The sequence below is a fragment of the Rhinolophus sinicus genome, chromosome X, assembly GCF_036562045.2.
Source record: "Rhinolophus sinicus isolate RSC01 chromosome X, ASM3656204v1, whole genome shotgun sequence".
Classification (NCBI taxonomy): domain Eukaryota; kingdom Metazoa; phylum Chordata; class Mammalia; order Chiroptera; family Rhinolophidae; genus Rhinolophus; species Rhinolophus sinicus.
In genome coordinates this window covers 33,727,177-34,303,892 of record NC_133768.1, presented here as the reverse complement: position 1 = coordinate 34,303,892, position 576,716 = coordinate 33,727,177, and the positions used below count along the sequence as shown (strand labels likewise).

General features: G+C 37.7%; 3 protein-coding genes, 1 non-coding gene and 1 pseudogene across 26 annotated transcripts; 2 read left to right on the top strand and 3 right to left on the bottom strand.

The window, feature by feature from the left end:
- The first annotated feature begins 165,551 nt into the window (after window positions 1–165,551).
- LOC141569771 (U6 spliceosomal RNA) lies at window positions 165,552–165,625 on the top strand (annotated as a pseudogene).
- Window positions 165,626–209,549: 43,924 nt separating this feature from the next.
- Window positions 209,550–567,757, top strand: CASK (calcium/calmodulin dependent serine protein kinase). Of its 16 annotated transcripts, none has more exons than XM_019747859.2 (28): window positions 209,550–209,686; window positions 280,484–280,596; window positions 328,649–328,754; window positions 372,687–372,764; window positions 377,832–377,904; window positions 447,356–447,458; window positions 454,085–454,260; window positions 459,024–459,146; window positions 469,314–469,397; window positions 480,741–480,840; window positions 484,533–484,550; window positions 493,566–493,687; window positions 511,633–511,710; window positions 514,012–514,092; window positions 520,311–520,499; window positions 524,874–524,952; window positions 530,777–530,862; window positions 531,930–531,998; window positions 534,682–534,750; window positions 536,173–536,208; window positions 537,911–538,107; window positions 545,029–545,144; window positions 551,198–551,278; window positions 551,385–551,465; window positions 554,568–554,770; window positions 556,121–556,240; window positions 562,167–562,250; window positions 565,747–567,757. In XM_019747859.2, exons 1-28 carry the CDS (start codon window positions 209,628–209,630, stop codon window positions 565,921–565,923), a joined length of 2,901 nt encoding a protein of 966 aa, XP_019603418.1. In that variant the 5' UTR covers window positions 209,550–209,627; the 3' UTR covers window positions 565,924–567,757. The 16 variants fall into 16 exon arrangements, with proteins under 16 accessions (XP_019603418.1, XP_019603417.1, XP_019603416.1 ...); XM_019747858.2 differs by having other exon boundaries at window positions 280,484–280,614; window positions 551,213–551,278; XM_019747857.2 differs by having other exon boundaries at window positions 280,484–280,614.
- GPR82 (G protein-coupled receptor 82) lies at window positions 391,977–396,712 on the bottom strand. Of its 3 annotated transcripts, none has more exons than XM_074323791.1 (4): window positions 396,422–396,711; window positions 394,393–394,529; window positions 393,948–394,015; window positions 391,977–393,809 (listed from the first exon to the last, which is right to left on the bottom strand). In XM_074323791.1, the coding sequence occupies exon 4, from the start codon at window positions 393,773–393,775 to the stop codon at window positions 392,765–392,767; it is 1,011 nt and encodes a 336-aa protein (XP_074179892.1). In that variant the 5' UTR covers window positions 393,776–393,809; window positions 393,948–394,015; window positions 394,393–394,529; window positions 396,422–396,711; the 3' UTR covers window positions 391,977–392,764. The 3 variants fall into 3 exon arrangements, with proteins under 3 accessions (XP_074179892.1, XP_074179891.1, XP_019603438.2); XM_074323790.1 differs by having other exon boundaries at window positions 394,393–394,516; XM_019747879.2 differs by lacking the exon at window positions 394,393–394,529 and having other exon boundaries at window positions 396,422–396,712.
- On the bottom strand, window positions 430,096–439,518 carry GPR34 (G protein-coupled receptor 34). 6 transcript variants are annotated; one of them, XM_019747876.2, is made up of 4 exons: window positions 439,384–439,502; window positions 438,644–438,736; window positions 433,321–433,425; window positions 430,096–432,661 (listed from the first exon to the last, which is right to left on the bottom strand). In XM_019747876.2, exon 4 carries the CDS (start codon window positions 432,577–432,579, stop codon window positions 431,449–431,451), a length of 1,131 nt encoding a protein of 376 aa, XP_019603435.1. In that variant the 5' UTR covers window positions 432,580–432,661; window positions 433,321–433,425; window positions 438,644–438,736; window positions 439,384–439,502; the 3' UTR covers window positions 430,096–431,448. The 6 variants fall into 6 exon arrangements, with proteins under 6 accessions (XP_019603435.1, XP_074179719.1, XP_019603436.1 ...); XM_074323618.1 differs by having other exon boundaries at window positions 433,325–433,425; XM_019747877.2 differs by lacking the exon at window positions 433,321–433,425.
- Window positions 527,055–527,128, bottom strand: TRNAI-GAU (transfer RNA isoleucine (anticodon GAU)). The gene has a single exon. It is a non-coding gene; the product is annotated as a tRNA-Ile (tRNA).
- Window positions 567,758–576,716: the final 8,959 nt, after the last annotated feature.

Here is a 576,716-nt window from a genome sequence, read left to right as displayed (position 1 = left end):
TCTCAAGGTTAGTTCCTGGGAGAAAAAAACAACTAAGATATATAGATTCTTGGCTTTTTCAGGGTGGTTAAGCTTCTACCACCAAAAGGAGGGAGACCCAAATGGTACTGAGTTCAGGGCAGAGTGGGGTTAAGTTTGGCATGGAGAACACCCTCCCTGAGTTGTGGGACACCAGACCTGCCTGGGTCACCACAGGATGATACCCTACCAGAGAAGAGAAGGATATCTCTACTAGTCAGTGAGCCATGATGAATCAACTGACCAAATCTTTCATGTATAGTCATGGATGCCACATTCAACAGACATAGCCAAAGGAGGGTATTGAAACTAGAATTTAGGTCCCTGTGTTCTTTTACAATCTAAATTGCTGATCTCACATATGTGGAGCTTCCCCAAGGGCCTTTTATATAAGCTTCCCAAAAGTCTGTGCTACATGGGCTGAAAAAGAGAGAGAGAAGCAAGGAGAGGCTGGATGTGGAGTATCAAATGACTCTGCTCTTGAAAGAGAAACTTGGCATAAGAAGGAAAAGCTTCTCAGAAAGGGAACTCAGCACGTAAGTAGACTAGGAGGAGTTTCAAGTTAAGCTTTGCTTTGGCCTGGAATCACAGTCGAGTTCTCCATGGGCACAAGCTCAACAGATAAGGGAAACACCTCATTACAATTCAGCAGTTAACTTCCTAAATTGCATTAAGCTAGATAGTGCTAAAACATCTATCCAGTCCCACTCTTGGCAGCAGTTCAAAAGCAGGGAAACGACTAAATGACTAAAAGCATACATGTGCAAGTACGTGCTCCCTCACCTTCTGGTTTAAAAGCTATAGGCCTAACATGTGTCCCTGAAACTTGCTGTCCGCCATAATGTTAAATTACATTTTATTGCACAAATGCAACTTTTTTTTTTAATTAAATTTATTGGGGTGACAATTGTTAGTAAAATTACATAGATTTCAGGTGTACAATTCTGTATTGCATCATCTATAAATCCCATTGTGTGTTCATCACCCAGAGTCAGTTCTCCTTCCATCACCATATATTCGATCCCCAGAGGGTAAGGGGGGCGGGGGGTGGGGGGTGGGAGATGAGGGTAAGGGGGATCGAATATATGGTGATGGAACAAATGCAACTTTTAATACATTTCAATTGTCCAACAAAAGAACATAGTATATTTTCCTATTGAGAAGGCAATATTCACATACACTAAATCTCTAAGCTGTTGTTGCCCATAGCCTTTAAGGCTTGGCAGACCAGAGTAACATCTTTGTTGAATAATACATCAAGGGACAAATTCTAAACCTGGAATTTTGAACATACCAGTCATGAGACAACAGGATCCAATCAAAGGCATGGAAATCAAAATATTTATATGATTAACACAAGAATTTGGCATAGAGATTTCCAGGAAAGAAGCATGCAACTATAGAAGCATGCAACTACAGATCATTGCCCATCTACTTATGGCATGTAAATGGTTACTTGTTTAATTTTATCAAAAGATAACCAAATGTGAGAGCCTGAAATACACAGTAACTTTGAAATCCAGTGTAGTGAAAAAAGACCATGACCAAAAGACATTTAAGCCATAGTGTGCAAGTCAGGGTACAGAGAACACTGTGTAATTGTAAAGGCATAGAACAGCTATAAAAATTCTAAAACTGGATTATTATGTTACCTTATTTTAAAACAAGGGAAGGGATCAAAATGACGGCGTGAGTTGAGCGTCTGTAAAGCTCCCCTGGAATTTACAACAAATCGAACAATAACTCCACAAAGGACTCCCTGCACAGCAGACAGGCAACACAAAGAGGCCCACTACTGAATTCACCTAAAGGTGGGGGAATCGCACGAGCGGGGGAGGAAGGAAGGGAGAAGTGCAGAAACGGAGCCTCACAGACGCAAAATTCAGACCTAGCTAAGTGCTCCGAGCTCGCTGCATCCCGGAACTACTGCAGCTGCGGGAGAGGGAAGAACTCGGACTGCTAGGGCTCTGCTTATGGCCCACAGGGCTGAGGGGAAAGCATACAACAGGGCTGAACTCAACGCTCAAGGCACAGACCTCGGAGAAAAGACTGAGGGAAAAAGGCTGAAAATGGTGGTTAAAGCCCTCACTGCTGAGCAGAGAATGGAAGCCTTAGGCACTGAGATTAGCGGCCCCCTACCTACCCTCCAAGAGCTCGCCCCGCCCCCACCTGCCCAGTGCTAGCAGTATCAGATCAAAAGAACAGAATATTTGCTGTTCTGAGAACTGAGGACCAAAGACACAGATTCGCAGCCCAACTAGTTCTGGCAAAGGGGAGGGAGCTGTGGAAGCAGGACCGCCTGTGGTTGTGGTCGCCACCATTGTTCTGGGCCACCTCTCACAACTAACCCCGCCCCTGACCCCACCTAACTGGGCAGATCCCTGCAGGAACAAACAGAACTGATGAAACATACGGGCTCTGAATCTGGTGCAGGAAGAGCTTTGGAACTTCAAAAGCTCTCCACATATCCACACGGACACTGCGCCCTATGACCCAGGTGAACTATTAACAGAGGAGAAGCCCATCTCCCAAGGAATCCCCCCATTATGTGAGAAGCTGGAATACTACAGAGAAAACATAGCACTACCATGTGAGAGAGAAAAAAAAAGGCTACAGTCGGAGAGAAAATAAAACATTCTACCAACAAGTACTGGAAAACAAAAGAAAGACCTCTTCCTATCAACCTGTTGCAGAAGCCACTCCTGTAGATGTCTAGGAAGAGATATAAAAAAATCAGTAATTGCCATGACTCACCAAGGCAACAAGACAACTCACAAAGAAAGTGAAAAGTCTCCAGAAAAGGAACTTGAAGATATGGAAATAATGTGACTTAAATGACAGAGAATTCAAGATTGCAGTTCTGAAAAAACTGAACAAGATGCAATAAAACACAGAACGGCATTTCAATGAATTCAGAACACAATCAAAGAACAGCATGAGCATTTTACGAAAAAGATTGAAATCTCAAAAAAGAACCAAACAGAAATTCTGGAGATTAAGAACTCAATAGAAGAAATTAAAAATGAAATAACCAGCTTAGGTAGTAGAGTTGACCAGATGGAGGAAAGAATCAGTGACATCGAAGATAGAAACCTGGAAATGACACAGATGGAAGAAGAAAGAGACTTGAGACTTAAAAGAAATGAAAGAACTCTACAAGAACTTTCTGACTCCATCAGAAAGAGCAATATAAGAATAATGGGCATACCAGAAGGAGAAGAAAGAGAGAAGGGAACAGAGAATATATTCAAACAAATTGTCGATGAGAACTTCCCAAACTTGTGGACAGAACTGGATCTTCGAATCCAAGAAGCAAATAGAACACCTAATTACCTCAATCCCAACAGGCCTTCTCCAAGGTACATTGTATTGAAGCTGTCTAAAATCAACGACAAAGAAAGAATCCTCAAGGTGCCAGGGAAAAGAAGACGGTAACCTACAAAGGAAAGCCCATTAGATTATCATCAGATTTTTCAGCAGAAACTCTACAAGCCAGGAGGGAGTGGAACCAAATATTCAAACTATTGAAAGAGAGAAATTATGAGCCAAGAATAATATATCCAGCAAAGATATCCTTTAGATATGAAGGAGGAATAAAGACCTTTCCAGACATACAGAAGCTGAGGGAATTTTCTAATACACGACCTGCACTACAAGAAATACTAAAGGAGGCTATTCGACCACCATCAACAGGGACAATTTGTGGCAACCAAAACATAAAAAGGGGAGAGTAAAGGCCTGAACCGAATATGGGAATGGAGAAAGTAAGTATGCTGAAGAAAATGGAATACTCTAAATATCAAACTTTCTTTTACATAAACTTAAGGGTAACCACGCAAAAAAATCCAGAACTGAAATATATACTGTAATAAAAGAAGAAACAGAGGGAAACATCATAGAATACCACCACACAGAAATAATAGACAACAACAAAAAGGCAAAGAAACAATGGAGACACAGCCTTACCAGAAAACTAAAGATAGAATGACAGGAAATCCTCACATATCAATAATCACCCTAAATGTAAATGGACTGAACTCACCAATAAAAAGGCACAGAGTAGCAGATTGGATCAAAAACTAAACCCAACCATATGCTGTCTCCAAGAGACACATCTCAGCTACAAGGACAAGCATAGACTCAAAGTGAAAGGGTGGAAATTGACACTCCAAGCAAATGGTACCCAGAGAAAATCAGGTGTAGCCATAATGATATCAGATGAAACAGAATTCAGGGTGAAAAAGATAACAAGAGACAAAGATGGACATTTCATAATGGTAAAGGAAAATACAACAAGAAGACATAACAGTCATCAATATTTATGCCCCCAATCAGGGAGCACCAAAATATACCAAGCGACTACTAACAGAACTAAAGGGAGAAATTGACCAAAACACAATTATACTAGGGGACTTAAATACATCATTGACAGCTATGGATAGATCATCCAAACAGAAAATAAATAGCGAAATAGCAGCCCTAAATGACACATTAGATGAAATGGACATAATTGACATATATAGAGCACTTCATCCTAAAACATCAGACTATACATTCTTTTCTAGTGTACATGGAACATTCTCAAGGATAGACCATATATTGGGACATAAAATCAGCCTCAGCAAATTTAAGAAGATTGAAATCATACCAAGCATATTCTCTGATCACAAGGCTTTGAAATTGGATATCAACTGCAAAAAGAAAGCAGGAAAAAACACAAATACATGGAGATTAAACAACATACTTTTAAAGAACGACTGGGTCAAGGAAGAAATTAGAGGAGAGATCAAAAGATACATAGAAACAAATGACAATGAAAATACATCCTACCAAAATTTTTGGGATGCAGCAAAAGCAGTTTTAAGAGGGAAATTTATATCATTACAGGCCTATCTCAAGAAACAAGAAAAATCCCAAATAAATAACCTCATGTTACACCTTAAAGAACTAGAAAAAGAAGAACAAGTGAAACCCAAGGTCAACAGAAGAAAGGAAATAACAAAAATCAGAGCAGAACTAAATGAAATAGAGAACAAAAAGACAATAGAAAAATTGAATGTGACAAAGAGCTGGTTCTTTGAAAAGATTAACAAAATTGACAAACCCTTGGCTAGACTCACTAAGATAAAAAGAGAGAAGACACTAATTAACAAAATCAGAAATGAAAAAGGGGAAATTATCACGGACACCACAGAAATACAAAGGATCATCCAAGAATACTATGAAGGACTATATGCGACCAAATTCAATCACCTAGAAGACATGGACAAGTTCTTAGAAACATATAGCCTTCCAAGGCTGAACCATGAAGAACTGGAAAATCTAAACAGACTGGTCACCAGTAACGAAATTCAATCAGTCATCCAAAACCTTCCCAAAAACAAAAGTCCGGGACCAGATGGCTTCACTAGTGAATTCTACCAAACCTTTAAAGAGGATCTAATACCAATTCTGCTCAAACTCTTCCAAAAAACTGAAGAAGAGACAGTACGCCCTAACTCATTTTATGAGGCCAACATTACCCTGATACCAAAACCTGGTAAGGACAGCACAAATAAAGAAAACTACAGACCAATATCTCTGATGAATACAAATGCAAAAATCCTAAATAAAATTCTAGCAAATCGAATCCAACAATGCATTAAAAAGATTATTCATCACGACCAAGTGGGGTTCATCCCGGGGCACAAGGATGGTTCAACATCTGAAAATCCATCAATGTGATACATCACATAAACAAAACAAAGGAAAAAATCATATGATTATATCAATTGATGCAGAAAAAGCATTTGACAAGATACAACATACATTTATGATTAAAACACGTAATAAAATAAGTGTAGAAGGAAAATACCTTAACATAATAAAGGCCATATATGACAAGCCCTCTGCTAATCTCATAATTAATGGTGAAAAACTGAAGCCCTTTGCTCTACGTTCAGGAACACGACAGGGCTGTCCCGTCACCTCTGCTTTTCAGCATAGTGTTGGAAGTCCTTGCCAGAGCAATCAGGCAAGAGAAAGAAATAAAAGTCATCCAAATTGGGAATGAAGAAGTTAAATTATCACTCTTTGCAGACGACATGATGCTATATATTGAAAACCCTAAAGTCTCCACCCAAAAGCTGTTAGAAACAATCAACGAATACAGTAAATTTCTGGCTACAAAATCAACATACAAAAGTCCATTGCATTCCTATATACTAACAATGAAATCTCAGAAAAATACAAAAAACAATTCCTTTTGCAGTTGCAGCAAAAAGATTAAATACCTAGGAATAAACTTACCCAAGGATGTGAAAGACCTTTATGCTGAAAACTATAAGACATTTTTTAAAGAAATTGAAGAAGACGCAAAGAAATGGAAAGACATTCGTGCTCATGGATTGGAAGAATCAACATAGTTAAAACGTCCATATTACGCAAAGCAATATACAGATTCAATGCAATCCCCATCAAAATCCCAATGGCATTTTTTAAAGAAATAGAACAAAAAAATCATCAGATTTGTTTGGAACCACAAAAGACCCCGAATAGCCAAAGCAATCTTAAGAAAAAAGAACAATAATGGAGGTATCACACTTCCTGACATCAGCTTGTACTACAGGGCTACAATAATCAAAACAGCATGGTATTGGCAGAAAACAGACACATAGACCAATGGAATAGAATTGAGAACCCAGAAATAAAACCACATAAATATGGACAGATAATTTTTGACAAAGAAGCTGAAAACATACAATGGAGGAAAGACAGCCTCTTCAATAAATGGTGCTGGGAGAATTGGATAGCCACGTGCAAAAGAATGAAACTGGACTGCTATCTGTCACCATGTACCAAAATTAATTCAAAATGGATCAAAGACTTAAGCATAAGACCTGACACAATAAACTGCATAGAAGAAAACATAGGTACTAAACTTATGGACCTTGGGTTCAAAGAGCATTTTATGAATTTGACTCCAAAGGCAATGGAAGTAAAAGCTAAAATAAACGAATGGGACTATATGAAACTTAAAAGCTTCTGCACAGCAAAAGAAACCATTGACAAAATAAAGAGGCAACCAACTGAATGGGAGAAGATTTTTGCAAACAGTGCCTCCGATAAGAGGCTAATATCCAAAATATACAAGGAACTCATGCAACTCAACAACAAAAAAACAAACAACCCAATTGAAAAATGGGCAGAGGACCTGAAGAGACATTTCTCCAAAGAGGACATACAAATGGCAAATAGACATATGAAAAATGCTCAACATCACTAATCATCAGAGAAATGCAAATGAAAACCGCAATGAGATATCACCTGACTCCAGTCAGAATGGCTATCATCAACAAGACAAATAGTAACAAGTGTTGGAGAGGCTGTGGAGAAAAAGGAACCCTCATACACTGTTGGTGGGAATGCAGACTGGTGCAGCCGTTATGGAAGGCAGTGTGGAGGTTCCTCAAAAATTACGAATAGAATTGCCATATGACCCAGCAATCCACTCCTGGGTATCTACCCAAAAATCTGAAAACATTTATAGATAAAGACACGTGTGCTCCAATGTTCATTGCAGCTTTGTTTACGGTGGCCAAGACATGGAAACAACCAAAATGTCCTTCGATAGATGAATGGATAAAGAAGTTGTGGTATATATACACAATGGAATACTATTCGGCGGTAAGAAAAGATGATATAGGAACATTTGTGACAACATGGATGGATCTTGAAAGTATGATGCTATGCTAAATAAGTCAGACAGAAAAAGCAGAGAACCATATGATTTCACTAAGAATTGTCACCCCAATAAATTTAAAAAAAGAAAAAAAAACAAGTATGCAATGAAGCTCATGGGCTTACATTTTTGGGCAGAGTTCTAGACTGATGCCACAAATCATTTAAATATATTAGTCATCCATGGGGTGACTGGATGGCTCAGTTGGTTAGAGCGTGAGCTCTGAACAACAGGGTTGCCGGTTCAATTCCAACATGGGCCAGTGAGCTGCACCCTCCACAACTATATTGAAGACAATGAGTTGCCACTGAGCTTCTGGAGGGTAGGCCAGATGGCTCAATTGCTTAAAGCGCAAGCTCTCAACTACAAGGTTCCCAGTTCAATTCCTGCATGGGATGGTGGGCTGCACCCCTGCAACTAAAGATTGAAAAACAGCAACTGGACTTGGAGCTGACCTGCACCCTCCACAACTAGATTGAAGGACAACTACTTAGAGCGAATGGGCCCTGGAGAAACATGCTGTTGCCCAATATTCCCCAATAAAAATTTATTTTTTTTATTTATATATATATATATATATATATATATATATATATATATATATATATATATATATATATATCAGCCAATTAAATCAATGCCACACTACGGAATAGGAATTTGACTTTCTATAGAACCAGAATGGACACTGCCTGTGATTGGCTGGCTCACACAGACAAACGAGGCCCAGTCACAGATTTTACCATCAGATGGGCCAGTTAGCCCTGCTCCTCTCTGCTCTCTAGCTTGTTTCTCTTATCTCCCTGCCATGCCCTTCAACCTCTTTTCTTCATTCGCTAATAACCTACCTCTACCACCTTCTCCCTCAAGACCTGGACCGTGGCCTTACTCTCTTTCATCTTTCCATCTGCCTCCAGGGTATTATCTTCTCATATATCTTCAATCTCCACACAATTACAGATGTCTCCCAGACTTGCTCAGAGCCCACATTGCTCATTATTTTAGTACATCTGTCCCACAGCTCCCTACAAATAAAATATCTAAAAGTAAGTTCATTGCTCTCTTACCTGAACTTGTCTCTTTTTAGGTTTCCCATTATCAGGATTAAGAATTTTATCTATGCATGCCCCTTCCCTACTCTTTCCAAATTCTCACCCTAAACCAAGTCCATATCAACTCAGTGGAAATTAATGGGGCGGGGGGGAAACCTTCTTTCATTTCCCGCCTCTACATTCTTCCCACTTTTACATCTGATACTAAACAGTACATCTGATGTCCAAAATAACTAGCCTATTCTTGCACACTGAATCAAACCCAAACACGTTTTGGTTTTCAGAGTTAACCTTTCTTGCGTGCTCAACATACGGGACTAACCCTCATTGTACACAAGGAAAGCTGGTTGTCACCCTTCACACAAGTATTCTCTCCTACTGATAAGTATGGGCTTTGATGGAGTCCCCCCACCAAGTATGAATTTGGCTTCTTCCCTTCACTAGTTGGACAACTTTAGACTAGTTATTGAATTTCTGAGTCTTAACTTCTTGGCTTGAATATTTTTTAAAAAGAGAGATTAATTATACCTACCTCACAGTATTTTTTCCAGCTTTATTGAGGTATAATTGACAAATAAAAGTCACATATTTTTAAGATTACATATTTGGATATATGTATACATTGTACAATGTTTATTGCAATGAACCTAATTATCCATCACTTCTCATAGATGCTTGCTTTCATGGTAAGAACACTTAAGATTTACCTTCTTAGCAAGCTTCAAGTATACAATACAGTATTATTAACTATAGTCACTATGCTACACATTCAATCCCCAGATCCTATCTTATAACTGAAAGTTTGTACTCTTTGATCAACATCTCCCCATTTCCCCCAGCCCCTGGCAACCACCATTCTTTCTACTCTCTGCTTCTATGAATTTGACTTTAGATTCCATCTATAAATGTGATCAGGCAGTATTTGTCTTTCGGTATCGGGCTTATTACACTTAGTATATTGTCCTCTAAGTTCATCCATGTCATCGCAAATGGCAGGATTTCTTTCTTTGTTAAGAGTGAATAATATTCTAATATACATATACATGTACATATATATATGTGTATATATATATATATATATATATATATATATATATATACACATATATATATACATATATATATGTGTGTGTATATATATGTATACATATCGCTATATATATATACATATATATATATCACTTTCTTTATCTACTCATTCATGAACAGACATAAGTTATTTTCATATCTTAGCTATTCTCACAGTATCATTCTGAGGTTGGAATGAGTTAACCTACATTAAAGTGCCTAGCAGAGCATCCAAAAAATGGTACTTTAATAAATTCGTTTCTTTAGTTCTTTCATTATCTTCTACCCATATCCCAACCTCCTTTGAAGCTGAGGTTTAAGCCAACTTTGCTTAGTAATTCCAGGCTCTTCTGGCCAGGTTCTCTATTCCCTTTCAGGTAGGCTTGTCAGCACTAAATAAAATAAGCACACACTTAAGTTTTTAAAAGATTATAAATATCTAAATTACATAATAAATTATAAAAGTTAGAAAAAGTATATTTGGGACTTACACTAAAAATAGTATGCATCATCTGAAATTCAAACTTAACTGGTCATCCTTTTTTTTTTCATTCTTTTTTTTTTTTATTAAATTTATTGGGGTGACAATTGTTAGTAAAATTACATAGATTTCAGGTGTACAATTCTGTATTACATCATCTATAACATCCTTATTTTTATTTACTATATCTGACAATTCTCTTTCCAGGAATTTATTGGCCTTTTCTATTTTGATATTTTCTGTAAATCTTTCAGGTTCTAATCTGCTTCATGATTAGAAGCACATCTTTTACTTATTTCATATTTCCCACATCAGCCAATCTATCTGCGTGCCCAGCCTATTCTCCAAGCCTGAGGTAAGGCCACCTCCTCTGTAAGAAGCCTCTCAGGTTATTGCAGCAACCTGCTGAGACCATTACCTCTCCAATAATAGCATATTTCCCTTGTGGTTTGTTTTCTAGTGAATCTGTTCCTTTTGTGACATTTTCTATACTCAGATGTTGAATTGTTACTTCACTTTTCATGTGTTTATTTCTTATAACCCTGAATCAGTCAGTATATTTAGTTGTCAGCAATAGAAACCAACTCTAACTGATTTCAATAGAAAAGGAATTTATCAAAAGGATATTGAGCAACTCACATAAATGCCTGGAGGTCTGGAGAACCTGGCTTAAAACAATACCCTAAATTCCTCCATAGAACAGAGAGGAATCTGCTGCTACAAGCCCCAAGCACCAAACACTGCCACTGTATCACCTACACTGGTCTCTGGGAAGCTAATAGTTCCCCCGAGAGCCTGCTTATTTGAGCCATTACTCCAAGATCCAATGCAGAAGGAGAGTGTCTGAGTCATTGAGCCTCAGTCATGTACACATGCCCTACCAGCAAGGGAAACTAAGAAAGTATAGGTCAGCCATTTAAAGTTTTCCTAATGGGAAGTGGACCTTTACTACCACTGAGACTCATAAAGTGGGGATTTCCCTACACATAAGAAGGGGATTCACAGGCTGAATGATAACTAGCAAGGCATCTTTAGAGAGGAGAGAACATATCTCCACCAAAGTACCCAGAACAGCATTTTGCAAAGGAAGTAGCCAAAAAATATGTATTCATTGGATGACTGATACTGGCCACTCAAAATATATTGCTGACTTTTAAAAACTCATTGCAGCTCCAATATGGTAAATAGTTGAAAGAGTTACATTATGAATTCAATTGCCTACATACTATCATTACAAAGATAAATAAAGCAGGCCTCCTGAGCTCTAGGGGCTTTGAATGAGGAAGGCCTACTGGGCAACATTTACAAAGCAATCAGGGAAACAGATGTAGGGAAAAAAAGACTGTACTATGGGAAATCATAAAGAGAGGCTCTCACTCAGGTCAGGGATGGGGAAATTTCACAAAGCTAACAACACTAGCGCTCAGTTTTGAGGAGAGCAGGTGGATTTGCCCATCAATATGGTGAACCCAGAAATAATGATGAACTGGTCACACAAGCTGAACTCAGGAAATAGTATCGATAGAGAAGTGTTCATAGTGGAGGGTAAGTGGCTTAGTGGGAACAGGGCAAAGGAACGCTTTTGCTAAACACACACACGATATCCTTTAGGGTAAGAAATACCCAATTTATGCAAATGAAACTTCAGTGGAAAGCACTAATTTGGCTGTGATATGTGACTTGAGGACAAATCCTGAGAAGCTGCCAATGACTCTAGGAGGTATTTAAAGTAAATAATATTCACGACATGAAAAACTACCTGAAGTGCCCAGTCCTTGCTTTACTTCACAAGACAAGGTCATTGCACAAGGTTGTAAAGAAAGCAGTGCTCCTCAAACTACATGTAAACAATACCTGAAGTGGTCTATACTCACAGAGTTCAATAAAAATACAATGAAAGCCACATGTGTAACTTTTCATTTTCTAATCACAACATTAAAAAAGTAAAAAGAGGACGTCATAAAAATGGCGATGTGGGAGATGAGGGTAAGGGGGATCAAATATATGGTGACGGAAGGAGAACTGACTCTGGGTGGTGAACACACAATGGGATTTATAGATGATGTAATACAGAATCGTACACCTGAAATCTATGTAATTTTACTAACAACTGTCACCACAATAAATTTTTTTTAAAAAATGGCAATGTGAGGTAAGCCTCTTGAAATCTCAACTGGAATTTACAACAAATTGAACAACTATATCTCCACAAAGGACTCCCTGTGCAGCAGACAGGAAAGACTAAGAGGCCTACTACTGAAATAATCTAAAGGTGGGCAAACTGCAAAAGCGGGGTAGGAGGGAAGGTAGAAGTGCAGAGACTGGGCCGACTGGGCACAGGACACAGACCTAGCTCAGCGACTGAACTCACTGCATCCCGGAACTACCGCAACTGTAGGAGAGGGAAGAACTCGGATTGCTAGGGCTCCATTTATGGCCACAACACTGAGGGGAAAGCATATAACACGGGTGAACCCAATGTTCATGGCAGAGACTTCACAGCAAAGACTGAGGGAAGAAGGCTAGAAACGGTGGTTTAAGCCCTCAATGAAAGCAGAGAATGGAAGCCTTACACACTGAGCGTAGCTGCCCCCTCCCTACCCTCCCAGAGCTCACCCCGCCCCCACCTGATGGTGCCAAAAGTAGAACAGTAGAATGTCAATCAAAAGAACAGAATATTTGCAGTTCTGAGAACTGTGGTCCGCAGACACAGATTTGCACCCCAACAAATTCCAGGAAAATGGAGGGAGCTGTGGAAGGAGGACTGGCTGTGGTAGAGGTCACTGCCATTGCTCTGAGCACCTCTCGCAACCCACCCCGCTCCTGTCCACACTTATCTGGGTGGATCCCTGCAGAAGTAAACAGAGCTGATGAAACACACGAGCTCTGAACCTGGTGCAGGAAGAGCTTTGAAACTTCAAAAGCTCTCCATATCCCCACACGGAAGTGGTGCCCCATGACCCAGGAGAACTGTTCACAGAAGACAAACCAACCTTCCAGGGAATACCTCCATTGTGTGAGAAGCTAGAAAAGTGCAGAGAAAACATAACACTACAGTGTGACAGAGAATAAAAGGCTACAGTCGGGGAGAAAATAAAACATTCTTCCAACACATACTGGAAAACAAAAGAAAGACTTCTTCCTATCAAGCTGTTGAAGAAGCCACTGCTGCAGATGTCTAGGGAGAGAAATAATACATCATTAATTGCCATGAATACAAAGGCAACAACACAACTCATATAAAACATGAAAACTTTACAGAAAATGAACTTAAAGACATGGAAATATGTGACTTAAATGACAGCGAATTCAAGATTGCAGTTCTTAAAAAATTCAATGTGATGCAAGAAAATAGAAAAAGGCAGTTTAATGAACTCAAAAACACAATCAAAGAACAAAATTAACATTTTACCAAAGAGTTTGAAATTTTAGAAAACAACCAAATAGAATTTCTGGAGATTAAGAACTCAATAGAGGAAATTTAGAATGAAATAGCCAGCTTAGGCAGCCAGATGGAGGAAAGAACCAGTGACATAGAAGATAGAAACCTGTAAATGACACGGATGGAAGAAGAAAGTGACTTCAGACTTCAAAGAAATGAAAGAAATCTACAAGAACTTTCTGACTCCATCAGAAAGAGTAACATAAAAATAATGGGCATACAAGAAGGAGAAGAGAGAGAGAAGGGAACAGAGAATATATTCAAACAAATCATTGATGAGAACTCCCCAAACTTGTGGAAAGAACTGGATCCTCGAATCCAAGAAGTAAATAGAACACCTAACTACCTCAACCCCAACGGGCCTTCTCCAAGGCACATTGTATTGAAGCTGTCTAAAATCAATGACAAAGAAAGAATCCTCAAGGCAGCCAGGGAAAAGAAAACGGTAACCTACAAAGGAAAGGTTATCAGATTATCATCAGATTTTTCAGCAGAAACTCTACAAGCCAGGAGGGAGAGGAACCAAATATTCAAACTATTAAAAGAGAGAAATTATGAGCCAAGTATGATATACCCAGCAAAGATATCCTTTAGATATGAAGGAGGAATAAAGACCTTTCCAGACATACAGAAGCTGAGAGAATTTTCTAATTCTTGACATACACTACAACAAATACTAAAGGAGGGGCCGGCCCGGTGGCTCAGGAGGTTGGAGTTCCATGCTCCTAACTCCGAAGGCTGCCGGTTTGATTCCCACATGGGCCAGTGGGTTCTCAACAACAAGGCTGCCAGTTCAACTCCTTGAGTCCCCCAGGGGATGGTGGGCTCCGCCCCCTGCAACTAACGTTGAACACGGCTGAACACGGCACCTTGAGCTGAGCTGCCTCCCGGATGGCTCAGTTGGTTGGAGCGCGGGCTCTCAACCACAAGGTTGCCAGTTCAATCCCGCAACTCCCGCAAGGGATGGTGGGCAGCACCCCTGCAACTAAAATTGAACACGGCACCTTGAGCTGAGCTGCCGCTGAGATCCCAGATGGCTCAGTTGGTTGGAGTGCATCCTCTCAACCACAAGGTAGCCGGTTCAACTCGCACAAGGGATGGTGGCCTGTGCCCCCTGCAACTAGAAAACGGCAACTGGACCTGGAGCTGAGCTGGCCCTCCACAACTAAGACTGAAAGAACAACAACTTGAAGCTGAACAGCACCCTCCACAACTGACATTGAAAGGACAACAACTTGACTTGGAAAAAGGCCTGGAAGTACACACTGTACCCCAATAAAGTCCTGTTCCCCTTCCCCAATAAAATCTTAAAAAAAAAAAAAGAAATACTAAAGGAGGCTATTCGACCACCATCAACAGGGACAATGTATGGCAACCAAAACATAAAAAGGGGGAGAGTAAAGGCCTGAACCGAAATATGGGAATGGAGAAAGTAAGTATGCTGAAGAAAATGGAATACTCTAAATATCAAACTTTCTTTTACATAAACTTAAGGGTAACCACTCAAAAAAAATCCAGAACTGAAATACATATTTTAATAAAAGAAGAAACAGAGGGAAACATCATAGAATACCATCACACAAATAACAGACAACAACAAAAAGGCAAAGAAACAATGGAGACACAGTCTTACCAGAAAACTAAAGATAGAATGACAGGAAATCCTCACATATCACTAATCACCCTAAATGTAAATGGACTGAATTCACCAATTAAAAAGCACAGAGTTGCAGATTGGATCAAAAAACTAAACCCAACCATATGCTGTCTCCAAGAGACACATCTCAGCTACAAGGACAAGCATAGACTCAAAGTGAAAGGGTAGAAATTGACACTCCAAGCAAATGGTATCCAGAGAAAATCAGTTGTAGCCATACTGATATCAGATGAAACAGACTTCAGAGTGAAAAAGGTAACAAGAGATAAAGATGGACACTTCACAATGGTAAAGAGGACTATACAACAAGAAGACATAACAGTCATCAATATGTATGCCAACAATCAGGAAGTACCGAAATATACCAAGCAACTACGAACAGAACTAAAGGGAGAAATTCACAAAAACACAATTACACTAGGGAACTTAAATACATCATTGACAGCTATGGATAGATCATCCAAACAGAAAATAAATAATGAAATAGCAGCCCTCAATGACACATTAAATGAAATGGACATAATTCACATTTATAGAGTACTTCATCATAAAACATCAGACTACATATTTTTTTCTAGCGTACATGGAACATTCTCAAAGATAGACCATATATTGGGACATAAAACTACGCTCCGCAAATTTAAGAAGATTGAAATCCTACCAAGCATATTCTCTGATCACCAGGCTTTGACATTGGATATCAACTGCAAAAAGAAAGCATGAAAAAACACAAATACGTGGACATTAAACAACATATTTTTAAAGGTCAAAGAAGAAATTAGAGGAGAGATCAAAAGATACCTACAAACAAATGACAATGAAAATACATCCTACCAAAATTTTTGGGATGCAGCGAAAGCAGGTTTTTTTTGTTTGTTTTTGTTTTTTTTTGTTTGTTTTTTTAAATTTTATTTTATTAAATTTATTGGGGTGACAATTGTTAGTAAAATTACATAGATTTCAGGTGTACAATTCTGTATTACATAATCTATAAATCCCATTGTGTGTTCATCATTGATATGTGGTATATTAATCAAAAACAACAAAAGAACAAGACAAACTAATGAGAAAAAAACTCATAGACACAGACAATAGTTTAGTGGTTACCAGAGGGGTAAGCGGGGTGGGGGGTGGGAGATGAGGGTAAGGGGAATCAAATATATGGTAATGGAAGGAGAACTGACTCTGGGTGGTGAGCACACAAAGTGATTTATAGATGATGTAGTACAGAATTTTGCACCTGAAATCTATGTAACTTTACTAACAATTGTCACCCCAATAAACTTTAATTAAAAAACAAAAGTGAAAAGAGGAAGGCTCAATATTGTCAAGATGTCAGTCCGTCCCAATGTAATCCCAATCAAAATCCCTGTAATTTACTTTATGGATATCAACAAACTGCCTCTAAATTCATATGGAGAGGCAAAAGACCTAGAATAACCAACACAATATTAAAGGAGAAGAACAAAATTGGAAGATTGATGCTGCCCAGCTTCAAAACTTACTATAAAGCTACAGTAATCACGATAATGTGGTATTGGCAATAGAGTATACAAATAGATCAATGGAACAGAATAGAGAGCCCAGAAATAGGCCCACATAAATATAGTCAAATGACCTTTGGGAAAGGAGCCAAGACAGTACTATAAGAAAAACGATAATCTTTTCAACAAGTGGTGCTGAAGACTGGACATCTACATGCAAAAAGAAATGAATCTAGATGGAAACATTACACCCTTCACAAAAATTAATCAAAATTTTTCATTGACCTAAATGTAAAATGCAAAACTATAAAACTCCTAAGAGATAACATAGGATAAAATCTAGATGACCATGGGCATAGTTATGACATTTTAGATACAACATTAAAGGCAAAATCCATGAAAGAAATATTGATAAGCTGCTTCATTAAATTTTTTTAAAAATTTGCTCTGCAATAGATATTATCAAGAGAATGAGAAGATAAGCCACAGACTGGGAGAAAATATTTGCAAAAGACATGTCTGATACACGACTATTATCCAAAATATACAAAGAACTTTTTTTTTTAATTTAATTTTATTAAATTTATTGGGGTGACAATTGTTAGTAAAATTACATAGATTTCAGGTGTACAATTCTGTATTACATCATCTATAAATCCCATTGTGTGTTCATCACCCAGAGTCAGTTCTCCTTCCATCACCATATATTCAATCCCCCTTACCCTCATCTCCCACCCCCCACCCCCCACCCCCCTTACCCTCTGGCAACCACCAAACCATTGTCTGTGTCTATGAGTTTCTGTTTCTCATTTGTTTGTCTTGTTCTTTTGTTGCTTTTGGTTTATAAACCACATATCAGTGAAATCACATGGTTCTCTGCTTTTTCTGTCTGACTTATTTCGCTCAGCATTACACTCTCAAGATCCATCCATGTTGTCACAAATGTCCATACACAATGGAATACTATTCGGCGGTAAGAAAAGATGATATAGGAACAAAGTACTTTTAATAAGAAGAAAACAAACCAAAAAAAAACATGATTAAAATATGGGCTGAAGCCCTAAATAGATAGCTTACAAATAAGATACTTAAATGGCAAATAAGCATATGAAAAGATGCTCCACACCATATGTTATTAGGGAAACGTAAATTAAAACAACAATGAGACACCACTGCACACCTATTAGAATGGCCAAAACCCAGAACACTGACTACACTAAATGCTGTTGAGGATGTGGAGCAACAGGAACTCTCATTCATTGCTAGTGGGAATGCAAACTGGTACAGCCACTTTGGAAGACAGTTTAGCGTGTGTTTTTTTACAAAACTACATATGCTCTTACCGTACAATCCAGGAATTACACTGCTTGGTATTTACCCAAAGGAGTTGAAAACTTATGTTCATGCAAAAACCTGTACATGGACGTTTATAGCAGCTTATTCATAATTGCCCAAACTTGGAAGCAACTAAAATGTCCTTCAGTAGGTGAATGGATAAATAAACTGTGGTACATCCAGACAATGGGACATTATTCAGCACTAAAAGAAATAAGCTGTCAAGCACGGGTGTTGAGCACACAATGTGATATATAGGTGATGTATTATAGACATGCACACTTGAAACCTATGTAGTTTTACTAACCATTTTCATCCCAATTAATTTAATTTAAAAAAGAAAGAAAAACAACATACACACATATATATATCAAGCCAAGTATCTTCGTATTACTGACTATAATAAAATATTCCATTATTTCCAGTAAAAATAGAAAAAACATGGAGGAAACTTAAATGCATATTACTAAGTGAAAGAAGTCAATCAGAGAAGGCTACATATTGTACGATTCCAACTACATGACATTCTGGAAAAGACAAACCTGTGGAGACAACAAAAAGATCACTGGTTGCCAGTGGTTATGGGGAAAGGAAGGATGAAGAACAGAGCATTTTTAGGGCAGTGGAACTACTGTGTATATTATAAGAGTGGATGCACATAATTATACATTTGCCCAAACTCATATGATATACAATACCAAGGATCTAGTGTAAACTGTGGACTTTGCGTGACAATGATGTGTCAGTATAGGTTTATCAGTTGTAACAAATGTGCCACTCTGGTGGGGATGTTGATAATGGAGTAGGCGATACATGTTGGGTGGCAGGAAGTGTACAGGAACTTTCTGTACTTTCTGCTTGATTCTGCTGTGAACCTAAAATTGTTCTAAAAAGTAAAGTCTATTTATAAGTAGAGAGAAATAGTGATCTTAATTTTGCAATATATTTTATTTAACCCAATATGTGCAAAACACTATCACTGCAACATATAAAAACAGTATTAATTAGATATTTTCTATTCTTTTTATCATAGTAAGCCTGTAAAATCCAGTGTACAGTTTACATTTACAGGCATCTCAATTCAGACTGGATTCATTTCAATTGCTAATTAGCTACATGCAGCTAGTGGCTACCATACTGAAAGTGCAGGTCTACAGCCTATTCAAGAAGATGAGTTCAGTGAATATGCACTTGGGTATCTTTGCAATGTCAAATTGCTATGAAAGTTTTTTTTTCTTTTTTTTTATTAGTTTCAGGTGCACAAGACAAAGCAAAACTTAGACATTTATCATTTATATCCCTCACACTGTGTGAACGCCCCTCCCCCCGGTTTTTAAATGGTTACTTTCAATTTTTAATGTATCATTGACCAGCAGTGAATAGTTCACCAACCAGATAGAATAGACCATACTTTGAGCAGCTGTGGATTAGAAAGTTCCATTCTGCTCCTAGGCAATCGGTAAAACATAACTGAAAACACAATGGGCATGGATTCTCAAGAATCATTTGTTCAGGGTGAAACCAAACTAAGGTCTGGAAAAGGCTCTCATGCTGAGAAAAAGTAGATCGAATACAGATATCTTTCTTTTTTCACTCTGCCATCCAGCCCCATGCAAACAGAAATGGAAAACACCAACACCAAATAAAGCTCAGAACAGGTAGTTTCACACAGCTATGAACACCTACCATCAAATTTTCCAAGGGGCTTGAAAATGGGTAAATACCACTTAAAGTGAGTTTTGAATAGGTAAAACGAAATCAATTATTTTCAAATATAGGTTTGAATGAAGATAAGTAAAAGAATTCTCTTACGTAACAATGGCAGTTCTGGGGAAATGGCCTTGTTTATAGATGTATTAAAACCATCACAGACCTGTAGGGAATCATTTTTCTGAGAAACAGTTCCCTTGAAAATAAACAAAACTTATTTATTCTGAAAGAGGAGGCAAAATTCACATAAAACAGCTTCAAAGAGCAACTTTTCAACCTAATGAAACAGAAAAGCTTCATCTCTGAAAATCAGTCATAACATAGCAAATCAATGCTCAGGAAAAAAAAAAGTTCGAAATACAAAGGAAATTTAAACAGAAAATCAGGACTAAAAGATGAATATTTAAATGCTCCACAAGAAACCATTAAAAAGAAATCTCTACCCAGAGTCAGTTCTCCTTCCATCACCATATATTTGGCCCCCTTTACCCTCTTGTACACTTGAAACCTATGTAATTTTACTAACCATAGTCACCCCAATAAATCTAATTTAAAAATTTTTTTAAAGAAATCTCCAACTGAGAATAACAAAATTTAACAGGTCCTCAGTCTGCAGACCTCACAGCATTAAGAATAAGTCAACATCACTTTGTGCATATAGTTATGTATAGTTAACGCCTAAATAGCTAATGAATTACAGCTGTGAGTGATTTGCCTGATTACCTGGTACTTGGATAATTACACAAGAGCCAAAATCAAATTTAGAGATTTGGTTATTATGGACTGAATTGTTTCCTCACACACACATACCAGAGTTCATATTTTGAAGTCCTAACCCCCAATGTGACTGTATTTGGAGATAGGGCCTTTAAGGAGGTAATTAAGGTTAAATAAGGTCATAAGGGTGAAGCTTTCCCCCTCCTCTCTCTCCCTCCCCTTTCCCTCCTTCCCTGAGCATGTGCCCAGAAGAAAGGCCATCTATAAGCCAGGAAGAGGGGCACTCACCAGAAAACAATCCCATTTGTACCTTGAACTTCTAGCCTTCAGAAGATTACTAACTGTGAGAAAATGAATTTCTGTTGTTTAAACCACCCTGTCTGTTGTATGTTGTTAGTAGCAGCCCAAGCTAACACAGAGATATTTTGGAAGACCACAGTATACAATGAGATTCCCATACCATCTTTAGGGTCAGTTAATACACAGCAGCAGCAGCTAGTTGACTCAGCTGCTGTAATGGTGAGTGATCAAAGTGTGCATGTGCATGTATGTGTGTGTGCACGAGATATCTAATAGTGATAATCAGTCACAGGAGTTTTAGGCCTAATCAATCAATAAGAATTTGGCCCTGCTAGAAATAGGAGAAACTATTCCTGCCAACTAAAAGCTCACCATCTAGTTAGGGTGTAATACAGGAACTCAGCTCCCACTCCCCGCACAAGAACGCAGGACATGGTGAGTCCAAAAAGGAACACCAACAGACCCATGGATAGGGGGTTCATACCACTATATTCTCGCTGGCGACTGGGCTGGAGACACAGGAAGGAGGTTCCACATGATGCGCAATCCGCCGTCCACTTCTCTGCCTAACCAACCAACAACAGCCCTTGCCAACATAGCCACAGCAGTTATGTTAGTGGCTAATGGCTAAGGGGTATCAGCTGATGGCCACCCAGCCACAGCGGATGGCCATCTAATAACCAAGCCAGCACCTTTCCACGTGAGGCCGAGAGCCTGGAAACTGCTCTCTGGGACTCTGTTCCCACATAGGGAGAGAAAACTAATGTGTATAAAATACTATTTTCACTTGTGTTCTTCATGCAATAGGAATTCTCTTTTTAAAGATACAGGATCAGTGCTTCCTTCACAAGAAGCTGGCAACAAAGGAATATCATTTGATGCCATTGGTCCTGAAACTGTCCCAAAAGACTTTCTTCATATAATTCTTCTATTTACCAGAAACATCTGAATATATAGAGCACCAAGATAGTGAATGTAATTGATTAAAATCAAGGTGTGATAGTGAGAATACTAATGAGACAAAAATTAATTGCGTGGTATGCCATATTGCATTGAATCACAGAATGTTACTAAGTTGATGCATAAGTACATATGGTTTAAAAGGTTAAAAATTGCAAAAACTGCAATTACTTTTGCACCAACCTAATAGAACAGAACTTTAAAACATTGGAACTAAACTTAAAGCTCAAATGGTCCAAGCTCCCAATTTTACAACCCAGGCGTCTAAGTTCTTGAAGGACTTCTCAAAAATATTAAATGTACACAGACTCCACACTGTCAAAATAAAACTTCTTACAGAAACTCATAGACACAGATAATAGTTTAGTGGTTGCCAGAGGGTAAGGGGGTGGGGGGTGGGGGGTGGGCAATGAGGGTAAGGGGGATCGAATATATGGTGATGGAAGGAGAACTGACTCTGGGTGGTGAACACACAATGGAATTTATAGATGATGTAATACAGAATTGTACACCTGAAATCTATATGATTTTACTAACAATTGTCACCCCAATAAATTTAATAAAATAAAATTTAAAAAAAAAAGAAAACTTCTTGAGACAAATGCCAGAGAATGAGGAAGAAGGAAGAAAAGGGAAAGTAACTGTCATGCAGGGACTCATGCGGGGTCTCAGCTCCTGCTCCCCACATAAGAACGCAGAACATGATGAGGCCAAAAAGGAACACCCACAGAGCCACAGATAGGGGAGTCATACCACTATAGTCTCGCTGGTGACTGCGTTGGAGACACAGGAAGCAGGAGCCACATGATCCACAACTTGCCGTCCGCTTCTCTCTGCCAACCAAACCCACTTGATAGCTGCAATCCGCTGTGCTAACTGCAATCCACTCTCGCTAGCTCAGCCACCATCTTCTTGCTAGCCCCCATTTTTCTGCTAGCGTAGCTATGGCAGTTATGTTAGTGGACAATGGCTCACTGGTTACAGCTGATGGCCATCCAATCACAGTTGATGGCCATTTACTACCCGAGTGAGCACCTTTCCACGTGAGAGCGAGAGCCTGGAAACTGCACTCCTGCCTCTGTCCCCACAGTAACACATATTGAGTATCTACAAAGTGCCAAAAGGTACAGTGCTAAACATCTAATATTAGTTATCTTACTTAAATTCTTTTATGCATCCTTATGAGAAAAGGTGTTATTTATACCATTTTACAGATGGAAAAACAAAGGCTCAGAGTGTGTAACTAATTTGAATAATATTATAGAGATAAAATGGTCAGAACCAGTGTTCCAATCCAACCTGCATCCAATAGTGAAGACCTCACTCTGATTTTACAACCTCAAACACACCTCCAGCTTAATTTTTAAGCACACTATAGAGTCAAAAAGATTTTCCTCTATTTTTTTTAATTAAAGTTTATTAGGATGACAATTGTTAGTAAAGTTACACAGATTTCAGGTGTACAATTCTGTATTACATCATCTATAAATCCCATTGTATGTTCACCACCCAGAGTCAGTTCTCCTTCCATCACCATATATTTGATCCCCCTTACCCGCATCTACCACCCCCTCCCCCCTTATCCCTCTGGTAACCACTAAACTATTGTCTGTGTCTATGAGGTTTTGTTTCTCATTTGTTTGTCTTGTTCTCTTGTTGTTTTTGGTTTATATACCACATATCAATGAAATCATATGGTTCTCTGCTTTTTCTGTCTGACTTTTATTTTGCTTAGCATTATAATCTCAAGATCCATCCATGTTGTCACAAATGGTCCTATTTCATCTTTTCTAACCCTGAATAGTATTCCATTGTGTATATAAACCACAACTTCTTTATCCATTCATCTATTGAAAGACATTTTGGTTGTTTCCATGTCTTGGCCATTGTAAATAAAGCTGCAATCAACATGGGAGCACACGTGTCTTTATGGATAAATGTTTTCAGATTTTTTTGGTAGATACCCAGGAGAGGGATTGCTGGGTCATATGGTAATTCTATTCGTAATTTTTTGATGAACCTCCACACTGCTGTCGTGCGGGAGACCCTGCTCTCCGTGCCATTTGTTGTGCGAGGCGGCCTGCGAGGTCTGTGGTCCCTCTCCCCACATAAGAACGCAGGACATGATGAGCCCAAAAAGGAACACCCACGGAGCCTAGGTAGGGGAGTCATACCACTATAGTCTCTCTGGCGGCTGGGTTGGAGACACAGGAAGCAAGAGCCGCATGATCCGCAACCTCCCGTCCACTTCTCTGTCAACCAACCAACCCCACTTGCTAGCTGCAATCCGCCATGCTAACTGCAATCCACTCTTGCTAGCTAAGCCACCATCTTCTTGCTAGCCCCAATTTTTCTGCTAGCATAGCCACAGCAGTTATATTAGTGGCCAATGGCTCACTGGTTACAGTTGACTGTCATCTAGTCAAAGCTGATGGCCATCTAATCACAGTTGATGGCCATTTACCACCTGAGCCAGCACATTTCCACATGAGGCCGAGAGCCTGGAAACTGCACTCCTGGCTCTGTGCCCACACTCCACCCCTACAGGGTCTCACCTCACAATCTACGCAACAAGCGTCTTCTGCAAGGGCCCCTGTGCAAGGAGCCTGGAGGTGAATGCAATATCCTGGGCACAGCAAGGGTTTCTCAGGGCACCACCAGTCTTTCTCGGCACAGCCAGACTTCCTGGGCTTCTTAGGGTACCACCAGTCTCCCCAGGCACATCCAGGGCTCTCAGAGGACTGCCACTCTCTCTGGGCACAGCCAGACTTCCTGAACACAGCCAGAGTTTCTCATGGCACCAACAGTCCTTCTGGGAACAGCCAGACTTCCTGGGCTTCTTAGGGTACCACCAGTCTCCCCAGGCACAGCCAGGGCTCTCAGAGGACTGCCACTCTCTCTGGGCACAGCCAGGGCCTCTCACAGATTCTCAACAGGGGCCAGTCGAGACACGAAAGCAAACATCCGCCAGTTCCACTACATGATGGTACGTTCCCAAACAAACAGTCAAGCAGTCCATTAAATTAGGGATGGAGCCCATTCCCCACAGTCCAAGTCATTCACCAGGGCTGTCCTGGGAGTGAGGCATGACCTTTACCTCACCCTCAGCTCCCATGGAGAACTCAACAAGCATTTCCTCCTGGGACAAGTCCCACATCCCTAGTGCGTCAGCAAGTACTTCCCAGCCCAGAGGGCTGAAACAACCTTCGATTTCTCTGGCCTCTGCTGTTTGGGGAACACTCCACGTATTTCCACCCGTCCACGGGGATAGAGCTCTCCAGCAGGTGCTCCTCCTGGTCTTCCTGAGACTGAGTGTTCATACGTACAAACTGCTCCACCGCCCTTCGGAGAGCTTTGGCCGGCACCATACACTGCATACGAAACTGAGCTGCTTTTTTTTTTTTTAATTTATTGGGGTGGCAATTGTTAGTAAAATTACATAGATTTCAGGTTTACAATTCTGTATTACATCATCTATAAATCCCATTGTGTGTTCATCACCCAGAGTCAGTTCTCCTTCCATCACCATATATTCGATCCCCCTTACCCTCATCTCCCACCCCCCACCCCCCACCCCCTTTACCCTCTGGCAACCACTAAACTATTGTCTGTGTTTAATGAGTGTCTTCTCTCTTTTCACCTTAGTGAGTCTAGTCAAGGGTTTGTCAATTTTGTTAATCTTTTCAAAGAACCAGCTCTTTGTCATATTAATTTTTTCTATTGTCTTCTTGTTCTCTATTTCATTTAGTTCTGCTCTGATTTTTGTAATTTCCTTTCTTCTGCTGACCTGGGGTTTCACTTGTTCTTCTTTTTCTAGTTCTTTAAGGTGTAACATGAGGCTATTTATTTGGGATTTTTCTTGTTTCTTAAGATAGGCCTGTAACGAGATAAATTTCCCTCTTAATACTGCTTTCGCTGCATCCCAAAAATTTTGGTAGGATGTATTTTCATTCTCATTTGTTTCTATGTATCTTTTGATCTCTCCTCTAACTTCTTCTTTGACCCAGTCGTTCTGTAAAAGTATGTTGTTTAATCTCCATGTATTTGTTTTTTTTCCCGCTTTCTTTTGCAGTTGATATCCAATTTCAAAGCCTTGTGATCAGAGAATATGCTTGGTATGATTTCAATCTTCTTAAATTTGTTGAGACTGATTTTATGTCCCAATATATGGTCTATCCTTGAGAATGTTCCATGTACACTAGAAAAGAATGTATAGTCTGATGTTTTAGGATGAAGTGCTCTATAAATGTCAATTATGTCCATTTCATCTAATGTGTCATTTAGGGCTACTATTTCGTTATTTATTTTCTGTTTGGATGATCTATCCATAGCTGTCAATGATGTATTTAAGTCCCCTAGTATAATTGTGTTTTGGTCAATTTCTCCCTTTAGTTCTGTTAGTAGTTGCTTGGTATATTTCGGTGCTCCCTGATTGGGGGCATAAATATTGATGACTGTTATGTCTTCTTGTTGTATAGTCCCCTTCACCTTATGAAATGTCCATCTTTGTCTCTTGTTATCTTTTTCACCTTGAAGTCTGTTTCATCTGATATCATTATGGCTACACCTGATTTTCTCTGGGTACCATTTGCTTGGAGTGTCAATTTCCACCCTTTCACTTTGAGTCTATGCTTGTCCTTGTAGCTGAGATGTGTCTCTTGGAGACAACATATGGTTGGGTTTAATTTTTTGATCCAATCTGCTACTCTGTGCCTTTTTATTGGTGAGTTCAGTCCATTTACATTTAGGGTGATTATTGATATGTGAGGATTTCCTGTCATTCTATCTTTAGTTTTCTGGTAAGGCTGTGTCTCCATTGTTTCTTTGCCTATTTTTTTGTTGTCTATTATTTCTGTGTGGTGGTATTCTATGATGTTTGCCTCTGTTTCTTCTTTTATTACAGTATATATTTCAGTTCTGGATTTTTTTTGAGTCGTTACCCTTATGTTTATGTAAAGAAAGTTTGATATTTAGAGTATTCTATATTCTTCAGCATGCTTATTTCCTCCATTTCCATATTCCAGTTCAGGCCTTTACTCTCCCCCTTTTAATGTTTTGGTTGCCACAAATTGTCCCTATAAATGGTGGTCAAATAGCCTCCTTTAGTATTTCTTGTAGTGCAGGTCGTGTATTAGAAAATTCCCTCAGCTTCTGTATGTCTGGAAAGGTCTTTATTCCTCCTTCATATCTAAAGGATATCTTTGCTGGATATATTATTCTTGGCTCATAATTTCTCTCTTTCAATAGTTTGAATATTTGGTTCCACTCCCTCCTGGCTTGTAGAGTTTCTGCTGAAAAATCTGATGATAATCTAATGGGCTTTCCTTTGTAGGTTACTGTCTTCTTTTCCCTGGCTGCCTTGAGGATTCTTTCTTTGTCGTTGATTTTAGACAGCTTCAATACAATGTGCCTTGGAGAAGGCCTGTTGGGATTGAGGTAATTAGGTGTTCTATTTGCTTCTTGGATTCGAGGATCCAGTTCTTTCCACAAGTTTGGGAAGTTCTCATCGACTATTTGTTTGAATATACTCTGTGTTCCATTCTCTCTTTCTTCTCTTTCTGGTATGCCCATTATTCTTATATTGCTCTTTCTGATGGAGTCAGACAGTTCTTGTAGAGTTCTTTCATTTCTCTGAAGTCTCAAGTCTCTTTCTTCTTCTATTGTGTCATTTCCAGGTTTCTATCTTCGCTATCACTGATTCTTTCCTCCATCTCGTCAACTCTACTACCTAAGCTGGCTATTTCATTCTTAATTTCTTCTATTGTGTTCTTAATCTCCAGAAATTCTATTTGGTTCTTTTTTTAATATTTCTATCTCTTTGGCAAAATGTTCATGTAGTTCTTTAATTGTTTCTGAGTTCATTAAAGTGTCTTTCTGTGTTTTCTTCCATTATGTTGAGTTTTTCACAACTGCAATCTTGAATTCTCTGTCATTTAAGTCACTTATTTCCATATTTTTAAATTCGTTTTTTGGAGACTTTTCACTATCTTTCTATGCTGTCTTGTTGCCTTGGTTTTCATGGCAATTATTTATTTATTATTTCTCTTCCTAGACATCTACAGGAGTGGGTTCTGCAACAGGTTGATAGGAAGAGGTCTTTCTTTTGTTTTCCATTACGTGTTTGTACAATGATTTATTTTCTCTCCGACTGCACCGTTTTCTTCCTCTCTCCCACTGTAGTGTTATGTTTTCTCTTCACTATTCCAGCTTCCCCCACAATGGGTGGATTTCCTGGAAGGTGACCTTCTCCTCTGTTAACAGTTTACCTGGGTCATAGGGCACCGCATCCCTGTGGGGATGCGGAGAGCTTTTGAAGTTCCAAAGCTCTTCCTGCACCAGTTTCAGAGCCTGTGTGTTTCAAGAGTTCTGTTTACCCCTGCAGGGATCCGCCAAGGTAGCTGGGGTAAGGGGCAGAGTGGCTTGTGAGAAGTGGCTCTGAGCAATGGCGGTGTCCACCATCACAGCCTATCCTGCACCCAAGGCTCCCTCCCCTTCGAGTCCATGGATTTGGGCTGCCGTGCTCAGAACTGCAAATATTCTGTTCTTTTGATCTGATTCTGCTACTGTTCCACCTCTAGCACCAGGAAGGTGAGGGTGGGGCAAGCTCTGGGGGAATGGGGAGGAGTCAGCTAGTCTCCGTTCCTATGCCTTTTGTCCTCTGCTTAGCAGTGAGGTCTTACACCACCATTTTTACCCTTCTTCCCTCAGTCTTTGCTCTGAGGTGTCTGCTGTGAGCGTTGGGTTTAGCCATGTTATATGCTGATCCCTCAGGCTTGACGTGGGCCATAAGGGGAATGCTAGCAGTTTGAATTCTTCCCTCTCCCACGACTGCTGTATCTCCAAGCTCTGAGCTCGGTCTGCGTCCTACAGCCAGCGCAGTCCATGTTTCTGTACTTCACCCTTCCCTCCTCCCCTGCTCACCGAATTTGCCCAGCTTAGATGATTTCAGTTGCACATCTCTTAGTCTTGCCTGTCTGCTGTGCAGGGAGTCCTTTGTGGAGTTATAGTTGTTGAATTTATTGTAAATTCCAGGGGGTTATTTCAAGTGGCTCACCTCATGCCGCCATTTCTATGATGTAATCTCAATTTTTGATGTTTGACTGCTGACAGCTTTCAAGCTTACCACTTCCCCTTCCCCTTCTGTGCATCTGGGCAAATCAATAAGAAAACCTGGCCACTTTCTCCTTTTGTGCTGGTCAACTATGTAAGCTCTGGTCCACGTGTGTGAACCCTCTCTCCAGCCCCATCTCCTAACCACCATTAAATTCCAAGCCAGTTTCTCCTCCCTGCTCTCAAGCCATTTTTGGACCTCCTTGGGGGCTTACCCTCCTCTCCCCACAACTCCTCTAATATAATATAATATAATCATATACAAGATTATATGAATAATCTTTTCAGATGCTCATGGTGTATGTGTGATATCATCAGTTTGAACATCAAAACCAACTTTTTGGTGGAGGTCAATCCTGTTTCCGTGATATGACCACAACACATACAATGGCCCCAACATAATAGAAGTTAATATATTGCTCAAATAACATTCCAAGTGGCTATTTCTCATCAATGGTTGGTTTTTCTCTATTTGCTGGTTTAGGGACCCAGGTTCCATCTATCTTGTAGCTCCAGTATTCCCTAGGACCTTATCTTCATTACCTGCATCTAACTGTGGAACGGGAATGAGAGCATGGAGAAGGTGCTACTGTTTCTTAAAAGTCTTGGTCCAGAATGACATATTTTAGTTCTGTTTGCATTTCATTCGTAACAACTAGTCATATGGCCACCCATCAATAATAGGAGTTTCTGGGAATGTGGTTGTGTGTGTCTTAATAACAAGTCTGTACTATGAAGGGGAACAAGAATTTTAGTATACAGCTAACCATTTTTGCCACAGGGACATAATCTAATCTACAGATGTCTGCGAACCTGAAAGGAATGTGGCCCTTTCTTCGCATGGGAGAGAATATGCATATGACAATCTGGCTTCCAGACTATGAAAAAACCATTTTTTAGGGTAGAGTTCTTGGGAATAGGTGTTTCGGGTGTTGTGGTAGCTTAATCTTTGCTTTTTCTTGAGCCCCTCCTTCTTGCTGCTTCTTCCTTTCCACTTTTCTCCTTTCACTGTCATGAATAAAGGCCAGAGTGGCAGGGGATAATGGGGTGGGGAGAGAGGAGCATGGATTGCTCTTGCTTGGCCATATTAACAGGGGTGTGGGTGAGGAGAGGAGAGCCAATCCATTCTCTTCTCTATTTCAAGTCCTAAGCCAAATTCCAGTGAGGCCTGTATGTGAAGGCTTTGGTTGCTGTTCATGTGGTCTTGAGCTTTCCAGCTACTTCAACAACTAATTCCAAACAACTAATTTTGAAATTAATTTGGTGATAAATATGCCTTCTATTGAGAAAAGAACTCAAAGAAATTTTTTTCTACTTTGGTCCTCCATGTTGATTCACACAGCTTCCACACTATCCTCTGCAATTTCTCTATTTTTCTTGAATTAATATATATATATATATGTGTGTGTATATATATATATACATATATATATGTGTGTGTGTATATATATACATATATACACACATAATATATATATAATATATAATATATATAATATATATGTATATTATATATATTATATATATAATATACATATATATTATGATGGTCTAGGTGAGTTGATGATACCACGCAGATCATCCTTATGTTAGGGTGTTTGTTTTGGTTGTTATTCAAATAATTACTTCTGTGTTCATGCTTATGTACTGAATTTTAGCGCTGTTCCATGAATCAAAATATCAATAGCAAGCTAAATAATATTGAAATGGGGTTGAGTGAGGGGAATCAGTGAGCCACAGGTCTTTCATACTCTCCCTTGGCATGTAGATTTAATATCACATCTGATCTAAATCCATACAGTAGTTAAACCTACCATGTGCTGTTTTCATTTTTTTGAAAAAAACTTCCTCAGACTCATCTTTCCAGGTCTCTTTTTCACTTTAATACCCTTTAAATGATTGAAAATAAGATTTCCCACTGAATGCCTTTTGTCCCAAATAATAAATGATGGCTTCTGTCTCCTCTCCTCTCTGGTTCTGAACAGTGTTCAAAATAAGCCGGCTTTTTGCGGTGCATTTTTGCTGCTGTCAGGGGATTTGTGTAGGATGTGAGCTGAGCTATCGTAACTGCAGTGATTGGATAATGGCTCCTTCAGAGCTGTGTGCATAGCACAAACTATGGTGGGGCTTTTTTTGGTTCTTCCCCAAATAGCTGCAGTTCTTGTTTGGGGATTTAAAATGTTCATGTATTTCCAAGTAAGAAAAAGAATGGAAAAAAATTCTTGGTGATTTGTCATTTGGCAAATGAACCTTCATTACACTGGATGTGTGACTTTGGGCAAAACCTTTAACCCTTCTAAGCCTCAATTTATATATAAAATGAGGAGATTGATGCTGCATGAATCTTAAGGTTCTTTCCATGTATGAAATTCCATATTTGGGGTTCTAATACTATTTTTGGGGAGCCAAATGCTGGGTCAAATTGTCTTTAATAGCTTTTTTTTAAAATAGGGAATCTAAGAGAGGGATGGTATCCTTTTGTGCTCCATGTTCAGAAAGTAAACAAATGACATTCTCTCATGCTTAAAGTGTTCACTGCTCAATTCACTATGCTCTCCCCAAAACTCCGTCTTTTCCAGCATTCCCCATCTTGGGTAAGGCACTACATTTGCCCAGTTTCCCAATCTAGAAACTTCCAAGTTATCCCCAGTCCTCCCTGTCTGTTCCTTTTCCATCCCCTGACATTCGCTCTTGCAGCACTCAGCCACTGCTGTTATGGAATGGGCCCCTTGGAGGCTAGGCCCACCCTGCTGTCTAGGCTAGTCATGGAAGACAGAAATTCTTAGTGGAAAAATGCTTGCATCTAATAAGCCAGCCTGAACTCCCATCCCCGTTTTACCCCTTACAAGATCTAGATCTGTGACTTGGCCTAAGCTGAATGGGAGAGCTTGGTTTCTAGAATGCAGGACAGCCTGAGCCCCATATATGAGTTGTGGCACTACAACTTGCTAGCCTTATGACGTTTCTAAGCCATAGTATCTTCTCTGAAAAAACAATTATAGTAATACTGCCCAGCTCTCAGGGATTTAACGTATATGAAGTGCTTAGACCAGTGCCTTGATGCATTATAAGTGCTCAATAAATGTTAATAAATGTTAGTAGTTATTGTTAGTGTTATTATGACAGGAAGCTCATTAGCAGCTTTAGCCTCTGTGTGCAGTGTGGCCTAGAATAAAACATTGCTGCCAAAAAACATCTCTCGGTATGGCCAGGTATTCACTGTGGAGATCGTGGCTACCATGAAGCCTTAGCTAACCTCTGCTGCTTTTCACTGTTTGATATGGTTCTGGTGAATTAATAGGCTTTGATTCCTCCATCTTTTTTTTTTCAATTTATTGTGGTAACAATTGTTAGTAAAATTACGTAGATTTCAGGTGTACAATTCTGTATTACATCATCTATAAATCCCATTGTGTGTGCACTATCCAGAGTTAGTTCTCCTTCCATCACCATATATTTGATCCCCCTTACCCTCGACTCCCACTCGCTACCCCCTTACCCTCTGGTAACCACTAAACTATTGTCTGTGTCTATGAGTTTCTGTTTCTCATTTGTTCATCTTGTTTTTTTGTTGTTTTTGGTTTATATACCACATATCAGTGAAATCACATGGTTCTCTGCTTTTTCTGTCTGACTTATTTCGCTTAGCATCATATTCTCAAGATCCATCCATGTTGTCACAAATGTTCCTATATCATCTTTCTTACCGCCAAATAGCACTCCATTGTGTATATATACCACAACTTCTTTATCCATTCATATATTGAAGGACATTTTGGTTGTTTCCATGTCTTGGCCACCATAACCAAAGCTGCAATGAACATTGGAGCACATGTGTCTTTATGGATAAATGTTTTCAGATTTTTTTGGGTAGATACCCAGGAGAGGGATTGCTGGATCATATGGTAATTCTATTCGTAATCTTTTGAGGAACCTCCACACTGCCTTCCATAACGGCTGCACCAGTCTGCATTCCCACCAACAGTGTATGAGGGTTCCTTTTCTCCACAGCCTCTCCAATACTTGTTACTATTTGTCTTGTTGATGATAGTTATTCTGACTGGGGTGAGGTGATATCTCATTGTGGTTTTTATTTGCATTTCTCTGATGATTAGTGATGTTGAGAATTTTTCATATGTCTATTTGCCATTTGTATATCTTCTTTGGAGAAATGTCTCTTCAGGGCCTCTTCCCATTTTTTTCAATTGGGTTGTTTGTTGTTTTGTTGTTGAGTTTCATGAGTTCCTTGTATATTTTCGATACAAACCCCTTATCCGAGGCACTGTTTGCTAAACTCTTCTCACATTCAGTTGGTGGCCCCTTTATTTTGTTCATGGTTTCTTTTGCTGTGCAGAAGTTTTTAAGTTTCATGTAGTCCCATTCGTTTATTTCAGCTTTTACTTCCCTTGCCTTTGGAGTCAAATTCATAAAATGCTCTTTGAACCCAAGGTCCACAAGTTTAGTACCTATGTTTTCTTCTATGCAGTTTATTGTGTCAGGTCTTATGTATAAGTCTTTGATCCTTTTTGAATTAATTTTGGTACATGGTGACAGACAGAAGTCCAGTTTCATTCTTTTGCATATGGCTATGCAATTCTCCCAGCATCATTTATTGAAGAGGTTGTCTTTTCTCCATTGTATGTTTTTTGCTTCTTTGTCAAAAATTATCTGTCCATGTTTACGTGGTTTTATTTCTGAGTTCTCAATTCTATTCCATTGGTCTATATGTCTGTTTTTCTGCCAATACCATGCTGTTTTGATTATTGTAGCCCTGTAGAACAAGCTAAAGTCAGGGAGTCTGATACTTCCAGTATTGTTCTTTTCTCTTAAGATTGCTTTGGCTACTCGGGGTCTTTTTTGGTTCCAAACAAATCTGATCATTTTTTGTTCTATTTCTTTGAAATATGCCATTGGGATTTTGATGGGGATTGCATTAAATCTGTATATTGCTTTGGGTAATATGGCCATTTTAACTATGTTGATTCTTCCAATCCATGAGCACGGAATGTCTTTCCATTTCTTTGTGTCTTCTTCAATTTCTTTCAAAAATGTCTTACAGTTTTCAGCATATAGGTCCTTCACATCCTTGGTTAAGTTTCTTCCTAGGTATTTTATTCTTTCTGCTGCAATTGCAAAAGGAATTGTTTTCCGTATTTCTTTTTCTGAGATTTCATTGTTAGTATATAGGAAAGCAACGGACTTTTGTATGTTGATTTTGTAGCCAGCAACTTTTCTGTGTTCGTTGATTGTTTCCAATAGCTTTTTGGTGGAGTCTTTAGGGTTTTCTATATATAGCATCATGTCATCTGCAAAGAGTGATCATTTAACTTCTTCATTCCCAATTTGGATGCCTTTTATTTCTTTCTCTTGCCTGATTGCTCTGGCAAGCACTTCCAACACTATGTTGAAAAGCAGAGGTGATAGGGGTCAGCCCTGTCATGTTCCTGAAAGTAGAGCAAAGGACTTTAGTGTTTCACCATTAATTATAAGATTAGCTGAGGGTTTGTCATATATGGCCTTTATTATGGTAAGGTACTTACCTTCTATACCTATTTTATTAAGTGTTTTAATCATAAAGGGATGTTGTGTCTTGTCAAATGCTTTTTCTGCATCAATTGATATAATCATATGATTTTTGTCCATTATTTTGTTTATGTGATGTATCACATTGATGGATTTATGGATGTTGAACCATCCTTGTGCCCTGGGAATGAACCCCACTTGGTCGTGATGAATAATCTTTTTAATGCATTGTTGTATTCGATTTGCTAGAATTTTGTTTAGGATTTTTGCATCTGTATTCATCAGAGATATTGGTCTGTAGTTTTCTTTTTTTGTGTTGTCCTTAACAGGTTTTGGTATCAGGGTAATGTTGGCCTCATAAAATGAGTTAGGGAGTACTGTCTCTTCTTCAATTTTTTTGGGAGAGTTTGAGCAGAATTGGTATTAGATCCTCTTTGAAGGTTTGGTAGAATTCACTAGTGAAGCCAACTGGTCCTGGACTTTTGCTTTTGGGAAGGTTTTGGATGACTGATTCAATTTTATTACTGGTGTTCGGTCTGTTTAGATTTTCCAGTTCTTCATAGTTCAGACTTGGAAGGCTACATGTTTCTAAGAACTTGTCCATTTCTGCTAGGTTATTGAATTTTGTGGTATATAGTCCTTCATAGTATTCTTGGATGATCCTTTGTATTTCTGTGGTGTCCGTGATAAATTCCCCTTTTTCATTTCTGATTTTGTTAATTAGTGTCTTCTCTCTTTTTCAGCTTAGTGAGTCTAGCCAAGGGTTTGTCAATTTTGCTAATCTTTTCAAAGAACCAGCTCTTTGTCACATTAATTTTTTTCTATTGTCTTTTTGTTCTCTATTTCATTTAGTTCTGCTCTGATTTTTGTTATTTCCTTTCTTCTGCTGGCCTTGGGTTTCACTTGTTCTTCTTTTTCTAGTTCTTTAAGGTGTAACATGGGTAATTTATTTGGGATTTTTCTTGTTTTTTAGATAGGCCTGTAATGATATAAATTTCCCTCTTAAAACTGCTTTTGCTGCATTTCCAGGATTTTGGTAGGATGTATTTTCATTGTCATTTGTTTCTATGTATCTTTTGATCTCTCCTCTAATTTCTTCTTTGACCCAGTCCTTCTTTAAAAGTATGTTGTTTAATCTCCATGTATTTGTGTTTTTCCTGCTTTCTTTTTTCAATTGATATCCAATTTCAAAGCCTTGTGATCAGAGAATATGCTTGGTATGATTTCAATCTTCTTAAATTTGCTGAGGCTGATTTTATGTCCCAATATATGGTCTATCCTTGAGAATGTTCCGTGTACACTAGAAAAGAATGTATAGTCTGATGTTTTAGGATGAAGTGCTCTATAAATGTCAATTATGTCCATTTCATCTAATGTGTCATTTAGGGCTGCTATTTCGTTATTTATTTTCTGTTTGGATGATCTATCCATAGCTGTCAATGATGTATTTAAGTCCTCTAGTATAATTGTGTTTTGGTCAATTTCTCCCTTTAGTTCTGTTAGTAGTTGCTTGGTATATTTCAGTGCTCCCTGATTGGGGGCATAAATATTGATGACTGTTATGTCTTCTTGTTGTACAGTGCCCTTCACCATTATGAAATGTCCATCTTTGTCTCTTGTTACCTTTTCACCCTGAAGTCTGTTTCATCTGATATATTATGGCTACACCTGATTTTCTCTGGGTACCATTTGCTTGGAGTGTCAATTTCCACCCTTTCACTTTGAGTCTATGCTTGTCCTTGTAGCTGAGATGTGTCTCTTGGAGACAGCATATGGTTGGGTTTAGTTTTTGATCCAATCTGCTACTCTGTGCCTTTTTATTGGTGAGTTCATTCCATTTATATTTAGGGTGATTATTGATATGTGAGGATTTCCTGTCATTCTATCTTTAGTTTTCTATTAAGACTGTGTCTCCATTGTTTCTTTGCCCTTTTGTTTGTGTCTATTATTTCTGTGTGGTGGTATTCTATGATGTCTCCCTGTGTTTCTTCTTTTATTACAGTACATATTCCAGTTCTGAATTTTTTGAGTGTTTTCCCTTAATTTTATGTAAAAGAAAGTTTGATATTTAGAGTATTCCATTTTCTTCAGCACGCTTACTTTCTCCATTCCCATATTCCGGTTCAGGCAACTAGTCTCCCCCTTTTTGTGTTTTGGTTGCCACAAATTGTCCCTGTTGATGGTGGTCTAATAGCCTCCTTTAGTATTTCTTGTAGTGCAGGTCATGTATTAGGAAATTCCTTCAGCTTCTGTATGTCTGGAGAGCTCTTTATTCCTCGTTCATATCTGAAGTGTAGCTCGGCTGTATATATTATTTTTGGCTCATAAATTCTCTCTTTCAATAGTTTCATATTTGGTTCCACTCCCTCCTGGCTTGTAGAGTTTCTGCTGAATAATTTGCTGATAATCTAATGGGCTTTCCTTTGTCAGTTACCGTCTTCTTTTCCCTGGGTGCCTTGAGGATTCTTTCTTTGTCCTTGATTTTAGACAGCTTCAATACAATGTGCCTTGGAGAAGGCCCATTAGGATTGAGGTAATTAGGGGTTCTATTTGCTTCTTGGATTCGAGGGTCCAGTTCTCTTCACAAGTTTGGGAAGTTCTCATCGAGTAGTTGTTTGAATATATTCTCTGCTCTCTTCTCTCTTTCTTCTCCTTCTGGTATGCCCATTATTCTTATATTGCTCTTTCTGATGGAGTCAGAAAGTTCTTGTGGAGTTCTTTCATTTCTTTAAGTCTCAAGTCTCTTTCTTCTTCCATCTGTGTAATTTCCAGGTTTCTATCTTCGATGTCACTGATTCTTTCCTCCACCTGGTCAACTCTGCTACCTCAGCTGGTTATTTCATTCTTAATTTCTTCTACTGAGTTCTTACTGTCCAGAAATTCTACTTGGTTCTTTCTTAGAATTTCAATCTCTTTCGTAAAATGCTCATTTTGTTTTTGGATTGTGTATCTCAGTTCATTAAACTGCCTTTCTGTGTTTTCTTGCATCTCGTTGAGTTTTTTCAGAACTGCAATCTTAAATTCTCTGTCATGTAAGTCACATATTTCTATGTCTTTAAGTTCCTTTTCTGGATACTTTTCACTTTCTTTCTGAGCTGTCTCATTATCTTGGTTTTCTTGGCAATTAATGATTTATTATTTCTCTTCCTAGACATCTACAGGAGTGGGTTCTGCCACAGGTTTATAGGAAGAAGTCTTTCTTTTGTTTTCCAGTAGATGTTGATAGAATATTTTATTTTCTATCCAACTGCAGCCTTTTGTTCTCTCTGACTCTGTAGTGTTATGTTTTCTCTGAACTATTCCAGCTTCTCATGCAATGTGGGGATTTTCTTGGGAGATGGGGTTCTCCTCTGTTAATAGTTCCCCTGGGTCACAGGGCGCAGTGTCCGTGTGGGTATATGGAAAGCTTTTGAAGTTCCAAAGCTCTTCCTGTGCCACATTCCGGGCCCGTATGTTTCAGCAGTTCTGTTTACTCCTGCAGGGATCCGCACAGGTAGGTGGGTCCAGGAGCGGGGTGAGTTGTGAGAGGTGGCCCAGAGCAATTGCGGCTACCATTACCACAGCCAGTCCTGCTTCCACAGCTCCCTCCCCTTTGCTGGAACTAGTTGGGCTGCGAATCTGTGTCTGCAGTCTACAGTTCTCAGAATAGCAATTTTTTTCCTTTTAAGTTTTTTAAATTAATTAATTTTCAATTACAGTTGACATTCAGTATTTTCTTAGTTTCAGGTGTACAGCATCGTGGTTAGACATTTATGTAACTTATGAAGTGATCCCCCAATAAGTCTAGTACACATCTGACACCATATATATTTATTACAACATTACTGACTATATTCCCTATGCTGTACTTTACATCCCTGTGACTGTTTTGTAACTGCTAATTTGTATTTTTAAATCTCTTCACCTTTTTCACCCATCCCTTTAACACCCCTTGTATCTGGCAATTATCAGTTTGCTCTTTGTATCTAAGAGATTGTTTCTGTTTTGATCATTCATTTATTTTGTTTTTTGGAGTCCACATATAAGTAAAATCATATGGTATCTGTCTTTCTCTGTCTGGCTTATTCCACTTAGCACAATAACCTCTAGCTCCATCCTTGTTGTCACAAATGGAAAGATTTAATTCTTTTTTATGGCTGGGTATTACTCCATTCTGTATATGTATGGCATCTTCTTTATCCAATTGTCTATTTTTTAAAAAAATTTATTGGTATGACAATTGTCAGTAAAATTACGTAGATTTCAGGTGTACTATTCTGTATTACATCATCTATAAATCCCATTGTGTGTTCACCACCCAAATATTCTGTTCTTTTGATCTGACACTGCTACTGTTCCGCTTCTAGCACTGGGCAGGTGGGGGCGGGGCGAGCTCTGGGAGGGTAGGGAGGGGGTGGCTAGTCTCAGTGCCTACGGCTTTTGTTCTCTGCTTGGTTGTGAGGGCTTAAACCACCGTTTTCAGCCTTCTTCCCTCAGTCTTTTCTCTGAGGACTCTGCCGTGAGTGTTGGGTTCAGCCGTGTTATATGCTCTTTCCTGAGCCCTGTGAGCCATAAACGGAGCCCTAGCAGTCCGCGTTCTTCCCTCTCCTGCAGCTGCAGTAGTTCTGGGATGCAGTGAACTCGGAACACTGAGCTAGGTCTGTGTCTTGCTCCCGCGCAGCTCCGTCTCCACACTTCTCCCTTCCCTCCTCCCCAACTCGCGCGATTCGCCCACCTTTAGGTGAATTCAGTAGTGGGCCTCTTCATCTTGCCTGTCTGCTGTGCAGGGAGTCCTTTGTGGAGTTATAGTTGTTCGATTAGTTGTAAATTCCAGGGGAGCTTTACAGAGGCTCACCTCATGCTGTCATTTTGTTTGGGTCTCCCATGCTGTTGTTTTTAATTTGTCTTTTTTTAATGTATTGATGTAGCTTCTCTTTCAATAAATTGTGAGCTTTATATTTAGATCCTCCCAGTCAGAGAGGTGCAGTACATTTCTCTCCTTGGATGCTGCGAGTTCATGCTACCATTTCCTGAGCTAGAACTTGATTGACTCTTCATTGAAAGTGAAGTGCATGTACCAGATATCTCCATAGCAACCTCTCTAATCTCACCAAGGGGAATCTACTCTCAAAGTAAACAGTACCCAATTCACTGAAGATTATGCAGGGGAAGCAGAGGAGAGACTTAATATTGCACGCCTTGCTGCAAATGACTTGAAATCTTCTTGAGATGTTTTACTTACCTGCCAGCTCCTCTGTTTCCTGTCTGTGTTGCCCCAATGCCCAGGGTTTTCTTTCAGTTCTTCCCTATGTGTAGCACTTGATAGCACTAAGTTCTCCACAGACGTTGAATGTCCCTTAAATATCTCAGCCAGTTAGTGACCCTAATTTGTTAACAAGCCATGCCCTTTGAGGCTCTCACCCCCTACCCACCCCCAAAGGACTTATCAACATATTTTCTCATTAGGAGGGAGTGATTCTTATGTATCAGCTGCTAAGAGAACAACATTTTCTCCACATTGTTTCAAAAGCATTATGTAAATATTTTGGTAAAGTTAAAATGATGTTTCTTCAGATTCCCAGTTTTTCTCTGGGTGGGGAGTGCTTTCAGGATCAGCATTTGTAAGGGAGTGAGGGAAGCACGATTGGGCAGACAGAGAATTGAGCTGTGATGTAGTCAAAACAGAAGACTCTGCTGACTCTCTGGGGAGCTCTGAAACTGACATGACTCTTCAGAGTTGTCCCAAGTTGAATCAAGGAGGCTTGTCCTTTCTACCCCATACCCCAGAAGCAGTCTTTAGATGTGGCTGCCCTCAAGGGAATGGGAATAACTTTGGGCAGTTCCGGTCTACCAAGGGCAAATCCTGGAGAAGGACTCAGCTGGGAATATTCAGCAAGCAATACCCTTGGCAATGAATGCCTTGCTCTAAAGAGGGTTCTGGGTGGTTTTCTGAGGGGCTTTATTGTTTTTGAGATAGGCTTACATTGAAAATCTCTTTGACTCTAGAAGACACGTCATCAAAATGGCAGCATGAGGTGAGCCTCTGGAAATTAGCCCTAAAATTTACAACAAACTGAAAAACTGTAACTCCACAAAGGACTCCTTGCATAGCAGACAGGCAAGACTAAGAGATGTGCAAGTGAAATCATCTAAGCAGGGCAAATTGGGCGAGCTGGGGAGGAGAGAAGGGGCAAGTACAGAAACATGGACAGCGCTGGCTGTAGGATACAGACCGAGCTCAGAGCTTGGAGATACAGCAGTCGTGGGAGAGGGAAGAATTCAAACTGCTAGCATTCCCCTTATGGCCCACGTCAAGCCTGAGGGATCAGCATATAACATGGCTAAACCCAACGCTCACAGCAGACACCTCAGAGCAAAGACTGAGGGAAGAAGGGTAAAAATGGTGGTGTAAGACCTCACTGCTAAGCAGAGGAAAAAAGGCATAGGAACGGAGCCTAGCTGACCCCTCCCCATTCCCCCAGAGCTCGCCCCACCCTCACCTACCCAGTGATGCAGGTGAAACAGTAGCAGTGTCAGATCAAAAGAACAGAATATTTGCAGTTCTGGGCATGGCAGCCCACAGCCATGGACACGTGTCCCAACTAGTTCCATTGAAGGGGAGGGAGCCTTGGGTGCAGGATAGGCTGTGATGGTGGACACTGCCATTGCTCAGAGACACCTCTCACAATCCACTCTGACCCTGTCCCCAGCTATCTGGGCGGATCGCTGCAGAGGTAAACAGAGCACTTGAAACACACAGGCTCTGAAACTGGTGCAGGAAGAGCTTTGGAACTTCAAAAGCTCTCCATATCCACCCACGGAGGTGGTATCCTGCGACCCAGGTGTACTGTTCACAGAGGAGAAGCCCACCCTCCAGGGAATACCCCAATTGTGTGAAAAGCTGGAATAGTGCAGAGAAAACATAACACTACAGTGTGACAGAGAATAAAAGGCTGCAGTCGGAGATAAAATAAAACATTCTACCACCACCTACCGGAAAGCAAAAGAAAGTATCTTCCTATCAACCTGTTGCAGGACACGCTCTTATACATGTCTATGAAGCGAAATAATAATTCATTAATTGTCACGAATAACCAACATAACAAGGCAGCTCAGAAAAAAAAAAAAGTCTCCAGAAAATGAACTTAAAACATGGAAATATGTGACTTAAATGACAGAGAATTCAAGATTGCCATTATTAAAGAACTCAACGGGATGCAGACAACACAGACAGGCAGTTTAATGAACTCAGGAACACAATCAAAGAACAAAATGAACATTTTACCAAAGAGATTAACATTTTCACAAACAACCAAATAGAATTTCTGGAGATTAAGAACTCAATAGAAGAAATTAAGAATGAAATAACCAGCTTAGGTAGTAGAGTTGACCAGATGGAGGAAAGAATCAGTGACATCGAAGACAGAAACCTGGAAATGACACAGATGGAAGAAGAAAGAGACTTGAGACTTAAAAGAAATGAAAGAACTCTACAAGAACTTTCTGACTCCATCAGAAAGAACAATATAAGAATAATGGGCATACCAGAAGGAGAAGAAAGAGAGAAGGGAACAGAGAAAATATTCAAACAAATCGTCGATGAGAACTTCCCAAACTTGTGGACAGAACTGGATCCTCAAATCCAAGAAGCAAATAGAACACCTAATTACCTCAATCCCAACAGGCCTTCTCCAAGGCACATTGTATTGAAGCTGTCTAAAATCAACGACAAAGAAAGAATCCTCAAGGCAGCCAGGGAAAAGAAGATGGTAACTTACAAAGGAAAACCCATTAGATTATCATCAGATTTTCAGCAGAAACTCTACAAGCCAGGAGGGAGTGGAATCAAATATTTAAACTATTGAAAGAGAAATAATGAGCCAAGAAAAATATATCCAGCAAGGATATCCTTTAGATATGAAGGAGGAATAAAGACCTTTCCAGACATACAGAACCTGAGGGAATTTTCTAATACACGACCTGCACTACAAGAAATACTAAAGGAGGCTATTCGACCACCATCAATAGGGACAATTTGTGTCAACCAAAACTAAAAAGGGAGAGTAAAGGCCTGAACTGGAATATGGGAATGGAAAATAAGCATGCTGAAGAAAATGGAATACTCTAAATATCAAACTTTCTTTTACATAAACTTAAGGGTAACCACTCAAAAAAAATCCAGAACTGAAATATATACTGTAATAAAAGAAGACACAGATGGAAACATCATAGAATACCACCCCACAGAAATAATAGACAACAACAAAAAGGCAAAGAAACAATGGAGACACAGCCTTACCAGAAAACTAAAGATAGAATGACAGGAAATCCTCACATATCAATAATCACCCTAAATGTAAATGGACTGAACTCACCAATAAAAAGGCACAGAGTAGCAGATTGGATCAAAAAACTAAACCCAACCATATGCTGTCTCCAAGAGACACATCTCAGCTATAAGGACAAGCATAGACTCAAAGTGAAAGGGTGGAAATTGACACTCCAAGCAAATGGTACCCAGAGAAAATCAGGTGTAGCCATAATGATATCAGATGAAACAGACTTCAAGGTGAAAAAGATAACAAGAGACAAAGATGGACATTTCATAATGGTGAAGGGGACTGTACAACAAGAAGACATAACAGTCATCAATATTTATGCCCCCAATCAGGGAGCACCGAAATACACCAAGCAACTACTAACAGAACTAAAGGGAGAAATTGACCAAAACACAATTATACTAGGGGACTTAAATACATCATTGACAGCTATGGATAGATCATCGAAACAGAAAATAAATAACGAAATAGTAGCCCTAAATGACACATTAGATGAAATGGACATAATTGACATTTATAGAGCACTTCATCCTAAAACATCAGACTACACATTCTTTTCTAGTGTACATGGAACATTCTCAAGGATAGACCATATATTGGGACATAAAATCAGTCTCAACAAATTTAAGAAGATTGAAATCATACCATGCATATTCTCTGATCACAAGGCTTTGAAATTGGATATCAACTGCAAAAAGAAAGCGGGAAAAAAAATACATGGAGATTAAACAACATACTTTTAAAGAATGACTGGGTCAAAGAAGAAATTAGAGGAGAGATCAAAAGATACATAGAAACAAATGACAATGAAAATACATCCTACCAAAATTTTTGGGATGCAGCGAAAGCAGTTTTAAGAGGGAAATTTATATCATTACAGGCCTATCTCAAGAAACAAGAAAAATCCCAAATAGATAACTTCACATTACATCTTAAAGAACTAGAAAAAGAAGAACAAATGAAACCCAAGGTCAGCAGAAGAAAGGAAATAACAAAAATGAGAGCAGAACTAAATGAAATATAGAACAAAATACAATAGAAAAAATTAATATGTCAAAGAGGTGGTTCTTTGAAAAGATTAACAAAATTGACAAACCCATGGCTAGAATCACTAAGAAAAAAAAGAGGAAAAACACTAATAAACAAAATCAGAAATGAAAGGGGAAGTTATCACGGATGCCACAGAAATACAAAGGATCATCCAAGAATACTATGAAGGACTATATGACACCAAATTCAACAACCTAGAAGAAATGGACAAGTTCTTAGAAACATATACCCTTCCGAGGCTGAACCATGAAGAACTGGAAAATCTAAACAGACCAATCACCACTAACGAAATTGAATCAGTCATCCAAAACCTTCCCAAAAGCAAAAGTCCAGGACCAGATGGCTTCACTAGTGAATTCTACCAAACCTGCTCAAACTCTTCCAAAAAAGTGAAGAAGAGACAGTACTCCCTAACTCATTTTATGAGGCCAACATTACCCTGATACCAAAACCTGGTAAGGACAGCACAAAGAAAGAAAACTACAGACCAATATCTCTGATGAAACCCGATGCAAAAATCCTAAATAAAATTCTAGCAAATCGAATACAACAATGCAGTAAAAAGATTATTCATCACTGAATCACCTATTCATCACGACCAAGTGGGGTTCATCCCCGGGGCACAAGGATGGTTCAACATCTGCAAATCCATCAATGTGATACATCACATAAACAAAATAAAAGACAAAAATCATATGATTATATCAATTGATGCAGACAGAGCATTTGAAAAGACACAATATCCATTTATGACTAAAACTCTTAATAAAATAGGTATAGAAGGAAAATACCTTAACATAATAAAGGCCATATATGAAAAGCCCTCAGCTAATCTCATAATTAATGGTGAAAAACTGAAGCCCTCTGCTCTACGTTCAGGAACACAACAGGGCTGTCCCCTATCACCTCTGCTTTTCAACATAGTGTCAGAAGTCCTTGCCAGAGCAATCAGGCAAGAGAAAGAAATAAAAGGCATCCAAATTGGGAATGAAGAAGTTAAATTATCACTCTTTGCAGATGCCATGATGCTGTATATAGAAAACCCTAAAGACTCCACCAAAAAGCTATTAGAAACAATCAACTTAAAAGCTCTGCACAGCAAAAGAAAACATCGACAAAATAAAGAGGCCACCAACTGAATGGGAGAAGATATTTGCAAATAGTGCCTCCGATAAGGGGCTAATATCCAAAATATACAGGAACTCATGAAACTCAACAACAAAAAAACAAACAACCCAACTGGAAAATGGGCAGAGGACCTGAAGAGACATTTCTCCAAAGAGGACATTCAAATGGCAAATAGACATATGAAAAAATGCTCCACATCACTAATCATCAGAGAAATGCAAACAAAAACCACAATGAGCTATCACCTCACCCCAGTCAGAATGGCTATCATCAACAAGACAAATAGTAACAAGTGTTGGAGAGGCTGTGGAGAAAAGGGAACACTCATACACTGTTGGTGGGAATGCAGACTGGTGCAGCCATTATGGAAGGCAATATGGAAGTTCCTCAAAAAGTTACGAATAGAATTACCATATGACCCAGCAATCCCACCCGTGGGTATCTACCCAAAAAAATCTGAAAACATGTATACATAAAGACACGTGTGCTCCAATGTTCATTGCACCTTTGTTTACGGTTGCCAAGACATGGAAACAACCAAAATGTCCTTCGATAGATGAATGGATAAAGAAGTTGTGGAGAAAAAAGGAACCCTCATATACTGTTGGTGGGAATGCAGACTGGTGCAGCCGTTATGGAAGGCAGTGTGGAGGTTCCTCAAAAGATTACGAATAGAATTACCATATGACCCAGCAATCCCTCTCCTGCGTATCTACCCAAAAAATCTGAAAACATTTATCCATAAAGACACGTGTGCTCCAATGTTCATTGCAGCTTTGTTTACGGTGGCCAAGACATGGAAACAACCAAAATGTCCTTCGATAGATGAATGGATAAAGAAGTTGTGGTATATATACACAATGGAATACAATTCGGCGGTAAGAAAAGATGACATAGGAACATTTGTGGCAACATGGATGGATCTTAAGAGTGTAATGCTGAGCGAAATAAGTCAGACAGAAAAAGCAGAGAACCATGTAATTTCACTGATATGTGGTATGTAAACCAAAAACAACAAAAGAACAAGACAAACAAATGAGAAACAAAAAGTCATAGACACAGACAATAGTTTAGTGGTTACCAGAGGGTAAGGGGGGTAGGGGGTGGGAGATGAAAGTAAGGGGGATGAAATATATGGTGATGGAAGGAGAACTGACTCTGGGTGGTGAACACACAATGGGATTTATAGATGATGTATTACAGAATTGTACACCTTAAACCTATGTAAATTTACTAATAATTGTCACCCCAATAAACTTAAAGAGAAAATTGGGTCAGACCCTTCATTACATTTACACTTGATGGTCGATGACGGAACCATGCCATGTTTTATTTATTTGAATGAACTTGTGTAAGTAGGCCATTATAGTGCTCTATAAGGCCTGTAGCCTGAAGCCCACATGAAGAGTAAAAGTTCTATTGAATGTCTTGTCCAAGAGCTCAGTTATATATTTTGAGAAGAAAAATTTGTGCCTTGATCACTATCAATAATGTGTAGAATTCAGCAGGGATAAGGAATGTCTTGGTGAGGCCTTGTATTATTGCTTTAGTATGTGCTGAGGCAGGCATGACATTCATTTATACACTTGTGAGGCAACAGCTTCCCAGAGTTCTTTACCCCAAAGGGGATGACCTTGGACAATGAATTGTTGCCAGACAGCCAGACCACTGGTAATAGCCCATAAGTGTATAAAATGAGCACATGGGGCCAATTGCTGGCCAGGGCATCCACTGCTAATATGATTGTCTGAAGTTCATTCAATTGTGCTGTAGTCTCATCCTTGATTGGGTAAAATCTGGCTAAGGGATGAAAAGCAGCAACTTTCCCACAAGCTCCATTGGATGTGACAATGGCAATACCATACATAAAGTATACAAACTCCCATTGTTTATTCAGTTGATCCCAAGGGGCTTCACAGTTAGCCAATAGAGTGTTAAAGAAAGGTGACCTCCTCTAGTACTATGTCACCTAGCAAAGAACTGAGAACTGGCGGGGCCATCCCCTCTTGCAGGTGGGATACACCAAAACACCCAGGTTTGGCTCCATCTGGTATCAAGGAAAGCTCAGTGGCCATTCCGATCTTGCAGGATGCTTCTTTTCTGACCCAAGACATAATGGTCAGCTGAGTACAGAGCATCACGTGCTCAAGTGCCTCTATCTTCAGAAAGGCCCAGTATGTGGCCAGTACTGTTTCTCTAATGGTGTATAGCATGTGGGTAAAGGAGAGCAGTTCCTTGCACGAGAAGGTGTTGGCAATTTATGACCATCATGGGGGGTCCAGAGGCTCCAGGAGGCACGAGAGGAGGTTGCTAAAGCATCTACAGAGAGGGAGTCTCGGGGGGGAGGGGCATTAACAGGAGTGCCTGTTTTATTGCAATTTGGACAGATTCTGGAGCTTTTCTTTGTAGGTAACCCCATTCAAAGTGGACCAATTTGTAAGTAACAGCATAAAAAACTTAAGTAAAATTTGTAAGTGAGAAATACATTGTATCCAGAACCCAAAAAGCCTAAAAGATGCTGGGCTTGTTTTAATGTTGTAGGTGCTGAGTAATTTCAATATTTGGTATAGGGGCCTCAATGGATGGAACCATGGAATTATGGTTGCAATAATCTACTGTAAGGTGCCATTCATTCTTTTCATGTTTAAGAATAGGCCAATTTGAGTTGTTAAATGGAGAAGTAGATTGGATAATCAACTCTTCTCTCAGTATAATGGGTTTCAATTATTGAAGACCCTGCTTTAATTAACAATAGGCCCCCAAACCAAACTCACCTTCATTTTGCATGGTTTGCCACAGCTGCAAAAGTGGAAACTATGAAAAGGCTCATTTAGTTTCCACAGCTGGTTGTTTGTATGATTACTTCACCCTATAAAGCATTCCAAAATCCAGACTCTGAGAAAGGGTGGTCTCTGAATTCACCAACAAGCTGTGTGTCAGCTTGTTTTCTGTTTCCTGCTATCCTTGTCTATGGTGGTCACTTCCAATTCCACTGGGAAATCACCATCCAAGGTAATTATTCCTTCCAAATGAGCTTGTAGTAGCCTTGGAAACTCAGGATGAGAAGGATTTTTAAAGGTGAAGAGAAAGGGGAGAGATTTTTTTCATTGTATGACTAATGCAACTTTCCTAAGGAGGAGACAGAAAGCTGATGACTCACTTTCTGCATTTGTTTCCTATTATAACATTTATTTATTGACATATGGCTAAGAGGTGTTGCCATTGATGAAGCCTTGGCCTACGGAATGAAGCCAGCCTAAAATTTTCAGCAGGGTGAAACTTCCAGCTCTTGAAATTGGGATCCAGACCAACAGCTTTTCATGGAGAACACCACTGACACAGGAAAGAAAGAAAAAGAACATTGCAAAAGTCAACCATGAAGGCTCAGGTTAAGTAAAAATAATGCTGACAAGAGCTTTTTTACATTTTTGCTTAATGTTTTCCTCTTGTTCTGCTGTTTGCATAATTTAGAGTATGGTAGTTAATTTTGAATTATGCAGGCTGCTTATTGTTCCTTTAGAAGATAAAGTAATAAAATAAAATAAAATACTGCCCCTGGAGTTGTACAGTTAAGAGGTATCCTTGCTGTATCTATTGTGTTATTTAATTCCCAACAAGGCCCAACCATTTAGGCTGCATGTTCTGCGTGTTTTGATGCTGGTTTTGTGTTTGTTTGTTTGTTTGTTTGTTTGTTTTTGACATTGGTTTTAACGTTGGCTCTAGTTGCCAACCTCCTTTCTCAGGAAAGTCATTTACATGGCCTATGTTTGCTGCTGGAAAATATGAGATCTCAAAACTAGGATTGCCAAAGAGCCTATTACTTGTTAAATAATGAAATTAATGCAGAGTTAATTTCGACAAAGCAATCACATCAAGTAGGAAACTCCTCTCTTCCTTCTGAGGATGCATGGAAGGGGCGGGAGGGGAACTATAGGCATAGGAACAGGCAAAACTGAGTTTAAATCCTGGCTCTGCCACTTCATCACTCAGTAACTATTTGACCTTGAGCAACTTAACTTCTCTCTGAGTCTCAGTTTCCTCCTCTGGAAAATGAGGATGATAGGCAGATTCTCCAGAAAAATGGCGGCATGAGGTGAGCCTCTGTAAAGCTCCCCTGGAATTTACAAAGAAACGAACAACAAAAACTCCACAAAGGACTCCCTGCACAGCAAACAGGCAAGACGAAGAGGCCCACTACCTACTGAAATCACCTACAGGTGGGAGATTCGCGCAAGTGGAGGGAGGAGGAAAGGGAGAAGTGCGCGCAGGCGCAGGACGCAGACCTAGCTCAGTGCGCCAAGCTCGCTGCTTCCCGGAACTACCGCAGCTGCGGGAGAGGGAAGAACTCGGACTGCTAGGGCTCCACTTATGGGCTCCACAGGGCTGAGGGGCAGCATATAACAGCTGAACCCAACGCTCACGGCAGAGACCTCGGAGAAAAGACTGAGGAAAAAGGCTGAAAATGGTGGTTTAAGCCCTCACTGCCAAGCAGAGAATGGAAGCCTTAGGCACTGAGACTAGCCGCCCCTCCCTCCCCTCCCAGAGCTCGCCCGCCCCACCTGTCCGGTGCTAGAAGCGAAACAGTAGCAGTGTCAGATCAAAACAACAGAAAATTTGCTGTTTTGAGAACTGTGGACCGCAGACACAAATTCACAGCCCAACTAGTTCCGGCAAAGGGGAGAGCTGTGGAAGCAGGACCGGCTGTGGTGGTGGTCGCGCCATTGCTCTGGGCCACCTCTCACAACTCACCCGCCCCTGACCCCACCTATCTGGGCGGATCCTGCAGGAGTAAACAGAACTGCTGAAACATACGGGCTCTGAATCAGGAGCTGGAAGAGCTTTGGAACATCAAAAGCTCTCCGCATACCCACGGGACACTGCGCCCTGTGACCTAGATGAACTATTAACAGAGGAGAAGCCCGTCTCCCAGGAATCCCCCATTGTGAGAAGTTGGAATAGTGCAGAGAAAACATAGCACTACTGTGTGGGAGAAGAAAAATAAGTTGCAGTTGGAGAAATAATAAAACATTCTACCAACAAGTACTGGCAAACAAAAGAAAGACCGCTTTCTATCAACCTGTTGCAGAAGTCACTCCTGTAGATGTCTAGGAAGAGAAATAGTAAACCAGTAATCGCCATGAATAACCAAGGCAACAAGATAGCTCAGAAAGAAAGTGAAAAATCTCCAGAGAAGGCACTTAAAGATACAGAAATATGTGACTTAAATGACAGAGAATTCAAGATTGCAGTTCTGAAAAAACTCAACGAGATACAAGAAAACACAGATAGGCAGTTAAAGGAACTCAGAAACTCAATCAAAGAACAGCATGAGCATTTTACGAAAGAGATTGAAATTTTTAAAAAGAACCAAATAGAATTTCTGGAGATTAAGAACTCAATAGAAGAAATTAAGAATGAAATAACCAGCATAGGTAGTAGAGTTGACCAGATGGAGCAAAGAATCAGTGACATTGAAGATAGAAACCTGGAAATGACAGAGATAGAAGAAGAAAGAGACTTGAGACTTAAAAGAAATGAAAGAACTCTACAAGAACTTTCTGACTCCATCAGAAAGAGCAATATAAGAATAATGGGCATACCAGAAGGAGAAGAAAGAGAAGGGAACAGAGAATATATTCAAACAAATTGTCGATGAGAACTTCCCAAATTTGTGGACAGAACTGGACCCTCGAATCCAAGAAGCAAATAGAACACCTAGTTACCTCAATCCCAACAGACCTTCTCCAAGGCACATTGTATTGAAGCTGTCTAAAATCAATGACAAAGAAAGAATCCTCAAGGCAGCCAGGGAAAAGAAGACGGTAACTTACAAAGGAAAGCCCATTAGATTATCATCAGATTTTTCAGCAGAAACTCTACAAGCCAGGAGGGAGTGGAACCAAATATTCAAACTATTGAAAGAGAGAAATCATGAGCCAAGAATAATATATCCAGCAGAGATATCCTTAAGATATGAAGGAGGAATAAAGACCTTTCCAGACATACAGAAGCTGAGAGAATTTTCTAATACACGACCTGCACTACAAGAAATATTAAACGAGGCTATTCGACCACCATCAACAGGGAAAATTTGTGGCAACCAAAACTCAAAAAGGGGGAAAGTAAAGGCCTGAACCGGAATATGGGAATGGAGAAAGTAAGCGTGCTGAAGAAAATGGAATACTCTAAATATCAAACTTTCTTTTACATAAACTTAAGGGTAACCACTCAAAATAAATCCAGAACTGAAATATATACTGTAATAAAAAAAGAAACAGAGAGAAAAATCATAGAATACCACCACAGAGTAATAATAGACAACAACAAAAGGCAAAGAAACAATGGAGACACAGCCTTACCAGAAAACTAAAGATAGAATGACAGGAAATCCTCACATGTCAATAATCACCCTAAATGTAAATGGACTGAACTTACCAATAAAAAGGCACAGAGTAGCAGATTGGATCAAAAAACTAAACCCAACCATATGCTGTCTCCAAGAGACACATCTCAGCTACAAGGACAAGCATAGACTCAAAGTGAAAGGGTGGAAATTGACACTCCAAGCAAACGGTACACAGAGAAAATCAGGTGTAGCCATAATGATATCAGATGAAACAGACTTCACGGTGAAAAAGATAACAAGAGACAAAGATGGACATTTCATAATGGTGAAGGGGACTGTACAACAAGAAGACATAACAGTCATCAATATTTATGCCACCAATCAGGGAGCACCAAAATACACCAAGCAAGTACTAACAGAACTAAAGGCAGAAATTGACCAAAACACAATTATACTAGGGGACTTCAATACATCATTCACAGCTATGGATAGATCATCCAAACAGAAAATAAATAACGAAATAGCAGCCCTAAATGACACATTAGATGAAATGGACATAATTGACATTTATAGAGCACTTCATCCTAAAACATCAGACTATACATTCTTTTCTAGTGTACACGGAACATTCTCAAGGATAGACCATATATTGGGACATAAAATCAGTCTCAACAAATTTAAGAAGATTGAAATCATACCATGCATATTCTCTGATCACAAGGCTTTGAAATTGGATATCAACTGTAAAAGAAAGCGGGAAAAACAAATACATGGAGATTAAACAACATACTTTTAAAGAAGGACTGGGTCAAAGAAGAAATTAGAGGAGAGATCAAAAGATACATAGAAACAAATGACAACGAAAATACATCCTACCAAAATTTTTGGGATGCAGCGAAAGCAGTTTTAAGAGGAAATTTATCTCATTACAGGCCTATTTCAAGAAACAAGAAAACTCCCAAATAAATAACCTCATGTTACACCTTAAAGAACTAGAAAAAGAAGAACAAGTAAAACCCAAGGTCAGCAGGAGAAAGGAAATAACAAAAATTAGAGCAGAACTAAATGAAATAGAGAACACAAAGACAATAGAAAAAATTAATGTGACAAAGAGCCGGTTCTTTGAAAAGATTAACAAAATTGACAAACCCTTGGCTAGACTTACTAAGATAAAAGAGAAGACACTGATTAACAAAATCAGAAACGTAAAAGGGGAAGTTATCACGGACACCACAGAAATACAAAGGATCATCCAAGAATACTATGAAGGACTATATGCCACCAAATTCAACAACCTAGAAGAAATGGACAAGTTCTTAGAAACATATAGCCTTCAAGGCTGAACCATGAAGAACTGGAAAATCTAAACAGACCGATCACCAATGTGAAATTGAATCAGTCATCCAAAACCTTCCCAAAAGCAAAAGTCCGGGACCAGATGGCTTCACTAGTGAATTCTACCAAACCTTCAAAGAGGATCTAATACCAATTCTGCTCAAACTCTTCCAAAAAATTGAAGAAGAGACAGTACTCCCTAACTCATTTTATGAGGCCAACATTACCCTGATACCAAAACCTGGTAAGGACAGCACAAAAAAAGAAAACTACAGACCAATATCTCTAATGAATACCGATGCAAAAATCCTAAATAAAATTCTAGCAAATTGAATAAAACAATGCATTAAAAGATTATTCATCACGACCAAGTGGGGTTCATCCCCGGGGCACAAGGATGGTTCAACATACTCAAATCCATCAATGTGATACATCACATAAACAAAATAAAGGACAAAAATCATATGATTATATCAATTGATGCAGAAAAAGCATTTGACAAGATACAACATCCATTTATGATTAAAACACTTAATAAAATGGGTATAGAAGGAAAATACCTTAACATAATAAAGGCCATATATGACAAGCCCTCTGCTAATCTCATAATTAATGGAGAAAAACTGAAGCCCTTTGCTCTACGTTCAGGAACACGACAGGGATGTCCCCTATCACCTCTGCTTTTCAACATAGTGTTGGAAGTCCTTGCCAGAGCAATCAGGCAAGAGAAAGAAATAAAAGGCATCAAATTGGGAATGAAGAAGTTAAATTATCACTCTTTGCAGATGACATGATGCTATATATAGAAAACCCTAAAGACTCCACCAAAAAGCTATTAGAAACAATCAACGAATACAGTAAAGTTGCTGGCTACAAAATCAACGCACAAAAGTCCATTGCCTTCCTATATACTAACAATGAAATCTCAGAAAAAGAAATACAAAAAACAATTCCTTTTGCAATTGCAGCAAAAGAATAAAATACCTAGGAATAAACTTAACCAAGGATGTGAAAGACCTATATGCTGAAAACTATAAGACATTTTGAAAGAAATTGAAGAAGACACAAAGAAATGGAAAGACATTCCGTGCTCATGGATTGGAAGAATCAACATAGTTAAAATGGCCATATTACCCAAAGCAATATACAGATTCAATGCAATCCCCATCAAAATCCCAATGGCATATTTTAAAGAAATAGAACAAAAATCATCAGATTTGTTTGGAACCACAAAAGACCCCGAATAGCCAAAGCAATCTTAAGAAAAAGAACAATAATGGAGGTATCACACTTCCTGACTTTGGCTTGTACTACAGGGCTACAATAATCAAAACAGCATGGTATTGGCAGAAAAACAGACACATAGACCAATGGAATAGAATTGAGAACCCAGAAATAAAACCACATAAATATGGACAGATAATTTTTGACAAAGAAGCTAAAAACATACAATGGAGCAAAGACAGCCTCTTCAATAAATGGTGCTGGGAGAATTGGATAGCCACGTGCAAAAGAATGAAACTGGACTGCTATTTGTCACCATGTACCAAAGTTAATTCAAAATGGATCAAAGACTTAAGCATAAGACCTGACACAATAAACTGCATAGAAGAAAACATAGGTACTAAACTTATGGACCTTGGGTTCAAAGAGCATTTTATGAACTTGACTCCAAAGGCAATGGAAGTAAAAGCTAAAATAAACGAATGGGACTATATGAAACTTAAAAGCTTCTGCACAGCAAAAGAAACCATTGACAAAATAAAGAGGCCACCAACTGAATGGGAGAAGATTTTTGCAAACAGTGCCTCCGATAAGGGGCTAGTATCCAGAATATACAAGGAACTCATGCAACTCAACAACAAAAAAACAAACAACCCAATTGAAAAATGGGCAGAGGACTTGAAGAGACATTTCTCCAAAGAGGACATACAAATGGCAAATAGACATATGAAAAAATGCTCAACATCACTAATCATCAGAGAAATGCAAATCAAAACCACAATGAGATATCACCTCACCCCAGTCAGAATGGCTATCATCAACAAGACAAATAGTAACAAATGTTGGAGAGGCTGTGGAGAAAAAGGAACCCTCATACACTGTTGGTGGGAATGCAGACTGGTGCAGCCGTTATGGAAGGCAGTGTGGAGGTTCCTCAAAAAATTACGAATAGAATTGCCATATGACCCAGGAATCCCTCTCCTGGGTATCTACCCAAAAAATCTGAAAACATTTATACATAAAGACATGTGTGCTCCAATGTTCATTGCAGCTTTCTTTACGGTGGCCAAGACATGGAAACAACCAAAATGTCCTTTGATAGATGAATGGATAAAGAAGTTGTGGTATATATACACAATGGGATACTATTCGGCAGTAAGAAAAGATGATATAGGAACATTTGTGACAACATGGATAGATCTTGAGAGAGTAATGCTGAGCGAAATAAATCAGACAGAAAAAGCAGAGAACCATGTGATTTCACTGATGTGTGGTATATAAACCAAAAACAACAAAAGAACAAGACAAACAAATGAGAAACAAAAACTCATAGACACAGACAATAGTTTAGTGGTTACCAGAGGGTAAGGGGGGTGGGGGTGGGGGTGGGAGATGAGGGTAAGGGGGATCGAATATATGGTGATGGAAGGAGAACTGACTCTGGGTGATGAACACACAATGGGATTTATAGATGATGTAATACAGAATTGTACACCTGAAATCTATGTGATTTTACTAACAATTGTCACCCCAATAAATTTAATTTAAAAAAAAGGTTGATATAAAGAGTCTGAAACGAATGTGTGTGTTCTTAGTCTTCCTGGGTTTGTCCCCTCTCCCACAATCCCATTCAAGCTGAGTCAGTTTTAAGTTCCTCACTTGCAGGAGGGGTAGGGAGAGGGACTAGACTGGACTGAAAGCTGAAATAATCTATAAGTTTCCTGGTTTTGGTTTCCAAAATCTTAATACCCTAGGGCCTATGAGAACTGAGAGCCTCTGGTATACAGAACAAAAGTTTGAGATAAAAAATTAAGGAAGAAAGATTTCAGGACCCAGACTAGAGCAAGATTCTTCTGGGCAGAGGTGAGGAGAGGGAGAAAACGGAGACACCAGACAATCGGGTAGTGTAGGCCCTGCACCTTGCTTCCCAGGAAGAAAAGACACTAGACATGAACCAGGACCTCTCCAGGGAGTGAAGGGTTTATCCTTCAAAGCAATCACACTTGTTTGTCCTAAACTATCTGGTCTAAAATGTGTTACATTCCTTCCTTTTTCTTAAACAAAGAACTTTTTCTTATTGACTTAGTCATTGTGCATTCATTGCCGTGAAGCTCCAGTGAGTAAAGCTCTCAGGTTCTTCCAAAATCTGTAGGGCCAATTGTCTGCATTCCATGGCCCTGGACTATTGTACTAATTGATGTTTGAATCTTATTCTTTCCATATTTTTTCATTTTGTCCCCTGATCCCAGGTAGTTTCTTATCTAATGTCCCTTCCTGCCTGTGGTCAGTTCATATGTCCCTCTATTGCAGCTCCTCTGCTTTATTCTCATTTGGTTTTACAAACTTTATGTGGCTTAGAAATGAAATTAAAATTTCTCAGAACCAATCATAGAATGAGGTAAACAGATTCTCAGTGAGGGACCAAGGGAGTTAGCAGTGAACTTCATAATATCTGTTATGACCGTGTTGTGGACTTTAATAGTGCCCCCCCAATCGGTGTGCTGAAGCCCTAACCCCCAGTGTGACTATTTGGAGACAGGGCCTATAAGGAGGTAATAAAGGTTAAGTGAGGTAACAGCGTGGAGCCCTAATCTGAAAGGACTTTATCCTTATAAGAAGAGAAGGAGACATCAGAGCTCCCTCTCTCTCTTTCTACACCCACACAGAAAAAAGGCTATGTAAGGACACAGAGAGAAGGTGAGGATCTGCAAGCCAGAAAGAGGTGCCTCACCATAAACCACCTTGATCTTGAACATCCAGCTTCCAGAACTGTAAGAAAAATATATTTCTCTTGTTTAAGCCACCCAGTCTATGGTATTCTTTTTTTTTTTTTTTTTTTTTTTTTTTTGGCAGCCTGATCAGACTAATACAGACTGCATAAGAAGTTACTTTAGGAAATTCAAATAAACTGTAATAAAAGAAAAATTAATGGAGACACTCCATTATGTGACTTATTGAAAATATAAGGTCAAATTTCAGTGCCACAAGTGATCATCATGGGCATATTTGTGTATAAGTCCTTTTGATCAGTGTAAAGCACAAGTTATTAGTAATCTATTAATACAAATCTAAGTAGGAAAAAATACATTTGTACAAAGCCTTTTCACTGTCCATGTTTTAATTCAGTTCTAAATACATTCTTACAATTATCACCACTGGGTTTTCCCAATACACCATCAGGAAATGAAATCATTTTGGTTCTCATCGCAAGACCTTCCTGGAAAAGTGCAGAAAATGAACCCAAGCTCCAAGTATTGTCTGGCCACTTTATTTTCTTTTTTAAGAGAATAATACCAACGATTCAAAATAGGTATATTAAAATAAATGATATTAATCATTCAGAGGGGCCCCATCCTCACTGCCATGAATATGCCTTCTTGTTATTGTTTAGAAAGAAAATGGCTAATTAACCCTAGTCATTCATCACTTCACTCATAAAGAGAAAATAACAAACTTAATTTTCATCTGAATTTGTTCAGATAAAAGATGGCCAACTACAGAACACATGCCAAATCCAAATTCCAACTATAGCGTAGACCTAAGAAGGTTTTTAGATTTTTAAAAGAATGTAGACAATGATAATGGCAACAATGAAAATGAGGAGGAGGAGAAAGAAGATAGAAGTGGGGAAGGAAGTAGAAAAAGGAGGATTAGAAGGAGGAAAAGGGGAAGGGTAAAAGAAAGGCGACAGAAAAGGAGAGAAAGAGGAGGAGGAGAAAATATGCAACAGAAACCTTATGTGGCCCACAGAGCCTAAAATACTTACTGTCTGACCCTTTACAGAAAAAAAAAATGCCTGATGGTATAATTATGCATTGACTTTCGGGCAAACTCTAGGAATGGTAGAATAATGGTATTTATATGAAATCACAAAATAGGGCTAAATGGACTCTGCACACATTCATTCCTCTTACAGTGGAAATACCAAATAATCAATCTCCACTGAAACAGTCTATGGAAAAGTGAAAATATGTGAGAAAAGTGTTTGTGGTTAATCATTGATATAACCCTGCCAATGCAGAAAGTAAGTCAATGGTTCCAACATCAGGGTAGGGAAGGGATACTGGGTAGAGAGGTACAAAGGGTCATGATACAAAGGGATCAATTAGTTGGAATTGATGGCAAATCAAAGAAAATTAGACCTAGCTGGACAATCAGCTCTAATGCATCTTTTGGAGCAAAAATTAATATTAAGACCAGGTATTTATTATATTATATTATATTATATTATATTAGGCTCAGTCTTACATTATAGTAAAATAAGATCGGTCTTATATGGATTAATTTTTGCTCCAAAAGTAGCAAAACATAGGTTTCAAGTGTACAATTCTGTAATACATCATCTACATATCACATTGTGTGTTCACCACCCAGAGTCAATTCTCCTTCCATCACCATATAGTTAATCCCGTTTACCCTCATCTACCACCCCTCTCCCCCCTTACCCTCTGGTAACCACTAAACTATTGTCTATGTCTATCAGTTTTTGTTTCTTTGTTTTTTGGTCTTGTTCCTTTGCTGCTTTCAGTTTTATATCCTTCATATCAGTGAAATCATATGGTTCTTGACTTTTTCTGTCTGACTTATTTCGCTTAGCATAATAATCTCAAGGTCCATCCATGTTGTTGCAAATGGCACTATTTCATATCTCCTTTTTCACTCTATATCTAGAACTTTATTTCTACTGAGAGTCTTGCTGAGCTAAGTATTTGAGAGTTGCCAGGCAGGCAAATAAATTCAGCTTTGTTTCAAACTGCCACTTAGTAGTCTATCTTATCCTTTACATCCCATTATAATGGGTTGTTTTCTCTAAAGCTCTCACTTAATGTCTATACCTCTCACTATTTTGGGGAAACTGTCTGTCATGGCAGTCCTCCTCTCCCAATAAGGACCACAATGACAATTTGACAATTGCACACTATTGGCTCCCGTGTGTTCCAGGAAATGGCGAGCCACATAAAATCCTCCACCTCAACACTAAACAATCGTTCCTCTTTGAAATGTCCCCAAACTGTTTGTTTGCCCCCTTGCAGCCAGCCAGAGACTGCTAAATATACCAAAAGACGATTAGAAAGTCTCCCCCACTTCCCAAAATCCCACCTTAGTACAATGCTTGCCAATTAGAAATTCTCAGTATTTCCTTACTTTCTGCTATAAAACTGATTCCTGTCTAACACCTTTGAACACCTGCTGAAACCAAGGTGACCTGAAGAAGAGTTCCCCTGCTGTAAGTTTATGAATAAACAGTCTATGTTAATTCTGCTTTGGATTTAGTTTTGTTTTTGACACTTTATTTTGACAGTTTTTCTAATGCTCAAATAATTAAGATGATACAATTGAGAAGGAGTATAAACCCAGTGGCTCTTTAGGATTATAAAACAAATCCCATTAAAGGAAACCAAAAGCCAAACTTTTAGTACTTCAGTTATGAAACAACCACAGATAGAGAAAAGATGAGGCAAAATTTAAAAACTTATGAATGTGAATTTTCAATCACCTCTCAAAACTATTCAAATTAGAGACATTTTACTCAAATCGTGGACAGTTAAGACTTCTTTCCCTCTGGACTCATCTAGAATTTCAACAAAGTCACTCAATTCCTATTTCCTTGTCCAATTACAGTTTCTCTGTCTTCTCAACCTCCTCTTTGTTTTTATGATCAAAGTGGCAGAGAATCACAGTGAGCAGCATACCCGCAGGCTGTCTTCTCTGCTACACCTCCACATCATGTCTCTGAAATTATGAAAGTTGCATCTAAAAGGAAGCCTTAAAGTACTTCCTTTGTACTAATCTGTAAGTAATTAGCAATAATTTAGCCCTAAACCTTGTTGTGGGTTCAACTGCATCCCCCAAAACAAATGTCAAAGTCCTAACCCTTAGTATCTGTGAACATGACCTTATTTGAAAATAAGGAATTTACAGATATAATCAAGTTAAGATGAAATCATATAGGATTTGGGTGGGCTCTATATCCAATGACTGGTGTCCTTATAAGCAGAAAGGGATTTGGAGAGAAAGAGACAGGGAAAAAGGCCATGTGACAATGGAGGCAGAGATTAGAGTGACGCAGCTGCAAGCCAAGGGAAGCCAAGCATTGCAGGCAACCACCAGAAGCTGGGGAAAAGACCTGGAATAGAGTTTCCTACAGAGCCTTTACCTCTGAAGGTGAACATGGCCCTGCAGACACTTTGATTTCAGATTTCTATCCTCCAGAACTGAGAGAGAACAAATTTCTGTTGCCTAAAGCCACTATATTTGTACTACTTGGTTTGAGCACCTCTAGGAAACTAATACAATCCTTTTAGATATTTGCACTTAAAAGACTTGCATACTGAATGACAACTATAATTTTACATAAATATACATGTATATTTATATATTTGTATGTATATTTTTACAGGAAGCGGAGTACAGCATTAGGAATAGAGACAGTGGAAATGTATTGGCTCTGTGCGAGGTCAGAGGGATAGTGGATAGGGGGAGGGGGTTCACACAGTGTGAGGGATATAAATGATAAACATCTAAGTTTTGCTTTGTCTTGTGCACCTGAAACTAATAAAATTTAAAAAAAAAAAGACTTGTAACTCTGATTGTAAGGTGAGTCAGCTAGTACGGAAGACTTTTGAAGGGACACAGCACCTATGAACAATCACCCTTAAGGTACATCGTGCATTTTAAGGCAAGAACCAAACCCTTGAAGGGCCAAAGGTATCAGTGTAGTCACCAGAGTTGTGAGGAGAGGGAGGAAAGGACATCTGAAGTGTTACCAAATGTTATTCACACCTGGTACCACTGCTCATACAGCTTGCTATCAATTATCAATTCAAGAACCCATCATTTATCTAAAAGGTTAAATTATCTTAGTTCCTTAAACTTCTTTACTTCTTTCTCTCTTCCTTTAACCATCTCACTAAGATACTTCATTAGAGAATAGTCGAGGAGAGAGAAAAAAGTAGTCCATATAAACTATTAGTAACCATGGAAGGATTATTTATTGATAAACTCATTTGATTTTTTCACTGTATTTTTCCCTTCCCCAAAGAAAAGATTTGGGTATTTCTTTGTCTGGGGGATGGGGAGATAGTGTAGGCAAGTGGAGGAAGTGCTGTTACATGGCAGAAAGCCAGGCCGGAGAGATGTACATTTTTTGGCTTTTGTTTTCAAAGCCTTCAGATTCTTGAAGCTTAGGCTGTTACCCAGAAGCAGGTCCATCAGTTGAGGATTTGTGTGCAAGTGATTTAATAAGAATGTGCTCTCCAGCAAGGCCAAGAAGGAAGTGGGAAAAGCAGGACAGAGATGGGGAGGAAGCCAAGCAAGGGGGTGATTTCAGGCAAGTCCCTCGGACAGTAACTGTATTCTGGCCCTGCAGGAGAACTCCTGAGTGTGAGTTACACCTCAGAGATGTCCAGCTCTTAGGCAAGGGAGCTGGGCTTTAATACTCCTAGGTGCAACCCCCGCAGTATAACATTTCTAAATGTATCTTAACTCTTGCATTTCATTTGTTTTTTTTACTTTTTTTACATACAAAAAGTTGTACATAATTAATATATACAACTTGATGAGTCTGAAGATAATGATGCATCCATGAAACCATCGCCACAGTCTATGCCATAAAATTATCCATTACCTCCAAAGGTTTCTGCTCAAAAAACTAAAAATAAGACTACCATATGATCCAGCAATCCCACTTCCTGGTACATATCCAAAGGAATTGAAGTCAGGATCTCAAAGAGTTAAATGTGTGTTAACTCTTAACCCATTTGTCTTCTTTTTTTCTAATCTAGTGAGAGACAATTTGTCACGTGGGGATCCTGTGGGGTCTCTGCTCCCGCTGCCCACATAAGAACGCAGGACATGGTGAGGCCAAAAAGGAACACCCACGGAGCCATAGGTAGGGGAGTCATGCCACTATATTCTTGCTGGCAGTTGGGTTGGAGACACAGGAAACAGGAGCCACACAGTCCGCAACCCTCACTCTGCCGCTTGCTAACTCAGCCACCATCTTCTTGCTAGCCCCCATTTTCTGCTAGCATAGCCACAGCAGTTACATTAGTGGCCAATGGCTCACTGGTTACAGATGACGGCCAACTAGCCACAGCTGATGGCCATCCAATCACAGTTGATGGCCATTTACTACCTGAGCCAGCACCTTTCCATGCGAGGCCAAGAGCCTAGAAACTGCACTCCTGGCTCTGTCCCCACACTCCAGCCCTACAGGGTCTTGCCTCACAATCTATGCGTGTCTTCCGCGAGGAACCCTGTGCAAGGAGCCTGGAGGTGAATGCAATATCCTGGACACAGACAGTCTCTCTGGGCACAGCCAGGGCTCTCAGGACACCCTCAGTACTTCTGGGCACAGCCAGACTTCCTGGGCTCAGCCTGGGTTCTCACGGTACCACCAGTCTTCCTGGGCACAGCCAGTCTTTCTCACATATCTATGAGAAGGGAGTAGCAAGCAGCAGGGAAGAAAGTGTAGAGAGGCCATATCCGAATGAGACACATTCAGTGGATTTTAGTGACGAGGGCATTGTGCTAACCTTGGTAAGAGAAGGGTCCATCGATGGTTAGAAACTAGAAGCCACATGTCGTGTGGGACGTCATGCGGGAGACCCTGATAGCTGCACCATTTGTTGCGCAGGGTGGCCTGCAGGATCTTGGCTCCCGCTCCCCATATAAGAACGCAAGACACGGTGAGGCCAAAAAGGAACACCCACGGAGCCATAGGTAGGGGAGTCATACTACTATATTCTCGCTGGCGGCTGGGTTGGAGAAACAGGAAGCAGGAGCCACACTGTTCCCAACCCTCACTGCACTGCTTGCAGGCTCAGCCACCATCTTCTTGCTAGCCCCCATTTTCTGCGAGCGAAGCCATGGCAATTATATTAGTGGCCAATGGCTCACTGGTTACAGCTGACGGCCAACTAGCCACAGCTGATGGCCATCCAATCACAGTTGATGGCCATTTACTACCCGAGTGAGCACCTTTCCACGTGAGGCCAAGAGCCTGGAAACTGCACTCCTGGCTCTGTCCCCACACTCCGCCCCTACAGGGTCTCGCTTTTCAATCTATGTGACAAGCATCTTCCACGAGGGGTTCTGTGCGAGGAGCCTGGAGGTGAATGCAATATCCTGGACACAGCCAGGCTCTCTGGGCACAGCCCGGGTTTCTCAGGGCACCACCAGTCCTTCTGGGCACAGCCAGACTTCTTGGGTTTCTTAGGGTACCACTAGTCTCCCGGGGCACAGCCAGGGCCTCTCAGGGCACTGCCACTCTCTCTGGGCACAGCCAGACTTCCTGGGCTCAGCCAGGGTTCTCACGGTACCACCAGTCTTTCTGGGCACAGCCAGTCTTCCTGGGACTGAGCGCTCGTATGCACAAGCTGCTTCATTGCCCTTTGGAAAGCTTTGGCCGGCACCATAGCCTGCTCACTGCGCCCTTTGTCATGCGGAGCAGCCTGCGGAGTCTCTGCTCCTTCTCCCCACATAACAACGCAGGACATGGTGAGGCCAAAAAGGAACACCCATGGAGCCATAGGTAGGGGAGTCATACCACTATATTCTCGCTGGCAGCTAGGTTGGAGATACAGGAAACAGGAGCCACACAGTCCGCAACCCTCACTCCGCTGCTTGTTAACTCAGCCACCATCTTCTTGCTAGCCCCCCATTTTTCTGCTAGCCTAGCCACAGCAGTTATATTAGTGGCCAATGGCTCACTGGTTACAGCTGATGGCCAACTAGCCACAGCTGATGGCCATCCAATCACAGTTGATGGCCATTTACTACCTGAGCCAGCACCTTTCCATGTGAGACCAAGAGCCTGGAAACTGCACTCCTGGCTCTGTCCCCACACAATTCTACCTCATTGCATGATTTCCTCTCCCCTCCATTCTTCCCTGTTAATCCTCACTATCACTCTTTAAAATTTTCTTTCCTACCCCCTCGACATAGCTCAGACATATGTGCTCAATCATTCAACAGTCATTAATTGAGAGCTTGCTGTGTGCTAGTCACTGAATTAGGAGCTGGAGGTAGGAGACAAAACAAAGATAAACAAGGTTCAAACCCTCACCCAGCTCCCATCTCTGATGGTACCAGGATGTTGTAGCAACACTTCTAACTTTCTAATCAGATAGACAGAGTCCCTTACTTACAATTTTGAACCAATTCACTAACCTCTCTAAACCTGTTTTCATAAACTGTAAAATGGGGATACTAATTTATCCCTATAATGTCTACCCCCAAAGGTTTTTATAGAGATTAAACAATGTATGTAAAGCAAGTAGCACAATCTCTGGTACTTGAAAAGTACCCAGAAAAAAGTTTTGTTAATTGTGAGGAGTTTGGGGAAAAGGAGCCAACTGAACTCTCTGTTCACTTTCAAATAGTTGCACCAAAACAGCTATCACACAATGGAAAGAGTCATCACAAACTCAGAAGACCTTGGTTTTGAGTTTAACTCTAGTGCTTACCAGTGTCGTTGGACATGTAAACCACTTTCATCATTGTAGTAGATTTTTATTGATGGTTTAATGGCTTCCCAGAATCTGACCCCCTTTCACATTTGGCAGGGAACAGGGAGTCCCATTGTGTGAACCCTGGAGGAAGCAACTACAATAGCCACAAAGCCCAGCCCTTGCAGCTAGGACACAGGCACATGAACAGACTCAGCCAATCAGAGATCCCTGCTATGACTGAGCCAGAAATTGAGTACTCTGGCACAGTATAATCTATCAGTTGGTGGGAACAGTGACAGCAGCATCCAATGCCCCTGGCAGTTGTGCCAACAGAGGTAATGCAGGGTTCACAATCTTAAAAAATTCCCATGATACACTCTTCTCAAAAGAAGAGAATACCTATTTCACAGGGTTTGGGGGGAAATTAAATGTGGGGGGAAAAAATAATCACAGGTCCTGGAGCATAATAGATGCTTAATAAATGTTTCTTGAGTCTGTTCAGGAGGTTTTCCAAAGTTTCTCAAAAAATGGCTGAGAGATTCTGGGATGACTCCACCTAAACATAGAATTCCCAAGGACTATTTTTTTCAACACTCATCCAAGTTACGTATTTCTCATTTCAGTTATGTATTTCTCCTTGTTCTCTATTCCAAGTTCAAAGTACACTTAACTGATATGCAGAAGAATTCAGTTCATTATCTCTAGTATTTGTACATTTTGTCTTGCTCTCTGGTTAAAAAGTAACTACTTTATCTAGTGCTTTCTGAAAGGAAAGATCAAAAGGCTTTGGAGATAATTTCCTGCTTCTAGTTTAAGGTCTAAATGAAGGAGAGAAAACTCACAGCCAGAGACACTGTCTCAGCAGCAGCTACAATGAAACACACAGCTAAGTGCTAGATGTGATCTGTGTCAGCAAATCTTGTCACAAAACAGTCTCGAGGGACAATGCTCTGTGCATATGAGCATTCACTATGAACTATTTCCCAACTCTCTTCCTTGGATCTATAAGACTTTTCGGGAGGAAATCTCTTTCATTTTTTCAGTTCCAGCCATCACCTCCAAGGTGGTGGCCCTCCAAGGCTACAATGACACATTTCCACACACATGTGGTGCTTCTTTACCTAGTTCCACCCACACCTCTACTCAGTACTTAAAACACTCAACTCATTATCTCCTACCTGGACCCTACACTTCTGCCCAAACCACTCCCTCCTCTGAGATCTTTACTTTTATTTATGATACCACCATTCTCCCAGTCACCCAGGATCCAGTCCTTGGTGTTACTTCTATTCCTTTCTCCTCCTTCTTCTATAATTCATTCTTTGCATGAACATTCATATCCATCCCCTCCGTTCCATTCCTACTGCCACCACTCTGGTTGAGGCCCAACTGTTTTTTTAATCTCTAAATTAAAATAATAGCTCCCTAGTTAGCCTTTATCATTTCTACCTTCTTCTCTGGCTATGTGCTCCCCTCCTTAAAAACCTTAAATGACTGAACATTGCCTATGCAAGCCATCAAACATTTATTGCAAACCTAATTGTGCATAACACTATTCTAGGTGTTCTCTAAGATTCAATAATTGAAAAAGACAGACTTAAATTGACCAAAACACAATTATACTAGGGGACTAAATACATCATTGACAACTATGGATAGATCACCCAAACAGAAAATAAATAATGAAATAGCAGCCCTAAATGACACATTAGATGAAATGGACATACTTGACATATATAGAGCACTTCATCCTAAAACATCAGACTATACATTCTTTTCTAGTGTACATGGAACATTCTCAAGGATAGACCATATACTGGGACATAAAATCAGCCTCAGCATATTTAAGAAGATTGAAATCATACCAAGCATATTCTCTGATCACAAGGCTTTGAAATTGGATATCAACTGCAAAAAGAAAGCTGGAAAATACACAAATACATGGAGGTTAAACAACATACTTTTAAAGAACGACCGGGTCAAAGAACAAATTAGAGGAGAGATCAAAAGATACATAGAAAATGAGAAACAGAAATCATAGACACAGATAATAGTTTAGTGGTTGCCAGAGGATAAGGCGGGTGGGGAGTTGGGGGTGGGAGATGAGGGTAAGGGGGATCAAATATATGGTGATGGAAGGAGAACTGACTCTGGGTGATGAACACACAATGGGATTTATAGATTATGTAATACAGAATTGTACACCTGAAATCTATGTAATTTTACTAACAATTGTCACCCCAATAAATTTAATAAAATAAATTTTTTAAAAAAAGATACATAGAAACAAATGACAATGAATATACATCCTACCAAAATTTTTGGGATGCAGCGAAGGCAGTTTTAAGAGGAAATTTATCTCATTACAGGCCTATCTCAAGAAACAAGAAAACTCCCAAATAAATAACCTCATGTTACACCTTAAAGAACTAGAAAAAGAAGAACAAGTAAAACCCAAGGTCAGCAGAAGAAAGGAAATAACAAAAATTAGAGCAGAACTAAATGAAATAGAGAACAAAAAGACAATAGAAAAAATTAATATGACAAAGAGCTGGTTCTTTGAAAAGATTAACAAAATTGACAAACCCTTGGCTAGACTTACTAAGATAAAAAGAAGACACTGATTAACAAAATCAGAAAGCGTAAAAGGGAAGTTATCACGGACACCACAGAAATACAAAGGATCATCCAAGAATACTATGAAGGACTATATGCCACCAAATTCAACAACCTAGAAGAAATGGACAAGTTCTTAGAAACATATAGCCTTCCAAGGCTGAACCATGAAGAACTGGAAAATCTAAACAGACCGATCACCAGTAACGAAATTGAATCAGTCATCCAAAACCTTCCCAAAAGCAAAAGTCCGGGACCAGATGGCTTCACTAGTGAATTCTACCAAACCTTCAAAGAGGATCTAATACCAATTCTGCACAAACTCTTCCAAAAAATTGAAGAAGAGACAGTACTCCCTAACTCATTTTATGAGGCCAACATTACCCTGATACCAAAACCTGGTAAGGACAGCACAAAAAAAGAAAACTACAGACCAATATCTCTAATGAATACCGATGCAAAAATCCTAAATAAAATTCTAGCAAATCGAATACAACAATGCATTAAAAAGATTATTCATCACGACCAAGTGGGGTTCATCCCCGGGGCACAAGGATGGTTCAACATACGCAAATCCATCAATGTGATACATCACATAAACAAAATAAAGGACAAAAATCATATGATTATATCAATTGATGCAGAAAAGCATTTGACAAGATACAACATCCATTTATGATTAAAACACTTAATAAAATGGGTATAGAAGGAAAATACCTTAACATAATAAAGGCCATATATGACAAGCCCTCTGCTAATCTCATAATTAATGGAGAAAAACTGAAGCCCTTTGCTCTACGTTCAGGAACACGACAGGGATGTCCCCTATCACCTCTGCTTTTCAACATAGTGTTGGAAGTCCTTGCCAGAGCAATCAGGCAAGAGAAAGAAATAAAAGGCATCCAAATTGGGAATGAAGAAGTTAAATTATCACTCTTTGCAGATGACATGATGCTATATATAGAAAACCCTAAAGACTCCACCAAAAAGCTATTAGAAACAATCAACGAATACAGTAAAGTTGCCGGCTACAAAATCAACGCACAAAAGTCCATTGCCTTCCTATATACTAACAATGAAATCTCAGAAAAAGAAATACAAAAAACAATTCCTTTTGCAATTGCAGCAAAAAGAATAAAATACCTAGGAATAAACTTAACCAAGGATGTGAAAGACCTATATGCTGAAAACTATAAGACATTTTTGAAAGAAATTGAAGAAGACACAAAGAAATGGAAAGACATTCCGTGCTCATGGATTGGAAGAATCAACATAGTTAAAATGGCCATATTACCCAAAGCAATATACAGATTCAATGCAATCCCCATCAAAATCCCAATGGCATATTTTAAAGAAATAGAACAAAAAATCATCAGATTTGTTTGGAACCACAAAAGACCCCGAATAGCCAAAGCAATCTTAAGGAAAAAGAACAATAATGGAGGTATCACACTTCCTGACTTTGGCTTGTACTACAGGGCTACAATAATCAAAACAGCATGGTATTGGCAGAAAAACAGACACATAGACCAATGGAATAGAATTGAGAACCCAGAAATAAAACCACATAAATATGGACAGATAATTTTTGACAAAGAAGCTAAAAGCATACAATGGAGCAAAGACAGCCTCTTCAATAAATGGTGCTGGGAGAATTGGATAGCCACGTGCAAAAGAATGAAACTGGACTGCTATTTGTCACCATGTACCAAAGTTAATTCAAAATGGATCAAAGACTTAAGCATAAGACCTGACACAATAAACTGCATAGAAGAAAACATAGGTACTAAACTTATGGACCTTGGGTTCAAAGAGCATTTTATGAACTTGACTCCAAAGGCAATGGAAGTAAAAGCTAAAATAAACGAATGGGACTATATGAAACTTAAAAGCTTCTGCACAGCAAAAGAAACCATTGACAAAATAAAGAGGCCACCAACTGAATGGGAGAAGATTTTTGCAAACAGTGCCTCCGATAAAGGGCTAGTATCCAGAATATACAAGGAACTCATGCAACTCAACAACAAAAAAACAAACAACCCAATTGAAAAATGGGCAGAGGACTTGAAGAGACATTTCTCCAAAGAGGACATACAAATGGCAAATAGACATGAAAAAATGCTCAACATCACTAATCATCAGAGAAATGCAAATCAAAACCACAATGAGATATCACCTCACCCCAGTCAGAATGGCTATCATCAACAAGACAAATAGTAACAAATGTTGGAGAGGCTGTGGAGAAAAAGGAACCCTCATACACTGTTGGTTGGAATGCAGACTGGTGCAGCCGTTATGGAAGGCAGTGTGGAGGTTTCTCAAAGAATTACGAATAGAATTGCCATATGACCCAGCAATCCCTCTTCTGGGTATCTACCCAAAAATCTGAAAACATTTAGAGATAAAGACACGTGTGCTCCAATGTTCATTGCAGCTTTGTTTACGGTGGCCAAGACATGGAAACAACCAAAATGTCCTTCGATAGATGAATGGATAAAGAAGTTGTGGTATATATACACAATGGAATACTATTCGCAGTAAGAAAAGATGATATAGGAACATTTGTGACAACATGGATGGATCTTGAGAGAGTAATGCTGAGCAAAACAAGTCAGACAGAAAAAGCAGAGAACCATGTGATTTCACTGATATGTGGTATATAAACCAAAAACAACAAAAGAACAAGACAAACAAATGAGAAACAGAAACTCATAGACACAGACAATAGTTTAGTGGTTGCCAGAGGGTAAGGGGCGGGGGTGGGGGTGGGAGATGAGGGTAAGGGGATCGAATATATGGTGATGGAAGGAGAACTGACTCTGGGTGATGAACACACAATGGGATTTATAGATGATGTAATACAGAATTGTACACCTGAAATCTATGTAATTTTACTAACAATTGTCACCCCAATAAATTTAATAAAAAAAAAAAAAAGATACATAGAAAATGAGAAACAGAAACTCATAGACACAGATAATAGTTTAGTGGTTGCCAGAGGGTAAGGTGGGTGGGGGGTGGGGGGTGGGAGATGAGGGTAAGGGGGATCAAATATATGGTGATGGAAGGAGAACTGACTCTGGGTGATGAACACACAATGGGATTTATAGATTATGTAATACAGAATTGTACACCTGAAATCTATGTAATTTTACTAACAATTGTCACCCCAATAAATTTAATAAAATAAATTTTTAAAAAAAAGATACATAGAAACAAATGACAATGAATATACATCCTACCAAAATTTTTGGGATGCAGCGAAGGCAGTTTTAAGAGGGAAATTTATATCATTACAGGCCTATCTCAAGAAACAAGGAAACTCCCAAATAAATAACCTCATGTTACACCTTAAAGAACTAGACAAAGAAGAACAAGTGAAACCCAAGCTCAGCAGAAAAAAGGAAATAACAAAAATCAGAGCAGAACTAAATGAAATAGAGAACAAAAAGACAATAGAAAAAATTATTGTGACAAAGAGCTGGTTCTTTGAAAAGATTAACAAAATTGACAAACCCTTGACTAGACTCACTAAGATAAAAGGAGAGAAGACACTAATTAACAAAATCAGAAATGAAAAAGGTGAAGTTATCACGGACACCACAGAAATACAAAGGAACATCCAAGAATACTATGAAGGACTATATGCCACCAAATTCAATAACCTAGAAGAAATTAACAAGTTCTTAGAAACATATAGCCTTGCAAGGCTCAACCATGAAGAACTGGAAAATCTAAATAGACCTATTACCAGATGAGGGTAAGGGGGATCAAATATATGGTGATGGAATGAGAACTGATTCTGGGTGGTGAACACACAATGGGATTTATAGATATGTAATACAGAATTGTACACCTGAAATCTATATAATTTTGCTAACAATTGTCACCTCAATAAATTTGGGGGAAAAAAGTACTGAGAGATGAGCTGGGAAAAGTTAGGAAGTCATATAAAAGGGAAATTTGAATATGAAACTGAGAAGTTTATAATTCACTCCTTCCGCATTGTCTAATAGATTTGGGGCATTTTGCTTGTTTTTAAAGATTGAAGATGTTTGATCATGGAAGTTAACACAGTCAAAACTGTTAGTCTAAGTGATGCTTCATGGGAGATTTGGAGGGATTGTAATCAAAGAAGTTAGGAGCTTTTGCATTGTCCAGATCAGAAGCAATAAAGACCTGAACTAGGGCAGTAGTTGTAGAAATGAGGGGGGAAAAAAGGAAAATGCAAGAGGCATCATGAAGGTAAATCTGCAAGATTCAACAAATCATTCAAGGTAGACATACAAGGTCAAAGATTACGGAAAAGGAGAATCCAGGTTGACTTTGAAAATGGAAACTCCATTAATAAAAATATGGGTATTAGGATGTAGTCATGATTTAAGACGCTGTGGATAGGATGATGTATCAAATGTTAGCTTGGCATTTATGGTTATATCTGAGTCTCAGCAAGAAACAAAATTCATCCAGATTATTCAAATGAAGAGGCTTAATGATGGGACTGTTTACAGATGTTGTGAGAACAAACAATAGATGTTGAGACAGAGATAGCAACAATGGGTATTTGTTAGCACCCCTAATGCTGAAAAGACAAGGGAAAGGTATAGTACTATCAGAGCCTACTGAGAAATGGAGCCATGGAAGAATAGCTGTCTGGTGGGAACTGAGATTGAGGAGGTGTGCGAATATTGCACCAAAGCAAGGAAAGAGTGAGGGAGAAATATCCTGAGCTTTCTATTCCCTTCTGGTGCCTCCTATTGGAGATTTAGAGAGAAAGTTCCAGGGGCCAGCCTCCCTAAGCACAGAGGAAAGAGAAGAACAAAAAAGAAAACTGAGATAAAAATGAGAATAATACAGAGAAAAGGTCAACACAACAGTTTTCAAAAGTTTACCTTTAAATATTCTCTAGTGTGCTTATTTACTTCCCTGCCTCTATACATTTGTTCATGCTGTTCCCTCTGTCTGGAATATTTTCTATTTCTCTCTTGAAGTCCTACCTATTCTCCAAATCCTAAGCTCAAAAAATGCTTCCCCCATGAAGACTTTCCTGATTAGCTCCAATCAGAGGTGATCTTTCTTACCTCTAAATACCCAAACTCCTTGTACCATTGATTCCTGTGTTCCTTGAAGGCTATACCTTGAGTTAATTACTTATGTCCATCTTTTATTACCTTATAGAAAATAAGCTTGATAAGTATAAAAACCCTGTTTTGTTTATCATATTGCTTTAAAAGTCCACCATGTTGTTTTACTCATGGGAGGAACTCAACAAACAATTTTGGAATACATTAGTACGAATTTAACTCTTTGCTTTTATCCCAGCTATTTGGTTAGTAATTTCTCTTTAACTCCTTTATTCTTTCCTGTCTTGCGTATCCATTAATATAAGCTGCAGACCTCCCATCAAGCCTAAAAACAAAACAGAACAGCTCAAAAAATATCCGGGAGTTGGGAAATGGACATGGTTAGAGTAAATACTGAGTGGAAAACTTCCTGTTTCTTTTATTGAAGTTTTTAGCAGGAGCATCTAGTACAATGGTTACACAGAGTAAGCAAACAATAAATAGGTGGATGAATGGATGGATGGTTGAAAGAATGGTTGGGCAGGAACACTGTCAAAGAGTTTTTTCACTTCACAATTTAGTTTAGAGAGGCTGGATATCAATTCTGGTTCTTCATACCTTGAAGGCTAGGAGTGTAACGTTTTTATATATTCATTTTTAACATTCATTTCAATCTAACAGCTGAATATTAGGCAGGGCTCTAGAGATCTTACCTATTATGAAAATGAGTAGGTCCTGAGAGCCTGCCAAGTCAGAATGGGTTCAGGGTGAATGTTGAAAAGACAACTAACAGGGGTAACATCTATGTCTTCAGAAGAAGAAAGACTGAGCTACTCAGAGAGGAGTAGAAAGATCATTCCAGTGAAAGGAAACAGTGACTGCAGCAAAGATTGGTCTGTGTAGACTAATGAGTATGGTTGTATGCCTGGAGGCAATGCTACAAAATATTCAAAACGGGAAACCCTGGTAAATTGGGTTACTAAGCATAAAGGTAACTGTCAGCTGCTAGATTACCTTTCTGGCACTGAGAATGTTAGGTTAATAAGTTGAGAGAGATCTTTTCAGAAGTCCTCATCTAATGTTCTGCTTCTTTATTTCACTGCTCTCCTTATTGGCATTTGCACTCTGTATACAGCCTGCTTCAGATTTCTTTGTTTGTTTTCTTATTCTCATGAATCTTTGTATTCATCAGCAAATTCCCTAAATTTTGCTTTATAAAGAAAGTAAAATTCTGACTTCCATCTGGTAGGCACTATACTCTAGGAAATGACTTCATGGCAACACTTTAAACTAGTCATTATACACAATAGAATGTGCATAAACTGCTGTCTTCATGAGTGTTAATTGTAACATGTCAATAAAAGACCCGGTTCCTAAGGCAGGCTGGCTGAGCTTCCTGCTACTGCCAAGTGCTGCAATGTTCAAGAGGGACATAATTTTTGACACTGACAGTTTAGAATTCAGTGATTGCCCTCACTAGTGTACTCAGAAAGACACAAAATAAGAAAAATATGCTAAATTTATTTAAAATGTATACCACCTGTGATAGGCAGAATAGTGAGGTGCATAGAGCACCAGATGGAAACATAGGATGAAACAAAGACCCTGTGTTTTAAGAATAGCAAGTGGCCCATTATGATTGAAATATTTAGGTACGGAAGTATTGGAGGATGAGGCAAGAAAGGTAAAATAGGACTGTATCCTTTGGGGGCTTGAGTACCAAGTGAGGAGCTGGTATTTAATTTCCCAGACAATGGGGAGACATAGATAGTAGGTTGTTGGTTTGGGGAGCAATTTAATGATATAATTAGAGCTGCTTAACTCATTATCAATGCATAGGCTAGATTGAATTAAGGAGATAGAGGAGACCAGAAAGCAAGTTAGGAAAGTATAAAAGAGACAGCAGGCTGACCAATAAAAATCTATCCATATGTTTCATGTCGTACAGTTGATGCTTGAGAGTGGCTCTCCAGATGGACTATATTAAACAGTACCCCCACATCCTGCATCTAGTTGGGACCATATGATTGATTCTTGCTAATGAAATGTGAGCAGAACTGATGCTCATCACTTCCAGATTAAAGAGGTTAAGTGTGCATGATTTTTATGCTTTCTTTTTCCACTATTTGCCAGCCTCTTTTTACCAGGCCAAATATAAAGCCACAAGATGGAAAAGCCATAAGATGGAAGCATAGATCTTTTCCACACACTTGAAAATTTTTAAAGGTATAGCAAACTGTCTGGGGCCACTTAGTTGAGTTATAACATGAGGTTCACAAGCCATAAATCATAGATTTCACTTGCAAGAAAGCTAGTTTCTTTGTGCACAGAAAAGCTGGAAGCTACACTTTTGACAGTCTTATCTTTCTCTGTCCCAGGTCCATCTTACCATCTCCTACATTAACATCTTGTCGTAAGGAGGACCTGAATAGATAGTGTGCCTCAGTCATTAAAACCTTTGTAGAATTTACAGAATAATTGATTTTTTGTTCATTGATGATAGAATAAAGGGTCAATTAAACAGTTTGATGGTCAATCGGAAGGTCTCACTCTAAATACCTTCCTTATATTATCTGAACTTCAAGTACCTAGAGATTCATTTACTTGACACACAAATACATAAACACACACACACACATGTACACACTTTCATAGGTTAAACTTCAATGTGTCTGCCCTAACTTCTGAGAAAACCACATGGTCTGCAGCTCCACAGAGCTGAGCCAAAGTGGCCATCTACAATACCATTTATTGGTATAGTGAGTTGAGCAGGACAAGGAAGAGGGCCCAGATTGGTCAGGATATTAAAGACTCCCAGGCTTCGAGCCAAAATTCCCCAAGAAAATCAGAGTGCCTCACTCCATAAAGTGACTTGGAGAACACTGAGTACCTGACACGCTCATGGGAAGCAGAACTCTAAAGGAGGAAAAAAGCAGGTCAGAGTCAAGTCAGGACAGGCCCTTGAGTGAAGTGAAGATTATGCACAAAAAGATAAGAACTGAGAGAGAAAGAGATACTTGTTCATAGAACCATATCAATTGCTGATGTCTTTCCACTACTTCTAGTACATGGATATCCAAACAATAAATTCCCCCTTCTTCAAAGGTAACTTGAAGGAATGAGTTTAAAAGTCAAACTGGCACAACATTTAAACAAGCTTACGGAAAAAGCTCCCATAAGCTTAAGTCACCAATACTGATATTGCTTTAAATACTATCCCAATTTTTATCAATATACAGGAATCTATTTTTCACTTAGTTGTAACCAGTATATACATCTTATTATTCATGCTTTTTCATTAACATTATTTTGTATGCATATTTCCAAGTAGCAACACACTCAACATAATTTTTCCATCTATGTATCATGCTCATATCTTCATGTCTAGTTTAAAATACTTGTTAGTTTTCTATGATTCATTATTATTAATAAACAGTGTTATAAACATCTTTGGACTAATTTCTCTTTTTTAAATTCATTGGATTTCTTCTCAATGGGGGGATAACCAGCTTAAAAGATACAAACAGTGTTTTCATTCTTATTATTTGGTGCCAAAATTGTTCTTCATAAAGATGCACATTGTGTTCAAAATGCAAATAACCAGCTAAAAGCATACAATGGAGGAAAGACAGACTCTTCAATAAGTGGTTCTGGGAGAATTGGATAGCCACGTGCAAAAGAATGAAACTGGACTGCTATCTTTCCCCCTGTCCCAAAATTAATTCAAAATGGATCAAAGACTTAAGCACAACACATGACACAATAAACTGCATAGAAGAAAACATAGGTACTAAACTTACGGACCTTGGGTTCAAAGAGCATTTTATGAATTTGACTCCAAAGGCAATAGAAGTAAAAGCTGAAATAAATGATTGGAACTATATGAAAATTAAAGGCTTCTGCACAGCAAAAGAAACTATCGACAAAATGAAAAGGTAACCAAATGAATGGGACAAGATTTTTGCAAACAGTGCCTCCAATAAGGGACTAATATCGGAAATATACAAGGAATACATGAAACTCAACAACAAAAAAACAAACAACCCAATTGAAAAATGGGCAGAGGACTTGAAGAGACATTTCTCCAAAGGGGACATACAAATGGCAAATAGACATATGAAAAAATGCTCAACATCACTAATCATCAGAGAAATGCAAATCAAGACCACAATGAGATATCACCTCACCCCAGTCAGAATGGCTATCATCAACAAGACAAATAATAACAAATGTTGGAGAGGCTGTGGAGAAAAAGGAACCCTCATACACTGTTGGTGGGAATGCAGACTGGTACAGCCGTTATGGAAGGCAGTGTGGAGGTTTCTCAAAGAATTACGAATAGAATTGCCATATGACCCAGCAATCCCTCTTCTGGGTATCTACCCAAAAATCTGAAAACATTTAGAGATAAAGACACGTGTGCTCCAATGTTCATTGCAGCTTTGTTTACGGTGGCCAAGACATGGAAACAACCAAAATGTCCTTCGATAGATGAATGGATAAAGAAGTTGTGGTATATATACACAATGGAATACTATTCGCAGTAAGAAAAGATGATATAGGAACATTTGTGACAACATGGATGGATCTTGAGAGAGTAATGCTGAGCGAAATAAGTCAGACAGAAAAAGCAGAGAACCATGTGATTTCACTGATATGTGGTATATAAACCAAAACAACAAAAGAACAAGACAAACAAATGAGAAACAGAAACTCATAGACACAGACAATAGTTTAGTGGTTGCCAGAGGGTAACGGGGCGGGGGTGGGGGTGGGAGATGAGGGTAAAGGGGATCGAATATATGGTGATGGAAGGAGAACTGACTCTGGGTGATGAACACACAATGGGATTTATAGATGATGTAATACAGAATTGTACACCTGCAATCTATGTAATTTTACTAACAATTGTCACCCCAATAAATTTAATAAAAAAAATAAAGAAAGAAAGAAAGAAAGAAAGAAAGAAAGAAAGAAAGAAAGAAAGAAAGAAAGAAAGAAAGAAAGAAAGAAAGAAAGAAAGAAAAATGGGCAGAGGACCTGAAGAGACATTTCTCCAAAGAGGACATACAAATGGCAAAGAGACATATGAAAAAAGGCTCAACATCACTAATCAACAGAGAAATGCAAATCAAAACCACAATGATATATCACCTCACCCCAGTCAGAATGGCTTTCATCAAGACAAATAGTAACAAGCATTGGAGAGGCTGTGGAGAAAAAGGAACCCTCATACACTGTTGGTGGGAATGCAGACTGGTGCAGCTGCTATAGAAGGCAGTGTGGAGGTTTCTCAAAGAATTACGAATAGAATTGCCATATGACCCAGCAATCCCTCTTCTGGGTATCTACCCAAAAATCTGAAAACATTTAGAGATAAAGACACGTGTGCTCCAATGTTCATTGCAGCTTTGTTTACGTGGCCAAGACATGGAAACAACCAAAATGTCCTTCGATAGATGAATGGATAAAGAAGTTGTGGTATATATACACAATGGAATACTATTCGCAGTAAGAAAAGATGATATAGGAACATTTGTGACAACATGGATGGATCTTGAGAGAGTAATGCTGAGCTAAATAAGTCAGACAGAAAAAGCAGAGAACCATGTGATTTCACTGATATGTGGTATATAAACCAAAACAACAAAAGAACAAGACAAACAAATGAGAAACAGAAACTCATAGACACAGACAATAGTTTAGTGGTTGCCAGAGGGTAACGGGGCGGGGGTGGGGGTGGGAGATGAGGGTAAAGGGATCGAATATATGGTGATGGAAGGAGAACTGACTCTGGGTGATGAACACACAATGGGATTTATAGATGATGTAATACAGAATTGTACACCTGCAATCTATGTAATTTTACTAACAATTGTCACCCCAATAAATTTAACAAAAAACCTAAACAAAGAAAGAAAGAAAGAAAGAAAGAAAGAAAGAAAGAAAGAAAGAAAGAAAGAAAGAAAGAAAGAAAGAAAGAAAAATGGGCAGAGGACCTGAAGAGACATTTCTCCAAAGAGGACATACAAATGGCAAAGAGACATATGAAAAAAGGCTCAACATCACTAATCAACAGAGAAATGCAAATCAAAACCACAATGATATATCACCTCACCCCAGTCAGAATGGCTTTCATCAAGACAAATAGTAACAAGCATTGGAGAGGCTGTGGAGAAAAAGGAACCCTCATACACTGTTGGTGGGAATGCAGACTGGTGCAGCTGCTATAGAAGGCAATATGGAGGTTCCTCAAAAAATTACGAATAGAATTACCTTATGACCCAGCAATCCCACCCCTGGGTATCTACCCAAAAAATCTGAAAACATGTATACATAAAGACACGTGTGCTCCAATGTTCATTGCAGCTTTGTTTACGGTGGCCAAGACATGGAAACAACCAAAATGTCCTTCGATAGATGAATGGATAAAGAAGTTGTGGTATATATACACAATGGAATACTTTTTGGCAGTAAAAAAGATGATATAGGAATATTTGTGACAACATGGATGGATTTTGAGAGGATAATGCTAAGTGAAATAAGTCAGACAGAAAAAGCAGAGAACCGTATGATTTCACTGATATGTGGTATATAATCCAAAAACAACAAAACAAAAAGACAAACAAATGAGAAACAAAAACTCAGAGACACAGACAATAGTGTAGTGGTTACCAGAGGGTAAGGAGGGTAGGGGTGGGAGATGAGGGTAAGGGGGATCAAATATATAGTGATGGAAGGAGAAATGACTCTGGGTGGTGAACACACAATGGCATTTATAGATGATGTAATACAGAATTGTACACCTGAAATCTATGTAATTTTACTAACAATTGTCACCCCAATAAATTAAAAATATATTTATTAATTAATTAATTTTAAAAATGCAAATAACCCAAATCCATAGCATTTAAAGGATTAGGGGCATCTATAAATCTATCCTAAAGAAATACTCAAGGGCGGCCAATTGGTTCAGTTGGTTCGAGTTCGGTGATCATAACACCCAGGTCACCGGTTCAATTACCACATGGGCCAGTGACATGCACCCTCCACCACTAGATTGAAAAAACAACAACTTGACTTGGGGCTGATGGGAAAAGCACACCGTCCCCCAATATTCCCCAATTAAAAAACAAAATCAAAGATACACATAATGATTTATGTAACAAGATGATTATCATAATGCAATTTATAACACTGAAAACACAAAACGAAACATTAAGACCACTGGGCAATGCCTAAATGAATTATGATATAATTGTAGATAAAGCATATATGTGGACTTATTATCAAAAAAATGTTTTCAAAGAATAATGAATGACATAAGAAATGCTTATGATATAAAGGCAAGTGAAAAATTCATTACCAACTCAATATGCAATATAACTTGAATTCTATAAAGAGAAAAAAATGATCTGCAAATATATGCATACAAAGACTGTAAACAAATACATTATGGCAACAGTAGTTATCTTTCAGTATAATCTTTTTATTAACATGGGTGCATTTTTTTTAATTAAAGTTTATTGGGGTGACAATTGTTAATAAAGTTACATAGATTTCAGGTGTACAATTCTGTATTACATCATCTATAAATCCCATTGTGTGTTCACCACCCAGAGTCAGTTCTCCTTCCATCACCACATATTTGATCCTCTTTACGCTCATCTACCACCCGCCTCCCCCCTTACCCTCTGGTAATCAATAAACTATTGTCTGTGCCTATGAGTTTTTGTTTCTCATTTGTTTGTCTTGTTTTTTGTTGTTTTTGGTTTATATACCACATATCAGTGAAATCACATGGTTCTCTACTTCTTCTGTCTGACTTATTTCGCTTAGAAGTATAGTCTCAAGATCCATCCATGTTGTCAAAAATGGTCCTATTTAATCTTTTCTAACCGCCAAATAGTATTCCATTGTGTATATATACCACAATTTCTTTATCCATTCATCTATCGAAGGACATTTTGGTTGTTTCCATGTCTTGGCCACCGTAAACAAAGCTGCAATGAACATTGGAGCACACGTGTCTTTATGGATAAATGTTTTCAGATTTTTTGGGTAGATACCCAGGAGAGGGATTGCTGGGTCATATGGTAATTCTATTCGTAATTTTTTGAGGAACCTCCACACTGCCTTCCATAACGGCTGCACCAGTCTGCATTCCCACCAACAGTGTATGAGGGTTCCTTTTTCTCCACAGCCTCTCCAACACTTGTTACTATTTGTCTTGTTGATGATAGCCATTCTGACTGGGGTGAGGTGATATCTCATTGTGGTTTTGATTTGCATTTCTCTGATGATTAGTGATGTTGAGCATTTTTTCATATGTCTATTTGCCATTTGTATGTCCTCTTTGGAGAAATGTCTCTTCAGGTCCTCTGCCCATTTTTCAATTGGGTTGTTTGTTTTTTGTTGTTGAGTTGCATGAGTTCCTTGTATATTTTGGATATTAGCCCCTTATCGGAGGCACTGTTTGCAAAAATCTTCTCCCATTCAGTTGGTTGCCTCTTTATTTTGTCGATGGTTTCTTTTGCTGTGCAGAAGCTTTTAAGTTTCATATAGTCCCATTCATTTATTTTAGCTTTTACTTCCATTGCCTTTGGAGTCAAATTCATAAAATGCTCTTTGAACCCAAGGTCCATAAGTTTAGTACCTATGTTTTCTTCTATGCAGTTTATTGTGTCAGGTCTTATGCTTAAGTCTTTGATCCATTTTGAATTAATTTTGGTACATGGTGACAGATAGCAGTCCAGTTTCATTCTTTTGCACGTGGCTTTCCAATTCTCCCAGCACCATTTATTGAAGAGGCTGTCTTTTCTCCATTGTATCTTTTTGCTTCTTTGTCAGAAATTATCTGTCCATATCTATGTGGTTTTATTTCTGAGTTCTCAATTCTATTCCATTGGTCTACGTGTCTGTTTTTCTGGCAGTTCCATGCTGTTTTGATTATTGTAGCCCTGTAATACAACCTGAAGTCAGGGAACGTGATACCTCCAGTATTGTTCTTTTTCTTAAGATTGCTTTGGCTATTTGGGGTCTTTTGTGGTTCGAAACAAGTCTGATGATTTTTGTTCTATTTCCTTAAAAAATGCCATTGGGATTTTGATGGGGATTGCATTAAATGTGTCTATTGCTTTGGGTAATTTGGCCATTTTAACTATGTTGATTCTTCCAATCCATGAATACAGAATGTCTTTCCATTTCTTTATGTCTTCTTCATTTTTTTTAAAAAAATCTCTTACAATTTTCACTATATACGTCTTTCACATCCTTGGCTAACTTTATTCCTAGGCATTTTATTCTTTTTGCTGCAATTGCAAAAGGAATTGTGTTTTTTTTTTATTTCTGTGTCTGAGATTTCACTGTTAGTATATTGGAATGCAATGGAGTTTTGTACATTGATTTTGTAGCCAGCAAGTTTACTGTATTCATTGATTGTTTCTAATAGCTTTTTGGTGGAGTCTTTAGGGTTTACTATATATAGCATCATGTCATCTGCATAGTGACAATTTAACTTCTTAATTCCCAATTTGATGCCTTTTATTTCTGTCTCTTGTTGATTGCTCTGACAAGGACTTCTAACAATACATTGAAAAGCAGAGGTGATAGGGGACAGCCCTGTCGTGTTCCTGAACGTAGAGCAAAGAGCTTCAGTTTTTTATCGTTAATTATGAGATTAGCTCAGGGCTTGTCATATATGGCCTTTATTATGTTAAGGTATTTTCCTTCTATACCTATTTTATTAAGTGTTTTAATCATAAATGGATGTTGTATCTTGTCAAATGCTTTTTCTGCATCAATTGATATAATCATATGATTTTTGTCCTTTATTTTGTTTATGTGATGTATCACATTGATGGATTTGCATATGTTGAACCATCCTTGTGCCCCTGGGATGAACCCCACTTGGTCGTGATGAATAATCTTTTTAATGCATTGTTGCATTCGATTTGCTAGAATTTTGTTTAGGATTTTTGCATCTGTATTCATCAGAGATATTGGTCTGTAATTCTCTTTTTTTGTGTTCTCCTTGCCAGGTTTTGGTATCAGGGTAATGTTGGCCTCATAAAATGAGTTAGGGAGTACTGTATCTTCTTTAATTTTTTTGAAGAGTCTGAGCAGGATTGCTATTAGATCCTCTTTGAAGGTTTCGTAGAATTCACTAGTGAAGCCATCTGGTCCAGGACTTTTGCTTTTGGGAAGGTTTTGGATGATTGATTCAATTTCTTACTGGTGATCGGTCTGTTTAGATTTTACAGTTCTTCATGGTTCAGCCTAGGAAGGCTATATGTTTCTAAGAACTTGTTCATTTCTTCTAGGTTATTGAATTTGGTGGCATATAGTTCTTCATAGTATTCTTGGATGATCCTTTGTATTTCTATGGCATCCGTGATAACTTCCCCTTTTTCATTTCTGATTTTGTTTATTAGTGTCTTCTCTTTTTATCTTAGTGAGCCTAGCCAAGGGTTTGTCAATTTTGTTAATCTTTTCAAAGAACCAGCTCTTTGTCACATTAATTTTTTCTATTGTCTTTTTGTTCTCTATTTCATTTAGTTCTGCTCTGATTTTTATTATTTCCTTTCTTCTGCTGACCTTGGGTTTCATTTGTTCTTCTTTTTCTAGTTCTTTAAGGTGTAATGTGAGGTTATTTATTTGGGATTTTTCTTGTTTCTTGAGATAGGCCTGTAATGATATAAATTTCCCTCTTAAAACTGCTTTCGCTGCATCCCAATGAATTTGGTAGGATGTATTTTCATTGTCATTTGTTTCTATGTATCTTTTGATCTCTCCTCTAACTTCATCTTTGACCCTGTCGTTCTTTAACAGTATGTTGTTTAATCTCCACATATTTGTGGTTCTTCCTGCTTTTTTTTTGCTTTGATATCCAATTTCAAAACCTTGAGGTCAGAGAATATGCTTGGTAAGATTTCAATCTTCTTAAATTTTCTGAGGTTAGTTTTATGTCCCAATATATGGTCTATCCTTGAGAATCTTCAACGTACAGCTGAAAAAAATGCATAGTCTGATGTTGTAGGATGAAGTGCTCTATAAATGTCAATTATGTCCATTTCATCGAAAGTGTCATCTGAGCTGCTATTCATTATTTATTTTCTGTTTGGATGATCTATCCATAGCTGTCATTGATGTACTTAGGTCCCGTAGTATAAGTGTGTTGTGGTCAATTTCTCCCTTTAGTTCTGTTAGTAGTTGCTTGGTATATTGCAGTGCTTCCTGATTGGGGGCATAAATATTGATGCTTGTTATGTCTTCTTGTTGTATAGTCCCATTTACCATTATGAAATGGACATTGTTACCTTTTGTTCTCTTGTTACCTTTTTCACCCTGAAGTCTGTTTCATCTGATATCAGTATGCCTATAACTGATTTTCTCTGGATACCATTTGCTTGGAGTGTCAATTTCCACCCTTTCACTTTGACTCTATGCTTGTCCTTGTAGCTGAGATGTGTCTCTTGGAGACAACATATGGTTGGGTTTAGTTTTTTGATCCAATCTGCTACTCTGTGCCTTTTTATTGGTGAGTTCAGTCCATTTACATTTAGGGTGATTATAGATATGTGAGGATTTCCTGTCATTCTACCTTTAGTTTTCTGGTAAGGCTGTGTCTCCATTGTTTCTTTGCCTTTTTGTTGTTGTCTATTATTTCTGTGTGGTGGTATTCTATGACGTTTTCCTGTTTTTCTTCTTTTATTACAGTATATATTTCAGTTCTGGATTTTTTTTTTGAGTGGTTACCCTTAAGTTTATGTAAAAGAATGTTTGATATTTAGAGTATTCCATGTTCTTAGCATGCCTACTTTCTCCATTCCCATATTCCTATTCAGGCCTTTACTCTCCCCTTTTTATGTTTTGGTTGCCACAAATTGTCCCTGTTGATGGTGGTCAAATAGCCTCCTTTAGTATTTCTTGTAGTGCAGGTCATGTGTTAGAAAATTCCTTCAGCTTCTGTATGTCTGGAAAGGTCTTTATTCCTCCTTCATATCTAAAGGATATCTTTGCTGGATATATTATTCTTGGCTCATAATTTCTCTTTCAATAGTTTGAATATTTGGTTCCACTCCTCCTGGCTTGTAGAGTTTCTGCTGAAAATCTGATGATAATCTAATGGGCTTTCCTTTGTAGGTTACCGTCTTCTTTTCCCTGGCTGCCTTGAGGATTCTTTCTTTGTCGTTGATTTTGACAGCTTCAATACAATGTGCCTTGGAGAAGGCCTGTTGGGATTGAGGTAATTAGGTGTTCTATTTGCTTCTTGGATTCGAGGATCCAGTTCTGTCCACAAGTTTGGGAAGTTCTCATCTAGTATTTGTTTGAATATACTCTCTGTTCCTTCTCTTTCTTCTCCTTCTGGTATGCCCATTATTCTTATATTGCTTTTTCTGATGGAGTCAGAAAGTTCTTGTAGAGTTCTTTCATTTCTTTTAAGTCTCAAGTCTCTTTCTTCTTCCATCTGTGTCATTTCCAGGTTTCTATCTTCGATGTCACTGATTCTTTCCTCCATCTGGTCAACTCTACTACCTAAGCTGGCTATTTCATTCTTAATTTCTTCTATTGAGTTCTTAATCTCCAGAAATTCTATTTGGTTCTTTTTTTAAATTTCAATCTCTTTCATAAAATGCTCATGTTGTTCTTTGATTGTGTTTCTGAGTTCATTAAACTGCCTTTCTGTGTTTTCTTGCATCTCGTTGAGTTTTTTCAGAACTGCAATCTTGAATTCTCTGTCATTTAAGTCACATATTTCCATATCTTTAAGTTCCTTTTCTGGAGACTTTTCACTTTCTTTCTGAGCTGTCTTGTTGCCTTGGTTATTCATGGCAATTAATGATTTATTATTTCTCTTCCTAGACATCTACAGGAGTGGGTTCTACAACAGGTTGATAGGAAGGGGTCTTTCTTTTGTTTTCCAATATGTATTTGTAGAATGCTTTATTTTCTCGCTGACTGCAGCCTTTCTTTCTCTCTCACACTGTAGTGTTATGTTTTCTCTGCACTATTCCAGCTTCTCACACAATGGGGGGATTTCCTGGAAGGTGGGCTTCTCCTCTGTTAACAGTTCACCTGGGTCATATGGCACTGCGTCCCTGTGGAGATGCGGAGAGCTTTTGAAGTTCCAAAGCTCTTCCTGTACCAGATTCAGAGTTCCTGTGTTTCAGCAGTTCTGTTTACTCCTGCAGGGATCCGCCAAGATAGGTAGGGACAGGGGCGGGGTGAGTTGTGAGAATTGGCTGGAGCAATGGCTGTGACCACCACCACAGTGGGTCCTACTTCCACAGCTCCCTCCCCTTTGCTGGAACTAGTTGGGCTGTGAATCTGTGTCTGTGGACCACAGTCTGAGAACTGCCAATATTCTGTTCTTTTGTTCTGACAGTGCTACTATTCCACTTCTAGCACTGAGCAGGTGGGGGTGGGGTGAGCTCTTAGAGGGTACGGAGGGGACGGCTAGTCTCAGTGCCTAAGGCTTCCGTTCTCCGCAGCAGTGAGGGCTTAAACCACTGTTGTCAGCCTTCTTCCGTCAGTCTTTCCTCCAAGGTCTCTGCCGTGAGCGTTGGGTTCTGCCGTGTTATATGCTGCCCCCTCAGCCCTGTGGGCCATAAGCGGAGCCCTAGCAATCCAAGTTCTTCCCTCTCCCACAGCTGCAGTAGTTCCAGGATGCAGTGAGCTCGGAGCACTGAGCTAGGTCTGCGTCCTGCGCTGGGCGGCTCTGTCTCTGCACTCCTCCCTTCCCTTCTCCCCTGCTCGCACAATTTGCCCACCTTTAGGTGAATTCAGTAGTAAGACGCTTCATCTTGCCTGTCTGCTGTGCAGGGAGTCCTTTGTGGAGTGATAGTTTTTCAGTTTGTTGTAAATTCCAGGGAATATTTCCAGAGGTTCACCTCACGCCGCTATTTTGATGACTTATCCTGACATGTGTGCATTTTATAATCAAAAATAACAATGAATGTTATTTCAAAAAATAAATTATCAATATAGTGGAATTCGAGACACAAAATGATACAAAGTAATAGTGAAGCTAAAATAACTAAACGGACTACTGCTGAAACATAAGTGTGAACTTTTCTTCTAACTTAACATGAAAGTGTGTGTATATTAGAGCTGTTTGTACTAGGACTGAGGAACTAAGAAGATCTAGGATGCAGGAGAAAAATCTGAAAGCATGAGGAGGAAAGGTCTAGCGGACAAGCCCCAGTCCAGAGACTTTCTTTGGTCAATTAGCTCAAATCATAATTTTTTTACACTCAGAAGTTTGACATTTGTCATCACTATTATGATATAATAAAGAATATATCTGGTCTTTCCTGGCAGAGCTTCAAAAATCTTTGGAATTTTCTTATAGGAGTGTCTTATGTTTTATTAAGGAGCCCCTTTTATTCAGACCTGAGTTTATGCTAATGAAATAACCCATGGTAAGTCCCCTAGATAGCTTCAGGATGGGACTGGTAACCAGAAAGACCAAGTATATGATTCAAGGGTTGGAACTTTTATCCCCACCACACCCCACCTTTAGGGAGGGAAGGGGGACCAGAGATTGGGTTCCCTCATATGACTAATGATTTAATCCATCAAACCTGAGGCTGAGTAGAGCTTGGTGAATAAATTGATGTTCTTGGAAGGTGAGTGTCTTTATTCCACAAGGAGAGGGCATAGAATCTCTATGCAACCTGGTCCCCACACCTTGCCTATCCTTCTCTTCCATTTGGTTGTTCCTGAGTTGTATCCTCTCTAACAGAACTGTAATCATAAATATATCACTTTCAGTGAGTTCTGTGAGTCATTCTAGTGAATTATTAAACCTGAAGGAAAGAGTCATCGTAGGAACCCCCAAATGTGTAGCCGGCCAGGCAGAAGTATGTGTGGCTTGAGAACATCCACGACTTGTGGCTAGTATCTGAAGTAAGAGAAGCTTTGTGGGACTGAGCCCCATAACTTGCAGGATCTGGGCCAACTCCATGTAGTGTCAGAATTGAACTGAACTGTAGAACACCCAGTTGGTGTCAGAGAATTGCTGTCAGAATACAACCATCTACAAATACAAAGGACAAAACAGTTCTCAAATATATTTAAGGAGGAATTTTTAGTTAGGGTGATGCTAGCTGCTGAAGAGACAAATCCCATAATCTCAGTATGTGAATACAACAGAAGTTTACTGATTATATGAAGTCCAAAATGTGCATTCCTAATTGAGTTGCCTTACACATGGTTACTCAAGAACGCAGGCTACTTCCATTTTGGGTCTCCTCCTCCTCCTGGGATCTCAGAGTTGTCCACACTCATCCAACAAATAGGAAACAAGCAGGGGAATTATACATGGGAAGTGTTTATGGGCCAGCCCTGGAATTTGCACATTCACCTTTTATTGCCTAGAACTTAAAAAACTTCTCACCAGAGAGGATCTTAGGAAATGTACTCTAGCTGTGAGTCCAAGAAGAGAAAATCGGTTTGATGAGCAAGCCAGTCTTTCTACCACAAAGATGTAAAATAATTTCTTTATTCCTGGAAACATTAATCACATAATCTAGATTTTAACCTGATTAACCTCAGTAGCCAAGAAAGGCAGCCATAATGAGGTAAGTTCTTCATTCCCAAGTGCCATTCTAAAATATTTCAAAATGGATCAGAATTAGTGTTGCAGTTCAGTACAAGAATGAATTCTTCAGCACCTAGTATCACCCAGATCCTATGATAAGCAAATGGGGTAGAAAGTTGACTAGATTTAGTCCTGCCCTGGAGGACTTTATCATCCAGTAGAGAAGCTTATGGGCCAATGAAACTTTCCATTCAGCTTTCATACATTAAAACTATATACAATCAATGCATACAGAAACTCCTTAACAAGTAAAAGAAGGACAGTTCAAAAGTAGAAATGTTTTATAACTGCTATATCAATAGTACACCTGAAATCTATGTAATTTTACTAACAATTGTCACCCCAATAAATTTAATAAAATAAAATAATAATAAAAAAATAGCACATTAAAAGTGAGCATATTCAAAGAAGTAGATGGACATATGGATGGGTGAATGGATAGATGTTCTGCTATAATTTCAGAGAAAATTATTTTAACTAATATAGTAAACTACATGACATAAGATTCAAAAAAGTATGGCTGACCTAAGGAAAAAAAAAATGGGAAAGGCCACTTTTTTAAAACAAGTAAATTCTTAGCTTCTAGAACAGGCAGTTCCCAGCACAGGCACTGGGTGTGTTTGGTTATGTCAATTATGTGGAACTCAGAGTGCATTTTTCCTTAGAAGCAATTTCATAAAAGGTTGTTTAGATTCCCAAACAAAAGCAGAACTATTTAACTGATAATGTATCTATCTGAATGGTTGCGATGCACTAAGGGTCCTATTTCAACTGTAACTGAGCACCGTCATTATTTCTATAAGAAAATGCATCTGGTCTTCAACTTAGACAACTGCTTCTACCATTACAGCCAAGAGAACAGCAGGTGAAGAAAGGGAGACACTGTAGTCTAGCTGTGGCTAAAGCAACAACAGATTTCTTAAGATACCAGAATTCAGCATGGAAGAAGTGAAGTTTCCAGCATAGAGGAAGTGGCAGGGGATAGATGTTTCTGGGTTTCTGTAGCTAGTTAACATCTGTTCTTCCAGTTTCTTTTGAAAGCCCAGAAGATCTCAGTGCACATTTTCACACAGCAAAACTCAGCTCTTTAGTTCAACCAGTCTACACCCTCCCTATAAACTTACACTTTCTCACTGCACTTATCTAAATTTCCTGTTCAGCACAGTCAGTAGAATTAAATGCTACAGAGAGCTAAAGTAAGGTAAAGTCCTAATTTTAACTGGAAAGTCCTAATTTTATAGAAATGGGGTGTAAAATTGAAGGACTCCATGCCTAGCATTGTATCTACTTTCTCCGTGGAGTTGTAGGTTTATTTCATCTATTGAAAGTAGAGGGGAAGAGCTGGGGTAGATGAATTGGCATGGGCAGTACAGGCCAGCTGAAGTTAGAGGCCATTGTTATCTTGACTCTGCCCCAAACATTGTACGACTTTCTTCAGCAGAGATTAGCAGCTTGGGTGTCAAAGTGAAAAACCCAGAAACATCTCAGTAGATTTTCATAAGAGAAGGTACATCTTGGAAAATCACTTCCCAAAAATATCCAAATTGGAGAGAAAGGGACAGATATATCTGAAAGGGAAAGAAGGATATACAGGGTTTTTCTTCACAGGCCACCTTCATTTGGTCTGTATGGGTCATCTTTCAATTCAGAGTTCCTTTATCAGATTTTTAATCTTCCCAAGCAACTTGAACCAATACCTCACAGCACATGACAGACTGATGGAAATAAAATGAAGCTATATATTTTTAATGAACTATTATATTGGGATGACATAATCTAAAAGAATTTATTTGGGTGAAAAATGCTTTGTTGGGGACTGTTGTAAATCTTTTGGTAGTTTCATATAACTAACAATTTTTTGGGAGAAACTGCTGAGCAAAAATGATCGAAGGTTTCCTTTTGGATTTTTTCCAGAAACAAATGAATATGACAGAATTATTATGAATAAAAAACTTGAAGAAAAGGTAGGTTACTCAAGGAATCTATATGAAAATTATGTAATTTTACTAACAATTGTCACCCCAATAAATTTAAAAAAAAGAAAAGAAAATTACTGTCAAATCAAATGACTCATTTGGAGAAAAAAACGAGTTCCAATTTGTAAATGGTTAATTTTAAATATTTTGTTTCCTTTTATATTTTTACATATATTTTTATACATGGAAAGATTAAATAAAATGTTAAATAAATTATAAGGCATAGGAATATAAGAAAAATTAATAAGATCACTAGTTAAGTACTATAATGTTGTAAAAAATTTGCATCTACTTATGTATTCTTCCCTAACCAATCCTCCTATCTCCCTACCAGAAGTATTTACTATCCTAAATTTTGTGTTCATCATTCTATTCCTTTTTTATAGTTTTATCAATTATATGTATATACACTTAAACACTATGTTACTGAGTTTCCTCATTTTTCAGTACTAAAAAGCTGTGTTTACCTGCACATAAACTCTTGGAAGTTGATTTTTTCACTTAAGATTATGCTTCCAAGAATAATCCATGTGCTTGCTTAGAGATATAGTTCAATATTTTTCACTGCTGTATAATATTTAATTTTATATACATACGAGTATAACACACTTTAATCCATCCTTCTGTGAATAAACATTTGGAGGTTTAAAGGATTTTTTCATGTGTGTTTATACCTTGGAGCACATATGAAAGATTTTATTTAGCGTATTTACATAAAAAGAATTGTCAGCTCATGGGATAAGTAAATGTTTAATTTTACAATATAAATGCTAAATTTTTTCAAGAATGGTTGCAGCAACTTATAATTCACCAACAATATATGAGCTTCCATCTAATCTTCCCCAGCACTCAGTATTGTCAGACTGCATTATTTTACAACTATAGTGGGTATAAATCATGTTTCATATTAATAGACAAAATAACATGGGTGAATCTCAGAAACAGTATGCTCAGTGAAAGAAGTCAAACACAAAAGATTAAATACTGTATGACTCCATTTATGTGAAACTCTAGAAAAGTTGACAGGAAACAGATTAGTGGTTGCCTGGAGATAGGAGGGGATCAATTGCAAAAGGACATTAGGAAACTTTTTAGGATGGTAGAACTGTTCTATATCTTGGTTGTGGTGAATGTTACATTAATGAATGCAATTACCAAAATTTATCAGGTTGTGCACCTAAAATGAGTGAACACTATTGTATGTAAAGTATACTTTGTATTTGTCAGCTCATGATGCCATAACAAAATACCACAGACTGGATGGCTCAAACAACAGAAATTCATTTACTCACAGTTTTGGAGACTAGAAGTCTAAGATCATGCTGCCATCAGGATTGGTTTCTGGTGAAGCCTCTCTTCCTGTAGAGAGCTGCTTTCCTCCTCATGTATGAAGAGAGAAGAAAGGAGGGAGGTGGGGAGGGAAGGAGAATAGAGACGGGGAGAGAGATAGTATTTCTTCCTCTTCTTTATGAGATGACAGCCTTATCAGATTGTGGCCTCACTCTTATGACCTCCTTTTACCTTCATTATTTCCTTAAAGACCCCATCTCAAAATACTATCATATTGGGGATTAGGGCTTCAACAAGAAGCCCTAATGTTGGGCTTCAGTCCATGACAAACCGTGATAAGAAGCTATAAATAAATAGACATATGAGAAAATGCTCAACATCACTAATCATCAGAGAAATGCAAATGAAAACCACAATGAGATATCACCTTACCCCAGAATGGCTATCATCAACAAGACAAATAGTAACAAGTCTTGGAGAGGCTGTGGAGAAAAAGGAACCCTCATACACTGTTGGTGGGAATGCAGATTGGTGCAGCTGCTATGGAAGGCAGTGTGGAGGTTCCTCAAAAAATTACAAATAGAATTACCATATGACCCAGCAATCCCTCTCCTGGGTATCTACCCAAAAAATCTGAAAACTTTTATACATAAAGACATGTGTACTCCAATGTTCATTGCAGCTTTGTTTACGGTGGCCAAGACATGGAAACAACCAAAATGTCCTTCAATAGATGAATGGATAAAGAAGTTGTGGTATATATACACAATGGAATACTATTCGGCGGTAAGAAACATGATATAGGAACATTTGTGACAACATGGATGGATCTTGAGAGTGTAATGCTGAGCGAAATAAGTCAGACAGAAAAAGCAGAGAACCATGTGATTTCACTGATATGTGGTATATAAACCGAAAACAACAAAAGAGCAAGACAAACAAATGAGAAACAGAAACTCATAGACACAGATAATAGTTTAGTGGTTACCAGAGGGTAAGGGGGGTGGGGGGTGGGAGATGAGGGTAAGGGGGATCAAATATATGGTGATGGAAGGAGAACTGACTCTGGGTGGTGAACACACAATGGGATTTATAGATGATGTAATACAGAATTGTACACCTGAAATCTATGTAATTTTACTAACAATTGTCACCCCAATAAAAAAAACCACCAAGCTAATTAAAGTCCAATTAACAATATTTATTTAATGGGACAGATAATATTTGATTTAAACCAAATTGTCATCTTAAACATAAGTGTGACACTGAATGATATGGCACAGATTTGTTTGTTTGCTGTTGTTGCCATTGTTTATGTCATACCTATATTTCGATACACCTGTGATAACTAAATCCTCCCACTTCTCTATTCAAACCCTGGGACATCTTCATTGTACATTGGTGATGTCATTTGGCTTCAACTGGGGCAAAGACATCAGGATCATTTACTTTCTCCAACTGCATCTGATTGCCTAGAGAATGCTAATAAAGCAACCCAGTGGTACTACATGTTTTATGCTAACTAATCACTGAAGCCAACACAAATTCTGAAATCTTATGACTATTCTCAGTTTAAAGGCAAATGTTCAGGTCATCCAAAACCTTTGCATTTTTTTAGATTATCATCTAAATGAAAACGTAAAACTTTATTCAGTTTTCATAGCCCTCATTTGGCCAATGAAATGCATCACTTCTGAACAAAAGCTTTAAGTGACATGGCATGGCTTTCCACATTCTTCTTTTCTTATGCTTTGCCAATCGGACATGTTCCAGATAGATGCTATAACAAGAGCTTGGGTCCTAGAATGAAGCAGAGCCACAGTTGACCCATAATGTAAATGTAATGTGAATGAGAAATAATCCTTTGTTGTAAAAATCTAAAATAAAAGACACAGATCTTGTAAAATAAGTCTGTAGATCTCATTTTAAGAAATATTGGCAAACAAAGCATTCACACTAGTATGTTTTAAAAGCCTTGGATATTCTGCCTCAGTCAACGTTTCCCAAATACCAAATACTCCCTCATTACTCCCCTGAGCAAGTCTTATATTTTCTTATCATTGAACTTTTTCTCATGGAATTATTTCTGCCTAGACATTCCTTTCCTCCCTCCTCACCTCTGTTCCTTATATATACTCAAATAATTCCTCTGCAGTTACTCCAGTGGAATAACTACTGTACTTTATACCTCTTTAATGACATGTATTACATCTTTCTTTCTGTTTTTACTTTTTTTTCTATGTATCTTATATTCCCTACTAGATTCTCTTTCTGAGACTTTCAGTGAGTCTTTTACATCCTTGTATCCTTGCCAGTGCCTAACATAATGTGTTCTTTATACTAAATGCTCAATAAACAGTTGTTTAATTAATGAGTTTATTTAATATTTATTAATAAATGTTAACAGCAACAACATTAAGATTAGTGGAGATGACAAATCCAGATCATGCAAGTTTCTTTGTAATGCAGCTTTAAAACTGCTGGCCTACAATGACTGATTAAGTTTTTGAACAGTTGTAAAACATTAGCTATGGAAAACGCCACAAAGACAAAACTAATTTATATGGTACTTACTTAAAATTCCACACAACTTGAGGCAAGAGATGAATCATTCTAAAAGCTCATTCTTATGAATTAATTAGTTAGCCCTATCTACCTATAGAACAAAATTAATTTGTAAGTGAATGTTGCCGGCAAAGTTTTTCAAAATGTAAACATTTTCAAAACCAGAACTATTTATTAAATTTCATAAGGAGATTCAAAAATAATGCAAAACAGTCCCCTTAAGCATCAAGATAATATTACATTAGCCAACTTTGGGAGGTGGAGGTAGTTCAAACAAGATGGGAAATACAAAGCCAGAGGATAGAAGAGGCTTTAGAGTCCAAAGCCTGCAACTCTTTGCCCTCCCATTCTTGCTTCAAAGCCCTTGATTGTTCTACAGTCAATTCCCCTCTAAACACTGACTTCTGGCTGTCTTGACCTTAGTTAATGACCAACCTGCTCTAAAACGTCCTGCCCCCATTCACTGTTAGCTTTACAAGAGTTGGAGCAGGAGCCAGAATAGAGAGCTCAGTCTTGCACTACATTTCCTAAAACACCTCACTGAAGCTAGCTGACACTCTGCTGCTCGGTGTTCACCCCCATAGTTACAGCTGGAGACTAATGCATCAACCCCCTTGGAGTCTCTGTTGATTCAGAACTGGGGAGATGGGATCCCAAATATTCGTGTTCTAGGGAAGGCCTGGGATTTAAACTGTGGCAGAAGGAAAGAGACACAGTATTTATAGGCAAAGAACCATCATGCACAAAGGTAGAGGCCACTGTTATATTTAGGAAGCCATCCATATGTTCAGTATGAATGGGGCATAGATGGAGATTAAGGAGTGATGAAAGACAAGGCTTGGAAATATCATGATCAGATTCTTATTTTGGAAAGGTCATTCTGGAATAGGAAGAGGCCAGGGAGATCAATTAGGAGGGGATTGCAATCATATGAATGAGAAGTGATGAAGGGAAAACAGGGACAGCAACAGTGAGGACAGAGAGAAGTGACAGATCTGAGGTGACAAAAGAGAAATTTATGAAGATACAATTTAAGAATTAATCGCTGTGGTGGGGGGGGGGGGAAGATGCCATGTTAAAACCAGGCTGAATGGTCAGGTGGACCAGAGCCAGTGTGTTATAAGGCACTGGATTCTGGATATGGCATGGGAATAATTTTCCTGTTACTGAAATCTGATACCATTTCAAATTGAATTTACTTCCCTGCCCTAAGTAATGGATCCTGGACATTTGCTATTCAATCCAAGTCCCAAACACTGTAACAGCTCTACTGCGCAATCACTTCAACTTCTGGCTCTTGATCCTTCTCCAATCTAAGTATCCGATGCACAGACCTCACCTGTGTTTCTGACCCATTGACTGTCCTGGCCCTTTCTCTACCTCAGATTAGGGAACAGAAGATGCTGATTTGCTTAAGTCAACGAAGGCCACCCCTGGAACTTGGAATAGAGTCTTATCTCCCCAACATACTTTATCTGTAACAGGGAAAGCTACAGTTAGAGGAAGGGGGAAAAGGTAATGTATCTCTTGTGAATATTCTCCTTCCTGCCAATTAAGATTCTACCGATTCTTCAGGTTAAGACTCAAATGCTACCTCTTTAAGGACGTCTTCCCAGACTCCACCAAACGTACCATCCTCCAAACTTAAAATGATTCTCCCTCTTTTATATTTTTAAAATTTTTTTCTAACTTATTGTTGGATACTTACATAGTCTATATTTTATAACAGTCATTGAACTGAATGTTTTTCTATCTCCTACTAAATTATAAATACCCTGAAATTGAGAATTTTGTCTTCCTAATCTTTCATGTATTCATTCAACGAATATTTGAAAGATTGAATGAGCGAAGGAATTAATCTCTCTTTACTCCCCAGTGCATTATATATAACATTATCTTTCCTCAGCATATCTTCCCAGAATTATTAAAAGGCTAATTTTGATAGTAATGATGGTCACCTTCTTCTTCTGGGCTAAGAACAAAAGTGCAAATAGCAAAAAAAAGAAAAAGAAAAAAAGAATGAAAACAATAAAAAGAAGAGTTTGGAAGAGGGGCTTAGACTCAATAGTTCTTCCTCTTTCTTTCGCACTACTATTTCCAATTTTTAAAAGTAATTGCTTTGAACTGTTGATAAAAGTCCAAAGGCTTCAGAATTTTTATAGCCCAATTTAAGGTAAACAGTTCTTTTTAACCCTGTCAAATCTCTTCTCTATAAGTATTTTAAATATATTCACCTTTTTTCCTTCCCATCAATATAAGTGTATGAAAATGATTTTTAAATGATGGTATGTAATAGTTTGCCAATATGTGACACATATTTGAAACACTGTCATAATGGAATTTTTAAGTAATTAAAATTATTTCACGACTAATTAACAACAGTTTAAAACCCCATAAAGCATTCCAACTTAAGCATTTCTATTCATATTCCAGCTGCCAACTATTAAGTAGAACAGTACAAAAATAGAAGAGGGGAAGCCATTTCCTATTATACCCCCATTTTTTACTTATTTGGGGCAATAGCTTAACTCAGATTACTTCTCTTGATTAATAGCATTTAATATATAAAAATGACTATAAACATGCATTATGAATGGAGAAGAAACAGTTTTTTCTATTTAAAAACAAAGTGGAAATATCCTGGCTTTTATATTTATCTAAACAAAGGCCAATACTAGTTAGAAAAAAACATCTGTCTGAATAAAGTCAGAAAATTGCCAAGGACATACTTAACTACTTCTAAGCATGCCGTCAGAGCAGACCCACCCATGCACGTGTCCTGCAGTCCAGATGGAATGATAAAATTTTCCAGCCCCTCTGGCATTTATTTAAATGTTTGGCCATCCAGATACAAACCTCATCCAACAAAAGAGAATGACTGTTCCAAAAATAAGTGATTGAAGCCATCCTTTTACTTGTAGAAATAACAACTGTATTCTTCAGGCATTAAATCATTCTATGCTAATGCTGTTTCTGTTTTAGAATTTGAAGACCTTCAGTCATTCAACAAACATCGATTGGGCCCTTGTCCTACATAAGCCCCTGTGCTAAATGCTGCAAGTATAGAAAGATGAATAAGACAGACACTTCTTGGGTAAAGTGTCTTATTAAGAGGTGGAATTTAATTATGAATAACTATAACGCAATAGCAGGAAGTTATACAAGAAAAGAGAAAAGTTATTGGAGTAAGGATTTAAAACAAATGCTATGATGGTAAACAGAATGAGTGGTATCATTTGTAGTTGGGAATATTAAAGAAGAATTTCTGGCAGAATTAGTATTTGATACAGAATGTGAAAGTTGGTTAGGATTTCAAGAAGCATTATATGAGAACAAAGGAACAAAGACAGGAAACAAACAGTGTAAATGTGAGATGAATGACATTTTGCAGTACTGTTTACATTATGTAGCTGATACTGTTGGCACCCAACACATATCCCCTTGGAACTAACTGTTCTCTACACACTACTCTCAGACACAGAGGCATGGGAGTTGGTTGGTAAGTTTCTCAGGTTCCTCACCTCTCAAATAGGATCCCTCTCTTAGAGGTCCTCCGCAAACCTGATCCCCAATTACCAACATTAACACACTCTGTATTGTCTATTTTCTTTTCCCTGTCTCACTTCCCTTTGTTCCCAGTAGATTTTTATTTTTGACATTACCTCTCAAATAAAATTCTCCACCACTCACACTTACTCATTAGATGTGTTTCTGGGGGAATCCAAACTGAAACACAATAGCTCAACCAAGCGAGAGATGTTATTGATGATTGACAAAATGATCTGTCTTTTACAAGTCACTAAAATAGAGCAATATTTTCCCAAACAGCAATCATTAAGCTACCTGTAACCACTGAGTTCCCCCTTTTGGATATTTACAATACACATTAGAATAATAATGGCATTGAAAAGTCCAGCAGCAAAACAGAAACCTATTTAACATTGTTTAAGATTTAAAAAAAAAAAAACCTATAACACCCTCACTTGTTTCTTTTTACTTTTAAATAGACTTTACATTTTAGAGCAGTTTTAGGTTCACAACAAAATGAAACAGAAAGTACAGGAAGTTCACACACACACACACACACACACACACACACACACACACCTGCTTCCCAACATGCATAGCAAATAGAAAACAAAATAGCAATAATAAGTTCTCATCTATCAATAATTACTTTAAATGTAAATAGATTCAGCTCCCCAATCAAAAGGCACAGAGTGGCTAAATGAATCAAAAAACAAGATGCAGTAATATACTGTTTACAAGAAACTTGATTTAGATTGAAAGACACATGTAGGCTGAAAAGTGAGGGGATGAAAAAAATATTCCATGCAAATGGTACGCAAACGACATTTATATCAGACAAAATACAATTCAAATCAAAAATGTCTCTAGAGAAAAGTCATTACATAATAACAAAAGGGTCAATTCAACAGGAAGATATAACAATTGTAAATATATGCATACCCAACATTAGAGCACCTAAATACATAAAGCAAATATTGACAGACCTGAAGACAGAAATTAATAGCAACAGAATAATAATAGAGGACTTCAACAGCCCACTGAAAATAATGTATAGAACATTTAGACAGAAAATAATAAACAGCTGACTTAAACTGTACTTTACATCAAATAGATCTAATAGACATATACAGAACTTTTCGCCCAACAGCAAAAGAATTCACATTCTTCTCAAGTACACATGAAACATTCTCGAAGATGGATTACATGTTAGAACACAAACCAAACCTTAGCAAATTTAAAAAGATTGAAATCATTCCAAGTATCTTTTCCAACCACAATGGGATGAGACTAGAAATCAATAATAGCAAGAAAACAAGAAAATTCATGAATATGTGGAAATTAAATAACACACTCTCAGACAACCATTGGTTAAGAAGAAATCAAAAGATAGTTTTAATAGAGGAAAAACTGAGGGTTGCTAGATGGGCGGGGGGGTGGGGATAAGGGGGAAGGTGAGGGGTTTAGAAAATAGTCGGTAACCACAAGATGGCCACGGGGTTTTGAAAATTAATTTGGGGAACGTAATCAATAATGTAAAGATGTTGTAGGGTGTCCGATGGACACGTGTCCCATTTGGGAGACCACCTCAGGGGTGATGTAGATGCCTGATCTCTGCACTGTACACCTGAAGCTGAACAATAATGAATGCCAACTATAATTTTATATATATATATATATATATATATATATATATATATATATATATATGGTTACAGGAAGTGGAGTACAGCATTAGGAATAGAGACAGTGGAAATGTAATGGCTCTGTGTGATGTCAGAGGGATAGTGGATGGGGGAAGGGGGGATCACACAGTGTGCAGGATATAAATGATAAACGTCTAAGTATTGCTTTGTCTTGTGCACCTGAAACTAATAAATATATATATATATATATATATATATATATATATATATATATATATATATATATAAAAGAAAAGACAGTTTTAAAAGTCCTTCAAGATCACAATATACCAAGTTATGGGATACAGCAAAAGCAGTACTAAGAGGAAAGTTTATAGTGATGAACACATAGATTAACAAAAAGAATCATTTCCAATAAACAACCAAACTTTCTACCTCAAGGAACTAGAAGAACAACAAACTATGCACAAAATTAGCAGAAGGAAGGAAATAATAAAAATTACAGCACAAATAAATCAAATAAAGACCAGAAAAGAGGAAAAATAAACAAAACGAAGAGTTGATTTTTAAAAAATATAAACAGTCACCAAACTCTTAGTTAGATTAAGAAAAAAGAGAGAAGACCCAAATAAATAAAATCAGAAATTTAAAAAGGAGGCATTACAATAGATGCCTCAGAAATAAAAATGATCATAAGGAACTATTACGAACAATTATACACCAACAAATTGGATAACCCAGAATAAATGGATAAATTCTTAGAAACATACAACCTACCAAAGCTGAGTCAAGAAGAAACAGAAATCCTGAATAGACCAATAACAAGGAGATAGAATTGGTAATCAAAATCCTCTGAACAAAGAAAATCTCAGGGCCAAATGAGTTCACAAGTGAATTCTACCAAACATTCAAAGAAGAATTAATACCAATTCTTGTTTAACTCTTTTTAAAAATCTAAGAATAGGGAACACTTACAAACTCATTTTATGAGGCCAGCATTACCTAATACCAAAACCAGAGACAGAACAACAGTAAAAAAATTGAAACAATCGTACAAAATCTCCTCAAAAACAAAAGTCCAGGACCAGATGGCTTCACTAGTGAATTCTACCAAACATTCAAAGATGATTTAATACCTGTCCTCCTCAAACTCTTCCAAAAGATTGAAGAAAAGGCAATACATCCTAACTCATTTCATGAAGCCAACATTACCCTGATACCAAAATCTGCTAAGGATAATACAAAAAAAGAAGACTGCTGACCAATATCTGTGATTAATACAGATGCAAAAATCCTAAACAAAATACTATCAAATCGAATACAACAATACATTAGAAAGATTATACCTCACAATCAAGTGGGGTACATTCCAGGGTCACAAGGATGGCTCAAGATATGCAAATCAATCAATGTGATATACCACATGAACAAATTTAGAGATAAAAATCATATGATTATATCAATAGATGCAGAAAAAGCATTTGACAAGATATAACATTCATTTATGATTAAAACACTTAATAAAATAGGTACAGAAGAAAAGTACCTCAACATAATAAAGGCCATATGTGACAAAACTTCAGCTAATATCATACTTATTGCTGAAAAACTAAAAGTTTTCCTTCTAAAACCAGGAATGTCCCCTGTCACCATTGTTATTTAACATACTACTTATTGGAAGTCCTAGCCAGAGCAATCAGGCAGAGAAAGAAATAAAAGTCACCCAAACTGGGAAGGAAGAATTTAAATTGTCACTTTTTGAAGACAACAAAATCCTTTATGTAGAAAACCCTAAAGACTCCACCAAAAAAGCTATTAGAAACAATAAATGAATATAGCAAATTTGCTGGATACAAAATCAATGTACAAAAATCCATTGCATTCCTATATATTAACAATGAAACTTCAGAAAAATAAATGAAAAAAACAATTCCTTTTGCAATTTCAATGAAAAGAATAAAGCACCTAGAAATAAACTTAACAAAGCATATGAAGAACCTATACACTGAAAACTATAAGACATTATTAAAAGAAACTGAAGACATAAAGAAATGGAAAAATCTTCTATGTTCATGGATTGGAAGAATAGACATAATTAAAATGGTCATATTACCCCAAGCAATATACAGATTTAGTGCAATCCCCATCAAAATCCCAATGGCCTTTTTTAAAGAAATAGAACCACAAAAAGTCATCAGATTTGTATGGAATCACAAAAGACCCTGAATAGCCAAAGCAATCCCAAGAAAAAAGAACGAGGCTGGAGGTGTCACACTCCCTGACTTCAATTTGTACCACAAAGCGACAATAATCAAAACAGCATGGTATTGGCAGAAAAACAGACACACAGACCAATGGAACAGAATTGAAAACCCAGAAATAAACCTACATGTATGGGCAGAAATTTTTCAACAAAGGAGCCAAAAATATACAATGGAGAAAAGAAACCTTCTTCAATAAATGGTGTTGGGAAAATTGGAAAGCCACGTGCAAAAGAATGTAACTAGACTGCTGTCTGTCACCATATGCCAAAATTAACTCAAAATGAATCAGACTTAAACATAAGACTGGAAACAATAAATTGCATAGAAGAAAACATAGGTACTAAACTTACGGACCTTGGTTTCCAAGAGGATTTTATGAATTTGACTTCAAATGCAATGGTAATGAAAGCTAAAATATATGAATGGGACTGTATCAAACTATTCTGCAAAGCAAAAGAAACCATCAACAAAACAAAGAGGCAACCAACCATATGGGAGATGTTTGCAAACAACAACCTCTGATAAGGGGCTAATATCCAAAATATATAAATAACTCATACATCTCAAAAAATCCAATTAAAAAATGGGCAGAGGACCTGAAAATACACTTCTCCCAAGAAGTCATACAAATAGCCAACAGATATATGAAAAAAAATGCTCAACTTCACTAGCTATTAGGGAAATACAAATCAAAACCACAATGAGATATCACCTCACCCCAGTCAGAATGGCTATCAAGTAATAACAAGTGTTGGAGAGGCTGTGGCAAAAAGGAACCCTCATACACAGCTGGTGGGAATGCAAATTGGTACAGCCACTATGGAAAAAACTATGGAGGTTCCTCAAAAAATTAAGAATAGAATTACCATATGATTCAGCAATGCCTCTTTTGGGTATCTATGCAAAATCTCTGGAAACATTTATCATAAAGATTTATGTACCCTGATGTTCATTGTAGCATTATTCACGATGGCCAAGACATGGAAACAACCAAAGTGTCCTTCAATAGATGGTTGGATAAAGATGTGGTACATATATACAATGCAATGTTACTCAGCCATAAAAAAAGAATGAAACCTTGCCATCTGCAACAACATGGATGGGCCTAGCAGGTATTATGTTGAGTGAAATAAGTGAGACAGAGAAAGACAAATGTCGTATGATTTCACTCACATGTGGAATCTAATAAAAAAAAAAAAAAACCAGAAACTGACTCATAGATACAGACAACAAACTGATGGTTGCCAGAGGGGTTTTGGGGGAATGGGTGAAAAAGGGGAAGGGATTAAGAAGTACAAATTGTTAGTTACAAAATAGTCATGGGGATATGTAAAGTACAGCATAAGGAATATAGTCAGTAACATTGTTATGTATGGTCTCACATGAGTACTAGATTTATTAGGGTGATCACTTTGTAAGCTATATAAATGTGTAATCACTATGTTGTACAACTGAAACTAATATAATATTGTATGTTAACTGTAATTGAAAACATTAAAAAATTTAAATTAAAAAAAAAAAAAACATGAAACCATAAAAGTATTAGAAAAAAACATAGGGAGAAACCTTCTCGACACTGGTCTGGGCTATGATTTTTGGGGATATAACACCCAAAGCACAGGCAACAACAGCAAAAATAGACAAATAGGATTGCATCAAACTAAAAAGCTACTGCACAGCGAAGAAAATCAACAGAGTACAAAGGAAATCTAAATAATGGTGAAAATATTTCCAAGTTACATATCTGATAAGGGGCTAACATCCAAAATATAGAAGGAACTCATACAACTCAATAGCAAAACAAATAAATAACCCAATTAAAACATAGGTAAAGGACCTACGACATGTCTCAAAATAAGACATATAAATGGCCAAAGGTACATGAAATGGTGTTCCACATCGCTAATCATCACTGAAATATAAATCAAAACCACAATGAGATATCACCGCAAACTTGTTAGAATAGCTATTATCAAAAAGACAAATCTATCAAGTGATGGCAAAGTTGTGGAGAAAAGGGAATGCTTGTACACCATTGGTGGGAATGTAAAGTGGTACAGCCATCATGAAAAACAATATGGAGGTTCCAAAATAATTAAAAACAGAAGTACCTTATGATCCAGCAATACCACTTCTGGGTTGATAGCCAAAGGAAATGAAATCAGCACCTTGAAAATATATTTGCACTCCCATGTTCATTGCAGTATTATTCACAATAGCCAAGATATAGAAACACCCTAAATATCCACCGACAGATAAATGGACAAAGAAAATGTGTGTGTGTGTGTGTAATGAATTATTATTTAGCCTTTAAAAAGGAAGGAAATCTTGACGCAAAATTTCCTTGACGGAAGGAAATTTTCTACAACATGGATGAATCTGGAGGACACTACTAAGTGAAATAAGCTAAACATAGAAAGACAAATACTGCATGAACTCACTTATATGTGGAATCTAAAATGATCAAACTCATGGAAGCAGAGAATAGAATGATAATTGCCAGGGGCACAGGGAGGGGTAAGTGGGAAGATGTCGGTCAAAGGGTATAAAGTTTCAGTTATGCAAGATAAATAAGTTCTAAAGTACAGCAATGTGAATATAGTTCACAATACTGTATTGTATACTTGAAATTTGCTAAGAGGATAGATCTTAAGCATTCTTACCACAAAAAATTGTAACATGTGAGGTGATGGATACATTCATTAGCTTTATTGTGGTGATTATTTCATAATGCATACATAAATCGAAACATCAAGTCATAAGCTTTAATGAATATATAATTTATATTTGTCAATTACACCTCAGTAAAGATGGGAAAACTATAATAAAAGGAGATCATGAACAATCTTTTTAGAATGTAATTTGGCAATATTTATTTAATTGCACATACTTTTCTACTCAGAAATCCTATTTTTTGGACTCTATCACATAGAAATGAAAACACCAGTATGATAAACAAATCTCCAATATGTAAGAAATATATACAGAGATATTTACTGTGGTGATATTTGTAGTGGTGAAAAAAAGGGCAGCAAAATGTATGTCAATCAATTGTAGTACAGAATATTAGGCAGCCATAGAAGAAAATGATGCAAGTTCAATCAGAAAAGGAAGATTCAAGGAAATACATTACAAAGGTCCTGTTTTCATGGAACATTTCTTAACTCTGTATGTGTGCGTACATGTGTGTATAAAATTATATAATCATGGAGAAAGGTCTAAAAGAGTAAACACCAAGTTTTTTACATTGAATAACAAAGGTGTCAGTGAGAGGTGGGGTGGGTGTCAAAAAATTGAACAAAAATTATTTTTTCAAAAGTTTGACATGATTTAAAGAAACCGGCATATGTGATATTATCTCATTTAAGTAAAAGCACAGCTATGAATGTGCATGTGTAAATGTGAAAGGGTAGCCTCCCCAAACATTAATGGAGAGGTTTTGGGGTTGGTGAGATTTCAGAAAACTTTCTTTCGTACATTTTTCTAAATTATTTGAATTTTTCACAAGGCAAAAATCAAAACAATAAAGCTGTTTTCATTGTTAAGTGCAGTAAACAATAATAAAGGTAGAAAGTTGAAGAGGTAAGAAGCCAAAGCAGAACTAGAAATTGAACCCTGGAGCATCCCAGAAATATGATAGGAAGATCACTGTCTTCTTTGATTGGATCCTGTCACCATGGCACCACAGTCAGAAGGATCCAAGATAATCTCCTCTATTGTTCCTTAAATCACCCTCACCTATATCTGAACCAGAGATGATTGACAATCTATACATGGATAATTATCCTTCATCCCGCTGATAAGCCAGGTGGAGAACCCAGGACATAGTGTTTCTGGCAGGCTCCCTTGCCTTGTCAGCTTTCTTTGGTTCCAGTTGGTATGGATCTGTGTAATTCTTTCCTTAGATTTGCTTATTCAAGATGACATCATGGTCCATTATGCCCAGGTACCAGGTTCCAGTATCCAATCTATCAACTTCTCTCAGTTTCTTGTGTCAGTGAAAACAACTCTGCCCCAGCTACCACCCACCCAGGCTATAAAACAGGTTTCAGGCTTTCACAGTGAATCATATTCCTGAGATGTTAATGAAGCCTAATTTTCCCAGACTGACATGTCTTTCCTTGAGGGTGACATCTCTCATTTTCCACCCACACAGCACCCATAAAAGTTCTTTAATCATCTTCAGTTCTGTTTGCTCTGAATAAGTCTTATTTGCAGTTCCTGATGGGAACATGGAGTAGGAGTGTGCTATCACTTTTCCTTTGCCCAATAGCAATAACTATTTTCTCTTTCCTAATAACTATTTCTGAGCTTTTCTTCAGCTTGAAGAAATGTGACTGAAATCATGTCACATTAACTCTGTTTCTTAATTCTCTCTACCTGTTTCCACTCTCATTTTGCTCAAGTTATAGACCTTGAAATCATCCTTAACTCCTCACTCTTTCACATCCCACATGCATTCCATTAGTAAATCCTTCTGGCTGTACTTTGTGCAACCTTAGTCATTAGAAAATGCAGATTAAAACAACAGTGAGATACAACTCCATACCCACTATAATGGCTAAAATAAATTATGCTGACAATACCAAATGCTGACGAGGTTGTAGAGCAACTGGAACTCTTATGTGTTGCTGTCAAGAATACAAACTGGTCCACCCTGGATAGAAAACAGTTTCGCAGTTTCTTATAAAGTTAAACAAAAACTTATCCTATATACCAATCGCACTCCCAGATATTTATCCAAAATAAATGAAAATGTATGTTCATACAAAAACTTATACACAAATGTTTATAGCAATGTTATTCATAATCACCACAAACTGGCAACAATCCAAATGCCTTTCAGTTGGTGAATGGAGAAACAAACTGTGGTACATCTACAAAATGGAATTCTATTCAGCAATAAAAAGGAATAAACTATTAATTCACACAACACTAGGGATGAATGTCAAATGCATTTTGCTTAATGAAAGAAGCTGGATCCATAGGCTACCTAATGTATGACTCCATTTATGTGAAATTCTGGGAAAGACAAAAGTATAGGGACAGAAATATCTGAGCTTGGGGCTTAGAAGGATGGAGTGACCACAAAGAGCCAGCATGACACAATTTTTAGAATAATGGATCTGTTCAATATCATGACTATGGTGGTAGATATATGAATATATGAATTTGTCAAAATTCCCTGATCTAAGCCACCATTGACTTGCCCCTGGACTGCTACAATAGTCTCCTACTTTCTTACCTCCACTCCTGTCCACTTACAGTGCACATGGTAGCCAGAGTAACACTTTCAAACCTAAGTTATATCATGCCATACCCATAATCAATGGGCTTCAAATAAAAGCCAGTGTTCTTATTATAGTCTCCAAGGGTCTACACAATCTGACCCCTGCCTACTTCTATGGCATCATCACCAGTACTACCTCCCTCATATGCCAGCTTCACTGGCCTCTTTGCTTGTCCATGAACAGGCCAAAGACACTCCAACTTCAAGGTATTTACCTTTGCTGTTTCATCTCACTGGAATTTTCTTTGTCAAATACCTGCATGGTTTACTCCCTTGCTTAAAACTCTCTATAGCTCTCCATTGCCTACAGGATAAAATTCAATTCCTCAATGTGGCACTTAAGATCCTTTGTGATCTGGCCCATGCTCATTTCTACGTCTTAATCTGTCACACATTGAGTCCCAAACACAGTGAACTGTGTCTCTGAATTCTATCCACTTCCCCTTTTTCGCCTGGTGAATAAATATTTACTTGTTTTTTGAAACGCAGTTCAATCATCATTTTTAGATGAAACAAACAGCTCCCTCTTCATTCACCCACCGTTCCCTGCATGTGCTTCCTTGTTGGCATGTGTTTTTTATTAAATTGATTGGGGTAACATTGGTTAATAACATTATATTTTCAGGTCTACAAGATTATAATTCAACGTCTGTGTACTCTCTTGTGTGCTCCCCACATGAAATCTAGTTTCCTCTCTTTACCATATATTTGACCCCCTTTGCTCACTTTGCTCTCCCCTACCTACCCTCTTTCCCCTCTAGTAACCACCATTCTGTTGTCTGTATCTATGAGTTTGTTTTTGTTTGTTTTGTTAGTTTGTTTGTTACTTTTTATTTTACACATACAGGTGAAATCATATGGTTTTTGTCCTTTTCCATCTTACTTATTTCACTTGGCATGTGTTTTAATCAAGCTGTTCAGGTATTTCTTATGCATACTTAAGTTAAGAAACATTGGCCCAACATTTATTGTGTGTATTATATTTTATTATATGTCTATCTCCCCTTGCTGAACTGAAAAGCTCTGAAAATCTTTAATCTATCTCCACAGCCTAACACAATATATAACTACTCCCAGTAAGGGGTCCATAAATGTTAGATGAAAAAACACTTGAATGGATGTATGCCCATGCTTCCTTTCCTTCTACTGACAAAACAGACTTCTCTCCCTGTATTGACCACATGCCCAATCACAGATCAGAATGACACAGAAGTACAGTTTGGTCTGGCACATACTTGCCCTGTGTTGCTGTAACCAGACTGTAAGTCACCTTTCTTTTGTCTGCTGGCTCACTAGGCTGTTACAAACTTACTCACGTTGTTGTTTATTTCTATAGTATTTAGCCACAACACTTAGCCCCTAAAATATGAATTTGAAGGTTACATTTATTAAGTGTACAACCTTAGTGCAAAGGCCTATTGGGGTCATTGTAGATTTTTTTAACCTAGAGGAATTATTTCACTGACTAGTTTTCCATCTTTAATTAGAGGACACCATTTCTTAGATGTGGAAATTTTGATATATTTGTTCTGGGTTTTTGTTTTGTTTTTTTAATTGAGTTACTTCATGGCCACTGCTTATGATTGAAGTTCACTATTCTAGGAAATAGTGCTTTGAACAACATCTTTACCAATGTTGGTTTTCTATTGAATTTAATTTGTGCAAAGAGCTTTAAGCCGTAAAGTACTTGACCTTCACAGGTATTTACTGAAAGACAACATAGGTTCTCTCCTCCCACCTGCCTTTTAGTAGTTCACAGCTGTTCCTTTCCTTATAGGGATGATGTAGTGCTAATGCTGAACAAAGCCCTTGGCAATCAGGGTGCAGCACATATTTGCTCCTAGTAATACCATCAATCCAGAGAACTGCCTTGAGACTTGATTTCTTTCATCTAACAACTTATCACCACTGTTTCAACCACCAACTCCAACTCTAATGCTCTCCAGTAAAGCACAGAGCTAGAAGAAGTGGAAAGTGGAAGGGAGAGAAAGGGAGAAGAGAAAAGTGCCTTTCTGATTATTGTAAAGGGGATGAGCAATCATGAAGGAAAGGAGAGGGCTTCCCAGACATTTTGCTTGGAGTAATGTGCTCATGCCTACATCAGCCTGAATGTTTGGTTGATGTGGCCCAAGAGGAAGAAAAGATTTTTAACTGATCATGACTCACTTCCTGTCATGCAGGGTGTCAGGCGGGGTCTCAGCTCCAGCTCCCCACACAAGAACGCAGGAAGTGGTGAGTCCAAAAAGGAACACCCACGGAGCCATAGGTAGGGGAGTCATAACACTATAGTCTCACTGGAGGCTGGATTCACACGACATGCGACCTGCTGTCCGCTTTGCTGCCAACCGACCGACTCTCCTCGACTCCCCTCGACTTTCCTCTGTAGCCACAGCAGTTATATTAGTGGCCAATGGCTCAATGGTTACAGCTGACGGCCAACTTAGCCACAGCTGACAGCTATCTACTACCCGAGCCAGCACCTTTCCACATGAGGCCGAGAGCCTGGAAACTGTTCTCTGGGGCTCTGTCCCCACATTTCCATTCAGTTTACACTAATTAAGCTACCACCTACTTATTTTACCAGGAAAAAAAAAGTTTACAGCAAGATAGCCTTGGTTATCTGCACTGTTACAGTAATTTCTTTCTGTGAACCCCAAACTGCTATAAAATCCTAAAGGAATTGGGATCAAGAATCTCTAAAGTTGGGATATTATATATTAGTGGATTTTCTATCCCCAGCTGTGTTTAATCTAAGTCTTCCAAATAGATTTCTCTACTGGACATCAGGAGCACACACATCCCCTAAAGGGAGGAAACAGAATGAGTCAGAAGCATACCAATGCCATCTGACATTGTCCCTCTTGCATCTCCTTTATGTGGGCTTGAATAGGAGGGTATGGAACTCAGCTAAAACATGACACTGATTTTTCAAATTATTGCTGTATAGAATTCCTATTAAGACACTGTGGCTGAGACTGTTAATGTTACCCTAAATTCATTTACCTTGACTTGCATAGTGATAGCAATGGCACATGGTGACCCAGAATATGTTACCCAGCCTCCTCTGCAGGTAGATATGACAAAAGATCCAGTTCTGGTTAATGGAATATGAATAGAAGTATGTTCAACTTCCAGGTTGTGCTCTTATAGAGCGGGGCCTGCCCTCACCTTGCATTTGACCTCATTCCTATTGACTAGAATGTTAGCATAATGGTGGAAGCTGAAGCAAACATCTTGGACACAAGTTGGATCCAATGAATTAAAGGTGAAAGGGAAACAAACAAGACAGAAGATGCCTGGGCTATGATGATTGTGAAGCCACCATACCATACTTGAACCATCTACCCAGATTTTTATGTTAGAAAGAAACTTCTATCTTGTTCAAGCCACTATTAGTTTGAATTTCTCTGTTGCAGCATATGTACCAATATTATAATTAGTATAGATACTTTCTTTTTGTTTTCTAAGTAGAATCAGTCCAGTAGCCATCAGAAGTAATGGAATTTGAGGTTAGACCAGAGCATGGTCAGTAATGGCAGTATAGGAGGAAAAGACAAGGTACTATATCTTAGATGGATGGACCAATGCCAGGACTTGAGGCAGGACCAAATTATCTCAGACAAAGGGAATGACAGCAGTCTCTGTGAGCAAGAAGGTGTGGGCGCCACAGCCTTTACTGGCTTGAGAGAAGGAAAAAAAAAGGGGTGCGCCTAAGCCCCATGGCATGATGGGATTGGAATGCATCCTGAGGTTTCCCTTTCTTTATTGTAGGAGACATTAGATTCACTTGACTTCTACCTGTATCCCTTCTTGAGCAAAAATGACCAGGGTGGCCCAATTTAGGCCAATTTGAAGATCAAACTGAACAATAATAATAATAATAAATTACAACACATTGAAATTTTTAAAAAGTATCCACAAGTTGATAATGATACTTTAAAAAAGTAGAAAAAGCTCTTTTTTTGCAGAAGAATGTGAGCTAATAAACATAGAAAAATGGTAAAGATCGTAACCTGATTATTTATAACCACCATTGTAACAATTTATTCAGAACTTGGTGAAAAGTTGGTGCAGAACAGGATATTTACACAGTCTCACTTTTATGCTGCAGAGCACTTTCTAGAGTCAAAGGAGAAAAGAGAAGATACAACAGAGAAATCTGGTGAGTATACCTCAACCAAGGGCTCAAATGTAGCACAATGAATAATGATAAAATGTGACACAATGTGCTTCCTATCAGGATGCACTGAGCAGGACACACTAACAAGTATTGCCAAAAATGTATAACCTGAATCTAATTATAAGGAAACAAACAAATCTAGGTTGTAGGACACTTCATAAGACAAATTGTCTGGATTCCTCCAAAGTGTAATTGTCATAAAGCTCCCCTCCCCCACCCAAAATGGCTAAAGGGATTGTTCTAGATTAAAGGAAACTAAAGACATGACAGCTAAGTGTAATTCATGGTCCTTGAAAGCATGTGTTATGATACGACAGAGAAGCAAGTCAATTTTCACTCTTCATATAGTCCCAGGGCACTCTCATGTATATCAATGGCTTGATTGCCATCTCTATGTGGTGCCAATTCCAAAATCTATGACTGCATCCCAGATCTCTCTCCTAAGCTTCAGACCCATATACCCGTTTGCCTAGATGACAGTTCTACTTGGACTCTACACTGTTCTCTCAAACTTCACATATCCAAATCTGAATTGGTGATGCATTCCCTTAAATCCTTCATCCCCTCCCTCAGTGAAAGGCACCATCGTTCACTCAGTTGTCCAACCCAGAAAGCTTAGCATCAACTGTGACTCTTCTCTCCCTTGTTCCCCACATCTGATCAATAATAAAACCTTGTAATTTCTGCTTCTTCTATATGAGATTGCACAATTAACTTCGCGAACTTAATTGTACGATCTTCGTATCTCCCAAATTTACCCACCTATTTCCATCCCTACTGTCAATTTCCGAGAACAGAACAGAAACACTCCCAAATAGATTACTGCCATTCCACTTTCTCCCTCTTTAAACCATTCGCCAAATTATAACCAGAATAAGTTTTCCAAACTGAAAATCAAATTCTAAGCTTCCCTTGCTTGAAACCTTTTAATGTATCCTCATTGCACTTGGATGAATTTCAGATTCCTTGGACTTAGAAAGTCCTACGTTATTGGACACTGCTAAACTTTTTCCAATTTATCTCTCACCAGCCAACCCTTCAAACTCTGTGCTCTAACAATATTGACCTTTCAATTTTTCAAAAATAACTTGCTCCTACCATGGGACTTGTCATACTATCTTGTGCATATTGACTGTTTACTCGTATGTATTCCTTCACCAGATTGTAAGCTCCATGAGGATAAGAACCGTGTCTATCTTCTTCACCACTTTGTCCTCGGCTCATATACAATGCCTGGTACATAGTAGTTGTTCAACAAACGTTTGTTCAGTGAATGGTGTGATTTTTCAGAGGTTTGACTATTTCACTATTCATTTATTCTGCTGAAGAAACTGAATTGGGATTTCCAAACGTACCTTTTCTCTTAATTTTGTTAGGGTGTTTGAGGGCCTACTTTCCCCTCCCAAGACTTAAACTGAGAAATGAGGCATAAGAAACAGATGGAAATAAATGTCAGTTTTATTACTAGCAGAGCTGACTTAAGAAACTCTCTTCAGAACTGCAGCCCAATAGACTGAACTAGACAGATGTAGGCCCTAACTGGACACCAGCATGTCTCCATCATAGGGGCACTAACCAGTAGAAAATATGTACATCCTGTGGTCAGGGTGTCTCCACAAGAGAGAACCTACGAAGAGCTAATGAAGTATGCTCAATGTCTTCTCCCAAACTCACCAATCAAGTAAGTTACTTTCCTCCTCTGAGAAGGATTGAATGAGAGGTGGGGAGGACAGAAGTATTACTCTAGCAGAAACTCCTAAATTCTTCAGTTGGTTGTTCACTTACTTTAATTGTGTCCTATTAATAATAATTTTTTAAAAAAACATATAAAGTTAAAAATTTGCCTCTGAGTATATCTGTAGCTACATTCCATAATGTGGGTTACCCTTAAGTTGTAAATGATAACTTTATTTATTTTTTGAAGCAAAGTAATTTAATAGAATAGCTTTAAATTTGAAATGTTTGGGGAGTTGCCCAAACTTTCATAGCAGTTATTTTCTACTTTTACTACTTCATGCCTAAGTGCATAGCCTGCATGTTTTCTGCTTTTTGAAATACACTGGAGTTTTCTTTGAGGCCTAAAAAAAATAATTTTTGTAATTAAGGTGTGGCTAATTGGAAAGAAAATACGTTCTATATAAGGTATAAAGTTCAACCTATTTTTACTTGTTTTTTTAATTTACTTTTTATTTGTTTATTTATTTTAATTTTTATTAGTTATTTTTTATTTGTTTATTTTTGTTTTGTTATTTAAATTTGACACATCCTCTTGTTTTTATGTTTTTTTCTGATAGAGTTATATTAAAGTCTCTAAAACACTATTAGATTTATTTGAGCTTGTTAATGAGTTTATGACAATTTCTGCTTTGTAAATATTGATATTAAATTATTTGGCACATAAAGTTCATAGTTGTTATATTTTTGCTTTGCATAATCCTTTTGCCTTGAATTCTACTTCGCTTAAAATTAATATTGCCACCTCTGCTTTCATTGTATTTGTAATTGCAAACAAACATTAATTTTTGTACACTTCTAATTTTTAAGATTTAGTATCTTTTTGTCTCTTATAAGCAAAATATAAATATCTTTTTTATTATAATTTAACCAGAGAATACTTCTACTTTACTTTTCTTTCTTTTTCTTTTTTTTAATTAACATTATTGGAGTGACAATTGTTAGTAAAGTTACATAGATTTCAGGTGTACAATTCTGTAATACAACATCTATATATATATCACATTGTGTGTTCACCACCCAGAGTCAGTTCTCTTTCCATCACCATATATTTGATCCCCTTTATCCTCATCTACCACCCCATACCCCTTACCCTCACTTCTTTTCAAATACAGTTGACATACAAACTCCGACAATTATGTTCATGAACACATCCTAGAAAAAGTGCTACATACCTCATTGCTGAATATCACTATGGTCACCTTGGAAGTACTCCCTTTGGGTAGCTATGCACCAACACCAGCACCTAATCCATCCTTCAAATCAATTGTGGAACTCTTTTTCTGGAATGGCCATCAGAGCTGCTGTCATATTACCCTTGATGTCCTGAGTGTCATCAAAACATCTTCCTTTCAATATTTCCTTTATCTTCGGGTAAAGGAAGAAGTCATTGGGAGCCAGATCAGGTGAGTAGGGAGGGTATCCCAATACAGTTATTTGTTTCCTGGTTAAAAACTCCCTCACAGACAGTGACGTGTGAGCTGGTGCATTGTCATGATGCAAGAGCCATGAATTGTTGGCAAAAAGTTCTGGTCATCTAACTTTTTCATGCAGCCTTTTCAGCACTTCCAAATAGTAAACTTGGTTAACCGTTTGTCCAGTTGGTACAAATTCATAATGAATAATCCCTCTGATATCAAAAAAGGTTAGCAACATTGTTGTAGCAAGGTCGTGAACTTAATTGTCAGCCCCCGTACACTATTATATTAGCTTCAGGTGTACAATATAGTGAATGGACATTTATATAACTTATGAAGTGATCATCACGATAAATCTAGTCCCCATCTGACACCATACATAGATATTACAATATTATTGACTATATTCCTTATGCTATACTTTACATCCCCATGACTACTTTGAATTATCAATTTGTACTTCTTAATCCCTTCACTTTTTCACCCATTCCCCCAACCCGCCTCTTATCTGGCAACCATCACTTTGTTCTCTGTATCTATGAGTTTGTTTCTCTTCATTTTGTTCTTTTATTTTGTTTTTCAGATTCCACACATAAGTGAAATCACATAGTATTTGCCTTTCTCTGCCTGACTTATTTCACTTATATACCCTCTAGGTCCATCCACGTGTTGCAAATGGTAAGATTTCGTTCTTTTTTATGGCTGAGTAATATTACATTGTGTACATGTATTTCTAGTTTAATAACAAGTTTTAATAATTTATATTTATTGTTTTTTATCAGCTTGTTCCTGTTTTGTTTGTTTATTTTGTTTTTAGATTCCACATATAAGTGAATCACATTGCATCTGTCTTTCTCTGACACTCCACTCAGCACATACCCGCCAGGTCCATCCATGACATCTGCGATGGCAAGAACCTATTCCTTTTCCTGGCCGAGCAATATTCCATTGTATATATGTACCACCTATTCTTTATCCATTCTTCCATCGACAGACATGCAGGCTGCCTCCACATCCTGACCATTGTAAACAATACTGCAATGAACATATGGATGCACACATACCCTCCAAGTAGAGTTTGGGTTTCTTTGGATAAATATCCTGATGTAGGATTACTGAGTCCTTCTTGTCTCTTGTTATAGCCTTTGTTTCTTTGTTTTAATTTATTGGGGTGACAATTGTTAGTATAATTACATAGATTTCAGGTGTTCAATTCTGTATTACATCATCTATAAATCTCATTGTGTGTTCACCACCCAGAGTCAGTTCTCCTTCCATCACCATATATTTGATCCCCCTTACCCTCATCTCCCATCCGCCACCCCCGTTAACCTCTGGTAATAGCCTTTGTTTTAAAGTCTATTTTGTCTGTATAAGTATTGCTACTCCAGATTTTTTGTTGTTTTCATTTCCATTTTCATGAAATATCTTTTTCCATGACTTTACTTTCTGTCTGTGTGTGTCTTTCAATTTGATATGAGTCTCTGGTAGGCAGCATAGGTAAGGATCTTGTTTTCTTATCCATTCAGCCCTCCTATGTCTTTTGATTGGAGCATTTAATCCATTTACATTGAAAGTAATTATTCATAGATATGTAGCTATTGCCATTTTATTATTTATTTTATATATATATATATATATATATATATATATATATATATATATATATATATATATATCTTAAAGAAGTCCCTCTAACATTTCTTGTAATACTGGTTTGGTGGTGATGTACTCCTTTAGCTTTTTTTTGCTTGGGAAACTCTTTACCTGTCCTTTGATTCTAAGTGGTAGCTTTTTTGGGTAGAGTAATCTTGGTTGCAGATCCTTGCTTTCCATCATGTTGAACATTTTGTGGCAATCCTTTCTGGCCTGCAAAGTTTCTGTTGAGAAATCAGCTGACAATCTTATGATAGCTCCCTTATAAGTTACAAGTTGCCTTTTTCTTGCTTCTCTTAGAATTATCTCATTGTCTTTAACCTCTGCCATTCTAAGTAGAATGTGTCTTGGTGTGGGCCTGTTTGGGATCATCTTGTTTGCAACTCTCTGCACTTCCTGGACTTGTATGTCTATTTCCTTCACCAGGTTAGGAGAGTTTTCAGTCATTATTTCTTCAAATAGGTTTTCAATCCCTTGCTTTCTCTCTTCTCCTTCTGGTACTCCAATTACACAAGTCTTGATATGCTTGACATTGCCCCAGAGGTCTCTTAAACAATCCTCATTTTTTTGGATTATTTTTTCTTTTTTCTGTTCTGATTGGGTGTTTTCTGCTACCTTGTCTTCCAAATTGCTGATTCAATCCTCTGCGTCATCTAGTCTACTGGTGATTCCTTCTAGTACATTCTTCATTTCAGTTATTGTATTCTTCACTTCTGACTGGTTCTTGTTTATGGTTTCTATGTCCTTTTTATGCTTGCTATCTGTTTGCTGAAGTTCTCACTAAGTTCCTTGAGTATCCTTATAACCATTGATTTGAACTCTGTATCTGGTAGGTTGCTTGCCTCCATTTTGTTTAGTTCTTTTTCTAGAGTTTTCTCCTGTTGTTTCATTTGGGATGTATTTCTTTATTTCCTCATTTTTGGAGGCCTTTCTGTTTGTTTCTATGTATTAGGTACATCTGCTACATCCCCTAGTCTTGGCCAGGTGGCCTTGTTTAGTAGGTGCCCTGTGGGGTCCAGTGGCACAGTCTCCATGGTCACCTGCACTGGGTACTCCAGGAGTGTCCTTTATTTGGGTTGTGTGTGCCCTCCTATTATAGCTGAGACTTGGTTGCTTTGGGTGCATCAGTGGGTGGGATGAACCCTCAGGCTGATTGGCTGTGGGGTTTGGCCACATCCACAGCTTACAGTTTGCTGTGCAGAGGGCTTACCCTACTGAGTGGGATTTGCCTCAGTGGGCTCTGGTGCCTGTTTAGACCGCCCTTTGTGTGTGCCACTTGTGGGGCAAATTGGGTGGTTCTCTGCTGTGCTCTGAATCCAACCTCTAAGTATGTTTTTTCTGGGGCCTCTTGGGAGGGGCTCTGGTGCAGACCCAGGTCAGCCACTGCCTGTGACCAGCCAGGGACTACCTGATAAGAACTACAACACAGTCCACACTTGTTTGCTGCCTGTGTTAACCCTGGAGGCACATGGGAGAGGCCACACTGTGAACTGAGTACAGCTGCCAGCAGTACCAGGTCTGCGGGAGCTTTGCAAAAAGCCTGGACAACCTGAAGCCTGCTGCCATCTGCCAGTTCTTTTAAGATTCAGCTGCTGAAAAAGCCTCATATGGTATGCAAGTTGGGTGAGGCAGGGTCTCGGATTCACTAGAGTGGGAATAGTTCTGGACACTAGGTTAATGTAAATTCTGCTTTGGTGCCTGTGCTGAGCCTGAAGCTACTCAGCAAAAGTCTCAGAGCACACTGAGGCCAATCGCTGCCCACTGGGGGCCTGCCAGGCTTTGACAGTGTTCCAAGAAAGAGTGCAATTTGGGTGGGGCTGGGTATTCTTGGAAAAAGTGCCTCCAGCACTGGGGGAGTTGGGTGGGGGTGGGGGTCCCAGTAAGTCAGCAGGGTGGAGCTGTGGAGCTCACTAGACCAATCAGATTCAGATTTGGATGTAAGCATAGGGAGTGGGTTCAACACGGGAAATATGGCACTCGCCTGCAGGCTGCACAGGAGGAGCACCTCCTCACAGGGAAATGGAGACTGTCCCCCAGCACTCAAGCAGAAGCAAAACAACTCAGTCTGCCCTCCGTATGTCTCTGACAACCCCTGAGTTACTGTCCCTCCTCTGAAACCCAATGTGAGTTCCTGAGAGTGAGAGAGTTTGTGGGCAGGCCTTTTAACAGGATGCCTGGGATTCCCGCCTCCTTCTGTCCCACCCAGGTGGTCAGAATCCCCACTGCTTTTCACAGCCAGAACCTCCATAGCTAAGATATCCCTCTTGATTCTCAACCACCACACGGAGGTTTGGGGTTAGCCAGTTCCGTGTCTCTGCCCCTCCTACCAGTCTTGACATGACTTTATGTGCTGAGTTATAAAACTTCTGTTCAGCCAGACTTCAGATGGTTCTCCAGGTTGATTGTTCTATAATTTAGTTGTAATTTTAATTTGTTCATGGAAGGAAGCAGTCACAGTGTTTATTCCACCATATTGAATCTCCAGCTATGTTTATTGTTATAACTGATGTTTCATTACTTTTATGCCATTTGTTGGTATTCTTGTTGTTCCTTAAAGACATGTATATTCTATGCAATTTTGTGTTTATCCCATTTAGTCACTTAGAAAATATAAACATAAACTTTTGCAATCCGTATAGTAAATGTTTACACAGGTGGAATAGACCTTCAAGTTATTTGTTTCAAAATGCAACATGGATGGCATATTTTCTGAGTCCATAATACTCATGTCTTTCTGTTGTCTTCATTCATAAATAAATATTGACTATTTGAACTAAATTTTTTCTCTCCAATTATTTTTGACATTGTCCTGTAGTCTTTCAGTCTTTACTTTAGTTAAAAACACTAGAGTTAGCCTGATTTTTCCTTCCTTTAGAAGTAAACTATTTAAATGACTAGATAGTTATAAGATATGTTTAAATCCTTATGATTAAAAATATGTCTAGACACATGCAAAAAGATGAAGCTGTATCACCTCCTTACACCACATACAAAAATAAATTCAAAATGGCTTAAAGATTTAAATGTAAGATCTGAAACCATAAAATTCCTAGAAGAAAATATAGGAAGAAACTTCACAGACATTACCCGGAGTAAGATTTTTACTGATATATCCCCTTGAGCGAGGGAAGTAAGAGAAAAAATAAACATGTGGGATTACATCAAACTAAAAAGCTTTTTCACAGCAAAGGAAACCATCAATAAAACAAAAAGGGATCCTACTGATTGGGAAAAGATATTTGCCAATGATATATATATATGATAAGGGGTTAATATCACAAATTTATAAAAAACTCACTCAACTCAACTCCAAAAAAACAAACAACCCAATTAAAAAATGGGCAGAGGACATGAAGAGACACTTTTCTAAAAAGGACACACAGATGGCAAACAGACATATGAAGAAATGTTCAACCTCACTAACCATCAGAGAAATGCAAATAAAAACCTCAATGAGATACCACCTCACCCCAGTCAGGATGGCTATCATCAATAAATCAACAAACAACAAGTGCTGGCGTGGATGTGGAGAAAAGGGAACGCTGGTGCACTGTTGGTGGGAATGCAGATTGGTGCAGCCACTATGGAAAACAGTTTGGAGGTATCTCAAAAATCTGAAAATGGAACTACCTTATGATCCAGCAATCCCACTCCTAGGTATCTATCCGGAGAAATCCAAAACTCCAATTCAAAAATCTTTATGCACTCCTATGTTTATTGCAGCACTATACACAATAGCCAAGACCTGGAAACAACCGAAATGCCCATCAGTAGATGACTGGATTAAGAAACTGTGGTATATTTATACAATGGAGTATTACGCAGCCATAAAGAAGAAAGAAATCTTACCATTTGCAACAACATGGATGGACCTAGAGAATATTATGTTAAGTGAAATAAGGCAGAAAGAGAAAGACAAATACCATATGATCTCACTTATATGCGGAATATAAAGAAAAGAATAAGTGAATGAACTAATCAGAGACAGTTTTGGAAACATGGAGGAAAAACAGAGGGTTGCTAGAGGGGCGGGGGGGTGGGGATAAGGGGAAGGTGAGAGGTTTTGAAAAATAGTCGGTAACCACAAGATGGTCATGGGGGTTTGAAAATTAATTTGGGGAACGTACAGAGGGATAGTGGATGGGGGAGGGGGGTTCACACAGTGTGAGGGATATAAATGATAAATGTCTAAGTTTTGCTTTGTCTTGTGCACCTGAAACTAATTAAAAAACAAATTAAAAAAAAAAAAATATGTCTACATGAGGATTTATTTTTGTGCCTGGAGGATTCTGGACTTTCAATCTGCACAGTCAGATCTTTTATTGACTCATGAACATTTTCTTCAATAATGTCTGATTATTGCTTCTGTCCTAGTCATGCTGATCTTTTTCTCTACTGTATCTATAATTTTTAGGTTTGATAATTTTTCTTTTTACCCATGTCTTTTCATCTTTTTCTACTTGTTACCCACATTCTGGAAAAAATTGTTGTGCTTATTTTCTGCATTACCAATTCAATTTTTTAGTGTCAGTTCTGCTTTTTTCCATCTCTAGAAAGGAGTTTTGAATCCATTATTGCACTTCTAGTTCTCTTCCAATTTCTTTTTTAATTTTTTTCTTTATCTCAACCATTTCCTGGTTATTCTCCTACAGTTGTCTTCATTTCTACTACTACTTTCCCTAAGGCTTCTGCTCCTGTTTCATAGAAATTACATCTTCTTATAATTTTGAAGATATAATTTTCTATTGGTTTCAATAGTAAATCATTTCACCGTTGGCAATCTTTTCCTGAATCTTCAGAGTGTTGACAATCTTCTGTTGCTCTGCTGTATTTTTTTCACAGACCTCTATGTAAGTTATTTCTATTTACTCATCCCAAAAATGAAGAGAGACATAGTTTGACACAGTTCTTGCCAAAAGACAGACTTTTGTTGTCTTCATTTCCCCTGGGCATTGCTCACTTCACCTTCTGAGAGTTCAATTGTGTTAATGTGCATTATTCTTAATCTAATTTTCAGTACCCAGAAGATATTCATTTTGAGCAGCTCTGATGTACTAAGTTGGAATCTTCTCCCACTCCTATAGCTTGGTTTTATGATGCCCTAAATCAATAAAGAACATGGAAAACTATAATCACCAGCATGCACTATGGCAAGGATTCTTCTGGTTTCTTCAACTGCAGTGAGGTATTATCAATTCCCTCTTGACTTTCATGCAAATAGTTTTCTGGATGATTTCTGGTCTCTGCTAAATATAAGATATATACTAATAGAAAAGGATATAAGCAAGGAAGAGTGTTCTGGCTGTCTCATAAAAACTCCCAACTAGTAAGTGGATGGCTGCTGTGTCTTCTGCTAAGCTCAAACCCGACAATTTTGAGCCACCCAAACCCTCCATTTCATGAAGGTGTCATGAAATGGCCTCCTTTATCACATTGGCAGATTTTTTCTGTAACTGAAAGCAAAGCACCTGCAGATCACAAATTGTATTTTTCGAAGAAGTATATCACCCTTATAATTAGGTGAAATTCTAAACAGAATTGGCAAATGACAAAATGTTAGTTTGATTTTCTTTGTTATTGTGAGCTTTCACCTTTTCTGTGTTCATGATCATTCTACTGACAGGTTGAGATTATAGCTTCAGAGACCACCAGCCAGATACCACCTTAAGCCAGAAATTACACCTTGATTTTGACACATCATCCCCAACCTGTCCAAAAAAAAAGTAGCATTGAACCCTGATCATGCAACTTTTATTCACCAAGTTTAGCTTAGGAAGACATTACATTTCCAAAAAGTTAATTCATCCTGAAAAGACAAAGTATTGATAGTATGGATTAAATCAAAATGCAGGCCACAGGCTCCCAAAAAGGAGTTCCAAAGATTCTCTGAGCCATGGTTGTATTGAAAGAATGAGTTGAAAAATACCCATGAAAGTATTCTGAAGAGAACTATTCTCATTTGTTTGCTGAAGTTCTAGTATTCTGTTAAAAATTCAACCACATTACTTCATAGCCCCCACCTCTACATAGGTGTTTCTTTCTCACTCAGATACTTTTCCCATTAACTGCCATTAATCAAGTATCCCTGTTGATGTTCCTAGACCTAATCTTTACTTTCCTTGGGATAAAAAAAATCTTACTTTTTTGAGTTGCCTGATTGTCTAAGGTTGGTGTGCCAGTGAGTAAGCTATTCTCTCAGCTCCAAACCCAACCTTCTATACTGTGCTTTATGATACTGCAACTGCAATTCTACAAATCACATTTCTGCTTGCCAGCTGTTCCCTTATAGTTTTTGCCCGCACAGAGTGCTAGAGAGAGAGATGCAAGGCTGGAGGAAGAAGAAGGGACATGCTCCTTCCTGTTTGCTTCTTGGGGTTTCCTATCTGCTTCCTGTTCCTGTGAGAGTAACCCCAACCTCACTTCTTAAACCCAGCAGTGGCAGTTCCTTTTTGCTGCAGCAGCTGAATCCAGTTTGCAGTTTATCCAACACTTGCAGAATGAGTTTCACCATGCCCCCATCCCAGAAACACTAGCACCAGTCCACCAGCACTACCTCCTCAGGTTTCTGAGTCCAGGAACCATGAGGCATTTTCTTTCAGCACAAAAACACCAGCACCAGCCAACAAGTGTCCCTTCCTCAAACACCTGTGTTTCAGCCTCATATTGTCTATCCTCTAGGTCTGTAAGTTTTAATAATTTCAACATCTTCCTTTTGTTCCCTCAGTGTTAGGTGTAATGCAGATTCTCTGGTCTTGCTCTCAGCGGGTGGACACAGGATATGGTGAGGCCAAAAAGGAACACCCACGGAGCCATGGGTAGGGGGTTCATACCACTATATTCTCACTGGTGGCTGGGTTGGAGATATAAGAAGCAGGATCAACATGATCCACAATCCACTCTTGCTAACCACAATCCACCAGCACCTTCTCTGCCAACCAACCACCTTGCCAGCATAGCCACTGCAGTTATATTAGTGGCTAATGGCTAACTGGTTACAGCTGATGGCCATCTACTACCCGAGCCAGGACCCTTCCATGAGAAGTCGAGAGCCTGGAAACTGCTCTCTGGGACTCCGTCCCCACATAGGGGTAGTAGCTATTTCCTGAAGTTATTCCCTCCATGATACCTTAAATATCTCCTTTTTCCCCTTCAGGTACTGTTATGGATTGAATTGTGTCCACCCCCCCCCAAAAAAAAAAAAAAAAAAAACAGATTTTGAAGTCCTAATTCCCAGTACCTGTAAATATGACCTTACTTGGAAATAGGATCTTTGAAGGTAAGCAAATTAAGATAAGGTCATTAGGATGAGCCTTAATTCAATATGATTGGTGTCCTTATAAAAAGGAGAAATCAGGACACAAACAAATATAGAGGGAAGACAATGTGAATACACAGGGAGAACACTATCTATGGGCCAAGGAAAGCCTGAGGTTATCAGAAACTAGGGGAGAGGCATGAAATAGATTCTCCTTCAGAAAAAAATCTACCTGATCAACACCTTGATTTCAGACCTCTGACCTCCAGAACTGTGAAACAATAAATTTCTGTTGTTTGAGCCAGCCAGTTTGTAGTACTTTGTTATGGAAGTCCCAGGAAACTAATACCGATACAAACTTAATTTTATATCTACTTAACAATTTTTATATTAAATTCTCCTGTTAAAATAACTGATGAGGTTTCTGTCTCCTGACTGGATCCTGTCTCTTTACTGAACCCTAACTGATATACTTGGGTCTCCCCCAGAAGCATACCCTGCAAAAAAGATATGAATGCGGGAATTTACAAAGAATCGAACAACAAAAACTCCACAAAGGACTCCCTGCACAGCAGACAAGCAACACGAAGAGGCCCACTACCGACTGAAATCACCTACAGGTGGGAGATTCGAGTGGAGGGAGGAGGAAAGGGAGAAGTGCTGGAGACGGAGGCAGCAGGCGCAGGGACGCAGACCTCGCTCAGTGCTCCGAGCCCGCTGCTTCCTGAACTACCGCAGCTGCGGGAGATCGGACTGCTAGGGCTCCGCCAGGGCTCCACAGGGCTGAGGGACAGCATATAACACGGCTGAACCCAACGCTCACGGCAGAGACCTCGGAGAAAAGACTGAGGAAAAAGGCTGAAAACAGTGGTTTAAGCCCGCACTGCCGAGCAGAGAACGGAGCCTTAGGCACTGAGACTAGCCGCCCCTCCCTCCCTCCCAGAGCTCGCCCGCCCCCACCTGCCCGGTGCTAGAAGCGAAACAGTAGCAGTGTCAGATCAAAACAACAGAAAATTTGCTGTTTTGAGATCTGTGGACTGCAAATACAAATTCACAGCCCAACTAGTTCCAGCAAAGGGAGAGAGCAGTGGAAGCAGGACCGGCTGTGGTGGTGGTCGCCGCCATTGCTCTGGGCCACCTCTCACAACTCACCCCGCCCCTGACCCCACCTATCTGGGCGGATCCTGCAGGAGTAAACAGAACTGCTGAAATATATGGGCTCTGAATCAGCAGCTGGAAGAGCTTTGGAACATCAAAAGCTCTCCGCATACCCACGGGACACTGCGCCCTGTGACCTACAGACTATTAACAGAGGAGAAGCCCGTCTCCCAGGGAATCCCCCCATTGTGTGAGAAGTTGGAATAGTGCAGAGAAAACATAGCACTACTGTGTGGGAGAAGAAAAATAAGTTGCAGTTGGAGAAATAATAAAACATTCTACCAACAAGTACTGGCAAACAAAAGAAAGACCGCTTTCTATCAACCTGTTGCAGAAGTCACTCCTGTAGATGTCTAGGAAGAGAAATAGTAAACCAGTAATCGCCATGAATAACCAAGGCAACAAGATAGCTCAGAAAGAAAGTGAAAAATCTCCAGAGAAGGCACTTAAAGATACAGAAATATGTGACTTAAATGACAGAGAATTCAAGATTGCAGTTCTGAAAAAACTCAACGAGATACAAGAAAACACAGATAGGCAGTTAAAGGAACTCAGAAACTCAATCAAAGAACAGCATGAGCATTTTACGAAAGAGATTGAAATCTTAAAAAGAACCAAATAGAATTTCTGGAGATTAAGAACTCAATAGAAGAAATTAAGAATGAAATAACCAGCTTAGGTAGTAGAGTTGACCAGATGGAGGAAAGAATCAGTGACATCGAAGATAGAAACCTGGAAATGACACAAATTGAAGAAGAAAGAGACTTGAGACTTAAAAGAAATGAAAGAACTCTACAAGAACTTTCTGACTCCATCAGAAAGAGCAATATAAGAATAATGGGCATACCAGAAGGAGAAGAAAGAGAGAAGGGAACAGAGAATATATTCAAACAAATTGTCGATGAGAACTTCCCAAATTTGTGGACAGAACTGGACCCTCGAATCCAAGAAGCAAATAGAACACCTAGTTACCTCAATCCCAACAGACCTTCTCCAAGGCACATTGTATTGAAGCTGTCTAAAATCAACGACAAAGAAAGAATCCTCAAGGCAGCCAGGGAAAAGAACACGGTAACTTACAAAGGAAAGCCCATTAGATTATCATCAGATTTTTCAACAGAAACTCTACAAGCCAGGAGGGAGTGGAACCAAATATTCAAACTATTGAAAGAGAGAAACCATGAGCCAAGAATAATATATCCAGCAAAGATATCCTTTAGATATGAAGGAGGAATAAAGACCTTTCCAGACATACAGAAGCTGAGGGAATTTTCTAATACACGACCTGCACTACAAGAAATACTAAAGGAGGCTATTCGACCACCATCAACAGGGACAATTTGTGGCAACCAAAACTCAAAAAGGGGGAGAGTAAAGGCCTGAACGGGAATATGGGAATGGAGAAAGTAAGCGTGCTGAAGAAAATGGAATACTCTAAATATCAAACTTTCTTTTACATAAACTTAAGGGTAACCACTCAAAATAAATCCAGAATTGAAATATATACTGAAATAAAAAAAGAAACAGAGGGAAACATCATAGAATACCACCACACAGAAATAATAGACAACAACAAAAAGGCAAAGAAACAATGGAGACACAACCTTACCAGAAAACTAAGATAGAATGGAACAGAGAATATATTCAAACAAACTGTCGATGAGAACTTCCCAAATTTGTGGACAGAACTGGACCCTCGAATCCAAGAAGCAAATAGAACACCTAGTTACCTCAAACCCAACAGACCTTCTCCAAGGCACATTGTATTGAAGCTCTCTAAAATCAACGACAAAGAAAGAATCCTCAAGGCAGCCAGGGAAAAGAAGACGGTAACTTACAAAGGAAAGCCCATTAGATTATCATCAGATTTTTCAGCAGAAACTCTACAAGCCAGGAGGAGTGGAACCAAATATTCAAACTATTGAAGAGAGAAACCATGAGCCAAGAATAATATATCCAGCAAAGATATCCTTTAGATATGAAGGAGGAATAAAGACCTTTCCAGACATACAGAAGCTGAGGAATTTTCTAATACGACCTGCACTACAAGAAATACTAAAGGAGGCTATTCGACCACCATCAACAGGGACAATTTGTGGCAACCAAAACTCAAAAAGGGGGAGAGTAAAGGCCTGAACCGGAATATGGGAATGGAGAAAGTAAGCGTGCTGAAGAAAATGGAATACTCTAAATATCAAACTTTCTTTTACATAAACTTAAGGGTAACCACTCAAAATAAATCCAGAATTGAAATATATACTGAAATAAAAAAAGAAACAGAGGGAAACATCATAGAATACCACCACACAGAAATAATAGACAACAACAAAAAGGCAAAGAAACAATGGAGACACAACCTTACCAGAAAAACGTAAGATAGAATAACAGGAAATCCTCACATATCAATAATCACCCTAAATGTAAATGGACTGAACTCACCAATAAAAAGGCACAGAGTAGCAGATTGGATCAAAAAACTAAACCCAACCATATGCTGTCTCCAAGAGACACATCTCAGCTACAAGGACAAGCATAGACTCAAAGTGAAAGGGTGGAAATTGACACTCCAAGCAAATGGTACCCAGAGAAAATCAGGTGTAGCCATAATGATATCAGATGAAACAGACTTCAAGGTGAAAAAGATAACAAGAGACAAAGATGGACATTTCATAATGGTGAAAGGGACTATACAACAAGAAGACATAACAGTCATCAATATTTATGCACCCAACCAGGGAGCACCAAAATACACCAAGCAACTACTAACAGAACTAAAGGGAGAAATTGACCAAAACACAATTATACTAGGGGACTTAAATACATCATTGACAGCTATGGATAGATCATCCAAACAGAAAATAAATAACGAAATAGTAGCCCTAAATGACACATTAGATGAAATGGACATAATTGACATTTATAGAGCACTTCATCCTAAAACATCAGACTATACATTCTTTTCTAGTGTACATGGAACATTCTCAAGGATAGACCATATATTGGGACATAAAATCAATCTCAACAAATTTAAGAAGATTGAAATCATACCATACATATTCTCTGATCACAAGGCTTTGAAATTGGATATCAACTGTAAAAAGAAAGCGGAAAAACACAAATACATGGAGATTAAACAACATACTTTTTAGAAGGACTGGGTCAAAGAAGAAATTAGAGGAGAGATCAAAAGATACATAGAAACAAATGACAATGAAAATACATCCTACCAAAATTTTTGGGATGCAGCGAAAGCAGTTTTAAGAGAAATTTATCTCATTACAGGCCTATCTCAAGAAACAAGAAAACTCCCAAATAAATAACCTCATGTTACACCTTAAGAACTAGAAAAAGAAGAACAAGTAAAACCCAAGGTCAGCAGAAGAAAGGAAATAACAAAAATTAGAGCAGAACTAAATGAAATAGAGAACAAAAGACAATAGAAAAAATTAATGTGACAAAAGAGCTGGTTCTTTGAAAAGATTAACAAAATTGACAAACCCTTGGCTAGACTTACTAAGATAAAAGAGAAGACACTGATTAACAAAATCAGAAGCGTAAAAGGGAAGTTATCACGGACACCACAGAAATACAAAGGATCATCCAAGAATACTATGAAGGACTATATGCCACCAAATTCAACAAGGGGAGAGTAAAGGCCTGAACGGAATATGGGAATGGAGAAAGTAAGCGTGCTGAAGAAAATGGAATACTCTAAATATCAAACTTTCTTTTACATAAACTTAAGGGTAACCACTCAAAATAAATCCAGAATTGAAATATATACTGAAATAAAAAGAAACAGAGGAAACATCATAGAATACCACCACACAGAAATAATAGACAACAACAAAAGGCAAAGAAACAATGGAGACACAACCTTACCAGAAAACTAAGATAGAATGACAGGAAATCCTCACATATCAATAATCACCCTAAATGTAAATGGACTGAACTCACCAATAAAAAGGCACAGAGTAGCAGATTGGATCAAAAACTAAACCCAACCATATGCTGTCTCCAAGAGACACATCTCAGCTACAAGGACAAGCATAGACTCAAAGTGAAAGGGTGGAAATTGACACTCCAAGCAAATGGTACCCAGAGAAAATCAGGTGTAGCCATAATGATATCAGATGAAACAGACTTCAAGGTGAAAAAGATAACAAGAGACAAAGATGGACATTTCATAATGGTGAAGGGACTGTACAACAAGAAGACATAACAGTCATCAATATTTATGCCCCCAATCAGGGAGCACCGAAATACACCAAGCAACTACTAACAGAACTAAAGGAGAAATTGAAAACACAATTATACTAGGGACTTAAATACATCATTGACAGCTATGGATAGATCATCCAAACAGAAAATAAATAACGAAATAGTAGCCCTAAATGACACATTAGATGAAATGGACATAATTGACATTTATAGAGCACTTCATCCTAAAATATCAAACTTTCTTTTACATAAACTTAAGGGTAACCACTCAAAATAAATCCAGAACTGAAATATATACTGAAATAAAAGAAGAAACAGAGGAAACATCATAGAATACCACCACACAGAAATAATAGACAACAACAAAAGGCAAAGAAACAATGGAGACACAGCCTTACCAGAAAACTAAAGATAGAATGACAGGAAATCCTCACATATCAATAATCACCCTAAATGTAAATGGACTGAACTCACCAATAAAAAGGCACAGAGTAGCAGATTGGATCAAAAAACTAAACCCAACCATATGCTGTCTCCAAGAGACACATCTCAGCTACAAGGACAAGCATAGACTCAAAGTGAAAGGGTGGAAATTGACACTCCAAGCAAATGGTACCCAGAGAAAATCAGGTGTAGCCATAATGATATCAGATGAAACAGACTTCAAGGTGAAAAAGATAACAAGAGACAAAGATGGACATTTCATAATGGTGAAGGGGACTGTACAACAAGAAGACATAACAGTCATCAATATTTATGCCCCCAATCAGGGAGCACCGAAATACACCAAGCAACTACTAACAGAACTAAAGGGAGAAATTGACCAAAACACAATTATACTAGGGGACTTAAATACATCATTGACAGCTATGGATAGATCATCCAAACAGAAAATAAATAACGAAATAGTAGCCCTAAATGACACATTAGATGAAATGGACATAATTGACATTTATAGAGCACTTCATCCTAAAACATCAGACTACACATTCTTTTCTAGTGTACATGGAACATTCTCAAGGATAGACCATATATTGGGACATAAAATCAGTCTCAACAAATTTAAGAAGATTGAAATCATACCATGCATATTCTCTGATCACAAGGCTTTGAAATTGGATATCAACTGTAAAAAGAAAGCGGGGGAAAAACACAAATACATGGAGACTAAACAACATACTTTTAAAGAAGGACTGGGTCAAAGAAGAAATTAGAGGAGAGATCAAAAGATACATAGAAACAAATGACAATGAAAATACATCCTACCAAAATTTTTGGGATGCAGCGAAAGCAGTTTTAAGAGGAAATTTATCTCATTACAGGCCTATCTCAAGAAACAAGAAAACTCCCAAATAAATAACCTCATGTTACACCTTAAAGAACTAGAAAAAGAAGAACAAGTAAAACCCAAGGTCAGCAGAAGAAAGGAAATAACAAAAATTAGAGCAGAACTAAATGAAATAGAGAACAAAAGACAATAGAAAAAATTAATGTGACAAAGAGCTGGTTCTTTGAAAAGATTAACAAAATTGACAAACCCTTGGCTAGACTTACTAAGATAAAAAGAGAAGACACTGATTAACAAAATCAGAAACGTAAAAGGGAAGTTATCACGGACACCACAGAAATACAAAGGATCATCCAAGAATACTATGAAGGACTATATGCCACCAAATTCAACAACCTAGAAGAAATGGACAAGTTCTTAGAAACATATAGCCTTCAAGGCTGAACCATGAAGAACTGGAAAATCTAAACAGACCGATCACCAATGTGAAATTGAATCAGTCATCCAAAACCTTCCCAAAAGCAAAAGTCCGGGACCAGATGGCTTCACTAGTGAATTCTACCAAACCTTCAAAGAGGATCTAATACCAATTCTGCACAAACTCTTCCAAAAATTGAAGAAGAGACAGTACTCCCTAACTCATTTTATGAGGCCAACATTACCCTGATACCAAAACCTGGTAAGGACAGCACAAAAAAGAAAACTACAGACCAATATCTCTGATGAATACCGATGCAAAAATCCTAAATAAAATTCTAGCAAATCGAATACAACAATGCATTAAAAGATTATTCATCACGACCAAGTGGGGTTCATCCTCGGGCACAAGGATGGTTCAACATCGCAAATCCATCAATGTGATACATCACATAAACAAAATAAAGGACAAAAATCATATGATTATATCAATTGATGCAGAAAAAGCATTTGACAAGATACAACATCCATTTATGATTAAAACACTTAATAAAATGGGTATAGAAAGAAAATACCTTAACATAATAAAGGCCATATATGACAAGCCTTCTGCTAATCTCATAATTAACGGAGAAAAACTGAAGCCCTTTGCTCTACGTTCAGGAACACGACAGGGATGTCCCCTATCACCTCTGCTTTTCAACATAGTGTTGGAAGTCCTTGCCAGAGCAATCAGGCAAGAGAAAGAAATAAAAGGCATCCAAATTGGGAATGAAGAAGTCAAATTATCACTTTTTGCAGATGACATGATGCTATATATAGAAAATCCTAAAGACTCCACCAAAAGCTATTAGAAACAATCAACGAATAAAGTAAAGTTGCTGGCTACAAAATCAACGCACAAAAGTCCATTGCCTTCCTATATACTAACAATGAAATGTCAGAAAAAGAAATACAAAAAACAATTCCTTTTGCAATTGCAGCAAAAAGAATAAAATACCTAGGAATAAACTTAACCAAGGATGTGAAAGACCTATATGCTGAAAACTATAAGACATTTTTGAAAGAAATTGAAGAAGACACAAAGAAATGGAAAGACATTCCGTGCTCATGGATTGGAAGAATCAACATAGTTAAAATGGCCATATTACCCAAAGCAATATACAGATTCAATGCAATCCCCATCAAAATCCCAATGGCATATTTTAAAGAAATAGAACAAAAAATCATCAGATTTGTTTGGAACCACAAAAGACCCCGAATAGCCAAAGCAATCTTAAGAAAAAGAACTATAATGGAGGTATCACACTTCCTGACTTTGGCTTGTACTACAGGGCTACAATAATCAAAACAGCATGGTATTGGCAGAAAAACAGACACATAGACCAATGGAATAGAATTGAGAACCCAGAAATAAAACCACATAAATATGGACAGATAATTTTTGACAAAGAAGCTAAAAACATACAATGGAGCAAAGACAGCCTCTTCAATAAATGGTGCTGGGAGAATTGGATAGCCACGTGCAAAAGAATGAAACTGGACTGCTATTTGTCACCATGTACCAAAATTAATTCAAAATGGATCAAAGACTTAAGCATAAGACCTGACACAATAAACTGCATAGAAGAAAACATAGGTACTAAACTTATGGACCTTGGGTTCAAAGAGCATTTTATGAACTTGACTCAAAGGCAATGGAAGTAAAAGCTAAAATAAACGAATGGGACTATATGAAACTTAAAAGCTTCTGCACAGCAAAAGAAACCATTGACAAAATAAAGAGGCCACCAACTGAATGGGAGAAGATTTTTGCAAACAGTGCCTCCGATAAGGGGCTAGTATCCAGAATATACAAGGAACTCATGCAACTCAACAACAAAAAACAAACAACCCAATTGAAAAATGGGCAGAGGACTTGAAGAGACATTTCTCCAAAGAGGACATACAAATGGCAAATAGACATATGAAAAAATGCTCAACATCACTAATCATCAGAGAAATGCAAATCAAAACCACAATGAGATATCACCTCACCCCAGTCAGAATGGCTATCATCAACAAGACAAATAGTAACAAATGTTGGAGAGGCTGTGGAGAAAAAGGAACCCTCATACACTGTTGGTGGGAATGCAGACTGGTGCAGCCGTTATGGAAGGCAGTGTGGAGGTTCCTCAAAACGAATAGAATTGCCATATGACCCAGCAATCCCTCTCCTGGGTATCTACCCAAAAATCTGAAAACATTTAGAGATAAAGACACGTGTGCTCCAATGTTCATTGCAGCTTTGTTTACAGTGGCCAAGACATGGAAACAACCAAAATGTCCTTCGATAGATGAATGGATAAAGAAGTTGTGGTATATATACACAATGGAATACTATTCGGCAGTAAGAAAAGATGATATAGGAACATTTGTGACAACATGGATGGATCTTGAGAGAGTAATGCTGAGCGAAATAAGTCAGACAGAAAAAGCAGAGAACCATGTGATTTCACTGATATGTGGTATATAAACCAAAACAACAAAAGAACAAGACAAACAAATGAGAAACAGAAACTCATAGACACAGACAATAGTTTAGTGGTTGCCAGAGGGTACGGGGGTGGGGGTGGGGGTGGGAGATGAGGGTAAGGGGGATCGAATATATGGTGACGGAAGGAGAACTGACTCTGGGTGATGAACACACAATGGGATTTATAGATGATGTAATACAGAATTGTACACCTGAAATCTATGTAATTTTACTAACAACTGTCACCTCAATAAATTTAATAAAAAAAAAAAAAAAAAAAAAAAAAAAAAAAAAATTAATATGACAAAGAGCTGGTTCTTTGAAAAGATTAACAAAATTGACAAACCCTTGGCTAGACTTACTAAGATAAAAAGAGAGAAGACACTGATTAACAAAATCAGAAACGTAAAAGGGGAAGTTATCACGGACACCACAGAAATACAAAGGATCATCCAAGAATACTATGAAGGACTATATGCCACCAAATTCAACAACCTAGAAGAAATGGACAAGTTCTTAGAAACATATAGCCTTCCAAGGCTGAACCATGAAGAACTGGAAAATCTAAACAGAGCAATCACCAGTAACGAAATTGAATCAGTCATCCAAAACCTTCCCAAAAGCAAAAGTCCGGGACCAGATGGCTTCACTAGTGAATTCTACCAAACCTTCAAAGAGGATCTAATACCAATTCTGCACAAACTCTTCCAAAAAATTGAAGAAGAGACAGTACTCCCTAACTCATTTTATGAGGCCAACATTACCCTGATACCAAAACCTGGTAAGGACAGCACAAAAAAAGAAAACTACAGACCAATATCTCTAATGAATACCGATGCAAAAATCCTAAATAAAATTCTAGCAAATCGAATACAACAATGCACTAAAAAGTTATTCATCACGACCAAGTGGGGTTCATCCCCAGGGCACAAGGATGGTTCAACATTCGTAAATCCATCAATGTGATACATCACATAAACAAAATAAAGGACAAAATCATATGATTATATCAATTGATGCAGAAAAAGCATTTGACAAGATACAACATCCATTTATGATTAAAACACTTAATAAAATGGGTATAGAAGGAAAATACCTTAACATAATAAAGGCCATATATGACAAGCCCTCTGCTAATCTCATAATTAATGGAGAAAAACTGAAGCCCTTTGCTCTACGTTCAGGAACACGACAGGGATGTCCCCTATCACCTCTGCTTTTCAACATAGTGTTGGAAGTCCTTGCCAGAGCAATCAGGCAAGAGAAAGAAATAAAAGGCATCCAAATTGGGAATGAAGAAGTTAAATTATCACTCTTTGCAGATGACATGATGCTATATATAGAAAACCCTAAAGACTCCACCAAAAAGCTATTAGAAACAATCAACGAATACAGTAAAGTTGCGGCTACAAAATCAATGTACAAAAGTCCATTGCCTTCCTATATACTAACAATGAAATCTCAGAAAAGAAATACAAAAACAATTCCTTTTGCAATTGCAGCAAAAAGAATAAAATACCTAGGAATAAACTTAACCAAGGATGTGAAAGACCTATATGCTGAAAACTATAAGACTTTTTGAAAGAAATTGAAGAAGACACAAAGAAATGGAAAGACATTCCGTGCTCATGGATTGGAAGAATCAACATAGTTAAAATGGCCATATTACCCAAAGCAATATACAGATTCAATGCAATCCCCATCAAAATCCCAATGGCATATTTTAAAGAAATAGAACAAAAATCATCAGATTTGTTTGGAACCACAAAAGACCCGAATAGCCAAAGCAATCTTAAGAAAAAGAACTATAATGGAGGTATCACACTTCCTGACTTTGGCTTGTACTACAGGGCTACAATAATCAAAACAGCATGGTATTGGCAGAAAAACAGACACATAGACCAATGGAATAGAATTGAGAACCCAGAAATAAAACCACATAAATATGGACAGATAATTTTTGACGAAGAAGCTAAAAACATACAATGGAGCAAAGACAGCCTCTTCAATAAATGGTGCTGGGAGAATTGGATAGCCACGTGCAAAAGAATGAAACTGGACTGCTATTTGTCACCATGTACCAAAGTTAATTCAAAATGGATCAAAGACTTAAGCATAAGACCTGACACAATAAACTGCATAGAAGAAAACATAGGTACTAAACTTATGGACCTTGGGTTCAAAGAGCATTTTATGAACTTGACTCCAAAGGCAATGGAAGTAAAAGCTAAAATAAACGAATGGGACTATATGAAACTTAAAAGCTTCTGCACAGCAAAAGAAACCATTGACAAAATAAAGAGGCCACCAACTGAATGGGAGAAGATTTTTGCAAACAGTGCCTCCGATAAGGGCTAGTATCCAGAATATACAAGGAACTCATGCAACTCAACAACAAAAAACAAACAACCCAATTGAAAAATGGGCAGAGGACTTGAAGAGACATTTCTCCAAAGAGGACATACAAATGGCAAATAGACATATGAAAAATGCTCAACATCACTAATCATCAGAGAAATGCAAATCAAAACCACAATGAGATATCACCTCACCCCAGTCAGAATGGCTATCATCAACAAGACAAATAGTAACAAATGTTGGAGTGGCTGTGGAGAAAAGGAACCCTCATACATTGTTGGTGGAATGCAGACTGGTGCAGCCGTTATGGAAGGCAGTGTGAAGGTTTCTCAAAGAATTACGAATAGAATTGCCATGTGACCCAGCAATCCCTCTTCTGGGTATCTACCCAAAAAATCTGAAAACATTTAGAGATAAAGACACGTGTGCTCCAATGTTCATTGCAGCTTTGTTTACGTGGCCAAGACATGGAAACAACCAAAATGTCCTTCGATAGATGAATGGATAAAGAAGTTGTGGTATATATACACAATGGAATACTATTCGGCAGTAAGAAAAGATGATATAGGAACATTTGTGACAACATGGATGGATCTTGAGAGAGTAATGCTGAGCGAAACAAGTCAGACAGAAAAGCAGAGAACCATGTGATTTCACTGATATGTGGTATATAAACCAAGAACAACAAAAGAACAAGACAAACAAATGAGAAACAGAAACTCATAGACACAGACAATAGTTTAGTGGTTGCCAGAGGGTAACGGGGGGGGTGGGGGTGGGAGATGAGGGTAAGGGGATCGAATATATGGTGATGGAAAGAACTGACTCTGGGTGGTGAACACACAATGGGATTTATAGATGATGTAATACAGAATTGTACACCTGAAATCTATGTAATTTTACTAACAATTGTCACCCCAATAAATTTAATAAATAAATAAAAATAAATAAATAAATAAATAAATAAATAAATAAATAAAGATATGAATGCAAGTACTTTATTTGAGAATAGTTTATTTTGGAGGTGATACCATGAAGAACTGGTAGGAGAGACAGAAAAGGGAAGTGAGGCAATACAGGGTGAGTTAATGAAGTTACTGCTGTGGACAATTAAGGCTTAAACCTACTGGGAAATTCTGGGTGACTCTATAGAACAGGGGAGTCCAAACTGCAGCCCGCGGGCCAACTGCGGCCCGCAATCCATTTTTAATTGGCCCACAGCAAATTCCAAAAATATATTTAGTTTACTTAAATAAACCAGGTGAGGCAATACGTACTTCACCTCGAGTGAGTGGCCCAGCTGTTTGTGTATTTTACCGCATATGGCCCTTGGAAAAAAAATGTTGAAAAAAGTTTGGACAACCCTGCTATAGAATGTGCCTCAGAATTGTCCCACACAAGGGGTGATGAAGCTGTAGTACTTCTCCACCAACTTCTGTCCTTCATTGTTTGAGGGCTAACCCTGGAAACATCAAGCATTTACAGCCTTCCTTGTACATACACCAAGTATGCTCCTGTGGCCAGAGAAAGCTCTTGGGCAGAGGGTCACTGCTGCTTACAGCAAAAAAAGCTGAAGGCATATACAGGAATGGTGAAAGCAAGAATAAACATAGGCACCAACAGCATCTGTTACACTGACTATTAAGTCTTTAAGGTCTACCTATTCAAAGCCCCAAAATGCCTTAAGGTGCACAGGAGATTATGAAATGTGGACACCTTTTACTTTGCTTAAGAACTGTAGTGAGGCAGGAGCACTACTGCCCTTGCAGATCAAAAGCATCAGCAGAGCTGCACAACACAGTAGAATCAAGATCCCTTTGCACTTGCTGTCTGAACTTGTACAGTGCATGAAGGTAGAATATGAAGATATGTTTAAACTATTTGTTTATAGTCCTGAGACTGTAGCTTCTTTTCAATGTATTGACAGAACCACAGAATATAAGAACTGGAGGAAGTCTTAGAGATCATATAGTCTGAAAGTTAAAAAATCTTTGTACAAACAAAATCTTGCAATATGAAAAAAAATTGATAAAAGTGGAATCACAATGGTTGACACTGTGAGGAGCAAGTGTTGAGGAAGCTTTACCTTCTGGGTACCCTCTCATCCACTGGCACCCCTGAAGAGAATTCAGAGAACCCCTAGTGCTCATATAGTCCAATTTAAAAAGCAGTGATCTATTCTAAACTTCTCATGCTAATGGAGAATTTTTTATTTTTCTCTCCCAAAGTCTACAAATTAATATCCATGTTATCTAACATTGACTTTAGATTTCTTTTTTTTTAAGCTAATCACACTAATTCAGAGTGGCTGAATGCTGCTAGTAAAAACAGGATTCACAAAGCAAATTATTTAGATTAAAATAAAAAGGTATGATGACCATTCCCACTTAAAGTTTATTCCAATCACTTTAGACAATGGTTCTCAGTTTTTGTAAAAATGGGAAAATATCTCAGTGGAGGTGTGGAAATGAAGAGTGGATTAGCAGAAAGAACTGGGAGACACAGATGTAAGAATCAGTAAGCAGTTTTTTTTTTCCTTTTCAAATAGTAGCTCTTTATTTTTTGTTTATTTTTATACTTTATTTATTTTGATATTCAACATTATTTTATGTTAATTTGAGGTGTACAGCATAGTGGTTAGACATTTATATAATTTAAGAGGTGATCCCCTGACTAGTCTACTACCCACCTGGCACTATACATAGTTATTACCATATTATTGACTATATTCTCTATGCTTTACTTTGCATCCCCATGAATATTTTATAACTACCAATTTGTATTTTTTAATCCCTTCCCCATTTTCCTTTACCCCCAACCCCTTCTCATCTGGCAACCATCAAAATGTTTTCTGTATCTATGACTTTCTCTTTTGTTGTTTGTTTATTTTATTCTTTAGATTCCACATACAAGCAAAATCGCCTTGCATCTGTGTTTCTCTGTCTGACAACTCCACTTAGCACAATACCCTCCAGGTCTACCATGCCACAGCAGATGGCAAAACCCATTCCCTTTCATGGCCGAGCAATCTACCATTGTATATAGGTACCACCTATTCTTTATCCATTCATCCACTGACACCCAGGCTGCCTCCACATCTTGGCCATTGTAAACAATGCTGCAATGAACATATGGATGCACATATCCCTTCAAAGTAGCACTTTGGGTTTCTTCAGATAAATACGCAGAAGAGGAATTACTGGGTCCTTCTTTGACTGTCATAGCCTTTATTTTAAAGACTATTTTGTCTGGTATAAGTATTGCTACCCCAGCTTTTTTTCATTTCCATTCTGAAGAAATATCTTTTTCCGTCCCTTTACCTTTAGGCTGTGTGTGCCTTTCAATCTGGAGTCTCTTTTAGGCAGCATATGTAAGAGTCTTGTTTTCTTATCCATTCAGCCACGCTAAATATTTTGATTGGAGCATTTAATCCATTTACATTTAAATTAATAGTTGATAAAAAGTTTAATCTGAATTCAACGAGATGAAACAAACAGAGGAATCCAGACTGTGAAACACTTCACACTATAAAAGGCATGGATTTTTAAAAAATGTCAATGTCAAGAAAGACCAAACCTGTATTACATCATCTCCCTTACCCTCATCTCCCACCTAAAATCTATGTAATTTTACTAACAATTGTCACCCCAATAAATTTAATAAAATAAAATTTAAAAAATAAAAATAAAAATACAGGTAATAAACAAGTTATGGCCAAAAAGAAAAAAAAAAGAAAGACCAAACCATTGCAAGGAACTGTTCCAGATTCTACGATAATAAAAAAACAGGCAATGCAGGAGCCTTGGGGCTGGGGAGATTACAAATAAGCTTCTGGGGACAATAAGGGCAATTTGAATATAGATGGTATGTCACTATTATTAAATAAATAAATAAATAAATAAATAAATAAATAAATAAATAAATAAATAAACAATTGTTGAAAGATAGTGATTGCCATTTTATTATTCATATGTTTTTATTTTTATTTTCCTCTTAAAGAACTCTAAGCTTCCATATGGTATTGGTTTGATGGTGATGAACTCCTTTGGCTTTTTCTTATCTGGGAAGCTATTTATCTGCCCTTTGATTCTAAATGATACCTTTTCTGGGTAGAGTAATATTAGTTGTAAGTCCTTGCCTTTCACCATTTTGATTATTTTGTGCCAATTCTTTCTTGCCTGCAAAGTTTCTGTTGAGAAAAAATTCAACAAGATGCAAAAAAACACAGAAAGGCAGTTTAATGAACTCAGAAACACAATCAAAGAACAACATGAACATTTTACCAAAGAGATTGAAATTTTAAAAAAGAACCAAATAGAATTTCTGGAGATTAAGAACTCAATAGAAGAAATTAAGAATGAAATAGTGAGCTTAGGTAGTAGAGTTGACCAGATGGAGGAAAGAATCAGTGACATCGAAGATAGAAACCTGGAAATGACATGAATGGAAGAAGAAAGAGACTTGAGACTTAAAAGAAATGAAAGAAATCTACAAGAACTTTTTTACTCCATCAGAAAGAGCAATATAAGAATAATGGGCATACCAGAAGGAGAAGAAAGAGAGAAGGGAACAGAGAACATATTCAAACAAATTGTCGATGAGAACTTCACAAACTTGTGGACAGAACTGAATCCTCAAATCCAAGAAGAAAATAGAACACCTAATTACCTCAATCCCAACAGGCCTTCTCCAAGGCATATTGTATTGAAGCTGTCTAAATCAACGACAAAGAAAGAATCTGCAAGGCAGCCATGGAAAAGAAGACGGTAACCTACAAAGGAAAGCCCATTAGATTATCATCAGATGTTTCAGCAGAAACTCTACAAGCCAGGAGGCAGTGGAACCAAATACTCAAACTATTGAAAGAGAGAAGAGCCAAGAATAATATATCCAGCAAAGATATCCTTTAGATATGAAGGAGGAAAAAGCCCTTTCCAGACATACAGAAGCTGAGAGAATTTTCTAATACACGACCTGCACTAGAAGAAATACTAAAGGAGGCTATTCGACCACCATCAACAGGGAAAATTTGTGGAAACCACAACTCAAAAAGGGGGAGAGTAAAGGCCTGAACCAGAATACTGGAATGGAGAAAGTAAGCGTGCTGAAGAAAATGGAATACTCTAAATATCAAACTTTCTTTTACATAAACTTAAGGGTAACCACTCAAAAAAATCCAGAACTGAAATATATACTGTAATAAAAGAAGAAACAGAGGGAAACATCATAGAATACCACCACACAGAAATAATAGACAACAACAAAAAGGCAAAGAAACAATGGAGACACAGTCTTACCAGAAAACTAAAGATAGAATGACAGGAAATCCTCACATATCAATAATCACCCTAAATGTAAATGGACTGAACTCACCAATAAAAAGGCACAGAGTAGCAGATTGGATCAAAAAACTAAACCCAACCATATGCTGTCTCCAAAAGACACATCTCAGCTCTAAGAACAGGCATAGACTCAATGTGAAAGGGTGGAAATTGACACTCCAAGCAAATGGTATCCAGAGAAAATCAGTTATAGCCATACTGATATCAGATGAAACAGACTTCAGAGTGAAAAAGGTAACAAGAGACCAAGATGGACATTTCATAATGGTAAAGGGGAGTATACAACAAGAAGACATAACAGTAATCAATATTTATGCCCCCAATCAGGGAGCACCGAAATATACCAAGCAACTACTAATAGAACTAAAAAGAGAAATTGACAAAAACACAATTATACTAGGGGACTTAAATACATAATTGACAGCTATGGATAGATCATCCAACAGAAAATAAATAATGAAATAGCAGCCCTAAATGACACATTAGATGAAATGGACATAATTGACATATATAGAGCACTTCATCCTAAAACATCACACTACACATTTTTTTCTAGTGTCCATGGAACATTCTCATGATAGACCATACATTGAGACATAAAATCAGCCTAAGCAAATTTAAGAAGATTGAAATCATACCAAGCATATTCTTTCATTACAAGGCTTTGAAATTGGATATCAACTGCAAAAAGAAAGCAGGAAAAACCACAAATACACGGAAAATTGCCACTCAAAGAGCATTTTATGAATTTGACTCCAAAGGCAAGGGAAGTAAAAGTTAAAACAAATGAATGGGACTATATGAAACTTAAAAGCTTCTGCACAGCAAAAGAAACCATCGACAAAATAAAGAGGCAACAAACGAATGGGAGAAGATTTTTGCAAACAGTGCTTCTAATAAAGGGCTAATACCCAAAGTATACAAGGAACTCAAGAAACTCAACAACAGAAAAACAAACACACAATTGAAAAATGGGCAGACGACCTGAAGAGACATTTCTCTAAGAAGGACATACAAATGGCAAATAGACATATGAAAAAATGCTCAACATCACTAATCATCAGAGAAATGCAAATCAAAACCACAATGAGATATCACCTCACCCCAGTCAGAATGGCTACCATCACCAAGACAAATAGTAACAAGTGTTGGAGAGGCTGTGGAGAAAGAGGAACCCTCATACACTGTTGGTGGGAATGCAGACTGGTGCAGACCTTATGGAAGGCAGTGTGGAGGCTCTTCAAAAAATTATGAATAGAATTACCATATGACCCAGCAATCCCTCTCCTGGGTATCTGCCCAAAATATCTGAAAACATTTATCCATAAAGACATGTGTGCTCCAATGTTCATTGCAGCTTTGTTTACGGTGGCCAAGACATGGAAACAACCAAAATGTCCTTCGATAGATGAATGGATAAAGAAATTGTGGTATGTATACACAATGGAATACTATGCGGCGGTAAGAAAAGATGAAATAGGATCATTTGTGACAACATGGATGGATCTTGAGAATATAATGCTAAGCAAAATAAGTCAGACAGAAAAAGCAGAGAACCATATGATTTCAGTGATGTGTGGTATATAAACCAAAAACAACAAAAGAACAAGACAGACAAATGAGAAAGAAAAACTCACAGACACAGACAATAGTTTAGTGGTTACCAGAGAGTAAGGGGGTAGGGCGGGTGGGAGATGAGAGTAAGGGGGATCAAATATATGGTGATGGAAGGAGAACTGACTCTGGGTGGTGAACACACAATGAGATTTATAGATGATGTAATACAGAATTGTACACCTGAAATCTATGTAATTTTACTAAAAATTGTCACCCCAATAAACTTTAAAAAAAAATTTAAAAAATAAATAAATAAAAGTAGAGTAAAAAAATATTCTCTCTTTGACTTTATTTTTGGCATTTATAATTCTGATGTGTCTTGGTGTGGGCCTCTTTGGGTTCATCTTGTTTGGAACTCTCTTTGCTTCCTGTGCTTATATGTCTATTTCCTTCACCAGGGTAGGGAAGTTTTCTGTCATTATTTTTTCAAAGCAAGTTTTAAATTCCTTTCTCTCTTTTCCTTCTGTTACCCCTATGATGAAATTGTTGGTACACTTCATGTTGTCCCAGAGGCCATATTTTGTGTGTGTGTGTTTTTGTGTGTGTGTGTTTTGTTTGTTTGTTTGTTTGTTTGTTTTTGTTTTGTTTTTTTTAATTTTCACTGATATGTGGTATATAAACCAAAAACAACAAAAGAACAAGACAAACAAGTGTGTGTGTTTTTTTATTCCTTTTTCTTGTTGCTGTTTTGAGTGTTTTTTACTACCTTATCTTCTGAATAGTTGATTCAGTCCTCTGCTTCATCTAATCTACTGTTGAGTCTCTCTAATGTATTCCTCATTTCAGTTATAGTATTCTTTATTTCTGACTGGTTCTTTTTTTATTCTTTTTATCTCAATTTTTATGTTTTCTATCTCCATGTTTATGTTTTCTATCTCTCTGTTGAAGTTCTCCCTGAGATCATTGAGCATCCTTATAACCAGTGTTTGGAACTCTGTGTCTGGTAGATTGCTTCTTTCCATTTTGTTTAGTTCTTTTTCTCAAACTTTGTTCTGTTGTTTTATTTGGGACATGTTTCTTTGCCTCCCCATTTTGGCTGCCTCCCTGTGTTTGTTTCTATGTATTAGGTAGGGCTGCTATGCCTCCTGGTCTTATTAGAATGGTCTTATGTAGTAGGTGTCCTGTGCGACCCAGTGGTACAGTCTCCCTGGTCATCAGAGCCGGGTGCTCCAGGTGTGTCCTTTGTATGGGTTTTGTGTGTCCTCCTATTGTAGTTGAGATTTGGTTGCTGTTTGCCCATCAATGGGAGGGATTGAACTTCAGGCTGACTGGATGTGAGTACTGGCCATCACTACAATGCAGGAGCTGTGGTGCAAGGGCTGACCCTACATAGCAGGTTCACTTTAGCAGGGTTCTGGTGTCTGTCCAGTCGGCCCTTTGGGTTTGTCATCCTTGGTAGTGGCCAAGTGATGGTCCACCTTGGTCTAAAGCTGGCCACCAGGCATGCCAGCCCTGGGGCTCCCTGGGAGAGCACCTGTTGTAGGCCAAGTTTAGCCACAGCCTGTGCACTGCCCATGGCCACCTGGTATGATCCACAAAGCAATCTACAGATGGCCACCACTTTCACTGGGTGTGGAGGTGCCATAAGAGGCCAATCTGTGAACCAAGGCCAGCCGTCGCTAGTGCAGAGTTTAGGGATGCTCAGCCAGAGGTACGGGACACACTGAAGCCAGATGCTGCTTGTTTTAGGTTTGTGAACCTTTGAGAGATTTTATGAAAGTCCGCAGCATGAGCTAAGGTAGGTTGTATCAAAAAGCCACTAGGAGCAGTTTGGGTGTACCCGAAAGTTGGATTGGGCAGGGTCTCAGGGAATCAGTAGGCAGGACAAATGAAAGGTGATAGCCAATTTGATGGGGACTCAGATATGGGTCTGCAAGCAGGGAGGGGGAGGGTTCAACAAAGAAACAATGGCTTCTGCCACCTCCTCCCTCCAGGAAAAAGCCACCCCTCCAGCCCTCACCCTGACCTAGACGATTCAGTTCCTCCCTATAAGTCCCTGGCATCTTTTGAGCTGATGTCCCAGTGCTGGAGCTCAAAGTAAGTGAGTGCCTCAGTGAGTTAAGTCCATGCGTGGATCTTTTAAGAGGAATGCCTGGGACTGCAGTCTCCATAGTCTCACTCAGCCAAAATCTCCACTGGTTATCAAAGCCAGAAGTTATGGAAACCCTGGTCTGAGGAAGCTGTTGTGGGGCTGGGACCCCTCAGTCCTCCGGGGAGGACCTCTGCAGCTGACATGTCACTCCTGATTTTTAATGGTCACAGGTGGGTGTGGGATAAGCCTGTTCCATGTCTCTACCCCTCCTACCAGTCACAAGGTAGCTTCATCTGTATGTCCTTAGTTCTAAGGCTTCAGTTCAGCTAGACTTAAGGCTGAATCCTCAGTGATGGTTGTTCCTCAGTTTAGTTGTAACTGATGTGGTCCTGAGAGGAGGTTAGCATAGTATTTATCTACTCTGCCATCTTGACTGCAAATCCTAAAATTAGTAAGAAGTTCTTGAAGAAGGAGTAACTTAACATTGTATATGTGGATAAGCTCCCAGAAGTTATGAAGTCCACAATGAAAAGAACAGAAACCACAGGATGGGGCTTAGAGGACAATTAATGTATTTTATCCCCCCCAATATATTTATTTAGTGTAGCACAGTGATAAGTTAAGAATGCAAGTTAAATTAGTACACTGACTTTGGCCAAATGGTCTTAAGGTACTCTTTAACTATGCAATTCTAATGAATGGTGATGTAGATTCCACAGGGTTCCAAAGAACATAGATATGGCCCCCTGTTGGGATCTTTACTAATAAAAAAAAAACCCAAAAACTAAAAAACAAAAAACAAAACGAAACTGCTTTTTGCAAAGTTCCTTTTGAGGAATCCTTTGCTCATCCTCACTATTACCTATAGTCTGCATTTCCCCTTCATTTTCCTTGTAGCCAAGATGATAGGTACTGATTGTGATGAATTGTTGATTCACCTAGAGTCCCTGCCATTTTAATCTGCATAACTGCTTGTTTTCTTGGTAATGTTTATGGAATGCTAAGACTTCTTTCTATTAGAGCATTTTTTCCTGGATCCTCAGAGGATGGCTTTGTTCTGGACATAATTCTTTAATCTCATAATGTTTTTGGTTTTGTATTCATTGAACAATCATAATTTAGATCACTTGAAAAGGCTTACAGAAAGCATCAGTGATAGTTTTCATTATTTAACAGTTTTTCATAAAAATTCAATATGTTGGAATGCGTTCTTCACTGGCACTTCAATATACTCTATTTTAGAAAACTCACAATAATTATTGTGGGCTGGTCACCATTACTCAGGGTCAGCCTGGATGCAATAAATTGAAACTTCAATACTTTTGAGAATTCCAGTGGTGTTCCTCAGAGGGCTGAGAGTGCCTATCGAGAGACCCAAAGCAAGTCTTTCATCAAAATAGAAGGGATTGATCAAAATGGCGGCATGAGGTGAGCCTCTGTAAATCTCCCCTGGAATCTACAACTAATTGAACAACTATAACTCCACAAAGGACTCCCTGCACAGCAGACAGGCAGGAAGAAGATGACACTACTGAATTCACCTAAAGATGGGGGAATCGCACAAGCGGGGGAGGAGGGAAGGGAGACATGAGGGGACAAAGCCGCGCAGGCACAGGATGCAGACCTAGCTCAGTGCTCCAAGCTCGCTGCATCCCGGAACTACCGCAGCTGCGGGAGAGGGAAAAACTCAGACTGCCGGAATCCGCTTATGGCCCACAGGGCTGAGGAGACAGCACATAAAAAGGCTGAACCCAACACTCACGGCAGAGACCTCGGAGAAAAGACTGAGGGAAGAAGGCTGAAAACAGTGATTTAAGACCTCAGTGCCTAGCAAACAACGGAAGCCATAGGCACTGAGACAAGCCGCCCACTCCCTACCCTCCCATAGCTCAGCCCGCCCCCACATATCCAGTGCTAGAAGTGGAAGAGTAGCAGTGTCAGATCAAAAGAACAGAATATTTGCTGTTCTGAGAACTGTGGACCAAAGACACAGATTCGCAGCCCAACTAGTTCCAGCAAAGGGGAGGGAGCTGTGGAAGCAGGACCGGCTGTGGTGGTGGTTGCCGCCATTGCTCTGGGCCACCTCTCACAACTCACCCTGCCCATGAACCCACCTATCTGGGCAGATCCCTGAAGGAGTAAACAGAACTGCTGAAACATACGAGCTCTGAATCTGGTGCAGGAAGAGCTTTGAACTTCAAAGCTCTCCGCATACCACCAGGACACTGTGCCCTGTGACCCAGGTGAACTATTAACAGAGGAGAAGCCCATCTCCCAGGGACTCCCCCATTGTGTGAGAAGCTGGAATAGTGCAGAGAACACATGGCACTACCGTGTGGGAGAAGAAAAAGGCTGCAGTTGGAGAGAAAATAAAACATTCTACCAACAAGTACTGGAAAACAAAAGAAAGACCTCTTCCTATCAACCTGTTGCAGAACACACTCCTGTAGATGTCTACGAAGAGAACTAATAAATGAGTAATTGCCATGAATAACCAAGACAACAAGACAGCTCAGAAAGAAAGTGAAAAGTCTCCAGAAAAGGAACTTAAAGATATGGAAATATGTGACTTAAATGACAGAGAATTCAAGATTGCAGTTCTGAAAAAACTCAACGAGATGCAAGAAAACACAGAAAGGCAGTTTAATGAACTCAGAAACACAATCAAAGAACAACATGAGCATTTTACCAAAGAGATTGAAATTTAGAAACAGAACCAAATAGAATTTCTGGAGATTAAGAACTCAATAGAAGAAATTAAGAATGAAATAACCAGCTTAGGTAGTAGAGTTGACCAGATGGAGGAAAGAATCAGTGACATCGAAGATAGAAACCTGGAAATGACACGGATGGAAGAAGAAAGAGACTTGAGACTTAAAAGAAATGAAAGAACCCTACAAGAACTTTCTGACTCCATCAGAAAGAGCAATATAAGAATAATGGGCATACCAGAAGTACAAGAAAGAGAGAAAAGAACAGAGAATATATTCAAACAAATTGTCGATGAGAACTTCCCAAACTTGTGGACAGAACTGGATCCTCGAATCCAAGAAGCAAATAGAACACCTAATTACCTCAATCCCAACAGGCCTTCTCCAAGGCACATTGTATTGAAGCTGTCTAAAATCAACGACAAAGAAAGAATCCTCAAGGCAGCCAGGGAAAAGAAGACGGTAACCTACAAAGGAAAGCCCATTAGATTATCATCAGATTTTTCAGCAGAAACTCTACAAGCCAGGAGGAGTGGAACCAAATATTCAAACTATTGAAAGAGAGAAATTATGAGCCAAGAATAATATATCCAGCAAAGATATCCTTTAGATATGAAGGAGGAATAAAGACCTTTCCAGACATACAGAAGCTGAGGGAATTTTCTAATACACGACCTGCACTACAAGAAATACTAAAGGAGGCTATTCGACCACCATCAACAGGGACAATTTGTGGCAACCAAAACATAAAAAGGGGAGAGTAAAGGCCTGAACCAGAATATGGGAATGGAGAAAGTAAGCGTGCTGAAGAAAATGGAATACTCTAAATATCAAACTTTCTTTTACATAAACTTAATGGTAACCACTCAAAAAAATCCAGAACTGAAATATATATTGTAATAAAAGAAGAAACAGGGGAAACATCATAGAATACCACCACACAGAAATAATAGACAAAAACAAAAAGGCAAAGAAACAATGGAGACACAGCCTTACCAGAAAACTAAAGATAGAATGACAGGAAATCCTCACATATCAATAATCACCCTAAATGTAAATGGACTGAACTCACCAATAAAAAGGCACAGAGTAGCAGATTGGATCAAAAAACTAAACCCAACCACATGCTGTCTCCAAGAGACACATCTCAGCTACAAGGACAAGCATAGACTCAAAGTGAAAGGGTGGAAATTGACACTCCAAGCAAATGGTACCCAGAGAAAATCAGGTGTAGCCATAATGATATCAGATGAAACAGACTTCAAGGTGAAAAAGATAACAAGAGACAAAGATGGACATTTCATAATGGTGAAGGGGACTGTACAACAAGAAGACATAACAGTCATCAATATTTATGCCCCCAATCAGGGAGCACCAAAATATACCAAGCAACTACTAACAGAACTAAAGGGAGAAATTGACCAAAACACAATTATACTAGGGGACTTAAATACATCATTGACAGCTATGGATAGATCATCCAAACAGAAAATAAATAACGAAATAGCAGCCCTAAATGACACATTAGATGAAATGGACATAATTGACATATATAGAGCACTTCATCCTAAAACATTAGACTGTGCATTTTTTTCTAGGGTACATGGAACATTTTCAAGAATAGACGATATATTGGGACATAAAATCAGCCTCAACAAATTTAAGAAGATTGAAATCATACCAAGCATATTCTCTGATCACAAGGCTTTGGAATTGGATGTCAACTGCAAAAAGAAAGCAGGAAAAACAGAAATACATGGAGATTAAACAACATACATTTAAAGAATGACCGGGTGAAAGAAGAAATTAGAGGAGAGATCAAAAGATACATAGAAACAAATGACAATGAAAATACATCCTACCAAAATTTTTGGGATGCAGCAAAAGCAGTTTTAAGAGGGAAAATTATATCATTACAGGCCTATCTCAAGAAACAAGAAAAATCCCAAATAAATAACCTCACATTACACATTAAAGAACTAGAAAAAGAAGAACGAATGAAACCCAAGGTCAGTAGAAGAAAGGAAATAACAAAACTCTGAGCAGAACTAAATGAAATAGAGAACAAAAAGACAATAGAAAAAATTAATGTGACAAAGAGCTGGTTCTTTGAAAAGATTAACAAAATTGACACACCTTTGGCTAGACACACTAAGATAAAAAGAGAGAAGACACTAATTAACAAAATCAGAAATGAAAAAGGGGAAGTTATCACGGACACCACAGAAATACAAAGGATCATCCAAGAATACTATGAAGGACTATATGCCACCAAATTCAATAACCTAGAAGAAATGGACAAGTTCTTAGAAACATATAGCCTTCAAGGCTGAACCATGAAGAACTGGAAAATCTAAACAGACCGATCACCAGTAACAAAATTGAATCAGTCATCCAAAACCTTCCCAAAAGCAAAAGTCCGGGACCAGATGGCTTCACTAGTGAATTCTACCAAACCTTCAAAGAGGATCTAATACCAATCCTGCTCAAACTCTTCCAAAAATTGAAGAAGAGACAGTACTCCCTAACTCATTTTATGAGGCCAACATTACCCTGATACCAAAACCTGGTAAGGACAACACAAAAAGAAAACTACAGACCAATATCTCTGATGAATACAGATGCAAAAATCCTAAACAAAATTCTAGCAAATCGAATACAACAATGCATTAAAAAGATTATTCATCACGACCAAGTGGGGTTCATCCCGGGCACAAGGATGGTTCAACATCAAATCCATCAATGTGATACATCACATAAACAAAATAAAGGACAAAAATCATATGATTATATCAATTGATGCAGAAAAAGCATTTGACAAGATACAACATCCATTTATGATTAAAACACTTAATAAAATAGGTATAGAAGGAAAATACCTTAACATAATAAAGGCCATATATGACAAACCCTCAGCTAATCTCATAATTAATGGTGAAAAACTGAAGCCCTTTGCTCTACGTTCAGGAACACGACAGGGCTGTCCCCTATCACCTCTGCTTTTCAACATAGTGTTGGAAGTCCTTGCCAGAGCAATCAGGCAAGAGAAAGAAATAAAAGGCATCCAAATTGGGAATGAAGAAGTTAAATTATCACTCTTTGCAGATGACATGATGCTATATATAGAAAACTCTAAGAAGACTCTACCTGAAAGCTATTAGAAACAATCAACGAATACAGTAAAGTTGCTGGCTACAAAATCAAAATACAAAAGTCCATTGCATTCCTATATACTAACAATGAAATCTCAGAAAAAGAAATACAAAAAACAATTCCTTTTGCAATTGCAGCAAAAAGAATAAAATACCTAGGAATAAACTTAACCAAGGATGTGAAAGACCTATATGCTGAAAACTATAAGACATTTTTTTAAAAAATTGAAGAAGACACAAAGAAATGGAAAGACATTCCATGCTCATGGATTGGAAGAATCAACATAGTTAAAATTACCATATTACCCAAAGCAATATACGGATTTAATGCAATCCCCATCAAAATCCCAATGGCATTTTTTCTTTTTTTTAAAAAAAATTTATTTTATTAAATTTATTGGGTTGACAATTGTTAGTTAAATTACATAGATTTCAGGTGTACAATTCTGTATTACATCATCTATAAATCCCATTGTGTGTTCATCACCCAGAGTCAGTTCTCCTTCCATCACCATATATTCGATCCCCCTTACCCTCATCTCCCACCCCCCACCGCACACCCCCCTTACCCTCTGGCAACCACCAAACCATTGTCTGTGTCTATGAGTTTCTGTTTCTCATTTGTTTGTCTTGTTCTTTTGTTGCTTTTGGTTTATATACCACATATCAGTGAAATCACATGGTTCTCTGCTTTTTCTGTCTGACTTATTTCGCTCAGCATTACACTCTCAAGATCCATCCACGTTGTCACAAATGTTCCTATATCATCTTTTCCTACCGCCGAATAGTATTCCATTGTGTATACATACCACAACTTCTTTATCCATTCATCTATCGAAGGACATTTTGGTTGTTTCCATGTCTTGGCCACCGTAAACAAAGCTGCAATGAACATTGGAGCACACGTGTCTTTATGTATAAATGTTTTCAGACTTTTTGGGTAGATACCCAGGAGAGGGATTGCTGGATCATATGGCAATTCTATACGTAATTTTTTGAGGAACCTCCACACTGCCTTCCATAATGGCTGCACCAGTCTGCATTCCCACCAACAGTGTATGAGGGTTCCTTTTTCTCCACAGCCTCTCCAACATTTGTAACTATTTGTCTTGTTGACGATAGCCATTCTGACTGGGGTGAGGTGATATCTCATTGTGGTTTTGATTTGCATTTCTCTGATGATTAGTGATGTTGAGCATTTTTTCATATGTCTATTTGCCATTTGTATGTCCTCTTTGGAGAAATGTCTCTTCAAGTCCTCTGCCAATGGCATTTTTTAAAGAAATAGTACAAAAAATCATCAGATTTGTTTGGAACCACAAAAGACCCCGAATACCCAAAGCAATCTTAAGAAAAAAGAACAATACTAGAGACATCACACTCCCTGAGTTTAGCTTGCACTACATGGCTCTAATATTCAAAAGAGCATGGTATTAGCATAAAAACAGGCACAAAGACCAATGGAATAGAATTGAGAACCCAGAAATAAAACCACATAAATATGCACAGACAATTTTTGACAAAGAAGCAAAAAACATGCAATGGAGGAAAGACAGCTTACTCAATAAATGGTGCTGGGAGAATTGGATGGCCACATGCAAAAGAATGAAACTGGACTGCTATCTGTCACCATGTACCAAAATTAATTCAAAATGGATCAAAGACTTATGCATAAGACCTGACTCAATAAACTGCATAGAAGAAAACATAGGTACTAAACTTATGGACCTTGGGTTCAAAGAGCATTTTATGAATTTGACACTAAAGGCAATGGAAGTAAAAGCTAAAATAAACGAATGGGACTATATGAAACTTAAAAGCTTCTGCACAGCAAAACAAACCATCGACAAAATAAAGAGGCAACAAACTGAATGGGAGAAGGTTTTTGCAAATAGTGCCTGCAATAAGGGGCTAATATCCAGAATATACAAGGAACTCATGCAACTCAACAACAAAAAAACAAGGAACCCAATTGAAAAATGGGCAGAGGACTTGAAGAGACATTTCTCCAAAGAGGACATACAAATGGCAAATAGACATATGAAAAAATGCTCAACATCACTAATCATCAGAGAAATGCAAATAAAAACCACAATGGGATATAACCTCACCCCAGTTAGAATGGCTATCATCAACAAGACAAATAGTAACAAATGTTGGAAAGGCTGTGGCGAAAAAGAAACCCTCATACACTTTTGGTGGGAATGCAGACTGGTGCAGCTGCTATGGAAGGCAGTGTGGAGGTTCCTCAAAAAATTAAAAATAGTATTACCGTATGACCCAGCAATCTCTCTCCTGGGTATCTACCCAAAAAATCTGAAAACATTTATCTATAAAGACACGTGTGCTCCAATGTTCATGGCAGCTTTGTTTACGGTGGCCAAGACATGGAAACAACCAAAATGTCCTTCGATAGATGAATGGATAAAGTAGCTGTGGTATACATACACAGTGGAATACTATTCGGCAATTAGAAAATATGAAATAGGACCTTTTGTGAGAACATGGACGTATCTTGAGATCATAATGCTAAGCAAAATAAGTCAGATAGAAAAAGCAGAGAACCATATGATTTCACTGATATGTGGTATATAAACCAAAAACAACAAAAGAAGAAGATAAACAAATGAGAAACAAAAACTCATAGACACAGACAGTAGTTTAGTGGTTACCAGAGTGTAAGGGGCAGAGGGGTAGTAGATGAGTGTTAAGGGGATCAATTATGTGGTGATGGAAGGAGAACTAACTCTGGGTGGTGAATACACAATGGGATTTATAGATGATGTAATACAGAATTGTACACCTGAAATCTATGACTTTACTAACAATTGTCACCCCAATAAACTTTAATTTAAAAAAAGATGGTGATCACTTCTTTAGGTATATAAATCTTGAATAACTATAATGTAACTTGAAACTAATATAATATTGTATGTTAGCTATATTTTTAATAAAAATCTTAAAAATGAATGAAATTGGAACCTATCTTAGATCATATACAAAAATTAACTCAAAATGGGTCAAAGACTTAGTTAATGAGCTAAAATATAAACTCTTGTAAGAAAACATAGGGGAGAAGCTTCATGACATTGGATTTTGCAGTGGTTTCTTAAATATGACACGAAAAGCATAAGTGATAAAAAAATAATAGGTAAGTTTGATTTCACTTAAATTAAAAACTTTTGTGCATTGAAGGACACTATCAAGAGAGTAAAATGCCAAAAAAAGAAATTTTTTTAAAAATTTATTGGGGTGACAATTGTTAGTAAAATTACATAGATTTCAGGTGTACAATTCTGAATTACATCATCTATAAATCCCATTGCTTGTTCACCACCCAGAGTCACTTCTCTTTCCATCACCATATATTTGATCCCCCTTACCCTCATCTCCCACCCCCCACCCCCTTAAAAGAGAGAAAAAGGCCAACCCATAGAATGCGAGAAAATATTTGCAAATCCTATATCTGTAAACACTTAATATCTAGAATATATAAAGAGCTCCTAAAACTCAACAACCCAAGACAAACAACCGAAGTTAAAAATGGGCAAAGTACTTGGATAAACATTTCTCCAAAGAAGATGTACAAATGACCAATCAGCACATAAAAAGATGTTCAACATCATTAGTCGTTTGGGAAATGCAAATTAAAACCACATTGAGATATACTTCACACTTATTAGGATTGTTATTTTAAAAAAGGAAAAATAGCAAGTGTTAGGTTGTGGAGAAATTAGAAGTTTAGTACATTGCTGATGGTCATGTAAATGTTGCAGTTGCTGTGGAAAGCAGTTTGGCCTTTTCTCAAAAAATTAAACATAATATTACCTCATGAGCCTGCAATTCCACAACTAGGTATTTACCCAAAAGAATTGAAATTGGGGAATCACACAGATACTTTTATGCAATATATGTAGCAGAATTACTCACAATAGCCAGAGTGGAAACAATGTAAGTGTTAATCAATAGATGAATAAATAAAATGTGGTATATACATGTGTCAGTATATTATTCAGCCATAGAAAGGAATGAAGTTCTGACACATTCTACAACACAGATGAATCTTGAAAACATTATGCTCAGTGAAATAAGTCAGACTTGAAAGGACAAATGTTGTATGTTTCCACTTTTATGAAATTTCTAGAATAGGTAAATTTATAGAGACAAAAAGTAAATTAGCAGTTACCTGAAAGGAGGGGGACGTGGGGAGTTATTTCTTAATGGTACACAGTTCATTTATTTTTTATTTTTTATTTTATTATTTTTTTTTTATAGTTTATTTTTGAAATGGTGAAAGTGTTTTGGAAATGGATAGTGGTGATGGGTGCACAACATTGTAAATATAACTAATGCCACTGAATTGAACACCTGAAAATTGCAAATTTTTTTTCCAGCACATTATTGCTAACATATTGTGAGATTTTAAAAAATTGTTTATTTTTTTCAGTCACAGTTTACATTCAGTATTATTTTATATGAGTTTCAGGTGTACAGCATAGTGGTTAGACATTTACATAATTTATGCAGTGATCCCCCTGGTTAGTCTAGTACCCCCCTGGCACTATGGTATACATTTACCACAGTAATAAAAATAATGAAATAGAGAAGCGATACTCTCACCTGGAGTCACTGTTGTAGACTGAATAATGCCTCAGACTCAAGATGCCCACACCCTAATCTCCAATATTGTACCTTGTATGTTATGTTATCTGACAAAAGGGACTTTACAGATGGATTAAGGTTAAGATTTTAAGATAGAGATTATTCTGGATTATCTGGGTGGGCCCAATTTAATCAGTTCAAAGTGGAAGAGAAAGGCAGTAGGGCAGGTCAGAGAGATGCTGTGGACAAAGTGGCAGGAGACGTTCAAAGTGTGGCAATGACTCGAACCATGTACCATTGATAGCTTTGAAGATAGGGGGAGGGATCTGTGAGCCAAGGAATACAGGAGATCTCTGGAAGCTGGGAACAGTCCTTAGCTGACTTACAGCAAGGAAATGGGAACTTAGTCCTATACCCACAACGAATTGAATTCTGCCAGCAACTTTATACTGCGACAGATTCTCCTTTAGAACTTTCAGAAAAGAACAGACCTGCAGACCCATTGATTTTAGCCTATTGAGACCTGTGTTGGACTTGCAGAACTGTAAAATAATAAATTTGTGTTTAAAAAAAGAGACTATTGTAGAGGTGGCTATTACTCTATGATTGGAAGATAGCCAGGGTCCTGAGGAGGGGTTTCATGGAGTAGTCAAAAAACAGAGAGCAAAACATCATCAAAAGTGTTGTAGCATATTGCTTTTTCAAAACATGGCTACAACAGTATCTCCCACACCATATTTTTCTCTGCAATGAGAACTTGCCACGCCCCCATCAAGAAGCCCCTCATCTTTACTGTGGTCTGGCCTTTGTGACTGACTTGGAACCAGTGGAATGTAATGAAAGTAATCCTGCATGACATCTAAGGCTACCATGTTTCCCTGAAAATAAGACCTAGTCGGACTATCAGGTCCAGTGCGTCTTTTGGAGCAAAAATTAATATAAGACCCGGTCTTATATTACAGTAAAATAAGACCGGGTCTTATAATAATTTTTGCTCCAAAAGATGCACTGGAGCTGATTGTCCGGCTAGGTCTTATTTTCGGGGAAACATGGTGCGTCAAAAGAGAACATGGAGCTTCTGGCTGGTACCCTCGAAATACCCATTCTTTTCAGGACATTGTCTCTTGAAACCCAGGCTCCATGTCAAGCCACACAGACACACAGTAGGTGTTCCAGTTGATAGTTCCACCGGATCCCAACCTTGGAGTCATCCCAACCCAGGTGCCTGACGGGTGAATGAAGAAGTCTACAGATACTTCCAACCCACAGTAACTCGAGTCACCTTCAGCTGAACCTAAATTTATGAGCCCCCGAATTACAGCACACAGTCAAGCCATCCCGGACAGGCCCTGTCCAAATTCTTGACCCACAGACTGTGAGTGTTAAATGGTTATTATTTGGAGTGTCTTGTTACAGAGCAGTAGATAACAAGAATAAGTGTGAAAAAAGAAGAAATAGAATTTAATAGCAGCCCAGGGAGGCAATGGAGTGAAGAAGCACAGATCATTCTACAGTCTCTTGCTTGAGGGCTAAGGTAATGGTGATCCTAATTACTCATAGAATACAGAATACCAGGGATGAAGAAGAATCAAGGAAAGAAACATGATCATCCCTCTATGGAGCAGCATCAAAATAAGAGATCCCTTCTATATTTTTTTTAAATTAATGGGGTGATATTTGTTAGTAAAATTGCATAGATTTCAGGTATACAATTCTGTATTATATCATCTATAAATCCCATTGTGTGTTCACCACCCAGAGTCAGTTCTCCTTCCATCACCATATATTTGATCCCCCTTACCCTCATCTCCCACCCGCCATCCCCCTTACCCTCTGGTAACCACTAAACTATTGTCTGTGTCTATGAGTTTTTGTTTCTCATTTGTTTGTCTTGTTCTTTTGTTGTTTTGGGTTATATATCACATATCAGTGAAATCACATGGTTCTCTGCTTTTTCTGTCTGACTTATTTCGCTCAGCATTACACTCTCACGATCCATCCATGTTGTCACAAATGTTCCTATATCATCTTTTCTTACCACCGAATAGTATTCCATTGTGTATATATACCACAACTTCTTTATCCATTCATCTATCGAAGGACATTTTGGTTGTTTCCATGTCTTGGCCACCGTAAACAAAGCTGCAATGAACATTGGAGCACACGTGTCTTTATGTATAAATGTTTTCAGACTTTTTGGGTAGATACCCAGGAGAGGGATTGCTGGGTCATATGGCAATTCTATTCGTAATTTTTGAGGAACCTCCACACTGCCTTCCATAACGGCTGCACCAGTCTGCATTCCCACCAACAGTGTATGAGGGTTCCTTTTTCTCCACAGCCTCTCCAACACTTGTTACTATTTGTCTTGTTGATGATAGCCATTCTGACTGGGGTGAGGTGATATCTCATTGTGGTTTTGATTTGCATTTCTCTGATGATTAGTGATGTTGAGCATTTTTTCATATGTCTATTTGCCATTTGTATGTCCTCTTTGGAGAAATGTCTCTTCAAGTCCTCTGCCCATTTTTCAATTGGGTTGTTTGTTTTTTTGTTGTTGAGTTGCATGAGTTCCTTGTATATTCTGGATATTAGGCCCTTATCGGAGGCACTGTTTGCAAAAATCTTCTCCCATTCAGTTGGTGGCCTCTTTATTTTGTCAATGGTTTCTTTTGCTGTGCAGAAGCTTTTAAGTTTCATATAGTCCCATTCGTTTATTTTAGCTTTTACTTCCATTGCCTTTGGAGTCAAATTCATAAAATGCTCTTTGAACCCAAGGTCCATAAGTTTAGTACCTATGTTTTCTTCTATGCAGTTTATTGTTTCAGATCTTATGCTTAAGTCTTTGATCAATTTTGAATTAATTTTGGTACATGGTGACAAATAGCAGTCCAGTTTCATTCTTTTGCACGTGGCTATCCAATTCTCCCAGCACCATTTATTGAAGAGGCTGTCTTTGCTCCATTGTATGTTTTAGCTTCTTTGTCAAAAATTATCTGTCCATATTTATGTGGTTTTATTTCTGGGTTCTCAATTCTATTCCATTGGTCTATGTGTCTGTTTTTCTGCCAATACCATGCTGTTTTGATTATTGTAGCCCTGTAGTACAAGCCAAAGTCAGGAAGTGTGATACCTCCATTATTGTTCATTTTTCTTAAGATTGCTTTGGCTATTCGGGGTCTTTTGTGGTTCCAAACAAATCTGATGATTTTTTGTTCTATTTCTTTAAAATATGCCATTGGGATTTTGATGGGGATTGCATTAAATCTGTATATTGCTTTGGGTAATATGGCCATTTTAACTATGTTGATTCTTCCAATCCATGAGCACGGAATGTCTTTCCATTTCTTTGTGTCTTCTTCAATTTCTTTCAAAAATGTCTTATAGTTTTCAGCATATAGGTCTTTCACATCCTTGGTTAAGTTTATTCCTAGGTATTTTATTCTTTTTGCTGCAATTGCAAAAGGAATTGTTTTTTGTATTTCTTTTTCTGAGATTTCATTGTTAGTATATAGGAATGCAATGGACTTTTGTGCGTTGATTTTGTAGCCAGCAACTTTACTGTATTTGTTGATTGTTTCTAATAGCTTTTTGGTGGAGTCTTTAGGGTTTTCTATATATAGCATCATGTCATCGGCAGAGTGATAATTTAACTTCTTCATTCCCAATTTGGATGCCTTTTATTTCTTTCTCTTGCCTGATTGCTCTGGCAAGGACTTCCAACACTATGTTGAAAAGCAGAGGTGATAGGGGACAGCCCTGTCGTGTTCCTGAACGTAGGGCAAAGGGCTTCAGTTTTCACCATTAATTATGAGATTAGCTGAGGGCTTGTCATATATGGCCTTTATTATGTTAAGGTATTTTCCTTCTATACCTATTTTATTAAGTGTTTTAATCATAAATGGATGTTGTATCTTGTCAAATGCTTTTTCTGCATCAATTGATATAATCATATGATTTTTGTCCTTTATTTTGTTTATGTGATGTATCACATTGATGGATTTGTGGATGTTGAACCATCCTTGTGCCCTGGGGATGAACCCCACTTGGTCGTGATGAATAATCTTTTTAATGCATTGTTGTATTCGATTTGCTAGAATTTTGTTTAGGATTTTTGCATCTGTATTCATCAGAGATATTGGTCTGTTGTTTTCTTTTTTTGCTGTCCTTACCAGGTTTTGCTATCAGGGTAATGTTGGCCTCATAAAATGAGTTAGGGAGTACTGTCTCTTCTTCAATTTTTTGGAAGACCTTGAGCAGGATTGGTGTTAGATCCTCTTTGAAGGTTTGGTAGAATTCACTAGTGAAGCCATCTGGTCCCGGAGTTTTGCTTTTGGGAAGATTTTGGATGACTGATTCAATTTTGTTACTGGTGATCGGTCTGTTTAGATTTTCCAGTTCTTCATGGTTCAGCCTTGGAAGGCTATTTGTTTCTAAGAACTTGTCCATTTCTTCTAGGTTATTGAATTTGGTGGCATATAGTCCTTCATAGTATTCTTGGATGATCCTTTGTATTTCTGTGGTGTCGTGATAACTTCCCCTTTTTCATTTCTGATTTTGTTGATTAGTGTTTTCTCTCTTTTTATCTTAGTGAGTCTAGCCAAGGGTTTGTCAATTTTGTTAATCTTTTCAAAGAACCAGCTCTTTGTCACATTAATTTTTTCTATTGTCTTTGTGTTCTGTATTTCATTTAGTTCTGCTCTGATTTTTGTTATTTCCTGTCTTCTGCTGACTTTAGGTTTCACTTGTTCTTCCTTTTCTAGTTCTTTAAGGTGTAACATGAGGTTATTTATTTGGGATTTTTCTTGTTTCTTGAGATAGGCCTGTAATGATATAAATTTCCCTCTTAAAACTGCTTTTGCTGCATCCCAAAAATTTTAGTAGGATGTATTTTCATTGTCATTTCTTTCTATGTATCTTTTGATCTCTCCTCTAACTTCTTCTTTGACCCAGTCATTCTTTAAAAGTATGTTGTTGAATCTCCATGTAGTTGTGTTTTTTTCCCACTTTCTTTTTGCAGTTGATATTCAAATTCAAAGCCTCGTGATCAGAGAATATGCTTGGTATGATTTCAATCTTCTTAAATTTGCCAAGGCTGATTTTATGTCCCAATATATGGTCTATCCCTGAGAATGTTCCATGTACACTAGAAAAAATGTATAGCCTTACAAAAGTCCATTGCTTTCCTATATACTAACAATGAAGTGCACATTGGGAGCCATTATGGAAGGCAGTGTGGAAGTTCCTCAAAAAATTACGAATAGAATTACCATATGTCCCAGCAATCCCTCTCCTCGGTATCTACCCAAAAGATCTGAAAACATTTATACATAAAGACACGTGTGCTCCAATGTTCATTGCAGCTTTGTTTACGGTGGCCAAGACATGGAAACAACCAAAATGTCCTTCGATAGATGAATGGATAAAGAAGTTGTGGTATATATACACAATGTAAAAGTATTCGGCAGTAAGAAAAGATGATATAGGAACATTTGTGACAACATGGATGGATCGTGAGAGTGTAATGCTGAGCGAAATAAGTCAGACAGAAAAAGCAGAGAACCATGTGATTTCACTGATATGTGGTATATAAACCAAAAACAACAAAAGAACAAGACAAATAAATGAGAAACAGAAATTCATAGACAATAGTTTAGTGGTTACCAAAGGGTACGGGGGGTGGGGGGTGGGAGAAGAGGGTAAGGGGGATCAAATATATGGTGATGGAAGAAGAACTGACTCTGGGTGGTGAACACTCAATGAGATTTATAGATGATGTAATACAGACTTGTACACCTGAAATCTATGTAATTTTACTAACGATTGTCACCCCAATAAATTTAAAAATAAATTTAAAAAAAATGTATAGCCTGACGTTTTAGGATGAAGTGCTCTATATATATCAATTATGTCCATTTCATCTAATGTGTCATTTAGGGCTACTATTTCGTTATTTATTTTCTATTTGGATGATCTATCTACAGCTGTCAATAATGTATTTATGTCCCCTAGTATAATTGTGTTTTGGTCAATTTCACCCTTTAGTTCTATGAGTAGTTGCTTGGTATATTTCAGTGCTCCCTGGTTGGGGGCATAAATATTGATGACTGTTATGTCTTCTTGTTGTATAGTCCCTCTTTACCATTATCAAATGTCCAGTTTTGTCTCTTGTTACCATTTTCACCCTGAAGTCTGTTTCATCTGATATCATTATGGCTACACCTGATTTTGTCTGGATACCATTTGCTTGGAGTGTCAATTTCCACCCTTTCACTTTGAGTCTATGCTTGTCCTTGTAGCTGAGATGTGTCTCTTGGAGACAGCATATGGTTGGGTTTAGTTTTTGATGTAATCTGCTACACTGTGCCTTTTTATTGGTGAGTTCAGTCCATTTACATTTAGGGTGATTATTGATATGTGAGGATTTCCTGTCATTCTATCTTTAGTTTTCTGGTAAGGCTGTGTCTCCATTGTTTCTTTGCCTTTTTGTTGTTGTCTATTATTTCTGTGTGGTGGTATTCTATGATGTTTCCCTCTGTTTCTGCTTTTATTACAGTATATATTTCAGTTCTGGATTTTGTTTCAGTGGTTACCCTTAAGTTTATGTAAAAGAAAGTTTGATATTTAGAGTATTCCATTTTCTTCAGCATGCTTACTTTCTCCATTCCCATATTCTGGTTCAGGCCTTTACTCTCTCCCTTTTTATGTTTTGGTTGCCACAAATTGTCCCTGTTAATGGTGGTCGAATAGCCTCCTTTAGTATTTCTTGTACTGTAGGTCATGTATTAGAAAATTCCCTCAGCTTCTGTATGTCCGGAAAGGTATTTATTCCTCCTTCATATTTAAAGGATATCTTTGCTGGATATATTATTCTTGGCTCATGATTTCTCTCTTTCAGTAGTTTGTATATTTGGTTCCACTCCCTCCTGGCTTGTAGAGTTTCTGCTGAAAAATCTGATGATAATCTAATGGGCTTTCCTTTGTAAGTTACTGTCTTCTTTTCCCTGGCTGCCTTGAGGATTTGTTCTTTGGCGTTGATTTTAGACAACTTCAGTACAATGTGCCTTGGAGAAGGCCTGTTGGGATTGAGGTAATTAGGTGTTCTATTTGCTTCTTGGATTTGAGGGTCCAGTTCTGTCCACAAGTTTGGGATGTTCTCATCGACTATTTGTTTGAATATACTCGGTTCCTTTTCTCTTTCTTCTCTTTCTGGTATGCCCATTATTCTTATATTGCTCTCTCTGATGGAGTCAGAAAGTTCTTGTAGAGTTCTTTCATTTCTTTTAAGTCTCAAGTCTCTTTCTTCTTCCATCTGTGTCATTTCCAGGTTTCTATCTTCGATGTCACTGATTCTTTCCTCCATCTGGTCAACTCTACTACCTAAGCTGGCTATTTCATTCTTAATTTCTTCTATTGAGTTCTTAATCTCCAGAAATTCTATTTGGTTCTTTTTTTAAAATTTCAATCTCTTTTGTAAAATGCTCATGTTGTTCTTTGATTGTGTTTCTGAGTTCATTAAACTGCCTTTCTGTGTTTTCTTGCATCTCGTTGAGTTTTTTCAGAACTGCAATCTTGAATTCTCTGTCATTTAAGTCACATATTTCCATATCTTTAAGTTCCTTTTCTGGAGACTTTTCACTTTCTTTCTGAGCTGTCTTGTTGCCTTGGTTATTCATGGCAATTACTGATTTATTATTTCTCTTCCTAGACATCTACAGGAGTGGCTTCTGCAACAGGTTGATAGGAAGAGGTCTTTCTTTTGTTTTCCAGTACGTGTTAGTAGGATGTTTTATTTTCTCTCTGACTGCAGCCTTTTTTCTCTCCCACACTGTAGTGTTTTGTTTTCTCTGCACTATTCCAGCTTCTCACACAATGGGGGGATTCCCTGGGAGGTGGGCTTCTCCTCTGTAAACAGTTCGCCTGGGTCATAGGACATCGCGTCCCTGCTGGGATGCGTAGAGCTTTTGAAGTTCCAAAGCTCTTCCTGCACCAGTTTCAGAGCCCGTGTGTTTAAGCAGTTCTGTTTACTCCTGCAGTGATTCACCCAGATAGCTGGGGACAGGGGCAGGGTGAGTTGTGAGAGGTGGCCCAGAGCAATGGCGGCAACCACCACCACAGCCGGTCCTGCTTCCAAAGCTCCCTCCCCTTTGCTGGAACTAGTTGGGCTGCAAATCTGTGTCTGCGGTCCACAGTTCTCAGAACAGGAAATATTCTGTTTCCTTGATCTGACATTGCTACTGTTCCGCTTGTAGCACCGGGCAGGTGAGGGCAGGGCGAGCTCTGGCAGGGTAGGGTGGGGGCGGCTAGTCTCAGTGCCTATGGCTTCTGTTCTCTCCTAGGCAGTGAGAGCTTAAACCGCTGTTTTCAGCCTGCTTCCCTCAGTCTTTTCTCCAAGGTCTCTGCCATGAGCGTTGGGTTCAGCCGTGTTATATGCTGCCCCCTCAGCCCTGTGGGCCATAAACGGAGCCCTAGCAGTCTGAGTTCTTCCCTCTCCCACAGCTGCAGTAGTTCCGGGATTCAGCGAGCTCAGAGCACTGAGCAAAGTCTGCGTCCTGCACCCGTGCGGCTCCGTCTCCACACATCTCCATTCCCTCTTCCCCTGCTCGCACCTTTTTCCCAACTTTAGGTGAATTTGGTAGTGAGACTCTTCGTCTTGCCTGTCTGCTGTGCAGGGAATTCTTTGTGGAGTTATAGTTTTTCAGTTTGTTGTGAATTCTAGTGGCGATTTCCAGAGTTTCAACTCACGCCGCCATTTTGATGACATCTTGTGATCAGCAGCTTAAGTCCAGCAACCAACTTCATTCTTTTGCATGCTGATATCCAGTTGTCCCAACACCATTTGTTGAAGAGTCTCTTCTTTCCCCCATTGAATGATATTGGCACTATTGTTGAAAATCAATAGAACACTTCTCTATTCTAAAGCAAGTTTCATAGCATAATCACTACTTGTTTCTTCTTTAATTTTTCCCCTTTTATTCTCATCAGCCATGTTAATCCTATCCTCAGAACATCACAGTGGTTCCTCTAAATTATTGTCAAGACTGTACTTGACCAGTTCTGAGTGACCAGTGCTCAAGTCCCACCATAATGCCATGTAATTCTTCACTGTACTATACATTCTCCCCTGGTAGAGAATATCCTATTGACACACAGTCTATAAATTGTCCTCCTACTCCTCTTTCAATGGCTTTTTAAAAGGCCACCTACCCTCCTTTGTTACAATTCGTCAGAACTAGTGGGAAGAACATTTTCAGGCCCTGCCTCATATTTTTCTCTGAAAGGCATGGATTCTCATGGATTCCACTGTGGCCTCAAGTTAAAGACTCATTCATTCATTTATTTATTCGTCAACAAATACGTGTTAAATCCTTCTAAATGCCAAGCATTGAATTTCATGCTGGAATTTTCTATTGTCTGCCCAGTTTCTTTGGAGGGATATTTCATTCAGGCTAGCTCTTTCGTTGTCTATTCCAGCTCTGCCCCATGGTTGTAGTGTATTAAGTGCTTTTGACTCTATGCCTACCTTTCCGCAAGTTCCTGACAGTCTACCCCGGGTTTGAACCCTGTGCCCACTGCTTGGCTAGAAACAGAGATCACATAATTTTCCTAAAAAATGTTACTTTTCTCTTCATGGTAATAAAAGTGGCTACCTTGTATTGACACCTACTATGTGCTGGATGTTGTGCTGGAGCACTTGCCAGGTTATCTCTAATGCTTATTTTGCCAATCGTTGTTCTAAGCATTGAGGATACAGTGGTGAAGCAAAACAAGGTTTCTGCCCAAAAGGAGTTTATGCTCTTTCACAGTCTTTGACATTATTCAGCAGGGTACAGAGAAGTTAAGTAACCTGCCCAAAACACACAGCTATTAAGTGACAGAGCTGGAATTTGAACCTAATTCTCTAATCCCAACAATTATACTCTCTCTATTAAATCAAGCTACCTCTTATGGTCTCACTCCAGGCAGTAACTCACATTTTCTAACACAAAATTTCTCAACACCAAAACTCTAACATTTTATAACTCTATTAAAAACTTGATGAATGATAACAACTGCAGAATGCATATTAGGGTATGTGTAATTTGGAGGTTAACTAGAAATTTTGTTTCAACCTTTATTGTTAATATCCTTTAAAATTATATTAGTTAACTTTCCTGATTTTATAAGTATAGTAATAGTGTTCCCTTAGACAATTCAGGGTTTTCTTTTATTGTAGAGTTATTATTCTAAGTAGCACTATAGATTCTCAGTGTATCACTAAGGAGAAAAAGAGCAAATTGGGTTAAAAATTCACTGATCCAAGGACATATACTGGAAGGTAATTTATAATTTTTTTATATCCTTGGTATAAATCTATTTTGTCTTTTGTCCTTTTTCTTTTTTCCTAAAAAGAGTAATTCTAAAAGAAATCTGTTCGAGTGTAAGTAAATACACCTTGAGTTCGTAGACAGTATTCTAGTCTTGGCTCTGCTCCAATGAGTGATAAACTTGTGCAACTTAAGTCTATAAAATAAAAGACAATGGATTGAGAGCAATACTGTTTGTGTAGTGCTTTACATTGTTCAATGAAATATTTGTATATTATCTGACTTGATCATAGCAACGACTTCATTATCCCAATTGTATATGTGCTTCAAATTAGGTTCAAGGACCTAATGATACAGACTTAATTTTAAACTTTATCTTCAGACTCCAACCCCATGCTCTTCCAGAGGTGAGAGGATCTCCAATGTCCCCTGCAATTCTAACAATCTAAAATTTTTACAGCCAGGCTCGTTGAGTTCTGATTAATCAAGGTTTTAGTTACTCCAGCTCTATTTTATCATCTTTCTGAATATGTGCTAATATGTCCACCAGCATAAACAATATAATTATGGGAACATTTGTTGGAAATGTTGGGGTTCCTAGAAATCAAGAACATTTTACTTTACTTGCTTAGAAAATAGCTTAAGTATGAATAATTGATATTTATTGGACAATTACTTTGAGCCAGGCACTATTCCAACTACTTTATACATATTAACGCATTTAAATCTTCAAACAACCCTATGAAGTAGATAGTATTATGATGCCCATATTTCAGATGATGAAAACTAAGGCACAATGAGGTTCAGCATCTTAACCATGGCCCCATGGTGTGTTAGATTGCATTATTTGCTAACAATTTTTCCTTCTTGCCTTCTGTTATCACTATGGAAGAAGTATTTTTCCCTGTTCTGTTGACATAGGCTTTTGCCAATTGAATGTTAGTTGGCATGACTCATGTAGAGATTTTAAATGTGCCTGTGTGGTTTGACTTTCTTTCTTGCACTTCTGCCATCCACCATGAGTAGCTTCTCCAGAATGAGGAGTTATCTACATATAGAAAACAGACCAAAACTCAACCTACAGCCTGGAACCAAGCCCAACTGATCCCAACAGAGCCACAGTCAATCCACTGGCTTGCAAGTGAGAAAAATATTAGAGATTTGATAGTTATATGTTGCACAGCATTATTTCAGCAAAATCGTGATTAATATTCACAGCTAAAATAAGGCACAACCAGAACTCAAACTACAAAACCTACATTTGATTTGAACCATTTCAAATCAATCCGAGCCACTGCTCTAAAGGTATTCAGCTCATGATACAGAGAAGATTAGCATGGCCCCTATGCAAGAATGACATGCAAATTTGTGAATCATTCCATATTTTTAATGTACAGCGTAGAGAATATAGTCAATAATATCAAAATAACTGTGTAGGGTGACAGACGGTTACTAGGCATCGTGGTAATCACTTCATAAGGTATATAAATGTTGAATGACTATGTTGTATACCTGAAACTATTATAATATTGCATATCAACTATAAATAAATAAATAAATATTCTCGGTTCACAACTATTTGACCTGGAATATAGGCTACCTGTGCTCAAAGTATTGCAACTTGAAAGCATGTCTAGGATATAAAGGGGATAATATTGCTACCATAAAGAGTACCTCAAGGCAGACAGGCTTGTGCTTATTTAAACTTTCTCTCACTTCACTAAAAATAACAGATAGGTTTTGCTCTTGGGGGCCACATAGCCCAATTCAATGTATTCTGTAAATTGACTTGGACAAAGAGATGGGTAGTCAATATCTTTCCTTAGATTTACTAATGGCTTTATTTTTCTTCTGTAATGGAATCATAAACTTGGGCAAGATATCTTGTTTTTATGATGCTGCACAAAGGACATGTGGTCTTGTAATGGTTCTTTCAAGTTTTTTTCTTCTGCTAGCACCTGAAACATTGCTATGAATTGTTTGATTCCATGTGGTAACTACAAAGTTCAATACTTGCCTCTGTCCTCTAGTCTGACTCGGCTTGTCTGTGTGGGGTCAAGTCGGATGGTGCCTTCACTCACAGATAATATCCCTGCCATGCCTAGATGCCTGGCTCCAGATTCCCTAAATCTTAGGTAATCAGGAATGTAAATCTATTCATTCACTCAGTAAATATTTATTGAGCATTTGCAGGATGTGACACTGTGCTAGACAGGCACTGAAATGTAATTTGCTATTTCTTCTACACCATAAATAGGTGACAAAAGAGGATGCAAAATTGAGATGTGGGCAGAGTGAGCCTGCAAAGCTTTCCTGCCTCTTCCCTTCACTTCTAGTGAGTCTTGGCACTGTCTCCCCTGACCCCCACCCTAGGTATCCTTCCAGTCTTTCCCAGCTCTTTCAGACCTCTGGCAACCCTCTTTCACCCCATACACTTATGCCCTTTTCAGGCAGAGGGTCTTTTACCTACCCCTTTAAACAATATTATTTCCCCCTTTACATGTGAATCAAATAGTCTTAACTCCAATTCAAGAATCTGACACTTAAGGACAGCTGATATTTCTGATATATGTAGATGGGGCATCACCATTGGTGAGATGAAGCTGCTGTTGACAATGTTTCAGAATACAGAGGCACAGAACATGGTATATTGTGGTATTCTCAGGCTGCCTTAACATCTTTTAGCTTCAATTCCCTCACTTATAAAATGAATACACACATAAAAGAACTCGAATGTCCACCAGCAAGACTAGTTAAAGAAAATATGGAATATACATACTTCAAGATTCTATGTAGCCATTTTTTAAATGAGGTAGACTTATATGAACTCACATGCTGAGATAACTGTAAGTTATTAAGAGTAAAAAGCAAGTCAGTATATGCATGATCCCATTTATAATACAAAACATGTATTATTAGGGCTTACTATAGTCAAGTGGAGTGCCTAACACAGGTCTTGACTATAGTAAGACCTAATAATATAGTTTCTCATTGTGTAAAACTTGTGCTACTAGACGTAGTAGAGATAATTTCAAGGATAGCTTTGGCAGGCCTCACACCCACCATTAAATAACATTAAGCCACGTAGTGGGAGCATTATACCCTGTATAATTCTTTGTAATCCTCTGAATACAACACTACCAAAGTTTCAACTAAGGGCTGGTCTTTAACAGCCTCTAACACTTGTTGATCTCCATTTTTTTTTCTTTTTTTCTTTTTTTTAGATAACACTTGCCTACTCAGAGCAACCACGTGCTCTGAGCAACCTCATGCTCTGAGCAGGCAAGTGTTATCTAGTTAGACTTTAGTAACTTTGTGCTGTTTTCATTGTATTTATGAGTATATCTATGGTTATCTTCTATTTAAGGCAAGTGATACAGGGTATTCATTTACGTATTGTAATGATAAACTGTTTACTCTTTTAAGAAGATGTAACTAAGACTTTTCTCCATTTAGATGTGTTAATTTTTAAAAATCTGAACTAGCAGGATAAGAGGTATACAAATATAACAAAAGTCAGTATTTATGACTAAAATATTAAACACTTCATTGTGCTAAATAAAGCAAATAGACCAAATAGCCATGAAACTGAACTTACCTGTCTACATACACCAACCATTTGTTAACCAGCTGATGCCAATGAGATAACACAAATAATACTTATTTTTATATAAACATAATTTAAACAATAAATTGTAAATAAAGTTTATACTGCTACTCAGGAACTCTAAGAAGAATGTAGTTAATAACATGATAATTGATGCTTATTTATCACTTAATACAAGCCAGACACTAGTCTAAGTATTTTACATACATTAACTAACTTTTTTATGTTACATATATTAATTAACTAAGTATTTTACAAATAAAACAACATTGTAAGATGGGTACCATTATCTCCATTCTACTGATGAGGAAATTGAGATGCAGAGAAGTTAAACAACATATCCAAGGTCACATAGATTGTAAGTCTGACTCCAGAATCTGTGCCCTTAATCATTATTCTGTACTACCTCTTGATAATAAAATTGCCCTAAATATTTGTGCAAATTCTCATTTTTCTTCCCAACTACTTACTGGGACTCCAGAAACTGAATCCCAACTTTCAGTTGACATGCCATTCATTACCTTGCCACCCATATTCTATTCTCAGAAAACCTGCATTGTCTTCACCATAGAAGTGTTATGAGATCCCCATTCTAATCACAGGTGACTGGACCGAGGGTTTACAACCTGACTTTCTCCTGGGAATTTAGAATAGAAACACTAAGAAACTTAACTCAGAAATTGGGACACTGAAAGGCTGAACCTTGGAAATAAAATCAAGTAGAGACAGGGCAGGAGTCAGTGCCATGGCAAGCCAGTACCATGCGTGAGCTGGAGTTCTAGAGGTATGAAAAAGCCACAAGAAACAGGACCCAGAAACCCTGTCAAGAGAAGAAACTATGCTGTGGCTACACAAGAGTTGGCAGGACCCCCTACAGTGCCTGACATCCTAGTTCTCATTCCTCTGTGGCCTGGCCATAATCCAGTTCTCATCCTCCAGGAGCCGCGAGAATATAGCATTTGATATTCCAATCAATCCTGCTTCACTGCAAGCTAGAACGCATAGATTTCTATCTCTTGCTATCAAACATGCCTAAGCAGGAGTCAAGTTTCATACAGTAGATCTTCAGAAAAAACATGGAGTAATAGTAGGATCGGTGGTAATAAGGTGCCCTCAGTCCCAGGATGGGAAAATGGTAGTCCGTGCACTGGTGGCAAAGCAACTGTTTAAGTCACAGCCAGCTGTCTTAAGGATCTCCAGATGAGTGCCTATCAAGGAGGAGGATTTGCAGGAGTTGGTAGCCAAATATAAGGATATCTGAGTGAGTTGGTTTCATCTTGTGGCTTAAATAAAGAATATCAAGAAAGAGAGAAATTCCTTCCAGAGTATCCAGCTGGAGGAAAGGAAGGAAAGGCAAGTCACTTGGGTAATTTTCATGGGCTGTTCTTCCTGTCTGTAGCAGTGTGGCCCTGGGCAATACTGGAAAGTCCCTAAGGTTTGAAATGGCTTCAACAGTAAACTATATCAGACTCTACTGAGTGATGCTTTCAAAAGTTGTTAGTAGGCCTGACAGTCATAAATAAATCATCTTGCAGAGATTATTTAAATTATATAGCATTGGTAATGATTATCAGGAATAATGAGTTTAATTGATTAGAAGAGTGTTTCTTTTTAAGATGATGTAATAACTGCCAGTGTTAGTTTGTTGTTTGAAGTGTACACCAGTGGGAATGATTTAAATTTTAAAGCATTTGATTTGCATTAGTTGTGAGAGACATTTTAAAATATGTAAACAGGATTGGTGTTCTCCTGTAGCACTGGATTGCCCTGTCACTAAAAGATAAGGCTCTGGTTAATGTCCAAAGGTTCCTATTTTGAGGCAGTTACCTCAAGCAAATTCACAAAGGCCAGTTAGTTATTGGTTCTCGTCTACTGTCATGTAGGGTGTCAGCTCCCGCTCCCCGTACCAGAAGGCAGGATATGGTGAGGCCAAAAAGGAACACCAAAGGAGCCACAGATAGAGGAGTCATACCACTATATTCTCGCTGGTGGCTGGGTTGGAGATACAGGAAGCAGGAGCCACATGAGCCGCAATCCACCATCTGCTTCTCTGCCAACCAGCCAACCAGCCAACCAGCCAACCAGCCAACCAGCCAACCAGCCAACCAGCCAACCAACCAACCAACCAACCAACCAACCAACCAACCAACGTAGCCATGGCAGTTATATCAGTGGCTAATGGCTAACTGATAACAGCTAATGGCCAACTAGTCACAGCTGATGGCCATCTACTACCTGAGCCACCACCTTTCCATGTGAGGCCTAGAGCCTGGAAACTGCTCCCTGGGACTCTGTCCCCACACTCTACCCCTCCAGGGTCTTGCCTCACAATCTTCGCGACAAGCCTCTTCAGCGAGGGAGCCTGTGCCATATTAGCCTATAGGTACCTACAGGCAGAAAGAAATAGTAGTCATAGGAACCAACAATGGCAAATCCCTTCCATCTGGGAGGACATGCTAGTTTTTGTCCTGGGAAAGGAGGGTCGCTGCCACTGGCACCTTTCCTGGTTTGTGGTACCAGATCTTTATGGCACTGCTTGGGTCCCTTGCATAGTTTCAACATGTAGCAGAACAGGGGACCCCATAATAGGCCATAGTGAGAGCACATAGGTTACCCGCAAAATCATCCCGACATTGGGACCTCCATATACCACAGTCACTTGCAGTAGCAACTCGGCTACCACCCCTGGCATCACTTGCAAATCATGGGTCAAACCAGCAAGCATGTCTTCCGTGCTATGACACAATGCAGCAAAGAACATCCAGCCCACACGGCCAGCTGTACCCTTCCCCTCCTCTGGCAACCGCTCAGCCAGAACCTGCAGGGCCCTCTCCGTGGTGGCCGGAGAGCCATCCAAGTCCTCCCACCCCTGTCAGCGGTCCAACTCCTGAGAACAGTGGCTACTGGGCACCACACACTGTGTGTGGGCCACCTGTCCTCCTGCCCAGAGTCAGACACCATTCCTACCTGGCTGGAATCCTGCTTGCCGTGCCAGGCATCCTAGTAGATGAAGGCCTCTGAGTAAGACGTCTGCAACCCTCAGAGCCTATGCAAGCAGCAGACTACCAAAAAGCAGGTGACACCTGCTATGGCCAACAGGGCGGCGTGCCATCCAGAGGCTGGAGAGGACCACCAATTCACCGAGGGGTCACGTTTCTCCCAGGCAGATTGCATTTCCTGCTCCTGGTGCCACTCCTTGTGGGCTTCCTGAGACTGAGTTTTCATATGCACAAACTGCTCCACCATCCTTTGGAGAGTTTTGGCCGGCACCATGCCCTGCTCACTGTGCCATGTGTCATGCAAGGTCTCTGGTCCCACTCCCCACACCAGAACGCAGGATATGGTGAGGCCAAAAAGGAACACCAATGGAGCCATAGATAGGGGAGTCATACTATTCTCACTGGCGGCTGGGTTGGAGATATAGGAAGCAGGATCCACATGAGCCACAATCCGCCATCTGCTTCTCTGCCTGCCAACCAACCGACTGACCAACACCAACCAACCAACCAACCAACCAACCAACGTAGCCATGGCAGTTATCTCAGTGGCTAATGGCTAACCGGTAACAGCTGATGGCCATGTACTACTCGAGCCAGCACCTTTCCACGTGAGGCCGAGAGCCTGGAAACTGCTCTCTGGGACTCTGTCCCCACATCCATCCCAACCAAGGGGGAAATAAGAAAAGAGACCTTGCCACCAACCACTCCTCAGCCAGTTGAAGTCAGGCTGACATCCCCCAAATGCAGTGCACTATTACATAAGCCTGTCTTCCTGGTTCCTCCCTCCACAACCCAACATGGACCAACCTGGAGACCCAGGGGTTAGTCTGTGGGGACACAGCCAAGACTGCATTTTCCAGGCTCTCGCCCTCACATGGAAAGGTGCTCACTTAAGTAGTAAATGGCCATCAACTGTGATTGGGTAGCCATCAGCTGTGGCTAGTTGGCCATCAGCTGTACCAGTGAGCCATTGGCCACTAATATAACTGCCGTGGCTATGCTAGCAGAAAATGGGGGCTAGCAGAAAGATGGTGGCTGGCAAGTGCGGGTTGCAGTTAGCAAGGAGTTGGTTGGTTGGCAGAGAAGTGGACGGCAGGTTGTAGATCGTGTGGCTCCTGCTTCCTGTGTCTCTAACCCAGCCGCCAGCAGGAATATAGTGATCTGACTCCCCTATCTATGGCTCCGTGGGTGTTCCTTTTTGGTCTCACTATATCCTGCGTTCTTAGGTGGGGAGCAGGACCAGAGACCCCACATGACACTGTCGTGTGGGGCGGCCTGTGGGGTCTCTGGTCCCGCTCCTCACATAAGAACGCAGGAAGTGGTGAGGCCAAAAAGGAACACCCACGGAGCCATAGATAGGCGAGTCATACCACTATACTCTCACTTGCGGCTGGGTTGGAGACACAGGAAGCAGGAACCACACTGTTCGCAACCCTCACTGTGCCGCATGTAGGCTCAGCCACCATCCTCTTGCTAGCCCCCATTCGCTGCTAGCATAGCCATGGCAGTTATATTAGTGGCCAATGGCTCACTGGTTACAGCTGATGGCCAACTAGCCACAGCTGATGGTCATCCAATCACAGTTGATGGCCATTTATTACTTGAGCCAGCACCTTTCCACATGAGCCTGAGAGCCTGGAAACTGCACTCCTGGCTCTGTCCCCACACACCTTGCATGACATATTCGAAATAACATTTCAGTGAGTATGAATGGCAGTTATAGAGGTGTGCTGCTCATATCACCCTTCAAGAAAGAACTTGCTACTCAGCGCTAAGGAGCTCCATCAGCTGACAGCCTCCAGCTGTAACGCTTCAGGGTCCACTTCAGCTTTGGAGCTGAGGCCAAGCTTTTCTCAGGCAGCCCCATCCAATGACTCAGCATAGCAGAAGTCCAGGGACTGGCCGTTTCTGCCCAAAGTGAGACTCTAACAGCAACCTTTCTCCAGAGTTCATGGTTGGGTTAAGACTTCGCTAGATCTGCTTCTCAACCTGCAAGCTTTTCCTGCCTAATCCTGTTTCAGTCCCCTCTTATCTTTCATAAGCTTTACCCCTAATAAACCTATTGCAATCCTAACTCCATTTCCATATTGACTTTGCAGAGGAACCACTGACACAATATGATTTCACTTTTAGCTGTTGCCATCCCTGAACCGAGACCAACACTATTTTCATGAGGAGTTGTTAGACAGGAAAAGAACTTGGATGGAAAATGTTCATAAAATCGTCCACTAGTGATTTTAAGTCATAACTGACCCAACATGCTGGAGGTCTGAGTCTCCTGGGATCCAAATGAGGAGACTGTTGTGAGCCTAGCTGGATACAGTTGTGAGACTGGCTGAACAGCACTATCTAGCTTCTACCATGTTTCTCCAAAAATAAGAGCTACCCCAAAAATAAGCCCCAGTTAAGATTGTCAGCCAGATGGACACATTTAGTAAGTTATGACAATGTTCCAGAAGAAGATGACACAATTGTATTTGAGTAAATGTAGATTGTTGTACATGAAAAAATAAGATAGCCCCTGAAAATACGCCCTAATGTGTCTTTTGGAGCAAAATTTGATATAAGATCTGGTCTTTTTTTTTTTATTAAGTTTATTGAGGTGACAATTGTTAGTAAAATTACATAGATTTCAGGTGTACAATTCTGTATTACATCATCTGTAAATCCCATTGTGTGTTCATCACCCAGAGTCAGTTCTCCTTCCATCACCATATATTTGATCACCTTTACCCTTATCTACCACCCTCCTCCCCCCTTACCCTCTGGTAACCACTAAACTATTGTCTGTGTCTATGAGTTTTTGCTTCTCATTTGTTTGTCTTGTTCTTTTGTTGTTTTTGGTTTATATACCACATATCAGTGAAATCATATGGTTCTCTGCTTTTTCTGTCTGACTTATTTCGCTCAGCATTATACTCTCAAGATCCATCCATGTTGTCACAAATGGTCCTATTTCATCTTTTCTAACCACCGAATAGTATTCCATTGTGTGTATATATACCACAGCTTCTTTATCCATTCACCTATCGAAGGGCATTTTGGTTGTTTCCACCATGTCTTGGCCACTGTAAATAAAGCTGCAATGAACATTGGAGCACACGTAAGACCCGGTCTTATTTTCAGATAAACATGGTATGCTGTGCTGGGTTCCTTGAGTTAAAATTAATGCTCTAATTGGATATGACTCAAATATTGGTCATTGGAATGAGAATGTTATGAAGGAGCCAAAAGAATTTAAAAACTCTGAATCCTGGGACTCCTTCAAAGCCCTGAGTCCTCTCAGCAGGACAAATGTGATGATCCCTCCAAATAAAAGGCCAAACCTGAGATGCAGCTGGGCTGGTTACAAGCAAAGACCACTGAAGCCCATCCTATGTGTCAAATACCAAACTAGGCACAGAAGACATAGCAAGGGAGAAAAAAATCCCTGCCCTCATTGGGCATGCATTCTAGTGGGCAGGGTGGGTAGAGGGAGACAGATAATAAAAAAGTAAAGTATGTTGTATATTAAATGGTCATAAATGCTGTGGGAAAAAATAAAGCAGAGAAAGGGAATAGACTTTGGAAACAAGGCTACAATTTTAATAGGCTATCAGAGAAGGTCTCACTGGTAAGATGTCATTTGAGTAGGAGGTTCCTTAAGTGAGCCATGCATATGTAAAGAAAAACATTCTAGGCATAAAGAATAGAATTTGCAAAGACCCTGAGATAGAAATGTGCTTATAATACTTGGGAAATATCCAGAGTAGTAGGACATGAGCTTACAGAGACAGCTAAAGTCAGATCAGGTAAGGCCTTGTAGGCCACTATTAGAACTTTGACTTTAACTTTGATAAGAGTGAGGAGCTGTTGGAGCATTTTCATCAGAGGAGTGTCATGATCTGGCTTATTTTAACAGATTCACTCTGACTGTTATGTGGATGTTAGACCATAAAGGAACTTGAGTGGAAGCAGGGAGGCCAGGAGAGAAATGACAAAATGATGACTTGGAACAAATGGGGTAGCAGTGTAGGTGAAAAAAAAATGGTTGGATTCTGGATATATTTTGAAGTAGAAGCAATAGGATTTGCTGATTGATCGTATGTGTGGAGTATAAAAGAGAATTAAGGATCACTCCAGAAGTTTGGTCAGAGTAACTGGAAGGACAAAGTTATCATTTCTTGAGATGAAGGACACTGTAGGAGGAGCGGGTATAGAAGGAAGACCTGAAACTCCATTTGGGACGTGTTGCGTGTAACATGCCAATTACACCCAAGCAGACATGTCGAGGAGGCAGTTATAGCATCAGGAAATTCTTAGGATCTGTTCTTGACTCCAACCAACCCAGAAAACAGTCTATTTGAGTGATTGCTAGGCTTCAATTCAAAGGATGCCAACCCTGTCAAAAGGAAACCATTTTCATGATACATACCCCAACAAGAAAATCTTCCCCAGTTTTCTTCCTCCAGTGTTCCATATCTCAGTAAGTGCTAACACTATCCTGAAACCTTAGAAGTTACTATCCTCTCCTTAAATATCCCCCCCACCATATACACATCCAATCAATCACTGAGTTCTATTTTTTCTCCCTCCTCTATATGTCTTAAGTCTATCTACTTTTTTTTATCATTCCTATCCCTCTGGTCTAACTATCATCATTGTTCACTTAGACCACTGCACTAGCCTTCTTTCTGGTCTCCTGTGTTCTCTTACTTCCCTTCCATACATTCTCAATTCCACAAAGAAAGGGAAAGTTAACACATAAGTTTTCACAGCAGTGCCCAGCATGTCCCCCCTTCCCACCATCCCTTGGGCTCAAAATCTAGTGGGTGGGAGGGTTAGAAACTCCCATATAGTTGTGTAGGAATTTGCGTTGAATAGTGGCAAATAATGATAATTGACACATTATTTAATTGAATAATGACAAATAATGGTCATTGAATTTGTGGGAAAATAATAAATTGGTATGAGCATACTGGAAAGGGATAGAATAAGTTATGTGTTTTAGCTAGACAGTTCCTTGATATAAAGCTGAGTTTGATCACACAAAATAATATTTCTTTGCACATCTGCATCACAGTTGGTGATGTCAACCTGGCTCAATGGGCCTTTACCCTTTCATCTGTACATATACTCTGCCTGAGTCCTCCCTCCCCAACCCAAATGGATTGCTATTTATCCTTCAGATCTCAGTCTCAATGCTTTCCTCAAAGAAACCTTCTTTGACCCCAGATTAGATCAGTTACCCTTTATACCTGTTCTTAACGCCTTCGGCATGTCCTTTACAGCACTTATCTGAAGTGCAATTGTGCAATTACTCATTTAAGTCACTTTTTAATGTCTATCTCCTCTAGAGTGTAAGCACCTGAGCAGGGAATGTGCCTGTCTTGTCCACAGCAGATGAACAAGATACACCCTATATCCAAGGGCACAGCATAGGTTCTAGTATGTAGTATGTGCTCAGTATCTATGTGTTGACTGAATAAATGACTAGATATTTTGCAACAGTAATCTGGAATTTTTCCTTCCTTTCTCACACCCACCTTCAATCAGATAGCCAGCTCTGTGCTTCAGGGGAGGTAAGTGGCAGGGCAGAAAGTGGAGAAAGATTGCACATTTTTCTGGTTTTTGTTTTCTAAAAGCATCAGTCTTATGGGAAAGAATCATAGGTCTATATAGAGTTTCTTCAAGAAACATGTAGGGTAAAGGATTTCTCTCAGATTAGAAAAAAATTTCCCTAGACTGGCAGAGGTAAGTGTTGATGGGTTCTTAGAGCATGGAGGCCTGCACCTTACTTCTCAGCAATGCCTTGAGGAGGGAGCAAGACCCAAGAGAGGAATGGGTGCCACGTGGTCAGGGCCCACCTATGTCTCGGTGAAACCAATCACAGAGGACCAGATGGACACTTACACACAGACATACACACAGTGCCTTGACCCTGGGTGAGCTCCCAGGCATGGATAACAGCTTTATAGAAAGGGAAACCCCAAAATGACTGAGGTGACATTTTGGAAAAATGTAAAAGTCATTTCTTGCACGCATAGGTTTGCGGAATGAGATTTCTTAATATTACACCCTTGCTCTATCAAAGAAGTATTTATATAGTTTAGCTTTCATGTCATATGCAGTTTATTCTAGCCTAATAATTTAAAACTGGACCCCCATGAGTGGTATTGACAAAACCTTTTATACTTTGCAGTCACCTTTGTTCCTTGCAATAATAAATGAGATAGAAAAAACATGTATTACTCCCACCATCATCCCATTTTACAAGTGAAAAACCTAATTCAGAGAGATCAGATGAATGAACAAAAGGCACATAGCTATGCTAGAAGCAGAGTTGACCTTCTGACCAATAATTGCATAAATCCTTTATGTAATACCATGCTATCTCTATTAATTAACATGTTGATTTATAAGAATATTTCATTTCCTGACCACATTAAACAACTATGAGTTTTCTGTACTTTGGATTGATTTTTCCCAGCAAAGTTAATTTGCGTTTTTCCAAATTCAGTTACAATTTTCAAATATCCTTTATAGAACGGATGCCACATTATTTGTTAATTGTTGCTTAATTGTTCAATTTTCTTTTCTGTTGGTACAACTAAACTTTTTTTTTTCTTTTGGATAAAACACATTCTGCTAAAATTACCTGCTGTTGTTTGTGATTCTGGTGGTGATGCTGCCAGCTGGAGGGGAGGCAGCTTGAGTGACATTTTCATGTTTGATATCTTCAAAGTGGGGCCTGCAATTACTTCCCTCCGTTTTAAATTTTATGGCACAGTGGGGCTACTCAGAGTGTACAATGTGGTCCTAAGGTTTTTTGATGTTCCCCCAAATTCTGAAACTTGTTTTATAATCATGACTGCACAAAAATTCTCAGTGGCTTAGCAGACTTACATGCTTACAAAGGAAGCTTGCTTCCGTGAAATGCTCATGGAATAAAAAATATTTTTTTAGTATACATCTATGTTAATGCCATCAGGAAGATGATCCCATGTTAGTCCTTCACCTTAACATTGTATGTTGTTATTACAAGAGCATTCCAAAGGCATTTGTCAAAAATGAAAATATGATGGGTAGCCAAGATGACTCAGTTGGTTAGAGCGCGAGCTCTGAACAGCAGGGTTGCCGTTTCGATTCCCACATGGTCCGGTGGGCTGAGCCTTCCACAACTAGATTGAAGACAACGAGCTGCTGCTGAGCTGCCAGAGGGACAGCTGGATGGCTCAGGTGGTTAGAGCGTGAGCTCTGAACACCAGGGCTGCCGGTTTGATTCCCACATGGGATGGTGGGCTGCGCCCCCTGCAACTAAACATTAAAAACGGCAACTGGATGTGGAGCCGAGCTGCGCCCTCCACAACTAGATTGAAGGACAATGACTTGGAGCTGATGGGCCCTGGAGAAACACACTCTTCCCCAATATTCCCAGATAAATAAAAATAAAAATATGATAAACCATTTCTTTCCAATATATGCATACAGAGAGACAAAAGGGGGGCCCAGAGTACTGAACAGAAATGATTTTGTAAATACAAACATTGATCAGTGATAACTTGAACAATATGATAAAATCACTATGATAAAAGACCTGCTTTGTCTTGTTTTCCATTTTCATCCCAACAGTAAGCATGTGGTTTACAATGAAAACCAGTTTCACTGAGCACATGAGACAAAAGCATGATGGTGCAGAGAAGAGAATTCTGGGCCAAGAGGGCAGCCATGAGGGCTGTCAGCCCAGTTTTGTTGCTGGCTTGTCAGCAAATCATTAGCCTCTTTATATGTAAGAGTCTTATTTGTGAAATAAAGATTTCTCCACCTCTTCTTAATCAAGTGTAAATGGATGTTAGGAGGATTAATTGTACAGTTCCTTGAGCTCCAAGGGGAAAGTGAGGTGTGTAGGCAGCAGCTGAAGTCTTTTAACTGGATACTAATAGACCACTATACTAGCGGGTTGCCTGTACATTGACACTTTAGTTTCCTGATTTAGAAAAGTTAAGCCATCAAAAATGAACTTTTAAACAATCAATAGCTTTAGAGTAAAAATAATAAATATGAGCATTATTTATAATTATATTAGAAGATCTTCATTAATTAATCCATCAAGTTGACCAAGTATAAAAGCACCATCTAGAAATTTACTCCCCCCTTTTGAACCCTATATGAGAAATAGATATTATCCATGGACACATGTACACCAAATTCTTTTTTATGTCATACAAATAGCTCAGTGCATAAGATCTCATGTTACCATGTGGAACAGAATGCAAAATTATAAATATAAAATTTCAAAAAAATATTGTGTCCTAAAAAGTCAGCAATTTTTAAAATTAGACAAGCTATATTTGATCATTATACTGTTCTTATCATATTTTAATGAAAAATAATTGTTTTAATTTTCAGCCTTTTAAAAAACTAAACTAAGGCAGTAATATAAAAACTTAAGAAGTCTTAGCCAGCACACTTAAAACATTTATAGGATCTATCAGTTTTATCTCTCAGATAATTGTTACCATATAATCGCTGGTCTTATACCCCTCATAAACTTTCAAATTAAGCTTCTACACATTCTCCTGATTCATAATTTTGTTCTCATGGACACCACTGATATCAGTTAAAGTCAAGTCACCTAATGGCTTTCTCTTTAGGAAACTCACTACTAACTGTTCATCTTACTTAGAATGAATAATTTTCTTTATAAGACATTGAAAATGCACTAAATGCATACAAGGAGTGGATAATAAAGAACAATAACCAAATCAGAACATGGAATCCTCAGTCTAATCTTTGACTGAAAGAGGATTAGTTGTACCCTTCCTGGGTAATAGAATGAAACTTACCAAAACTCACATCCCTACTTGTAAAGTAAGATTTTGTCATTCACAACATAATAGTTAAGTTACTTACAAATTAATCAAAAATAGTTTTAAGGAAAAGGAAAAAAAATGTTTTCTTAGAATCAAGCAATGGCATTTAGTGAATGCCCTAAAAATGTAAAAGGGATATTAAGGTGTCATGTACATTCTTCTGCTTGGGGAAATTGGCTTCTGGGGAAAAGATAAGCATTGAATCAACTGGAACACAAATTAAATGATAGCAGTATAGTGTTAAAAGAAGGAAAATACTAATTTTTGTTTCCCATGGCCTCTATACAATCTCATCACTAGTTTATCTCACTGGACATAAGGATGCATATAGTATATTGGTTTCCTAGTGCAGCATAACAAGTTGTCACAAGCTGAGTGGCTTAGAACAACACACATTTATTATCTCACAGCTGTGTAGGTTAGAGCCTGGGCATAGTGTATCTGGATTTTCTGCTCAGGGTACCACCAGGCTGAAATCAAGGGCTTCTCACCTGGGCTCAGGGTGCCCTTCCAGGCTCACTGGTTGTTGGCAGAATTCAGTTCCTTGGGGTTGTAGGACTTAGTTCCCCATTTTGGAAACATCCTATTTGTTCTTCTTAATCCCTTTCCAGATAAGAAAAAGCTTTGCAAAAGGAGTTCATCACCACCAAACCAGTATTATAAGAAATGTTAAAGAGACTTCTGTAAGAAGAAGAAGCAGGAAAAAAAGATCAAAAGAGTGGAGTAAGTCAGACAGAGAAAGACAAATGCCATATGATTTCATTTATATGTGGACTTTAAAGAACGAAACAAACCAACAAACAAAACAGAAACAAACTCAGAGATACGTAGAACATTTTGAGGACTGCCAGATGGGAAGTGGGTTGGGGGGATGAGTGAAAAGGGGGAAGGGGTCAAGAAGTACAAACTGGAAGTTACAATAAAAAGAATGTAAATAAACAATGAAGCAGTGTAAGAAGTCTGATGGAACCAAGAGTGGAAATATGAGAAAATCATTTCAATGAAAGAAGTTACTACTTTTAGTTCATGCCAGGCAGGTAGAGTAGATTTAGTTTACTATCTTGAAACTTGTTTTCTATAGAGCTGATCTTTATACTTTTAACTAGAACATAGTAAATACTCATGTTTTTTCCTAAAGCAACTATAATTCTTGGGAGCTGAATCGGGTGTGAAGGCAGTCACTGATTTAATGGCAGAACATGGGATGGGAGAAGGAATTTAGACATCAGTCATTGTGCCCCACATGGTGCTTGTCTACTGCCAAGAAAACTAAGTTTATCCTCAAACCTTCAACATCAAGCCTGGGGCTTCTGGACAGCATCTGCATTAAAGACTTCCATGATTTGCACGCAGAAAATTCTCCAGATAGCAGTCTCTTTGAACCCCTCTCTTCTGAGGTTTTCTGGTGGTATTTAGAGTCACATGAGAGGGCCAGATGTGGGGAAAACAGTAACTGCAGAAAAAAAAAAAAACCAGGCCCAGAGGTCAGATAGGATGCTTCCCTTTTTCCTATTTGCTCTCTCCTTAAAAGTATCATTGCCTCCTTTCAGAGCCAAGAAATTGTGAGATTTAAATACAGGTGGATTGTGCCCTGTGTACCTAGGCTGACACCAGAGAGTGTCTAGCAAGTAAATTACCTGTTCTTTTATGCCTATGCTCTCCTCATAACTCTGCCTTTCCATTTTGCACCAGAATAGACCATCCAGAAGACCCTCACGAACCATTGGTAGTTTTCAACCTTATTGGGTGGACATTCTGCTCCAAAGTACTCTCCTCCAGCATTTCTTTTAAAAGGTCTTTCTTTTTCTTTTGAAAATAGAAAATTCCCCTGTAGGTGCAATGCCAACAATGGTTCAGGTCTCTGTTTACCCCTTAAATTGTATACATCATTTCTACCCACACTGTTTCTGAAGAACTCGGTTTCTGAAATGTGACCTTTATTTTTGTCCCTTTCTCTCCCTCCTAACCCTCAGGGGGTGAAAATTTAAGCAATTAAAGTCTGAAAGAAAAACTTTGCATTCCAGCTTTAAGATGAAATTATTTTGCTGCAGAAAGTGCCACTGCACTATACCTAAAAGTCATGACATATAATAGGACCTTCAAAGTTTTGTTGAAACAAATAACTCAATGTATTGTAGCCTCACAGTTCATAGGACAGTAGTAGCTTTATGGAATTCCATGTTTAATCAATCCACTGGGGACAAAGAAATCTTTTCAGTTTGGTCACTGACTGTTTATTTGGTGGGTTTACATTTTGAGAATCCAAATGAACTCTAAACATTTGCACTCACATTGCTTGGGCAAAATTAGGCAAAAGAAAGGAGACCATTAGGTCTTTTAAACACAGCAGTCAGGTAAGGCCATGGAGGGCTGCAGAGATTTAAACCTGGAGGCCATGTGTGCCAATTGTTGCATATTTAAAAATCCGAGAGGACAAAGGGTGCATGCATCTGTCATATCTAGGATGCTAGAAGGAGGAAACCCAACATTCAAATGAGAACAACGAAATCTATGCTTCATAGGAAGAAGATTTTGATTATGGGAGAATAAATAGCTTTGTGAATGTTTTGAAATTTTTTCTTTAATTATTTGCAACTAAAATCTCCACTGCTTATTATGAAATCTCTGCATTTGAGAGAGATTTTGAAAGTCTCAGGATTCTACTCAACTCTGCTGTCGTGTTTCTTAGGTTGTAAATCGCAGAGAATATGAAAGCTACATATAGGAGTAAAAATTACAGAACAATTCATCAAAATAAAATATAGGTCAGGTATAGGCCTTAATTTGGGCTCCCCCAGAATCAGACCCTGAGACCAGGATTGGAGTATAAGTAGTTTATTTGGAAGGTGAATAAAACACCCAGTAGCAAGGTGGAGAGGTGGGACAGGGAAGGAAAAAGAGCCAACAAAGCTACCTGTTTTCACAGTGGGAATTTGAACTCATGTCCACTGGGAGCCAATGGAGCACATCCACCTCAGAGTTATTCTACCCAAGGGGCCAGGGAGCTGAAGTATTTATATACCAATTGCTGTCATTTATTGGCTGAACAACACTCCCAAGGGAGCATTAATTTCTTGAAACTTCTGGCCTGCTGCATGGTTGGCAAAGTCGACTCTGGAGGCCAGAGAAAACCTTCAGGCCTGTGTACTCGGAAGTCATAAGGGCGAAGGGATTTGGGCAGGGCACCATTAGCAACTGCTACTCTCTCATTGTCATTGCAGTTTTCCACTGAAATAGCGACTGTAACTGCATTTGTAAATCCTTATCCATGTCATTGCTGACCTCTAATCACCAGCCCTGCACATGGTAGCTCCTAAAACATACTGGTTGAATAAATCAACAAATGATTTATTCCATCCACTGTTATTATTATTACTGTGATTTCCAGGAAGCAGAATCTCATCACACAAGTTTGAAACTGTTTCCAAATTCGCTTACCTCCCAAAGCAGCAACTAAATAAAGTAAGCAGTATGGCCAAGGATGGGAAGAAATAGCAATTTGCGTACTGTAAGTGAGTGTGTAAATAGAAGCAAGCTTCCCAGAGACCAATTTGTCAATATTTATCAATATTCTAAAGGTACATATTTTCGCCTCCCCCCCAACTCCGATTCAAGCCATTGTTTCTCAGTCTAGTTATGTAGGACACAGCCCCTGGCCCATGTTGGTATTATGAGCCTTGTACTCCACCCAGCTGAGGCAGTTGGTAGCCGGTCCTCGGTCACCGGCCAGCGGGCAGCTCTAGGCAGATCAGCTCCAGGGCTAGCCATTGTTCACGATCTTAGCTGTAGAGAGCGCAGCTCACTGGCCCATGTGGGAATCGAACCGGTGACCTCAGCATTAGGAGAACAGTCCTCTTACCACCTGAGCCACCGGGTGGCCCCAGGTACATATTTTGGAACTCAACAACTACACTAGCAGGAATTTATCTTACAGACACACTTGCATAACGGTACAGCGATATGTATATAAGGTGTCCACTGCACTGCAGCTCTCTTTGTAATAGTGAAACCCTGGAAAATAACTTAACTATACATCAACAGCATAATGGTTAAATAAATTATACTAAAGTCACACACAATGAAGTGCTGTGCATACCATGCAAGCATTAAAGGCACATAGTAAGCCCCCAATAAATGGGTGCTTGCTCAAGATGGGAAAATAAAAAATTTTGTTTTTCTTTTGGTTACAATGGACAGAAATTTAAACAAGCTTAAGCAGAAAAGGGCTTGGGCTGGGTCATGGTACCAAACAAAGAACATGGATAAGCTGGCCTTAGGTGACTGAACTCAGGGACTTTGGACACCCTCTTTCCACCCATCATTCCTGTATCTCTCTGTTTCATTCTTTGAGACATTCTTCAGGTGTCAGAGCCTGAGGCTGTAGCTGACTACTGATGGAAAGGGAGCTCTCTCCAGGGAAGGCCTCTAAGGGGTCTGTCTGGCTTTGACTCGTATACTCTGGACTAATTTCTGTGGCCAAAAAATGAGTGGTCAGTCCTGTGTCATTTACCCACTTACTGGGATGTGAAAAGGAGGCCTGCTACCAGCAGAAGTATGTAAAAGGAGTTCTTGGCAAACAAAAATCAAACCTGTTCATTTCTATTTTAGCAGTCATTATCATAGACAGAAATCACATATCCCTCCTTTATCCATGGTTTCACTTTCCGCAATTTCAGTTACCTGTGGTCAACCGTGGTCAAAAATATTAAATGGAAAATTCAAAAAATAAGCAATTCATAAGTTTTGAATTGTGCACCGTTCTGAATAGAGTGATGAAATATCTTGCTGGCCCACTCTGTCCCGCCCAGATGTGAAACATCCCTTTGTCCTGCCTATCTAAGCTGTGTACATTCCTTGCCCATTAATCACTTAGTAGCTGCCTAGGTGACCAGACAGACCACGTTCACATAACTTTTATTACACTATATTATTGTAATTGCTCTACTTTATTATTAATTATTGTTGTTAATCTCTTACTGTGTCTATAAATTAAACTTTATCATAGGTATATACGTATATGAAAAAAATAGTATATGAAGGTCAAACAATTAAGTTCGTGAACCTGTTGCGCGATGTTGCTAACTGTTTTTGATATTAGAGGGATTATTCATTATGAATTTGTACCAACTGGACAAACAGTTAACCAAGTTTACTATTTGGAAGTGCTGAAAAGGCTGTGTGAAAAAGTTAGATGACCTGAACTTTTTGCCAACAATTCATGGCTCTTGTATCACGACAATGCACCAGCTCACATGGCACTGTCTGTGAGGTAGTTTTTAGCCAGTAAACAAATAACTGTATTGGAACACTGTCTCCACTCACCTGATCTGGCCCCCAATGACTTCTTTCTTTACTCAATGATAAAAGAAATACTGAAAGGAAGACATTTTGATGACATTCACGACATCAAGGGTAACACAATGACAGCGCTGATGGCCATTCCAGAAAAAGTTCCAAAATTGCTTTGAAGGGTGGACTAGGTGCTGGCATCGGTGCATAGCTTTCCAAAGGGAGTACTTCAAAGGTGACCATAGTGATATTCAGCGATGAGGTATGTAGCACTTTTCCTAGGATGAGTTCGCGAACTTAGTTGTCAGACCTCAGATATAAGGTTCAGTACTATCTACGGTGTCAGGCATCCACTGGAGATCCTGGAATGTATCCCCCATGGATAAAGAGAGGACTACTGTAATAAAATTTAATGTTTAGAGCAGTTTTAAATATAGAGAAAAATTGAACAGAAAGTACAGAGTTCCTCCTATATACTCCCTCTCCCACCCTCTCACCGGTCCCACCCTCCAACCCCCATTTCACTTACATTTGTTAAAAGTGACAAACCAATATATAAGCAATTAACCAATAGGTAACCTTATTATTTACTGAAGTCAATGGTTTACATTAGGGTTCATGCTTGGTGTTGTACAGTTATGGGTTTTGCCAAATGCATAATGTCATGGATCCACTATTAGAGTATCAAACAGAATAATTTCACCATCCTGAACACCCACTGTGGTCCATCTATTCATTCTTTCCTTCCACCCTTCCCCTAACCACTGATCTTTTCACTTTCCCTATAATTTTTACTGAAACACTGTTTTCAATAAACACCCGCAAAGGATTTGAAAAGTATAACATTTAGTTTAAACAAACTTTCCATGATTTTCAGAGCATAACATGGATACTGTTTCACAAACTGATACACTTGTGTGTGTGTGTGTGTGTCTGTGTGTGTGTGTGTTTTAATAGACAATTTCTATAGCAAGTTCTCACAAATCATCTTACCCCAATTTGCCTTTTCTCATCCTTCTGCAATTGAATACCCCTCTCCCTCGAGTTCTGGCAACTTTTCAGCTGCAAAACCCATTGCCTTTAGATTAATTTAGTGCCTGTTAATTAGAAATCAAAGCTGGTGTACTTGGCATGACACTAGATTATTGAATAGGTAACTTTGTGGCTTGGCAATGGGGGGGGGGCTCTTCGGGAGGGTTTTGTTTGGTTTTCTTTTGATTTTACTTCCAATTTTATTCCCAATCCTAATTGCAGTGGGAACTGATTTAGCAGCTATAACATCACTCACAGCCTCATGACATTGCTAGCAATTTGTTTATTTCTTCTCTTCATTGCTTCTTTCAGTTCCCCCCAACCTAATTGGTCTTCTAAAGCATCTTGCTCAAAAACAAATAAGCAAAACAAAGATATATATATATATATATATATATATATATATATATATATATATTATACACATATTACATATATATGTGTATATGTAATATATGTATATTATATATATACACATATGCATATATATAAAATGCAAAGATATATGTATATACACAAACTATATATATCATTTGTGTATATATATAATATATATATATACATATATATATATAGTTTGTATATACAGAGGGTGACAAAAAATGTATACACATTTTTAAGAAAGGAAAAAACTGTATTAATTGTAATACTCAATATATACCAATAACAAAAGATAAATACAAGTCACATTTGACTTCTGCAATTACAAGAGGTGCTCCAAGTGGTTACCATCAGCATCCAGACACTTCTGATTATGGCAAACTATTGCTTGAGATTAGATAACATCTCTTAAAATGTGTGTATATTTTTTGGCACCCACGGTATATATACAAACAAAACAAAGAGATATATAATGGTCACCTGTGACTATTTCATATATATATATATATATATATATATATATATATATATATATATATACCTATAACTAAGAATCCACACTGCATTCTTCATATTAAAAAGCACTTTGGGGATCGCCTTCATTTATACCAACAAATAAACATTTTCCCATGGCTTAAACAAAGGTATTGCTTTAACAGTCTATAAAGAGACTGGCAAAGTCTGATACTATATTAAAGTGCTGATGTTATCATGTTAAAAATTATACAGATAACACATAAAGATTATATTGGCTGAATAATTTGTTTAAAGACATTTCAGCACCACTTTATTACATTTTTTATTGGTGGTATGTTTAACAACGTTGAAAAGCTTCACAGTGGTTTTCATCACATGGTTCTCTGTGAAAGGGAGAGAGAAAACCAAGAATAATACTGTATTTTTTAAACCCATAGTAAACTTCTGAGTTCATGCAGCATAGATTTGGTGCATACTATGGCAAGTTGTCACAAATACAAAGGCATGGTCTGTGTCATAGATTGAATTCTTCAGAAGCAGACAGTGAGATGAAGTTTGGGGTACATGATGGTTATTAGGGATCAACACTTTGAAGGGAATGTCGGGGGTCAGGATTGGGCAGAGAGAGAAGTTGAATGCAATGCAAGTTTCACAGAGTCTACCCCAATCCGCAGGGAACACTGGAGCAAGAATTGTCCATCAGAATGGTCCTGAATATGGCTGAGACTCAATATCCAGAACCTGATCAGTCATTGATTGTGGGCTACCCAGGGAGAGGAATGATCTAGGGCCAAAGGGCTGTCTGCAGTGGAAGCACACCCCAAATAGGCTGACCACACTTCTTGCAGCTGGTCAGCAAATCGCTCAAGGGGATATGGGCAGCACATCTACATGTCTACTCATAGTCTGGGGGAAGACCACACCCAAGCATAATTGATCACAATGAGGGATAAGCTACGATAGGTGTGTGTGCAAGTTGTTTTGGAAGCACAGAGCAGAGTCTGGGCCAAGGAGGGTATCAAAAAAAAGCTTCCAAAAAGAGGTACTCCTTCAGCTATATATGAGCTAGGGGCTGAAGAAGTGGGGGAAGAGCTTATTTTAATCTGAAGCTCCCCAAGCCTTTACTTCATTTGGTACCTCACTGGATTGGGACGTAGATAAATTTAATTATTTCCCTTTCACAACAGGATTGAAATCAGTTATTCAAGATCATTTAAACACGGAGCCAGGAAGAAACTTCAGTAGTTTGGGGGGTCTGTATTTTAACTCAGGGACCAGACTCAAACAGTTCAAGTGAGTAAAATATTACAATCTGCTGAGGACAGCCTTAGTAGGGTAAAGGATTCTGGAAGCCATGCACTGAAGTTTAGTCATCAAAGATTGTGCTGCTTTTGTTTGTTGTACTCATATAATATGAAATCTCTAGCTTTGGGGAAAGATCCAGGTAACTAACTGAATGTTGCACAATTTTTATGAATTTTGGTATTCGTAAAAGGTAGACACAAACTAATAATTATCATCAAAACTGTACAGAGAAGGCCAAGATGGTGGAGTAGATAATCTCTGTGCTTGCCTCCTGTCATGACCACACTAAAATTAAAATTAAACTACAGAACAACCATCACTGAGAATCGCCTGAAGTCTAGCTGAATAGAAGTCCTATAACTAACGGTATACAGAAGAAGCCACCTTGAGACTGGTAGGAGGGGCAGAGACGAAGAACAGGCTGGACCCACACTTGTGTATGACCATTAAAAATTAGGAGGGCTATCTCAGCCGTGGAGGTTCCCCCCAGAGGAGTGAGGGGTTCCACCCCAACACTAGGTGCCAGGGAGAGAAGTCCCCATAAATTCTGCCTGTGAAAACCAGCAGAGATTCTGGTTGAGTGACATGGAGGGCAGCTGCAGTTCCAAGCACTCCTCTTAAAGGGATTGTGCGAGGACTTAGTTGCTGAAGGACTCACTCGCTCTGGGCTCCAGGGCGGGGTCAGCAGCTTGAAAGGCACCGGGAGGAACTGCATTGACTGCCTTCAGGGTAAGAGCTGCAGGGGAAGCTTTCTCCCAAACAGAAGTGCTGGCAGAAGCCATTGTTCCTTTGTTGAGCCCTCTCAGTGTGCAGATTTAGGTGAGTGTCATATCAGAGTCTCCATCAACCTGGCTAACATCGTAACATCAATGGATGAATGAATAAAAAAGCAGTGGTACATTTAAGGAACTGGAATATTACTCAGCCATAACAAATAATGAAATCTTTGTCTATGAGTTTCTGTTTCTCATTTGTTTGTCTTGTTCTTTTGTTGTTTTTGGTTTATATACCACATATCAGTGGTGAACACACAATGGGATTTATAGATGATGTAATACAGAATTGTACACCTGAAATCTATGTAATTTTACTAACAATTGTCACCCCAATAAATTTTTTAAAATAAATAAATAATGAAATCTTGCCATCTGCAACAACATGGATGAACTGAGAGTGCATTATGCTGAGTGGAGTAAGTCAAACAGAAAAAGACAAATGCCATATAATTTCACTTATATGTGAAACAACAAAATAAACAAAGAAAACAGAAACAAACTCATAGATACAGAGAACATTTTCAGGGTTGCCTGTTTGGAGGGGAGTTGGGGCTTGGTGAAAAGGGGGAGGGATTAAGAAGTAAAAATTGGTAGTTACAAAGTACTCATGGGGATGTAAAGTATAGCATAAGGAATATAGTCAATAATAGTATAAGAACTATGTATGGTGTCAGATGGGTATTAGATTTATCAGGGTGATAACCTGATAAGTTATATAAATGTCTAATCACTATGTTGTACACCTGAACCTAATATAATATTGTATGTCAACTGTAATTGAAAAATTAAAAAACTGTTTTAAAAAAAGAAAGAAAGTAAACTGTATAAAGAAAAAAAAACACCAAAAAGTGGCAAAGGTAATTATTACCACACATAAAGCTTGTTTCTCATCACTAAAATTTTCAGAAGCTAGTTCTAGTTCTCAGATTTTACTTAACGTGCTGAGAAGGCCACTGTATCTGTGTGTGACAATAATGACAACTATGGCTGGCTTCATGGGCTACCACCTATGCAATAGCACAGGACCCTGTGCTTAGAAGGGGGACCACACTTCATTAATGCTCACCTGTTGTTACTGTCTTAGAATTCTTAATTTTAGAATAAGGAACCTATTTTTTCACTTTCTCCTAGGCCCCACAAATTATGTAGTCAGGCCCGATTACAAACAATTGCTTAAATTAAGAAGCAGGTTTGTTTTCTGGCTCTATGCAAAAATCTAATTGTTACTACATATGAATTTGAATTTTAAGACCTGGACTGGAAACATTTTGCCTTTTTATCTTGTACTTTTGTTTAATTAGAAAACTACATAGTTATCATAGAACATTTAACAAGTAAAGTATAAGAAAATCACCCAGAAATATTCCTTCCTCGTGCCCCCTCTATGAATGCAGAGATATTATTAATAATATCTTTGATTAATCTCTCTGGACATGGAAAGGATATAGAGCAGACCCACAAGAATGCTGAAAATGTTTTTAGGAAAAAAAATGCTGAGAAATGGTTAGGGCAATGAGAACTTAAAGCTGAAATGGGTGTTTTCAACACAGCTCCAAGCAGTTAGTAAAAACCCACAGCTCAACTCTGCTCCTTGGGACTACCCACTCCCAAGTGTAAGCGTAGTGGGCAGGTTTCAGAGGGAACGGATATATTAGCAGTGTATTGTTCACCATTGCATCTCCAAGTCTAGAATGATACTCAAAAAACATTTGTTCAATTGCCACTGAATTGGAGGAAGATTTTGATGTGCAGAGAGGTAGTAGCACAACACTCAGGCTATAGGAACAAATAGGGTAAAGCTGGGAAAGAGGAGGTATGTTTGGAATAGACCAAGAAGAATGAAGCTGTGGTGGGCTGAATAATGTACCACAAAGATGACCATGTCCTAATCCCAGGAACCTGTGAATATGTTACCTGACATTGCAAAAGGGGCTTTGCAGTGTGATTAGGTTAAAGATTTTGAAAGGAGGAAATTATCCTGGTAGGCCCAATGTAATCACAAACTTCCTTATAAGAGGGAGGCAGAATGGTCAGACAGAGAAGGCAATATGATGATGGAAGAACAGAGGAAGAAGGTGGGGGAGGGAGGAGAAAGAAGAGAGAGAAAAGGGAGAGAGAGGAAGATGCTGTGATGCTGACTTTGAAAATGGATGATGGGCCATGGGCCAAAGGAGGCAAGAGGCTTCTAGAAGTTAGAAAGGCAAGGAAACAGATTATCCCTCAAAGCCTCCAGAAGGAACATAGTCTTGCCAACTCATTTTAGGACGTCTGACCTCTAGAACTATAAGAGGAAAAATATGTGTTGTTTTAAGTCACAAAGTTTGTGGTAATTTGTTACAGCAGCAATAGGAAACTATTACAAAAGCAGAAGTTTAACTCGGGGAAACAGGGCAAATAATTTTGGAAAGATCAAGTGTTCAAGTAAATGAAAATCTTTAATTTATAGTATAATGGTGAGTTAGTCTTAATACCCCCAGATATCAGGAAGGTAACATCACTGGGCATTTTCATTCATTAAAAAAATTGTGGCATCTTGTTCAGGAGGAATTTAAAAACTGGAGAAGTTTTATTTACTACTCTGGTATGGTTTCGGTGAACTCCCACTAAAAGCAGGGCCAATACTAGACATTTATGAGTTGCACAGATCACAAACAACCTTTCACTAGATTTGTTTGTATTTCCCTATGGTTGGAAGGGGTTTAGGAGCAGAGCCCAGGGGTTACTACAGGAGATATGTGTTAGAAAAATAGATAGCATCATTGGAGAAAGTCATTGCCTAGAGTTTGGATCTAGAATGATATGACTAGCTCCCCTGTTAAGGTATTCATCAACAGATTTATGGACAGGGGAAACAGGCAAATTCAGAAGAGAAAGGGAGGGCAAAAGTGGAATTGCCAAATATTACTTTTCCATCACTGTTGTCTCCCTTTTGCTATTGGAATCTTGCTGCTTTTGAAAATCCTAATTTCCGTAAATGACGGGTGAACACAAATATAATTTTTAACTAATAGTCCCTGGCACCTATTTTGTTAGTGGGAGAAATTAAAGTACTATTACTATAATATTTTACTTCTATAAGTAATGCTTTTTATAATCACCAATCCTGCTAATTTAACCTCCTAAATACATCTCTAATCTGTTCATTTCTCTACATAGCCTGACACCACCTATAACGGTGAGGGTACCAACAGGAAACATATGACACACTCAAATTACGATCATTGGAAGAAGAATTATTTACAAAGGGGGAGTGTAGAGAAACCACATGGAACAAAAATAGAGAAATTCTTGGCAGTAAGAGCAAAGCTATCACCACCCCTAGGCCTAAAGGGACCAGGGAACAGAGCAGTTACCTGGAAAGAGAGAGTCAGGCACAGAAGGTAGATTTTAAAGGAGTGTGGACTTCTGATGAGGAACATAGCCAGCCTGAGGCAACCAAGGAGGAAGGAAATAAATACCTTGACCTCATTCTCCTCCAAATTTCCAGTCTCCTACAGGAGCTCCCCATTGGCCAAACTCAGCCAGAAGCTGGAGGGCATGGGATCGATCCTGTTTATGTAGTTCATACAGTTCAGCTTCCCAGGTCAGAAAACAGGATGGAGAAGGTGGAGAGTAAACTTGGAGGGGCAAAGAGTGAAAATCCAGCATATCACCTTCATACAATCTAATCTATCATCATCTCTCTACCAAACTAACGTCTAAGTGGTTTCTCACCATCCACTCTTGCTTCCCTCCAATATATTCTCCAAATCGCAGTTGAAGGGATCTTTTCAATATGCAAATATGATTAGAGCAAATCCCTGTTTAAAACCCATCAGCTGCTTCCCAAAGGAATCAAAATCCTTACCATGCCCCCCAGCTTCATCTGGGGTTGCTCTCCCCCTCATTCCCTTTGTTCCAACCACACAGGCCTTCTTTTAGTTTCTAAAATAAGCCACAAGGCCTTTGTAGGAGCTATATTTTTCGAACTGGACTTCTCCACCCCCAACCCAACCCTTGGCTGAGTCAATAACTCAGTAACTCTGCTGGGGAAGACTTATCTCTCCTCCCCCCACCCAGACTCCAAGTACAGGTTAAGTTCCCATTTTACACATATTAGTGACTTCTCTGACAGCACTTACCTTCATTTACCAGTCTACAGGCATCTTCTATGACCCTCTGATGATGCTGTCCTCCTCAGTTTTGTTCCCTCCTGGTGCCTCCAGTGCTCAGCACTGCGCTAGGCACTTAGTCAGCACAAAAAGTAAGCAAGAATGGCTAAATGACTAATATTAAAATTACTTAACAATTGAGTTTATTTCTTTGAATTCAAGCAGAAGCTAAAGTGGATATGGAAAAGAAAACTAATGTTAAAACCCAGTTGTGTAGGAACTTGCTAAAAACGCCATTTTTTCCTTGCCATAATGTGTTCCGTCCCTTCGTTTCTGAGAGCTATGATGCCTTCCATCATTCTCCTGTAACTGTTCCCTCCAGCAAAGCCTCAGTGCTTATCTCCCAGAGGAGGCAATACATCCCACAAGTCCCTGGTAAGGTACAATAAAACTGCCTCAGTGTTCCAGACATAAATGATGACTTAACTGGAAGTCTCTCCCCACCTCCTTCCTCAGCATTTGTCCTACCTCCCAGGTCACAAAGGATAAGGATTCATGACTCAGGAAATTTCAGCTTAGAGACCAGCTGCAGTGTTTATTCCTCTTAGTCAAAAGTCTAATATAGAAGAGATCATAGTGGTATACTTATTTGTGTATATGTTGATATGTAATGACTTTCAATGATGGGTTTTATAACTTCAAGTAACCCCAGGTTAAAAAATGACCCCTTATGTCTTAGAATTCTTTGAATTCTAAACATTCATGTTTAGTGGGTTTTTCCACAAGCCTATTACTAATTTAGTTGCCTTGATTGAACTATTCATAAGGAAATAGTCATCTTTCAGATAAGCCTGAGAGCCTTAAATTACTTTTATGTGATAAATCCACTCAAATGATATTCCTTGTCTCCTTAAAACATTCATTCCAAATTCGTGGATTCTAGTGTTCTTTTTAACATTTGCTATATTGCTTTCAGAAAAAGTAATTGTAAGGAAAATAGCTCACATGCTAAAGGGAAAGATAGTTTGCCCAGGTTTTACTTCTTATTGAAAGGATCACGTTGGATAGAGAAGCTACATTATGAAAATACCCAGAATTCTTTTCTACTCCTTTTTATATTCTCAAGTTCATGGTCATGAAGAATGTCTAGAGACTTTTACACCTTCTGGGAGTGCAGCTATAATTTGCTGGTTCAACTGCAAGCTATGTCTATCACCTCCATGTTACTTGGGTGTTTTTGAGCTTATGGCAAGGCTACATTCCTTCACTGGACCAAAGTTCTGTCCCTGTTTACTACCACTTAAGCAGGTAGTACTTCTGCCTACCTCCACATTCTTGCCACAGCTGCCTGGATTTTTCTACTTTGGCCTAGTGCAACAGTCCTCAAAATGCTATCAGCCTTGGTCGGCTCAACGGTATCAGCATGGAGCACTTTTTAATGTTACACTGGCTTTGCTCTGAAGTTCCTCCAAAGATTCAACAGGTCATAGCTTTGTCCCCAACCCCCAGCCCACAGGATCCTCCAGGCCCCAGAATCCTCTGGCCAGGGCATCTGTCTCCCTTTTTCCTCCTTTCCCTGGAAATAGTGCTCTCTGACTCACATCCACCAGTTACTTTATTTAGGCCAAAAGCAATCTGGGATTTAATTGGAACTCCAGGCTATAACCAAGGGCTTTATCTTGCCATTCTGTCCTGCCAAGAGGCTTGTAAGGCAGATACTCTACTAAAAATGTCTAGGTTCTGTCTCCACTTGGGTTTAAGGTGTTATCTTTGAGGGAGAAAGAAAGACATAGAATGTTTATAGAATAGAAATAAGGAAACCAAACTGCTATCTTGATTCCACACTTAGATACCGTTCTTGTTTGAGGGGAAGGGAAGGGAGAGGAACTGGCATAATTATGAAAGACAGGCCTTCGATCATGACTCTTGATGCCCACTGCTACCCACACTCCACTCTCAACTGGGTGCTCTGTGATTTCTCCAACCACAGTGACTGAACCCAGAAAGTGGTAGCTTGGTTCATTTGAAGACCTGGCTGAGTTGGGTAACAGTTTAGAGCACTAACTTTAGGCTCAGGAAATGGGCTTAAAATTCCATCTCCACCCATGAGATTGTGTCACCTTGGGCAAGTGACTTAGCCTCTCTAAAACTGAGTTTGGGACTTCCGGAAAAATGGCAGCGTGAGGTTAGCCTCTGTAAAGCTCCCCTGGAATTTACAAAGAATCGAACAACAAAAACTCCACAAAGGACTCCCTGCACAGCAGACAGGCAAGACGAAGAGCCCACTACCGAAGTCACCTACAGGTGGGAGATTCGCGCAAGCGGGGGAGGAGGAAAGGGAGAAATGCAGAGATGGAGTTATGCGGGTGCAGGACGCAGACCTAGCTCAGTGCTCCGAGCACGCTGCTTCCCGAAACTACCGCAGCTGCGGGAGAGGGAAGAACTCGGACTGCTAGGGCTCCGCTTATGGCCCACAGGGCTGAGGGGGCAGCATATAACTCAGCTGAACCCAACACTCACGGCAGAGACCTCAGAGAAAAGACTGAGGGAAGAAGGCTGAAAACAGTGGATTAAGCCCTGACTGCCCAGCAGAGAATGGAAGCCTTAGGCACTGAGACTAGCCGCCCCCTCACTACCATACCAGAGCTCGCCCTGCCCCCACCTGCCCGGTGCTAGAAGCGGAACAGTAGCAGTGTCAGATCAAAAGAACAGAATATTTGCTGTTCTGAGAACTGTGGACCGCAGACACAAATTCACAGCCCAACTAGTTCCGGCAAAGGGGAGGGAGCTGTGGAAGCAGGACCGGCTGTGGTGGTGGTCACCGCCATTGCTCTGGGCCACCTCTCACAACTCACCCCGCCCCTGGCCCCACCTATCTGGGCGGATCCCTGCAGGAGTAAACAGAACTGCTGAAACATACGGGCTCTGAATCAGGAGCTGGAAGAGCTTTGGAACATCAAAAGCTCTGCATACCCACCGGGACACTGCCCTGTGACCTAGGCAGACTATTAACAGTGGAAAAGCCCGTCTCCCAGGGAATCCCCCCATTGTGTGAGAAGCTGGAATAGTGCAGAGAAAACATAGCACTACCGTGTGGGAGAAGAAAAATAAGCTGCAGTTGGAGAAAAAATAAAACATTCTACCAACAAGTACTGGAAAACAAAAGAAAGACCGCTTCCTATCAACCTGTTGCAGAAGTCACTCCTGTAGATGTCTAGGAAGAGAAATAGTAAACCAGTAATCACCATGAATAACCAAGGCAACAAGATAGCTCAGAAAGAAAGTGAAAAATCTCCAGAAAAGGCACTTAAAGATACAGAAATATGTGACTTAAATGACAGAGAATTCAAGATTGCAGTTCTGAAAAAACTCAACGAGATACAAGAAAACACAGATAGGCAGTTAAATGAACTCAGAAACTCAATCAAAGAACAGCATGAGCATTTTACGAAAGAGATTGAAATTTTTAAAAAGAACCAAATAGAATTTCTGGAGATTAAGAACTCAATAGAAGAAATTAAGAATGAAATAACCAGCTTAGGTAGTAGAGTTGACCAGATGGAGGAAAGAATCAGTGACATCGAAGATAGAAACCTGGAAATGACACAGATGGAAGAAGAAAGAGACTTGAGACTTAAAAGAAATGAAAGAACTCTACAAGAACTTTCTGACTCCATCAGAAAGAGCAATATAAGAATAATGGGCATACCAGAAGGAGAAGAAAGAGAGAAGGAACAGAGAATATATTCAAACAAATTGTCGATGAGAACTTCCCAAACTTGTGGACAGAACTGGACCCTCGAATCCAAGAAGCAAATAGAACACCTAGTTACCTCAATCCCAACAGGCCTTCTCCAAGGCACATTGTATTGAAGCTGTCTAAAATCAACGACAAAGAAAGAATCCTCAAGGCAGCCAGGGAAAAGAAGACGGTAACTTACAAAGGAAAGCCCATTAGATTATCATCAGATTTTTCAGCAGAAACTCTACAAGCCAGGAGGAGTGGAACCAAATATTCAAACTATTGAAGAGAGAAATCATGAGCCAAGAATAATATATCCAGCAAAGATATCCTTTAGATATGAAGGAGGAATAAAGACCTTTCCAGACATACAGAAGCTGAGGAATTTTCTAATACACGACCTGCACTACAAGAAATACTAAAGGAGGCTATTCGACCACCATCAACAGGGACAATTTGTGGCAACCAAAACTCAAAAAGGGGAGAGTAAAGGCCTGAACGGAATATGGGAATGGAGAAAGTAAGCGTGCTGAAGAAAATGGAATACTCTAAATATCAAACTTTCTTTTACATAAACTTAAGGGTAACCACTCAAAAAAATCCAGAACTGAAATATATACTGAAATAAAAGAAGAAACAGAGGAAACATCATAGAATACCACCACACAGAAATAATAGACAACAACAAAAGGCAAAGAAACAATGGAGACACAGCCTTACCAGAAAACTAAAGATAGAATGACAGGAAATCCTCACATATCAATAATCACCCTAAATGTAAATGGACTGAACTCACCAATAAAAAGGCACAGAGTAGCAGATTGGATCAAAAAGCTAAACCCAACCATATGCTGTCTCCAAGAGACACATCTCAGCTACAAGGACAAGCATAGACTCAAAGTGAAAGGGTGGAAATTGACACTCCAAGCAAATGGTACCCAGAGAAAATCAGGTGTAGCCATAATGATATCAGATGAAACAGACTTCAAGGTGAAAAAGATAACAAGAGACAAAGATGGACATTTCATAATGGTGAAGTGGACTGTACAACAAGAAGACATAACAGTCATCAATATTTATGCCCCCAATCAGGGAGCACCGAAATACACCAAGCAACTACTAACAGAACTAAAGGGAGAAATTGACCAAAACACAATTATACTAGGGGACTTAAATACATCATTGACAGCTATGGATAGATCATCCAAACAGAAAATAAATAACGAAATAGTAGCCCTAAATGACACATTAGATGAAATGGACATAATTGACATTTATAGAGCACTTCATCCTAAAACATCAGACTATACATTCTTTTCTAGTGTACATGGAACATTCTCAAGGATAGACCATATATTGGGACATAAAATCAGTCTCAACAAATTTAAGAAGATTGAAATCATACCATGCATATTCTCTGATCACAAGGCTTTGAAATTGGATATCAACTGCAAAAAGAAAGCGGAAAAACACAAATACATGGAGATTAAACAACATACTTTTAAAGAAGGACTGGGTCAAAGAAGAAATTAGAGGAGAGATCAAAAGATACATAGAAACAAATGACAATGAAAATACATCCTACCAAAATTTTTGGGATGCAGCGAAAGCAGTTTTAAGAGGAAATTTATCTCATTACAGGCCTATCTCAAGAAACAAGAAAACTCCCAAATAAATAACCTCATGTTACACCTTAAAGAACTAGAAAAAGAAGAACAAGTAAAACCCAAGGTCAGCAGAAGAAAGGAAATAACAAAAATTAGAGCAGAACTAAATGAAATAGAGAACAAAAAGACAATAGAAAAAATTAATGTGACAAAGAGCTGGTTCTTTGAAAAGATTAACAAAATTGACAAACCCTTGGCTAGACTTACTAAGATAAAAGAGAAGACACTGATTAACAAAATCAGAAACGTAAAAGGGAAGTTATCACGGACACCACAGAAATACAAAGGATCATCCAAGAATACTATGAAGGACTATATGCCACCAAATTCAACAACCTAGAAGAAATGGACAAGTTCTTAGAAACATATAGCCTTCAAGGCTGAACCATGAAGAACTGGAAAATCTAAACAGACCGATCACCAGTAACGAAATTGAATCAGTCATCCAAAACCTTCCCAAAAGCAAAAGTCCGGGACCAGATGGCTTCACTAGTGAATTCTACCAAACCTTCAAGAGGATCTAATACCAATTCTGCACAAACTCTTCCAAAAATTGAAGAAGAGACAGTACTCCCTAACTCATTTTATGAGGCCAACATTACCCTGATACCAAAACCTGGTAAGGACAGCACAAAAAAGAAAACTACAGACCAATATCTCTGATGAATACCGATGCAAAAATCCTAAATAAAATTCTAGCAAATCGAATACAACAATGCATTAAAAGATTATTCATCACGACCAAGTGGGGTTCATCCCGGGGCACAAGGATGGTTCAACATCCGCAAATCCATCAATGTGATACATCACATAAACAAAATAAAGGACAAAAATCATATGATTATATCAATTGATGCAGAAAAAGCATTTGACAAGATACAACATCCATTTATGATTAAAACACTTAATAAAATGGGTATAGAAGGAAAATACCTTAACATAATAAAGGCCATATATGACAAGCCCTCTGCTAATCTCATAATTAATGGAGAAAAACTGAAGCCCTTTGCTCTACGTTCAGGAACACGACAGGTATGTCCCTATCACCTCTGCTTTTCAACATCGTGTTGGAAGTCCTTGCCAGAGCAATCAGGCAAGAGAAAGAAATAAAAAACATCCAAATTGGGAATGAAGAAGTTAAATTATCACTCTTTGCAGATGACATGATACTATGTATAGAAAACCCTGAAGACTCCACCAAAAAGCTATTAGAAACAATCAATGAATACAGTAAAGTTGCTGGCTACAAAACCAACGCACAAAAGTCCATTGCCTTCCTATATACTAACAATGAAATCTCAGAGAAAGAAATACAAAAAACAATTCCTTTTGCAATTGCAGCAAAAAGAATAAAATACCTAGGAATGAACTTAACCAAGGATGTGAAAGACCTATATGCTGAAAACTATAAGACATTTTTGAAAGAAATTGAAGAAGACACAAAGAAATGGAAAGACATTCCGTGCTCATGGATTGGAAGATTCAACATAGTTAAAATGGCCATATTACCCAAAGCAATATACAGATTCAGTGCAATCCCAATCAAAATCCCAATGGCATATTTTAAAGAAATAGAACAAAGAATCGCCAGATTTGTTTGGAACAACAAAAGACCCCGAATAGCCAAAGCAATCTTAAGAAAAAAGAACAATAATGGAGGTATCACACTTCCTGACTTTGGCTTGTACTACAGGGCTACAATAATCAAAACAGCATGGTATTGGCAGAAAAACAGACACATAGACCAATGGAATAGAATTGAGAACCCAGAAATAAAACCACATAAATATGGACAGATAATTTTTGACAAAGATGCTAAAAACATACAATGGAGCAAAGACAGCCTCTTCAATAAATCGTGCTGGGAGAATTGGATAGCCACGTGCAAAAGAATGAAACTGGACTGCTATTTGTCACCATGTACCAAAGTTAATTCAAAATGGATCAAAGACTTAAGCATAAGACCTGACACAATAAACTGCATAGAAGAAAACATAGGTACTAAACTTATGGACCTTGGGTTCAAAGAGCATTTTATGAACTTGACTCCAAAGGCAATGGAAGTAAAAGCTAAAATAAACGAATGGGACTATATGAAACTTAAAAGCTTCTGCACAGCAAAAGAAACCATTGACAAAATAAAGAGGCCACCAACTGAATGGGAGAAGATTTTTGCAAACAGTGCCTCCGATAAGGGCTAGTATCCAGAATATACAAGGAACTCATGCAACTCAACAACAAAAAACAAACAACCCAATTGAAAAATGGGCAGAGGACTTGAAGAGACATTTCTCCAAAGAGGACATACAAATGGCAAATAGACATATGAAAAAATGCTCAACATCACTAATCATCAGAGAAATGCAAATCAAAACCACAATGAGATATCACCTCACCCCAGTCAGAATGGCTATCATCAACAAGACAAATAGTAACAAATGTTGGAGAGGCTGTGGAGAAAAAGGAACCCTCATACACTGTTGGTGGGAATGCAGACTGGTGCAGCCGTTATGGAAGGCAGTGTGGAGGTTCCTCAAAAAATTACAAATAGAATTGCCATATGACCCAGCAATCCCTCTCCTGGGTATCTACCCAAAAAATCTGAAAACATTTAGAGATAAAGACACGTGTGCTCCAATGTTCATTGCAGCTTTGTTTACGGTGGCCAAGACATGGAAACAACCAAAATGTCCTTCGATAGATGAATGGATAAAGAAGTTGTGGTATATATACACAATGGAATACTATTCGCGGTAAGAAAAGATGATATAGGAACATTTGTGACAACATGGATGGATCTTGAGAGTGTAATGCTGAGCGAAATAAGTCAGACAGAAAAAGCAGAAACCGTGTGATTTCACTGATATGTGGTATATAAACCAAAAACAACAAAAGAACAAGACAAACAAATGAGAAACAGAAACCCATAGACACAGACAATAGTTTAGTGGTTGCCAGAGGGTAAGGGGGACGAGGGTTGGGGGATGGTAGATGAGGGTAAGGGGGATCAAATATATGGTAATGGAAGGAGAACTGACTCTGGGTGGTGAACACACAATGGGATTTATAGATGATGTAATACAGAATTGCACACCTGAAATCTATGTAATTTTATTAACAATTGTCACCCCAATAAATTTAATTAAAAAACAAAACGAAAACAAAAAAAACTGAGTTTGCTCTATAAAATGAGCACAATAAAAAGTTCTCTCGTAGAGTTGTTAAAAAGATTAAAGGGGGTGGCCGGTTATCTCAGTGGTTAGAGTTCAGTGCTCATAACACCAAGCTCGCCAGTTCGATTCACACATGAGCCAGTGAGCTGCACCCTCCACAACTAGATTGAAAACAACAGTTTGTGCTTGGATCTGAGTCAACAGTTGGTGGCCAGTTAGCTCAGTGGTTAGAGCGCAGTGCTCATAACACCAAGGTCACTGGTTTGATTCCCACATGGGCCAGTGAGCTGCCCCCTCCACAACTAGATTGAAAATGACTTGACTTGAAGCTGAGCTGTGCCCTCCACAGCTAGATTGAAAACGACTTGACATGGAACTAATGGGTCCTGGAAAAACACCGTTCCCTAATATTCCCCAATAAAAAAAAATTTTTTTTAAGATGAAAGGAGGTAAATCTTTTAATTATACATTTAAAATTTTTAAATTTCCAATTGTGTAAAATACATATGTATAACAAATTTTACCATTTTAATCATTTTAAGTATACAGTGTTAAGTATATTCACATTATTGTACAATCAATCTCCAGAACTTTTTCATCTTGTAAAACTGAAACTCCACATTCGCTAAACACTAACTCCCCACTCTCTCTGCCCGCAGTCCCTTGCAACCACCGTTCTACTTTTTGTTTCTATGAGTTTACTCTTCATACCTCATATTTATGAAATCATACAGTATTTTATTTTTGTAACTAGCTTGTTTCACTTAGTATGACGTCTTCAAGCATGTGGAAAAAATCTTCCTTTTTAAGGCTGAATAATATTCCATTGTGTGTATACATGACATTTTATTTAACCTTTCATCTATGGATGGATATTTGGGTTGCTTCCATCTTTTGGCTGTTGTGAATAATGCTGCCATAAACATGGGTATACAAATATCTTTGAGACCCTGGTTTCAGTTCTTTTAGATATATACCCAGAAGGGGTATTGCTGGATCAAATGGTAGTTCTATTTTTAATGTTTTTGAGGAACTGCTATACTGTTTTACACAGTGGCTACACCAATTTACATTTGTACCAACAATACACAAGTGTTCCAGTTTCTCCACATCTTCACCAACACTTGTTATTTTTGTTCTAATAGCAGCCATCCCAATGAGTGTGAGATGATATCTTATTGTGGTTTTGATTTGCATTTCCCTAATGCTTAGTGAGGTTGAGCACCTTTTCATATGTTTTTTGGACACTTATATATCTTCTTGGGAGATATGTTTATTCAAATCCTTTACCCATTTTTAAAATTTTTTATTAAAGTATAGTTGGCATACAATAGTGTATTAGTTTCAGGTGTACAACATAGTGATTCAACATTTATATACCTTATCATATGATCACCATACTAAGTCTAGTAATCATCTGTCACCGTGACAATTTATTACAATATTATTGACTATGTATACTGTGCTGCACATTACATCTCTGTGGGTTATTTATTTTATAACTGGAAGTTTAGACCTCTTATTCCCCTTCAGATTTTTCACCCATTTCTCCACCCCCAGTTATTTGTTTGGTTTTGTTGTTGTTAAGTTGTAGAAATTCTTCATATGTCCTTGATATTAACCACTTATCAGATAGATGACTTGCAAATATTTTCTCCCATTCTGTAAGTTACCTTTTCACTCTGTTGACTGCATCCTTCAATGCACAGAAGTTTTAATTTTGATATTTTATCAAAATATCAATTTATCTACTTTAACTTTTGTTGCCTGTACATTTGGTGCCAAATCCAAGAAATCAATGCCAAATCCAATGGCATGAAGCTTCTCCTCTATGTTTTCTTCTAAGCATGCTACAGTTTTAGGTCTTACACGTAGGTCTTTGATCCATTTTTAGTTAAATTTATATATGTTATAAGGTAAGAGTCCGACTTCATTCATTTGCATGCAGATATCCAGTTTTTTCCAACACCATTTATTGAAAAGACTGTCCTTTCCCTATTAAGTAGTCTTGGAACACTTGTGGAAATAATTACACATTTGTTTTTGTGATTATTTGATTTATATCTGCCTCTCTCACTAATTTATAACCTCTAAGAGGGCAAGAATCATGTTGATTTTGCTCACTATTTTACCCTCAGTGCTTAGTATATAATAAAGCCTCAATAAAGTTCAGTTGAATGAGCAAATAAATGCTTGAAAAACACTTAGCACAGTGCCTGGCACTAAATACAATTTTAATAAGCAGGAACTATTATTATTGTTGCTATTGCTATTCAACCCATTGTACCCTTTGCCTGAGGTACACTTTGCTTAATCTGAAAAAAAATGAAAATAAATCTTACTGCTGCACAGAAACACAGGAGAGTCAATATTGGGGTGCACAATGATTCAGGCTTAGAAATCTGGCTTGGTTAAAACATTGACCCATCTCTTTTTACCTATCTAATCCTTGGCACATTACTCAACCTCTCTCCAAGTTTCAGTTTTCCCATCTGTAAAATGTGGGCAATAATATCTATCTCATAAAGTTTTTATGTGGATTAACTGAAATATGTGTAATGTCTGCATAGTGTCTTGCATTTATAATGAGCCGTCAATAAATGGTCCTTCTGTTATTTCTTTACAGATCATTAGAATCTCTATCCTTTTCTCTTAGTTTGGTTTGCTATTGTCTTTTAAAAGGTTACTTTCTTAGCTATTGTCTCCATTTACAAGACAATCTAAAATAGATAACAAGGGTAAATAAGCTTGAATGGGAAATACTTGATTAGACTACTTAAGGCAAAATATCGTTGAAGAGTTCCTATCAGCCCTCTTACCACAACCATCCTGTGAAAAAGTTAATAGTTTTTTTTCTTTTGACCAAAATGGAAAACATCTTATTAGTGCAGATCCTGACATTATAGGTTATCTCCATGAGAATTAAGATTTTTCAGGAAATGTGTCTCCTTCTTAAAAAAAAAAAAAAAAAAAAAAAAAAAAAAAAAAAAAAAAGAAAGAACAAAAGAAAGAAAGAAAAGGAAGGTATGATTTATGAGAAAGTATGGTAAGAAGGAAATATCTCCTTAAGCGTTTTACAGACTCATACTGCCAGAAAAGACCCCCAGAAAGGATCTGCTCCATCTGTGCCCTGAGGAGGGTAAATGATTAAACTTACCAGTGTTGATAGGCTTGTATTTCATATTAGTGACTTATTAATCACTTGACCTTTTCCTCAGTGCACTTAGCATAGTAAATTATACTTCTTTCTATTGAGCTTTGGGTGACTTACATGACTCTTTGCAACTTAACCAGATCTGGGCTCAATATAAGTCACCCATTGGACACACTGCAGCTGATTATGCATTTTTACCATGTAGTGTGACAGTTTAGTGGCAGCTTGGAAAGAAAGCACCAGGAAATACAGAAAAGGAAATTAAGGAGGAGGTACAAATTTAATTCCCCACTTTACCTTCAAAATCTCTCATAGCTAAGTCAGAAGGAAAAATTCTAAATGCTGTGTGAGATTTAAATTTTTTTTTTTTCTACACAAAATATAGCTCGTAGAACTAGTTTCAATTAGTAGAAATAAATCCAATGCCCCCTTTTCTGGCCCTGCTCTCTTGATACTTCTTCAGCTCTGATACTTTTGACTCTCCCTTCATCTGTGAAAATTGTATTTTTTCTGTTATGCATTTTCTTCCCAAGAATCCAACCACTTTAACTGTTTCTATTGGATCCTCAATCTCTTCCTAATTATGACTGATTCTCTAATCCAAATCAAGAAACATACAACTATTTATTTATTTAACAAACACATACGGAGTACTTACTATGTTCCAGACACTTTCTAGATTCAAGAGTTGAAGGAGAAAGGCTATAAACAAAACAAATAAAAGAGAATTCCAGGAAGTGATAAGGGCTATGAAGTCATTCATTCATTCATCATTCAACAAATGCCTTTTGAATACCTACTACATACCAGGCACTGTTCTAGATGCTGAGAATTCTCTTTCATAGACCTGAATTGGGCCTCTCCATGGTGAGCAAGATGGGACAAGGAGTTGGAGGCAGGAGCCCAGTGAATAAAGTGAGGCAACATCTAAGTATGGGTTGATGGTGTTGATTGGGGTGGAGACTGAAGAAGTCGAAAAGAAAGGCAGAATCCAAAAGAAATTTTGAAAGAAAAATTGACAGTCTAATTACTAGCTGAACATGGAGAAAGTAGAGTGCTAAGAAAAAGCCAATGCCAGCGCTTGGGTATCTAGGAGAACAGGGAGCCTTCCCATTATTCATTCTGCCCTTCTCCTATCAAAAAGTGTCCTGACTTTCCTTTGGGGACTTTTCCCATCCCTACATTCTCAGCCATGAGATTGACTCTCATGCCCAGCTTGAGGGTGGGGCCTGATTGGTTAAGTTATTCAGTGACTCATTCCATGACTACAGTGATTGGTTCAGGGAAGGTCATGTGCCTTAATACAAGTAAGAAAGAGTAAATCCTAGAACATGAGCAAGACCTACTGGACAAGACTCCTCTTTTCCTGGATGCTGATATATAAGACGGTGAAGTCTGGAAAAGTAGCAGTTATTTTGCTAACTTCAAGGGGAGAGCATGGAGCTTTGGGGGCCACCTTGTGAAACCTAAGGATGAAGGCAGTACCACAGAATGCACAATGATGAGACTGGGAGAAAGTGGATTTTCAGTGACATCATCTGAGTCCTAGATCAAGCCTCACATGAAGCTATTATACATCTCAACTTTTCAGTTACGTAAGCCAAGGATTCTCTGTACTGTTTAAGCTGGTTTAAGTTTTCTGTTACTTGTAACCAAAAGAATCCTGACTATTGCAGTCTCCATCAGCACATAGCAGAGTGTTGAGTCCCCAGGAGGCCAATGAGCACTTGTGATCTTAAGTGGCTCAATGAATGGATATCTTTTTATTTCATTTTGAGTTACAACATGTTCAGTGTATACAGGCACTGTGCTGTGTCCAAAGGCAATCTTGTTTCTACTGTCAAACAAAAGTTTCCAGTGACTTGTTCATTGATATTAAAGGAAGAAGGGTAAAATGAATCTTTAGACAGAGGTTTACAGAAGGAAACACATTTGTATTCATATCCTCTTCTGCTCCCTGAAGTGTTCTTTTGCATTTGTTATGGTTTCTCCACCCTAGTGATGAAGTCAGCCCTGGCTACTTTTTTCTTTTCAGTGAGCTTATTCAGAGGCCAGTGTTAGGGCAGTGGTTCTTAATTTTTAGGTGTACAAGACTCGTAAGGGAGCTTTTAAAAATATAGATCCCTGTGTTATCCTCCAGGAGATTTAGATTCAGTAAGTCTTGGGTAGGGCCCAGGAATCAAAAAGTTTTAACGTTTTTCATATGATCCCAGATGACATGGATGCAGTTGTCACTTTGAGAAACACCATTGACTTAGGTTGGGTTCCTCCAAAGCAGATCCTGATAAGGGGATTCATGAGCAAATGATTTATTAAGGAAGTACTCCCAGGAGAAACCTGTTAGGGAATGAGAGAGGTAGGAAAGGGAAGGGGAGGGAGCTAGGCAAAGTCCTGCGGAGGGTAGCTGCAACCTGATCCCACAGGGAAGCTCAGGATGTAAGTAACCCCTCAGAATTGTCCCCTCTCCTGGGGAAGGGAGCTGGGCTTTCACATTCCTGCACTAACAGCCAGATGGGGCAGACCTAAACTCCCAGGCACTTCCATGTAGGCAAAGTAATTCCAGTAGCTTGTGGAAAGTCCTCTGAAGTCACAGGCATGGGCTTCAGAAGCAAAAACATGCTGCAACTGGGGGAGGGGCACAGAGAAAGGTAAAACGGATAGGGGGGAATTTGAGTGGAGCACCTACAGTGTCATCTCCAACCATTTAAGGGACTTCAATATTTAGTACAGGAATATCTGCATTTTAAATGTAACTAAGGGAGAGAATAGTATGCACCAAATGAAATGTGGGACCCTCAACAGAAGCAATTCTCAGGCTCTAAAGCTCCCTTCTCTAGAGAATGCACAAGCACTTTGGGAAAGGAGGAAAGTCTCCTCATACAATTATATTTTCCCTCTGATTTGCTTTCTTTTTTTTAAAAAAAAAAAAAAGGTTTAGTACTCAAATCCTTAACAGTAGCAAATCTCTCAGCCTCTTGAGGGAGTGGTCAAGGATATGCACAAAACGTTTCTGAAGAGAAAACAGGCTGTGGGTCTCCACCCACCCCACACACTTTGGTAAATACTATCTTTTCTTTTTCTTTTTTTAAATTACCGCACTAAGAATTTTACCAGATGATTTCTAGAAGCTGACTTATGAACTAATTGGGCACTTCTGCTGTGCAGAGGAACAAAGACTTTTTTTTATTGGTCCTCAACTGAGCCATATACCTGTCTGATGGCGTTGGCTCATTCCGCACATGCTCAGTGGAACAGAAATCTTCATATTGAATACAACCTAGCACAGCGGCAACACCCAGAACCGCACTCCCTGGTTGACCCTGTGCATCCACTCCCTCTAGTTGAATTTTCATCCTGAATTGTCTAACATTTATAGGGAGTATAGGGAGCAGAGTAGGTCCTGTGGGCTTGACGGGAGGGGGAAGGAGGGAGCAATATACAAAGGGGCTTAAAGCCTGTTTGTTCCTGCCTTCCTGACCTCTCTCTAGGCTGTCTCGAGAGGGGGCAGGATCTGGGTCGATATTTGTTAAGTTTGGGCAGAATGCGGAAGAAGCTGTCTCTATAAATTGCCATTTGTTGTTGCACACCTTCGTGGACAGTTTTTGTTTGGTCCGTTACTTGTAGGTGGACGACCCCCCTTATCCAGCCCTCCTTTTCATTAAAGAACGACAGAGTGGCATTAAAAGCATTCGCCGCCTAGCACCGTCTAGAAGAGTGACAACCTCTCCACCTCTTGTTTTCCCATTCATTAGGACCCTTTCCCAGCAAAAACTGGGAAAGGCTTCCTGTGGTTACAAAGAAGGGGGTTAGAGCAACTGGGATTCCGAGCCTCTCGCCGCAGATAGCCAACAACATGCGTTCGGTCTTGGACCTTTTGTCCTGGCCCCTTCCGCGGCTTGGTCGCGGAGGTGACGACCCAGACCAGCCACCGCCTAAGCAGCTGCCACCCGCGCGCCCCGTGGGCCACCCCCCGCCCCTTCTAGATCCCCGGCACCCGCCCGTTCGCCGTGACGTGGCCCGCGGCGCGCGCATGCGCCACTCATCCCTGTTCCCTTTCCTTGGGCCACCGCCCCCCGACGGGCTGGAGTGGGCGGGGCCTGTGGGTGGAGAGGCAGCGCGGCTGTAGCGGGAGGAGGGCGTGTGTGCGCCGGGCGGGTGCGCCGAAAAGGCGAGCTGGTCGGCTGCTGAGGCGGAGGAGGAGGAGCTGAAGGCGGCGGCCACGGCTCCCGCCTGCAAGGAGAGCCAGTCCCGCGAAGCCCCCTCCCACTCCCAGGCAGGCGGCGGCGGCGGCGGCCGCGGCGGCGGCGGCGGCGGGAGGAGTAGAAGGAGGAGGGAGCGTCTCTGCCGCCGCCTCCTGGTCCCCAGCGCCGATCTGCCGCCGCCACCTCCCTCCGCGGCGATCCTCCCTCTATGGTCCTGCCGCGGCCCCTTCTGTAGCCCGAGCTGCCCCGCGCCGTGCCCGAGCCAGCCTCAACAGAGGGAGCGGTCGCGACCTCGCGGCCCGCGCGGGCTGACGAGCGGAGAGCCGGGCCGCGCGGTCCCAGAAGATTCGCACGCCGGGCAGCGCGGCCCGAGCAGCGCGAGGAGCAGCGGGCGGGCGGGCGGCGCCGGGCCCGGGCCGCCCTCGCTCCCGCGCCCCGGCCCGGCCGCCCGCGCCGGGGCAGTCGCCCGCAGAGGAAGGCGCCGCAGTCTCTGGGCCTCGCGCCCCACTCGAGCGTCCTCAGCACCGGGGGATCGCGAGTCCTGAGGGGAGGAGGCGAGCCAGGGGCCGGGCACTGAGCTCTTTGGCGCCCCCACCCCCGTTTTTGGAGCCCTCCACGCTGCGGCCGCTGTCCCCTCCGGACCATGGCCGACGACGACGTGCTGTTCGAGGATGTGTACGAGCTGTGCGAGGTGATCGGCAAGTGAGTCTTCACGCGAGGGAGCGGGAGTGTGGGAAAATGCATTTCAGTGATGCCCGGGTCCTCCCGTACCCGCACCCGCTCCGGGCCTGCCCCCTGCCCTCCCTCACCTCCACCGCCCTGGTCTTCCTCGCCCCCGAGCATTTATAGACGTGTACCTGGACCTCCTGCCGGGCGGGGGTCTGGGGAGTTCCCAGCGATCCGTGGAGGTGAACGAGCCGAGGTCGGCCACCCCTTGAGGCGTGGGGCCGGCTGAAATCTGCTGTCTGCATTTTATCTGACGGTTGCACAGGGACGTGGCCGAACCGATTTTATAGTAGCTTCCTGGGAACAGTTGGGATTATTGTTACCTTGTGTGTAGCACAGACCATTAACAAAAAGAGCAGCTTGCATTTCCTTTGCTTGCGTGGAAAGAAAGAGAACGTCCAGGGTTTTTAATTGTGGGGTGTGTGTCTATTGTGCAGCATATTAGATAGATGTCTTTGTGTTCACCCCATGCCCGGATCGGAGGGGGTCATTTGAGACGGTACGTTCTGTTTCAGCAAATTCCTCACCTGGTATAGACGAACGTGGAAAGAGTTGGGGGAATCCGAATTTTTAATGCCTCGTTATGCAATGACTGTTAAATCAGTGTTCAAGGCTTCCCTCGACTGTTGTTGGGATGGTGGTTAGCGTGGTAGAGCCGTCTGCTTTGAGTCACCGGGCTGGTCTAGAATATAGAACTGACAGTCCAAATGCTCATCCTTTCATCTGTGTTGTATAATTACACTAGGGAAAAGCAGGGAATCAGATTAATCACAGTGCTGATTGAGAATTAAATCTGCAGTTCCTCATCTAATTGTCCATTCCTTAAATCTGTTTTGAATAGTTTCCTTTTCATTCTTGTCAAACAGTATTCCAAGTGCACAATCCTCCTAATTTGCTCGTTTGGGAAATGCTGGCAATCTGAGGTTGATTTCGTAGTTCAACGTGTATTCTGTGGCTTTTGAAGTTGGGATAAAATTTAACAGCAATTCTTGTTTATTTATTAAGGATTACTAGATAGCTACCATTGAAATATTTCACCTCTTTTTGGAAGTGGTGCTTTATTGTCTATTTTAAGGTCTGTAGTTGGGAAATGAAACGAAGACCTTAGAGCAGTTGGCTCTCTTTTAAGTTGTCTTCAGGGCTGGATTTCAATTTAAGTGCTGATAACTCAGTTTTTCCCTTCCATGTTGAGGTATTACAGTGTTTCCTCACATGGTGAAATTGTGGGTAGAGCTTGCTACACACTTTCCTCAGACCCAGTTGATAGGAGGACATGTTACTCCTTGTCCCTATTGTTTGTTACATGACCAGACTGTCTACTATAAGAATATCCAAATGTGCCCCTGGTGAAGTAATTGTGGAAGTGCTCTAGAGCAGCGCTGTCCAAAAGATATATAATGTGAGTCACATGTAATTTTACATATGTAAATTTTGCATATGTAAATTTTCTAATAGCCACATTAAAATATTAAAAACAAACAGATGCAATTAATTTTAATACAATATTTTATTTAACCCAATAGATCCAAATTATTAAGATATTTTACAGCCTGTCATACTCAGTCTTTGAAATCCAATGTGTATTTTACACTAACAACACATCTCAATTCTGACACTAAGCTACATTTTCATAGGAAATACTTGATCTGTATTTAGGTTTCATAAAATTTGCATTTGCAAAATTAGATTCACATACCCAAGTTGTTCCAAACATACCTAAAAGTTTTCCAATAATGGAATCGAGTATCTTTCTAAATTTAAATTTAAATTAAATAAAATTCAGTTCCTTAGATGGACTAGCCACATTTCAAGTGCTCAATAGTCATATGTGAAATGTGAATAGCACAGTTCTAGACAGACAAATACGTGTAAAAAAAAAAATCCCCTTGGTTTCTTTATTCTTAGCACCCAGTGAAGGTGAATTAGGGTGTTTCCCCAAAGCCCCCAATGATTGTGTGTGTATGGGTGAATGATGTTTGTTATGTCTTAGTTATATTTTATTTAAATGAGCCAGCAAAGTCATAATTGGAATTTGTGAGATTAGAATGTTATGTTGTGATGATGGAATATAGCCATCATTGAATCAGTGTTAGTTACTAGTTCTGATTCCTTAAGGTCTGGAAGAGTGACGATGTGATCTCTTTGAATATCGAAAAGAAGTGGTCAGCATCACATTAGCACAACCAATATTCTGCTGACTTATAACTGATAGAATATTCTCAGGAAACACCTCTGATAGAAGTAAATTCATCTCTTCTGTTGCCTCAGAGCTGCATAAGGAGGGAGAGCAAGCTAATTTTGAGGTGATAGGTACTCTATGGATACCTTAACTAATGTGAATGTGAAATCTCATTCATATCCTACAAAATCTGACTTGGTCAGTGCCATTTATGTCATTCCATGAGATAATGAAATTCAAGGTAGCCTTTGTGGGAAAGCATGTAATGATAGTGTTCCTCACCCTGTGTAAAGGTTGAAGGTTTCTCCGATAAATTGTCTCAGCATATATTGATCTGGAAATTGAAATTCACTTGCGATTTTCTTACAGGAACCTTGACAGCATACATTTTAACTTAGAATTTGTTCAATTCTGGATTTAAACAGAAAGGCCTTGAAGATGTTCATTTGTACTGAAAACCTTTTTGTTGACTTCCATCCAAGTTCTCTGGAATTGTGGTTTTCTTTTATGCCAAATTAGTATCACAAGTTGGTTTTGACCCCTAGGTCTTAATAAGTTTAAATTTTCACTGAGATTCTTTAAAATGGATTTCACTTTTCAAGACCAGTTGACCACCTACTCACTCCCCTACCTCACTACTTATCTACCCGCTTGCTCATCCACTGTCTTCGAGAGAGTCATATGCCTGATTCATGATGAATATTGAAAGGATGTCATCTCTTTAAAAAAATTTAAATTTGTTCCCCCTGTGTTTATTTTTGAAAGTCTTACCAAAAAAGCTCCTTTGGATGCCTATTATTTCTATAGCATTTTCCTGTGTAACAGCTTTCAAGCCACTGAAACAAATCTCCAAAGATGGGACCTTATCATTGTCCCAAAACTTCTTGTCTTAAATGTAGCAATTACTGGAAAGGAAAAGTGTTATGCGAATATAGGTAATTGGCTAATTTTTGTCATGGTCATTCACTGTGTCTTTAGCAGATGTATAGTTTTTAGGTAAGTGTATAATCAGTAATATCACCCAAAGGAAATTTTAAGATGATTCATCCAAATTAAAACATAGAAATGCCTACTTCCTGTGAAAGAGAATAGCAAAATGCACACTGTTTTCACCTTGTCTAGGCTGAATATTTGTCTGAATATTTAGTAACCTGTAACTTCTGACTTTCCTGCTTTGGTAGGACATATACTAAAATTGGAATGCTGCAGCATGACCCCAGCTCAAGGATGACATGTAACGCATGCTGTATTTGTGAGGCATGCTGTATTTGCTTACACTTCAAGAGCACTTATCATATTTAATTACAGTTACTTATTTATGGGTCTCTCTACCTAGCTAATAGAGAGCTTCTTGAGGGCAGGGAACATATCTTGCACACCTTTCTCCATTGCTTAACACAGTGTGTGCAATGTAAAAAAATCACTCATTAGCTGTGGAATGATTTGAATAGTTTTAATAAAATCTCATTAAAAGGCAGAAAGCATGTTTATCAACCTCAGAGAAATTATTGTCCCAAAAGACTATTAAAGTAGTGGTTCTCCACCTGGCTGCATATTAAAATTACTAGGGGCGCTTTCAAATAAGATCAATTGCTAAGGCCCTGTGTCAGAGCAATGAAATCAGAATCTCTGGGAGTGTGTCCTGGTCATTGGTATTTTTTTTTAATTCTCTAAATGATTCTAATGTGCAGCTATGATTGAAAGTCATTGGTTTATATACGATATGCAATATTTGGGGACTGGCTTTTCACGGTCTTAGAACTTTTAAAAAGTAGTATGAACATTGTGGGGGGGAAGTATTGAAGCCAAAAGACCAAAACATGGATTTTATTTTCTCTATGCTGTGTTTCTGAGCCTTATTGTATAAGAATTCTGTTTCAGCCTGTGTTTGGCTTTGATTTCTTGGTTCTCTTAAGATTCACATTGACTCATGACACTTATCTAATGATAACATGGTGATTGTGTGATGTTTGGAACAACACAGAACAAGGATTGCTTCAGTAACAGTTGATGATGGCTGTCCATTAGAGTGACTCAGTTTAACAGTAAGAAATTTATTGGTTTAGTATGGTTTGTGTTTGCACATACACTCTATTAAGAGTATGGGTAAGTTACTTATATACTGTAAATTCCATACTTGTGATTCCAATAACAACACTTTACCAGAGAATTGAGTTAAATGCAGCCTTTATGTACATACTGGATTAATAATATGTAAGTATATAATTTAACGTAGAGAAAAATTCAGCTTTACTATTTATACTAATTACTATGGCTTTCACATATATCAATTGGCCCACTGATTTGGTTTTCTAGTACCACAAGGGCAAATATTATATTATGTTGGAACATCTTTCCTGGAAATTTTATTTAGATGTTGTAAGTGAACTAGTTTTTTAATGTTAGGAAAAAACCAAGTGTGACCCTAAAGGAAACTGGAATTGTCCAGAAATGAGTAGCTATTCCAAAGAAGTGCTTAATCGAGTAACGATCACATAACAAGGTGAAGGACACAATCACCAGCTAACCTGCTGGTGGCCCAGAAAGATCCAAGCCATGGGGGTTAAACTGAAGTTCCACAAGGAAAAACCTCTTAAACACGGGATGTGGGTTCCTACACATGGCCGGCCTTATTGGGAGTAGGTAGGCAGTGTTGATTCCTGGTGATAGAGTTTGATTCTGAGACCATTTTGGAGGGAACTGAACTATTTAGTTGCTTTTCTGCATTTGCACCACCTTCTCTGAGTCTCCTCATGTCCGCTTTTCACAGACTGCCTTAGGACTTGGAGTTTCTGGAAATGTGGTTTGCACATTGTCTTCATAAACACTTCCAGCGACTCCCTTACCTTCCATGACTATGACATGCTTCTATGTCCTTGACTTATGCAGCTCACTCCCCTCCATTTTCGCCTTGTATCTCCAACAGTTTCACCTGACAAACTATATCTCTAATGTTCTTTAAATTGTGTACCTGGACATTTCCTTTAAATTGAAAATTCACCATCTCCAGTTGTAGCTCTACTCTATAAATTAAAGAAGCAAGTATATCTTACTCTTTGAGATTGTTCTTGAATTACTGCATTTTTGTAAATGTTTTCACATTTTAAATGTGGCAGTACTGTTTAAGGGAACTTTAATGTAACAATGTTTAAAAGAAAAAAATATTTTACAACTTAACGCCTACTTCATCAGGGGAATTGACATGTTTGCCTTTTCATATTAGGCATTTTACATGTATTATCTCCTCTACTAGTACCCATTTTACAGAAAACACTTCAATTCAGAGATGGGTGACTAACTTGCCCAAGATTACATGGAATACCAACTGGTTCTCAAGTCCATTTATTTCATGCTGCGTTGAGGTTCTTAAAGTAAGGCACATGTCTTCATTTTCAGAGTTTATTTCCTGCAAATTTTAATTTTTCGACTTTCTAGTTAAATTTCTTATCTCTTTAGTGGAGGTTCCATACTACCATTCATTGTTTCATTGATTTTTCTTTTGTCTTTCTCTTTAATGAGTTATCACTGTTTGTCACTGATAAGTCTATGCATTCTTTAGTGATGAAAATATGGAATCTTGGCCACCCATCCAAAATATAATTTGTTTTGGAACTTTCTCTACCCCTTTTACCCGCCATGTTTTTCCTTCCAATTCCCCTGCCCTGAGAGAATAGTTGATTAATTACTCCTAACTTGCCAAACCAGAAGTAATGAGGTTTCAGAGACAGGTGTTTGTTACGAATGGTATGGGGTGGTTTCCACAGGGTAGTTATTCCTGTATCCTGTTATAAAAATACTAAAATTGTTCTATCTGACTGAAAACCATGTACTGAACCACAGCTGCTGAGTTGTGAGCGTCTCAGCTGTCTGCCAGCACTACACACCTAAATAATCAAGTGACTGAATTACTACTGCAGAGCGGGTACGCAGAGCGGGTACCTGACCCCAGCCAACAAACTGATGGGGTGTGCAAGCTCTCACATTTTTGGTTTCATTTTTTAGTTGCAACTGACAGTGCAGATTCTAAAACCACCAACTATGACTCTGGATTTATGCTACAGGGTTCAAGGTGCTGTAAGACCTTCTCTCCATTCTTTCTGTCTTGGGGCTACCCAGTCTCTTGGTATCGTCTCTTTCAACTGAGTGAAATGTAATTACCCTGGTGGCCATTATGGTACTGTGGTATGATTGGTCATACAGCCCAAGTCAATATAGGGAGAGTCTCTGACTTTCTGTAACAGAAAGAGCCCAAATCAGTATAGGGAGAGTCTCTGACATTCTGTAACAGACAGATTTTGTTTCTGAAGCTAATTTGACTATTTTTCTATCACTTTCTCTATATCAAAGGTTTTTATTAAATAAATTGTAAAAATAACTTTAAAATATAGATGGTACAAAGTAAATAGTGAGTCTCTCTCCATTCTCCCACCATCCATAGCCCCATTCTCCAGAGGTAACCATTTTCAAGTTCTTATATATCTTTTTGAAAGTGTTTTATTTAAAAAGCAAAATGGGATCATATATGTATACTATACTAAAATATTCATTTTTTATTGAAAAGTGGTATATCTGATGACCTTTCCATATCCATTTATGTGTCCTACTCTGTCTCCCTTAAACTGCTGCCCAGTATTTCATGGTGTGGATTGGGACTTTGGCTTTGAATTGAGTGCAAGCCATTTCTAAGTAGACATTGCTGGAAATGCCAGACTGGAGTTTGGATGAGAGGTTTGGAATGACAGTAAAGATTTTGGAATTATCTGTGTGGAAGTGAAAGTATGAGTGAATGAGTTCTTGGGGGTTGACTAAACTGAGGGATTGTGGTTTGGAGTATAACTCGCAGAGTTAGAAAAATCAGGATAGCTGGGCATCACAGAAGTTCCAAAGTGAGGGGGAATCAATAATGTAAAACGCCAACACACTCTGATTGAGGACCAAGAAAAGGCTTGTCTATAACAGAGAGACATTTAAAGCATCTATCAAAATGAATATGATGTTTAATGTTTAGTTCATGGTGTGACGGAAAAGCAAGGCTTCTTTCTGTGGATGTTGGTGATATACTATCTCTCTGAATCTTTCTCAGCCCCAGCATACAAGTATTTAGGGTGGAAAAAAAAGAGTAGATATTTTTTCACTGTAATTATGTTTTACAGATTCTGATGGCTGGCTTTTAGGTAAAACCATTTGCTTTTCCTAAGATGAGGTATTTTTGATTCCTAAACTCGGTGCATAACTTTCAATTAAATGGAAACCTTTAATGAAATGACAAAGAAAATTTTAGATACTTTTTAAGTTCTTGATATTTGTCAAACCATTGTTATTTTCTTAAATTCTTCTCCGATAGGGTAAGGAATTCTTCCTCGTCTCAAGATTTTTGGTCCCAGTTGGATAAATGTAGTACTCCTCCCCTTTCACACTCCTCTTCCCTTCCCCCAACTAAATTTGTTCATTGGCTTTTTTTACTTTCTACATCCATTCACCACAAGAATTTATTACTTTATTGCACTTAAGCCAATTTTTCGTATCTAAGTGAATATTATTTAATTTCAACCTCTTGTGTTCTATTACTGGGCTGTTGCACATTCTTTTTTTTTTTTTCAGTCTTTTTGGTTTTTTTAAATGCACTTTTTTTTTTGCTTACCATTATTTTAATATGTTAGACATTTATACCCCTCACACAGTGATAACCGCCCCCCCATCTACTACCCCTCTGACATTGTATATAGCTGTTACAATACCATTGACTATATTCCCTATGCTGTACTTTATATCCTGTGAGTATAATTAAATATATATAATACATATTAAATTACATATTTAATTATAGTTGACATTCAATATTATTCTACTTCAGCTTCAGGTGTATAGCACAGTGGTCAGGCCTCTACACAGACCATGAGGTGGTTTCCCTAATAAGTCCAGTACCCATCTGGCACCCTACATAATCTTTACAACATTATTGATTATATCCCCCATAGTGTATTTCACATCCCTGTGACTACCAGTTTGTACTTTCTAATCCCTTCACCTTCTCCCCCATCCCCAGCACCCTCCCATCTAGCAGCCATCAGTTTTTTTCCCTATATCTCTGAGTCTACTTCTGTTTTGTTTGCTCGTTAGGCTTTTAATTTTAACCCTAAGTTTAGAGTATTCTTGTGTATTTTAATATAGGATGGAAGTGCTACCATTTAATGATATATAGATTTTAATGTTTTATTAAAACACTCTTGATGTTATTAATTCCGTTTCAGAGGTCTCTAGCCCACTATCATGTGCTGATTACCATTATACCGTGCTGTTTTATAGACTTTAATTTGTGTTTTTAGGAAACTTCATAGATTTTTGGCCTTTCTCCTTACACTTGGTATGTACTTTCCCCCAAAATATGGGTCAACATTGCTTTGTAGCTTGTAAGGCAGCCACCTAAGATCTGATCTGGTGACCTTTGGGCACAACATGGTCATTTTCCTCCTTATTTATAGAAGGAATGATAACTACTACTTCACAAGCCATTTGCATGGATTAGTGATTGTAAAGTGCAGCATAAGTATTTTTTATTTCTAGAATGTCTCTCAGATACTCAGATTACTTTTGGCAGCTATGTAGATAAGTTTCAACAGTTACCAAATGTGTGCTTTCTTAGTGCTTAAACACAGGCTCTATTACGTAAATGATATGGTGAAATGAACATTCTTTTCTACCCCATGCATAAAATTCTTAGTGGTGTTAACATTTATTCATTTGTTCATTTATGCATTCATTTTTAGCTGTGTGGCCCTGGGCAAATTAGTTGACCTCTCTGAGCCTCAGTTCCTTTATCTGTAAAATGAGGGTAATAGTATATACCTTGCAGGGGTGTTGTGAGGCATGAAGAACGTGATCTATGCAAAATGTCTAAAAGCTGTTGTTATTTTAATTGCCATTAATATTAATTATTCACCAAATATTTGACTTATCTAGCCTAAAGGAGCTCTCTGTCAATGAGAGAAGCTGACAAATAGTTCAAATCTAATCTAACTAGACCTGAAGTCCTGTTAAGGCCAGGGTCACATCTGACTTGTTCACGCGCTATCCTCAGCATAACTCAGTAACTGACACCTGGTAAGCACACGGGAGCTGCTGAAGGAGTGTGTTTAGTGAGCAGTCCATAAACTATGAGCACCTAGTTGAAGGAAGTTGGGGAAATCTTCACAGAGGATGTGAGGCAGGAATGACTTGTTGGTCTTCTTGGGTAACTCATTTAATCTTTTTAGGCCTGTTTCCTCATTTAGAAAAAGGAATAGAGCAGTACAGGTAGAGAAAATAAAGAAATCTTAAGGATGTTTTTAAACATATTTATCCTGTTTTATTTTTTTAAATTAATAAATCTTATTTTTAGAACAGTTTTAGGTTCACGGCTCCTATTTTAGTTTTAGTGACATAGGTAACATGTAAGAAATTCAAATAATAAGTATAAAGTTAAAGTTTTGAGGGACAACTTTAGGAATTCTTTTTTTTTCTTTTTGGTTCTCAAATTCCATGGCTTGAGTGCTCATTATATGCTGAACAAGGTGTTAAATGTTTGATATTTTTCTAATTTAACCTTGGCCACAACCCTTCTCTTTGAGGCAATCACTCCTTCCCCATTTTACAGATGAGGAAAAGGGAGATCAGTAACTTGCCCTGGGCAAAGTGGCAATAGGAAGTGGCAGCATTGGGCTTCACACCTGGGAATATGTGACCCATCTGAGCACCTGCTCTGCAGTACTTACTGCTTGTCATCTAGTATGAGCAGAGACAGGGTTTTTTTTCAAGATGTATTCCTAAGTATAAGACTCTAATATTTTGATTTTGGATGTTTTAGCAGATTAATAGAATGCCTTTTATTTTTGGTAACAGCTTTATTGTGATATAATTCACATACCATACAATTCACCCATTTGATGTGTACAATTCAGTGGTTTTTAGTATATTCACAGAGTTGTTCACCATCATCACAATAAATTTTTGAACATTTTCGTCACCCCAAAAAGAAACCTTGTATACTTTAGCTCTTACCTACCATCCCTCCCTAGCCCTAGGTAATAACGAATCTACTTTCTGTCTCTACGGATGTGCCTATTCTGGACATTTCACATAAATGGAATTATACACTATGTGGTCTTTTGTGACTGGTTTCTTTCTCTGAGTATAATGCTATGAAGGTTCATCCATGTTGTAGATGTATCAGTACCTCATTCCTTTTTAAGTCCCAATAATATTCCATTGTGTGGATACACCACATTTGTTGATGCGTTCATCAGTTGGGGAGCCATTTGGGTGGTTTTCACCTTTTGGCGATTATAAATAATCCTGCTATGGACATTCATGCGCACATTTTTGTGTGGACATATGTTTTTCTCTTGGAGTGGAATTGCTCTGTCAAATTGCAACTGTTTAACTTTTTGAGGAATGCCACTTTTCCAAAGTGGCTGCATCATTTTGTATTTCTACCAGCAGTGTTTGAGGGTTAGAATGCTTTTTAATCAGGTGAGTACTATCAGAGTTTGCCTACAGAGTCTGTTCACATAAATGGGACATAAATTAAAGCAAATTTTATGAGTTGTTGGTCAAACTTTTATCTCATAGGTGTATCTGTAGTGATTTTCAACAATTTTAGGTAGTGTAGATGAAGGGTTGGCAAAATATCTAAACTACCAGCTAGTAAATATTTTAGGTTTTGCGGGCCATATAGCATCTGTCACAGCTATTCAACTCTGCCACTGTAGCGTGAAGACAACCATATGAGAACAAATGAGTGTGGCTGTTTTCCAGTAAAACTTTATTTGCAAAAATAGGTGGTGGCCTAGATTTGGCCCTTGGACTATATAGTTTGCTGATCCTGTTGTAGATTAAAAATGAAACTGGAGCTTATTGTCCAGTTCCCATTCTTGTTTACCCTCAAGGTTGGGATGTTCTTTCAGTGGTCTGAGTAGACCCATAGTGAGTAGGTTGTTTGTGCAAAATGTAAAGACACTGAGACTGGTCCATGGAACTGTTTTCACTGTTAAATGGGGGAAATGCTGTACATTTAATATTTTTCTTTCTTTTTTTAAAACTGCTTTTGGATTCTCTTTTTGATCCTAAGTTAAAGGGAAGAAACTCATCAAAATTCTTTTAAAATTGTCTGACTGGAGGCAATAGAAATGTGCAGTTCCTGAAAAAAATTATTTCCTTTATTGTCACTTATTGCCTATAGAATGGATAAAAATAGAGCTGAGAACATACTAGAAATTTTCAGAAATGGATGATTATTTAAAATATTGACTTTAATAAAGTTCGGAGTGGAATCACTAGCTAAATCTCCATCCCTAATTGGAGAATTGTGATGTGCCGTCTATGTATATTTTATGACTTCACCCAGATCCCCTGATAGAGTCATTGTTTGGGATTGGGGTGTGTGTGTGTGTGTGTGTGTGATATGTAAATAAAATTTCGAATTCTATTTTATGTCTGACATCCACTTTACTCAATATATTTTATGGTAGTAGACATATATACTATTTAGAGTGCTTTGTGTGTTTTTTTAATTGTCATTGCTTCTTAGGTACCTAGTATTCTTTGAGCTTATAGATTTCATAATTTGTTTGCAAGACTGTTCTAGATTATAATTATGTTAAAAGAGGAAATTTTGTATCACAGCTTTTGTCTTTGCATTTGGATATTTAACAGATGAATTAATTGTTCATAATGTGAAATTTCAGAACTGAAACAAGGAAAATGAGGTGGAACAATCCTAAAGTTGTAGTCTCTCATATGAGTGGGCACTGAATCTAAATTACCTAAATTTACAAAACAGCGTTTCATCTACTAGGTCACATTACATTTTCATGTGGAAGAGTGATCATATTGGAATCTATTTAGACCACTTCGATGAAAACACTTCTTAGTTTGGCTTCAGGGGACAGTCCTTGGACAGCATGATTTATATTGCATTATTTAGGTTAGATGATTTTGCTGAATTCCATCTGAGCCATTAGTTCCAAAGCAGAATGGTCAGCCTTTATTTATATAGAATCTTTACTGGTCTTCTTAGGCTTAATATAGCATCTTAACTGGGTTTTTGTTCCAACAGTAATATATGGCACTGAATTGGAAATTACCTTTTTAATAAATATTTTTTCTTTAATTTAGTCACTTGTAAAATAATTATATACTGGTAAAACAAAAAGGTGTTTTCACTGAGGTTTTTAATTATATTTCATATAAATTTTAAAAATTGTTACTGGAGTACTCAGATCACAGTTTAGAGTAATCTCACATTATAATCAATATACATAATACTTCTAAAAGCATGCTAATAAGAATGGAAAAAACCTCTACTGTATTGAAGGTTATGCTTCTTTCCTTCTTTCTTTTTTTAAACATGTCCCTCTTATAATGGATGTGAAAATGATTTGTATAAATATCTATTCAAATGAATACACTTTCATTATCATCATTGCAGAAAGAGCCTGTGAATCTGGAGAGGGATCTTCTAAGCTTGCTGCTCTACTTTTTGGCTTATGTCCATTAATGGTATTTCTCCCATTGTTGAGTGTTTTTATTGTACTACTGGGAGGGATCACCACACTTCGTAATCTATGACCCACTTGCACTAAAGGTCAAGTGTGCTTTAAATTGCCATCTGATTAAAGTTCAGCCTTCTTGGTTAGACTTGCCTGGGTGGCTTCAGAATTAGGTCCATAAATGTGAATATGGATTTGAAGATCTTAGAATGTTTTTCCCCATGAAGATGCATTCATAGACATAGTCCTGAGAAGATATGTATAAGTTAGATTTGATCGATACAGTTTAAAACTTATTAGGAAAAATAGCATTTTAAGGAAAATTTTTAAATGTGACAGATCACTACTTGCTTTGTTTTCCTCAGTTTCTTCATCTTGTAAAAGAAGGGTTGTAAAGGCTATATTATCTACCTCATGGGGTTCCTATGAACATAAAATTACACAATTCTTCAAAACTCTTAAACTACCTTACATATATTATTCAATTTTTTCGAAAGGAGGCACTTCTAATGAGAAATGAGATTTGTTGAATTTTCTTTGGTTTCTCAAGAATCATTTACTTTGTCTTTAAAACTGATTTTATTTTCTTGTTTGAATTCTAGAGCTTAATTCTTCTCAATTCTTTATAGGACTTAGAACATGTTAGGTGAAAATGTTGAGTAAAGAGATTTACGGATGAATTATGTGTATTTTACTGATGGGACAAAATTTACACTGAAGTCAAAGCAAAGAAAAAATCCTAACTAGTGTGTTTCCCCTTGCTTCTCTTTAAATTATTTAATTTTATTTGAGCTTTGAAGTTTGGAACGTACTACAAGTGATAAATTTTTGTGGCCAATCAGATGTGAACTTTGGCAGGTACTTAAAATGTTGACCTTCCTCTTGAGTAGTAAGGTCTAGAGCACTGACTCTCAAAGTGTGGACCTCATCCTGACCTGCAGCTGCAGCAGCATCCGGAAACTTGTTAGAAATGCAGATTATGGAGGCCCCACCCCAGCTGTAAAGATCGGAAGCCCTGAGGGTGGGGCTCAACACTCTCTTTTAACAGCCCCCAAGGGATTCTGAGGCACACTAAAGTTAGAGAACCACTGATTCAGAACACTCTAAATCAGGGCTTAGTAAACTATGGCCCATGGGCCAAATCAGCCCATTGTCTGGTTTTTGTAAGTAAAGTTTTTGGGACTACAGCCATTCTCATTCATTGAAATATTGCCTACGGCTACTTCCACACTACAAAGGCAGAGTTGAGTAGTAGCAGCAGAGACCATATGGCCCGCAAAGCCTCAGATAGTTATTTTCTGGCCCTTTACACACAAAAAACATTGCTGTTTCAATTTTTTTTAAAAAGTTTTCTGATCCCTGCTTGAGTTGAAGCCTTGGTACTATTTCTTCCCCGTAGTACTGAACTCCAAATATCCGAAATCAATAGGTAAACACCTATTTTTGCCTTTACACTTGGCCCTCTTATTTCTACAAACCCATTCCTCTCTCTGATCAAACTATTGTTCAGTTACTAGAGACTTCTGAATAAAAATAATATACTACTGTGCCCTTTCCTTCTGTGTTTGGTAATAGTAATAGCCTATTTAACAATTCTGTGACATTTCCTCACTGATTCTGCCCCGGTATGTCCTTGGTTTTTCTGTCCTCTGGAGTAACACAACTTAATTATCTATTATAGTCTTCATTTCTCGCAATTTTTACTGCCTTTTTATTTCCTCAAGAGAAAGCCCACCTTGGGACTGCTAAGCTTAGGAATTCATGGGAGCTGTTTGGTGTACTCTAAGCCATTGAAATAGTGCCATCCCATCTGGAAAATTTTTATCCTTGGCCTGGAGTGCTGTAGTCACTTGTACTTCACAAGAGCGTTTATGAGCACACAGATACTGAATATTGTGGGTAATCTTAGAATGGTTACCGGACGAGTTTTCATTAATTAACTGCTTCCCATAATCAAGGATGCCTATTTCTGTCCTTATTTGGAATATTATAATGCACTCTTGATATTCTTTTGTACTTGCTTTCAGTCAAGGTGATTGGGGTCAATGTCATATAAAGTATAAGAACTGAATTTTGACGTCTTTCTTGTTGTTGCACTTGGAATCTTTCTCTTTACCCACACCACTGAAGGAAGTGTAATAGCTTTTGAACAACAACCAAAAAAAAAAAGCCTTCTCACAGTCTCCATTAGTTCTAGTAGCAAGATTAGGCAAAAGTGTTGTTTTTGCAGCTGTGGTTCCATGGTTGTATATGACTGGTGTTTTCAGTTAAGAAACATGACTTGGCCAAATGATACCGAACTATATTACTGGTGAGTTTGTTTGGTCCATGATTTCATTCAGTAAATTTAGGTTGAATACATTGGTAGAGGATGCTGAGTAAGACACAGGAAATAGTGAGCTTGAAACTCAAAATGATTGAGTTAGACTTTCATTTAGGCTTTCCCAATCAACTTTATGCATACCTTTTGCCCTGCTTACTCATCGTGGAGGCGAGGTAACAATGAGAGGGGGTCAGGCAAAGGCCAACCCTCAGAATGTGGCTGCTTAGGTCTGTTGCCAAAAGTAACCCATCTGCAGGAGAATTTGAGCTTTACTGTTTTGTGCAATATAGTGTGGAAATGCAGTGTTGTTAAAAATCAAATTATTTATAGCAATGAATAAAATGTGAACTCTGTAAAAGAGAGCAGTGTTCTGCAGCCTTATTGTCCCAGTCAACACAATAGCCACCCACACGAATCATCTGAACAACCTCATCATTTCTGTTTTAGCTACCTGAAATAGGGGTCAGGTGTGGGTGGTGATGAAAGCTTGGGAAATCACGCCATACTTTAGGCAAGAGAAGTGCTCTGATGACTCACAGAGCTGGAGGTAAGCGTTAATAATTCCCTCTGTTCCTTGGCAGCTGGCTGTGCTTGGGAGCTGGGTGCTTCCTAGAAGAAACTGCTGGAGCAGAGTTCTGCCAAATATGTGGATTTTGAGCCATTTTAAAGGCTATAATGTTCAGACTCAGAATTTCTTAGTAGGCAGAGAGTGGTGTCATTTAAGGGTACTTATGCTGTAAGCATAAGGTTCATTATGAAATAGACACTGCAACAAGGCCTCCATGTGACATAAACTTATTGGAGCTTGTGTACGTTTAAAACCATATATTTCTTTAATATATATTTTAAGCTTCATTAGGTCAGGATTCATGGCTGTCATAGTCACTGCTGTATCTCTACATCTAGGGCAGCATCTGGCACATAGGCAACATTCATTATATAGTTGTTAAACCAGTTTAAAGAAGGGGAGGAAGTAGCTGAACATACTAGAAAAAATAAAATCTGGCCCATAATGCACAAAGTCAGGAGTTCATATTTTCATTTAGTGCTAAAATTTTGCTGCCTCAAAAACCATCTAATTCTCATAATGTTCCTTTGAAATAGGTTAGTAGATGCAGAATTGTACAGTATATGGTGAACATAATAGTGGAATCCTGAATAACACTTAGCTTCCCTAGTTGAGATCTGTAAGATCATTGCTGTAATTAAACTAAAAGAAGAAAGGAAGTTTCTAAAGTTGAAATGAAATGGAGAACTTTATAGTGAGTAAAATTACTAAAAGTTGTTTACCTGATCTAAAACTGCTTCCTCATTTGTGAAATAGAAAAAGTAGAATCTACCTGATAGGATTCTTACAAGGCTTAAATGAGACAGTGGGTACAAAGCACACTGTCTCATTTAAGTAGCCAAGTAGTTTCCTGGCTACTTGCAAGTGCTCAGTAAACACGAGTTGCTTTCATCATCAACAGTAAGTTTTGAGAGCATCCTAAAAGCCAGGTGTGGGGGCAGAGCCCCAGAAAGCAGTTTCCAGGCTCTCGGCCTCACATAGACAGGTGCTGGCTCAGGTAGTAAATGGCCAACTGTGATTGCATGGCCATCAGCTGTGGCTAGTTGGCCATCAGCTGTAACCAGTGAGCCATTGGCCACTAATGTAACTGCTGTGGCTACGCTAGGAGAGAGAAGGAAGAGAGAAAGAATGGGGGCTAGCAAGAAGATGGTGGCTGGGCTGGCAAGCGTGGATGGCGGTTTGCGGACAGTGTGGATCCAGCCTCCAGTGAGAGTATAGTGCCGCCAGAGAGAATATAGTGGTATGACTCCCCTACCTATGGCTCTGTGGGTGTTCCTTTTTGGCCTCACCATATCCTGCGTTATGTGGGGAGCGGGACCAGAGACCCCGCAGGGTCTCCCGCATGACACCAGGCTCTGTGCCAAGTACCTCCTCCTTCCAGGTGTTACACCAATGTCCCTTAACTCTCTCCTTGCTGTGTCACTCCTTGTCATGTGGGGTGGCCTGCGGGGTCTCTGGTCCCGCTCCCCACATAAAAACATAGGACACGGTGAGGCCAAAAAGGAACACCCACGGAGCCATAGGTAGGGGAGTCATACCACTATAGTCTCACTGGAGGCTGGATTCACACGACGTGCGACCTGCTGTCCACTTTTCTGCCAACCGACTGACTCCCCATTTGCTAACTGCATCTGCCTCTCTGCAGTCCACAATCCACACTCCGCTGCTTGCTAGCTCAGCCAACATCTTCTTGTTAGCCCCCATTTTCTGCTAGCATAGCCACAGCAGTTATATTAGTGGCCAATGGCTCACTGGTTACAGCTGACGGCCAACTAGCCACAGCTGACGGCCAGCTACTACCCGAGCCAGCACTTTTCCACATGAGGCCGAGAGCCTGGAAACTGCTCTCTGGGGCTCTGTCCCCACACTCCTGGTTCTATGTGGGGCATCTGGGATGAGTCATGAAGCTGGACTCCACCTTCAGTCACCTAGCCACTCCCACCTGACCTTCAGCAAAGGTAAGGGGACCAGATACTGAATCCTGCCATCTGCCTAATACTGCCACTAGCCAGATGTGGCTATTTAAGTTTCATTAAAATTAAGTAAAATTTCAAGTTTTTTCCCCAAAGAAGATTTATAAATGGCCAATAAACACATGAAAAGTTGCTCAACATTGTTAGTCATTAGGGAAATGCAAATCAAAACCACAGTGAGATACCATGTCACATGCACTAGGATGGCTGTAATAAAAAAGACGGACAAGAACAAATGCTAGTGAGAATGCGGAGAAATTGTATCTCTCATACACTGCTGGTGGGAATGTGAAACGTGCAACCACTGTAGAAAACACTGCTGCAGTTCCTCAAAAAGTTACAGTTTTTCTACAACCCAGCGATTCTACTCCTAGACATATACCTAAGAGAATTGAAAACATACATTCACACAAAAACATATGCATCAGTGTTCATAGAAGCCTTATTCACAATAGCCAAAAGGTGGAAACAACCCAAATGTCCATTGAGTGACGCATGGATAAACAAAATGTGGTAGTTTTACACAGTGGAATATTATTCAGCCATAAAAGAAATGAGGTACTGACAGTTGCTACCACAAGGATGAATCTAAAAAGCATTATGCTAAGTGAAAGAAGTCGACCACAAAAGAGCACATATTGTATGATTCCATTTATATGAAATATCCAGAATGGGCAAATCTTTTGAGACAGAAGCCAGAGTAGTGGTTGCCAGGAGCTGGGGGAAAAAGAGGATGGGGAATGACTTCTAATGGGTATGGGGTATCTTTCTGAGATTATTAAAATGTTCTGGAATTAGGTGATGCTTGTTGACTGAGACACATTTGTTAACTATACTGAAAAAACACTGAATTGTATGCTTTAAAAGGGTGAACTTTATGTTATGTGTATTATATCTAAATGAAGATGCTATTTTTTAAAATGTAGTTCCTTATTTGCATCAAGCAGATTTCAAGTGCTCGATACTAGCTACAAGTGGCTAGTGGCTACACAGTGGACAGTACAGACTTAGAACATTCCCATCACCACAGAAAGTTCTCTTAGACAGTGATGACCTAGAGGAACTGAGTTTCTCAGTCTGGGACCAGAAAAGAAAAGAAAAGGAAAAGGAAAAAAAAAAGAAAAAGAAAAGAAAAGAAAAACCAGTGTAAAAATTGCAGAGACTGGAAGGCATTATGTAATTATGCCTTGGAAAAAAAGTTACTTTTGGATAATTTTAATCTTTGTTGCCTTCTGGCTATTCCACTGGGTGACCACAAGATTATTTTTTATTTAATTCTCAAAACAAACTCATGAAGCAGGTACTATTATTCTGAATTTTACAAGTGAATTAATTGAGGCTTTACTGAGTTTAAGAGGTTTGCATTGCTAGTGAGGGCAGAGCCAAGTTTCTAACCTAGGTTGTATTACTCCAAAGGTACTTCACTTCTGTGTTACATTGTTTCCCTCGTTTTATGGTATTTGGATTTCTTGCCATCCATCCTCCACTCCCCCTTTGTTGCTAGCCCAGTAGAGCTATTTATAGTATCTTAAACGCACAGTGCTTTTTGTGCCTCAGCAGACGCTAGCCAACCCTCCATCTTCCCCAACACTACATGTACCCCACTTACCTGAAAACAGCAGCTCAAATATCTCTTCCTTTGTGAAGCTATCCTATCCTTCCAGGTTAGCAGACTTTTTTGGTTTCCATTTCTGTAGTTAATTTCTAAATATTCCCCAAGTTAAAAGATATTTATCCACTAAGGAAGCAATTCTGTCAATCTGTTTTGGGGGCTGCGTGTCTCACCTGGTTGAGGTTTCATAACGGATTCTTGTTTGTGACACGTTGAGCCCTATTTATAGCTGCTGTGCTGGTGACTCGAACAAGGAAGTGGTCTTCTCGTCCAGGCCCATGGATTCCATGTATACATTACCTCCTTTCCACTACAAAGATCTGCAACCTCCATCCTCACTGCTATGGTACTTGACAGAACTTTGCTTTTTAATAGTTTCTGCTTAGGCTCTTTGCACTTGATAAAATAGTGCCATGTTTTCATATTTTTCTATCCACAAAAGTCAATCCTAAAAAAGATACCTGATTGAATTCTGGAGCTTTTTCATGGGTTGTCTGATTCTGAGGTCACCTTGTTCTAACTTTATGCTAACATCACTTTACTCTCTGGTTTGGGTAAAGCATGTCCTCCAGTATTTTCTGGACAAAGGTTGAATAGGAAGTAAATTTTGAGGTTGTATGTAGTATGCCGAACAAGATGTCCACATCCTATTTCCTAGAACATGTAAATATATTACTTTACATGGTAAAAGGGTCTTTGCAGATGTCATTAAGTTAAGAATTTTGAGGTGGGGAAATTATCCTTGATTACCCAGGTGAGCCCAGTGTAATCACAAGGGTCCTTAGAAGAGGAAGGCGGGAGGGTAAGAGTGAAAGGAGACATGACCATGGAACCAATCTGAGTTTGGAATGATAGACTTTAAAGATGGAGAAAGTAGCCATGAGCCAAGGAATGCAGACTGCCTCTAGAAGCTGGAAACGGCAAGGAAACAGATTCTTCCCTGATGCCTCCAGAAAGAACATGGCCAACACCTTGATTTTAGACTTCCAACCTCCAAAAGTATAAGAGAAAAAATATGTGTTCTCTTAAGCCACTAAGTTTGTGGTAATTTTTTACAACAGCAATAGCAATCTATGAATACTCCATGTAGGAAATGTCTTTATTATGCCCTTTGACTTGGTTGATAGTTTATGTAGACATAATATAGTTTATATAGATAATGTATAACTATAGAATTCTAGGTTGGAAATAATTTGCTCTCAGAGTTTTGAAGGCTCTGCTACATTGTTTTCTCTAAAGTTCCTAATATTATGTGACTTTTTTTCATGTTTCTCTTTGCCACCTTTTTAGACTTTTTCTTTATCCCTGGGGTTCTCAAATGTCATGATAATATACTTTGGTGTGGATCCTTTTTTATTGACTCTGTTGAGCACTCAGTGGGCCTTTCAATTTGAAGACTCATTTTCTTCAGTTCTGGAAAATTATCTTATATAGTTGGTAATTTCTTCCTTCCTATTTTTTTTTTTTTTTGGACTTCATATTACTTGGATTTTTACCCTCCAGTTTTATGTTTTCTCTCATATTTTCCATGTTTTCTCATTTTGTTTTACTTTCAACTTAAGGACCTAGGTCCCTTCAACTTATTTTCCAATTCTGTAATTAATTTCTAAGAGTTGATTTTCCCCCCTCTGATTGAGTCTGTTTCTTGGATGCTTTATCTAATGTCCTTAAAGAGAAGGAGAGGAAAGTGGAATTATAAATATTTTTACATTTTGTTTTCCCTATATTGTCTGTTTTTTCTTAGTCTTGGTACCTGTCATGTTAGAGGAATTCGAATGTATTTGGCAGGTTGTTTCTATTAAGGAAAAATGGATTGGAAACTCAGTGTTCATGAGTGGGGCTTGTTGACTCAAGCTTCATTCATTGTGGTGCAATTGGGACTGTGTGGAGGTGGGGGGTGAACCTAGGTATGTATGAGGAACTCCCTAATTGTCAGTTCTTTTTTCTTAAGCCAGTCAGTTTTTCTACATTGGACTTCTGGAATCCCTTGTGGGAGGGGATTTCGGGATAATAAGCTCACATCTGTTATTCAGAAGCCCAGCCTGCAAAGGGCTGGATCTTTCACCATTGGAGAGAAAAAACAGCAGTCTTTTACTTAGCCTTGTTTTCAGTAAGCAACCCATTTATGTTCTCAGTTGTGGCCAGTGTTCCTGAGTTCAGGGACCTTTGGTTCAGCCTCTCCAGAGAGTAATTTAAGTCTTCTGCTGTGTGGAGAAAAGGCAGTTGCCTGATCTGTGGTTGAGAAGAAGGAATCCAAGAGTCTTGCTGCTCTTTTAAAGGATTTTTCAGCACCCCCCTTTAAAAAAAATAAGTCCTCTATTTCCTTCAACTGTCTCTTGACATTTTCTTCAAATGTCTCTGCAATTCTTGAGTTTTTATCTCCTGCTTTTTCAGGGCCCTCAGAATGAACTGGCTGACCTGCTTCAGTTTAGATTCTTACTCTACAGGTACTTGGCAAAAAGAAGAAAGATAAAACCATGTTAGTTACCTCTTCCAAATGTTTTTCGTTTTAAATTTTATGGACAGCTCTCCTTTGCTATCAGATGGTCTCCCACTGTCTTGATCTTTTTGGTTTGTATCTTTTCTAATTCTTCACTCTCATGGTTTCTAGGGGGAGGTAGATAAATGCTTGTGTTCAGTCAGCTATGTGTAGTGCCTCCCTTGAAACCCTTTCTTGGATTTCCAATTACTTCTTGGACATCTGCTTCCACCATTAGAATATGAGCTTCGCAAAGGCAGGAAGGAGCAGGGGCTTTTATATCTCCAGCATTTGCATAATGTCCAGAGTGTAGTAGGATTATTATATGAATGAACTTTAAATGCGTGCCCCAACCCACACATTCAAAGTTCAGGCAGTTTACAAGTTGGCCTTGGCTTTTACTTTCTGCTTGTGCAGAAATTGCAAATCAAACAGTGAACTACTTCTGGTAGATAAGTTGGGAAGCTCTCCTTTTCCTTGATTCTTGCTTGTTTCTTATCCACAATGCACCGAATGCAAGGTCTCACATGTGTCCAGCCTTCCAGAACCCCAAGAATGTGTCAGAGCTTTAAGCCCCCTATGTCTGTCTCATCCCCCAGATCTCCCTTTTACACATTTGGCTGAAATCTTGTCACTAACCAGTATTGCAGGTTTAGGCAGCTGTGATGTTTGACTGTTTACTAATGATCCCTATTGTTTTCAACAGTGCGGCAGGGGGTGTCCCTTGGAGCTCCAAATCAGGTCAGCTCCCTTTAATGGCAGTGTCCACAAAGCTACAATGCCACAGACTTGTGTGTGCAGGGGATGGGGGTTTGGGGTGATGGAAGCAGCCCCAAGTTAAAATGCCACAGACCCAGCTGGCCTTACCTAGGATCCTTAGTAACTGAGATCCTCACTGTACCATCAGAAGTCCTGCCCCCATCTTAGATTTTCAATGTATTTTTTATATCCATTTATAGTTTGATAGCTTTTCATTTATTATAAATACTTCCTCATGTCCTTGATAATTCATTATAAATAATTTCTGATGGCTGTGTATCATCTCATCATTTGGATGTCTCATAGTTATTTGATAATTCCCCTGTTGTTGGACTTCAGAGAATTACTTGTTTAATTTATCTCCCTTTCCCAACAGGCTCTGCAACTCAAAGTGTGTTGGGACTCTTTTGTTTTCTACTTCATCTTCAGTGCCTGACACAGTAATTTATGTTGAAAAAAGACTTTTCCCAAAATTTTGATATAACTAACACTTTGAGGAGTATCTTGCTGCCAAAGTTTTATCCAGATTTCAGATTATTTTCTAAGAATGGCGTTACAGAAATGAAATTGCCTGGTCAAAGGATATAGACGTTTTTAAGCCTCTTGACATAGGTCGCCAGATAGATCTCTAGAAAGTTCTACAAAAATGTCTTTCAGCAGCAAATGGTGTTCCTGTCTGTTGCACTGTGCATTTGGCAACATTGAACTTGCTAACTGCTTAAGTGTCATTGACTTAATGGTCAAAAAATGTTATCTCATTAAACTATTTTGTGTCTTTTTGATAACTAGTGAAAGTGCTCATTTTCCTCATGTTTAATTTTTTGTATTCCTCCTGTAAATGGGCCATTTTGGTTTTTCTTCCATTTTCTTAATGTTGCCTCGTCTTTTTCTTGCTAATTTATGTCAACTTTATATAGCAAACATATAAACCTATTATTGTCTTTCAAATATTTTTCAAGTTCACTTTTTTATTTTCCTGATAAGTGGATATGTGGAAACTGAAAATCATACAGAAGAAGCCTCTTTATTTGGTGTGATCAGATCTCATAGCTGGTCTGTTTAACAGGAAGGGGTATATTACAAAGCTTACTTTGTATTTTGAACATCAAAGCTTCGGAATACACATTAAGTAGCTAATCCTTTTATATTGGGCTGCCCTTTTCTATGACTTTGAGTCTTAATCGATTAGAAATCTGCTGTATATTTCTCTTTTACATCTCATCCAAAATGCACTGTCGTGCAGGGCGGCCTGGCGTGCAGGGTCTCTGGTCCCGCTCCCCACATAAGAACGCAGGATACGGTGAGGCCAAAAAGGAACACCCACGGAGCCATAGATAGAGGAGTCATACTACCATATTCTCGCTGGTGGCTGGGTTGGAGACACAGGAAGCAGGAGCCACACACTGTTCGCAAACCTCTCTGCGCCGCTTGCAGGCTCAGCCACCATCTTTTTGCTAGTCCCCATTTTCTGCTAGCGTAGCCACGGCAGTTATATTAGTGGCCAGTGGCTCACTGGTTACAGCTGACGGCCACTAGGCACAGCTGATGGCCATCCAATCACAGTTGATGGCCATTTACTACCTGAGTCAGCACCTTTCCACGTGAGGCCGAGAGCCTGGAAACTGCACTCCTTTGCTCTGCCCCACATGCACCATCAATGATCTCTAGTTTTGGTTTCTTTAAAGTAGAGTGACACCTTAATGAGCTATAATCAGTGAGGAATCCTTTCAGGTATTTTACAGATCCCCCCAGTCTTTTGCAGGTTTGTCATCCACATCTCACTCAGTACCATATCACCTTTATTTGGTCTTTCCAGCCAGTTCCTTTCTTTTTGTATTCCCGTTCAACTGATGTAACCTATAATTAAGAATTACAGTAACAGGTACACAACTAGGATGAAAAGGAACAAATTTGGGAATAAACATAAATAACTCTTGGTAAGTAAGCAACTTAATTTGTAGGGCTCATGGGCATGTGTACTACACAGTAGACTCTTAGCATAGTAGTCAGCATGCTGTGGGCATTCGTGAGATTCCTACACAGGGACTGGGGAATGGGACAGTCTGTAAAAGGGTTAGGTGGAGGTTGATTAGAAGAGCTTCTACTGTAGTCAAAATCTGTCAATCCTCCCTTTATTATTTCTGTAATTGTTTTGATGCTTAGAAGTCCTTTCCTTCCTGGGAGTCATGTAGAAATTCACTTACGTTGTCTCTTTGTCTTGATTTCTTATATTTAACTCTTTGATTCATCTGAAAAATTTTTTTCCAGTGTGGAGTAAGGATCTAAATAGATTTTCCATCCTCAAATAATGGGCCATTTTTTCTAGCATAGCAAGTGCTTTCTTAAAAGCGACTGATCAAAAGTGTCATTCTAGTTCTCCACAATTAGTCTGGTTTTAGGAGTGGAAGGTCAGTATCATCCTTGGGGTTAGGGCAAGGCAGGTAGAAAATAGAGTGGGATTTTATACACACTCACGGTAAGGAGAAAAAGAGAACTGGGAAATTGGGTAAGAACAAAGTTAGCAAGAAGTGGGTATTTTTCAAGGAACCCCTTTTAGAACCAAGGCCCTGCCTCTAATGGCGCTTTGAAGGGGCAGCTGGGCTCTATTTGGATACGAGTGAATTAAAGTAGTTTATTCACAGCGTAGTAAACATAAACAGTTAATAAGTAGTTTATTAATAAAGAGTATGCCAACAAGGAAGGAATTAAGCAAAGTCCTACAGATACTGTTAAACTCAAAAGCATAATTCACCCCCATCTATTTTGTCAGTTTCTGCTGGGAAATTCTTTATGATCATTTCTCAGTCCTTTGAATTATGGTGTGTTTTATGTAATGCCTTTCTCTGGAATAAATTGACCTCTCAGTGCAATTATTATTATTTTTTATTTATTGGGGTGACAATTATTAGTAAAGTTACATAGATTTCAGGTGTACAATTCTGTATTACATCATCTATAAATCCCATTGTGTGTTCACCACCCAGAGTCAGTTCTCCTTCCATCACCATATATTCGATCCCCCTTACCCTCATCTCCCACCCCCCACCCCACCCCTTACCCTCTGGTAACCACTAAACTATTGTCTGTGTCTATGAGTTTTTGTTTCTCATTTGTTTGTCTTGTTCTTTTGTTGTTTTTGGTTTATATACCACATATCAGTGAAATCACATGGTTCTCTGCTTTTTCTGTCTGACTTATTTCGCTCAGCATTACACTCTCAAGATCCATCCATGTTGTCACAAATGTTCCTATATCATCTTTTCTTACCGCCGAATAGTATTCCATTGTGTATATATACCACAACTTCTTCATCCATTCATCTATCGAAGGACATTTTGGTTGTTTCCATGTCTTGGCCACCGTAAACAAAGCTGCAATGAACATTGGAGCACACGTGTCTTCATGGATAAATGTTTTCAGATTTTTTGGGTAGACATCTAGGAGTGGGATTGCTGGGTCATATGGTAATTCTATTCGTAATTTTTTCAGGAACCTCCACACTGCCTTCCATAGTGTCTCAGTGCAATTATTGCTTTTTCTTAGGCCATAACATAGCATTAGGTCAATTAGTAAAATCCTGAGTTTAATACTGTTTAAGGCTGTGAACAGCTTACAAGTATTATGTGATAAATATGGGATTAATAAGAAACTGCTATGAAGCAAATGGTACTAGTGGAAATTTTTATTATACAGCGGTATTTATACTGGTTTTACATTGTAAAATGTTTTCTATTTAAATGACCACTGTATGAATTTTACTTTCAAAATATTATTGTTTGATGTTGATATGTTCTATTTAATCTTCCCAATGTTTATTTGTATTACAAGTCACTTCAAAGTGACTCATCAGCATTGTATTGAAGCAAAACAACCAACAAGCAATCAACATGGGAGATCTGTTTGAGCTGGAGGGCCTTATTCTCTTAAAGCTGTTTTCTTCCCTTGTTCTGGAAAGTACCAATTGCAAGCCCTTTTTCCCTCTCCCAGTTTTAGGTTATTGGGGTTCTTGCTAGTAAGCAGAGCATAGCACATGCAGCAAGTGTCCTCTAGTTTTTCAGACCATCTGGAGCTACCTGTGGCTGCTGTGTAGTCTAAAACTTCAGATGGCTTTATGATCTATTGGCAGGTGGCTAAATTGGAATCTTTGTGTCAGAGCTATAGTTTATCTTACTTTTTCATTCCAGAATAGAAGTGAAAAGTGAAATAGAGAAAGAAGGCATTGAAGGTTGTGATATTTTCTGTGAATTGGGGAAGTATTGACATTTCTCAGATGAATATGACTATAGATTGATGTTGTTACTGCTTTGGGTTTTTTCTTTAGAGTTATATTTCTTCACCTGGAATTAGCTGAGGAAAAGTGGCATTTGCAATGGATTGATGGTTTTGGTAGATTTGATTTTGTTTTCAGTACCTTCAGAGACATGGCTAAAACTAATTAGAAAAATATCACTGCTTTGTGTAAGTCTCAAAAAGAGTGTTGTTAAGCTTTTAATTCAATATCTGCTGAGCCTGCTGTGCCTGATACATTAAAATAAAACATTTTATGATTTACTGAAAAGGGTAAAATGGCCCTGATCTTAACCACTACCCCTTTTGAATCCAAGATGATTCTTCAAGGTGGTATGATCTACAATATTTAAGTGCATTTATCTTGGGAATGTACAGATGGATCATACCCAGTTTTATTTGCTTAAGTAGCAGATAAAGACTCCAGGAATTTTAAATATTTGAGTATTTGGTTAGGAATTTAACATTTGTGCAAAACAGCAGCAACAACAACATATGGACTCAGCTAGCCTGGAAAAAGATGAATGCCTCCTGGTCAGAAGCCAGGTGGGGGAAATTTATGAGAACCTGATTTGGGATTTACTTGTGGTGAAGAATTTGCCCTCTGTCATAGTCTGTTCAGGTTGTTATAACAAAAATACCATGAAGTAGGTGGCTTAAAACACGTTTATTTCTCACAGTTCTGAAATCTGGGAAGTCCAAGATCAAGGTGCTGGCAGATTTAGTGTCTGGTAAGGGCCTGATTCCTCTGTCCAATATTCTCATGTCCTCAACATGACAGATGAGGAAAGAGAGCTTTCTCTTTTATAAGGGCATTAACCCAATTGGTCAGGGCTCCACCCTTAAGGCCTAATCATCTCTCAAAGGCTCCACCTCCTACTGCCATCACATTGGGGATTAGGTTTGAACATATGAATTTTAGGGAGACACAAATAGCACTCTGATTTCTCTCCCATGAGACTGATCTTGACAATCATGTGGTATTTCGTTATGTTTTGCTACTTTTATTTCTCCACCATTTTCCTCAGAAGGTGGTAACTTCCAGTTTGGCAAAATCTAATAGAGATTATTAAGTAGCAGTATGTATAGGTAACTTAGTACAAGAGAATGTACAATATATTTTAAATCTTCTGGTTTTGCCTGTACAATTCTCTAAATCATCTCAGATGGTGCAAATTGGCCCATTATAGATAGTAAAAGCAAGGGAGAAAGATGTGAATATGACAGCTTCTAGCATCTCTCCTGATAGGGGGTGTATATGCCCAGTGTCAAAGGTATGCTTGCAGCATACCTGTTATATATAGTGCCTTTTAGAAAGTTACTGAGGCTTTATCCACATTAGCCAAGTAGGAGGATGGATTAGATGAAAGGATATATCTAGTACATTTATCTATGGCAGGTAGCTGTGTTTTTGAAAGAAGCTTTTATCTTCTCATCTAGCCAGAATGTTTTGATTTTTGACATGAAATTTGCTAACTCTGCTTGCATGTCTTTATTTGTTCATTTTTAAAACTAAGGTCCTTTAAGATGTGGCGAAAAGGTTGCACTGTTGGTGGGAATGTAAATTGGCACAGCCACTATGGAAAACAGTATGGAGGTTCCTCAAAAATTAAAAATAGAACTACCTTATGACCCAGCAATTCCACTTTTGGGTGTTTACCCAAAGAAAATGAAAACACTAATTTGAAAAGGCATATGCACCGCTATGTTTGTTGCATCACTATTTACAATATGAGCCAAAATATGAAAGCAACCTAGGTGTCCATTGATAGATGAATATATAAAGATGTGAGCTATATACATATATATATAGTATATTTTATGTAATATACATTATGTGTACTGTATTTCCTGGAAAATAAGACCTAGCCAGACAATCAGCTCTAATGTGTCTTTTGGAGCAAAAATTAATATAATACCCGGTCTTATTTTACTATAAGACCCGGTCTTATATAATATAATAAATATAATATAATATAAATACCGGGTCTTAATATTAATTTTTGCTCCAAAAGACGCATTAGAGCTGATTGTCCGGCTAGGTCTCATTTTCGGGGAAACATGGTATACACAAACACATGTACATACAGTGAAATATTACTCAGCTGTAAAAAAGAATGCAATCTTGCCATTGTGCAACAGCTTGGATGAACCTAGAGGGTATTATGCTAATAAGTGAAATAAGTCAGAGAAAGACAAATATCATACAATTTCACTTATATATGGAATCTAAAAAAACAAAACGAACAAACAAAAGAGAAACAGACTCATACATACAGAGAACAAACTGATGGTTGCCAGAGGGGAGAGTTTGGGGGAGGGGTGAAAAAGGTAAAGGGGAATAAGAGGGACAAACTTCCAGTTATAAAATAAATAAGCCACAGGGATGTGGTGTACAATACAGGGAATGTAATCAATAATATCATAATAACTTTGCCTGGTGATAGATGATTAATAGACTTACCATGATCACTTTGTTGTACACGTGAAACTAATCCAATACTGTAGTCCAAGTATAATAAAGGTTTTTAAAAATAAATTTTTAAAAGGTCTACAAACTAAGTAAGGTCCTTTAACATTTAGACATATTAATTTATAGCACTTGGGGAATGATCAGTTGTGCTAGCCACATATATGCCTTTTATTCTCTATAGTTGGAATCTGTTATATTTATATATTCAGTGTGTAAGGTATTCCAAAAGTGATCTGAGCAAGCTTGATTTTAAAGATGTCTTTGTAATTTGTTCCACATTGTTACTGTTCCCTTTGTAAAGTCTACTCAGTTTCCAAGCTTCTATAAGTTACATTCCTAGGCTTTCGGAATGGTTCTAAGTGGTTTCAGAGTGTTGAAAAGGAAATTCAAGTAAGCACTAGAAAAATTTAATGAATTTCAGCTGAGACTATGTATGTAGCACCTGTTTTAAAGACCACTGATAGTGAGATGTTAATGGGTACATTTTGTATGTTTACTAAAGCTTCTCTAAACATTGAAACTTCAATTATATTTTTATCCTGGGTAGTAAGACTTAGATCTCAGGGGTTATTTCACACCTCTTATTGTGGTTAAGGATCGTAGGTTATTCACTACTGTAGTAGTGACAAGTCGTTATATTTGGTAAGCAGTCAAATATTTGCTGATTTAATTAAGCTTGTCTAGTTATTTTTACCTTACTGTAAATTTTAGTCTGTAGAGTGGAAGAGATTTCTCCCCTTTGAGTTTAAAAAAATACACGTGTGATAAGTTCCCTCTCCCCCATAATGAAACTACTTTTTCTTTTAAAAAGATTAACCCACTAGGGTGAAAACTGAATTCTTCCATGAATGCTAATGTTATTTCTGCCTGGTGGAATTAAAGCTGTGGAAATAATTGGGATATATACCCTTGATCTTTTTGTGCTTCCCTCACCCAGTCCATTATTTCTTTGGTGTAAAATCAGAAGAATGAACCCTTAGTAGAATTCTCTATACTACTGCATAGGACAATATAACTGTGTTCTTGAAATGAATTTAATTTTAGATGTTAAGTATTTTTTTAATTGAAGTTTATTGGGGTGACAATTGTTAGCAGTTACATAGATTTAAGATGTACAATGTTGAGTATTTCTAATAGCAAATTATGCTAGTTGTAAAGAATAAATTATACATTGTAGACTTATTAATAATTTACATGTTCACAGTAATTTCAGGTTCAGTGTTTTTTTCACACTCATTTTGTATATGATCTTTTCACGTCAATCCTATGAGGTAAGTAGGTTTTCCTATTTTTTCCATCTCACAAATGAAAGAATATGAGGTTTTTTTGTTTGTTTGTTTTGAGGAAATATGACTAGCCCAGAGTTGTCGAATTATATAATTTGATCTGAGTTACTTGATAGGTGTAAAATCTTGACAATTTTTCTTCATTGTGAGGCCCGTAATTTTGTCTTTGAATCCTACAACTCTAGAGCTAGGAGAAACTGAATTGATACAAATGGAAAATAGGTTCTATATTGAGTGTCAGGTCAATAGATCAGTTGTAGTTGTTGAGACTTGAAGTTGAAACAGTTTTGTAGGTGTACCTCCAATTGCTTGGGAGAGAGTGCACTTATTTTTTAACCTTGCCTGAATTGGATGTGGAGGCACCATATTGATGGCAAATACATGGCAGTCAGGCTAAATAAACTTAAATTACCTGATATAGTTTTTTTATAGATTCTATTTTTACTGACATGAATTTGGAATAAATTTGGTTAATTCCTCACTGAGTTACAGGATTCTATGTGTATCAGTTAAGGAATTGAATTTCTCTATGTGGAACAGAAAACCCATAGAATAGTGCCATAAGTAAATTTGAGCTTATTTTTCACTCATGAAATGGGAATTCCAAAGTTAAGCATTCCAGGGCTGGTAGGGTGTCACCAAGGTACCATTAAGTGTCTTCTAGCCTTCTTCCCAGCCACCCTTAGTATGTACTCATTATTATAAGGTAGCTTCTGAGTCATCCCATCTGTGTCCTAGACAGTCAGGAAGATGGGGTGGGTGAGGGGGACAAAATGGTGCCTGCCAGATGAGTAAGCCATCTTTAAAGAACTTTCCTGTAAACCATATCCAGTGAAGTCTGCTTTTATATCATTGGCCAAACTACATCACATGGCTACTTCATGTATCACAAAGCTAAGATATGTATTTTTATTTGAGAGTAACAACTTTGGGCTTCTGATTGCAAGAAAGAAGGGGAGACGGATATTAGGTGGATGATTAACATTTTTGACTATTCCAATCCTTATTCAGTATTTTTCCCATACAAGGAACATGCTCACCCGCTCCTCAGTTGAAACACCTCCCAGTTACTGTATTCAGTCTCTAAGTTCTCAATTTCTTGGTGATCTGCACTCTTCCCCATTAGGTCTAGGTGTAGCTAATTGTGGTCTGGTGTCCCACAAACTGTGCCCTCCTCCATTGTTACATAGGTAGTAAAAGAATAGGATAACTATAGTAAAAGTTACCACCAAAAAAAATAGGGATTGAGAAAGACAACAGCGATCAAATCCTACTGAATGGGAAGAGCAAAGACTCCCTGTCCTGGCAATAGAGAAAATTCCTTCGATGGCCTATCTGGCAGTCCCTGCTTCTGCTCTCTAAGAGGATTTCCTTTGCCTAGGAAGTAAATTTGTGAGAGGAGTCCCAGCTCTCTTGAAGAGCTCTGTGATTGCTCTTCCCTGTAGATCAGAAATTTCCCTGGAGGTGGAAACTGTCACCACTGAATTGGCAAACCTAAATACAGCGGGGATAATTGGATTCTGAGGTGGCAGAGGCCAAGTGGCACTCAGTCACCAAAGGCAAGGTCAGCATGTTTTTATTAATGGACAGCAGGGTCAAAGCAGCAATCGGAATAATCTGAGTGATACAGGGGGATTTCTTTTGCTCCCAAACAGGCTCCTGACTGTTCTTTGGAGATTCTTTATTGTCCATTCTCCATGGCCCCATCTGAAGTAATTGTTGGGGAGCATAATTTTTGCGGGGAATTTCTGTTGGTGAAGGTTTGGGGCTATGAATTATTTTAGAGACTTAATACTTGCTGGCTGCTGCAGAGCAGTCTTGGGGTTTGTATAATATTATTTCTTCAAAACCTTAGAGCTTTTCTTATACTTTTGCTTTTAGTAAGCTCCATGGGGAAGAAGCCAGATGTAGACATAGTTTCTTAGCTTGAAAATTCTTCTGCTTACTGGCCTCTGTGCTCAGCCCTTTTCTGTAGCTTTTAAATTAATAGTCATCTGCCTTGAGGTAGGCAACATCCTTAAAACTGATTTTTGTTGGCTGGTTTTCTTCCTTGTCCTGAAGAGAACTCTTAAAACGGCTTGGGGCTGTGGTCTTATCCTGCTAAGACGGTTACTTCTCTGAGTTACTGCTTATAATCATCTCAATTTGAACTGCAAAGGCTGCTGATGTTTACAGCCCTACAAAGCTTCCAATTATGTGATTCTCAGTCAATCCATATTGATGACTGCAGGCATAGGATGGCTAGCTCTAGTTTGATTTGGTCTCTATAGGACTGGGCTCAAAAGCTGCAAGTAAAAGCCCTCATACACATACCCTGTTTCCCCGAAAATAAGACCTAGTCAGGCATTCAGCTCTAAGGCATCTTTTGGAGCAAAAATTAATATAAGACCTGGTCTTATTTTACTATAAGACCAGGTCTTATATAATAATATAATATAATATAATACAATACAATACAATACAATACAATACAATACAATATAATAATACTGGGTCTTATATTAATTTTTGCTCTAAAAGACACATTAGAGCTGATTGTCCAGCTAGGTCTTATTTTAGGGAAAACATGGTACAAAGTAAGTGTCTATCAATGGATGAATGCATAAAGAATATGTGATATGTGTGTGTGTGTGTGTATGTATACATATATACACATTACATGTATAATGAAATAAGTGCAACATTATTCATTATTCATTATAGTCAACATATGGAAACAGCCTAAGTGTCCATTAGTGGATGAATGGATATAGAAAATGCATACACACACACACACACACACACAATATATTGTTCAGCTCTAAATAAAAAAGAAGGAAATCCTGCTGTTTGTGACAATATGGATTAATCTGGAGGACGTTATGCTATGTGAAGTAAGCCAGACACAGATAGACAAATACTGCATTATCTCACTTAAATGTGGAATGTAAAATAATCAAACTCATAGAAGCAGAGAAGAATGGTTGATGCCAGGGGGTGGGGGAAATGAGATGTTGCTCAAAGGGTACAAATTTTCAGTTGTGCAGAATGCATAAGTTCTGGGGATCGAATCTACATTGGTGACTACAGTTAATACTGCATTATGTACTTGAAATTTGCTAAGAGAGTAGATCATAAATATTCTTCCCACAAAAAAAGATAATGGTAACTCTGTGACTTGATGGAAATCTTAATTGATTTGGTAATTTTACTTGGTAATTGTTTCACAATGTATATGTATACATATGAAATCATCACATGGTATACCTTTAATATATACAGTTTTTATTAATTATACCTCAGTAAAGCTGGGGGCAGGGAATACAACAATCCCTGGAGACAGGTGGTATTATCCTCACTTTATAGATATATGTAAACAAAGCCTCAGAGAGGTTTAAGTCACTCGATCAGGGTTACCAAGCTCTTGAGTGGTAAAGCTGGGAGCCTAAGGAAGTTTGCCTCTGTCATCTGAACTGTTCAGTCACCTTGCTATAATTATACAATTCTCTACCATTTAGGAATTTATTTAATAGCAGAAGTAATCACAATATATGTAAATCAAACCATCATGCCATATGCCTGAAACTTACACCGTGATGTATGTCGATTTTTTTCATAAAATTGGAAAAAAAATTTAAAATAGGGGAAGTACACCTGAAGCTGAAGCTGAAAAATAATGAATGTCAACTACAAGTTTGTATGTATATGTATGTATGTTTATATATATACATATATATGTATATATATGTACATATGTGTATATGTATGTAATTATAAGCAACGGAGTACAGTATTAGGAATAGAGACAGTGGAAATGTAATGGCTCTGTGCGATGTCAGAGGGTTAGTGGATGGGGAGGGGGGGTTCACACAATGTGAGGGATATAAAAGACTAACATCTAAGTATTATTTTATCATGTGCACCTGAAACTAATAAAAAGTAAAAAATCGAGGGAGGCGAGGAAAAATGGCGGCATGAGGTGAGCCTCTGTAAAGCTCCCCTGGAATTTACAATGAGTCGAACAACAATAACTCCACAAAGGACTCCCTGCACAGCAGACAGGCAAGACGAAGAGCCCACTACCGAAGTCACCTACAGGTGGGAGATTCGCGCAAGCGGAGGAGGAGGAAAGGGAGAAATGCAGAGATGGAGTTATGCGGGTGCAGGACGCAGACCTAGCTCAGTGCTCCGAGCTCGCTGCTTCCCGAAACTACCGCAGCTGTGGGAGAGGGAAGAACTCAGACTGCTAGGGCTCCGATTATAGCCCACAGGGCTGATGGGGCAGCATATAACTCAGCTGAACCCAACGCTCACGGCAGAGACCTCAGAGAAAAGGCTGAGGGAAGAAGGCTGAAAACGGTGGTTTAAGCCCTCACTGCCCAGCAGAGAATGGAAGCCTTAGGCACTGAGACTAGCCGCCCCCTCACTACCATACCAGAGCTCGCCCTGCCCCCACCGGCCCGGTGCTAGAAGCGAAACAGTAGCAGTGTCAGATCAAAAGAACAGAATATTTGCTGTTCTGAGAACTGTGGACCGCGGACACAGATTCGCAGCCCAACTAGTTCTGCAAAGGGGAGGAAGCTGTGGAAGCAGGACCGGCTGTGGTGGTGGTTGCCGCCATTGCTCTGGGCCACCTCTCACAACTCACCCCACCCCTGTCCCCACCTATCTGGGTGGATCCCTGCAGGAGTAAACATAACGGCTGAAACATACGGACTCTGAATCTGGTGCAGGAAGAGCTTTGGAACTTAAACAGATCTCCGCATACCCAAACGGACACTCCGTCCTGTGACCCAGGTGAACGATTAACAGAGGAGAAACCCATCTCCCAGGGAATCCCCCCATTGTGTGAGAAGCTGAAATAGTGCAGAGAAAACATAGCACTACCGTGAGAGAGAGAAAAAAAGGCTGCAGCCGGAGACAAAATAAAACATTCCACACAAGTACTAGAAAACAAAAGAAAGACCTCTTCCTATCAACCTGTTGCAGAAGCCACTCCTGTAGATGTCTAGGAAGAGAAATAATAAATCAGTAATTGCCATGAATAACCAAGGCAACAAGACAGCTCAGAAAGAAAGTGAAAAATCTCCAGAAAAGGAACTTAAACATATGGAAATCTGTGACTTAAATGACAGAGAATTCAAGATTGCAGTTCTGAAAAAACTCAAAGAGATGCAGGAAAACACAGAAAGACAGTTTAATAAACTCAGAAACACAAAGAACAACATGAGCACTTTACGAAAGAGATTCAAATTTTTAAAAAGAACCAAATAGAATTTCCGTCGGTTAAGAACTCAATAGAAGAAATTAAGAATAAAATAACCAGCTTAGGTAGTAGAGATGACCAGATGGAGGGTGGAATCAGTGACATGGAAGATAGAAACATGGAAATTACACAGATGGAAGAAGAACGAGACTTGAGACTTAAAAGAAATGAAAGAACTGTACAAGAACTTTCTGACTCCATCAGAAAGAGCAATATAAGAATAATGGGCATACCAGAAGGAGAAGAAAGAGAGAAGGGTACAGAGAACATATTCAGACAAATTGTTCATGAGAACTTCCCAAACTTGTGGCAGAACTGGACCCTCGAATCCAAGAAGAAAATAGAACACCTAGTTACCTCATCCCAACAGGTCTTCTCCAAGGCACATTGTATTGAAGCTGTCTAAAATCAATGACAAAGAAAGAATCCTCAAGGCAGCCAGGAAAAAGAAGACGGTAACCTACAAAGGAAAACCCATTAGATTATCATGAGATTTTTCAGCAGAAACGCTGCAAGCCAGGAGAGAGTGGAACCTAATATTCAAACTATTGAAAGAGAGAAATCATGAGCCAAGAATAATATATCCAGCAAAGATATCCTTTACATATGAAGGAGGAATAAAGACCTTTCCAGACATACAGAAAGTGAGGGAATTTTGTAATACACGACCTGCACTACAAGAAATACTAAAGGAGGCTATTCGACCACCATCAACAGGGACAATTTGTGTTAACCAAAATATAAAAAGGGGTAGAGTAAAGGCCTGAAATGGAATACAGGAATGGAGCAAGTAAGCATGCTGAAGAAAATGGAATACTCTAAATATCAAACTTTTTTTACATAAACTTAAGGATAACCGCTCAAAAAAATCCAAATCTGAAATATATACTGTAATAAAAGAAGAAACAGAGGGAAACATCATAGAATACCACCACACAGAAATAATGGACAATAACAAAAAGGCAAAGAAACAATGGAGACACAGCCTTAGCAGAAAACTAAAGACAGAATGACAGGAAATCCTCACATATCAATAATCACCCTAAATGTAAATGGACTGAACTCACCAATAAAAAGGCACAGAGTAGCAGATTGGATCAAAAAATGAAACCTAACCATATGCTACCTACAAGAGACACATCTCAGCTACAAGGACAAGCATAGACTCAAAGTGAAAGGGTGGAAATTGACACTCCAAGCAAATGGTACCCAGAGAAAATCAAGTGTAGACATAATGATATCAGATGAAACAGACTTCAGGGTGAAAAATATAACAAGAGACAAAGACGGACATTTCATAATGGTAAAGAGGACTATACAACAAGAAGACCAATATCGCTGATGAATACAGATGCAAAAATCCTAAACAAAGTTCTAGCAAATCAATTACAACAATGCATTAAAAAGATTATTCAACACGACCCAGTAGAGTTCATCACCAGGGTACGAGGATGGCTTAACATCCGCAATTCCATCAATGTGACACATCACATAAACAAAATAAAGGACAAAAATCATATGATTATATCAATTGATGCAGAAAAAGCATTTGACAAGATACAACATCCATTTATGATTAAAACACTTAATAAAATAGGTATAGAAGGAAAATACCTTAACATAATAAAAGTCATATATGACAATCCCTCAGCTAATCTCATAATTAATGGTGAAAAACTGAAGCCCGTTGCTCTACAGTCAGGAACACAACAGGGCTGTCTCCTATCACGATCTCTGCTTTTCAACATAGTGTTGGAAGTCCTTGCCAGAGCAATCAGCAAGAGAAAGAAATAAAAGGCATCCAAATTGGGAATGAAGAAGTTAAATTATCACTCTTTGCAGATGACATGATGCTATACATAGAAAATCCTAAAGACTCCACCAAAAAGCTATTAGAAACAATCAACGAATACAGTAAAGTTGCTGGCTACAAAATCAACGTACACAAGTCCATTGCATTCCTATATGCTAACATTGAAATCTCAGAAAAAGAAATACAAAAAACAAATCCTTTTGCAGTTGCAGCAAAAAGAATAAAATACCTAGGAATAAACATAACCGAGGATGTGAAAGACCTATATGCTGAAAACTATAAGACATTTTTGAAAGAAATTGAAGAAGACACAAAGAAATGGAAAGACATTCCATGCTCATGGATTGGAAGAATCAACATAGTTAAAATGGCCATATTACCCAAAGCAATATACAGATTTAATGCAATCCCCGTCAAAATCCCAATGGCATTTTTTAAAGAAATAGAACAAAAAATGATCAGAGTTATTTGGAACCGCAAAAGACCCCGAATAGCCAAAGCAATCTTAAGAAAAAAGAACGATACTGGAGGTATCACACTTCCTGACTTTGGCTTGTACTACAGGGCTACAATAATCAAAACAGCATGGTATTGGCAGAAAAACAGACACATAGACCAATGGAATAGAATTGAGAACCCAGAAATGCAACCACATAAATATGGACAACTAATTTTTGACAAAGAAGCTAAAAACATACAATGGAGCAAAGACAGCCTCTTCAATAAATGGTGCTGGGAGAATTGGATAGCCAAGTGCAAAACAATAAAACTGGACTGCTATCTGTCACCATGTACCAAAATTAATTCAAAATGTATCAACGACTTAAGCATAAGACCTGACACAATAAACTGCACAGAAGAAAACATAGGAACTAAACTTATGGACCTTGGGTTCAAAGAGCATTTTATGAATTTGACTCCAAAGGCAATGGAAGTAAAAGCGAAAATAAACGAATGGGACTATATGAAACTTAAAAGCTTCTGCACAGCAAAAGAAACCATTGACAAAATAAAGAGGCCACCAACTGAATGGGAGAAGATTTTTGCAAACAGTGCCTCCGATAAGGGGCTAGTATCCAGAATATACAATGAACTCATGATACTCAACAACAAAAAAAGAAACAACCCAATTGAAAAATGGGCAGAGGACCTGAAGAGACATTTCTCCAAAGAGGACATACAAATGGCAAATAGACATAGGAAAAAATGCTCAACATCACTAATCATCAGAGAAATGCAAATCAAAACCACAATGAGATATCACCTCACCCCAGTCAGAATGGCTATCATCAACAAGACAAATAGTAACGAGTGTTGGAGAGGCTGTGGACAAAAAGGAATCCTCATACACTGTTGGTGGGAATGCAGACTGGTGCAGCCGCTATGGAAGGCAGTGTGGAGGTTCCTCAAAAAATTACGAATAGAATTACCCTTTGAGCCAGCAATCCCTCTCCTGGGTATCTACCCAAAAAATCTGAAAACATTTATCCATAAAGTCACGTGTGCTCCAATGTTCATTGCAGCTTTGTTTACAGTGGCCAAGACATGGAAACAACCAAAATGTCCTTCGATAGATGAATGGATGAAGAAGTTGTGGTATGTATACACAATGGAATACTATTCGGCGGTAGGAAAAGATGATATAGGAACATTTGTGACAACATGGATGGATCTTGAGAGTGTAATGCTGAGCGAAATAAGTCAGACAGAAAAAGCAGAGAACCTTATGATTTCACTGATATGTGGTATATAAACCAAAAGCAACAAAAGAACAAGACAAACAAATGAGAAACAGAAACTCATAGACACAGACAATGGTTTGGTGGTTGCCAGAGGGTAAAGGGGGTGGGGGGTGGGGGGTGGGAGATGAGGGTAAGGGGGATCGAATATATGGTGATGGAAAGACAACTGACTCTGGGTGATGAATACACAATGGGATTTATAGATGATGTAATACAGAATTGTACACCTGAAATCTATGTAATTTTACTAACAATTGTCACCCCAATAAATTTAATTTTTTAAAAAAAAGATGATATAGGAACATTTGTGACAACATGGATGGATCTTGAGAGTATAATGCTAAGCGAAATAAGTCAGACAGAAAAAGCAGAGAACCATATGATTTCACTGATGTGTGGTATATAAACCAAAAACAACAAAAGAACAAGACAAACAAATGAGAAACAAAAACTCACAGACACAGACAATAGTTTAGTGGTTACCAGAGGGTAAGCGGGTGGCGGGTGGGAGATGAGGGTAAGGGGGATCAAATATATGGTGATGGAAGGAGAACTGACTCTGGGTGGTGAACACACAATGGGATTTATTGATGATGTAATACAGAATTGTACGTCTTGAATCTATGTAATTTTACTAACAATTGTCACCCCAGTAAATTAAAAAAAAAAAAAAAAAAAAACTTTTGTCGCTGTCATGTATTTATAGAGTTACTCCAGAAGAAATATTTTTGATATTCTAATTCTGCATCACCTAACCAACTAGGAACAGGATGTTTTACACTTAATAGTGTAATCATTCAGCACAAAGGAAAATTTAGTCAATATATAGTGTTAACTTCACTTTTATAAGTGAAAATTGTTTTTAAACTAAATTTTGAATGAGATGCCTTCTACAAAATACAGTATTTTTCTCATATAAGTGAATGCTTACTATATACTAGTTAAAACGAAAACTGAAGTACTACAGAACATAAATAAAACACTTAAGGCAACTGAAGTCTGCAAAATTTCCTGATAAATACAACAGGTAAGTTTTCGATTCTGTAAAAGGGATAAAGATTGGTTAACTTCAGCAGGTGACCTTGGGCATTTGTCAGATTCAGGTGCAAGGTCGGGATGACATAGTGATTAAGAAAGTCATAGGCTTTAAATCTGGAATTTTTGGATTTGAATTCTGATTGAACCAGTTACTAGCTCTGGGGCTATAGCCAAGTTATTTAACTTCTCTGTATCTCAGTTTTCTCATCTGTAAAATGGGAATAAAGACACTGGCTGTCTTCTAAAGTAGTAATGAGAATTAGTTAATAATACCAGAAGGTCTTAGAAAAATGACTGGCACATAATGAGTGCTAGTACCTATAATACTAAGAATAAACTAATCATATATTTAAATATATACTTATATTAATACAGTACCTGTTGCTAATAATTTTATTGTTCTCATTGTAGCTCCTTTTGGAAGACTATGGTAAATGTGACATATGAATGGGTATTCCTTTTATGATTCTTTGATAAGTTCAGGACTTTGGGCCTATGGAAGCTTTTGACTACTTAGATATAAATATAAATATTTTAATCAGAATTAAATCAATATTAATGAGTTTTTTGTTGAGAAAGCATTTCTCAGCCCATATGGTTCCACTTAGCCAATTTATTTCCTTGGTCAACTTTCTGTACCATATAGTTAAAACGTTTTTGGTTTTTTTTTTCTGTTTTAGTATTTATTTTCCTGAAGGTATTTTTATTAGGATTGTTTTCTGTGTAAATCCTAAAACTAGGCTTTTAAAAATTTGGATGATTTTTGCTCTACCATTATAAGTTTCCTTTTGTACTGGAAATGTAACACGTGATTTTTTCCTCATCATTGTATACTAATATGCTAACCAATGTAGTTTTTTTAAAGGAAGCATTATTATGCCTTCCTGATTATTATGCTTCATTTCACATACATTCTTGTTTCCTTCGCAGTCCTTTCCGCCAACTTCCCCCACCCTTGATGTTGTTGTTAATACTACTTTCTTCAAAACATTTCAATAACTCTAGGGTCAAAGAACATAAGCAGAGGTGGATTGTGGCTCATTAAATGACTAGGAGTGAAGGTGTCCCCATAGTTATCTTTCTGATGACAAGGAGAGTAGCATGGCTAAGGCTGAGTGTAAACCAAGATGTTCTATATGGGGAGTTAAAGGGGGGAGAAAGAAGAAGGCTAAAGTGGTTTTGCAAATGCACTAAAGAAACTGAGTCCTGAAGAGAGCAATACTCCAACAGGACAAGAAGGCCATAATGTTTAATTAGGCCGTAAAGGAGACTCACTTGAAAAACAAAAAGGATCAGTATGATTTTTTTCAAATATGCATTGTTTCTGATCAGTTCTACTCTAAGCAAAGATATAAGTACAGAATTTCATTTTTTAAAGAATGTGTTATTGAAACTATTCTCTTGCTTATCAGTGACCTCCTGGTTTAGGGTAAGAATCTCTCCAAGATTTTAGATAAAGCAATAAAAACAGATTTGCTCAAATAGGTTTAGCATGATGCACTGTGTTTGATAGTTTATTTAATGTTTTATTAAGATTGGAAAACAATAAGCATTGTATGTCTGAATCAAGTACTAATGTAAACCAGTAAGCATCTGTTACCATTCCTGCTTGTCTCTGTTCTGTGAAAAGCAACATTACAGCAAGGTTGAGAGTATCTTGAGCAGTAGTTGAAATAGCCTTTGCTAATTCCACTGATCACCACAACCATCTTTATTTTCTGATCACTATAATACATTTTACCTGCTAAAGTTAAGATTTAAGCTGACTGATCTCTTTCAAAAAGAATTGGTCTTGATCAATCTTGTATTACCTGTAGTACATTTTTAGCCTAATGTTATTTCCTTAGCTGGTATTGAGATCCATTTTACGTGTTCAAGAAATGAAAGCAGCAGATGTATATAGTACTTTGGATTGTTTGTATTACGGATCAGCTAAGTATTTGTGGTAAATCTGAGGTTAAAAAACGAGCTGAAAAATCCAGTCTGTTATATGGAAGTAACAAACTACAATCTTATTAAGAACAGTAACTGCATTTGTGTACTGTGGAAGTGCCACAATTTTTCCACAAATGGAAGGGTAATGGCTTTTTTGATGTGCTCCCCAAAAAGAATTGTGGTCCATCATTTTTTTCAACTGATAAACTGTTGTTCAGTGCTTTCAGTGTTATTTACTAATAATGTGACATCCAAAATAAAAATAGGACTGTGCAGTGGAACTCATTTCTTCTCTATTATAGCTGGCTCTGTGAAAGATGTTTGGAGAAACCCTAATTGCCTACAGCCCTACTATGAATTGCACACCAGATGTACTGTTTTAAAGTCTTGGTTCTTGGTATGCATTTTTCACCTTTTACTTCAGTACAAGCCTTTTGTTTGGAGCACTTAATGTTACATGGTATAAATGTCTTTCTAGGCAACATAATTGGATTCTCATTTTTATCCCCCGATGAAGAAAGCAAAGTCAGCATCAACTTTGCATTTTCTTCTAAAGCTGTTCCTTGAGTGAGGTCAGAGTTCGGTCAAGGTCAAAAATATTTCTTTCTTCTTTTGGCTAAAATTTAGTATTAGAATGACTAAATATTTTGGATAAAGAGCTCTTCTGAAATTTTATATTTTGGATAGTATTCAAATGGCTTCATTTCAATTCTTTTGTTTGTCATTGCTTTTGACAAAAGCACTTTTCTGTTTGCTTTTCCCTTATTTTACTCTTCAACTATGAAGTATTTGATCATATGAGGATATGGGAGGAAATAAGGAGTGAGCCCATGACCTCAGCTCATGTGTTAGATGTCTTATACAGAATTAGTTCTAGATGAGTCCCATGAAATGGATTTGAACTTTTTCAGCTGTTGGTAACATTTGTCCTTGTCAACAAATCTGCCCCCATCCTTGAGTCCTGTGGATTCTGATCTCAACTCTGGTTTGGCCTAAGAATGCCCATCTTCTCTTTGCAGTAGGGAGGTAAGTGGCTGACAGAGTGCTCTATGAGCTCCTCCTAGAGCAGCTGCCACGAAGAGCTTTCCTTCTGGAGTCTCTCTTTAAGGGACCAGCCACCTTTGAAGACTGTTTGTTTTGTCAGTGATTACTGGTAGCCAACACAGAGGAAGAGAGGGTCACTGGCCAGCTCCAAGTGAGGAGAGGGGATCTGGAATGGGAAGAGAGTCGGTGCCAAAAGCCAACTTTCTTGAATGCCTCATTTCACCCCAGGAGCGGCTCAGGGTCTGGCCTGAAAAGGATTAGCAAAAATTTCTTCCACTTATTTAGTTCACTTTTGTAATGATGCTTCAACAGCCAGGTCTTAGCTGTGAGGGGGATTTGGAGCTTCTGACCTTGATGTCATCGTGTTCTGGCCTGATTATCATAGCCCTAAGGAAGGTTGCCAACAAAGTCCAACATCACTTGACCAAGAGTTCTTAGTTTTTTTCTTCACCAAAACTTAATCTGAATTCATTTGCAGTTCATCAAGAGGAAAGTATCTGTTGGGTTATGAGATGGTGATGGCTCATCTACTTTGTGCTACATGGGATAACAGTGGTAGACAGGAAAAATAGTCCAGAATCAGTCACATTTTGTTAGGCCTTTTGTATAAGGAGTACTTGTGGAAATTTTGACTTATTTAATTTGGAAATTATAAGATGTCTTCACTCTATGACATGCCTTAAGAAACAATGAATCTTTGTAAGAATTGCCATAGTACTAGGAATGAAAAAAATTAAAGACACTCAGTGTTAATTTCGTCCAAATATGTAAATGTAGTTTGTGTGGCAAGTAGAAAATTTTAGCTGTTAAATACTTCTTTTCCTTTTTACATGAATATTTATTTAAATTACTTATTAAAGTCTAATAACTAAGAAATAGACAGTACATGTGGACTGAACATAGCAACTTCCTTCCAAAGACTACATATGAAAAGGGGGGAAAAAAAATAACTTTACATTGGAGAAACCTGACAAACACTTTAACCACGTGACCAATGTCAACATCAACCACAGTAAGTCATGTTGACAGCATAATACCTTTGATATGATGTGTTGAAAGTGGCACTTTACCTCTGTGGTCTTCCTTCCCAAAACATATAACTCCAGTCTAATCATTGGAAAAGCATCAGAGAAATTCCATTCAACAAAATTCTACAAATCACCTCAACAGTACTCCACAAAACTGTCAAGATCATCAGAAACAAGGAGTCTGAGAAACTGTCACAGCCAAGAGCAGCCTAAGGAGACCTGACTAAATGCCATGTGGGATCCTGGATGGGATCCTGAAACAGACAAAGGACATTTGGGTTAAAAATTGAGGAAATCTGAATAAAGAATGGACTGCAGTTAATGCTGATGTATCAGTATTGATTCATTAATTGTAACAAATATACCATTCTAATGGAAGATGTTAATGATAGGGGAACTGCAGATAGGGTATATGGGAACTCTTTGAATTATCTTTGTAATTTATCTGAAATTCCCAAACTGTTGTAAAAAATAAACTCTATTTTTTTAATTTATTGGGGTGACAATTGTTAGTAAAATTACATAGATTTCAGGTGTACAATTCTGTATTACATCATCTATAAATCCCATTGTGTGTTCACCACCCAGAGTCAGTTCTCCTTCCATCACCATATATTCGATCCCCCTTACCCTCATCTCCCACCCCCCACCCCCCACCCCCCTTACCCTCTGGCAACCACCACCAATGTCTGTGTCTATGAGTTTCTGTTTCTCATCTGTTTGTCTTGTTCTTTTGTTGCTTTTAGTTTATATACCACATATCAGTGAAATCACATGGTTCTCTGCTTTTTCTGTCTGACTTATTTCGCTCAGCATTACACTCTCAAGATCCATCCATGTTGTCACAAAAGTTCCTATATCATCTTTTCTTACTGCCGAATATTATTCCATTGTGTATATATACCACAACGTCTTTATCCATTCGTCTATTGAAGGACATTTTGGTTGTTTCCATGTCTTGGCCACCGTAAACAAAGCTGCAATGAACATTGGAGCACACGTGTCTTTATGGATAAATGTTTTCAGATTTTTTGGGTAGATACCCAGGAGAGGGATTGCTGGGTCATATGGTAATTCTATTCTTAGTTTTTTGAGGAACCTCCACACTGCCTTCCATAACGCTGCACCAGTCTGCATTCCCACCAACAGTGTATGAGGATTCCTTTTTCTCCACAGCCTCTCCAACACTTGTTACTATTTGTCTTGTTGATGATAGCCATTCTGACTGGGGTGAGGTGATATCTCATTGTGGTTTTGATTTGCATTTCTCTGATGATTAGTAATGTTGAGCATTTTTTCATATGTCTGTTTGCCATTTGTATGTCCTCTTTAGAGAAATGTCTCTTCAGGTCGTCTGCCCATTTTTCAATTGGGTTGTTTGTGTTTTTGTTGTTGAGTTTCATGAGTTCCTTGTATATTTTGGATGTTAGCCGCTTATCAGAGGCACTGTTTGCAAAAATCTTCTCCCATTCAGTTGGTTGCCTCTTTATTTTGTCGATGGTTTCTTTTGCTGTGCAGAAGCTTTTAAGTTTCATATACTACCATTCATTTATTTTAGTTTTTACTTCCCTTGCCTTTGGAGTCAAATTCATAAAATGCTCTTTGAACCCAAAGACCATAACTTTAGTACCTATGTTTTCTTCTAAGCAGTTTATTATTTCAGATCTTATGCTTAAGTCTTTGACCCATTTTGAATTCATTTTGGTACATGGTGACAGATAGCAGTCCAGTTTCATTCTTTTGCAGGAGGCTATCCAATTCTTCCAGCACCATTTATTGAAGAGGCTGTCTTTCCTCCATTGTATGTTTTTTGCTTCTTTGTCAAAATTATCTGTCCATATTTATGTGGTTTCATTTCTGGGTTCTCAATTCTATTCCATTGGTCTATGTGTCTGTTTTTCTGCCAATACCATGCTGTTTTGATTATTGTAGCCTTGTAGAACAAGCTAAAGTCAGGGAGTGTGATACCTCCAATATTGTTCTTTTTTCTTAAGATTGCTTTGGCTATTCGGGGTCTTTTGTGGTTCCAAACAAATCTGATGATTTTTGTTCTGTTTCTTTTAAAAATGCCATTGGGATTTTGATGGGGATTGCATTAAATCTGTATATTGCTTTGGGTAATATGGCCATTTAAACTATGTTGATTGTTCCAATCCATGAGCACGGAATGTCTTTCCAATTCTTTGTGTCTTCTTCAATTTCTTTTTAAAATGTCTTATAGTTTTCAGCATATAGGTCTTTCACATCCTTGGTTAAGTTTATTCCTAGGTATTTTATTCTTTATGCTGCAATTGCAAAAGGAATTGTTTTTTGTATTTCTTTTTCTGAGATTTCATTGTTAGTATATAGGAATGCAATGGACTTTTGTACATTGATTTTGTAGCCAGCAACTTTACTGTATTCGTTGATTGTTTCTAATAGCTTTTTGGTGGAGTCTTTAGGGTTTTCTATATATAGCATCATGTCATCTGCAAAGAGTGATAATTTAACTTCTTCATTCCCAATTTGATGCCTTTTATTTCTTTCTCTTGCCTGATTGCTCTGGCAAGGACTTCCAACACTATGTTGAAAAGCAGAGGTGATAGGGGACAGCCCTGTCGTGTTCCTGAACGTAGAGCAAAGGGCTTCAGTTTTTCACCATTAATTATGAGATTAGCTGAGGGCTTGTCATATATGGCCTTTATTATGTTAAGGTATTTTCCTTCTATACCTATTTTATTAAGTGTTTTAATCATAAATGGATGTTGTATCTTGTCAAATGCTTTTTCTGCATCAATTGATATAATCATATGATTTTTGTCCTTTATTTTGTTTATGTGATGTATCACATTGATGGATTTGTGGATGTTGAACCATCCTTGTGCCCCGGGGATGAACCCCACTTGGTCGTGATGAATAATCTTTTAATGCATTGTTGTATTCGATTTGCTAGAATTTTGTTTAGGATTTTTGCATCTGTATTCATCAGAGATATTGGTCTGTAGTTTTTTTGTGTTGTCCTTACCAGGTTTTGGTATCAGGGTAATGTTGGCCTCATAAAATGAGTTAGGGAGTACTGTCTCTTCTTCAGTTTTTTGGAAGAGTTTGAGCAGGATTGGTATTAGATCCTCTTTGAAGGTTTGGTAGAATTCACTAGTGAAGCCATCTGGTCCCGGACTTTTGCTTTTGGGAAGGTTTTGGATGACTGATTCAATTTCGTTACTGGTGATCGGTCTGTTTAGATTTTCCAGTTCTTCATGGTTCAGCCTAAGAAGGCTATGTGATTCTGAGAACTTGCCCATTTCTTCTAGGTTATTGAATTTGGTGGCATATAGTCCTTCATAGTATTCTTGGATGATCCTTTGTATTTCGGTGGTGTCCGTGATAACTTCCCCTTTTTCATTTCTGATTTTGTTAATTAGTGTCTTGTCTCTTTTTATCTTAGTGAGTCTAGCCAAGGGTTTGTCAATTTTGTTAATCTTTTCAAAGAACCAGCTCTTTGTCACATTAATTTTTACTATTGTCTTTTGTTCTCTATTTCATTTAGTTCTGTTCTGATTTTTGTTATTTCCTTTCTTCTCCTGACCTTGGGTTTCATTTGGTCTTCTTTTTCTAGTTCTTTAAGGTGAAACGTGAGGTTATTTATTTGGGATTTCTTGTTTCTTGAGATAGGCCTGTACTGATATAAATTTCCCTCTAGAAAGATCTTTCGCTGCATCCCAAAAATTTTGGTAGGATGTATTTTCATTCTCATTTGTTTCTATGTATCTTTTGATCTTTCCTCTAATTTCTTCTTTGACCCAGTTGTTCTTTAAAAGTATGTTTTTAGTCTCCATGTATTTGTGTTTTTTCCCGCTTTCTTTTTGCAGTTGACGTCCAATTTCATAGCCTTGTGATCAGAGAATATGCTTGGTATGATTTCAATCTTCCTAAATTTTCTGAGGCTGATTTTATGTCCCAATATATGGTCTATCCTTGACAATGTTCCATGTACACTAGAAAAGAATGTCTAGTCTGCTGTTTTAGGATGAAGTGCTCTCTATATGTCAGTTATGTCTATTTCATCTAATGTGTCATTTGGGGCTGCTATTTCGTTATTTATTTTCTGTTTGGATGATCTATCCATAGCTGTCAATGATGTATTTAAGTCCCCTAGTAGAATTCTGTTTTGGTCAATTTCTCCCTTTAGTTCTGTTAGTAGTTGCTTGGTATATTTTGGTGCTCCCTGATTGGGGGCATAAATATTGATGACTGTTATGTCTTCTTGTTGTATAGTCCCCTTTACCATTATGAAATGTCCATCTTTGTCTCTTGTTACCTTTTTCACCCTGAAGTCTGTTTCATCTGATATCATTATGGCTACACCTGATTTTCTCTGGGTACCATTTGCTTGGAGTGTCAATTTCCACCCTTTCACTTTGAGTCTATGCTTGTCCTTGTAGCTGAGATGTGTCTCTTGGAGACAGCATATGGTTGGGTTTAGTTTTTGATCCAATCTGCTACTCTGTGCCTTTTTATTGGTGAGTTCAGTCCATTTACATTTAGGGTGATTATTGATATGTGAGGATTTCCTGTCATTCTATCTTTAGTTTTCTGGTAAGGCTGTGTCTCCATTGTTTCTTTGCCTTTTGTTGTTGTCTATTATTTCTGTGTGGTGGTATTCTATGATGTTTCCTCTGTTTCTTCTTTTATTACAGTATATATTTCAGTTCTGGATTTTTTTGAGTGGTTACCCTTAAGTTTATGTAAAAGAAAGTTTGATATTTAGAGTATTCCATTTTCTTCAGCATGCTTACTTTCTCCATTCCCATATTCCGTTCAGGCCTTTACTCTCCCTTTTTATGTTTTGGTTGCCACAAATTGTCCCTGTTGATGGTGGTCGAATAGCCTCCTTTAGTATTTCTTGTAGTGCAGGTCGTGTATTAGAAAATTCCTCAGCTTCTGTATGTCTGGAAAGGTCTTTATTCCTCCTTCATATCTAAAGGATATCTTTGCTGGATATATTATTCTTGGCTCATAATTTCTCTTTCAATAGTTTGAATATTTGGTTCCACTCTCTCCTGGCTTGTAGAGTTTCTGCTGAAAAATCTGATGATAATCTAATGGGCTTTCCTTTGTAGGTTACCGCCTTCTTTTCCCTGGCTGCCTTGAGGATTCTTTCTTTGTCGTTGATTTTAGACAGCTTCAATACAATGTGCCTTGGAGAAGGCCTGTTGGGATTGAGGTAATTAGGTGTTCTATTTGCTTCTTGGATTCGAGGATCCAGTTCTGTCCACAAGTTTGGGAAGTTCTCATCGACAATTTGTTTGAATATATTCTCTGTTCCCTTCAGTTTTTCTTCTCCTTCTGGTATGCCCATTATTCTTATATTGCTCTTTCTGATGGGGTCAGAAAATTCTTGTGGAGTTCTTTCATTTCTCTTAAGTCTCAAGTCTCTTTCTTCTTCTATCCGTGTAATTTCCAGGTTTCTATCTTCGATGTCACTGATTCTTTCCTCCATCTGGTCAACTCTACTACCTAAGCTGGTTATTTCATTCTTAATTTCTTCTATTGAGTTCTTAATCTCCAGAAATTCTATTTGGTTCTTTTTTAAAATTTCAATCTCTTTCATAAAATGCTCATGTTGTTCTTTGATTGTGTTTCTGAGTTCATTAAACTGCCTTTCTGTGTTTTCTTGCATCTCGTTGAGTTTTTTCAGAACTGCAATCTTGAATTCTCTGTCATTTAAGTCACATATTTCCATATCTTTAAGTTCCTTTTCTGGAGATTTTTCACTTTCTTTCTGAGCTGTCTTGTTGCCTTGGTTATTCATGGCAATTACTGATTTATTATTTCTCTTCCTAGACATCTACAGGAGTGGCTTCTGCAACAGGTTGATAGGAAGAGGTCTTTCTTTTGTTTTCCAGTACTTGTTGGTAGAATGTTTTATTTTCTCTCTGACTGCAGCCTTTTTTTTTCTCTGTCACACGGTAGTGCTATGTTTTCTCTGCACTATTCCAGCTTCTCACCCAGTGGGATTCCCTCGAAGACGGGCTTCTCGTCTGTTAATAATTCTCTGGGTCACAGGGCGCAATGTCCATGTGGGTATGCAAAGAGCTTTTGAAGTTCCAAAGCTCTTCCTGCACCAGATTCAGAGCCCATATATTTCAGCAGTTCTGTTTACTCCTGCAGGGATCCACCCAGATAGCTGGGGACAGGGGTGGGGTGAGTTGTGAGAGGTGGCCCAGAGCAATGGCAGCAACCACCGCCACAGCTGGTCCTGCTTCCAAAGCTCCCTCCCCTTTGCCAGAACTATTTGGGCTGCAAATTTGTGTCTGCAGTCCACAGTTCTCAGAACAGGAAATACTCTGTTTCTTTGATCTGATACTGCTACTGTTCCGCTTCTAGCACCAGGCAGGTGGGGACCGGGGGAGTTCTGGGAGGGTTAGGAGGGGGCGGCTAGTCTCAGTGCCTAAAGTTTCCGTTCTCTGCTTGGCAGTGAGGGCTTTAACCACCGTTTTCATCCTTCTTCCCTCACTCTTTTCTCTGAGGTCTCTGCCGTGAGCGTTGGGTTCAGCCTTGTTATGTGCTGTCCTCTTAACCCTGTGGGCCATAAACGGATCTCTAGCAGTCCGATTTCTTCCCTCTCCTGCAGGTCCTGTTGTTCCGGGATGCAGCGAGCTTGGAACACTGAGCTAGGTCTGCATCCTGCACCCATGCGGCGCCATCTCTGCACTTCTTCCTTTCCTCCTCCCCCACTGTCGCGATTCGCCCACCTTTAGGTGAATTCAGTAGTGGGCATCTTCGTCTTGCCTATCTGCTGTGCAGGGAGTCCTTTGTGGAGTTATAGTTGTTCAATTTGTTGTAAATTCATGGGAGATTTACAGAGGCTCACCTCACGCCTCATTTTGATGACGTCCTCCAATAGACTCCTTTTTTTAAAGAGTGGTATCATAAGATGTGCTCTGACTTTCTATTTACAATGATTTCTTGGTTACGAGGTGAATAAAATATTTTTGAAAAGCTAGAGGAATATAGGTAATGATATTTCATGAGATCTAGACTCTGATAATCCAGTATGAGTCCAGTATCAAGTACACTTCTTTATTCTAAGTAGAGTCAACATGCTGAATTTACCCATAACAGAATTGAAGAGGAACGAAACACAGTCATTTAGGATAATCTAAAACCTTCACCCTGAACATGTTATGTGATTCAGATCAACACTGGGGAACATGTGAGGGCAACCTATAAGTTGCTATAAAATAAATGTTTTAGTCTTTGCAGGCCATAAAGTTTCTGTCACAACCACTTAGCTCTACTGGTGTAGCAGAAAAGCAGTTGTAGACAATACATGTATGAATGCGTGTGGCTGTATTACAATAAAAGTATTTACTGAAACAGGTGGCAGTCTCGATTTGGCTTGTGCCCTGTAGTTCGTTGACCCCTGACCTAAGTGATCCTGTTGCCCAGCTCTGTTAGGTATGCCATTATTTCTGCTTTAAGAATTCATAAAAGAATGCAGTCTGAGGAAGTTAGAATAATATTGCTTTCAAGGAGAGTAGAAATGGCAGCAATGTAGGATTAGATGTACATGGGTCACTGTGCCTTTAGAAGCTCCAAGGTGTGTGTGTGTGTGTGTGTGTGTGTGTGTGTGTGTGTGTGTGTGTGTCTGAATTTGGAGCAATTCACTAACCACATTCTTTTTAGGTTTAGTCTGATTATGGTCTTTTTGTTTGTTTGTTTCTTAACTGATTTTACTGTGATATGGTATTCAAAGTCCTCTAGGGAAACCCTATCGAACTTCTCTTTCAGTCCAAATTTCTGACCAGGGCTGAAATTAGTATTTCCTAAAATGTGAGACAGATATTTTGGTAGGCTAGATGATTTTAGGTGATAACCCCCAACATATCCTTAAGTAAACAGTAATAAACAGGAAGAATTCTCTATAGTGTTCTTTCAGTCTTTCTGATTAATAACTTTAAGAAAGTCTATTTGGTTTTAATATAGCATAAACAATCAACATAGCCTCTTTTTTTTCTTCCAGGTGAGAGTAGTCCTCAAGCTCATAGCATTTACAAGGAAAGCAACAGTACCTACCTAGAATTTTATAGTGCTATTATTTTAGTTCTATTTACTTTTAAGGTCACCATATATTTATGGTAAGGTGATACTGTTTTCTGTTAATTGAAGTGGTACAGTTTTTTAAAATTTAAGTAAAAAGGGCCAATATAAAGAAGATTTCCTAAAGGAAGAGATACAGATTGTGAGAGGGATTTGATGCAAGAGAGATTCTCCATTGCTGGCTTGAAGATGGATGGGGGCTGCCTGACAAGGAATGCAGGCAGGCTCTGGGAGCTCTGAGCCTGGCTAATGGCCAGGAGGGAGGTGGACCTTTAGTCCTATAGCCATAAGGAACTGAAGTCTGCCAACAACCTGAATGAGCTTGGAAGTGGATTCTTTCCCACAGCCTCTAGATAAGAGCCCAGCCCTGCTAACACCTTGATTTCAGCCTGTGAGATCCTAAGCAGAGAACTTACGTGAATCATCTGGACACCTATAGAAACTGATACCATGAATGGGCATTGTTTTAAGCTGTTAAATGTGTGATAATGTGTTGTGCAACAATAAAAAAAAGAAACCTAATATAGCCGATAGGGTTCATTCTTATTTTTCTTCAATTATAGAGCGTGCCCCCTCCCCCAGTACCACTTCTACCCCTGAGACAAAAGACTAAGTTCAGTAGTAGTCTGATTGTAGGTTTTCAGAGTACTTCTAGTATGGTTACAGTGATATCTCTTTTCTCTGGGTGTAGTATGGCTGGCTTGACAGAATTAGGTATTGCATAAGAATTTCTCAAAACTATTGTGCCTGGAGAAGTTAGTTCAACTTTCCTGTTTTTAGACTTTATATTTTTGTTGTTTGGGGAATATCATCCAGCATACAAGAATCAGAATCAAAACATTTTAACTTAGAGCATGGCAATGAGACAGGAAAAGAGAGTGTTGTCTATAGATTTAAAAAACTAAGATTTCTTGGGCATTCTCAGGATGACCAGAAGAAAGAAAAGAAATATTACATACCTAAGCAAGGCAAGAGGAAGACCAAAAAGGTGACAGGAGGCATACCTGTAGAAAGTGACTAAACTGGCTTCTCAATCTAGCCTATAAACCCAATTCCATGGGTCTTATTCTGTAGCTGGTCTTTGATGATAAAATTTCTTTGAATCCTCAGTCAGTCACATGCTTATTGAATGTGTTTAATGTGTCTAATGGTACCTACTGATCATTTGCTGAGTCTTTACCTTCTAAATTCACTTTTCCTTATTCTTGGCAATAATTGCTTGCACAGGATACAGCATGGATAGTGGAAAGCCAGTAGACATTACAGCCAGGCAGATTTTATGTTACAATCCTAGCTCTAGCCAGCAAATTAGACAATCTGGAAGAAATGGATAAACTCCTAGAAGCTTACAATCTTCCAAGACTGAATCAAGAAGAAACAGAAAATCTGAACCGACCAATTACTACTAATGAAATCGAATCAGTAATCAACAAGCTCCCAACAAACAAAAGTCCTGGATCAGATAGCTTCACAGGTGAATTTTACCAAACATTCAAAAAAGAATTAACATCTATTCTTCTCAAACTATTCCAAAAAATTCAAGAGATGGGAACTCTCCCAAGCTCATTTTACGAGGCCACCATTATGCTGAATCCAAAACCAGACAAAGACGTTACAAAAAAAGAAAACTATACGCCAATATCCCTAATAAACATACATACAAAAATCCTCAACAAAATATTAATATTAGCATACCAAATTCAGCAATTCATTAAAAAGATCTTATACCACAATCAAGTGGTATTTATTCCTGGTATGTAAGGTTGTTTCAATATCTGCAAATCAATAATGTGATATACCACATAACTAAAATGAAATATAAAAATCATATGCTTATATCAATAGATGCAGAAAAAGCATTTGACAAAATCCAGCATCGATTTATGATAAAACCTCTCAGCAAAGTGGGAATAGAGGCCTTCAACATAATGAAGGCCATATATGACAAACCCACAGCTAATATCATATTCCATGGGAAAAAGCTGAAAGCATTCTTAAGATTAGGAACAAGACAAGGATGTCCACTTTCACCACTTTTATGTAACCTAGTACTGGAAGTCCTAGCCATAGCAGCGAGACAAGAAAAAGAAATAAAAGACATCCAAATAGGAAAAGAAGAAGTGAAACTGTGATTATTTGCAGATGACATGATACTATAATTAGAGAACCCCAAGGAGTCTACCAAAAAGCTATTAGAACTGATAAATGAATTTAGTAAAGTAGTAGGATACAAAATTAATATTCAGAAATCAGTTGCATTTTTATACACCAATAATGAACTATCAGAAAGAGAAATTAAGAAAACAATTCTATCTACAATTGCAACAACAAAAAATAAAATAACTAGGAATAAAATTAACCAAGTAAGTAAAAGACCTGTACTCAGAAAATTATAAGACATTGAAGAGAGAAATTAAAGAAGATACAAATAAATGGAAACATACCATGCTCATGGATAGGAAGAATTAATATAGTTAAAATGTTCATACTACCCAAAGCAATCTATAGATTCAATGCAATCCCTATCTAAATACCAATGGCATTTTTCACAGAACTAGAAAAAATAATCCTAAAATTTATATGGAACTATAAAAGACCCCGAATAGCCACAGCAATCAACCAGCATGGCATTGGCATAAAAACAGGCACATAGATCAATGGAACAGAATAGAGACCTGAGAAAGAAACTCATGCCTGTAGGGCCGTTTAATCTATGACAAAGGAGACAACAATATACAGTAGGGTAAACACAGTCTATTCAATAAATGGTGATGGGAAAAGTGGACAGACACATACCAAAAAATGAAAGTGGACCGCCTTCTTACTCCATATACAAGAATAAACTCAAAATGAATTAAAGACTTTAAGACCCAAAACCATAAAACTCCTAGAAGAAAATATAGGAAGTAAACTCTCAGACATTACCCTTACTAATATTTTACTGATATATTTCCTCAGGCAAGGGAAACAAAAGAAAAAATAAAGAAATGGGACTACATCAAACTAAAAAGTTTTCACACAGCAAAGGAAACCATCAACAAAACAAAAAGACATCCTGCTGAATGGGAGAAGATATTTGTCAATGAGACATGTGAGAAGGACTTAATACCCAAAACTTATTAAAAATCTCATACAACTCAACACCAAAAAACAAACCATCCCGTTAACAAATGAGCAGAGGACCTGAATAGACATTTCTCCAAAGAGGACATACAGATGGCCAATATATATATATGTATATTTTCACGGGTTTTGAAGTACAGCATAGGGAATATAGTCAATGTATTGTAATAGCTATATATGATGTCAGAGGGGTAGTAGACTTGGGTAGTAGACATCACTTTGTGAGAGTTGTAAATGCCTAATCACTATGTTGTTTTGTACACCTGAAACTAATAAAAAAAAAAGGAAGAAGAAAAAACATCTTGTTCTTTTATATGATCCCAACCCATCTGTTTTGTATCTATGCTAGATGTTCTTCATGCTTCATTCCTTAGTTCTTTTTTCCTATTGGTTCATATAAAATAAAGGGTTTTGTTAAAGGATAAGAAATAGTAATTGCATATGTATTGATGTTTTTATGAATTGATTAATAGTCATTGGTTAAAATGTTTCTAATTGTGTGATCTCATCCTATGTTTATTTACTGACTCAAGCTTGTGCTTAAAATTGTCAGTCTTCAATCCACCATTAATAGGAACCGTGAAGTTTCTTTGTCTTCTAAGACTTGAATGAGTTTATATACTTGTAATTTTACCAAAATAAAACAGGGATCATGTGGATAAAATAAGTAGTTTATTTCCATTTGGTTATATCTTGTAGTGGTCACGTATTGTAGTGATTGAGGCTTATATTTAATCTTGCCAGATCATACAAACTAAAATTTGGTTTAGTAAACTGTTTAAACATTAAAATAAGCAGAAAGATTGAGTTAATGTTGAGACAATCATTGTCACAGCTCATTTTATCAACTTTTAGGTTGAAAAGTTTTCTGAATGTTAGGAGCTATGTTTCGTTCTCTGCTGTTATAAAATACTATTTTTGTAAAATACCTCAAATTTACAAGGCCTGTTTTAAATCATTAAAAAGTGTTTAAGAACAGATGTTAGTACATGTTAAAAGTAAAAGTCTGCTTTTTGAGTTTTAATTATGGTAGCATTAAAAGGATTTTGAGTTGGCAGTCAGCATCTCTAGTAAAACAAAAGAATTTATTTTTGAAGTATTAAAAAACTAACATGTTGCATGATTTTTACAACTTTTGTCTACCTTTCAGTAATTGACATTGAGAAATTAAATTTATTTCTATTAGATATGTGAAACTCTCTTCCAATAGATTAAAGAGCTATAAAAGCTATTAAAGAGCTATAAGTTTAGATTAACTGAAATATAATGTGTCTTAAAGATGAAACCCATCTGTGTGCATCCTAAAATGGATTTATCGGTCCATTTGTCCATCCAGAAAACATTTACTTGCGTCTTCACTAGCATGTCATGCATAGTTCTTCATGCTAGAGATACAGGATGGATAAGAGCACATCCCTGCCCTCAAAGAACTAGTAAACCAGTAGATCCTTTGTTAAAAAGCTGACTTTCAGTTATGCATAACCATATTTATGTAGATACTATAACCCCTAATTTTCTTCACTTTCTGTAATATGTAAGACCAAATAATGAGACTGTTATTTAAAACACCATTTCCCAGACAATGTGCCATGACTGAAATATGCTAAGTAGATGCTGGTATTTTGGATCTTTTTTTAGACTCGGGTAGGCTGTCAAGGTGAGTGAGTGAATGAATTCATATGCATGTGTATGTGTGCATACACACATGTGGGACAAAAGAAAGGCACCCCTCTTCTAGTATACTTTGGCTCGTTTGGTATTATTCAAACCCTAAAAGGTTGAGAAACATCAATTACTTGTTTGAGATCCTAAAATTCTGAGCCAGGAGTCATGGGAAATTTTATTATGGACCTAATAAGTTTAATGGCTACTATTTTTAACTGGACACATTGGATATAAAAGAACTGTAGCTTGTTCCCTAATGTTGAATAAAATAGACTCCTAACGCTAGCCAGAATGAAAGAAGTTGAAAATGCACAGACTCACATTTCTAGGACAAGGTGGTGTAGACTCACTTATCCCTGCCCCTCTCCTACAAATACAACTAAATGGCCTGGAAATTATTCAACTGGCAGCAATAAAAGGACTCTGAAAATTGAAACTAAGAAGTGTCGGGGGTAAGGGGGGTGGGGGGTGGGAGATGAGGGTAAGGGGGATCGAATATATGGTGATGGAAGGAGAACTGACTCTGGGTGATGAACACACAATGGGATTTATAGATGATGTAATACAGAATTGTACACCTGAAATCTATGTAATTTTACTAACAATTGTCACCCCAATAAATTTAATAAAATAAAATTTAAAAAGAAAAGTGTCGGAACCTCAGCACTTGAGGAATGACCATGTGGTGAGTTCACTGGGTTTTCTTTTTACCTTCTGTTTAGTCCTGGACTGGGTGCCAGAGAGACCTACTACCAGAACCACCAAAGGGCATAGAAAACAAAAACAAAACCCTGTTTTCTCGGGCCAGAAGACCAGGAGAGGGGAAGCCCAACAGAAACCTAGTCAGACTCCACACCAGGGGCCCGGTGGGCAGTCTGATCTGCCCGCATCCCCAGCAGGAACAGCAGAGCACCTGGGCATCCCAGCCCCTGCTCCACAACCTGGGCCCTGGTGGGTAGTTTGATCTGCCTGTAGCAGTAAAGACCTGACCATTTCATGTGACCATGCCGCAACCCTGGCCCCAGTTGTCTGGTCTACCAACAGCAACAACAAGAGCAAAGGTCAGGCAATACCAACCTCTGGTCCACAACCAGCCCTGGTGGGGGTCTGATCTGCAGACAGTGGTGGTGGTGGTGGTGGTGGTAGTATCAGTGGGAGCAGCAGCAGTAGCCGTGTGTCCCCCTGCATGCCACACCATGCAGAAGGAGACCCAGGCCCTGTAGCTTCTGACCCTCTCACTCTCAAAGTTACCCAGGGATAGCAAGTGGCCCCCCTGGGGCCACCTTTTGTCCCTGCAGATGGCGTCAGCAAGGATTGACTGGGAGCCCCCAGCAGTACCAGAAGAATGAAGTAGACCAAAATAGCATTGTAAAGTCTCAGAAAATGAAACTGTCATTGGAACTGACGCCCACAAAAGTAGTTTAGAACTTACACATTAAACCTAAACAGGGCAACTGCCTGCTAAAATAGAAGATCACATGATCAAGAGTCTCCTAACAATAACCAGAATATCCAGGATCCAATTGAAAAGCACTCATCATACCAAGCACCAGAGAGAAGACATTCAACTGAGGCCAGTCCCGAGTCGAGTCAGATATTGAAATTATCTCACGAGAGTTTTAATTCATTTGTCAAAAAATTACTTCAACAACCAGTTACAAATTTTCTTAAAACAAATGAAAACATAGAAGATCTCAGCAAAATAAAGCCAAGAGCATTTCCTAGTGAATTGGAATTGGAATGTGAAAGAAAGAAAGGGATCTAGAATGGCACCATATTTATTGGCTAAGCAACTGGAAGGAAATACGGAGTTGGCCTTCAACTGAGATAGGGAGGTGGGAGATCAGGAGTTCAGTTTCAGACATGTTGAGGGATATGATGGCCCTTTTTCTTCTTGTCCTCCATGCTCTATAGTGTGCCGTACTGTTTAAAATGAAGACCTTACATGAGCACTGAAATGTTGATTCGTCCTTGGGAAACTGGTCAAAAGTGAGCATTACTAATTTGCATACTCTATGTAACATACAGAAACTTGGGTTTCTTACCTAATGTGAAAAATTCCCCAACTGTTTGAATAGTCAGTTTTACTGTCTTGCTTAAACAGTTATATCCACTTATTTTATACTCTTATTTTCTGATTTTTTTCCACTAAAGCGGTTATTTTCCAGATCATCTACTTTACTTCTGTAGACCTAGAAACTGATTACTACAATTACGATTCAAAACCTATTTTCTGCTGCCCTGCACTGAGCTGGGTAATTGGGTGTAAATATGTATTTCCTTTGTGTGCTGTGCCTTTTTGTTAACTGTTTTTTGGTTAAAAGACCAGAGGTTGCATTATTGCCTGCTAAATATGCTTATATTAACAATTGTAAAAAGTAAATTACTTTGGGGAGTATTAATGAATAGATATTTAAATTGCATAGTTAAATCTTTTCCATCCTTCATGAAGCAAACAATTGAATTACTCCCATCTCTGTAAAAATTTAAACAACAATTTATATACCATGTTTGGGGGAGAATATTATTTCAGAAAAAAAGTTGTTTGAAATCTAAATGATTCATAGCCATTACAACTAAATAATTTGTATTTGTTGGTTATTTTAAATATTAAAATTTAAATCATGTTCAAAAGCATTTTTCAGGAAACGCTAAAGATTAATAGGTGCTGGTGGGTGATGAGAGTAGAGTGTGGTGGAGGAGATGCTTGTTTCTGAACTACAAGACTTGGCTGCTAATGTGCAATGTGAATATGGAGTGGAGGTGGGGAGTAGGTATTTTATATGATGTTTCCCAAGTTTACTTGACAGAGAAACTTATTCTTTAAGGACTCCACAAGATATCAATTTGGGAAACTCCAATTTAGAGTGTTAGCTAATTATTTTTGTTTCTGTGCTACTGTATAAATTTTGCATAATCCTGATGCAACTAAAATGAATAATAGAGAAAGGGGTATTGCTTGCTTTGAGATTTCTTTCACTAACTTATTTAATTTAATTAGACCATTTACTTTTATTAAATTCAGAAGTAGGTCTAACTTTTTATGGAGATCCATGAAACATGGTTCTGAATGGGATGGGATTAACAGTATTCTACAGAAGCATTATTGAAAAAATCTGTTAATGAAGACGGAAAATTCTGAGCTCAAATATTAATTCTCCTTCCCCCTCTTAGATGCAGAGTTGTAATTAATGGCAGGCCACAGTGCTATTATAGGATGGTGTAACATTTGGAAAACAATCTGTGTTAGTGACATTAACAGAACACATTCATTGTATAAATATGATTTACAATGTAATTTCATACTGCTAGACTTCCATAATTATTAGTTGCAGTTTATAAAGAGTAGATTATGCACATACAATTTGACAATTGTGATAATGTTAGTACTAGTTATAAATAATTAAGTTCATGAATACTAGTAGAAAAGGGCAGGAGTGAGTTTCTAAAAAGTTGTTTCTCTACTAACCATTTCCATTGGGCCAATTTCTGATATATAGTCCCACATTTCGAAAATAACAAAATGTGAATGTGCAGCTCTTAATTTAAAAGTGAAAATTACATTTGTCTAGTGCCAACCTTGAAAGGAATGGGGAGGAACCTCTTTGTTCGTGTCTAAGGTAGACCCTGCTAAGCACTTGTTCTTCATGTCTATATTTCTGCAAGATACTGTGTTCTAAAAACCTGCCTTTAGCTCTTCTTTCTTTCTGGGGGGATGTTTCCAGCAATTCCTTTGGGAGGGATTGGGGGGGGTATGTTCATTTTTTCTAGGGCTCTGTCCTCTGTCCTTTTCGGTCTGTACTCTTTAGTACTCTCATTCACATCAATAGTTTCAGTTGCCTCCTGTTCACTCACACTTCCTAGGGAGTATGGAAACTGGGAACTTAGATTTTAGAGTTCAGTATGTCTAGGCTCCAATCCTGACTGTATCATTCAGTACTGTCTGGCCATAGGCAACCTGTCCTAGCCTCAGTTTCCTAATCTATAAAGTAGAACTAATAGTATATTAGGTATTATAATAAATAATGGTAAATTATGATAAATAATGAGGGAATATATATACCCTGTATATACCAGGGGTGCCAAATAAATGTATACAAGTGGACACTTTGGTCAGTATTGCTCTAGCAATAGTTCATCATGATCGGAAGTGTCTGGACGCTGATGGTAACCACTGAGCACCTCTTGTAAATGCAGAAGTCAAACATGAGTTGTGTTCATCTTTTGTTATCGGTATATATTGAGTGTTATAATTTTAATACAGTTTTCCTTTCTTAAAATCTGTATACATTTTTTTGGCACCGTGTGTGTGTGTGTGTGTGTGTGTGTGGTAAAATTCTTAGCAGCATGCTTGGTACATATCTTGTAAATGGTAATTGAAGTTGTCTTCATCTACATGTTGACCCCGTCCTTGAACTTATCTGTTAAGTCATTCTTTAAACTCACCCCCACCACCCCATAGCTAATCATTTACTCTGTTTTCTTGTCAGTTTGTTTTCTTAAGTATCTATTAGTTGCCTCTACTGTATGGGTTTAGGTGTTTATCATCTCGTGTTTGGAGTAATGTAATAACTTTCTGACTGGCCCCCACCCACTTTTCAACCCATCCTCCAGTCTTTTGCCACAGTGATCTCTGGCCCCCTTTCTCCTTTTCCAGCTACTTCTCATCCTCCATTTTTTCATGCTAGCAATACCAAACTGCTTATAGTATCAGCACACACTGTGCTTTGCCTTGGCTCTAGGCTGTTGCACGTACTACCAGTTATTTGTGGAATCCTCCCCTTTCCCTTGTTGGCCTGAAAAACTCTTTTTTTTTTATTTTATTTTATTAAATTTATTGGGGTGACAATTGTTAGTAAAATTACATAGATTTCAGGTATACAATTTTTTTTTAATTAAATTTATTGGGGTGACAATTGTTAGTAAAATTACATAGATTTCAGGTGTACAATTCTGTATTACATCATCTATCTTTCTAAGCCCTCCTTGGTGTCCCTGTTTCATAGGGGCCTTCTCTGACCACTTTCCTATCCACAGATAATAAACTCTTAGTATTGTGTTCCATTACTTTGTTCTATAACAGTATACTAAAATTAAGTATCTATACCAACAGCAGTCTATTAGATTGGGAGTTTTCTGAGGGCATGAATGCTTTATTAATCTTTTGTTGTTGTTGTTGTTCTTTGTATTTATGGTCTTTTTCCATTGGGAAAAATGAGGTAAACGAATAGGGTAAAATATCAATAGAAGTTTTTTAATGTCAGTGTGTCAATAGTTGTGAGAGTTCTTTATATATTTAGCTAAAAAGCCCTGAACATGTGCAACCAAGTCAGAGTTCTTACTTTGGAATATATTTATCTCACACTCCTTCATATGTTTTCTTTTTAATTTCTTTCCTCTTATGTCTACTCTTTTTTTTATCTGTTACAAAAATATTCCCACTTAGCACTCTGTTAGCTCATTCATGCTCCATCATGTATGAGCTAACAGAGACCTAGAGTCCGTATCCCTCTACTTGGCTCTAACCAACCCCATCCCTTCAAACACACAGTCAAGTTTTCCAGAACTCTTGGATCAGTAGAGAGACTGCTGTGCATGCTCTGCAGTCCTCTCAGACAAGTAGTAAATGGTGAATGTATCATATGTAGACTCAGACCAGAGGATGGTGTGCTACATAAAATCTAAAGCAAAGTCTACTAAACTGTTCACTGAAGTATCAAGGTTTGACAGAGGTACTAATTATGCCATTACAAGTACTGAGTTAGTAAATGCTAATCTTAAAACTCTGAAGTATCAGCTTTGACAGTTGAGCCAGATGTGTTCTTAGCCTATTGGAGATCCATGCCAACTTTTTCAAATAAGCCTCCCCTTTCTATTTTCAAAGAACAATCGGAATTGTACTGAGTTTAATTCTTCTGTCAGGTCTCTTTTTTTTTTTTTAATTTATTGGGGTGACAATTGTTAGTAAAATTCCATAGATTTCAGGTGTACAATTCTGTACTACATCATCTATAAATCCCATTGTGTGTTCACCACCCAGAGTCAATTCTTCTTCCATCACCATATATTTGATCCCCCTTACCCTCATCTACTACCCCCCACCCCCCTTACCCTCTGGTAACCACTAGCCTATTGTCTGTGTATGAGTTTTTGTTTCTCATTTGTTTGTCTTGATCTTTCGTTGTTTTTGTTTTATATACCACATATCAGTGAAATCATAAGGTTCTCTGCTTTTTCTGTCTGACTTATTTCTCTTATCATAATAATCTCAAGATCCATCCATGTTGTCACAAATGGTCCTATTTCATCTTTTCTTACTGCCGAATAGTTTTCCATTGTGTATATATACCACAACTTCTTTATCCATTCATCTATCGAAGGACATTTTAGTTGTTTCCATGTCTTGGCCACCGTAAATAAAGCTGCAATGAACATTGGAGCACATGTGTCTTTATGGATAAATGTTTTCAGATTTTTGGGGTAGATACCCAGGAGAGGGATTGCTGGGTCATATGGTAATTCTATTCGTAATTTTTTGAGGAAACTCCACACTGCCTTCCATAGCGGCTGCACCAGTCTGCATTCCCACCAACAGTGTGTGAGGGTTCCTTTTTCTCCACAGCCTCTCCAACACTTGTTACTATTTGTCTTGTTGATAATAGCCATTCTGACTGGGGTGAGGTGATATCACATTGTGGTTTTGATTTGCGTTTCTCTGATGATTAGTGATGTTGAGCATTTTTTCATATGTCTATTTGCCATTTGTATGTCCTCTTTGGAGAAATGTCTCTTCAAGTCCTCTGCCCATTTTTAAATTGGGTTGTTTGGTTTTTTGTTGTTGAGTTGCATGAGTTCCTTGTATATTTTGGATATTAGCCCTTATCGGAGGCACTGTTTGCAAAAATCTTCTCCCATTCAGTTGGTTGGCTCTTTATTTTGTCGATTGTTTATTTTGCTGTGCAGAAGCTTTTAAGTTTGATATAGTACTTGGGGGCCATTTTAAACAGTGAAATCACCAACAAAGAGCACAAAATGCGAAAAATACATTAATGGATGGCAAAAAAGGGAGACTTGTTTATAGCTGGAGAGCTGAAACAAGTAGGCAGTTTCACCTTGTTCAACGTTAGCTGGTGACGGGCACATCAGGTGACTCAAATTTTTCACTGCTCTGCACACAACTGCCAATGACTATGAAAGTGCTGTGAGTATTGATTATGGGTTACAAATAAATTTTAGTAACGGAATTCACAGACATTTAATCTGCAAATGATGAGGATTGACTGTATATCAACTCTGTTGTGTGTGTGTGTGTGTGTGTGTGTGTGTGTGTGTGCGAATTTCTTTTTAGTCTTCAATACCCCCCCCTTTTCTTTTGTTAATTGGTTGTTCTTGTTCAGTTTTCCTACATCTGTTGTGGTACATTGCACAATTCATTATAAATATAATGAAACTTTTAGGACTGTGATTTAGACAAGAAGTTCACCCCATTTATCAAAGTTCCTGAGACATAATGTGTTTTGTTTGTAAATCTCTTATATTATAGTTGTCACCCCAAAGTTTATGTGTAACAACTTAAAGTATCATTTTAAATTTAGTTCAGTCAGATGTAAAATTGCCATTTACATAATTCATGTTGACTTCATTAGGTTTGAGATGCAAACATTTTTTATTTATATTTATCAAGTTATTTAAAATAATTTGTATTATACAGATATGTATAAAACTTAAGACCTCCTTTGATTAGTGAGATCTTGGGAATGTACCTGTCAGCCATTAAAAATGTTATTTTTAACTGTTAAATAGATGTATTGGAGGAGTGTATAAAGTGTGTGTTTGTATGTATTATATATATATGTATATATTTTAAAGAATAATAAAATGAAAACTCATGAGTCTACCATCCATGTTGAGAATAGAATATTACTAGTACCTTTAAAAGCCCCTGTGTGCCCTTTCCCAATCACAACCACCCACCCCACCCCCCCTAACTACTACCCTGGCTTTTGAAGTAATCATTCCTTTTACATTTTAAAATAACTTTACCACCTATGTATGTATCTCTGAACAGTGTATTGTTTATTCTTTAAAAACTGAGTAGCAAGTGCAAACTTAACTGTGTAAGGAGAGGGCAATATTACCACTATTGTATGAAGACTTTCAGGAGAAGGAACCTGAACAGAAACTCTTATTCATAGTCTGGCTTCAGGTATCCTGAGAGCATATAGGAGCCCCTGCTGTGAAGTTGGTTGGCAAGGCCCCAGGTAAATCCCAGGACACTGGGCTCTTCACAGGCGGGATGGTGGTGCTGTAGTGCAGGGATGGTTATTGAACGTCCAGCAGGAATGCGGCCAGGGCATGCGCTGCTCTGCGTTTCCTGCTCTTTGGCTGCCCGAGCTCTCAGGAATAGGCCAAAGGAGAACACTGCGGTGCAGTGAAATGAGAGTCCTCTGCTGATCCAGGCTGCAGAGAAGAGCAGGAATCTAATCAGCCCCTGGTCAGTAAAAGCAAAACGGAAGAACCTGGTCCTGGCTCACCTGGTCCTTCTGTTTTCAGGTTAAAAAGGTGACCAGTGTGGGAATCTGGGGCAGCTCTCAGTCTAGGCTGGTTAACCTCTGCCCGACACATCGCTGTCAGCCTGAGGTCTCCCTCCCTTGTACTCCCAAGGGTTCCTTTTATGTGTCTTCTGTGTGGGATCTCCTATTTGCTGTCCCTTGTAATCCCATTTACTGGTCTACTCTCTTGTTTTGGCCAATACATCCTATAATTTCTTCAGAAACTATGTTTGAGCTCTTTCAGGTCTGCAAATGTCTTTATGATTATTGATTTTTCTGCTGGATGTAGAATTAAAGGTTAGAAAGAATTTTCCTTCATGGTTCTAAAGGTGTTGCTCTAGTGTCTTCTTGCTTCTCTAGTATTGCCATTGAGAGATTGGAAGCCCTTCTGGTCCCTGATCCATTGTGTGTGAACAATATCATCCTCCCCTCCCAGAGCACCCTTACCCCAACTTCTGGAAATTTGAAAATCTTCTGGCCCACAGTGTTCTTAAATTTCACAGTGGCATGTTTAGACATGGGTCTGTTATCTATTTTGCTGAGTATTTGGTGGGTCCTTTCAATTTGGGCAACTCAGGATCTAAATTCTGGGAAATTTTGTTAGATTATTCCTTTTAATTCCTTCCCTCCATTTACTTTGTTCCTTTGAATTCCTTCCCTCCATTTTCTTTGTTCTTTTGCTCTACTTTCTGGGAAATTTCCTCAACTTTATCTGCCAGCCTTTCTATTGAGTTTTAAATTTCTTCATGTCTTCATTTTTCAAAAGCCTTTTTTGTTTTGTTTTCTGAAAGTTCTGGTTTGGTTTCATAGTTATAGTATCTTTCTAAGGATATTAATGGTAGTTTGAAGTTTTCTTCTTGTTTGTTTTCTCTAAGTTGCTCTTAGTTGCTGTTTTGCTCTCTGTCTTCCAAATTGGAAACCTCCAGATGTCTTCGGGAGTTTGGCTGTCTACTCATGATTGGGAATAGGACAGTCCTTCTTGATCAGGCCACTTTTGCCTCCCAGGGGACATTTGATAATGTCTGGAGATATTTTTGCTTGTCAGAACTGGGTGAGGGAGTACTACTGGCATCTAGCAGGTAGAGGCTAGGGCTGCTGTTAAGCATCCTACAAAGCACAGGACATCCTCACACAACAAAGCACTATCTAGCCCAAAATGTCACTAGTGCCAAGATTGAAAAGCTGCAGTACAGGAACTGAAAGCAGACTGAGAGCTCTGAACTTGCAGGCAGAACTTGCTGACTTTGGGTTTCAAGTGAGGATAATCTGGTTGAACAATTTGAAGAACTTCATGTCATTGTCTTTAGGTCTTTGCTTCTGGGATGGTTGGATATTCAATAGAATATCTTTCCTCTCCTGCCTGAAAGATAAAGATCTAGCTTCTAATATTCCCCCCTATTAAAGGGGAAAGGGGCTGGGACTGTCTGCATTCATTTTGTATGTGATCACATAATCCCCTTGCTTTCCATATAGTACCCAGTTCTTCAACTGCTTTGTGTCACTATTCTAAGACCCAATGTTTTACCCTCTCTAGAGAATGGACCTCTGTGAGGCTGAGGGTGGGGCAGTTACCCAGCGGCATGGGGTAAGGAGGGGCTCTAGGACTCTAACTGCTTCTCTAATAGATTTCATTCAAACCTTGTTGTTTTAGCCCCACCCTCTCCCTCTAGTTCCAGAGTTATCTACTGCTACCTGTTCAAATGTTTCTTGAGGAGTCTGAAGTGTAAATGGGTTTAGTTCTGAACTTTCCTTCTTTTCTCTTTACAGTTCAGCTTTCCCAGGTATGGTAAGCCAGTTACCGTTACTCCATCTGCCTTTTTACTTCACCAATTTGATTATTACTATTGTTGCCTCTCATTCTCCTAGTCCTTAAAAAAGAAAATTTAATGCCTTGGTATTGTTTTAGTGGGATTTGGGGAGGAAAATAAATTAGATGCATTGTGCTATATCTATCCTGTTACCTGGAAACCAACATACTGCATTCTAGGATAATTTTTTTTTTTAATCCTAGTCACCTTTTTGATATATTTACTTTTGGTCTCAGAATTGTTCATTTCCGAGACCTAACCTTCCTTCATATAAATGAAAACTACAGATTACTCTGTGTCTGAATAAAGACAAAGCTGCATTCTTTTCAAAACCTTAGAGGTGTTATAGCTCTATTCACTTGTAACATATTTTGGGTTTAATTGACCTTTTACTTAAAAACAGAATTCTGCAAGCAGCCACCTCAAGTAGAAACTTCTGTCACAATCATAGTCAATATTCGGTATTCTTAAAGAGTTGAATAAAGAACATATATTTCATAAAATCTGAAAAGCCATCAATTATCTTATTCCATTTTGATTAATACCTTGGCCAGAATTTTTGGAAACATGAGAAAGATAGTAGTTTATCATGATGGCTTACAACTATCTCTATCAATACTTCCCCCCACATAAATACTCAAGAACTGATGGTACCACAGACTAAAGAATTTAAGCATGAAATGTCAGCTGCGAAAAGAAGTTTAGGCGAGACTGAAACTTGGGCCTTCTGAATTTTTACTGCTCCTTAAACCGAGTCCTGCTAAAATTGTAGACACTATATACTCATTTAAATGTTTATCAGTTTCCATTGAGTTTCTAGTTGATGGATTGAATCATACAAAAACTTAAAGTATATTTCAGTGTCTTTTTAGTGTACTAAATTTGGTTCACCTTTGCTAACCCCCTGGCTGTCATTGAAGGACCGAAGACTCTTGAAAATGCTTTCCCTGTGACCTCTCTTTGGGTCATCAATAATTCATAGCTAACCTCATTTTCTTTGCCTCACATTATAAAATTAGCCTAAAGAATTGAGGCTTTGATTCTATTTTTATTCCCAGATTTAAATATGTTTCTGGTGGGTGTTTTTTTTTTTTTGTCTTAGTATTCCCTTTTCACTCCCTTATCCCTTTTCACTCCCTTATCCCTGGCTTTCTTCACTTTACTATTATTAAAAGGGTGGAGGGAAAAGCTATGCTTTCTTCCTCACCTTTGTTCAAACAGGAAAAAGTAAAAAATTGACTCGATTGACCACAAATAATCCCACATACAGATCTTGGAAAGTTTCCAAAAAGATGGGGTGAATTGAAGCATACTATACAAATGTATACAGAGTCCCGAGGGTTTATGTGTGGACAAAAACCAAAAACTGTTAAGCTTTTCTTGAAATTGCTATTGTTAAGATAAGTGATCACAAGTAAGACCTCCCAGATTGAGAGTGAAAACATTTGTGGGAGTCCTGTCTCACTTTGTTATATTGTTTTCTCACAGAGAAAAATCTTTGAATAGTTTTGAGTGATTATCAAAAAAGGTCCTCTTTCTATAGAGTTCTGAAAGGTATATTATTCCCATTTCTTTTCGTTCCGATTTAGCTTTGTTAGGTTGCTTCAGGAGAAGAGATTTGAAGCTCTGGTGTAATTGATGTCCTGATGATGGCATGGTGAAATCAACTAATTTATGTGACCTCAGAGAAATGTTTAAGTCTGGGTTAGATTATATTCTTTTGCTTGTCCTCTAGTTGAAAGAAAAAGGACAAACTTATACTTTAAGACAAGCAGTATCATAAGTATCCTAGTATAAATGGAGAACCTGCTCTATCTGCTGTTTGACAACACGTATCTAGGTGTACTGTTTTTACCTGTAAAAGCAAATGTTTTGTTTCATTCTGTTCTTTTCCTGAGGAGGGGGAAAATACACACAGGTGTACACATACATGTGTGTATTTAGTGCCTTAAACCATACTAGCCTTCAAATAAACTACTGTAATACATTGGTATTGCATTCTGTATTGTTCAGTAGTCTGTTCAAGCATGAACAAATCTATTTTTTTATCTTTAGATACTTATTTGATAACCATTAATCACAAGGAACAGTGTGTGCATGTATGCAAATATGTGCGATTTAATGCCTGGGCCTGAGCATTGGTGTTTTACCAGTCATCCTAGTTAATTCAATTGTGTGGCCTGTATTGAGAGCCACCAGTTCAGATTGAGGAGAGGACTGGGTAAGCAATTGACTGGACCAGTGGTGCTTTGCTGGTAGAAATTACTTCCTTTCCTATGGCAGTTTAGAACAATTCTGATTTGAAGTTTGAGGAGGATGAAGGATTTCTCTGTGAATTCTCGTGGGACTGAAGAGCTTGTTAGAGACCAAATCATGCAGGACTTTCTCTTTGTCAAGTGCCTATTCAGGTGTTTTGCCAAGATTTTATTAAAGCACATTTTCTTTTATTTTACTTAGGAATGATTTATATATTTTAGTTCTTGATTAAATATATGTATTGCACATACCGTCTCTCTCTGGGATTTTAAGCAGAAACATAGTGCCAGATTTTCATTTTTAAAACATCACTGCAAGAATGAATAGGAGAAACAAATTTTTCAGATCAGGTAGAAAATGGTAGTAGCTTAGATTAAGGTGTGAGCCATGGAGAGAAGTGGACAGGATTAAGAGATATTTGAGATAAACTAAATAGGACTTGTTAGTGAAGATTAGAAAAGTGGTGGGTGCAATAAGAGGAAGTGGTCAAGAATAACTTAAGTTTCTAGTTCAAAATATAAAAGCCATGTATATTGCCAATGATTGACAGCTTCTTTTATTTAAGATGTTCATGTGGTCGGTTAGCTTAGTTGGTTAGAGCATGGTGCTAGTAATAATAGCACCAAGGTTGCCAGTTCGATCCCCGCATGGGCCACAAAAATAAATTTAACAATGTTTTTAGAAGTCTGATAAGATGTTCATAATATAGATAGAATATTATAAAGATTATTTGCCTTGAATATAAGAATACTATTTAGAATTTTTAAAAGTGATTTTAAAATGCAAATTTGTTTTCTGTTTTTCTTTTTTAATAACTTTAAATTATGAATTATAGAAAAATATGTTCAGAATTACATTACTTAAATTTGATTTGAAAGCTATAGCTAAAGTAGACAGTGAAAAATATTAGTAACATGTTGAAGGGAAATGGAAACTTAATAAAATCAATGAATTAAACTTGGCTTTTTTTTTTTTAGGGGTCCCTTCAGTGTTGTACGACGATGTATCAACAGGGAAACTGGGCAACAATTTGCTGTAAAAATTGTTGATGTAGCCAAGTTCACATCAAGTCCAGGGTTAAGTACAGAAGGTAAGAGATGGATTTCAAGTAAGTTATTTGATGTCTGGCTTTATTTCATCTCCCAAATCCATTTATCAACCTAACCTTCATCTGGGGGGTGGGGAAGCGGAGGGTGCAAATGTAGTGGGAAGTGGGTGGAGACAGTTTAAACTCCATTCTGGTTTGTCAGAATTCTAGAACATAGTATTTGAAAGATAGCCAGAGTGATTTATAGGGTTATAAAGTCATCTAGGATTGCTTATAGGCCTATGTTTTTTGACTAGGTAGAAAGTGAAATCAGAACATAGATTTTTTTAGAGTCTAATTTTGAGTCCTGTGGTATGGGACATGGGATGAGAAGTGTGGGAGGGGAAATAATGGCAAAGATACGATAATTGTAGAATCAAAAGATACTAACATGAATTTTCTTCAGGTACCTAACTTACTACCTTTAGGAATATGATCTAGTAGAACTGAAAGACTCATATTCATATATCACGTTTGGCTTTGAAAGACTCGTATATCACATTTGGCTTTCGCGTAAGTCACTTATGGTGTATATGTGAAAATTTGAAAGATTTGTACTGTTAGGACTTGCAGGACTTAAAATTTTGTTTCAAAACATTGATATGGGTGATAATATTTATGTATCAATATTTATAAACAGTATGTAATCATATTAGTTATTTACTTTTTACAGTTTTTAAGCCCATAGTTTCATAGAGCCATGATTCACATATGCTCACACTTCACATGGCACAATTATTATATTAATTTTTCTAATTAGCCTGTCTTCTAACTTTAGGCTTTTTCACAGTCCAGTAGAAGACATATCCTGCTTTAGTCCTTTCCTTTTTAATCCCAAGAGCAATGCAGTCAATAGTTTAAATTGGGGAAGCTAAAGCAGACTAGCCTATTTATATTTTAACCAGTTATCTTACTTTGGGAAGTAGAAGTCCACATACTATGAGCTCCAAGTTGATCTGTTCCTGCAGATCTTTTTTCAGGATCGTTACTTTTAAATACTTTTATAACCCTTTGAATTATTATTCATATATGATTATAAAAGATTCTTGGAGGTTGTTACTCATAAAGAATCACTAATTGATTTTTTTTAGTGCCCTAATCTTTAAAATCTTATGGTTAGATTTAGAGATTTTATATTTTATGGTTTCATATTCTGGAATTGGCTATTATTACTTTTGCATAAAAACTATTTTATAAATTTAGCAGAATTTAAAATTTACGTCTAAGCAGATTTTTACAACTAAATTATGTTTCTTAAAACTTTTTAACTGCATTTAAGTTTATTATGCTGTATTTGATTTTCTATACCTCAGTTGTCAACTAATAAATAAAATCTTCAGTATTGAGATAATTTTGCATATACCTAATTTATTAAACTTATAGATGTTTTTAATCTTTATTTCTCTTAAATGTTCTGATATTGTTGATGAACTTAGTAAGATTCTAGTTTAAAATCATGTCTAAATCAATTACTCAATATACCTATATTACATTGATTTAGTTCAGCATTATACCTAATTTTGAATCTCTCCAAGCTAAAGAGAATTTTCAGAGAGACAATTAATTACTTTCTCAGCCGCCTGAGGTTGTTTATTGATAGATTTCTTCAGCAAGGGTTCTCTGGAGCTATAGACCCAGACTGCCGGTCTGAACCTGTTTTGATTGTTACCTAGTCAGAGAGTCAAACACCAAACTTAGAAGGAAAAAAAAGAAGGGATTGGAGACTTCCGGAAAAATGACGGAGTGAGGTGAGCCTCTGTAAAGCTCCCCTGGAATTTACAAAGAATCGAACAACAAAAACTCCACAAAGGACTCCCTGCACAGCAGACAAGCAACACGAAGAGGCCCACTACCGACTGATACCACCTACAGGTGGGAGATTCGCGCGAGTGGAGGGAGGAGGAAAGGGAGAAGCGCGGAGACGGAGCTGCTGGGCGCAGGACGCAGACCTAGCTCAGTGTGCCGAGCTCGCTGCTTCCCGGAACTACCGCAGCTGCGGGAAGATCGGACTGCTAGGGCTCCGCCAGGACTCCACAGGGCTGAGGGGACAGCATATAACACGGCTGAACCCAACGCTCACGGCAGAGACCTCGGAGAAAAGACTGAGGGAAAAAGGCTGAAAACGGTGGTTTAAGCCCGCACTGCCGAGCAGAGAACGGAGCCTTAGGCACTGAGACTAGCCGCCCCCTCCCTTCCCTCCCAGAGCTCGCCCTGCCCCACCTGCCCGGTGCTAGAAGCGAAACAGTAGCAGTGTCAGATCAAAACAACAGAAAATTTGCTGTTTTGAGATCTGTGGACCGCAAACACAAATTCACAGCCCAACTAGTTCCAGCAAAGGGAGAGAGCAGTGGAAGCAGGACCGGCTGTGGTGGTGGTCGCCGCCATTGCTCTGGGCCACCTCTCACAACTCACCCGCCCCTGACCCCACCTATCTGGGCGGATCCTGCAGGAGTAAACAGAACTGCTGAAATATACGGGCTCTGAATCAGCAGCTGGAAGAGCTTTGAACATCAAAAGCTCTCCGCATACCCACCGGGACACTGCGCCCTGTGACCTAGACGAACTATTAACAGAGGAGAAGCCCGTCTCCCAGGGAATCCCCCATTGTGTGAGAAGTTGGAATAGTGCAGAGAAAACATAGCACTACTGTGTGGGAGAAGAAAATAAGTTGCAGTTGGAGAAATAATAAAACATTCTACCAACAAGTACTGGCAAACAAAAGAAAGACCGCTTTCTATCAACCTGTTGCAGAAGTCACTCCTGTAGATGTCTAGGAAGAGAAATAGTAAACCAGTAATCGCCATGAATAACCAAGGCAACAAGATAGCTCAGAAAGAAAGTGAAAAATCTCCAGAGAAGGCACTTAAAGATACAGAAATATGTGACTTAAATGACAGAGAATTCAAGATTGCAGTTCTGAAAAACTCAACGAGATACAAGAAAACACAGATAGGCAGTTAAAGGAACTCAGAAACTCAATCAAAGAACAGCATGAGCATTTTACGAAAGAGATTGAAATCTAAAATAAGAACCAAATAGAATTTCTGGAGATTAAGAACTCAATAGAAGAAATTAAGAATGAAATAACCAGCTTAGGTAGTAGAGTTGACCAGATGGAGCAAAGAATCAGTGACATCGAAGATAGAAACCTGGAAATGACACAAATTGAAGAAGAAAGAGACTTGAGACTTAAAAGAAATGAAAGAACTTACAAGAACTTTCTGACTCCATCAGAAAGAGCAATATAAGAATAATGGGCATACCAGAAGGAGAAGAAAGAGAGAAGGAACAGAGAATATATTCAAACAAATTGTCGATGAGAACTTCCCAAATTTGTGGACAGAACTGGACCCTCGAATCCAAGAAGCAAATAGAACACCTAGTTACCTCAATCCCAACAGACCTTCTCCAAGGCACATTGTATTGAAGCTGTCTAAAATCAACGACAAAGAAAGAATCCTCAAGGCAGCCAGGGAAAAGAAGACGGTAACTTACAAAGGAAAGCCCATTAGATTATCATCAGATTTTTCAGCAGAAACTCTACAAGCCAGGAGGGAGTGGAACCAAATATTCAAACTATTGAAAGAGAGAAACCATGAGCCAAGAATAATATATCCAGCAAAGATATCCTTTAGATATGAAGGAGGAATAAAGACCTTTCCAGACATACAGAAGCTGAGGGAATTTTCTAATACACGACCTGCACTACAAGAAATACTAAAGGAGGCTATTCGACCACCATCAACAGGGACAATTTGTGGCAACCAAAACTCAAAAAGGGGGAGAGTAAAGGCCTGAACCGGAATATGGGAATGGAGAAAGTAAGCGTGCTGAAGAAAATGGAATACTCTAAATATCAAACTTTCTTTTACATAAACTTAAGGGTAACCACTCAAAATAAATCCAGAATTGAAATACATACTGAAATAAAAAAAGAAACAGAGGGAAACATCATAGAATACCACCACACAGAAATAATAGACAACAACAAAAAGGCAAAGAAACAATGGAGACACAACCTTACCAGAAAACTAAGGATAGAATGACAGGAAATCCTCACATATCAATAATCACCCTAAATGTAAATGGACTGAACTCACCAATAAAAAGGCACAGAGTAGCAGATTGGATCAAAAAACTAAACCCAACCATATGCTGTCTCCAAGAGACACATCTCAGCTACAAGGACAAGCATAGACTCAAAGTGAAAGGGTGGAAATTGACACTCCAAGCAAATGGTACCCAGAGAAAATCAGGTGTAGCCATAATGATATCAGATGAAACAGACTTCAAGGTGAAAAAGATAACAAGAGACAAAGATGGACATTTCATAATGGTGAAGGGACTGTACAACAAGAAGACATAACAGTCATCAATATTTATGCCCCCAATCAGGGAGCACCGAAATACACCAAGCAACTACTAACAGAACTAAAGGGAGAAATTGACCAAAACACAATTATACTAGGGGACTTAAATACATCATTGACAGCTATGGATAGATCATCCAAACAGAAAATAAATAACGAAATAGTAGCCCTAAATGACACATTAGATGAAATGGACATAATTGACATTTATAGAGCACTTCATCCTAAAACATCAGACTATACATTCTTTTCTAGTGTAGACGGAACATTCTCAAGGATAGACCATCTATTGGGACATAAAATCAGTCTCAACAAATTTAAGAAGATTGAAATCATACCAAGCATATTCTCTGATCATAAGGCTTTGAAATCGGATATCAACTGCAAAAAGAAAGCGGGGAAAAACACAAATACATGGAGATTAAACAACATACTTTTAAAGAAGGACTGGGTCAAAGAAGAAATTAGAGGAGAGATCAAAAGATACATAGAAACATTTGACAATGGAAATACATCCTACCAAAATATTTGGGATACAGCGAAAGCAGTTTTAAGAGGGAAATTTATCTCATTACAGGCCTATCTCAAGAAACAAGAAAACTCCCAAATAAATAACCTCACGTTACACCTTAAAGAACTAGAAAAGAAAGAACAAGTGAAACCCAAGGTCAACAGAAGAAAGGAAATAACAAAAATTAGAGCAGAACTAAATGAAATAGAGAACAAAAAGACAATAGAAAAAATTAATGTGACAAAGAGCTGGTTCTTTGAGAAGATTAACAAAATTGACAAACCCTTGGCTAGACTTACTAAGATAAAAAGAGAGAAGACACTGATTAACAAAATCAGAAACGTAAAAGGGGAAGTTATCACGGACACCACAGAAATACAAAGGATCATCCAAGAATACTATGAAGGACTATATGCCACCAAATTCAACAACCTAGAAGAAATGGACAAGTTCTTAGAAACATATAGCCTTCCAAGGCTGAACCATGAAGAACTGGAAAATCTAAACAGACCGATCACCAGTAACGAAATTGAATCAGTCATCCAAAACCTTCCCAAAAGCAAATGTCCGGGACCAGATGGCTTCACTAGTGAATTCTACCAAACCTTCAAAGAGGATCTAATACCAATTCTGCACAAACTCTTCCAAAAAATTGAAGAAGAGACAGTACTCCCTAACTCATTTTATGAGGCAAACATTACCCTGATACCAAAACCTGGTAAGGACAGCACAAAAAAAGAAAACTACAGACCAGTATCTCTAATGAATACCGATGCAAAAATCCTAAATAAAATTCTAGCAAATCGAATACAACAATGCATTAAAAAGATTATTCATCACGACCAAGTGGGGTTCATCCCCGGGGCACAAGGATGGTTCAACATATGCAAATCCATCAATGTGGTACATCACATAAACAAAATAAAGGACAAAAATCATATGATTATATCAATTGATGCAGAAAAAGCATTTGACAAGATACAACATCCATTTATGATTAAAACACTTAATAAAATGGGTGTAGAAGGAAAATACCTTAGCATAATAAAGGCCATATATGACAAGCCCTCTGCTAATCTCATAATTAATGGAGAAAAACTGAAGCCCTTTGCTCTACATTCAGGAACACGACAGGGATGTCCCCTATCACCTCTGCTTTTCAACATAGTGTTAAAGTCCTTGCCAGAGCAATCAGGCAAGAGAAAGAAATAAAAGGCATCCAAATTGGGAATGAAGAAGTTAAATTATCACTCTTTGCAGATGACATGATGCTATATATAGAAAACCCTAAAGACTCCACCAAAAAGCTAGTAGAAACAATCAACGAATACAGTAAAGTTGCTGGCTACAAAATCAATGTACAAAAGTCCATTGCCTTCCTATATATTAACAATGAAATCTGAGAAAAAGAAATACAAAAAACAATTCCTTTTGTAAATGCAGCAAAAAGAACAAAATACCTAGGAATAAACACAACCAAGAATGTGAAAGAACTATATGCTGAAAACTATAAGACATTTTTGAAAGAAATTGAAGAAGACACCAAGAAATGGAAAGACATTCCGTGCTCATGGATTGGAAGAATCAACATAGTTAAAATGGCCATATTACCCAAAGCAATATACAGATTCAATGCAATCCCCATCAAAACCCCAATGGCATATTTTAAAGAAATAGAACAAAAAGTCATCAGATTTGTTTGGAACCACAAAAGACCCCGAATAGCCAAAGCAATCTTAAGGAAAAAGAACAATAATGGAGGTATCACACTTCCTGACTTTGGCTTGTACTACAGGGCTACAATAATCAAAACAGCATGGTATTGGCAGAAAACAGACACATAGACCAATGGAATAGAATTGAGAACCCAGAAATAAAACCACATAAATATGGACAGATAATTTTTGACAAAGAAGCTAAAAACATACAATGGAGCAAAGACAGCCTCTTCAATAAATGGTGCTGGGAGAATTGATAGCCACGTGCAAAAGAATGAAACTGGACTGCTATTTGTCACCATGTACCAAAGTTAATTCAAAATGGATCAAAGACTTAAGCATAAGACCTGACACAATAAACTGCATAGAAGAAAACATAGGTACTAAACTTATGGACCTTGGGTTCAAAGAGCATTTTATGAACTTGACTCCAAAGGCAATGGAAGTAAAAGCTAAAATAAACGAATGGGACTATATGAAACTTAAAAGCTTCTGCACAGCAAAAGAAACCATTGACAAAATAAAGAGGCCACCAACTGAATGGGAGAAGATTTTTGCAAACAGTGCCTCCGATAAGGGGCTAGTATCCAGAATATACAAGGAACTCATGCAACTCAACAACAAAAAACAAACAACCCAATTGAAAAATGGGCAGAGGACTTGAAGAGACATTTCTCCAAAGAGGACATACAAATGGCAAATAGACATATGAAAAATGCTCAACATCACTAATCATCAGAGAAATGCAAATCAAAACCACAATGAGATATCACCTCACCCCAGTCAGAATGGCTATCATCAACAAGACAAATAGTAACAAATGTTGGAGAGGCTGTGGAGAAAAGGAACCCTCATACACTGTTGGTGGGAATGCAGACTGGTGCAGCCGTTATGGAAGGCAGTGTGGAGGTTTCTCAAAGAATTACGAATAGAATTGCCATATGACCCAGCAATCCCTCTTCTGGGTATCTACCCAAAAATCTGAAAACATTTAGAGATAAAGACACGTGTGCTCCAATGTTCATTGCAGCTTTGTTTACGTGGCCAAGACATGGAAACAACCAAAATGTCCTTCGATAGATGAATGGATAAAGAAGTTGTGGTATATATAAGATAATAAATTATTTCATTATATAAAACCTCTTTGAACAGTATCTCCCACTCCCAACTTCTTTCAACTCTTTTCTAGTCACTACAGGCAAAACATTTTATCCCCTTTGCCCTTCCAGTCCATTTACAAATTGCTAGGGTCCAAAAATGACCTCCCTCATGGCTAAGCATAGGCGATACTATATCATGAAGAAACATATTTTAAAGTGAAATTTAACACAGCAAAAACGAATATATAAGTTCAAATAGGAATATCTAGAAATAATTGTATTTACCATTACATTCTATTCTAATTAAGACTGTGTCTCAATCAAAAGATAGTTTAAAATCTATTTTATTCTATATTCTTTCCTTCTCCTATTTTTCATTTTACCTTTGTCTTTGTGGTTTATTTGATCTTTGTCATTGCCTCAATATTTTTTCTTGTTTTCTTAGTGCATTTCTATTTAAATACATTATTGACTAAAATAAGTTTTGTAAAGGGTCACTTGGGAGCCTAAAATATCCTGTTTATTTGGATAGGTCATTATAATACAAAGACAAATAAAAAGAGCACCTACCCTTAAGAGACTTACAGTTTAACAGTCTCCAACCATTGCTTCTAACATTGGTTTTTTAAGAAAAACATGTAATAAATTCTAAATACACAATGTGCAAATTAGCTTTTGAAATGGAATGTCTACATTAGTTGGAGACCACTTATATATGTTTTTGTATTTTAAATTCCCATCGCTCTACTGAAGAGATGTTGTAATTATTTAAATACCTGTTCTCTATTTTTCCCATTAAAATCATAATTCTTTGTTCAATAGGGGTTCTTACAGATTGCAGAATATCGAAGAACCCCTTAAGTTATAAGCAGAATTATATATGTATGTTCATTTTTCCAGGAAGAGGGTCTATAGCTTTTGTCAAATTCCTACAAAGGTGTATTACTCCTAACTGGTGGAGAACTACATTTTTCACATGTATGAAAAAGTGAAATTGATGCTTAGAAACATGAAATGAATAAGTGTCTATGAAATGAAATGTGGTTGATTTATATTAGGATATTATTTCTGATTGGGGGATATTTTTGTACTTACATACACAACTCCCATTAATGAAATTCCTTGACTATTATCTTAAACTTTTAATTAAACACATTTTATCTCTTACTCTGCTGAGCCACTAATTAAATTTGACTTTTTTGTTTTAAAAATAGGTATCAAAATTAATTCAGACAAATTGTTATAAGGAAATTTAAGGAAAATGTATAGAGATGGAAACTGAATTGACAGACTTCTGAGATCTTGAAGGGACTCAATTCTTTACTCAAGTCTTAATTTTAAAATTTCAAAAATGACAGTTTTTATTTTGGAATATAAATTGTCTTCTAGAAAGAATATAAATTATGTTCCAGTTTGCTTAGTCTCCAAGAATAGCTCATTCTGAAGGTCCCAGATAGCAGATGATGTCAGCAAAATTGGAAGAGTAAGGGCCTTCAACAGTTCTCATCTCCATAAAAACAAGGGGAAAACTGGCAAAAATTGTCATAATCAACTTTTTCAGAACCCTAGAAATTAACCAAAGGCAGCTATCCAAGAAGAATTTATTCAAGAAAGAAGGCTGATTATCAGTAAGAACAGTGAGCTTTGTGGCATTTTAACTTAGCCCATTCCCATTCCCCTCTCCCCAGCTCCACAGTAACCTTGAAAACGGACAGGTCACAATCATGGTGAAAACCTGGAGCATGGCTGCCTCCAGAGAAGGCAGAGCAGAGATGGAACTCCTTCAAAGCCTCATGTCATTATTTGACTTTTCTGGTAGCTTCCTAGAAGACATCCACTTGCAAGGCTAGTCTTTATTTGGCCTGACTTGAAATTACCTGATGAAAAAAAACCTTTATTCCAAGGGAATTTGTTGAAAATTTTTAGAGGCTGTTATTTTACTTCACAGCTGAGGCAGTAGATAACAATTGGGGCAAACAAAAAGCTAACTGAGAAGTTTAAAAATAAAAGCTGGGTAATGAGGTGTTTATAGGGACCCTGAAAAGCTACAACGTACTTACGGAAATCAAGAAAGCAAATGCACATGTGTAGGATTGTATACATGCTCATAAAAAACATGAAAGACCTTAAGCAGTCAACTCTGGCTGACCTTCAGGCTGTGCAACCAGGAATTGAATGCTAAGGCAGCGTTGTCAACTCCCTAACTTAGAGTTGAAGGTGTGCTACACACATAGAGCCCATGAACTAAGACTAAGCTAACCAAGCAGAGAATTAGTGGCCACAAACAACAAAGAATTCATACTTTAACAATTGGTCCCAAAACCTCACTAAAAAAGTACACAGGAACAAAAATAAACAACAAGAAATAACAACAAATCCTGGAGGAGCAGAATTCTGATTTCCAGAGTTGACACATTATTTAAAATATCTAGTCTTCAAGAGAAAGTTATATGATATGCAAATAAAGAAGAAATAGTGGCTCATTAGTGGGGGTTCGGGGGTGGGAAACAATCAATAATAACTGTTGCTGAACAGTCCCAGGTGTTGGACTTATTAGAAAAATAGTTTAAATCAGCCATTTTAAATGTGTTCAAAGAAATAAAGGAAACCATGTCTAAAAAACTAAGGCAAAAAGTATGAGAATGAGATATCTCACCAAATAGAAACTATCAGTTAGGGCACACAAAACACTTAACAAGGGACATTCGAGGAGCACCTAGCACAGGTGACCAGGGAGACTGCACTACAGGACCCCACGAGGACACCTAGTACATAAGGCCGCCCAGTAAAGACTGGGAGATGTAACAAATCTACCTAATACATAGAAACAAACACAGAGAGGCAGCCAAAATGAGAAAACAAAGAAATATGTTCCAAATGAAAGAACAGGAGAGAACCCCAGAAAAAGAACTAAATAAATTAGAGGCAAGAAACATAGCAGATAGGAAGTACAAAACAATGGTTATAAAGATGCTCAATGAACTTAGAGGAAGAATAAATGAACCCAGTGAGATCTTCAAAAAAGAGATAGGAAGCATGAAAAAGGACATAGAAACCATAAAAAACAACCACTCAGCATTGAAGAATACAATAACAAATGAAGAATATACTAGGAGGAATCACCAGCAGACTAGATAAAGCAGAGTATCGAAACAGTGATTTGAAAGCCAAGGTTGCAGGAAACACCCAATTCCAACAGCTAAAAAAAAAGAATAAAAAAGTGAGGATAGTTCAAGAGACCTCTGGGACAACATCAAGCATAAAAACATGCATCTCATAGGAGTACCAGAAGAAGAACAGAGAAAGCAAGGGATTGAAAACATATTTCAAGAAATAATGACAGAAAACTTTCCCAACCTGGCGAATTAAGTAGAAATACAAGTCCAGGAAGCACAGAGACTCTCAAACAAGATGAACTCAAACAGGCTCACAGCAAGACACATTATAATTAAAGTGGCAAAAGTTAAAGACGAAGAATACTAAAAGCAGCAAGAGAAAGGCAACTAGTTACTTACAAGGGAGCTTTCATACGATTGTCAGCATTTTCTCAACAGAAACTTTGCAGGCCAGAAGAAATTGGCAGGAAATATTCAAAGTGATGAAAAGCAGGGACCTACAACCAAGATTACTCTACTCAGCAAAGCTATCATTTAGAATCAAAGGACACGTAAAGAGTTTCCCAAACAAGAAGAAGCTAAAGGAGTTGATCACTACCAAACCAGTGTTACAAGGAATCTTAGAGGGATTTCTTTAGGATGAAGAGGAAAAAGACCAAAATATGAATAATAAAATGGCAATAACTGCATATCTATCAACAGTTACTTTAAATGTAAATGGATTAAATGTTCCACTCAAAAGATAGGGTGGCTGAATGGATAAGAAAACAAGACCTTTACATATGCTGCCTAAAAGAGACTTCAGATTGAAAGACACAGACTTAAAGTAAAGGGATGGGAAAAAGATATTTCGTGGAAATGCAAAAGAAAACAAAAACAAAAGTGCTGTGGTAGCAATACTTACACCAGATAAATAGACTTTAAAACAAAGGCTATAACGAGACAAAGAAGGACCTCATAATCCCATATCAGGGTATTTATCCAAAGAAACCGAAAATGCTACTTCAAGGGGATGTGTGCATCCATGTGTTTATTGCAGCATTGTTTACAATGAACAAGATGCAGACTCAGCCTGGGTGTCTGTTGATGGATGAGTGGATAAGGAGTAGGTGGTACATATATACAGTGGAATCTTGCTCAGCCAGGAATGGGTTCTTGCCATCTGCAGTGGCATGGAAGGACATGGAGGGTATTGTGCTGAGTGGAGTATGTCAGACAGAGAAAGACAGATGCAATGTGATTTTGCTAATATGTGGAATCTACAGAACAATATAAAGAAACAAACTAAACAGAAACAAATTCATAGATACAGAGAATGTTTTGATGGTTGCCAGACAGGAGGGGGATACAGAGTGATTGGAAAAGGGGAAGAATTAAGAAGTACACATTGGCAGCCATTATGGAAGGCAGTGTGGAAGTTCCTCAAAAAATTACAAATAGAATTACCATATGACCCAGCAATCCCTCTCCTGGGTATCTACCCAAAAGATCTGAAAACATTTATACATAAAAACACGTGTGCTCCAATGTTCATTGCATCTTTGTTTACAGTCACCAAGACATGGAAACAACCAAAATGTCCTTCGATAGATGAATGGATAAAGAAGTTGTGGTATATATACACAATGGAATACTATTGGGCGGTAAAAAAAGATGATATAGGAACATTTGTGACACCATGGATGGATCTTGAGAGTGTAATGCTGAGCGAAATAAGTCAGACAGAAAAAGCAGAGAACCATATGATTTCACTGATATGTGGTATATAAACCAAAAACAACAAAAGAACAAGGCAAACAAATGAGACACAGAAACTCATAGACACAGACAATAGTTTAGTGGTTACCAGAGGGAAAGGGGGTTGGTGGGTGGGAGATGAGGGTAAGGGGGATCAAATATATGCTGATGGAAGGAGAACTGACTCTGGGTGGTGAACACTCAATGGGATTTATAGATGATGTAATACGGAATTGTACACCTGAAATCTATGTAATTTTACTAACAATTTTCACCCCAATAAAGTAAAAAAAAAAGGGGGATATCATATGGTTCTCTGCTTTCTCTGTCTGACTTATTTCGCTTAGCATTACACTCTCAAGATCCATCCATGTTGTCACAAATGTTCCTATATCATCTTTTCCTACTGTCGAATAGTATTCCATTGTGTATATATACCACAACTTCTTTATCCATTCATCTATCGAAGGACATTTTGGTTGTTTCCATGTCTTGGCCACCGTAAACAAAGCTGCAATGAACATTGGAGCACACATGTCTTTATCTCTAAATGTTTTCAGATTTTTTGGGTAGATACCCAGGAGAGGGATTGCTGGGTCATACGGCAATTCTATTTGTAATTGTTTCTCATAGCTTTTTGGTGGAGTCTTTAGGGTTTTCTAAATATAGCATCATGTCCTCTGCAAAGAGTGATAATTTAACTTCTTCATTCCCAATTTGGATGCCTTTTATTTCTTTCTCTTGCCTGATTGCTCTGGCAAGGATTTCTAACACTATGTTGAAAGCAGAGGTGATAGGGGACAGCCCTGTCGTGTTCCTGAACGTAGAGCAAAGGGCTTCAGTTTTTCACCATTAATTATGAGATTAGCTGAGGTTATATCATATATGGCCTTTATTATGTTAAGGTATTTTCCTTCTATACCTATTATATTAAGTGTTTTAATCATAAATGGATGTTGTATCTTGTCAAATGCTTTTTCTGCATCAATTGACATAATCATATGCTTTTTGTCTTTTATTTTGTTTATGTGATGTATCACATTGATGGATTTGCAGATGTTGAACGATCCTTGTGCCCCAGGGATGAACCCCACTTGGTTGCGATGAATAATCTTTTTAATGCATTGTTGTGTTCTATTTGCTAGAATTTTGTTTAGGATTTTTGCATCTGTATTCATCAGAGATATTGGTCTGCGGTTTTCTCTTTTTGTGTTGTCCTTACCAGGTTTTGGTATCAGGGTAATGTTGGCCTCATAAAATGAGTTAGGGAGTACTGTCTCTTCTTCAATTTTTGGAACAGTTTGAGCAGGATTGGTATTAGATCCTCTTTGAAGGTTTGGTAGAATTCACTAGTGAAGCCATCTGGTCCCGGACTTTTGCTTTTGGGAAGGTTTTGGATGACTGATTCAATTTCACTGGTGATCGGTCTGTTTAGATTTTCCAGTTCTTCATGGTTCAGCCTTGAAGGCTATATGTTTCTAAGAACTTGTCCATTTCTTCTAGGTTATTGAATTTGGTGGCATATAGTCCTTCATAGTATTCTTGGATGATCCTTTGTATTTCTGTGGTGTCCGTGATAACTTCCCTTTTTCATTTCTGATTTTGTTAATTAGTGTCTTCTCTTTTATCTTAGTGAGTCTAGCCAAGGGTTTGTCAATTTTGTTAATCTTTTCAAAGAACCAGCTCTTTGTCACATTAATTTTTTCTATTGTCTTTTTGTTCTCTATTTCATTTAGTTCTGCTCTGATTTTTGTTATTTCCTTTCTTCTGCTGACCTTGGGTTTCACTTGTTCTTCTCTTTCTAGTTCTTTAAGGTGTAACATGAGGTTATTTATTTGGGATTTTTCTTGTTTCTTGAGATAGGCCTGTAATGATATAAATTTCCTCTTAAAACTGCTTTCGCAGCAACCCAAAAATTTTGGTAGGATGTATTTTCATTGTCATTTGTTTCTATGTATCTTTTGATCTCTCCTCTAATTTCTTCTTTGACCCAGTCGTTCTTTAAAAGTATGTTGTTTAATCTCCATGTATTTGTGTTTTTCCTGCTTTCTTTTTGCAGTTGATATCCAATTTCAAAGCCTTGTGATCAGAGAATATGCTTGGTATGATTTCAATCTTCTTAAATTTGTTGAGGATGATTTTATGTCCCAATATATGGTCTATCCTTGAGAAAGTTCCAGGTACACTAGAAAAAAATGTATAGTCTGATGTTTTAGGATGAAGTGCTTTATATATGTCAATTACGTCCATTGCATCTAATGTGTCATTTAGGGCTGCTGTTTCGTTATTTATTTTCTGTTTGGATCTATCCATAGATGTCAATGATGTATTTAAGTCACCTATTATAGTTGTGTTTTGGTCAATTTCTCCCTTTAGTTCTGTTAGTAGTTGCTTGATATCTGTCAGTGCTGCCTGATTGGGGGCATAAATATTGATGACTGTTTTGTCTTCTTGTACAATCCCCTTTACCATTATGAAATGTCCATCTTTGTCTCTTTTTATCTTTTTCACCCTGGAGTCTGTTTCATCTGATATCATTATGGCTACACCTGATTTTCTCTGGGTACCATTTGCTTGGAGTGTCAATTTCCACCTTTCACTTTGAGTCTATGCTTGTCCATGTTGCTGAGATGTGTCTGTTGGAGACAGCATATGGTTGGGTTTAGTTTTTTGATCCAATCTTCTACTCTGTGCCTTTTTATTGATGTGTTCAGTCCATTTACATTTAGGGTGATTATTGATATGTGAGGATTTCCTGTCATTCTATCTTTAGTTTTCTGTAAGGCTGTGTGTCCATTGTTTCTTTGCCTTTTTGTTGTTGTCTATTATTTCTGTGTGGTGGTATTCTATGATGTTTCCCTCTGTTTCTTCTTTTATTACAGCATATATTTCAGTTCTGGGTTTTTTTTGAGTGTTTACCCTTAGGTTTATGTAAAAGAAAGTTTGATATTTAGAGTATTCCATTTTCTTCAGCACGCTTTCTTTCTCCATTCCCATATACCAGTTCAGGCCTTTACTCTCCCCATTTTTATGTTTTGGTTTCCACAAATTGTCCCTGTTGATGGTGGTCGAATACCCTTTTTTAATATTTCTTGTAGTGCAGGTCGTGTATTAGAAAATTCCCTCAGCTTCTGTATGTCTGGAAAGGTCTTTATTCCTCCTTCATATCTAAAGGATATCTTTGCTGGATATATTATTCTTGGCTCATAATTTCTCTCTTTCAATAGTTTGAATATTTGGTTCCACTCCCTCCTGGCTTGTAGAGTTTCTGAAGAAAAATCTGATGATAATCTAATGGGCTTTCCTTTGTAGGTTACCGCCTTCTTTTCCCTGGCTGCCTTGAGGATTCTTTCTTTGTCGTTGATTTTAGATAGCTTCAATATAATGTGCCTTGGAGACGGCCTGTTGGGATTGAGGTAATTAGGTGTTCTATTTGCTTCTTGGATTCGAGGGTCCAGTTCTGTCCACAAGTTTGGGAAGTTCTCATCGACAATTTGTTTGAATATATTCTCTGTTCCCTTCTCTCTTCCTTCTCCTTCTGGTATGCCCATTATTCTTATATTGCTCTTTCTGACGGAGTCAGAAAGTTCTTGTAGAGTTCTTTCATTTCTTTTAAGTCTCAAGTCTCTTTCTTCTTCCATCTGTGTCATTTCCAGGTTTCTATCTTCGATGTCACTGATTCTTTCCTCCATCTGGTCAACTCTACTACCTAAGCTGGTTATTTCATTCTTAATTTCTTCTATTGAGTTCTTAATCTCCAGAAATTCTATTTGGTTCTTGTTTAAAATTTCAATCTCTTTCGTAAAATGCTCATGTTGTTCTTTGATTGTGTTTCTGAGTTCATTAAACTGCCTTTCTGTGTTTTCTTGCATCTCGTTGAGTTTTTTCAGAACTGCAATCTTGAATTCTCTGTCATTTAAGTCACATATTTCCATATCTTTAAGTTCCTTTTCTGGAGACTTTTCACTTTCTTTCTGAGCTATCTTGTTGCCTTGGTTATTCATGGCAATTACTGATTTATTATTTCTCTTCCTAGACATCTACAGGAGTGGCTTCTGCAACAGGTTGATAGGAAGAGGTCTTTCTTTTGTTTTCCAGTACTTGTTGGTAGAATGTTTTATTTTCTCTCCTACTGCAGCCTTTTTTTTTCTCTCTCACACGGTAGTGCTATGTTTTCTCTTTACTATTCCAGCTTCTCACACAATAGGGTGATTCCCTGGGAGATGGGCTTCTCCTCTGTAAATAGTTTGCCTGGGTCACAGGGTGCAGTGTCCATATGGGTATGCGGAGAGCTTTTGAAGTTCTAAAGCTCTTCCTGCACCAGATTCAGAGCCCATATGTTTCAGCAGTTCTGTTTACTCCTGCAGGGATCCACCCGGATAGGTGGGGTCAGGGGCAAGGTGAGTTGTGAGAGGTGGCCCAGAGCAATGGCGGCGACCACCACCACAGCCTGTCCTGCTTCCACAGCTCCCTCCCCTTTGCCGGAACTAGTTGGGCTGCGAATCTGTGTCTGTGGTCCACAGTTCTCAGAACAGCAAATATTCTGTTCTTTTGATCTGACACTGCTACTGTTCCGCTTCTAGCACCGGGCAGGTGGGGGCAGGGCGAGCTCTGGGAGGGTAGGGAGGGGGCGGCTAGTCTCAGTGCCTAAGGCTTCCGTTCTCTGCTTGGCAGTGAGGGCTTAAACCACCGTTTTCAGCCTTCTTCCCTCAGTCTTTTCTCCGAGGTCTCTGCCATGAGCGTTGGGTTCAGCCATGTTATATGCTGCCCCCTCAGCCCTGTGGGCCATAAGCATAGCCCCAGCAGTCTGTGTTCTTCCCTCTCCCGCTCCTACAGCAGTTCCAGGATGCAGCGAGCTCAGAGCACTGATCTAGGTCTGCTTCCTGCGCCCGCTCGGCTCCGTCTCTGCATTTCTCCTTTCTCCCCTCCCCCTCTCGCGCAATTCGCCCACCTTTAATAGTGGGCCTCTTCATCTTGCACGTCTGCTCTGCAGGGAGTCCTTTGTGGAGTTATTGTTGTTCGATTTGTTATAAATTCCACGGGAGCTTTACAGAGGCTCACCTCACGCCGCCATTTTCATGACGTCTGCTTGATGGAATCTTTCAAGAAGCAGAATTATTTAATTTTGATGATGTCCAGTTTACCATTTTTTACTTTCGTGGGTCATTGTTTTTATATCTTAAAATTTTACCTACATCAAATTTGTGAAGATTTTCTTCTACATTTTCTTATAGAATTGTAGTTTTAGCTATTATTCTAGGTTTATGCTTTGTTTTGACATAAGAGTTGTGTATGGTGTAAAGTAAGAGTTGAGATTTATTGATAGCCAGTTGTTCCAGAAGCTTTTGTTGAAAATGCTACCCTTTCCCTATTGAGTTGTTTTGGCACCTTTACCAAAAGTAATATGTTGGTTATTTCTGTGCTTTCTATTCTGATCTATAGGTCTATCTTTATATCAGACCCAGAGTGTCCAGATTACTCTGTATTACATTTTAAAATATGGTAGCCTAAATCCTATATTTATTTTAAAAAGCATTGAGGCTGTTCTGGGCCCTTTACATTTACCTAAAAAATGAGTAAGTTTGTCAATTTCTGCAAAAAAAAGCATAGGATTTTGGGCTGGGGTTACTTTGAGTTAATATATATAAATTTAAGGAGAAGGGAAATCTTTACAGTCTTCCAGTCCATGAATGTAGTATATTTCTCCATTTATGTAGCTCTTTACTTTCATTTTACAATATTGTGTAGTTTAAGAATGCATGTTACATTAAATTTTAGGGCCTCATGGTTTTTGTTTGTTTTTTTCTTTTTTCTTTTTGTTTTTAGTATAGTAGTTCCAGGTGTACAAAACAACGTATAAATATAGGTCTGTTCCAAAACTCTGTATTCTGTTCCACTGACCTGTTGGTCTATCTTTAGGGCAATACTACACCCTGTCTTGATTAACACAATTTCATAAGTCTTGAGGTAATTATCTGTACTACAACTTCATTCTATGTTATCAAAATTGTTTATGCTTTTCTAGGTCCTTTACATTTCCATATGAATTTTAGAGTTAGTTTTTCAACTTCTGTGGGAAAAAAAAAGCCTCCTAGAATTTTGATGGGAATTATGTTGAATACAGATAGCCTTACCTTTGCATGGTACTTTGTTAATTGAAACATGCATGTTGGAACCAAAGACCTCACCTTGCATGGTTCTAATATGCCCACTTTTCAGTTAACACAGTACTGTGCAAAGTAAATACAGTCTTATATGCAATAATTTGGGGATAACTGCTATGGTCCAAATGTTTATGCTCCCCAAATCCATATGTTAAAATTCTAATGGCCCGTCTTATGGTATTTGAAAGTGAGGCCTTTGGGAGGAGATTAGGTCATGAGAGTGGAGCCCTAATGAATGGTATCAGTGCTCTTATAAAAGAGACAACACAGAAATCCCTAGCCTCCTTCCATCAGGTGAATGCACCAGGAAGAGGGCTTTCACCAGAACATGACCATGCTGGTGCCTTAATCTTGGACTTCCCAGCCTTCAGAATTGTGAGGAATAAATTTATGTTGCTTGTATACTACCCAGCCTATAGCATTTTTTTTTATAGCAGCATAAATGGGCTAAGATACCGACATATTAATAATACAGTCTTCTAACCCATCAACCCAATATCTCTCTTTTATTTGTGTTTTCTTTAATATCTCTCAGCAACATTTTATAGTTTTTGATGTAAAAGTGTTTTTTACATATTTTGTGAGAGTTATCTCTATTTCATATATCTGGTGCTATTGTAAATGGTCCATTACATATAATTGATTTTTTATATATGTCTTGTATTCTGCAGTCTTGCTAAACTCAGTAGTTCTAGTAGCTTTTTTATAAGTTCCATCTGATATTCTACATGAATATCAATTATATCATCTTTAGTACAATCATCATTATGTCTTCCTTCCCAATCTAGATTCCTCTTGTGTAGTTTTCTTGCCTTATTGCACTGGCTAGAACATCCAGTATAACCTCCAGTCGAATAGAAGTCATAAGAGCAAACATTGTCTTATTCCTGATCTTGGAAAACATTTTGATCTTTTATCATTAAGTGTTATGTTAGCTGTATGCTATTTGTGGATGTCCTTTTTCAGGTTGAAGAAGTTCCCTTTTATTTCTAATTTGCTGGGAGTTTTTGTCAACAATTGGATATTGGATTTTGTCAAAACCTTTTTCTAACTTTATCAAGGTGATCATTTGTATTTTTCTCTTCAGTTTATATTGACTGATTTTGCAGTGATAAACCAACCTGTATTTCTGGATATTTTTATGTATTGGATATTTATCTATTTTATCTGTATTTATCTATTGGACATTTGTGTGTAGTTTTCTTGTAGTTTCTTTATCTGGTTTTGATACCAAGGAAATGGTGACCTTGTGGTATGAATTGGGATGTGTTCCTTCCTTTTAGGTTTGTTTGATTGTTTTGTGTGGTTTTTTTTTTGGGGGGTGAGGTTTGTGTAGCATTGTTATTACTGTTGACCTTGAACAACATGGGGGTTAGGAGCGCCAACCCACCATGCTGTCAAAAATTTGCATAAAACTTAAGTCGACCCTCTGCATAGGTGGATCCTGAATCTAGGATCAAAAATATAGTTGACCCTTGAACAAGGCAGGTTTGAACTGTGTGAGTCTACTTATACATGCATTGACCCAGGCAGTTCAAATCCATGTTGTTCAAAGGTCAACTGTATTTGTTTATTATATGTTTTGGTAGAATTCATCAGTGAAGCCATTTGGGTCTGAAGTTTTCTGTGAGGTATGGTTTTTAACTAAAAATTCTATTTTTAATACAGTATAGAACTAGTCAGTTTATTCCTTCTTGAGTTTGATAGTTTGTGTCTTCCATAGAAGTTGTACATTTTATCTAAGTTGGTGAATTTATTGGCATGAAGTTATTTGTAACATTTATCATCCTTGTTATGTCTAAAACCTTTAGTGATGTCACCTTTCTTTGTCCTTAGTATTGTCAACTCACATCTTTTCTCTCTTTTTTATAATCCTGATCAGTCTGGCTAGAAGTTTATTAATTTCATTGACCTATTTCTAGAACCAGTATCCTAGAAATCATATTTGCCTATCATTTTTCTATTTCATTTATTCCTGCTTTGGGCCTTATTTTTTCCCTTTTTTGGCCTTATTTTAATTCAATTTGCTTACCTGTTTTTTAGTTTCTTAACTTGTAAACTAAGATCATTGAATTGAGATTTTTCTTCTTTTCTAATGTAGGTGTTTAATGCTATAAATTTCCCCCTAAGTGCTGCTTTAGTGACATTCCATATTTTTATTCAGTTCAGAAGTTTTTCTGTTTTTCCTTTTGGTTTCTGCTATGAGCCACAGGCTATTTAGAAGTGTGTTATTTAATTTCCAAATATGTTAACTCAAATATTGTGTTCTACTTTCATTTTATTATGAACAGAGAACATATTTTTTATGACTTGAATCCTTTTAAATTTATTGGGACTTTTTTATGGATTTTTTCTTTTTTAAATTAAACGTATTAGGGTAATTTGATAACATTATATAATTTTCAGGTGAAGATTATAATTTGACATCTGTGTAGTCTGTTGCGTGCTCATCTGAGACTTTTTTTTAGTAGCCCAGTATATGGCCTATCTTGGTAAATGTTCCATGTGCCATTAAGTAAAAGGTGTAATCGCTCTTGTGTGTAGTGTTCTATGAATATTAATTATTTCAAATTAGCTAATAGTATTGTTCAACTCTTCTATATCCTCATTGATTTTCTGCCTATTTTTTCTTTTTATCAACTGTGTGTTTGTCTATTTCTTCATGTACTTCTGTTTTTTTTTTGTCTTTCATGTATTTTGAAGCTCGGTTATTAGTTGCATATACATTATATGCCCTCTTGATGAGTTGACCACGTTGTTACTATGAACTGACCTTTTATTTTTGTTATTCCTTTATGAAGTCTTTTTTTCTCTGACTGCTTTTAAAATTGTATCCCTGGTTTTATGCAGTTTGTTGATGATGTGTTTTGAGGTTCTTTGAGCTCCTTGTATGTGTGGGTTTACAGTTTATATAACATTTGGGGAAAATTTGGACACTATTTTTTCTGTCTCCACCTGCCTCTCCTCTCCTTTCGAGGCTCCAATGTTAGACCCCTTAAGATTGTCCCACATGTCATTGAGCTTCTATATTTTAATTTCAGTCTTTTTTCTCTCTTGAGAAATGTTCATTACATTTGGGGAAGATCTGTTGCTCTGTCTTAAGGTTTATTGATTTTTTTCCATGTATTTTTTAACTCTAAAAGCTCCTTTTTGTTCTTTTTTATTTCTTCTATTTCTTTTCTTATTCTGTTCATAATTTCTTTTAAATCCTTCAGTATATTCCTAAGCTATTTTGAAGATCATGCCTTGTATTGGCTTCATATCTGTTGTTTATAGATCTGTTTGTATTGATTAGCTTTTCTTTTAGTTATGTTTTGCAATTTTCTGCTTTCTTTATTAGTCCAGATCTAGAGTAGCCTTTATTCCAGGACTTAATTTAGTACCAGTACTTAGATGTGACCTTTCTAAGGTCTCTACTGATTGTCTTTAGTGTTCAGCAAAGTGACTGGTGAGAACTCCACTGTCTCCTTGCTCTCTTTGTCCAGCCTCATGGAGTTTCAACCTATGCATGCAGAAATTATTATTAAGATAAAGACCCATAGTGTTCTTTGTGAATATTTTTGGAGTTTTTTCTATACCTAGCTCTTTTGTCTCTAGTACTCTGAATATTCCATTTCTTTCTCATCCTCCCTAAACTGTGATCTCTGTCTCCTCAACTCAGTAACACTGCCATGCACTGCCCTGATTCCCCTCCTTGGGCTGCGAACTGGAAAATCCTTCCAGGAAAAAGTCAGGCCTACCTTCAGTCATTCACTCCATTAATTTCCTTTACTGTAGGAATCATAGTTCTTTACTGCTTGTTGTCCCAAAGACTGAAAAATATTCAGTTTTCTAGTTCAGTGGGAAAAGAAAATTCTATTCCAATTAAACTTTCATGGTTTAGTGGTTACCAGAGTGTAAGGGGGGAGGGGGGTGGTAGATGAGGGTAAGGGGGATCAAATATATGGTGATGGAAGGCGAACTGACTCTGGGTGGTGAACACACAATGGGATTTATAGATGATGTAATACAGAATTATACACCTGAAATCTTTCATGGTTAGAAGCAGAAGTCATTATCTTGTCTTTAATGTGAATTTAAAGAATTATAGTGACTTCACTTTCAGATAGGGACAGAATGTTACAGAATTTTGTTAAATATAATGATAGAACTTAGCTTATTTTAACTGATGCTTTGGTTGGAAGACTATTGCTATATTTCTCGTGTGGTTAAGAAAGAAAGATTGTGAAGTTGAAATAGAAGGATAGAGTTTTACAGTGACAAATTAATAATACAATAATATACCAACAATAGCTAACATTTATTTAGCATTTTAGCGGTGTGTGGCACCTTGCTAAGAGGTGTATCAGTTCTCATTACAGTCTTATTATATAGTTTCTGTATTATGCCCATTTTATAGACGAAGGAATTGAAGCTTATAAGAGTTTAAGTAACTTGTTTAAGCTCAGATATCAATCAAGGAAATGGCAGAGCCCACCTTCAAACTCAGTTCTGTCAAACTTCCAAGGCTGTGTTGTTCATCCTCACTATGCTATGCTGCCTTCAAAATAGATGGATGGGCAACTGGACTACTATAGAATCAGCTTCAGAATTGGGAGTCTGGGATTTAATACTTTTGGGGCCCATTTCCATGTTTGGTACAGCAGTCTTTCTTGGGTCACATTTTCACTGCTTTTAACTTCAAAAGGTCAAGTCAGGTATCTTTTAAGCAACACTTATGAGGAGGTTCTGATAGCATCTTCCTTTATCTGCACATGATTGGAAATCTACAGAGAGTTTGGTGATTGGAAACCTTGTCATTGACCATCATTTTTATTGTAACTCTGCATTAAAACAATTTTTAAGAATGAAGAACTACCATGAGAACCGAATTACATGACTAGAAAATTGGTGGCTAGTGAAAAATTTCTTCAAAATAATTCTTCTCTTCGTGGTTTAAGCCACCAGCTTAGTATATTATCAGGTTATTTGTTTCATTTTGATTTTTATTTCTAGGTACTGGGGTTTTTTAATGTGATTTATTTTTTTAATTATGTAAAACATTTACATGGTTCCAAAGGCAAACTATAAAAAAAAGACATGTATTTTCTACCCCTGTTAACTCCCTCCTCCATAAGTAATTATTTTTGTTACCTTTTGGTTTATTCTTCATTGTCTTTTCTTAAAAATTACAAATGTGTATATGTCTGTACACTTCTTTCTTGCATAAAAGGTGGCATATACTACACACTATTCTGCATCTTCTTTTTTCACTAAATAATTTATATCCTAAAGTTCACTCCATATAACAAAATATACAGATTGTCCTTGTTTCTTTATATTCCATTGGGTTTGTGTTCTTTAAAATCTTACTTGGTAAACATTTATTATCTAATACATACCATCTATTGAGCGTAGTGCATGGCATTTTGGAGTAAATCAGGTGTGTAATATATAGTCTTCACCCTCAAGAAACTTAGGGAATTTTTAAATACTTTTAAAAATATATACCTCTCCCTAATATACAGTAGCTGATCCAGTCATACTTATTTTTATTTTTACCCGTCTACTTTTAGAAAACACTGAGTAGGTTTTTGTCATCTTTTGTTTCTCCATTTAATGTCATTTCAGTATTTGTAAGCATCCTAGTGAATGCATTCCAACATATAATTATTTACATATCTGATCATGAAAAAATGTGGCAGAGAAGTAGCCACACAAAAGAAGAAGCCTCACATAAACCTTTTTTAGTTCAGAAAATTAATTCCATGCTTACGTGAATATATGTCATGTGAATATATGCTATTTCTAAATATTCCCTATTAATTTCAGTCTCTATAAAGTCAGGATATACCATATAGCCTGGATTACTATAATTATACTGTCCTTTTAAAAGCCCAGCACCCCTTTCTTCCCTGTATTACTCTAACCACTATTTTTTGTGCCAGGATCCTATTCTGTACCTCACCTCTCTGCACTGTTCTCCAATATTCCTTATTTCTTTGACAGCCCCACCTCATAAGGTGCTGAACTTCCCCTTATAGACTTAAGCCACAGCCATGTGGGAGTACCAGCCCAGACTTTTGAAAGCAACTCATCTACGGTACTTCGTCACAGCAGTGGTCAGATCTGTGCTAGGCAGTGCCCTTCCTATCTGTGTTCTTATCTCTCCTGGGAGTATTGTCTTCACTCTGTCTCAGGGTCCTGGGTTGGACTTTGCTTTTTCTTCTTTCCTTTTTCTTTTTTTTTAATTCTCCTCCCAGCTCTTCTATCCTGAACCTGTTACCTAGTCACTCCTAAAATCTTCATATGACACCCTCTTTCCCTTTTTCCTCCCCTTTTTCTACCTGCCCTTTCAGTTTCCCAATCTCTTTTCACTCACTATACCTCAGAATGTATTTTTATGCTTCCTCATGCATTGGAGGTTGCAGCAAGGTTAAATGGCTGAAATCAGTGAAGGAACATGTTTCAAGAAGTTTCATATGATTTCATTACATAAGTGTAGATTTGGTGATCTGCACCTACCACAGCGATTAAAGCATTTCCTACCGTGAAGGTTTCTGAGAAAATTAATACTATGTAAGAAGTAGCCTCACAAAAACCTCTTTTAATTCAGAAAATTAATTCCATGCTCACGAAGTCAGCATTTTCTCTCCGCAGGCATTATAACTAATGACATTAATGAGACCCATGCCATATTTTTTTTTTAAAATGAGGACAGAATAAAAATGGGTAAAACTTAAAAATTTAAAAGGGAGTTATTTCCAGTGGTCTGTTTGAACATTGTAATTAACCAAGAAATAAAATAAGAGAAAAACAATTTTAATTGTGGTTTTTAGTACTCCATTACCAGTGGATCAAATCACTTATAAGTTGGGATAGTGTAAAATGAGTGCTTATGTTAAAGTGAGAGAACCATCAGCCTATAAAACAAAGCCTCATGTAGGGTATCCGATGGACATGTGTCCCATTGGGGAGACCACCTCAGGGATGATGTAGATGCCTGATCTCTGCATTGTACACCTGAAGCTGAACAATAATGAATGCCAACTATAATTTTATATAAATATATATGTATGTATATGTATATATTTGTATGTATATGGTTACAGGAAGCGGAGTACAGCATTAGGAATAGAGACAGTGGAAATGTAATGGCTCTGTGCGATGTCAGAGGGATAGTGGATGGGGGGAGGAGGGTTCACACAGTGTGAGGGATATAAATGATAAACGTCTAAGTTTTGCTTTGTCTTGTGCACCTGAAACTAATAAAATTATATATATATAAAAACAAAGCCTCGTATTTAGTTAACAGTATCCAAGACCTTATCTTAGAATGTCTTATCACCGTTTAGACAATATTTTTTACATTTCTATTATTTTAACAAAAGATTTTTTTCTTTTAACATTATAGAAAAGAATACAGGTTACGTTGCCTAATAAAGTTTAAACAATGAATGAAACAGCTTGAGATTGCTTCCTTTTGTTGGTGGTGAATATGCCTTTGCAGCCCCAGCACATCACATCAGCTTTGTTATCCTTTGTAAGGAGCTTTATAATTTGGAATATATAAAATAACTATTTCCAAAAAAGAGAATAGCCATGACTGGTATTGAACGTCTTACAAAGCAAGCTTATCAGTGATCCCTTGTGTCACCTTAGTAGTTTAAGTTAGAAAGATGGACTTCCTAAGAACACTAGCTCACAGCTATACTCTTTTGTGTCTTCTATGACTTTAAGGTTTTTTGTTGTTTTATTTTAAATGTGTGTGTGTTTCCATGTGTATAGATATAAATAAATATCCAGCAAATGGTAGGTTGACACCTGTGTAAGAAACTGAACCTAGCTTCAACAATTCTAAAGTTCAGTATATCATAGGGAATTGGTAGAAGACTGCTACTGATTGAATATTTTTTCCTGAGTCACTTGAAAATCATTGTTACACATTTTTTCTTAATATATGGGTAATTTATGCTCTGTAAATTGGAGTGCATCTTGGAGCACAAGAAATGGGTTACGGCACAATGAAAAAAGTATGTCATATACTTTATAAATGAAAATTCCAAAAACCGATAACTATATGTTTCCCATCTTTAACATATTTGTGTATTTTTTTTGTAGTGGCTGTTATAGCAAGTAACACTTACTTTTCCCTCATAGTAAAGTTTTTGTTCTGTTTAGTTTTTAAATTTGTAAATGTTCAAAAGCTCACTCACCTTAACTCTACTTACGTCTTCCCTTTCTTCGATAATCATAAATGTGTGGTTTTTGATGGATTAAATATTAAGTTGTATTCTGGTTATTTATATATTTGAGTTTTACTTTTATCTAAGTAATATATGCATGTAGGTTTTAAAAAATAAATCATACTACCTCTATTAACAACAACAGATACTTTCTGACATAATTCATTCCAACCCCACCAGTCTGTTATCTGAGGCAACCACTTTAAGCAATTTTTTTTTTTGCTGTTTCTTTTGTAACTAACGAGATACGTTTATTACTATTTCTTGATTTCATAGTTTTAGATACTACCAGTTATTGACTTACTGCTATGAAAGATGTGTCTCTCTTATGTTGCTACCCCCGTCCCTCCTCATCTTCCCTCCCCCATTTTTATAACATTTATATTTGAGACATTGGTGTAATATGATTATATTTCTTGTGTAATTTATTGCTATACCTGGAATAAATAGTTGACTTATTTTTTTATTGCTTTATTTTTCTAATTCATCCCCAGACTTTCCCACTGAGCTATACAACTTCTCTCAGTACATTTAACCCTATTGGATAATTTATCATATTTCTCTTTTTTTTTCCTTGACAACAGAGCCTTTTATCTATATCTGTTTCGTTCTAAATTAGTTGTCGTCTTGTTCTGTTGAACTGTCATCATGGGAATTCTCTTTGCCTTTCATCTGTGCTGGATTCCCTGTTTCCTAGATTTCCTAGACTTGGGTTCATATCATACTTACCAGCTGTGTGGCTTGAGCAAGTCACATAACCTCTCTGTGCCTAAGTTTTCTCATCTAAAAATTGGGCACACTAATCTTAGCTATTTCTAGAGTTAATGAAAAGATTGATTAATATAAGTAAAGCACTTAGAATAGTGCCTGCCTCTTTTTCTTTTTCTGAAAACTTTATTATTCTCTTTACTCCGATACCCCAAAATTTCACAATGCCACTCTAGTGCAAGCCCTTTTAAAAGTCATTATGCTGGGTTCTTGGAAATCTTTTTAAATCTGGAAGTTCATTGTTCTTCAGTTCAGAGAAAAAGTTTCTGTATTTCTTAGATTAGTTCCTTTCCTCCAGTTTCTCTGTTCTTTCTTTCTAGAGTTGCTGTTATTCAAATAATATCAGGGTTCACAGGCTTGATCTTTATCTGTAACCTTTTCTTCCCTATTTCCATGTCTTTTTCTTTTTCTTCTACTTTGAGTATTTCCACAACTTGACCTTCCAATGCTTCTATTTGAGTCTCCTGTTTTGGCTTTCATTTTGTATTTTCAAGGGTTTTTTTTTTTCTCCCCCTGAGTGTTTCTCTTTTAAATTATTAGTATTATATAGGTTCCTGGGTTTCGTATGATTCTTATCTATCTCAAAATAATATATTTTTTGAAATTATCTTTGCCTTGTTTATGTAGGAAATGGTTTCCTCAGAAATATTTTTTTCTATTTATTTGTTCTAGTCTCTTTCTTTTTAGAGACTTTCCTCAAATGTTTGGTGATTCTTGGCTGTTCTTTTATTTTTAAGAAGGAAATATTAAGTAGTTGCCTGGAAACTCTGTATATAGGTAACTTAATTATAGGTGATACAACAAGGAATGGACCATTTTTCAAGAGCCCCGTGGATGTCAGTATCTGTAGGTCTTTTGTTCTTAAGCAGGTCAGTTTGACAGAGAACAATCTTCCAATCTTATACCTTGGGCTAAGGGTGTGTGTATTTGGAGGGCGGGGGGTGCCGGTACACAGGCATAAGCCTTATTGCAATGGTTCCAGGAGCAACCTCAGGGAAGGAGGCTGAGGGTCTTTATTTTAATATGCTTATTTAACATGCAAACTTTACAAATAATCCTCCTAAGTACAGCACCTCATTTTGACCTGAGCTATGAGTCTGATGTCCAAAGTCTTCAAAGAGTGGGGGAGGGATAATTTGCTTGGTGAAGCATATCTGTTTGTGTAAAGGTTGAGCCAGTCGGTCCTGTTGTCTGCTTCACTGTGCACCTGCCTTCAAAGATACCTGATGCTTCCTTTTCCTTAAACCTTTCTTGGGGACATTTTGGTAGGTATATCAGCTTGCTTGTTACTGGCTTGCCTTGTTGCAAGCCTGGTGTATTAGTTCAGGTTCTACAAAAATCAGATGCCAAGAAAGGATTAGATATGCAAGAAATATATTGGGAAATTAGCTGTGAGTGAAAATGAAAGGGGAGGGAGGTGGAGGAGGCTGGGAGAGCCAGCACAGATTATCTGCATAATCTGACTCCTTTGGAGGAGAAAGGGTAGGGAAAATCTGAGACTGAGGTGCAGTTCCAAGCAAGTTTTGGTGAGGACTATTGGAAGTCCCTGAGCCAATGTTAGCCATCCGAGTCCCATATTCATAGAAATGAGCCTGCCTTAGTATTCCTGCTGCTGTTAGTCACTGGCTGAGTGTAGCCTGGGGAAGCATGATGTTCGTGGGAACACAGTGATGGATTCATAGTCCTGCATGTGGGGTTGTCACTTATTCGCAATCCCTGCAGTTAGAGATTGACAGTAGCATCTTCTTAATGGCTGCCACATTTGGATTTCAACTTTCTCTGATCTGCTAACTTTGTCCCTTTACTTTCTGTCATCCAAGATTTTGTTTACCTACCTAGTGTGCTGCTACCTCCTCTCTCATTCTCTTTATCTTTCTGGGTCTATGCCTTGTTTAATGCCTTTGCTAAAATATTAGTTGGGCTTCAAGAGGTAACAGAAAATTGCATACATTTAGACCACGATGTTTAAGTGGAAGTATTGGTTTACTTATTCATACAGTTGAATTATGATTCCTAAATCATTATGTATTATATATTTATTATAGTGTGTGACTCTCTGGTTAACCTCTCCTACAATATAGCCCTTTCTGGTCACATAGTGATCACCATTTGGAACTTTCTGGGAGCAACAGGAGCGAAAGATAAAGACATAAGCAAGGGCCAGTTCACCGTGGTTCTGATTCTTCACTGTGGAGAACAATTGTAGGAGAGGAAGGTAAAGGTATTGCTTATTTAGAGCAGTGATTGATCTTTGGGCCCCTTCTTCAGTGAATCTAATCCAGTAGGTATGGGGTGTGGGCCAGGAACCTTTAAAAAAAAAATAAATACTGTAATGATTCTGAAAAGCTCCTAATGGACCAATAAACCATGTTGAAAAGGAATAGGGTTTGAGTGTGGGATGGGGGAACTATAATCAGACATGATTGAATTTTCATTTTAGAAAGAATTCTTTGTAGTATGAGGAAGAGATTTGAGTATTTTTACAGTAATCTAAACAAGATAAATGATGGCCTCAACTAACTTCCAAGTGACAATTGGGATGGACAAAGAGAAACAGAATCATGAATTCTTAGAGTAGAATCAGGTAACCTGGTTAGTATTTGAATATCTTCTGCATGGGAGGTTTGTCTATTTTCCCCCGTTATTTATTTGTTTAATCTTTATATCAATATTTTTTTCAGCTCTTTTTTGTCTTTCCTCTCCTTATGGTATTGTTATTATGTATATATGTGTTAATGGTGTCCCACATTTCTCTGACGCTCTGTTCATGGTTTCTTCATTCTATTTTCCTCTGTGTTCTTCAGATTGCATAATCTCTATTAGTCTGTCCTCAAGTTTGTTGATTCTGCCAGCCCAAATCTACTTTTGAGCCCTTCTAGTAGGTTTTTCATTTTGGTTGTTATATTTTTAACTCCAGAATATGCATTTTGTTCTTATTTATCATTTCTGTCTCTTTACTGATATTTTCTATTTAATGAGACATTGTGTCACACCTTTCTTTAATTCCTTAAACATGAATTTCCTTTAGTTCTGTTAAAATATTTATAATAGCTGCTTTGAAATCTTTTCTGCTAAGTCCAACGTCTGGGCCCCCTCAAAGGTGGTTTGTATTTTCTGCTTTTTTTTCCGAAACCTATATAAGGTTCACACTTCTGGTTTTTGTCTCATAGCTTTTTGTTATAGCAGCTCTGAATGCTGCTATCCCTCCCACACTCCAGGGCTGGTTGTTCTTGTTTGCTTGTATATTTTTTTAGTGATTTTTCTGGATTAGGTCTGTGCAACCTCTGATGTCCCTCTCCAGAGGGGTCAGCTTTGGGCATAAGCACAACCTTCCTGACCGTCAGGAATGACTGGCTTTAACTGGCCTCTCTTTGACTGTCTCTTCCCCTGATCTCCCATTAAGATGATCTATTTCTATTGGTATCACAATGTGTTAAGTGCTAGCTGATTCCTCTGTTTTTGATAATGCCCTGTGGTATAATTTGTGCCATAGTCTGATGCAATTCAAGTTGAGCCCCTTGTCAGAGGCAGGGTTTGCTAGTCTGTGCTTCTTACTATATCCTCTGCTTAGCAGAATCTCTTCACTGTGGAGCAAGAGCTGGGGAGAATAGGGAATTCACTCCTCACTGGCTGTTCTTCCCAGATCCTCCTTATGGAGCAGTACTTTGTGTTTTTGGAGGGGGCAGGATAATGCCCCATTCTGGCTGCTACTTCCACACCCAAAGTCAGGGAGGATGACATCTGCCAGTGTTCACCAGGTGCTAAATGTTCTTGAACTAGTTCTTATACCTAGGAAGTTGAAGGAGATGGGAGATGCCACTCGGCTGCCAAGCCCACCTGTCGTGCAGGGTGTCATGCGGAGTCTCTGGTCCCACTCCCCACATAAGAACGCAGGACATGGTGAGGCCAAAAAGGAACACCCACGGAGCCATAGATAGGGGAGTCATACCACTATAGTCTTGCTGGTGGCTGGGTTAGAGACACAGGAAGCAGGAGCCACACGATCTACAACCTGCCGTCCGCTTCTCTGCCAACCAACCTCACTTGCTAACTGCAGTCCACTGTGCTAACTGCAATCCGTGCTTGCTAGCTCAGCTGCCATCTTCTTGCCAGCCCCCCATCTTCTGCTAGTGTAGCCACAGTAGTTATATTAGTGGCCAGTGGCTCACTGGTTACAGCTGACGGCCAACTAACCACAGTTGATGGTCATCCAATCACAGTTGATGGCTATTTATTACCTGAGCCAGCACCTTTCCACGTGAGGCTGAGAGCCTGGAAACAGCACTCCTGGCTCTGTCCCCACACCACCTCTGTAGCTCTCTTGCAGCAACAGAACAGTGAAGGGAAAGGGGGACTACACTCTTTACCAGCTACCCCATCCAGATAATCTGTATTTAGCTGGAGTTGGGGGTGGGAGAATAGGTACTGCCATCTGGCTTCTATCACCCACTCAACATAGGCCTTCCATAGCATGGAACTGTGGAAAATAGGAGCTACCCATGTTCACCAGCTGCAAGAGCTACCATAAATATCTCTTCCACCTCAAGGAGCTGATCTGCCACTCAGCTGCTGGCCCTTAGAACAGGCCCTCCATAAGGCAGAGCTGTGGGGACACTGATGCCCCCCAACCCTGAATGATGAACAGCCTCCCATTATCCTTATCAAGTTTCTGTAGATTTTATTGAATAAGGACTTCTCAGTTTATTGTGAGCCTTTTGATCAATCTCTAAGGACTTTGAATGATTATTAATTCTGACCAGCTAAATATATGTCTCTGGGGGCAGAGGACGTTTCCCTGAGCTCACACATTCTAGAAGCCCTGCCTAGTCATTGTATTTTTTAATGATTCTGTATCTTATAGCAAACTAGTTGTTCAAAAATGTAATCAGGTGACTTGAAAGGACTAGACTAACATTTTTTAAAGGCATTATGATTTTATTACTGAAATTTGCTCTGATTGAACTTTAATCATGATTTTATACTTCAGTTTTTAGAAATAATACAAAGAAATAGCTTACCTATAAAGTTCATTTTCAGAATTGAGTAGTTGTAGACCTAAGAAGCAGTACAGCATGTTAACAGCATAGGTACTGTCTGGTTCAAATCCTTGCTCTGCGGCTTACTAGTTCTGTAGGTGAGTTACTTAACTGCTCTCTGCCTCAGGTTTCTCTTATATAAAATGAGTATCTTCTGCCTTTTAGGGTTGTAGTGAGGGTTAAATGAGTGGAAACATCTAAAATAGAGCCTGACTCATAAAAGGAATGAGAAAATGTTAGTTAATGATTATTGTTCTTGTTAGACATGTCAAAGGCAAATAAAAATCTCATCTGCGTATTGTATTATATTATTGAGACCAATAATATTTTTATCTGTAGCCAGAGATATTGGTGATATAACTTATATAACTAGCTATAATATGATCCATAGTGTTCTCTAGTGGAAGAAAATTAGATGTGCTCTTTTCATAAACAAGCTTCTTTTGGAGTTGTGAGCATTTAACCTAATAAAATTATTCCTGAATAATTAGCCAAAGACAAGTTCCACATATATAAATGGATTTCAGAAATAGGTTAAATTTATATGAAACTTTAAATCTTAATTATTTTTTAAAACAAGACTTTTTGGCCATGTAATTTATGATATTAAATAATGCAGTATATACACTATACAGTGACATAGAAGTGTTAGGTATATATTACATTTGTTTAAAGTTACTGCATTCAGTAGTGGGAGTACCTTGAAGTTTTTTATTCAAGTCATGGTAATATACACTACAGGATAACATTAACACCCAGTTATCTGCAAGTAGATAGCATTTTTTTGGGGTGGGGGGATCATTCTCTGAAAATTCTTTAGTCAGTGTGGATGTTCTACCTGGAGTTGATTGCCTCAAATGTTGGACATTTTTAAGAGTCCTCTTCCAGTAGAGTGTGGGGTAACAGAAAGACTGCTAGATTGGGAATCAAAGACCTGGGTTCATCTTCCAGTTTTACTGCGAACTAGCTGTGTGACTTTGGGCACGTCACTTGCCTTTCTAAGGCATCATTTCTCTTAAGAGTAAAATGTAAGGATAGAGAGGCACATGTGATGATGACTCTCTTACTGTCCCTCCCATTTTTATTACTCTCTGATCAGTGATCCATATGTGTTGATGTGAAACAGAAGATGTAATAGATATTGGTTGAATGAGTTCTGAGTGTTTGGTGCTGCCTTCAGTAGAGTTCACAGGAGTGTAACTCACCAGCAGTAGTACAATTTGGTGAATGCTGAGATACTGGGGCTTATATAGAGGGGTGTTGTTAGATCACAGCAGGGTGTGCCTACCTTAATTAGGAGGAGAATGCTAAGGAGAATTTTGAGGCAAAGTATAAGTGGAATTTTCATGAATGAGTTCGGATGTAGCAGCAGAGGAGGAAACACATGGAGTCGAACAGAGGGAGCAACATTTTCAGGAGCATAGAGAGCATGGCAGGTGGTACAAAAGCTGCAGGTAGGTCAGGAGGGGGTTAGTGAGGAAAGGAATGTAACGTGTGTAACATCCAAACAAAAGTAAACCTATATTACCTGACTAAGAAGCAGGAAAACTAGGTTCCATTTCCATTTATGTTGTTAAATAGCTCTGAGGACCCCAGTTATTTGACTTAAAATGACATTTTTGGAAGGCTTTCAAAGCCAAGCTGAGGGATTATAACATCTTGGTGTATGGAATGAAGAACAATGAAAGTTTTTGGAGTAATACCATAATACCTTGTTTTAGAGTAAAACTATGAGGACACTTTGATGAGTAGAATGAAAAGAAGGAAGTAGAGGCAAAGAAACCTATTAAAAGATCTTCAGTGTGATCCAGACAAGAATCTGTGGAGGCTGAAACTAGGGGAAAAGCAATAGGGGCATCATTTTGACAGGTGTTGCAGAAATAGAATGGACAGGTTTTGGCAGCTGCATATAGGAAGTGGAAGAGCAGTAGTAGCTGGTCAGAGGATGTCTGGAAGAAGAATGATGCTGGTAGTCAGTAGGCCACACACATGTAGCCATGTAGATTCTGTTTTACTTTTTTTAACCAGTGTCATTATTATTAGACACTTCAACTGTACCTGGTTTTTACTTTTCCAAATAATCCTATGATCAACTTCAGATTCAGTTCTTTATGACCTGTACTACATGCTTCCAAAAAAAACTTTATAAATGAAAAATGTCAAGGTAAAAGTAGGTTTAGAACTCTATAGTAGTGTGGTTAAATAATTGGATGTTCAATTCACAGCATAAGTAGGGATAACTCGTGACAACAAAAACATAAAAGGGGAGAGAGTAAAGGTCTGAATCTGCAAAGGGAAATGGACGTAAGAAGCCTGCTGAAGAAAAAGGACAACTGTATATATGAAACTTTCTTTTACATGAACTTAATGGTAAACACTCAAAAACAAGAAATCCAGAGCTGAGATATACAACGTACAAAAAGAAGAACCAGGGAAAAAATCATAGAATACGACCACATTAAAATAACAGACAGCAACAAAAAGGCAAAGAAACAATGGAGACACCAAGATACCAGAAAACAAAACAAAATGGATATAGGAAATCCTTATATATCAATAATCACCTGAAATGTAAGTGGACTGAACTCACCAATAAAAAGGCACAGAGTAGCAGATTGGATCAAAAAACAAAACCCAACCATATGCTGCCTCCAATAGATGTAGCTCAGCTACAAGGACAAATATAGACTCAAAGTGAAAGGGTGGAAATTGACACTCCAAGCAAATGGTACCCAGAGAAAATCAGGTGTAGCCATAATGATATCAGACGAAACAGACTTCAGGATGAAAAAGGTAACAACAGACAAAGATAGACATTTCCTAATGGTAAAGGGAACGATACAACAAGTAAACATAACACTTGTCAATATATATGCCCCCAATCAGCACCAAAATATACAAAGCAAATACTAACAGAACTAAAGGAAGAAACTGACCAAAACACAATCATAGTAGGAGACCTAATACATCATTGACAGCTATGGATAAGTCATCCAAACAGAAAATAACTAACGAAATAGCAGCCCTAAGTGACACATTAAACCAAGTGGACAAAATTGACATTTATAGAACACGTCATCCTAGAACACCAGACTATACATTCTTTTCTAGTGTACATGGAACATTCTCAAGGATAGACCATATATTGGGACATAAAATCAGTTTCAACAAATTTAAGAAGATTGAAATCATACCATGCATATTCTCTGATCACAAGGCTTTGATATTGGATATCAACTGCAGAAAGAAAGCAGGAAAAAACACAAATACATGGAGAATAAACAACATACTTTTAAAGAATGACTGGGTCAAAGAAGAAATTAGAGGAGAGATCAAAAGATACATAGAAACAAATGACAATGAAAATACATCCTACCAAAATTTTTGGGATGCAGCAAAAGCAGTTTTAAGAGGGAAATTTATATCATTACAGGCCTATCTCAAGAAACAAGAAAACTCCCAAATAAATAACCTCATGTTACACCTTAAAGAACTAGAAAATGAAGAACAAATGAAACTGAAGGTCAGCAGAAGAAAGGAAATAATAAAATCAGAGCAGAACTAAATGAAATAGAGAACAAAAGACAATAGAAAAAATTAATGTGACAAAGAGCTGGTTCTTTGAAAAGATTAACAAAATTGACAAACCCTTGGCTAGACTCACTAAGATAAAAAGAGAGAAGACACTAATTAACAAAATCAGAAATGAAAAAGGGGAAGTTATCACGGACACCACAGAAATACAAAGGATCATCCAAGAATACTATGAAGGACTATATGCCACCAAATTCAACAACCTAGAAGAAATGGACAAGTTCTTAGAAACATATAGCCTTCCAAGGCTGAACCATGAAGAACTGGAAAATCTAAACAGACCGATCACCAGTAACGAAATTGAATCAGTCATCCAAAACCTTCCCAAAAGCAAAAGTCCGGGACCAGATGGCTTCACTAGTGAATTCTACCAAACCTTCAAAGAGGATCTAATACCAATCCTGCTCAAACTCTTCCAAAAAATTGAAGAAGAGACAGTACTCCCTAACTCATTTTATGAGGCCAACATTACCCTGATACCAAAACCTGGTAAGGACAGCACAAAAAAAGAAAACTACAGACCAATATCTCTGATGAATACAGATGCAAAAATCCTAAACAAAATTCTAGCAAATCGAATACAACAATGCATTAAAAAGATTATTCATCACGACCAAGTGGGGTTCATCCCCGGGACACAAGGATGGTTCAACATCAGCAAATCCATCAATGTGATACATCACACAAACAAAATAAAGGACAAAAATCATATGATTATATCAATTGATATAGAAAAGACATTTGACAAGATACAATATCCATTTATGATTAAAACACTTAATAAAATAGGTAAAGAAGGAGAATACCTTAACATAATAAAGGCCATATATGACAAACCCTCTGCTAATCTCATAATTAATGGTGAAAAACTGAAGCCCTTTGCTCTACATTCAGGAACACGACAGGGATGTCCCCTATCACCTCTGCTTTTCAACATAGTGTTGGAAGTCCTTGCCAGAGCAATCAGGCAAGAGAAAGAAATAAAAGGCATCCAAATTGGGAATGAAGAAGTTAAATTATCACTCTTTGCAGATGACATGATGCTATATATAGAAAACCCTAAAGACTCCACCAAAAAGCTATTAGAAACAATCAACGAATACAGTAAAGTTGCGGCTACAAAATCAACGCACAAAAGTCCATTGCCTTCCTATATACTAACAATGAAATCTCAGAAAAGAAATACAAAAAACAATTCCTTTTGCAATTGCAGCAAAAGAATAAAATACCTAGGAATAAACTTAACCAAGGATGTGAAAGACCTATATGCTGAAAACTATAAGACATTTTTGAAAGAAATTGAAGAAGACACAAAGAAATGGAAAGACATTCCGTGCTCATGGATTGGAAGAATCAACATAGTTAAAATGGCCATATTACCCAAAGCAATATACAGATTCAATGCAATCCCCATCAAAATCCCAATGGCATATTTTAAAGAAATAGAACAAAAATCATCAGATTTGTTTGGAACCACAAAAGACCCCGAATAGCCAAAGCAATCTTAAGAAAAAGAACAATAATGGAGGTATCACACTTCCTGACTTTGGCTTGTACTACAGGGCTACAATAATCAAAACAGCATGGTATTGGCAGAAAAACAGACACATAGACCAATGGAATAGAATTGAGAACCCAGAAATAAAACCACATAAATATGGACAGATAATTTTTGACAAAGAAACAAAAAGATGCAATGGAGCAAAGACAGCCTCTTCAATAAATGGTGCTGGGAGAATTGGATAGCCACGTGCAAAAGAATGAAACTGGACTGCTATTTGTCACCATGTACCAAAGTTAATTCAAAATGGATCAAAGACTTAAGCATAAGACCTGACACAATAAACTGCATAGAAGAAAACATAGGTACTAAACTTATGGACCTTGGGTTCAAAGAGCATTTTATGAATTTGACTCCAAAGGCAATGGAAGTAAAAGCTAAAATAAACGAATGGGACTATATGAAACTTAAAAGCTTCTGCACAGCAAAAGAAACCATTGACAAAATAAAGAGGCCACCAACTGAATGGGAGAAGATTTTTGCAAACAGTGCCTCCGATAAGGTGCTAATATTCAAAATATACAAGGAACTCATGAAACTCAACAACAAAAAACAAACAACCCAATTGAAAAATGAGCAGAGCACCTGAAGAGACATTTCTCCAAAGAGGACATACAAATGGCAAATAAACATATGAAAAAATGCTCAACATCACTAATCATCAGAGAAATGCAAATCAAAACCACAATGAGATATCACCTCACCCCAGTCAGAATGGCTATCATCAACAAGACAAATAGTAACAAGTGTTGGAGAGGCTGTGGAGAAAAGGAACCCTCATACACTGTTGGTGGGAATGCAGACTGGTGCAGCCGTTATGGAAGGCAGTGTGGAGGTTCCTCAAAAATTAAAATAGAATTGCCATATGACCCAGCAATCCCTCTCCTGGGTATCTACCCAAAAATCTGAAAACATTTATCCATAAAGACACGTGTGCTCCAATGTTCATTGCAGCTTTGTTTACGGTGGCCAAGACATGGAAACAACCAAAATGTCCTTCGATAGATGAATGGATAAAGAAGTTGTGGTATATATACACAATGGAATACTATTCAAGGTAAGAAAAGATGATATAGGAACATTTGTGACAACATGGATGGATCTTGAGAGTATAATGCTAAGCGAAATAAGTCAGACAGAAAAAGCAGAGAACCATATGATTTCACTGATATGTGGTATATGAACCAAAAACAACAAAAGAACAAGACAAACAAATGAGAAACAAAAACTCATAGACACAGACAATAGTTTAGTGGTTACCAGAGGGGAAGGGGGAAAGGGGGTGGGAGATGAGGGTAAAGGGGATCAACTATATGGTGATGGAAGGAGAACTGACTCTGGGTGGTGAACACACAATGGTATTTATAGATGATGTAATACAGAATTGTACACCTGAAATCTATGTAACTTTACTAACAATTGTCACCCCAATATACTTTAATAAAAAAAATATATATATATGTATATTTTTGTTTGTTTGTTTGTTTGTTTGTTTGTTTTTCTGGCATTCAACCTACAACAAATGGGGAAAACCCTTAGCATAAATATAGAACATATTTATGTGTGTAAACATTATACTCTAATAAGTAAACAGTTTGTATTGTTTTGATATCAAGATGGGAAGCAGGAAATTGGGCCACATGGACTGTCCCCAAGGGAACTTTCTGTAATTTTTCAAAAAAGAAGAAAAGCATACTCTATCGTGGTTTCATGCGTTTCACACAGTAAAGTTCTAGGTTTGGGGCAGAGGCTAAAATGATATGGGGAATATACTTATGTTTTTTGGTCTAACTATTGGTGATCCTCAAAATGTGCCCATTATTTGGGTATACATGGAAGCACTAGCTTCTGTGGCTTTCCAGTCTCAACAGTGCTCTTTTGGCCTCAAGAAGATGGCTTAGGTGATTGCCTGTCATGATCTTCATCCTTGGACATCAGTATCTAGATAAGTCTCTTGGGTTTTTGTTCTTCCCTTAAATTTTACTGTAAAGTCTTTTGGGGCAGAACATCTATTACTTTAACAGATTTATAAAGTTGTTTCTGGCCCCAAATCAGTTAAATATTGCTGATCTAGATAGCTGCCACATTTTCAGGTACTTAAAGATGCTGCCTCCTGGTTTTGTAGAAAAAACTAAATGAAGACAGTGTATTCTAGGGGTAAAGCAGTGTATTATTTGTTTAAAATTTTATTGAAACGAGAAATACAGCCTTTTCAGAATTCCCTATTTCTGAGTCCATGAGTTTCACTGTGTACAAAAAGTGTCCTCTCTGCCACTTTCAGCTACTATCGGTGATTCCACTTTGGTACAAAAAAATTCTACTACTATTCTTTGAAGCTTCTTGATCAGTTTTTTTTTTTTTTTAATTAAGATTACATGGCAAGCTGTTTAAATTCACACACCTGTTAACCATTTGCAAACTATCTTTACAAATCAGGAGTTTGGCAGTAGACTGACAAAATAAAATATAAAAATAATTTGATGGTTGAGGCCATGAGCCTGCAAGATTATCCATAATCCCTGATTTCAAATTGTTATTTATCAAAACAGCTTATTATTGGGCCGGCCCGGTAGCTCAGGCGGTTGGAGCTCCATGCTCCTAACTCCGAAGGCTGCCGGTTCGATTCCCACATGGGCCAGTGGGCTCTCAACCACCAGGATGCCAGTTCAATTCCTCAAGTCCCGCAGGGGATGGTGGGCAGCGCCCCCTGCAACTAAGATTGAACATGGCACCTTGAGCTGAGCTGCCTCCCGGATGGCTCAGTTGTTGGTTGGAGCACGGGCTCTCAACCACAAGGTTGCTGGTTCGACTCCCACAAGGGATGGTGGGCTGTGCCCCCTGCAACTAGCAACGGCAACTGGACCTGGAGCTGAGCTGCGCCCTCCACAACTAAGACTGAGAAGACAACAACTTGACTTGGAAAAAAGTCCTGGAAGTGCACACTGTTCCCCAATAAAGTCCTGTTCCCTTTCCCCAATAAAAAAAAAAAAAATGCTTATTATTTTTATTCATCCTTTGCAAAACAAGCGTCACACATTGGTACTTACTTTTTACTGTAAACTTGTTTTATACTAGTTTTATGAGATTTGTTGACAAGATTCTACTGCTGGATGGGGAAACCCATATTACTTTTTTTTAACTTCGATAATTATTTCATTAGGCCATACAGAATCTTGGCCACAGTCATTCATTTATTTATATATTAAAACAGACTACAAATTGCTTTCTGGGGAGACTTTCGTTCCTGCTGGTAGTATTTCCTGGGCTGGCCCCACCCTAGAGGAAGGAGGTGTGGGGGGAAGTGGGTAATAAGAAAGCCTATCCTGCCACATATACTCGTAGAACTCCTCAGCTATCAGTAAATAAAGAAAAAGAGAATGTAAATATATAATAGATAGATAACACAATTACGAGAGTATAAAATACAGGTTTGTGAGTAACATTTTTGACTTAGACATATTAGTTGAATCCCTGACTTGTTGCAATAACTTTTCTTTTTAAACTTTATTGAATAAAAATTTGTGCACAATAAAATGAGCCTGTTTAAGTGTACAGATCAATGTTTTAGCAAGTATATACACTATCATCCCACAAAGTTCCTTCATGCTCCTAACATGTATGTTTTTTAAGGCTTTAATATTAAAAAGTAATTGAAGTATCAACTGGTATTTCTCCAATTTTGTTTTACAAAGTTAAGAGTACCATTTTGAAATAGGTGTCTGGTTTTTATGATAGAAAAATGCCCCATCTTCCTCCCTTTTTGTAAAGCTTTTTGGTTTACATTTCCCAAAATGAAATGCAACAGAAGAATCGTGCCTTCTAGAGATGTATTTCTATTTTTATCATGTAAAAATATGACCTTAATGGTGGTCATTCATATATTTGAAAATAACTCTAATGCTGGAACTTTATTTGATTTAGATTTCAGTCACCTCTGCCTTTTCCTTTTATGAATATAATTAACATCTTTCTATTTTACTAGTTGAGTCTAAAACAGATTTTCACCAAATTTATGGTTGAGTAACAACTTGAATAGAGGACTCAGTTATAGCTTCTAAAAGACAAGTAATTTGATTTCTTTTTAACCTAATGTTGGCTTTCATCCACAAATGCCTTTTAAGCAAGTGTTCTCCTTTCAGGACATTTTAACACCTCAGAAGATAAATATTAATAAAGATCATTGAATTGGTCGCCTGTAATGTTTCTTAATATCTAATTAGTAAGCTCAATGATTTACTTCAATATTGATAAGAAATGACCTGGAGTTTTTCAAATGTAAAGCCCTAGGAAATAAATGGCACTTTAGATAATTATTTACTAAACCCATCCGAATGAAGAGTAAGAGGGGAAACAAGTAGTTCTCACAATGATTGGCTTTATTATGTTTTACAGTTGATAATTGTTTACAGATATAATGTTGAGTTTAGTTTAAATTTGGTATTCAACTGGGCAAGCTGCTTTAATATATACATTGCACCTATCAGAACTGAAAATTCCTTGGGAAATATAGTACCAAAACCCTAAATGCTTAATGCAGAAAAGATTGATTTCTAACTAATACTTTTGCCTACTTAAGAAAAAATTTTACATCAAACAAACATTCTCAATTAACAGTACACTGCTTCCTTTCTTTATTCACTTGATAGATAAGATTTTAGGCCATAGGATTTTTTAATGGGCAAGAATTCAAAGAAATTAGAAGTTGCTTGGATTTCTTTGTATGTGAAAAAAGATAATAAAATGTATAGGGTGGTAGTAAAATGTGTAAAAACATCAAAGAAATAATTAGTTTGCAGTTAACCCAGATTGGTGTGTGGGCCTGTCTGGGCCTCTGGTCATCCACTAGTTGAGAAGGTCAGCTCTCCTGATTTATAGGAAGATAGCCTCATTAAAGTCAACCTGACCTGTATTATTGCCAAAGACAGCTGGGATCTTTAGTCTTCAAATTGGTTATTAGTCAGCAGTGTAGCTTAGCAACAGAATTTGACTTTGCTATAATACTATAATCCTTCCAAGGTTCTGCTTGGATTCCTTTCTTAAAACATGGTCATTAATTTCAGTACACCAAGGAAAAAATATTGAGTCAATAATGACTTTCATTTACTTATTTTATTAATATTGATTCAAATGAACACATTAGTACTTGTCCTAATTATTTCTATGACTAGATTAGAATATTCTTTACAAGCATTTGGAGGGTCAGCTCTTAGTGAAATTTTTTTGTGTGTGTGAATTTTAACTATTGAGTTTCTAACACAACCTGGAAATTATTTGGAAATGAATGAGAATACTTATGTATTTGTCAGGAAAAGATTAGTGTCTAGTTTCTGGTCATCACTGGTGACAGTGCAGCTGAAGTAAGCTGGTTCTGTAGGAGTCTTGATAACTTTTCACCCAAGTCGGTGTTACCACATTAACACTGTTGTGTGATTGGATCTTATGCCTGGATCATAACAACTGCATAACCCCAGGAGGCATTGTGGTGCGATATAAAGAGCACTGGACTTCGGTTATTAGTCCTGCTTCTTCTACTTACTGTTTGTGATTTCAGCAACTTGTTTATCTCACTGAACCTGAGGCCTCAGTTTCTTCCTCTGTAAAGTGGGAATAGATATATTTAATATTTAACTCAAAGGGTTATTATAAATATTAAATGAGGACTTACACAGTGCCACTTAAAATCTCAAATGTTGTATTGTAAACTCTCATAAGTTGCCCTGCATAGTCTAAGGTCAGTCAATAAATTTTGAAGTGTACAAAGGGCACTGTAAAGTGGATGTTGACTACCCTTTGCGTGTTTGGTAGGTTAAGCAAGATAAAATCATTAAAAACTGCTGAACAAATAAAGGGTGTAGATTAAGAATGTTGAAGAAATTCCAGTGATGGATTTGGGTTATTAAAGAAGCTGTAGCATTTCCCTCTATGGAAATGTTTTTAAAAAACACATCTATTTGAGTTTAAATTTTTTTTTTGAGTGACTGAATGACTTTACAAATATCTGTATAAGAAATGCAGAAGAACTCATATTGGGAGAGGATAAGAATTAAAGCAAGTCTATTTATCTAGAGCTGCACCATTCCAATTTGGTAGCCTCTAACCACATGTGGCTATGGAGCACTTGAAATATGGCCGACCAAATTGCAATGTGCCATAAGTATAACACACACACTGGGTCACAAAAAACTTAGTACAAAAAGAGAATATAACACATTTCATTAATAATTTTAATATGTTATATGTTGAAATAATAATACTTTCGATATATTGGATTGCATAAAATATGTAAAAACAAATTTTCCCTGTTTTTACTTTTAATGTGACTACTGAAATTTTTAAATTATGTATGTGGCTTGTATTATAGATATTTCTATAGGACACTGCTGATCTAAATCTTTATTGAATGGTTCTGGGCAAGCTAACTCTTAAATTTAGATCTCTTATATACTGAGGTTGAGATTGCTAACCCAGTGCTAAGAATGTCAAATCATTCCTTCAATCGTATTTGTAAATACCCAGATTATTTTTGACCCAAAGTCAAATTAATTTGTTACAGAATTGTGGCACTCTGAAATTAGCATCCAACTTTTAAAAGACATTATAAAGGATTCTATTACAATAACAACTAATAGTGAAATGAACTAATAGTTCACTATAATGAACTAATAGTGAATAAATGCTTCCAGAAAACTTCTTTTTAAAGCATTTTAGGCCCAACTTTCTTAGGAAACTAGTAGTAGTGCAAATAGGAATAAGAGTAGGAGGAGGAGTTCTTATGCCATATAGCAGTTTGATTTAATTTGTGTGTTTCTCCAATTTTGGTCAGAAAATTAAATATTACTTTCCATATTACTAAAAGTGCCCCTTGTAAAGGGAAATAAATTGATTAAATATAGGCACATAGTTAAATATAAGGGCACTAAACATAGAAACAGATTATTTTTAAAATCTTTTAAAATTTCGCTGAGAAATTACAAAGTGAAAGAAAAAGTACAAGGGAAAATGGAGTTACCAGTTACTGTAGACAAAGCAGCGCTTTCAAGCAGCATGGTAACTCTGGGTCAGGTCCCTCACAGGAATGTTCTGTGCTAGTATCTCAAAGTAGTCAGATAACCACTATTTCAAATCAGTTATTACCATCTACTTTCTAATTCCTTCCTACCCTGCTTCATGAGTTGATTTGTAGGCAAATACAGGCATACCTTGGAGATATTGTAGGTTCGGTTCCAGACTACCGCCATAAAGCAAGTTGTAATCTTTTTGCTGGCAGAGGATCTTGCCCTCAATTTATAAAAAACACAACATCTTTGAAGTGCAGTAAAGCAAAGCACAATAAAACAAGGTACGCCTCTACTATTTTTAGTTTGCTATATCAGCAAGGAATTAATAGCACTTAATACATATATCTTTAATTCGCATTCGCATCTAAAAGAAACATTTTGAGTTTAATGTTCTTGGAATCTATAGTTAGAATGCATACATAATGTATTTGTGTTTTTTAAACGATGATTTCCTATTTGGGCTTTTTAATACACCCATTTAATCAATATTTGGATTATGGAAAATAGTGCCACAATTATCCTAGGTGTAAGCCATCTTTTGCATTATTGCCCTTGTAATTTCAAATACATTTCATGTTGTTAGTTTTTGTTATTCAATCAGTGTTCTGATTTTAGTCCCTGAAATGTTAGATTTGATGACATTTAAATGGTTTAAATCTTTGAAGCCAGTGTCCCCAGCAATTCTGCCTTCATTTTGAGGGTGGTTAGATGATAGAGACTAGACCAGCAGTTACATGAAATGGGGAAAATAAAAAATAAACTGAAAATAGGAGAAAGACCAGTTTTCACTGTGGCAAACACTCAATCTCTGTTTACTTCTTGACTCCAATGTCAGAGCATTGAGTTAAAATCAGTTTTTATAACAGAATAGAAACAAATAGAAAGAGAGAAACTAAGGTGAAAACAGAGGCATGAAAAGGGTGACTTCTAATAAAATGAGAAGGTAGAGACAAACAAAAATGGGTAATAAAACTCCTAAGCTTTTCATAGCATCAAGAGGCAGAACATTCTTGAAGGGAAGAGAAAAACTGTGCAGGCATCTGATTTATGTGATCTGGCTTCAGCCTGGCCCTCCAGCACACTTGTCAAAAGCTTTCCTCATAGTTATGAATTCCCAGCACAAAACCCACACCTGATTCACACCTCTCCTCCCCTGCATGTCCTTTCCAACCACTTTTAGAGATGGAGACCATCTTTCGTGTACCTCTGATCTCTTCCTTTACAGTGAACACTGAGCCACCTTGCCGCACCCGTAGTGCTGTACTCTACACAGTCCTTTCACATCCATTTTCTCATTTGAATCTTATCACTGCCCTCTGAAGTCGATTTGGAAGACTCTGCAGGTCCCGCATCACTTATCACCCTCCCCATTTCATTTGCAGTAAGGAAGGTATTGGTAGAGCTTGGCAGTCAGCTGGTATACGAGTATAGCAGTGACTGAGACAGGACCGGCACCAAGTTTTCCCGACTCCAGTTCCTGTTGGGCTTTTCATCACTGCCACTTATGAACACACAGTGTTCCCCTTAAAACAACAGCAAAAACAGACAACCAAATCAAACCTTCTTTGACCCTGCTAGTCCTTTCCTACTGCCAGATTCTTCTAATCTGATCATGTCTAAACCTGGCATGGTGGAGTTGGACAGGAAAGGGCTCAAACCTACCCCTTTGTGATAGCTATGTGATCTTGAACACATTTCTAAGCCTGTTTCCTCATCTGTAAAATAACTACCTCACAGGGTTATTGGGACAGTATATAACAATGACTATGTTAAGTAATTAGCCCAGTGAGAGACACGATAACTTGTAACTTATTATTACATAATGGTCTCCTGCATACTGACCTCCAACCTCACTTCTCCACAAAACTTGATCTTGCCCGGAATGCTAATGGTCTTTTCTGGCTGAATCTTAACAGCCTTTTCTCCGCCTTCTCCAACTGCTCATGCTTCAATTCCCTCTATTCCCTTGACTTTCTTAATATTGTCTTATTGATTCTTCCTTTTCTGGTGGTTTCTGTTTCTCTAATTTACTGACTTCTTTTCCTCATTCTTCCTTTACATAAGTCTTCTACAGTTCCCTCTGCAGCCATTGGTCTTGTTGACAAGACTAGGTTGAATTAATAAATCAGAGAGGAAATAATGTTATCTCTTTTGCTTTAGGCAGTATATCCTTAGCCTTTGTTCTTTACCTGTCTCCCTTCTACTTCCAAGTATAAAAATGTCATATTGGATTTTATTCATCTGCAAACATAAAACCCCAGCACTATTAACATAGGAAGGCTTTAATTCCCTTGTTCCATGTAGACATGGCAGATGATACCTATGCCCAAACTTTTCATGTGATGATGGTGATGATGATGATGATAATGATGATATTAGGTTGGTGCAAAAGTAATTGCAGTTTAAAAGGTTAAAAATAATTGCAAAAACCACAATTACTTTTGCACCAACCTAATATTAACATTTTTCCAAATAGTATTACAGAACTTACACACTAGTCTTACTTTCATTATCTGAATTTGTTCTTCAAAATAACACAGTAGGGTAGTGTCCTGAATTATCCAACACATTTCATAGATGAGGTAAAAAAAAATTTCTGACTTTGATGCTGGGAGTAGTGTCTTTTCTGTCTAAACCACACTTTTTTTTGCTCCCTATTCCATATAACTTCCCCGATGTATGTCTATAAATGCTAGATTTTAGGCTAAAGAATAGATATTCTTAGCCAATTTAGGGAAAACTAAGAAAAAGGGGTAAAATTCAAAATAGCAAATTGAGTTACTTATTGGAAGATCAAGAAAGAGTTATAAATTTCAAAAGTTGATTATAAGAGTTTGGGGAAAATATTTGTGCTATTTACATTTTTATTAATAAGAGCTGACTATAATGTATATAGATGTAAGCTGGCAAAAAAAATGCGGAAAAGTTATGTCAGGATTTTAATGGGTAAAAAGTTAGGCTTAGCTTAAATGGGGGATTTCATCTTTTTAGTGAGAGAAGTCTTCATGTTACCATAGATCACATCCATTCATTCATCATTCACTCTGATTGTCTCTTGTTCCTACCTAATAAAGTATGTTGTGTGTTTGTTTTGCAGATCTAAAGCGGGAAGCCAGTATCTGTCATATGCTGAAACATCCCCACATTGTAGAGTTATTGGAGACATATAGCTCAGATGGAATGCTTTACATGGTTTTTGAATTGTGAGTGTACATTTTATTTTCTTAAGGGTTAAAGTTTTAAGCAACATTGGTTTTGGATAATGCTAATACTTTCCTCTTAAAATTTAACAATAGTTGTGAACTTATCTGTTTAGAAAGACCTTAAGTAACAAAAATAAAAGGATTATCTCATCTTAAGATTTACAATGGCTGAGGAAGCAGAAGTTGGTTGTATTTTATTACTCTCACATTTTTAGCGTGCTTTAGAGAAGAGGCTCTAAAAAGAAAGAGTTCAAAGAGGGGAGGGGAGGAGGCCCCAAAATAGAAAATTCTGACCACAGGAGTCTTAGTGAAAAGAAGTGGGATAGAAATAGAGTCCTTCATGTAACAAGCCTCTAGCAACTAAAAACAAGTAATAACAGGCTCAACTTCCTCTTTTCATATAATCACCATATTGGCATATGGAGGAAAGTTTATAGGTAACAGTGTATCTTGATTTCAATAAGCCACTTGACATGTTTCTCACAGAATTATTGTTGGTAAGATGGAGGATTATGAGCTAAGGATCAGACAACTTGGGAAGTTCTAGAGCTGGTTGGCTGATTGTGTCCAAAGAGATTGTATAAAGCTTTATGGGATGGCATCCTATTCTGTTCAAATTTTTTTAATCAGTGACATTGATTAGGGTCTCCCATAAGGTGGTAATCAAGGGGTTAGCTGGGGCTGAAGTCATTTAAAGGCTCTCACTACTGGGGATGGCCCTGCTTCCAAGCTCACTCACATGGTTGTTGGCAGCAGGCTATATGACTGAGAGCCTTAGTTCCTCATGAGCTGTTTGCCTGAGGCCACCCTGGGTTCCTTGTAACTAGTACTCTCCACAGAGCAGCTCACAACATGGCAGCTGGCTTCATCAGAGTGAGCAAGCAAGAGGGCAAGAGTACGAACAAGATGGAAGTCAATCTTAGAACCTAATCTCAGAAAGCATACACCATCACTTCTGCCATATTCTGTTAGTTAGCAATAAGTCACTAGATCCAGCCCACACACAAGGGGAGAGGATTAAACAAGGGTGTGAATACCAGGAGGTGGTGACCACTGGGAGCCATGTCAGAAGCTGCCCCCCACAGAGGGCTAGCCAATACATTGAATTTCTAGATCAAAATTTTAAAATATTTTATAAGTTTATAGCAAAGGAGCTGAAACAAAGAAGATAAAATTTAAGACCAAGTAATATAAACTCATTCATTCAAATATAAAACTGTAAGAAAGATCACTGTGAACTTAGTTGTAACTGCTATGTGAAAAAGATGTAAACGTTTTAGTTGTTTCAATAGCTTTAAAAGCCCTGAATGGAACCTTTGGCTACATTAATTAGAAGTACCGTATATATTATTCAGAACCAAGCCACACTCCCACTGTATTGTATACTACTCATTCTCCTGAAGTGTTCATAGTAAGCAGAACACTGGCATGCTTCAAGAAGGGGATAACCAGAGTGAGAAGGAGACTAGACATTCTGTCATAGAGTCACAGCCTTCAAAATCTTTGTCAGCAAACCTACTAGAAGAAGTTTTAAAACCATGTACTTGCTCCCATTTTTTAAGTTGATACACAAAACTTTTATTGTGAGCTTGTAATTTTCAGTTTTGTATATCCTTTTAAATATATTTTCTTCAAAACTGTAGAGCTGCACCTTTATCTCATTCCATTTTTGGAAAATGCCTGCTATGTGACCTAAATGGCAAAACTAGTCATCACTGTCAACCCAGTCAGCCAAATCAGACTCGCTTTCTGTCAGAAAAAATTCTGACTTCATTTTTCAAATAAAATTAAAGTCTTAATAGACAACCCTGTGACAATCATGTTACTATTGATTTCTAATTCTAAAATAGATAAGACTTTGCCATGAATATGTTGTCTGGATGAAATAAGATGGCTCTCCCCTTTCTTTCCCAAGCTATGTTTTGCTCTCAAGGTTCCCTCCCTCCCTTAGATTTGTATTCCCCAGTTGTCTCTTTGAAGCTAAGCAGACTTCTCAGGATAGGTGAGTGGTTTGTCAGTTGAGATGGGTTCCTGGGAGTGGAGATGTAAAAGGAAAATCAGCAGATCACAGACTTGTTTTCAGATCGACCCAATTATGGCAAATGAAGATATGGAAATTGATTGCCTTAAAAATATCCTAAGCCCTTGGAAAGACTTTGGGTATTCTCAGATACTGGAGTCCCGGTTTGAAAACCACTGGCATGGAAGAGCTATTGAAAAGACTGGGAGGCTTTAGTTACCCAAGAATCTATTGATTTTCTTTTTCTGCTAAAAGAATTCTCAAAGCAGAAGCCCACGATAAAACATAATGGATGTCCTCAGTTATTTGAAAGATTGTTGTCTGTTAAGAGGATTATATGTTTTTTCAGTGTAGGGTCAGGGTTGTAAGTAGAATTAACAAGTGGCAGGTAGATTTCACCACTAAGCAAAGAAGGCCTCTTTAATGATTAGACTGAGTAAATGAAACGGCTGTCTCGGAGTATGCATTCCTCACTAGAAATGCTCAAGCTGAAGCTGGATCCATCTAAGGGGCTAAAGATAAGGCTTTAATTTTAGACTAGAGAGGGCCTCCAACGTCCCTTCCAAATTTAAGATATTATAATTCTTTTAGTCACTTTTCCTAGTTAAATTTTATTCTTTATTCAAGAAATCTGTTTCTGTCCATATTTTTATTCACTGAGAAAACTGAAAAATAGGTTTCATTGTATGCTATAAAGTAATGAGCATGGAAAGCAAAATTTGAAAATTAGCCTAAATTTCACCCTGTTTGCTATTTGTTTCAAAAAGGTCTAAGTGACAATATAGTAGAGAGAAGATGGTCTTTGGTGTCATAAAACTTGGTTTAGTATCTGAACTCTGTCACTTTTACTCATTATTTGACTTTGGCCAAGTCTTTTAGCTTCTCTGAGCCTCAGTTTTCTTACGTTTAAAATCTTCATAAGATTATGAGAACTAGATGAGAAAACTATGTGAATTTACTTTATGTAAAATGATAAAGTGCCCTACAACTGTAAAGTTTTGTTCTCAGTAGATTGAACAGGTTACTTTAGTTTCTCTGTTGAATCTATATAGGATTTTATATAGCTCATTTTATATAATTCAGTTGTGATTGAATTAATTCCTCCATGGCTATGTATTGAGATGAAGCCTCATTAAAACTGCATATTTACCAGTCACTTAAAACCAGTCTTAACCCAAATCACTAGAACATGGATTTCTATTTGAAATTTTTTAACCTTTTATTTTGGGAATTTTCAAATAAAAAGAGAGTAGTATAATGAACCTCAGTGTACCTGTCATCCAGCTCAACCATTATCAACATTTTGCCATTCTTTTTCTACCTATCCTTTACTGTTGTCTTTGTCTCCTGGATATTTCAACCGTGCATACTCCTCTTTGTATTTCTAACAGATAAGGACTTTAAAAAAATATGACCATAATACTATTATCATGCCTAGCAAAATCAAGTGTCTTAATATCATATCATATTCAGTTGATTTTCAGTTTTATCTGATTGAACATGAATTTTAAACGACATATTTCTAAATTTAGAATTGTTTTATTTGCTCTAGGGATCTGGAAGTAGATTATAAATTAAAACAGTTAAAATAACTTAGTTATTTCTCAAAACGGCCAGAAACAAACTAGAAATATAAAATTGTTCTTTGTATCATGATTTTTCATAAATTCATCCCAGTATTTTTGCATTCTCTTTGATCTCCTGGGTTTAAAACAAACACAAAGGAACCCAAACTATCCATTACTGTAAGATTTAAGGACCTGTGGATCAAAGAGCAAAGCAGTAAGTTTGTGTGTGCCTCCACCTACTGGCTAGGTAAGAGATTGCTTATCTATAGCTGCATGTAGATGAAGCTATTCCAGAATTAGTTCCATATTTCTGGCAATAGAATAGAATTACCCCCAGTACACGGGGACTCATTGTGCAGGTTATGCATAATCTGGATCCTTTCCACAGTTTTTTGACATGACACCAATACAGAGTGGACAAGGAAAGGGGAAACAAATAAAATAAGGTCAGTTGACTCTGCTAATTTGTTGGCTACTTGGAAACAGCTCTGATAATTTTTTTTCCCTTTTTCCGCCTCCCCCCGCCCCTGCACTCCGGTTCAAGCCGTTGCTTCTCAGTCTAGTTGTGTAGAACACCGCTCCCTGGCCCATGCTGGTATTATGAGCCTTGTGCTCCCCCCCTCCGTGGAGGCAGTTGGTCGAGGGTCAGAGGTTGGCGGCTCTCGCCGGCTGCCGGCCGCTCACACTGGATACTAGCCACTCCTGGCAGCCCACGGCAGCACACAGCAGCCCACAGCAGCTCACGCCGACCTCCCGCTGCTCACGGTAGCCAAGTTCCAGGGAGAGCCGTTGTTCACAATCTTAGCTGTAGAAGGTGCAGCTCACTGTCCCATGTGGGAATCAAACCGGTGACCTTGGCATTAGGAGCATGGCGCTCCAACCACCTGAGCCACCGGGCCGGCCCAGCTCTGATAATTTTGATGGAGAAAAAGCTAGACCAAGCAATAGATTTGGGTTATCAATGAGTTTCTTAATATGGTATCCATATCTGTCTTTGCCACAAACTATAACTAGCTCTCCCTTGTTTTTTCCTAAACTGAAGTCATGAAATTATATAGCCTAATCATGTTACATATGTTAGAAAATCCTTGGAATGAGTTGCTACCCATTTAATTACAAAGGGTTTATAAGTCTAAAGCATACTCAAATACAGAGACTCACAGAACCAAAGTTTTTGGGCTGGAAAAGATTAGAACAAGTAGATTTCAAAACTTAGCATTGGAAAATCCTGAGTAGAGCTTCTTAAATAAGCTTATACCCAGACCCCACCCCTAGATTATCAGTTTCAACAAATGTGGGTCCTGAAGCGGGAGGTCAAGAGACGCTTGACCTTTAAAGTGGGGGTAATATTATTTAGAGACTATGTTGTCACTTTCCCCAACACACTTAGTAGTTCATTGGAAATCTGCATATGTTTGCACTATATCCATTGCTTTGCGATTACACTTAAATTTGGATTTGTCTATAGCAATTTACTGAAACATTTTTTTAATGGAGGTTCAATTTTGAAGACAGAGCTGTGTTTTGTCGTCCCCCCAAAAAAATAAACTTTAAATGTTTATTTCTAAGTATCACATCCAAGCTTGTCTTTAGTAGTGTCTGATACTTGAATTAAGTTATAAATCCTAAATTGGCTGGCCAAGGAATTTTAATTACCTTATTATAGAATGATTACATATGCCACGGGGAGGCTTTTACCATAATTAAATATGGATTTAAAACATATCTGACATGAAAACAGTAGTTTGTATCTTCTAAAATAATATTAGCAGTTTGTGTTTTTGAGCCCACAATGGAGATAAATAGACTGAAGGAGCTTTTATTATTATTTTTTTTTAATTTGCCTTTTGGTTTGGTGTTTATGCTTGGGGAAGGGAGTGTTTGTGGTGGAATTCATTTATACTGATAAGAGTGGAACTGATTACTACTTACCAGCAAACTTGCCACATAGAGGAAGATATATTTGTTTCATATCAAGCAAGAAAAATTTAGACTATAGCATTTTAATTTATATGAAGATCTGAACATATTTTTATAGCTAGTCTTATCTGATCTATTCCGATTTTTCATTTTTGTGTGTAATGACATGAATTGATATTCATTTATTCAGCACATGTTTATTGAATGCCTACTTAAGTGCTGGGTAATAGGAAATGGCTGGAAAATATTGTTTGGTCCTAGTAAACATTAGAAACTTGATACTTAAGGTAATTCAATAAGATAAGATATATGAAAGCACCTAGCTGGGTGACTATGTAGGCCTTTGGCAAGTACTAGTTGAGAGAAAAAAACTTCTGTATCATTATGAACATTTTAAAATTAAACATTTCTCTACAGTATGAGGAATATAATCAATAATGTTGTAAAGACTATGTAGGGTATCAGATGAGTACTAGACTTACCGGGAGTATCACTTCGTAGATTATATAAATGCCTAACCACTGCACTGTATACCTGAAACTAATGTAAAATAATATTTAAAAAATAATTAACCAAGAAAATAAAATTAAACATTTCTCTTGACTAGCTTTACCACTATATTAAATGTATAGTTGCATTTTAGTTTTAAGAACTATGTGTCCTCTTAGTGAAGAGGATTCATAGGACTCAGCATATAGTCATATTCAAAGCTATGATTTATTACAGCTGAAGGATATAAAGCAAAAGCAATAAAAGGAAAAGGTGCATGGGTTGAAGTCCAGGGGCAACCAGGCACAAGCTTCCAAGAGTCTTCTGCCAACAACCAGTTGCGACAGTACATGTGAAACGTTGTCAACCAGGGAAGCTCGTTAGAGACTCAGCACCCAGGGTTTTTATTGAGGGCTTGTCATGTAGGCACCCTCTGCCTGGCACATACCAAATTCCAGACTCCCAGAAAGAAAGCAGGTGTTTAGGATAAATCATATTGTTTGCAAAAATAGTTTAGACACAGTGAGCCACTCTTTTCAGTTACGAAGGAAAGAATCCATCCAAGTTCCCAGATGCCAATCAAAAGCCAACCTTGTAAGCAGGCCTTTCGAGCTTTTCAAAAGATAGTAGTTTGAGCCTGCTATGTTAATTCTTTTCTGCACAAACTAAAATAGAGACAAATAGGAGGGTTTTGAGTTGATAAACTCCTGGATCTGCAAACAAAATATAATTACCTATAAAGATAATTGCAGAGTTTGAGCTTTTTTTTAACTTTTAACTGTAATTACTATATCATTTTGACATCTATTGAAAAAAAAATTTTGCCCAATAAAATTTTGTGCCCAATTTTTGTATAAAATAGATCCTAGATTGAGAGGTTACAGTATAGAATAGATTTTAAGTTTTGAATGCCACATTTGAAAACAAGCTACATTCTGATGACTGCTATCTCAAAAACGCACTTGAAATTGTCACTCTGGTAATTTTTTTTAGTATATGAAAGCTGATCTTCAACCACTAATATAATTTTGAATAAATTTATATACACATAAAATAGGAAGAAAATTCAGTTCACATTCTGTTGTTTAAAAGAAGTAATTTGTTCATTTAAAAATGAAAATTATAAGTAGTTTTTAGTGTCAGCAACCTTTATAATACACATACTTTATAACTTAGAAATTATGGAAAATTATGATAAAAGTACCACCATTTGCAAAAGTGAATCACAGTGAACATTTCAGAACATTTCCTTATACTTGTACTCATCACAATTGCACTAAATTGAGATCATTTTATATATGCATTTTGTTTCCTGATTCTTTTCACTTAATAATTTTAAGCATTTTGAAATACCACTAAATATTTTTTAGATACAGTGTTTTAATGGCTGTATTAAGATGTCTAAACTATACGCATGTGACATATTTAATTTAATAATTTCCCTATTGGGACATTATTGGATATTCACTCTGTTTTCTGTTTTTCCCTATTAAAAATAATGTTATGATTAACAGTATTCTTGTACATAAATCCTTGTTTACACCCTCTGATTGCTTTATTTCCTCAAAATAAGTTTTTAGAAGTAGAATTACTGGGTAAAAGAATATATGAATATGTATAAACACCTGCATCACACATAGAATTAATCTTTTTATAGGCTACATTACATTTAGAAAAATGCATAAACAGAACTATACAGCTTAAGGGATTATTGTAAAGTGAACAACCATGTAACTACAACCCAGGTCAAGAAATGTAAAAACCTGCCAGCATGTCAACAGCCCTTACATTCCCCTTTCTGATCACAACCCCTTGCCTCTCTCAGAATTATCTTTAATCTAGACTTCACTTCCATGCTTTTATGTCTATACCATCCAAATAGGTATCCCTGAATAATATAATTGAGTGTTATCTGTCCTATTTAAATGGTATCATACAGTATACACGTTTTTGCTCTGTGAGATTGATCCAAGTTGCTTTGTGCTCCTTCATTTCTGACCCATTACCTATAGTCTCTACCTCTCTAAGGTGATCCAGGTCCTGGGTTTCCTGGCTCTGCCCCTGCTTAAAAACCTGTTGTTGGTGCTTATTAACAGCACCTTTCTTTTATTCTCATGGTTGCTTATTACCTCTGCTGCACACCCTTGCTAATACTTAGCATTGTTAGAATTTTTTATTTTTGCCAATTAGTGTGTAGTAGAATCTCACTGTGGTTTTTCCTCATTACTCTTCCCTAATTGACACCTAGTGACCCATCTCATCATTCTTAAAATGGCATTTTTTAATTAACAGAAGTTTGTAATTTTAATATAGTCTGATTTATCAATCTTGTCTTTTATGGTTAGTGTTTTTGTGCCTTGTTTAAGAAATGTTTACCACTCTGAGATTATGAAGATAGCCTTCTATGTATCATCATCCATCTGGAATTGACACGGTGTGAGGGAGCAGTCCAATTTCATTTTTTTCCACGTGGATATTCAATAGTCTCAGCAAAATTACTGAAAAAACTGCTCTGCCATACCACTTTTGCCATAAATCAAGCATCTATACATGTGCGATTGTTTCCAGCCTCTGTGCTGGTCCATTGGCCTGGCATTGTGCTGAGAGCACCTTGTCTTATTTACTATAGCTTATAAGGCAGGGCCTTCCTCCTCACTCTTCAGACATGTCTTGAGGGATGTACTTGTCTGTGCACTTTTCATATATATTTTAGAATCAGATTGTCAATTTCCATACACAAAAAAAAAAAAGCCTGTTGGGATTTTGCCTTGAATTATTATATCACATCTTAGCAAACGAAGAATAATTGACATGTTTACCATATTAAGTCTTCCAATTCATGAACATGGTGTCTATCTTCCCATTTATTTAGGTCTTTGATTTCTGTCAATAATGTTTTATGCTTTTCTCTGCAGAGGTTATATACATCTTTTGTTAGATTTATTCTTAGGTATTTGCTTTTATTTTTTATTTTTTTCCTTCCGGAGTTATTTATTTTTCTTATTTTTATTTGAAACACTGGGATGGAGAGAGAATTAAAAAGAAGATCTCCCATTTTTGACACATATTATTAACTTTCTTTTCTTTTTTTTTTAAATTAAATTTCACTGGGGTGACAATTGTTAGTAAAGTTACATAGATTTCAGGTGTACAATTCTGTATTACATCATCTATATATCACATTGTGTGTTCACCACCCAGAGTCAGTTCTCTTTCCATCACCGTATATTTGAGGTATTTGCGTTTAAAGGTAGATCCGTCTCTGTCACTCTCCTCTCTTTCTCTCCTTCCTTGTAGTGACTTTGTATTCCTTTCTATTCATCAAGCTTCATCAATCCCATTAATTTATCTGTAGAATTATTTGGATTTTAGGCATACCTGATCATATCACCTGTGTGTGAAAAGGATTTTATTTATTCCTTTCCAATTCTTTACATTTTGTCTCTTTTTCTAGCTTTTACTGCAGTGGATTAACATCCAGAACAATGGTGATAGCAGTTTTCTATGTTTATTTCTGATCTTAGAGTTTGCTAAGCATGAATGGATGGTGAATGTTATCATCCATACACTTTATTTTCTGTGTATGTTGAAATGATCATATGATTTTCTTCTTTAATCTATTAAAGCAATGAATTTCATTGATTCTTCAGTTAACCAAATTTGGTCATGATGTCTAATCCTTCTAATCCTTTTTATATATTGCTGGATTTGGTTTGTTTTTATTGTTTAGACTTTTTGCATTATGGGAAGTTTGTACTATAATTTTCATGCACTGCCCATATCAGCTTTTCATCTGTAGATTATGCTTGTCTTATAAAATGAATTAAGGAAAGTTCTATTGTTTTTTGTTGTTGTTCCCTTTTCATGATTGGTAGAACTCATCTATAAACCTATCCAGGACAGACTTTCTTGAGAGACGGGTTATCACTGCTGATTTAATTCCTTAAATATTTATAAAAATATTAAGGTTTTCTATTACTGTGTCATTTTTGGTGAATTGTATTTTGCTAAGATTTAGTGCATTTTATCTGAATTTAAACAATTTTGGCATAAAGTGGTTTATAATATCTCTGCAGGATCTTTTTCATTCTTGATACTGGTAATTTGTGCCTTTTCTTTTTCTTTCTCAGCCTTGCCAGGCATTTATTAGTTTTTTAAACAATCACTTTTAGCTTCATAAATTCTTTTTACTGCGTGTTTATGTTCTATTTCAGTAATTTCTGCTTGTTGTGATTTGCATCCTTCTACTTTGGGTTTAATTCTCTGGGTTATTTTTTTTTTCCTTCCTTTTAATTTTAACCTTTTTGTATCCTTTTAGATGTGTCTCTTGTTAAAGGCATATAGTTAAGTTGTTTCTTATTCTAGACTTTCAATCTTTGTCTTCTATTTCAAGCACTTAATCCATTTACATTTAATTATATTTGGGGATAGTTTGATTTACATCTGTGGTCTTTTTATGTGCTTTCTGTTTGGACCACCTATTGCATGTTTCTTTTCCTTGCCTTCCCTGATTTATCAGGATCAACTGAATACTTTTTATCATTCTGTTTTTCCTCTATTAATTTGGAGGTTTATGTACTCTTTTCTATTATCTTGGTGTGTACCCCAGAAATAACAGTATGACTTCCTAATTCATCTTATTCTAATATTGATACCATTGTTGTCTTCCTGAATAGTACAAGCACTGTAGAACACATAAATTTCATATAATGCCATCCTTGACTTACAGGCTATTGTTTTCATATATTCATATTACTTTTGTGTGTATAAATACATAAGTTACATGTATTTATATCACTAAATTATTTTATTATCTTTATGCATTTAGATATACCCTCAATTTGTCCTTTCTTTGTTCTTTATCTTTTCAACATTTCTAAGGTTTTATCTGGATTCATTTTCCTTGTGTCAGTCTGCTGAGTGCAAACTCTCCTTTTTTGTTAGTTTTGGAATTTCTTTATACCCCCTTCAGTCTTGAAGGACATTCACTGACTAGAGAATTCTAGGTTGGCATTTTCTTTCCATTAGATATCATTCTACTGTCTTCTGACTTCCATTGATATTGAGAATTCAGCTAACAATCTGTCACTTGTCTGAGGGTAATCTGTCTTTATTTCTCAGGGTATTAAAAACAATGTTTTCTTCATCTTTTTTTTCTGTAGTTTTCTCTGTGATGTGTCGTGGGTGTGTGTGTGTGTGTGTTAATCCTGCGTTAGGCTCTTTAAGTCTCTTGAATCCATGTATTGATATTATTCATGATTATGGAAAATTCTCAGCAATTATCTCTTCAAATATTGCCTCTACCTCTTTCTTTCATCACCTTTGTGACCCAATTAAGCATAGATATAGGTATACCTTATGATATTCTCCATATCTTCTACCTTCTTTTCTGTATTATGCATGTTTATCCTTTTAAAATCTATATTACTTTTTATTATTTTCATTTTGAAAAAAATCATGCTCAGCTTTTATGTTCTGAGACATAGTAAGCTTCATTATTTAATAATCTGTGTTGGATAATTTCGGCATATGAAGTCCCTGCGGGTATGTTTTTATTGTCTTGTCATTTTTGCTGGTCCTTGATCAAGATCTCTTATTCTCTCATGTACCTGATTCATTTTGACTGTGTGCTGGAAATTATTTTGAAAATTACTGGTCGAGAATGATGCTGTCTTCCTCCACAGAGGACTTTTATTCACCTTCAGGCACTATCATTTAAGGACTGTCTTAATTAAGATTCAAGGCTTAGATTTTCAGAGCACTCCAAGGTAAAAACAGATTGCAAGTATGTGAAGGGGCTGACTACTTCCAGTTTATCCCTAGCTCTTTAGGATCCTAGCTCAATGTTGGAGAGTAGTTTATCAGATTCCCTGAATTCTGACTTGTTTTCCTTTAGAAATCTTTTGTATAAACAAATGTCACCAGGCCAAAAGGGACTCTGATTCTTGAGTTCTGTGTTCCCATTCTTTCCCAGATTTCAGCCCACATTCCTGACAATTTGGTTAGTACTTGGATGCCTTCAGGAAGTTTTTTATCCAGCTTTTTTGTTGTCTTCAATGGGAGACATCCCCTGGCAGAAGTCTAGCAATATAGTTAAAACTGCTTTTACATAGTGTCATACTACTTTCCGTAAAGATTATACCAATTTATATTCACACCAGTGGTAGATGAGAGCACCCAAGTTTACAGATTGATAGGTAACAATGATGTTTAGGTTTTATTGTTATTTATTTTGTTACTAGTGTGGTCAAATATTTTTAAGGTATGTTTACCCATTTCTTTTTCATATGTTCACTTTTTTTAGTTTTTAACCATTTTGTAAGAATTCTTTATTCATTAAGGATATTTACCTTTTTAATGTATTTGCAAATATTTTCCCCAAATTTGCCTGTTTAACTTTGTTTATGGTATTGGATTTTTTGTGTATTTATTTTTTAAATATGGAGAAGTTTATAATCCTGTCAGAGAAAGAAGTTACAAATAAGCAAGAGTGGGCGCTAGAATGAACCTGTGGTGCCAGATTGGAGTTGAAAATGGAAGTATGACCTCATGTTTAGTTTAATACATGTACATACACATGTGTACATATCTGTGTATGTATGCATACATGTGTGCATGTGTACACACAGATAGATACAGGAACAGATACATGTGCATGGGTTAGTACATATATCTCTTAGCTCTGTCCACTGAGAGAGCCTCGAAGCAGTGAAACCTCAGTAGTAATGAGCACACCCACACCCAGATCGTCATTTCTAACTGTTGTTCTCTAATAGAAGGAGCCACGCTCCTTAGAAATATGATTATTCTAGGACTGGGGTAGAGAAAATACAAAATGAGCCTAGAGCATTTTATAGTGCCTGAAAGTAAAGAAGTGCTCAAAAAAACAAAAAGATGAGGTACATTAAAGTGTCACAGGAACCAACCTGAAAGAGTTCCCAGTGTCCAAACCTGGAACAACTGAGGCAACAAAATAAATAATAATAGTATCGGATTGTAACCCAAAATATAAAATAAAGATAGTAAGTACATACTGATGTAAATAAATTTTAAAATGGGAGAGAAGGAAAAATACCTTCCTTATAGAGTTCCAAATGATATCTGTGGATATCTCCCCCCCCCCCCCAGGAGATGCAGATAATCCCCCTTCCGCCTTAAGTGTGGGCTGAACTTTTAAAGAACAGAGCTTGGAAAGGGGAACATAGTAACTCTACAGTGAAGAAACTTGGCTGACCCTCCCTTAACCAAAGAATCAAGTTATTAGGTTGGTGCAAAAGTAATTGCGGTTTTTGCAATTATTTTTAACCTTTTAAACCGCAATTACTTTTGCACCGACCTAATATCACTAGCGATAAGTCATGTGGATGTCATGTGCCCCCCTAAGGTGATATGATGAGAAAAGCACTTCATCTCTGTGGTATCCTTCCCCAAACACCCACAACCCTCAATTAAAAATGGAAAGGAAAAAAACCTTCAGGCAGATCCAAATTGAAGAGCATTCTATAAAATACTCTGTCAAAGTCATGAAAAACAAGGAAAGACTGAGAAATTGTCACAGACCAGAGAGGACTAAGGAGACTTGACACAATACAATGTGGTATCCTGCATGGGATCCCAGAACAAAGAAAGTACATTAGGCAACAAACTGGTGAAGTCAAAATACAGTCTGGAGTTTAATTAACAGTAACATACCAGTGTTACTCTCTTAGTGTTGACAAATGTACTATAGTTACCTAAGATGTTAACATTAGGGGAAGTTGACTGAGGGGAATACAGGAACTTTCTGTACTACCTTTCCAATTTTTATGTAAGTCTAAGATTATTCTAAAATAAAAACTTGTCTTTAATCAAAATAAAACAAACAAGGGGCAGCTGGATGGCTCAGTTGGTTAGAGCGTGAGCTCTGAACAACAGGGTTGCCGGTTCAATTCCCACATGGGCCAGTGAGCTGTGCCCTCCACAACTAGATTGAAGACAATGAGCTGCCGCTGAGCTGCCAATGAGCTGCCAGACGGGCAGCCAGATGGCTCAGTTGGTTAGAACGCAAGCTCTCAACAACAAGGTTGCCGGTTCAATTCCTGCCTGGGATGGTGGGCTGCGCCCCCTGCAACTAAAGATTGAAAACGGCAACTGGACTTGGAGCTGAGCTGCGCCTTCCACAACTAGATTGAAGGACAATGACTTGCAGCTGATGGGCCCTGGAGAAATGTGCTGTTCCCCAATATTCCCCAATAAAGTTAAAAAATAAAATAAAATAAAACAAACAAAACTGAAAATATGAGTTTATACTATCATTTCCAGTTAAAGTAAAAATTGCAGATTTTTATTTTTAAGACATTTATTAGATGATAAGGAATTGTTCATTTTTAACATGTAATTTTATTATTGCGGTTATTGTACTGAAAGAGTCCTTACCTTCTGGAGATAAGTACTGAAATATTTATGTATTAAGTGATATTGATGTCTGGGATTTGCCTCAAAATCAGGTGAGGGGGTGAGCAGTGGGTTCTGGGTTGAAGTATAGGTAAAACAAGATTAGCCGGTGAGTTGTAGTTTTTCATTGTCGGAGCAGGGTGATAGATATATAATACGGTTTCATTACTCTATGCTTTCTATTTTTGAAAATTTCTTTAATATAAAGTTTTTTAAGTGAGAAAGAAATTACACAGTTTTTACTTAACTTTTTAAATTTTATATTGTACATCTTTTCTCTGAAAATCTGCGTTCCTTGACACATTAACATGCTTACTTCATCCTATCAGTTTAAATATATAATAAAAGACTACTGAATGCAGATTAGAATTTTTCTTTTTTAAATGTATTGGGGTGACAATTGTTAGTGAAATTACATACATTTCAGGTGTACAATTCTGTGTTACATCATCTATAAATCCCATTGTGTGTTCACCACCCAGAGTCAGTTCTCCTTCCATCACCATATATTTGATCCCCCTTACCCTCATCTACCACCCCCCGCCCCCCTTACCCTCCGGTAACCACTAAACTATTGTCTGCGTCTATGAGTTTTTGTTTCTCATTTGTTTGTCTTGTTCTTTTGTTGTTTTTGGTTTATATACCACATATCAGTGACATCATATGGTTCTCTGCTTTTTCTGTCTGACTTATTTCGCTTAGCATTATAATCTCAAGATCCATCCATGTCGTCACAAATGTTCCTATATCATCTTTTCTTACCGCCGAATAGTATTCCATTGTGTATCTATACCACAACTTCTTTATCCATTCATCTATTGAAGGACATTTTGGTTGTTTCCATGTCTTGGCCACCGTAAACAAAGCTGCAATGAACATTGGAGCACACGTGTCTTTATGTATAAATGTTTTCAGATTTTTTGGGTAGATACCCAGGAGAGGGATTGCTGGGCCATATGGCAATTCTATTCGTAATTTTTTGAGGAACCTCCACACTGCCTTCCATAACGGCTGCACCAGTCTGCATTCCCTCCAATAGTGTATGAGGGTTCCTTTTTCTCCACAGCCTCTCCAACACTTGTTACTATTTGTCTTGTTGATGATAGCCATTCTGATTGGGGTGAGGTGATATCTCATTGTGATTTTGATTTGCATTTCTCTGATGATTAGTGATGTTGAGCATTTTTTCATATGTCTATTTGCCATTTGTGTGTCCTCTTTGGAGAAATGTCTCTTCAGGTCCTCTGCCCATTTGCAGATTAGAATTTCTTTGCCCTTCTTTTCATCCTCAGAGTGTATCGCACTAGGGATGCACGATCAAAACACTGAATTTTAACATCACTTAAGTAATTCTTCTCTTTGTGATTATGCCACAAGCTTGATATAGAATTAGGTTTGTTTATTTCAGTTTGTTTGTTTTTAATACAGTTTTTATTGAGATAATTGTAGATTCACCTGCAGCTATAAGAAGTAATATAGAGAGACCCTTGTAGACAGTGCCCAGTTTCCCCCACTGTTAATATTTTGCAAAACTAGTATAATACACAACCAGGATATTGATACACTCTGCTGATTTTATTCAGATATCTGCATCAGTTGATTTTAATTTTAGGGATTGCCTCTTTTTTTCCCTGTTGATTCAATTTTGGTTTTAGATTATGAAAAACATGTACATGATTGCAAAGTCAAACTTATGAATAGGGTTCGTTCAAAAAGGTCTGGCTTGTATCCCTGTCCCCATTCACTTCCTACCTTAGAGCAAATTATTTTTTTAACTAGTTTCAATTTTATTTTCCATTATTTCTGTTTGAAAATATAAGAGAATATGTACGTATTTATGTTTTTATGCCACCTCTCTTCTTACACACTCTGATATACTCTCTTTTAAACCTTGTTATTTTTTATTTAACACTATGAAAACAACGGGATTCTCTCCATAGCAGTATGTGGACATCTTCTTCATTCTTTTTTATTCCTGCATAGCACTCCATTATGGATATAGAATAGTTCATTAAGCCAGTCCCTGATTGATGGACATTGGATCATTTCCAGTCTTCTGTTACAGTAATAAACTTGCGCATATATCATTTCACACTATTGCTAATGTCAAATTCCTTCCATAGATGTTGTACCACTTTGCATTCCCACCAGTACAGTATGAGAGTTGTAGACTTTAATTTTAAATTGTCATCTAAAGAAATGAACTGATCTCTCAGTCATATTAATTAGTAAATGCCTTATTCTAAAACTGCTTATATGTATAAATCTGGACAGAGAGTCATAGATAAATTCTGATTTATTTTTATGGCCCTCATCTGTATCTGTGGACTTGACCAGAATGGATTTCATATTATTGCGAGGTCATTGGGCCTAAGAGAATTTGTAGCACTCAGAAATAAAGATAAGGTCATTTGTCCCTCCACCAATTGTTGACTTGAGTCAGTAGACAGTGTCTTTAAATATTAGTATGGGGATGTAAAAAATATATTAGTTCTATCTTTTCTATACTCCTGAAAGTATGGCCTATCTTAAAGATATTCTTCATATTTCTCATGCACATCATCAAGGGCTTAAGAGGTTTACAAGAAATAGGGGTAAAATCTTGATAGGCCTTTAATGACGTGACAGGAGTTTTGGATTTTATCTTAAAGATGTGCATGCCATCACAAGCAAAATTATTTGATCAGATTTCCATTTTAAAAGCATTCTTTGGCTATAGTATTGCCCTAGGGTTGGATTTGGATGTGAGGAGAATTAGGAAGCAATTGCAGTAATTTAATATGAACATGGATGGCCAGGATAAATAAGTATCAGTAGAGATGATTGGAAGTTACTAGACCCTGAAGATATTTGGTAATTAGAATAGACAAAATTTGATAATTGGATAAAGGAAGTAAGCAAGCAGGAGTAAAAGTTGACTCTGGTCACTGGCTTGAGCACCTAATATATGATGGTGCCTGGAAATAAATGGTGAAATACGTTTTGGGCATGTTGAGTTTGAAGTTTATGTGAGACATCTGAGTGTAGTTGCTCAAGATGAGGTTGGATATGTAGATTAGGAGCGCAGAGAGAGGGAGCTTACATAGAGACAGAGATTCGGGGATGGTTGCTATTTAGATGGTTTAGAAGAGTATAGAGAGAGAGGGAGATGAAAAGAGAACTTGAGGACTAAAGGTCTCCCAAAATTGAAAAGTTATAGAACAGGAGGAATAGCTGAAGAGATGGAAGGGAAATCATGACAGCAAGGTGTCACAGAAGCCAGGTAGAGTATATCAAGAACAATATGGTGGGGAAATGAAGGGTTTGGGCATTTCTTAGTTCCATGCTTCACTAAACTCCCTTATTCTTCAACCAGTGTCCAGTGCGTATGCTCTGCAGGGCTCCCATTCTGTCTCAGTTCTGAGACATGTTCCCTATTTGCTATCTCTTGGTATCATTTTGCTGTCATTTGGTATCCCTATTTGGTAGCTCATTCCCTTAGTGAGAGAGACAGTGAATGAAATATTAGAGGACAAATGGATTGACCTGTACTATTGTCCTAGCTCTATCACCAACTTTATTCATTTAGTAATTTTGTTTCTTAATGCCTATTATCTGTGAGATACAGCTAGAAGATCAGGCTAGAGATAGATAGACATGGAAACAATTACAATGAGAGGGAGGGAGAAAGGAAGAGAAAGAGCCTTCATAGAGGAGGTGATACTGAGACTTAAAGGTTGACCAGGAGTTTGCCAAGTGGTAATGGCAGGGATGAAACAAGACAAAAGTAGTAAAGATGTAAAGATATACAAATCTCATGAAATTTAAAGAAAGAAAACAGAATGAAGCCAGGCCTCATACGAACTAGAAAGAAAGACCTCAGGAACCGAAGTCACTACTCCCTTGATCCCTCAGTGGTTTTCATCTGCTTTGCTCTGGAAAGACCAGCTTTCTCTGTTTACACAGGGGCTTGCACATAACCCCAAAACATGCTCCCTGGTTCCCAAATCTTCATAACCTTCAAGGCCAAGTTATTTCTGCTTCTCTTACTTCACATTCCAGACAGACAAGCAGACAGAATACAAATGAATGAGTGAGTGAATTTATCTGATTGTTTCAGTTTCCCCCTTCTTTTCTAGAACCCTAAGTATCCTAAATCGTTGACCTGATCCCTATGGATAACCTCCTCTTGAATCACGGATCTGTTCCATGTCCAACCAGGGAAAATAAAAGTCCACTACTCTTTCCATGCTTGGGCTGGGGTTCTAGGTAGGGGAGTTTAATAGAGTATGGAAGGCAAATTGACTATATGAGTAGTAGGAAAGGAGGTAAGCATTACAGGCAGAGCAAAGAGCATGTGGAATGGCCAGAAATGTGAGTCAGCTTATATGGTTGGGGCACTGTTAACAATGTGGTGGGCTATTGATTACTTTGGAGCAAAGTACAAGATCAGAGAAGGACTGGCGATGAGTTTGGACATGCAATAATAAAAACCACTCATGACGTGTGTACTGCATGCTACACCTTATGTTTTTTATTGTCTCTTAATTTCTCTCAACAACCCACGAAGGTTAATTACTATGCCCATTTTACAAATGAGAAAAGTGCATCTTAGGCAGTTGTGACTTGCTCATAGTCACAAAACTGGTGTACCGTAGCTAGGATTCCAACCGTCACTCTTAATTGCTCTGATGTCTAGGGCTTTTGATGCCATGTTAAGGATTTTCATTCATCCATTTACAAATATTTATTGAATGCCTACAATGTGCCAAGCGCTGTTCTAGGTGCTCAGGATTGAACAATAAGTAATTCAAAATCCATGCCTACATGGAAGTTGTATTCTAGTGGAAAAGACAAACTAACTAATAAATATGTGATAATAATAGTGAGTAGTGATAATTGCTATGGAGGACAAGGCCAAGGCCAGGTAAGGGCTATAGAGTGATTAGGATGCTACTTCAGATAGGGTGTTCACAGAAGCCCTATCTGAGGAGGTGACATTTGATCAGACTGTAAATTTTATTCTGTAGGTGAGGGAAATAATTTACCACAATACTATAATCAGATTAGAGAGAGACCCATAGAGTTGATATGAAAAATGTAGTAAAGGGTCAAAACTAAAGTCAGTAAAGAATTTCAGGCAAGATGGAATTTGGAGTTCAACTTTTTCATTGTAATAGTGACTGACACCCCCCCCCCCATCCAGAGAAGGGACCCGAACTGGAGTCCACCTCACCACCTGAAATCTGGAATGGGACAGAGACCCTCAGCATCAAACAGTGGCTGAGAAAAGCTCTAGCCATCATCTATAATGGTATCGCTCGGGGAATCAGATGGAGAAAAACAAAAACAAGAAATCCCCATTTAGGATTAGTGTTCAAATGAAAATTTCAAAGTACACAAGGAAAAACTAACATCCTGAAACAAACTAAACAGATAGGAAATTTGGTCCAAAAGAAATGGACATAATAAGAAAACAATCTGAAAGGGACTTCAAAGTCCTCAACAATATTAAGGGAGTGGGTAACATCCATAGAACAAGAGGCTGCTGTTTCATTTGGTAAATGTTGAAAAATCTTTAAGGGAGCTTGTGCATGTGTGCACTGTGTGTTCTCTTTGGGAATAATATGGCCAAGTTGAAAGACAGTATTGAAGAACCAGTATAGAAGAAAGCACAGTTAGACTGAGATGGGATGGTAGGTATGAAAGTGAAGCTAAGAGTCAGGGAGATCAGATTAGAAGTATCCAACAAACACGTGAACAGGAATTTTTATAGAAGTAGAGCATGGAGGGAATGATGAAGAGGAAAGGCCTTACTCAAAGAGATAATCGCTAAAAACTTTACCAAATTGAAAAAAGACTGTCCCCTCAAGGGAGAAACAAGGTTTGGGGAAGAAAATTACTAATTAACTTTTGAATCATCTGAGTTTGTAGTGATTGTGAGGCACACAGCTGCCCAGAAGAATCTGGGCTAGAGATGGAGTTTAGGAGTCATTACCATTAAGACCAGGCCCATTTCACCTGTTGGCACCTCATTTTCTACCCAACCAGCTTGTGAGAATGAAATTAAATGTGAAAGTACTCATAATCAAAACATTAGATAGTCTTACAATCACCTTCATTGTCATTGTCATAAATTCTATGTATTGTAGAGCTTCAGGATTGGAGGTTAAGAACTCAGGATTCTGGAGCCAGATTGCTTAGGTTCAAATCCCAGCTCTGCTACTTTCTAACTGTGTGACCTTGGACAAGTTATAAAACATTTGTCTTAAACCTCAATTTCCTCATCTGCAAAATAGTAACAGCCAGCATGTGACGATCGCGTGAAAAATCCTTGTGTTGTTATGAGGATTAAATAAGTTATTACATGTAAAGCACTTAAAATGGCACTTGGTGTGTAGTTAAATACTCATTAAATCTTTGCTATTAGCTATTAACTTATGTGCATTTAACAGGAATCTTCAGTATCTTATCTCAGAAGAGGGACTAATGTGAAAATCATAGGCCATAAGGGCTATGTGTCTTCCTGTAATACTCAAAGGATCTGTTTAGTTAACTGCTGACTTTTATTTGTCTACATACAGAGTTTTTGTTTGCAAATTGGTCATGATGTTATTTGAACATTCGAGAACTCCTGTTTTTTTTCTGTCATGTTTGAAACTTGTACATAATTTATGGGCATATGGAATCTTCTCATGAGGGCAGAGTATAATTCCATTTTTCTTGCTAAGTTGGAACAATTCAATCTTGGGCAGATACCTATGCTCTATGCTTCTGTTTTTGTTTGTATCTATACAGCTATAATTTTATTTAAAAAAAATAACTTTTTCATGTTCAGTAGGAACTTGCCTAGAAGTAAGAATTATACCAGCTAGTTTGATTTCAGAGTACAAATGGCAGTAAAAGGAGAACAGAAAATGAATAAACTGTGTGGTTAGTTTTTAATCCGGGGTGTGTTTGTTTAAGATGAGATATTTTTCCAGATTAGCCTACCTTCCTCATCTGCGAGACCACATCAGGGTTTGGCATGATTGTTTACAGTTCTTTAGGTGTTCTGAGAGACAGATAAACGGGGGACATGCCAGAAATCAAAGTGTCAAAGAATAACCTTAAATCTTTGAATTCCGCAAATGGCTACAAGGACCATGGAGTTTTCGTATCTACAGCGTTTGAAGGTGTACTCCCTCCCATAGGCCAGGGGCTTTGCTGTTAGTGGGGGCAGGGACTGCCTCCGAATGAAAAGAAGGTGCTGAAGAGCACGAGGGAGAACTGTATTGTAGGGAAACGAGTCAGAAGGAAGAGCTAGACAGACTTAGGAAGAATCATATGTAACATGTTTCCCCAAAAATAAGACCAGGTCTCATATTAAGTTTTGCTCCAGAAGATGCATTAGGGCTTAGGTTCAGGCATGTCATCCTGAAAAATCATGCTAGGGCTTATTTCTGATTGGGTCTTATTTTCGGGGAAACATGGTACTCACCCACACCAGAGTTATAAGAACTTAGGCAGATTAGAAAGTAAACTGATGCAGTGCAGTGCTCATGACTGATTTGGTTTTGAGTGGCAGTGGTTCTATCCCGGCTCTCACCTGCAAAAGTAAGTGGGACTAGACCAGAGGTCTAAGAAACTTAAAAACAAAGAAATAAATCACAAAATGTGCTTAAACTAGCTGAATTAATACATCCAGAATTTGCAGTAATTTTTTGAAAAGCTCCATGAAGAAGTAGAATATCACTGTCCTCTCAACAACCCACATAAGTCCATGTTAGGACAAGGGAAAAATATACCCTCCTCCTTAAAAAAGGTGAGCAGAAAGCATGGAGTTATACAAGGGGCTGAGAATCAAGAGGCTGAGGTTCTAGTCCCAACTGCCATTAATTAGTTACTAACCTAAAGCCAAGTCTTTTCATTAAACTTCCATTTCTAAATTCTGTGATGTGACTCATGGTGATTTATATCTGAAGACCCCTCTCCCTCTCCCCCACCCTTCAGAGCCTTAACTGAAAGAGAGCGAATACGCATGTGTATATGTGAATGTTGAAGGTTGGGGAGGTGGATGTTTGGCTGTAAGGATTACTGAGAATACTGAGGGCTAAGAGTAAAGTTCCTACATACCAAACATAACAGGGGTTGTTGCTCCCAGCTGTCTTCCTTTCTTTTCTGGGAATTTCAGGACATATTAACATGAACAACCATCTCCTATCTTAGGATCATTTGCTATTTCTTGTAGCTGTGGTTTCCTCATCCACGAGGAGGCACCATTGTCAAACAATGTTGATTAGGGGTCAAGAGATCTTGGTCCTTTAAGCAATTAGACAGAACAAATGTTGGAACAAAGAAAACGGTAGTGAGTATAGCACCCTGGAAATGGTGACAAATGAACCTTTGATATCTAGACCGGCATTAGAACAATCTTCAGTTTCTAAAACTTGATAAACAATATCTTAGACTACATGTCAGTTTTAGAGGTGCAGATGCTTTCAAGCCCTTTTTTCCCCAAAAAAATAAGAATTCTGTGGGTATCAAGAGACCTTAGAGATTACTAAACCAAATCCTATCATTTTATTGAGGAGTCATTATGAACCCAGAAAGGTTAAATGGCATGATCAAGGTCCCACGAGCAGTTAAAGGTAGACTTGAGAATAGAACCCATATGTAGAGGATATTTCTCATTGTTTTTGGCTATCCAACAACTGAACCTTGTTCCAGTATTTGGAGAATTTCCTATCTTGAGAGTCTCGATAGAAGACAAAGCTGACCTTCTACTTGTAGACACTAAAAAATGCTAGATATTTGCTCTCCTTGACAGTTAGGATATGGGCATATGACCCGTGATGTAATAATAGCTAGTGACAAAACAGGGACCATGTAGAACTCTCAGGTAGGGGGATATAGGATGAGGGCTTCCAACACCTAATATTAGCAGGGACAGTGTTGCAAGCTGCTGCAGCTGGTGTCTGACAGCTGCAGTGGTACCCTCATCAGATCAGTTCAGGGTTTTTTGTTTGTTTTGCTTTTAATTAAAGTTTATTGGGGTGACAATTCTTAGTAAAGTTACATAGATTTCAGGTGTACAATTCTGTAATACATCATCTATAAATCCCATTGTGTGTTCACCACAGTTCAGGGTTTTGTTTCTGACTGCGTAGCACCAGTCTTGATTTTACAGGCCTCCCTACCATTCTGAGCAATCCAGTGTTCTATTAATAAATTCTCTTTCTGCTTAAATCATCCAGAGTTGGTTTCTGTTTCTTGTAACTAAGACCTTTAACTGAGTCAGCATTAAGGAACAGGAATGAGTAGAGGAGGAGTGGCAGAAGACAATTATTCTAAGAAGAGGAATCAGTGTCCTTGTTAAGTGGTTGTAAAATCTGCAGTTGGATAGGAACTCTTCAACCTTGGAATATCACCCATGGTCTAGAAAGGCTGTAAGATTAGGCATGGAGCTGGGGGCAGGGTAAAAAAGGAGGGAAGGCCAAGGGCCAGATATCCCAAGATGCCATGTTCTGGTGAAGAATTCTGAGGAACCCAAGAATTTTTAATATAACCTAACCTTCCAGGTTCTTATGAATATATGTGTTTCAGGGTAAAGGGGTAGAACATATTTAGCAATTTGTAAAGTTTGATATGTAACTTTTAAATATTTTGACACATGGTACCATGAGTTCAGTCCCTGCAAATGTTAGGGGAGGGCCTAAACTAAGGGAAATCATGCACAGCATGTAAGCCAAAACAAGTTTGAATCTGTACCCTGCTAGTCCCAGGCAAGGTTGTGAGGTAGAAGAATTTGTTTGATGCACTCTGCCTTCCCTCTCGATAACTTTGCCCTGCTTGGTCTCCGTGTGTCTACTCATCCTTAGTTGAAGACCTTGGTACATTCATTCCCTCAGTGAGCTATAAGAAATTCCGTTCAGGTGTTACCTAATCTACAGCCCCCACTAGTGGGGGTTGTCTTCTTAGGCACTACTAAGTATTCTCAGACCCACAAAACTACCATAGGCCATACTTGGCTTCACATCCACTTAGAGGGATACAGGACAGGAAACACTGCTTGCCAGCCAGGCAGCGCTACATTCCTCTTCAGTAGGAGTCCTTTCAGCAGGATGTACAATGAAGTGCAGTAAATGTAATAGGGGAAAGAGGGATTTTTAAATAGTGTTGAAAAAACCAATTATCAATTCAGATGTCAATTTAGATCCAACCCTCCTCCCAAAAAAGGACACCACAGGCAGAATAGAGTTTATATAAACAAATCAAATCATAGGAAATCCAGACAAAAAATAAAATTATTTAACGGATCTTTGAGGAGCTTTTATTAACTTCAAAGGACTGGTATTCACAAAGGAAAACGTCAGTAGATTTAACTAAAATTGGAAAAACTAGAAAATTAATTTATGTCAATATAGACGTAAAATGGTTACATTCTACTGAACATAGTTAAAGAGGGTTCACACCAATGGAAGGGACAATACTAAGCTTCATATACAAATGGGCAAGGACAGAAATAGATAGTTCCCACCAAAAGAAAATAAAGAAGAATTAAAGTTCTTTTTTTCTAATCACTAGAGATTGATTTGTATATGCAAAGATTAAAAGCATTTATCAGCAAACTTATTAACTACAGAAAGTTCCTTTAAACCGTATCAACAATACAGCATTCATATGTATTATCTGGGGGATGGGGATGGAAGCTCTGCATTTTGAAGATTCCCCTAAGTGGTTCTGGAGTATGGGGCCCCCATGACAGGCATAAAAATGGATTTGTTATACAGAGCCCTCCCTGTGCTATGATTTTTACTTACTTAGCTGTAATCTCTTATGTTCCATTAAGTAATTTCAACCCTTGAGCAGAAGTTAGAACTTTCCTTCTTTGTAACTTGAACATTTTAAGGAGGACAATGCATGGACTCTGAAGTCAGACTGCTTGAGTTTGAATACTGGCTCTGCCACTTGCTAGCTGTGTGATCTCTTGGGCAAGTTACTTAACCTTTGCTGTCTCTCAGTTTTCTCATAAGTAAAATAGGAGTGATAATAACACCTACCTCATAGATTTATTGTAACCATTCAATGAATTAATGCGTGTAAAGCACTTAGAAAATGCCTTTTACATAGTAAGCACTCAATAAATGCTAGTTTTAATTATTCATCACAACAAAATAAGATTATTTCTGGTTTTGAACTATATATAAAAGAAATCAGACAATTAGTGTTCTGCTGTGTCTGCTTCTTTCACTCTGGTTTATCTTTAGGAGTCAGCCAAATTCCTTTGTGTAGCTGTAATTTCTTTTCTTTGCTGTGTAGTACTCTATTATATGAATATACCTATGCTTTATCCATTCTACCACTCATGGACATTGGGGTTGTTGGACACTTGGTGGCGGCTGGTGAACAGTGCTGCTGTGAACAGTCAGACACACATCTCTTGCTTCACATAAGCATATCTTTATTTGACAAGACCATCTTTACCCAATACTCTGCAGTCATCTCTTTGTCATCAATCAAGCATCCATATATTTATGGCTCTGTTTCTAGTAGGGTTTCCAGGTGGGAATTCTCACCCATTCTCGGGAATTTTTTTTCATTTTTCCGTTTCCGAATCCCGAGAAAAGTTGGTCAGGAAATCAGGAAAATCGGCTCCTTGAACCCAGGTGGTTGGTAGTATCGGCCGTCACTTTGTAGAAACTATTCATCGTGGAGAACAGAAAACAGTTTATATCTCGGGATTCGGGAACAGGAAAGCAAAAAAAAAATTCCTGAGAATGGGCGGGAATTCCCGCCTGGAAACCCTGATATCTAGGTTCTCTGTTATGTTTTACTGTCCTGTTCATCTTAGTGTTAATAGCATGCAGTCTTAGTTACTAAGCTTTATATAATTTTGAAGTCAAGTAGAGCAAATCTTCCCACCTTAACATTCTCCCAAAATATCTTGGATCTTCTTGTCCTTTTGCAATTCCATACACATTTTAGATTCTTCTTGACATTTTCACAAAACCTGTTGGCATTTTGATTAGAATTCCATTCAATTTATGCCTCAATTTGGGAAAGATTGGCTGTTTATAATATTGAGTCTTCCAGGTTGTAAACAGTATATTTTTCTCTCCGTTTATTCTACTTAATTAATTTATCTTATTTTTTTCTCCCTAGAAGTTCTATACATCTTTCTGTTATATTTATTTCTCCATTCTTAAAAAACTTCCTTTAAAAAATTTCATTTCAGGGTGGCCGGTTAGCTTAGTTGTTTAGAGTGTGGTGCTGATAGCACCAAAGTTGCCGGTTCGATTCCCCGCATGGGCCACTGTGAGCTGCACCCTCCTTAAAAAAAAAAAAAAAAAAAAAAAAAGTATCATTTCACTTATGATCAGCTTTTGCTAAATTCCAATTAATTCTAATTTTTCTTTTGATTATTTTGGATATTCTATATATGCAATTGTACCATCTGTAAATAATGACAGTTTGTTTCTTCCTTTTCAATTTTTATACATTTTATTTCTTTATCTTGCCGTTACTACATTGGCTGGGACCTCCAGAATATTGGTGAATATGAGTTGTCAGAGTGGACATTTTTGTATGTCAAATATTCAGAGCTATATTAATTGAATTCCGAATGTTCAAACAGTTTTACATTATTCTGGTAAACCCAGCTTGGTCCTGATATAATTTTTATATATTGCTATTTTGGTTTGCTAATGTTTTGTTTGGGTTATTTGCATCAATGTTCATTAGTGAGATTGTCCTTTAATTTTCTCATGCTGTCCTTAATGGGTTTTGGTATCTAGGTTAAGCCAGCTTCATAAAATGAATTGGAGACTGTTCCTGCTTTTAATTCATTTTATTTCTCCTCAAAATGTACAGTAGAATTTGTCAGAAATTCCATCTCGGCCTACAGTTTTCTATGCCAGAAGGTTTTAAATTACTGATTCAGTTCCTTTAATCAGTAAAGAATTATTTGGATTTTCTAATTCTTTTTGTGTTCTTTTTTATGAGTTTTATTTTTCTGGGACTTTGTCCATTTCATATAAATTTTCAAATTTGTGGTGTAGAGTTTCAATACCATCTTTTTAATGTTGGTAGGATATGAAATGATAACTCCTTTTTCATTCTTAATATTGGCTTCTATGTGTGTGTTCTCTCTTTTTTTAAATCAGTCTTGCCAAAGAGTCATCATTTCACAGGGAACAACTGTTAGTTTTGTTTATCCTTCTAATATCTGTTTGTTTTCCATTTCATTAATTTCTTTTCTTATTTCCTTCTAATTTGTTTGAGTTTAATTGATGATCTTTATGTAACTTATGGAGAATGGATGCTTAGTTCATAAATTTTCAGCCTTTCTTCTTTTCTAATATATGCATTTACAACAGTAAATTTCCCTCTAAGAACTACTTTACCTGCATTTTATGTTTTAATGTGTTTATGTTTATTATTCAGTTTTAGATATTTTCTTATTTTCTAATGATTTATTTTTGATATCTGTGTAATAAAGGTACAAGGTGTGATCAAACAATACAGTGAATGTTTAAATAAAAAAACTAATTACAGTAGAAGACATAATTGCCATTAATCCTCCTCAAAATACTCACCCTCACTTCGAACACACTTATCCCATCATTCTTGCCACTTTCTGAAGTAGTTCTGGAAGTCCTCTTTCAGTGTCTTCAATTGTGCTGTCATGGCTGCCTCGATGTTGCATGGTGCCAGATCCAGTGAATAAGGTGGATGAGGACACACCATAATGTTTTTATTTAACAGAAATTGCTGTACCAGAAGTGATGTGTGACACGGAGTGTTGTCATGATGGAGGATGATTTATGGCACACGTTCAAACACAGCTACTCTCAACCCTAGTTCACACCTGACTGACTGCACCATACTGTTACTAAGGCTCCAAGTGACACTTCCTATATTGAAGATCCCTGCCTTTCTATTGGATGGCACTCAGCAGCAGCATTCACCATATTTTCTGATCACAACAGAAACACTCTGTGTCACACATCGCTTCTGGTATGGCAATTTCTGTCAAATATAAACATTATGGTGTGTCCTCATTCACCTTATTCACCAGATCTGGCACCATGCGACTTCTCGCTCTTCTCCAAAATCAAAATGAATGTGAAAGGTAAATGTTTTGAATCAGTTCAAGACATCGCGGCAGCCACGACTCGAAACTAAAGACACAAAAGAGGACTTCCAGAACTGCTTTAGAAAATGGCAAAAACAATGGGATAAGTGTGTTCGAAGTGAGGGGGAATATTTTGAGGGGTTTTAATGGCAATGTGTCTTTTACTGTAATAAATTCTTTTATTTAAACATTTCACCATATTTTTTGATCACACCTCATATGTTCAATTTCCAAACGTTGTGTATTTTCTAGCTCGATTTTATTAATCTTTTCAAAGAACCTGTTTTTTACTTTTCTCTTGCTCTGTGTTGTTTGATTTTTCTTCATTAATCTCTACTCATTATTATTTCCTTCTATCTTCATTGGATTAAATTTGCTGTTCTTTTACAAATTTTTCTTCTGATGGTATCTCACTGACTAGCTTTTCCTATTTGCTAATATTTGACATCAATATTTGTAATATTTTCATTAAATTTCAGTAATTTAAAGTTTTAAAACATAAATTATGGATACAAACTGCTTTGTAAATACTATTTAAGCTGCATTCTGATTCAGTATTTTTTCTTTTTTTAACATTTAGAACTGCTTTTCATATGACAATGGTGGTAGTACCTGTTTATTTTTTAAAAGTAAAAAGAAAAAAAGAAAAAATTCCAAATACAGTCCTACCTACCCATTGTTTAACACCCTATTATAATATCCAAAAACTATTCAGTGCATCTGCATATATACATATATGTGTATTAAATGTTTATACATCCTAACATACCGTGAACATCTTTCTAAATAAATATACTTCTATAGCATCATTTTAATGGCAGCATAATATTCTACTCTGTGGGTTTACCACAATTTATTTAACCGTTCTCCTATTGCTGGGCATTTAGGTTGTTTCTGACTTCTCCCTATTATAAATAGCTATGATAAACCCTGCTCATTAAAACTTGACAAACATCCCTGATTATTTCCCTTGGAATGAAATTATTGGGTCAAAGGACATGCAAATTTTTAAGGCTTTTGTCAAGCACTATAAAATTACCCTCCAGAAAGGTTGTATTGATGTGTTTTTCCATCAATAGTAGATTACCTGATACAACAAAAGTTTCTCCAACACTGAGGTGTGTGTGTGTGTGTGTGTGTGTGTGTGTGTGTGTGTGTGTGTGTGTAACATTTCTACTTGAAAGAATGACTAACAGACAAACCACAGTCATTCAGACTTGGGTATGTGACAGACGTTTAATCAAAAATGAACAAAGTGAGCCTGCTACTTCAAGGGAAACACCCCATAGCAGTTGTCGCCAGTGATGAAATTGTAATTTTCAAGTCAAAATTAGAATTTGGGAAAACTCATATCTGCCACCATGAGCTTAACAGCTTCCCAGGTTTTAAAGAATGTTTCTAATGTAATCAGTGGTGGTATTAATAGATGTGGGTTTTGATATGTAATCAAATGTGTCAATATTTGGAAAAATCTGTGTAACTCAGTGCACCAATATTTTTCAAATGACTAATGAATTATGTTACAAAATCATGCACAGGTAAAAAAAAATTTATTCAAAGAAGAAGACAGAACAATGGATTATAGTATAATAGTACAAAAAGTTCACTGATGTGGTTTCAGATTTCATATTGCAATTTACCTTTAAGAAACTACCACTTCTTGAGTCTTGGTGTAGTATCAGAGAAGAATATTCACAAATATCTGTAAGGGCTATTAAAATATACCTCCTTCTTCCAATTATATATGTGTGAGGCCAGATTTTCTGCATTTACTTCAACCAACTAACATTGTAACAGATTGGATGTAGAAGCAGATATGAGAATTTAGCTGTCTTTTATTAAACCAGAAATAAAGCAGATTTGCAAAATGTAAAACAATGTCACTCTTCTCATTAAATTATTTTGTTTTAGGATATATATTTTCTTTTTTTAAAATTAAAGTTTATTGGGGTGACAATTGTTAGTAAAGTTACATAGATTTTAGGTGTACAATTCTGTATTACATCATCTATAAATCCCATTGTGTGTTCACCACCCAGAGTCAGTTCTCCTTCCATCACCATATATTTGATCCCCTTTACCCTCATCTACCACCCCCCTCCCCCCTTACCCTCTGGTAACCACTAAACTATTGTCTGTGTCTATGACTTTTTGTTTCTCATTTGTTCATCTTGTTCTTTTGTTGTTTTGGGTTTATATACCACATATCAGTGAAATCATATGGTTCTCTGCTTTTTCTGTCTGACTTATTTCGCTTAGCATTATAATCTCAAGATCCATCCATGTTGTCACAAATGGTCCTATTTCATCTTTTCTTACCGCTGAATAGTATTATTCCATTGTGTGTATATACCACAACTTCTTTATCCATTCATCTATCGAAGGACATTTTGGTTGTTTCCATGGATATATAGTTCTTTTCCATGAAAAATATTATTTCTGTTAACATGTAATGGGTTTACTATTTTTAAATAAATGTTTTTTACATTTCTGGATTTAAATTTTTGATACAGTAAATATTGATAGATAAAACCCACACAAACACAATCCCTTTGGGCTTCTCAATAATCTTTAAGAGTAGAAAAGAGCCCTGACATCAGAAAGTTAGAGAACTTAGTGGTTGTCCTAGAAATTGCAGTATGCCTCCTGACTTACATGTTATTGTTGTCAAGTATTTTTATTTAAAATCAATCCATTCTTTCTCTCAGAATACTTGTTTTATATGGTCTCTCTCTCCAGAGAGAGGGTGAGAAAATGGTTGTTTTATCCAGTCATTGTTCATTTAGATTCATCTACAGTCATGCACTGCATAACACCGTTTCAGTCAAGGACAGACCACATATACGACAGTGGTATACCATAAAACCTAGGTATGTAGGTTGTATACCACCCAGGTTTGTGTAAGTACATTCTATGGTTTTCGTAAAATGTTAAAATTACCCAACAAAGTATTTCTCAGAACATATCCCATTGTTAAGTGGTGCATGACTGTACATATTTACCACATTTTTTCATGCCTTGCTGCATCTGAGTGTTTATTTGACTTTAGTTTTCTTCTACATGAGGACTACCCTTTTGTATTTCCTTTAGGGATAGGTATGCTGGTAGCAAATTCTTTTTTTTTTCTCTTACCTGAAATAATATTTTTACCTTCATTCTTTAAGGGTTTATTTGGTGGAAAGAGAATATTAGGTTGGCAGTTATATTGATTTAAGATAACTTTCCACTGTATTCTGTAATTATAGATTTTTTAATTTATCTTGCTTGATATTTATTGGGCTTGTCAAATCAGTGAATTGGTATCTTTAATTATTTCTGGGTAATTATCAGCTGTTGTATTTTCAGTATTGCTTCTGCTTCATTTTTTTCACTTTTGAAACATCAATAAAATTTATGCTGACCTTCTCACTGTAATCCTTTGTTTCTTATGCTCACTTTTATATCTTCCATGTTTTGTCTCTCTGTGCTTCAACCTGATAACATTTTTTCAGGTAACTGATTTTCTCTTCAATTATCTAATCTGCTTAAGTTCCTAATTTTGGTATTATACTTTTCCATTCTGAAATTTCTATTTGCTGCTTTTTCAAATCTATACTGTCACATTTTATAATTTCTTGTTTCTTGCTGAAGTTTTTAAGTTCAGCTCTTATCTCCATGGTAAGCATTGGGGGTTTTCTATGCAACCAATAAGACATACCAGAATGTTTTCTGTACCCTAGTTTTCAAAATGTAGCTCTTTATGGCCACACCCCAGAGCGTGGTGTGTTTTATTAGGGCCTAAGACTTCGGCAGGTTCTTCTGGGGTCTGCCAAAAGAATAGCTCTGTCTCTCCTTTTGGATCACCCTGGTACAAAAGCAGTTGGACCCTTTCAGTCTCAGTCTGACTGATCCCCGAGTTCCCTAGAAGTACAGCTACCACCCCCTCCACAGCTGCCTTCTTTCCATAGCCCACTCCCTACCTCCAGGACAGAAGCAGCACTTGCTCACTACTTTTACACTCATTATACTGTTAGTTCTTTATAGCTTTAAAAAAAAATTTTCATTTCATCCAATTTTTGTAGTTATTTTTGTTTGTTTATTTTGTTCTTTTTGTTTTTTAAGTTTTTCATTATATTTATTGGGGTGACATTGCTTAGTAAAATTACATAGGTTTCAAGTGTACATTTCTATAATATATCATCTATATATTGCATTGTGTGTTCGCCACTCAGAATCAGTTCTCCTTCTATCACCATATATTTGACCCCCTTTTCCCTCTTCTACCACCGTCCCTCCCCCGTTATCCTCTGGTAACCACTAAACTATTGCCTGTGTCTGTGAGTTTTTGTTTCTTTGTCTTACTTGTTTGTTGCTTTTGGTTTTATATCCCACACATGAGTGAAGTCATATGGTTCTCAACTTTTTCTATCTGACTCATTTCATTTAGCACGATAATCTGAAAATCCATCCATGTTGTCGCAAATGTCAGTATTTCACATTTTCTTACAGCCAAGTAATATTCCATTGTGTATATATACCACATCTTCTTTATCCAATCATCTATTGAAAGACACTTTGGTTGTTTTCATGTCTTGGCCACCATGAATAATGCTGCAATGAATATCAGGGTACATATATCTTTACGGAAAAATGTTTTCAGAGTTTTTGCATAGATACCCAGAAGAGGCACTGCTGAGTCATATGGTAATTCTATTCTTAATTTTTTGAGGAACCTCCGTAGTGTTTTCTATCGTGGCTGTACCAATTTACTTTCCCACCAGCACTGTATGAGGGTTCCTTTTGCTCCACAGCCTCTCCAACATTTGTTATAATATTACTTGTATTGTTGATAACAGCCATTCTAACAGGTGTGAGATCGTATCTCATTGTAGTTTTGATGGATTTCCCTAATAGTTAATGAAGTTGAGCATCTTTTCATATATCCATCGCTGTTTGGGTGTCTTCTTGGGAGAAGTGTCTGTTCAGGTCCTCTGCCCATTTTTTAATTGGATTGTTTGTTTTTTTGTTGTTGAGTTGTATGAGTTATTTATATACTTGGCTATTAGCTCCTTATCGGAGGTGTTGTTTGCAAATATCTTCTCCTATTCAGTTGGTTGCCTCTCTGGTTTGTTGATGGTTTCTTTTGCAGTGCAGCTTTTTAGTTTGATACAATCCCATTCATTTATTTTAGCTTTTACTTCTTTTGCCCTTGAGGTCAAATTAATGAAATCTTCTCTCAACCCAAGGTCCATAAGTTTAGTACCTATGCATTCTTCTATGTAATTTATTGTTTCAGGTCTTATGTTTAGGTCTTTGATCCATTTTGAGTTAATTTTGGTACATGGTGACAGATAGCAGTCTAGTTTCATTCTTTTGCTCATGTCTTTCCAGTTTTTCCAGCACCATTTATTGAAGAGGCTTTCTTTTCTCCATTGTGGAGTCTTTAGGGATTTCTATATAAAGAATCCTGTCATCTGCAAAAAGTGACAATTTAACTTCTTAATTTCCAATTTGGATGCCTTTTATTTCTTTCTCTTGCCTGATGGCTCTGGCTAGGACTTCCAATACTATGATGAATAACAGTGGTGAAAGGGGGCATCGCTGTCTTATTCCCAATTTTAGAGGAAAAGCTTTCAGATTTTCACCCTTAAGTATTATATTAGCTGAGGATTTGTCATAATATGGCCTTTATTGTGTTGAGGTACTTTCCCTTCTATACCCATTTTATTAAGTATTTTAATCATAAATGTTGACAGGTGTTGTATCTTGTCAAATGCTTTTTCTGCATCTATTGATATAATCATATGATTTTTATCTTTTATTTTGTTTATGTAGTGTATCACATGGATTGATTTGCGTATGTTGAACCATCCTTATGACCCTAGAATGAAGTCCACTTTATCATGATGTATAATCTTTTTAATGCATTCTTGTATTTGATTTACTAGTATTTTGTTTAGGATTTTTGCATCTGTATTCATCAGAAATATTGGTGTATAGTTTTCTTTTTTTATGTTATCCTTACCAGGTTTTGGTATCAGGGTAATGTTGGCCTCACAAAATCAGTTAGAAAGTATTGCCTCTTCTTAAATTTTTTGGGAGCGTTTGAGGAGGACAGGTATTAAATCCTCTTTGGGCGGGCCCGGTGGCTCAGGCGGTTAGAGCTCCGTGCTCCTGACTCCGAAGGCTGCCGGTTCGATTCCCACATGGGCCAGTGGGCTCTCAACCACAAGGTTGCCAGTTCAATTCCTCGACTCCCGCAAGGGATGGTGGGCAGCGCCCCCTGCAACTAAGATTGAACACGGCACCTTGAGCTGAGCTGCCGCTGAGCTCCCGGATGGCTCGGTTGGAGCGCGTCCTCTCAACCACAAGGTTGCCGGTTCGACTCCCGCAAGGGATGGTGGGCTGTGCCCCCTGCAACTAGCAACGGCAACTGGACCTGGAGCTGAGCTGTGCCCTCCACAACTAAGACTGAAAGGACAACAACTTGAAGCTGAACAGAACCTTCCATAACTAAGATTGAAAGAACAACAACTTGACTTGGAGAAAAAGTCCTGGAAGTGCACACTGTTCCCCAATAAAGTCTTGTTCCCCTTCCCCAATAAAATCTTTTTTTAAAAAAATCCTCTTTGAATGTTTGGTAGAATTCACTAGTGAAGCCATTTGGTCCTGGACTTTTGCTTTTGGGGAAGTTTTGGATGATTCTATTTCGATTTTCAAGTTCTTCGTGATTCAGTCTTAGGGGAGTTATATATTTCTAAGAACTTGTCCATTTCTTCTAGGTTATTGGATTTGGTTGTATATAGTCCTTCATAGTATTCTTGTATGATCCTTTGTATTTCTGTAGTATCCGTCGTAACGCCGCCTCTTTCATTTCTAATTTTGTTTATTTGTGTCTTTTCTCTGTTTTCCTTAGTGAGTCTAGCCAAAGTTTTGTCAATTTTATTAATCTTTTCAAAGAACCAGCTCTTTGTTATAATAATTTTTTTTCTCTCTATTTCATTTAGTTCTGCTCTAATTTGTATTATTTTCTTCTGCTGACTTTGGGTTTCATTTGTTCTTCTTTTTCTAGTTTTTTAAGATGTAATATTAGGTTGTTTATTTGGGATTTTTCTTCTTTCTTGAGATAGGCCTGTAGTGATACAAATTTCCTTCTTAATACTGCTTTTGCCACATCCCAATAATTTTGGTATGGTATATTTTCATTCTCATTTGTTTCTGTGTATCTTTTGATCGCTCCTTTTATTTCTTCTTTGACCCAGTCATTCTTTTATAGCAATTGTTTAATCTCCATGTATTTGTGGTTTCTCCCCCCTTTGTTTTTACATTTAATTTCCAATTCCAAAGCATTGTGGTTGGGGAATATGCTTGGTATTATTTCAGTCTTCTTAAATTTGCTGAGGCTAGTTTTGTGTCCCAACATATAGTCTATCCTCAGAATGTTTCATGAGCACTAAAAAACAATGTACAGTTTGGTGTTCCAGGATGAAATGCTCTGTAAATGTCAATTATGTCCATTTCATCTAATATGTCATTTAAGGCTAATATTTCCTTACTGATTTTCTGTTTGGATGATCTATCCATAGTTGTCAGTGTCTATTTAGGTCCCCTAGTATAATTGTGTTTTTGTCAGTTTCTCCCTTTAGTTCTGTTAGCAGTTGCTTTATATGTTTTGGTGCTACCTAATTGGGAACATACATATTGATAAGTGTTATGTCGTCTTGTTGTATTGTCCCCTTTATCATTAAGAAATGTCCATCTTTGTCTCCCTTTTATATCCTGAAGTTTGTTTCGTCAAATATGACTATGGATACACCGACTTTTCTCTAGATGCCCTTTGCTTGGTGTATCGATTTCTACCCTTTCGCTTTAAGTCTACATTTGTCCTTGTAACTGAGATGTGTCTCTTACAGGCAGCATATTGTTGGTCTTTTTCTATTATTTAAATTTATTGGGGTGACAATGGTTAGTAAAATTACATAGATTTCAGGTGTACAATTCTGTATTACATCATCTATAAATCCCATTGTGTGTTCATCACCCAGAGTCAGTTCTCCTTCCATCACCATATATTTGATCCCCCTTACCCTCATCTCCCACCCCCCACCCTCCTTACCCTCTGGTTTTGTTTTTTTAATACAGTCTGCTAGTCTGTACCTTTTTATTAGTGAGTTCAGTCCATTTACATTTAGCTTGATTATTGATGCATGAGGATTTCCTATAGCCATTTTATATTTTGTTTTCTGGTAGCTCAGTGTCTCCATTGTTTCTTTGCCTTTGTGTTTCTGTCTTGGTGGTATTCTACGATTTTTTTCCTCTGTTTACTCTTTTTTTCTGTTATGTGTCTCAGTTATGGTTTGTTGGGTTTTTTTGAGTGATTACCATGAAATTTATGTACAAGAAAGCTTCACATATACAGGAGTCCTTTTCTTCAGCATGCATCTTATCTCTATTCCCCTTTGCAAATTCTGACCTTTATTCCCTCCCTTTTATGTTTTTATTGTCACAAATTATCCCTATTTATGCTGTGAGTTGATTTCTGAGTTGCAATAGCAAATTGTCTTCTTTTTTTTAATGCTTTTATCTTCTTTACCCTTTATGTTATGTTTAAGTGTATAATGCCTATTCTGTGTAAGGGTTGCCATCTCCTGCTTCTGTCTGTCTGCTAGTAATCTTGCTCATAGTTTTGTATTATTTTATCTTTTTGTTTCAGGTTGAATAGCCTCCTTCAGTATTTCCTATAATGCAGGCCTTGTGGTGGAAAATTACCTCAGCTTCTGTATATCTGGAAAGGTCTTTATTCCTCCTTCATGTCTAAAGGATAACTTTGCAGGATGTATTCTTGGCTGGTAATTTCTCTCTTTAAATAGTTTGAATATTGGATTCTACTCCCTCCTGGCTTGTAGAGTTTCTGCTGAAAAGTCTTTCCTTTGTAGATTACTGTCCTCTTTTCCCTGGCTGCCTTGAGAATTCTTTCTTTGTCATTAATTTTTGACAGCTTCAATATAATGTGCCTTGGAGAAGGCCTGTTAAGATTGAGGTAATTAGATGTTCTGTTTGCTTCTTGGACTCAAGGATCCAGTTTTTTCCATGGGTTTGGTAAGTTCTCAACGACTGTTTATTGAATAGACTCTCTATGCCCTTCTCCCTCTCTTCTCCTTGTGGTATGCCCATTATTCTTATATTACTCTTTCTGATGGAGTCAGATAGTTCTTGTAGAGTCCTTTCATTTCTTTTAACTCACAAGTCTCTTTCTTCTACTATCTGCCTCATTTCCAGATTTCTATCTTCGATATCACTAATTCTTTCCTCCATCTGGTCAGCTCTATTTTCTAAGCTGCCTATTTCATTCTTCATCTATTTTATTGAGCTCTTCAGCTTCATAATTTCTATTTAGTTCTTTTTAAAAATGTCAATCTCTTTGGTGAAATATTCATTTTGTTCTTTGATTTTATGAGTTCATTAACTGCCTATCTGAGTTTTCTTGCGTCTCATTGAGTTTCTTCAGAATTGCAATCTTGAATTCTCTGGCATTTGAGTCACATATTTCCATATCTTTAAGTTTATTTTCTGGAGGTTTTTCATTTTCTTTTTGAGCTGCCTTGTCACCTTGGTTATTCATGGCAATTAATGGATTATTTATCTTCCTGAGTATCTACGGGAGTGGATTCTGCAGCAGGATATGAAGAGGTCTTTCTTTTGCTTTCCAGTAGTTGGCATTGGAGCATTTTATTTTCCCTTGCAGCTGTTCCAGCATCTTGCACTGTGGGAGATTTCCTGGGGAGGTGGGCTTCCCCTCCCTGACCAGGTCACCTAGGTCTCAGGGCACCACCCCTGTGTGAGGGTATGGTGGGTAATGGGGTTCTAGGCATCTGAAATCCCAGTGCTGCCCCTGCAGCCAGATGCAAAGCTGTGCGCCCTGGGTGTCCCCACTGTGATCAGCACAAAACATGGAGGTTGGGTGGGCTGGAAAAGGTGGCTGGTGTGTTTGTGGATTTGTTCTCTTCTGAGTAATGGCAACTGCCAGACCACTTTGGTCTGTCTTACCCCTGTAGCCTCTCCCTCATCATTGGAATTAGCGGCACTGTGCATCTGCTGCTCAGGAACTGTCTCTTCAGTTCTCGGGACTGTAGATATTCTGCTCTTTAATCTGATACTACTACCGTTTTCTGTTTTGTTTTTTCTGGGACACACTACTAATACTGTAATGGTGTGGGAGAGGCAAGGCTCTGTGGCTTTGTTTTCTGCCTGGCAGTGAGGGCTGGTAGACTACAGTTGTCACACTTCTGTATTCAGTCCCTGCCCTGATGTCTCTGTCCCGATTGTTGGGTTCATCCGTATTATACACTGATCCCTCAGGCAGAATTGCTGGGGCCAGAGAATATACCTGCAGTCTCAATTCTCCCTTCTCCTCTCCTGGGACCACAGTGAGCTCCAGGCTGCGTCCCACAGCCTCCGTCTTTGTACTTCTCCCTTCCCACCTCCCCTGTTCATCCTGATTTGCCCACCTTCAGACATTTCAATGCACAGATCTCTCAGACATGTTTGTGTGTTGCATAGGGAATCCTTCATTGAATTATAACTGTTCGATTGGCTGTAACTTCAAGGGGAAATACCAAGGAGCACCCCTCACACCACCATGTTTCTGACGTCACACCTCTTTTTGTTGTTCTTTTTGGTCTCCGTCAGAGAAAATGCTGGTCAGAGAAATCTAGGTTTGGTCTGTTCTTTACACTGTTCCTCAAAGAATAATTTGCAGATGTGTGGCAATCTACCAACTTTTACCAGTCTATTGTAAGTATAGAAATTGAGAGTAAGCATTTAGAAACTGTTAGAGCAAGTTGATATTGCTGTGAAATCATAGCACATGATTTTGTATTTTATAAAATATTTATAATGTATCTGAGGAAAAAAGACTAGTTTTCTGCCACAGTTAATTTGAGAAGCATTTTCATATTATTGGGTGCTGGTCTCCTACAAGCCCCCTCCTTCTCTGGCTTTTACACAATACATCATAGAGGAGGCTATAACCTCTCCTATACCCTCTTAGGTTAAGTTTCTGACAAATGACAGATTAATAAGAGAAAAGATTTATTTCATATGCATGCATTAGGGCAGGTGGGGCCACACAGAAAAAAAAAAGTGAAAACCACAAAAAAGGCAATTAGACCCAGAGGCTTATATGCCATTTTAACAAAATGTGATAAAATGTGGAGAAGAGACTATACAAAGAAAGGGTGGTGGTGAGTTTGGTCGTCAGGGGTTGGGGGTAGGTTGTGGGAAGATGAGCACGAAATGTACAGCAAATAAGAGTTGTTTAGTAAGGTTTGTTGTGTAGATAAGAGTAGTTCTTCTCTTCCTGGTGCTTGAGAGGGGAACAGCTTTACAAAAGGAAATGTATGCCCTGCTTGGGGGCATAATGGAGGAGAGCAAAGAATTCTTCCTGTGTCTGCTGTTTTTCAATTGCTTTCAGCTCAAAATAATCCTATACCAAAGAGACCTATTTTGGAGTGTCATATTCTGATCCCTTCAACATACAGCCAGCCATACCTTGTGCCACCAGACCTGTGATCTATTTTGCTTGTTTGGTGCATTTGTTTTTGGATATTTTTTAAAATTATATAAGTAATGCATGTGTGCTTTAAAAATGGATTAATTTTTTAATTCAGATAAAAAGGAGGAACTGCTAAGATCATTCATAATCCCATCACTTCTCAGAATTCTAAGTAAACCTCCCACAGTTTTTCCCTGCATCTAGTATGGAAGCATTCCCCATACTCGTCCATAGCAGGGCTTCTTTTCTCTCTCGTTTCACTCGCTCAGAATGAAACCAACTGGAAAATTTCAGAAAATGCTTTTTAAAGCTTCTTGGTCATCCCCGAAACATCCTAAGATAGGAAGCCAAAGAGAAGAGCAATAAAAGAAGCTTTATAGTTGTTTTTAGAAGCATATTATCAAATAAAGTTTATCAAGATTTTTTTTTTATTTTTTTTAAATTTATTGGGGTAACAATTGTTAGTGAAATTACATAGATTTCAGGTGTTATCAAGAATTTTGACATCAAACTATTTGTTCAAGGTTATTATATTGGGATTGTATATATTATGAATATGTATATTTTAAATTTATGTGATGAACGAAATTTGCATAAATAGCAGGCTTTTTAGTTTTTATTTCTGTATCTCACAAAATTTAAAATTAGTAGACTGCCTCTTTAATAGCAATTAATGTTATGAATAATTGATTAAATAGCTTTAATAATAGAAAATTACTTTCACGGTAATGATTTACGTTCATACTAACTCCTCAAAAATCATGCCTGCATATTTTAAAAGTTAACACAGGTGATTTTGTTTGAACCTCCTGGTTATGAACCATTATATTAAAAATTGTATAATGGCAAAAGGAGCCCATTTATAATAGCAACTGAAAATATAAAATGCCTCAAGGGAAAAACCCAATGGTTCCATATATGGAACCAATATGAAGAGAACTTTAAAACTATAACTTAGAGACATGAAAGGAAATGGAGAGGCATATCATGTTCATGGATGAAATTATAAAAATGTTATTTTCTAGAAGTTAACCTATAACTTTAATACCATCTCAGCTAAAATCTAAAGTATTTTTTAGCATTTAACAAACTGATTTTAAAGTTTAGCTCGGAGGAAAAAAAATGATGAGAAAATGTTGGCGAAGAATAATAACGAAATGAGACACATTTTGCCAAATATTAAAATATACTATTACAGTACTGAAAATGGTATGGTACCAGATACAAGAATAGACAGGACAGTGGAAAAGTATAGAAACCTGAAACTACCCGTGTGTGTATGTGCATGTGTAGAGATTGTCATTTCAAATACTAGTGTTTCAGATGTGACCAGAAAAATGGATTGATCCATGTTGGTAATTATAGCACAGGGCAGTAAATAATTTCCAGTTATGTCTCACTAACTAGTTTTCTCCATAGGTTGGCCTCTCACCACCTTACTACCTTCTCTTACCCAAAAGACTCTTTGTTTCCCTCTTCCTGGTGCCTCCAGTAAAACATTCATTTAGCTCTCAGGACAGCTCCCAGATTCTTATTGCTTTATTATGCAACCAATTTAGCTCTATCCTTTGCCTAACTCCTTTCTCATCTGAGTTGAATAGTGCTTATCCTCACGTTTCACAATTAAAATGGAAAGCAGATGAACAAAACTGTAATTTTGTCTCTGCGAGGTGTATTGGTTGGTTGATCTGGTCCTCTTAGATCAACCAACCAGCTTAAGCTGCAGCCAGCTTTAAAAATAGTATTTTTTCTCCCCACCATGCAAAGAAATGAAGAATATTCGGCCTTTCTAGTAATCCAGGAAATACAAATTAAAGTACTCATGCATGACTTTTTTTCCTGCTATCTGATTGGCAAAATGTTTTTTAAAATAGTCATTCTAATGGAGGCAAGATAGAGGAAAGCACACTTTCACACTCGGTAGTGGCAGCATAAATTGTTAAAATATTTCCAGTAGTGTGTGTATCAAAAGTATTATTGCATATGCCTCTTGACCTAACAGCTCCACTTGTAGGACTTTTACTATAGCAGATGATCAGGGTCATTCGCAATAATGCATGATCGTGTTCATCTGGGCTTTATTTCTGATGGTGGAAAATGGGCACTGCTATACTTCAGAGTAGACTAGGGCATCATAAAAATTATTTAGAGAAGAATCCTATTTGACATTGGAAAATGTTCATTAGCCGTGAAATGGAAACTAGGTAAAATTTGTAAAGCCTTGTATAAACGTGAAAGTATTTTCATTTACATAAAAACACACCAAGATTTAAATAACATAATCAACTATTCATTAAATATTTACTGTGTGCTCAGTCTTCTGCTGGATATTGTGGGGGAGAGGTATGTTGAAAGTATAAAATATTGTTGTTCTTTGGGACTTTACCCTATTGTTAAACTGTTGAGCTTGAATATGTGCATTTGGTCCTTGCACACCCTGTAAGTATACCTCTAGATAATAGAAAAAGCACTGAACATAGATAGACAGGGATTTGAATGCTGCCCTTGTCACATACTTGTTCACTCACTTAGATAAATTATTTGACAATGAGGATACTGACCTCATGGGTTGATTGTAAGAATAAAGGGAGATATAAGCAGGAGTGCTACCCATGATGCTTGATAAATAGTGATATTAGTAAAGATTACTAATTATTATTATAACTATTTAGTAATTATTAGTAATAGTAATGATTAGTTAGTTACTTTCCCTTCTAGAAATTTCTGTTTCTTCAGTATAGTACCAGCAGCAGATACATTGAAGCCTGAGCTACTGAATAAACAAATAAATGAGATACTGGATTTGAAAACACTTTATAAGCCTTAAAGCATTATGAAAATGTTAGTTAACTATTAATATTTGAATAATTTCATTAATATTTGTAATAATCTGGCAAAAGTTTCATGTTTACATATATATGTTTGTATGTAAATGCTAAACGTTATGATATGGGATTTTTGTACAATTTAAGCAAAAGAAGGGCTTATTTTAAAAAAAAGAAGGGCTTATTGTGGCTGATAATCATTTAGAGGGTTCTTGGGGGAAGGTGGGGTTAGAGTGGAACCTTGAATTAAGGTAGATTTTGAATATGAGAAGCAACAGATACAGAAGCATGTGGCCAGAAAAGGAAAGAAAGAAAATGTAATATTCAGAGAGTAGTAATAAGACCAGTGTGCTTAGAGAGTGAAGTATTCTTGAAAAGTCATTAGAACAGGATAGGTAGAAGTGGCAAGGTGTGGCCAAGACACGAGAACTTACTGATCTGGTGAGAAATAGAGAACCATTTTAAGTTTGGGGACAAGATAGTGACACTGTGTCACCAACACATCACTCTGTTACAATATGTTTGTTGCAATTAACTTTAGTAATAAAACTGTAAACAAAAATAAATTATGGATTAGCTAATTCTTTTTTTCCTTGCACGGTATATAGCTTGAATTCCCATTTAGTGGTGATAATTATGGCTAATGTTTTAGAATCCTTGATGTATTCTTAAAATATCACATGACATGACTAGATATAGGTAATTTCAGAATTTGACTCAAAAATATTCCCATAGTCCCCCAGCATTGCCCTTTTTTGAGACTCCTTGTTGTGATAACCTAAAGAAAATTCAATCTTCCATACCTTATATTATTTGATGCTACCATTTCCTTGTTCTTCCTGTTTCTTTCCCTGTAGATTTTCAGTGTTAAGATTATAATGTCCTTTATAATTTATGTCTATTGTTCACTGAAAGATAGGAGATTCAACTAATTTATTACAATCATTAGCTGTAAGTCAACTAATAACTTAGTTATAATGTATTCGCTTTCAGTGTTTTCTTCCTGGAATATCCTCTTTTCTTACATTCTTTTTCACATTTCTCTACAGTATGGATGGAGCTGATCTGTGTTTTGAAATCGTAAAACGAGCTGATGCTGGTTTTGTATACAGTGAAGCTGTAGCCAGGTATGTAATTTGTACCAATTTCCCAGAGGTCAAGATGCAAGTAAAAGAAGGAAATGACCCCAAAAAATCATATGCAGTGGACTGTTCTTTGAATTGATGAGGCGCAAACTGCTGCTCTCCTACAGAGAGCATTTCTGTTTTAGTGTGCATTCGTGGAACCAAATAGTGACTGGAAATGCAAAATACAGAACAATGAATTTATCTATTAATATGTGTTTACAGTTTTACATCAATATTGCTATCTTTCCCATTTCTGATGACTTCTATACAAGGAAGGATTTGATAGCTCAGGAACCATGTAGAATTAGGCTTGGGCTTTTTGTTCATGTTTGATTCTTGTTTTTTGACAGACGAGCCTCATTAGTTCTTCATTTTGCCTTTTACTGACAGCAAATTGTTATGTGACCAGTTAATCTGAGGAAAAGCACGGAGCAGTAGAAAGAACAGTACAGTTTTTCTGTTGAATATATTTGCTTCAGGCCTTTGTGTGACCTCAAATGATGACCAGTCAAATGATGGCCATTGTTCTAAGTGGAAGAGTTGTTGTAAAGAACTAATGGCTCAAAATAAGGAGCAAATATGAGAAATCACAGGAACTATGCACTGGGCCACTTGTTTATAGATTTAGAGCAATACAGCGTTCTGCTTTGGTGACAATTATATCATAGATATCCAGCCCAGTGGGTTGCCTTTTTAATACATGGAATATATACATTAATGGGGTACAGCATCTCTCCTCAGTCACCAACCATAATATGTTGAAGGATGTAAACCCACACAGCCATTAGGATTTATTAAAACTTTCTACCATTTCAGAAACAGTTACCATGAAATGATTGTAACTTCTTCTCTCCCATCATTCATTTTATAATTATGGCATTATGGACAGATATAGCTGGAAACAGCTTAGAAGAGTACCTAATACAACTCTGAGCTCAGAGTGGCTTCACTTTCTTCAATCATTGCTCTGCCTTCTCCTACCTGAGGAGCAAGGGCTCCAGTCTCAGGAGACCGAGCAGTCATAGCGGCAGCACAAGGTAAAGAATATACTCAATTTCAGATAGCTGCTGTTTTGTACTACTGGAGCTAGGGAGAAGAAGCAAGTGAAAGTTTATATTATTAACTATAATTACTTCAAATTCCTGATGTATTCATGTTAGAACTGACGCTAAATATTCTCTTTTCTTTCGAGTTATGCTTGTTCAAGCACATTCTAAGGTTCTTTAATCCCATTTTTCTGCTGTTTTGAGTTCTTATCATAATTTAAAATTTTTATTCTTCAGAATTAAAAAGCATTGTTTAATACCAAAAACAGTCAATGCCGTCATGATTTTTCTTATGGCAATAGTGGTAAACCACTGTATGCAACTACATGAAACTCTCAGACTTTTGCATATTATTGTTTGTATTTATTTCTGCAAGAATTTGAAGCAACTTGCTTTTTGTACTTTCCCATATTGATATCTTTCAACGGCAGCATCAAGTAGGGAAAATAAAAACTCTCAATGTTGATTTTATAAATTAGTGAAGCTTGGTGGAGGAAGATGGCTTTTTCCGTGTTGAACCACAACACTGGGGTACCTGGCATATATGCTGGCAGGGTTGATGTTAAACCAGTACCACTTTTACTGTGTTCCCACTCATCCATATTGCTTTTCCTTAACTTCGAGCCTGTCTCTGCCACTGGGCTGGGTATTGGGATAGGGAGAATAGTAGAGTGTAGAGGTGATGTCATACAGTGAAATGACTTGGGGTCTCTCCAAATCTCGAGTTTTATAAAAAAGATAGATGTTTATGTAAATCCAGGTGAAAGGCTGTTGATTTTTAAATCCACCTATATTTGCTGTTAAAGTGGTGATTTTATAAAAGGAACTTTTCACAATTGACCAGAAAAGAGTACCATTTGGAACCAGTAAGTGACACTGCAAAAAGAAAGGTTTGGCACAATTTATTAAAAACCCTTCCTGCAAATGACCAAAGTGGGGGTGGCTCAGAAAGTATTATTAGGTATGTTCCCTATTGCAGAGGATCAATGACCATGTAACGGGGCACACAGAGCCTTCCTTTTGGTTAGACAGTTCAACCAGATGACTTCTAACCTTCCTTCCTTCTCTTCGATTCTGCAATTCATCGTTGGGAAATTCAGCTTATATCAGTATTCTAATGACACCAATTGCAAGAAGACTCTGAGACACCAAGTCATCAAATTGATAATGTTTTTATCCAACTGGCTGAGCTTCAAGAGGAGCAGCAAAGCATGGCTAAAATAAAACTGCGTTCAGTCCTTACAACCCAATTAGCGATTACCTCTGTTCTTTCAAGGGTGACGAGTTGTGGAGTGAGCTAACATACAGGATCAAGTTATCAAATCTAAGTCTCACAAATCAGAGAGATATTCTTACCTAGTACAAAGCTTTACTGAATAATTACAAGGATACAGGCAATCAAAAGGCTCAGCTGAAGCAGAAAGAGGTCTGGGCCTTCAAGGGCAGCTTGCCACATCATGCCTTCCCACATCAGAAATGCACCTGTGCCCCAAAATAGGTGAGGTCTCTAGATGAGAATTGTGGGATTACACACACAGAGGGGAGCATTTCAGTTATGAAACCTCTCCATTGTATACCGAGTAAGTTGTGGAGCTTACATGACATCCTCCACAAGGCCATCCATGCCTCAAAGATCCTGGGTTCTGTTTATCACAGGTAATCCTTAGCCAGGAACATTCTGTTAAGGGCATTTCAGAGGTAAGGTCTCTTCTGCCTAGCAAAGAGCATTAATCATTTTACCCAGGGTTGACAAAGAAAGTATATTGAGTCACCTCCCTTCTTTTCTTCCACCACCCCTGAACTGCCTCCTTACAAAGGAAGTGAATGGATTGCTTGCCAGCTCTTTCCTTCCACAGAGTTTTCATCATTCCTGATCCTTAGGGAAGATGGAGACAAAAATATATTGCTAATCCACCCCTGGGTGGATTTTGGTGCTCTCATTATTCTGCTTGTTTGCACACTATTCACATGCATAGCCTCCAAGGGTCATGACTGGCAGGGTGGAGAAAGATCAGTTTAAATTGGTTATATCTGGGGAGAAAACAATTCTACCCCCACACACACACATACACACCCCAGAAATTCTGATGTGTATGTATATTTGGATCATATAATTGAATACTCTGATATTCAGATTTTAAAATGCTCATTCAGTGAGTAGTTTTTTAATGAGGCTTTGAGATAGGAATTTTCTTTAGGCTAAAGATATAAGCAGCCATCTTAGTACCATGTATCCAAAGTAGTTCATACTGAAGGTGTAAGCTGTGCCTACATTTCTTAGTTTAAACTTACCTACTACAGTGTTCACATAGGTGCACACATAGATTGTTCCTAAATCTTCGACTAAGTGTAACAATAATAATAAAATTGTAATAATATTGACTTAACTTTTATAGCATGATTTAGAGTGTACAAAGCACTTTCACATTTGTTGTTTCTGACATTTCAGGGGGTCACAGATCCTCCAAAGACTGATGTGAACCAGGAAAGGGCCACACCACCAAGTTAAGAACCCCTAACTCAAACAGAAACTTAATTACAGGCTTCAGTGGCCCACTGTGACCACAACCCCTTCTTTGTGCATTTGCAAAGTAAGAAAAATGGAACATCTACATCTAAGGGCTGCGTGAGCCTAGCTCTCTGTTGAGAGAGCCCAGTTGTGAGGAGACAATAAGTACAGGAACAAAGTCTGGGTTTGTTTGTTTGTTTGTTTGTTTTCCTACCTATTAAAAATGGAAACTTCTGGTCAATAGTAATACATGAAATAATGTATATGGTAATTAGAGGGACATTCATATTGAGTTTGGTTAGATAGTAACATACCAAAGAGGGAATTTGATGGAAATGTCTTTTAATTGTAAAGCAGGAATGGGGAAATTTTTTTCTTTTGTCTTGAGTCACAAGCACAAGCACAAGGCCATTTATAGGTACTATTAAATCATTTTGTTTTTATTTTAAAGTATGTGGTACATAAGATCTGGAAAGACAAAACAAAATTCAATAAATTCTGTGCAATAAATAATGTTAAGTATATTGCATTTCTGTGTCATAGATGATTGGGGAAAGAAAAGGGGGAAATGAGAAAGGAAGAGGGAAAAAGGAAAAAAGAGAAAGATATGAAGGCAGTAAAATGCAGAGGAAGAAAGCAGTAAAATGGCAGAAACAACAAATGTGAATTTGTTGCATTTCGTCTTTGATTTGGAAGATGAAAAAGTCACTCAGAAAGAAATAGCGGGATTACAGAAGAAGAACTTTAGAGTTGAGGGAAGGAAGTCAAATAAGTTCTGAAGGAATACTAAATAAACTACTCTTGTCACACCCTAGTGCTAGTGGACCCACTTTTTAAAGATTGTTCTTCAAAATGCTGACTCTTGCTGGACCCAGTGGGAAGCCTCAGCAGACCCTTGCCGGCCACGTGAGGAGTCTGATTTCCTAGAACTTAGGCCCAGTACAAAGTCTGCTTTGTTCAGGGATGTCCCAAATAAAACTCGATTATGTTGCAAAAATGAAATTGTAGGCAGAGGGGGTTCTCCCCTCTTGTTCCTCCTTAAAGCTAAATGGACATAAGGCAGAGAGCCAGCCTCTGCTGGCAGATAAAGCGATAGTCAGAAACCTTGGTATATCTCTGACCACTGTTCACTTAATAGCAATCCAGCATAACTACATGAGTGGTATTAACTGAGTGTCAGAGAATTGGGTTTTTTCATGTTTTAAGCTTGAATTTTTAGTTTGCAGAGCTATTTTTCTTATAAACTGTGTGAAATTCTTTTGACTTATAGATAACTTAGAAAGATTTCTTCATGAAGCTCATGAACATATGAGTCTGCCAACTTTTCATTCTTAAGCCTCACATTCCACCTATCTTGTCTACTCAAATGAAAAGTGTCCACAGGCGGTGAATATGAAGATAGGAGTTACATATCATCAATTACATACAAAGTAGTTATTATATACAACTGTGTAGTAAGTTTGAAAAATAAAAGTTTTTTTATAGCTTTAGATTTCTTTTGTTTTTCTACAGTCATTACATGAGACAGATATTGGAAGCTCTACGCTATTGTCATGATAATAACATAATTCACAGGGATGTGAAGGTAAGTCATTTTTATCACTAACTTTAATAGTTGAAACATGATATTAATCAAAAATTTTTCTTTAATCTTAGGGAGAGCATCTTAAATTTTACTTACAAATAAAATTTTATATAACTGCTTTATATTTGGGGAGTCAGTGTACTAAGTCTTAAAGCAGCATTTTTATAATTTCGGTTTCCTTATTTTTATTAAAATATACATGCATTCTGAAATTCTGTTATTCTTCTTTTGACGTGTGTTGTGTGAGAGAGAGCAATGAAAAATCCAACAAATAGGAAAAACCAAATAATATCCTATGCTAAGTTAATTGGGGGGCGGTGAGAATTTGGCTTATATAGTAAAAGTTCATCATACACTTATATTTTTGTAATGTTGCAATGTAGAACAGTTAGCATTTTATTTCTTTGCAAATAATTTTTAAAAATAGTCTGAAATCATAATTATAGGTGTAATACAGTTTATACCCTTAGAAATAGGAATATTACCATTATTCAGTCTTTCTTCCTGTTTGATCCCAGTATTAAGTCCATGAGAGCTGTCAGTCCCTGACTCCTAACAGTGTCAGGCAAAACATGAAGACGTGCAAGAAAAGAAACCAGTGGGTTGCTGATCCCCAGCCCCTTCCAAGGCCTCGAATCACTAAGAGCCCCTGAGGTCTCTCTGGCCCTGTTGTCCCCTTTCGCACTCTGATATTTTGTCACTGGCCTCTCTCACCTGCAGCATCCACAGACGTGGTGCTCTCCTTCCCTCAAGACATATTATCAAAGGCCTGGCTTTTTCTGTGTATTTTAATGGTTAAGAAAATCAAGTAGAGTTTAGTTAAATTCTCTGTAATGTTTGGGAAATTTTCACTGAAATTCTTATGGTTAAAAGCTGAGGAAAAGTACGAGCAATTCCAAGACAGTCCAGTGACAAGTTATAATAGCAAATGAAAAAACTCCAATGAGAAATGTACAAAATACACATTAGTGTAAAATTTGTTGTAAAATATCTTATTCATGCTTTTCAAATGTGATGATAGGAAAATAATGCTATTGTTATCAACAGTCAACACTGAACAACCTAACAGATACCTAGCACTTTTATTTAAACAGTGTTCTTCAGTTATGCAAACAAAGAGAATATGAAGTGTGAAAAGATAAAAGGGGGGAATTGCCAATGATAGTAGCATGTTATTCTTTTGCATTAAATTAATATAAGAAAGTGCATATGGACAGAGTAAAATATATTTCCTTATATATTTTACAAACTGTATACAAGACAAAAATACCATTTGAAAACTTAAAATGGGTAAAACAGATTCTCCGTTCATGTAATAGCATTGTGTTAAAAATGCCTTTGCTCGAGAGTCCATTTTATTTTGAATCTGTTCTTGAAAGTTAATTATATCAATATCATATAATAAATAATGATTGACAATATATTCTATTGTAATTCTTTCAATAATATATTCAGCTTTTGAATATCTAGGCTGTTTGATATGACAATCCAAAGCCAAATAAAATCCCAAAGTAGCTATATTTGACTTTACTTTCTTATATATCTTCTGATTGATTTATTCAAATATTTGAGTGCCTACTTCATGTAGAATACTGTGCTTGGAGCCCTAGAGCTATTATGGTCTCAGTAGGGAGATATGAGGCAGTGTATCTGTTAACTACTGCTTCGGATCAACACACCCCAAAATCCAGTGACTTCAAGCAACCATCACCATTTATTTGCTCACAATTACGCAGTTTGGGCAGAGCTTGATGCGGCCTGCTCAATTCTGTTTCACAGGCTGTGGGCTGAGGTGACATGGCTAGTATCCATGAAGGCTCCATTCATTTTTCTGATATCTCAGCTGAAGTGACTAGAACAGCTGGGAGCTAGCTGGGGCCTTTTCATAATCGTTCATTCATGGTCTCTCTCTCTATCTCTATCTCTCCCTTGCTTTTCTCCCTCTCTTCCCCTCTCCTCCTCCTGCCTCTCCCTCCCTCCATCTTTCTCTCTCCCTGTCTCAAGCCCCTTCTCTCTCTCTCTCTCTCTCCTTATCTTTCTCTCACTGTTTCTGCCCCTCCCTGTCTCTGTCCTGTCTCTTGTCTCTCTCTTTCTCCAAAAGAGTAAAAATGAAAGTTGCCAGATCTCTTGAAGCATAGGCTTGAATTGGTACTGTGTCCTCTGCATTCTTAGTCAAAAGGTCACAATCCTAGCCTAGACGCAAAAGGAGAAAAAATAGATTGCGCCTTTGGTTATAGGAGCAGCATATGTGCACAGGGATGGTAAAATTTGGTTGTGGCCACTGTCACAGGCAAAACGAATAATTATTGTCCACAGTGGAAGGTGGGAAATATCACTAAAAGACAAAGTCGGGGAAACTTCATGGAGGAGGCCATGTTTGAGCCTGGTCTCAAGTCATGTGGGAGTTACATGGAGACAAGAGGATATTTCAAACAAAAGGAACAGTGTGTGCAAAGGCTCAAGATCAGTTTTGCATGGGATTTTATTCAATTAGCTTATTATCTCTAAGGCACATGCCAAATAATTTTGAGGAAGCACCCAGAAACATGCTGAGGAAGGGGAGACAGAAATAATTCTCAAACTACAAATTAATACAGAGAAACCACTAGAAAAGGCGTTATTGTTCATTTGGCAAGTGAACTCAACACAGAGCACACATTAATGAGATTCTTTACATTTTGGTACCTGAAATTTATACTTTTTGCATGGGTAGGTGGAATACTCACATTTAGCTACTTGGTAATTTTTAATTTAGGAGTATTTTTCTTAAGACATTCATCCAAACAATATGTATTTGTTACCCACCTTGGCTGTTCATCTCCTTGAAGGAAATAATTCAATCAAGACACAGAATTTTGTACAGCATGAACAGTAGGAGTTTACTAGTAAAAGAAAGTACACTTCCAGACTTGGAGTGGGCTGAACCAGGAGAGGGAAGCAGCCCTGCCTTAACATTGAATGAAGGCTTTTATTGCCTCCCCCCTCTCCCTTCTCTTATCTCTCTCTCCCTGAGGTGCCTGGTCCTCTGGCATTTAGCAATGCATTTCTTTGATTTGGGGGCATGAGTAAATATATCCCTTTGATTCAAGAGCTGAGTAAACACATTTGCTTAATTTTGGGGGAATATGTAAACACATCCCTTAGGGGTGTGTGAAAGTCTGGAATCCTGTTGGGCTAGTAAGGTATTGGTGACAAGTAGGATGTGTTGATAAGCAGGATGTCTTCTTTTAACAATGCATTTCTTTGATTTAGGGGCTTGGGTAAACACATCCCTTAGGGGTGTGTGAAAGTCTGGAATCCTGTTGGGCTAGTAAGGTATTGGTGACAAGTAGGATGTGTTGATAAGCAGGATGTCTTCTTTTAACAATGCATTTCTTTGATTTAGGGGCTTGGGTAAACACATCCCCTTGATTTAATGCATTTCTTTGATTTGGGGGCATGAGTAAATATATCCCTTTGATTCAAGAGCTGAGTAAACACATTTGCTTAATTTTGGGGAATATGTAAACACATCCCTTAGAGGTCTGTGAAGAACCTGGAATCCTGTTGGGCTAGTGAGGTATTGGTGACTAACAGGATGTGTTGATAAGCAGGATGTCCTCTCTTCTAATGCATTTCTTTGATTTAGGGGCTTGGGTAAACACATCCCCTTGGTTTGGGGGGATATATAAACACATCCCTTAGAGGTATGTGAAAGAAAATCTGGAATCCTGTTGGGCTAGTGAAGTTTTGGTGACAAACAGGATGGGTTCCCCCTTCTCTGACTTTCAACAACACATCTCTTTGGTTTAGAAGTACGTGTAAGACTGGAGTCCTGCTGGGCAGCTGCCAGGCGTCTTGACCCACATAGGAGCTGCAGCAAGGGGCTTTCTAATGGGGCTAAATTTCTCCTTCTGCTCATTTCTATCTATCTACCCTACCATATTGACTGCCTACTGTGTATAAGACACTATTCTAGGAACTGGAGCTACATCAGTGAACAAAACAGACAAAATCACTGCCTCCTTGAGCTGACTTGTGTAGTTCAGGGAGACAGACACTAATCAATGAGCATAAATAAATCAACTATATAGTAGGTTAGAGGGTGCAAAGGACTACAGAAAAAAAATAGAGTGGTCAAAGGAATAGGGACTGCAAGAGAAGGGGTTGCAATTTTAAATAGGGTGATCAAAGCAGGCCACATTGTGAAGATGACATCTGAGTAAGAACTTGAAGGAGAAGAGAGAGTGCGCTAACTGATACGAAAGGAAGAGTGCTCTGGCTAAAAGGAACAGCCAGTGTAGATGTGGTAAGGCAGGAACATAACTGGCCTGTGGGGTTAGGGATGCCGACCTCACCCACCCACCCCCAGCACAGTCAAAAATCCTGCTATAACTTTACAGTCGGCCCTTCACAGGTGAGGATTCAACCAATCATGGACTAAAAATAGTATTTTCAATCTGCAGTTGGGAAACTCCAGCTGGGAAAGTGAAAATACTGTTTTCGATCCGCAGTTGGTTGGATCTGCAGATGCGAAACCCATGGGTATGGAAGGGCCCACTGTATTTATTGAAAACGTTTTCTATGTAAATGGACCCACGCAGTTCAAACCCATGTTGTTCAAAGGTCAAGTGTAAGTTGTTTTGTTGGTAATACACTGAATAGGGACTCAAGGGCAGATGCAGGAAAACAAGAAATGGAACAGAGTGGTAGCAGTGGAGGTGGCAAAAAAGTAGATTCCAGATATATTTTGAAGGTTGTGTCAACAGGATTTGCTAATATAATTTTGGTAACTTAGTTAACCCAAAGTAGTTTCATTCAGGACCTTGTTATAGGTGATTTCCAATGTAGTGGTCATTATGAAACTTTAATAACAATACATTTCACGTGACTAATAATGTAAAATTTCACTTGAGGTGTTGTTAATATTTCTGCTAATAAAGCAGCCTGTTAGCTTTTCTTCACATTCAGATATGTAGTCAATGACTTGAATGTAAGTAGGTTTTGGTTTCTGTAGTTAAAGTATTTTTTGTCAAATTTTCTTCCATTATACTTAGTACAGAAGATAGAAAAGCATTGCAATGTTTCATTCCTTTTAAGAAAAAAGTAGATTATTTGATTACCTGTTCCATCTAGCCAAGAATATTCTCATATTTTCTCCCTCCCTCCCCAGCTCTCGCTCATAATTCTTGGCATTGATCCAAAAGCATTAGGGTTCCCAAAGGTCCTAGCATTATATTGATTAATAATACTTTTTTCTTTATTTAGTAGGCATTTCTTTTTGAAATCATCATAATTGAGTCTAAGATCTTTTTGTTATATCAAGTTAGATTTGAGTATATGATGCCACATAACCTGTAATGGAATGGCTTGCTTTGAAGAAGCAGTTTCACATGAAATTGAAAAAAAAAAAATAGTAATTGTGTAATCCTTTGAAATTTGGGGAAGTGTGTTATCATAGTACAGGGTCTCCCAACAGCTAATGATATTTTAGGCTTGAGTACTTTGTTGTGGGAGGCTGTCCTTTGTATTTTTGCCTCTACCTAGTCTGTACCCACTAGATGCCAATAGCATTTCCCCCCAATTGTGGCAATCAGAAATGTCTCCAGACATTGACAAATGGCCCCTGGGGCACAAAAATCGCCCATGGTTAAGACCCACTGTCATACTACAATGTTATCTTTCTCGTGCTTTGCCTCCATACTGACATTCATTAAGGCATGCATGAAAATTCCTATTTTTCCTGTCACCTTCTTCCATTTTATTCCTCTTTTTCTTGTGAAAGGATGTGAAAACTTTCCTTATATTTCAGTATTTTTTTCTTTTTTTTCTCTCACCTCTTACAGTAAAAAGTACTTTAGAAAGAAATAGTACAGTTGTCAAGATAAATGTAACTCCTAGTTCCTTGCCTGCCTCATTGGCTCTGTTAAGCACTGAGAGTTGGTGGAGTTCTCTTGTATCTCCTAACTCCTGGAGACAGCCTCACAATGCGTCACCTAGGCGTCGACAGACAAGCAATCCTTAGACCTTTCTGTGTCTCTGACCTATGGATGTACAATTTTCATAACTGAAGTTGAAGTTAAGCAGCTTCTCTGCAAACTGCTACACACAGTCACTTTCTATTCTGAGTGGGGCCTGTGTCCAGGAGGTTTGGGGGCTCAGTTTTTAGTTCTCAGAATTGGGCAAAAACCGTAGTCACACAGACACTCAGTCAGAAGTTTCCGCCCAGTGTTAATGTGTGCGCTTCCTTTAAATGGTTTTCCTCACTAACCCATGAACACGCCTGGCTACTCTTTGGTCCCTTTCTGATCTCAGTTCTTCTTTCACCTGCTTCAGGCCAGACTCGATTATAAACAGGCTTTCATCATCATACTAGTTGCCATGGTATTGTGGATTTCTTAACAATATTTCTTCCTCTATTGCTCTTGGTTGGTGATGTTTCTTTTACATTTCTTACCACAGCTCCCAAAAGTCCCTGGTGTTGTATAAAGATACTGAAATTCTCATTAAACTGAAAATTTATTTTGTTCTTTATGATAAGAAGCATACTGGTTAATCTGCATTACCTTTGTAAGGTTGTTGAGCATAATGTGCATGTTCAACTTGAATGTGGGGTTGTAATAATTGTACTTAGAAAAATGTCATGAATTATAAGATCATCTTAATTTTATCTTGTATTTCTAACTGCTGTGCTTCTCTCTCCCACCCCACCCTGCAAAAAAAGAAAAACCAACTCCTTGATTTCAAAAGAAAAAGGAGTTGCTTAGTAGACATGAATCCTTTCACTGCTCCTCTCCTTCTGAGCCAGGGTAGCAAGATATAGCCAAAGCGATTTTTTTCTGTCAGGTGTAAGACCTTTCTAGCTGTAGTAACTCTTCCCACTGATGTCAATTCAATTGGAATTTGGGGGCCGTCAGAGGAAGGTCCAAGGCATTAGGCTGCACAATTGAAATGCTTGGCAAATGACCAGTGTTGCTCTGTGCTCCCTCCCTTTGTGGTTTGCAAGCAAGGTTGCCTTTCAGCTTGTCTTCCCACATCTTTTCATAACAACTCCACCCTACACATTGCAAGAAAGTCAGGGATAGACTACAGGAGTCCTTACCAAACCAGAACAGAATTGACATCCTCCGCTTCTACCCAGGGAGTAGAAACTCACTTCCAGGTTGAGTAGCCTATCCTTAATAGTTTATGTTCCTAATTAATAGTTTGAATGCTGCCTTAATGAGAGGTATGTATATGGAAAGGATAAAAGTGGAAATAAACATTTGTCATGCCTGTTTTAAGATATAATCTCGTTATTCTGGGGGGTTGGGGGCAGGGTCAAAAAGGTGAAGGGATTAAGAAGTACAAATTGGTAATTACAAATTAGTCATGGGGTTGCAAAGTAAAGCATAGGGAATATAGTCAATGATATTGTAATAATTATGTATAGTGTCAGGTGGGTACTAGACCAGTCAGGGGGATCACTTCTTAAATTATATGGATGTGTAACCACTATGTTGTACACCTGAAATTAATATAAAATAATAATGAATGTCAACTATAACTGAAAAATGTGAAGGACAATAAGTGATCCAAATTGCCAGATATAAAACAAATAAATCACAGGAATGTCATGTACACCCTGGGGCATACAGTCGATAATATTGTGATGGCATAGTATGGTGTCAGATGGTTGCTGGACTTATCATGGTGATCACTTCTTTAGGTATATAAATGTTGAATAACTATGGTGTACCCCTGAAACTAATATAATATTGTATGTTAGCTATATTTTTAATAAAAACTTAAATATACAAAAACAAACACAAAAACATTTTTATTGTGATATAATTTGCATACCATACAATTAAACTATTTAAAGCATATATTTCAATGGCTTTTTAATATTCACAGGTATGTGCAAACATCATCACAGTCAATTTCAAAACATTACATCACCTCAAAGAAACCCAATACTGTTGAGCTATAGTTCACCCCTCACCATTCACCCCTTTATTGCCCTTCCTGCTCAGCCCTAAGTAACCACTAATCTACTTTTTGTCTCTATAGATTTTTCATATTCTGGGCACTTCATGTAAATGGAATAATATAAATATGTGGTCTTTTGTGTAGCTTCTTTGACTTAGCGTAATATTTGCAAGTTGCCCATGTTATAGCATGTGTCAGTACTTCATTCCTTTTTGTGGCCAGTTAATATTCCATTGTATGGATAGAACACATTTTGTTCATCCATTCATCAGTTAATGGACATTTGGATTGTGTCCACTTTTTGGCTATGGTGAAAAATGATGCAATAAACATCCATGTAAATAAACAGCTCTATATAAGTTTTTGTGTAGACAAATGTTTTCATTCATCTTGGGCAAATGCTTAGGAGTAGAATTGCTGGGTCATATGTTAACTCAGGGGTTAATCATTTCAGGAACTGCCAAAAATGTTTTTAAACATGGCTGCACCACTTTACATTTCTACCAGCTATGTATATCCTCATCATCGCTTGCTATTACTTGGCTTTTTAATCTATCCATCCTAATGAGTGTGAAGGAATATCTCATTGTGGTTTTGATTTGCATATTGTGCATCTTTCCAGCTGCTTATTGGCCATTTGTATGTCTTCTTTGGAGAAATAGCTATTCAGGTCCTTTGCCCATTTTTAAACTGGGTTGTCTTTTTATTACTGAGTTATATCAGTTCTTTATGTAGTCTAAATACAAGTACTTTAATATATGATTTGAAAATACTACCTCCCATGCTATGGGCTGTCTTTTCATTTTATTGAGAATGTCCTTTGAAACACAAAAGTTTTTAATTTTGATGAAGCCCAGTTTATCTATTCTTCCTTTTGTTGCTCATGCTTTTGGTGTCATATCTAAGAAGCCATTGCCAAAATTGAGGTCATAAATATTTACCCTTGTGTTTTCTAAGAGTGTTATAGCTTTGGTTTAATTTAGTTTAGTTCTTTGGTCTATTTTTAGTTAATTTTTGTATATGGTGTGAGGTAAGGGTCCAACTTCTTTTGCATGTGACTATACAGTCGTCCCAGCACCATTTGTTGAAAAGACTATTCTTTACCCATTGAATAGTCTTGGCATCTTTGTCAAAAATAAGTTTACTATAGACACATGAATTTATTTCTGGACTCTCAATTCTATTCCACTGATTTATACTTCTATTCTTATGCCCATACCACACAGTCTTCATTACTGTTGTTTTGTAGTAAGTTTTGAAATCAGAAATGTGACTCTTCAAACTTTACTTCTCTTCTTCAAATTCTTTTGGCCATTCTGAGCCCCATGAAATTTCATATGAATTTTTAAATCATCTTGGCAATTTCTCCAAAGAAGTCATCTTGGATTTTGATAGGGATTGCATTGAATCTGTAGATAATTTGGGGGAATATGCCATCTTAACAATACTAAATCTTATAATCTATGAAGATGGGATATCTTTCCATTTATTTAGATATTCTTTCATTTCTTCCAACCATGTTTTGTAGGTTTCAGAGTATAAATTTTGTGTTTTTGTTAAGTTTATACCTAAATATTTTATTCTTTTTGATGCTATTGTCAGTGAAATACTTCAAATATTTCCATTTCTGTTTATTGCTAATATAAAGAAAAGCTATTTTGTTGTTGCTTATTTATCTAGCATCCAGCCACGTTAGCTTTTTTTGTCTTTATTGAATTACTTGAATTTTCTAAATACGTAATTATATAACCTGCAAAAAAAAGATAATTTCATCATTTCTTTTCATGTATTTAAATTGTCTTTTTGTTCATTTTTCTTTCCAATTGCATTAGCTAGAGCAGTGTTGAATAACAGTGATGAAAAGAGGCACCCTCTCTTGGTCATTATTTAATGACACTGGCTTTAGAATTTCTCTTTGCTGTTTAGTTTGAGTAAAAGGGAAGTATAGTACTTAAAAAGTGTGTATTCTGGAGTCAGACAGTGTAAGTCTGAATCATAAGTTATTTACTAGATTTGTAACCTTAAAGAACTTAGCTAACCTCTCTGTTCCTCAGCTGTAAAGTGAGCGTAAGAACAACACTGACTTACAGGGTTGTTGTAATGATTACGTTATTCCCCTGTCTTCTGACTTTCAGGGTGGCAAATGAGAAGTCTGATTTTAGTCTAGATTCTCTTAGTAAGTTAGCTTGTTTTTTCTCTGTCTGGAATTTTGAAAGCTTTAAAAAAGTTTTCCATGGAATTTAGGAATTTCGCCAGGCTAATCCTGCCTGAAACTTGGTGTGCCCTTTCGATCTGAAAATGTTTGAGATTCTACTGGCGGTGGAAGAAAGGCAATGACCTCAGACTCCTGTACTTGGCCATGATATCATTCATATATGAGTGCAAAAATTTTTTTTTAAATTCTAGGCAATGATAATATCAATTATTGACAATAATGTGGAACAAAGGGAACTTTATGCTGACAGGAGTCAAAATTGCCAAAGCCTCTTTTCATATTATGGAATAGAGTGAAAGAAATGAACACCTGTGACCCACAAATCCACTCCAGGGTGTATATCTTAGAGGGTACTGGCCCATGAGCACCAGAACACTGGCTTTGTACAAGCAGCACTGTTACGATAGCAAAAAAACGAAAACTGGAAACCACCCAAATTTCACCAGCAGAAGAATGAATCCATAAATTGTGTTTTATTCATGACAATGCTACACAGCAGTGAAAAAGAAGGAACTGTAGTGTGCGCAGTCTGGACAATCTTGGGAACATCACATTGAGGGGGAAAAGGCAGAGGACAGAAGGATATACACAAAATTACTCAATTGCATGAGGTTTGAAAACATGCAAACTAAACAATGTCATGTTTAGGGCCACAAGCATGTAGTACAACAATAAAGAACGGCAAGAGAATGATAAATGAACAAAAACTAAGGGGCGTGACTGCCTACCATGTTTCCCCAAAAATAAGACCTAGCCGACAATCAGCTCTAATGCATCTTTTGGAGCAAAAATTAATATAAGACCCAGTCTCATATTGTATTATATAAGACCCAGTGTTCTGTTCTGTTCTATTCTATTCTATTCTATTCTATTCTATTCTATTCTATTCTATTCTATTCTATTCTATTCTATTCTATATTAAAGACCCAATCTTATATTATAGTAAAATAAGATCGGGTCTTATATTAATTTTTGCTCCGAAAGACGCATTAGAGCTGATTGTCTGGCTCAGTCTTATTTTCAGGGAAACACGGTATGAGGGAGGGAGGGTCAGGGATGGGACCTGGGAGGATTCTTAGAGGGCTTCAAAGTTGACGTGCGAGGTCTGACAACTAAGTTCACGAACTTGTTGCAACAGTGTTGCTAACCTTTTTTTGATATCAAAGGGATTATTCATTATGAATTTGTACCAACTGAATAAACAGTTAACCAAGTTTACTATTTGGAAGTGCTGAAAAGGCTGCATAAAGAAGTTAAGATAACCTGAACTTTTCGCCAATCCATGGCTCTTGCATCATGACAACGTACCAGCTCACACAGCATTGTCTGTGAGGCAGTTTTTAGCCAGCAAACAAATAATTGTTGGAACACCCTCCCTCCTCACGTGATCTGGCCCCCAATGACTTCTTTCTTTACCCAAAGATAAAGGAAATATTGAAAGGAAGACATTTTGATGACATTCAGGACATCAAGGGTAGTATGATGGCAGCTCTGATGGCCATTCCAGAAAAAGAGTTCCAAAATTGCTTTGAAGGGTGGACTAGGCACTGGCGTCAGTGCGTAGATTCCCAAGGGGAGTACTTCGAAGGTGACCATAGTGATATTCAGGTATGTAGCACTTTTCTAGGATGAGTTCGTGAACTTAATTGTCCGACCACGTAAGGTCCTGTTTCTTAAGCTAGGTGGTGGGCACACAAGGGTTCCTATATTGTTCCTCTTTATACCTTATGCATTTTCACAAATACTCTTATTAGTCTCACTATTAAACTAAGGAAAGAGGGTTTACTGTGAAAGGAGGTACAGAAAGGAGGCAGTAGCTGGAGGGGCATGTGGGCTCGGGGTGATGGCGTACGCAAGGTGGGAGTGGTAGAAGTGGTCCAGCTAGGTGCACTGTTTGTAGAGAATTTAAAACAGAATAAAACCAACTAAAAGTGAAAAAAAGAAGGAGAAGAAGGAGAGGAAGAGGAGGAGGAGGAGGAGGAGGAGGAGGAGGAGGAGGAGGAGGAGGAGGAAAAGGGGAAGGGGAAGGAGGAGGAGGAGAAATAATCTTGTTGCCCTAAATAAAAATTTGGGGTTTCTGAAGCTGTGTTTGACTATAACTCACAAACACATTAAAAACACTGCTTTTCTGAAATCCACACTTTAAAGTTAGGGTAAATTTGGAAAGTGATATTTCATATAAAATATTTAAATGACATTAAACATCAAAAAATTCAACATGATTTACAATCACCTGTTCAGGAAAGCATCTGTGGTGTAAAGCTAAAGATGGTAAGTTTAATAAGCTCAGTACAGAGAATGAAAATGCAAGTTTTCTGTCAGAATGAGTAACTTAAAGAGAAATTGCATAACTCTATTTCTTTTCTAAATGCAGGAAACTGACAATATCTTTTTTTTTAATTTATTGGGGTGACAATTGTTAGTAAAATTACATAGATTTCAGGTGTACAATTCTGTATTACATCATCTATAAATCCCATTGTGTGTTCACCACCCAGAGTCAGTATTATCTTTTTTTATTTAAAAGTAGTAGCAATGTAAAGTGATTTTTTTAACTAATAATCTTTAGAAGTTTATATACATATAATCCTAAATGCAGTGAGATTTAATGCAATATAGCTTATGTTAAATGAAAACTACTGATCATCTTCTCAGCTCCTCTTAGTCTAATGAATTTTGGTTTTAAAACTTGTGTAAGAATAAAAGCACTGGTAAAACTACTGGTATAACTGATGTCTCAGGAACTCTACTGGTCAACTTTGAGTTACTCTGTGATTATCATGTCTATGAAATTTCAAGATTGGACACCTCTGTTTACATCCAGCGCTCAGGGAGTCACCTGGAGTTGCCGGGTCTGTCTTTGTTTCAGCAAATCAATCAGCCAGAAATCAGATTGCTACTATAAAAGAATAGGTGTACATTGTAAATATTTGAAGCCAGCATGTGTTTTTTTCAGACTTTTCTCTGAACATTTTCTTCTCTCAGTTAAGCATTGAAGTAAAAAATAGAAAACTGTTTGTTTTCTATTCTTTTTAAATTAAAATTATGCAGATGTGTTGGAAAAACCTCTAGTGATTTTAAACACATGGCTCTTGGGGAATCTGTACAGTGAATTGTTTCTACATTTTTAATTCAGGAACAAAACATGCTCTGAGATTAAAGGCTTGGAAGTAAGTACTGTGTGAACTTACTTGAAACTTCTTTTTGAGCACTGAAGAAATTACCATGTAGAGAATAAATGAGTTTTTAAGTGGTCTCTAATCAAGTAGCAGGTTACAGTTAATGTTTATTCAACTTCAATTTTATTCAACTGTTTTTGTTTGGTTCTTATCTGAGCAGAGAATGCAAATACCCTGGGAGTAGAAACGGAAAACAGACTGTAGCTCCAAAGGTGCTTATGGTCTCTTTGGGAAGATAAAACACATATTTTGTTTAATTATAATGTATGTAATTCAGAATATAGTCACCATCATTTGTCTTACTGACAAGATTACATAGAAGAAAGAAGTGATCATTAAGAAATGCTTACTTTTTAAATATTTACTTAGGTATTAGGGAAAATCTGGGTAACTTACTTAACTATGCACTTCAGTTTTTCATCACTAAATTGGCGTACTTTAGGGTGGTGATGATTAAAATAATACAAGTAAAGCATGTAAGTAAAGTGCCTAGCACATAGCAAGTGCTTAGTAAATGATAGCTACTCATAATAATAACATGATCTGATTTAGTGACAGTACCTATGAATTATGTAGTATTTTTCCATTCTACAAATGAAGAAATTAACACTTAAAGAGGGTAAGTTGCCTATGATTGTCTGGCTAAATAAGAGGTGGAGCTAGGATTGAATCAAGGGATTCTAATAATAATTCCAGAGACCAGTCTCTCAACAATGATACTTTTAAACTGCCTTATCATTCATTCGTTTATTTCACAAAAATTAATTGAACATATGTACATGCCAGGTACTGTTTGTCATTAATAACATTATTTATATTGAACGCAGAGGAAAATATACAAAATGTGATGGAGATTGGCATGTAATGACATTGTATTGGCTTTTTACTTTGACAAAGCCTAATCCAAATATTTAACTATATTTATAAATAATATCTGCTTAATAAATGCTAAAATCAATGAATATTGCTTCTCCTAGTAACATGAGCCAGATAATACCAAATAAATTATTTATAAAACCTTGGATTTTTACACTGTGTTATTCATACATTTAGATAGGACTTAAGTGAAGAAATTTCTTACTCGCTTTTTTCTTTTACTTATTTTTAAAGTTATCAACAAAACACTATCCATAGGTGAGCTCTTGTGTTCTAACTACTCACAGCAGAAAAGTCATAAACCATTTGCTTCTTTATCCTCAGTCGTGAAATATTGTGTTCTGAATAGAAGCATCCACAGTTGAGTTTAAATAGGAAATGGTCAGTTGGTTTCATATGCAGTGAAATCCTTTTAATATGCTTGACTTTTTCCTCTGAAAGTCTCTGCCATCTCAACTTTCAGTATAGGTGGAACTGTAAAGTGAGTTTTATGATTATTTATTTATTTATTTTTAAAAACCAAAGAGGTTTTCTGGGTGCCTATTATTAACCAAGCTATGATCTATTGATCATGTAGTTTAGTGTCCTCAATAAAATCATATGAATACTTTTCTATTTGGTGGTGGTTTCCATTCAGAAGTCAACCATAGGGTTGTATATGTGGTGAATCAGATTTTGAAAAGAGATTATATAGTGTCTTCTTGAACGTTTTATCTAAGAAAAGAAATATAATGGGGTCTGTGCTACTTCTGGCTGATGCAAGACAGGTGAGGATGTTTTTTATTTCGATTAAATAATTCAGCTGCTTGCAATCCTGTCTTTCGTGTAGAACAAAAAAAATCGGTTTAAAAATGCTATATGGAAGGAAGCAAACTATTAGTAGAATCTGAATGACCAAAAGATGCCTTTTCACAGAACTGTAAGTCAAATCTTTCTCCATAATGGATGTACAGGTCCTTATTTTTCTCAGATGGCTGACAAAAGAGTAGTATGATGTTAGTACGACCAGAAATGAAAATCCAATAAATGTGGTTCCAATGAGACCTGCAATCTGAGAGATCATGGCTCCTAGTTCCATCTTCCGGTTATAACACAGGATCTCTTCTCCTTCCGTAGCCTCTACAACTGAGTAGTATATAATAACTGGCATAATTACTCCTAGTACAACTCCCCATATGTAAACACATAGTTTTCTAGCAAAGTTGGGCTGGCGGAATTTTTTCAGTAAATGGCCATAAAATATTTTCTCGTACCATGAAGTGGTCTCTTGTGTGGAATCCTTTTTCATTAAGGTAGCATAGCGGCTTATGGCAATCCAACTTAGAATTAAGAGGCTGACAAACATACTTATATGCATGGATAGAGTTCCCAAAAAATTGACCACTCTGCATTGTGTTGATCGATATTCCCATTGCAAGCCTTTCAGGAAATAGACACCCATGAAAGGCATAGCACTGCACACAAGTAAGTTTGCAGTCACAAGATGTGCTAGGTAGATGTGAGTTGAAGTTTTCTTACCTATTTTTGTTAAAAATACCCATTGAGAGAGAGAATTTCCGAAGAGACCAATGATACAAAGGAAGATGTAAATGATTGGTAAAGCCATGGAGGAGATCATGGATGGTTGAATACATGTTGAGTTGTTATTCATTTATATCAGATTTTCTTGAATTTTGTCACAGGAGCTAGAACAGAATTACAGATATTTAATATTAAAATTATAGATGGTATTTAAACTGAATGGTTTGTTGTTGTTTTAAGCATTGAATGAAACAAAATAGGAACATAAATGTGTTGGATGGAAAGTATAGATGCCGTCTCACCTTTTCTAATCACGATTGTCCGGTTGAAATAATAGCAAAAAGTTGATTATCGTGGATAGTACCTTTGTCTAAAAAACAAAATTTGATACAAACAGTTAAATGCCTGAGATTTCTCAGTTTATGCTAGAGGAATTTATAGTTCTTATATAGATTGTAAAGCAATTTGTAAATGACAATTGACTTTTGCCTAGAAAGGAAATTTTTTCAAAAATAAGGCACATGTAAGCAGTACATACTGGCCAAAGGAAAGTGTTGCAAAAGCATTTTGTGGCCTCATTAATAGAGAGAAGACTGATTTTTTATTATCACCTTAATTGTACATAAATACTTTTCAAAATGGTGCCTTTTCACGGGTAGGTTAAAGCATTTCTCCATAATCTAATACTATTAGAAGAGTGTCTCTTCATATTTCAGAAGTAAACTTAATTCGGGGGCGGTCGGTTACCTCAGTTGGTTAGAGCGCAGTGCTCTCTTAGCAGGGTTGCCGGTTTGATCCCCGCATAAGCCACTGTGAGCTGCGCCCTCCACAGCTAGATTGAAACAACTACTTGACTTGGAGCTGATGGGTCCTGGAAAAACACACTTGAAATAAATAAAAGTTTTTTTAAAAAAAAGAAGTAAACTTAATTCTACACAAACAAATACTCAGGCAAGATCCTGAATTGAACAGAATGAAAGTGTAGTAACCAAGTATAAACAACAAAATCCTAGGGTCTTTCCCAAAGGGCATCAGTTATTTCATATTGCAATTATTTAATGCTTAACTATCATATTTCAATAAAAAGTTTACTTTAAAATTCTATGTCAAAACTGTAGTTGCTGTACTTGTTGGTTAGAACGCCTTCATGTGTCTTTTTGTGTAATTGAGTATCTTGCTTTTTCAGAGAATATGTTTTTAGAAGCTATTTTAATCACAGCATAAATGCAGGTGTGGTTTTTGCTTTTTTATGTCTTATTTTTAAATCTTTCTTCTAAGGGTACACATGAAGTGTTGAAGAGTCACATAAAAACTCCTTTTCCTTCTTATTGTTCTCATTTCCTCATTTCTTTCAGGTGGGAATAATAAAAGTTATTGGATTCTGGCCAGATAAGAAGCATGAGCTCTATTCAGAATGTGCCACACTCTGTGTTTTTCACCATAGCTTTCTAGGTACCGCATTCTTCACTCTTTTATAATCTAGAGTGGGGATTCTCAGTCTTATTTTTTTAAATCATATTCTCTCTTTTGATAAACACAAAATTTTTACCATAAACTGCCTTCTGAAATTCTTATATGCCCCCAGCCCTTCAGGGCTATTTCACTCTCTACCCCTCCTCAGAATCATGGTTATATTTTAGCATCTTGGTTATAGAAATAGTGTATGTGAAAAAACAATCCCTATTATATGTTTGAAATAACTTTTTAAACCAAACAATATCCACCCAAAGACTTGAAAGTTTGAGGGCTGTGCAGTGTCTCTAGGTTCAAATACCAAGACTCTTAGTGTCTACCAGTGTCTTTATCATTTTATTTTATTTCTTTGCAATTTTTATTGAGAAAATAGTCCAAATGCTTCACAGTGAATGTATTTGAATCCACAGTCTGGCAAATTGGAATTTGGTTGTAGTTAGTGTATATCCAGTTGTAAATGTATAAAAACCTAATCTGTAACTTGACTGATTTTTAAATCAGTCAACTAAAAAGTGAAATTAGCCAGTTTATTTCTTAAGAAAAATTTACCTGGTCAAAGTAGACTTTTATTTTCCATAATGAATAGAGCTTCCTTTTATGATGATATTAAAGAAAATACTAGCCCCTGCCTTATGTAGATAATGCATTGCATACTAAAATCTGTAAAGGTGATAGTGCTTATGTATTAATAGATAATATTCCTTTTCTTAACTAGACCACCTCATACAGCAGCTCGTATCTCATAGTACTCATTACCATTGCCTTGCTTTTCTCTTTCACATTAGCAAATGCTTCAGAACAGAAGGGAGGTAAAAAGACTCACAGATTCTACCATTATCAGACAGATGACATTGAGACTCTATAGGAGCTTCACTGTAACACAAACAACTAGCTCACATCTTTAGCTTCCCAAACATCAAACTTGTGTCTCCTATGTACCTCTCCTTTAAAAATAAACTTTAAATGATCAAACCACTAGATAATTCTTTTCTAAAATTTGGAAAATACTGTAAGCTTAAGAAATCAAATAAAAATCACAAGATACATATGCAGAATTGCTCTCCAGAAAATGTCTACAAGTGTGCATTTTCCTCAGCAGTGTCTGTCTTGAGTCACTCATACACACATTGTGTCTCTGAAAATCTGACAAATGAAACTAGTTCTACAACTTTAACTTCAGTTGATAACGATTATCTACATAATTAGTATGCTGATTTTCTTAATGATCAAAATTTAAACATTTTAGTTCTGTTAGAATTATACAGAGTTCAATTTTAAGCTAACAGTAAGTGATCAGTCTTACCTGTACAAGTAGTTTATGCCAATCAAGGCCTGGGTATTCAGGCCAGTGATGCTAAACTTCAGACTGAAAATTCTCTTCTAGTATCCTTCAGTGTTTGTCAGTGTGAACAGATTCTTATATGACACCAACAACAGTGGGTTTTTTTTTTAAAAAAAAAAAAGGAAATTAAACAGTATGAAGAAACTCAATAGTTATGGTAAATGTAGCAGTGCCTCCTCAAAACAACTCATTTCTCTATTTCTGTCATGGGAGGAAGTTGGTTGACCATATATATACTTCCTTGTGATTATTTCATGACCCGGTTACACCTCAGTTAGCTTTATTAGCATGCTTGACTGAAGTTAAGTTTAGAGGTTTAATCCCCATGGCTAGTTTTATAAACACAGTGATAGAGGGAACCACTCTGTATTGACCCAATAAAATGTTGGTAAAAACTTATCTGTAAAGTCATTTGTGGATGGCTTACTAGCAATGCAACTTTATCAAGAATAAAGAGAAACAAAACTCAAAGTTTTCTTACCTGCAGCAGCTTACTGGAATCAAATACCATAGAGCTAGAATAGAACTTCATGATCACATATGGGTATAAACCCTTTGTTTTAAGGACAAAGAGGTGAAGCCCAGCACGGCACACTGTAAGTACAGACTGCACTCAGGGGTTTGGGTCCCAACTTGGTTACTAAGAACTAACCATTCCTACTTCGAATTGCCCTGTGCTGCCTCCATTCAGATTTAACGTTGATTTAGAGCATTTCATAATGGATTTGGGGAATCCTGGAAAGTACTAGAATCTGAAGACCAAATATGCTTCCGACAAAATGAATAGTTAAGATATAATGTACTGTGAAACCAGTTTTTACATATAGAATTGTTTAACGAGTCTGAACTAGTCACTAAATGAAAGTCAAGTGCGTGCAGCTGGGGAACCAGACCTGCGTCATGCACTACCCTTTCTTGGAAGTTAAACCAGTGGGAGTCTGAGAATGGGAACATAATTCTAATCTCATCAAATCTGAGTTATCAGTAAATCTTCATTTAAAATTAATACAAGTACTTTACCATTTCCCAGTGCTTACCTTATATCATGTTTATTGCATAAATTCTCCCTAATGTCTGCTAATATTTGTCTCTAAAACAAAATTGAGAACTACCTTAGTGTCTGGATTTTGTTCTGCTTCTGCTCATCTTCGCCATGCTTGCCATCATTTAATTAAGAACAGCAATTCACCCAGATTATATGTCCACAGTGGCAGAGTAATTTGGCCTCTGGAATTTGTATCATTTTTACTTCAACAATTTTTCATGTAGGAAGGAATTACTTAGAACAAAAAAAAAACAGTTTGAAGTAATTTAGAGAAGAAAGAAAAGAATGCCGTTTATAAGTGATTGAAAGATGATTTTAATATTACCTTTTTGAGGCTGAAGCACCTTTGGTCCAAAAAAAGAATGTCCTTGTTCTCCACAACTTTTCCTCCATAGTCCCCAAACTCACTAAATGATACCATCACTTCTTTAGTTATTCAAGCCAAAAACTTAGGAATTATCCTTGGTTCCATTCTTTCCTTCACATTTCACTCCACTTGCTGCTACTGTAGTTTCTACCACCCCTACCGCTGATAAGGAGACATTTGGTCCTATCCAAACGTCCATGAGCATATTTGGTCCATGCCAACTGGTACTTGATATTTGGTCCTGTCAAAAACGTCCACACTTAGGAAACATCCCTGGATTCAAACAGCCTATAATGTTTATTTATACTTTGGGTTTATAGGATGAATACATTAAAAAATACTATCATGTTTTATTGGTCCAATAATTGTGTTGTGGCTGTATTGCAAGTAATAACCCTTCTAGCCTCAGCAGCCTAGCTGGTCTTGGCACATAGGGTTAGGTAGATGGGTTGGTGTGAACCAAATATCTCTGTTTTGGACAGGACCAAATATCATACAAGGCTACCACCACCAGTATTAGCCACATTTAATGAAAGCTTATTATGTGTCAGGCATCCTGCTGTGTGCTTTACATGCATGTCTTATTTAATCTTCACAATACCCTGTGAAATAAATACTATAAAATAAATATCTTCATTTTAAAGGTGGGGAAAACTGAACCTCAGAAAGGTCAGATAAGTTGCCCAAGGTCACACAGCCTTCTATCCTCACAGCATGGTGGCAGGTTCCCTCCAAAGCAAGTGATTCAAGAGAACAAGGCCATATAGCTGCAGTGCCTCTTTAAAAATATATATAGCCTCTGAAGTCAACACTGTCACCTTTGCAGTATTCTGTTGGTCACACAGAGCCAGTATGGGAGGGGTAGATATCAGGAGGTGATGAGCGTTGGTAGCCATCTTGGAAGCTGGCTACCACAGATGTCAACCATTGAACTAAGAAAGAGTTGGAAGTGCTGCTTAAAATGATTGTCAGACAACTGATAGTTTATCAGGCAAGAATGCCTGAATAAGTGTAATTTTTGCCATTTCTTCCCCTATTTTGACTTCTAATGCTTTCTATTTTTCTTAAGCAGTACAATTCATTTAACAAATATTTATTGGAGTTTCTACTATGTTTCTAGTGGTGTGTGGTAGTCACAGAAGAAGTATATTAGCCACAAGCTAACTTAGGGTCTCTGGATATTTGAGGGATTCCATAAGCAAGCCAAGAATTCAGTTTAATATATGATGTGTGGTACAGACTTTAAATGCTCTTTGAGTTAGAAAAGGCTGAAAACAGTAAATCAGAAGGAACTGGAAGGAAAGAGAAGAGAACTCATGGTGAGCAACAATTCTGTGCTGGTCCTGGGCAAGGCTTTTTACATATAAGAACCCTGGTGATGGGTAGTGGTGGTCCCATTTTACGTATGAGGAAACTGAGTCTTAAGGAAGTTAAGTAGCATGCCCACAGTAACATAACTAGTAAGTTAATTTTAAAGCATATGTCATTTTTTTCAACCTCACCCTCTGCCTTAGAAAGCAGAAATTATTGTTTTTTTCTCAAGGGTCAATAAGGGTACCTTATGATACTTATGATAAGTAAACTGGGATCAAGTTTTGAATTATTTTAACTTCATCAGACAGGGTTTCCTGATCGAGGCTGTCAAGTAGCAGGATTGACTGGAAGAAATCAAGCCCAATTTTTTCCTATCTTTGAAAACTTTGGACTTCGTTAAGCTAATTTATCTCATCGATATCAGTATAAATTCTTTATGATTTAAGTGATTTGGAGTTCTTTGATTGAAATATAAAGAAATTTTTATTTATATTTTTCTAAGATACTAAGAAAAGCTTAAATGTTAGAGAATACGAGAGTAACAAAAATATAACTTGTCAGGCAAATTTTTCAAGAATAGCAACTTTTCTGTAAAAGTGGCTCTTGGGACTTTTCTCATTTGAGTCACCAATAGTTTTCTTTGATTCTCATTCATCTTTCCCATCCTTCTCCTCTTCAAAGTTCTGCTTTTGTTGTCCAAGTCCAAATGCTCTTGCCTAATAGTTCTAATTATTTCCTATAATATCTGTCAAATACTGATCTCCTAAGTGTTCTCCTCTGACCCTTACGATTTACTCCTTGAGGTGTTAAGAGTAGTTCCCCAAAATATAAGTCCTGCCTTGTGCTAAGTTTCCTGCTTTTGAGATAATTGTGTGAATATTGACTTTGTTTTTTACTCCAGCCCCAGAATTCCTTTGGAGTGGTTCAGTAAGAATGGCTCAAAGGGCAGGCATGTGGTAATTTTTTTTGACACTCCATGGTTAGCTGTATACAGCAGGGGTACATGAGAGCTTTTCTAAATCACATGGATTACTGGGGTTAGGATTAGCGTCCCTTATTGACTTCCCTCAGAGCCAGAACCCAGAGGACACAGGACAGCTCAGTTATACCTGAACCTTTGTGCTTCAACTAAACAGTTATTTTAGGCTATCCAAGCTAGTAACTAAACTGACTACAGTTGGGCTTTTAGTAGTTTCTGACCAATCATGAGCTCATGGCACTGGGAGGCTGGTGTGCAGGAAGGGAAGACATACCTTCTATAGTCCACACTAGAACAGCACATTCAAAAAATAATTATTTCTCCAAAGGGCAGAGGTTGGGTGGGAAGGTACAGTGGAAGCCTTTATCCAGTTCAGTGCATACCCACGCCAGTGGTTGTTTTTAGGAGGATTGAAGCACAGACCTGGTACTTGAAGTTGTGCTTTGTTCAAGGTTCGCTGAGCCCCCTGCTCTCTTCAGGATGTGGTGTCGGGCCACAGTCCTATCGTCAGTAGTACTTCTCTCAGCCCTAACCACCTGCTGTGAGCAGCTGTAATCAGGGCCCTACCACCCATACTCGGGGTGTGAAGAAGAACCTCTACTTGCTTCTAAGAGTGGGTTTCTCAGCAAACCACAGAAGTATTTCCCTCAAGAACTATTAAAAACAGCAGAAATTACAGTCCAAAGTTTGGAAATTTATAGTACAGAAAATTGATTAGCTTTGTTTTAAAAAGGTCTAATGACAAAACATAAATGGACCTGCTAATCAGAGTTTCACCATACTTCATCTTTGGCTTTTGTCTTTTCATACAGGCTTAAATGCACTGGATAGACATTGTCTTCTAGAAATGCACACCACAGAAACACTGTAGCAGTGGCAGTGGCAGTCGTAAGAATTGGAATGACCTCAGAGGTGGCAGTTGGAAAATAGATGGGAAATTAGCAGGCTTAGGGAAGGGAAGAAACTTTAGCATTGGGTTAGATGAGGCAAAAAAAAATTTTTGAGGACAGCCGAGTTTTGAATTTCAACATCCTTGAGTCAGTCAGTTTTGTTCATATCGTGCTTCAGAACCTACCATTCTTTTTTCTTTTTTTTTTCTTTTTTTTTACAGGTTCTTAGAAAAGCCAAAAGTAGATAAAGGAGTAAAGCATTTGAGCATAGAATTCTAAAAATAATTTAGGCCATCATATCACCATAGGTACAAACCACATATACCTATACCCTTGAAAACAACCACTTGAATTGCAATGGGGTTTAGAGAATTTAAAAGGCATTGTATATACCTGGCCATTACCAATCACTTCTTTTGCATTTCTAGATAACATTGTCTTGAGGTTAAGTCCCCTGCTCCATGTCACTTCCTGTCCTTCAAAAGACAAAAAGAGAGCTGGCAAGGGAAAATGAGGAAGAGTTGGGTTTATGAAATGTTGCCTCCTGTACCTGTTAGTGTCTATATTCATTTTCTCTTATTAAGAGCCCCAAGTACTGAAGTAGAAAGTTTTGCTGAGAATCCCTTTTACAAAATTTGTAGTAATAATAAATGGCAGCCACTGGTATGCTTTTATATAAACTCATTTAATTTAAAAATTATCGCTGAAATAGATACTATTATTACTATCATTTTCTGGAAAGGAGATTTAGGTCCATAGAAGATAAATAGCTTGCCAACGGTAATATAATTGGTATATTGTGGGGCCTAGATTTGAACCCAGGTAGTCTGACTTCAGAGCCCATATTCTTAGCTGCTACCAGCATCAAATTTATTGTTTTGGATAAGGTGACAAAGTATCCCCCCCTCCATCGTGACCAAAAATGTATCTCACTTATATACCTATTTCCAGTTTTCAATCTGGAAATTTATTAATTTCTGCCAGCTCCCCATTGTAAAGATATTTCTTCCTCTTTGTAATTGATAAGTAATCTGAGGGTCATATTTTGAGACTATGAATATAGTGTTTCCCTTTCACGCGATGAATTTTAGCATTCATTGATGATCCTCGCCTAAATCAGCTCTTATGTTGGTGGTTGCATCTTGATAGTCTTTGAATGAATGGAGATATTTTAGGCTTGAAGTAGTCATCATAAGGCATCACTCTAAAGAAATCTTGGTATTTAGGTATTTCTCAAATTGCACTATACGTGGCATAGCTTCTAACATTGTCATGTTGTCTCTTCTTTCTTTTCCTCCATCCAAAACCAGCCTAAAATGTATTTTTACTAAATCTGCAAATAAAGTATTGAAGCCAGGAAATGTAAGTTCTCTGGAGTTTTATATCTCCAGAAATATCTGGTAGAGAAAATTGGAAAGAAGAAACGACAGTTAAATTTTAACTCAGAGAAAGTCTGTAAGAGACTCATTTCTTTGTTGGTGCTTTGTCCAGCAGAGGGCAATGTATTACCAGCCATAGTTAAATCTCTTGTTATCAAAGGCCTAAGCATAGTAGAAAATAGTACTATTTTCCAGCCAGAAACTTGAAACAATTTAAAAGTTTAGTTTTTTTAAGCTCTAACAAAATGATATTTTTCTTTATTTTAGTAGCTGAAAAACACTTTAAACGTTACAGAATAAAAGTAATTGTATGGACAATGGATTTCTGTCCTTAAGATGAAAACCCAGTGTCACTAGTCTGCCTTTAATAGGATATATCCTTTGGGGAATTGTTTTGTTTTGTTTTGTTTTGTTTTGTACTAGTTTCTATCACAGAGTCACCTTTGTAAAACCTTCGCAACTATAATTATCCTACTGGTAAAAAGAAAGTCTGACATTTGTGTATGTGAAAGCTTTTGTCATATCTTTTAGTTTTTCTTTAATTATTTTTTTAGTCATAGCAATTCATAGACAGTTTTAAAAGTCAAATAATACTAAAAGGCTGGTAATAAAAATATGTCATGTCTATTAATAAATGTAATATAGGGCTGCTGGTTGGCTCAATGGTTAGAGCGCCGCGCTCATAACACCAAGGTCACCGGTTCGATTCCCATATGGGCCAGTGAGTTGTGCCCTCCATGACTAGATTGAAAACAACAACTTGACATGGAGCTGATGGGTCCTGGAAAAACACACTGTTCCCCAATATTCCCCAATAAAAATTTACAATAAATAAATAAATGTAATATAAAGCATATTTTATCTAATGAAGAAAGTATAGGAAAAATCACCTTCATCCTCCACTGTAGTCATTTCCTCCTGTCAACAAACTGCAGATCCCTCCATCGTCAACCCCCTAACCGGTTGCCTCATTTTTCAGCTATCTCCATCAGGGGGAGCATATGCTTGTTTTTATCTCTAAGAACACATGGTTTGTTACCAAATCTTCAACAACCCTGCCACTCTCCACCCTGCAGTAATTTCGAAAATTCTTCTCTCTCTCTCTCTCTCTCTCTCTCTCTCTCTCTCTCTCTCTCTCTCTCTCACACACACACACACACACACACTGAACACTATCAAGTAAAATAATTCCAAGCATTGTATTTTTTGGTAATAAAATTAACTATATTCGTTGTCACCTTTTTAGAAATCAGTGGTACACATACTTTTCATTTATATGCATCATTTATCTATTGCTGCATACCAAGCCACCCCCCGACTTGGTGGCTTATGATAACAACCATCTTTTCACTGTCAATTCTGCCATTTGTTTTGGGCTCAGCTGGGCAGTTCTTCTGTCAGTCTCACCTCAAGTCATTCGTTTAGCTTCTTAGTTATCTGGCAGCTCAGCTGAGCATCTGTCTCCATGTGACTTTTCCCCTGGGTTTATTTACAACATGATGGTCTCGGGATTCCAAGAGGGCAAAACTGGAAGCTGCAAGGCCTCTTGAGGTCTTTCTCAGATGTCATACAATGTCCACCACATTTTATTGTCCAAAACAAGTCACAGCACCTGCCCAGATTCAAGAGGTGGACAAAGACTTCTCCTCTGGATGGGAGGAGCTACAGAGAATGTTAATACCATGTTTTATCTACAATATATATTTTTATTAATTAGCTTCAGATGTATAAAACAATGTAATAGTTAGATATTTATCATTTATATCCCTCACACAGTGATAACCCCCTTCCCCATTCTATTACCCCTCTGACATCATATATAGCTGTTACAGTTCCACTGACTCTATTCCTTATGCTGTACTCCACAACTACTATATATTTTTTTAATGTTCATGCAATTGTAAAGTTCTAATGAGCTTTTTATATTTTTCTCTCAAAGTGCAGTGCATTGGCTCTTTCCTTGGGGATTAATATAGTGTGTATACCTCAGTGACCATTGTTTCTTGGATAATATTTCAAAAAGAAAAGTTAGGTTTACTTTGCAAAGGGATGCCCGCTGTGTCCCACCGTGGTCTTGGAGTTTTCTTTTCAATTTGGTTGCTCTTCTAAGTAACGTGATGAAATTTTGTGCTGTCCCACTCTGTTCTGCCCAGGACGTGAATTATCCCTTTTTCCAGCATCTCCACACTGTCTACACTCCCCACCCATTAGTCACTTAGTAGCCATCTTGGTTATCAGACAGATTATCAGAGAAAGGGAGAGAGTGAGACCATATTCACATGTCTTTAATGCAGTATGTTATGATTATCCTGTTTTTTGTTAGTTACTGTTGTTAATCTCTTACTGTGCCTAATTTATAAACTACACTTTATCGTAGGTATGCATTATAGGAAAAAAACATAGTTTATAGAGGGTTCAGTACTATCTGTGGTTTCAGGCATCCACTGGGGATCTTGGAACGTATCCCCCACAGATAAGTTCAGGACCAGTGTAGAATGATGATCATTCTTGCTTTTCCCCTTGGTAGCATTCCCCCCCACACCATGCTAGGTTGTACTCATTTCTCAAAGTTTCATTATTTTCAGGATCACAAATGCAAACTATCAGAGCATGAGACCCATGTTTACTTACTTAGCTGACTTCTCTCACTACTTGCCACATATATTTGGAACTCTGTAATCCCTCCTGACAAGAGCTGACCCTGTGTGTTCCAGTGTTTTTCAAGCCTCACTGGCCACAAAGGGGAACTGAATATGAACATGCATGCAAACCTCATCAGTTCCTTTTGCAGCCAGCTAAAAGTTTTTTTAATATAGAGGAAACAGTATTTTTCTTTTGACTACAAACTGAATATCCACAGACATGAAGCATTTTTGCTTCTGACAGATCAGGGGGTACACAAAAGAAGAGGGCACTAAATTGTGAGAAAGGTAATTAAAAGAGAAAGTAGGGAAACAAAGAGACAAAACTGAATTGGAGAAGAGAAAGAGATGCTACTGAGTATAGGAAAGGAAAACAGCTGAGGTAGGGGCTACTGGGGGGTACTGGAAAGTCTTGGCAAGTAATAGAACACAAGAGGCAGGAAATCTAGAAAGGAAATGTCTGTAACAGGAAAGCGCTTATACCTGTGTTGCCAGCACTATTAATGGAAGGCAATAAGATCTTTCAGTCCAGAAGTTTGCCACCGGATAAAATATGAAAATATAACACATCAGAGTGATTACCATTTCCACTTGAGTTCATACTATTGAGCCAGGTTTACAGCGAAGGTGCCATGTCCCTATCTCAGGATGCAATGTGGTGACCTGTTCGACCACTCTAATTACACAGAACAAAGCCCAGAACACCTAACATAAATGTCACAAAGCTCCCAGAATCCACCAACTTGTTTTAGATATAGTTTAAACAATCTCTCTAGCAATAAATATTAATGAATGCCTACTATGTGCTGAGCAAGGGACATTGGACAAATTCACTACAAAAGAAGATTCAGGGAAACTGCTTGGGGACCATGGACCATATTATAGCAAACAGCCTCCTTCCCCTAGCAGCACACATCTTAGTACAGCTGAGGGTGTTACTGTATTTGGCACATGATCTCAGGTGGCCTCCGGTTCCCAGTCATTATAAAGCCACTGAACATTCTATAAAACCCAAAACTACTATTAAAAGGATCTACAGAACATCTAATCCAAACTGTATTAAATGCTTGAAATGCTTTGCTACCTTCCCAGCCTTCTGGGGATCCATGCTATATTGAAACAGTTCTACTAGCAAATAATTCACTGGCTTTCTACTCCGTTTGAGATCTGTAATTATTAGAAAACCTTCTCGGGCCAACCCGGTGGCTCAAGTGGTTGGAGCACCGTGCTCCTAATGCCCAAGGTCGCCAGTTCGATTCCCACATGGGCCAGTAAGCTGCGCCATCTACAGCTAAGATTGTGAACAACAGCTCTCCCTGGAGCTGGGCTGCTGTGTGCTGCCAGGAGCGGCTGGTGGCCAGCAGCCAGCGAGAGCAGCCATGAGCTGCTGTGAGTGGCCAACCGACAACTGGAGACCGACTGCCTCAGCTGGGGGAAGCGCAAGGCTCATAATACCAGCATGGGCCAGGGAACTGTGTCCTACACAACTAGACTAAGAAACAATGGCTTGAACTGGAGTGCGGGGAAGAGGGAGGCAGAAGAAAGGGGGGGGAGAAAAAAACCTTCTCTTACAGTCTGTTGAAACACTCTGATTGCAACTCCCATCCTTCACTGATCCTCTTTCTGCCTGCTCCCCAAGGCTACACACACATTTTTGCTCTAATGTCATTCCTTTAGTCTTAATGCTTTAAGGCTAAATAATCCCATTCTTTCAACTGTCTTTCTAGCATCCTGCAAGGTGCCTTCATTCTCCTCTTCTACATGCTCAAGTTTCAGAGTATGGTTCTGAGCAGCACAAAATAAAATGAAAGCTAAAGTTAAATTACCCTTTATGAGTTATTTCCTCCCCATCTCATTTGATCCAGTTCGGCTTGGCTTCCACTGCATATCTTCCTAGTTCTGATGCTTACCTTCAGCTTCTTACCATCCCATTTTATGTATTTCCCCTGCTTTCCCATGGCATTTGAGTATTTGAATACCATACATTGAATGTTTTCTACTGGCCAGGTATATTTATTAACTTAGTTAGCCCTCATAACAACACTATGAGTTATTTGCTCCTATTGTATTCTCAGTAGAGGAAAGAGAGCTTGTCCAAGGTTACATAGTAAGTGATGGAGCCAGAAACTGAACTCAGACTACCTGGTTCCAACAGTCTAGCCTCTCTTTTAACCTGTCTGTTATGTTGCCTCTCAGTTCATTATTTAATAATATTTAATGTCACTGGGCTAAAAAGACCTATTAGATCCAGCTCCACCATAACCCTTGCCATAGCCATACGAATGGGATGAAAACATTCCTGGTCCATTGGTCAAGACTCTTCCCCTGGACTGTGTTTGGATGGGCAATACCAACATCTGCCTAGTCCCCCTCCTCCCTTTTTTTATCTAATGTTCCTTCACCCCTAGTGAATGGCCAAGCTTTTTCTTTAAATATATTCACATATTTAACAGGTCAACTCCTGGTCTATGGGATTTTCTGTGCTTTAAAATCATTTGCATATCTGTACTCAGATGTTTGAAATTTGTAATTTAACTCTCAGAAAACATTTCTATGTCCTCAAGGAACACCTCATTTGGATTCCTATGCACTATTTATTACTGAAATGCCAAGCTGTCTAATCATAAGATCTGCAGATTCTTTAGCTTGGTATTTGAAGGGTGTATATCAAAGGGCCAGTGTTGATCTAGAGTGATTAGAAAATGTGTTACTTTGCTTATGGTATCTGGCAAAAGAAACCATAAACAAAGTAAAAGACAAGTCTCATACTGATAGAAGTTATTTGCAACCCATATAAACAATAAGAGATTAGATCCACAGTATATAAAGAACTTTTTCAACAATTTGAAAGAAAAAGAAAAAGAATAGACAAATAACTTGGATGACATCAAAAAAAATGGTGTGTGAGGTGAGCCTCTTAAAATCTCTCCTGGAATTTACAACAAACTGAACAACTATAACAACAAAGGACTTCCTGTGCAGCAGACAGGCAAGACTAAGTGGCACACTACTGAAATCATCTAAAGGTGGGCAAATTGCGCAAGCGGGAGAGAAGGGAAGGGAGAACTGCGGAGACGGAGCCGTGCAGGCGCAGGACGCAGACCTAGCTCAGTGCTTCGAGCTCGCTGCATTCCGGAACTACCGCAGCTGCAGGAGAGGGAAGAACTCGGACTGCTAGGGCTCCGTTTATGACCCACAGGGCTGAAGGGACAGCATATAACACAGCTGAACCCAACACTCACGGCAGACATCTCGGAGTAACGACTGAGGGAACAAGGCTGAAAACGGTGGTTTAAGGCCCCACTGCCGAGCAGAGAACAGAAACCGTAAGCACTGAGACTAGCCATCCCCTTCCTACCTTCCCAGAGCTCGCCCCGCCCCCACCTGCCCAGTGCTAGAAGCAAAACAGTAGCAGTGTCAGGTCAAAAGAACAACATTTGCAGTTTTCAGGCCTGTTGCCCACAGACACGGACTTGCAACTCAACTAGTTCCGGCAAAGGGGAGGGAGCCGTGGAAGCAGAACTGGCTGTGGATATGATTGCTACCATTGCTCTGGGCCACCTCTCACAACCCACCCTGCCCCTGTCTCCACCTATCCGCACAGATCCCTTCAGGAATAAACAGAGCTGCTGAAACACACAGGCTCTGAATCTGGTGCAGGAAGAGTTTTGGAACTTCAGAAGCTCTCCACATCCCCTCATGGACGCAGCACACTATGACCCATGCGAACTGTTCACAGAGGAGAAGCCCACCTTCCAGGGAATACCCCCACTGTGTGAGAAGCTGGAATAGTGCAGGGAAGCTATAACATTACACTATGAAAGAGAATAAAAGGCTGCAGTCAGAGAGAAAATAAAACATTCTACCAACACGTACTGGAAAACAAAAGAAAGACCTCTTCCTATCAACCTGTTGCAGAACCCACTCCTGTAGATGTCTAGGAAAATAAATAATCATTAATTGCCATGATTAACCAGGTAACAAGGCAGCTCAGAAAGAAAATTAAAAGTCTCTAGAACATGAACTTAAAGACATGGAAATATGTGACTCAAATGACAGAGAAGTCAAGACTGCAGTTCTTAAAAACCTCAGCAAGATGCAAGAAAACAGAGACAGGACGTTTAATGAACTCAGAAACACAATCAAAGAACAAACTGAACATTTCACCAAAGAGATTGAAATTTTAAAAAAGAACCAAATAGAATTGCTGGAGATTAAGAACTCAATTAAAAAAGAAAAAAAGAATGAAATAGTCAGCTTAGGTAGTAGAGTTGACCAGATGGAGGAAAGAATCAGTGACATCAAAGATAAAAATCTGGAAATGACACAGATGGAAGAAGAGGGAGACTTGAGAGTTAAAAAAAATGAAAGAACACTACAAGAACTTTCTGACTCCATCAGAAAGAGCAATATAAGAATAATGGGCATACCAGAAGTAGAAGGAGATGAAAGGGAGAAGGGAGCAGAGTGTATATTCAAACAAATAGTTGACGAGAACTTCACAAACTTGTGGAAAGAACTGGATCCGCGAATACAAGAAGCAAATAGAACACCTAATTACTTCAATCCCAACAGGCCTTCTCCAAAGCACACTGTATTGAAGCTTTCTAAAATCAACGACAAAGAAAGAATCCTCAAGGTAGCCAGGGAAAAGAAGACAGTAACCTACAAAGGAAAGCCCATTAGATTATCACCAGATTTCTCAACAGAAACTCTACAAGCCAGGAGGGAGTGGAACCAAATATTCAAACTATTGCAAGAGAGATATTATGAGCCAAGAATAATACATCCAGCAAAGATATCCTTTAGATATGAAGGAGGAATAAAGATCTTTCCAGACATACAGAAGCTGAGGGAATTTTCTAATACACGACCTGCACTACAAGAAATACTAAAGGAGGCTATTCAACAACATCAACAGGCACAATTTGTGGTAATCAAAATATAAAAAGGGGGAGAGTAAAGGCCTGAAATGGAACATGGGAATGGAGAAAGTAGGCATGCTGAAGAAAATGGAATAGTCTAAATATCAAACTTTCTTTTACATAAACTTAAGGGTAACCACTCAAAAAAAATCCAGAACTGAAATATATACTGTAATAAAAGAAGAAACAGAGGGAAACATCACAGAATACCAACACACAGAAATAATAGACAACAACAAAAAGGCAAAGAAACAATGGAGACACAGTCTTACCAGAAAACTAAAGATAGAATGATAGGAAATCCTCACATATCAATAATCACCCTAAATGTAAATGGACTGAACTCACCAATAAAAGGCACAGAGTAGCAGATAGGATCAAAAAACTAAACCCAACCATATGCTGTCTCCAAGAGATATATCTCAGCTACAAGGACAAGCATAGACTCAGAGTGAAAGGGTGGAAATTGACACTCCAAGCAAATGGTATCCAGAGAAAATCAGGTGTAGCTATACTGATATCAGATGAAACAGACTTCAGGGTGAAAAAGGTAACAAGAGACAAAGATGGACATTTCATAATGGTAAAGGGGACTATACAACAAGAAGACATAACAGTCATCAATATTTATGCCCCAATCAGGGAGTACCAAAATATATCAAGCAACTACTAATAGTACTAAAGGGAGAAATTGACCAAAACACGATTATACTAGGTGATGTAAATACATCATTGACAGCTATGGATAGATCATCCAAACAGAAAATAAATAACGAAATAGCAGCCCTAAATGACACATTAGATGAAATGGACATAATTGACATTTATAGAGCACTTCATCCTAAAACATCAGACTATACATTGTTCTCTAGTGTACATGGAACATTCTCAAGGATACACCATATATTGGGACATAAAACTTGCCTCAGCAAATTTAAGAAGATTGAAGTCATACCAAGCATATTTTCTGATCACAAGGCTTTGAAATTGGATATCAACTGCAAAAAGAAAGCAGGATAAACCACAAATACATGGAGATTAAACAACCTACTTTTAAAGAATGACCGGGTCAAAGAAGAAATTAGAGGAGAGATCAAAAGATACATAGAAACAAATGACAATGAAAATACATCCTACCAAATTTTTGGGATGCAGCAAAAGCAGTTTTAAGAGGGAAATTTATATCATTACAGGCCTATCTCAAGAAACAAGAAAAATCCCAAATAAATAACCTCACATTACACCTTAAAGAACTAGAAAAAGAAGAACAAATGAAACCCAAGGTCAGCAGAAGAAAGGAAATAATAAAAATCAGAGCAGAACTAAATGAAATAGAGAACAAAAAGACAATAGAAAAAATTAATGTGACAAAGAGCTGGTTCTTTGAAAAGATTAACAAAATTGACAAACCCTTGGCTAGACTCACTAAGATAAAAAGAGAGAAGACACTAATTAACAAAATCAGAAATGAAAAAGGGGAAGTTATCACGGATGCCACAGAAATACAAAGGATCATCCAAGAATACTATGAAGGACTATATGCCACCAAATTCAATAACCTAGAAGAAATGGACAAGTTCTTAGAAACATATAGCCTTCCTAGGCTGAACCATGAAGAACTGGAAAATCTAAACAGACCGATCACCAGTAACGAAATTGAATCAGTCATCCAAAACCTTCCCAAAAGCAAAAGTCCGGGACCAGATGGCTTCACTAGTGAATTCTACCAAACCTTCAAAGAGGATCTAATACCAATCCTGCTCAAACTCTTCCAAAAAATTGAAGAAGAGACAGTACTCCCTAACTCATTTTATGAGGCCAACATTACCCTGATACCAAAACCTGGTAAGGATAACACAAAAAAAGAAAACTACAGACCAATATCTCTGATGAATACAGATGCAAAAATCCTAAACAAAATTCTAGCAAATCGAATACAACAATGCATTAAAAAGATTATTCATCATGACCAAGTGGGGTTCATCCCAGGGCACAAGGATGGTTCAACATATGCAAATCCCGTCAATGTGATACATCACATAAACAAAATAAAGGACAAAAATCATATGATTATATCATGTGATGCAAAAAAGCATTTGACAAGATACAACATCCATTTATGATTAAAACACTTAATAAAATAGGTATAGAAGGAAAATACCTTAGCATAATAAAGGCCATATATGACAAACCCTCAGCTAATCTCATAATTAATGGTGAAAAACTGAAGCCCTTTGCTCTACATTCAGGAACACGACAGGGCTGTCCCCTATCACCTCTGCTTTTCAACATAGTGTTGGAAGTCCTTGCCAGAGCAATCAGGCAAGAGAAAGAAATAAAAGGCATCCAAATTGGGAATGAAGAAGTTAAATTATCACTCTTTGCAGATGACATGATGCTATATATAGAAAACCCTAAAGACTCCACCAAAAAGCTATAGAAACAATAAACGAATACAGTAAAGTCGCCAGCTACAAAATTCCATTGCACCATACAAAAGTCCTTTGCATTCCTATATACTAACAATGAAATCTCAGAAAAAGAAATTTAAAAAAACAATTCATTTTGCAATTGCAGCAAAAAGAATAAAATACCTAAGAATAAACTGAACCAAGGATATGAAAGATCTGTATGCTGAAATCATAAGACATTTTTAAAAGTAATTGAAGAAGACATAAAGAAATGGAAAGACATTCTGTGCTCATGGATTGGGAGAATCAACATAGTTAAAATGGCCATATCACCCAAAGCAATATACAAATGTAATGCAATCCCCATCAAAATCCCAATGGCATTTTTTAAAGAAATGAAACAAAAAATCATCAGATTTGTATGGAACCATAAAAGACACCAAATAGCCCAAGCAATCTTAAGAAAAAAGAACAATGCTGTAGGTATCACACTCCCTGACTTTAGCTTGTACTACAGGGCAACAATAATCAAAACAGCATGGTATTGGCAGAAAAACAGACACATAGAACAATGGAATAGAATTGAGAACCCAGAAATAAAACCACATAAATATGGACAGATAATTTTTGACAAAGAAGCTAAAAACATACAATGGAGGAAAGACAGCCTCTTCAATAAATGGTGCTGGGAGAATTGGATAGCCACGTGCAAAAGAATGAAACTGGACTGCTATCTGTCACCATGTACCCAAATTAATTCAAAATGGATCAAAGACTTAAGCATAAGACCTGACACAATAAACTGCATAGAAGAAAACATAGGTACTAAACTTATCGACCTTGGTTTCACAGAGCATTTTATGAATTTGACTCCAAAGGCAAAGGAAGTAAAAGCTAAAATGAACGAATGGGACTATATGAAACTTAAAAGCTTCTGCACAGCAAGAGAAACCATCGACAACATAAAGAGGAAACCAACTGAATGGGAGAAGATTTTTGCAAACAGTGCCGCCAATAAGGGGCTAATATCCAGAATACACAAGGAACTCATGCAACTCAACAAGAAAAAGCAAACATCCCAATTGAAAAATGGGCAGAAGACCTGAAGAGACATTTCTCCAAAGAGGACATACAAATGGCAAATAGACATATGAAAAAATGCTCAACATCACTAATCATCAGAGAAATGCAAATCAAAACCACAATGAGATATCACCTCACCCCAGTTAGAATGGCTATCATCAACAAGACAAATAGTAACAAGTGTTGGAGAGGCTGTGGAGAAAAAGGAACCCTCATACACTGTTGGTGGGATTGCAGACTGGTGCAGCCGTTAAGGAAGGCAGTGTGGAGGTTCCTGAAAAAATTACGAATAGAATTACCATATGACCCAGCAATCCCTCTCCTGGGTATCTACCCAAAAAATCTGAAAACATTTATACATAAAGACACGTGTGCTCCAATGTTCACTGCAGCTTTATTTACAGTGGCCAAGACATGGAAACAACCAGAATGTCCTTCAATAAATGAATGGATAAAGAAGTTGTGGTATATATACACAATGGAATACTATTCGGCGGTCAGAAAAGATGACATAGGAACATTTGTGACAACATGGATGGATCTTGAGAGTGTAATGCTGAGTGAACTAAGTCAGACAGAAAAAGCAGAGAACCATATGATTTCACTGATATGTGGTATATAAACCAAAAACAACAAAAGAACAGACAAACAAATGAGAAACAGAAACTCATAGACACAGACAATAGTTTAGTGGTTACCAGAGGGTAAGGGGGGTGGGGGGTGGGAGATGAGGGTAAGGGGGATCAAATATATGGTGATGGAAGGAGAACTGACTCTGGGTGGTGAACACACAATGGGATTTATAGATGATGTAATACAGAATTGTACACCTGATATCTATGTAATTTTACTAACAGTTGTCACCCCAATAAATTTTAAAAAAAATGGAAGTAAGACCTAAGCATAAGACCTGAAAGAATACACTGCATAGAAGAAAACATAGGTACTAAACTTATGGACCTTGGGTTTAAAGACCATTTTATGAATTTGACTCCAAAGGCAGCGGAAGTAAAAGCTAAAATAAATGAATGGGACTATATCAAACTTAAAAGCTCTGCACAGCAAAAGAAACCATCAGCAAAATAAAGAGGCAACCAACTGAATGGGAAAAGATTTTTGCAAACAGTGCCTCCGATAAGGGGCTAATATCCAAAATATACAAGGAACTCACACAACTCAGTAACAAAAGAACAAATAACCCAATTGAAAAATGGTCAGAGGACCTGAACCTGAAGAGACATTTCTCCAAAGAGGACATGCAACTGCACATACAAATGGCAAATAGACATATAAAAAATGCTCAACATCACAAATCATCAGAGAAATGTAAATAAAAACCACAATGAGATATCACCTCACCCCAGTCAGAATGGCTATCATCAACAAGACACATGGTAACAAGTGTTGGAGCGGCTGTGGAGAAAAAGGAATGCAGATTGGTGCAGCCACTATGGAAGGCAGTGTGGAGGTTCCTCAAAAAATTAAGAATCGAATTACCATATGACCCAGCAATCCCTCTCCTGGGTATCTACCAAAAAAATCTGAAAACATTTATCCGTAAAGATATGTGTGCCCCAATGTTTATTGCAGCTTTACTTATGGTGGCCAAGGCATGGAAACAACCAAAATGTCCTTCGATAGATGAATGGATAAAGAAGTTGTGGTATATATACACAATGGAATACTATTCGGTGGTAAGAAAATATGAAATAGTACCATTTGTGACACCATGGATTGATCTTGAGATTATAGTGCTAAGCAAAATAAGTCAGACAGAAAAAGTTGAGAACCATATGATTTCATTGATATGTGGTATATAAAACTGAAAACAACAAAAGAACAGGACAAACAAAGGAACAAAAACTCATAGACTTAGATAATAGCTTAGGGGTTACCAGAGGGTATTGGGGGAGGGTGACTCTAGAAGAGGGTAAACGGGGTCTAAGATATGGTGATGGAAAGAGAACTGACTCTGTGTGGTGAACACACAAGGTGAGATGTAGATAATGTATTACAGAATTGTACACCTGAAATCTATGTAATTTTACTAACAATTGTCACCCCAATAAACTTTAATTTTAAAAAAAAGAAAAAAAAGAATAAAAGATACGCAACTCATTAAGGTGCAAAGGGGGAGAGGTGTAGATAGTAGCAGGTCATTTACCCAAGAAGAAACTTGAACGGGGGAGAAAAAAACATGAGATGATGCTCCACTTCACTTGTAGTCAGGGAGGTGCAAATTCAAACCACAGGGAGATGGCATTTCACACCTACCAGATTGGCAAAAGTTACTAAATCTGACAAAACCAAGCATTGGTGAGAATGTGGATAAACAGGAACTCATATCTTACTAGTGCTGGGATAGGTGTATAAATTGATTAAATTATTTTGGAGAGAAATTCATCACAATGAGATAAACTGAAGATCTGCGTATCATACTACCAAATATTTCTACTTCTTGTTGTCAACCATAGAGAAATTACACACATGTTTGCAGGGCAGACAAGAGATCTCACTTGAGCATGTGTGTCTAATAGCGAAAAAGTGGAAACCACCTAACAGCTCATTCTTAGGAGAAATGGAGAATTGAACTATTTATTTTTTTGCACATATGAAAAGAACACTGCACATCAGAGGAAATGAATGAATGAGCACTATATGTATCAACGTAAACAAAATTTTTTAATAATTGTTTTATTTTTCAATTACAGTTGACATACAATATTATATTAGCTTCTGGTATACAACATAGTGATTAAACGTTTATGTAACTTAGGAAGTGATCACCATGATAAATCTAGTACCCATCTGACACCACACACAGTTACTACAATATTATTGACTACATTTCTTATGCTATACCTTACATCCCCATGATTATTTTGAAATTACCAATTTGTACTTCTTAATCTCTTCCCCCTGTTCACCCAGCTTCCCAACCCCCACTCCTATCTGGCAACCACCAGTTTGTTCTCTATATCTGTGAGTCTGTTTCTGTTTTGTTTGTTTGCTTATCTTGTTCTTTAGATTCCATATGTAAGAGAGATCATATGGCATTTGTCTTTCTCTGTCTTACTTACTACACTCAGCACAATACTCTCTAGGTCCATCCATGTAGCTGCAGATGGCAAGATTTCATTCATTTTTATGGCTGAGTAATATTCCATTTTGTACATGTGTACCACCTCTTCTTTTATCCATTCATCCATTGATGGACACCCAGGATGCCTCCATATCTTGGCTATTGTAAACAGCGCTGCAATGAACATATGGATACACGTGTCCCCTTGAAGTAGCGTTTTGTGTTTCTTCAGATAAATATCCGGAAGTGGGATTACTGGGTCCTTCTTTGTCTCTTGTTATAGCCTTTGTTTTAAAGTCTATTTTGTCTGGTATAAGTGTTTCTATTCCAGCTTTTTTGTTTGTTTGTTTCCATTTTCATGAAATACCTTTTTCAATCCCTTTAGTTTCAGTCTGTGTGTGTCTTTTGATCTGAAGTGAGTCTTGTGTAGGCAGCATATGTAAGAGTTTTGTTTTCTTATCCATTCAGCCACCCTATGTCTTTTGATTGCAGCATTTAATCCATTTACATTCAATGTAGTTATTGATAGATATGCAGTTATTGCCATTTTATTAATCATATTTTTTATCTTGTTTCTTCTTCTTAAAGTCCCTTTCACATTTCTTATAATACTGGTTTGGTGGTGGTGATCTCCTTTATCTTTTTCTTGTCTGGGAACCTCTTTATCTGTCCTTCGATTCTAAATGGTAGCTTTGCTGGGTAGAGTAATCTTGGATGTAGGTCCTTTCTTATCATCAGGTTGAATATTTTGTGCCAGTCCCTCTGGCCCTGAACGTTTCTGTTGAGAAATCACCTGACAGTCTTATGGGAGCTCCCGTATAGGTAACTAACTGCTTTTCTCTTGCTACTTTTAAGGTTCTCTCTTTGTCTTTAACTTTTGGCATTTTAATTATGGTGTGTCTTGGTGTGGGCCTCTTTGGGTTCATCTTGTTTTGGACTTTGCACTTCCTGGACGTTTATGTCTATTTCCTTTACCAGGTTAGGAAAGTTCTTCATTATTATTTATATATATATATATATTATAATTATATATATATTTTATTAGTTTCAGGTGTACAAGACAAAGTAATACTTAGACGTTTATCATTTATATCCCTCACACTGTGTGAATCCTCCTCCCCCCATCCACTATCCCTCTGACATCGCACAGAGCCATTACATTTCCACTGTCTCTATTCCTAATGCTGTACTCCGCTTCTTGTAAGTATATACATACACACACACACACACACACACACACACACATATACATATAAACTTGTAGTTGACATTCGTTATTGTTCAGCTTCAGCTGCAGGTGTACAATGCAGCGATCAGGCATCTACATCATCCCTGAGGTGGTCTCCCTAATGAGACAAGTGTCCATCAGATACCCTGCAAAATCTTTATAACATTATTGATTACATTCCCCAAATTGATTTTTAAAACTCCGTGGCAATCTTGTGGTTACCCACTGTTTTCTAATGCCCTCAGCTTCCCCCTTATCCCCCACCCCTGCCCATCTAGCAACCCTCAGTTTTTCCTCTATGTCTCCAAAACTGTTTCTGATTAGTTCATTCTCCTTATTCTTTTCATTAGATTCCACATATACGTGAGATCATATGGTATTTGTCTTTCTCTGTCTGACTTAGTTCACTTAGCATAATGTTCTCTAGGTCCGTCCATGTTGTTGCAAATGGTAAGATTTCTTTCTTCTTTATGGCTGCGTAATACTCCATTGTATAAATGTAACACAGTTTCTTAATCTAGTCATCTACCGATGGGCGTTTCAGTTGTTTCCATGTCTTGGCTATTGTGTATAGTGCCTCAATAAACATAGGAGTGCATAAAGATTTTTGAATTGGAGTTTTGGATTTCTCCGGATAGATACCTAGGAGTGGGATTGCTGGATCATAAGGTAGTTCCATTTTCAGATTTTTGAGATACCTCCATACTGTTTTCCATAGTGGCTGCACCAATCTGCAATCCCACCAACAGTGCACAAGCGTTCCCTTTTCTCCACATCCGCCAGCACTTGTTGTTTGTTGATTTATTGATGATAGCCATTTTGACTGGGGTGAGGTGGTATCTCATTGTGGTTTTATTTGCATTTCTCTGATGGTTAGTGAGGTTGAGCATTTCTTCATATGTCTGTTTGCCATCTGTATGTCCTTTTTAGAAAAATGTCTCTTCATGTCCTCTGCCCATTTTTTAATTGGGTTGTTTGTTTTTGGAGTTGAGTTGAGTGAGTTTTTATAAATTTGTGATATTAACCCTTATCAGATATATCATTGGCAAATATCTTTTCCCATTCAGTAGGATCCCTTTTTGTTTTATTGATGGTTTCCTTTGCTGTGAAAAAACTTTTTAGTTTGATGTAATCCCACATGTTTATTTTTTCTCTTACTTCCCTTGCATGAGGGGATATATCAGTAAAAATCTTACTCCGGGTAATGTCTGTAAAGTTTCTTCCTATATTTTCTTCTAGGAATTTTATGGTTTCAGATCTTATATTTAAGTCTTTAAGCCATTTTGAATTTATTTTTGTATATGGTGTAAGGTGGTCCAGCTTCATTTTTTTGCATGTGTCTGTCCAGGTTTCCCAGCACCATTTATTGAATAGACTGTCTTTACCCTACCGTACATTCTTGCTTCCATTGTCATAGATTAAGTGGCCATATAGGCATGGATTTATTTCTGGACTCTCTATTCTGTTCCATTGATCTATGGGTCTGTTTTTATGCCAGTACCATGCTGTTTTGATTACTGTAGCCTTGTAGTATAATTTGATGTCAGGTATTGTTATACCTCCCACTTTGTTCTTATTTCTCAAGATTGCTGAGGCTATCCGGGGTCTTTTATGGTCCCATATAAATTTTAGGATTATATGTTCTATTTCTGTGAAAAATGTCGTTGGTAGTTTGATAGGAATTGCGTTGAATATGTATATTGCCTTAGGCAGTATGGACATTTTAACTATATTAATTCTTCCTATCCATGAACATGGTATGTGTTTCCATCTATTTGTATCTTCTTTCATTTCTTCAGTGTCTTATAATTTTCTGAGTACAGATCTTTTACTTCTTTGGTTAAATTTATTCCCAGGTATTTTATAGTGTTTGAAGCAATTGTAAATGGGATGTTAATTTTTTTAATTTCTCCTTCTGATGTTTTATTATTGGTATATACAAATGCAACTGATTTCTGAATATTAATTTTGTATCCTGCTACTTTACTAAATTCATCTATCAGCTCTAATAGTTTCTTGGTGGAGTCTTTACGGTTCTCTATATATAGTATCATGTCATCTGCATATAATGACAATTTTACTTCCTCCTTACCAATTTGGATGCCTTTTATTTCTTTTTCTTGTCTGATTGCTGTGGCTAGAACTTCCAGCACTATGTTGAATAGAAGTGGAGAAAGTGGGCAACCTTGCCTTGTTCCTGATCTTAAGGGGAATGGTTTTAGCTTTTCCCCATTGAGTATGATGTTAGCTGTGGGTTTATCATATATGGCCTTTATTATGTTGAGATATGATCCCTCTATTCCCACTTTCTTAAGGGTTTTTATCATAAATGGCTGCTAGATTTTATCAAATGCTTTTTCTGCATCTATTGATATGATCATGTGATTTTTATTTTTCATTTTGTTAATGTGGTGTATCACATTAATTGATTTGCGGATGTTGAACCACCCTTGCATACCAGGGATGAATCCCACTTGATCATGGTGTATGATCTTTTTAATGTATTGCTGAATTCTGTTCGCTAATATTTTGTTGAGGATTTTTGCATCTATGTTCATTAGAGATATCAGCCTGTAGTTTTCTTTTTTTGTGGTGTCTTTGTCTGATTTTGGGATCAGGGTGATAGTGGCTTCGTAAAAAGTGTTTGGGAGCCTTCCCTCCTTCTGGATTTTTTGGAAGAGCTTGAGGAGAATAGGTGATAATTCTTTTTGAACGTTTTGTAAAATTCACCTGTAAAGCCATCTGGTCCAGGGCTTTTGTTTGTTGGGAGATTGTTGATTACTGATTCAATTTCCTGGTGGTAATCAGTCTATTCAGGTTTTCTGTTTCTTCTTGAGTTAGCCTTGGAAGGTTGTACACCTCTAGAAAATTGTGCATTTCTTCCTGATTGTCAAATTTGTTGGCATTTAGTTGCTCATAGTAATTTCTTAAAATTTTTTGTATCTCTGCGGTGTCTGTTGTCACTTCTCTTTCATTCCTGATTTTATTAATTTGGGTCCTCTCTCTCTTCTTTTTAATGAGTCTGGTTAAGGTTTGTCAATTTTGTTTATCTTCTCTAAGAATCAACTCTTGGATTCATTAATCTTTTGTATTGTTTTTCTGGTTTCTATTTCATTTATTTCCACTCTGATCTTTATTATCTCCTTCCTTGTACTCCCTTTGGGCTTATTTTGCTGTTCCTTTTCCAGATTCCTTAAGTGTGAAGATAAACTGTTGATTCATGGTTTTTCTTGTTTCTTTAGGTAGGCCTGCAATGCTATGAATTTCTTTCTTAGAACTCCTTTCACTGCATCCCATAGATTTTGGATCATCATGTATTCATTTTCGTTTGTCTCGAGATGTCTTTTGATTTCTTCCTTGATCTCCTGGTTGATCCATTCATTATTTAGTAACATGTTATTCAGCCTCCATGAATTGGTGTGTCTTACAGTTTTTTTCCTGTAGTTCATTTCTAATTTCATAGCACTGTGGTCAGAGAAGACAATTGGTATGATTTCAATTTTCTTAAATTTATCAAGACTTGTTTTGTGGCCTAACATATGGTCTATCTTGGAAAATGTTCCATGTGCGCTTGAGAAGAACGTGTATTCTGCAGCTTTGGGGTGAAATGCTCTGAAAATATTGATTAAATCCAAGTGGTCCAATGTGTCATTTAAGGCTGTTGTTTCCATATTGATTTTCTGTCTGGAAGACCTGTTCCTTGTTGTCAGAGGTGTGTTGAAGTCCCCTACTATGATAGTGTTACTGTTGATCTCTGTCTTTATGTCAGTCAATATCTGTTTTATATATTTAGGTGCTCCTATGTTGGGTGCATAGATGTTTACTAGGGTTATGTCCTCTTATCGGATCGATCCCTTTATTATTATATAGTGCCCATCTTTGTCTTTTAATATTTTCTTCATTTTAAAGTCTATTTTGTCAGAAATAAGTATTGCAACTCCAGCTTTTTTCTCGTTTCCATTTGCATGAAATATCTTACTCCAACCCTTCACTTTCAGCCTGTGTGTGTCTTTTGATCTGAGGTGAGTCTCTTGTATACAGCATATACAAGGGTCTTGCTTTCTTATCCACTCAGCCACCCTATGTCTCTTGATTGGAGCATTTAATCCATTTACATTTAAAGTGATTATTGATAGGTACATAGTTATTGCCATTTTTAAATTTGTAGTTAGATTGTTTTCATCTTTCTTCTATTTACAGAAGTCCTTTTAGTATTTCTTGCAATGCTGGCTTGGTGGTAATAAATTCCTTTAGCTTATTCTTTTCTGGGAAGCTCTTTATCTCTCCATCAACTTTAAATGATAGCCTTGCTGGATAAAGCAATCTAGGTTGTAGGCCTTTGTTTTCCATCACTTTGAGTATCTCCTGCCACTTCCTCCTGGCCTTCAATGTTTCTGTAGAAAAGTCATTTGATAGTCTTATGGGAGTTCCCTTGTATGTAACCCTCTGTCTTTCTCTTGCTGCTTTTAGGATTCTTTCTTTGTCTTTAACCTTTGCCATTTTAACTATAATGTGTCTTGGTGTGGACCTGTTTGGGTTTATCCTGGTTGGAACTCTCTGCACTTCCTGGGCTTGTATGCTGGTTTCCTTCATCAGGTTAGGGAAGTTTTCAGACATTATTACTTCAAATATGTTCTCTACCCCTTGCTCCCTCTCTTCACCTTCTGGTATTCCTATGATGCGCATGTTGTTGCACTTGATGTTATCCCAGAGGTCTCTTAAACCATCTTCATTGTTTTTTCTTCTTTTATCTTTCTGCTCTTCTGTTTGGGTGATCTCTGCTAACTTGTCTTCTAAGTCGCTGATTCAATCCTCTACTTCATCTAACCTGCTGTTAATTCCTTCAAGTGAGTTCTTTATTTCAGTAATTGTGTTCTTTAGTTTTAACTGATTGTTCATTATGATTTCTCCATCCTTTATGTCGTTTCTAAGCTCCTTAAACATTCTTATCATCAGTGTTCTGAACTCTGTCTCTGATAGGTTGGTTACCTCTGTTTCGTTTGGTTCCATTTCTGGAGGTTTCTTGTGTTCTTTTATTTGGGACATGTTTCTTTGTTTCCCCATTCTGGCTGACTCTCTGTGTTTGCTTCGATGTATTAGGTAGATCCCCTAGAGTTCTTAGTTCTTGCTGGGTTATCTTATGTAGTATGTGTCCTTTATATTTGACTTGCACTACTTCGTTCTCCTCTCGTGTGCTCCAAAGGTGACTCTTGTGTTGTGTATATTGTCCTGTTAAAGTTGATCTTTCATTGCTTTTAGCTTGTGAGTAGGTGGGGTTGACTCCTAGACTGACTGGTTGTGAGACTTGGCTCTGCCCACAGCAGGGTGTTCTGCTGCGTGAGGGTTGACCACTTAAATGTGGTTTGGCCTCTATGAGCTCTTGTGCCTGTAGAGACTTCTCTCTGGGTGTGTCACTTGTAGGTCAAATCCGGTAGTATGCTGGTTTGGTCTGGAGTTGGCCTCTGGGTGTGTTGAATCTTGTGCCTCTTAAGCTGGGCCCTGGTAGGGCAATTTCAGAACAAAGCAAATCACCAAGCACAACAACAACAAAGAAAAAAATCAAATACATTCACATGTGAAAACAACCAACAACCCACACTCAACACAGGCAAAGATATCAAAGATATAAAGACAAAACAAAACCAAAAAAAGCAGCGCCAGTCTTGGCTTAAGCCCACCAAGTAATCTCCAGGTTGTCCTCTGCTGTTCCAAAGAGTCCTCTGTGTATTGTGCAGGCAGAGCCGGTCACCTCGTGCCCAGAGTGACGGTGGGACTGCAGATTTAGATGCGTGGGGCTGAGGGGTCTGGATGGTAGTTTCTACAAAGTCAGTGCAGTTTCTGCCCTTGCCTGCACATATGTGTACTGAAAGTAGTACCACCAGCCCTGTGCCCAGTTCTTCTGAGTCTTAGGACACTTAGGGGTGTGTGTGTGTGTGTGTGTGTGTGTGTGTGTGTGTGTGTGTGGCGGGTGGGAGATTTCTGAGCTGCTGAAAGCCCAGAGCTGCATCTGCCACCTACTGCTGATCCCTGGGAGTGCCTCCGCAGTTGTAATTGCCCTGCCCTAGGCAGGCCAGAAAGGGTGGGGGCTGGGGATGGAGGGGTCTTCTCTCTCCCAGCCCAGCCGTGTCACACTCTTCCTGCAGGCCAGAAAAGGTGGTGGCTAGGGGTGGAGGAGTCTTTTCTCTCCTAGCCCAGCAAAAATCACACTCTTCCCAGCCTCTTCCCTGGGTCAGAGCTGCCCGCCAGTCTTCCCAGAGCCTGAGCACTAAGGCTCTTCTGTAATCTGACACTATCCTCAGTTCAGGGCCCAGTTTAAGTCTCTGGAAGGGCGGGGGTAGGATTGGAAGAGTGTAGGGAGGGGCCCAGGTATGGAGTTTGTGTCCTTTGTCCGACCTAGGTCCCAGCTGGAGTTCTCAGCTGAGGTTATTGCCTCAAATGCTAGATATGCTGCCCCCTCGGTGGGAGAGATCAGCTGTGGGATGCAGGGAAAGAGCCCACCTCCTGACTTTTATGTTATCTGTTCCGTCCTGGGATCCCCTATGTCCCTGCAGCTGCGGATGCCGGCTGCGTTTCCACCGCCACAGATGCGGGGCCATGTCCCCACAGCCGCAGGTGCAGGCCACGTCTCCACAGCCTCGGATGCGGGCTGCATCTCCACTCCGCTCCCTTCCCTCTTCCCCTGCTCGCCCAATTTGCCAACCTTCAAGTAATCCTTGCACGAGTCTCTTAGCAGTTCTGCGTGATGAGCAGAGAGTCCTTTAATGGGTTATAGATGTCCCATTTGTAATAAGATCCAGAGGAGAACTCAAAAAGTGTGCCCCGCTGCTGCCATTCCTATGACATCAATCATTATTTCTTCAAGTAGGTTTTCAGTTCCTCGCTCTCTCTCTTCTTCTTCCAGTACCGCTATGTGCAAATGTTACGCTTGATGTTGTCCCAGAGGCCCCTTAAACTATCTTGGTTTTTTGGATTTATTTTTTCTTTTGCTGTCATGATTGGGTGTTTTCTGCTACCTTATCTTCCACATCACCCATTTGATCCTCTGCTTCATCTAATCTACTGTTGATTCCCTCTAATATATTCTTTATTTCAGTTACTGTATTCTTCATTTTTGACTGTTTCTTTTTTATGTTTTCTGTCTCCATTTTTACGTTTCCTATCTCTTTGTATAAGTTCTCCCTGAGATCACTGAGCATTCTTATAACCAGTGTTTGGAACTCTGCACCTGGTAGATTGCTTGTCTCCATTTTGTGTAGCTCTTTTTCTGGAGTTTTGTTCTGTTCTTTCATTTGAAACATGTCTCTTTGTCTCCCTATTTTGGCTGCCTCCTTATGTATTTTTCTTTGTGTTAGGTAGAGCTGCTGTGTCTCCCAGTCTTAGTAGAGTGGCCTTATGTAGTAGGTATCTTCTGGGGCCCAGTGGCACAATTTCCCTGGTCACCTAAGCCAACTGTTCCAGGTGTGTCCTTTGTGTGGGTTGTGTGTGCCCTCCTGTTGTAGTTGAGCCTTGATTGCTGTCAGGCACATCAGTTGGAGGATTGACCCTCAGGTTGATTGGTTGTGAGGACTGCCCATGACTACAGTGGAAGAGCTGTTATGCAGGGGCTGACCCTATGGATCAGGATTCACTTTAGCAGGGCTCTGGTGCCTGCCCAGTCTGCCCTTTGGGTGTGTCATTTGTGGAGGTGGTTGGGTCTAAAGCTGGCCACCAGGTATGTTGATTCTGGGGCCCCTTGGGAGGGGCTCTGTTGCAGGCCAAGTTTAGCTGCTGCCTGTGCCCTACCTGGGAATACTTGGTATGTGCTACAAAGTAATCTGCAGGTGATTGCCACTTGTGTTAGTCTTGGAGGTGCCTGGGAGAGGCAAAGCTGCAAACTGAGGCAGGTTGCCACTAGTGTCGGGCTTGCAGCTGCTTAGCAAGAGGTATGGGACACGCCAAAGCCAGATGCAGCTTGTTTGGGGCTTGTGAACCTTTGAGAGATTTTAGGGAAGTCTGCAGCATGAACCAAGACACCAAGCTGAACATAAACATAATTTGAGTGAAAAAAAAAGTTTACAAAGGGGTATCATAGTAAGATACTATTTGTGTAAATTTTTAAAACAACAACTAAGACATATTGTTTACACATGCGTATGTTATAAAAGCATAAAAATATATATCACAATGATATATACTAACTTCAGGAAAGAGAGTACCTTGGGATGAGCTTTAGTATAGATGAACTTTTTGATTATTTGTGGATACAAGATTACAGTTAAGCATATAGGGCCAAAACGTTAACATCTGTTCAGTTTGGGTGATGAGCGCTTAACTGCCCGTTAAGTTCTGTTTTCCCTTTTTCGTATGCATGAAATGTTTTATAAAAAAACATTTTTATATATTTTGTATATTTGAAATGTTTTATAAAAAGCGATTACATGTGGAATTACCAAACCATAATATAACTATAACAGCTAATTGTTGCTCCTGAAACAACTGGCGTGGCTTACTAAAGCAAAAAGTGATTCCATGCATCATCAACACCTGTATCCAAACCATAATTAGAAACCTTTTCCAGAGCTCATCTTTTGATAGTTCTTTATGTATCTCCTGGGCCAGAAGCAAAATTAATAAGGGTAAGATACTCTTATTTGATTTCTTTTTTTTTTCTTCTGCTCAACCTGAATCCGTTTGTACTGGATTATTGTCCATGTTTCAGGCGGAGCTTTCACAGAATGTACAAATGTGTGATAGCTAGAAAACTAGTCTTTAAGATTTTGGTTTTATGACATCACACAATTTTGATGAGTGATAAACAGAATTTTTTGTCCCAACTATATACTAATGCCAATTTATGTTTTTTAAAAAACAAAAAACATCTCAGTAATTACTATTGTGCTTGGGCAAAATGAAAGGAAAATAAAAAGCATTGTCTTAACAGAGATAATGTCTATGGAATAAAAGTCTACCAACTTGCATCCCTTCATATGTAAAGTACAGTTGATACTTACATCACAGTGCAATGAAGAGTAAATGATAATAACGCATGTCAAGCACCTTGCATAGTAAAAGGCCTGTAAATACGTGTTTTACTTTGCTTCCCATTTCCTTGCATGTGAACTCGATGAGGGGAAATAAGAAACAAGGTAGAAGTTTATGACAAACCTAGTACTTGCTTGCCAGTTCTGAGTCTATTGTTACCACCACCCAATCAGCCCTCCTCATCTTCATCTGAAAATTAGACAACTGAGGCAGTACAGCAGCCACTTACAGGAATGTGTTTTCAACTGGGTCATGTAGCTATAAAAAAAGACACTGCATCAACCAATATGAGAATGTGCCTTAGTTTCTATCTCGAGTTGACATAATTCAGATTGTATTCTGGGTTTCAAATGCTTTCTTCTGATCAAAAGTACAGGTTTCTTTACAAGTTCATGGTGTCTTCTGGTGCCTGACATAAAAAACTCTACAGTAAATGTCATATCTGTTGTGAATATTTTCCAACTTTGTGCTTTTGCTTTTATTTTTATGGTTTTTGACCAAAAAAAAAAAAGAATCTACTTCTTTTAAGTCAAATCTATGCATTTTTCCTGTGGTTATTTCTAGTTTTATTAATAGAAAGTTCTTTCCCATTCACAGATGAGTTAGTCGCTTACATATTTTTAAATCTTCTAATGGTTTCATTATTTACATTTAACTCTTAGATCCACTTATAATATGTTGTGTATGTGTGTGAAACAATGTGAAACTATGAATTGGCTTTTTATTTTAAATTAGCACAGCGCTGTTTGTTAGTCCATTCCTTCCTTCCCTGATGCTTTTTGTGGCGTCTCCTTTATTTGCAGTGATCGTCTCTGAGGGAAGAAAGTGTACCAGTCACTCGGGAAACTTAAAAATTTCACTCAACCTCACTTTACAACATTCTAGCACATCTCAAATTAACAAAATCTTAGGTTTCCCTCTGAATTGTTCCTGCTCCTACCCTTTTGAGAGCCATTAATTTGAATATAATCTTCTCACGTGCCATTGAGGGTCTGCTTAGAGATGTGTATTCTGGTCCACTGATAAGTTTATCCTTGTATCTGCTCCACAATGTTCTCCTTATTAAAGGATAAAAATATATTTTAATATCTGGTAAAATAAATTTCCATTTGTATATATTTTTGAACTTTTATTTATTTAAGTGTGTTTTTCCAGGACCCATCAGCTCCAAGTCAAGTAGTTGTTTCAATCTAGTTGTGGAGGGCGCAGCTCACAGTGGCCCATGTGGGGATCAAACGGCAACCTTGTTGTTAAGAGCACCACGCTCTAACCCACTGAGCTAACTGCTGCCCCTCCATTTATATTTTGAAAGGCTAAAAAATAATTAGTCTGTTAACATGTTTCTGCAAAACCCAGGTTGCCTGTTGAGAGAACTCAATTTCATGCTGTTTTTTTCTTGTGGATAACTTTCAGTAAGGCTTTGCCTCAAAGAGTTGTAATTATATTAGTTCTGCTTTTATATCAGCAGGACTGAAAAGTCCATTTTAAAGAGAAGTTGAAGATAAAACCTTCTGTACTAGAACAAAATTTTCTTTTTCTAGTGACCTGATCTTAGAAATCCAACCGCCATCAAACCCAGCTCTCCACAGAGTACTTTTTCAAAACTAACAGCAATACTCAGCATTTAGGTCTCACTCTGGCAGCCAGGCAATTAATTTTGCCCTTGTTTGGTTTTGCACACATGGGGTGTTATTTAGAAACTTGTTCTGAAAATCTTTTGCAAGATGAGAATACAGTACTTCTGAATTTCCTTCTTCTGTATACTTCTAGAACTAAACCTGAGGTTGGGGAGGTAGGGACAGTGTTTGTTGCTTGCATACATTAATGCTTAGTAAGAAATAAAAGGTTATATATAGTAAATAGCCTTAAATTTGTTAAGTCAGCATCATGTTGTTCTGAAAATTTAGAAACATTCTCAAGATTCAGGTTACTCAAAGGCATGTTGTTAGTGAAACTTCTGTCACTAAACAAAATCTGTTATGAGCTTATAAGCAGGTTGACTTTTATCAAAATCTATCTTATCACGAATATTACACCAATAATTAACTCAATGTACTTTTTAATTTTTTAAAGAATGCCATTGTGCAGGGTTTTATAGGAATCATCTCATTTAATGAAATTATGAGACAGCTTCTAGAACTATGAGTGTTTTTCTTTTACTAGTCCATAAAACTAATAATAATAAAAATGTAATTTAACCACTCAAACTGTATGTTTACAATAGACACATGTAGGGATATAAAATATTTACCAGTAATGTAAAAGAATAATTTTGAGAACATGAGGGAACATCAGTATTATCATGATATTTAAAATCATATAAACAGATCTGCTGAATTTCAGTTAGGTGGTATTTGTAAACTTTGTCAAAGCAAGGTAATATAAACTTTATTACTTTTTTCTGACCCCTCTATTTTTTCTGCAAATTTGCATTTTCTCTGCAAATTTGCATTTTCTCAAATGTTTCTCATTTTTTAAATATAATTCTGCTTTGACCTATTCTTTATTCAACCAATTGTATGCACTTATTGAAACATGGCTAACTGAGCACTAATTGTATATAAGCCAAATCTCATTAAAATAAATTCAACCCTAACAAAATTCTTCATACTCCTGAATATCGGTTTCTCAGTCAGTGGCCTACCTGAAGTTTGAAGAAGTATTTTGATTATAAATAATTGTCATACTCTGACAGAAACTTATGAATGGATCCTTGGAGTTTGTCATAATAGGCTTTTACATATTCAGTCAATGGCATCCTGCTTCTGTGTGTGACCAAAGAACAAATGCCAGCCGAACTTTTGAGAGTGGTTGCCTTAATGACATCTCCTGATTACAACTGTATGATGTTCTGCCATGTTTCCCCGAAAATAAGACCTAGCCAGATAATCAGCTCTAATGCGTCTTTTGGAGCAAAAATTAATATAAGATCCAGTATTATATTATATATTATATTATACCCGGTCTTATAGTAAAATAAGACCGGGTCTTGTATTAATTTTTGCTCCAAAAGATGCATTAGAGCTGATTGTCTGGCTAGGTCTTATTTTCGGGGAAACATGGTATGCAGCTATGTCCAGACACGTTGACTAGGAAAAAAATGAAATACACTTCTTCGATTCTGTTAAGCACCCTTTCCTCCCGCCTCCCTGTCTCGTTCAGCCATCCACTCATTCGCTCATTCATTGAATTGTTCAACAAATATGTATTGACCTCTTGTGTATCAGGCAAGGCACTGAACTCTGGGGAGTCAGTGATGAATAAGATCCTTTTCTCTTAGAGCTTACTCTCCATTTATTTTTGAACATACATGAAAATTTCAGAATTTGCACCTTTTAATTCTAGTCTACAGGTTTTCTTTATTATTATGAAATATTTCAAACCCTCAGAAATATACCAAAAATAACATAACAAATACCCACATGCTACCACACAAGTTTAACAGACATTAACATTTTGCCACGTTCGCTTCAAATCTCTCCAGATATAACCATTAACTTCCAGTTGATATGCACATAGTGTATATTACCGTGCATTTTTTTTTATTTTTATTGCATATCTATAGATCCATAAAGAATACGGTACTGTTTTATGTGTTTTTGCATTTTACATAAATGATTTCATACACTTTTGCAGTTTGTTTTTCATTCAATGTTGTCTTTGAGAATTCTCCATGTTGATACATGCTGGTATAGTTTATTTCATTGAAATGCTGTATAGTATCCCATTTTGTGAATAAGCCACAGTTAATTTCTCCATTCCTTTGCTGATGCATAATCACTTAGGCTGTTTCCAATTGTTTAGTATTATGAACAGTAGTTCACTGAGCATCATTACGTATGTTTTCTTGTGTGCGTGTTTCAGTGGTTCTGTAAGATGTATACCTAGTAGCGGACTTTCTGGGTCATAGGGTGTGCACATCTTCAATTTCACTCTGTCAAAGTGTGGTTCAAGGTGGCTGAATTATTTATAAATGTGTTTTAAGTAAGGTGCAGTTTTAAGTCCTGTTGCTAGGCTATTGAATTCTAAGCTCATCTGTTCTTTGATTTTACTATACAGTGCTTAAATTCTTTCCATTTTATCTAGGCAGTGATAGATGGTGGGTGATTTCATTTTTTATTTGAAGTTTATTATCATTTCATCTGTTATAGAGGCTTAGGCATCAGTGAATTACAGTGGCAAACTTACAAGCTTTTTAAATGACAATCAACATGTTTTCTGACACTTTAAGTCGGTTCTCAATCATTTAGCTTACTTTTAAACACACTTAAAGTTAGTATTAGGTGCTTAATTTTGAGTAACTACTTTAGTGACTTGAGAAACTATGACATTTTCTTTAATTCTGTTGTTAAAGTCATAAATTTCACTTAACTTTATAATCTGTGTCAACAGTGTTAGCTTAATAGTATTATTTTGAAAATATTTTACATACAGAATTAAAATCTAGTGATGAACATAAGCTTTTCTTTTTCTTGAAATATTTTATAGTTAAGCAAATGAAATGTCAAAAGCAGGAAAATAGCTTTGAGAAGATCTGAGCTTTGTAAATGTTAGAGCTTTGTTTTGTAACTTTTAGTTCTCCAAGGAATTAAGAGGTTTTTAATATGTTCACCTCAGATGCTTTAAGAAGTAGCCTGAATTTTAGCTGCCGCAGGCCCCTCGTGCAGGGAGTATCCTGGTTTAAATTCTGACGTGCTTTCACTCCTGCTCGATTCCCCTTGAAATCGTCTAGAAAGAAGTTGGCACATTATTTTGCGGATATTACTAGACATCAGGAAATACATGACTGGATCTAAGCAGCTATTGAAAGATGAAAAAACCAGCATGATCTCATTGGTTTTGTGAACGATTTCCTTCCAATAACAAGATGGCACATTTAGCTGTGAAGAAATATAGACAAATCGGAAGGCATGATATGGAACAAAACATATGGTAAAAATTATAAGCACAATAAAGGAATTCCGGGCTGTAGTGGCATATTTACCAGAATTAGGAAATTTTGACCTCCTTTTAGAAATCCTCAATAGATTCTTACCGATCTTAATATATGAAAGGATTATCAGTAGGAAAATTAGCCAGAACATAACTACAAGAATTAAATTAAAAATTGCTTCTCCTTTTGCATCCTGCTTATCTCTATAATGGAAACACATTGTGGAATTATGACCTCCGTTCTTAAGAGTTAAAATAATCATCATTAAAAATCCAACAAGAGCAACTGTCCATACCGTGCAGCAAACATAAATACTTTGTTTGGTTGTTATTGCCTTCCGTTGTTGAATAGACCGATTGATTTTTATGTAGCGATCCAAACTAATGAATCCAAGCAAAATAATGCTAATGTACATGTTCATATAAAATAGTGTTCCCACAACCTTGCAAAGAATCACACCTAGTGTCCACTTGTTTTGGTTAATGTGATACATTATTCGGAAAGGGAGGCAGAAGATAAGTAAGAGGTCTGCAATGGCTACATTAAGGAGGTAAATCTGAATGGAATTTCTTTTGCGGTGGATACCCAGAAATACATAGAGGGCAATTATATTTCCAACCAGTCCCACAATGAAAATCACAGAGTAGAATGCTATTAACACACTAGAGAGTAATTTTTCATCCATGGAACAGGCAGTAGAATTTGATGCTGAAACATGTGATGATTGGATGCTGTGGTTAGTTATAAAGCGTGCTCCCTGGGAGGAGTAGGGCCAGCTGCTGACTGAAGTAGTTGTCATCGTTATGATACGACTTCTCATCGTCTTCAGTAGGGATCAAAAAGTGAAGGTGCCAAATGGCATGTTCCTCATGTGTAGCTTTTATAAGGTCTTCAGATTTTTCCTACAACAGAATGCCAAACATTGAGTCATCTCTTATTTTAATAAGTCACTTGAACACCAAGCATAAATAATACATGGTTTCTTTTCAAACACTGTGAGAAACTTTACTTTCATCCTACTTTGGACCATTTGAATATCGACACTATGTATGTAGCAGCATTATGGTATCACAAAACAAACAGCAAATATAGTAGTATCTTATGGAATGTCCTGCTCTAACCTTTCCTTTGGCTGTGGTATATGTTCAAGGTTTGTTTTATTTATTATATTTAAATAACTGAACTATGAAATCATCTTCCTTTAGGGAAGTTGTTATGGGAATAGAGATGGAGGTGAACAGAAATGACACGTCATATTTTTCAAAGATGAGCATCAGTTTCCCTAAAGGTAGTTACAGCCTTAAGTGAGCTGGGCCCACTGCCGGCCCCTAGCCAGCTTCCTGCCTTAACTGCTTCCCTCATATGTGGTGTTCATTTATTTTGACACATGTCGCCACATGGTATGTGACAGATAAACTGTGGCAGTCTCTCGTTCCATGGTAGGAATAGAGGAAAGGGTCCTAGATTTCTTCCTTTTCAACCTATGACCAAATGAGGCGTATTAAAATCACCTGCCTACAGGGGCATGCAATTAACATAACAGACTGAGAGAGCACAGCACCTGCCTCCTAGGCAGACTTGTACCACTGCACAGGAGAGCGAAGTAGCCCAACGAAACCAAGTCAGGTGGCAGCACTGCCACTGAGTCCGGTCAAAGTCTTCGGACCTAGAAGCATAGAGCATAGAGTGATAATGTAGATGGGAAACAGATGTGCATCCAAGACTTTGAAAGTAACTAACTGCAGCTCAAATAATGCCCTGAGTTAGGTAATTGGAGACTAGAACCTTGTAAGAAGATAGTGTGTGGATTCCACTTGCTTGTGACAGCAGAGAATGTTAGCAGTGCTACTTGTTATTGGCCCTTTCCTGGGCATTGCCTGCTATGCTATAAAGAGCTCAGTCTGAGAGGTCATCATCAAGAGCTAGAAGACATGAGGAGAGAGTTCCAGGAGGTCTCACCACATTCCTTTCTAAGTGTGACTGCCCTTTTTCTCTATAGCAGCCTCTTAGCAGGTATAGCATCAAGACATTCAGAGCAAGGTTATCAAAATCGGACGTAACTTTACTAACAATTGTCACCCCAGTAAACTTTAATTTAAAAAAACTAGACCTGGGCCGGCCCAGTGGCTCAGGCGGTTAGAGCTCCATGCTCCTAACTCCGAAGGCTGCCAGTTCGATTCCCACATGGGCCAGTGTGCTCTCAACCACAAGGTTGCCAGTTCAATTCCTCGAGTCCCGCAAGGGATGGTGGGCTCCGCCCCCTGCAACTAAGATTGAACACGGCACCTTGAGCTGAGCTGCCGCTGAGCTCCTGGATGGCTCAGTTGGTTGGAGCGCGTCCTCTCAACCACAAGGTTGCCGTTTTGACTCCCGCAAGGGATGGTGGGCTGCGCCCCCTGCAACTAGAAAACGGCAACTGGACCTGGAGCTGAGCTGCGCCCTCCACAACTAAGACTGAAAGGACAACAACTTGACTTGGAAAAAAGTCCTGGAAGTACACACTCTTCCCCCCAATAAAGTCCTGTTTCCCTTCCCCAATAAAATCTTTAAAAAAAATAAATAAACTAGACCTAACTAACTGTGACCTTGGGAAAACAATTTAATCTTTTCTAAGCCTCAGTTTTCTTGTTTGTAGAAATGAAAACTGCATGTGAAGAACTTAACCTTGGCATATAAGTGCTTGATGAAAGTTAGCTTTTTAAAAAACACCTTTTGATTAATCTCATTTTAGTAAATATAGAGGGTGTCAAAAAATATATACACATTTTAAGAAAGGAATAAACTGTATTAAAATTTTAATACAGTGAATGCTAGCATCATTTGATTAATGCCATCTTTTTTTTCTGGTTTCTTAAAATTTTAAGATTTTTTTTTAATTTATTGGGGTGACAATTGTTAGTAAAATTACATAGATTTCAGGTGTACAATGCTGTATTACATCATCTATAAATCCCATTGTGTGTTCACCACCCAGAGTCAGTTCTCCTTCCATCACCATACATTTGATCCCCCTTACCCTCATGTCCCACCCCCCACCCCCCTAGCCCTCTGGTAACCACTAAACTGTTGTCTGTGTCTATGAGTTTTTGTTTCTCATTTGTTTGTCTTGTTCTTTTGTTGTTTTGGTTTATATACCACATATCGGTGAAATCATATGGTTCTCTGCTTTTTCTGTCTGACTTATTTCGCTTAGCATTATATTCTCAAGAGCCATCTATGTTGTCACAAATGTCCCTATGTCATCTTTTCTTACCACCGAATAGTATTCCATTGTGTATATATACCACAACTTCTTTATCCATTCATCTATCGAAGGACATTTGGTTGTTTCCATGTCTTGATTAATGCCATCTTTTGAGCGAACATCATACTACACATTGCTATGTAATTCAATTCAACTTTGAAAAGTAATACATAGATAACATCTCTTAAAATGCGTATGCATCTTTTTCGCACCCCCTGTATTTCATACCTGGCTAAGTACTGCTTGGAAAACAGGTGAAACAAGACAGAGACCCTGGTCTCGATAAACATTTTTGCAGGCATGTGTATTCAAGCTCTGAATGCTGTAATGTAAAGTGGATTTGAATTACAGTAATTAATTTCCTGATTTGGCATTATACACAAAGAGAAATATTTGGAAGAACTTGGCCTTTCTTTACCTATAATTTGATCAAGAAGAAACCATTTTGGTAGAGGATAAAATTCAGGGTTTAAAATTTTGTAATGGGAGAGAATTGTTTACAGGGAAGAGGAACTGGTAAAGAGGAAGTTATGTAATCCTTAGTAAGAGCCTTTCCACAGGGTTCAGGGCAGTGGAGGGAAGGAGGCAGGAGAACAGTCTGTCTAGTCTGCCGTGTGCCTCAACTGCAGGAAGACAGATTTCATAAAGTTGATAGAAACTTTCAGGCATGTTTTTTGCATTATGTAATTCTAAAAGGAAAGGGCAATCTAGGAAGAATGGCAGGCTGCCAGAAATGAAACTGATAATGCAATCTGAATTATCAGGAAGGGGAAATGGGCTCCTGTAGAGGGACCTACGTTGTGTGGTTACATAGGGAGCTGGTGGAGGCTCAGGTTTTATAGAAACATCTCATAGCCACTGATGAAAGGGAACTGAGGCATGACAAGTGATGTGATTTTGAGAGTTTGGATGGCTGAAATGACTTTAAAAACTATAGTGGTGTTTGTTTTTTTCCTTCTCCCATGCTATATTTTAAACTCCGTTAGGGTTAAGAACCAAGTCTATTTTGTTTGCCTCTGTGTACCAAGTGCTTAGCACAATAAATATTCTTGAACGAAGGAGGCAATTTAGTAGAAAAGTATGTAATGTTCTACATGTGGATATTAAAATCAACTGCTTAAGTACAGGAAGACCTTTAGCTTCATTAACAGAAATACAATTGCAATTGACTGCAGTTGCCATATCGGTAATGTGATGTGGCAGCAACAAAAACTAACCCCTTCTTTGGTTGGATTCATAGATATGAAGTGTCTGAAATGAAGATTGTTACTGCTAATCTGGTTCTGTCCCAAACTGGAAAGGTTCCACCTGGAATCCAGTGTTTCATCCTCAGCAGGACACTTAGAAAAGGCCACAGAGCCAATGGGGAGAAAAGCCCAAATCCAGTCATAGGGGTGAGTTAAAGGAAATAGGCACCTTATCCTGGAGATGTGAACACTTTAGAAGGCCGGAAGAAACGCATTTTACCTAGTGATAAGTGTCTTCAAAAAGCAGAACAAAAACCACTGAGTAGAAATGGCACAGACAGATGTTGCCTCCTTTTGAGGAAATGCTTTTTTAGAATGAAATGATCTATTTGGGGAGGCAATAAGGCTCTTCCCACCAGAAATTGTCAAGATTTTCACCAACTAGATACCTTGTAGAAGAGATTCTCATTGTTTCTCAATCCTGGCTGCATGTTAGAATCCCCTTGAGGACTTCTTCAAGATACCAGTGCCTGGCTTCCTCTCCATATCTTCTGATTTAATTGGTCTGGAATGGGTCCTAGGCAAGGGTTTCCTTTAAAAACTCCTCAGGGGATTCTAATGAGCATTCAGAATTGAATCCTTGAGCTAGACAGCTGAACCATCAACTAATATTTATTTAGCGTTTATTGTGTGCCTGGCAGTGTATTAAGCATAGTTGTGTTATTTCATTTACATAATCCTTATAATACCATGTTAGGAAGGTATTACAAAAGAGGTCATGAAAGATCAAGAGGTTAGGATCTTTCCCCATGACCACATGACCACACAGCTCTTAACTGGCAGTACCCAAGTTGGGACTCAGATCTGTCTAGTTTTTAGAGCCTAAGATCCTTTTCACCCAATCTCACTCCTCCTAATCACATACAATCAGCGTTTTCTTTATTATTGAAGAGTTCTGTAAGCAGTATTTTCACATGAGTCCTTTAACATAATCCACATTAGCAATTTTAAGAAGAAATTATGCCATCTAGCTTCACTCTTGGAAAAGGCATTAATCTTTTTATATGCTATGTCCATTATAGTTAGTAATTAAGTACAATTTATAGAATCACAAATCATTCATCAGAATGTTTGGCACTTCCCCCAGAGCATATCTTTTCTAACTTACTTCTAGGCCTGATAGCCTTAATCAAGATGTTTCTAGAAAGCTGTTAGCACAAAGGACATATCCTGAAACCATTTGCCTCGCCTCTAATCTGCAAATAAATAAACAATAGTTGGACAAGATTGCCAATAAACCTTTCTGAGTTTGGTTTATTTTCAAGTGTAAAGAGAATAAAGCAAAAGCAATTCATTTCTTTCAATAGTCATAGTAGCCATCATTTAGAACCATATATTAAATGACTAGTGTCCAGTCATTTATTAACAAATTAACAGGTTAGATTCTGTTTTAAATTTAATGGCTGATTTTTGCCTCCTTTACAATGTACCAATCACTCACTGTTCGTAAGGCGATTTATTGGTGTCTTAAAAAACCACTTACTTTCCTTCGATAGATGAATGGATAAAGAAGTTGTGGTATATATACACAATGGAATACTATTCGGCGGTAAGAAAAGATGAAATAGGACCATTTGTGACAACATGGATGGATCTTGAGAATATAATGCTAAGCGAAATAAGTCAGACAGAAAAAGCAGAGAACATATGATTTCACTGATATGTGGTATATAAACCAAAACAACAAAAGAACAAGACAAACAAATGAGAAACAAAAACTCATAGACACAGACAATAGTTTAGTGGTTACCAGAGGGTAAGGGGGGAGAGGGGTGGGAGATGAGGGTAAAGGGGATCAAATATATGGTGATGGAAGGAGAACTGAATCTGGGTGGTGAACACACAATGGGATTTATAGATGATGAAATACAGCATTGTACACCTGAAGTCTATGTAACTTTACTAACAATTGTCACCCCAATAAACTTTAATTTAAAAAAAACTAAAATCCAAGAAAACTTTACATAAATAAAAGAAGACCTTAATCAGGAGAAAATAAATAAACAAAATAAAAACCACTTACTTAATTTGTTAAGAATGGCTAGTGAAGACAGGAAACAAACCACTGTGTTCACAAAGTAGACTAATTTCCCATTAGAATTACTTGTGACTCATATGCTATACTGAAGTAGTCACAATGGTTTCCTGATAACAGATGATAACCGATTTCATAGTGTTGTTACTTGGCAAATCCTGAAGTTTGCAACCCTGTGTTCGTGTAGTAATGGACCCACCACCACCACCACCCTCCCCTTGCCAATATTTTTCAACTGGTTCATGTAGGAGCTTCATGAACGCAACAGATTCCACTGTGGCCTACAATGAGCAAAGCTTTTTAAATGCAGTTTGGGTATGTTTGTGGAAACATCACACTGCTATGTTAAAATACATACCTATTTGGCAATGGTAGCAACCTTTCACTGTTTGTAGTTTGACTTGATAATGACTGAATCATTCAGTCCATGCTTCAAAAACTGCATTAAATGCTGCATACAGAATGAAAATTGAAAGCATCTTACTTTGGAAATAATACTATTAGTAGTACATTAGGTTTTGTTATAAATATAACTATGTCTGAAAACACATTTTTTTAATTTTAGGTAGTTGAATTAACTAAAGTGTATTTTGCTTTTGCTTTTCTCTAATATTCACCTTATTTACTTCTGAAACACAAAACTTAAAGTTCAATTGGTCTGGTAATTACTATAAAATAGTAACAGTATAATAAAGAAAATACTATCATTGAAAATAGGGAGACAGCGTAATTTAATAAAATCAGTAAGTTATAGATCATTTATAATACATTGAAAATAAAATTTGTTGTATATGAAAACTTTTAATTGATTGAAGTACGTCTGCAAGTCTTTATGGCAATATACAAAATGTAATCAATGTGACAATATTGGTAGTATGAGCTTAAATACCTCCAGTGTCCTAAAGTACTTCAAGTAACTAAGACACAGCCACATTTTAAAAGTCAAGTCAAAGCAGAAGAGGCATCATTCAGCCCATTTACTCAAGGTTCTAAAACCAAAGTGTCACCATGAAGCAGGTTTCACTTTTAGTATTCAGATAATCACATTTTAACTAAAATAAAGGATCATTTATGTAGTTAAAATCAAGGAATACTCACAGTTCAAGCTCTCTGAAGTAAAAGGAGCTGAACCCCAAGCTTCCCTAGACACAGAGACTTGTCTTGGTTTGTCAGCTAGGTTCCTCCATCCGGTCGAGGTCCAATTGGTTAGGGTTTTCTTTTTTTATGTTTGCGTGTGGTAATAGGTTTTTTTCCCCTTTTTTTTTTCCTTTTTCAATATGACAACCCTCAGACTCCTTCTGAAAATATTTAAAAGTCCCATATCTAAGCAGAAATATGCATTTTCTATTTTTCATAAGAAATGATATGTAAAAATGCTATATGGACTTTTAAAACACAAGCACTGACTTTCTGTTCTTTTCTGTATTGGTTTTAGAAATTTAGTTCTTCACATAAAATGGCATTCCTGTACTGACTGATACTAACAGTAGTAATGAATTATTTTATTCTTTAATTTTTTTAAGTTTTATTTTCTATATATAATATTTTAGTATATTTTCATGTATTCCTTTAAGACCTTGGATTTATTTTTTAAAACAATCTTATAACTTTAGGACTAGATGAGACTTGTGATGGTATTCTCCCTATTTTGTCACTGTGATAAATTCTCCCAAGTAAAGTGAAATATCTCCTATATTTTTAAAAAATGATGAAGGAATTCTGCAGTTTTTGTTTTCATCCTAATCTAATATTTAACCACTGTCTGTCCATTTATGTAATTACTGGCCCTGCAATTTAATGTCATTTTCCTTTTTTTGGTTGTCATTTGAAATGAGGAAAAGTTAGTTTGTATTTTCCCCATAATTGTTACCCAGCAGCTTTGTTTACACTAAATAATATTTAACTTATTGGGTTTTATCTAACTCTAATTATTTCTGGTACATACACTTTTCTGAACATCATATTCTCCAGAGCTTTTAGTTTGTTATAAATATGATACATGGGATAGAATATTTTTAAATTACTAGAATAAATTATTTTGTAGCTCTTAACTCACCTCCTAGAACCTCTGAGAAGGAAGATTACTGTATTAGTCTGGCAAGAATTTTGTGTGTGTGTGTGTGTTACAAACAAAACAAAACAAAACAGAAAAAAAGCACATAACGTTAAATTTTACCATCTTAATAATTTTTAAATATACAGTTCAGTAGTGTTAAGTATATGTTGTTGTTTTAAGTATATATTGTTGTTTTTCATCTTGCAAAACCGAAGCTCTATACCCCCTAAGCACTAATTCCTCCTCCCTCTTTCCCCCATCCCCAGGAACCATCTTTCTACTTTCTATGATTTTGACTAGTTTAGATGATTTTGAGCGGAATCATGTATTGTTTGGCCTTTTATGGCTGGCTTATTTCTTTTAGCATAATGTCACCAAGATTCACCTATGCTGTTGCATGTGACAGGATTTCCTTCTCCCCCCCCCCCCCCGCCTTTTTTCCGTGCCCCACCCCCACTCTGGTTCAAGCCGTTGTTTCTCAGTCTAGTTGTGTAGGACACAGCTCCCTGGCCCATGTATTATGAGCTTTGCGCTACCCACCACCCCCCCCCCGGCGGAGGCAGTCAGTCACCAGTCACAGTGGCTCATGGCCACTCTCGCTAGCTGCCGGCCACTCATGATGGCTGCCAGCCACTCACACCAGTGGCAGCACACAGTAGCCCGTGGCAACCTCAGCTGCTCATGGCAGCCCAGCTCCAGGGAGAGCTGTTGTTCACAATCTTAGCTGTAGAGGGCACAACTCACTGGCCCATGTGGGAATCGAACCAGTAACCTCGGCATTAGGAGCACAGCGCTCCAACCACCTGAGCCACCAGGCCGGCTCAGAACCTCCTTCTTTTAAGGCTGCATAATATTCCATTGTATGTCCACATTTTCTTTATCCATTCATCTGTGATGGATGTTTGAGTTGCTTCCACCTTTTGGCAATTGTGAATAATTCTGCAGTAAACATGGGTGTGCAGATATCTTTTCAAGATCCTGGCAGTGTTTTTTTAATGACCAAATAGGTGTTTATATATTAGCTTTCTATTTCATAAAATTGAATATAAATATCTTCTATGTTGTGGTAGTTATTTTTCCACACCTAAGCCATCCCTTTTCTTTTTTTTTTTCTTTTCTTTTTTAAATTAAATTTATTGGGGTGACAATTGTTAGTAAAATTACATAGATTTCAGGTGTACAATTCTGTATTACATCATCTATAAATCCCATTGTGTGTTCATCACCCAGAGTCAGTTCTCCTTCCATCACCATATATTCGATCCCCCTTACCCTCATCTACCACCCCCCACCCCCCGCCATCCCTTTTCAAAATACTAATTTTGTTTTTTCAGTCTTCAGTTCCCTGGCCCTAATGTGACCAGATTTGAGTGTAATCTTTTTCTAGTTTTTCCTTTGTGTGAGCTTTTTCCTATTCATTCTGAACTTTATACTTTTTGTCTATATTCTTACCTCATTCCTATATATCCCCTTCCCCTCACCCTTCTGCTTCCTCCTTTGTTGGTATCTTAGCTTTTTATTTATATAAAGATAAAAGTAAAAAGGAAGAACTAAATGGATATGCTTGTTTGGTGCCCTCTATTACTGATATCACTGTCCTCTCTTTATCTAAATCCCAACCCTGGTTAAATTCAGCTCACCACTTACTTACTCCAGGCCTGAACCCTGCCAGCTCAAATGAGGACTGCTAGGTTCAAACACATAATCGTGCTAATCGGTCTCCCTACAGATTTGTGACCACAAACTTCAAGTGGGCCCCTGAGCTGCCAGCAGTCTTGCTATATTTCCTTAGTCTCAAAGGATGGTTCCCAGGCCAATAGCATCAACATCACTCAGGACCTTGTTAGAAATGCAGATTCTTGACCTCATCCCAGACCTTATGAATCAGAAACTCTAGGGGGTGGAGGCCAGCAAATCTGTGATTCTGATGCTAATGTTTGAGAACCACTGCCTTAGTCAATTCATGTTCCTGTTCTTTGAAAATACTTTTTCACTTCGTCACTCTTCTCAAACTGCCAACAGCCCCCACCCCTTTCCTACTCCCACCTGATGGTCATTTTCTATTTCAAAGTAAATGGAAAATAGAAGCGCTGAGAAGAGTACTTCCTCATCTTCCTATGCACACATCCGTCTGCCATCTACAGGTGCCCCAGTACCCCGCCTTCTTCGCTGTCACCAGGGCCAGTCCCTCACCCCATTTGTGCATTACACCCCATCCCTTCTCTCTCCTGGGGTCATTTTTCCTCTGTACAGGATCTTTCTTTTAAAGAGAGCACACAAATGTCTCTCTTTAAAAAATGAAACAACAACAAAACCTCCCTGAAAATCTCTACGTGTTCCTATGGAGCATATTTTTATGTGAAAATTTTGAGAATTTACATGTATTTTCTTATTTTCAGAAAAAAAAAGAATGGAAGGATAAACCAAAAACAAATACAAATAGTTACTTATGAGGTGGGAGAGATTGGGAATGAGGAGAGGAGACAAAAACTAGACCTCTCTGACTGGTGTCTATGTACCGTTTTGACTTGGGAACTATGTACATATTTTATATAATTAAAACACCAAATTAGGTCAAAATGTAATTAAAACAAATTGACCTCATTGTGTAACAAATTGAAAGTATAACCATAAGGAGAATTCTTTTAAGTGACTTTAAAATAGGGTGGGTTGTTTGTTTTTACGTAATTTTAGAATTACGGAAAAGTTAAATAGTAAAAACAATTCCAGATAGCCTTTCACTCAAATTCTCCATACATTAACCTTTTTCTACTTCGTTTTATTTTTCTCAATCTCTCACTCTTATCTCTTTACTACCTATCTATATATTTCCTTAAAATAAAACATTCTCTTAATAGCCACAATAAAATTATCAAAATTAGGGAATGTATATTGAAAGAATACTATCATGTAATCTCTAGAACTTGTTCCAATTTCAATTATTTTAATAATATCCTTTATAGCAAAAATAAAAACAAGATCATGTGTTGCATTTTAGCTGTTAAATCTCTTAGGTCTCCTTTAATCCCTTTAATCTGAACAGTATTTGAAGAACCTGGGCGGGTTACTTTCTTGCATGCCCCTCAGTTTGGGTTTGTCTGATGTTTCCTCATAATTAGATCCAGTTACATCCTTTGGCCGAAACACCACAGGAGTGTTACTGAGTTCTGCTCAGTGAAGGAAGCACATGCTATCAGTCCCATCTCTAGCAATAGTAACTTTGGTAATAGTGTCTGCCAGGTTTCTCCTCTGTAAAATTACTATTGTACCTTTTGTAATTAGTAAGTATCCTGTGGTGAGCTACTTTGAGATTTCATAAATATCCTGTCACTCTTCAAACTTTCACCCACTAGTTAGCATCCTTTGTTGGTTCTAACCTGAATCAGTTAAGATGGTGATAATTGCCAGATGGTGATTTTCTAATGCCAGAATTTCGTATACATTTATTAATTAATATTCTACATAAAGGAAAGCTTTTTCTCCCTCCGCCATTTATTTACTTATTTATATCAGCATAGACTCATGAATTCTTACTTTATTCAACAGTAAAACAGTATTTTAACCAGGAATCCCTATTAGGTTATATCCTAAGGACAAAAAAAAAACACAAAGAAATCTTAAACAGCATACGGTTTTTGTTTTTGCTAGTAATATAAGCATTGTTATTTTTAAACTTTTTTATACACACACTAAAGGATAAAGCAAATGAGTAATTATGTTAATGTCATCAGGTACCAACATTACTTGACAAAAATCGAAGAAGTAAAGACTCTATAATTGAGCAGGAAGAAGCATCAGTATGAACTGGTGGTTTATTTTTCTCCTCCTAAGAAATATATATGTTTTTTAGCTCTGTCCACTGAAAAGTCAAAACTGATAATCCAGTAGTAATGATATACTTAATACCCATATCATGGATTTATATACCTTTCTCCACTAAACAGAAATGGGACTGTTTGGAGAAATGGCTGGTTCCAGATCTGGAGCAAGAAATAAAAAAGATAAGCCTCGAACATCTTGTGCCTAAAAGCAAGGAAGTGATCAGACGCCTAGAGTCTTACAAAAAGACGTAAGAGCTGACTTAAAGGGGTTCCCACTGGCCAAAAATGGGACAATTTGAGCGTCAAAATGAATAATGGCTGCAACTTATCAAACCACATCAAATATATAAAAATCTATAAGTTCATAATAATATAAAGAACTCTTCATTGTTCACCTTTGGAGGTTGCCTAAAACCAACTTATTATTCTGAAAATAGTTCATAGCAGCTTTACTCATACTATCCAAAAACTGGAAACATCCCAAATGTCCATCAATAGAATGGACTAACTAGTATATTCCTGCAGCAGAATACTTGCTTGGCAATAAAAAGAAATGATCTACTGATCACAACAAAATAGATGAGTCTCAGAAACATGCTGAACAAGAGAAGCCTTACATGAAAGAGTATATACCATATGGCTTTGTGTATATGAAGTTCTAGCAGACAAAACAAACTTATGGTGAAAAATATCAGAATAATGGTTTGTACTGGGAGCATGGCAGCAGATATTGAATGGGAAGGGGATGAGGGAGATTTCTGGAATGAAGATAACATCTTGATAGGGATTTGGGTTGTCAAAACTCTCTAATGGTACTCTTGAAATTTGTGCATTTCACAGTATGTAAACTTTACCTTAAACATAATTTTAAATAAATATTAAACTAATGATATGTGTGCTGAAGTGCAGTGGAAAGATGAATTAAATGGTTGGATAGAGGGATGAATAGATATTTGATAAAGCAAATGTAGCATAATGTTAATTGTAGAATCTATGTGGTGAATATGTCTATTGTACAATTCTTTCATTTTTCTCTAAATTTGATAGTTTTCATAACAAACTGTTGGAGAGAACCTCCATTTTGAAATCCGTAATTATGGAGCTAGGCATCAATGGCTGCTAAAATAGATACACCACCTATGAAGTATTATTGCAAAAAAACTAAAATTGAATGTGAATCTAATCAAGTTTCTATATATGACTACCAATTTGCAGGAAATACAGGAAATTGAGGAACATATTAAATGAAACAACGTAGGTACCATTAGCCATGTCCAGATCATAGGGGATTCCACAGGGGAAATTACCTAGTATCCTATCAAATTGATGGCATAAATATTTTTAAAGAAGGTGTAAGGAGGATATGTTCCAGAGTAAGAGACTTAAGTGATATAATCATCAAATACAATGTATGGACCTTAAATACTATTTTGAACTAACCAACTGTAAAAAGACATTTTTGAGACAGTCAAGGAAAAATGAATATAGATCTGTATTAGATGATGTTAAAGAATTGTTAATTTTATCGGATGTGATAATGATATTGGGTTTTTTTTAGAATCGTCTGTTAGAAATACTGAACTATTAACAGGTGAAATGATATGACTTGTTTTAAAATACTTCAGCCAAAAAATAGTAAATGGAGATAGATGAAGCAAGAATGGCAATAACTGTTAAAGCTGGGTGACAGGTACATGGATGTTTATTAAGCTATTGTCTCCAATTGTAAATATTAAAAAGTTTTTTAAAAAAGAAACTTCCTCGGCTTTACATTCTCTTCTAGTTACATCCCATTTCTCTATTCCTAGTATTCTAAAGTTTTGGAAGATATCTGAATTTACTATCTCTGTATCATCTTTCCCATTCTCTATCTCCGTCATGGAAAAATGCTGCTATAAATATTCATGGTTCTTGTGTGAATGTAAGTTCTTATTTATCTGGGATAAATACATAAATTTTCAGTTGCTGGGTTGTATGGTAGTTGCATGTTTAGTTTTTTAAAAAACTGCCAAACTGTTATCCAGAGTGGCTTATATTCTTACTAGCAATGTATCAGTGATCCAGTTGCCACATTCTCACCAGCATTTGGTGGAGTCATTTCTTAAAAATAAATCAACTTATTTAAACAAAAAAATAAAAATGAAAGAATAAAACATTCTCAATCTCTCTTGAACCTGGTCCAATGGGAATTTTTTTGGTCTCTATTATACCACTAAAACCCCTTTTATCAAGGTCACTAGTGACATCGAAATTGCCAAATCTAATGGTCACTTCTCAGTTATCTTAAATGACCTCTCAGTAACATTTCAGGACACCGAACTCCTCTGATTTTCCTCCTGTTTCACTGTCTAGGCATTCTGTTTCCTTTGCTAGAGTGTTCGCATTTTTCTAACCTCAAACATTGTTGTGCACTAGGTCTCAATCCTCCGACCTCTTCTCTTCTCTATCAGTAGTCACTCCCTAAGCAATTTAATGTGTTACCTTAAGCTGTAAATGTGGTTAATCCCAAATTTATACCTCTAATCCCAGCCTTCCCTCTCCCATTTTATACACTCCCACACTCAATTTGTATGAAACCAAATTCTTGATCCCTCTAACAAACTCCTCCCTATTTCCAATTTCAGTAAATAGCATCTTCATTTTCACTTAGTTGCCCAAAACAAAATCCTAGTAGTCATACTTGACTTATCTTTTTCTCACACCCCATATCCAGCAGCATTCCTGTCAGCTTTACCTTCAGAATATTTTGGCAGGAGGTGTAAAATATATTTTTCCTTAAACAAAGGTAGACTGTTGCTCAAAGGAAGAGAATATTGCTTAAAAGGCAGAAAATGTATCTGTCTTTCTTGAACATCCATGCTTCCTGAGTAATTATTTTTTAATTATAGTTGACGTATAATATATTAGTTTCAGGGGTACAATACAGAAATTAGAATCCTGAGTAATTCTTAACACCATACCCTAATCTTTGAAGCAAATAATACCTGAAAAATGTTGGCTAGAACAGGTAAGTCTTTGGAGAAATCAGCCAGAAGTAAGAATAGGGCAAATAATTCAAGCATCCAAAATAATTCCAGAAGTTTTTAATGTATTACTATATTGTTGTGTTACTCAGTTTTGCGTAAATTGTTCATCTTCAATTAATCCTTATCTTTAGTTTGTTTTTTATTTGTTTGTCTTGTTTTCTTTTCAGCCGCACTGTGTTCTCCTCGCCTCAAAAGAAAACTCGGCACCTGTTAAACTTGGGGGCTTCGGGGTAGCTATTCAATTGGGGGAGTCTGGACTTGTAGCTGGAGGTAAGAACACGTTTTTTTAAATAACCTTCAAAACCTAGTCACTTTCAGGCTGGTGTAAAACTCTCAAACTAAATGTTAATCTATCTGCAGTGTTTCATGCTCCATTCCACCCAACCCTACTCCACCACCTAAAAGTGCCATCATATAGTTTTGAATTTAATAACTCTGTAGTCATAGCTAAAATTTTAGTCCCTTAATTTTAGTGTCTTTTTACTTTGTATCCCCATCACTTAGTAACAGAAAAGAGAGCCAACATACAGAGATTAAAACAGTGTTGGAAGAAGATGGTACTTGAGGCAAAGTGACTTTTAAAGTGGAACTGACCACATAAAGTCAAATCTAAAATGTGTGGATTAACCACATAAAATTCAGGTTTACATCTATGGCTAATTTTTAATTTCATACTGTTTTCCTCTTTCCATTTGTCAAAGAATCCTACTCAAGCCATAATCTGTGTATTTGGGGAAAGCAAGCAGATGTGAATGCAGACTGATTTTATTATTAGCCAAAGCAGAACATAATAGAAAATTCCCATGCCAGAAAACAAAGAAGAAAAGTTAAAACAGAAACTTTCTTCACCAGTGTACATAGGCGGATGCTAATTACAGATTCAAGTATTTGGTTTTCTGTTTTTTGCTTTGAATAGACTCCAACTCAGAATGCTGTCCTATTTTTAGCTCTCTTTCTGAGTTTTGCAAAGTATTTAGTTCCCCATTCTACAAATTATCAGTCTTCTAGTCACTGCCTCCTATTTTCTATCTCCACATACTGCCAGCCTTCACAAAGAGGAAAAATATGAAAAATGTCAACAGAACCTTTTTAAACTTATCATCTTTCAAGAATGCTTGTATTAAATTCAAACACCTGACAAATGATAAATATCAAAGTAATAATCTGTTCCACAGGTTATTTCATTTCATTTCATTCACTATTATTAAAACAGAAAAGCAGTGTTAACACAGACCATCTTCTGTAAAATGAGCCATGAGTCATAGTTGTATTCTTTAAATCATTATTTCACCACATTGCCCTCTAAAATTAGATTAGATTTAAATTTTCTTCTAGTTTTGCATTTTCTTCCAGCTAATCATTTCCAATAATCTGAAAAACTGCAAGTTGAATATAGCTTCAAAAAGTGATTTTTTTTCCTAATTCAAAACTTTTCACCTGTGATTAGAAGAATGACCAAAGGGTCAGATAGTAAAGTATAGTTTAATCATAGAATGATTGAATGTCAGGATTCAAAGGGGCCTTAACTTCTCCAGTCTTGTAACTAATGAATGAATTCTCTCATAAAATTCCCAGCAAAAGCTTGAGCGCTAGTTTAATTCTTCAGATGGCAAAAAATTCACTATGTCCCAGCACAGTTCATTCCATTTTTGGAAAGCTCCTTAAGTACCGAAATGTTCATCCTTGCATTGAATAGAAATCTCTCTTCCTGTAACTTCCACCCAGGGGTCCTAATTCTGACTTTTAGAGCCACACTGAACAGTTTTAATCCTTCCACATGATAGCCATTTTGATGTTTGTAGATAACTGTCATTTTCCTCGAAGTCTTGTCCAAGTTAGCTTGCATAGGTTAAATTAGCCATTCTGCATATAAACTGGGTCAGACTCTCCTCACTATGCACAAAGTATGAAGCCAGGACTGAACACAACTACAGGTACAGTCCAGCACACAGGAACTTGGGGCTATCACTTCTTTTGCTGTGGGTCTTAAATCCCTATCAGGGTCCCTGAGTTGAATTAGCTTTTTGGACAACCACATAACACTGCTCGCTCAAATTAATCTTGTAATCAACTACAAATCCAAAGTTGTTGTTATTGTTTTTAAATAATTGTTGCTGTTAAACTGACATTCAAATATGGTATTTGTACAGATCACCCCTGTGTTAAGACTACACAGTTATAACAAATAAATTCTGATGATTACATCCCCAAGGTTGATGGAATAAAATTAAATGAAACTAATCCTTTTATCTGTTATACAAGGTGTAATCAAACAATACAGTGAATGTTTAAATAAAAAATGTATTATAGTAAAAGACACATTGCCATTAAAACCCCTCAAAATACTCCCCTTCACTTCGAACACACCCCATTGTTCTTGCCACTTTCTGAAGCAGTTCTGGAAGTCCTCTTTCTTGAGTGTCTTTAGTTGCCCTGTCATGGCTGCCTCGATGTCCTGAATCGATTCAAAACGTTTCCCTTTCATGGTCATTTTGACTTTGGGGAAGAGCCAGAAGTTGCACAGTGCCAGATTCAATGAATAAAGTGGATGAGGACACATCGTAATGTTTATATTTGACAGAAATTGTCGTACCAGAAGTGATGTGTGACATGGAGCATTGTCAAGATGGAGGATGATTTACAGCACACTTTAAAACACACCTTCTCTCAACAGTAGTTCACACGTGACTGACTGCACCAAACAGGTTGAAACTTGTCCCACACTGTTACTAAGGTTCGATGTGCCACTACCCATATTGAAGATCCCTGCCTTTGCATTCGGCAGCAGCGTTCACTGTAGTTTTTTATCACAACCGAAAGGCTCCATGTCACAAATCACTTCTGGCTCCATGTCACACGTCGCTTCTGGTACAGCAATTTCTGTCTAATAAAAACATTACAGTGAGTCCTCATCCACCTTGTTCACTGTATCTGGCACCATGCAACTTCTGGCTCTTCCCCAAAGTCAAAATGACCATGAAAGGTAAACGTTTGAATCAATTCAGGACATCGAAGCAGCCACGACAGCACAACTAAAGATACTCACGAAAGAGGACTTCCAGAACTGCTTCAGAAAGTAGCAAGAATGATGGCATAAGTGTGTTTGAAACAAGGGGGAGTATTTTGAGGGGGATTAATGGTAATGTGTCTTACAGTAATACATTTTTTAGTTTAAACATTCACTGTATTTTTTGATCAAAAATACTGGCCATATAGAATGACTTTGTTTCTCTTAGTCTGGATCTGCATCCTATTAGTATGCAGAAAGGCATGGCTTCATATTTTATTGTGCATCTTGATTTTGGGGGAAAACAGATTCATTAATTTACCTGGACATTTTCTACATTTTAATCTATTTTATGAAAGTCCAGGAACCTTCCTCCTTAATTGCATATTTTTAAAGGTGATTTTGAACTAACAGTGTGTGAGCCATGCAAAATTTATTTTTCTCAGTACTTCTAGAATTAAAATACTTTTTGATGATTGAAATGTTGTCATTTCTTAACCTTTCCTTACAGTCTTGAAATAACTACTTCAAGCATTACAATGTCTTTAAAAATATGATATGTGTACTTAAGAGATAAATGATTTCTCTTATTAAAAGCTTTCCTGTTGTTTCGGGTGCTTTTGAAAATTTTGCTAGTATTTATCAGTTAATCTGCTAGCATTTAACAGAAAGCTATTTTCCTGTCAGTTGGAATCTTTGGTCACGCAGTCCTCCAAATAGAAAGGAATTTCCTCCTTTATATGTTCCATATAGTAAAAAACATTTACATATATTTACACTTCTCCTATCTGAAACTCAGCTATTTGGAAAACTCACTTATCCAGAAGATAACTGGGAACCTAGAAAATCATTATAATAGCAGTATTCTCTTTCCTCCCTTTAAAACCCACTGGTTATCCTCTCAAGTGAGAATGTGAAGACACTCTCTCTGAGGCTGACATGCTCCCTTTTTTTCAAAAAGATTTGTGGATTTGTTCCTTTATACCTTGCACCTGCTATTCACCCTGGTTGAAATGCCTTTTGTCATTTTATCTAGCCAGTTAACTCTTACTGTTCTTAAAGCCTGAGCTAACAATCATCTCATCTTAAAAGCAGGCTGAACTTCACCATCTCAAGTTCGGTAACCTACTCCTTCTCTCCCATATTACCATACCTATCTGCGTTACATACCTCCATGTATCATTTGATGTAGGGATTTATAATCATATCAAAGACTAAGCTTTGTGAGTGTCCAGGGGGACCATGGCTTGTCCCTCTGTACGTCCACAGCACCTATCATGATGTCTAGGACCTAGCAGGCACTTCAGAAGTTGTTATTAAATGAAATATTCTGGTTGCTAATTAGTTTCTGGTTAATAGCAGGTTTTATGCAACAAATTATGAGGCTGGAGTGAGCAAAGTGAGAGCAAAGAAATGAAAGCCTAACAAAAAAATCTGTTGATCAAATACCAAAACTGGGAAAGCACAGCAGCCTTTTAATACTGAAGTCCCTGAGAATGTTTCCTGTTCTATAGCATAGTTCTTTAATTGATATCCACAATGACAATTCTGAGTCATCAAGAAAAGGTTAAATTGAATACCTCTGAAGTCCCTGAGAATGTTTCCTGTTCTATAGCATAGTTCTTTAATTGATATCCGCAATGACAATTCTGAGTCATCAAGAAAAGGTTAAATTACGTGCAGCATCTTGTGTAAAAGAAGTCAGGAAATTGTAGGAAGGTAGCCATCCAACAGTGTTAAAAGTAAAAAGGTTTGGGTGCATAAAGATTCAAGTCTTACAGTAGTGAATATGTAGCTATTCAGAACAATTCCCTCCCTGGGGTTCTAGGTAATGAGGTCTTATTATATTATCAGAAAACATACCATGTAAGTATTTAAATGTATATCTGATGTATGTCATATACACTGACATTTAATTTGGTTTCGTAATTGACTTCCTGTTCTTAGAATTTTGTGGTCAAAGTCATGAAAATCAAGTGACTACAAAGAAGGAAAAGTTTTAAGAGATTGCAAACAAGGAGTTTGGGGAGATCAGTGTAGGTTAATTTCTGTCCTTTTACATTCCATCCATCTGCACAAAATTAAAAAGATCATTCCTATATATTCTTTCTACCATCGTCTTTCTATCATCTATGAGCAAATTCTTGAACCAAAAGACATGCATCTTCCTCTAGGATAAATACTAATTCTCCACATCAGGGTAGTCTTCAATCCAGATAAATGGACAGAACCTCCTCAGGAAGGCTGGGGCTGGCCATGGTGGCTCTGACTAATCCCAAAGTGAGGCCCCCATTTTGAGCTGCTTGGCCCTTTTTTTCGTGGGAAGGAGGAGGAGGTAAGTTGAGTTTCAAAGCATTATGCAAACTGTCAGCAGGTACCCTGATGTCTTAATCTGCTCGTCCCTACTCATGCCAGCTCCTGACCATCAGAACAAGGTGAATTTCCAACATCCCCGCTCTGCCCAGGCTGTTAATGACGTAGGAGGCTTAGGTCTCATCACTTCATCTTCTTTATGTTACTTGAGGAAGCAAAAGGGGGCAGTACAGAAATAAAAATGTTTCCTTCTAACCAGCAGAGTTTTCACTGATCTACTACTGCACATTTTAAATGAAAATATTTTCATTCTCTGAATCCTGAACTTAATCTCTTTTATTATGAGGAAGGGAGGGGAATCATAATGATCGGTAGCAAGGGAAATCCCCTGCACACACACTGAGAGCTGCTTTATCTGTCTCCATCCCAAACGAGTTTGACAATCACTAATAGGACTTTATGATACAGTCTCTCTAGCTGGATTAGAAGATCTCTACAGTCTTTTTAAACTCTGAACCACAGTTCTGAGCTCTAGATAAGGTATTATGCAACATTCAAAATAGAAATAAAAAACTATCTTGGAGTCAATATGATGAGAGAGAGAGAGAGGAGGGGGCTGGGCCTGCATACAGCTGAAAGAGCTCCCAAGTCTGATGGGCAGTGCCCCCTCCCACAATAATTGCCCTACAGGGTACAAGCCTTTCATTCTACAATAGTAGAAAAGACTCCCTTTGGGATACTGAAAGATGCTTACTAGCATGTAAACAACTGCTATCAGATTCTTTCCCAAAAGATGGGTTTGATAGGGAAAAAAGAAAATTCTTTAAAGAAGATGAAGGTCAAAAAGGATTGAATGGGGGCAGCTTCATCACTTTGTTTTATGTTATGCGTTTGCCTCATTCTCTTCAAATGTTAGCACTAGGAGGAAGCTTTAAAAATCCTATTATAACAAAATACTACTAACCATTGTTAATGGCTGTAGCCAACTCCTAAAATCAACTGAACAAGACTTCAGATTCACATTCATATTCCAAATAAAAGTTCTCAGCATTAGGTTTAGTTTGAGAATTTCCATTTGGCAGTCAAAAGTAATCTTTTCCTCCACAGATTTTTTTTTCATTCCTCCCCAACCCGTCCCCTCCCTGCCCCTGCCCAGAGTAGGCCCTCCCATTCTTTCCTGGGCAGCTGCAGACTTTGCCTATTGACTCTTCCACCTGCCTCTGCTCTATATTTTTAATGATTTTCAAACATGTGAAAATTAGAAAATTTAAACAACTTCTTCATGAAGCAAAAAGTAGGTAAATAATTACCGTGTGCTCTGCTGAATTCAATAAGAAGTACCAATGGTAGGAAACAAAGTACCTATCCTGGGCTCTATTTTCAAGAGGTGATCAGATAAATAATTTATTTCTTTCTGTGAACTTGATTTTATGGAAGAGGGGAGAGGTGGTGAGAGAATATATTGTTAAACTTTTTGTTCAGACTGTTATTGTTCTATTATTTTCCGTTTTCAAATAGGGGGAAAAGCCCATCTTATGTAAACATTTTTTCCTTGATGTTATTGTTTTAAATGTAGGACGTGTTGGAACACCTCATTTTATGGCCCCAGAAGTTGTCAAAAGAGAGCCTTATGGAAAACCTGTAGATGTCTGGGGTTGTGGCGTGATCCTTTTTATCCTGCTCAGTGGTTGTTTGCCTTTTTATGGAACCAAGGAAAGATTGTTTGAAGGCATTATTAAAGGAAAATATAAGGTAATATATTATGAATGTTTTACTTTTTCCATTGAGATTCAATTATTCTGAAAAATGTGCTTTGGAGTAATTATCTGTCTTTGAATTGCTTAATGATTGCCATGTAGTTACCAAGTCAGAGAAGTTCTTTGCTCCTATCATTGACCCGCTAGCCTCGGTAGGCAACATAGGCCTCAAGTAAATTTGAGTCTATCAGCTGAATTGTCATCGAGTTGAAAGAGAGGTAGTGGCTTTAAAACAACCATTGCCTTGCCCCTCCCTTCTCCTTCCCTCTCTGCGACAGCTGAAGTCCGTCCCATGTTTGGATTCCGACTCTGTTTTCAGGCTAGAAAACAGGGACCCTCATCCTCTTTGATATAGTGTGAAAACCAGAGACCAGATGGATGTGCCCCTTTCCCCCACGTACCAGTCGACAGTTTAAGAGTCCTGGGCCCTCAGCGTCACAAACCATACTACAAATCAAATGTATTTTACCACAAATACATTCTTGCAAAACTGCTCATTTAGCTAGGTGAAAGAACGTGTTTGGTTAGTGCCCTACTGATTTCAAGTAAAATTTTAGTTCAGGGAAAGAATTTGAAATGGTACTTGGAATTTATTGTGGTAGAATTTAACTTTTTATTTTACCGTGAGTAAGGTATTTGTGACAGACCTGGGCCCAGATTTAAGAAGTATCCATTAGCTGTCTGGTGACCAAACCCATTTATTCAGGCTAAAGTAGAAAATGAATTTCTTTGACCCTTTTTTGTGTAACTTGAGGAAAGGGCTTCATTTTTAAAGCTTTTTGCTTAATTTGTAAAGCTAAAATAGAAATTTCATCCAGGTAATTTTAGTAATTCTTTATCTTTATTTTATATTTAGTGTCTATCAGCCTTTATTTGTTTTGCTTTATCACACGTTATTGCATTTTATGTAGTCATCCAGCACAGCTGAAAATTCTGTCATTTACATTCCAGGATAAACTGAAATGCCAGTATCACAACTGCAGCCCATAATATAATTTAGAGCCATCTTGGTGTGACTTAAACATTCACATTTTTCTTTGGCTAATGTGGATTGGTAATTACTTGTACTATTCATAGACTTCTGGTTAGTAAATTATTAATTTCATTATTCAAAAAGTAAAATGTCATTACTGGCATTGTGACTAGCTATATCAAAAAGACCTAAGGAATTCTTGTAAATCAATAAGCTTAAAGTTGTTCTCCCTACCCCGGCTTTTTTGCCCTACATCACCACGTATGGCTGACAGAATGGAGTGCTGTATATGGGAAGTATGGGGGAGTGTGTCTGGATATCAGACCAGGGCAGCTTATGTCGAGGAAGTTCATTTTCCTCCCATTATTACTAAAATCTGTACTTTCTACTCAGCAGAATCACTGTTTCATTTTCAGCCATGCCTAGCAACATAAAACCAAACACACTGGTTTATAAAACACTAAACTCCAAAACTGTGAGGCCCCTAAAGTCTTCTTTTCAATTCCTCAGTAATGTTAGAATTTTATATGGGACTTGGAAAAAAGTAAAGAAAAACAGAAGAAAAAGAAAAGAAAAGAAAGGTAAAGTAAGGTAGTTTGAGCTGCAGCCTTATTCTTCTAAGCCAGAACTGAAGCTTATGGAGATAAAAGAGTGAGACTTTTATACTTTGTTTTTTGGCCTGTGCACCATCAGCTTATAAAGGTATACAGGTTGTCTTTTATTTTATTTGAATTAAAATATATGCCAGAACTCTGTTGACAGACAAAGACGTTTTAAGTATAGGTTTTTCTGCTTCTGTTAGAGTCAGTTGGCCACTGGGGAATAAAATCAATCCTTTCAAGGTAACTCAGTATCTCAGGAAACTGCTTATAAGTCATCATCCCGCTCCAATCCCAGGAAATTGTGAGCGGCTATCAGGAATGCACACCGTGGCTTTCTGGTTGAATTTTGCCAAGTGAAATTACAGATACTAACATATGAAAATAAACACAATTAGTAATGCATCAGCATAATAATAATACTAGCAATAAGGATGGTTAACTCATACATAGCACTTACTTTGTGCCAGGAACTGTTCTAAGCACTTATATTAACTCATTTCATCCTCACAGTGACTTATGATGTAAGTACCATATAATAAAATCTTCCACCTGCCTTTTTGAGTTATAAGCATTTGCTAATAATAGAATTCTTCTTTTGTGTTTGTTCAGTTCCTAACTTCCCTGTTTCTAAGACAATGTGCTTCATTCCAACAGCTTCTGGTATTTGATTTTGTCTATATTTAAAGCATTGGGTAGTTTGTTTGTTTTTTTCTTTGTAAGAAACTTGGACTGTTCACACATGTCTAAAAATTGAATTATTTTTAAATTCCCTATTCTTAGTATTATGGTAAGTTAGATGGATGGTGGCAGCTGTATCATAATTTCTGTACCTGGAGGTTTGAAGCTTTGAGGTTAACAACTTATTTACTCTTTTACTTTGTTTACCTCACCTCTTGTTTATATTCATGGCTCTTCCTACAAAAGCCCCAGGTTTTCAGCAGCTCAGTTTGAAATATAGATCCATCTCTACCATCAATGATGAACCTGGCTTATCTTTTTTAAGAAAAAATACTGTGCTATGATTCTTTCAGCATTTATTTTTACATTTTTATCAAGAATTTTCAAACGAAAACAATAGAGGTAACAGTATAATTAATCCCCAGCTTCAATACTTATCAACATGTTTATCCATATTCCACATACTACTAGATTATTTTGAAGCAGATCTCCAAAATATCATTTCATCACTCTTGTGGTTCTTAACAGAAGAACTATTTTTATCGCTTCTCGGCCTTTTGGCTAAGATCAAGTGAAGAACTATTTTAAAAATCCTTGATCTCTATGGGTATTTTCAAGAAAATTTTGATGATAACTTCTAAATGTAGTTCATTTAAATTGTTGGTTTATAAACTATTACTGGTTTTAAGTAATTGTAACTTTTCATTCTCATTTGCTAGCTTATTTGATCTTCTAAAGTAGATGTGAGAGAATACTATTTAACGGGAATATGTGCTAACATTTAATTTCAATAAAATTTTTTATAAAGGACAAAAATATATTTTCCAAAGTATATAAAAGATACAGTATCATCTTATATCATTGTTAACTCATGGCCAGATGGTGTATATCTACACAGCAGAAGTCTAAACTGGGTGGTTTTTTTATTTAAATAAGTGGCTGCTATTACAGCCTTGTTTTGTTCCCCCTTTATATACTCAACCTCCCAAATTAATTTCAGCTACTCTTCTCAGCTGAAGAAAGAGAAAACCCTAGACTGGGCTCCGTCATTAAAAAAGAAGGGGGAGTATACTTCTCAACTTCTACTCACTTCAGAAATCTTACCACCACTTTCAGAGGATTTCTCGACCTCATTCCCAAAGACCAGTGATTCAGACTTTAAAGAGAGCATCAGCTTTAGGATCGAGAGGAAGGAGCAAGGCTATCTATCTAAGCCTCCTCTAATCACTCACCTTGTTATTTCAAACTGGTCGATTGATCACACTTTCAGTAGGATGACAATATTTCAACAGTCTCCTGGCATTAATTTTAATGGGCTCTGACAAGTAGAAGTGACTATCGTGTGGAATTCTGCCTGTTAGAAAAACAAAATGGAACACCCTCCAATTTTAAGAGTTATCCCTAACATGGAGACATTTTCTACTCCCCATCTACAAGTACAAAGCCTCACATTAGCCAGACAAAATTGTAATGATTCATATGTACTGTGATGCAAGTTGTGATTTCATTTGGCTTTAAATTGTTGTGGACTTTATTCTCCATCTTTCTCCTTTAGAAAGTGACATAGGTTCTGCCAGTTAAAGCAATGGCATTGCCTAAAGCTCCTGGCACCCGGCCACTTACTTAAGCTCACCGATCAGCTTCCTGATATTAAATAGGGAACGAGACTGTACTCGTCTCTATATTCCTGTCCCCACTTGCCTTCCCAACCCTAAGCCCAAAGTATTCCTGTGCCCTTGTTTTCTGGTTCCTGGTCTGAGACTTACCCCTTTTCCCAGGAGACTTCCAGTTCTTATCCTCACAGATCCAGAATCTTCCTCACAAGTCCTGTGTCTTTTGAACAACTCGTACTTTTTTTTGTTTAGTCAATTTATCTTGTGGCTTAGTTGTCTCTAAAAGGGGGACAAAAGTAATCTTCACTAAGGACAATATACAAGTGAATTGGTTATTTTGTAGGGCTTATGGTCATAATATATTTTTTTCCTAAATACTGAAATTGATATACAGTGACCAAAATAGCCTATTAATAACTTTGCATAGCTTCATAATTACTGCTAATCCCAATATTTAAAAAGAAAATATTAAAAATATTTCTTTAAAACTTTTAACTTTTAAATGTTTTTTAGTCCTTCTTTCTAAGTCAAACAAGTCTAGCCCCTTTAGCTAAGGTAGAAACTGGAATCATGAACAGTCCATTTTTCCATTATTAAAAATATTTAACTTACGGAACAAGAACATATGTAAGCAATATTGACTGTTGCAAAAATCTCATGTAATGAGCAACCACACAAAAAAATTGCATTTGTCCTCTTTTCCTTAGAAAACAAACCTTTTTTTTAATGTGGTGTGGTTTTTTTTTAAAACAAACCTTTAGAATCAGATTTCTGTTCTTTGCTCTGAGAATTTCATTGACATTGCAATGATATAGGACAGGACTATTCAATAACAGTAAATGTTAACTTTTCACTGAAAATAGCTATGTCATTTTCCTTCCCTCCTCTTCAGATGAATCCAAGGCAGTGGAGCCATATCTCTGAAAGTGCCAAAGACCTAGTGCGTCGCATGCTGATGCTGGATCCAGCTGAAAGGATCACTGTTTATGAAGCACTGAATCACCCCTGGCTTAAGGTACATGAGCTCATAGATGGCCTTCTACACTTAACACTTAACACTTCCAGTGACAGGAATGTGTTGGCTCTCTAAGGTGCCCTTTCCACATAATCTTTTTTTCTGAGCATTTTTCATTACATTTTTGTTCCTCTGGTTTGCTGTTTCTGCACATCCTCTGTCAAAATATCTGAGTCAAGTGACATTCTGCTATCAGACAGAGGGTACAAAAGCAGATTGAGACAGAATATATCAGGAAGAAAGGCCTTTTTGTTCTCTACCAATACGTGTTCCAAAGATGTGCAACATGAATAACTGAAATAGTACTGTATTAAAATGCATTGATTATCTTTATTTTGGGTGTGACTGCGTGGTTTGTAGCATTATTTTTATTTCAATAGACACAAATAGGGATTTACTGTCCTAGGGAAAAGGCAGATTTTTAAAATTCTTTTTTCTGTACCATCTTGCCAGTGAATTTAAAGAAAATTGCAACTTGGGACTTCCATTAAACAGTACTATTTGACGACAACATTACACAGTTCAATAATTCATGAAATTCTAACTTTACAGGTGAGAAAACTAAGGCTCAGAGAATCTTGCCCCAAGTCACAGAAGTTGACAGCGGTGGAACCAGGGTTTTAATTCTGCCTGTACATGAGATCCCACCCTTTTCACATACTTAAGGACGTCGCTCCAGCCATTTTCCCCTTTCCTGTGTGATCAGTTTCCTACCTCTGTTGAATCTAACATGCTACAATTTATTTTTATTATACACACACATACATCTTCTGCTGACCCGACTACTGCCTCCAGCTTCTATTACTCTTCTCTGCTCTCCTTGACAGCAAAAGTCCTAGAAAGAGTTGTCTGTGCTGACTTTCTCCAGTTTCTCCCATCCCTTCTTGAACCCACTCTAGTGGGTTGCAATCCTACCAACTCCACTAAAACAGCTCTTGTCAAGTCACTAATGACCTTCACATTGCTCACATCCAGTGGTCAGATCTCAGGCTTTCTACCTCTTGGCATCTCAGCAACAGTGGACATCCATCCACCTGAAACACTGTTTTCTTTTGGTTTCAGGGCACCTCACTCTCCTGGTTTCCCTTCTGCCTCTGTGCCTGCTTCTTCTCAGATCGTGCTGATTCTTCCACATCTCCCCTCACCCCACCCACCTCTTCACAGTGCAGTGCTACAGGCCTCTGTCCTTGTTCCTTTTCTCTGTTTACACTCAGGCCCTTGGAGACCTCACTTAATTTTAATGGCTTTAAATGCTGTCTGTACACTAATGTCTCCTGAATTTATACCTTCTGGTCAGGCCCCTCCCCTGGTGTATTCTTTCTTAATCTTATATATATAATTTTGCTCCCTGATACCGCTCTGATTTCACTCCTTATTGTTCTCTTCTCTCATTCTCTTCCCCTCATATTGTCCTCTGACAGCTGACATATTCTTGCCTCAGAACCCCTGTTAGTCATGCCCTTTCCCTAGAACACTCTTCCCCAGGATATCTTCATGGCTTATTCCCCTACCTTCTTCACGTCTTTGCTTAGATATAAGCTTCTTAGTAAGCTCTTCCCTGAGCACCCAACTTAAAATTTGGGAGAAGGAATGCCCCCTGCTGCCAGTATTCCCTATCCCCCTTCCCTGCCTTAGTTTTCTCCATAGCATTTGTCACCATAAGGCATACTTATATTTTACTTGTTGTCTGTTTATCTCCATAAAATATAAGCTGCATAAGGGTGGGAGTTGGGGGCTATTGGTTCACTTCTGTATAGCACCCTAGAGAGTGTCGGGCTCACTCTCTAGTAGGTGTAGTAGGTGCTCAATAAGTATTAATTATTTAATGCATGAACAAATGGATGTTCATTATATTATATCATGCTACATCCCCAGAGATTATGCAAAACAATAAAATGTATTAAAACATATGTTAATAATGTATCTTAGTGGCAATGGCTTGAACAATAATGTTGCAGAATAATTTTGAGATTCCAATGGATCTTGATTCTCCTTAAGAATATTACTTCTCAAATCTGCATTCCATCCTCTGATATTCAGTTCTAGTTACTCTTGACTTGACATGTCCGGTTCTAGTTATTCCTGATTTCCCCTAGAAAAGAGTCGGTACAGTTCTTAGATACTTTCTTAGTACAGGCATACCTTGTTTTATGGCGCTTTGCCTTATTGCACTTCACAGATACTGCATTTTTTCAGAAATTGAAGGTAAGACCCTCCACCAGCAAAAAGATTATGACTTGTTAAAGCTCAGATGATGCCTAGCATTTTTTTAGCAATAAAGTATTTTTAATTAAGGTATAAATGTTGTTTTTTTAGGAATAATGCTATTGCACACTTAATAGACTACTGCAGTACAGTGTAAACATCATTTATATGCACCAGGAAGCCAAAAAATTCGTGTGACTTGCTTTATCATGGTGATCTGAAACTGAACCTGCAGTATCTCCGAGGTCTGTCTGTATTTCTCCCAGAAATGAACACTCCTGTTTCTGGGAGACATTCCTATTTCTCCTTTGCCTTTCGCAGTTTCTCCATAATGGGGATCTTTTGTTCATTAGAAGCTAATTTAAATGGCAAATAACAATGAAAATGGCAGCCAGAGTAATCGTTGTTAAGATCCTTTAGAAAATTTGGCTTTCATTATCATGCTTATCTTGACTAATAACATTTATTTTTAGAAACCCTTGTGCCTGCAATGGTTCTCATTTGAAATAACCTGAGCTTAATACATAATATCGATTTCTGGCCCCAGAAAGACAGAAGACAGAAATGTCAATAACTTAAATGAAAAAGGTCCAGAAACTGAGGTCAGCGTCGTGTGTCATATAGGAACTACAGTTTACCTTCACTGCTTATGTGTCATCTGAAGATGGAAGAATTCAATGAGAATGTTATCTAGCTGATGAGAACAGACTTGTTATATTTAAATACTTGTCCATGTAAACTTGTAAATCATTGCTGTGGATGTAGTGGTATTAATTTAGTAATGGCTAAAATTTAAGCTATGGTTTAAATATGAAAAACTGCTGAATAACTGCAAAGTGAAGGAATAAGATGATGAAAATCTTTCTAATGCAGAATGCCCAAAGTCATAATACCATTGCTTTATGTCAAAAAAAAAAAAACCCACAAAAATAAGAAGAATTATTTCTTTGGTGAAAAAAAAAATGATGTCCTTTCAATCATTTCATATCAAAAAAGAATTTCATGGGATGGCCAGTTAGCTCGGTTGGTTAGAGCGTGGTGCTGATAACACCAAGGTGGCTGGTTCGATCCCCGCATGGACCACTGTGAGCTGTGCCCTCCTTAAAAAAAAGTAAAAAATAAAATGGATATTTAAAAAAAAAAAAAAAAAGAATTTCAGTAAATATACCAAGTAATATGTGAATGTCTCATGGTTGTTAAATCATACCAGTGTTTAACACCTTTATCTGTCTAAATTAGTGATGCTTGCTGTGAATATTCATTCCAACAAAATTAGGACCAACTAAAATTGTACTTTCCTCAGAGATGGCTGAGCTCTTTTCACAACTTTTGTAGCATTAACATGTAGACCCTAAAGTATATTACTGTACTAAAACGTGAAAAGAGTATTTCTGTCAGGCTAAATCAATTTGAATTTTGGAAAAAATCAACCAACACACTAATTAAATGTATATTCAGCAGCTAGTGTGTAAAAAGGACAATGAATCAAGTATTTCATTAAAATGTAAGGCACATTCTGTAGAAATTTTTCTGAATTCATGTGACATTACTGTTAATTTCAGGTAGGATTAGTCCAGAACAATTTGTTTTTGTTCTTTTGTCTCATTTATAATGCCTTAGGGTTCTGTTATTGTTTGCTGTTAAGAGATTCCTTAATAGATAGTTTTTGAATCTCATGATTTCATCTGCTTAGAAAATATCAGAAATCATAATTTTATAAACAAACATTTTTTACTATGCCCTTATCTCTCCACTTCACTTTAGTGAATGGTGAGCAGAAAAGGTGTTCACTGGAAATAGAGTTCACAGTCTGCTATGGACTAAACTTCCCAATCTATTACAGAAAAGCATAGTTAGGCTATGAAATGGATTTTCAAATGATAGTAATATAACATGAAGACACAGAAGGAGAACCTCAAAGAGTCACATGTGAGATGCACCACACAGGAGTACAGAAGTACAGGCTCAGGAAGACTAATGAGGAACGTGAAAGATCACTAAACTGGAGCTCCAGGGAAGGCTGCACGTGTTAGTGGGACTGAAGTGGGCCATGAGCTCCATGTGGGAAGTACAGGAGAGCACGGGCAAAGCATCACAAAGTGTTCAGTGCGTGGTAGGGGCAGGAAGCAAACTGGCATAATATAGTAGTCCTCCCTTATTCTAGAAGGATACGTTCCTAGACCCCCAGTAGATACCTGAAACCGCGGATAGTACTGAAACCTATATATACTATGTTTTGTCCTATACATACATACCTATGCTAAAGTCTAATTTATAAATTAGGCACAGTAAGAGATTAACAACAATAATTAATAACATAAAACAGTTGATCTGATGACCAGGGTGGCTACTAAGTGATTAATGTGCAGGAAGCATATAGAGCATGGATATGCTGTACAAAGGAATGATTCACATCCAGGGTAGGACAGAGTGGGATGGCGCGAGATTTCATCACACTACTCAGAATGCACACAATTCAAAACTTATGAATTGATTATTTCTGGAATTTTCCATTTAATATTTTTGGACCATGGTTGACAGCGAGTAACTAAAACCATGGAAAGTGAAACCATAGATAAGGTTTCTGTACAAATGTCAGCTATTTGAAGGATTGTAGCAGTAGCAGCCTGGAAATTTTTGTTTGAGTGAAGACGATATACAGTCTAGAATGCAAAACTAAGTACTTTGGATATTAGGATATAGAGAGTAAAAAGCTGCTGCCAGCTTTTGTGCAATGGTACAGTGCAAGCAGCATGCTTATATAATTCCTTTGGACACTGTGAGCAGGTGGGTTGCCTGTCGGATGCAAGCAGAAGAGGCAAAGAGATCTTATAGAAGCTGTGGGTGGGTGTCCAATCAGGAGGCGACAGGGGCCTGGACCAGGGAGTAAAAGTGGGAGCGGGAAAGAGGTACCCAGACTGAGAGATTTTAAGGAAAGAAAATTGACGGGGCTCAGCGAGTGATTCGAAGTATTTAGAATTAAGAAACCCATAGGAGGGTTAAACACGTAGAGTGAAAGTGATGTATTTTAAACTTTTACTTTTGAAATAATTTCAGACTCACACAAAAGTGGCACAAATAGTACAGAGTTCCCACGTACTCTTCACCGTTCTTCCCCCAATGATAACATCTTATAAACCATAACACAATGATCAAAACTAAGAAATCAGCATTGGAGCACTACTGTTAACTAAACTACAGGCTTTTGAACTTCACCAGTTTTTATATGTATTCCTTTTTGTGTGTGTATGTGTGAATAGTTCTATGAAATTTTATCACATGTATAGAATTGTATAACCACCACCATGATCAGCATATAGAACTGTTCTGTCACCTCTCATGCTAATAATCATATCCTCCTCCCGACCCTAACCCCTAGTAACTACTGACCCATTGTTCATAACTATAATTTTTGTCCATTCGAGAGTATAATAAAAATGAAATTATACAATATATAAGTGCTTAGGGAAAACTCACTTCTGTGTGTTTCTCCTTTGCTCTTACACTACTACCACACTCACAACACTTCTGACATCAGATGTATGTGCCAAGCAATTCTTTTGACACCAGCAGGGTGTCCTACATTTCAATTCAATTCTGACACTGCCTGGAGTTAATGCAGACCCCACAGGTTAAGGGCTCAGTCCCACAAGACTGCTCCCCACTTCAGATGCCATTTGCAAGTAGTAGGTCCCCATGTTACTCACAACTTGTATCCAACTTGGCTACAAATTGGAGTTTTCCATGACCCCCCCCCCCCTTGGATTTGATTATTTGCTAGAACAACTCACAGAACTCAGGGAAACACTTTATGTCAATTAAACATCACCAGGCATAACAATTAAAATTTATAATCCATAATCAGTAACAGCAATCCATTAAAAGATCCCATTGCTTCTAAAATAGCAATTTTATCCTTCTCTCTGCTAATTATTTGATAAATTCTTATGTCTTCTGTATTTGTGAACCTGTTTTGGGGTTGTTTTTTTAACTTTTATTTATTAGTGTGTTCTTCCAGGACCCATCGGCTCCAAGTCAAGTAGTTGTTTCAATCTAGTTGTGGAGGGCACAGCTCACAGTGACCCATGTGGGGATCGGACCGGCAACCTTGTTAAAAGCACCACACTCTAACCAGCTGAGCTAACCAGCTGCCCCCTGTGAACCTATTTTGGCTCAGTGCAGGGAAAGGAGGTTAAGTCCCTAAAGATAATGAACTCATTTCCAAGGTATTTAGCATAGACTCTAGCAGAGTTGAAACTTGTAGTCATTTTGACATTGAGTGTTGTGTGTATACTCAAGAAAGATATAATTTTGCTCTCCAGTGGAACTCTTGTTACTTTTTAGTCATTAATATAGAAAGTAAATTTTTGAAGTGTTTGTATTCATTCCTTAGGAATTTTCACTGATAATATGGCGAAATTTTGAAAGGGCTAACTGTAAAATTCTACATTTAAATTCAAAAATAAATTATGTAAGTACATGACACCAAAACATTGATTTTAGAAGTGGCTCATATGGAAACAAGAATTTTAGTTACAAAATAATAATAATAATAATAATAATAATATCACCTTGAACTGAATTTACAAATATTATGTAGTGTCCAGATCAAGAAAAGTTTAGGGCCACTTCTCTCCATACTAATTAATCTTCATCTGGTATAATGCATCTCATTTTTCTCAACTATGTAATAGGGTAATAATGATGTGTACTTCGTAGGATTGCTGTGAGAAATGAGTAATATAAACATTTAAATCACTAGAACAGTGTCTGGCATATAATAAGACCTCAGTAAATGCTAGCTATGATGATGACAATTATGTCCAGTTTGAGCCATTATGTGCCGTTTGAGCATTATTCTACTATCTTATGTAGTTGTTTTAAAAAATAAATGGGATAATGCCTGTGAAAGTCCCAAATTCAGTGCCTGGAACATACTGTAGTTAAGTACTAACTTAATACTTACTACCTTCTAAATGTTTATGACCCCCCCAGAAAAATTATTCCCAGCCCAGACCTCTCCTGAACTCTGGGCTTATTTGTCCAAGTACCTACTTGAATCTCCACTTCAACCTTAGGTATCTCAAGCATAACATATCCAAAACTAAAGCCCTGATCTCATCCCCATCTCACCATACCCCCCCAAGAAAAAAAAAATCTATTCTGCCTTCAGTCTTCTTCTTCATTTCATTTGGTGTCAGATTTCCAGTTGTTCACACTGAAAACCTTGGTATTGCCCTTGACTCCTCTCTTTCTCTCACACCCTCCATCCAATTCGTCAGAAAATCCTGTTCTCTCTACCTTCAAAATATATTCAGAATTAGGAACTTCGGTTCTTTGTAAGACACTGTAAAAGAATGAAAAGACAAGCCACAGGGCAGCTGGTTAGCTCAGATGGTTAGAGCGCGGTGCTCTTAACAACAAGGTTGCGGGTTCGATCGCCACATGGGCCTCTGTGAGCTGCACCCTCCACAACTAGATTGAAACAACTACTTGACTTGGAGCTGATGGGTCCTGGACAAACACACTTAAAACATAAATTTAGGGAAAAAAAGAAAAGACAAACCACAAATTGGGAGTAAATATTTGCAAATTATATATCTGATAAAGGACTTATGCCCAGAATATATAAAGAATTCTTAAAATTCAGTAAGAAAACACACAACCCAAGTTTTAATATGGGAAAGGATTTCAACAGACACTTCAACAAAGAAGACACATGGATGTCAGATAAGCTCACACAAGTTGCTCAACATCCTTAATTATTAGGGAAATACAAATGAATGCCACAATGAGACATCTATACACACATGTATCAGAATGGCTAAAATCAAAAAGACTAACCACACCAAGTATTGGTGAAGATATAGAACAACTGGAACTGATACACTGCTATGGAGATGTAAAATGGTGCAACCACTTTGAAAAACAGTTTGGCAATTTCTTAAAAAGTTAAACATACTCTTATAATATGACCCAGTCATTCTACTCCTAAGTATTTACCTAAGAAAAATGAAATATATGTCCATACAAAGACTGGTACATTAATGTTGGTAGCAGTTTTATCTCTGATAGCCAAAAATTGGAACCCCAGGGTCCATCAACAGATGAATGGATTAAAAAATTGTGACGTATCCTTGGAATATGGATCCTTGGAATGGAATACCACTCAGCAATAAAAAGGAATGAACTATTAATACAGCAATGTGGATAAAGTTCAGAATCCTTATGCTGAGTGAAAGAAGCTGGACAATAATGAGTACATACTGTATGATTCCATTTATTAAAATTCTAGGAAATGTAAACCAATCTGTAGTGATAGAAAGTAGGTCAGTGGTTACCTGGGGACTGGGATGGGGATGGCATAGGAACATGAGGAAACTTTTGAGAGTGATGGATTATTCGTTATCTTGATTGTGGTGATGGTTTTATGGTTATATACATATGTCAAAGCTTATCAAATTGTACATTTTAAATGTGCAGTTTTTATATGTTAATTATACCTCAGTAAAAGTTTTTGGGGAAAACAAAACAAAACATATTCAGTCTACCTCCTTTTACCCTTTTTATTGTTTACGTCTGATTTCATCCATCATCTCTCCCCTGGATTACTGTAGTAGCCTCCAAACTGGTCTTCCTGCTTTTTTTTTTTTTTTTCAGTCCTTGTCCCCTTCCAATCTAATCTCAACACAACCAGCAGAGTGTTCCTTTAAAGCTGTCAGATCATGTCACTCCAGCTTGAAACCCTCCAATGTCTCCCTCTTCCACTCAGAATAAAAGCCAAAGGCCCTTTAAGGCCTATTCCCAGCCTTATCTTCTCTCTGAGCTAACCTACTCTTTACTCCACACACAAGGCTCTCCTCGCTAGTTGTCAAATTCCAGGCACACTCCCTCCTTTGAGTCTGCATTGGTTGTTCTCTCTGCCTAGAACACTCACTCACCTCTTTTGGACGTGACTTTCTCAACTGGACCTACTTTGGCCACCCTATTTTAAGTTGTAGTGTACCCAGTCCCTCTTATTCTGCTTTATTATTTGCTTTATTCTGTAGCACTTTTAACATACTCTACGATTTAGCTTTGTTGGTTTTGTTTACTTATGTATTCCAAGTACATAAGAACAATGCCTGGCACATAGCAGGCTCTCAAGAAATATTTCTGAAATTAATACTGATAGCATATAAATCTTTAGGGTACATTGACAAATTAGAATAGAACCAAAGGGGAAGATAGAAGAATGACAAAAGAGCTCTGACATATGCATGAGGAATAGTTGAGGTGACTGGAGACATTATCACAGAATAGATTTAGTGGAAGCATGATTCTCCCTCTTAACTACTGAAGGGTTATTATATGGAAGAGGTGATGCCCAAACAAGCCAGATATGGGCCCAGGCTGAGTAAGAACTTTCTCACTTTCTTAAAATTGTAGTGGTCTGCCATAAAGAAATGATCCACTATTGGACAAGGTCATACAGAATGGTCTTCCATCCATCGGGGATGGAAGGGGATCCCACATGGGGAAATGGTTGAATTAGATGGCCTTGAAGTTTGTTCTAGTTCAAGGTACTGTGATTTTTTTAAAAAATCCAGTTATTCCTAATAACTCAGAATGCTGAATAAGTTGTGCAGTTAATTTTTCAAATGCTTATTTTACCTGACAAGATCATATCAAAGGTAACTTCATACCTTCATCACATTATGATTAATTATTTTAGCCATATATCTGACCCATTATTTCGTCCCTTTATTATTGCTAAAAATAAAACATTATTTTACTATTAGTTTTGACCTTCATATGCCTTGTTTGAGAATGTTTACCAGTATCATGGAATAAAATCTCCAGTCTCCTAGGATTCAATCTAAGTTTTACATTTAATAATTAGGACTTTATTGTTTGTTTTAGGTTAAGCTTCTTCACTTTTTTATACAGTTATAAGTGTTGATTATCTTTCTTCTTTTATAGGAGAGGGATCGTTATGCCTACAAGATTCATCTTCCAGAAACAGTAGAGCAACTGAGGAAATTCAATGCAAGGAGGAAACTAAAGGTAAATTAAAGAAATCATCAAAAAGCCAGACAGATACAGTTGATGATCATGGTTTTATTCTGTTTCAGGGCCCATAAATATATCCTGGTGTTGGCCATTATTTTTCTTATAGCTAAATTCTCACTTCCAAAAATTACCATCTTTTCAATAAGATTTTGGTTTTTTAAATCATGTAAAGTAATATCTAAGTATGAATCCAAACAATATGTTATAATAAATGGAAGATTAATGATATTTTATATGTTATTTTTAAAATTCATAGCAGAGATAAAATTGCTTTAAAAACTAATTTACTATTATTATCCATTATTTTCTTTTAATTAAAGTTTATCGGGGTGACAATTGTTAGTAAAATTACATAGATTTCAGGTGTACAATTCTGTATTACATCATCTATAAATCACATTGTGTGTTCACCACCTAGAGTCAGTTCTCCTTCCATCACCATATATTTGATCCTCCTTACCCTCATCTACCACCCCCCACACCCCTTACCCTCTGGTAACCACTAAACTATTATCTGTGTCTATGAGTTTCTGTTTCTCATTTGTTTGTCTTGTTCTTTTGTTGTTTACATAAATCTAGGTCATGTTTTCTCAAACAAATATTTGACAAAAAAATGTAGTTTAGTTCAATGGAAACAATACCGAATTAGAATTGGAACTAGAATTGAACAACCATCAGAAAGCAGTAAAAATCCCCACTACCTTGGGATACTAGAAAATGTTTTCAAATTACTTTTCTTATCTTTTCTTTCTTCTTTCTAGGTACGTTTCTCCTTTTACCACTCTCCCTATCCTCCACCTCACACACACACACAAAATTAGTAATTACCCCATATAGGGAGCCCATTTGACTTTAAAAATTTTTTTTAAATACTCAGTATAAAATAATGGAGTCTTTTCAGCAGTAGGCAAACATTTTATAGAATAGCATTTCTCCCCTCCCCCTCAAAAGAGGATACTCTATTCTTTTACGGTCTTAAAATAAACTTATGTTTGGCTTGCTTTTGATAACTGTAAAAAAAATTTAACTCTTTCCTCTATGTGGTTGATTGGATAGTAGTCCCTCTTAGCCACACAACTCCTGCCAACTATAAAACTTTTATTTGTATTTTCAGATATGTCATAAGTTGCAATAATATTGTTCATTATTATTCAATCCTTGAAATATGTGAATAGTTGTGTATAACTCTAGATTTATAAGAACATTTATATGAATTTTAGGGAAACTATATAGGCCACAGTATTATCCTATACAGCTGAACTTTCCAACATAGTAGCCACAAGCCACATGTAGCAATTTAAGTTAAAATTAATTCAAAGGTCAGTTCCTCAGTCACACTAGTACATTTCGAGTGCTCGGTAACCATATGTGGCTAGTGGCTACTATGTTGGATAACGTACATACAGGACATTTCTATCATTGCAGAAAGTTCTCTTGGACAGCTCTGCTACACAGAGCCAGGGAAATTTTATTTTAAAGATTTTATTGGGGAAGGGGAACAGGACTTTATTGGGGAACAGTGTGTACGTACTTCCAGGATTTTTTCCAAGTCAAGTTGTTGCCCTTCCAATCGTAGTTGTGGAGGGCGCAGCTCAGCTCCAGGTCCAGTTGCCGTTGTTAGTTGCAGGGGGCGCAGCCCACCATCCCTTGTGGGAGTCGAGGAATTGAACCGGCAACCTTGTGGTTGAGAGCCCACTGGTCCATGTGGGAATCAAACCGGCAGCCTTCGGCGTTAGGTGCGTGGAGCTCCAAGCAGCTGAAGCACCGGGCTGGCCCCAGAGCAAGGGAAATTTTAACATGCCATTGTTGGGTGATGGTTATTCCCAGTCAAGTCTTTCTCCCAGTTGTTTTTAGAGCAGAGATTCAAACTGGCTCTTCTCTCTTTGCTTTAAAAGTCTTTGGCAAAAATAGTTATTAATATGGCGCCCCAAGAAGTTTCCCAGGACTTTTATTTCTTTGTTTTGGTATACACCCAAACCAGTGTCGCCTACAAAAGAAAAAATCTTATTATCCAAAGTGAATTTTGGTCAGCTGTTTTTAAAGTTAGTTTCCTCCCTACCCCACAACCCCCGCAAAGAATCCATTAATTATGCTTCTTTTTCAGTTCTTCCCTAAAGTCTTCGTAACTCTAATGCTGCTTTGGCCTATGTGACATTACTCTCTTTGGGGCTGAACGTTTCATTGACCAAATACAGGGCTCAGGTTTGCTCCATCACAAGAAACATACGCTGTATTTCTCCCAGTGCCACAAAATCAGACTTGGGCCTAAAATAGCCAAAGTGGTGACTAAGATTCATTTGGACAGGGCCAAGCTGTCACAGCAGAAAGGGGTCATGTGAATTTACCACATCCCTTTGCAAGGATATTTAAAGTTTCAAGACCCACCAAACAATCTAGAATTAGGAACATCAGCATTTACTGTTTTTCCTTCTGCCACGGCTGTGTTCCTTTGAGTGATTCAGCCACTCTGGTTAAAGCATGTTACACTTACCCTCCTCAGGGAACTAATTCTCCTCATTCTGCCTCTCCTGTAAGCTTCTAGAACAGAGATTGCAATTTCCCTGGCTTCCAGAGCCCACCACACAATTTATTTTCACAAACGAACGGCTAGGCACCCATAACTTCTATCCAGACACTATTTTCAAGCTTCTCAAATGGTGGGCAGCAACTAAATTTTTATGACTCCCTTTGAAATGATTAAAAAGAAAGTTCTCAGAAAGCAGGACAAAATTACTTTTGTTACTTAGAGGTAGGACATTTTTATTGTTGGTGGCAAGAAGAAAGAGAAGGAATACAGTATTATGGGAAGGAGTGGGCTCTGGACCTACATTGCCTGGGGTGAATCCTGGCTCTGACACACGTTGTATAACTTTGAACAAGCTTAAATTCTCTGTGTCTCAACTTCCTTATCATAATGATAATAGCTAACTCATAGGGTTGTAAGGTTTTAATGAATTAATATTACAGCAATTAGCATACTACCTGTTAGTCATAAGTGCTCCATCGAGATTATTGGCTATTAATATTATTATTGTTTTTATTTGTTTTATTATGATTTTAGTGTTAATAACTTTGATTTGGTACTCTATTTATAAATAACTGTAATTCTTCAGTGGACACTCCACACCATTTTAACTTTTTTCCCAGTCATTGACGTTAACATTTTGAGGTTTTTTTAAAGGCTATTTAAAAATGTGTAGACCACGAAAACTTTCACTGGATAATCTCTATTTCTGTATTTCTTCCAAAATATTAATAACTATGCTTAGATTTTTCTGACCATTTAGATCATTTTCCTTCACAGTATCTAGAAAGAAAGGATCTTATACTTGTGATATAGCATTCACTTCTCTTCCATTATTCTCCTCTAGTATCATATCCATTGTGTGATATACATTCTTTAGAGCACTGGCTTTCCAAGTGCAATTCCCCAGACCAGCAGCATCACCATCACTTAGGAACTTAATAAAAATACAAACACTCAGGCTCAAGTGCAGTCAGGCAAGAAAACAAAATAAAAGGCATCCAGATTGGAAAGAAAGTAAAATTGCCTTTGTTTACATGATGACATGATCCTGTATATAGAAAATCCTAAGGAATCTTCAAAAAGAAACTATTAGAAATAACATGTTTAGCAAGGTCATAGGATATGAGATCAATATATAAAATTGAATTGTGTTTCTATATATGAGCAATGAACAATCTTAAAATTAAACAATTCCATTCACAATAGCATCAAAAAGGATGAACTACTTAAGAACAAATTTAACAAAAGAAGTATAAGCCTTATAAACTAACATTGCTGAGAGAAATTAAAGAGAATCTAACTAAATGGAGCGATATTTAATGTTCGTGAATCGGAAGACTCAATAGTATTAAAATAATAGTTCTTTCCAAATTGATCTATAGATTCAACACAATCCCTATCAAAGTTTTAGCAGATATTGTCAAACTGATCCCAAAATTTATATGGAAATGCAAAGGACCTAGAATAGCCAGAACAATCTGTAAGAAAGAACAAAGTTGGAAGACTCATACTTTCCAATTTCAACACTTACTATAAAGCTACAGGCATCAGAACACTGTGATGCCAGTATGGTATGAGGATAGGCATGTAGATTGTGGAACAGAATTAAGAGTTCAGGAATAAACACATATATGTGGTCAGTTGATTTTCAACAAAAGTTGCCAAGGCAATTCAATGGGGAAGGTAAAGTCTTTTCAACAACTGGTGCTGGGGCAGTTTGATATCCACATACAGTAAAAGACATAAAAGGCTACCTATTGGATGATTCCATTAATTTGTAATATAGAGAATAGGTATTTATATCTATAAATCCATAGAGAGAAAAAGCAAATTGGTAATTTCCTGGCACTGAGTAGTGACTGCTTAATAGGTATAGGGATTGGGGTGGGTGGGAGATATAAAGATGTTTTGGAAACTAGACAGAAGTGGTGGCCACATAGCATTTTGAATCTATTAAATATCACTGAATCGTACCCTTTAAAATGGTGACTTTTATGTTATGTAGATTTCACATAACCCACATTTTTTAAGCCATGAGACAAAATATTCTTAAATACTGGCTTTCACTTTGGCACACTTGAAGGATATGCCGCGGTACCATAGTAACAGTGGCTAACTACACCACTCAGCTCACCCAAGATGTCACCCCTCCCTCCCTCAGCCCTAGGCATGCAGGAGGTTAGAGGGGTGCATCTTTATTGGAAAGCCCCTTAGGTGACTGTGATATGTCCACCTTATTGAGAGTTACTACTCTAAAGAACAAACTGTAATGGTTCCAGAAAAATCCATCATATGTGCTTACGACTATAATTCAATGACAAGGAGATCGCTTCCAGTTTTTCATGGCCATAAATACTGTTGCATTGGCTATTTTCATTAATAAATCTTTGTACAGCTCTGATTATATTCTTAGGGTAAGTTCTCTGCTACTGAAATTGTTGGCATCAAAGTTTATACATGTACTTAAGGGGTTTTTTTGGGGGTTTTTTTGTTGGGGAATATTGGGGAACAGTGTGTTTCTCCAGGGCCCATCGGCTCCAAGTTGTTGTCCTTCAGTCTAGTTGTGGAGGGCGCAGCTCAGCCCCAAGTCCAGTTGCCGGTTTCAATCTTTAGTTGCAGGGGGCACAGCCCACAATCCCATGTGGGGAATTGAACTGGCAACCTTGTTGTTGAGAGCTCGCGCTCTAACCAACTGAGCCATCCAGCCGCCCCAAGATTTTTTATCTCTGTAACTAACTTGCCCTCCAAAAGGTTTTTACCCAAACAGGTATTTTTGATGGTGAATTTATTGTTTTCACAATTGAACCTTTTTCTCATTCAGTAAGTTTTGTAAAACTAGTCTATGCCAAAATATAACACATTATTCATTTTACTTTGCTGAAATTTCAAGATGATTACTTATGACTGGTTATAGTAGTATCAATACTAAACAGTCAGAAATTGTTCCTTTCCATATTTGTACTTTCATTTTGGCATTTAATCTCTTCAGCAGGCTGCAGGAGACAACAAATCCCTAATGAGAAAATTATTTGGATAATTAGAAGCATTAACATCATTTTCAGACTGTGTTTCAAACTGTAGATTTAAAAAAGTTTATGGAACCCTGCATGTGATTTGAATTATTATCACACACTTCTTTTTATTTTTCTTTATGTCATTATTTTATTTTTGCATCTGTAAATTACGATGGAAAATTTTTTCCCCATTTTGGTTACCAGACATTTCATATGTTGGGGTTCTTTTTTTTTCACTCTTTTATTTCATACTAAGCTCTAGAATTTCAATATTTCAGTTTTTAAAAATCCTTTAGAAACAATACTTTCTTTAATAAACTACATAGGCCTGAGCAGGGGACTAGATATGAAGATCATATTTTCTCAAACTGAGGGGGAAAAGCCCAGTTTGAGAAAATGCATGGGACAGGCTGTGCAGTCTAGGCTGTCTAGAAAATCTGTGCTCTGTGTGTTCCTTAAGGAGCCACACCTGTACTCACCCTGGCTGTCCTCTACTTGAAGGAGTTGCTGAGCAAGGGTAGGATGGAAAGGTGGGGAGAGCACTAGGGGCGTGTCTGTGAGGGTCTGAGCATGTCTACCTAGGGAAGAGGCTCAGGAGGGAATCTGTTCTAGAAATCATGCCTTTTGCTTCATGAGTTATTTCTATGTCTAGAGAGCAGATTTCCCCACAGTGAAGTATGTTGAAGAAATTCTATATAAATAGAAGCAAGATTCTTTATTTGGGTAAGTTTATTGCAATCAGTTCAGGACATGGTGAGTTGAATCCATGTGATTCAATTTAAGGGAAATCATTTGTTCCTTGTATATATAGAAAGTGAGGGAGATTTCTGATGACTTTCTATAATTTTCCTTTATTGATTTTGCAAATTGCAAAAGTATAGCCTGCATGCTTCTCTGACTTACTCATTGGTCTCTTGGATTCCTGAGCTTTGCAGAACTAGAAAAAGGTTGTTTAAGGAATCCTGTTTTCCAGTACTTTATAGAGCTGCACTATCCAATGCAGTAGCCACTAGCCATATGTAGCTACTTAGATTTTAATTTTAATTTATTAATATTAAATAAAATTTTGAATTTGATTTCTCAGTTGCAGTAGCCACATTTCAAGTGCTCAGTACCCCATGTGGCTTATGACCACTGTATTGGATAACACAGGTATAGAACATTTCTCTCACTGCAGAAAGTTCTAGTATTGTACAACACCGCTGTCTGGAGTATTGGCACCTCTGAGAGCAATGATTACGCCTGTGCAGCACCTTTTGAAAGGTCAACCAGGAAGCTCTAATAGCTGCCTTTTGGCATTTGTCCCCTTTCTATTAATTCGACGAGAACTAACTTAAGGATTTCTCAAGAACCTTTGTGCCCTAATAAAAGCCAACATTTATGTAGTCTTTTCATGTCATGAGGGTTTGTGTAGAGGCAGTAGGTTAGCATAGCAGTTGTGGGCTCCAGCTACTCAGAGCAGTAAATCTAGTATCTGAAAGGCATCTTTGAGTCTAAAAACTGAAAACTGTTATTCTGATATGAGCAGTTGCATAAATCATAATTAAAGTGATTTTGATCCTCCTACATTGATTTTACAAAGCAGTTCTATTAATTTGATTCTGAAACGTAGAATTTATTACTTCCTAAGTTAGGCAGTGTGGCTTCTAAAGACCATCTTTATAAAGTACTTTTTCATAGACTAAAAGGATTCCTAAGATATCTATGCCATGCAATTGCTCTTAACTATAGCCATGTCTACTACGCTTATAAATCTCATTTTTAGTTTTCTTCAGAGAAGATAGCATGGCCTCCTTCATTAGTATATCCTGACTTAATGTTATGAAATTCCAGGTTTTAGACCTGTGTTTAGGTTATGCTTGAGTATCATATCTATATAGGCTATGCTGACTATGATAACTTCATAGTCTCTCCATATAGTTACAGCCAAATGATAACTTTGGCTGTAATTATGTGGAGAGAGATCAAAAGTTCTGATTGAATCTATGATCTCATCATCTAGGACTTAATTCTTAAATGTAATCGACCCAAATCCTTTAACATCTCTACCTTGAAATGATTTTCTAGCCTTTTAGTTACCTCTGTTCAGCCTCACCCTTTCCAAGTTTAAGGCTTTGAGTTCAGTGTTCTGCATCCTATTAAGATGACCCTCTCTTGAATTCTGTGTCACATTCATATTTGTATGTCCCTGTGCTGGGCTTTTCCCCCTCAGTATATTATATTATAACTATGTGTTACCTTGCCATTTGGGTACAATGCCAGTTATTCTACATCTTATACTTGTGTATTTTGTATTTAGACTTGTTAAAGTGTACCTGCCCTGTGTCTATCAAGCTTCATGGTGCTTGTTTCTGAGCTCAGTTAGGGGGCACCAAAAAGGGAGTACACATTGGTTTTTTTGCTGTTGTCTTCAAGTCAGTTATACGTGTGTTCAACTCCTGTGTTCCTTACTTAATAATTTTGTTGCCTTCTTAAGTTCATTTAGTAGTTTAACATAGCAGAAGTCTGAGCTAACCCATTTCTTGTTTTCCACTTCCTTAAATGAGACACACAATCATCTAGCTGAGAGCATTCCATTTTGATGTTTGGCATATGAACTATAATTATGATTAAGTTAAGAATTAATTCCTTGTAGTTCTCTTTTTCTTTGCATTTAGAATCTGCCTTCTCCTTTCTAGGTTAATTGGCTTAGAAAATTGCATCTTTAGTATTAGTTATCTTAACAGCTTGTGAATAGTCTCCTTAACTCGAAATTGATATGTTTTACTCTCAGAACATACTAAAGTATACCTACTAAATTAGATAGAAAACTTATTTATTAAGGATTTAATAAAGTAGGAAGTTTGAAGAACTACTTGTATAAGATCTGAGCTCTTTAATAGTAGTAATGTAGTACAAGGGGTTAGCAAACTACTGCCTGGAAGTCAAATCTAGCCCACCACCGATTTTTATATATAAAGTTTTACTGGAACACAGCATGAACATTCATGCACATATTGTCTATGGCTGCTTTTCACACTACAATGACAGAGTTGAGTCATTGCCTTCAAGCCTAAAATATTTACTGTCTGACCCTTTACAGACAAAGATTGTTGACACCTAGAATAGTAAAAACCCTTGAACTGTGGAGCATAGTTAGAGGACCTCAATTCTGCCTACTACTGATTCTATCTCAAAGTTGGCAGCAACCTTAACAGGTTGCTAAGCCTCTCTGAACCTGTTTCCTCATCAACAGAATGAGTCTCTTAGAATGAATCATCTCTAAAGTTGACTCCAATTCTAATAAAATTCTCGAAATCCATAAAGTGTTTTGGAACCATTTTGCCGTATTACCTAATAGCTTTGTGTTGAAAATTCAAACCACATGCAGTCACTGAGTTTAAAGAACTAAATAAACAAAACTGCTAGCCATAAAACAGATAAATTAGGAACTTGCTACTATTATTTCAAAAGAATTTACCTCTCAGGGCTTTTTTAAATAGTGCTTTTCTAGTAGTATAAGTATTTCTAGATCTTTGACTACAGTAGTAACTAGAACAGGCCTTGAAACATAAAACTACCATATACCAGAGGGAAAGGGGGGATGGGGAAGTTGAAGAGGGCAAAGGGAGTCAAATATATGGTGACAGAGGGAAACTTAACTTTGAATGATGACCATACAATACAATATACTGATAATGTATTATAATATTGTACACTTGAAACTTATATAATCTAAGTAACCAATGTCACCCCAATAAATTTAATTTAAAAAAGAAACTCAATTGAATCTTCATTTGGAAATAAAAATAAAACATCTCTAAAATTTTAATCTCAGTGTGTGGGAAGCATATGATTTGATTTGTAAAAATTCCATTCCCACCCACTTTTTAGGGAACATGTATAATACGTAAAGTGAAATAAGCTTCTACTGTAGAAAGAAGAACTCAGCATTCAGTACTGTTTTTTATCGTGGTAGCTGACCATAAAATTCCACATAAGAACCTCTCCTGCATTAACCCTAGACTTTTGCAAATCTAAAAAGTTGCCTGGCATGGTATCAAGATCACTTTTCTGCTTTTTGCTCTTCCCTTTCTGCAGTCTGTCTCTTTTTCAATTTCTGTTTATAGAAAGAAACCCTAACATGCCCCCCAAAAAAATTTAATTTTGTGGAAATGTATTTCTATTACTGTTTCCATGTATTTAATAAATGCCTACACACATGAAAGATTTATCTTCCTTTTCAAAAAATAATCCAAGAGTTCAATATTTAAAATTTAGACTTAAGACTACTTCAGTGAACTGATACTTAGACTACCTAAATGAGCAATTCTTCCTAGACCAGAAAAAGGCTGTGCTCATGTTCTAGCAGTAGATTAGTAGGGTTAGTAATCATTTGCATTTACAAAATGCTTTACAGTTTACAAAGCATTTTCATATACATAATGACTTTTGACAATCCTATAAGGTAAGTTAAGTCGGTTTTACTATTCTCACTTTACAAAGGAGAAAACCCCAAAAGGTTAAATGATTGACTCAAGTAACATCACGCAGCTGGAAAGTGCCAGAGCCAAGGAACACACCCAGATATTTTGCCCTACACCTAACACTCGCAGAATTGAACACTTTTACAAAATAACTGTTAGCGTTCTTCTTGTTACTGAAGCAATAATTCCCAACCTTTTTCCACCCAGCGTCCTAAGGGATGTCCTGCACTCAATATGTCAGTGATTCTCAACTAGGAATCAGGGCAGGCTATGCATGTGGTTTAAAAGAGTCACGTGTAGTTGATTCTGCTCTGTGGCCTGATTGAGAAATACTGTACAGGAGTAACACATAGTCATTGTTAACAAAAAGAAAGGGGGGCTTTAAAGAAAAATGACTCATATTCCTACTTCCCAGAGATAATTAATACTACAAACAGTTTGGTGTATATGTTCAGCCTTTTTATATCTATATTAATCTTTTATTCCAAAATAAGATCATAATGTAGATTGTTTTAAAACCTTTTTTTTTTTAAGATTTTATTGGGGAAGGGGAACAGGACTTTATTGGGGAACAGTGTGTACTTCCAGGCCTTTTTTTTTTTTCCAAGTCAAGTTGTTGTCCTTTCAATCTTAGTTGTGGAGGGTGCTATTCAGCTTCAAGTTGTTGTCCTTTCAGTCTTAGTTGTGGAGGGCGCAGCTCAGCTCCAGCTCCAGCCACCGTTTTCTAGTTGCAAGGGGCACAGCCCACCATCCCTTGCAGGAGTCGAACCGGCAACCTTGTGGTTGAGAGCCCACACTCCAACCAACTGAGCCATCCAGGAGGCAGCTCAGCTCAAGGTGCCGTGTTCAATCTTAGTTTCAGGGGGCACTGCCCACCATCCCTTGTGGGACTCGAGGAATCGAACTGTCAACCTTGTGGTTGAGAGCCCACTGGCCCATGTGGGAATCCAACCGGCAGCCTTCGGAGTTAGGAGCATGGAGCTCTAACCGCCTGAGCCACTGGGCCGGCCCTAAAACCTTCTTTATGTAGTTCATCACAAGCCTCTTTCCATTTCATTAGACATCCTTCTGCATCATCATTTTATAGAGACATTGTGTGGTACGTGTTTGAATTCAAGATGTAATTGGTTTCATATACTTTTGCACCTCCAACAGTATTATTCTGGCATATGCATACATGATTGATTTGAAGAAATCCAAAATTATTTAAAAGCTACCCCTTTTCTAGCTGTCATCTGTGTATTTGACTTTCTGAGTAATCCTTAAATAACCATTTGTTAACTTTTTATATTTATATATTTGTTTTAATGTTTTTTCATCTCTGCTTTAGGGTGCAGTACTAGCAGCTGTGTCAAGTCACAAATTCAACTCATTCTATGGGGATCCCCCTGAAGAGTTGCCAGATTTCTCAGAAGACCCTACCTCCTCAGGTAATTGGATCATTCATTCATCAGTGTGAATCATTTGGTATCTACATCCTTTCTCCTCCATTTTGAATAAACTTTTTTCTGTGACTCTACTCAGCTCCTCCAAGGGATGGTAAGGAAGTTTGTCAGCAACCAAATCCCATCTACATATGTCTGGTTCCTTTTAATTTTAATACCAAAGTTGCTCTCCCCTCCTGCTCCAAAACCAACATTTCATTTTTTTCTTTTTACCTCAGAAATACTTCTTCCCTTTTTCCCTACTTCAGACCTAATGTCGCACTTCATCCAATCCAACGTTGTAGTCGATTTTTTGGAATCTTTCTGATTGTCTTCTGCCTCAACAAAATGTTCTGATGTAAGATTTTCCCCACATCAACCATAACAGAGCAGACTTTGGGACAACATTGCTTTTAATTGAATCTTTCAATGTAAATCTTATGAGTTATCTCTTGAAACAATTTACAAGTTCTCTTTTTATAAAGTCTATAACACAGGTATACAAGCATTCAAGGGAGAAGAACATAGAAGAGTTACCTATGTTGACTAAATGAATGTAGATATTCCTGAAAAAACCCACCAGTGTTCACAAAATTATATTATAAAATGCTCAGATTTTCATCAAGTATCATTCACTAACAATCCATAGGATCCATATATATGTACGTGTAAATGCATGTATGTGTTACAGTTTTTTTATTTTATTTATGTATTTCTTTATTAATTTAACTCCTGCATCATATGTCCTCTGCCCTAGGTTTTTCTTTTTTATTAGAGTCCCTCAGTATTTGCCATGTAGTTGACATGATACTGTTGATTTGATTTTTGTACCCTTGGACTGGCTCATTCAATATTCATGTATTACCATTGGAATCAAGGCCAGGCCATTCCTAAACATGAGTTGTTTGTCCTTCACAATTAGCAATATAAAAGGAATGGATGTGCTAATAATGCTTCTTTCCTGTTGGAACCATGAGCATTTGTCAGTATTTATGCTTCTTCCTTCATCTGTTTATACACATATGTGCACATACACCTTCACATACACATACACATACACAGAGAGAGTTTCTTACAAATTGGCATGTGTTTATATCTTGTACAAAATAACTGGATTAAGTTTTCCATTCCAGCAGCTATATAGTTCCTCATTTTGACTTTTACCAATTGGGATGTGAGTCTTCCTCTTTTGAGTGAAGGTGATTTCCAAAAACATTCAGAAATGGGAATCTTAGAGAAGAGACTCTGAGGAGAAGACCTTGCTGTTTTCCTCTTGTTCTGACTCAGTAATTACCCAGAGCCCTTACCACATGAAAGGCAAGGCCATGGTTGAGTTTATAGGTATGTTCCCCAGTGCTCCCTATTGTTTCATATCTTTCCTCCTGGTCATTTTGTTCCCTTCACCTGTAGCTTTTTGTTGTTGTTTGTTAGCTAGGAACCTCTTTCTTCTCTCCTCATACTTAGATTACACTTGACCCTATCTAGGGGGAGTGGTTCCAGTAATGATTTTATATTGTGCTGTGACTACATGATATAGTTGCATATTTGGAATATATTTAATACCATTTTCACCTTTAGAAATGGGCCAACAGAGCAGTATGATCCTTGCAATAGCTTCACAGACCTGATCTTTAATGTTGCCCCTTAATATGTGCCTCTGCCTAGTAAGTAAGAGTTTAATGAGCTCTTAAGTGTTCCTTTCTGTGAAAAGTTGGGTTTTTCTTTTAGGGAAAGAAATTGTCTATAGTTATAGACATGCTTATTTTCTATTAAATGCATTTTTATTGCCCAATTTTTTCTGTTTTTTAGTATAACTTCTAAATGATATGGCTGAAATAGTTTCTGATAACAGTACTTGCTTTTTAAACAAACAAAAAAAAAGAAATGTCTTACACTGTCTTACAGGTAGCCTGAAAGCCTTCAAATGTGTTGCTCACAATTTCGCGTTTCTTCTTCCCTTTCTTGCAGTCACACACTATTTTTTTTTTTTTTGTCTTTTAAAAAAATTTTCTGGATCTTAATGATTTTGTAAGTAGCCTATATCTTCATTTGATATGCTAAAGGTCTGTCTCTGAAATATCTTTAAGTAGCACTGTCCAGCTGCTACAGATAAAATATAGACGAATTATTATGCAATGTACATACCTGATCACCTACCCTAAATGACGAGAAAGTTTGTATATACTCAGGAGTCAAAGAGGAAAGAAAATTTTGAATAAAATTTTAATATTTCCCTAACTTTCACATAGCTATCAGGAATTATTTGTATGTTCCTAAAATTAATTTTTAATTCCTAAGCCATTTAAAGGGAGGCATTATAATATTTTATCAGCATAATTTATCAAATAGCTATCTGCCAGCAAGTTTCCTGTTCTGCAACCAACAGTAATGGTTGTATGGTCAGTTGCAAAAAGACCTATTATGTATTTTACCTGGATTCACATAAGAACTTTACAGTTTCATAAATTAACACATCTATATTTTTATTTTATTTTTACTTTTTTAATATTTTCATTAATTTTCAAACCTAAATTCTTCTCTGTTTAATTCTAATCTTTAAATTCTGCATCATTTATTTTAAGTTCCCTACATTATCATTTTCACTGTCTTCCTTTTTAAATTGGCATGGGTTTGTTTTACAGTACAAAACACAAAGCACTTTTCATCATTTCCCGAAAGTTCTTTCAAGCCCATGGCAAAAAAAGAAAACTGATCATAGAGCATGTGCTTGTAGGGAGCGAGTGAGAGCATACGGAAGGAGGGGTTAGAGAGAGAACAGTGTAAGGTGACCAACTACCCTTTCTTGAGATGGACTGTCTGTTTTTCATCTTTAAATAAAGCCTTTTCTGTTCTTTCTATGAAATGATGATAAATGGTAGGTTGTGAGATATATTTAATGACCTTCTTTGACAAAATTAAAAGCTGACAATCCTATTTCGGTCCCCCCAAAATTCTATTTAAAATTACAATTCAAAAATGAATTTAAAACAAACTAGCTTCCTAATTTGTCATATATGTTCAGGTATGCTGTTTACATTCTAAAACAATTTTTTTTATTTTTTAAATTTATTGGGGTGACAATTGTTAGTAAAATTACATAGATTTCAGGTGTACAATTCTGTATTACATCATCTATAAATCCCATTGTGTGTGTTCACCACCTAAAACAATTTTTATAAAAGAGATTTTTTTCTTTTTTTGCATTTGATGCTTTTTATTTTATTTTTTATTAAATTTATTGGGGTGACAATGGTTAGTAAAATGATATAGATTTCAAGTGTACAATTCTGTAATACATCATCTATATGTCACATTGTGTGCTCACCACCCAGTCAGTTCTCCTTCCATTACCATATATTTGGTTATTGCAATTAGTCTGTTATACATTCACTGTAATTTGTTGAGTTTAATCTTATGATAAACAGTACATTGACGCTCTGTTACTTAATAGTCCAAAGTGGAAATATTCTGTTCTCATATTTCAAATCAAAGAAGTCAGAATCAGAACCCAGTGTTTTGACAACTGAAACCCTGAACAGTCCCAGTGAATGTGCTCATGGAACACAGGGGCTCACTTTGGGCTCAGCTGGGGAACCACGCTTCCTGGGCTCATCTACTGGGCCCAACTGTGGCTTGATAACCTGCTTGCTCTAAAATCATACTGTTTGTTGTTTGTCCATATGCTGCCTTCCTCCTAGGACTTCTAGCAGCAGAAAGTAGGTATCCCTTTGTTTTCCTCTAAGGTTTAATCTTTTATGCAGAAGTGTTTGGCTTTGCATGGTTTATAATCAGCTTGACTTTTTCCTTGGCTGTTTGTGTTTAGATGTTTAATTATGAATTTTAACACTGCCTGATCATAAACTAAAAACTTAGATATGTTGATTTCCTGAAGCATTGTTATACAAATAATATTAACTTCTCACTTCTTTCATAAGAGGAAAAAGAGGCAGTGTTAAAATTTTAACTGTACTTAATATTATTTCACATCTCAATTTCAAGCATAAATACATTAAATCTGGGGAGAGGGTAACATTTTATTTTGTAGTTTGCTTTCAAGAAAACTGTCAGGGTAAGTGAATTTTCCTTCGACAATTACATAATCTATAAGCAGTTTTTATTACTCTCTGTTACTATTTTCAGTTTATTAATATGGCGCTATGAAATAAACTCCTGAATTCATGTCTCTTAAGTTTTACCATCAGAAAGAATATTGATAAAGAATAATGTAATGGCTAGATTTATATTACAAAGGGATATAATTTGAGTATGTGAGAATATAAAGTAAAAAGTATGGTAGAAATTACACACACATGCACAAATGAATACAAGTAAAACTAAGGCAATCTGAGTAAGATGGTTGGATTGCATCCATGTCAGTATTCCAGTTGTAATATTATACTGTAGTTTTGTCAAATGTTACCAGTGGGGAAACTGAGCAAAGTATACAAGGGATCTCTGTATTATTTCTACAACTGCATATGAATCTATAATTATCTCAATAATAATTTCAATTAAAACAAAAGGATAAACTTTACCTTAACATTGTGCTTCCTGGAGGAAAAATATATAAGAAACAAAGATAAATTAGAAAATCTGGAAGCTAATAATTGAATTCATTGTCACATTTTGTTGCATTAATTACTTGTAGCTCAAATTGCTGCAGATTTAATACAGTCATGCATGGATTAACAATGGGGATACGTTCTCAGAAATGTATCATTAGGCAATTTCATCGTTGTGCGGACATCATAGAGTGCACTTACACAAACCTAGGTGTAATAGTGTGTGCTATACTTTTATGTGACTGGTGGCACAGTAGGTTTGTTTACACCAGCATCACCACAAACACATGAGTAATACGTTGCACTATGACATTATGACAGCTGTGACGTCACTAAGCAATAGGAATTTTTCAGCTCCATTATAATCTTATGGAAGCACCATTGTATATGTGGTCTGTTGTTGACCAATACATCGTGAACTAGCATATGACTGTATAAAAATATCACAGTATATTAGTTATCTGTTGCTATGCAATGAATAACTGCAAAGCAGCATTTAGCATCTCAGTTTCCATGAGTCAGGAATCTGGGCATGGCTTAGCTGGGGGCCTCTGGCTCAAGATCTCATGAGACTGCAGTCAAGCCTTCGTTCGGAGCTGTGATCTCATGTGAAGGCCCAACTGCAGGGCAATCCTCTTCTAAACTCACTCACATGGTTGCTGACAGGCTTCAGATCCTCACTCGCTATTGGACCTCTCCGTAGGGCTGGCCACAACACAGAAGCTTGCTTCCCTCAGCATGAATGATCAGAGAAGGAGGGCGAAAGTAAGAGAGAGAGGGCCCAAGACAGAAGCCACAGTCTAGAATCTCATCTCAGAAGTGACATCCTATCTCTTCTGCCCTATTCTGTTCATTACAAGTGAGGTAGTAAGTCCAGCCCACACTCCAGGGCAGGGATTGATTATACAAGGGCATGAATACCAGGAGGCAGGGATCTTGGGGGCCATCTTAGAGGCTGCCTGCCACATAAAAGTTAATGACTGTTGAAGTGTAAGGCTCTTCCCATATGTAACTGCTTTTGTTTCTCCTGATTTAGCACCCCTCTCCTTTTAAAAAACACAAAGTCAGCAGACCTATCAAGTCATTTGGGAATGAAAGCATCTTGGAGGTAGCAGGTAGTGCTTTTCCTTAGTTGTGAAGCTTTATTTGAATGGGCATTAACAACCAGCAGAATGTTATTTCAAGTATTTTGACAAATTTGTGCCCAATGATGTTATTGTTTGGAAACAGAGACTATTTTAACAAGCATAACGGTATTAGAATTATAGCATCTGTACGCTAACAGAATATATTTGGAGAGTTTACTTCTTTTAACTAATAAATTTTAAGTTATCTGTACTATAATCTATACATAAAGAATCTAAAGCATTTATCACCATGTATAAGTTTTAATAACTTCAATTAGATACAGCTCAGCTGCTTAAATCCAAAATACAATTTCCATTACAGAATTGCTTATTGCTTATAACTTGATTGATAACCAGAATTTGCTTTGTACAGTGGGAATAAAAGGTGTTGTCCAGGGGGTAGGGGTAGAGGGAAGAGATTGGTTGCAAAGGAACACGAGGGAACTCTTTTTTTTTTTTTAATTTTTTATTGGGGAATATTGGGGAACAGTGTGTTTCTCCAGGGCCCATCAGCTCCACGTCATTATCCTTCAATCTAATTGTGGAGGGTGCAGCTAAGCTCCAAATCCAGTTGCCATTTTCAATCTTTAGTTCCAGGGGGCGCAGCCCACCATCCCATGCGGGAATTGAATTGGCAACCTTGTTGTTGAGAGCTCTCGCTCTAACCAACTGAGTGAGCCATCCCGCCGCCCCTCCTGGCAGCTCAGTGGCAGCTCATTGTCTTCAATCTAGTTGTGGAGGGCGCAGCTCACTGGCCCATCTGGGAATGGAACGGGCAACCCTGCTGTTCAGAGCTCATGTTCTAACCAACTGAGCCATCTGGCCGCCCTGAGGGAACTCTTTTTGAAGTAATGAAAATGTACACTTAAATTGGGGAATTTTAACTTAATAAATTATACCTTAGCAGATTTTTTTTTAAATGCTATTGTGCTTGCAAAGAGGGGGCTTTGACTGAGTGGGTGATATGAATGTCTGTGTAGAGATTCAGTGTTGTAGAAATAGGATTGCTAACATGGTAGGAAAGAGAGGTTACTAATAACTCTTCAGACGAAGCTAGAATAGATTCAGATGCTGAATTTTCTCAGTGATACTGGCTTTTATAACTATACATATAATTTTTTAAATATACATATACAAATCTTTGTTACTGAAAAAACTGCATACATGGGTAGGCAGTGTATATATTTATCAAAACTCATTGAATGGTACACTTAAGATTTGTATATTTCGCTCTACGTAAATTTTACCTGAAAAAGAGAGAAATATTAAAATCCATGCTAAAGTGTTTAGGGGTGAAGTGTACTGATGTTGCAAATATCACAAACTGTTAGCAATTGTAGAATCTAGGTGGTGAGTACAATTCTTTCAATGTTATATGTTTGAAATTTTTCATAGTAAAACATAGAGGGAAATAGTTTTAAGACAGACCCACCCTACTTTGAGAACTTTTTTGTTTAAACATTCTACTATTTATTTTTCTGTCCTCGCTTCAGGTTATTTTTACTCAGTCAACTTTTTTATGAAATTTTTTCACTCTTGTAATGAAATTCTTTTAGACTCAATGTTTTTATTGACCTTAAAAGCATATTCCTCTTTAAAGAAATAGACTCAGGGACAGTTTTACAACATTTGACAGATTTATGCCTTTTTTGACTATTATTTCATAATAGCAGCAGAAAACTTTTGAGAAACTTGTTTGTATCAGTGAGATTTTTTAGAAAAAATAGAAATGTTCACAGTTAAAATGTTCGATTATCAACCTAATTTTTAGATACAAACTTATTACCAAATGAGTCATGCAGAAATTAAAGTACTGTTCTGAAGGCAAGGCTTGATTGCTTTCTAATAAATTTATCATTGTGAAAGTTTGGACCAAAGTCTCAGAAAATAAACCTTATATGGTAAATAGAATTGAGATTAAAGAGAGAATAGAAATTAGGTATCATCTCATTACCAAATGCAAATTATTCAGCTGCCTTGTTGAGGGTGCGATATGGTTTCAGGGGGCGCCAGTCTAGAGTGGATTGTTAGAGACCTGAGTTCTAGGTCTCACTCTTCTGCTCACTGCTGTGGCCCCAGGGTCATTTAACCCTGCTGAGCCTCTGATTTTTCAAATATAAAAATACTTACTTGCAGGACAGGGTTATTGTGGAATCATATAAGGTAATAAGTATAAAAGCACTTTGGAAATCATAAACTGTTATACAAATACAAGTATTAAAATAATCTTCACTATGACTTTAAGGAAACTGCTATAAAATTAAATGTTTTCTGTGATTTTGTTATAATACTTTTATTTTTAATTTTTCAGAATTTGCTCAGGAAAAATCATTTTAATTAAACATGTTTTTATTGTGTTTTTTTGTACAAAGCACTCTGCAAGTGAAGCCTGGAATGCAAATGTGAATAGGATACCTACAATCCTGCCATTAAATAAATTGGCCTCTAAGGAGGTGAACTCGTGCTCTTTATTTATTGATTTTCTTCAAGGTAGTTACAAGTTTATACAAAGGTCTTATAGAAAAAAACACCCTATTCAGTTTTTGAGAAAAGTGAAGAGTTCTTTCAGATATGACAGTAATGATCAACAAAATAAATATTAGTAGCAGCTTAAGAGTGTGTGTGTGTGTGTGTGTGTGTGTGTGTGTGGTATTAATTATTACTGCTGCCTCTGTGTTTAAAACAAATAGCAATGGGAAAGCCCTGGAAATGTCTTTGTATACATTTATATTTTATAATGAATTGGAAAAATTATGGGACTTTTTGATGGACTTGATACTGAACTACAGAAATCAATTACACACGCCTATCAGACTAAGAATGTATTCTGTGGTTCTGCTGGTCATACCCAAAGAAAGAAATAACAGAACTAGAAGAGGTGTCAATGGAAAGTGTTAAAATTATCAAGGGTGAAGAAAGATTTTGAAGTTAGACCAAAAATATGTTCACTTTTAAACGAGGAAGGAAAAATTGATTAAAAACCAATTTTCCTACCTAATTACAGAAACTTAAAATTAGGGGCACGTTTCGAGTTTGCAATAGGCAACTTGAGTATAGCTATGGAAATGCTTCCTTTCATGATTGGAAATTCACAAAGTTAATCACACTAGAGTACAAGATAAGACTATAAATCAGTTCAGAAAAGGTAACAGATTCAAGGAGGTTAAATAGAACTGTTGACCTGCTGGGTCTTGCCTCCTGGAAACATAGGCTAACAGATGCCTTTGTGCTTTCCAACAAAGCATCCCCTGGGCCCTTACAAGCAGATTAGACCCTAGGTGAAGGTGTTGAATTCCTGCTCATCCATCTCCTCTCTGAGGCTCTAGGAAGCCTTCTTCAATGCCACTTTGTTTTTACCTCCTCTATGTCACATTTACATCAGGGTATAGAATAGGCTGTGCACTTTACACAGCAGCCTGAAAGTCCCTTCCTCGAGGCCAGAGATTACACCTGTTTTCTCTGAAGCCCCTGCCTAGCATCTGGCAAAAAGCAGGAACGTTCAATAAAGGTTTTGGTTATTGCCTGACCCGATAGGGTTCAAGTTCTTTTTTCACCTCCACATCCATGCATAAACCACGTGTAGCTTCTTGTTGAAGGTTTCCCCTGTGTTTCCTGGTATGTCCAATTAGTAAGTCAGTTAAAGCATAGACTTCGGAGACAGACACACCGGAGTTGAGTCCTGATTCCGCCACTTAGAGCTGTGACCTTCCTTGGCCTCTCCGAAGCGCAGTTCCCTGTCTGGAAAAGTCGGGTAATATATCTACGTTACTGTGTTGTCCTGGGGATGTGCCTGGCACATAATAAATAAACACTCAAGAATTGGGAGCTGCTGTTATTATGATGTTTCTTTAGTACTGAATTAATTCAGTGAATACTTTGTGGATGTTATAAAATGAATCAAATATAGACCTGCCTTAAGGACCTCACATGAGACAGAGAAAAGAAGAGTGAGCAAGTGCACACATAGAGTAACCAGTGGAGTATGTTAGTGGGACAGGAATAACAGCTTTGGGAGTTCACAGACCAACAAATGATACGTCCCTGGTCTGGAACAGGCCAAGTTACTTCACAACCATTCCACTTGCTATCTTAGTATTTGCTAGATACAGTGTAGTTTTATTTTAATCTTATAGTATTAATAAACTGCCACCTAGACTATATCAGCATCAGCGATGCTGGAAAGAAACAATAAAAACTAGATAAGATTTCACTAAGATAACTGAGTGAAAATGATAACTAGGTTTCTGATATATGTTGAATTTTTTTTAATATACAGAAAAAATTTTCACTGGTATTTTTTTATTGTAATTTCATAAGTTCAGAAGTTTAGAACTGACTTTAGTAATTTTATAAACCTGGTACCATTTAATTGTGTGGTTGATAGTGTGTTGGTGTCAGAAATTCAGTGGGACATTTGGGACTAATTTCTTCACATCATCTCTTGCTTTCTAAGGCTCTCAGTAAGGGATGACGAATGAGCTGGCTTTGATCTAATTTCCAGATTTTCTTTCCTACTCAGAACAAAGTAAAAATCTTGAAAGAGTAGGTTGAAGGAAGTCGATTAGATTAATCTTTTCAGGAATAGCAGGGGAAATGCGAACTGATTTCCACCTTATAGGTAAGTGTAATTATTCAAAATTTAAAAGCATCCACAGTCCCTTCAACAGTGAATGGTTAAACTATGGTACATCCATGCCATGGACTATGACCCAACATTAAAAAGGATTAAACTATTGGTACGTGCAACAACCTGGATGAATCGCCAGAGAATTATGATGGGTCAAAAAAGCCAATCCCAAAAGGTTACACACTGTATGTTTTCATTTATTTAGCACCCTTGAAATGACAAAATTTTAGAAATGAAGAACAGATTAGTAGTTGTTAGGGGTTAGGAGGGGTCGGATAGTTGGGAAATGAGTGTGACTATAAAGGGGCAACAGGAAGGATCCTTGTGGTGACAGAAATATTCTGTAGCTTGACTTGTATCAGTGTCAGTATCTCGGTTGTGGTGTTGTATGAGTTTCACAAGATGTTACCTCACCATTGGGGGAAATCGGGTGAAGGTACATGATGAGAGATCTCTGTATTATTTCCTTCAACTGCATGTGAATCTGCAATGATCTCAAAATAAATAGTCATAAAGTTTTTAAAAATTAGCCACAGTAATTCCCACATGGATAACCACTTGACTTGTGGCTTAAGCTCCAAATCTTTAATATAATTAAATAGTACTGCACAAAGCAGTTGCTTATATAGCAACTTTTATTTTCTAGTGTGGAAAACTTGGAACATATGGATGAGAACAAAATGAAGTATAAATAGGAAAATAAAGATAATTCCTGTTACCCTTTTGGTGTATTTCATTCTGGGTTTTTTCTGAGTTTGTGTATGTGTATTTTTTTCAATCATAATTGGGAATATGTAGTTTATGTGGTTTTCTATTCTGCTTTCTTGAATTTTATATCATGAGGTTTTTTTCTATGTCTTTAAAATTCTTCAAAAACAATTTTCATTTGGCTGTATATTCCATTATATGGATGGTCTATAATTTATGCAATCATTCTCTATCAGCTATTTTTCCATCTTATATGATAAATATCCTTATAAATAAATATTTTTCTACATTTTCTATTTTTTTCTTAAGTTGGGTTTTTGTAAATGGTATTTCTGAAAGTGCATGAGCATTTTTAAGGCTCTTGGGTGTATGTTACCAGATTGCTTTCTGAAACAGTGGTACTCATTTACATTCTCACCAATAAGTGTATGCAAATGGATAAAGTCCAAGACCAGAAGTAATTAGAAACAGCACAGAGTTCTAGAACAGAAAGATTCGAGATTTTTATCTTTATCTAAAGCAGGGTTTCTATTGACATTTTAGGCTGCATAGTTCTTTCTTGGGGGTAGGGAGCTGTCCTTGGCATTGTAGAATGTTTAATAGCATCCCAGGTCTCTACCCACTAGATGACAGTAGCACAACCTGTTCCCCACCACCACAATTGTGACAACCAAAAATGTCTCCAGCCATTGCCAAATGTCCCCCCTGGGGAGCAAAATCGCCTCTGGTTGAAAACTACTGATCCAAGACTTAATTGTGCAATGAGGCTCTTATTGTTAGAATTTCTCTAACCATGTATGCTAATATTCTGAAGCCTCGCCTCTCAGAGTTCTTTTCTTTCTCTGGAGTAGGTATGTATGTACAAGTTGTCTGCAGAGTACGTAGCCTAATCATTTCTTTAAGTCTGTGTAAGTGACTTCGTTACTATTCAGTATGTATCTTGCCAGCTGATACCTCTCAGAATTCCTGGTTATAAAAGGAAATGTAAAGAAAGTGACCACACTACCATTTGCTTTGCCATGCAAAAATGATCTGCCCTAATATTTAATATGATATTTGGAAGTGTCAATCAGTGTACTTACCCTTTGTCTTTGTCTTCTGAATAAAAAAAGGCCCAATGGACTGAGAACAACTTGGTTCTCTTGATTTTGTATGCAAAGGAAGGAAAAAGAATGGACTAGGATATTTGTTAACTTAAGTTTGAGCCTTAAAAATCCTAAGAAGCCTGTTTTACACCACAGGAGCTCCCGTTTTGAAGGTTTGTCCCTAAGATCTACAGTTAGCTTTACCTTCCTTCTGTTCTTGATGGAATGCATGTGTGTGAAAGGTTCACCTGTGTTATTTCTGTAATACTGCAAAACATCATGGGGTCATGGAACCCACATTCTTCTGATGTATATAACTTGCTGCACCCAGATCTTCTAACTCAATTAGAGTTGATGAATTTCCTTAATTCGCGTAAGACAAGCTTCCATTTACTTTGAAAAATGAGGAGCATACAATACATTATTAAGAACGTAAACTCACTGAAAATACTCTCTCCTTCAGTGATATGAAACTCATTTAAGTCTATCCTTCACTACAGATACTAACCTTTGAAGTTCTGTTTGTTAGTCCATTGTTCCGAAGTGCAAGATTTAGGTTACAAAGGTTAGTTTGACATTGACTTTCTGTACTGGCTGTTTCTTTTCTGTTTGTTCCCCTTAGGAGCAGTCTCACAGGTGCTAGACAGCCTGGAAGAAATTCATGCACTTACAGACTGCAGTGAAAAGGACTTAGATTTTCTACACAGTGTTTTCCAGGATCAGCATCTTCACACACTACTAGATGTAAGTCTTTCTTTTCATTAATTTTTTGGTAAGTTGAATGTTTAGCATACCGTTTTTACTTTACATGAATTTGCAGATGTCCATCATAACAGTCCTTTTCAGTTGCCTTAAGTCTGAGAGAAATGTGGGAAATCATCCATCACAGATTCATAATTGAAATAAAGTGCTATGTTGTATATAGCACAAATGCAATACAGCCTAACAAGTCACAGTGAAAAATTATGTGTATGTATGTGTGTGTATCTCTGTTAAAAGAATCCATTGACCTTAGCTTTGATTACTTTTTATTGCTTTAAACATTGTTTTAAAACACTGCACCTCAAGCATGAATATAGGAGAGAGAAAAGACAGTAAGATATTGTGCAATGGACTGTGTTCACACATTTCATATTTATTATTGCCAGTTTTTATAGACTCAGTGTCTTCTTAAAACATAAGAATATACTCCAATATTAAATTTGACAGGCTACATTGACAGCGGATTGAGATGCAAAGAAAAATCAGAAGCTGACAATTCACATGTACCTTCATTTCAGTCACATTTAAGGAAAATGCCTTTCTGAGAGAACTTGGACCACTTCAGCAGTGAAAAGTTTCTTAGCGTATATTAGTCTACTAGTACATATTAGTCTTTTTACAAGAAAAATGTTCCTTAAGAGAATGATATTTGCTTTGGGGTGCCTGTAATTTTTGGTGTCAACTCTGATCAATGCACCATATGATGCAAATTAAAGGAAAATTTCCCAGAATGGATTCTACAGAATATTGCTCTGGGAGATGGTGATGGGTGTTGCCATGGGGGGGGGTGATCTTAAATTTATTGGCTAAATTATTGATTGACTAAATAAGTGTGGGAAATGCTACGTACTTTATTCCCTTTGTATAGAGTTACAATGGATGTTAGTATATTAACACCCCTGATATGTCCTGTAGCAAAGAAATCTGATTAAGAGTATTTTTCAAACTAATTTTGGCACAGAACTTTTATTCACAATCCTGTCAAATTAATGAGGACTAGTTTGGGGAAAACTAAGCTGAGAGTGTTGCATTACATTTCAACTTCCCCCTAAGCGCAGTCATAGGAATCTAACTAGCAATTGTTTCTTTCCATAAATTTGGTCAAATCAAATTAATTATCAAATTTTTAAAATTAGTTTGACTTTTTTATTTTATTCTTGCTCACATCACCGTCTAATGCAAGTGGATGAGGGAGGTCTCTTCCACATAGTCATTCATGGATTCAGGTATCTTCCACTGCCATCCCCCAGGGCTTTGGAATCTTCCACTGCATTCTTTACACCCAGCTAGCTAATGAAAGAAAATGGAGACTTTTTCAGGGTCAAGGCTGGAAATGGACTATATCACTTTTGCCCACATTCCATTAGCAAGTACTAGTTACATGCCTACGCAGCTGCAAAAGAGCTGGGAAACATAGTTTTTAAAAGTAAAATAAGCCATATAGAGAAAGACAAATACTGCATGGTATCACTTACACGTGGAATCTTAGGGGGGAAAAATGGAAACAGAGTAGAATGGTAGAATGATGGTTGCCCCTGGCTGCAAAGATAGGGGAAATGGAGAAAAGTTGGTAAAAGGGTACAGACTTTCAGTTATAAGATGAATCAGGCCTGAGAATCTAAAGTAGCACATGGTGACTATAGTTGACAATACTGTATTGTGTGATTGAAATTTGCTAAGAGAGTAGACTTAAGTGTTCTCATCCAAAAAAAAAAATATGTGAGGTGACGGATGTGTTAATTAACTTGATTGTGGAAATCCTCTTATAATTGTATTTGTCAATTTTGCCTCATAAAGCTAAAAATGTGCTCAGGAAGATAAGGAAATAGCTCTTCTCTTTAGTGTAATTTATCTCAAGTAATTTGAGGATATTTCAGATTAAGTTCATTTCAAATAACTGTTACTTAGGTACCAAAAACCTTTGAAATTCGTTCTATTTTATGGATAATTGCTAGCATTCCTCCTTCTTCTCCTCCTCCTTCTTTTTCATCATCATCATCATGGTTGTCATTGTTATGTGCTATTTGAAGCAAAGTTTGACCTCTATTCATTGGTTGTTTAAATATCTATTGTTCTTTCATTGCTTCATATGATGCAGAAAGTTTTCCCAATTGTCAATTTCCCATAGAAGTCAACCCTTTACTAGAACTCGTATGCAGGATATATGAAAGAAACTGCAGCAGAGCATGGAGATTTGGGTTATTTAAGTATAGTCAGTGGTTAGGTCTTTCCTAAGATTCACTGACCTTCTTTAGATCAAGGACTTCTTGTCATTTAAAGGCTCAGAGAAGCCCAAATTGGTTTTTGAAGTTGCATTTTTCTTACTAACGTAACAACGTGTCTGAGCACTGCAAGCATGAAACCGCAGGGGAAATGCAAGAACATTGCTAGTTTTTACAAGGAGGGGAGGATGGTCGGACACAGACTGGACTGTGGAGCTGAGCCAGGCTGCCAGTTATTGCCCAATGATGAACTTCGCAGACCTCACTGGAAACATTTATTTTTGAATAACTGCTGCATTCTTGGGTAGACACTGTTACAACTTCAGAAGAGACTCAGATTTTAGTGAGGAAAAACATGCTTAAACTTCTCTTGGATGTTTATGAATTGTAAAGTTGTATCTGCAGTATCAGCATCTGCTCCTTGAAAAGGAGATGGGGGACTGAAAATGAATTGTGCCCAGTAAAGTGACACCATGTCTGCAGAATTTGGCAGACAAGTGCTGCATGGGAACCCCTTTTCCCTCCTGAAATGACTGGACAGGGTTGGGATGCATTTGGTTCTGAAGAACGAAACTGAGCTGTCCTTCAATGAAAGCTTAATCATGAATGACCTAAGCCATCATTAGAATATGCCCTCATAACCAACAGCCCATAAATACAGTTCATTAAGCTCTTGTTGCAGAGCTAACAGACTGCATTACCAATAATGTAATCAATGAAGAATTCAAGTGGCTGCCACATACAGAAATCTAGCTATTAAATTTTTTTTTAATTTCTTTTTTATTGGGGAACAGTGTGCCCTTCCAGGACCCATCAGCTCCTTGTCAAGTCATTGCCTTCAATCTAGTTGGGGGGGGGGCGCAGCTCACTGGCCCATGTGGGAATCGAACCGACGACCTTGGTGTGAGCACTGCGCTCTAACCACTGAGCCAACCAGCCGCCCCATTAAATTCTTTTTAATTTAAATTAATATTTAAATGTTTAGAGTAGGCACAAAAAAGGAACATGATATGACCAACTCTTGAGAAGAAGCTTTTCCAACTTTGACCATTAGTTTTTCTTCATTCTAATGTTCTATATCCCAAGCTTAGATTTGCATTGTTTCGGTTTTTTGTTTCGTTTTGTTTTGTTTTCAGTTTTTATTAAATTTATTGGGGTGACATTGGTTAGTAAAATTACATAGGTTTCAAGTGTACAATTCTATAATACATCATCTGTATATCACATTGTGTGTTCACCACCTGAAGTCAGTTCTCCTTCCATCACCATATATTTGACCCCCTTTACCGTCTTCTACATCCCCCTCCCCCCTTTCCCTCTGGTAACTACTTATTGTTTTGTTTTTGCAAAATCAACGTTGCTTCCTTTTTAAGGATTCCAAGTAGTGACACCTAATGCCACAGCTTTGTGGACCATGGATTGATTGTTACTGAGCCATGTTATGAAATATCTTTATTACATTTAAATAATTCCTATTAATTCAATGATACTCTAAATAGCTAAGTTTGAAGCCACAATTTTTAAGCTGACGAAAAGAACTAGTATTAAGTTCCTATGGAAGACTAAAAGTTCATCAAGTACTTTATTTTTTCTAATTGTACTTTTAAAACAATAACAAGCTCAAAATTCGAGGAAACATTGTTAGCATTTGTTTGGAGGAAACAAAACATCTGTCAGGTTGAAAGAATTTACAGTAAAACCAAAGAAGAAATACTGTGGTTCCACTGAAGGGGGAAATGCTTCTTATTTAAATTCTAGTAAAATATACCTAGTTTAATCTGTAGTTACAAATAGATCCAGAATCTCTAAATATTTGCTACCCAACCAGTTCCACCTGCTGCTCCACAAGACATGCTGCTTGCTCATCATTTTGTGGGAAGAAATAGAGGCTTGAGGAGGAGCTGTGCTTGGCCCAGCTTATTCCAGTGTGTCTACTTTCAGAAATTAAAAGCACTGTGCAGAGATGATCTGTGTATGAAATACATAGATCAATTGTAGTACGATAGAATTTGATAAAGCTGCCATAACAAAGTACCACAAACTGGGAGGCTTAAAATAGTAAAAATGATTCTCTCACAGTTCTGGAGGTCAGAAATCCTAAATGAATGTGCAGTAGGGCCATGCTCCCTCCAAAGCCTCCAGGGAAGAATCCTTCCTTGCCTCTTCCAGCTCCTAGTAGTTGCCAGCCCTCCTTGGTGTTTCTTGGCTTGTAAATGCATCACTCCAATCTCTGCATTCATCTTCATATGGAGTTCTCCTCTGTATGTGTGACTCTGTGTCTACACATGTCCTTCTATAAGGACATCAGTCATTGGATTTAGGGGCCACCCTGCTCCAGTATGACCTCATCTTAATTATATCTGTGAAGACCCTATTTCCAAATAAGGTCACATTCTGAGGTTCTGGGTAGACATTAATTTTGAGGGGACAGTATTCAGCCCAGTACAGCATGGAAAACTGACTTTGCCCAGAACTGATTCTTCAGGTGTGAGTGTGAATTACCCACATCTAATATAAAATAGTGAAATGTGACCCTGTTGTTCCTTAATCAGGCTTTCTTGGGAATTGGTGTTAAACTATAATTGTATCTTTTAATGATATTTTGAATCAGTTTTGGGCTGGAACTTGTATGTGATAAATTGGATGGTCAGATGATGGACGTATTTTTGATGGACTGAAAAATCAAGTTTATTTTTAGATAAAAAGCATTTTGCAAGTGTTACTTGGTGGTGATTCTCAGTCTTCTCAATTTCTTATGGAAATGTTCTTATTACAGAATAAATGTTTATTTTGTAAGTCAACAGTGTTCTAAAACATTGTTAAATGACATTTATCTGTCTCTGCCAAACTCTGACAACTAAGTTTTAAACATTTACCCACCATCTGTCATACATCCGAACAGCTGTTAACATTTATTACATACTGCTGTTTCCATAGTAAATGTGATACCCCACCTAATTAAGATTATTTTTGTGGGAAATCCTAAAATTATTTTTTCTAAAAATATAATCAGTGATTAGATTAATAAAACAAAAATTAACTGCAGTAACAACTCAATTTAGCAGTTTTATATTAATTTATAAGTAGATTTTTATAATAGATCAAGTAATAGTTTTAAATATTGCATTAGAAATAAACATATCTGGAATCCTCCATATTTAATATTACTGACATCTATTTTTATAATTGTTTACTGTTTAGGGAAAGTTAGAGAGATTTTCTATCTGACCTGGAGTTAGCACTGGAAAATTACAACTCTTGATTTACTATTTTGCTTTTTTGAGATGATATTAAATTAGTAGTCATATTTGGGAACAGCATATTTTTAGAACTTAGAAGTTTCCTAAAGGGAAAAAAATGGAACTTCTGCAGTAATTTGATGTTTTTGAGCCAGTTGGGGTCTGAGAAATAAGTTGATACATTGTTAAATTTGGATGTTTAAATAGATTACCAGTCAGGAAATGCCAAAGTTAAGTTTCCCATGAATTTATAGTCCAGTCGACTGGCACTTAAATGTCTGGAATAATAAAGCCTATCTGAGGACCTTCAAAGACTGAGCTACTGGTACCTTCTCAGGGTCCCATGCCGTCTTAAGAATCCGCTTTGGCAAATATGAAACCAGCTGGACAGTGGGCCAGTGGTGGTGGTTCTTGTATTGCTTACCTCCTGGGGCTGGAGATTGAAGTGCGCTGCTGCTCACTTTGGGTACTGGGCTCTCTCATTCCACTGTTACTAACTGGATGGGCAAAATCTCCCATATCTGTTTCCATCAGTGTATGGCAGTATCAGTGTCAGTAGAAAAGTACCACTTAAAACAAAATTCCGGGGGTAAAGAGAGCTAGCGATATCATATGTCCTGAATATTTTCAAAGTAGTTTTTCTTCATTCTTAATGTAGATATCAATAAACTTAACTCCCTCCCCCCCAAGAGCTACTAAGGTATATGGTCATTTGTTAAGCAGCAATAGAAAACTAATACAAGCAGAAACAAAACAAGGACTGTCCACTCCTACCACCTCTATTCAACATTGTACTGGAGATTCTGGCCAGTGCAGTAAGGCAAGAAAAAGAAATTCAAGGCATGCAGATTAGAAAGGAAGAAGTAATACCATCTTCTTGCAGAGAAATTTTTTTAACTTTTTATTTTAATTGGGGACTATCGGGGAACAGTGTGTTTCTCCAGGGTCCAGCAGCTACAAGTCGTTGTCCTTCAGTCTAGTTGTGGAGGGTGCAGCTCAGCTCCAAGTCCAGTCACCGTTTCAGAGCTCATGCTCTAACCAACTAAGCCATCCGGCCACCCCTCCGGCAGCTCAGCGGCAGCTCGTTGTCTTCAATCTAGTTGTGGAGGGTGCAGCCCACCGGCCCATGTGGGAATCGAACCGGCAACCCTGCCGTTCAGAGCTCATGCTCTAACCAACTGAGCCATCCGGCCACCTGAGAAATAGTCTTGTATGTAGAAAATCCTAAGGAATCTATGAATGATCTACTAGAACTAATGGCAAGTTTATCAAGATTTCAGGGTACAAGATCAATATATAAAAATTAACTATACTTCTATATACAAGTATTGAATCATGTGAAAATAAAATTAAAGAAATTCACAATGCTATCAAAAAGAGTAAAATATTTAGTGGATGGCACAAAAGAAGTATAGGGCATGTACACTAAAAACTACAAATGTTGCTGAAAGAAAATCTAAATAAATGGAGAGAGATATCATATTGTTGGATTAGAGGACTCGATATAGTTAAGATGGCAGTTTTCCCCATATTGATCTGTAGAGTCAATGTAACCTTTATCAACATCCCCACAGATTTTTCTTTTTGTAGAAGTTGACAAGCTGATCTTAAAATTTGTATGGAAATGACAAAACAGTTTTGAAAACAGAAAAACAGTTGGAGAACTGATTTCAAAGGTTACTATAATGCTACAGTAATGAAAATAGTATGGTATTGGTGTAAAGATAGACATAGATCAATGGAACAGAATAGAGTTCAGAAATAAATCCTTGTATGAGGGTTTGTTTATTTATTATTTATTATCAATTAATTTTCAACAAAGGTGCCAAAGCAATTCAGTGGGGAAGGAATAGTGTTTTGTTTTTTAAACATGGTACTGGAACAACTGGATGTCCATATGGCAGAGAAATGAACTTAGACCCTTAACCTCACACCATACACAAAAATTTCCACAAGATGGATCATAGATCCATTGTAAACTTAAAACTATAAAACTTTTAAAATATAGGAGTAAATTTTCATTACCTTGGATTAGGCAGAGAGTTCTTAGATATAACACAACGGAACTTTCAGAAATGAAGGAAATGTTCTAAAACTGGATTGAGATGATGGTTGTATAACTGTATGAATTTACCAAAAATCATCATCCACTTACACAGGGACATTGTACAGTTTATAAATGATATCTCAATTAAATCTTTTAAAAGTGAAAAAATGAAAAGTAACATATTTCTTTTTATTTAAGAAAATCTGTTTTACCCTTTTTGTGTTATTTTAAGGGAAAGCACTGTTGGCAGTTTCTTCCATGTGCTATGGGTTATTGTGTACTGTGGATCCCATAGTGTCATTTAGAATCCATTGCTGCCACTACAAACATCGGTTTCCAGTGTCTCCTGGCATTGTCCCTGTGTCCTAACACCTGTCTAGCAAAGCCAAGCTGCCTGCCCTCTGCAGTGCTCACAGAGCCCACTGAAAGGGTCATTCCAGTAGCTTTCACAGGGTCATTACACTGATTTCCCCATCTCAATATTTACTTCTATGGCTAACACTTTACTTTTTACTGACTTTAAAATGTTGAATTTGTTCTTCTTTCCCAAGAACTGTTTTATTAACCAACATGTAGTTGTGCCCTGTGGAAGAACTCCAAATTATCTTTTTTGTTTAAAAACATGATGAATTACATAGTTTTATGTATTTTGCAATGGGGGGGTACCTTCTCAAAAGGACAGCTTTTAGTTTATTCTTTTAGTTAATTTCTTCTACATTCAAATACATGTTTGTCATTTCCCAAAGTTCACAGCTTTTCTGTAGATTTTATTTGACATAATATCAATCTTTTTGTCTTTTTCTGTGGTAAAATGTGCATAACATAAAATTTACCATTGTGAATTTTTAACTGGACTGGACATTTAATTTTTAAATGTCCAGTTCAGTGGCATTGAGTGCATTCACACTGTTGTGCAACTGTCACCACCATGCACCTCCAGAAGTTTTTCAGCTTCCCCAAATGAAACTCTGTACCCCTTAAACACCAACTCACCATTTCCTTCTCTCCCAGCCTCTGGCAGCCACCATTCTACTTTCTGTCTCAGCGAATTTGACTACTGTAGGTACCTCACATTATAAGTGGAATCATACCATATTTGTTCTTTTGTGACTGGCTTATTTCACCTAACATAGTGTGCTCAAGGTTCATTCATGTTGTAGCATGTGTCAGAATTTCCTTCCTTTTAAAGACTGAAAAATATTTCATTGTGTATACCACATTTTGTTGTTTCATTCATCCAATGTCAGTGTTTTATGGTAGACAGTTATGTAATAGGAGAAACCAAATTTTCAAAGTAAAGCTGTCTGGTAGTAGGGAATTCAGCCTTATTAGTTCCATCCCCAGGCAATTGCTCTATCTGGGCTCCAAGTTAGCTCCTATATTCTACATCTTTGTAAAAGGAAGGTGTGGTTTTCACTGAAAGTATTATTAACTACAGGAGTCCCTCTAGTTCCCTCATTTGTTCAGATGAATTACTCCTTAAAACAGGGATTGGAATTTACTCTGAAATACCAAGAATAATGAATCGGCTTATCCACGGTACCAGTGTTTCCCACCGGGTGCCATTCTCTTTTTATGACATCACAGCCAACCTTACCAGAAGGCAAAGGAATGTTCAAAAAGCCTTCAGAGTGCTGCAAGCACTGATTCTTCTTCATGCTATTTTCAAGGAAAGGAGGGGATTTCCCCCTAGAAAGGAATGCAGTATAGGCTTTTTCCTCATGCTTTCTTTTGTTTGCTCAAGAATAAGCATTATGATTTGTTTCTTACAGGGTTCAAAGGAATTCAGTTAAAGAACATTCAATGGGATTGGCTTGCAGCATTCACAATCCAAGAACTTAGCTGTTTCTTCTCTTTGTGGCCCTTCAAACATTATACCATAAAACCACTTCTGCTAGACTGTTTTTGTTTTCTTCTCTCTTAACTTTCCACAACAGAAATTCATTTTTGCTACAGCTACTTGTACCAAAGCTTGGTGTTTACCTATGCAAAATAAAAGTCATATCATAAGTCAGAAATTATTGTACTGCATCTGTAATTACATAAAATAGTATATGACAGACACACCTAATGTAAATGTTTTCTTTTAAAGCAGCAAATTATTAATAGTATATTCATTTAGTGTAAATATCATTTAAATATTATTGCAGAAGAGCTCATTAGGAAATGAGGTTTTAACACTTTAAAAATGTTTTTAGTGTGTGTTTTTTTTAATAATTGTTTTTTTAGTTTCAGGTGTTATTGGGTTTTTTTAATAGAAAAGAAATTTATATCATAGTGAAATTTCTCAGTTGGGCAAACTCTTGTATCTAGTATTAAAAAGTGCCCCATTTCAGAAAGTTTTTTATTAAAAGCAAAATAAACCCTGCTATTTCATCTATATAGGCTTTTTCCTCATGCTTTCTTTTGTTTGCTCAAGAATAAACATTATGATTTGTTTCTTACAGGGTTCAATTTTAGCGTTATTTGGCAACTGCAAAAGGCCTAGAGAACAGTCAAGTTAGGTCATCTGAGGCCAGGGTTTGAGTTTCTCAGAAAGAGCTGACAGAAATCCGCCACAGTAGCTTAACACTGTTAGTCCACCAAAGGGACAGTCTTTTTAGATTGAACTAAAAGGTCAAGGAAGTCTTAATTTCCTAAATTCAAAACTAAATCCCCGTAAGTACAATGTTCTAATGGGACTTAAAAGCAGGTCTATACACAGACAAATAAAACGTAAGCCAAGCAAGCCTCCTTAGGGGTACCTTCGCTTACATAATCCCAAGTATTTTTTACAACTCTTTCATGAAATCTTCAGATGGCCCAGATACACTAATTTTTAGTTTCCTATTTGCTGTCAGAAGAAAACTGTCATAATGGATTTAGTTACAGTAGCATATTACTAAGCCAGCGGGCCCCTTTTTAAGATTTCAAGTAATCACCCCATCGTAATTTTCTAAAACTTTTTTTTAATTAAAGTTTATTGGGATGACAATTGTTAGTAAAGTTACATAGATTTCAGGTGTACAATTCTGTAATACATTATTTATAACTTGATTTAAGCTAGCATTGCACTGCTGTACTCTTAGGCTAAAGCTTTCCTGGGATGTCTAACTCAAGGGCTTCCAGGAACATTCTTATTGGCCACTAAATACAATATGCAGTATATCGGGTGTCCATTTCTGACTTGAATTGCCCAATATAAGCTGGACCATAGTATTGGTAGCAGCCCTGAACCTTCCTCCAGAGAAAGTCTAAATGCCAAAGTGAGACTCCTGCTACTTTAGTACGGTCACTAGATTTGTGGAGTTGATGCCCGTTTTTTAAATGTAAGAAACAAGTTTAGTTTAAGAGTTATAAAATTTAGCTATTTACACGTTTTCAGAACTTCTAGAGGGAAAGTTAGCACGTAGTACAAATGGTGAAGGATAATGTGCAAATAAAATGGAAGTTCACTCTTCAGATGAATGTGGCTTTATCTCCATCCAGATGAAGAATCATCTGCATGACAAATCTTTGAGTGCTTTCTTCAGCTATTTGTTAAAAACTGATTTTCAGAAATTTTGTAGAATCTAAATTTTTAGGAAAAACAATTTTTAGTGCTGATAAGTAGGCATTTTTGTATCTCATAAAAAAGAAAAAATGTCCTAGGTGATTTTAATTTTTTTGTAAATCATAATATCCCAATGACGCATAATTGTTCATAGATTTGTAAGATGGGCAGGTTATGTCAGTTCCTCCCAAAGTTTAATTATAGCTCCTTAAATTTTTGAAAATGCCATTTTAAATTTTGTAGTGTGTTTCTTTCACACTTATATTTCTCATCATGCAATCTTTAAGCCGCTGTTAAATATACTGCTCTTTTCCTAGTTTGGACTGTGTCATGTTTAATGATGCCAAAGATATTTAAAAGGGCGTTTTCATATTTTTAACCAAGAGACAGCAAGTTTATATATAAACTTGAGCAGGAGACAAATAGATTTTAGATCTCAGAAGATTTCTCCGATCTCTAATTTCTGAAAATCAGCTCCAGTGCAGTAGTTGGATATCAGTTCCTTATATTTTAGTAATAAATCTTCTTTCCCTAACATTTTGCTGGGTTTCAAATGTATTTTTTTAATTCTGTTGGATATGACTGATCTGCTGGGTTCACTGAAAAGATGTGACATTGGAACTTTGTTCCTAATCACATAGGTTCTTCAAAACAATGTAGTCTTAATAAGATAGTCTCTATTTCCAGTATAAGTTATTTCAATTCCATCATTGTTGTGCAGTGTAAACTTGTGATCTGTGTTATTATCTGTTTTACTAGGGTCACAGGCACATTTCATTACATACTTTGTAACTATTTGACTCTTGAACACTTCAGTTCTTCTCCAGCAAGGAGCTTCTTCAGTATCTTCAGGGTTCCCTGCAACTCTACAAATCCATTCATTATTTAGCCCATGTCTGCAGTCTAGTTACAAAAGTTACAATCTTTCTCAACAAATATACCTTCTGGTCCTTGGATTTGGTTTTCTCTGTACTAAAAACCTAGTGGGACACATAACCCAGTGACAGTAACTTTACAGGTTCTCTGCCAGCCGTCACATTTTAAATGTTGATCTTGCTAAAAGCTGGGTATAAACTATGAGCAAAACAAAGGTTTCTATTTGAGGACTAGAAATCAGAGAAGACAGTGAGATATAATGAAGTATGGTAACACATGAAACGATTTAGTGTTTTGAATGTAAATAAAAAGTGACATATAAACTGATTTCATCGTCTTTATGTTTGAAAGTACAATCTCAGGAGAGTTGAATTTAACGTTACCACTCACTTTATTCTGCTTTGTTTAAAACACCCCGTCTCAAATACAGAATGTTCCCTCCTAATGGAACTGTGCTCGTGCTCCTTGACAGAAAGATAAAGCGTGTCTGTAGCTGTGTGTGGTCATACCTGACCCAGTGCCAGAGACTGGCCGAGAGCAGGCCTGCCTGTGAGGGAGACAGTGTGAAACAGTCTGTTCCCCTTGCAGCTGTTCATATTTCCTCATTTTGCCTTTTTCTTTAAATAAAAAGTGCTGAGGCTGGGTAAATATAATTTCATTTGAAAGAGAAAACAAACAATAATCAATTCATTCTTGTTTTCTCTCTGGGGATAATTTATTAATATTCTTCCCTCCCTCCCTCTGCCTCACCCTCCATACCTCAGCTTTACAAATACACGTGATATCTTCAAATTTCAGGAAAGCAAATAGCAAAGGAAATATATTTTGTCATTTCAATCAACCTTGAATTTAAGCTTCTAGAACAGCCAGATGCAGCTCTCAGGCCAAATCCAGCCAGCCACCTGTTCTTGTAAGTAAAGTTTTATTGTAACCCAGCCATGCCTATTCACTTATGAGTTGTTAATGGCTGTCTTCTCATACACAGCAGGATTGAGTGGTTGTGACAGAGTTCAAATGGCCTTCAAAGCCTGAAATATTTACCATCTGGCCCTAAAAGGATTAGGATTCTAACATTATTTAACAGGGCAAGGCTTATAGTTGATTGGTAGATATCCTTCAAGTCATATTTAGTGTATTTTTTTCCTACAACCTGTAAATGGCATTTTCTACAGTTCTTTCCCCAAGTATTTGCTAAGATATCTCCCTGACATGAGACTTTGTGTATTACTGAATTCTAATCTGGTACAAAAGAAAGGACAGCTCACCAGGCGGCCACGATCTAGTCACTGCTGCTCTGGCTGCAGGACCCTGAGCTTGTCACTTTGCCTCACTGGACCTCAGCTTTCTCCTTCTTAAAATGGAGGATTTGAATCATGTTAATATCTAAGATCCCTTCTACCTTGAAAACTTGTGAAGTAAGCCATACTTGAAACATACAAAACAAAAAACAAAAAAATTAAATGTGGTCAAAATATAATTTCTTAATTTTGCAGGAAATTTTTTAACTACACAAGCAGGACTGAAGATAAATGATATCTGGCTCCTAAAGAAACAGGCTAAGAAATAAGTATTCCCACTGTTTATTTTTATGTTACTCTGAATTTTTTAAAAAGTATGTCTATTTATAGTTCCTATGCACCAGCTCAAATACTCATTTGTTTTTTAAAGAAACATGTATTAAACATCTACTGTGTACTCAGTCCCATGCTTAAGTACTGTTACAGAATATCAAAGAATTCAAGAGTCTGTTTGTGGAAAAAAGAAAGAAGTGCTTAAACAGCATGTTCTATAATCTTGTCCCTCATGCAGCCATTGCCCCCCTTGTCTGTTAATGCCTTCGGTGTGGCAGACATCCAGATGTTGACCCTGTCCTGGGTTGCTTCTGCCCCCAGCTGTTACCGCACAGCTACTTAACTTCTGGGTCCACTTACTCTGTGCAGACAGCTTTCTTGGGCAGGTTCCATCAAGAAGGCTCCAGCCAGATTACTTTCTGAGACAGCAACTTGACTCAGTGAGAAACACACACATTCTGGCCCCAGCATACAACACCAGTGTGGACTGCCCTCACCCTGCCATCAAGGGCTGCCCCTGGTAGCCTCCAGCCAGGAAAGAGGCAACAGTCCCTTTTCACTTGGAACCCCAAACACCACATATCAAGCTGCCCCCAAGCACTTTCTCACACCGGGCTCCTTCCTGGTGCACGAAGACAGGCCTTGTAAGTTGCTGCAACTCAGCAAGCATCCCTCCAAAGAATGAGATAGTGAGCTCTCCTTGCTGGCACCTCCAGTTTCCGTGCTTGATTCTTTTGGAGCATCCACCATCCTTCACTTGCACGAGGAAGGGGGCAACTCCCTCTCCTTTCTTCCCCATCAGGAAGGGAAAGGGAAAATCAAATACATGCTCTCCTCATCCTGTGATTCCTACAGATTCCAGGCTTCAGCTTCTGTAGGCAGAATGGGTGCTGGGATGAGTGTGGAAGGACCATTTTGGCCACCTTTCAGCAAGCCCTAGAGGGATGATCTGGCAGTTTCCTAGCCCACTTAGTGCCACTTACTTCCTACTGGCCTTGCCTCTGGACTTTAGCTGAAAGTCCAAAACAGACAAAGTCCCAAATCACATTATTCTGTATATTCTTTATACATAATGGACTCAGGGAGGAGGTAAAGTGTGCTAAGAAAGAGAAGCTGAAGCTTTCATTTGTTCTCAAAATCCAACCACCTATCACTTGCCCCCAGACCTTAACAAAACTCCACCTGGATTTGAACTTCGAACCCTGAATTTCACCTCATAGGCAACATACAATATGAAGATGACCCATAGGAATGAGAAGTTGAAAAGCTGCATATTTCTGACTCCTGTTTTAAAAACTTTTAAGTTACATTGCGTTCAAATTTCCATCCGTTGATGACTTTTTATTTACCTGTTTCACCATGTTTCTCAAACACTTTGTATTATGGGTATTCTTAAAATATTTTGAGTCCCTAAGGCAAAAATACAGTCACAGAAATTGAGGGGGAAAATGAAGGTTGGCATGTTATACATACACATAACTTGGTGCTGCTCACTGAGATCCTCTCCAGTTGATACTGCTGGAGCCCAAACTACTCTCCGGTCCCCAAAGGGACCAAGCTGCCATACGTTTCTGGTCCTTTGGTTATACATGTCTTTGGAATTTGTGAGTTCTTTGAGGACAAGAATTCTCATCCTTTTCATCTTCATAACCCTAGTAAATAGAACCCGAATGCCTAGTGTATAGTAAGACCTCAATAAATATTCAATGCGTGGATGCATGGATGCATGGATGGATGGGTGGATCAACAAGGGGTCCCTCCTTCCCATTGATAGTAGCCTGAGCCCCTTCCCTGCCCCTTCCTGCCTTGGCTCTTATTTCCCTTTTTGGTTAATGAGCGGGCAGTGGAGATTCACCATCTATTCTTAGCCACATGGACACCACCCATTTCATCCAGTGCCTGCCTTAAGAGCTCCAGTCCTGTGCTCTTCCTCGGAGCTGGAGGGGCAGAGCCCAGTGCCCCCAATTCAGGCAGAAGGCCCTTTTTTTTAATTGCTTCTTACTGTATCTGCCTTTGATAGTAAGCATCCCACCTCGCCCTCATCCCACCACTAGTTCAGTTGAACTTTGGGTGAGTGTGTGATGAACTGGATCAGGCCAGACCAAAGGAACAGAGGAAAACTTAATCTGAGCACTTTCCACAGAGCAGGGCCTTGAAAGCATCTGCAACCTGTGACATTCTAAGGCCAGAATGGTGGTTCTCACTTTACTTAGCTCTATGTCTCGGTTCTCTCATCTGTAAAGATGGGAAGTAGGGGTGTCAACTTTATAGAGTTGTTTGAGGTTAAATGAAGAATATAGGTGAAGAACTTTAAGTAGTACCTAGCATCTAATAAGTGCTCAATAAAAGCAATTGTCATTGTTATTATTAGTACTACACCTCTTACTCTCAGAACTTAACACTGGGCATAAAGATTTACAGCTACCTAAAGAGTTTGTTAAAGCACAGATTTCTGGACCCCCTTTTCAAATTCTGATTCACTAAGTCTGAAGTAAGGCCAAGGAATCTGTATGTTTAATCACCATTCCAGCTGATTATGCTATGAGTCTTCAAGAAACCACACTGACATAAGACCTAGGGAACCGTATTTGGCATAGTAAGACCAAGCCAAAAATAAAAAGTCTCCTGACAGAGAGAGAGCAATTCTGGGAGCTGTGGAATTTTTGTTGCTTTGTGAGTAAAAACAAATGTGCATTTATTAAATGTGTAAATAAGAACTAATCCTAATCATACTTGAAGTTTTTGAAAGTAATGCTAGTAATAGCCCTTCGTGAAAAAAAAGGCAATACTTTTTGTGATGAAATGAGGTATTATAAAGTGATAGTGCCGTCAGTATGTAAAGCCTTGAGTTAAATTTGCTTTTTTTTCAGAGTAGCATTCAAAAGTTTTAAAAATATTTTTATTATTCATGTAGCTTTTTTAATTGTGTTTAATTATCAATATTATGACATGTCAGGTGATGACTGTATTTTTTACGTGTTGTGTATTTTAAATGTTTTTTATTTAACTTATGGTTCTTTACTTGGGAAGGGGGTCTCCTGTTTTTTGCTGTATATGTACAGTATTGCTTTCATCTCTATAGACTAATCTAGGAGCCTAACACTGTGTATAACATCGTTTCTATGGGAAAATATATTCCCTAGTTCCAAAATCCAAAATTTACAATCTTTAGAAATAGAAACCAGTCAGAGGATGGAGACTTCCCACCTGTATTGTACAGAGATTTGGGCAAACTTTGGTGGAACAGCCACACATCACTAGCTGTCTAAATGTTAATATAATATTTTAAATAGACCAGCGTTTTACTAACCTACTTACACCATACAGGTTTCTGTTTTAGTAGTGCTTTCTTAATGCCATCATTTAAAAATAGTCACTACTCTATCCTCATATTGTTTTCATTAGGCATTTTTAAAATAAATTTATTTATTTGTCATTAGGCATTTATTTGTTTGTTGTTAGGCATTTTTATGTATGGTGTAGCCTAAATATCTACAAATCGTAAACCTTTGTCTTACATGAGTATCAACAAATCTAACTGTAATCTGAAGAATGCTTAGTCAATATTTGACCTCTCAACTAGCATAGTTGTGCATAGTAGGGGAGGTAAAAAAAGACAAAACCAAAACCAACCCCCCTAAAATCCCCACCTGTTTTAGAGAAGTTAGGAAATAGAAGTGGCAGACTAGCCAAGATCATTTTTAACTTGTCACTTTTCAAAGCAGATTGTTGAATGAGACATTTCATCTAAGGTAGAAAGTAATATTTTAATTGCATTTTCTACACTATAGAGATTTTTCTCTAATGAATTAATTTTCTTCAGAAAGTTAAATTTTGGATCATTTAGGTGTGTGGGGTTTTTAAAATAGATTTATATTCTTTCACAGTCTTCTCATACTCTGAATTTCAAATACAAAAGGAAAAAAAGTTTATGTCCATGATTTCCTGTGGAGAATGCCAGCACTGATACTGTTAATGACCAGCCCTAGTAAAATAAGCATAAATCTTTTGCGAGAACATTCCTTCCTAGAAGGAGTTGGGTTTGCCCTTTCCCAAGATTTAGATTTCCGTGAAAATTCTTTTAGGCATCTTGGCCAGAAACAGTTCTTTAATTTTACTCTGTATTCATCTTATTAAATGTTGCTTATATCAGAGGAAAACAATACTGTGATTACTAAAATATTGATGAATTTAAAATAAGGAAATTGCCACATTGACAGAATTTTGGACCATCTATTCAAATATGATTTTAAAGAAAGGTATGCATACAGCTCGTCTTCTGACAAGTTTCCTTGAATAAGAGATGATTAACAAGAAGATCCCACTGAAATCGTCAGCCATTTTAAGATGAAAATATTGTTTGGTGAAATAATAAATATGAAGCTCTGGATTTTAGCAAAGACTGATAAATGTTAATTGGATTTTCTCCTTTGCTTTTAGCTGTATGACAAAATTAACACAAAGTCTTCACCACAAATCAGGAATCCTCCGAGTGATGCAGTACAGAGAGCCAAAGAGGTAAGTGATATATTTTGTAAATGTATCAGGGTATCACATTTGCTACCTTTATTGAAAACATTTCTCCTGCACAGGAAGAGGCAGTTTCCTTAGAATCACAGTTGGACCATTATACTCAGATTTAATATTTCTAAGTTGATCACTGAGTATTTGCATAGAGAAAAGAAAAAAATCTCAGCAGCAGCATTGTCTAGATTTCTGGTTCTGGTTCTGCTGTGTAAACTTGAACACGTTAACATATCAATTTTGCTTCTCTTTTTTAAAAAAATTATTTTACTGCACTTGGTGGAAATAGGCATGCTCTGAAAATTTGAGTTGCTTTTTTAAGGTGGTAATGTTTGAAAGTTAATTAAATATCTACATCAACTAAGTTCAGATATAAGTCATTTTTATAAATTGTCAGTGTACATCTGTCATAGACGTTTTAAAACTTTTTTAATATAGACACATAACATTGCAAAAAGTTTGGAAAATAAAAATTCATTTATAACCCCATCACCCTAACACAGTAATTTTCATTTGCATATCCTTTTCCAGTCACTACCATTTGCATATAAATTTTCATATAGTTTCAATCAAAATGTATCTTTCATTTACCTAACATTACATAATGAGCATTTTTCCATGTGTCTACTTGGTCTTTGTATATATAAATTCTAATGACAGCATAATTTTTCTTTGTTATTACTAAATTATAATGAATTAGCAATTCCTCTATTGTTAGACACCTAGGGGTTTTTTTTCACTTGTTGATGTTATAAAAGTCTTTTTGCAAATATTTCCCTTTGAAAAAAATGTTTCTTATAAAGTGAGATTACTAAGTAAAAGAATATGAAAGACAGAATTCCCTCCCTATCAGATTTTAAACCCATACTGGAAAATATCGTATATTCACTGAGAAACAAGACCAGGGATGTGGGGTCTGCTAGGCCTGCCCATGTGGTCAGGACACCAGCCTGGAGCAGTTCTAACTTAGGAGACCACACGTCAGTGTTTAAAATCATAGACTGTGAAAGTAGTAGGGGACCAGAGAGAGTATATGGTTTCATCCTTTCATTTCACTGGTAGAAAAACTCAAAGCATAAAATACACCAAAAGTTGGCTTATCATCATTAAACCGTATGAATTACCAGCATAACCAGTCACTTGGTAAAGATGCATTTAGATAAGAAAGAAACCATGTAGTTTCTGTCTGTTCATTCATTCTACCTTGAGGAGGTGGTTCGATAGCACAATAAGTATGCTGCTGAAATCTAAGCCTTAGGCTAAATGACTTCATAATATCCCTTCCTGCCCCAGTATTAAGAGTCTCCAACTTGAAGTGATAGGTTCCTACTGGATGGATGACTTTTGTGCCCCTGACATCCAGTCCTGCTGAAGCAATCCTTGGTTGGATCCACTTTTGGGACTGAGTGCAATGTGTATAACCAACCACTCTGTGAGTCCAACCACCTGCTGTTAAGAATCTAACAGTATGTTTACTCTGAAAGAGAACAAAGGCTTTCCCCAGGGCCAATATCACATAACCAAATTTTAAATGGGTAAAGTCCATCCTGGTGTTGAGGAATAACTTTTGAAGAACAACTTCCCTTGAAAACAACCATTTCACCTGTACAGAGAAAATGTTAACACCTATAATTAGTGAAGAAAATTTGAGTAGAAAGAGAAAAGTTTGGGTTTTTGGTTTTTTTAATTATTCTCTTGGATTCCCTGACAATTAATCCTAGGAACCATTGGCAGAGGTGTGGTTCTTTCTATGTGGGGAGATGTGTATGGAAGATAACATTGATTCTGCCAGGTTGCAAGGAAAATTATCTGTGTTTTTCTTCTTTAAATTGTTTTTATTTGATCTATGTCATTTTAATCATTCTAAAAGGAATTGACAGTTTTGTTAATATAAAAGAAAGCTGTTATTAAGTTTTATTAGATTCATTTTGGTGGTGAGTTTGGAAAAAAGGTTTGTGGAGATATTTTTCCATTAACTGAATTAAAGTTACTTACACCTGTAATAAATATGTGCTGTGGACTTGTTTTGTTTTGTGTTTTTCAATAACCCTTTGGGTTATAGTTGGATAATATAGGCAGAGTCTATTACAGCAATTTGTTTTATTTTTGTTGCTATCAATACAGTTCTCTCATATATTAATAACCTTTGAATAAAATGATGAATTTTTCCAAAATAATTGTTTTGCCTGCCATTAAAAACTCATTCATAGTTTTTAACTTAAAAGAACTCTATATTTTTAAAATCTGACATCCTGTTTTCACTATTATATAGCTTGCTTATTTTTTATGTTTCAGGTATTGGAAGAAATTTCATGTTACCCTGAGAATAATGATGCAAAGGAACTAAAACGTATTTTAACACAACCTCATTTCATGGTAAGTAACTATTAAACTTCCATAGAACTAAAACCTTATTTTCAGAAGAAGTTTATAATATTTTTTTTAATTTTTATTAAAGTATAGTTGGCATACAATATTATATTAGTTTCAGGTGTACAACATAGTGATTCAATATTTATATACCTTGCAATGTGATCACCACAATAAGTCTAGTAACCATCTGTCACCGTGCAAAGTTATTCCCTGTGCTGTATATTACATCCCCATGGCTTATTTATTTTATAACTGGAAATTTGTACTTCTTATTCCCCTTAACCTTTAAAAACAGCTTGTAATATTCCTCATAAAACAGCCATCCTCATCAAATGCATTTTTATATGTATAATATCAGACTGTTAAGATTACAGTACCAACTAATACCAAATACATTAAGATTCGTTTGTTTACTTTGTGTCACAGTTGTAAATATGCTATTTTGAGGTGACTCTTCAAAGACTGCATTGTCATCAGACAAGAGATTTGCTTCCTGATAAGACAGTCCCTAAGTCACTGGAACTGTTTGTGTTACTTAAACCACAGGAGCTCAGATTGGAGACAGTTTTCACTAACAAAGAATTCTCTGAACCTAGGTGATATATTGGAAGAGTTATATCTCCTGACAATGCAAAACTCCTGTTTTCTTCATTCATTTCTACTATATGGAAAATAAGGATAACACCTGTATTTGGCAGATTATTATAAAACTAAATGGTTAAGCAGAACTCAAAATAGATAAGATACCTTTCTGTAGAAGAAGGTCCATAGTTGTCTACTTAACTGCAGTTCGAAGGCACAATTACAGATGGAAATTCATGTTGAATATAACATTTTTAAAACATTAGCCACATCAGTATATGTGGAATATATATGGAGGGTGGAAAATCCAGGTGACTGCCCATTGGGAGAAAATCTGACTTAAATCTATGTTATTACTACTATTGAGGTGATATTTTTAAAATAACAATAGCAGTATATAATAGGTGAATCATATCAGTTACTGTGAGTTTTGATGTACATGATACTTTATGATACAATGTTTTTAAAACTTTTACCCAGTCATTGAAATAGAATATTTCCTCAAAGTGACCACCTAAAAAGAAGCAATTACTGTATTCACCCTAACTCTCCCACCTAAACATGAAAGGCTGAATTCAAGTATAATCCTTGAGAATATTTGACTTGATTCCATGTGATAGCTGCACTCTCCAGTTACAGGAAGCCAGGTTCAGTCTAAACTTGTTTGTATTCACCTATGTCACATTCTAATACATGCCAGCCTGCTGGCGCAGACCCCTTCCCCAGTGAATGGGCACATCTCACTTCAGCTTGCATATTCTTATTGAATTTATTATCTCATTTAATTGTTATTATCTGTTTCATAGACAAGGAAAATGAAGACACACCTTAGTAGTATCCTCAAGTTTGAGAAATCACAAATATCAGGAGTTAATTACCCCTACTTAATATTATTGTGTTCCCTGATTGTTTCATATGTGTAGGCCACGTTTCCCTAGATTATAACTAATTCCCCTTTAGCCATCATGTCTTATATAGTGTAAAAATGGTTAAAGCTAGATTCAGGTGGACCTGGGATTGAACTCCACCTTGCCACCTCCAGTTCTGTGAACTCTGACTCTCTCTGAGCCAACCTCATGGAGTTGGAATAAGAATTAAGTAGATGGCACATCTACCGTGCTTAGCGCAGTACCTGACATGTGCTAGATGCCTAATAAATGTCAACTGATGAACATTATTAGTTACTCCATGGTGTCCGATCATGTGTAGGGTCCATAGTATATTCTCAGTAAAACACTGACTAGGTTAGGAACGTGCCCATTAGCAGATAGGTTAGCGTTGCCTCAACTATTCTGTGCAGTGTGGTTTCCATAGATAGAAATCTGCATGTTTTAGACAGACATGTCTATCTATAAACTGCTAAGTAACCTCAGCTCAAGTCAGAGAATGACATACGACCATTTGAAACCAGAAGACCTTTCAGATTTGCTATCAACAAAATAAAGAAATTACCATACACCCAAATAAGAGCCGTTTTTAAGGTTAAGAAATTTTTCAAAATAATTAATTCTCTGATAGCCCTATGTCTGACAACTTACCTACGTTTGAAGCCTTGATTTATTTTGCTTTTCTGAAGTCAGAAGTTAATATGTGCATTGCTCTTGGTAAACATTTTCAGAAATAATAATTCTTATAATTTCTGAATACCTAGCTAGATGCTTAAAAGACATTTTCATTCATTCGTCAAATACATAAATGCCTACTATGTGCCAGACACTGTGCTGGGCACTGAGGAGAGTGGTGAATAGGACAAACAAGGTCCCTGCCCTCATGGAACTTCCATTCTAGTGGGGGTGGGGTGGGAGTGGAGAGGTGAGCTAGAGACAGACAGTGAGCATGTAAACTAACAAGATAATTTCATATGAACTATGAAATTATGAAGAAACTATGAAGAAAAGAAAGGATAATGGGGCAGAGATGACAGTAAAGTGGGAGCTACTTTAGATAGTCAGGGAGAAACCCCTGTGAGAAGTGAGTTGAGATTTGTTAGATGAAAGAACCAACCTTCTGATGGTCCAAACCTGGGGAAGAGCAACTGCAAAGGCCCAGTCCAGAGGCAGGAAGGACCTTTGTAGGTCCAAGGTACAGAAGTAAGGCCGTTCTAGCTGGGATATAGTAAACAAGGGAGCAAGTGGTACAAGAAAATCTAGAAGAGGTTGGCAGAGGCCCCACCATGTAGGGCCTTTCAGGCCATTGTAAGGAATCTGGATTTTCTCCTGATTGCAGTGGGATGGCACTGAGTGATTATAAGCAGGAAATATTATCAGATCTGTGCTTTAGAGATTGTTAGGGCTGGTGTGTAGAGAATGGACTGTAGAGGGGATGAGAGTTAAAAGGAAGAGACCAATTAAGAGACTGTTGTGAGAGGTGGTAAAAGCTTGGAGAAGGATGGGGGTGGTGGGAAATGGGCAGATTGAGATCCTACAGTAGAGATGGTTGAATGCAACAGGACTTGCTGATGGTAGGGATGTGAGGTGGTGTGACTAACCCCTTTTACAGTTCAGAGAGGAAACTGTGCCCTAGAAAGGTAAAGAGGCTTGCTTGAGGTCACCCACCTAGTAAGTAGCCTCCTTGAGATTCAGAACCTAGATCTTGCTGGCTCCAAAGCCCATGCTCTTAAAAGTGGGTTGACTTGTAATGAGGAGCCATTTTCTTGTAAATTTAACTTGAGCTCATTGGTCATTCCCAAATAAGCATATGTTTAGATCATGTCCTATGTGGGAAATATAATTCTGAGCTATATATACTATGTTAAATAAACTTTTAAATGCTGGGACTTCATATCTTATAAGCATTTTAAAATCATGGTTTCAAAATCATGGTATTTTTAAAGAAATATTAATAGCTAAAGGGAAATATTTTAATGCTTATAAGATGTTTTAATTATACCAAGGTTTGGGAATTGTTCTTAGTTTATTTATAATTTCACACTTACTTGTTCAATTATCTGGCTTTTTCTTTACTTCCTGATCATTAAAACATGAGGGCTTAACATTGAATTACCTGACACTTAAAAATACAGATAATTGTAAATATTTACAGTAATTAAAGGAAGAGTAAATAAGTAGATTTAAATGATTTTTTAAAGTCTATATTCTAAAGGTCATGGTAAAAAATGTTATCACACTAATCCCTTTTTTAGTTATTCCATTTGAAAGATTGATTTTTTAAAAAGAACAAATCCTTTGCTTATTACAATTGTAAAATAATAAAACATTAAGGATAAAGATAAATATTAATAGAATAATTAATTTTTTTCTTTAAGAAATCAGATTGGAACAGAAGATTTTAAAAGTAAATTTGTATCCTACTTTCCCCAAAAACAAGATGGTTAAAATCACCTTAGGTTGTCATGAAAACTACATTAAGTGGTAAATTTTATGATTTGTAATTAAAAAGCCAGCGGAACCACTTTGTGAACCTAAAATTCATATTTTTCTTATTCATTTTAAAATAGTCAGTTTTTTTCACTATCATCTGAAGTTGTTAGTTGTCTTGTCCATATCCTTACTGCAGTATAAAGTGTTTCTTTCCTATTACATGATTCTTATGTAGTTTAAAATAACAGGTATTTCAGCTTAGTAACAATTGCTCAATCATACCTCATAACATATTTGAAGAAAAATATTCAAACTTTGATTTTCCTATTTTTTAGTGGGCATACTCGTTTTTAATGGCTTTTTAAACCACCTGTAAATAACCCTTTTTTTTTCTGTTCACATATGCATTGGAGCTTTAGATTAAATTTTATTTTCTGGTAACCATCTTTTACAATGGCAAATTGTGGTTAATATCAAGTATGACCTTATTTGGTGACATAAGTTGAGCATTTTTCTTTTAAAAGTCAATTGAGGTATTATTTTGTGATTGTGGGTTTATTCTTGCTTATAAGTGATACATTAGACACAAGTGTTTGCTTACATATTTAAAAGGATGAATAGAAATCATTTGCAAAAAACAGCATAAACACTTTCTCCAACCCATGTAACTGACATTGTAACCTGATAAAAACTTGGTTCTCTGTGTTTACCTGACTATATATCCTCCAGTCATACAAAGCATGATTTTTTAAATTTACTAATTATGGAAGACACGGCTATTAGTTGATACAATTGACATATCTTTAGCAAATGAAGTTTTCGGTTTGTCTATTATTGGTTCTTGATTTTTACCCTAAATCTTACTCTCTTAAGTGGTCACAATTAAACCAGAAAAAGAGGGATTTACCCACACAGCACAACCTCCACACTTGGACTTGGGGTACCAGTGCAGGGTGTAGTCAGGCAACCGTCAGGAAACCAAGGACCCCAGGGCCATTGTAGAGCCCTGCTCTCAAGCTGCATTGTTTAGTGCCCCTCGGGGCCCCTCACCAAGATGCCAGTTTAGACCAGCTCTCTGAGATCCTGGAAATACCTGCCATTTCGTTAGAAACCCAAATGCATATACTGCTCCAAGTATATGCTGTATTAATGACAAATCAACACCATCTTCTTTATGATTTGACTGCGTTGTTACTTTATTTTTGGCTCATATGCATGCCTTTACAATTAAAATAGCCAAGTCATAACTTTGATAAGCCTTCTAATTAAATAACTTAATTTGAGATGCTAATTATACTTTTAAAGCAATTTTAATTGCATTTCATTATCTCCAGATATTTCATCACCACATAGATCACAGATTAAATTGAATTTATAGTTAGCACACAAGAAAATATCTGTGTAAAGCTCCAAACATACTGATATTCAGCAATAAAACTCTCTTTGAAGTTCAAATGTTCAAGCCTATTAAAAACTTTTTGTGATAGCACCAAATGTACAGTAAATGGAAGAATATCCTTTTTTAGGGAAACAAGGGATATTTGTTATCCAGTTTCACCGAGATGACATATGCAGATATCAATACAAAGAAATCACTTTTTCTTTGTTAACAGGTTTTTCAAAAAGAAGTCATAATAATAAAAGTCAACTTATTTTTCATTTAGTCAAGTGCTCCAAAAAATATAAATGAATAAAAATATTAGATAGTTTTAGATTTTGAGCTCCATATCGTATATGATATTTTGGAAAATTACATTTTTTTCAGGTGCACTTGTGTTTTATTTTTATTTCTTTTACTAAGTCATATGTTATAAATTCTCTTCATCCTTCGGATTGTATAAGAGTTATTGTTAATGCCACCAATGAAAGATATTTGCTCAATGCACAAATTATTGCACTGATTCTTTTTTAATTTGTTTCCATTATAAGGCCCAGCACAAATTTGCCACCTCTATTTACAGATGATTCTTTCTGCTAAATTATTTGAAATTGCATTATGTCAGCCTTTATTTGAACAAGTTAGTTGGTACTTTCTCATAGCGTCAGACAACACCTCTAACCCAGGTAATCAACAAACACACCCATTCATTGATTTTTCTCATTCATTCATTTGTTCATTCAATTTTTGAATCCATCTGTCATGATTATTTGTCACAAAGAAATCAGGATATGGTTGTATCTAGGTGTAATGTGTTTTGAGTTATCTGTAGATGAGAGATAACTTTGAGAGGTAAATAATAATTTTATATATGTTTATATAATAGATTTCTGCTAGAATAGTACTATTATTGATATTTCACTTCCTTCATAAAATACCAGGCCTTACTTCAGACTCACGATGTAGTGGCACATGAAGTTTACAGCGATGAAGCATTGAGGGTCACACCTCCTCCCACTTCGCCCTATTTAAATGGTGATTCTCCAGAAAGCGCCAACGGAGACATGGATATGGAGAATGTGACCAGAGTTCGGTTGGTCCAGTTCCAAAAGAACACAGATGAACCAATGGTGAGTGGGAAAAGAAAATGTTTTCTATACTCTCATAAAATCCCAGCATGAGTTAGAGCACCTAACTTCAACCTGTACTACTAGGAAGTGGGGAGGGGAGGAGGGCATGGATAGTTTCAAAGAAATCACTTCCCAGATCCTCATTTCACCACCATCACCACTACCACCACCCATAATTGTTATGCTGACATCATGTCTGAGGCATATTGGTTTTCCTTCCCACCTTTCCTTTCACAATTGCTATTCAACTTTACAAAGAGAGAGAGAGAGACATATCTGGTACTTTACGCCAGAGTGTGAAAACCTCTGGGGCAGCAAAGAAAGGGACAATTTGAAATGTTGTTATTGGTTTAAAGTGCATGTCCAATGACATTGTAAAAAAACATCCTTTTATAAGTCCCGTGGTCTCCAGATCTTTTGCCTTCAACAAAATTAGAGGAAGACTACTTCAGAAGGCATTCAAAGAGTTGAGTAACATTGCTAAAATAAAATTCCTTCCATTCACATCTATGAATTAATTTTCTCAGTGCTTAGGAATAGGATTGGAATTGAATAGATGCTGACCCCAGCTCATTCTCATAGAATTAACATAGGTTGAGAAGATCAAAGAAAGGCTCCTTGATGTTAACTGAACAAAAGCAGGGTGCCAGGTGGGTAGGATGGAGTGGAGACCACCCAGGGAAACCAAGTAGCATGTGTAGAAACGCTGGTAGTAAAAAGCCTCTTAACATAGTTTCAAAATGAAAGGAAGGCACCACAGTTGAACTGTAGAAAACAAGGTGAGTAGCAGGAACGGGACCACACAAATGTTGAAAGACATGTTAAGGAGTCTGTTTTTTATCTTAAAATCATCAGGAAGCTATTAAAGAGTTTTAAGCAGGGAGATAAGATCAGATTTTTATTTGAGAAATAATGACTCTAGAGAATGGGTTAGAGGGGAACAAGAGTGGATATGGAAGACCAGTTATACAGGGGAGAGATGATGGAAGTGTGAACTAGAGGGATGGATATCAAATGGAAAGAAGTGAATGGATTTAACAAAAAAGTAAAATCAAGAGACCTTGATAATGGATTGACCGTGCAGATGAGGGAGAAGCAAGTATCAAGGATGACCCTAAACTCTAGGCTTTCACAACTAGATAAACAATGATGCTACCTACTGAGACGGAATATTGGGAAAGTTCCAAGTTTGGGGGAGGAATCATATGTTTAGGGGGAAAAAAATCAAATTTAATGCATTTGTATCTTTTCCTCAGAGCACAGGAAGGGGATATTGGTATATAGAGAAACAAAGACCTACTTAATAAAGTTGCCCAGTTGCTCTCCACATTAAAGGAAGAGTTACAGAGCAGTGATTCTATGACTGCGATTTCTAGAGAGCCCTCAACTGTAGACATTTCAGGTTATAATTCTCATTTACTGTTCTTTGCCAGTTATACTTTATTATCCCAGCATTTGCAGCAGGCAGGGGATATGCAAATCACCTCACCCCTTCTGGTGCTCTCCAAGCAAACCTTTGGCATAAGAGCACGGGCAGTAGCAGCTTTGGGGTTCCTTGGGCAAATCACTTCATGTCAGTGGGCCTCAGTTTGCTCATATTTTGCTTAGCAAGTATTGCCAAAAGCATACTTGAGTAAAAAATCCTCAAGATCCCGCCCAGCTCTGAAAGTCTAATATTCATTCATTTTTATATATTCATTCACTCATTTAGCAAATGTTTGTTAAGTGCCTACTGTGTGTAGATACCTATATTAGACGTCAGTGACGTAGTGGCAGATAAGACATGGGTCCTTCCTGGAGCTCACTTTCCACAGGGCTGCCTACATCAAACAAGCAAATAAGCAGTTTAGCACTGTGTGTTTAACAACAACAGTCATGACAGAGCTATACAGGAGAGAAGTCTGTGTCAGAGGCAGGAAGAAGGGGTGATCAGCCAAGCAAAGCAGACAGGAAAGTGAAATTGACCACAGGAAGGCGGCACAGAAGTGTCTTGTGATCCTCATATTCTAAAGCAGTCCAATGACAGTTGCTTGGCCTTTTGTATGAAGACTGAAACATATACTGAGGGAATGCGTAAAACTACATCCCTGAGTTACTTTTTTCAGAAAGTATCAAATGGCCTTGAATCTCCCCTAAAGTCTCCTTAAAGAAGCCTTTCTCTCTTCTGTCTTCTATGACCCTAGTGAAGGTGTATATTTCTTCTCCTATCGACTGGGTGCCATAAAAATGGGAATTATTTTATGGAAAACATATACCTTCAATACTATAGTTCTCTGTTACATTTGCTACAGCTTCATTTGCTTGCTTTGCTGTCTTATTCAAAGCATTACATTACTATGCAAGATATACCCGTATGTTCTCTTTTTGCTTTTTGGAACTTCTACAATGTGTCCAACTATGCTAGGTCCACCCCCCAAGGATGATATGCTCCCATTACACCCTTGTTTTCCCATTTGTAACATCGCTCTTGTAATCATTTCTCTATTGATTGGAACTTTCTTAGTTGAAAGTGATAAAGACCAAACTTGAACAATCGGGGAAAGGCTTATGTAAACAAGGAAAGGCCAGGAGTTTACCCCAAGCTGAGGATGGTTCAGGAGTAGGCACCCAACCCAAACTGGGCCAATCCTTGCCCTAGAATTTGGGAACTTGGGGACAGAGGGAGCATGAGTCAATTCCTCTCTGCAGAGAAATATCTGGGGCAGACAGAATGGTGATTGTTAACTCCAGTTGGTTTGCGGTGAACTTACCCTAGCCATGAGCGACCCTGTCTGTCTCATGCACTTGTGCCTAGCAGAGTATTTGCCACATAAAGGTTCACAGTAATGTTGGCTGAATGAATACACTGATTTATTAATTTCAAGGATGGAACCCCCATCGTACTATCATTTCTCTTATGAAATTACACATTAATTTACAACATTTTTCCAGGAACACCTCTCTTGGTAACCATACCTGTTGATTGAATGTATAAGTTGGAAATGAAACAAGTCTTGCCTGCCACTTCTAAGAACTACAAAATAGGAACCATGCAAGGTTATATTTTGTAGAATTGTACAAATTCAGACAGAGTCTAGATGATCAAATCTCAAATGTTTTCATGAAGCTTTCTAACAGAGTGTTATTCTCCAATGAAGAAGATAAGACAGAGTCCCCTTACCCTTAATCATCTCAAATTCAAGACCAGTTTTCACCAAGAGCACTTTTTAAAAATGTAAATGTCTGGGCTCCATTCCAGACTTCTTGAATCTAAATCCAAAGAGTGAGTTTAAAAGTCAGTATTATTTAAAATGCCCCCATGTGATTCTTAGAATCAACCAGGTCTAGTGCAAAAATATGTTTATGAAAGCTTGTCTTATACTCATAATGATGAATTATTAGAAAACCAAAAGCAATCTATTTCATAGAATAGTATTCTGACATTAAATATATGGAGCTTCTGGCCAGATTTACCCTCTCACTTGAAACCACCAAAAAAAATTTTAAACAGACAAAATTACATGAGAGAACACTTTTCGATATTGAACATCAAGCAACAAAGGACAGTGATCCCTAAGAGACAGGAAGCAAACAAGATGAGCCCGATGATTGCCCCACCTTACTGACTTGAGAGTTTCCAGGCCCCAGCACAGAGAGGGGGAACTGAGGCAGAGCAGACAGACTCCCTGAATGAAGGAGACAGAACTGAAAATCTGGGGAGACCAAGGCATCTAAAGTTCATAGGAAAGAGTATTGAAGAAGAGAGGGCTGCACAGAGAGAGAACCCCAGAGATCTATAGAGGATCCCCTTCAGGTATTATTCTGAATAGTGATCAGCACATTTATGAGAGAAAACTACCCAGAGCCAAGGAAAGACCACCCAAAAGGATTAGAGAGAACAGTGCCCAACACTGACTGCCTGTTCCCACCCGCCAAACTGGAAAAACCAATTTGTGGGGCATTGTGGAGAGTGCTCAGGAAGGTTTTGCCTCAGTAATGAGGAATAATTAGCCCTACACAGAGAATTGCTCCAGACTTGCCTAACGAATCATGAAAGCAAGACCCAAAGGATCAAACTTTCTAAGTAACTGAACTGCGTCCCAGAACAAAGCTTAAGAATATTTATAGGAATAAAAATAGCATCTAGCATGCAACAAGGCAAAATTCACAATGTCTGGCATCTAATCAAAGATTACTATTATTATAGCAATCAAAATACCAAAATACCAAAAATAATTTGTCATGGCGTGGTGGGGTAATGGTTTTCCCCTCCATTTTCCATATTTTCTCTACTGTTTTCCTAACTTTTGTAATTAGAATTATCTACAGCAAAATCACAAATATAGAAACAAGTACCATCTCATAGTAATTCTATTTTTACTTAACTTTTTACAGGGAATCACTTTGAAAATGAATGAGCTAAATCATTGTATTGTTGCAAGAATTATGCATGGGGGCATGATTCACAGGCAAGGTAAGTTTTACAGATAATTCTTTCTCTCTTTTCTTAACTTTTTTTTCCCTGTGGGCTAGTGGAGAAAGTGTTTTTTATGATCCATATAAAAGATCTGTTAAATTTATGTTCCGTATAGATGATCTATCTTTGGTTCTAATCACTGTTGGCCTCCATTTGTTCTTACTCATCTGCACATGCTCCAGCCTGTAGATAATGGAGGGAGGGTATATTACAGTTCTGTTGCTGGGGCATCTCTGAATCACTGTTTAGATCCTGACTTAGAGACCGTGGAGAATAAAGTAGAGTGCCCTATCGAGCCCCACGATATATGGAAGACATCTATTCTGGGATATAAGGTATATATTTAAAAAGTTAAATGACAGTTCAAGAATTGCTCTCTCTCATCCATTTGGGAACAAGATGTACTATTTATAAATTAGGAGATTAGAGTTTGATAAATAATATAAAAATTCAGTGGTAAAATAAAAGATATGAAATCTATGATTAAGTTCTTAATGCCTGCTACAGTAAAGTACAGTCATTCTGGGTAGGGAATTCACTAAGAACTGAAGTAGACTAAGAATGATTTTTTGAGAAAGTGGAACATTCATTAAGCTTCGGGTGGGCAGGATTTGGACATGTAGGGTTAGGCTCCTCTTTGAAAGAAAGGGCTGAGTTATATGCACTAGTATTTAGAGTCTGATCCAAAAATGGTTCTCCTGTCCAAAAATTAGACTTCCTTTCTTTGCTATCAGGTTATTTTTGTATTTAATACCTCTTTCCTTAACCCCAGAGAGCAAGAAGTAGCACCGTAAGCATTTTAGTGCCTTCCTGTCCTCTTAGAGATGACTGCTGTGTACACAGATGGTGTCTGACGTTACTGCTGCCTTCGGGGAGCCTTTATGGGCTTAGGGAGTGGACAGCACTCACACAGGAGGATGTTTGGTTTTAGATTCCAGTATGATTTTTTATTATTTTTCATAATTTGCTGTAAATTTAGTAAAGTCACAATATCATTATTTATTTAATCTCTTATATTACTGCACTTTCTAGACCCTGCCATCTCTAATAGAAGTGGTATGGTGGACATCTTGTCTTAGTCTTGTTTTTAAAAGGTAGCTTTCCAATTTTTTTCCACGAAAAATAACATTTACTGTCGATTTTTAGTAGATAGCTTTTATTAGGGCTGAGGAAGTTCCCTTATATTCTTAGTTGCTGAGCATTTTAATTATGATAGGGTTTTGAATTTTATCAAGTTTTGTCTGTGCATGTGCTGAGATAATCATTTGGTGTTATTTTCTTTTTATCTATTGTGGTAAATGACTTTTAAAGATTTCCTAATGATAAACCCCCTTTGCGTTTCTCACATAAACCCAACTTAGTCATTATGTATTATCTTTTGTATGTACTGCTCCATTTTATGTGCTAATGTTTTGTTTAGGATTTTGTATTTGCAATTATAATTGAGACTGGCCTGTAGTTAATTTTCCTTTCTGTGTTTCTCTGTCTGGTTTTAGTATCAAAGTCACATTGGGTTCATAGAATGACTTAGAGAGCCTTTTTTCTTCATGACTTCTTTAAAAGACTTTGTATGATATTGGAATGATTCGTACCTTGAAAGTTTGGTAGAACTTGCCTATAAAACTATCAGGGCCTAGTGTTTTGTTTGGTTTTATTGTTGTTTCGTTTTGTTCTGTTTTAAAAGATTTTTTTTTACAACTGCCTCAATTTCTTTAACATTCATAAGGCTACTCAGGCTTTCTATATCTTGAGTGAGTTTTGGTAAATTACATTTTCCTTAAAAATCTTAAATTTTTAAAAATTATTTCAGTAAGCTTCTTCATAGTGTTCTGTTATCTTTTAATTCTCTGTCATCTCTGTAATTATGTCCCCTCGTTCATTCCTAATATCACTTATTTGTGCCTTGTCCATTGTGCCTTGTCCATTTTCTCTTGATCAACTTTGCCAGAGGTTTGTTCAGAAGCCAACTTTGGGTTCTGTTAATTGTATGTTTATTTTCTATTTCATTGTTTTATGACCTAATTTTTATTATCTCCTTCTTTCTTTCTGTTGGTTTTATTTAACTTTTTTTTTTTTTCTAAGGAGGGCACAGCTCACAGTGGCCCATGCAGGGATCGAACCGGCAACCTTGGTGTTATCAGCACCACGCTCTAACCAACTGAGCTAACCGGCCACCCCTTTATTTAACTTTTTTTAAACACTCATTCATTTATTCCAGTCTTTCTTCATTTCTAATACATGCATTTAAGACTAAATTCTACCTCTAAATACTGTTTTATCTGTATCCCACCAGTTTTGATATGAAGAATTTTTATTGTAATTCAGTTCTAAGTATTTTTAAATTTCTATTGTGATATTTTTCATCGACCCATAAGTTATTTAGAAGTGTTTTTGACATACAACATTTAAGAGGATTTTCTGTATTTTTTTCATGATTTACTTCTAGCTTAATTGCATTGTGGTCGGAGAATGTGGTCTGTATGACACCATTTCTTTGAGGTTTGTTGAGACTTGCTTTGTGGTATAACACTTTAATCATTTTTGTAAATGATCCGTGTGTACTTAAGAAGAATATTTATTCTTTAATTGTATGCAGAGTTCTCTATATGATGATTGGCTTGGGGTTAATTTTTTGTTCAAATCGTCTATATCGTGACAAGTTTTTTTGTCTGTTTGACCTATCAATAATTGTTGAAATATCTCATTATCATAGTAGAGTTTTTCAGTTTCTACCTATAGATCTTTCTCCATTTTGGCTTTATGTATTTGAAGCTGTTTTATTAGATGCATAGAAGTGCCTGGTAAATATTTCTATCCTGAATAATACTTTCTACTTAAAACCCATTTTATCTAATATCAATGACATTACTCCAGCTTTATTTTAGTTTTTGGTAGTATGTCTTCTTTCATCTTTTTATTTCCAACCATTCTATGCTTGTATGCTTTAGTGAGTCTCTTCCAAACATTTACAAAGCTGAGTTTTTCATTTTTTAATGCACCCTGATGATGACTATATTTTAATGAGCGAGGTTAGTCCATTAATATTTATTGTGATTTCTGTCATCGTACTTTTTTATTTCTATTCACTCCATTTTTCAGTTGATCTCCTTGTTGATTTTTTTGTTTCATTTTTTTCCACTGATAGTTTAGAATTTCAACACTGTATTTCTATTGTTTAGGTGGTTACCTTAAATTTTTTTCATGCATATTTAAATTTACATATAGTAAAGTGAAACAGTGTCTTACTCCCATTCCCAAAGAATACAAAGATATTGAAACAGTAATTTGATCACACTCCTGACATACATTATTCTTTCCTAGGTCTGTCCTGTTTTAAATCCACAAGTTTGAAATTACCATTAAAATATATGACCATTTTTGTTTGGATTTACAGAAATGTTTATGACTTTATTTGTTCACCCTTCCTTCTCACATCTCAGACCATCCATTGGGGAACATTTTCCTTCTTCCTAAAATATATCTTCAGAAGTTCCTTTAGTGCTAGTCTCTTGTTGGTAGTGTTTATTATAAATATTTTACTTCAGCCTCAATATTAAAGATTACTTTTGCTGAGAGTGCAGTTTTAGGTTGATGGTAACCATTGTCTTTTGGCATCCGTTGTTTGATATTGAGAAGTCTGATGTCACTACAATTGTCCTTGTTTTATAGGTGATCTCTCCTTTCTCTCTGGGTGTTTTAAGAGCCTTGTCTTTGATGTTCTGTAGTTTCATTACCTCCCAGCATGGATTTCTTTTTATTTATCCTGTTTGGGACACATTATTCTTCCGGGATCTCTGTAATCATGTTTTCATCAGTTCAAGAAAATTTGCAGCTCTTATTTCTTCAAATATTGCCTTTTCTCCATGCTCTCTATTCTCTCCTTCTGAATTCTAGGTAGATGTAAGTTCAGCATTCCCTCCATATCTCTTAATATCTTTGTTCTATTTTATTTATTTCTTGTTTCCTATTTTCCTTATTTTGCTATTTCTCTGACTGGCAGTCTAGATAGTTTATTTGGTTGTATATTCCAGTTCACTAAAACTCTCTATCTGAACTCCTGTTTAACTCATCCATTCATTGACTTATATCACCAGTTATATTTTTCTTTCCTAGAAGTACTACTAGACATTTGTTCTTATTTTTATTTTCCAGTCTGTCTGTTCATGCCTGATAATCTCTTGTTGCTTGCTCATCTTTGCCATTGGGTCCTTTATTTTTTTCTAATATCTAATATATAGCTATTTTATATTCTGTTATCTGACCATTCAAGTATCTATCCTCCTTGAGGATCGAAATCTGTTTTTCCTGTTTCTGATGACTCGCATAGTAGTTTGCCTATTGTATGTCTGGTGATCTTTGATTTTGAGCTCATTGCTTGTTCTAATCAATGGAAGGCCTGTGGGCCGAAACTGGGTGCACTTTCCTCCAGAGAAGGTTTGTTCCTTGTTCTGCCAGTTGCCATGGAGTGCCACTGTTCTGGGTCTTGGCTCCCCACGAAGTCCTAGGCTCAGTTTCTCTTAACTTTCTGTTAACCCAATGCTCAGAATCCAGCTAGCAGGCATTGCTGCTATGGCATTCACCCTTCCCACTATTTCCTTCTACCCTTAGTTTGCCACCACTCTGGATCTAACTCATGGGGTTCTTTGCATGAAGGGGAGGGTAGGGATGAAAGTAGGAAGTGTTCTTAGGGATTTGCACTCCTTTTGTGAGACCAGTAACATTTCAAGAGGTGTGTCCTAGGCAAGATACAGTTGTGAGAAATTCTTTGACTGACCAATCAGCCATATTGGAAGCAGAAGCCTCCAAATTTGGGTTTTTGTATTATGTTAATTTTCAAACATAAATAGAGGACAGTGCAGTGAGTTCAAGTGGAGAAAAGCACAGTGATCGCCCATGTACCCGTAATCCAGCTAGAATTATTGTTAATTCATGGCCACACTGGTTTCATCTGTACTTGCCCAACTGCCCACCCCCTGGATTATTTTGAAGCAAATCCTAGGTGTCTTATTTTATTTATATACATTTTAGAATATGCCTCTAAAAGATACTGTGAGCTTTTCATAATATCAGGTCAGTATATAAACATGTGCACAATTTATAAATAAGGAGGTAAAATTTTACATAACATTCTATTTAAGCATTGGTTCTCGGTCACTTTTTCCAGTTAAAAGTATTACAGGATGCTGAAATGCCTACCAAATTATTATAAAAAGATTGCAATATGTCGAATATACGTTTATTATTACATAAGTATTATCATATCACAATTCTTTGAAAAGCAATAGCCATTGTATCATATTTGGTAGATAATAATGATAATAATAATAACAGGAAATACTTAAATGGTACTTACTATGTGCCAAAAACTGTTCTGAACCCTCATATGTATTAAACTCATTTAATCCTCACAACAATCCTATGAGATTGGTACTATTTTCATTTTCATTTTACAAATGTGAAAACGGAGACACGGAGGGTTTTCAGAAACTTACCCAAGATCTTAAAGCTAGTAAGTGCTGAAGCTGGGATTTTAACCCACACAGGCTGGATCTAGAAGCTGTTCTTTTAAAGCCCTATACACACTGCCTCTCTCAGAAAAATAAGCAGATTTCCACAGCCATCTTTCAAAACTGTGTCTTCCATAAGTAGATGTATCTGTTTTGGTCAGTTTACTACTTAAGCCGAACTTGTACCTGTTTCTGAAATATTGGCCTTCAATATTCAGCTTAATTTTAAAAAATTATTTACATTGCTGCCTTTGGATTTTATTATTATAAAAGTGTATATTACTTCATGTTTATAATTGTGTGTAATTTCTTAGGTACACTTCATGTTGGTGATGAAATTCGAGAAATCAATGGCATCAGTGTGGCCAACCAAACAGTGGAACAGCTGCAAAAAATGCTTGTGAGTAAATGAAAGTGTCTTTTTCTTTGTCTAAGTTTGACTTTCAGTTTGTCAGCTTGTTTTTTAATGCACAAATAAGGGATGTTTGTAACCAGAGTGTCTCTGGTACCATCATTTGTGTTTCAACTTATGTAACATTCATAAAAACTGACAATTAGGAAAATGTTTACATGCAACAGAGTTTGGAAACATTTTGCCCATCTTTAGCAGTGTGGGCTTTTCACACTCTCCTGTCATTCTTTATCTGCTGTTTCTTACCGGGCAAATGTCTAAAGAAAACCTTTCCAGTTGTGCATACCTGTGAACTAGTTTCTCACTGACTTCAACTCTGCTGACATCAACAATGTCACAAACCTCGCTCCTATTCAAGCTGACTCATAGCCAGCTCTATTGGATTTGTCCACAGCAGAGCTTAGAGAAAAGTCATAGTAGACTAGGCCATTTCTGACCATAGGTATCCAAAGTCTGTGTTCAAATTTGGCTTTGGATTAAAAAAAAAAAAGCAGAAGGACAGGCCCTAGTGAGCAGAGGGAAATGTTTTGGACATCTCGTCCTGGACCTACTTCCCACCGCAATGTGTAATAGCAGCCTCCCGTGTTACAAATATCTGTTAAATGTGAAATAAGCACACAGACTCACTATAGTGAAAAACAAGGTCAAAATTATGAAATAAAAAGCAAATTTTATGGAGTATACCATCATAATGTAGTCTACCAAATATAATTTTTATGTAATTACTTGTTCTATTGTACAGTTTGATTTATAGTCTCTTATGAAAGACATGTCACTTAGAGTTTTTTGTATTCATGTCTCTAAAACGGTAACTGTCAGTAGTCTGTTAAACCACTGCTACAGGAACAAGGCGATCAGCCTTAACTTTGCAGGGCTTCTTCCAGGAACAACTTGATTGTTACTGTGAGCAGTCCCTGCTTTATAACTCGGTTTTGTTTTAGGCCCGTGTCCTCTCAGCTGGCTTGCATTAATTGCCCTCACACATTTTGAGTGGTTTCTTATGTGTTTTGTGTGCAACATTTGTGTGTTAAGAGAGCTCTCTTTTCTTCCTCCAGCGGGAAATGCGAGGAAGTATCACCTTCAAGATTGTGCCAAGTTACCGCACTCAGTCATCGTCCTGTGAGGTAATAGCTCTAACCAAACTCCCCATCTCCTCTGGGTTCTTAACTAACTGTCTGCTGATGGCTGAATGTTTTGGCTTTCTGGGAAATTGTTTCTGCCTGTGCTGTTGATCACTGCACACCAATTTTACAACAAAGATAACGGAACAGAGTAGGTCCCATCCACCTACTCAGCCCTACTTCCATGGGGATCTCCTCAGCACTTGAACTTTCTGCAGGCCAGAATTAAAGCAAAATATAGAGAAGCTACACATAATAACATAAGGCTTATTAAAGAACAAGTAGAGTCTCTGAGGGGGAAAAAATAATGATCATAATTACAGTAATATTTCCAGGAAGTACATTCACTTCCCTTGTTAAGAAATCACATAAATAGTTCTTCTTTCCAAGAATCTGAGAAGCAATCTATTTCTGTCAAGATGGAGTGGTTCAAATAATTGTGACAGGTCTCTAGAGGGGTATCTGTGAGGAATTGATAACTGGCATTATTCGAGGAATATAGGCTTTTGCAACCTTTTGTGAAATTACTTAAACTTATAATGATACATGATTTCATAAACAAGTAAGTTTTCTAGAGTAATACAACTGCAGAGTTTCTTTCTTATAATAGGCTTAGCCTATAAAAATTGTAACTTTTCCAACCAGTATTACTCAGTTTTATGTTGGTTATTAGGTTGAGATTAAAAACTCTATTCCTTTTATGTTTGGAAATACAAACTGGCATAAATGGTATCATCCTTCAGTTATCACACATTCAGCGGGAGTATTATTTTTTGAAGCCTGTTCTTTCATGTGCATCTTCCAAGTATGTGTACATCAATATGAAGTACACATTTCCTTAAGACTGACGGGTAACTTACTGGAAGTCGTCTAGAAAATTGAATTTGTACTTAGGAGAAGTTGAGGGAGAAATTATAATGCTTTTTTCAGTCTCTAGTAGTGCTGTAAATTTCACACGAAAAATCAGAGGCTTTGTGTTTTTTTCTAGACCTATTGAAGATATATATAAGAATTTGTAGTTTTGTCAAATATATTTTCAGTAAGCCATGACAATTGGGGTTTCTGTTTATATCAGGTCTTGAGCTCCTCTTGGTGGCTTTTTATGGAACTTCAAGTAATACTGTATTTCAAAAGACGATGCAAAACTATTTCTGCTCCAGGATTCGTAGTTTTGCGATTTGTTACCTAGAACACAAACGTGGCTGGGAAAGAGAATGGCATACACACACTTTATGTAAAGCATTTTAATAATCTAAACTCACAGATGGTCCTCGTGCCATTTCTCATCTTTGAAGAAATTTAGTAAATACATTGATTTTTGTCTTTTTGGCTAACTAACCAGAAGCTACTGTTAGTTATTAATATAACATAGGTTTCTCTTGTGATTTTTTTTAAGTAGTTGAACTAGTTTTTGGGGTGGAAGCAGTATTACAGATGTAAATTCTACATTATTGAGTAAGAAGAGCCCCCCTCTTACTTTCTTTACCTCTGTCTGAATAGAAGGAAAAATGATACTCTCCTCCCAGCCCCACCCAACCTGTTTGACCCTCCTGTGCTGTGGCAGAATTCAAGCCCGTGGTTGGACTTTTCCCAGCTGGGGCAGTACTTCCCAAAGGAAGACTCTCTGGCCCCCTGCATCAGCATCTGCCCTGGCCCTTGATAAAAGAGAGGATCCTTGCCCCTCACCCTGGCCCTTCTGACTAGAGTCTCTGGGGGTGGCACCTAGAGATCAGTCTGCTCACTCACATTTGAGAATGCTCATCTAAGGGATCCCATTATTTAAAAGGCTAATGATTTCCAGAAGTTTTCTTTAAATCTTCTAGGAAAAACAAAACAAAAACATGTCTTTTGAGCAGACATGCACATTTCAAAGGTTTCAAAGAACTCTACTAAACCAAAAAATGTAAAACTCTTTCTCCCTCTTCTTGGCCTTATCATTAAAGTTGATTTGGACAATAAGGGAATGGAGCTTGGAAAGGGCTTTGAGTGTGTCGATTAGTATAGAGAGTGCAACTGAGGAGCATGGATCTAGGGCTGTGGCCCCTGGCTTCTTTGCCAGAAATGTAATATTTTTAAAGGCTCAAGATTATTGTTTTAATCAATCTGCTAAAATGATCTAACGAATAAAGGTTTCTTCTCTGATGTGTATGTTATCTTTTACCCTTATTAGTAATATTTGCCCTAGAAAGATTTCAAGGTGATTACAATGTGAGAAGTTTTTTTTTAGATTTGTTTCATTTCAAATTGAGTTATTCAGTAATTTTTGACATTGAGATACCTAAAAACTACTAAATGCTTTTCAAAACTAATTTTTAATAAAGATTAGGCAGTTGGGATCTTCAGCACAATAATTTATAGTAATATTTGTCATTTTACAGTACTTGATAGGATTTTAATATCAAGTCACTCTTCTGGGTCTCACTTAAAGAAAGCAAAGGTTAGAGAATGTTGGAGACAGGAAAGAAATGCTTAATGAATGACACGGTCATCACTTACAATATGTGAATCTGTAAACGGCAAAGTTTTTCTCATACTTCTGTGAAATCATGCAAGTAAGTCAGTATGGCACCTTTGCAGCTAAAACCTCAGAGGAAATGGTTGTCAGACTGTGGTTGTGACTGTTGATGTAAATATCTCTGTTTCTGTGCTGGTGTTCTGTGTTAATGAACCTTGTGTCTTATTTCAGAGAGATTCCCCCTCCACTTCCAGACAGTCCCCAGCTAATGGTCATAGCAGCACTAACAATTCTGTTTCGGTAAGAACTCTAGTTTCACACGGCAAAGTGTGACAATTTTGTTGGTGCCACCTGCCATAAGTGTTCTAGTTACATGTGTTCAGTGGAAATACTGTCTTCTGCCGATATACGAGGCTACTACAGCTACAATGCAGTTTACTCCCAGGAAATCTTTTTCAATATTTTCTTCTCAATAAAATCCCTTCCATTAGTTAAATTTGAAGAAATGTAGTTCAAGACGGCTGTGGTCGTTCTCAAAATATTTCTCTGTCATCCCGCTAGTATTTATGACTTTGCTCAAACTTATGCAAAGGACGTAAATGGAAATTTGTGGAAATTTCTAAATATTTTTTTTAGTTTGAGGAAGATAAAGAAATGTACGGATTTTGCAGAGTAGGCATTTGGGTCTTCTCGGGCTTCGTAGTTGTCTATTCTGAGTGATATCAGCAACATGTTTTAGTTTCCGCTATCTAAGTTTACGAATTGGTGTGCCCTCTGTTATTGTGGTACGTGCACATATTTTTGTGAATTTTAAGCCTTGCCTGGATATGAAAAGCAAAAGGAACTGGCTTCACACTGCACTTAAGCCACGCTGTTATCACATCTTTAACACAAAGTACTTTATATTTTGATTTGAACTTGGAATTTTACATTTTTTTCAGAACCATCCATTTTGAAATATAAAAAGAACTGTTTTTCACTTATTTAAACAAATGGAAGCACTTACAGGTGCAAGTATGCAATATTTTGGGGTAACAAAATCTTCCATAAGTTGCTGATATTGCTGTTAAAATTATTGAGAGTTCTAAGAGTGCAGCAGTATCACTTTTTTTACTATTAATTTGCCCTTTAAAAATATATCAACTTTTTTATCAAGTAAAATTTTAAATAATTTAGACCATCTCAAATGGAATGATATCAGTAAGTGAAATTATGGAAGAAAATTTCCTATGACTTTTATTTTCAACTTTAAAATAGGCTACCAAAGGAATTCATTTGTAACAGTTAACATTTAATACTTTTAAGATGGTGAAAATCCATATAACCGTTGAATTTTTCAAAATCTAAATGGTTGCAGTGACTAAGTTGAAAAGTGCAACAGCTCTTTTTAGTTTGGGTTGTTTTTGTTTTTGTTTTTGTTTTAATAGGCTGTTTCACTCGCAGTGGCTTTTGTGTTGAAGATGCTGAGTTGTTTCTTAAGAACACATTTTCTCTCTGCTTAAACTTACCTGCTTTCTTCAGCTTGCTGCTAAATGGCCTGGGTTTGATTTTTTTTTTTTTTAATAACAACATTTCTGAGAAATGGAATAATGTATATTATCTCTTTACAACTTAAATCTAGCTCATTTTTTTAAACCATATTGTAACAGAACACACAAATTACCTTGTACTCTTGAAAAAGTAAATGAAAATTTTTTCTCCTGGGTTGGCTTTATTCTACAGGACTTGCCATCAACTACCCAACCAAAAGGACGACAGGTGAATAGATATCCTCTATAGAAACTTCTCTAAACTGAGCTGCTAATAGCCAATCCTTTATTAACCCTTTCCATCCCATAATGTCTGCATTTTGGACCATAACATTTGAGCATTGAGAGCTTGTACCATTTCATTTTAACACATTAAACATGACTAATTCTCTATAAAGATTTCCCCTTCACATCTTTGTAGTTGTGATGGTTATTGTAATTTCAACCTGACAATCTTACGTCGATAGATAAGAATTCAGCCTTTCAGGGGTCTTATGGGCCTGCCTCTGGGGTGGAAAAAATTGTTTAAATGTTACAGATTTCTTAGAATTCTAAGACTAACTAAAATGTACATGCTGATGAACATTTTTAAGCAATAATTTTCTGAAATTTAAAGGCTTTTTCTGAATTTGTATTTGCATGTGTATTTATAAAAGCCATTTACCATGAAAACCAAGAACATAAATATCCTGGCTTTACGTCCTCACATGCCTCTGTTAGTTCAAACATGAAAAGCTAACTGCTGCCTAACAGTGGCAGGGAACTGTCAATTTGCCAGCTCCACCGAAGTATGGATTTTAGGTACAAATGCAGAGACTTATTAATTTTATAGGCTGGATCTCTGAAAAAAAGAAACTTAAACAGAATAATTACACAATAGTTCCAAAGCCTTCAGGTTGGTTTTACAGTGACTTAAGCATTAATATTCAAATTTAATTTCAAGAGATAGAATTTTTATGGGATTTTTCTTGAAATGTGGTATTAAAAAATAATCAGGTTTCGAGTTAAGATTTGCATAAGTTAACACATGATAGAATTCACCCACAGTTTAGTATTAAGACTACATAAGTGATACAGCATTGGACACCCAGCACTTTATTTTGAAGCATTTAGAATTCCAGTAATTCATAAAGTGCTGCCATATGATAACCCCTTTTATGCTAGTCTCTTTCCTTTTATAATATTTATTAATTATATTTACGTATCATAAAGCTCAGAGCCTTGAAGTATGTATGCATTTCTTGAAGCTCTGTGCTGATTTCAAGTGTTACATTGGCAAAGCTAGGATTCAAATTCATTTTCCTTCTCTAAGACTTGTAAAATACAAATATAAAGCCTAAATCATTTTTTAAAAATAAGATTATTTCTAAATACTTTTTTAAATTGTTTGAATTACATTGAAGTTTATCAGCAGTGTGTAGACACACTGCCAGTTGTCATGTAGACATTTTACAGCAAGATACCGCCAACATGGTGTTGTTGCTAATTTTGTACCATGTGCCGCTTTATGGTTAAAACGTACCTTGAATGCTTGTGTTTATGGTTTAAAGGGTGCTGCATGATCATGACAACTTATCCATAGCATCAACTAAATATATGCAGATTTTAAAATGGTAAGCATAGATCTCTATAATTATAGGCCTATTCTGTTACAGTAAAAGCAGAAATTAAGTCTTTATTTTTAGTAAACAAGTATCTTAAGTGTTCCTTCCAAATAAAAACAGCAAAGATTTAAACTTGCATACATCAAAGGCAGTACATTGTTTCTAGTGGTAGCAGTTTTTTGTGTCGTATTTCCATGCTTCATTTTTGCCTTCACCATCTAATGTCCTGTTTGTATTGTAAGTGTCGGTGTGTGGTTATTAGCTTAGAGCTAACGGTTTTCTTTCACATCACCATGGCATCTGTACTTACAAACTCCTGTTTTATAGATCTATGTAAGAGCACAATTTGAATATGATCCAGCCAAGGATGACCTCATCCCCTGCAAGGAAGCTGGTATTCGATTCAGAGTTGGTGACATTATCCAGATTATTAGTAAGGATGATCACAATTGGTGGCAGGGTAAACTGGAAAACTCCAAAAATGGAACTGCAGGTCTCATTCCTTCTCCTGAACTTCAGGAATGGTATGTCTTTGTTGTTTTGTTTTGTTTTATAATAAAAACAAAACCCTTCCCATCCATTTCTCAACTTTATATTATTGTTTTACAGTGTGAAACTTGTTTGATATATTCCTTGCTCTACTAGTCAAACGAAATTGAAACTAGTCATCCAAGAATTCTACATCCTCAGCATCTAGTGAGCTCCTACTTACACAGCCAGATCTTTGTTTCACATCAGGAGAGGAAAGTCTAGAGAGAGGTTGAGTGACTAGCCTTCGTTCCCTGTCACATCACGGTCTCTTAGCAGAGCCCTCCACTCCTGTATGCCGTTTCAATTCTTTTAGAATTGCAGTTTTTTAAATGTACCCTCTCCTTGCCCCTCCACATGCTCCCACCACCCCCATTCCACTCCACCACCAGCAAAAAACTCAAATGCTGTGATTCAGTGGCACTCAGTGTATTTGAAGATAAAATGTTTCACTGCTAGGAGAAAAAAAGGTAGTCAGAAGCTTACTTCTTTACCTAAACACCTTGCCAGGTCTTTAAAAAATTCATGTCTGTTAGAAAGTTTGAGCTTTGAAAGCAGCTTAAAGTCAGACAGTTTTTAGACAGTAGTTTTAACTGAGAGGAGTTACAGATTTCTATATATCTTGATAAAATCTATTTCTGCTGCTGTTAAACAATTTGCTTAGTTGAACTATTTTTTGGAAAATGTTGATGGTTTTACCTTTGTTGGTCCTTTGGCAATAAATTAGAAATCTAGTGCAAAAGAGATAACTTCATATCTGTGTTTTGTTTCATGTGACAAAAAATAACCATTAGGCATTGTGCCAGTTCCTCCCAAAATATTTGAACCTAGCTAAAAGAGACAAAAGGCACTGAACTCATAGACATTCGTAACTGTTCTTTCACCCATGTTTCTCACTAATTAAAGAGATTTCTCAGTTAATCACTTTTGCTTGATTGCCTCTTTTAGCTCTCCCAAGTTTCCCCAAAATATTCTTAAATTTAGAATGTTGGAGTTGATATGACCTTCAGATGCCCTCATTTTACAGGAGGATTTGTGGGCCCGGGTAGAGGAAGTAACAGCCTTCCACCCGGCATAGTCTTTCAGACTGATCTTCAAGAAACAGTTTAAGCATTAGTAGGAGAAATCATTTTGATGATGATGTTATGTTATTACTGATGTTTACCTTTTACAAAATGTGTTCTTGAATGTTACCATACATATATGATGAGCATTTACTGAAAATGATTTTGTAGATTCCAGACCTCTTCCCCCAAATCATGTTATGTGTATAAATCATGCTTCACCAATATCTAGAACTCCGAATCCTCTGGAGCAATCCTGAGAAATGGCAGTGGAAAAAGCAAATTTGCTTTCTGTTTCCTGTAATGGTAGACTAGGCTATTTGAATCAGTCTTCCTGCTGAATAAAATGAAATGTGCTGCAGAAAATATGTTTTTGAAAATTACCTTAAAAGCATTGAGTGGCTGAAAAGGTATTGGGGAACTCAGTGACCAATCTTTATATGAAAACCATTAATCAGAACAATAAAAATTAGAGCACCAAATTGGCCCATTTTGCCAGGAGGCCATTCCTGTTACTGAAAACTTCTCGGCCAAAGGACCAAGGTTAAGTAAGACTCAAGGCCTGTACCAGAGTCTGTTAGAAGACCCTTCCCACATTATTAGGACTGCAAAAGGCTATAACCTCAGGTTAAGAGCAAGCAGATAAGTATGCCCTTAACTGTCCTTCAACACCAGGCGACCAAAGAGAAGGGTACCTTGTCACTGAGCAAAGCAAAAGACAAAAGTAAAAGGAGAACAGAGTTCCTCTGAAAAAACTGTGGCCACTGGTCCACCTTCAATGGATTTGCACACAGGTACATGTAGCCTGGGACAGCCAGGGAAACTCCAGCCATGCACCTTATTTTAGGTTTCCCCTTTACTAATAGTTCCAAATATGTATTAGAAACAAAAAGAAAATCTCTGGGGGGTAAAAAACACTTTTATCTTAGGCTTCATCTTAGAGCTCGTCCTAATCCCCCACATAAACTTTTTCAAGGAGAGTGACCAGCAAGTCAAAATAGCCAGGCACACAAGGAAACAAGTGAGACCTGACAGAGAGGCCCAACTGAAATGACAGCACGAAAAAACCCAAACCCCCTTCCTATATTGGAATTAGCAAACAAGGTTTTTAAACAACTGTGCTGATTAGCAGGTTTTTTTAAATCAATAACCTTGAAAAATATCTTCAGAGAACAGGAAAAAATTTAATGGCATAGCAGATTTTAAAAAGAACCAAAAGGAACTTTCAAGAAAAAAAGGCAGCAACAAAATCTCTGGCCACACACCTATTAGGATGGCAAAAAATTTTTAAAGTTTCATCAACAGATAAATGGATAAACAAATGAAATCATATCTATACAATGGGATTCTGTTAAGCAATTTAAAGGAATGAACTGTTGATACACACAATGTGGGTGAAATTCAAAATTATTATGCTGAGTTTCCAGGCAAAAAATAAAATATATTACATGATTCCATTTATATAAAATTCCAGAAAATGCAAAACTAATCTATAGTGACAGTGGTTGCCTGAGGACCCCGAGGAAGGAGGGAGGGATTACAGAGGGACATAAGAAAATTCCTGGGGTGATGGAAAGGTTTGTTATCTTGATTGTAGTGATGTATTCATGGGATATGTCAAAACTAATGAAACTGTACACTTTGAATTTATTCAGTTCATTGCAAAAAAACTGAACTCAATAAGTTGCCAAAACGATAGAGGGAGAAAGGGATTCTAACTGGAATGCTGAGGAAGAGGCCCACTGGGCAGTATGTGCCCTGAGACCTGAGTAGGACTTTGGGGGTACAGGAAGGTATTCCTGGCTGAGGGAAAAGAGCAGAGTCCCTTGTTGGAAAACTTTAGTGCTCTCTAGAATGTTGGTGGGTATGCAATACTAATGAGAAAGATTTGAAACAACACTATCAGCCAGACCCTGAAGTTTTGTTCAAATAAGTTGGTACAACTGATGTTTTTTACATTCTGTAGATGAGAAATCAGTTTTTGTGGACCCAAATGCTACCTTATTTATCCTTGTTAAATTTCATCTTGCTTGACCAGGCTTATCATTCTAGTCCTTTGATATGTTTTGAGCCCCTGAATCCATCATCCCTTCCCTTGCCTCAGCATTAAAATGTTAAACTTGTTTGAAATTTCCCTCCAGGTTGACCTAAATCCTAACACAGTTTCCCTCCACTTACCGAGCTAAAAGAAATAACATTCATTTCTTGAGTAGCTGGTAAAAATCCATTTTATTCCTCTATCATTATACCACATATGGCCACGCCACAAGTTTTTACTGGGAACTTTTTGTTTTTATTTTTTAAGCTTAAAAATATTTATTATAAGATACTTTGTACACTATAACATAAGCTTCACAAGGTCAGGACTTTGTCTTTTTTTAACCTGTCAAAAATTCCTTGGTTCTGTTTATGTTTCCAAAGATCCTATACCTCACAGAAGCTGTAGTTATGACTAAGAGTACATATGGGCTTGTACTAGAAGAATCCCCAAAGCAAAGACTTCATCAGCCTCCTCTGTATGACACATAATATATGGAGAATCACTTTAATAATTTTGCTGAGAGTTCACAGTATTTCCCAATAAATGTCTTTCTCCTAACCTAAAATAAAGAATAAATAAAAATACCACCCCTGATGAAGAAGAGTCATGAGGACAGTCTCTTCAAGAAAACAGAGAACACTTCCCAACTCATTTCATGATGCCAGCATTCCCTAATACCAAAATTCAATAAAGGCAGTTCAAGAAAAGAAAACTACAGACCAGTATCCCTCATAAACATATTTGTAAAAATTCTCAGCAAAATATTAACAAATTGAATCCAACAATATATAGAAAGGATAATACATTTTGACCCAATAGAGTTTGTACTGGAAATGCGTGGCTGGTTCAGCATTTGAAATCCACCATATTAACAGACTAAAGAAGAAAGTCCACTTGGTCATATCAATAGATGCAGAAAAATCATTTAATAAAATTCAGTATCCACTCATGATTAAAACTCTCACAAACTGTGAATTGAAGGGAACTTCCTTAACCTGACTGAGAGCATCCACAGTAAACCTACAGCAAACATTGGAATGGAAAAAAAACATTACAGGTGATATGATTCTGTATGTAGAAATTCAAAGAAATCTATAAACAATTGGACTTAATCTGAGAGTTTAACAAAATGACTGATATAAAATCAATATATAAAAGTCAATTATATTCCTATTTACCAGCAAAAAACAGAAAACAAAAATTTTAACATACCATACATAACACTACCTGCAAAACTGTAATACTATAAAGTATTATTGCAAAAAATACAGAACTTAAATTTGATCAGGCCTCTAGATCTGATTACATATTTGCAGGAAATACAAAAGACAGAAGGACTTACTGAAAACACCACAGGGATGAAATCAGAAAATCCAGACTTGGAAACTACAGAACGAACAACCAGTTTCTGCAACAAACAAATTGCAAGAAGAAAAAGAAAAGAGGCAAGGAGCGATTTAAAGGGAATTTAAGAATATTTAAGGAGGAAATGATACAAGCTTAGATTGGTTTCAAAATAATCTGCAGTGGGTAGGTTGTAAATACAACAAAATAAGCTATGAGTTAATAAATTTTGAAGCTGGGTTTTAAATATTTGAGGTTCATTACACTATTCTCTACTCTTGTGTATGTTTGAAATTTTCAATAGAACAAAATGTTTTAAAATACCATTTATAAGACCTCTTTTTTGAAAAAAAATGAACAACCTAGGAACAAATCTAACAAAGATGTTCAAGACACTTACAGGATAAATTATAAAATGTATTGAGACATGAAAGAAGACCTAAATCAGTGGAGAGACATACTGTATTCATGGACTGGATGACTCAATATTGTAAAGAAGTCTACTCCTCCCAGATTGATTCATAGATTCAATGCAATCCCAACCAAAATCCCAACCATTTTGAAATTGACAAGCTAATTTTAGAGTTTTCATGGAAATGCACAGTATCAGGAGTAGCCAAGATGCTCTTCCAGAAGAATAAGGAGGGAGCTCTTACTCCACCTGATACCAAGACGTATAAAGCTACAGTAATTAAGATATTAAAGGATGGGAATGGAGGTGCTCTAATAGACCAATTGAAGAGAACTCCAAAACACTCCCATACATAAAGAGTCACTGGTGAGGAATGGATATTTTTCCATAAGTCGTGCTGGGACAATTGGGGTATCTATCTGTTGGGGAGGGGAAGGAAAGAAGGAAAGAAGGAAAGAAGGAAGGAAGGAAGGAAGGAAGGAAGGAAGGAAGGAAGGAAGGAAGGAAGGAAATCGGCCCCTAACTTCACACCATGTACAAAAATCAGTTCCAGTATATTAAGAACCAAAATGTGAAAGACAAAATTATAAAACCTTGAGAAGGTAATATTGGAGTATATCTTCAGGGACAAAGAAAAATACTTCCCATAAAAGAAAAGATAGCTAAATTTGACTAAATTAACGCTAATAAATTATATTCACCAAAAGATACCATAAAAAGAGTAAAAAGGCAAGCCACAAAGTGGAAGAAGATATCCACATGTATAACTAACAAAGGTGTAATATCCAAGCCATATAAAAAATTCCTACAAATCAATGAGAAAAAGACAGACAACTGGATAGGAAAATAAGTCAAAAGACTGGAACAGGCACTTTACAAAAGAGGAAAGCCAATAGCCAATAAACACGAGAAGGAGCTCAATCTCATTAATAATCAGTAAAATGCAAACTCAGAACACAGTGTTATTCCATTACTTGCCCACCATGATGGCTAAAATTAAAGACTGATAATACCAAGTGTTGACAAAGAAGGGACTCTCATACCCTGCTGGTGGGAGTGAAAATCAGTACAACCTCTTTGGAAAATAATGTGTCATTTTCAATAGCATTGTATGGCTTTCTGATAGTGATTTTGGATTCTCCTTATATGTGGCTCACTAGGGGACCCCTGGTTAATCCATAAGCAAAACCTTCTATGGCAATATCACACAATTTGCTTAAACTAAATCTCAGAGAGCAACTTTTTAACATTTGTACATATGTTACAGATGCTGAATATTATAATCATGTAGAACAAAATTATAATTTTCTGATTGCAATTCTAACTGTGGGTTTAATCATAGCATTTGTTTCTATCTCATAGACTAGAATCACCATGTGGTAGTAGTACCACATATTAAGCATCTGCTGTGTCTGCCACTGTGCTAGGGACATTGTTAGCATTTTTTGTTATAATCCATCCAAAAGGCTCTAAGAGGTTAAGGAATTTGCCAATAGAAGGTACTGGCTAAGAGCATAGGCTCTGGTGCCAGACTAGACTGCCCTCACTCTTGTACTTACTAGCTGTATGATTTGAGGCAAATGACTTAACCTCTCAGTCCTTCCATTCCCTCATCTGTAAAGCAGTAACACAATTTCATGTGTTTAGAAAGATTGAATTAATACATGTAAATTTCCCAGAAAAGCACCAAACACTAAATCGATAAAAGCTACTAAGTGATAGAGCCAGGATTAAAAACAGACCTGTCTCAACTCAAAAATCCCATGCTCTTTTCACTATATGTCAGGACCATATGTTTGGGCTTCTTATCTGTGTTATCAGTTAGTATATGCTCAAGGAACACAATGTCATTTTATTGTAAGCCTGTGTTTTTAAAACATTTCTAGGAAATTGTCATGAAAGCCAAAGAACAACCTTTATCTGAATGACGTGAAAAAATTTGTGAGGAGTATGTTCACACAGGTTCATGTAAACTTTTCATGAGTGATTTTTCTCTTTTATCAACATAAAACTATACATTAGTTTTTTTTCCCCCCTCTCTTTCTTTGTGTGCTAGGCGAGTAGCTTGCATCGCCATGGAGAAGACCAAACAGGAGCAGCAGGCCAGCTGTACTTGGTTTGGCAAGAAAAAGAAGCAGTACAAAGATAAATATTTGGCAAAGCACAATGCAGGTAGGGAAAAGTACAACTTTTACAAGGCCGGTTATATATCTCAAAAACCGAAATAGATGTCACATCTCAATTCAGTCTTCAGAGTTCTCTATCCCAAAATTCTACCATATGAGATCTTCATCAGCTTGCAACAACATTAAGAAACCCCTACCTTCAATTATGTTGGTTATTTGCCAGATATTTTACAGAGCTATACTTTATAGGAAGAAAATGCTGTTTGGAAATAGTAGTTTCTGGAACAAAAAGAACCTAGTACATTAAGTCCTCCCCTGAGAAATGAGAGCTTGAGCGTTTGCTAAGTCACCAGGATTCTTGCCTCCTTGCTGAGATTGGTCTTGAGCAAATACCCTTGCTCCTGGCTCCTCTCTGGCCCTTGGACTTGGCCCTAGGACACATTTCAAAGGGCAAAGCTGTGCTCTTAATAGAGAGCTATGCTGCAAATGGTTCGGTGACTGGTTTGAAAAAGCACAAATGACATTGGATACTAACTTGGTTTGGTCAGTTTCTGTGACTTGGCTTCTTCCCTCATGGTATTTCCTTGGCTCCTCAAAGACCAGGAGCATTATCTTGGCCTTCCCTTCCTCGTACATTTGTCTATATAGAAGCTTGCATCAACTTAAGACAAAATATTCACTTGTTTGCTAAAAATTGAAATGAATACCAAAAAAGCATGATCTGTCATTGCAGTAGAATTCCCAGAAGACTCACAGGATATAACTTAAATTAAAGAAAGTACATGATAATATATAGAGTGGTATTTACTTATTTTCAATAGCTTCTTAATATGACTCCTTTTATAAAGAAGTTTTTCTGAGGAATTGCAAGTTCCAACATTGGCATTAGATTCATTCCCAAGGTTCCAGAAATCACTCCAAAAATCAAACATGTGACAAAACAAAAAATCAAGCTAATACTGTCATGTAGACCCAATTTGACAATATCACGTTCCTGGCAAACATGAAATGCATTTCTCTATGTAGAATGTTATAACACATGTTATTAGCATTAATAGGAAAAATTATTTAGAAATTCTGAATGGTTCACTTCTTATTCAGAGAGTAAAAGTAAACATTTTGAAGTACTGTATAATGTGGAATTAATGTGAGTGGCCACATGTGTTAATTTTAAATGGTTCAGTTAAATGAAGAGTCTGTCCCTTCACATTAGGTACATTGTACCACATTTTGATTTCCAATAAATTATCATTTCTGATTATATGCCATTACAGAGCACTAGTCTGATAATAGCTGTTTTGGTTTGTTTTATAAAGGGAAGAAATATTTAAAGCAAGTTAAACATAATTTAGCAACTATTAATTGTAAATGCTCAAGGAGTATATACTACCTGAAGAAATTCACTGTAGTATCAGCAAATATTTAACACAAAATACCAATGGTTATTGCCAAGGCTCCGTTCCATAGTCACCATCTTTAGTTCCATCTGCTTCTAAGAGGCTCACAAGATGTGTTCACATTTATATATATATATAGATAGATATATATATAGATATAGATAGATAGATATATATAGATATATATATAGATATATATCCTTGCAATTTTTACAATAATTTTAAATGATATAGATAGTTGCCATTAAAATTAATTTAAACATAGAAAAGTAAAAAAAATGACTGATTAAGGCTGTCAATTCATCATGAACTTTATACTATACTAATGGAGGGCACATAGACATGAGTATTCAGTTTGCCAATACTCTAATTCAGCTCTGAGGAAAAATACAAAACCAATTGATTAAAAAACTAGAACATCTAAAAGAATCCATTGAATTGTTCACTATCAAATTTAGCTATCAAGAATTTTGCCAGAGAACCTGAAACTGAAGCTAAATAATATTGAATGTCAATGTCAACTATAATTAAATATGTGTGTGTGTGCGTGTGTGTGTGCGTGTGTGTGTGTGTGTGTGTGTGTGTGTGTGTGTGTATGGTCAAGGGATGTGGAGTACGGCATAGGGAATAGAGTCAATGGAATTGTAACAGCTATATACGATGTCAGAGGGGTAGTAGATTGTGGGAGGGGGGTTATCACTTTGTGAGGGGTGTAAATGTCTAACTATTACATTGTTTCACACACCTGAAACTAATGGGGGGAAAGGTGCCAGAGAATCAGCATCCAGTCTGGCGGCCAGTCTTTTCCACAGTTCCCTTTTTCCATGCTTTGACCGCTGGGGCATCACTGATCTTCCATTGTTTCCGTTCTCCTGATTCATCATAGGTGATGCTCCGTGGTCCGGCAAATGCACCTGTAAGCTTAATGGGCAACCTGAGATAGGACCAGGAATTAGCACACCTGAGTAACCCTGCAACTTGCACAAATCATTTGTTTCCTGTGGGCCTCAAAAAGGGGGGATCACTTAGTCAATCAAGGATATAGTTTCTAATCTAAAATTCAGTGGATCTCAGGTTCTTTCATCACTGGACCTGACAAATGGGTATCATTTAATGAAGCCAAGTACTCGTTCACTTCCCTTATCTCAGGCTTTAGCTCTGGTAAATATTGCCTATCAAGTTTGAAGGGTATTGCCCTTGATTAAGAAGGCAGGAACCTCAAAGGGATAGAATAGAATTGCTTTTTCTCTTTTGACATTATACCTCCTATCCAAAACCATGGACTTGGCTAAGTTCTTGTAAACTTAGAACTAAAAAGTTGGGGGAGACCCACCACCACCACTTTTTTGTTATCGTTGGCATTTTCCTAAGCAGTAGTTTTCTGGGCCTCTTATTACCATATCCTCTGTCCTTTCAAGGGAAGGCAACCCAGATTTTAATGTTAAATATCTGATATTCAAATGTGATAACTAATTAAAATTATTTTAAACACCGTGTGTGTATGGGGAAAACAAAAACTTTGAGTGTGCACTCAGCCCAGTGTTGCCAATGTGCAGTGTCTTTTCTAATTGGTGGTTTGTACAGTATTTGAAGATATTTCTAGCTTTCCAAAACTGAGGCAAGGAATCAATGTTAAAGGCTCATTTACAAAAAACATTCAACTGGAAAGTAGTTACCTAAATACTTAAAAAGTTTCATGAATATTGAATAGCTTACCAGGAAATCCAGGTAATATGAACGAACTATGCCAGACAGTATTTCTGAAGCCTTGGGAATAGATTTGATTATGTAGTGTTTACAGCAAATACATTTTCTGCAATGCATAAAAGTTTTTAGCCACATAAATTTGATGGGAAAAGCATTGTCATGCTGCTAGAAGAACTATAATCTTGAGGCATCGATGTTCCTCAGCCTTAGGATATCCAAAATCAGTTCGAGATCAAGTTACTAATGGAAACTGAAAAAAAGTATTCCTTAATTCGTTTTTTATGTTAGTCTTGAGCAGAGATGTTTGAATATCCTGAGTTACCCTATTTACATACATCATATAAACATAGAGGATTTCTACAATGCCATTCATAGGTGTGTTTAAGTTATGCTTAATGCCACAAATTAGTACTGTTGGCTTTAAAAAGCTATAATTTTTTTTCTTTAATACAGAGAACTCTAAAGACAGCAAAAAGTGGCCCATAATCTCACTGCCCTGTGTTTTCCCACATCCACAGGGCAGTAATAGGCACACGTGATTAGAAATTGCAAATAGCACAGGAAGGTACAAAACAAAAAACAAAAGGCTTCCACACCTGCACTCCCTGAAGAAGGTTTCCTGTAACTATTCCCAGACAAAATTTCTATGTGCATGCTAGTATATAAAACCCACTGGCTTTTATATAAGGATATTGTTGAACTTTTATTAAAATGAGTTTGTTTCTTAATGTGGTTTATTTGCCTCATGTTTAGAATATTGCATGGTAAAGTTTCTTTTGTGCATATTATACTTTTATTTTACTAATATATTAAAAGCCATATTTCAATGACCCCTGTACATTTTTCATGCTGTCTTACTCCCAATGGCCTCTGTGCATGTAAGTAACCTGTTGAGTGACTATGCCTCTTTGTTTTTGACGGTTTCCTTTCACTAAGTCCTTTTTTTAATGAGCGAACATCTTGAAACCTTTAAAAGTCCAGTCTTTAAGTGTTCTCCTTATATTCCTTGTATGTCTTATTTTAAAATATCCTTTTTTTTTATTGTTTCTCAATCCTACGACCATGTGGTTGATTTCATTTAGACCAGAGTAACCTCTTCATGCTACTTGTTTATGGTTAAGATATTGATGTGCCACATATCTGTTCATCTGTTTGTGGTGTTGATGGTTGATATCTGACTCATTCTTATGTGTTTTTAAAAAATGACAAGTCTTAATTCAGTAGGATTGGAGCTAGGGCTCCGTAGAGGACAAGGTGTGTGTATACCATTCAGAAAACTTGTGTCATCATCATCTTGCTCTTTTGTGAGATGCTCGATTATTTTTATATATTAAAATATATCTGCTTGTTGATGCATCTCTTTCATAAGCATACTTTTTCTTGATGGAAAATATCACTGAGGGCAGTAGGTATAAAAAACAATGCCATCAGCACTCCTGCTTTTATTTTTGCAACTCTTGTCACTCCATTACCACTGTAGCATGACTAGCTAGGTTTACTATGAAGAGAACCTCCTGTTCATTTTAATTTTGTGAGTCTGCCATTCTAAACACAGAAAGCATTTCTTGGTTTTTAGCTGTTGATAGAGAATATGCTTTAAAGGCTTTCAGTCAACCTTTATGGAATCAAGTTATCAAAACACAACAAATGCATAAATACCCATTAACATGCACTAACCCTTATTTTAACATATTGTATTTCTTTTTCTTAATATTTTGGGAATGATCCTTTGTTTGTTTGTTTGTTTCTGATCTGTTGCATTCCAGAGTATCCTATTTTGTATTTTAAGGTTCTTTGCTACTGGGAAGATCACAAATGTTAAGGACTGAGCTAATATTTGGCCATACTGTTTCAGAGAAGTAGAAGCTTCTCTTAGTGACTGACTGAAGCTCCCAAGATTCCTTTATTACACCAGGGAATCAATTCTATAGAATTTATTTCAACTCCTCTAAAATCCAGAGCTTATTTCATATTCTTCAAAAAAGAAATTGCAGTGTGTGCCTGACAACATTTAGTTATTACTATGCAGAAAAATATTACGGGAAGCATAGATGCATGGTTTTAGCCTTTTCGTGAGAATTTTCAAATGTGCAAGAATTGGACTACCTTGAACTTCAACAGGAATGGTCATCCTCTTGGGAAAGTCTTTGTAATAGTTTGGTTAAGAGGCAGGTTTCCAAAAAATATTTTTTAAAGTATTTCTTCTCAGTCTGGAATGATTCAAGAACTCCCTTTTGCAAAGGTTTCCAAGCTCAGACTCTGCTTCATGCTTCTTTCCATTCTATTCATCCTGATTTACTGTACACAGGTTGACAAAGTTTGGGGCCCAGGAAAGCATGTACCCCTACTTACATTCCCAAGACTTTCCATCAATTGGTTAGCTGGGTTACAATAAAACTGTGACATGCTCATTTTAAAAGCTTGTAAAATCATAGTTACCGAATTTGACTTTGAAAGAATCTAGCATGCTACCTTCTGCAACTCTGTTGAAAGAAAGAACCATGAAGTTAAAGACCAGCTGTCCATGCATCTCTCATCCATCCCTAGCAATAATGGTGTTAGCCTCTTTCTTGGTTAACTTTAGTTGCATTCATGCTATATTCATGTTGGTCACTGTCTGCAGACTTTTTTCTTTTCAGTATTGCTAATATCTTAGAATTGCAAAAATCTGAACAGCATGTGGTTTTGAATGAATTCATACGATTTGTTGGATACTGCATGAAAAGATATGAAAAGATATGCAGTATCTTTTAGAACTGGACTTTTATGCATGTGCTCAGTGTATCTTTGGATGCCCCTGGTTCTAAAGTGCATTTTCATGGGCTTAAAAATGAAATTTTCTCTCAAAAGGTTATATAACTTAAATATAAGTTGGATTTATATTTTTTGAGACATGGTTTTACTATTACTTTGGTTTTGCCACTAAAATTATAATTTACTTACATGAAATAGCCCTTCTGTAAATTTACCTTTCTTCTAAATCTTTGCATTTTAGTGTTTGATCAATTAGATCTTGTTACATATGAAGAAGTAGTAAAACTGCCAGCATTCAAAAGGAAAACACTAGTCTTATTAGGTAAGTTTGATTGTGGAAGTGGCTTTCTTATTCTCATCTTCAAAACATTTTGTGAATATAATTAACAATTGTCAATTTTAACTTCCTTTTCAAAAAAATGACACAGGTGCACATGGTGTTGGGAGAAGACACATAAAAAACACCCTCATCACAAAGCACCCAGACCGGTTTGCATACCCTATTCCACGTAAGCCATGTCTCACTCTCTTTTAATTATATTTTTCCTAGTACTTTTTTAATATTGTAATTTCCATATTTTTTCTGATTACATAAGTAATAACTGTTCGCTATAGGAAATTTGGAAGATCTTAAAAAGAACAAAGAAGAAAATGATTTAATATTTTCAACCCCACTACCCCAATAGATATTTCGTTGTATACCCTTCCAGGCTTCTCAGTATAGATATGTTTAGTGTATGTATTTGTTTGTCATTGTTTTTTAACAAAATTGGGCACATTTCATTCTGTTTGTAACCTAATTTTTCCAACAGTATGTCATAAACATTACCCAGATGAATTATTCTCCAGAAAAATAGGTTTTAATGATAGAACAGTTTTCTTTGATATAACAATATTTTCCTTACTCAGTACCTAAATGGTTGACTTCTATCACTTTTAAAACCCAGTCAATGTGCTATCAGTTATTTATTATAAAGAATTTAAATCTGTAATATTTTTATTCCCCTTATTTTCTATTTTATCCTTAACCTCTTGCCCTCTTTGTTTCCTCAACTATAAAATGAAGTAACTCTAGAGATATAAAGAAGATTTGAGATCATGTGAAGCACTTAGCAGATACTGGATAAATAGTAGTCATCTTGCTGCTAAAGTAGCTTGCTTTTAAAGAATACTGTTGCTGGCCTCAGTCATGTCTACTCTTTGAAATATTTGGCCCCAGTTATATATATATATATGTTTATCTACTGAGATGACTGAAGATAGGACAGCATCTACATAGTATGGCATTTCTTCAGCTTTTCGTGTGCCTAGAGAAAGAGTTCTTTTTTATCTATTTATTTTTAATTGGGGAACAGTGTGTTTCTCCAGGGCCAATCAGCTCCAAGTCATGGTCCTTCAATCTAGTTGTAGAGGGTGCAGCTCAGCTCCAAGTCCAGTCGCGGTTTTCAATCTGTTTTCAATCTTTAGTTGCAGGGGGTGCAGCCCACCATCCCATGCAGCAATTGAACCGGCAACCTTGCTGTTAAGAGCTCGTGCTCTAACCAACTGAGCCATCTGGCCGCCCCTCCGGGAGCTCAGCAGCAGCTCGTTGTCTTCAATCTAGTTGTGGAGGAGGCAGCTCATTGGCCCATGTGGGAATCGAACCAGCAACTCTGTTGTTCAGAGCTCATGCTCTAACCAGCTGAGCCAGCCAGCCACCCCAAAAGTTCTTTTTTAAAACATCCACATTTTGATGTCCATGAGCACTTGGAAGTTCTAATAGCCTAGTTGGGGCAGGAGAGGGGGACTTCCCCATGGGTTTAGACCCATGCACAGCAAAGCATAGCATAAATTTGTCCTTGCCACCCAAGGAAGCAAGGAAAGAAGGAAGAAAGGAAATTGAAAGGGAAGGGAATGAAAGGGAAATGAAGGGAAAAGAAGGAAAGGAAAGGAAAAGGAAGGGAAGGAAAAGAGAGGAGAAAGAGGAGGGAGGAAAGAGAGGGAGAAGAAAGAGGTGATGGGGAAAGAAAATTAAAACCAATATTCCTGGCTTGTCTAGAAAAAAATTTCCTAAAGTATGTTTTATAGAATACTGGTCCTGTTAGTATCCCACAGAACTAGGACCTACTGCAGATATTTTAGTCTACACTCACTTAGGTCAGGAGTCAGCAAACCTTTTTTATAAAGGACCAGATAGTAAATATTTGAGGCTTTGAGGGCCACATTGTCTCTGTCACAACTACTCAGCTCTGCCATTGCAGCATGATTAGTCACAGACAATGGGCATGGCTGTGAACAAATGGGCATGGCTGTATTCCAATAAAATTTTATTTACAAAATCAGGCAGCAGGCCGCATTTGGCCCATAGGCCATAGTTTGCCATCTCCTGGTTTAGGTCTTTCTTAACTACTATGGCCACATTTGGCTAAGGTCACTGTGTTTTCAATATAGTATGCCTTTTGCTGTATTCTAACATTCTCCTTTTGCAAGATGCTGTAGACTAGCACTATACGATAGAACTTTCTCTTGTTCAGTATCTGCACTGTCCAGTACAATAGCCATTAGCCACATGTGGCTGTTGAACCCTGGAAATGTGGCTAATGAGGCTAGGAACTGAATTTTTAATTTTTAATTATTTAAATTTAGATAGCCATATGTGGTTTTCCATTTTTTCAATTCTTTTTTTCCCTATGCCTAACTGCATTAAGGCATACAATGAGTTGTGTTACTCTTGGATCATTTAGTGTCTTTCTCCTATGGTGACTCATGAAGGAATGAGATAGATCTGATCTAAACACTGAAAGATTCACCAAACCAAACAACTCACTCGCTATTGTGGTCTGATGTCACACAGATAAATATGACTTCTAAAGTTTACTTCTACAAAGCTACTGGGGGTGGGAACAGGGCATAAGACATATACTAAAGAATCCAGGGCCGGCCCGGTGGCTCAGGCGGTTAGAGCTCCATGCTCCTAACTCCGAAGGCTGCCAGTTAGATTCCCACATGGGCCAGTGGGCTCTCAACCACAAGGTTGCCAGTTCAATTCCTCAAGTCCCGCAAGGGATGGTGGGCTCTGCCCCCTGCAACCAAGATTGAACATGGCACCTTGAGCTGAGCTGCCTCCCGGATGGCTCAGTTGTTGGTTGGAACGCGGGCTCTCAACCACAAGGTTGCCAGTTCAATTCCTCGACTCCCGTAAGGGATGGTGGGCAGCGCCCCCTGCAACTAAGATTGAACACGGCACCTTGAGCTGAGCTGCCGCTGAGCTCCCGGATGGCTCAGTTGGTTGGAGCCTGTCCTCTCAACCACAAGGTTGCCGGTTTGACTCCCGCAAGGGATGGTGGGCTGTGCCCCCTGCAACTAGCAACGGCAACTGGACCTGGAGCTGAGCTGCGCCCTCCACAACTAAGACTGAAAGAACAACAACTTGAAGCTGAACAGAACCCTCCACAACTAAGATTGAAAGGACAACAATTTGACCATTGTTCCCCAATAAAAGTCCTGTTCCCCCCCCAAAAAAAAAAAAAAATCCATAGCTTCTAAGAAGAGATTGGGTTTGGGTAGGTCCATTGGGAATGTAGGCTCATAAGCTCAGCCATTTAAACTTCTCTTAACATGTGACTTTGCAGATACAACCAGACCTCCAAAGAAAGATGAAGAAAATGGAAAGAATTATTACTTTGTATCTCATGACCAAATGATGCAAGACATCTCTAATAATGAATACTTGGAGTATGGCAGTCACGAGGATGCGATGTATGGGACAAAACTAGAGACCATCCGGAAGATCCATGAGCAGGGGCTGATTGCAATACTGGACGTGGAGCCCCAGGTAGTGCCCAGCCACATCTAGCCCCCTGCCATCCTGCCCGCATGCTAAGTTCAGGTCCTGAAATCAAAAATGCCATCAGAACGTCATGGTCACATAATAATTTAATAAACTACCAGAAAGTATCAGTAATGAAGGCATCATGGGTTAACAGTCTAGACTGCAAACTGACTAATCGTTGGACTCAGTGAACACACCATGTATATAGGAAGAGAGACTATTCTTTTATGAGACTCATTATACTCAGAAGCTCAATAAAGTACCTGATTGGGTCTGTGCCTGCCAGAAATCCTACAGTACTCTAACTTCAGAATGAGACTCTGGCACTTGTTATTCCAACAACCACCTTTCCTCCCTGGGTATAGCTCACGCTGGACCATCTGAGCCTCTGCCAGCATCTTATGTTAATCCCCAGCAAAAAACTCTGATCCTGGGGCATGGGTCTGAAACACAGCACTAGCTTTATGAAAGCAAGCGTGAGTGAGCCTGGCTATGGGGGTGGGGGATGTCCAACGGAGCTGGGATGGAGCCTCGTGGTGGTTGTCAGCCTCTGCCATCTCTTTACTGAGGACAATGCCTGAACCTGAGCTAAAGCTAAGAGGGATATGGAGAACTTGCAGAGGACTCAGAGCCAGGCGCAAAGATGATTAGATAATTTGTAGATAAGTTCTATGCTAGAAGCAATGGGAATTACTAAACTTCCAAAGGAGAAAGCCGAAGGCCTTTACATCAAAAATACAGACAACCTATTTTTTCATCTCTGAGGGCAATCCCAGTGGAAGTGGGACTTAAAGCTCAGTAGGAAGGATTTGGGAGTTGTAAACATCAGGGCAGGTTACAGGAGAGGCTTCTGCGTGCCCTGTGACTCACGGGCCTGCCATTTCTAAGACCTATCTGTACCAAAAGTCCCTTAGCATTTAGAATCAGCCTGCCACCTGCTGAAATGGTAGACCAGCTCCCTTAAAGTGGGCTCCATTTCATCAGGGGGTAACCTGGCTGTCCCAGGCAGGGAAGATCCTTGTTCAGGGCCACTGTGTGAGACTTGGTCCCCTAGCCATCCCCAGAGGGAGGATGGAACCTGCGTAGCCAGAGTCTATGTGACCTGGGGCCTAATGGTTCAGTTACTCGGCTCCAAGACCCTAACATCAGGGCCAGTGGGTTCACCCATTTCCGCTTCACAGCACCTGATGGGCTTCTTGAACTTGGGATCTGGTTAAGGGGCTGGGGAGGGAAGCACCAGTAGGATGAACGCTATCCAGTTGACTTAACAATTAACATGGACCTGTATAGAACTAAATATATGATGTGTGACGCAGATTGATTTTTGTTTAACTACTAATCCCTCCTCACTAGGGATTGGAAAAACCTTCTGGCCAGGGGTGGCTAGAGGCAAAGTCTCAATCCTGGTCCTGGTCTTCGGCATCCTCTCCTTGGGTTCCACACTGGTCTTCACCTGAACGTCGTTTTCTGCTGGTAGTAATGTCTCTAGCAGTATGCTGGCTGCAGGGCTCCTCAGACCCCCTCTGCATTACCTAAGTCCACTTGTGAGGGCTTTCTGCCTTACCTGCTGCTGCTGCCGCTGCTGCCAACTCCACCGCTGCTGCTGCTGCTGCCGCCACCGCTCCACTCCGAGCGTCCAGCTCTCCCTGTGCCCTTGCCCTTGCACAGTCATGCATTGCTCTGCACTGCTGAGCGGGAGACACCTCTCTCAGCCTTATCAGGATGTCCACAGCAGTCACTTTTACGTGTGGCACTGGGCACCACAACACCCCTCGCCCTGGGCTGGGCACTCTCCCTGCTCCCCCTGACTGCTGGATGAGCTCACTGCACTCTCTCCTGCTTCCTGTGTCCCCAGCTCTCAGAACCGTGATCTCTCAGGGCCACCCACCCCTGACTGCAGGCCATAGGCTCCGTTCTCTGCCTGAGCCTCTCTGGGCCTGCGGCCCTGGGGACAGGGATCACTCGGGTCTTGCTCTTCTCGTTGGTCTGGTTGACCAGTCTGGTCCCAGGCTCTCCCACTCGGGACCACGCATGCCCTGTCTAGACTCATGTGCAGTTCTGCTCTCACACTGACTGTTCTGTCCATCGGTACTGCTGCAAATGCCCACAGAGTCTGCACCTACTGGGCTTCGCCTTGGGGCTTCTCTGCCTTTAGCCCACTCTCTCCCCAAGCTCAGTAAGGCCTGTATCCTGCCTTCAGGATGCCCGTGGCCATGACCGACTTGCTGTCACGCAGAACCTCATTGCTCCAAGGAGGCTCTCTCCTTAAGACATTTTTCTCCACGCCCCTTTCCCCCAGCCCCAGCCTGTTAGGTTACCCCCTCTACTGTGTCTCATGGACAGTTTGATTCAACCAGCTTGTCTTAAGCACTTACTATATTCCAAGCATTGTGCCAGGAGCTAAGAATACACATAAGAAGGCAAGCTGGTGAGGATGAAATTCCTTCCTCTACGTATATCACAAACTGTCCATAACGGGAGAAATGCCATGTGGCATTTTTAAAAACCCTTTCACTTCTACCACTGCTGACACTACTTCCACTACATATGGAGCATATAAAGACCACCTGACACTAGCATTCAGCTCGTTTAGTTCAGGTCAATACTTCGTTCCATCTTAACTTATTTTAGACAGTTCAGGCCAAATTGAACACATGTCAAATAATACTGTATGATAAGACATTGTGGTCCAACTTGAAACCTAGAGGACCATTATAAAGACATTAAACTAGAAGAAAATTTATAACCTGGCTTTTTAAAATAATAATAATAATAGATTGTATTCCTGTAGTGCTCTGTATTTCCCCAAGCGTTAGAACTTCTTACCTAATCCTTATAACCCTAAAATAAAGATATCAGTATCTACTTTTGTAGATGAAGAAACCAAGGCTTAACATAATTATGACTTGACCAAGGTTTTACAGCCGATTGAAAATGAGGTTTGAACTTAAACAGTGTTGGTTTGGGTTTTACTTTTTTTACAATAAATCCCAGCCTCCTTTCACTGTGTCGTCCTAGAAGAGTTAACCCTGAGAATCCTTCAGCTGGTCCACCTGCATGTAGTGGTACAATTTAAATCTGGGTTTGTTTGTTTGTCTATAGTTAGAAAAAATCTAGAAGGCAGTCAAGCCTGAGAAAAACTATGGGACTTATTTCTCATGGAAACATCCATGGCTCAGAAAATAATCTATGTCCCTACAGCTGAAACTAATAACTCCACTGTGTAATCAAAACTTATTGTGATGGTTTTAAATTTTAATTTTATTCTGATTTATCCATTTGTTACATTAAAAAGTTAAGAGTAGCAGAATATCTGTGATTTTGCTTCTATCCACAAAGGGAAAGGTTGTCATCAAGGTGTAGCTGCAGTCTTGTTAGGAATCTGTACTATAAAACAACAGCCAGGTTCTGGACCAGGGGCTGTTTTGTGAAATCAGCTGGCTCTCTTAAGATGGTTTCCGGGGTCACTGTGCGTTTCCTTAAACCGTTAGATTTTTGTACCAAATGACTCAGGTGCTTGCTGTTATGTATTTTAAGTTTGCAAACCAAATAAGTCTTCAAATTATCTGCATCTCAGATACTTGGTCAAATGAGTTTTTATTCCTTGAGCATGGTAACCTGAGATTAATTATTGACCACAGATGAGACATAAAATCAATTTATCTCCCCAAAAGAAAACTAAAGAATTAACTTTTAAGTGTTAAATTAATGTTCCTTTGGCTGTTTGAATCCAGTGTATTTTCAGTGATCTTGCTAGATTCTCCCTATTCTCTGGGATTCAGAAAAGAGATATTTGCCTGTGAATATTAACAAATTTGTGTCTCATCTTAAGTCGGAAAGGAAACGTGTTTAGAGATCATTTTAAAGTCACATGTTAGCAGCCTATGGGAGGGGAATCATTGTGAAGCAATTCCATTTCCTGTCCCTGAAGTGACCCTGAACCGCGGGCAAGCTGAGACTGCACAAAAAATGGCACCCATCCATTTGAGACCCATAACTAAAGCAGAGGATGAGAACAGAGACCTTCAAGAATAACTGAGGAAAAATGTGAAGACATAAGGGTAATTAGACAAGAAAATCTCAGTCAGGATTTGAGGCATCTTATAATTTTTGAAAATACAATAATATGGGATAGAAATAGAAAATTAAAGCCATGAAAAGGAAGAGGAAGCAAATACGCTAACCACAGAGGCTACAGTAGTTACTGTGGTAAACAGGACATTTAGCTCTAAACTTCCTGGCAACCAGGACAAAAGGGGGAGTGTCATGGAGCATGTAATTCTCATCTAATAGAAGTATGCCAGTTCTTTCCTTGGAATTAATTGCTAAAGGAACATAACCTGATTCTTAGGCACAAAAGCCATTAGGCAGTGTGATGAGTACAGTCTCCCTTGACAGTTTCATGCAGTCAGTGCGGAATGACCTTCATGTCTTTATGGGTAGAAACAAAGGATGTACATGCAGCACAGAGAAGGGTAATCTGCAGGGAGGTAATGTTTTCTGAGTAGTGTGTTTTCTGGTATTGCAATGTGGTAGAAGGCTAGAACTTAAAATATTCAAAGAATTGGGTGGCTATCAGGCTAGGGTCACCGAGCAGAGAAAAAAACCATTTCATGCCTAAGGTGTCATCAACCTTATCCATGGGTTCCATTCAGCATCTAGGCTGTGTAGACTTCCATCTGTCACTGGGAGTAGTTTTAGGGATGGAAGCAAGGGTAGGAACTGTGCATTAGGAATTTTTTCCCATCTCAATTGCCCAGAAGCCGGCTGTGGGTGGGTGTGGAGTGATGAGGAGCCTTATGTCTCAACTGACCTGTAATCACCTGATTTACAAGCACAGGAAGGACAAAAGAAAAGGCCCAAGATAATACTGACAAAAAGGACCATTCTAAGGGAAAATTCCTGTTAAGCTTGATTGAGCTATATATGGACTTTTTCATGTTTATTCCTTGCTAAAGCCTTCAGTCACAAAAAGATTGGCAAAGAGAATGCCATTTAACCTCTTTCAAACGTAAACATAGGCAAGCTTGAAGAGCTTTCTCACAAGAGGAATCTGAGCCACTGACTTTCACATTTAAAGCACTTTGATGGACAGGTAAAACAATGTGCCAGGTTCCCTTAACCCATAAGGAGATACTGTGTAACTAAAATTCACAAACGTAATCCTAATGAAAGCGAACTTGCACACACACAAAAGAAGTCAAAACCTTTATTATCCAATTTGCCTCTTACGTTCCTGTATATTCATAGAGGTCAAGAGTGTCCCTTCAGCCATGAAAGCATAGTGAACTGTAGTCAAACCTGCCTCAAAAGGCGAAATGGATTTTGTACAAATTATATGTACTGTCTTACATTTTCATTTTATCATAAAGACAATTTATGTGAGGTTCCTTTTGAGGCATGAGGGCGACAACTGAACAAGATGCACCCCTGCCTTCAAGAGGCTTACCCTCCAGTATCCTGGCACTTGCGTTCCCAGTGTGATGGGTACTATAGGTGCATACGTGCAAGTGCGTCCGGAGCGTGCAAGTGCGTCCGGAGCACATAGAAGGGGCACCTGACCTCAGCTCAGAGCTCACACAGGACTTTCCAGAGAAAAGAATATCAGTACTCTGTTCAGTAAACACTCAGCCAAGCAAAAGGGACAGTGGGGGCAGGGACGAGGGGATGAAGGATCCAGGCAGAGGGAGTAGGAAGAAAAAAGGACAGGAAGCCAGAGAGAGCTGGGGCCTTCCTGGAACTGAAAGTAGTTCAGCAAGGCCAGTGTATGGAGGGCGGAGAGAGGCTGACTACTAAGCCTGAGTCAGCTCCTGAGAGAAGGATCTGACATTTATACTAAGGGCTGTGCTTTTTAGCCCAGGGCCAAGAGGGAGCTGTTGAAGGGTTTAAAGCAGAGGAGTGATACGTTGGGATTTGCATTTCTGAAAGATCATTTTGTATGGATTGGAACAGAGCAAAACTGGAGACAGAGCGATTTAGTCTAATTGCTACTACAACAAGCCAGGCAAAAAAGTGTTAATATAAGACCCGGTCTTATTTTACTATAATATAAGACCGGGTCTTTATAATGTTATATAAGACCCGGTCTTATGTTACTTTTTGCTCCAAAAGACACATTAGAGCCGATTGTCCGGCTAGGTCTTATTTTCAGGGAAACACCAACATAATCAGTGTTAACTTTTCTGAAGAGAAATAAGTCAGATTGATTCATGAGATACATAAGAATACGGCAAAACAGTTGAAAGGCCATTTAGAAAGCAAAATGTGGATAACAGAATAGACATGTTAAATTCTTGTATAAAGGACAGCAAGATTTTTACCCCTGATGGCTACAAATTGATTATATGCCGGTCAGTTGTGAATTGTGTGCCTGTGTATGTTGAGATTTGTTCCAGAGAGGGGAGTTTGTAACCTCTAGGAGTGTCATGTCCTCATGGGGAGGAGCTGAAGCAGTAATCCCTTACCAGAATCAACTTTTGCACCATCAGATGTCAGCTTTACACTACCCTGTTTCCCTGAAAATAAGACCTAGCCGGACACTCGGCTCTAATGCGTCTTTTGGAGCAAAAAGTAATATAAGACCCAGTCTTATTTTATATTATAAAGACCTGGTCTTATAGTAAAATAAGACCGGATCTTATATTAATTTTTGCTCCAAAAGACACGTTAGAGCCGATTGTCCGGCTAGGTCTTATTTTCGCAGAAACACAGTATGTGCATGCAAACTTATAGCTTTCATAGTTAGAGGCTTTTGATGGCCTGAGGAGGGAAATGAAAGGGGCTTCAGAGGTCCCTCCCCTTTGAATGCAGTGTCTCCTCATGGGTCTACGAATTGCCCACAGCCACACAGCTCCTTTAGTGGCACCAGACTCCAGCCCTGGACAGGGTCTCCCTTCCCCATGAGCTCTCAGGGGTCTTTCATCAGGGCAACTCATAAGCTGCGAACACAGCCTCACAGTAACAGTGGCCAGGATTTGCCAATCCTTGTTAGCAATTTAAAATGTGAAGTGGGCTCTAGATCTGTGGTAAGCCAGCCTGCTGGTCCCAATCTACCCCAAAATGCATTTCCTATAAACTGAAATTCAGGCTACAATTAATAACCGGTTTAAATGAACATTAACCAACATAATCAGTGTTAACTTTTCTGAAGAAAAATAAGATTGATTCATGAGATGCATAAGAAAAATGTCCAGTTTGTCACCTTTTATGTGCTGATGGCTATTGTCTATCCTTTGGAACAAAAGGAGTAATGTAAGTCATCTATAAAGTTGGTAAATTTAATAATGCCTTGCCAAAAATTTGAATCAAGGGCTTTTTCAGTTGTGTCAATTTTGACTCATTTGAAAGTTACATTACTTATTTCTTCTAAGTCTCAATTTTTTTTTTTATTTCTACACAGGCACTGAAGGTCCTGAGAACTGCCGAGTTTGCTCCTTTTGTTGTTTTTATTGCCGCACCAACTATTACTCCAGGTTTGAATGAGGTAAGAATTGATCAGTTTCTCCCCAAATAAGCACACCCACCACAGTAAGGATCCATTTGCGTTGTACATTCAAGCCAAAGCCCCACCTCATTGGGACAACTAAGTGAAGTTCTGCTTTGTACTTGATGCTGGCCATGAAGATTTCCAGAGTTTGAGGTCCTCTTTCAGTATTAGAAATTAAGCTGTATACAGAGGTGTGGTTCTTCTGAGATCAGCGTCATTAGGCAAATTCAAGCCTTAGTCCCCAGCACAGACAGCTTATGACATCCTGATCAGTAAGTCTACTTTTAAAGTCAGAGTTTAAAAACACTCACCACTCCAGCCCAGAGGCTTTCCTGGCAGCTCCCACCCTCCAGGGCTGCCAGCTCACTCCTCTCCTGATCGGGACTGCTAAGAAAGTGGCAGCCCCAAGCCCAGCTCTGGGCCAAGGCTTGCTTTGCCTGAAGCGAGCTGTTAAGAAATCCAGGACCTTGGTGGGGCTGCCCAGGTCCCCCTAGGCAGAATCTGGAGTGGAACCCATTGCAGAATTTCTGTCTAGGCCTCTGGAGACTACCAAACCTAGGAATAAGCTCTGTCCCCTGTTAGGCTAACTCAAGTCAGCAACTGCCACAGATGGTGACTGCGAGAGTTGGCTGCCCACATCTTCTACCAGGCTGATTTAGAAGGCCTTATACTGCTGGGCAGATAAGAAGGTAGTTATGGTGTGTGTTGGTGCTTGGTGTTTACCTGCTGTAGGAAGAGACTCCTACACAAATTATCCTGAAGAACATTACTTCTGCAGGGTCTTGGCTCTATTCAGTAAACATGGGCCTAAATGTTCGAGCTTATGACAACAAAATCAAAGCTTGGAAATTTTCACTTTGTGTACCTTTAAGGAAGATTAAATATTTAGATTTCTATGTTACTTATATTTTCAGTCATTATTTTTTATCGTTTCATTTGCAAAAGGTGTATTCCTCTGTAAATTCCATTTTTTAAATTTTATTTAATACGCAAACGTGTTTGAAACTCCACATTATGGTTAGCTCTTATCCTTTGGTTGCCATGTATTTTTCTTGAATTATCATCTTTGCTTTGTTTTTTTATTTGTTTTTCTTTTTTTTTTTACCTGTTTTCCTGCCCTTTTTACTAATTTTCCATAGCTGCCAAAATGGTGCAGAAAATTGCCTGTAAGTACCAGCTAGGAGGTGATGAAATACACCCTTATTTATTTTCATAGATTTAGAATGTAGACATTTTGTTACCACAAATCCTTGCTTTTGCTGGTAGAATGAAGGCATTTTGTTTTCACTGAGTTAAATCCTGCTCACATGTAAGTCAAGCCCACAGACAAGCTGTTGTCAAGGAAGAAACTGTGACAAATATAGCTTCATCTTATAAGATCCTTAAGAGGGAGCTTTATTTTTCTATAAAGAGAGCTGCATTAAAAATTGATGCTCTCAGCCATAAATTTTCTTGAACGTTTTCATCTGCCCAGCTTTCTGAGCAAATCATAAGCTCTCCTAGTGGTTTTTGAAGCCCAGGACCAAATATTGCAGTAGAATCCCTTAGCCCAGAGAGTGACATGGTAGAAATTGTTCCTTCTCATACTGGTAGGGAGCACTCCTGTCTTTGGGTGAGTGCATGTTTCCTAAAATGCAGCTTTGGCATTGTGTTTATTGTAAAGCCACAGTGAAAATACTATGCTTTTTAAGTGCAAGCAGAAAGTGTATTGATATGACCTTAGAAGGTGATGAGTAACTGAGGTCTTATCGACACTGTAGTAGTTATCACCTAACATCCAAAGCATGCCATGTCCTGCTTTGAAATTCTGGTAGGAGATGACAAAATAGGTAGGACACTTTCATTGACTTCCCAACTTCCCTGGTGTCCGTCCATCCCCACTGCAGTGCCATGATGGAATCAATCGAATGTCACTTTGGATCCCCCTTCCAGAAAGCTTCCCCCACAGGCACATCAGGAAGAGTCTCTTACAAATAACAGATGGGCCTCAGAGACGAGGAGGGTCCTAAGTCAGCGCTGGGTGCCACGGCTCCCAGGTCCCTGAAAGCACCACATCTTGTAGTTTTTCTGGAGATCCATCTCTGTCATCATGGGCCCCCATTTCCTAGTAGAATTGCTCTGTCTCTTGATTATAGATTTAACACTCATCAAATCCTGTAATGGCCAGTATTAGTCTCCCAAGTGCTTGTTTTTTCAGTAACATTTTATTAAGTACTTACTATGTGCAAGGCATAATGCCAAGTGCTGGGCACAGCGATGACCAGGCACACAAGACAAGGTTATGCTCTGTTGAGGAGAGAGATATTAATCAAATAAACAGGTATTTAATTGTACCTATATATATTTAAGACTCAGCCCAATAGCTCACCTACCTAGTGTTGGAGGAGAGGGAGGCAGTTAATTTGACTTACAAAGATCCCTGGTTTCAAATTCGAACTTGTCCATTGAAAGTTCAGCATAACAAGATCTGACCTGTGAAAATGCAGAGGCAGACTTAAGAGGTCCCTGTCTTAAAAGAACTGCCATCCTGAGGCTAAAGTTAGACTCACTGACAAACTAGGAACCCGGAATTTCCTCCTACTGTGCGCTCACCCTGGTGAAAGTTCTCAAAATCTGTAGCAAGCTATGGGAGTTAAGGAACGTCCTTTACTGCAGCAAAGCTCCCTAGAGTTCAGTGGCTGCTTTTCTTCAGAGTGTTTTCCCTAAGAGGTGTGGGCTTTTATGAACAATGACATTTGGCCATTTCCAATACAGACCAATTGGAGGGGATTCTTCAGATGCCAGTTGCTGTTGTATCTGGGAAATGGCCTTATTTCATTGATTATTTGTAACATCCAAAAAGCTTTTGCCTCTGGCTTCCACTGCTGTTGAGTGAGGGCCGTTATATGTAATTGAATTCCTGGAACATGTTGAACCTCTAAATAGAAAAGAGAAAAATGCAACTTAATTCGTTGTCCGGAGGCCGGGGCTTCTTGGTGCAAATGCAGCTGGGCTCTGGGGCCCAGTGCAAGTGAGTGCAGCGGACCAAGGGAAGGCGGAGGTAGGGCTCCGACCTCACCACCAAAGCCCTCCCGCCAAACGGGAGAGTGGTCCCAGATGGGGCAGGCCTGGCTTAGAGGAATGAGGACAGAACAGCTGGAGCTATGCTAGTCGGTCCCCAGCTGACCCTGGGATGAGCACAGCCAGACCCGGTAGGGCAATGTGTTTGCTGAAGAGTGTGTTTTCTCTGGTCTGTCCGGTTTGGTGTGGAGTCCCCTGTTGCATGGTGAGCAGTCTGGGTTGTAAGCAGTATTTCTGTAACCCTGCCATCCCGGGCACCGTCGTCTCCTCTGTCACGAAGCGGACTTGGCCTCAAGCCCACATGCGGCACATCATGGTCTGGCCTTCTGTTTCTGACACTGGGACGAGCAGAAATGGGAAAAGAGGAAGAATCCAGCTGACTTCTTTCTTCTCTTTGCTTTTCCCTTCTCCACTGCCCACCCCTACCATTTAGGATGAATCTCTTCAGCGTCTGCAGAAGGAGTCTGATATCTTACAGAGAACATATGCACACTACTTCGATCTCACAATTATCAACAATGAAATTGATGAGACAATCAGACATCTGGAGGAAGCCGTCGAGCTCGTGTGCACAGCCCCGCAGTGGGTCCCAGTCTCCTGGGTTTATTAGGCCTCTCCCCAGATATGACACATAACTGGGAGCCACCTCATACATGGAAACGCCTCTTTGTTATCGGCCTTGTGTCAGCAGGTTGTGGTCCCTAGAGACTACCTAGTTGTAGTGTGACCTACATTTATAATTATTGTCATGTCAGAATAGGTAGGAGGAGAAAAACAATTACACACTAATTTAAAGAGACAGTATCTTTTTTAATCAGTTATCCTAAACTTTAATAAAATGTATCTTTAAATGTATGTATTATTCAATCCTTTGGAATGTTATATTTTTGGAAATCATAGCTTTTTATTTCCAAGGCCCCTAAAAACTGCACAAAATAGATGCTGCTTTCTATAATCTATTTTAATAATAATAAACAATGATTCTGTTACCTTGACTGGGGGTGGAACACTACATTCTTTTTAGAGTCTGATTTTATGAATTGGAATATCTTTCTTTCCTTTATTTATTTTAAATAATCAGTCTAGTGATTACAAAACAGTCATAAATTTTTAAAGGCCTTTTTTCTCTCTCTTTTTTTTTAGAATAGTATTTTTTTTAAGTCCTTTATGTAACATCCAGATAATGTGATACTGTCTCTTTGAAGCACCCTGTAAACCTTTTAGAGATTTGAAGTTGGGTCTTGACTCTTAATGCATGTGGACAGTCGCGAGCGTTTATGCCTTCGGTGTGTCTGTGTTGGACAAAACGATCTGTAATCTACAGCCAAGTACATTCCGTTCACGGGGCACACCCAGGGGAATAAGAATCAAATGCTATTATGACTAAGTTGTAAACCTATGCACATCCCTTGCATTTTGGGCAACTTTATAAAAAAAAACTGATTTTTATTAATAATAATCATGTAGTGAAATGTGTTTGTAATTTTGTCTCAATTTAATTTGTTGTAAGGTGGGAGGGGGAATTGCTGGTTTCACCATTTCAGATCTGTGTTGTCTGAGAGTACTAACGTTTTAATTAAGCAAAGAAATGAGGATTTTTAATACGTATGTAATTGTTTTAAAGCACCCATTTTAAGAGAATATACTGTGCAATGAAGAAACCAGTTTAGGCATTTGCTATAAACTGAATTATTCCAAAAGAATAATCAATCTATAACAGCCCTGTAAATTCCTTTAAAATGATAACAGGACAGTTTGACCAATTTTTTTTAAATATACTTCCTTTTATGTGTTCAATAATTAAATGCCTTTGGGTCCTTCATTTCATTATAGGTTTGTTCAGATTCACAAGCCGATAATCGTCTAGATTTTATAATCCATTAGATGCTCATTGAACCATCGAAGGCCCAGGAGTGACTATCAGTTGGCAGGACAACAAAATACTCTGCCAGAGCACAGCTCAGACCATGCGTGGCTCCCAGAGCACATGCAATGCACCCAAGGGCCACCAGTGCACTAGAGGCCATCTGTGGTTTCTCCTTCCTCTTGCTATATCCCTTGGCACAGGAGAATCATCTTTCCTTGTTGCTTTAGAGACATTAACCATCTCATCATCCTTCCATGAGGTCACATCCTTCCAATATAGGAGATTCGGGCTGGGGTTTTCCAACTCTTGGCCAGAGGTCAGTGGAAGGTTTTTCATTAAAGTATCAGGGTGTGTGCAGTGGTTCTATTAACCTGTGATCTTTGAAAAAGTACCATCGTGTTTGCTTCTTGTCGGTTAGATGGCCTCGTTGCTTTGTGCCTTGGCAGGATGTGCAGGGTGTGTTCGGAGCTGAACAGCTACTCTTGAAGGACCACACAGAGAAGACATTTGTATACTCTTCAAACCGTGTCATCCCCCCAACACCTACTCTTATTAAACAGTGCTGATTTTTTTCCTCCGATGTTGTCCTTTGTCAGTGACCAGATGAGTCTGCAACTTATTAACAAGATGTTGAGTGAACTGCTTCTGTTGGGGCCCCACAGCAGGGTGACCAAACCACCAAACCCGAGACACCCGGGATGGAGAGAGAAACCCCAAGAGTTGTTTAGGGCTGTGTTAGGATTGATTCAAATCTGATGCCAAGGCCAGATAGTCATTCCCGTGATGGTACTCACCACAATCCAGGCTCTTCTCAGTGTGAAAGGGCCCACTCTACCTCTTTTCCAATGAAGCACAAGAAGAACACAGCTAATACTTGGGGAACAGAAATTTCCTCCCTCTGGTAGAAACGCCCACACCTCCACTTGCCCTTTTAGACCAAATCTCCAGAGATGCTGAGAGTGCCTGGCTTAAGCCATCTGCCATGTTGATAAACGTGGATCAAGCAAAGAAAGAGAAGAAAAATGCCGAATTAAATCTGTGGTCCTAGAATTGAGAAGCATTGTAGCACCAGTCCTCCCTTCTCGATGGCTTTATGCGTCCTTGGGGAAGCACACAGGTAGGCATTGTTCTTGCCATTGTGCAGATGGCAGAACTCCTGCACCCAGAACTCATTCTGTCTGATTTCTCAAAGAGGTCATCTGTTCCATTCCACTGATACACGTCTTCTCTAAAGCAGTGTCTTTATGACCTAGCAGCAAATACTTAAATATCTGAATTCAGAGTAATTTCAGTACATTGCTGCTGCTGCTACTACATTACAATTGTCCACTAAGCTGTCAGAAAAATGCTAAAGAGCTTCTTTATTCCTTCTATCAGCAAAATCATCTTCTTTTCCTTTTAAATACCAGAGAGAATGATTAGATTACTAAATCTTATCACCGGTCAAATGAGGCGTATCCTGAGGGTTCTCAACCCCACCCCAACCCCACTCCCCACAGCAAAAAGGGGTTTTTTTTAATATGTTGAATTATTTGTTTAAAAGAAGAAATGTCCTTATTTTCTAGTCATAATGCAGTAATTACTTTGCACATGCATTATATTCAATTTTAACACTAAAAAGGAAAATGTCACTCAGTTCACCTGGAAGTTTCCTAGTGTCAAAATAATATGGTAGCCCTTAAAATGCAATTAAATGTATCTCCTGTCAGGTGGGATGGTTTAAAATATTTGCTCAGAGAGGAAAAGAAATGGATGACCTACTTCTTGCTTTTTGCATTCAGGAGGCATCTTCCAAGCCCATCCTATTGGTGGCGGAATATGTAAAGATGCTGTAAAGCTCTCAGCGCACGAAGAAGGCAGTAAGTGGTCCTCTTCCCCAGGTCCAATTCCATCTCCCACTGCTGGAGCCAGCAGGTCCAGTGCTATGATTGTCTTTTTAAAGACTTGTCTCATTACTGCAGAGGAGGGTTTTTGTTTGTTTTTAAATCATTTGTACTTATATGTTCATTAAGGCTTCGAGTTCATTCCTTGAAAAAGAGTAGCCATTAGAGCCACACTTTGGGAAACTGACAGGGGAGATGCCCAGAGTAGACACTGCCCCTTCAGGACTCGCAGCCCAAAGCAATCTCACTAATGTGATGTCCTTTTCTTCATTTCAGGTCAGTCTCTAAACTTGGTGCAGAGAAAACATGCTGCTAAAGCTAGCCAGAAATTTTTTGACTAATAAATTCTTAATTATAATGCCTCCCACGCTGTCTCCTTGGAAAGAGGAGAAGGCACCTTGCAATTGGCATTCCAAAACAAGCCCCTTAATGTCCTCATCCCTCCTACTTGTTTCCTACCATCAAACGTGTGTGTGTGTGTGTGTGTGTGTGTGTTTGCGCATGTGTGTTGCGCGGCAAGGGGAGGTTGTTGTTCCAGAACTGAACACAGCCTCCTAATTCCATCCTCTTTACAAGGGCTTATGCTACTGAGGCTGATTATGGCATGTCATAGGTTAAAGGTCCCTGTGCACTTTTCTCTTGTTCTGCACTTCCTAATTAATTCTCCTCTTAGAAGGATGTTTTGCTTCTCCCTGCAGTTTACACAAGGGCTACAAGCTTTAATCATGAATCATTTCATTTGGTAGAATTTTACTCCTCTTACCCCTTTCGAAGTAAGGGTTTCCTCTCCATTTGGTGTCTTCAGTTACAGGACTATGGTCGTAAGGCTTCATGCTTGATTGGCTTTGCCCACACTCCCATATCAGTTTGCCTTAAATTTGGAGCAATTGGAAGTCTCAGGTCTTCCAGCTTAGTGAAGTTTCGCTGTGACATGCATCCAGGAAGTAGAAGACAGGGGGAAGTATATGTTCATCAATCCACATCCCTTTTATCTGGTCTTTTCTCTGCCACTCTTGGGCTGCAGAAGGTGGGCAGACCCAGCCCACAGAGGGAGGAGGAGGAGGAGGGCTGTGCCATCTCTAGGACAGGCACTGCCAAGTCTTAGCTCTTCAGGGGAGAGTTGAAAAGCCAGAGCTCCCACCACCTCTCACCTGACCCTCCATCAACTCTCTTGAACCTGTGCAAATGGACCAAGCAAAAGAAAATGGAAAGAGATGTTTGTCACCACACCTCATTTCTGGCCCCAAGCACAACTCCATATCTGTATGCTCAGAAACTCAGAACTTCGGTGCCACTTACGCGTTAGCTCCATTCTCTCTGACGCGTGGCGGAGGGACCATGTCAGTGTTCTCACCAATAGAGGTCTGGCGGTGACGGTCTCGGGACCCAGAGGATGTGCAATCTCTTAAAAGGAGTTCTGCTTGGGAGTAGAAATAGGCGTTCCTCCACAGTGAGCGGCCCCTCCTATTTTTTTTTCATTTTGAAGAGACCAAGAATTAGGGGAATTGATTTCCAGTCTCAGCTGTGTCCTGGAGTGGCACCCGTGCAGGCAGGTGGGAAAGCTGCAGGGGCAGCAGGCAGGGTTACTGATGTGAAGGCCACACGAGCCTCACGTGCTCAGACCAGAGCATCACGTTTAATTGCAATGCAGGCGCGGCGCCATTCAAACTCAGTTCTGGGGTTGTTTTGCATAAAGTTTTGCCAACGTGTTCTTTTTTCTGTATGTATAATTGCCTTTTTATAAAAGGTTTTGAAGTATTGTCTCAGTGATAAAAAGAGAGCAATGTTAATGGTTGTTGTATATTTCACCGTATCCAATTGTAAGTATTTGCAGGGTACAGCAAAGCCTTAGCGTGCAAGAGTGTTTGTGCAGGAGGTGTCCTTCAACACCCAGGAGGTGAAGGGATCGGAAAGGTTCGGATTCTCTGTAAATGTCCCGCTTTTCTTTCTCTCTGTGCGTATCTATTTACATGCCTTAGCACATGCCCTCCCGCCCTGATCCCTTTGCCCTGTCGTCAGAACTACCAGAACGCTGGTGCACTGCCAGTACAGTACAAGTCAATGGAACCCTAATCAGTTATCTCTTGTGTGACAGGGGAGGAAGAGAAACTCCATAGTATTCCTTGTAGAATATACATACTTGTAGGATGCTGTGTAATGGGAAAACATAGAATTGGGTTTTTGTCATTTCAAAGTTGGAGAAATGTATGAATAAAATGTATAAAACACAAAAAGGCAATTGTCTCCTCAGATTACAAGCCAAACAACTTGGGGACAAACCATACGAGGTTTAGAGGGAAAGGGAGTTCCTCTCGCTCCCACACAGGCCAGGGGCAGAAGGCAGCTCCCAGGCTCCCGGGGTCCACCCGGGTAGTCTCCCTCTTCAGCATGGCTGGTGCAGACAGTGCCACGAAAGCTGTTCAATTTTAGTTGCTTGCATTTGGATGCAGATTTGAAGTAGCTTCAGGTTTTTTAAAAAAAAGAGGGGGAAAAAATCCAAGTAGTGACAGCTCCTAGAAATAGAAGTCTAAATTGATTTGAGTGGTGTAGGCGCCCAGCATGGAAAACATGTCCTTTGTTTGACACTTGCATAGAAAGCCTGGGGAGGAAGCCTGCTGCCCTTGGTGTTAGGCGGTTTGCTTTGGTCTCTCGCTGGAGTCTGGGACACGGCCCCTCATGTGCCTCAATGACCTACTTTACACCCTACCCTCCCTGCCCTTGCACTGGCTCTGCCCAAGCAAAGCATCATGGTGGCTTCAAACACCCACACTTGCATGTGTCCAAACACACACACCCCCAGTGTGCTCACAGCTTAAGCTAAGAAGATCCATATTAAGGAAGCAAACTAAGAGCAATTAATTGCTTTACCCAAGTAAACGTCACCCTACCAGATGATATAGAAGAGTCTAGATCACATTCAGACATAAGAAATTGATTCTGATTTAGAGAATCCCAAGTCATCTTTCTGCAGACTTCCGACCCTCGATGTAGAGAGCACCAAAGGCATAATGCTACCGTGAAGCTCATTTTCTACACTTCATGGCATTGAAAACACATCCAGCATGCCAATATTAAGCAGGTAGAAAGGAATAGAAACATGTATTTCTGTATTTTTCCCAGTTTACTGTAATATGATAAACTGAATAACACTAAGGTACCATTCTATGAACTACTGCCACAGAGACTGGGAATCTGCAGGAATGTAACGAGATTGGTGTGGGGTAATAAACAGTGACCTTGAGTTCAAGTTACAAAAAAAGTAAAACCATATGATCATCTTCACAGCTGCCAAAAGAAAAACTGACAAACGTCAACACCCAATTCTAATTTAAAAAAACAAGAAGTCTTAAAAATAAGATAGAAAATATCCTAACAGATAAAGGATAACTGTTTCAACCCACAGCCAACATAATCTACTGAAAAATGACACAATAAAGGCATTAAAATGGCCATTATCTTTTTTTTTTTTTAATGAGGCTGCAGCTCACAGTGGCCCATGTGGGGATCTAACCGGCAACCTTGGGGTTATTAGTACCACGCTCTAACCAACTGAGCTAACCAGCCACCCCCTGGCCATTATCTTTTAAATTACCTAAATAATACATGATCTTCATAGAGTGATTAGAAAATAAGAACGGGGCGGACGGATGGCTCAGTTGGTTGGAGCGCAAGCTCTGGGCAACCGGGCTGCTGGTTCGATTCCCACATGGGCCAGGGAGCTGCACCCTCCACAACTAGAATGAAGTCAATGAGCTGCCGCTCAACTCCCAGTTGGCCAGATAGCTCAGTTGGAGGGCGGGCTCTCAACCACAAGGTTGCCGGTTCAACTCCTCGACTCCCACAAGGGATGGTGGGCTCCGCCCCATGCAACTAAGATTGAACACAGCACCTTGAGCTGAGCTGCAGCCGAGCTCCCAGATGGCTCAGTTGGTTGGAGTGCGTCCTCTCAACCACAAGGTTGCCAGTTCAACTCCCGCATGGAATGGTGGGCTGTGCCCCACCCTGCAACTAACAACGGCAACTGGACCTGGAGCTGAGCAGCGCCCTCCACAACTAAGATTGAAAGGACTTGACTTGGAAACTTCCCAGAAGTACACACTGTTCCCCAATAAAGTCCTGTTCTCCTTCCCCAATAAAAAAATCTTTAGAAGAAAATACGAATAATAAAAAGTAGATATTCAACCAAATTTTACCACTCAGAGACAACTGCTATAAATACTCTGTGTCCCTGAAACTAATACAAAATAATATTGAATGTCAACTACAATTTTAAAAAAATACTAAACGCACTACTCCATGACTTATTTAACATACACTCCTCCCTCTATGATTATTTAATATTGCTTTCAAAGTATTGCCCAGAAACAGAACAAAGAAGTATAAACATTGAAAAAGACAAAATTATCTATATTTGCTAATAATATCATTGTATGCCTTAAAATGCAAAGAGAACAACTGGACATCCATTCAAGTTAATAAAGAGCAGATACAAAAACACAGAACTCAATAGTATTCTTATGTATTAGCAATAAAGTTGCAAATTTTTAATGGTAAAAGGATGCCATCCTCAATTACAACACGTTTCTTGAAAACGACAAAATTCATGGGATTTACGTGGAAGAAAATAAGATAAAGCCACACAGAGCATATAAATGACTTGAATAGTAGAGAGGAATGTTCCTGGATGAAAGAACTAAATATTTTAATAGCATCAATGCTTTCTAAATTAGTGTGTGGGTTTAATACAATACCAAATCAAAATCTAGACAATTGTTTTTGGAGCTTTACAAAGTAACTGTTCATCTAGAAGAAAAACAGTGGGGGTTTTTTGTTTGTTTAATTTGAATTAAAGGAAATACTAGGGAAAAAAGAATAAATGAGGGGTGAGTAGCCCTTCCAGATTTTAATCTATTCTAAAACTAAGACAGTTAAGACACCATACACCAAAATTAGTTTCAGACAAAGAGTTCAATATAAAAATTAAATGATAAAATTGAAAAGAATATAGAATTAAGTGTCAGTAAAACCCTGGAAGAGAGTAACTTTTTAAGTTTATACAGGAGAAAGAAGTTACAAAGATTTGATCCCATAAAAACAAACTTTTATATGATAAAAGTTGTAGACCACAAATTCAGAAAGACATTTTGCAGCAAATGTGATATGTGAAGAGTTAATGTATTTGTTATATAATGAACTTATATAAGCTGGGTAAAAATATTAACATCCCAATACATAAACAAAGGACATGAATATTTAACAGACTATAAATAGAGCTACTATTAAAAAACAAACATTGATCAAATATATGGTGATGGAAGGAGAACTGACTCAGGGTGGTGAACACACAATGTGATATATAGGTGATGTATTACAAAATTGTACACTTGAAACCTATGTAACTTTACTAACAATTGTCACCCCAATAAACTTTCATTGAAAAAACAAAATTGGGGCAGCCTCTTGGCTCAGTGGTTAGAGCGCTGTGATCATAACACTGAGGTCACCGGTTCGATTCCCACGTGGACCAGTGAACTGTGCCCTCCACAACTAGATTGAAAACAACAGCTTGACCTGGAGCTGAGCTGCACCCTCTACAACTAGAACAACTAGATTGAAAACAACAACTTGACATGGAGGTGATGGGTCCTGGAAAAACACACTATTCCCCAATATTTTTTTTTTTAATGGTGAATTTAAAAAAAATAAAAACATTGAAAAATATCTCAATGATCAAGGAAATACCACTTAAAAATGTTCAACAATCTTTGAAACAATCTGTTATATTGACCTATTAATAATTAGCATATTCTTAAAAATATAATAACCAAAGCTAGTGTGTGTGTGTTGATGAAATTGGTATTTTCAACCATTGACCATAGCACTGGGAATAATATGGTGACATCTACCAAGAACCATAAAAATTAAAGTTCGTATTTTTCATACAATAATTATATTTCTCTGGACCAATTTTAATTTTAAAAATCTAAAGATAATAAAGGCAGCCAGTGACATTTACTGAGTAGTTACTCTGATGTTCCAGGCCCTGAGGGCTTTGCACACCTTAGTGTATCTCCTTCCTCAGCCATCTGACCAAGAGACCTTAACTATAAAGGAATATTTCCAAATTCAAACAGTGGTGGTAAGGTAATAAATACATTCTTTTCTTTATTTTACGATTTTATTTGTAATAGTTTTAAAGTCTCTCAAACTCATTACCTTGCTCCCTTAGCTCAGGTGGCTATTGGGGCAACATGGCAGGGACAATTCTGTGGTTGTCTCTACATCTGCACATTGTGTTCCCCTCCCCAACTCCAACCCTAGAGCTAAGTGGCATGAGGTGGTAGCACAGTAAGTCCAAGCTTCGTACAGTCCAAATGCCACCTCTTCAACCTGTGTGTCTTGGGCACCTGGCCTAACCTCCCACGCTCAGTTTTCCTGAGGATAAAATACAGAGAAGCACATCTATCTGATAGGCTGCCTGTAAACATTAAGTGAGGGGAGCATGCAACTGATGGGGACTTACTCGGCCCCCTTCCTCCTCCCTGAAACTTTTCTATATTCCTCTTCCTCTCCTTTCATATGTATATGCCTAACACATACACTCCTGATTGTACTAGACCGTTTTAGTGGAACACTGATGACATTTTTTATTTTAATTGCATTCATGTATACATAATTACATGTATAATGATTTCAGCTATCATTGCTCAAGTGAAGCTAAGGTAGATGGAATCTATTTACAGTTTCTAAAGTGAATCAACCTAAGCAAAACCTGAGCATTCCACAGATGGCTGTCCAAAGGGCACTCGCCAGAAGATATGGCATGGCAGTGGTGAAGGCTGGGAGCAATGCAGGCAGGCACCAACAGCCCTCCAAGTCTGCGTTGGCCCTGTGACTGGGCCTGGCTGCTGCCATCAGGCCCTGATTCCTTGAGAGCCTGAGAACCTCTAACTTCCCTGGGAGGAGAGCCTTCTCCAGCCAAATGGACCTGGACGGGAAAGATCATACAGTGGCAAAGAGAGAAAAAGAGGCAGCGTGAAGTCAAAACACACGTCATAACCAGTCACAAAATTCAGTCCGAATAATTTATTCCCCCTAATAAGTGCTTTGGATTTCTGCCCAAGAACTCAAGCTGTCGGCTCCAGCTCACTGAGCTACACAGGTCATTTGTCTAAACCAACTACAATGGCAGACTTGTACTAGGTTGAAAAGAATAAACATCTTAAGGGGAGAGTAGCCAAACCAGAAAATAAAGCATATTAGAGAGCTTAGTTCAAGTAATAAAGGCAGTGTGCTGAGAGAGACAAAGAAACCCAAAAAACAGAATGCAGATCTCAGAAACACAAGTATGTGAAAAATTGAATATGACAAAGATGGGACTTCAGTGCACTGGTGAAATCATGGACTATTCTATTATCCATATGGAAAAATTTTAACTTAGTTCCCTACCTCACCATATATAAGCCATGGATGGCTGAAACACCTAACAATGAAGTATTTATATATATTTTTATGACTTCAGAGCAAAGAAGGATTTCTTAAACAAAACCCAAAATGTATAAACCATGAAAGAAAATAATTGATAAAATTAAATTCATTTAAATTAAAAACTGAAAATTTCAGGGTGCCCGGTTAGCGCAGTAGATTAGAGCA

Bases quoted from the DNA above. Each gene is read 5' to 3' on its own strand.
- CASK (XM_019747857.2), top strand. From the start codon at position 209,628: ATGGCCGACGACGACGTGCTGTTCGAGGATGTGTACGAGCTGTGCGAG. The intron at 469,398-480,740 runs GTAAATTAAAGA...TCTCTGCTTTAG, and splicing joins ATGCAAGGAGGAAACTAAAG to GGTGCAGTACTAGCAGCTGT. The intron at 531,999-534,681 runs GTAATAGCTCTA...GTCTTATTTCAG, and splicing joins CTCAGTCATCGTCCTGTGAG to AGAGATTCCCCCTCCACTTC.
- GPR82 (XM_019747879.2), bottom strand. From the start codon at position 393,775: ATGAATAACAACTCAACATGTATTCAACCATCCATGATCTCCTCCATG.
- GPR34 (XM_019747878.2), bottom strand. From the start codon at position 432,579: ATGAGAAGTCGTATCATAACGATGACAACTACTTCAGTCAGCAGCTGG.